Source organism: Podarcis cretensis (assembly GCF_951804945.1).
Source record: "Podarcis cretensis genome assembly, chromosome: 10".
NCBI lineage: Eukaryota > Metazoa > Chordata > Lepidosauria > Squamata > Lacertidae > Podarcis > Podarcis cretensis.
Genome location: NC_137179.1, coordinates 71250738 through 71807702, shown reverse-complemented (window position 1 = coordinate 71807702; position 556965 = coordinate 71250738). Strand labels below are relative to the sequence as shown.

The 556965-nt window shown below is 41.9% G+C and overlaps 8 protein-coding genes and 1 long non-coding RNA gene across 15 annotated transcripts; 4 read left to right on the top strand and 5 right to left on the bottom strand.

The window, feature by feature from the left end:
* Window positions 1-4484: 4484 nt before the first annotated feature.
* Window positions 4485-19846, top strand: ARMC10 (armadillo repeat containing 10). Its single transcript, XM_079993729.1, has 6 exons — window positions 4485-4747; window positions 8217-8365; window positions 10113-10247; window positions 13941-14117; window positions 15386-15457; window positions 16225-19846. Exons 1-6 carry the CDS (start codon window positions 4486-4488, stop codon window positions 16480-16482), a joined length of 1053 nt encoding a protein of 350 aa, XP_079849855.1. The 5' UTR covers window position 4485; the 3' UTR covers window positions 16483-19846.
* Window positions 18665-41961, bottom strand: NAPEPLD (N-acyl phosphatidylethanolamine phospholipase D). 3 transcript variants are annotated; one of them, XM_079993691.1, is made up of 5 exons: window positions 41773-41961; window positions 29250-29550; window positions 25445-26091; window positions 24533-24647; window positions 18665-21082 (listed from the first exon to the last, which is right to left on the bottom strand). In XM_079993691.1, the coding sequence occupies exons 1-5, from the start codon at window positions 41952-41954 to the stop codon at window positions 20954-20956; spliced, it is 1374 nt and encodes a 457-aa protein (XP_079849817.1). In that variant the 5' UTR covers window positions 41955-41961; the 3' UTR covers window positions 18665-20953. The 3 variants fall into 3 exon arrangements, with proteins under 3 accessions (XP_079849817.1, XP_079849819.1, XP_079849818.1); XM_079993693.1 differs by lacking the exon at window positions 41773-41961 and adding an exon at window positions 40494-40554; XM_079993692.1 differs by lacking the exon at window positions 41773-41961 and adding an exon at window positions 32319-32476.
* On the top strand, window positions 26101-28393 carry LOC307225687. Its single transcript, XR_013843128.1, has 2 exons — window positions 26101-26777; window positions 28226-28393. It is a non-coding gene; the product is annotated as an uncharacterized lncRNA (long non-coding RNA).
* A 13288-nt stretch (window positions 41962-55249) lies between the features above and the next one.
* PMPCB (peptidase, mitochondrial processing subunit beta) lies at window positions 55250-67358 on the top strand. The gene is made up of 13 exons (XM_079993685.1): window positions 55250-55358; window positions 57206-57346; window positions 58443-58529; window positions 60693-60822; window positions 61569-61767; window positions 62745-62824; window positions 63043-63155; window positions 64246-64389; window positions 65023-65183; window positions 66272-66357; window positions 66433-66521; window positions 66904-66979; window positions 67058-67358. Exons 1-13 carry the CDS (start codon window positions 55275-55277, stop codon window positions 67120-67122), a joined length of 1455 nt encoding a protein of 484 aa, XP_079849811.1. The 5' UTR covers window positions 55250-55274; the 3' UTR covers window positions 67123-67358.
* DNAJC2 (DnaJ heat shock protein family (Hsp40) member C2) lies at window positions 67354-83458 on the bottom strand. Of its 2 annotated transcripts, XM_079993670.1 has the most exons (17): window positions 83271-83458; window positions 81270-81460; window positions 80310-80385; window positions 79287-79385; window positions 78304-78445; window positions 77250-77330; window positions 76414-76479; window positions 75528-75619; window positions 75289-75410; window positions 73623-73772; window positions 72736-72824; window positions 72581-72650; window positions 71492-71676; window positions 70726-70826; window positions 70041-70148; window positions 69471-69625; window positions 67354-67484 (listed from the first exon to the last, which is right to left on the bottom strand). In XM_079993670.1, exons 1-17 carry the CDS (start codon window positions 83329-83331, stop codon window positions 67410-67412), a joined length of 1863 nt encoding a protein of 620 aa, XP_079849796.1. In that variant the 5' UTR covers window positions 83332-83458; the 3' UTR covers window positions 67354-67409. The 2 variants fall into 2 exon arrangements, 1 of the variants encoding a protein (XP_079849796.1); XR_013843107.1 differs by lacking the exon at window positions 67354-67484 and having other exon boundaries at window positions 69486-69625; window positions 70712-70826.
* A 2549-nt stretch (window positions 83459-86007) lies between these two features.
* On the top strand, window positions 86008-95289 carry PSMC2 (proteasome 26S subunit, ATPase 2). The gene is made up of 12 exons (XM_079993697.1): window positions 86008-86171; window positions 87648-87685; window positions 88264-88345; window positions 88895-88994; window positions 89537-89668; window positions 91071-91143; window positions 91288-91383; window positions 92112-92276; window positions 92740-92827; window positions 93415-93617; window positions 94817-94913; window positions 95005-95289. Exons 1-12 carry the CDS (start codon window positions 86102-86104, stop codon window positions 95160-95162), a joined length of 1302 nt encoding a protein of 433 aa, XP_079849823.1. The 5' UTR covers window positions 86008-86101; the 3' UTR covers window positions 95163-95289.
* A 563-nt stretch (window positions 95290-95852) lies between these two features.
* Window positions 95853-130356, bottom strand: SLC26A5 (solute carrier family 26 member 5). Of its 2 annotated transcripts, none has more exons than XM_079993656.1 (19): window positions 130227-130356; window positions 120297-120497; window positions 119729-119868; window positions 118500-118610; window positions 117378-117556; window positions 116994-117158; window positions 113031-113183; window positions 112780-112862; window positions 112542-112689; window positions 111525-111638; window positions 109474-109551; window positions 107472-107567; window positions 106354-106460; window positions 105066-105135; window positions 103368-103460; window positions 102328-102438; window positions 98472-98675; window positions 97845-97899; window positions 95853-96567 (listed from the first exon to the last, which is right to left on the bottom strand). In XM_079993656.1, exons 2-19 carry the CDS (start codon window positions 120449-120451, stop codon window positions 96419-96421), a joined length of 2211 nt encoding a protein of 736 aa, XP_079849782.1. In that variant the 5' UTR covers window positions 120452-120497; window positions 130227-130356; the 3' UTR covers window positions 95853-96418. The 2 variants fall into 2 exon arrangements, with proteins under 2 accessions (XP_079849782.1, XP_079849783.1); XM_079993657.1 differs by lacking the exon at window positions 130227-130356 and adding an exon at window positions 130045-130102.
* A 4714-nt stretch (window positions 130357-135070) lies between these two features.
* Window positions 135071-461278, bottom strand: RELN (reelin). Of its 3 annotated transcripts, XM_079993517.1 has the most exons (65): window positions 460800-461278; window positions 413769-413879; window positions 385046-385181; window positions 335901-335971; window positions 328803-328835; window positions 326949-327027; window positions 315781-315877; window positions 314033-314084; window positions 298667-298763; window positions 296060-296300; window positions 285959-286104; window positions 284935-284982; window positions 279211-279362; window positions 276641-276753; window positions 274738-274946; window positions 264451-264579; window positions 263488-263597; window positions 260497-260563; window positions 256972-257205; window positions 256214-256375; window positions 249873-250109; window positions 241329-241521; window positions 238942-239054; window positions 232512-232649; window positions 231644-231830; window positions 227504-227709; window positions 226598-226769; window positions 224471-224671; window positions 218002-218237; window positions 214306-214463; window positions 213214-213421; window positions 208880-208956; window positions 204525-204683; window positions 203806-203994; window positions 203434-203707; window positions 201625-201765; window positions 201340-201517; window positions 201106-201190; window positions 199689-199871; window positions 198054-198225; window positions 197778-197880; window positions 191041-191270; window positions 188680-188900; window positions 185995-186142; window positions 180682-180940; window positions 176285-176534; window positions 172759-172927; window positions 170465-170605; window positions 167430-167607; window positions 166160-166353; window positions 163876-164132; window positions 163326-163480; window positions 162179-162393; window positions 160570-160747; window positions 160069-160244; window positions 155041-155147; window positions 153281-153523; window positions 151897-152072; window positions 151304-151377; window positions 150269-150430; window positions 149059-149216; window positions 147389-147608; window positions 146619-146816; window positions 144774-144872; window positions 135071-136209 (listed from the first exon to the last, which is right to left on the bottom strand). In XM_079993517.1, the coding sequence occupies exons 1-65, from the start codon at window positions 461053-461055 to the stop codon at window positions 136113-136115; spliced, it is 10458 nt and encodes a 3485-aa protein (XP_079849643.1). In that variant the 5' UTR covers window positions 461056-461278; the 3' UTR covers window positions 135071-136112. The 3 variants fall into 3 exon arrangements, with proteins under 3 accessions (XP_079849643.1, XP_079849644.1, XP_079849645.1); XM_079993518.1 differs by lacking the exon at window positions 284935-284982; XM_079993519.1 differs by lacking the exons at window positions 413769-413879; window positions 460800-461278 and adding an exon at window positions 398407-398551.
* A 25342-nt stretch (window positions 461279-486620) lies between these two features.
* Window positions 486621-551976, bottom strand: ORC5 (origin recognition complex subunit 5). Its single transcript, XM_079993677.1, has 14 exons — window positions 551804-551976; window positions 547408-547500; window positions 545800-545994; window positions 539430-539504; window positions 536374-536485; window positions 534747-534877; window positions 533855-533903; window positions 532759-532849; window positions 530019-530071; window positions 529662-529774; window positions 527265-527312; window positions 526974-527084; window positions 491203-491315; window positions 486621-487155 (listed from the first exon to the last, which is right to left on the bottom strand). The coding sequence occupies exons 1-14, from the start codon at window positions 551912-551914 to the stop codon at window positions 487110-487112; spliced, it is 1341 nt and encodes a 446-aa protein (XP_079849803.1). The 5' UTR covers window positions 551915-551976; the 3' UTR covers window positions 486621-487109.
* Between the last annotated feature and the right edge of the window lie 4989 nt (window positions 551977-556965).

Sequence of the window (556965 nt, the reverse complement as noted above, 5' to 3'; positions counted from 1 at the left end):
CCCCTAGAGGGAGCTTTGGGATATTGCAGAGAATGGCTGTTGGAAAGAAAATCCAGTTTGAATTGAATAGGACATTTTTTCTCTTGGGAAAGCTGCAAGGTCAAATTGGTGTTTTGACTACAAATGTTACAACTTTGGATACAAGAGTGAGTGCTTTCATTGAACTTGATAAGAACTCGGCACAAGAATCTTACTCAACTGAACAAACAGGGGAAGTTGAGAAGGAGAATTATGTTGTCTCGGAAGAGAAGAAAGGGGGAGCTGTAACCCTGCAGGTGCGAAAGGAGAGTTGTAATTTGAGGTTTGACATGATGGCAACAAGGGGAAATAATTTTTTGAAGATTCTGAAGATGGAAGCCTGGCCTGAATTGGAAAGTGAAAGATGGAGAGATCTCCTTACGTGGAGACCAGATGACCCTAGGATTATAAACTTGATTCAGTTGGAAGCTGGAGTTTTGGGGACATTTGGATTTGAAGGGAGAATGAAACAAGATTTGGAATATCAAATAGGCCTTACTTTTAAGTATGGAGGTTTGGCTGGAAGGAATGTGGATGCTGCTGGGTTGGAGCCTCCCCGAGATTTGGTTTTTAATATTAAGCATTATCAAAAAGACTGGCAGAGGGGACATGAGAGAGATTTAAGAGCCTCGGATGTAAGATCTCCGGGCTAATGGCTTTTTGAGTTGATGGACTTATGGTGGGGACTGAAACCGGGAAGGGAGTACGGGTGGAATGGAAATGGGAAACTGAAAGGGTATATAATATAATTTGCTTTTTTGTTTTTTGTTTTTTTTATGAGAGTTGGGAAATTCGTGGAAGGGAATCTTTTTCGACCTCAGAGAAACATCTTAAGAATAAGTATTGATATATAGGTTTTGATGAGAGTTAAGATTGCATAAAGTAAAAGTGGTTTTTAAAATAAATTAAATTATTTAAATGAAAATAAGGTTGGAAGGATTTGCAGAAATAACGAATTGAATTAGAATACAAAAATGGGAGGCGCGAGGAAGTCAAGGAAATAAGTTAAGGAAGAAAGTTTTGTAAAGGTTTAATCTGTTTTTTTTCTGTCTTTTTTGATGTTGTTATCTTTTTTTGTATTTTGTATTTTTCTCTTCTTTTTTGTAATTCTTAAACCTTGAATAAATATTATATATATATGTATAAAAAAAGAAGTTTGCCTGTTGTGGCTTCTCCTAGGACTGCAGTACTCAGCAACCTAGAAAGGGCAACGCACAGTTGATCTGTGGCCAAGCTGCCCTTTTGAGTTGTATCCAGAACAGACTCATGCAAAGTTACTGCTTCTTTCCCCTGTAGTTCCCATAAACTCCAAAATCTGCAGTTGCAAGGGGGACACCAAAGCAACGCTTGAGGATGGAGTGTCAGAGGCAAATCCAGCCGTTGGTGGGGGCAGTTACAGCAGCCTGGGGGGGGGCACGCAGCAGAACAGGCCCGACCCCTATGGTGGGGAGTCACTGGCAGAGAGCCAAAGAGGACCCAAAGCAAGCTTTTTGAGCTTCTTGTCCCTGGTCTCTGCTGGGAGGGGGGCGCAATGCTGATCCAGCCACTCCACCCACAGAGCCTGGCCCCAGGGCACACCTAGAAGTTGGCCAGATTGGCCCTCGTCAACCGCGCAGGACCAGGGAGCGCAAACATTGTGCCTCTCCCCTCTTGCTCAGACTAGTAGGCAAGAAGCCAGGCAGAGGCGGACTTAAGGCGTCCCAACCAGGGCAGCTGCAAGGGGGCACCATAGCAACGCTTGAGGATGGAGTGCGAGGGGCAAATGGAAGAATCCAGCCGTTGGTGGGGGCCGTTACAGCAGCCCGGGGGGGGGGGCGCAGCCGAGCAGACCCGACCCCTCTGTGTGTGTGGGGGGGTGTGATAGGAATTTTATGGTCTTAGATATATGGCAACGTTCACAACCACACGTACATAGATCAGCACAGGAAAGCCAACTTGGAACCATTTTGATTCCTAAACTGAGCAAATGTTTCTCTGCATGGTCAAAATGCAAAAGCCTCCCCATTGTCTCTTCCTTCACAAATCCTGTCTTAATCTGTGTTTGAATAAGGGTGTGAGCCTTATAATTACAAAAGACTGCCCAGGCTCCTCAAGAAATCCAATCACATAACCTGCCAGACAGGAAATAAACAAAGCGACAGGAGAAAACAACATGCAAATGTTCTGTTTTAGATCGCCTTATCTGAGGGGTGGTCTTAGGTTACACCCCTTCTGTGATGAATGCATAATGTTTCTGGGGGTGGTCTTGATCTACAGGATGGGAATTTCAAAAGTCTTTATAAGCCCTTGCACAGCAATCTTGGGAGTCCTCTTCCTCTCCTGCGTGTGAGGGGAGCACCCTGTTGCAACAGATCAATAAAGATCAAGCTTACTAGCTGCTTTGTGTTGGTTTCTGCTCTCTTCACTGTGCAGCGAAGTGCTTGTCACGAGACAGGTGTTTACATTCCACAGTCTGTGCTGTTGGGTTTTCCCACGGGAAAGGAGACTGGATGTGACGTACACTGGTTTCCTGTTTTTCACTGTTCTCACAGTGCTTCTCTCCGTGCTTCAGAGGAGAGAGGATGCTTTCTCTGCTCCGGCAGAGGCAAGATGTTTTTCTGTAATCTACCAGCTTTGAAATGTAAATAAAGCAATATAGAGTATGTGCACATATTCCTCATCATTCCGCTGTGCACGGGAGACTGCAAATTCAACACTTTGCTTCTCAGTATTCTCTGGTTGGCCTCTGTTAGTTTCTCCTACCAATAGGGAACCTATGTAAGGACTCTATATGGGCTCTTGGATACCCCATAAGGGAAAAGGGCATATTTTTATTTACAACAGGGGGGAGCCCAAGAGGACCCCGAGCCACCTTCTTGAGTGTCTTGTCCGTGGTCTCTGGGAAGGGTGGGGGCGGACGATGCTGCTCGCAGGTATCCTGGCCAAGGCAGCCCTCCCTCTCCCGGCCGAGGTGCCCCTGGAATGGGCTGCCTCAGGAAGAGCCGCTGCCACCGCCGCCTCGGACGGAGGCAAGCAGTGCCCCAGCTGCGGCCATTCTGTCCTGCGCCTCCAGCCTCCCCAAGTGTAAAGTATTGCACTTGGGCAAAAAAAATGAGAGGCACAAATACAAGATGGGTGACACCTGGCTTGAGAGCAGTACATGTGAAAAGGATCTAGGAGTCTTGGTTGACCACAAACTTGACATGAGCCAACAGTGTGACGCGGCAGCTAAAAAAGCCAATGCAATTCTGGGCTGCATCAATAGGAGTATAGCATCGAGATCAAGGGAAGTAATAGTGCCACTGTATTCTGCTCTGGCCAGTTCTGGGCACCACAGTTCAAGAAGGACACTGACAAACTGGAACGTGTCCAGAGGAGGGCAACCAAAATGGTCAAAGGCCTGGAAACGATGCCTTATGAGGAACGGCTAAGGGAGCTGGGCATGTTTAGCCTGGAGAAGAGGAGGTTAAGGGGTGATATGATAGCCATGTTCAAATATATAAAAGGATGTCACATAGAGGAGGGAGAAAGGTTGTTTTCTGCTGCTCCAGAGAAGCGGACACGGAGCAATGGCTCCAAACTACAAGAAAGAAGATTCCACCCAAACATTAGGAAGAACTTCCTGACAGTAAGAGCTGTTTGACAGTGGAATTTGCTGCCAAGGAGTGTGGTGGAGTCTCCTTCTTTGGAGGTCTTTAAGCAGAGGCTTGACAACCATATGTCAGGAGTGCTCTGATGGTGTTTCCTGCTTGGCAGGGGGTTGGACTCGATGGCCCTTGTGGTCTCTTCCAACTCTATGTGTTAAGTTGTGGGCTGACATAGCAGACGACACAGCGATTTCTCCAAAGCAGCTCTTTATTTTGTAAGCTGGAATAGAACTGCCTGCAAACAGCTCAGCCGGCCTGCTTTTATAGGCAGCCGGCTGTCAACATTGTAGCAACAACAACCCAGAGTTTCCCGCCTAAAATAACTGACGTGGACCTGAGTGAAAACTATCTACAGACCTGAGTGAAAACTATCTACAGTATCCCCCTGCTGGCCCAGGGTGAAACTTCACTACATAACACCATGATTCTATGATTCCCCGGGAGAGGCGCGCCCTGAGGCCCCTCTTTCTGGTTTTAGGATTGCGCTTTTAAGTACTTATCTCCTCGTCCTACCAACTGCGCTAAAAAGAGCCTCCCTGGATGAAGAGCGGGGTTAAAAGGGAGAAAGCGAATGGATCTTTTACTCGTGATCCCGTTGCTTCCTCTAGTTATGAGGCTGCAGTGGGCGGTGAAATAAAAAACGGGGGTGGGGTGGGGGGCCGCGCCAGATCTCCCCTGCGCGCTTCCTGCGCGCGGAGGTCTGGATGCGGAGGGCTCCGCGCGCGCGCAAGGGGGCGCCGAGGCGCCGCTGCTTTTCCCGGCCGCCGAGCGAGCGAGGGAGGGAGGCGGAGCCCGCGCTCTCCACCTCCCCGTGCCGCTGAGGGCCGAGAGAGACGCGGCCATGAGGGAGAGCGGAGGGTGGTCTGTGGCGGTGCGGGCGGCGGGGCTGGCGGTCGGCGCCGGCGTCTGCTACTGCCTTTACCGAGCGAGCAGCCGGAGGAGGGGACGCGAGGGAGGAGGAGGCGAAGCCGGGGCCAAGCGGGGAGATGCGCGTCGAGGGCACGAAGCGCCCGTCTCTGGGCAGGCCGCCCCCGCATGGCTGCAGAAAGGGTCGGCGATGCCCGGGCTTTCCAGCCGGAAGGGGCCGGAAAACCTTCGGCAAGGTAAGAGCGCCCGGAGCGCTTTGTTTTCTTCTTAATGCGTTTTCCAGCTACCGAGTTTGCGCTTTTCAAGATGACAGTGAGAAGTCCCAGGGCCGGATTTACGTTTAAGCTAAACGAGCTGTAGCTTAGGGCCCCACTCTCTTGGGGGCCCCAAAAATTTTTAAGGGGGGAAAAAACTGGATGTACATTTCCAAAATGTTAAGTTAAAGCTTAATAATTATTTCACTATTAATATGTTGTTGTTTAGTCGTTTAGTCATGTCCGACTCTTCGTGACCCCATGGACCAGAGCACGCCAGGCCCTCCTGTCCTCCACTGCCCCCCGCAGCTTGGTCAGACTCATGCTGGTAACCTCGAAAACACTATCCAACCATCTCGTCCTCTGTCGCCCCCTTCTCCTTGCGCCCTCCATCTTTCCCAACATCAGGGTCTTCTCCAGGGAGTCTTCTCTTCTCATGAGGTGGCCAAAGTATTGGAGCCTCAGCTTCAGGATCTGTCCTTCCAGTGAGCACTCAGGGCTGATTTCCTTCAGAATGGAGAGGTTTGATCTTCTTGCAGTCCATGGGACTCTCAAGAGTCTCCTCCAGCACCAGAATTCAAAAGCATCAATTCTTCGGCGATCAGCCTACTTGATGGTCCAGCTCTCACTTCCATACATCACTACTGGGAAAACCATAGCTTTAACTATACGGACCTTTGTTGGCAAGGTGATGTCTCTACTTCTCAAGATGCTGTCTAGGCCTGTCATTGCCCTTCTCCCAAGAAGCAGGCGTCTTTTAATTTCGTGGCTGCTGTCACCATCTGCAGTGATCATGGAGCCCAAGAAAGTAAAATCTCTCACTGCCTCCATTTCTTCCCCTTCTATAAATATACTTCTTCTTAATTGTATTTCAGTTCAACAATTACTTCGATAAAATACATATTTTGTTATGTGCAAATGGTTTTAGATACCCATTAGGTCCATAAACTACCATATACAGTTAAGTTAGAGCTTAATAATTATTTCACTATTAATATACTTCTTAATTGTACAGTGGTACCTTGGGTAACATACGCTTCAGGTTACATACGCTTCAGGTTACAGACTCCGCTAACCCAGAAATAGTGCTTCAGGTTAAGAACTTTGCTTCAGGATGAGAACAGAAATCGTGCTCCGGTGGCACGGCGGCAACAGGAGGCCCCATTAGCTAAAGTAGTGCTTCAGGTTAAGAACAGTTTCAGGTTAAGTACGGACCTCCGGAACGAATTAAGTTAACTTAACCCGAGGTACCACTGTATTTCACTATTAATATATTTCTTCTTAATTGTATTTCAGTTAAACAATTACTTCGATAAAATACATATTTTTTTATGTGCAAATGGTTTTAGATGCCCATTAGGTCCATAAACTACCATATACAGTCATACCTCGGGTTGACGATGCTTCAGGTTAAGCATTTTCAGGTTGTGCTCCGCGGCGACCCAGAAGTAATAGAACACATTACTTCCGGGTTCCATGTGCAGATGCTCAAAATAATGTCATGCGCATGCACAGAAGTGGCGAATTGCGACCCGCGCACGTGCAGAAGCAGGTTGCGTTCACTTCAGGATGCGAACAGGGCTCTGGAACGGATCCTGTTCGCATCCAGAGGTACCACTATAGCATATATTCAATACAAAAAACAGCAACAATTTGTTGTTGATAGAGGAGAGCTGGACATATAAAGGGCCCCAATACCTTCAGTAGTTTAGGGCCTCATCAAACCTAAATCCGGCCTGAGTTCGCCAGTGGCAAGTGCAGAGAAATACAGCTGTGTATTCCTTAGACCACCTCATGAGAAGAGAAGACTCCCTGGAAAAGACCCTGATGTTGGGAAAGATGGAGGGCCCAAGGAGAAGGGGACGACAGAGGATGAGATGGTTGGACAGTGTTCTTGAAGCTACCAGCATGAGTTTGACCAAACTGCGGGAGGCAGTGGAAGACAGGAGTGCCTGGCGTGCTCTGGTCCATGGGGTCACGAAGAGTCGGACACGACTAAACGACTAAACAACAATCCCTTAGACCAGAGCTGTTTAGGACTCCTCAATCACTTGTCAGAAGCACAGTTCAAGGGGTTCGCATGCTATTTATGTACATGCTATTAACATAACATTGCCAGGGCCTGTCACTAGGCAGTTTGGCTTGCAGTCTACTACTGATAATAGTAGACTGCAGTTGTGCAGTTCATTCCATGCTTTGCTGCTGATTAGCAATCCATTCTTAGATTGTTAGTTGTGCAAAATATTATGACTCATTAAAGGCAGGTAAGCCTCTCTGCAGTTAGCCTGATCACAGGCTCTTCTTTCCCCTCTTGCCATTAGAGACTTTTTCATTTATTAAAAAATGAACCTTTTTATTCAGGCATCTATTGCTAATTATTACTGAATGAGGTTGTTGATTCTTACCTAGACTAACTGCTGATAAGATATAATAACCCTGTTTCAAATATGTCTCTCCCTCCTCTTCTTTCCACACTGTTTCCGAGGTGGCTTGGAGCCAATTGGACAAATGCAGTTTTAAGTAAAGAAATAAGGAAGAACCCAAGCCCACTGTCCTAGGAAGGAGAATGGATAGGAAATTCATGGTTATTATTAGTTCCAAGATGAGATGAAATGAAATGAAATGTAAAACACCGGTTCAGAACAGACATCCTCAGATGGAGGGAGAACAACATTCATTGTTTTATTCTGCTCCATAAAAATCCAGTTAAATAGGACTTTATTGTCATAACCATCTTACTAATTGGTCATTGGAGCTGAGCTAGTGATCTGCCCACTGTCACCAAAATGTATCTCTGTTTTAACACAGCCTTTTATGTTCATGTCAGAGTTTGTGTCATTGGGCTATAATAGTTCAGAGTGTAGCTACACAGGTTTGAAATGCAAAGAAATGCTTAATGTAAAATAAAAAGTTGTAGTGCAACTGTTTTAACTAGTGCATATACACACATTAACCACTGTAGACTACTGCAGCCTTTCCAATATGCAATGTAGAGGCAGGTGTTAACACTCTATTCCAGGGATGGGGAGTTTCAGGCCCAGGCACCAAATGTGGCCCTGTAGCCCCCTCTGCCTGGCCCTTGGGACTCTCTCCAAGTCACACACGCCTCTCCACAGACCATATCCCTCACTGCCCCTGCTTTACACCCTAACAGTTTTTGCATGGCTGGAATGTGTCCTTGAACTCTGAAGTTGCCTCTTGTTTGTCTGGGTAGAGAGTGGCATGTGAGCCTATGTAGCATCTAGCCCATTGCATAAAAGACAACCTAAAATGTGTTGCTCCACCCACTTTTACCCCAGGCCGAATCCACCACTGACATGTTGATGTTGCCCTGGGAAGGCTGCCCAGAAGGGATTGTCGCCTTCATCCGCTCCTTCCTTTCCTCTCTCCCCCCCAACAGTTAAATTACTAGTGCAAAAATTGTTTATGTTTCTAAAATTTCTAAAATTAGAAGACGTGGATCTTCCAAAATCATCCCATGATCTGGAGGCACACCATATACAGAATCTTATTCGTTTACTTGACTCTACGAAGGATCCCACAATTCAGGAGCAAGCCTTGATTACATTGAGCAACAGTGCTGCATTCTCTGCAAATCAGGTAAGTATTGTTATTTGCTTAAAAGAAAAGAAAATATATAAAAGACAATAAGATAAAGTAATAACCATGTAAAAACTAATTAAAACAATGTAATTTGTTTCCTTGGGATCAGGATCAGTGGGGTATAAATCTTCAAAATGAAATCTTCTTCTACAAGTAGATCTTGGCTTCTGTTAGGTCAGTGGTTCCCAATTAGCAAAGTACTTCAGAGCCCGTTTTTCGAAAGCCATGGCTTTTGAAAATATTTATATCTCTATGGTAGTTTTTGGAATTGTGAATTGTGCCACAGACCCCCTGGGTGGATTACGCAGACCCCTGGGGGTCCACAGACCCCCAGTTGGGAACCACTGTGTTATGTAACTGTAATACTTATCCGTGTATTTTTCTAGGACCAATACAACTTCCACAGTTTAAGTGACAGAATTCTAAGCAGACCCATAGTGCCTTGTCCCATCTCAACGCTAGTGGTGCCTCCAGACTCTCATTATTGTGGAGAGAGCCTCAAGAACAAAAACGTTTACTTTGTGCAGTTAGGGCTCTGTTTCTGTAGCTCAACAGATCCACTTTGGAAAAAAGAAAGACTTGGTATAGTTTGGAAAGTGATGAGGAAATGCATTGAAAAGTGTGAAATAAACGAATGATTAATGGAAAGATATATGAACACCCTACGGGATGCGGGTGGCGCTGTGGGTAAAACCTCAGTGCCTAGGACTTGCCGATCGTATGGTCGGCGGTTTGAATCCCCGCGGCGGGGTGAGCTCCTGTCTTTCGGTCCCAGCTCCTGCCCACCTAGCAGTTCGGAAGCACCCCTAAGTGCAAGTAGATAAATAGGGACCGCTTTATAGCGGGAAGGTAAACGGGGTTTCCGTGTGCTGCGCTGGTGCTGGCTCGCCAGATGCAGCTTGTCACGCTGGCCACGTGACCCGGAAGTGTCTTCGGACAGCGCTGGCCCCCGGCCTCTTAAGTGAGATGGGCGCACAACCCTAGAGTCGGACACGACTGGCCCGTACGGGCAGGGGTACCTTTACCTTTATATGAACACCCTGCAAGAAAATCAGGATAAATTTTCATTGTAATAAACCACCCTGCAGACAAATCAGAACAAATGCTCAGTAGAGACCAGATATCATTTATCCTCTACATATAATAATTTATTATTTATACCCCGCCCATCTGGCTGAGTTTCACCAGCCACTCTGGGCGGCTTTGTACATAAGCTTTGTGAAAGTAAATCAGGTTGAATGCTCAGTAAACAGGTCATCTGGAGGAGCCCTTATAGAGGAAATGGGAGATTGAGTTGAGAGTACTTCACTGTTCTGTACCTTACCTCAATGAGAAAAAGTAGAGATGTCAGTCGTTGGCAAGGATGATGCGCAGAGCCCTTTGCATGAGCAAACCGCAGTTCCATGAACACTTGTGGGGAAGTAGGCACTTTCATCCCCCTTCCAACTCCTGCATAACTCTGTCCCACTTGAAGAGAGTGTCCTGGTGTGTTGGAGTAGTTGGGGAGAGGTGGGAAGAGGGGAAAAATGATTCCTTCGCAGTGTCTACCCACATGCTCCACCTTACAGTAAATGCTATGCCTAGAGTAGTTTTTACAGATTAGATAAAAATGAAATCCAATTGCTTCATTGTATTATTTGTTGATTCAAGCAGAATTCATATAACAATTAAAACATATTTTGTTTGTCTCCCGGAATTAAATTAAGATAATTGTATATCACACATTTTTCTGTTTAACTCGTAGGATATCATTCGAAATTTGGGCGGGCTTATCATTGTTGGAAAAATGCTTTCAGTTCCTGACACTAAAGTTAAAGAAAAAGCACTGAATGCACTTAATAACTTGAGTATGAATATTAAAAATCAAGAAGAGATGAAGGTAAGTTTAAAAGCAACAAACTCTACTACAGAAAACTCTGTGCATAAATAATGAGTTTATATGAAGAACTTTTTGTGCAATCCCATTTAGATTCAAAGCAATGAAAGCTTTCCCGTTGACTTCAATGTGATCTAAGCTTTCCCCTGTAATGTTGATTAGGTAAATACTTTTTATAATGATTAATTACAGCATTTTATATGCTGCACTTCAGTTAAAACTCCCAGGACAACTCTCAAAGTCATAAGCAACACCAAATTAATAACAAATATTAGCATAAATATACAGTGGTGCCTCGCAAGACGAAATTAATTCGTTCCGCGAGTTGCTTCGTCTTGCGATTTTTTCGTCTTGCGGAGCACGGATTCCCCGGGTATTAACGGTTTTACGAAAAAGGAAGCAAACCCGCAAGACGTTTTCGTCTTGCGAAGCAAGCCCATAGGGAAATTCATCTTGCGAAGCACCTCGAAAAACGGAAAACCCTTTCGTCTAGCGAGTTTTTCGTCTTGCGAGGCATTCGTCTTGCGGGACACCACTGTAACTCAAAGGGGCTTTCCATATGTGGGACACCACAGCTGAAAAGGCCCTCTCTCTGGTACTACCCACCTGACATAAGAAGGGAAGGGCATTCAGAAGAGGACCACTAACGATGAACAAAAAATAGGATGACCTACTTCTCTTGTCACAGTCATCCAACCTACATTACTTTAAGTTCAGGTGCTGTTCAAACAAGTGTTGAAAATAAATATAACGACATGCCAATTTTAGTATTTGTATTCAGAGGGCAATGAATTGGCTCTTGAATTTGCATGATGAAACCTAAAACTGTAGGGATAGTTGGTGGTGTTGCCCCTCAATCTACCGTATATACTTGAGTATAAGCCGACTTTTTCAGCACATTTTTTATGCTGAAAAAGCCCCCCTCGGCTCATACTCAAGTGAGGGTCCCACTGACCTCTGGTGCAGTGCGGATGACTTGCGAGCGGCAGGGGCTGTTACTGGCGGCGGCGGAAGGAGCAGCCCAAAAGCAGCCCTTTCGGGCTGCTTCTTCCTCCTCCTCTGCCTTTGCTGCTGTAGGCAGTGGCAGCGGAGGAGCGAGCAACCTGAAAGTAGCCTCCTCCGCTGCCGCTGACAGCGGCAAAGTTGTGCGTGTGCAAACAGCTCCGCAGTTGCACATGTGCAAACGCTTAAAGAAGCCCAGGCGTTCCGTCGCATGCACAGCAGTGCTCCTTTAATAATAATAAAAAAAAAAAACGGACAAGGCGGCGGCGGTTTCTCGTTGCAACTGCTGTTATGGTTCTTGAAGGTGCTCGCGAAGGGAAGCTGCCTCTCCTCATGTCCTACTCCACCAGCCCGAGGCGTGCACGGCTGCCCCGGACGGTGCTGCGCTGGCTGCAGAGCCTCGACCTCAGTTTTTCACCTACACATTTCCGTAGGTGAGGCCACCGCCCCGCTTCCTGCCGTACCTGGGCACCTCAGAGGGTGAAGACGCACCTTGGGGTCAGCGGGAAAAAGGGCCCTGGTTTGCTTTTGGCTCCCTCGGCTGCAAGCCCTGGGCTGCGTCTTTCTTGCCCGTGTGGGCGCCTCCCCTCCTGCGAGAAGTGAATGCAAATCTCCCAGGAGCTTTGAGGGAGCTTGAACTCGAGCCCTTTGATATGTGTATATCAAATGTTTTCAGACCGAAGGCTGGGTGAACCAGTGGGGTAGAGAGGCCCTTTTGGGGAGGGGGGAAGCACCTGTGTTCTGTTGTCATCACTGCTGGAAACGTCGGGTAAGATAGCACCAGAATCCCCTTTATCCGTTGAGAAGAGGTTTCCTTCCTTAAAAATTAAACCTGTGGGCTTCCGAAGTTTAGTCCAGAATTAGCTTCTGGTCCACGAGATACCTTTCTTTCCCTAGGAGGAAAGGCTTTCATGGTGACAGCCCCCACTGGAGGATTTGTAGTTGCTGCATCACATTCCTGGATTTGCATAAAGGCAGCAAGCAAAAGTGAAGTCAGGTTGCACAAGAGTAGTGAGTGTGGCATGACAGTGAGAAGGGGAAAACACTGAAAGGCTGGAGGGGACGAGGGAAACTGGCAGTTTTAAACAATGCTAAGAGGTTTGAGTAATGGGACGCAGGTGGCGCTGTGGGTTAAAGCCTCAGCGCCTAGGGCTTGCCGATCGAAAGGTCGGCGGTTCGAATCCCTGCGGCGGGGTGCGCTCCCGCTGCTCGGTCCCAGCGCCTGCCAACCTAGCAGTTGGAAAGCACCTCCGGGTGCAAGTAGATAAATAGGGACCGCTTACCAGCGGGAAGGTAAACGGCGTTTCCGTGTGCTGCGCTGGCTCGCCAGAGCAGCGATGTCACGCTGGCCACGTGACCCGGAAGTGTCTCCGGACAGCGCTGGCCCCTGGCCTCTTAAGTGAGATGGGCGCACAACCCCAGAGTCTGTCAAGACTGGCCCGTACGGGCAGGGGTACCTTTACCTTTACCTTTAAGAGGTTTGAGTAAAATACAGTGGTGCCTCGCAAGACGAAAATAATCCGTTCCGCGAGTCTCTTCGTCTAGCGGTTTTTTCGTCTTGCGGAGCAACCCTATTAGCGGATTAGCGCTATTAGCGGCTTAGCGGCTATTAAAGGCTTAGCGGCTTAGCGGCTAAAAGGCTATTAGCGGCTTAGAAAAAGGGGGGGGGAGTGAAAAGACTCGCAAGACGTTTTCGTCTTGCGAAGCAAGCCCATAGGGAAATTAATCTTGCAAAGCGCATCGAAAAATGGAAAACCCTTTTGTCTAGCGGGTTTTTCGTCTTGCGGGGCACCACTGTACTGTGGAATATTTGAGAGCTCTCATGAGACAGCTGAGGAATGGAAGAGGGAGTAGTTTGAGTACAGTGAGAAGGGAGAGAGAGATGAAGGTTTTTGTACTTTTAAAGTTATTGTTGATACCATATTGTTTTTGTTGACCCTCTTTTCCACTTACAGAGCTAGTTTACTGTTTTTCTTTGAAATAAATGTTCAAAAACATTTAACCTACTGATGCCTTAATTAATGTAATTTTATTGGTACGTATTTTTATTTTTGAAATTTACCAGTAGCTGCTGCATTTCCCACCCTAGGCTTATCCTCAAGTCAATAAGTTTTCCCAGTTTTTTTGTGGTAAAATTAGGTGCCTCGGCTTATTTTGGGGTCGGCTTATACTCGAGTATACAGTGGTACCTCAGGTTAAGTACTTAATTTGTTCCAGAGGTCCGTACTTAACCTGAAACTGTTCTTAACCTGAAGCACTACTTTAGCTAATGGGGCCTCCCACTGCCACCGTGCCGCCAGAGCCCGATTTCTGTTCTCATCCTGAAGCAAAGTTCTTAACCTGAAGCACTATTTCTGGGTTAGCGGAGTCTGTAACCTGAAGCGTATGTAACCCGAGGTGCCACTGTATATGGTATTAACAATACTTTAAACATCTGCAGAGAAGAAAACAGATAACTCTACATTTAGAATATGTTGTTAACGGAAGGATTATTGTGATAAAAGGTTTTGCCAATTGTTTAAATTAGCAGCATTCGCTATACCTCATGTTAAAAAAAGGTCCTTTGTCACTACCTTCGCTTATTTGTTCAAAATTTGTGTTCAACAGCGATAATATTTTGTTTTTAATGATAACAGTGGGATTATCACTGGGAGTGGTTTGTTCTGATCGTGTTTTTGTTTTTCCCTCCCTAAGATATATATTACCGTTGTTTGTGAGGAGACAGATTCAGCTCCCTTGAACTCTGAACTTCAGCTGGCTGGGCTTCGATTTTTAACCAATATGTCTGTTACCAATGACTATCATTACATGATGACAAACTTCATACCTTGCTTTTTTCATATGCTTTCGGAAGGAAATGAAAGAACACAGGTACCATAAGATGCTCTATCTTGTTAGGAGGAAAATCTTTTGGATTCTGTTTTTCTTGTCTGACGCAGTCCTTTAATTCTCTGTGTCTTAAATTACTTCAAAAATTAATAGTAGTCATGCACATAAGTTAAAGGGGGTAGAAAATATTTTTAGCTGATTTTTCTTTACTCACCTCTTTTTAAAAAGCGAGGGAGTAGGACTATTTAGGCTTTCTGAACTCCAGAGCCAACTCAGAAAAATGTTAATTAGAAAAGGGATTTGAACCAGAGCATTAAAGCAATTGCTTATTGGTCATTCATAAGAAAAGACCTTAGCAGGACTCCATTCCCTGTTCCTTAGTAAGTTAAGGGGCACCACAGGATGGCTCTCTCTCACTCTCAACCTGTTTACTTTGAGTGAAAATAACAGCAGAGCTTGTTTTGAACAGTTCTGAATGTTTCTTCTTTAGATTACAGAAGCACACATTATTAGAAGAAAACAGGATTCTCTGAGAATTCAGGAGAGATTTATACTTCTGAAAGACGGATGTAGATTTTAAATGAAGAGTAGGTGCAAAGAAGATAGGCTCCTAGAAGAATAAGGTTGCTGTCACTAGTCCTGCTGCATTGCAGCTTTGGGGTCAGTTTACACTTCACAGCTCAGATTAAGTTTGTGTTTCTGCTCAGTACTATGCCAGCTTCATTAATGTGTAGCCCCGAAATTCTGTTCCCCCCCGCACTGATGTCAAAGTTTGGTGCTAGTTTTGTGCCACAAACCCTGCTTTCTGCAGTGCACTCCAAACTGACTAATTTGACAGTCAAACCAGGGCTCATAGGTTTACCCCCAAACTCTACTCTGTCTGCTTAACTACAGACTGGTCCCAAAGTGGTGTGCTGGATTGGTGCCCCCCACTTTCTGTGCCACCCCCCAAACTGAGTAATTTATGAAGCTTGCAATGCGGGTAGCCAATTCTCATACCGGTTTACTCAGAAATAAGTACTGATAAAACTTAAAGGGGGCTTATTTCCTAATAAGGACAAATGCTTGTTACGAGAAAATTGGGTTTATATTATTTTGCTATTTTTTCTCCTTATAATTTTGGTTTTGTCACCATGTTGAACTGCCAGAAAAAGTGGGATCTAAATTTTTTGTTTCATGATCTCCTAGCCTGCAGTTTGTAAGTTGTGTTTGCAAATCTTACTGATTAGTAAATTAGTAATATGTGTTCCTAATATTTCCTGCTTATTTTATGTGTATTATTAAAATTAACTTTCCCCCTATATTAATAGGTTCAGGTTCTAAAAGTGCTTGTGAATTTATCAGCAAACCCAGCTATGATGGAACATCTCCTTAATGCTCAGGTAATGCTACTTTTTATGCTTCTTTCAACAATTACTATTTGAAGAAATAATAATAATAATAATAATAATAATAATAATAATAATTTATTTATATCCCGCCCTCCCCAGCCGAAGCTGGGCTCAGGGCAGCTAACAATAAAATAATACAACATTCTAAAATCATTTCATTATAAAATTAATTCAAATCAAATTGATGGCAACCATTGGGCTAGAGTTCTGTGAAGATTGCCAAAGGAGGGGGTCAGACTGTGCCCTGGCCAAAGGCTTGGTGGAACAGCTCTCTTGCAGGCCCTGTGGAAAGATGTCAAGTCCCGCAGGGCCCTAGTCTCTTGTGACAGAGCATTCCACCAGATCGGAGCCACAGCCGAAAAAGCCCTGGCTCTAGTTGAGGCCAGCCTAACCTCTCTGTGGCCTGGGACCTTCAAGATGTTTTCATTTGAAGACCGTAAGTTTCTCTGTGGGGCATACCAGGAGAGGCGGTCCCGTAGGTACGAGGGTCCTAGGCCTTATAGGGCTTTAAAGGTTAAAATAGCTATAGCTGAGTGAGCAGAGGTAAGGAATACTCCGGGTTAGTAGCTGGAGAATGCCTGAGGTGTATGGTGCTCAAAATTTGATTTTGGGTTGGCATAGGGAAGTTCAGAAGCTAGTAAATTACTAGAGCCCACGAAGGTGGGTAAGTGATACATATGATATTTACTAAAAAGAAGTATGTTCACTTGTTTTTTCATGCCTACGAACAACTATTTCTTGTTTGTTCAATTCTCTAGGCACCCTTCTTACTATCCCTGTTTGACACCTGCATAAACAAAGAAGTTTTGCTCAGGGTCCTGGTGTTTGCCACAAACTTAACAAAACTTACGCAAAAGGACAAGAGCATTACTGTCCATCATCACAATGAAGGTTCAATTTGTTCTGTACTCTGGGGGAATACTACAGAGTGTGCTCAGAAACTAACATCTTTGTTGTACCATCATGACACAGAAGTAAAAGAACAAGTGGCAGAACTGATAATGCAGCGGTGCTGAATCTGGAAATTGTTAAAAGCCTCCATTCAAAATCAAATTCCGGATGCAAAAGCCTAAGCTGATGCTTATGAATGTCGGACTCACAATATATATATATGTAGGCCTACATGTTCATGGAATAGGAAGAAAAGCGGTATAACTTCTTGCATGTATGAAACTACTTTCAACCTCAATGGAAAAGCATTACATGGTAGAATACATATGGAAGTTGTAGATCAGTACTGTTCATTTATGTTACTAAATGCAATTTGTGTAGAGCTAATTTCTGTAGAAATACTTCAGCCATAACTTTGCATGTTTTGATTTGAAGCTCTCCCTGTGTCTCAAGAGTCCAACTGACTTCTAATAGGAGTTAGGCATTTTGTGTTGCTGATTTTATCCTTGCTACTTTTGGCACTGTGGTCTAAACCTCTCAGAGAGCCTAGGGCTTGCCGATCAGAAGGTCGGCGGTTCGAATCCCCGCGAGGGGGTGAGCTCCTGTTGCTCGGTCCCAGCTCCTGCCCACCTAGCAGTTCAAAAGCATGTCAAAGTGCAAGTAGATAAATAGGTACCGCTCTGGCAGGAAGGTAAACGGTGTTTCCGTGTGCTGCTCTGGTTTGCCAGAAGCGGCTTAGTCATGCTGGCCACATGACCCAGAAAAACTCTGCGGACAAACGTCAGCTCCCTCGGCCAGTAAAGTGAGATGAGCGCCGCAACCCCAGAGTCGGTCACAACTGGACCTAACGGTCAGGGGTCCCCTTACCTTTAGTTTTCAGGTGTCTCAGACTTTTTTTTCCTATTGCTGACCTTAAAGTCATTTAATTATTTGTAGTTCAGACATTTAATTATTTCAAAGATGAGCCAACTATTCTTATAACTGTTTTGTGGTGTCTTATGTTTTATTCAGTTTGTATATTTTTGTAGGCTGCCTTGATAGTATGAATATTTTAATTGATCTTGATCGATCTATCTATCTTCTTAGGGCTGAGAAAACCTGATGCTAGAATATTTTGGCTATATTCCAGAGCTTTAAATATGTAAATATGGAGAAAACTCCATAAAAGGGTAGAGCTACCTCCTCTATTGAAATGTATGAGGAACAGCTTGCGTATAGCAAGCTGCAACAGGTATAACAACATTTACTCTGAGCATACAATGTTTTGTAATGTGTTGGCATTGCTGTCTCCCATACCCTGTTTTTATATACCAGTACAGTAAGTATTAAGATAATGAGACTGTGTGCTTTTTTATTTACTATTTAACTTTAAGCCCTCTAAAAAGAATAGCTTGCAATTATGCACACAAAAATTAAATTTACACCTCTGGAAGGAATTTATTTTTGTTTTGCAAAGATGGTCAGATTTATGTATGGTTGAGTTTATACTCGAGGTAGAAACCTTGGAGCCTGGTTATGACAAATTGCATCAGTCACAAAAGGATGTTACTGCCCAGTATCTTACAGAAGAACTTAAGTCCTCCAACAAGTGAGCTGTGAACATCAGTGTACCCAAAGCCATAATTCATTGCATTTGTGTTTTAGTAGCTCAAACCCATACACCTGAATAAAATGTAAAGTAGCAATTAAATGAAAAAGTAGTATGTTTCAAATGCAGTGCCATAGTACTCTCCCATTTGTATTTCACAGCAAATACAAGTATGTAGTGATGTAAAACTGCAAATAGTATAAAGGTAAAGGTAAAGGGACCCCTGACCATTAGGTCCAGTCGTGGCTGACTCTGGGGTTGCGGCACTCATCTCGCTTTATTGGCCGAGGGAGCCGGCGTACAGTTTCCGAGTCATGTGGCCAGCATGACTAAGCCGCTTCTGGTGAACCAGAGCAGCACATGGAAACACCGTTTACCTTCCCGCCAGAGCGGTACCTATTTATCTACCTGCACTTTGACGTGCTTTCGAACTGCTAGGTTGGCAGGAGCAGGGACCAAGCAACGGGAGCTCACCCTGTGGCGGGGATTCAAACCGCTGACCTTCTGATCGGCAAGTCCTAGGCTCTGGTTTAACCCACAGCGCCACCTGCGTCCCGAATAGTATGTTGAATATTATTCTTTAGCTGAAGATAAATCCTACTAAAGAAAAATTGGGAGAGAAAAAGGAGCGTAGTTAAATTAAATGGTTATTTCTTATTGTGAGAGACCAAGTCAAATTAACATAACATACTCAAAGTATTATTCAATAATATGACTACTTCTGAGCAAGAGAAATCTTTATTTTGTAAATTAGTTTTACTAGTTTGACACATGTATAATTGGCCATTTTTTACAATGTTGAACAAATTAATATCATGCTTTTAAAATTTTATAAGCAATTTGTATATGTTTTTCCACATCATTCTGACAAACCAATTCATTTGAAACCCACAGTTGGCGGCAGGGAGCAAGAACAAACAAAACAAGCTGAATAAAGATTTCAGAGAACAAACGGTTCCAGTTACATGCAGCTTGCTTATTCTCAAAACAAGAAGTGTTCAGGCCTGTGCTAGAACAATTTCACAGTGACAACACAATGCAAAGTGTACAGAGATTCTGGCCAGCAGCAACATAAATAGGCATTTTTTTGTAGTTAGAACTCTTTGAAAAGGCACATTTTATAATTTCAAAACTTGGCTCTTACATTTGCAATTGAAAATGTACAAGCATTCAGTAAAGTCAGTGTTTTGTTCAAAATGTGCTTTTAGCAACTAGTTGTGTTGGAAGACACCATCAAAAACCCTCTTAATTTCCAACAGCTATGAAGGCACAGGGCACATTCTCTAAGTGATCATTCTGCCAAAGGGAGATAATGGGCTGGGACTATTCACACTAATGCTGCAATACTCAAAACATTTTCCATGTGGCTACTATATTGGTTGTAAAACTCAAAACCACTTCTATCATGGTAGTTTCAGGATCTTTAAGTAGACCAGCGCAATCCAGTATTTTATACCAAGTGGGCTGCAAGAGTACTTTGACACGGAACCCGCAGGCCACACACTACCTTACTGCACAGGCCAAAATTTGGTCCCCATCACCCTCGCAGCTCTCATGCTGCCTTTCCACAGCCAGTAAGAAAGATACAAGGCTTTGGGAAGGAGGCATGAGACCCTGACAGGGTCCCAGAACTCCCACCTTCTTCCCAAAGGTGGAAGAGCGCTAATTATGCTTTGGGAGGGAGGAGGGAGGATTCTGGGACCCTGTCAGAGCCCTCACGCCTCCTTCCCAAAACCCAGTGCCTCACTTACCTGGCTTTGGGAAGGCAGCACAAGGGCTGCGGGGGGGGGAGCATCAAATGTCGCTGAGGGCCACTAAAAAGGCCTCGAGGGACACATGCGGCCCTCAGGATGCATGCTGGACTGCCCTGAACTAGATCATTTCAGATTTTAGCCTAATCCCCCCCAAAAAAAACCCCAAGCCCTTTCTGATGTTAAACAATAGTAGCTAAGGCTGTGCTCCTAATCCCACTTATGAGGAAGGAAGTCCCATTGAATTAAATAGGACTTGATTCTGAGTAGACATGGTTAGGATTCTGCTTTAAAATATGCAATCTGAAACATGCATACTAGAAAGGAAGTTCTATCACTGCAGGCCTGGCATCTGAGTAAGGATGCTAAAGATTAGAAAGTGTGTCTATATCACAGGATAGTGGGATGTATGCAAATGAAGGTTTTGATCCTAATCACCTGACAAAAATTAATGGTATTTCAGGAAGACCTTCCAGGTATATGAATCCACACATACCATCATTTTCAGGAAAACCTATCTGCAGTTTTCTAATTCCACCCAATTCCTTGTTGATCAGATCATTGGTGGAAATGATGGAGTGCCTTAACTCTGCTCTTCCCACCCCACTCCAAGGCAGAAAGGGCACAGCAATGCATATGGTACAGCAATGCATATGGTAAACTAGTGTGCAGATGAACCCCTGGCCTGAAGGCCATTGCCAATGGGAGATTTTACTATAACAGACTTGCAGTCAAATGCATACAGAAACCAATTTCTATACATAAGCACTTTATCTAACAGAAAGTTACACTCTCTGTGCTCCAAATCTTCATGTGTATGTGGGGCTTGTTTTTCAGTGTAATCCCCCACTTTTTAAACCAGAAATCCGATTTTTAAAAAGGGAGAGTTAAAGCACTTAGCAGTTCAGTGAGAGAGGGAGGGTTGCTATGTCAAGAAAGCCTTGAGTTCACAGGTCCTCTTGGGTCTTATGGATTGTGGCCTAGTTAATCTCTAGCAGGTGACCTGCACTGGTTTTAAAGAGGTGAAATGACTTCACAGGCAATGGAATTAACTCTTTATGTACACGGCATGTGCAGCTAAGTTAATGCTATCAAGTGCTATTTCATTCATTTATTAAAAACTTGCAATTTTGTAAAGCTGGTATGCAAACTCCTGAAATCTTAAAAATCCTGTTCAAAATTTTACAAAAAGGTATCAACCTTAATTGCTTCCCCCACCCCAGATACAATTGATAAGAAATCGATTTCCCCCCATTTTTATTCAAATCCATCCTCGTTAATATTTAAGTCTCGTGATTCACCATGCTTTAAGACAAAGAAATCTTCAGTTTTCAGTCCGTATCTGTCTAGAGCTTCCATCAGTTTAGCAGGAGGATCCAAGTAATACTGTGGAGAAAACAAGCAGTCAGGACTGGATAAGTCTGTTGTGAAAAAGCTTCATAAGTATTAATCTTAGTTACCTAATAAGTAGCAACTGCAGATTGAGAACTGTAGTCATGGTAAATTCAAGAATAGCTCAAACACCAGTTTGAAAGAACATACTTTAGTCTTGCAAATTTAAGGGGAATTCTGGTTCCACTGAAATCCAATAAGACTTCTTTTTCCTTCTGAAGTCCTTGTTAAGCTCTGAATGGGGTTACCCCCTTGAAGCATACGTTGTATTTGTGGCAACAAGTGTTATTGAACTGATCCTGCTATTTCAGGATGAATCAACTGCTCTGTGCAGCTGTGGTAACTTGTCCAGACAGAGCACTTTGGGACAGCACACTGCTTACAAAAGCTATGTTTTCCATGAATAAACTTCTTAGATATTACAACTGTTCACGAGAGCAGTTGTTTGCACCTCGGTTCTTGCCGGTGAATGATCACATGCAATGGATTGTGAGCACAATCTTTCCAGTTAAGTTTATGGGAAAGTATGAAGTGCTCAACAAAGGCAGATATTCCTAAAAAATATTAGAAAACCATGGGGCCACAGCTCAGTGACGAGGCAGGAGGAGGCTTCTGCATACCAGTTACTGAGAAACATGAAAACAGGGAGAAATGTAAAGTATTGCACTTGGGCAAAAAAAATGAGAGGCACAAATACAAGATGGGTGACACCTGGCTTGAGAGCAGTACATGTGAAAAGGATCTAGGAGTCTTGGTTGACCACAAACTTGACATGAGCCAACAGTGTGACGCGGCAGCTAAAAAAGCCAATGCAATTCTGGGCTGCATCGAGTATAGCATCTAGATCAAGGGAAGTAATAGTGCCACTGTATTCTGCTCTGGTCAGACCTCACCTGGAGTACTGTGTCCAGTTCTGGGCACCACAGTTCAAGAAGGACACTGACAAACTGGAACATGTCCAGAGGAGGGCAACCAAAATGGTCAAAGGCCTGGAAACGATGCCTTATGAGGAACGGCTAAGGGAGCTGGGCATGTTTAGCCTGGAGAAGAGGAGGTTAAGGGGTGATATGATAGCCATGTTCAAATATATAAAAGGATGTCACATAGAGGAGGGAGAAAGGTTGTTTTCTGCTGCTCCAGAGAAGCGGACACGGAGCAATGGCTCCAAACTACAACAAAGAAGATTCCACCTAAACATTAGGAAGAACTTCCTGACAGTAAGAGCTGTTTGACAGTGGAATTTGCTGCCAAGGAGTGTGGTGGAGTCTCCTTCTTTGGAGGTCTTTAAGCAGAGGCTTGACAACCATATGTCAGGAGTGCTCTGATGGTGTTTCCTGCTTGGCAGAGAGTTGGACTCGGTGGCCCTTGTGGTCTCTTCCAACTCTATGATTCTATGAAAAGAAGGGCATTACAGAGCTCGTGCCCTGCTTGTGAGCTTCCCCATAGGCATATAAGGGCCTTTAGTCTTATCCAGCCAGGGCTCTCATTCTTAGGATGAATATGCTCTGCATCAGGTCCAGTTTCAGTCTCCAATTAAAGGACTTAAGGCAGGATAGGGAAACGCCTTAGAAACAGCCTAACTCAACACAATGTGTTATTAGTTTTCCACATTTGGAAAGTATTATTCTTAGTTATCTAATAAGTAGCAACTGCAGATTGAGAACTGTAGTCATGGTAAATTCAAGAATAGCTCAAACGCCAGTTTGAAAGAACATACAGTGGTACCTTGGGTTAAGAACTTAATTCGTTCTGGAGGTCCGTTCTTAACCTGAGGTACCACTTTAGCTAATGGGGCCTCCCGCTGCCGCCGCACCGCCACCGTGCGATTTCTGTTCTCATCCTGAAGCAAAGTTCTTAACCTGAGGTACTATTTCTGGGTTAGCGGAGTATATAACTTGAAGCGTCTGTAACCCGAGGTACCACTGTATCAAAATATGTTTACTTGCTGCAAACTTGTAAATGAAAATAACTGTGCCAGAGAGGATTAAACAATGCCTACATTCTATGAAACCCTTGGGCTACTACAACTGACTTATCAAAGTCCAGTGGCCTGATCATAAATTTTATGACAGAGATGCCTCTACAGTTGTGCACGCCACCTTTTGAGAGTAAATGTTTAAATAGTGTCCTTACCGGCCTTCCTTTAAATTTTTTAACATTTAATTTTTCCAGCAGAACTAGTTTACATTCTGAATCTCTGTACTTAGCAGTGCATGAAATGTGGAGAATCTGTGGGGTTTGGAATCCTTCTCAAGCACCTACCAGAAAGTTTAGGGATTTCATAAACATTAATGATTTCTAATTCTAATTCTAGTTTTAAGAATCAACCACGGTCTTATATGCACAGCCCTTCATCTGCAGAGCATCATCCTGTGTTGTTGGCCAGTAAAAAATTATTATTATTATCATCATCATCATCATCATTTATACCTCACATATCTAGTTGGGTTTCTCTGGGTGGCTGGGGGTTAGTTTCTTCATTATGCTAGAATGTCAAAGAATGTTGGGGTACTGGCACATATGTATGCTGATATAATATGATATGCATACTGATAAGATATGATTTTGTTACACATTCAGGAAAACCAGTTTCATACCAAGTGAAATTGCCTCCAATGATTTTGTCACTCTAACACAAAGCAACTATTAATTCAGTCCATAAAGACAGAGCAACTAAGCTGTACACAATCTCTTAAAGCACCCTTGTCATTGTTCCTTTAGTAGTTTGCTTCAGAGTATCTGTAAGCCATTCAGACTTACTACTAAGCAAAATTTAAGTCAAACTAAAAACTGAGGGGGGGAAACCTACCTTTGACAATACACAATTAGTTGTATAGAGAATCGACTGGCTTCAGAACTAAAATTGACAGCTTATAAAATAATACTAAAATCAGAGGTCATTTTCTTTTAAGCATTTGAAACACCTTGAAAACTGCTATGGTCCGTAAGAAAAAATTATAACACTACATGACTTCATTTTTATATATAGTTTAGTTGGAGCTCCTATACCCAAAATCCATTCAAACTAAATCTCCATTCAAAATTACACACCTGCAGGGGAAACAGCCCACTATTCTGTCCTTGCCTCCTTCCAATTAGTCTCCACAGAGGGCAGGTAATTCTGCTGCCTCTTTGCATCAGATATTATTACATCACTTAATCACACCTGATACAGAGATGCAGTAGAATTATCTTTCCTCAGAGGATGCTGCCTGCTGCATTTCTTCTTGAGATCATGTTCCTTCCAATCAAGGGACACAGCATAAAAACACAGAGGATGTGCAGTTCTCCCACACACTAAAACTCTGGGATGTAAGTGAATGATACTTTCTATTTTCAGTCAGAAGAAAGGATATTTCTGCTATCAGGCTGGAACAGACAGTTCTAGATGCTACTATTTTGAATGGACACCCGCAGCTGCACAAATGGTTAGTTCACACCTACCTCATTGGCTAAAGCAAAGGTTCCCCAGTGAATTCCAACAGACTTCTTTGCTTGTACATCAATATGAATCCTTACTGCTTCTTCGGGGTCCACATGCTGGTATTTCATAAACCACCTACCAAAGAGGGAAAGAGCATTTTTCCTTGCGTGTTACACAGACATGCACTGGCCAAGTTAAGATTCCCTTACTGCCCTTCTCAATCTGTTGCATAGCTCTTACTGGTCCAATTTGTTCCCTTCTCCCATATTGCTAAAAGAGATTGCTCACTTATCTGTTAAGCTGCATCTCAATTATTCTAATGCATCTCAATCATCCCATCTTCCACAAGGCATCTCAATCACATTTAGTTTTCCTGTAATGCAAAACTGGCAGCCCATCTTCACCTACCCCTTGCCCATTAAGATCTAGCCTTTCCTCCTGCTTGTCTTTAAGACTGTGAGCTTTCATTGGCCCCCTTCAGATGACATAAACCATGGCTTAACATAAATCAGCAGCATGTATCACTCCCACTGCCCTTCTTCCTTCATGCAAGTAACAAACCAAGAACCTTGGTTTTCTGTGATGTCCAAAACAGTGCTCATGTTTTGTTTCTCTCCAAATACGTAAACCATAATCTGAAGTCAACTGTTCTTGGCTTCATAGTTGCGGTTGAGGAAGGAAGGAAGGAAGGAAGGAAGGAAGGAAGGAAGGAAGGAAGGAAAGAAGCCAGCTATCATGATAAGCAAAGGTCTGTGGTTTGTTGTTACTGCTCACACTAGAGGAGGAATGAAGCAGGAGTGATTTGGCATGGTAGGCCAATGTGGCTATGACACTGCCTGTGTTTTGCACATCTTACACATTGTTGGTGCTGTATATAAACAGTGGTAGTTTTGTATCTTGGGTCACAGGCTCCAGTTTATTGGCTTACGTACCTTGGTTCATATGCTCCAATGGGAATAGCTGCAAGATCGAAAGGTCCAAATCGCTTCCCTATCTCCTCAAATGCAACACAATAGCCAGTATCTCCTGCAAAAAAGAACCTATTCCAGGGCCCCAAGACAGACCAGCTTCCCCAGAGAACTTTGTTGTCATCTGTTGCAGTCCTCTTGGACCAGTGTTGGGCAGGAGTGAAAACAAATGTAACTGCGTCATGACCAGGAACACAGTTTTCTCCCCACCAGTCCAGCTCAATTACATTCTCACAGCCACATTTCTGCATCCAGTCTAAAAGACCCAGGGGCACAAACCATCTCAGGTCACTGCCAAAGCGACTATTTAAATTTATTACGGAGTGGTAGTCCAAGTGGTCGTAGTGAGTGTGGCTGATCATCACTGCATCTATTTTGGGGAGTTGATCTACAGTACACGGAGGTCCTCTAAAACGCTTAGGTCCTCCAAATTGCACTGGAGAGGCCCGCTGGCTGAAGATGGGGTCAGTAAGAAGCGTCAGTTCATCCATTTCCACCATTACAGAAGCATGTCCAAGCCATGTTACTCGCATACCAGCTCCGGTTTTTCCAGCTAGTTCGGGGTTTTGAACAAAGTAAGGTTTCAGTACTGGAAGCTCTCTGTCAAGTTCCTAGCAAAAGAAAACAAGGACGCAAAATTAGAAAGCACACCTGGCTTACAAGCAGCAAGTGTTTCATCCACCTTGGACCCTTGAGGCAGAAAGCCTTGTTAACTCTACACCAGGCATCCCCAACCTTCAGATGTTTTGAACTACAATTCCCATCATCCCTGACCACTGGTCCTGTTAGCTAGGGATCATGGGAGTTGTAGGCCAAAACATCTGGAGGGCCGCAGGTTGGGGATGCCTGCTCTACACCAACAAGATGTAATATTAAAGTCCATGGTATAAATACACTTGAACGTCATTTAGCGTAGAGCAATGCTGCTCATGGACTTGAGCATCAAATATTTCCTCAGTGCAACTAAGCCACCAGTTGTCTACCAGGCCCTTAGTGACTTCAAAGCAACTGGGCCAATGGTAGCCAGAAAGGAAGTGACACATAGGCTCTGCATCACGAGTCACAGGAGGCTTTGTAAATGTAAACAGCACAGCAGAGGGAAGGGTGCCAGCCAGCCTCCTCCCTGCTTTGCTAGGTTTCTATTTGCAAGACTTCCAGCATACGAGAAACGTGCACAATGACAATAATCATTTGCATCTGACGCATCCAGCCAGTTGAGATTAGTATGATGCAGATCTGCACGAGTTGTACATAAGGAACCCTGTTTATGTGCATGAATCACCCTTGGTATTTCAAGGTAACGAGTTTTGCTTGCAGCTTGGATTAAGGGAGTTATTATAGGAGGGTGAAGGTCCAACTCTGCTTGCAGATAACACTGACAGATAACATTTAGAAAAGAGATGACCAACAACTAACAGTAAACATGAAAATCATTTCCCAAATACACAGGGCATTCCAATATTATTATTATTATTATTATTATTATTATTATTATATATTGCCCTTCATCTAACGATCACAGGGTGGTTTACAATATAAACACAAAAAATGTTTATTATAGGGCCCTGCCCTGCTTCTCTCCACCTGGCTTGGGGCAGGGCCTAATAGGCTCCATGGAGGAGTGCTGCTGCTGCTGCTGCTGCTGCTGCTGCAGCTGGGCAGAGAGGACTCCGTTTTTGTTTTTAATTGCTTTTATTTTTTATGTATGTCATTTTAAATTGTGATTTATATCAATGCTGTATTTTTAGTCTTAGATTTTATGATTTATATGGAAATTGTTTTCCATTTGGTTGTGTACTTTTTGAAGTGTTTTATTTATTATGACTTTTGTTACGTTGGTAATTATGTAAATCTTGTCATGTTGTAAGCCGCCTTGAGCATTGTTTTAACTATGGAAAGGCGGCATACAAATAAAATGATGATGATGATGATGATGATGAAACAAGAGCGCCCCACCTCCCAGTTTAAAAGGGCATAGATTGTTTCATTAGCCAAAGGCCTGGGAGAGGAGGAATGTTTTTTCCTGGTGCCGAAAGCTATGTCACGAAGGTGCCAGGCAAGCCTCCCTGGGGAGAGCATGCCACAAGTGAGGAGCCACCACAGAAAAGGCCCGTTCTTGTGTCGCTTATCCTCCAGACCTCTCACAGAGGAGGCACACAAAGAAGGGCCTCCGATGATGATCACAGAATCTGCAAAGAGGTGGTCCTTGCGGTATTGAGACGTTTAAGACTTTATAGACCTGCAGCAAAGGGCAGCCCCCTCCCACCACTTCTCAAACTGCTCTTACCATTAAAAAGTTTCTCATATTCAACCAAAGTCTTTCCTTCTGTAATTTAAACCTATTAGATCTAGCCCTGCTCTCTGCAGTAGCAGAGAACAACATTTCACCATTATTTTCTAATTTGATGCTGGTCTCCGAAGGTTAGCCAAGGACAGGGACATCTGCTAAGGAGTTTAGACGTGAATTTGTGTGAATATACAGCAGGAGACACTGTCATATTTGGGGGGTAGTCATTGAAAATGCTGCACAGCCTTGCTGTCTGAATCTGACAGAGAATGCCTAATTAAAACATGTTCTCAGTAGATCTCAGGTATCATAATGGAACACATGGGAATAGGGCTCAAAGAGACACAGTGCCTGAACTGTTTAGGGCTTTAGAGGGTACACAAGGGATGCATGTACACACTGCTACAAAAATTGAAAATTATTCTTCCATCTGTAATGTTCTGAATTATTCGTTCTAGTTTTGCTGGAATGAAGGGGCAAGTAACTGCTCAAGGAATTCAAATCCCACTCCTAACTACGTGTTCAACCACCTTAGCAAACGTCTGTTATTGCAAAGCTATGCTTGCTTATGTGTAATGCTTACTGTAATGATATAAACTAAGAAAAGTGCTGTGTTAAAAAAAGAAGACTGAAACTCTCAGAATAATGAATTTTACAGCAAATACAGCATCCTGCGCTTTTTCAGCACTGCCACAAAATTACTGCATATGCACCACCAGCATAAAATTTAAGCTGCAACTCAACTCTGCCTTCTTATACAAAGGCTAGGAATTCATTTTCAGTACCAGAACTATATTCCCAATCTTGCCACTCAAAAATCAAACCCAGTTCTAGGGTAATGTAGGAGAAAAGCCTTTTAGTTGCTATTGTTAAACAACTGAGAGTCAGAATCCTTGCTGATCTACTGCAAATCCCTCAGAGATCTACTAGTAGACAGGCAATCCATGTAGAAGGCTGCCTTCAACTCTTGGCTGCCACAGATAAAAATTTGTTTTATCTGGGCTCTATGGTGCAATGTTGACCAGCTCTTAAGTTATGCTTTGATTAGGTGACATGACAAAGGCAGTGTTATCCCACACTTTCCAGTGCATTTTTCTGTTACGAAAAGTCTGCTTTTGGAGGGAAGCGGGCTTTTTGAGCAAGACATCCCAGGCAACTATAATTGCACAACCTAAATTTACCAGTATGTGATTGAATCCTACCTGAAAATAGCAATAGTTTGGAAGCACAGATAGTCTATTTATCTATTTACCACATTATCTATTTACTTGCCCCCCACAGCGCGCCTCCACCCCAGCTGCCCAGCCCATCAGAGGGATGCAACATTTGCCACGCCACGGGCACCAGCAACCCATGCAGCACCACTGCACGTGATATATATACTTCAAAATCTTTGACTTACTGGTAAACATGTAATTTACATGAAGTGGTATTGAGAGTGTTTCAAACATTACTAGATGAATAGAACTATAGAATGTTTACCTGCTTTGAAGATGGGACCTTGCTGTTGTCCTTTTCCGTAAGAGCCCATTTCATAATATTTGGGAAAGATGGAGGTTTCCATGTTGGCCAGGGGTTGATAAACCTCCCATCTTTACCTCTCTTTGATTTTGTTACATCTTCCTCCAACCTATAATCCAGTCTGAAGCTTTTTCTGGATGTTCTGGAAGAATCGCTGCCCCGGGAACCTTGACTAGAATTTTGCCGTTTCCGTACTGCTTCTTTAGGATTCTGATCGCAAGGAGACAAAGGCTGCTCTTCGTCCATATCTTTTGGCGAAGAACTAAAAAGAAATATATAAAAGTTTGTTGATTTTTAGCTGAAATATTTTTAATGCCCAAAACAATGTCCCCAGAATAATCCTGTCAGCTCCTCTTCCATTTTTCTGTACAAAGAATGCACAAAGAACTTGTTTTAGCAAGCAGGTGTGGCAAGATTTTTGCAATTCAGGCAGAATCTTGCTCTTTGCTATGCACAAAATCAGGCTCTCGAGTTCCTGCATGTTAGGAGGGGATGGTCTGTTCTTCTTCCAGAAATTAATTCTAACACTCCTGAAGCTCACAATCTGTGCAGTTAGATTTAGCAAGTTCATAGAATAATAGAATCATAGAATCATAGAGCTGGAAGAGACCACAAGGGCCACCGAGTCCAACTCTCTGCCAAGCAGGAAACACCATCAGAGCACTCCTGACATATGGTTGTCAAGCCTCTGCTTAAAGACCTCCAAAGAAGGAGACTCCACCACACTCCTTGGCAGCAAATTCCACTGTCAAACAGCTCTTACTGTCAGGAAGTTCTTCCTAATGTTTAGGTGGAATCTTCTTTCTTGTAGTTTGGAGCCATTGCTCCGTGTCCGCTTCTCTGGAGCAGCAGAAAACAACCTTTCTCCCTCCTCTATGTGACATCCTTTTATATATTTGAACATGGCTATCATATCACCCCTTAACCTCCTCTTCTCCTTCATGCCCAGCTCCCTTAGCCGTTCCTCATAAGGCATCGTTTCCAGGCCTTTGACCATTTTGGCTGCCCTCCTCTGGACACGTTCCAGTTTGTCAGTGTCCTTCTTGAACTGTGGTGCCCAGAACTGGACACAGTACTCCAGGTGAGGTCTGACCAGAGCAGAATACAGTGGCACTGTATTCCTAAGACACATCAACCAAACAGGCAATAACTTTGCATCCAACAGCACTCTTTGCATTTTCATCTGCACTGACAAGCAGGGATCCTTGACCTGGGCTAGGATGGTGAGGAGGACAAAACCACGGGTGAGAGCAGAGAAAGAGATATTAACCAGAAGCAGCATGTCCTAAATCAGCTTCCCCGTGGGTGTGGTGCTTTAAACTGATGGGTACTTCCCATCACACTTTAGGGAGAGGATGCAAGGAATGATAAACAGCAATGATATCTAGAAACAATAAGGTTATTCCTACCAAGATGAATCATCTTTCCCTTGACAGTGAGTAATAGTTATGGTTTGCAAAGGACCTCAAACCTACCACACATGGGCACTACATTTGCACCTACTGTTTCGGACTTTAGATTTTAAAATCCAGACTTAAAATAACTTTGAACACTGGGGATTGTAAGTAAGTGCTTTCCAACTGCACTCTGAACTTCTGTCAGAAATGCTTGATTAAAATGAACTCTTTGGTCCCCTATTAAGATCACAGCAAACAGTGGCTTGGTTGCTAATCCGGCTACCTGAAAGGGCAGGTGAGGTCCCAAAAGCTCTATATAGTTGAAACAATTAATGATCTGAAGGGTACATTAGAACAGAGGTATCAAACTCTCTTTTTTAAGTCATAGGAACTGGGGACTGAAGACCCTTTGCGTTGTAGGTTGGTTAAGGGGATAAATAAAGATAACAAAGACTTCAAAACTAGTGGGGGAACTGGCATGGGTAAACAAAAGAAAACAGTGAATTGAGACACATGGATTTTGGAAAACAGCATCAGGATGGGACAGAACTGAGTAAACGCAGAAGAAGAAATTAAGAGCATCTCACGCACTATCCAGGTGAGAGATGTAATGTGCTGTGAAAGGAGCAGCAGGAGGAAACAAAGGTTGGGGAATCAAGAGTAGTGAAATGTCTGGGTTCCAACCAAATTAATCAGCTACATTATACTTTCAAGGTTCCTATTACAGTTCCAAGGTTGCTACAAATATCCCTGTCCAGAATAATTCTTACATATAAACTAGCTTTCATACTGTTCTAGAGATTGAGAACAGGTTTTCCATATAGAGATAAATCAAACCTTTACTGTACCTTTCCAGTACTAGGGCAGCTTGAACACAAATCATGTCCAGCGTAATTTGCAGTGTAGTCTACTGACACAGATACAGTTTTTTTTATATCAAAGAATGCCTATCCTTTGGTGTCAGTAAGATAAGGCATGTATTCTTAGATTGCAATCCTATACAGTGGTACCTCGGGTTAAGTACTTAATTAGTTCTGGAGGTCCATTCTTAACCTGAAACTGTTCTTAACCTGAAGCACCAATTTAGCTAATGGGGCCTCCCACTGCTGCCGCGCCGCCGGAGCACGATTTCTGTTCTCATCCTGAAGCAAAGTTCTTAACCCGAGGTAATATTTCTGGGTTAGCGGAGTCTGTAACCTGAAGCGTATGTAACCTGAAGTGTATGTAATCCAAGGTACCATTGTACAGTGGTACCTCAGGTTAAGTACTTAATTCGTTCCGGAGGTCCGTACTTAACCTGAAACTGTTCTTAACCTGAAGCACCACTTTAGCTAATGGGGCCTCCTGCTGCTGCCGCGCCGCCAGAGGCCGATTTCTGTTCTCATCCTGAAGCAAAGTTCTTAACCTGAAGCACTATTTCTGGGTTAGCGGAGTCTTTAACCTGAAGCGTATGTAACCTGAAGCGTATGTAACCTGAGGTACCACTGTACCCAGTTTGGAAGCCCCACTCAACTCAGTGAGATATTTTTAGCACTGCACTGCTGATTTAAGAGATTTGGTTCCACCACTGAGCACCACCTAAACTAGAGTTCAGTTAACAGCTATGATTCTTCTCATACAGTACAGTACTTACCAGCTTGGGTGAATAACTGGATTTGTCATAATTCACGATCATTTTGCTAGTAACCTTAAGACTGTGTTGGTGCAAAATTTATGCAGAAATAAAAGAAGTGAAGAATCGATGTTAAGAAGAAATACGCTTTAGTATTTTGAGCCTTCCCTCACCACCTGCTCAAGATTTCCTGATGCTGTAGGGGCAGCCTTTTGCTGGGAAGTGAAATTGTGATGTCATGGGCAGGTGACAGCTCAGGTGAGAAGAGGGCTACAGCCACGTGGCTCCATTTCTAGTTATTCTGCAGCTTTGCTGAGACTTGTAAGTCATTAGTCAGTATTCTGCTCAAAAGAAATATATTTTCCTTTACACTTACTAGTACATCAGCACATCTAAAATGTAGACCATTCTTTCAAGCTTTTCTTGTAGCTGTAAAGGCCTCTTCCAGCTTATATATTTCCTTTGGCTCTTAACAGGTATTTCTTTAAACAACCCACGGCATGAAATCATTACACTACAATTCATTCTGGTTTTTTGGGATGCCGAGACAAGGCATGTCGTAGCCTCAGACACAGATGCCTGCCTCAGGGCTCCATACTTGTTATTTTGCAAGTGCATAGTTTTAAAACAGGTTTTAATACTCCATGAAAATGGGACAGCTTTGGCCATGCGCATACAGGAGAAGGTGGGGTTTAGCAGTGTACACTCCATCTTTTCATCCAGTAGGACCAGTTTGATACTTTTGCCTAGTGCTCCAAATAAAGTAGGCCTGCCACTGCAGGAGTCTGAATTCATGGATAAAATGTTGCTCTGATGAGTCCTCTGAAGGATGAAGGGAATGGAAGATATACCGTATTTTTTGCTCTATAACATGCACCTGACCATAACACGCATGTAGTTTTTAGAGGAGGGAAACAAGAAAAAAAATATTCTAAACGAAAGAGTGGATGTATGATTTTTGTGGTTCATGCTGTGGCCACAGACATGTGATCTGACAGTGAGTTTGGAGTAGCCCAATGCAAAAATCCTGAGGATCCATGTGGATCCGTGCTTTGTAACCACGTTTTAAGTGGGGAGGGAAGGAAAAGCACTCAAGGGACAAGGAGCACGCGTGGGGTGGGTGGAGAAGGATGCTGCTAATAATGCAGGCGAGGGGTTTAAGGGGAGAAGGAACACGCGTGGGGTGGGTGGAGAAGGATACTGCTAATAATGAAGAAGAAGGGTATAAGGGGAGAAGGCTCCTCTCCTCTCCCACTTTGCTCCTTTAAAGCAAGCAGGCTCTGCTTTTCTTCCTCCTCCCCGCTCATCCCCGGCTTAGCGAGCTGAAAAACTTTGCTGCTATGTAGCAAGCTGAGTGGGGAGGAGAGAGGGACAGAGAGCCTGCTTGCTTTAAAGGAACCAACCGGACAGGAGCCTCTTACACTCGTGTAAGCGGCTCCTCTCCTCTCCCGCTTTGCTCCTTTAAAGAAGCAGGCTCTCTGTCCCTCTCTCCTCCCCACTCAGCGGCTCTTCTCCCGCTTTGCTGTTTCAAAGCGAGCCACGGAGGAGGGAAGGAAGGGGAACCATGGATCCTCTGCTCACGACTGCAGCAGATCCCCCCCCCCCGCCACCCATAGGCATTCCCTCCATAACACGCACAGACATTTCCCCTTACTTTCTAGGAGGAAAAAAGTGAGTGTTATGGTGCAAAAAATACGGTAATTTAAAGAATTCCATCTGCTACCGGTATATAACTTCGACATAGGGAAATAGACAAGAAAAAGGAATATACCACCATTTATGAAAGACAGAGGCTTTTCTATTTTGCCACTTGCTGAACAGCAGGATGCAAAAATGCAAAAGCCAAAGGGCTATGCTAACTGAGGAGTATGAGGAGATTCATGCAATTTATGAATGCCATTGTAAAGGTCAACAGCCCAAGGTCTACACATCCCAAAGTGTTTTTTTCCCTGTTCTGTAAATACAATGGTACTTGATCTCCCTACATACACACCAAGACCATGACAAGTAGACAGTTTATTCTCTCAACATGAGATTGCCCCCCCCCCATCCTGAGGTGGCAAACTGACAGTAACTATATTTTAAGGGCTCCAACTTATTGCAAGTCATGCATCCAGGTATTTCAGTCTCCTCCAGAGGCAGCAATATATTTTGCATCTCTTATGAAAAGCAAGTATTGCAACCTGATACCTGAGGAAAAGCAACTATCCTGCTTCCTGTTACACCCGAGGTGTGTGTGGTCTAAAGGTCTGTGTTGGCTAATGGTAAATATGACTGATAACCCACACAGCACGTGTGTGAAAGGAATGCAGGTACCTTTGAACTGATAAGAACTTAACACAGTACAGCTTTCTTTTCACTGACTCAGTGAAAAGTGGTATAATATCAGCTACCATAAAAATATAAACATATGACACATGAAGCTGAAAAAGAGATCTTCCTATAGGCCTTCAATTAAAATAATAAATATCGTAATCACTTTCATTTGAGAGTAAATTCAACTTTTCCAAATATTCTCCCTCCTCCTGTTTCTAATGCTTTCATTTTGGAGAATAGCCCCCTTTCAAAATGAGATCGAAAGCAAAAGTTTATGCAACTCATAGAGACAGATTAACAGTAGTGTTAAACTTCGAATCGTACAATTCCTAAACGGCAACCATGCACTCAGTTCTGCACACTGAAATCCCACTAAAATGCCAGCAGGTGTAGGACCATAGTCTTCGAGTTGTTGCAGATGTTTCTTTTATGAATATTTTCATTTTTTCAGTTAATATCTGATGGGGGAACAGCAGGTCACAGCAGCAACTTGCAATTTAAAAAGCAGGATTCTGCCATTTCTATAATCACAGAAACTGCCCTGCAATTTCTTTGATGCCCTTCCAGAAGCTTCGTAGGGCATGAAGCACTGTGGGAACATGCCACACAGTTGGAGAAGGTCAGGTTTATATTCTGAATTGTTACTGTCAGTGCTTCCCCAATGGGCCAAAACGGAAAAAGCTCTGCCAGCAAGCGTGACTGAAAAACCAGCACTCAGCAGCTTCTCTTCTTTTTTAATACACAAAACAAGTCACCTTGAGACCCCGGCTAGCAAGAGAATCCACAGAAGCAAGAGACGCATTGCTTGCTTTTGTTTCAAACTAATGTGAGAGGTCTAAAATAGACTCTGTGAAGGAAATGTCTTCAGCAACTTTAACCACTTAGGCTCTGACAGGCATAATGCATTTTCTTCCCCATCCTCTTCGATGAGATTGCTTTAGGCATCAAGTGGAAAATACGTTGCAGTTATGAATGCTGCTTTTTAAAAAGCAATACTGTGAAGCTCAACAGAAGGTTCAAGGCATTTGGAATGAAACACGGCCTGAGAAGAACATAGGTTTAAAGAAGATTGGAAAATGTTTATAGAATATATGGGAAATAATTGTGTACAGCTGAAAACTCTGGCAGCATTAAGATAAAATCAACAGTGTAAATAAGTTTTGATGGATGCAATAATGGAATACTGAATGGTATAGTTTTTGTAAAATATGCAGGGATTTATGATATGTAAAATAAACCATGGAAAGAGAAGGGATTAGTCACTGATATCTTAAGGATGTAAAATGAGTATTTTAAATGGTAAAACAAATTTAATAAAAAAATAGATAGATAGATAGATAGATAGATAGATATAGAATCTACTGCAGGCATAGGCAAACTCGGCCCTCCAGATGTTGTGGGACTACAACTCTCATCATCCCTGTCCACTGGTCCTGTTAGCTGGGGTGATGGGAGTTGTAGTCCCAAAACATATGGAGGGCCGAGTTTGCCTATGCCTGATCTACTGTGGAATCACATAGGTCAAGGAACCTTTTAATAGAGCGGTCAGCAAACTTTTTCAGCAGGGGGCCAGTCCACTGTCCCTCAGACCCATTATTGTGACATTTTGCATGGGACCTGTCAAGTCCACCTCTCATGAACATACACACTGGGGGGAGATCCTAGCCATGGATGGATGAAATTCAGGGTTCAGCTTACACAGGCAAGCGAGGAAGAATCCCTGACTACAATCCACAGGGCAGCACTGGGAGGGATGGGCAATTTGCACTACCACTGATCAGGGCCAGCCGAACCAGAAAGTGGCACTGCCCTTACCTCTCTAGGGGGAAAAGCATAATGAAGCTCTACACCAGGAGCAGGGGCAGCGGTGGAGTGTCAAATCAACCTTACCCAATGGTTGTAGTGGGAATCAAAGGCCATGGGGTGGTCGGGCACTCTGAATCACACTGGGCAGTAGAGAGCCCAGGAAACCCTGGAGAAGAGCTTTCCAAACTCTGTGTTGCGACACATTGGTGTGTCGTCTGCAGTGTGCAAGTGTGTGCTTCTCCTGGGGCTGGAAGGGGGTTATTCCACCTCCAGTTTGCTAGTAAAACTGAATTACTGTGTCACGAAATGATGTGTGTCCCTGTGGATCCTGCTACCTGAGGTTTGTCTCCTCCCCTAGTCTCATGGGTGGGCTGGCCCTGCCGTTGCTCATCTATTTTGGAGCAAACTGTCACGGTGCTCTATCATCTTTAAAGCATGTGCAGTGAGAAGGTTTTATACAGTCAACGGCAGGTATGAACGATGGAGAGGGGCGGGGAGGGGGAGATGTCAAAATAGAAGCAGGGCACAGAGTGTACATGTACGATGTCAGGCTTGAAAAAAGCAAAGGCAGAGAATGCTAGGAGGGAAATTCAACAACAGAAGCTGAGGCTTTGATTGCCCGGCCAAGGTAATACTGTACTGAAAATCATTTACAGGAGCATCATGATCTCTGTAGAAACACATGCGCCCACAATCGAAAGAAAGATGAATCCCAAGAGGACAGAAGGAACTCCAAAGGCTAACAAGTCCAATCATGAATAGTGATGGAAGATCTTCCACATCCAAACAGCCATTCCCAATGAATTGGTGCAACCAATAACAAAACACAGCCTGTGATCATCTAGATTATTGTTCTTCACAAGTAGGAGGAAACAAGGCTAAGCGTGCCAAGTGAGCTCATAGGACAAACTTCCTTTAGAAACAAAATGCAGCAACTAAAGTAAACAGAATGTAGAACACCCTGCAAAGTGGGGTCTAAAAGCAAAGCCCCTTAGCTCTCTGCAATCAGCCCAGCTGTCCAGGCTCTCAGTCTCCAGCGGCAGTAACTCTTACAAGTTTTAGGGGCAGAACACGTTTTTTCTTGTCAATCGCAAGACAGCATATCAAAATTAAACAAAATCTCTCATTCATGCTCACAGTTTTAAAACTAAAAAGCTAGTAGTTCCTTTGATGTTTCTGGGGAGGCTGTTACAAGACATCATTCCTTTGAGAGTCAGAACCATTTTTCTGGTCAACACTTAAAATCTTTTTTGGGAGGAAGGGGGAAATATTTTATTAAGTTTGAGCAACACTACTGAAGGTTGTCTTTGAGGAAGTTGCATACCTCTTTTTGCATTAAAACATATATACAAATGGCAAACAGTAAATTTGAGAATACCACAATTAACTAATCCTTTTACATCAAGTCCAGGAACCTTTATTTCTTTGCATTTAGATTCAGGTAGGTAGCTGTGTTGGTCTGATGCAGTCGAAATATATATAAAAAAATTGTCCAGTAGCACCTTAGAGACCAACTAAGTTTGTTCTTGGTATAAGCTTTCATGTGCATGCACACTTCTTCAGATACACTGAAACAGAAGTCACCAGACCCTTATATATAGTGGGAGGGTGGGGTGGGTTTTTCTCAGCAGGGTAGTAGGAAATGGGTGATTGAGTCAATGGGTATGGTAAACCTGTTGACGACTGTTAACGACTGCCATTAGTCCTACTGGAAAAAGCAAGGGATAGTATGCAGATGATTAGCATATGTAATGAGACAGGCATCCAATATCTCTATTAAAAAGGTAAAGGGACCCCTGACCAGACGACTCTGGGGTTGCGGCTCTCATCTCGCTTTATTGGCCAAGGGAGCCGGCGTACAGCTCCTGGGTCATGTGGCCAGCATGACTAAGCCGCTTCTGGCGAACCAGAGCAGTGCACGGAAATGCTGTTTACCTACCTGCCGGAGTGGTACCTATTTATCTACTTGCATTTTTATGTGCTTTCAAACTGCTAGGTGGGCAGGAGCAGGGACCGAGCAACAGTAGCTCACCCCATCGCAGGGATTCGAACCGCAGACCTTCTGACTGGCAAGCCCTAGGCTCTGTGGTTTAGACCACAGCACCACCCTGTCCCGGTAACATCTCTATTAAGATCTGTCTTAATAGGATTCCTGTCTCATTACATACTAATTGCAGTCATTAACAGTCGTCAACAGGTTTACCATACCCATTGACTCAATCACCCATTTCCTACTACCCTGCTGAGAAAAACCCCACCCTCCCACTATATATAAGGGTCTGGTGACTTCTGTTTCAGTGTATTTGAAGAAGTGTGCATGCACATGAAAGCTTATACCAAGAACAAACTTAGTTGGTCTCTAAGGTGCTACTGGACAATTTTATATATATATATATATTCCATTGCATTTAGTTGCCCAGCACACAAAGAACAGAAACTCACATTAATCAGACTCACATTAAACAACATACTACTTTTTTACACCAGTGTTTATTGATACTATTTAAGAGTGATTGCTAACAAGCTGTCCAGCATATGCAACACAAGACACATTAAATAATAGGGCCAGTTGCCAGCCATTGAAACATATTTCTGCAGAACACAGTTCATTTTTAAATACTCCAGATTATTTTAGGCTGATCCCTACTGAAGATCTGCACCTACAACAAATATCAATCCACAGGATATTGTTTTTCTGTGCAAACGTTAAATAAGAAACCAGTGCTGCAAGGCATACAAATTTGGAAGAGGGGGATTATATAACATGCTTTTTGAAGACTGCTGCAGCACATTTCCATGTCAATGAGGGAGAAGGCTAGGAGTATAGCAACTGAATTGATCTGCCTGGCTTTCATTCTCCAGTCCAGTCTGATTCACCAGCTAAAAACGAGACGGATCTTCCCAGGGGAAGACGGGGCTGGACACAATGTATGCTAATATCTCAATTGGACATAATCTATTTTCTTTGTAGTCCTTACAAGAATCCCTCAAAGTTGTTGCCCATTCATAGAAATCTGCAAAATGAACAAGTGAATTGTAAAATGTTACTATTAAACTGTCACAAGCCCTAACGTGGCCCAAGACATGATGAGGCACACAGCTCAAATTAAGCCCCAGATGGCAAAGAGAGAGAATTTAGCAACTGTCTTCAGTACACTGTCTTCCAATTCTAAAAAACACTTAACGATTTGCAGTTAAAGTCACCTGATTTTCACAGATTGCAGCAGCAATCCCTTAATTCATCCCTGGTAAATACAGATAACAGAGATCCATAAATGCTGAATTAAAGGGTGACAACTGTTTAACTATTTGCTATTTCTAAAACACAAAGATTGCTATACCTGCTTGTTTGTAAAGCATAGGTGCCATCTGCAAACCGCGTTCCAATGTGATAGCACGTTACATGCTGATTTGTCATGTACCTCAACTGCATTCCATTTAAAATGACAGTGTGGGAGGCTCTCACTCAGACAATGTGTTAGTCATTTGATTGCACAGTACGTCCAAAGAACTTCAGCAAGGGCTTGATACTACAACAGATGGCTGGGAAGTGACAAGACACACGTAAATCATGGGCAGCAGCAGCCCTATCCACAACCCAGTAAAGACAAGAATATTAATTTAGCCCATTTGCACAAGTGGAGCATAAATCAGTTTTTGCACATCTACCGCCTGCAATTATAATATAAAGTCGCTTTTAATTTTTGAGACTATCATTTAAATGGAAAACCTGCAGGCACTTCCACGCAAAAAGATTTAAATATATATTTCATTTGAAAGAAAGAATGAGCATACATTTTATTTCTCTCTTCAGTCTAGCTAGCCCACCTGAACATCCAGATGTTGCACAAATGCACAAGCAGCTTAAATGCCCTTTTTCAGTTACGGAAAATAGCCCCAATGCATGGGAGGCTTAATTTAAAACCATCTCACTTCCAGGTTCTATTCCACATGATCAACATTCACAAGTGACATATTTCGTAACGGAAGGCTTTTTGCGATGCTGGATGCAATGCACTGAGTCTCAGGGACTCCAACGGGACTCCAGCAAATTGCACCTGCGGCCAGACCCACCTGATCGAAGCTTCCTCGGAAGTAAGCCCCACAGAAGGCAACAACTCCTGCACAGCCCCAGTGGCGTAGCGTGGGGGGTGCAGGGGGGGCCGGCCACACCGGGCGCAACATCTGGGGGCAGTGGCATAGCGTGGGTTGTCAGCACCCGGGGCAAGGCAAGTAATTTGTGCCCCCTAACCCGTGGATTTGTGCCCCCTAACCCGTGGATTTGCGCCCCCTAACCCTAACCCCCAGATGTTGTGCCCGGTGCGGCCGGCCCCCCCTGCACCCCCACGCTACGCCACTGTCTGGGGGTTAGGGTTAGGGGGCGCAAATCCACGGGTTAAAGGTAAAGGTAAAGGTACCCCTGCCCGTACGGGCCAGTCTTGACAGACTCTGGGGTTGTGCGCCCATCTCACTTAAGAGGCCAGGGGCCAGCGCTGTCCGGAGACACTTCCGGGTCACGTGGCCAGCGTGACGAAGCTGCTCTGGCCAGAGCCAGAGCCGCACACGGAAACGCCGTTTACCTTCCCGCTGGTAAGCGGTCCCTATTTATCTACTTGCACCCGGAGGTTCTTTCGAACTGCTAGGTTGGCAGGCGCTGGGACCGAGCAGCGGGAGCGCACTCCGCCGCAGGGATTCGAACCGCCGACCTTTCGATCGGCAAGCCCTAGGCGCTGAGGCTTTAACCCACAGCGCCACCTGCGTCCCTAATCCACGGGTTAGAGGGCGCAAATCCACGGGTTAGGGGGCGCAAATCTGGGGTTAGGGGGCGCAAATCCACGGGTTAGGGGGCGCAAATCCACGGGTTAGGGGGCGCAAATCCACGGGTTAGAGGGCGCAAATCCACGGGTTAGGGGGCGCAAATCCACGGGTTAGGGGGCGCAAATCCACGGGTTAGGGGGCGCAAATTACTTGCCTTGCCCCGGGTGCTGCCAACCCACGCTACGCCACTGCACAGCCCTATACGCGTCTACTCAGAAGCAGGGAGACAGGGTTTGCCCTTAGGTGAGGATTGCAGCCTCCTTAGACCACAACGCGGCACCTGCTGCGCGGCTCCCCTGGCGCCCACAATGCCCGTTCGCGGGGCTCCAAAATCGCCTTCTTGAAACCCGGAGTTATTCTAGCAGCCGGCGGAGCTGCATGCCCGCTGCGGGAGAAGGAGGGGCGCCGCTTCTCGCATTGCAAGAGAAAACGAAAGAAATATCTTTCACGCGGCTTTCGGCGCAAGCAAATGTGAATAATTCCCCCCGGGAAGCGGCGCTGGCAGCGTCCTGCTGCTGCTGCTGCGGCTCCTCACCTCCCCTGAGGCGTTTCTTCCTCCTCGTCGTCCATGGCGGGGCTGCTGCCCGGTTCCTGCTGCTGCTGCTGCTGGCCCCAAAGGCCTCGAGGCTGCCGGCGCTCCTTGGCCGCTGTCCGCCCGGGCGCCGAGGGGGAAAAGAGCGCGAGGCCGGAGCTCCACAGCGCCCGGCGCCTCACCATGGGACGCCCAGCATTGGCAGCAGCAGCAGCAGCGCCCCCGCCGCCGCCCCCGCCGCCGCCGCGCCTTCGCCGGCTTCCCGGCCCACCCGAGCTCGCGGCCGCCCTCTCCCTTGCCGGAGAGGAACTGCTCCCTGGTCCACGCTGGGTTGGGAAATCCTTCCCCGCGGGACTGGGGCACGAGGGGGGCGCGGGGTGGCACCCGGGCAGGCAGCTCAGAGGAAGGACCCTGCCACGTGGAAGTGTCCGGCCATATCCACTCAGGTGCCACTTCTTCTGCACATCTGCTTTAGTTTTTTTTTTTTTTTTAATTATTATTAATATTTTATTGCATTTTAACAGTAAAGAAAATTGTAAAACAATATATAAAGGGGAAAAAACGCAAGAAGAATACAAAGATACAAAAATGCAGAAAGGCAAACATTTAACATAGAACCAAAAAACAAAAACAAAAACAAATCTCTTTTTTTAGTTTCTCGTCTTCAATTAACTTATTTTCCTGACTTCCTCACGCCTCCCTTTTTTGTATTCCATTTAAAGATTAGTTCAGCAAATTCATATCCTGTTAATTTATCCTTAATTATTTTTCCTCACATATTATAACTTCAAATTTTCATCTCATGTCAATCCATTCTTACATATTCTTATACCTTATTACTAGAACCCCTTCATTTCATTTCAATGTCATCAACATTCAAAAACTTTACAGTGTTTCTGTAAATAAATTTTAAATTTCTTCCAGTCTTCTTCCACCAACTCTTCTCCCTGGTCTCGGATTCTGCCAGTCATTTCCGCCATTTCCATATAGTCCATTACTTGCATCTGCCATTCTTCCAGAGTGGGTAGATCTTGTGTCTTCCAATGCTTTGCGATGAGTATTCTTGCTGCCTGCACATCTGCTTTAGGTTTACTTGTGGGGAATTTGAGTGGGTGTGGACACCGCACCTCTGCTGGGGGACGCGTCATGCTTAGAGATGGGAAGGCCTGGAAAAAAACTAGGGAAAATAGGGGGAGAAACAGGTCCCCCCCCAAATTTCCCCCACAACTTTTGTTTTTTTCCCAGGCCTTCGCATCTCTAAATGTTCCTCCTGGAGCAGTTTGTCCACCTTTGGGTCTTGTATGCACAAGTGGCAAATTCCCTTTATCTGCTGTTTCTTGTTTTAGCACCCTGGGGGCCAGAAGTCTCACCCATTTATGATAGTGCATAAAATTCTTAATCTCAGGGTTGTGGATTTGAGCCCCATGTTGGGCAAACGATTCCTGCATTACAGAGGGTTGGACTAGATGACCCTTGTGGCCCCTTCCAACTCTACAAGTCTATGATTCCATGTTGTGAGCCCTGTAAAACACCACTGGTTCCCACTGTCACTGGGATCTCTGTGTCCCTGTTTACAGTATTATAAAAAGTGTCCGTCCTGCTGCTGGTTAGATACCATATTATATTGGCTTGTTCTACCTGTCCATAGAAAATAACAGCAGAAAGAACTAAATAACAGTGTGATGTAATTATTCACACAGGGACACACGGTATCTTATTCATCTCTCACACTGCAAATCCTTGAGTTCCCAATATAATCTTTCTCTCCATCTGGGGTCCAGAAGCTCACTTTTCAGAATGTTTTAACACCGCTTCTTTGTTCCAGAAAATCTCACAAGATCTGAATTCCACATATTGATATAGGGCAATACATTTGTATACGTACCCTTAAGCATGATCCACAATTTAAACTCATTTTTTAATCATGTCAATAAGCATGCAGTCTGGACTAGGCTCCCATAAACAATCAAGGCCAAGAAAAATGTATGTGTGTGTCCTTTTTTCCCCTCTGTCCTGCTTTGGGCCCAATGACTTCAGGCAAAATGTGTGGACTAGCTTTTTTTTAAAAAATGTATTTTTATTAAATATTTTCTTAGTTTACAAAAGTATGTGCAATGTCTCTATTTTCTCCAAGTAACATTTTTTACAGATCAGTTTCATTTGTTGAGACATTCGGAAGAAGGAGGAAGGGGGGGGGGGAGATGGGGGGTTGGATGGCAATGTTTCTATTATACTTAATATTTGATGTGGGGTATGTGTGGACTAGCTTGATGGATGCAAGCATAGTTTTCAAATCCAAGTGGTGCAATGCTTTTATCTCTGTTGTTTCATCTATGAAATCTCATTTACTCATGCAAGTCATCACATATTAGTTATTAAGTGAGTAACTTGCACGTGTAAAACCAGTCCATGACCACTGAAAGAACTTTGTCCCTGCTAAAAGATAGGGGGAGGGGGATTTTTGCCTGATTTTTTTTTTTTTTTTTTTTTTTGCCTATTATGAAAGTACTAATGGCACATGATTCCTGCCAAAATGATAGTTCATAAACTTTGGGTGCTTCTAGGCTGTTGCTGTTTTCGGGTGTGGCTCAATCAGCTACCATCAAATTCAGGTTGTGCAATTAAAGTTGATTGGGAGGTCATATTCCCTCAAAAGACCAGACTTTTTGCAATAAGGAAAGTGACAGGAAAATGCAAGGGATAACACTTGCTTTGATGCAACGTTATCTAGCTTCTCTGCAAAGAAATCAGAGTGAATGCTCATTAAATAATCAACATCATTAATCTCACTGAAAACAAATCAGGATAAAAAATAAGCAGGTTTTCTGGAAGTAACCTTAAAGTCTACACCCATTTTTACTCAATGCTGTGGCTATAGGCAAAGCCAGCCTTGCCTGTATTGGTTCACACTGGCCCATGAAGATCTCATTATGTGGCACATGGTGACCTTAAGCTTTGGGGACCCTGCAGCAAAAGTCACTTTTAAAATATTTGTGATTGTGTGTCATAACAACCTGAAACTGGACTGTATCTTGAAGTGGTTTTAATTATGCACAACTATATTGCCATCTGCTGAAACAGTGTGCAATCTGCATGGTAAGACTTTTCTATCTATCTATCTATCTATCTATCTATCTATCTATCTAATACAGTGGTGCCCCGCAAGACGAATGCCTCGCAAGACGGAAAACCCGCTAGACGAAAGGGTTTTCCGTTTCGGAGGCGCTTCGCAAAACGAATTTCCCTATGGGCTTGCTTTGCAAGACGAAAATGTCTTGCGAGTTCCTGCGGGTTTTTCCCCCCTCCCCCCCATTTTCTAAGCCGCTAAGCCGCTTATCAGCTGATCCGCTAAGCTGATAAGCCGCTAAAAGCCGCTAAACCGCTAATAGCGCTAATCCGCTAAGCTGTCAATGGGCTTGCTTCGCAAGACGAAAAAACCGCTAGACGAAGAGACTCACGGAACGGACTAATTTCGTCTTGCGAGGCACCACTTACTTGAAATAAAAGTTCTTAAGTAGTTCCCAAGGTAAAAAGGTAAAGGACCCCTGGATGGTGAAGTCCAGTCAAAGGCGACTATGGGATTTGGCGTTCATCTCGCTTTCAGGCCAAGGGAGCCAGCGGTTGTCCACAGACAGCTTTCCGGGTCATGTGGCCAGCATGACTAAACCACTTCTGTCACAACAGAACACTGTGATGGAAGCCGGAGCGCACAGAAATGCCGTTTACCTTCCTGCCGCAGCAATACCTATTTATCTACTTGCACTGGTATGCTTTCAAACTGCTAGGTTGGCAGAAGCTGGGACAGAGCAACGGGAGCTCACCACCGTCATGTGGATTCAAACCGCCAACCTTCCGATCGGCAAGCCCAAGAGGCTCAGTGGCGCCACCCCTGAGTTTACAAGTAACTATATGGCACAATATAATCATCTATCACAGATTACTTACTCCTTATTTCTTGAACCACCTGACACATAAAACATTCCTTATTCCAAACATCATAAAATATAAACTTCAGCACACTGAAATCCTTCAAATCTAAAATAGCCATTTGAGAGTTCTAGTTTCAGCTTCAATGTTCTGCTCTAGGTTTCTGCAACTGCTTAACTGCAAGGGAGTATGTGGCACTCATTAATTGCATGAATTAAACATAATCAACATGTTCAGTACACAGAGCCAGCTGTCTCGAGTTTGGGGGTGACATGGTAGAACCGCAATTAAATCTCTGCTATTGATGAATATATAATCTTTAACATTTGAAGACTAGAAACACAGTAATCAGTAAAATTATCACCATGTTGATATGCAGATTTTACAAATTCCCAAGGGTGTTTTTATTCTTTTTAACTGAAACATTTAGAGGGATTTACATTTGGGGAAAAACAAGACAGAATGCATCAATAGGTATAACAAAGAATAAGGAGGAGATAAATGGTTGAGATTCAAATATATCTATGTAGATGGTTAAAATAATGACGCTTTTTAAATTATGCAGTATTAATCATATGCCATCAGGAAACCTTATTGAAGGTAGTGATAATGAGAACTAACCTGTTTGACTTGCATGTATTTAATTAATCCTAAATTTATTTTAGAAAAAATAAAATCCTTATTTGTATTTATACTCCCACTAATCCAATGGATAATTTATTTGAAACACTCTTCATGTCTGCATTCTGTGTTTTGTTTTTAAACAAATGAGGTTTTCTTTTGCTATAGCAAAAACAGAATACAGCTAAATGAAAAATAGCAGTCATATATGGTTAATCGCTACTTGTGTTTAACATTAATAGTGATATATTCCTAGAAAATGATACCAAAAGTTGTACATTTGGTAAGAAAACATGGTGTCTCAAGGACATTCTCCTGATTTTTTCTTTTCTGTAACCAAGAGTGTGATCGAAAAGGAAAGTCAAGATGGTCTCTCTGTTCTAATCCCCTCTGAGCTACTGACATGCTGTATGACCTTGGGCAATTTATTGAGACACTTGGGCACAATTTATCCTTGGTGCCTTTCAATTGATTACAATGGAGTTAGTCCAGGAATATATTTGTACTCTTTTGCTTCAGTTTGTATTAAGAAATTAAATAAAAGACAGAAAACTCAAAAGTAACAGAAAAAACGACTTTTGAACAGATTACATTTCACAATTTTAAAGTGTATAAACTTTAAAACAATTTATTATTCCACAAATACAATTTTGTAAACTTCTCTTGTGTACCACTCCCCCCCCCATGGGGCTCATGCAGGAGACTTTGGTTTTTTTACACATTACTGGTGCAAAATGCAGCTAGGTCATTCTTTTTATCAATTTGAATTGAAGCAGAATTGGGGGGAAATGCATCAGAATGCAGTATTTCATAAGAAACATAAGGATAGCTGTAGTTTGCAACTAATGTTGTGGGGACACCACCTCTTAAGCCAGCAGCATAAACACACTGGATGTGTAGTAAAGGGATGTGTAGTATGTGTATACACAGCCTTTAGCAATGGAGTTGCCCAGATATTCTGAAGAAAAATGCAGAATATACAACAAAATGTATTTTTGATATATGTTTAAAGAACTCTTTGATTCAGTCAACTATTCATTTCATGCTAATTGATATCCTTTATCCTCCAGTCTCAGAAAATTTGAGTTCGGGTAGGTTGAAGAAGTATTGCGTATAATTTACAACACAATTAGTTGCGAGCAGCCAGAGTGACCCATCTCACCAAAATTACTTAGAACGATACTGCACATTTTGCTCCGTAATGTTCTTTCTAGCAGGGCTATAAACATATTCTAATTGTTGGCAGCCCTGCACAAACACACTCAAAAACAGGAAGCAGGAGAAGAGGTGGAGGCTACAATGAGATAGGATAGAGAACAGAATGTATCTTTCCCAGGCCCTAGGATGGATGAATCCCAAACCGGAATTAAGATTGCCGGAAGAAATATCAACAACCTCAGATATGCAGATGACACAACCTTGATGGCAGAAACTGAGGAGGAATTAAATAACCTTTTAATGAGGGTGAAAGAGAGCGCAAAATATGGTCTGAAGCTCAACATCGAAAAAACCAAGATCATGGCCACTGGGCCCATCACCTCCTGGCAAATAGAAGGGGAAGAAATGGAGGCAGTGAGAGATTTTACTTTCTTGGGCTCCATGATCACTGCAGATGGTGACAGCAGTCACGAAATTAAAAGACGCCTGCTTCTTGGGAGAAAAGCAATGACAAACCTAGACAGCATCTTAAAAAGCAGGGACATCACCTTGCCAACAAAGGTCTGTATAGTTAAAGCTATGGTTTTCCCAGTAGTGATGTATGGAAGTGAGAGCTGGACCATAAAGAAGGCTGATCGCCGAAGAATTGATGCTTTTGAATTATGGTGCTGGAGGAGACTCTTGAGAGTCCCATGGACTGCAAGAAGATCAAACCGATCCATTCTTAAGGAAATCAGCCCTGAGTGCTCACTGGAAGGACAGATCGTGAAGCTGAGGCTCCAATACTTTGGCCACCTCATGAGAAGACTCCCTGGAAAAGACCCTGATGTTGGGAAAGATTGAGGGTACAACGAGAAGGGGACGACAGAGGACGAGATGGTTGGACAGTGTTCTTGAAGATACCAGCGTGGATTGACCAAACTGCGGGAGGCAGTGGAAGACAGGAGTGCCTGGCATGCTCTGGTCCATGGGGTCATTAGTTGTTTAGTCGGACACAACTAAAAGACTAAACAACAACAACAACAGTGGACCATTCCTGGAAAAAATAAAATAAAACCAGGGTGCATTGAAACTCCTGGGTCAGGTGAAGACAGTGAAGAAAGAAGCTTCCTGGGCAGGATCTGAGCATCTGGACCAAAGCAGGGGAATAACACAGGGAGTCCCTGGGTTCTGTGCTGGAGCTAAGTATTCAGGGATCAAAGTGAGTGTGTGTGGAGTGATTTGGTGGGTGAGTGGAAGCTCAGCAATTAATGCTGTGGATGTCAAAAGTTCACTGTCAGGTTGGAACCCAAGCAACAGACCATCCGTGGTCCTTGAAGCCCAAGTTTTTAATACCTAAAAAGTTTTCATTGAGTATTCCACTTCTGGCTAGGTCCAATAAGGCTTCATCCCTGTGTGGTACATACTTTGGTATTTTCCCTATAGAATGCCCCTATAGGGCAATCATTATTAGGGTGAGTCCCCTCCTTGCCATAATATATCATATTTCTTTTGTGGTTTGATGGGACCACACTGCCCCAGCTATGTCCTGTACAGATGACTTTCAACAGGATCTTCCATGAAGTGACAAATATAATGTTCTAGATACCTTTTTCATTAGGCTTCCGGTCTCCTGCTTTTCCTGTACGGAAGACCAAACAAACCAAGGCCATATTAAAATATCATAAGCAATGCTGAAGTGGAACATCTTGCAGCCTTTTGCAGGTAGCAGCCTGCCAACATCTGTTTTTCTGGCTTCATTTGTATATAACACAAAACCATAAATTAGCATTATCGGAACATGCCTGGGATACATTTGGACATGCTTGCTCAGTCCTCACAACTGCAAGGAGGTGATTAGAAGCATATGCTTCAGATTTTCAATTAATTGTAAATTAACCAAAGTTTGCCATGGTTTGGACCTAATAACAAACCGTGATTAATTTAAAACTGAAAGCAAATGTTTCCAGTTTTTTCTTTTAGCATTAAAGGTTCTATGCTGAATTCTAAAATCTCAGATATAATCATATGTGCCTTGGTGTTCAGTTAAAGTCATTGGCTGAGGAAGAGTAAGTAAGCACTGACCAAATTCTGAAAAGCCATACATATACATAGTGGGATGGTAGACTTTTATCCTGCAGCTAGTATACACTCATTAGCAATCCTTCCAACAGGAGCATCTAACCCAAGGAAGAAACAGCTGTTTAGTGGCCTAATGACAGCTCATTCCTTGCTGAAATACTCCACAGGATAAGTTTGTGGCCACAGGAAACCAGAGGCCTTTCTCTTGGGCATAGTCGGCCAATTGGTGTTAAAGAAAGATAGAACGTTTTTTATGTATGCGACAACAGCAGCAAGAATACTCATCGCAAAGTACTGGAAGACACAAGATTTGCCCACCTTGGAAGAATGGCAGATGCAAGTAATAGACTACATGGAATTGGCAGAAATGACTGGCAGAATCCGAGACCTGGGAGAAGAAGCGGTGGAAGAGGACTGGAAGAAGTTTAAGAACTACCTGCAGAAACACTGTAAAGTGTATGAATGTTAAAATGATGTTGGATATGAAATAATATGGCATCAGTGGTACAGTGTTAAAAAAGATGCAAAAAATGTAATAGAAAAAGGGTGGGAAAATAAGGGTATATTATGTCAAAAGTAAACAATATGTTAAAGGTGTTGAATTATAAGGAGGAAAGATTGGAGACATAATATAAGTGATTATAATAATTAGAAATGAGTTTTGAAGGAAGGTAAGGATTTGCTGTATTTGATTGGACAAAGAGGAACACAAAAAAGGGAGGCGTGAGGAGGTCAAGAAAGAAAGCTTTGTAAATGTGAGTTTAAAAACTGGAGTTCTTGTTTTTAATTTTCTTTTTTATTCTTTTTTCTTTAATCAGTTTGTGTTGTTTTTGTTGTTTTGTGTTATTCTGATGTTTCCTTTGTTTTGTGGAAAAATAAATAAATATATTTATAATAAAAAAAATAAGTTTGTGGCCACAGGACTCTCTGAGTGCCAGTCACTCAGAAGTAGCTCCTGCAGTGCCTTGTGGACTTACTTCCTGTTTAGTGTAAATAGAATAGGATCAAACTTTTATGCCAATTACAATCTACAGGACACAATACATCTAAGGAAGTGGAAAAAGGAGGGATAGGAAGTTAAGAAGTTCAGCCAAGTGGTCCAAAGTGTAAATGAAAATAATTCTGGATAACCTTGAGAAAGAGACTAGTCTCAAGATGCTGTTCCAATACCAACACAGAAACAACAGAATTAATATCAGTAGGAAGAGCACCCAGAGCTGCAAAATGATCCAAAAAGTATGAAATACATAGAGGCGCACTGATATTTCAAAAAGTTCCATTTTACTGCTTTAGGAGTACATTGACACATTCCAATCTGAGCTAGCCAGAATTAAGTAATGCTTCATTTTTCTAAGATTAATCAGGATACTTGGTGTATTCATTTTTTAATATATATTTTTATGTTTTAAAAATGTAACCTAAATCAACACTGTTTTGGGATAACTCAGTAGGGAAAAAAGAACATTGATTTAACAATTAACATTACTGTATTATTCTTTCTGTAGATCACTTTTACATGGTTGTCTGTTTCAATGAGAATGAGAAAGAAGGCAGAAATACTAGAGCACTGCAGAGGAACACTATAAAGAAGAAAAATGGTGGCAGTTACAATGAAATATGGGAGTATGGAAGGACTCTATGAAACGCAGCCAAGGCATACAAGGGAAATTATAGAAGGGCAGAAATAGGCTGCAGCAATATAGATAAAAGAAAGAACACAGTTGCAAGGCTGGATGCGGAGAATAGTTTTTCAAAGGCTTGAGCATTGTCTGAGAGAGGCATCATTTCCTATGACGTTTTCTTCCACTTTTCCAGAAACCACCTAAGTAAGCCTGCTTTATCTTCATACTGCAGAATCAGAAGCCATTGAGTACATACGTAAACATGTAATGCCAATATTACATTTATAAATCAGCATACTCAATATGCTAAGCACCTGGTCACTAGAATGGCAATGTGTCATCTAAATTAACTTATAATTAAAAAAAACTCCATGAGCTCCTGTGATGACCACAACAACAGTATTAGAGGTGAAATTAATCCATTAAAAGCAGACAATGACATCCCTTTTACTGGTGCTTTAAAATTACTGAGTTGATGATGCAGTTTGCTAAGAATTATGAGGGAAAACAGGATGAGGAGGTAATATTTTCTTTTAGGGGTTGTGAAAATGCTAACAATTGTCCTCAAAATAAGCACCCAGTTAATGAAGAGCCCTGACATTACAGCTTGAGACAGCAATGATCCCTCCTCATTCCTTAGGAAAAAAAATCCTTACAACTCGCAAGAACAAAGAATCAATGTCAGTGGCCTGAAGGCTTTATGTAGTTACTTTCCATTAATCAGCCATGGGAAAGAAAAACTGTGTGCTGTTTAATTGGTTGGGAACCAAGGCACAGATAATAAAATGAAATTCAGAAGATGATAATGAGCAGCTGTTCAATAGATGTAACTTTGCCAAACAATTTCCATAAAATGTAAGATATTGTACAATCTCACCTATTGAATTTACATAAAATACTTCGGCAATAATGTCTAAATTGTGAATACAAAGGTTTACACTTTATGAGTGTTACTTTAATTCAATTACTTAGAATAATCATTATCAGAATATATAGTTCAGTAACTTGTCAGTTTATCCCTGAAGGGGTTGTGCAAGCGCAACATTTGTGTAGCACTTCAAATGGGTAGATTCCATCCAGGAAAATGGTAGCATTAGTCTCAGTAGAAAATTTCCTTAGCTTCAGCAAATTAAATCTAGACATTGCCTAAAAGCAGGACTTAAAGTTCAATGAAGCAGCTACCTACAGACACTGTGAGGCAGAAACACTTAAGATTACAAATCCTTAATTTGCCTCTGCTTCAGATATGTTTAAAAGATGAAGGTGAGGAAAATTGCCAGAGAATAATGAAGGGCTCTTTTCTCATTCTGAGGCATAACAGCTAATACCTCTAAGTGGACAAGTCTTTTGGACACAGCAATTTAGAAGCAGAGTTAATTACAAGTTTACCCTGTGTATAAATAAAGCAGAATAAAAGCTTCAAGATAACTCCAAATTATGAACAATCTCAATACTGTTGGATTTTTAGCCCCTTGGTTTACAATGTTTTCCTCTGCAACTGTATGTGTCACACACCCACAAATACCATCTTAGAACAATATTCAGTAATCTGATGAAGTGAGCTCAGGACTCTAGTTTGTGAATGTTTATCCCTAAGAACATAAAGAGTTCTACTGGATTAGACCAAAGCTCCATCTAGTCCAGCGTCCTATTTCTCACGGTAGGTAACCAAATCCAAACCTTTATCTAATCCCCTTTTAAAGTCGCCTAAGCTAGTACCACCATCATATCTTATGGCATCTAATTCCACAAGATATGTCCACACTAGAGGGTGTTAAAGAATCAACTCACCTGAGCATGCCATTTTTAACTTTAAAAAAATCCAATAGAATATTAATATACTTTAAAATGTAGATGGAGAATCTGTGGCCATGGTGACTTGAGAGTGATGGGAGCTTGCCAACAACATCTAGAAGGCCACAAGTTCCCCATCCCTGATTTAAAATAATTAAAATTATATTGATATTTTTAAAAGATAAAAATGGTATGCCCTTCCAGTTAAAATAAGCACACTGACAGCAAATACAATAGTGGTGTGCCGATTTAGAAGTGTGTCAAACGTCTCAGCCACAGAAACAACAGTGACCTTAATGTAGGCGTCTGCTGTAGACCAAGTCAGACTTAAGACTTGGATGATGTGTTCATAGAGCAGATTACCAAACAATAAAAAAGGAGAGATAATAGTATTCATGGGAAGCTTAAACTTCCCTGATATTTGTTGGAACTCAAACTGTGCTAAGAATTTAAGGTTCGGCAAATTCCTCCATTGCGTCGCTAACAATTTAAACTCCCAGAAGGTGGAAGAAGCAACAGTAATCATCATCCTGGAAAAAAGTGACAAGTGGGGTACCACAGGGTTCTGTCCCAGGCCCATTATTGTTCAGCATCTTTATAAGAGACTTGGATATTGGAAGTGAGGGGAGGCTCATCAAATTTTCAGATTACACCAGACTGGGAGGGGTAGCTAATATTGCAGAAGACAGAATCAGAATTCAAAATGATCTTAACAGACTGGAGAACTGGGCCAAGCTAACGAAATGAATTTCAACAGGGACAAATGTAAGGTTCTGCACTTAGGCAGGAAGAACCAAATGCACAAATATAGAGTGGGGGGGGGCACATGGCTTACTAGCAGTACATGTGAAAAAGATCTAGGGGTCTTGGTGAACCACAAACTTAACATGAGTCAATAGTGTGATGCAGCAGCAAAAAACCCTAATGCTATTCTAGACTGTGTCAAGAGAAGTATAGTGTCCAAATCAAAGGAAGTAATAGTACCACTCTATTGTTCCTTAGTCAGACCCCACCTGGAATACTGTGTCCAGTTTTGGGCAGCAGAATTTAAGGATATTGACAAGCTGGAACATGTACAGAGGAGGGCAACCAAGATGATAAAATGGTCTGGAAACCAAGCCTTATGAAGAACAGTTGAAGGAGCCAGGTATGTTTAGCCTGGAAAAGAGGAGATTGAGAGGAGATATGATAGCCACCTTCAAATATCGCAAGGAATGTTCACATGGAATATGGGCAAGTTGGTTTTCTCTTGAGGGTGGGAATGGAACCAATGGCTTCAAGTTACCAGAAAGGAGATTCTGACTAAACATCAGGGAAAACTTTCTGACAATACAAAATAAAAAAATTCCTTCCAGTAGCACCTTAAAGACCAACTAAGTTAGTTCTTGGTATGGGCTTTCGTGTGCATGCACACTTCTTCAGATACACTGAAACAGAAGTCACCAGACCCTTCTATATAGTGAGAAGGTGGGGAGGGGTATTACTCAGAAGGGTGGTGGGATTGGGTGATTGGCAGATAGCTGTGATGAGCCTGCAACTTATCACCAAACTTAAAACCATGGAGAGACCTGGTCTGAACAAAGACGTTGGATTCTTATCTCATTATACATGACAAAGCCATTTTTCACCTTCTCACCCCTTGCTTTTTCCTGTAAGACCTATTGCAGTCGTTAAGAGTCGTCAACAGGCTCATCACAGCTATCTGCCAATCACCCAATCCCACCACCCTTCTGAGTAATACCCCTCCCCACCTTCTCACTATATAGAAGGGTCTGGTGACTTCTGTTTCAGTGTATCTGAAGAAGTGTGCATGCACACGAAAGCTCATACCAAGAACTAACTTAGTTGGTCTTTAAGGTGCTACTGGAAGGAATTTTTTTTATTTTGTTTTGACTATGGCAGACCAACACGGCTACCTATCTGTTTCTGACAATAAGAGCTGTTACGCAGTGGACCGGTCTTCTTCCTTGGAGGTTTTTCAGCAGAGACTGGATTGATGCTTTAGCTGGGATTCCTGCTTGGCAGGGGGTTGGGCTAGAATAGATGACCCTCGGGGGTCCCTTCCAACTTTTAAGATGCTACGATCCTGCCTCGCCTCGCCTCGCCTCATGGGTGAGCCGGCCCTGGTCGGCGGGGGAATATTTGACATCATTTTGAAAAAATCAAGGAAAGGCGTTTGATAGAGCGCGAAAGCGGAACAGAAGTACACGGGGCGCTTCCGCCTCGGCGACCTTTCCCTGTTGCGCAACGACCCCGCCCCCGCGCTTCCTCCCCTCGTGACTCTCTTCCGGAAACGCTGACCGCTCGGGTAAGGGCAGGAAAATGGCGGCGGCCGCGGGTCGGCGTCTCCTGTGGGCCTGCCCGGGCCTCCTCCTTCTTTCGCGGAACTCAGCCTTAGGAAAACGGGTGAGTGACCGAAGCTCCGCCGGCCAACGGCTGCCGAGCCTTCGGGCCCCTGAGGCAGCTGCTGCCGGAACGAGAGGCGCGCTTGCCTGTCTGGTCGCCGCGCAAGGCATGCTGGGGCTCGTAGTTTTCTGGCGGTCTAGGTGCGCGTGGCTTCCCCCTGGTATTTGCTCCGCGCTGATGGAGTCGGTAGCGCGCCGCCTGATGGGAATTGTATTTTTTCCCCCAATAGGTTTTTAATGAGATTTTAAAGGTTACAAAAAGAAAAAATAAGGAACATATTTAAGCAGAAAAAGATACAGAGCAATACAAGAACAAAGGGAAAAAAGAAAGAAAAAAAGATGCAGATAATTAAAAAACAACAACAAATCAATTCTTTACATAACTTTCTTTCCTTTGCTTATTTCCTTGACCTCCTCACACCTCCCTTTTTTGTATTCTAATTCAATTAGATATTTCAGCAAATCCTTTCCATCTTTATTTCTATCCTAATGATTTATCTTAATATACTATGATTTTACGTTCTGTTCTTTCACCAATTAACAATCCATTTTTACTTAATCCTTTATATAATTTCTGCTAAAACCACATTACTTCATTCCAACATCCTTCTAACATTCCTTAATTTTACAATGTTTCTGTAGATAAACTTTAAATTTCTTCCAATCTTCTTCCACCAGCTCTTCTCCTTGGTCTCGGATTCTGCCAGTCATTTCTGCCAGTTCCATATAGTCCATACCGCCTGATGGGAATTGTAGTCCGTGCTGTTGATTTAAGTTTCGCTGGGGGCATTGGGATGTCGCCTGGTACCTCTTAACTCTTCACAAGGTGTTGTGAGCAGGGCTGCCCTGAGCAAGGACAAAATTTGGCCGTCCCCCCCCCCCCCATATTTATTATTTTTCACAATTATTCCTTTTGGTGCAGTGACTTTTTAATGTATCTGCTCTGTATGTACCCCTACAAATATAGGTGGTGGTGGTTGTTTTGCCCTGTGCTGGGGAACAGCCCATGCCCTGTTGTGAGGAGGGATGCTCCCCACCCTATGAATGGATACTGACCCTCATCCAGCTCCTAGTTCTTTCTGCGTTGTCAGCGTCCAGCGGTGATGGTCAGGAGGTAGCTTGGTCAAGAGGGCAGTCGTTGTTCTTCACCTTTTCCAACGTGAATGCTTTATTTAAAGGGTAATGCTGGGGAAAGGAGCTAGGTCTTCCTATCAAGTGTGGCCTTCGTGTCGAAGCCTAGTTTCAGTATCCGAATGTGCCCCCAAACACACCAAAGCAATAGTGAATATTGTATCTTACAACACATTACTCTCATCACTCAGTAACCATATGTCCTTCGGTTGTGACGGATAATAAAAAGGGGGGTTCACACGAATCCTCTCATGCGTTAAATTTTAAGGATGTGGGCCGGCTCTTTCTTCTATGGATGTTCCATCTGGCTGTGCTTCCAGCAACTTTGAGAAGGGGCCATATGTAGCCACATGCATAGAGCTATTTCATGTGGGGGCTCTGAATTATCCCTCGCACAGAGAAGCTCTGGTAATAGGGGGCAAGCAGAAAAGCCAGCCCACACAATCTGGTCGCTCCCTTTTGCATTCTTTTAACGTTTGAGAGGGTTATCTCAACAACCCTAAAGTGAGGGCTCCACATAGGTTTGCTTCCCAGTATTTTTCTCTGTAGATAGAAAATACTGAACAAAGTTTTGGGACCATTTATTGTCTTAAACTCTCATAGAACAGTAACTGGAACTCTGTTTGCTCTCACATAATTTTATAAACATGCTTTACTTCCTTGTAAGTGAAGATAAGGATTTGTATAATACTCCTCACTGGCCACTTTTTCCAATAGTCTGTACATCTTGGGAGAAGCAGATTCAGAGCTACCAAGGCAGTATCTCAAATTGTCCTAAATGTTCCTGAGACGAAGGTATCTTCTCTAGATAACGGCTTGAGGGTAGCGTCTGAAGATTCTGGGATTTCAACATGCACAGTAAGTAACAGTTGTGAGTGAAATACTCCCCTGGCCTTCTGAATCTTTGCCTTTTCAAATAATGGTAAGTTGGTTTTGAAAATAACAATAATAGCATCCTTACTGAAGGAAAATTTAAATGCTAAGGCTTCCTAGTAAATATTTATGATGCTGCATTAAGGGTACGCTTTACTTATGCAGGCGATTTTAATGTAAACTTTCCTGGCTTGTAGAATAGTTGTTTATATTAAGGCCTAATTGCTTTGATCGCTGCATCAGCAGGGAAACTGTTCTCATGGGAAATATCAGTCGTTGTCACCAGTGCTGGTATTCTGATGTTGGAAATTGACCCAAGATACCAAAGTGGATCAATGGGATGGATCCACTATGCACCAGCAATATGATAATACATTGATAATTATCAGGTGGTGATTTTGTGGTGCAGTGTGGTTGCAATGGGAGCATTCCTGAGTCCGGGTTGCCATTGCATTATCCTAATGCAGCCTTGCAGAATCAATGCCTCTTCCACACACCAGAGGGGCAACGTGTGTTGCTGGTGTCTGGGGCAGGGCAAGTATTGCTGCCTGCTGGTGGACCGGGCAGCTGGTGTGGAGGTGTGCTTCCTTGGGCACTTTCCTGTCTTCCTCTTCCTCCCTCCTTGGGTGGTGGTGGTGGCAGCGCTGCTCCTCCCCTCCCTGCCTCTCAGCCAGGCTGGGAGGCACACTGGCAGGCACCCAGACTGGGAGACCTTGGGGCTGCCCTCATGTGCCCCGCAGTTGCCTGCTGGCCATATTCCTCCCGCCACTGGTGAGGCCAGTGCCAGGAGTGCCGAGCGGAGGCGCTGTTGGGGCAACCCTGGCTCAGACTCTTCTGCAGCCACCTCCTCCCCCTCTGTGGGAGCAGACTCTTCCTCCCTGGCCTGGGCCTCGGCCACCGCTCCCATCAGCGCCCACTGCTTCCTGTGCCCCTCCACCTTCATGCTCACCTCACCACCTTGCAGTCTGGTCAGGCTCTCGACCAGCCCCTTTGAAAGATATGAGCACTCTGCCTCCACAGCATATTGAATCTCAGTCTGTGTTTTATTGGTTGGTAAGACTAATGATTTGTTTTGAATGAGGTGGGACTTTGGATTGACGCTGGAAGCAGATACGAAAATGAGAAAAACAATGGAACAGCTCACTTCCTGGAGCATATGGCTTTTAAGGCAAGTTCTCAAAGTAACTTTCCCATGCTGTTTTTCCAATTAAATATTAATTTGTGTTCATCTTTAATTCAGTAGCAGACCTTATGCCTAGCTTCAGATTGGAAAACTAGAAAGCAGTGTCAAAGCATGTAAGCAATCTAGATCTTGTTCCAATAAAGGCAGCTGTGGTGAAATAACCTTGGCCCAAGTATTTAATGCTTAATGGTTTTGAAAGTAGCCACCAAGGTTAAAGGATGGGTAGTTACTTTACAGCTTATCAGCCGGATGAAGCTGATGAAGTTCTTTGATTGCTCTTCTGAAGGATCTAGCCCATTTGTATTGTATGTTGTGGCCTGTGAAATCTGCTGACTGCGCAACCATCATAATCTCTAGGAAGACTTTGCTCCTTGCATTAAAGGGTGCTGCATCACGCCTAGTGGGTGCTCCATTCTGGTGAGGTATGCAACTCCATCATGACACGCCATACTTGCAGAAAGCTTTTTAGAGCATGTGACGCAGTGGTCCCACATAACAGTTGCGGCAAAAGCATGGAGATCTATCTGCATTAAGGGGGCATGCTGGGTTGTGCCAGGAGATTGGGCAGTCTGTACACTGAAAGCTTGCCTGCAAATCATACAAGACAACCATACAAGACTTCAGATCATACGTATTTTTTTTAATTCAAGAACTATTTCTGTTTGCTCCATCTAGAGGTTGTAAAACTCAAAGGTGGTCGAGTATATTTCTGGTCATCTTCGTTGTTTGGGGAGTGAGCCGTACAAACTGGTTTATTTTAATCAAATAAGAGCTTATGGACCAGATTGAGACAATTTTTTATCTTTCTTAAGAAAACAGGGCTTTTAAAAATATTGAGAGTGATAGGTCAAGTAGTACAGGAATTAGTTTTGACACATTATATCTTAAATTTTGGGTGACTCCTGAGATTCCAGCAACATAACAGAAGTGTAGCCTTGCAATTTTTTATCCACTTACCTGAAAGTAAGTTTCGTTGAACTTGGTGGGACTAACTTCTGAGTAAACAAATAAAATATTGTGTTGTGTGTTACATTATGATAGACCCTGGGGATATACATTTTTGTTCATTTAGACCTGGGGGACTGTACCTACCTATTTTAGATGCAGATAATCATTTTGTCCTCAAATTTGTTAGCTAACTTCTATACCTGCTCTGTAGGTTTAGCCTGCTCTGTATATTATGCACAAGGCAGGTAATGCATTGTTTAAAATTATGAAATCTATAATAGTACGTAAAGTAACCTTGGCCCCACCCAACAAAGGCTAGTTGAAATCACATCACATACAGTTTCCAATAAAAAAACCTAAAAAAAACTAAGTCTTTGGTATCTCGGGGAAGAGGTCTCCATAAACCATTTGGGGACTTACCAGAAAAATGACCTTTGAGTCCCTTTTCTTAGGCGGACTTCGGCTCCTTCACGATGTCATGTAAAACCACACAGTAACCAGGACCCAAGCAACTAGAATTTATGCTTAATAATATTGGGCGCACATATATGTGGCTGTTCTCGGCATGTGCTGGGACCGTGTGTCAGGTGACTGCAGTATTTTTCCTGATGTCTAAAACCATTCTTTGATCAAATTCAACTCATAGGCTTCCTCAACCTTGGCCCTCCAGATGTTTTGGGACTGCAACTCCCATCATCCCTGACCACTGGTCCTACTGGCTAGGGATCATGAAATCATGAAACTGTAGAATTGGAAGGGACCCTGAGGATCATCTAAGTCCAATCCCAATATGCAGCTGTCCCTTATGGGGATCGAACCTGCAACCATGGTGTTATCAGCACCACGCTCGAACCAACTGAGCTATCCAGTGACAGGGATCATGGGAGTTGTAGACCAAAAACATCTGGAGGGCCGAGGCTGAGGAAGCCTGTCATAGACCACACACTATGTGAGGCAGGTGCCTTAAACACCTGCCCTAGTTATTATTGACAAACTGGAAATAGATAATCCAGTAGACATCCATGACAAACTTGGCAGACCAGATCAATTTGGGGTCCCTGATGTAGGAAAACTACATTGTTTATTTCTGATAAAGAAATACAGCACGTCATATCACAATTATCTCCTTCTTTTCCACCAAGGTACTCTTACTGTTTTATTTCTTATCTACAGCTTGAATAATATCTATCTAAATTGCAGGGGACAAAAAAAAGGTCCCAGTTGGATCTGGAACTGGAGATTGAAAACATGGGAGCTCACCTTAATGCTTATACATCAAGAGAACAAACTGTATATTATGCAAAGGCTTTCTCAAAAGACCTGCCAAGAGGTAATTGTGAGTTTGGGAATTTAGATTTTATCTCCTAAGGAACTGATCTTGAAAGTAGATTAACTGGCTGTTCAACATCGGCAAAAACACCAAGGTGGGGACCCCTGTGTGCTGGGCTTGATTTATTTATGCCTTTCTGTGTCATACTTTCTATACTATTTTTAAAATTGAGGCCTGACTGTAATAATTAATTTGGAAGTAGTCTTGATTTATTTGGAAATAAGTCTTGATTTCTGTGGGTCTTCCTCCCAAATAAGAGTGCGCAAGAGTTGAACCTTGAAAGTATACTTCATGACCATGTTTGCACATCACGGTTAGCTATAAACCATGGCTTACTGCGCATGCCTGATTTGTGTGACTTCACTTTTCCCTGCGAATGCGTGGAAGAAAGAAACCACAATTGGTAATCTAGGAACAAACTTTTGCTTATCATTGTTTTTGTATAGAGTGAAACAAACTATGATCCCTGCTGAGATAGCCAAGGATTGTGGTTAGTTTCCTCCCAACACCAAAAGAATGAGCAACTTGGGTGTGATTCACATCTGCAGAGTAAGCTGTGGTTTATCGTGTACCATATTTGGCTCCAAATCTGGATCTTGTGACAAGGATATTATTTTAAATAAATTGAAATCCAGAGCACAAAGTTATGCACCCCCCTCCCATTTCCTGGCTGTTTCTAAATATAAAATTGTCATTTCCCCAATTTCTTTCTAAAAAGATGTATTTCTTTCTTATTTTACTTCCAGCTGTGGAGATTCTTGCTGATATCATACAGAACAGCACACTTGGGGAGGCAGAGATTGAACGGGAGCGAGGAGTGATCCTTCGAGAAATGCAAGAAGTTGAGACTAATTTACAGGAAGTTGTCTTTGACTATCTTCATGCCACAGCTTATCAAAATACAGCACTGGGACGCACCATATTAGGACCCACAGAAAACATAAAGTATGCCTCCTTTTCGTTGCTCCAATTCTTAAATGATATTTTATAGTCTAGTCGTTTTATTATGTGAGGGCAATCTGGCTGCGACATCTGTCACTCGTATTAGTCACCAGGGTTGATTCAACTTATCTGGTGCCCCCTTCCTCCCTCACGGCTCCACAATGCATCCCTCCCTCCCTCCCAAAGCTGTGCACTCAGTGGGAGAGGATGACCATCCCAGATAGGAGTGTACCATTCTTTGGTCAAGGGTATATGATAGCTGTGCTCCCTGCTAAAACCTTAAATGATACTACAGTTTTCAAAGCAAAGATTACTATTTGGGGGGGGGGGGCAGGGAATCGAGCTCTCAGTGAGCCAAAGAATACAATGTTCCAACCTTTCTGCACAGTTCATTATTCTTAATTGAAAGTTAATTGAAATTGTTGTCCATCTCATTCTTGAAATTACAGGGTGGGCTTTTTTCCTGGCAGACCTATTGCATTTTTTTTGCCAAGTATACTATGTGTTGCACTTTGTACCTGGAGAAAAATGCAGTATTTCCAGGTAACAATTTCTATTTCCACTCTTAATTGGATATTGTAACATGAATAGTGGAAGGTGACACAAATCCTTGTAATTCTTCTCCATAGCAATCAACTAGTTGGTTCTAAGTTTAAATGTTTCAGAATTGGAATCCTCTGCTCTTCTGCAGTCTGTTCTTAGTGTACAGGAGCTTGTTAGTTTCACTTCTCTCCTGAGAGCTCCTGGCCATAAAAACCATGTATGGGGACTGTGCCCCTGGTGGACTCTTCTTGAAAAGTAGCATGGCAAACAGCAGCAAGGCCCTTCCCTCCTCCCAAATTATACATATTGAACATCAGAAGCAATTTTGCTTCATACGGTGGCATGCTGCTTTCAACTGTAGACAAGTTATCTTGTTCTGTTGCCCTTCTGTGCATCATATTTTTTTCTTTCTCGCTGTTTTGCTGATCTGCTTGTAGGTCCATTAACCGTAATGACTTGGTGGAGTATATTACAACACATTATAAAGGACCCAGAATGGTACTTGCTGCTGCGGGAGGTATGCTGCTGCTGTTGTACAATCTATAGAGTGTTTGTGGTATTTGTGATGTTTACACAACTAAGAAGTACATCTTGCCACTGTTCAGAATCAGAAAGGATAAAATAGTCAATGTTTAGCCGAGTATTACTTTGGATTCTAAAATGAAGCACTTAATTGCTTTTTTTGTCTGATTCATTTACATGTATCACCCCTAAACTGACATGCTTCTCATTTAGGAGTCGCTCATGACGAATTGCTTGAACTAGCCAAGTACCATTTTGGTAACTTGCCGCCTGTTGCAAAAGGAGGAGCGCCACCTTTGCCCCCTTGCCGGTTCACGGGCAGTGAAGTAAGTTGAGGCCTTTCCCTCCCTCCCAGACAGCTGCAGCGTGAAAAAACACTGATAATGCAATAGTTATAGAAGGTATCGGGTTAGCTGAGATTCTGGTTTGGCTGCAAAAGCTGCTGAGAAACCTGATAAAGGAGCAGAGGAGGTCAGCATCTTTGAAGCACCATTAGTGTTGCATTACAGCACTCATGGGATTTCTGGCCTGTTTCTTTTGCCGCTTTGACTTTCCATCCATTTCTCATTTAACCTCTGCTAAGTTGCTGTGTTGTCTTGTTTAGACATTATTACAGAGCCATTATACAGTGGTGCCCCGCAAGACGAATGCCTCGCAAGACAAAAAACCCGCTAGACGAAAGGGTTTTCCGTTTTTCGAGGCGCTTCGCAAGACGAATTTCTCTATGGGCTTGCTTCGCAAGACGAAAACGTCTTGCGAGTCTTGCGATTTTTTTCGCTTCCCCCCCCTTTTTCTAAGCCGCTAATAGCCGCTTAGCCGCTTTGCCACTAAGCCGCTAATAGCCGCTAATCCGCTAATAGGGATGCTTTGCAAGACGAAAAAACTGCTAGACGAAGAGACTCGTGGAACGGATTCTTTTCGTCTTGCGAGGCACCACTGTAGTGGAAATAAAAGCTGTACAATTGATTTAGTTTATTAGGCAAATTTGGCTGTGTGTGTGTGTGTGTGTGTGTGTCTTTTTAGCTTCCATCCATTTTGGCTGTTACATTAAAGCAGGGAAGGGGCTGCCTTTTTCAGACAGAGGTCCACATCCCCTCCTGGGCAGACTTCCAAAGGCCACATGTCAATGGTAGGTGAAGCTAGAGGCAGAGGTGAAGGACCTTTATTACAGTAGGCTAGTTTCTAACTAGACTGTTCACCCTCCATCCATCTGGGCAAAGTTCATGGGCTCATTCCAGCCGGGCAAAAACTTTGCACTCAAGGAGGGTGCAAAGTTGTGTTGGAGAGGGGTACGGCCTGGAGAAAGAGGTGTGTGGCCGAGATGGTTGAGGTTGTGGCATTTCGCCCCAGGGCCTGAGGTTCTTCACGGCCTGTTTGAAAGGTATCTGAAACCTTTTGTTTGTGGTGCTTTATCAGATTCGTGTTCGAGATGACAAGATGCCTCTGGCCCACATTGCGATAGCTGTTGAAGCAGCCGGCTGGTGTCACCCGGACACCATTCCTCTTATGGTGGCAAATACTCTGATAGGCAACTGGGATCGTTCCTTCGGAGGGGGCGTGGTGAGTTAGCCTCAACATTACTAACCAGTTTCAAGTAAAGGATTGTTGCAGTGTTGTGTCTATACAGTCTCCTTGCGAAAGATGAGCCCAGTTTGAGCAGCATCTTTTTTTTTTTTTTTTTTGTAAACGGAGACAATTGCTACTTCCTATAGCTATTTGAAAATAAGTCAGTCCTTGAGTCCTGTAGATCCATTTTCCTGCCACTTAAGAGCAAAAGCTGATGTGATATGGAGATATTATTAGGTTAAAAGCTTTGTGGTCAGCGAAAGGATTGAATTATTTTCACCTGTGCTTTTGCTTGGCAAATTCTGTCCCCTCCCCCAGTTGCTGTTAGTCCTGCAACAGTTACCTGAAAACGACATGTTAACATTGTCCTTGGCAGAAATCAAGCCCCTTCTGAACCGAGTTTCCTTTCAATTCCAACAGCCATTATTTTAGCTTAGATTTGTCTGTTCTCTAAACTTGTTCTGATAGATTAGCACTTGCCACTTAGAAGCTGGTAGATGGACGAGTGTGGGGTAGAAAAATATCTGCATTTAAGAAGTGCCTAGAATGAAGACATTTGTGTCTAAGCTTCATGATACTGAAGTGACCTATTCTACCCCAAATATATTCCTCTTTTTATTTCAACAGAATCTGTCGAGTAAGCTTGCTCAAGTTGCATGCCATGGCAACGTTTGTCATAGCTTCCAGTCCTTCAACACCTGCTACACAGATACTGGACTGTGGGGTGTCTATATGGTTTGTGAGGGATCAACCATAGAGGACATGATGCACTTTGTTCAGAGAGAATGGTAAGGAAGTGACCATATCTGAAAGGAGCTGATATAGAATGAAAGCAACAAACGCCCTGAAGGGGAATGTTTTATGCATACAGTGGTACCTCGCAAGACGAATGCCTCGCAAGACGAAAAACGCGCAAGACGAAAGAGTTTTCCGTTTTTTTAGTTGTTCCACAAGACGAATTTCCCTATGGGCTTGCTTTGCAAGACGAAATGTCTTGCGAGTTTGTTTCCTTTTTCTTAAAGCCGCTAAGCCGCTAATAGCTGTGCTTCGCAAGACGAAAAAATCGCAAGACGAAGAGACTCGCGGAACAGATTAATTTCGTCTTGCGAGGCACCACTGTACATGAGAGCAGTAGCTTACGTAAAGTTGGTGCAGGATTTCACCTAGAGCAGGCATAGGCAAACTCGGCCCTCCAGATGTTTTGGGACTACAATTCCTGTCATTCCTGACCACTCGTCCTGTTAGCTAGGGATCATGGGAGTTGTAGTCCCAAAACATCTGGAGGGCCAAGGTTGCCTATGCCTGCTCTAGGTGAAATCCTGCACCTAGAAAGCCTGACCTAGAGGATACCATGCAATTACTCTTGTGCCTTGTTTTTTTTACAAAGCATAGGAGAATATGCATGCATGCACTGGCATATTTGGTGCTGGGTTTGAAACCTAACAGGTCAATGGGTCAGTGCATCTGGCTGTTAACCAGGTGGTTGGTGGTTCGAGCCCAACAAGGGACAGCTGCGGGCAGAATTCCTGCATTGTAGGGGGTTGGACTAGATGACTCTCAGGGTCCCTTCCAACACTACCATTATTAGCCATCCAGAGGGCAACCCAGTCAGATAGTCAGGGTATAAGAAATACATTACTTTTATTACATTATGATTCTACAATTCTTGTGGCCTTGACCCGTCTATTTCACTGGGATGTTAGCTTACAGGAACAGGTTACTGGAACTGTGATTGTTCTATGTGCTATTCATAAAGGCCTGTTTTCTAATTTATCTAGATTGTGCATTTGCTTGTTCTTAGTGAGCCCAGTGAAGTATATCATGAAGAACACTGGCAGCCAAATTAAAACACATTTCTATTTTTCATTGTCTTTAGGATACGACTGTGTACTAGTGTTACTGAAAGTGAGGTTGCACGTGCGAAGAATCTTTTGAAAACCAACATGCTGTTACAACTGGATGGTATGATCTGATTGTTTTCTTTTTAAAAGTCCGGTCTAATTAATTTGCACACATGCTAAGAATGTCTAATTTTAGGTTCCACTCCCATTTGTGAAGACATTGGACGACAAATGTTGTGTTACAATCGTCGAATCCCAATTCCTGAACTTGAAGCAAGAATTGAAGTAAGGAGCAGAATGGTTTGGTGCTTTTCTTAGCCATCTTAACCTAATAGCCCAGAGTTATGGCTTTCTTTACTGCACTAGTGTGGGTGCAGAGTGTTTGAAGATTATGCTGAAATCTCAGCTACAGGAGAGTTGGCCAAAAGTAGGGTTCCAGCAGTTGAGAGCTGTGTTTCAGTGCTCCTAACTGGTCTCAGGAAAACTTGGATGTTTGTCAAAATTCTTACATAATTCATGGGCTGTAGCTCTTCTTGGTATAATGTTTGATATAACATATAGACACCCTCAGCTATGCTGATGGATACTTGTTTTTAGGTTTCAGCTATTTGCACTGTCACATAAAATGGTCACAAATTAAAGGCTTACTGTGTTCTTTGTATTTCAGGCAATTGATGCTCAAACAATCAAAGAAGTCTGCACAAAGTATATTTATGATAAGTGCCCTGCAATTGCTGCTGTCGGTAAGGATTTCAGTACTAGCTGCCATTTGTTTAAAAAGTTGTCTGCTATTTCTAATTATCTCTGTTTTAAAATTTCAGGGCCACTTGAACAACTCCCTGATTACAACAGACTCCGTAGTGGAATGTACTGGCTTCGTGCTTGACATTTATCGTAAAGCTTTCCTGGAGCTTAAGGGATGATTTGTAGAGATGATGGCTTTGAACTTTCAAGACTGGCAAATTGATTTCTCTCCCCCCCCACTAAAACTTTGCTTTGATGTTCAAGAACAAACCCAAGCATGCTGCCTGAGTGGAACAAAGTTCACTACGTGACATTTTGTCTTCTGTTTCCACAAAGAAGTGTACAGCTATCTATATAAATAATAAAAGCCGTATTATACATTTGTACTTTTATTATAAAACAGAACACACTAAGATGTCATTGAGAATCTCATTTCTTAGTCTTAGCAGCATTCACTACTTGCTCTTGGGCAGCTTTCTTCGCTTTAACCATTTCAACAAGTTCCTAGAATGAGAGAGAGAGAAAACCTTGTTCATATTGTTTTTTATCTAGTAGAATTTGCTAAGCAAGTTCTATTTATTTCAAGTATTGAGAAGCTAGAAAGAATACTCAAGTCTTGGCACAGTAAGACAAAGTTTCAAACAATCAGTAACTTTAAACACTTGCCATTAGTAGGATGCCACCAGCCAGCCTTCATGTCAATAACACTCACTCCCACCACCCGATTTAACTGCTCAACAACTTTTGTATTGACTTTATAATAGATCAGACTTCCAAAATTAGATATTACTATTCCAAAAGCTATTCAGTTTCAAGTTATAGGGTGATTTCTATACAGTGGTACCTCGGGTTCCATATGCTTCAGGTTACAGACTCCGCTAACCCAGAAATATTGCCTTGGGTTAAGAACTTTGCTTCAGAATGAGAACAGAAATCATGCTCCGGCGGCACAGTGGCAGCAGGAGGCCCCATTAGCTAAAGTGGTGCTTCAGGTTAAGAACAGTTTCAGGTTAAGAATGGACCTCCGGAACGAATTAAGTACTTAACCCGAGGTACCACTGTAATCCTGTACAAAGCACACCAGTGCTGCAGTTTGACTTTCAACATAAGCTTGATGCACGTATAGTGTGGATTTTGGCTGTGCCACCATGAATTGGCACTTACTGTAAGACTAAGCACATAAAACAGGGACAAGGAACCTTTTCCCCTCTGAGGTCTGTGCTCTTTCACACACAAACTTGGTGAATTGCCCATGGAGGGAGATAATTCTGCAAGAGGACTCAGCTGTGTCCCCATTTCCCACTGACTGAGCAGTGAAGTTTGGGGACTCCTAATTCTGAAATCCACTACGTAGTTCACTCATGTTTCGATTCAATAAAGAACACCACAAATAATCCTAAATGAATGGCACTGAACTAAAAGGCGAGAACTCTGAATTTAGTTAACACTGAAGGAAAATTCTAGTGTGTTCCCTGCTCTTTTCTACTTCTTCATTTGATACAATTCTACATTTGCAAGTGGTCATGGTATATGTCTTCGATTCAAATGGTATAATGCAATCCTAAAAGTCTTTTTTGGCCAGCCTATTTTAATTAAAGAGGTATGTACAGTGAATGTGTGCTTTGTATGTATGTAGCATCACATTCAATCCCTGGCGCCTATCTAAAGGTTTTTACGGCTCTTACATTTTTATCTGCCAAGACCAGGTCTGTAGCTTCCTCTGCCTCCTGATTAGTTTTAGAAGCAGAGTTTGCCTGTTAAAACATGTTATGTGGGGACCCATAGTGTGTGATTTGCTTTGCCTGGGACAGCCTTGCCTGCAGGAAAAGTTGGTAAGCCAGGGTTTCCCCTCCCTGGCACAAATGGCAAATTCTACATAAGGCAAGGCATCATTAATTTTGCCCTTACTATCTCAGGCAGTCATGAAAGCTGTTTTGCCAGTGACTTATTATCAGCAAGTGGGACGCAGGTGGCGCTGTGGGTTAAAGCCTCAGCGCCTAGGGCTTGCCGATCGAAAGGTCGGCGGTTCGAATCCCTGCGGCGGGGTGCGCTCCCGCTGCTCGGTCCCAGCGCCTGCCAACCTAGCAGTTCGAAAGCACCTCCGGGTGCAAGTAGATAAATAGGGACCGCTTACCAGCGGGAAGGTAAACGGCGTTTCCGTGTGCGGCTCTGGCTCGCCAGAGCAGCGATGTCACGCTGGCCACGTGACCCGGAAGTGTCTCCGGACAGCGCTGGCCCCTGGCCTCTTAAGTGAGATGGGCGCACAACCCCAGAGTCTGTCAAGACTGGCCCGTACGGGCAGGGGTACCTTTACCTTTTATTATCAGCAAGCTACTTTTACCTTTGCTCACAATCTCTTTTCCAAGGAACAGGTAAGGTTCCTATGACACTTAAGAAATGAAAGAAGTGGAATGGAGAGAAGCAAATGTGATCTCTCTTAAGCTGGTAATACTGCACTATGGAGTAAAAACAGAAGCAATATTTTCCTACCTTATATCGTTTCATGCAGTCTTTTTTAGATCGGCCTGGAACAGAAGCTGCTATTTTCTCCCACCTTTCGGGAGTATTCACTGGATATGTCTTGAGAGCTTGTTCTAAAAGTTTTTGCTCTTCCGTTGTCCATGGAGACAAATCTGTAAATGTGGCTGTTGAAAATAATACATGAGAAAAGAATGTGTTTTAATCAAGAAAGTCCTTAGTGAAAGCTATGCAAAACTCCCAGGCAATTTTCCAGCACTCTCCCTCCTCCCTGGACGCCTTTAGTTCAAGCATCGCGGCATTTTTGTTTTCCACCAATTGAACATTACATAACTTCACGCGAATTCTAACTATTCTGTTCACATCTGCAAACACTAGAACTTGCGAATGAAGAACTTTGTTCACTTGGTTGCAGCTCCTCACAGAAGTAGTGAGAGACATTAAGCAGATAATGCCCCAAAGCATCCAGTGGCAGAACTGGAGGGATGGCTCTTAACCACATGAGATCTGGGTGTAAGAAGGCTGAATGGAATATTTGGGATTGGGACGGTGGGGAGAGGCGCATTGTTCTTCCCCGCTTACCTTCAAAACGTTCTGACGGTGTAGCACTGTCTGCCTGTGGCACAACTCCATGTTCTTTTTTAAACTTATCAAAAGCTTTCTTATTTATGTCATCCTTCTGATGAGGGTCTAAGAAGAATAAGAAGTTGCTTTTAAGTAATCATGCCCCAAACAAATGTTTCACAGGAAACTGTTCTGCTTAAAAGTCAAGCGTTAAAAGGCCAACTAAACAACCCAACCCATGTCATAAACGAAAGAAGTCTGAGAATATTAAGTAAACTCAGTTTTCACCTGAAAGGCCAACAAGTTACATTATTTTAATAAGTCTCTTAGCAAGAGGGTGCGCATACAAAGTGGTTTAGGTCATCCTTGTAAGCAGCATCATTACTTATACAATGCTGAAATTTTGCATATACGTATAGCTCAAAATGACACTCCAGTTATTAGAAGGACATCTCAGCCCTTGGGATATGAAAGTCTTCATTACGCAAAACAGCCAGCACTCCAGGAGAAATCAAGCCAAGAAACCAATGAAACAGATTGGAGGGCTATATTATTTCACCCTTCATATACTCTGCCTCAGAATTGGGGAAGATAGTGGAAATGGGCAAGGGGGAAGGGAATGTATTTAGGCTTGCGGAATGTAAGCTGAATTTACTAGGAAGTAAATGGAAGCATGCAGACCATCTTACAAAGATAAAGATACCAAGTTTCTGGAGGCTCTTTGCTTTGTTGATAACATCTTTTGCTGTTCGCTTTATTCCCGTAGTAGAGTGTAAATTCATGTAATTGGCAATAACTTCCCACCTATTATCAGGCAAAAGGAAAAACATAAATGCTCTAAAAACATCCTTTAAAAGTATGTTGATTCTAGCAGTTAAATGCCTGGCTAGTTTTTTTTGTACTGTAATTAATATATCGCTTGGTAAGATATACAGGGTGCGTCTTTTAAAAGAGGCCCCGTGGAACATGGGTACTCTATCCACAGGGTCTCTTTTGAAGGACTCACCCTGTATATTTTAAAATGAAATGCTGAAATTATTTGTTGGAAGCAGTTTTGGAATTATACATGCACATCTTCCTAAATAAGAGTTACATTATTTTCAGTTGTGCTTAATGCATATGCTTAACAATATCCATAATGTGCAATAACCTTGTGTTTTAGAAAAACACAAATTATTGAAGAAGAAAGGGTCTTCCCTGGAAAATGCACTGGCCTTCAGCTCATACCCCCAAACTGCAATCTAGCCGAAATCATGCAGTCAGAAATACAGAACAAATTCAGCAATCAACTTGAATGACTTTGCAGATATCCCTCAGCAGAAAGCTGTTTCTGCAGATCTGTGATACGTTGAGAAAGTGTATATTCAGAAATCAATTTAACATAAAAATCAGCACCCTGACTTGCCTTCCTTTTATGCTTCAACACAAGACTACTGCCTATATACATACTGTTCAATAATTGTAGATACCTTGAGTTAGTCCCAGCAGGAAAGAGGTTTACTGCTTTAATTAGCAGCTGTAAGTCATCTTCTGACCAATTCTTACTTCCGCCAACACCTCCGCTTGTGGGTTTTTCAGAACTCTTTGTCGCTTGCCGCATACGAGCCTCTGCTTCCTCCCTTTCTCTCCTTATCTGTTCATTTACTTCGTCTATCTATGGGAATACAAGAACACACGAGACTTTAGCACTGAACTGCTGCAAACACAAAAGCCTTCTCCCAGTACGTAGGCAATTGCCACAAGTTTCCTGGTCCACAACTGCCACTGTGGGAGAAGCTTTAGAAAAACACAGCTGAGCAAGTTAAAAGGAGGTAGCAGCTGCACAAGTTAAAACACTGTGACTCCAGCATGTCTCACCATTTGTTTTTTGCAGAAGCAATTAAGAAAGTTTTCCCCAAGATCTGTGCAAATTAACTGCACTTAAATAGGTAGCTTTAGACGGATTTAAAACTCTGAGGAACACCCTCATCTAAAGGAGGAAATAATAATAATTGCATTGCGTGCATGTTACTGGTCTTGGACACGTTGTAACCACAATAAAGCAAGAGAATTGTCAGACCATTTAAGCTTAATTCACAATTCAGTTTAAATACTGTAACAGAACAAGCAGTGTCTCAGTCTTCTGTTGATTTTGGCACCATGTAAGTCCATATACTTTAACATGAAGTTCAAGCATTGTACTTCCTTATCCTTAAAAAAAAAAAAAATCTATAATCCTCTCGCTACCCCTGAAAGGGGGGGGGGGGGCGGACAAGGTAGTGTCCCATTTTTCTCGTTTTTATCTCTCAAGCTTGCATAAACGTGCAAAGATTCGTCTGCTAACCTCTAGGTAGCATACTGCTCTTCCACTTTGTATGCTCTGAGATTCTGCTGGACTTTAAAAATGCAATAAAGGAGGACATTATTAGTTGTGTGAGCAGGTGCAAAAATTCTCTTTAGAAATGCAATTCTGCTGGGCAATTTGCTTCCTATACAACACAGCATACATGTTCGACAGGATCACACCAATATTTTCACTATGTTGACACACTCTTACGTGACAAAAGATGAATAATTACCTGTTTTTCTACAGCAGCCCTTCCTTCTTCCCTTGTTGTGGATGTAAGTGCTTCATTCAAGCACTGCAGACTAAAAATAAATTATTGAGCGATATTTCAGATCTAGTAGAAAGCTGAAGGTCAAAAAACGTAACATGTAGGTCAGGAATGCATACCTTGCCAATTCCAGACGATCACACAGCTTTTCTACTTCTTCCATCATCTTAACACATTCTGCCTCACTGTCAGAAAAGTAATTCCAGTTCTGAAAGAAGAACACCATATGCTTTATCTTCAGATTACAGAAAAACAGCAGGCAGAGGTGACAAGCAATGTATTTGGCTTGGGCATTTTGGCTGTAGTAATTCTTCATTTAAGCAAACAGCTTCCATGAACATTGTTATCAAACGTGGAACTAGCTTTGCTTTTCAGAGCAGAAAGCACTGGAGAATTAGCTGATTTTTGACATTCAAATGCCTAGTATTTTAAGCTCTTGATTAATTAGTGCAAAATACCAGTGACACATATGTTGGCTAAAATTTATGCTTCTAAAATTGGATGTTTATATTTTGGAGAACTTCTTGCACCTCTTGTCATTTTGACTATCAGTACCACAGCATCACTTAAGGACGTAAGTATTCTCCCCCCCCCCCAATAAAATACACATTTGTGTGTGCAAGTTCACCTAACGTAATGCATTTTTGTACATTATTTTTGCTAATATGCACATTTTGTGTGCATGTTTCCCCAGTGCTCACTTTTTTATTTGGATAACTGCAACTGTCTATTTTTAGCATCCCTTCTGGATAACTATATATAGTTACCGTAGCCTTCACATCACACCTCAGTTCACAAGGATATTTTGAATAACAACATCAAAAGTAAATGTGAGGCTTTATAAAACTTTAAAGAAAAACTCTTTTAAGATATCAAGGTCACTTCTCCGAGAATTAGGACTAATGTAGAGTGCTGTTCAAACCCAATGTTCTGTGAGCTCGATGTAAGAATAAAAGAATAAAAGAAAGAATAAAATTTATATTTAACTATAGCAGTACACATATACCTTGCAGGTTGTTCGCAGTTTTTGCCTTTCCTTTTTAATTGCTTTTTTCTGAATATCCTTCTCTTTTTTCACTAGCAGCGCTTGTTGTCTAATTTCTTCCTCTTCTTTTTCCTTGGCTAATCGTGCTGCTTCTAATTCTGCTTGCCTTTGCTGAAACAGAAAAAAAACTATGAATCAGTAAAGTCTGATACCATATCTATGCCAAGTTAAAAGCAGTTTGTGATACTCGGTTCTCAGAATTTTAGGTATTCTTACTAGCAAACCAACCAGAGATGCATATTTGCCATTATTTCAAGGCCATGACCTGAATTATTGACCAAATAAATAACTGCATCATTCCAGTAATCATCTGTGCTCCATGAAATCTTTCAGCATGATAGGCCTTTAGCAAATGGGAACGTCACAAATTCTTATGCTAATGAAACAGGATTAAAATGGTTTTTTAAACACTTGCTTATCTCAAGTTTTGGCGCCAAAACACACCTATCACTTGAATTCAAAGATATTGCGTATTTGTTTAGGTATACATATTTAATTAGGTATGTTCTAGGAAAGCACAATTTATTACATGGGCCACAGGCCAAGTCAATAGATCATTATGTAAAACCAAAACCTTTAAATTGCTATTTTATTATTTCAGTTTATTACCTGCTTTTCACTCTAAGGTCCCAGGGCAGATTACAACTATTTTAAACACAATTTAGAACAGTTTGTATTTTTTAATTGTATGTCTTCAATCACAAAAAACAAGGTGGGTCATGAAAATATACATCTCACGTGTCAAAGACTAAGGTAAAGAGGTGCGTCTTCAGCATTTGCTGAAAACTACAGTGGTGCCCCGCAAGACGAATTTCTCGCAAGACGAAAAACCCGCTAGACGAAAGGGTTTTCTGTTTTTCGAGGCGCTTCGCAAGATGAATTTCTCTATTGGCTTGCTTCGCAAGACGAAAACGTCTTGTGAGTTTTTTCGCTCCCCCCCCCTTTTTCTAAGCCGCTAATAGCCGCTAAGCCGCTAAGCCACTAATAGGGTTGCTTCGCAAGACGAAAAAACCGCAAGACGAAGAGACTCGCGGAACGGATTCTTTCCGTCTTGCGAGGCACCACTGTACAGTGAAGTTGCCAGATACACCTCTGGCAACAAGTATTAGCAATTCAGAGTGATATTCAAGGGGTGACAGCTGTATCTGCTACTATAACAACTTTTCCTTCACCTCCTTCCCACTGCAGCCCCCATCCATAAAATCAGCTATGGAGGGTCCTCCACAGGGGAGCGGGGGGGGGGGGGGACAGGCTTCATGGGGGGAAGTGAGGAAGAGGAAGCCCCACTCTGCTAGCAGAAGTTCATAGTTCAAGCTGCTTGAATACCACCCAATGTGTAGTTTTGTCAAGCTGGCAGAGCACCAAAACATTTTGTACACCAAAGCTTTCCAAACTTTTCATGTAGATGACACACTTTTTAGAGATGCATCATTTCACTACACAGTGATTTAGTTTTACTAGCAAACCAGAGGTTAAACGAACCCCTTTCCCGTCCCGGAAGGAGCACGGGGAGTATTTGCGTGACACACCTACACACTTAACGTGTTGCGACACAGAGTTTGGAAAGCTCTGCTGTACGCATTCACACTTTTTGAATCCTTCAAAACAAGTATAGATTGAAATGTACTCTGTCGCGCTCCTCCTGTTCTTTTCGTTTTGCTTCTGCCTTTGCTTTCTTTTCTGCTTCTTTCTTTGCTTTTTCTTCTTCCTTGAACTTCTTTATTCTGGGATCACAGCTGTATGCGGTGTCTAAGAAAAGAAAAGAAAAGAAAAGAAAAGAAAAGAAAAGAAAAGATGTCTGTGAAGTGAACATATAAAGGCTGAAATGTAATGAACGGGTCTTGACAAAACTGAGTTCACACTTACCAACGAGTGTCCTTATTCTATTCATCTCTTCCTTTTTCCTTAATGCTCTAGCTGCTCTGTTCTGTTTTTCAATCCACCTCCTCTCATCTCGACTGCAGAGAGAGATGAGAGGCGTTAAGTAGAAAGCACTTCTATGCTCAAGCACATCTCAGTACAAAATCATTTCGGGAAATGTTGCTAAACTCAAGAGGAACAGCAGCACTTCCATGAATTCCTCAGTGAATACGATCGTATTCAGTAGGGCTTCAATCAGCTTCGCACGTGATGCCTTTTGATAAAACCCCAATTATTGTATTCAACACAAATAATATTTATGTACCCTGACACATACCATGTGTTTACCATTGCCTGAATAAGTTTCTAAACCTTGGCTCACCGAACCCTCCCTCCTGGTACACTCTTCCTAAGAACAGAAAGCTTTCCTGTATTTTATTTCTATTCAAATTTTCCTCCAATAAGCTGGGGAATGCTTGCACAATACTGAGATACTAGAGTAGAGAACAGGACCGTTCTTTGGACTGATTATCTCTGAGCATTACTAGATCTATGGAGAATCTATACTGAGCATATTCACAAGGCTTATTCTGCTTTGTTATTCAGTACCTGTTATCATTAATAAGATTAGTGTAAAATCTGTAACAGTGTCGAACCTCCGTTTACCCTCTGGTTATGTAAACTTTGGGATGCGCATGTAGCAAACCCAGAAGTATTTTACCGGGTTTCGCCGTGTGCATGTGCGCAGAAGCGGTCCTCAGGTTGCAGAAACCCCGGGATCCGACCACATCTCTGGAACGGATCCCGTCCACAACTGGAGGTACCACTGTATACTATGATACACAAGTTGAATTTGTTTGGTGTATTAACATTGGTGCTTTTATTTACATACCATTCTGCTTTTTCTTTTTCTTCTTCATCTAAATAAGAAAACTCCCGCCAAGAATCAAAGTTATACCTAACATACAATGAAGTAAGAGAGAAAACGTTAGTGCTATGTTGATGCCTAATCAAATGTTACAATAGTTGTATTGCAAATTCTTCAGAACATTTTTAGTTTGCATTCTTAATTTGAGATTATACTGCTAGTTGTCTGGTGCATACACTTTATCAAGCTTAAGGAAATCTAACGCCATCAGAATATTAATGAACAGTTCATTCTGATTATTTTACGCTGCAGGGCAAAATCTTATGATATGGGAAGAAAATGGAGATGGGGGTGCAGATGGGCATTCTGTTTCCTACACTGGCCCCTCTCCCCCTAGCATTGTTTCTGCATTTCTGCGTAACCACAGCACAGAGCAATGGAGATCAGCAACGATGTTAACATCTAGTCACATACATCTGTTTGCCACTAAATAAAAACGTGGTTCCCATAAGTCACAAGCCATCAATCTGAAGATCTCATATCACAACTATTCCAGGCTTGTCTTGACTAAAGACTCTGCAATCCCGCTATTTATATATATGGCAGTCTATTTTGGGGGGAAGGAAAGTTTCAAACTGCAAAGAATAACTCTCCAGAGTAGATATGTAACGGGGTTGCAATGTTACTTCCTGGCCCCACCCTTTATTCCTAAGGAAATGTTATTCAGTGCTCTTATGTTTTTCTACTATATGGACTTCTACAAATGTCTTGTTTATTTTCACAGACAAGTTTTCCCATACAATTTTGACATGTCACATACAATTATTTCACAAGGAAGAAAAAGAAAAAAAATTGCTTACCAAAATGAATAAAATGCATCTACCTCTTCAAAGGAGGAATTTGTGTCCCCAAGCTTAGGTACATTTTTCTTATTTGACCATCTGTAGCAATTAAGACATACGCAGACATTCATTATATTGAAAAGTTGGGTGAATTCATTGAAGAAACAGTAACTTTGTCTATACATTAATGCTATATCATGTGAGAATTTAATCTGAAGTATATGGATTTGCTTCTCTAATCCTCTAAACTCTATAGACCATAATCAATAAGACTTAAATGAGATTTCAAATTCAAAAGAAGTGAGCTTAATCTTATAATTTGATTCTCAAGCAAGTAGCACAAAGGAAAACAGTATCAGTGTTCCATCTTGGTGCTAACATTGCAAAATGACTCAGAATGTTGAGATAGTATAATCTATTATTTCTACAGTATTAGCAAATTAAATTAAATTAAATTTCTATACCTTCATCCAAGGATCACAGAGTGATTTACAATATAAAAACAAAAACATTTAACATAGTAACAAACAAAACTGTTTATTATTTATTAACCTAGCACTGCTGGACTAAAACACCCACAACTGCAAGATGCAATATAAAACTGTACACTGGACAGAAACCAATAAATTGAGCATAGCCTCTCCTCCATTGCTCTGACAAAGTTGAGAAAATTATTTGTGCACCATCGTGAAGGCTAGGCCTTGTGAAGCAAGTGACAGTGGAAGATAGCCAAGCACTGAGGCTGCATTAAACCATTAGAACAGTTCTGGAACCGACAGATGGATCTGCTCTACGACAGACTGCTCTAATGGTATCACCAGTGTGTGTTGCTAGGAAACAGCAATAAGCACACACATATTATTTTAGTACCTAAGTGTGAGATAACTGAGTGTGAGTTATCAAACACATCAAACCACTAGGTATGTAGACACAACTCTATCTGCATCTGACCACTATTAAGATGCTCAAGCTCCCCAAATGACTGGAATCAAAGACACTTCTAACACAAAGACACACTGCCAATAAGGCAAAGTGGGAGACTATCTCCCCTACAGCCTATAATATAGCTTACCTGGCATTTCTTTCAAAAACCGGGGAAAAAACCTCAAAAAAGTTTTCCTTTGCTTCACTTTTAGAAGGAACTGTGTTATCAAAAGTAGGATCTATACTGTTAAATGCTCGTCTCTTCAGAGGATCTGACAAAATTTCATAGGCTGGAAAATGGAATTACAGTAAATAATCAATTTATAGTAAGTAATCGACTTAGAATGGGATGCTTGGTTCCCCCTCAAAAGTGCCTTGCTGCTCATGCACTGCGAATGCCAGCCTGCCCTTTTTTGAACTAACATGCAATGCATAGCCATTTCAGAAAATTAGCTTTGTGGACTGTGCTGGATGGATTAAGTAACCATTCATATGTATCCAAATCCTCAGAGCCAATGAAGAATCCCAGTGACTGCATTTGCCAATAGGTATGGGACTGGTGAATCAACAGAATAAGATATGCATTGCATGTTTCTGTAACATGCTTAAAAGCTATCATTAGGACTTCTGAAAAGGGGATAGAGCACAATTCTAAAATCATCATTACATCATCTTTCCCTTCTCAAAAGCTCCCCCATTTATTGCAATTTCTAGAATGCAACATTTCAGAGTCGTGACAAGAGCAATAGTTGGATAAGGGGCTGCTTATCTTTAGAGCAGCTTGCACATACATGCAAACTAGGAATCTAAAATCATGAGTAAGCATAATTCAATCAATTATTTCCTAATTAATCTAAGCTGACACACACAAGCCCTCTCATCTGCATACAAGAACAATAAGGAGCACGATAACTCCTAGGAAAGCTCAACTTGGAAGAACTTGTTTCAATGAATTCATGATTTATTTATTAAGTAGCAACATTATTATTATTACCGAGACACTGCCAACAGTGCCATTTGCTGGAAGCTCTGTTCTTCTAATATGTGTTTTATATAAGCAAGAATCACAAATATACTGAACCATTTTATGCACAGTCATATAGGCTATGTTAGTTGATAACTAGTACTTACCTTTTGTTATACAAGTAAAGTAGTCGTTGTCACCTTCACCTATCTGTTCTCCTGCTGCTTTTCGCTTGTCTGGATGGTGTTTCAAAACCATGGCTTTATCTATGGGAGTAGAAGGAAATGTCAACTTCAGAAACACCTCCCTTCACCTGCTTTATCATCAATTGCATATTGCCTGTTTTAAACAGCAAAAATGTTTTAAGCAGCAAAAAGTATCCAAACAACAGCGATACCTTGTACTTTCATAGACACACCATGAGTTGAACCATATTACATATCTGAGGGGTCATAGCTATCCTTAACGGAGGACAGAAATGTAAGTAAAATTATTTCCCCTCTCTCTTACATGAAATGCAAAGTGGCAAAACAAGTACTTTGTGATGTTTCACACATATTTAAGATTTCAACATCTCACCCCACACATTAATTTCTGAATACTAAAGAACTAATTATATTACAACTACAGTATTGAAAAAATGCAACTCTGCATATGCAAAGCTGATTTAGGCTGATGCAGCAGTTAAGATCAATAATTATCAACCTTTCAGTATTTTGTGTGTGTCTGGCATCTCTAGGTTTTGAACTAAATTGCACAAGGAGTTACATTGTATCAGGAGCCTGAATTACCACATAAAAATTACAAATGGACCACAGGCTGCATGTGTGCATAGCTTTGCCCCAGATAATAAATCCTTAATTTCAGGTTTTTTACTTCAATTGGAAGTCAATGTAAAATGCATCTTACTGTTTTTCTTTAGTTTTGTGACTCAGCTGTTATAGTTGACCCCTGAACACATGTATTTTAAAGTATTCGTCCTCCCCACCCCATAATCGTAAGTCCTAAACTAACAATCAGACTCTATGTTTCAGCTGAAGAACTGTGCCACAGCAGTCAAAACCACATTCTTGGTGTCCTTTTAAGTGAAATGTTCTTCCTTTATGCAATCAACAGCTTTCAGTGCAGCACAGAACTGTTCATATGACCTGAAGCATTTTCAATACAAAAAATGAATGTAAGGTACTTACGAGCAGCTTTTATTTGCTTCTGAGATGCCTTGTATCTTATATGTCCCAGCCCAAGAACTGAATAATGATCCTGATTCTGAGAGAAAATTGCAAATATCAACAGCTATTTATGGTGAGTAGCAACTATTCAGCAGCCAAGTGGCAGAGTAAGCTAAACTACTCTTTTCCTCCTTCTGTTTTCTTGCCACTTTTGCCTTTCCTTATCCCTATAGCTCCTCCATCCAGAACTTCAGGTTTTGAATAAGGAATTGTCTTTTAAGAGACCTTAAAAAGGAGAGATAGAAGACCACCTCACTTCATGAGAGAGGGAAAGAACACAGGTAGCTGCTACAGTGTGGTGCCCTACTTCTCCAATTCTCTAACAGTTGCCACAAGAAAAGTGTTAGCAGAAAGAAATGTGAGCACAACAAAATGAAGCAAAAGAAAGAGAAAAGAGTTAAATGAAAACAGGTATGTATAAATTAAGCATAAGGCAGAAACAATGCCCGTTAATGGAACTTTAGAAGGCAGACTTCCATATTGCCACTGTTAGCTGATCTGACCAGACCTTCATATTATATGTTCATCATATATTTTCAAAGCTTCTATAATGTTATATTTTTCCACGTGACCCAGTGACACTGTGCTGTTAGCTTAGAACTATTTACTTAGTATTAGCCACTGGGAAAGGGCCATTCTTTAAGTGAAACCTAATACCAATCTGAAAAAAGGAGAGGGCACAAAATGCTATTGGGCAACTCAATGGGGCTTACTCCTACGTAAGTGGAATTGAATCTTGAATTTCCCTGAAGTGGGGACGGGGAGAACTAATTTTTGTGTGGTTGAAAACAATCCTTAAGCTCAAACCACAATACAGAATATATTGCTTGAAGCAAAATAGAAATATTTCAAATTGTTAGTACTGGTAGAAAATCTTCACTAAAAAATGAGCAAATACAATTGTAACATTAGATCATATACCTTCCAGTCCTTTGGATCAAGTGTTTTTAACATAGGAAATTCTTCCAGCTGTAATTCTTCATCTCCTGACTCTTCAGAGAGCTCTTTTTCATCTTCCAGTTCCTGGAAAGAGGCAGAAACATGTATGTTTCTCCTCTTAATAAATGCTTCAAACCATCTTCCCACAGGTTCAACTTGGCAAAGCACAGAAGCTGTGAATAAAAATATTACAAGCTTAGGAGGCACTTCCACTGAGCAAAATCGTCACATTCACCCAGTACCAAAATCTGGACTACCGTGTATACATTTATTTGGCCAAAAGTATGTGTTCTGCAAACGTAAGACACAGCAAATCCTAGTTTGGCATCATTAAAGTATCATACACACAAATAAATGCACTCTTATTTTGTCCACTTCAAGCCAGCCTATAAAAACATTATATACCACACACACACGTTAAGTACCAGCTATTTAAATTTGTTGTAATTCATCAGCAAACCCGTCTTTATAATTGTCATTACAAATAGATATTTGATAGGCAGATGTTTGAAAAGTAGTTTTATTAGAAATAGGCCACTTGTAAAGTGCTTTTAAAACAAGAAGCACTTTAGCTGGTTAACTGTATTATAACTGACACATTTCTACCATACTTAGGGTAGTAGATGCTGTGCTTTAGTCAGTTACATGTCAGGGCAACATGGCTCTTCTATCCGCCAAAGAAAAATGTATTTGTTTCAGGTTGCAATCCTACAGTTTATAGACTATACACCTGCTCAACCAGCAAGAAGGACTTTCTTCTACCGACATATCTGCTTTGGGTGTGCGTGTTAGACTCCTCTTGCCAAAAAGATGAGGACTTGCTTTATTTTTTTTTAAAAAAATGCATGAATAAGGTCAGCAGTATTGTACTAAGGTAATAAACAGCTCATTCCTCCCATGGAGTTAACACCTTCCTACATGAAGTCTCTGTGGGAGAAAAAGCAGGAGAGATCTTCTGCCCAACAATCTCAGTAATATGTCCAAGAGGCAAACGAGCTAAAAACCCCTCCATGCTGCACCACCTTCTAGAGCCGCCACGAGCCGCGGATATTTGTGCGACAGGCAGAAATTCAACAGGGGCAGCTTCTACCAGCAAAAAAGCTAAAACGAAGGAACGATAATAAACAGTAGTGACATTTGAATTGAATTTTAAAACCTTAAAAGCCGATACTTGGTCATAAACATAAGCACCAATTCTGTGAATTGGCTATATTTTTACTGCTATTTGTAGCTTAAAGGTAAAGGTAAAGGTACCCCTGCCCGTACGGGCCAGTCTTGACAGACTCTGGGGTTGTGCGCCCATCTCACTTAAGAGGCCAGGGGCCAGCGCTGTCCGGAGACACTTCCGGGTCACGTGGCCAGCGTGACGAAGCTGCTCTGGCCAGAGCCAGAGCCGCACACGGAAACGCCGTTTACCTTCCCGCTGGTAAGCGGTCCCTATTTATCTACTTGCACCCGGAGGTGCTTTCGAACTGCTAGGTTGGCAGGCGCTGGGACCAAGCAGCGGGAGCGCACCCCGCCGCAGGGATTCGAACCGCCGACCTTTCGATCGGCAAGTCCTAGGCGCTGAGGCTTTAACCCACAGCGCCACCTGCGTCCCTTATTTGTAGCTTAATACTACTTATAATGTCATATTTTTATAAACTGTTTTCTGGTCATTGACCGTATTAAAGATATTTGAATTTGCTACAACGACGGGAAAAGGTGCGCTGGGTGAATTTCTGCTCCTCTTAGGCAGCTCCGGCGGCGGGGGGGGGGGGGGAGAAAGAGGGGAAGCAGCCGGGGGGGCTTTCAGCGCGGGGGAACCGACGGCGACCCCAGCGACGCATTCCGCCCCGCCCCCCGGGCCGCCGCTTGCACCCCATTGGCGGCGAAGGCCTCGTGAAGGGAAGCCGCCTCACCGGGGACTCGCGGAGCAGTGTCCCCCCTGCGAGGCCCCCGGAGGCCGGAGGGGAAGGAGCCGAGAGAGGAGAAGGGACCGACCCGAGGACAAGGCTCTGGAGACGCCGGTGACCTGCCCCTCGGGCGCCCCTCTCAGCAGCATCGCGGCGCCGCCCAGGCCAGGCCGCTCCTCCGTCCCGGGACAAACGGGTCCGCCGCGGGGGTTTCTCGCCCCCTCCCCCGCCGTCGGCCTTGGTCGCGGGTTGCCAGGTGCCGGCGCATGGAAGGACCCGGAGAACACTTCCGGGGCGGGCAAGCACTTCCTGTCCGCCGCTTCCTGTCTTCCGCCTCGCCTCGGAGCGCGACGGAGAGGTTCCGCCGCACAAGGGAGTTGCAGGCCTCGCTCCCTCATCCTTTTTAAACGAAAGGAAGGGGCGGTTGGGCAGGTCGCGTCGCCCCTTTGAATGAACGTCCCTGCCATCTTACATGTTGTAGAAAATTAAAGTTTTGTATTTTTTTTTTCAACTGCGCTCAGGGATGTTTGGGGAGCCGCTGTGGGAGACCTTCCCGCTTGAAGGACTGAGGGCCACAGATACAGAGGCAAATAAACATTTTCAGATCTGCTTTTCTCTACAGGCGACAAAAAGGCCAAAAGAAGAAGTGGTTTTGTAGCACCCTGCTTGTGGTTAACGCTTAGCTGGAATGAAATTTTCAACGCAGCAATAGAAAAATTAAAATAGTAATTTATTTGTTCGACAAATAAATATGAGGCACAGTGGTATATGGTTACCAAGCTCTGGCCTGGCCTCCTGCCATTCTGGCCAGCACTTATATTTCCTTAATCCAGCCCCCTTGCTCCTCCTGTGGCTGCCTCTGTCCAATCAGCCTGGTTGAAATTCCTATTGGCTATTTGCTAGAACCAATCACAAAAGATACACCCATTTCCTCTTGCCCTTTTATGGGAATCAAAAAGCTATATATTCTTCTATCTATAAATGACAAATAAGTAGTAATATATCTTACATGTGTCTCAACAAGGAACCTTAATTACCAGCTCACCTCTTGCCCTCCTTGCCCTATTGCCTTCCAAAACAGATGGTTAATCTTGAATTTTTATCTTAAGCATATGTCAAGGATTTTGAGTTCACATCAACATTGAGAGATCTCCTTCATTTGAAGGTTTCTAAACAAAAGGCCTGACAACCATATATCAGGAGTGCTCGATGGCGTCTCCTGTCTGGCAGGAGGCTGGTGGCTGATGGCCCCTGTGATCTCTTCCAACTATATGAAATAAGAATCTAGCATTTCTTAAATCCTTTGCATAATTATATTTAAACTAATATATTTAATACATAAATAACCTTTTAAAAGGAAAAGAAATCTTAAAAGGATCTTAGTTTAAGAAAGAAACAGCTTTAGAAAAGACTTCCCAAAAATGCTCCCTTTCTGCCAGCTAGATGCTTTTTCACTGCTCTTGACCTTTTTAACCTTAGGAAGAAGATATGGCTCATTTTACTATTTATCCACCCTTAATTTGTAGGGTCAGTGTAACCTTGGCTCTCAGCCTGTAATTCCCTTTTTACGACTTTGAGAATTGTTTTCTGCTATAAATCAGGGGGCCCCCTTGTCTAGGAGTAAAAACATTTTGCCAAGGTTCTTAGGCAGCTGGTCTTCTGCCTGGCATAAAACATTTGAAAATCTTTAAGCTCATTTTAAAATACAAGCCCTGATTAAACATATAAGCTTTAATAAAAATGCAGGCTTATGATTAGATGCCTCAGTTTCTAAGCCTCTTATTCCTGGGAACAGCAAAGCCCCGACAGTCGTGAATGTCAGAAGTGGTTCTTTTGCGCGAGCGCGAGCGCGCGCGCGGGGGGGGGGGGAATATTTCTGAAGAGATTTAGCCCAGTCAGTAGAAAAAACACGATGCTCTTCATCTCAGGGTCGTGGGTTCAAAGCCCTCGTTGGGCAAAAGATTCTGCATTGCAAGGGGTTGGACTAGATGACCCCCGGGGTCCCTTCCAGGCGGGTGGGCGCGCGCTGTGTCTGGGGGGGGGGTTAAGATTTGTGGAAACGTGAAGAATTGGTGGAAGAGGACTGGAAGATGTTTAAAGGCTATTTGCAGAAACACTGCAAAGTTTATGAATGTTAAAAGGATGTTGAATATGAAAATAATATGGCATTAGTGATAACAGTGTAAAAAAATATGCAAAAATGTAATCGAAAAAGGGTGAAAGACAAAAGTTTTATTATGTCAAAAGTAAATAATATGTTAAGGACGTTTAAATATAAGGAGGAAAGATTGGAGACATAATAGAGTGATTTTAATAATTAGAAATGAGTTCTGAAAGAGGGTTAGGATTTGCTGTATCTGATTGGGTAAAGAGGAACACAAAAAAGGGAGGTGTGAGGAAGTCAAGAAAGTAAGTTAATCAAATATGAATTTAAAAGCTGGAGTTTTAATTTTTTTATTTTATTTTTTTGTTAGGAGGAATTTTATTTTTCCTGTATCTTGTTTTTCTGATCTGTTTTATGTGTATTTTTGACTATGCTTTTGTTTTTCTTTACTTTTTTGGTTGTTATGTGTTCTCTCCTCTATAAAAACCTAATAAATATATATATATTTTTTAAAAAAAAAGATTTGTGGAAACGCATTGATTTTTTTCCACGGCCCAATGGCGGCTGCCCATTCGAGACGGAAGCCCCGGCTGTGCGCCGCTTTAAACTTCCCCCGCATCTCTATGGCCCTATTCCTTCACCCCCCCTCCCGTGTGGAGAGGGGCCTTTTCCGGCGGCGGCCGGAAATGCTCGCGACGTATTTCCTGTTCTGTCCCGGAAGGAAGAAGCTCGGAGATGCTGCGTAACGCGCATGCGCAGTAGCAGCCGCCGGTAGCAGGAGTCTCCGCCGTCGGAAGCTCTGAGGGGGAGAAACGATGCCGGATTACCTGGGAACCGACCAGCGCAAAACCAAAGAGGAGGAGAAGGAGGACAAGCCCATCCGCGGTGAGCCGGGGGCTGCTGCGGAAAAGAAAAGCCCCCTGACGCCTATTCCCTGGTCGCCCGTTGGGGTTCCAGTGCGCATGCGTGCCTCTCGGATTCCCCTCTGCTCGTTTGCGCCCCCCTCCCTTCTCTCCCCCCACCCCAAACCCGGGTACCCTGCAGATGTTTGGGATCTGCAGATGAAGGGCGGTGTACGAATTCAATTTAATTTAAAATCCTGCCCCCCCCCCACGTTTAACGTAGAATTATAGAATCTTAGAGTTGGAAGGGGACCGGGGGGTCATCTAGTCCAACCCCAATGCAGGAATTTCAGCTAAAGCATCCAGGACAGAGGGCCATCCACCCTCTGCTTTAAAAAACCCCGTGAAGGAAAGTTCACAGCCTCCCGGGGGAGACCGGTCCACTGTCAAACAGCTCCTGCTGTCAGAAAGTTCTTCCTGGTCTTGAGTCTGAATCTCCTTTCTTGTAACCTGAATAAATAGGTTTGGGTCCTCTGCAGCAGGAGAAAACAAGCTTGCTCCATCTTCTAACCCTATACAGTGGCGCCCCGCAAGACGAATGCCTCGCAAGACGGAAAACCCGCTAGACGAAAGGGTTTTCCGTTTTGGAGGTGCTTCGCAAAACGAATTTCCTATGGGCTTGCTTCGCAAGACGAAAATGTCTTGCGAGTTCCTGCGGGTTTTTTTCCCTCCCCCCCCTTTTTGCTAAGCCCCTTATCAGCTGATCCGATAAGCCAATAAGCCGCTAAAAGGCGCTAAGCCGCTAATAGGCATGCTTCGCAAGACGAAAAAACCGCTAGACGAAGAGACTCGCCGAACAGATTAATTTCGTCTTGCGAGGCACCACTGTACGCTCTGTTGCTCTTGTTAGCCCCATATTACTGATGTGGCTAAATTGTGGCACTGGCTGCTGTTATGCTGCCCAGCCAAATGTAAGGTCTTGCTATTGACATATGAAACCTTGAACCACTTGGGACCAGGTTATCTTTGGGAAAGCTATACATTATACACCCTTCCCAGTCACTTCAGTCCTTGGGAGAGGCACTCCATGGGGCCATATGCTCCCAAAGTTGGTTACGTTCACTAAGATCAGAGCCTTTAGTGTGACAACTCCTTCCCTTTGACATGTGCTTCTGCTGGACATCAGGTAGATGTTTACATGGTATTGGCATTTAGGCACCTGCTTAACATTCACCTGTTCACTCAGGCTTTGCCTGATGTGATGCAAATGTGTTGATGTATTAATTTGATGTACCGGTTTGTGATGTGTTTATTTTATGGGTAGAATTGTATTTTTGTATTTTTACTTTTCTTCTGCTTACCACCATATATAGTTTAATGCTGGCAGTACATACATTTTTGCAAATAATAAAAACAGAAATCTTATGTCCAGATGCTATGTCTTCAGACTGTTGGTGGGAAGTAGTACAAAATGTAGTTGTTTCACTTTTTAACATGATCTGTATTATGTGTCTTTCAGCTTTGGATGAAGGTGATATTGCTTTGTTGAAAACCTATGTAAGTATTTGTTGCAGTTACAGCTTCAAAATTAAAAAAAACTAGTAATATTGGAATGTTTGGGAAACATCCACATTAACCAACTGGGAGGAGTGAACAGTCATAAAAGACGTACTTTGAGAGTAAGCCTCACTGAAAATAGCAGGGTTTAGTTCTAAGTAAATATGCATAAATTTGTGAGTTTTGCTGCTTCAGCTGGAAGATTTCACTTTCATCTAAAGTAACAGCACCTCAAAACAAAATCCAATTTGGAATAAGCAAATCAAAAACATAAATATTACAGTTTCATGTGTGGTTTGGTGAAAAGATGAAAATTGCAGATTGCTGAGCCAATTGGATTTAAGTAAATGTGTCTTATTTACAAAGAGCTGTGTAAGGGTTCATATCTCACGATTAACAAGATCTGACAAAATTCAACATTTGCTTGAAACTTTGCAGAACTGTAGTGCCTACTACCAAGCTAGATTGACCAGTGGCCTGATTAATAAGGTTTATATGTTCATAGGTCTGCATTTGGGAAATATCTGTTAAACTCCCATTCATATATTCACCAGTCTGCCTTAATTTTTCTAATCCAGGGCCAGAGTACATACTCGAGGCAGATCAAGCAAGTCGAAGATGACATTCAACAGCTGCTTAAGAAAATCAATGAGCTCACGGGTATGTATTTTTAGGGTTCATTGAAAGCATATATCTTTTTCATTTTAGTCTTGCCCTTTCAGTTATGGAGCATATGGGCCTGTGGTTCATTACTGCTCACTCCCACGAAAAACTCCAAATAGGAAGGGTTGTTGAACAAAACAAAGGAACTGAAAACAAAGAAACCTTAATGGGCAGAGAGAAAGGGGAAACATGAGAGAGGAGATGCTGTCAGATACAGAGAGCAGCTTAATTTTATCAGTTGGGATGTTGAAGCTAACATGGAAAAGGATAATCAATGTACAATTGAATATCTAGTGTGGTGTAATCGTTAAGACTGGGACCTAAAAGCCCCCAGTTTAAATCTCCTAAAATGCTCCCCCAGGAAGGTTTGCAAACCTGTTGAGTATTACATAGCATTGATGCAAGTGGCAGAGTGGTTTTTCCTTTTTGTCATGTTTATGTTGCATTTGCTGCTGAAACTAATTGAAGCAAGCTAGTGCTTGAATATATAGCACAGCATTGACCTGAGTGGCAAAGCAAGTGGTTTTTCTGCTTTTGTTTTTTTAGGTATTAAGGAATCAGACACTGGCTTGGCTCCCCCTGCTCTCTGGGATCTCGCTGCAGATAAGCAAACTCTTCAAAGTGAGCAGCCACTGCAAGTGGCAAGGTATGCAGATACTTTATCTGGTCAGCCATAGGAGCAAATAGTTATAAAAATGCTTAGCATTATAGCCGTTGCTTCTATCCTCCATGTGTAATGTGCAATCCCTGTTGCAAACAAGTAACATAGGGTCCCTTCCAGTATAACATATGAAGTTATGCTACAACATAAATATTAAAACTTTGCTATTTGCATCTTTCTGTGTCCTAGGAGCTTTAATTTCATGTTTCATTCTGACATCTTATCTTAAGGCCTGGGTGTTTGAAATCCCTGGGGGTGGGGTAGGTTACACTGAAAGCAGTCTTTAGTTGGATATTTAAAGTGCCACCTCTCATGCTGTTCATGATTATTTAAGTTTTAGGGAGAAAAAGAAATATGGTAGAAGGAAGAGTTTTTAGTTATGATTACCTAGGCAAAGGCAGCAGAAATTTAGCCTTCCTGTAACTTCTTCAAGAAACCTGGACTTCGAATGACACTTGGCTGTCAGGCACATTAAACCCTCATTTTCTCACAGATTGCTTGTTTAATTACTTTTCTCTTCCGGTTAGATGCACCAAGATAATCAATGCAGATTCTGAGGATCCTAAGTACATTATCAATGTGAAGCAGTTTGCCAAATTTGTGGTTGATCTTAGTGATCAGGTGGCACCCACTGACATTGAAGAAGGCATGAGAGTTGGGTGAGTTGATACCAATATTTTTACTGTTCTTAGTTTGAGTTACTTGACTAGTCATCAAGTCTAGAGGGTTGAATTTATATTTATAGGAATATATGTGTGTGTGTGTGTGTGTGTGTGTTGCCTTCCTCCCCTAAACAGGTCTGCCAAGGTGGTTATCAAAATCACAATGCAATTAAAAGATGGAATGCAATTCGAACAAGCCATGGTAGAACAAGTGAAATAGTTTTCAAGCGGTATAAACATATTTGATTGCTTGCCTAAAATACATGCAAAGGACCAGTCTAACTTCCAGTGAGCCAGCACTTTGGATTTGGGACTGGAAACTGAAATAATATTTTCTTATATTGCTGCATAACAAAGTTCCCTGAGAGGTTTATAATAGAATTTTTTTTTAGAGTAAAATACAACAAGCTCTTAAAATGGAACACAAAACAATATCAGCATCATATGCAAGGATTTAAATAATTCCCACATGAAAATGAGAGTACAAGTCAACAAACATTTTCTGAAAGAAAGTAATCTTTGCCTTCTGAAAGAGAACAAGAATGGAGAACATGGGGAGTGCCTTATCCCTAGGCAGGAAATTTCACAACTGGGATACTATCGCGGAGAAGGCTCTGGATCCTGCCTTCAGACAATGGGGCTTCTTGAAAGAACGTCTCATCAGAAGCTCTTATTGCATGGGATAGAGGAGAGGAGGCATCAGATCAACAGGGTCTCTATCATGTAAAGCTTTAAATGTCAAAATGCCAGTTAGGGACCAACTGATAACTAAAACAGATTCTTTTCAAGGGCCTGAACTAAATGGCACTTGAGGCTTAATCCAGCTAAAAGTGGACAAGTTTTAATTTTCAGACCATCTGCAGAGTGTGATCACTTGATCCAGGCTTAAAATACAAGGCACCGAACAAGGTCAGCATTGAACCTAGCAACCACTGGGAAAACTTGATTAAAAGCCGAACATGATACGAAAGTGAAGTTTGGTCTTGTTTTGTTCTAGAGTACTATTTGGTTGTAAGATGCCTTGCCTGCAGAATGTAAATAAAGTGCTCACATCTGAGCTGTGATAAAATATGAGACACAGAGTTCTCTGGAGAGAGGGCGGGAGAGTGACAAGAATTGAACAAGTTGTCCCTCCACCTAGATTCCTTCAATATGTTTCTGTGGTGCCACATGACATATCTGTCCAAATGTGTCCCTTGGTATTCCAAGCTACCCATTCCGACCCCTCGCCCTCACTATGTAATCAGCACCACCAATATCAAATGGAGAAAAGCCTTTACATCTCTGTGGTTGCAGTCTATGTACTCTGCAATGGTTGAAGGATGCTTTTGCCAGACCCCTTATGAAGGGAGAGTTTGCCCCTGTGGAGGTAATGTGCATTTGTATTCTATTTCTGCAGTGTTGACAGAAACAAGTATCAGATTCATATCCCTCTGCCTCCAAAGATTGATCCAACTGTTACTATGATGCAGGTAAGAACTCATTACTATTGGCCTTTGATTGTTTAACTTTGTAATCTGACTTCATTGTAACCTGTTCATTATTTCATAAGATCTGTAAAAAAAAAAAGTTATTGCAAATAAGAAAGATGTGTGCACATCTGTTTTGTTACAAAGGTAGAGGAAAAGCCTGATGTCACCTACAGTGATGTTGGAGGTTGTAAGGAACAGATTGAGAAGCTAAGAGAGGTGGTGGAAACACCCTTGCTTCATGTAAGTATTGTAATAGAAAGTGTGTGTGATCTGCTGATTTACTTCCTCTTACAGCTTTGAAGGGCTAATTGCATATACTGCAAGAACCTAAATTATTCAGTAGTCAAAAGGCTTTTAAATCGATTTACGTTTCAATTGTCAAGATTTAGGATGTTCCTTTTGTTCACCTTTCAAGGAAAGTATGAATTACTTTGTTAGATCTGAGAAAACTTCATCTAGTCCACTGTTTTGGAAATTCCTCTCTAGGCTGCCGCAAGTGGGGCACAAAACAATGCCCTTTTGTCGTCTGTCACAATAGTATTAGGGATTCAGAGAGATGCTACCCTGTTAGTATCCTCCTGTGATCAAGCTGACTGCTTGAATAGGGCAGTGCTGTCTTTGTGAAATTGCAGGGAACATGTACCATTGGAGGCTTGAAGAAAGGGAATGGCAAAGGGAAATGTCTTTATCTGCTTGCATTATTGAAGCTTCAGTGTCTTCCTATTGGCTTTGCACCAACTCTCGTTACACTGCACTGCACAGCTTTCTTGCCACTGGGTCCCTTCTTGCCTTGTGCACTATTTTTAAAATGGAAGATTTCCTGACAGTTCATTGATAGTACTAAAATTGTACTGCTGTGGCAAACTTGGGCTCCGGCTGCCATTGTGTCCAGTCTAGGGCCAGGGAAAGATACTGCATTTCATCCTGTCTGTGCAACTTTTAAACTTACTGTCTCCCTACCACTACAGCCAGAACGATTTGTCAATCTGGGGATCGAGCCCCCTAAAGGAGTGCTTCTCTTTGGCCCGCCGGGGACAGGAAAAACTCTCTGTGCTCGTGCTGTTGCTAATAGGACCGATGCCTGCTTCATCCGAGTGATTGGATCTGAGCTGGTGCAGAAATACGTAGGAGAGGTAATGAAAAGAGGGAACATGTCTGTGCATCTGTACTGGGAGAGGTCAAGAATTTCTAGAAAGTCTGCTCAAACTATACTTTAAATAATCTATTTAAGTTTTCCTGCAGAGGAGGATGAAAGTCTTTGCCTGTAATATTATGCAGTAGGATTAGAAACCTGGACCTCTTTATATATTTGTTCACTCCTCTGACAGTTTGGGTCATACAGAATCTGAAGCCTGTCTTTTTATGTAGGGTATGTGAGATACTGTATGATGTACAGGACGCTATTCGCATGAGTTGGGACAGCCAGGCACCAGTTATGTCCTGGAAGGAACTGCAACTAAAATGATGTCCCATAATGAGCACAGTTTTACCTCTTGGTTCTGTAGATTCATTTGGAAGTTTTAATATTTACTTTAAATACTCTTAAGTGACAGTTGGCTTTATATGAAAGTAAACCGTCTGTCTGTCTTTTTATAGGGTGCTCGAATGGTTCGGGAACTCTTTGAAATGGCCAGAACAAAAAAAGCTTGTCTTATCTTCTTTGATGAAATTGATGCTATTGGAGGTTGGTATCACCTTACATCAGCCTTCACCAAGCTGGTGTCCTTCAAAATTGGACTACAACTCTTTATTCTTTCTTTATTCTTGGCTTAGCACTCATGGTGCATTTTGAGAGAAACAAACCACTAGCTCGAGTTTTTACATAACAACAAGCCACACCCTGGCTTGTTTTTCTATCCGGTGTAGCAACAGCAGGAACAGGGAAGTTAATAAGTGTGGCTTACCACACTTCTCACATTAAAGCATAGGTGAATTTATCGTTCAAACCAGGTCCCCTTTCTCTATGTCAGGTTAGTCTGTTTGGAAGACGATTAGGTAATAGAATGGCAGAAGCAACTTGATATTTGGCCTCTCTGCTGTGCTACTTCATGCTGGTCTCTGTAGCACCAGCAAAGAACAAGGAAAAGTATTTCACAAAAGTATATCCTGCTAGTAATATCCTTTTTTTAAAAAAAATAGAATATGATATTTTGATTTACTTCAATAGCCATAGATAACATGGTAAGGGAGTACACATGAATTGCATTTTCTTGTTTTGGGGGTACAGTTAACAAGGGTTCCTTATGTGTTTCTCCTGCTGTCTCTCTCTAGGGGCTCGCTTTGACGATGGGGCTGGAGGAGACAACGAAGTCCAGCGCACCATGCTAGAATTGATAAACCAGCTTGATGGCTTTGATCCAAGAGGCAACATTAAAGTACTGATGGCAACCAACAGACCGGATACTTTGGATCCAGCACTGATGAGGCCTGGAAGACTGGATAGAAAAATAGAATTTAGCCTGCCAGATCTGGAGGTTAGACTACTTTTATTTTGATACTAAGCGAAGTCAGTAAGAACACATTTATTAGAAGTTGAAGGACTGAAGGTGAGAATTTTTTCTATTAGCTCTCAGAAAATGGATTTGATCTGTGTATTTGAAGAAGTGTGCATGCACACGAAAGCTAACTTAGTTGGTCTTTAAGGTGCTACTGGAAGGAATTTTTTTATTTTGTTTGGATTTGATCAAATAGTCATTTTGCACCATAGCTGATTCTCTCTTGTCAAAAGGATTCTGGTGGGCAATTTTACACCTTTCCTGTCTGTCTTGGTTCTTGACTGATTCTATTTCAAATTATGTATTTGACCTGGTGCTTCTGTCTAGTGACAAATTTCAAAAGAGTAACTCTGTGTTGTAGCAGTTAACAAAAAGGAAAATAATATTGTAGTCCAGTACTGTGATGTGCTTGTCTTGAAGATGCCACAGGATTCTGTCTGTGCTTCCTGTTGTTCTGAGGGGGTGGCATGGACTACAGCATAGGCAATAGGAAAGTATGATGCCTTAAGGGAAAGTGCAGGTTTTTATTGCATAGAATTGTAGAGTTTGAAAAGTCCACAAAGATCATAGTCCAATTTTCTGCATTACAGAAATCTTTCACCCAACATTTGGCTCTGGGGCTTGAACCCATGATCTGTTGAGCAGCTGCTGCCTTCTGCTCACTCACCTACCCTCTTCCTCTGGAGAAGGGGCAGATAAGGGATTAGTGGAGGCTGGTGGGCAAGGAGATGGTTACAGAACAGCAGGTCTGGACCTTTCCAAAGTGCCGGAACCTCAACAGTTGCCTAAGGATGCATTCCCCCATTGTCCCTTCAAAGGACAAATCATATTGGCTGAACAACTGCTTTACTCCCAGGTGCATCACTAGACATCAGCAATGGGGAGTATCAAGCAGCTCTCCAGGCCTCTTTTTGACCCTCTGGATTTTCCCCAGGCCACTGGTCCTGCTCTGTACCCTCAAGTGCTTTTTGCTTGACTGGAATGTGTTTCTGAACTGGGACAATGTCCCTTGCTTGAATGGGTGGAGGGAGGTGTGGCTGGAATGTAACACTCTACCAAACTACGAGTCACATCTGTTGCCCTGCCGACTTTTGTCTTTGGCTTTCCCAACACTGATGTGTAGATGGCAACAAGGGGATGATGCCCTTATGCTTAGCCTGCCTGTGGTTGTTTTTTAGGGACGAACTCACATCTTCAAGATTCATGCCCGTTCAATGAGTGTTGAAAGAGACATAAGATTTGAGTTGCTAGCTCGACTGTGCCCTAACAGCACTGGTAAGTCAAACATCATAGCTCTTGTTCTCTCTCTGTTTGGTGGTGATAGTTGTTTCAGATTGTTTTTACACCCACTGTTCTTCCTTGCAAGGTGCTGAAATTCGAAGTGTATGTACAGAGGCAGGTATGTTCGCCATCAGAGCAAGGAGAAAGATTGCCACTGAAAAAGACTTCTTGGAAGCCGTGAACAAAGTAATCAAGTCATATGCCAAATTCAGTGCTACACCTCGCTATATGACTTACAACTAATTCTAGATACCACTAAGAAATCTCCTTTATATGGCTAATATTATGCAGAGTAATATCAAGAGTTCTAGTTCGTGTGTGTGGTGTAACATAGTTGGACTAGTAGAAATAAACGGTATATTCCAAGTTACATGGTGTAGGTCATTATGATATTCAGTAAAAAAAATTAACTGCATATTACCCTTCCCAGCCCGTTTGGGAGCACCTCTTCTTTTCCACAAGCTTTTGAGTGGGACATACCCTGTACAGCACTGTGAAATCAGTAACTACCTCATTGAAAGTGGAGTACATGTTAGCTTCATTAATAGCAAACCCCAACATTTGGGATTCCCTTGAAACTGGTGCCAAAGTTTTGGAGTCATTTTGCAGTGAAAACCCTGTTTTTTACAGTGCCCCACAGTGCCTTTTTGTATCAGATTCTGGTGTCATTTAGGAGGAAATGTGTAAAAAGGTTTTTCATTATACACTTGAATTACCACAGCAATATGCTTAATCAGACTAGATCACTGGCCCCCCTTTTTGAAAAAGAAAAATTGCCATTAATGTTTATTACTGTCTCAGGGCACCATTCCAGTCACAAAACCTTTAACCTATAGATAGATATGCACCTATGTGACACTTTGACGGTACCTCTCTTGACTACCATAACATCTAAAAATAAGCAGAAGGGAAATGGAAGAACTTAACACAAGCTGCAAAAAATGGCTTTTATGGGATTTTAAAAATTGACTACATAAAATGTAGTTTTGAAAGCCAGTGCTGAACACTTGAAAGATATTGTACAGTGCAATTCTTCAGTAGATGGTACAAGAATACATTTTACAACAATGCCTCCACAATAAAGCGTCAAAGGAAAGTAGCAAGCAGTCCATGTCTCCCAGGCTTGCTGCATCATCTGTACTATTTTCAGTAATCCACAGTGCTAAAAATATCCATGTAGTGCAATATCTCATCTGCTGGCACATTTCTGAACAACAACAAAAAAACTCCCAAATTTTTTAGGATGCTTTCAGGAAAATACATGTGTCTTCTTTTTATACAAACCAGTTCAGGCTATACCTGACTTCAATTTTTGAAAGTATTAAGGCTTCAAATTCTTCAGAGAACATCCTGGCAGAAAACAAGGCGGCCCTACTCCTGTGTCACATACCCGTAAAACTGGCTAATCTTAGGCGCTGTATAATCTGTGCAAACTAAGTTTTAAGAGAAGCCCTTGGAATTTAATCAATGCACCACCATACAATTTATGATGCAGGAGTTCACACCACAACATCTACAGGAGTCTGCAAGGCTGAGAGGCCTTTCAGTTGGCTGAAGAGGACAGCATCATGGGTACTGGGAAACAGCAAGTCTCTTCGAGTAGCTTTGTCAAAGAAATGTAGTCTAGCAAGGTTCTCCACAACCGATCCTAGGTAGAAAAGAAAAAGCTTTAAAGGGGTGTGGGTGTAAAATTGTACAGCCTCTATTTCATTCCTGTCATCTGACTAAACAGCTTACCTATGCAAAACCACACACACCTGCCCATGTGGCTGGAGGAGGAACAATGCATAGAATGGGTGGTGTGTGCTTGGTTCCGGGTGCAATATAGGAGCTACGGCTGTATTTATATAGTCCCAGTATGAGGGGGAAACTGAGCAGCATTCAGCTAACTAGCTTCATCAACACAAGGATGTCCACTGGCACAATGGAACTTCACACCCTCCCATTATCTGCTCTGGAGGCTTGGGGGAACCCCCAGAACAGATTTATGGGGCTGATGGTGGGAGTAAGTGTCAAAATCTGCTCTGGTGCCTCCTGCAAGTCTCCAGAGTCAATTTTAAGGGAGCAGAAAGAGGGAGGAGGCAAGAGAGGAATAGGAAGAGGAAGCTTTGCTCCATGCCCTGAAGTCGGTGGCTTCATTGGTGCTGCAGCATTGGATGTGGCCCCAAATACTGTTATATTTTAAGACACCATTTCTAACTCCCATGGCTGTGAAGAGGTGTTTGTGTGTCCGTTGAAACACCCTTGAGAGTCTGCAGCAAAACAAATGTGTGCAAAATGCCTGAACTTATTTTGAATACTGAATTTGAGCACTCTCACAGAAAAGTAGTAGTCCAACATGCATACAAATTGGATGCAGCATCACCCATAGTGCACCTTTGGGCACACTAGAGGGTACTGCCGAGTTTAAAAAGCAGCTGGATAAAAGTGGATCAAAAGTCACAGGGCTCCATATAGCCTCCAGGCTGTTCTTTTAACAGCAGCTAGTGTGTTAACAAACCAACTAACAAGATCCTCTCCTCATTCTTCAAAAATGCCAACAGTTACACAGGCAAAGGTAAGGACCAAGAATCTCATTCCTTGGGTTTATCTTCAACAGCTGTATGTTGCTAGGATTTACATTAGCACTTTCTCCTGTTCTTCAGCTGAATTTGCTGGTGTTACAGTCACTTCATCTGCACTTCAGGCAGAAAGGAGAGACAGGCAAGGCTTGTATGATAAGGGGTCGATCAGGAAGCCACACATCAGTAACACAGCATGTTTTTAGCATCTTTGCTATGTACAATCAGGCAGTAGACCAATATTTGCCTCAGGCCTTAGAGAGCTGCTGCCAGTTAGATTAGATGATGCAAGGCTAGATGTGGGGGTGGGGAGTCAAAAGTGACCACAGCAAGTCCATGATTTCCAACAGTCAAACAGACTTACCATTGCAGCCGCTGATATACACTGAAACTCCTATTTCTTCATACTCTTTTATGATCTACAACAGTGCAGAAATTAATTTGCAGTTAATATATTTGTGTTTTAAAAGTCATTGTCATAACATACACATGCCCTTTTAAAATTGAGCAGCTATTCTAAAAATGCCAAGGGAGAAATTGGGAGGCAAGGAGTTCGGTGCTTAGAAGTGCAATCCTTTGCTGAAGTTAAGTCCTTTCAAGTTGAATGGGACTTACTCTCAGGTTAAGTGTCTATAGAACTGCAGCCTAAATAGCTAGGGAGCCTGTGCGCCCCCCCCCCCCCAGATTTTGCTGGACTGTAACTCCCATCATCTTTGATTACTGGCTGACTAGTGACACTTGGAAGGCCACAAATCCTCCCAACCTGTTTTGAGGCCTAAGACAGCAGGAAGCTCTTCTGTGCAAGCCTCTTTGAAATAGACGTGAGCTGTGCACGGTCTTGTGCAAGAGAACTTCCTTTGGCCTCACTCCCTTTACTTGGTACGTGGATGCATGAAGCTTTGTCTTTGATGCGTGCCTTAAAGCAGCGAAAGGTATTCTGGTAGCAAGGTATTAAGTGTAGGATATGGCAAGGAGATAAGATGCTACGTACTGAATTTAGGGCTTTGACTCCAACTGAATCCACGAAGTTCACAGGTGAACAATCCAAAATGATTGTGTGAATATTGGTCACTGGCTCCATAAAGCGCTCAAGCTCATCGGGCGAGGAGTCCTGCGTAGTTGCAGAGAACTTTCCGTTGAGCGGCAGTTCATCATTCATTACTTCATGTTTCACACTGTTCTCTGTGTAGTTTGTCTTTCATAAAAGATAAATAAATACCAGACTTAAGTAGAGGTTTTTGCTTCTTTCAGACTCCTACAATCAGCACAGGATGTCATATTAACTCTACATAATAAAAATAAATAAATAAATAAATAAAAACAACAACTGTTCCACATCCACACTTGTTCTCTGTGTAAATGAATGTGAAGGGTTGACTATGTAAATATTTATCTAGAGAGCTCTCATTGTTTACATACAAATTAGGAAATATCAAAGGACAAGTATCAGTGTTACAGTGGTACCTCGCAAGACGAATGCCTTGTAAGATGAAAACGTCTTGCGAGTTTGTTTCCTTTTTCTTACAACCGTTAATACCCAGGGAATCCGCGCTCCGCAAGACAAAAAAATCGCAAGACGAAACAACTCGCAGAACGAATTAATTTCATCTTGCGAGGCACCACTGTACTATATAAGGACACATGTTGTAACAGAAAAGTTGGTTCCACAAATGTTTCTTTTTACTTTTTTCTCCTGCCAGCAAATGGTTACAGAATGGCAGCCTCTGGTTGGCTGTGGTTCCAGGAGGGAGAGTTTAAAAGGAGAGGCTTTGGAGGGAGATAGGGTCAGTGTGGTTAAGTGGGTGGTTGAGGAGGGAGGTTGGAGAGGTTGGGAGTTAGGCAGGGAGATATAGGAGTCAGGTTGAAATACAGAGAGTGTTGAGGAGGGAGAGTTGGTTCTGGAGAAAATATCTATTCCGAATGTACAGTGAAGGACTGAGTATAGTGTCCTGCAGGAGTAATAGGACTGAATCTTGCTGGGAGACTGAGGGTGAGACAGGAGAAGTAGGAACTGAAAAAGATTAGTCTACTTAGGTCTCAAACTAGTCTGGAGAGGAGAGACTCTTCTGAGGAAAGAAGAGACTCCCAAAACCCAGTGAAGGAAGGGGTGTGTAGTGAGCCCTTAAGACTATTACTGAAAGTACCTCAGGAGCTGGAGTTGTTAAAGGGGTGGGTAATTGAAGGAAAGTACTGCCTTGGAAAGGAACCAAACTATAAAGCTGAAACCTCTGAAAACGACTTGAAGTGAACTAGCATATTTTCATTGAAGTAACCTAAGTTTCTCCACTTGTATTATACTACCTGGTTTTAAAAATAAACCTTTATTTAAAGAACACCCGCTTGAGACTCCAACTTATTGGTTATCACCCTCACAAAGATCCCCCACAGGATACTCTGGGATAGTTAGGTTTTGATTTTAAGCCTTCGGGTAAAAGGTTGTTCAGTGAGGTGGGGGCAAGATATTTAAGTGAGAGCGGGCACATCGGCGTGAGCAGTAACTGAGGTGCCGAGCTCGTTGCATGTCTATGCAGAAGTCCTATTTATAAAGCTTACTCCCAAGTACATAACTATAGGACTGCAGCCAGCTCAACTTCTTTTGTTGCCTTTTGGGGGCCAATTCCCTGATAATTTTGATGTGAAAGATCAAAAGCCAGGCCTACCAATAGCTAGAGTGAAACACTGCCATAGGGAGTCTTCCTAAATCTACTAGCTGCTGCCTCCATTGGAGGACAAAGCTGTGTGTGCTGCTTCCTTCAGCTGGGGAGGATGCTGTCCCATTGCTAGTGTTGAAATAAATTCTACTTCATCCCTGTCAAGTCAGCTTCTGCGTGAGGAATCGGGGTGGGTGGAGAGGCTCTGGTCCTTTCTCTCAAGCATATGTGTTGAAAAGAATCACCCCCTTGATATGCACAAAATCCCGTGAAAGGGCCCACTGTGTAAAAAAAAATCTAGTTACAGTGGTGCCCCGCAAGACGAACGCCTCGCAAGACGGAAAACCCGCTAGACGAAAGGGTTTTCCGTTTTGGAGGCGCTTCGCAAAACAAATTTCCCTATGGGCTTGCTTCGCAAGACGAAAATGTCTTGCGAGTTCCTGCGGGGTTTTTTCCCTTCCCCCCCCTTTTCCTAAGCCCTAAGCCGCTTATCAGCTGATCCGCTAAAAGCCGCTAAACCGCTAATAGCGCTAATCCGCTAAGCTGTCAATGGGCTTGCTTTGCAAGACGAAAAAACCGCTATACGAAGAGCCTCACGGAACGGATTAATTTCGTCTTGCGAGGCACCACTGTACAGTGGTGCCCCGCAAGACAAATGCCTCGCAAGACGAAAATCCCGTTTTTCAAGGCGCTTCGCAAGACGAATTTCCCTATGGGCTTACTTCACAAGATGAAAATGTCTTGCGAGTCTTGCGATTCCCCCCCCTTTTTTCTCCCTTTTTCTAAGCCGCTAATAGCGCTAATCCGCTAATCCGCTAATAGGGTTGCTTCGCAAGTCGAAAAAACCGCTAGACGAAGAGACTCGCGGAACGGATTCTTTTCGTCTTGCGAGGCACCACTGTACTTCAGCCTGAAACACACTAGAAACCAAGTGCAATGTTGGGATATGAAAACCAGAGGTCTTACAGAGCACTATCTCTTAGGAGCCAATCCCTTTTGGGGGGCCCCAATATTTGGGGGGCATGTTCAAAAGGGGACAGAGGAGGCCAAGTGTGACATGGCTTCAGTGGCCAGCTCCTCCTCCTCCTGCCATGGAGGAGAAGGAGCAGGGAAGCAGCTCCCAGCTGGTTGTGGCGGCTGGAGGAGGAGCCACAGCTATTGAAGTCGTAGTGCTGCCATATTCGGCTCCACCCCTGCCGCCTCCCAACACAACGTGGCCCCGTCCCTCAGAAGTTGGTACCTCTGCTCATGGCAGGGTGAGTTTTACAGGATCATGATGTCTCTTTTCCCTTCAAAAACAGGTGTGTGAATCTGCCCTTAGGATATCCTCATTCTTAAACAAGTCTGAATCTGAAACATAATTCTCCGGTCATTCTTTGTTTTCGGATGCCTCTCTGGAACAGTAAAAGCTTCTTTTGTGAGATCAGCAGGAGGAACAAGGATGGCAACTCTCTCTCTCTTGATGCAGCAGTTTCATTCTGCACCACAAGGGGGAAGTGTGGTCAGGCGGCAAAAGTAGCAGCTAGTTTTGATCCACATCTTGTTCCCTATTCATATCACATGTCACCAGCACTCTCCCCAAATCCCAATGTTTGTATTTAACAGGAATTCTATTAAGGCAAACTGCTGCTCACATGCTGCATGTCGTAATGGACTTGAAACAAACCCATTTGATTCCTGAGTATTCCCTCCCTCCCTCAAAGGAAATGCAAAATTGTCAATCAAATGGCCTCAGCTGCCCTAAACACACACCTTTATGTTCCTATTGCACTGACACCCTTGTAAAAACCATGCATAGTGCTGCACAAGTGTAGCCAACTATCAAAACGTAGCCTATGCATAGCTCAAAAATAGCACCAGCCTCAAGAACATAATACTCCTTCATCTGACCCTTTTCTTAAATGAATTTCCTTCCTTCCCACCGATTAAGTAAAACGCCAACACTGATCTCAACCTTGGTTAATGCTAACCAGGTTTCTGTACAAACTGTTATTTCAGATCTAGGCAAACTGGAAACCCAACTAAAATTAGGCAAAGACAGCAGACATTTCAGTTAGCTGCAGGAGGGGGAAAATGCTTTGCAAGAAGAGAAAGTTGGAGGAGTAAGAATGCATTCCCAAGGCTGATTCTCAATTTATTAAATCACTGCTAAGGAGGAGGCCAGAGCCTGTGCCAGGAAACACTTGCAAGGCTTACCACTTTCAGGACTGCTGTTTTCTTTTGTTCATGAAGGTGCTTCAGTTCCTTTCTGTGCCTTTTCTGGGCTTTCTTCCTTGCTGCCAAGACTGCACAGGGATCAACACCAGTCTATAGCAGAAACAAGGCAAAAAAACCCCCAGAGAAGATTCATCTTTGTAAAGTGGTAACCAAGCCATGGGTTTCTGCCATAACAACATTCATAACCCTTTAAGGTGCTGCAGGACTCTTTGTTTGCCTTTTAAAAGGTCACCTTTCAGCAGCTATTAAAGAAGTAAAATTAATTCACCTGCCAAATTGGAGAATTTACACTGGAAAGACTCTTTTTAATGGAACTGCTGCTTAGGACAGAGAAAAGGGGGGCTGGGAATACTAGAAAAAACATAGCTTTTATTTGGTTTTAACAAGCACCACCTATTACAGTAACATCCCTGGTGCTTCCAATATCACTACCCCACCTGATTTGGGGTGTAAGAGAAGAGATAGACCAGTATATCAACATATAGGACCTCTTATGTTTAATGCCAGTAACAAGCAAGGTGACTTTAAAGTTTGTCAAATTAGATTCTGTGTATGTGTGGGGTAAGAATCAAAACAAGACACAAACTCATGCTTGAGAATGGAGCTATGCTCAAATGCTTCAAGAACTAATCCAACTATTCTTAGCTCAGGCTGGCTGAGACAGAAGGCTTTTCTAACACACCCAGATGTGACATGGGTGGCTTAGAGATGAAACACTTCCTCAGAAAACTCACATAACTCTGTTGCTGGGTTGTACCTTCTCAGACTACAGGTGAAAAACCAGAATGGTTGAACAGAATCAGTGTTTGCATGTCTAAGAAACAAACACCAACCTGCCTCTACAAAGCCAGCATATTGAGAAGAACATTGGTCTAGAATCCAAGTGTTGTCTGTACATAGATTTATTTTTCCTTTTTAGACAGGGGAGTAGTCAAATATGTAATTCCCTGCAGTGTGAAATGGCAGTGTTTAGCATTTTTCAATAGGACAGAGAGTAGAAATGAATTGCTGTTCCTCACCTTTTTCTTCAGTGCATTGATATATAAATCACTATTAGCAAAATAGAGCGATGCATTTGCCTGGAATATTTTGATTCCAGGACATTCTTTCACCTAAGAAAAGAAGAGATTCTTTTAATAAAGAAAGCACGTCTTCCTCAACTTGTTTATATTGCTACCAAATATACAATCATTAGAGCTTAAGTACCTATTGTCCATCATACCGGAACATGCTGCCCAGGGGTCATATAGTACACATGGGAGTAAGGGGAGGTGGGAAAGTACAAGTTTAAACTCAAAGGAGGTTTCTGTGGTGATCTATCCCACCCCACTAACACATTTTGTTCCTCTGGCTCCCTATTTCCTTGCTTCCTGCAATGAGGATCCATCAGTCTACATGTTGCCTCAATGAGCCATTTACTCTCTGGTTCTGCAGCAAACCCTTCTTTCTGGCACCCCAAGCGCATCACATCATCAAACTACCCTTTTGGAATAAGTGATCTAATTGACAGGAAATGGCCTTGGAATCTCACCTGGGACAGTTCCTGTCCCAATGAAGGAGATCCCTTTAGTAGTGCCTTTGGGTAGACTTATACATGAATTTGTGAGGCAGCAGGAGCTGCCATGGAGGGACTATATCACTTCAGCCTCATACGGGAAGATGTCAGTCTAAACACCCACTCACATCTATTAAGAGCACAAAAATCTTACGATATCTGAAAGAAGAAACTGATTGAAACACCTCACCTCTGCTCTGACCTTGACTTCCAAGACTGTTGCTATCTGTCCTTGAATTTGGACAGGGTCTCACAAGCTAGGATGTGCTAGAACCAGACTAAACCACTCCAAACTGCAGGTGGAATATTCCAGGTTTTGAAAACTCCCCCATGTAAAAATCACAACAACCTCCTAACAATTAAAAACTAATGCTTCAGAAAGAAAGGCCACAACCCAGCTGCCTTTCTGCTGTGTCAGTAGAATACTGGAGAGCATTCAAAAAACTGATTTCTCACTGACCTACAGTATGAAGTGATGCAGTTGGGGGGGAAAAGAGCCCTGCTGGACCAAGCCAGAATCCCATTTTCTCAGTGGCCAAAACTAGATGCCTATGGGAAGGAAGACTTGAAGCAGGACCCGAATGCAGCATTGATCCCTCAAACTGTGCTTCCCAGCATTCAAGGGCATAGTACCTCTGACAGTGGAGGAAGAACACAGCCTTATCCTCCATGAATTTTTCTAAACCACTATTAAAGCCATCAAATTGCTAGTCCTTCCTAATACCTCAGGATTCAGTCTCCTGTTTCTGCTACATGGGTGGAACAGGCCTGAAGCTTGCTAGAAATCAGAGCAGGGGAGCTGGCTGAGATCTTAAGTCAAGCAGGGGTGGGGAGTCTGGTAAGATTCCCCACCAACAGACATGCATGACTACTGAACACACGCCCTGCATTCCCGTCTCATCTCTGAGATGGCTCTGGTTATTTCTCCCTCCAGAAATGTCCCAGCTGCTAGTTCCCAAAGAACCATTTGGCATTCCTGCTCTCATCTCCCCATGTGGTGGGCTTGCACTGGTAGGAATGGATCTTAATGTTCAGTATGGGGTCCTACGGGATTCAGATTCACTCCCAACCAAGGCTTTGTTACTGCTCCCCTCCATCTTAAATCAAAGAGAGCACTTTTCTTTCTTCTTAAGGGGTATAAAGAGATTTAGCACCCTCTTACCTCTTCATACTCTTCTGTATCACAGTAAATGTCTGTACCGGGAATCTGGCCGAGGATTCTGTATTGTGGACTGTAGAGAAAGAGTCTCTGTATTAAGAGGCTATAAAAGCAATCTCTGTTAGAGTCTCCCACTAATGTCTTTACCTCTTTGGTGCCCATTATCCAGAATCAGTGAGTGGAAAACTATTTTGAGGTTTCTTGTTTTACAATCAAGCAGTATATTAAATATTATGAAATAAAATTGAAGAGGGGTGTGAAGGGAGAACGACACTTCGACGTCAGCATATTTTGGACCCTATTTCAACATGCATGGAATCATATAGACACTTCCTACACTTCAAATCTGCTTTCTGTTTGAGGATCAGATTTGGGAAATTACTTCAGTTGCAAATAAGGTCTGCTTAGACAGTTTTGCTGCCTCCCCACCCCTTCCGTAGATCCTGAATATTGTTATACAATGTATTGCTTGTAGTTTCTTGGGTGTGACTAACTAAAGAGAAGCTGCAACTTGCCATTTATTGGCTGCTTGAGCTGTAAATGCTCTCCTCCTTTTTAGGACTTAAGATGAGATCTGAAGTCAAAAGTAACCCAACAGGTTTCTTCTGATGCAATGCCTTGATTAAAGGCCAGAACAGAGAGGCATCAGCAGAAATTCCAGTTCTTCAGGCATAAAACGGGTTGAAAACTGAGTGACGGGCCTGTTTTTTTAAAGCAATCTAGAGAAATTTGATAGAACAGATGATGCCGATGCTGAGTTACCTTTAGCAGCATAGGAAACTGCATCGTACTGAGTAAGACAATTGGTCCATCTAGCTTATGACTGACTACATTGATGGGCAGCGGCTCTCCAGGGTTTTAGACTAGGAACATTCCCAGCTCTATCGAAGACCTTCTGCATGCGAAGCAGAAGTCCTACCACTGAGCTATGGTTCTTCACTACTTTTATTTAGTTTAGGTTTTACAATATTATTTTAGATTCAGATGCCGTTTATACTACTGCGCAAATGTTTGCTTTTCCAAGGAACTCTTCCCGGAGATATTCTTCCAGCTGCACTGGGATTGATTGGGTTGGAAGAGGTGCAAGAAAGTCTCTTAAACTGCTGGCAAGCAGAAGTGGTACCCTAATCAACCATTTTGATGAATGACTTCACCTTCCATTGTAGGGAGGACGAGCTAGCTCAGCAAACTACACTGTATTGGTTCAGCACGGAGAAGGAGATTGTCCCTTTTTACTCCCACCACCAATAGCTTCGCTTTGAGAGAATAAATGTTTGAAAGTGAGCCTCACCTTTGTGTTCTGTACACGATGGTAATCATTGCAAAAGTTATAGAAGTGAGCAAACCGTAGTCGAGCCCCAGAAAAACTGAAGACAGAAATGCTACAATCCAGATAGCCTAAACAAACAAACAAACAAACAAACAAACAAACACCTAATCAGTAATATATGGTTTCTACTTTCCAGAAGGTTCAAATAAAAGCCTGTTGCGTCAATTACAAACACTCCAGACCACTTTCAAGAAAAGGCTAACCATGTTTCACACTCACATTTTACTTGCGGGCGGGAATGGGGTGGGGAGAGGAAATTGTGGGAAGGAAACAGGTCTGAACTGTTACTAGTACACTCAAAACTAGTGATAGGCCTAATATAGTAAGGCAAACCAAGTGCACACATTAACATGGATTTTAAAAAATGTGTGGGTAAATAAGGCCTTATTTTGAAGCCTCATTGATGAAATGGATTGCACACCCTATTTGTTCTTATAAAATAAGCAGGTGGTGTACTGAGAAAAATCTTTAATTCCCAGAAAAGGATTTCCCTACTTATATAAATATCGTGAAATAAAAGTGGTTATCTACACACACACACACACACACAGAATAAACAGAAATACGGTTCGAAGCAGTTCTTAGTGATAGCTTATCAATGCAGATTAGGGCAAGAGAACCCAGGGTTTGCCAGGAGTCAAGCCTTGAGTTTTGCTCCTGCATAGGCAATGGCCATGCGTTTCCTACCTCTGTGAGGAAAGGACACTGCTAGTCAAACTCAGGGTAGACCCACTGAAATAAACTTGGGTTCATTAATTTTGTTTGGTCTACTCTAAATACAAGTTAGGTGGATATAACCCAGTGTATCCACTGTACTGGCTTTACATTTCTAAGCAGGGAAGTGTTTCACTGGCAGATGAGACCTTGAATTGCCTAATTGATCTTAAGCACATTTCAATACCCTCTCCTGCACTATCTCTTTATGTTCCTAGTTTTGGGGCCTAGAGCTTTGTTCTTATTGCATCATTTGACTCTCACAGTGCAACTATTTCTGTGAGACACAACATTGCAGGTGGACCACTGGATTACCATATCAGAAACATTCTACATGCACTTTGATCAGAATCAAGGTCACTCACCAGTTCAATCTTGCTGGTCCTCCAGAAGCGAGTGATATCTTGAAACTGTTTGAACATGCCTTTAAGATTGACCATTACAATTGCTGCAAGCACAGCCTAGGAACATATTTTGAGAAGGGTTTGGTTTTCTTATTTTTATTTTAAAATTGTGTTGCAGCTTTAAAAAAAAAAAGGATTCCAAAGTGTATATAACTAGCAGGCTCTATGCAGGAGATCTATTTACATACACAAGAATATTTTTTTAAAATGTTTGTTTAGCAAGTGTAAACAGTCATGCAGTCACATGTCATTTTTGATCTTTTGCTTATCTGCACATATACTTCATCAGAAACCAAATGAGATTCCTTGATGATAAACATCAGGAGGGTTTTGTTTAAAGTGCCTATAGCTGCAACCTTCCTGGATGGCCCATATCAAAATCAATGTGTTTCCCTTGAAAGGGTACAATTTGTAGAATCATAGAATTATAGAGTCAGAGGGGACTACAAGAGTCATCTAGTCCAACCCCTGCAATGCAGGAATCTCAGCTAAAGCATCCATGACATTAGTTAACATCATTCAGTAGAAGTTAAACACGTCAAACAAGTGATTTCACAGCAGAGAGGAGGAGCATTCTCTCCCAAAGAAATTGGGGGAACTTAAAATAGGCATGCCCACTACAGCAAGGATGAGAGCCCTCCAGATGCAGTTGTAATGCAACCACTCCAGCAAGAAGGGTTATTTGAGAGAGGATGATGGGAACTATTGTTGCCCCACCCTTGCACTACATCATTTGCATGCTTTATAAGCCCTATAATATACAAGTCAAAGTTGTTGAGCTTTTTCTCTCCCCCCCCCTTTCCTTGGGCAGTTGAGCTACCTCCACACCCAAGTTGTTGTTCTGAAAAGAGAAGTAACAATCTGTTGCCTCATTATATTTTAGGGTCCGAAATGGAGATTCCAGTGTTTTATTAGAATAATAGATTACTAAGATTATTTTCTGTATTCAAAACCCTTTGGCCTGCACCGGTTTTTAACTGGGATTTCTCCTTTAGCCTTTTACGGTTAGTGCAGATCCCAGGAAAGCATACAAAGTAATCCTTATATTTGTTTTTTAATAAAATGCTAATCTTCAAGTCCTTCGACAAACCATTTATGGCTTGTGCAAAGTGCTCTTCTTCCACTCCAGCTAACCAAGCAAAAGGACTCTTACTTAGCTACTGCGAAACTGTCACTTCCCAATCATGTCACTCCCTGCCTTATTTACCGGTATTTTCAGTCAAGTGAACAGGGCAACGGCCTGGCCTACCAGCAATAAAATCTCTGAAGCTTTATTTGGGACCTACAGGTTTCTTATCTTCATCTTAGGAAAGAGAAGCAGTGATCTTTAGGAAACTGATACTTTTGTTTGGCTAAAATAATATCTCAACAGCCTAGAACTATTAAGTTCAAGATAAATGTGTCAGCACATTGGCATGGATCCAGTGGATTGAACAACGACTTCTCACTTGCAGCATCTAACTTGAGGACCCAAACAATGAGGTTCCTGCTAATCATTGGCTAATAGTTCTGTCCCGCTATTCCTGAATCAATGGTTGAAAGTATAAAAGGTGACAAAGTAACACGTATAAAGTGCTGGATTAGGATTACAAAGCTCAAGGCTTCATTGCTAAAGAATATTTAATTTCTTGCATGCTTACAGGTGTGGAGACAAATAAAAAGAGCTGCTGTTCGTTACCCAGAACCAAATGAGACTCACACAGGCGTTCAGACTAGAAAGCCTTCCCTCCGATTGCAGATATTCAGGAAGGATGTTAGAAAAAGCTGATGCACAGTAATCACCAATGCCATTAAATTACCCTGCAATTGAACCAATTTTTGAGCTTATTGTTGCAGCACAGAACATTCTATCTCCTTACAGCTCTAAACATTACAGATTATGCAATGCTTTAACAAAAGTGGTTTTACTGCTGCTTATGTACCAATTTAGATTGGAATGAACACATATATATGAGACTCTTACCTGTGGCAGTGGTTCAAACAGATAACCAATGGCAACAATGACCAGGAAAACCATGATTGAGGACAGAGTACCAGCAACCTGGGGGGGGGGGGGGAATGACACAGAAACACTTCTGAAGAATCCCATATATAGTTTAAAAGGTTTTTAAAGGCATTGCCAAGCCCAAATATTCCTCCCATTTCTTTTTCTATATATACAGTGGTACCTCGGGTTAAGTACTTAATTCGTTCTGGAGGTCCGTTCTTAACCTGAAACTGTTCTTAACCTGAAGCACCACTTTAGCTAATGGGGCCTCGCTGCCGCTGTGCCGCTGGAGCACGATTTGTGTTCTCATCCTGAAGCAAAGTTCTTAACTTGAAGCACTATTTCTGGGTTAGCGGAGTCTGTAACCTGAAGCGTATGTAACCTGAAGCGTATGTAACCTGAGGTACCACTGTACTTGTATGTCTGATTGAGTCTGCTTAAGCAAGCACTCTGGTGCCCTAAGCAATAACACTCACAAGAAGAGGCATTAACTAAATTTACATACATCACATGTTGCATACAGAGTAGCAAATACAGAGGATGTTGACTTGGACAGAATTGGGGGAGGCAGGAAGATATAGATACAGATCCCTCCTCACTAGATGGCCTTGGGGTAATTCCACTTATTTAGCCTAAGCTGCCCCCCAAAGGTGAGGCGGTATATGACCCTGATCTCCTATCTGGACAGGGACAGTCTCAACTACTGCTGTCTATGCCCTGGTAACCTCTAAGTTAGATTACTGCAATGTGTTACCTCTGAAGATGGTTCGGAAACTTTAGCTAGTGCAGAATTTGGTAGCTAGGTTGCTCACCAGAGGAAGACAGTTTCAGCATATTACACCAATCCTGGTCCGACTGCACTGGCTACCAATTAGTTTCCAAGCCCAATTCAAAGTGCTGGTTTTGATCTATAAAGCCTTAAACAGCTCAGGACCACAATAACTCAAGGACCACCTCTCTCCATATGAACTGATCATCCTGTGCAGCCCTTCTTTGCGTACCTTCTCCACGTGAAGTCCAGAGGATGGCAACACGAGAACAGGTATCGTCTGCAGTGGTTCCCTGTTTGTGGAATGCTCTGCCCAGGGAGGTGCAGCTGGCGCCTTCATTAAACACCTTTAGTTGGCAGGCAAAAACGTTCCTCTTCAACCAGGCCTTTGGCTGATTGACAACCCTTTTAATGTGTTGTGGGGAGGGGAGATTATTGGTTTGATTTTATTATGTATTTTGTGGTTTTTATATTGTAATGTGAACCACCCTGAGATCTGTGGATGAAGGGTGGTATACTAATCATCACCATCAAAATAATCATCATTACCTCCCTGCAACAGTGTTTGAAACTGAGATATGAAAGCAAGGAGCTAAATGGCACCTTAAACCTAGGTTACGGGCACCACAACCTAGTGTATGGGCATGCTTTTTTATAAGAAGAGAAGAAGAGTTTGGATTTGATATCCCGCCTTTCACTCCCCTTCAGGAGTCTCAAAGCAGCTAACATTCTCCTTTCCCTTCTTCCCCCACAACAAACACTCTGTGAGGTGAGTGGGGCTGAGAGACTTCAGAGAAGTGTGACTGGCCCAAGGTCACCCAGCAGCTGCATGTGGAGGAGCAGAGACGGGAACCCGGTTCCCCAGATTACGAGACTACCGCTCTTAACCACTACACCACACTAGCAAAGCCGAAAATGAACTGCAGTTAAAATCTTATGTTCATTTTTTACATGGTCTGGTCCTCATCTGAAGACTGCCAAAAACCAAGCCATACTTCCCCCGCCTGTCCCCCTAATATTCTTACAAGGGTCCCTTCTCCAGTCTTCAGAGAGTGGCTGGAAGTGGGGAGGCAGAAAAAGGTCCTCCTTTCCTTCCAGAAATTGGAAATTTTAATCTGAAATCTTAGGCGCAGTACTGCACCCAGAGCTCAGAAACTGCTTGCATTCATGAAATTCCCTGTCGCAAAACCAGCCAAGAACAGTGGGACTTTCGAACACTGCCCTGCAGGAAGGACAAGTGAAACCTAAATACACCTACCTGAGTCTTTCCCCCAGTGCCCTCCTGGACAAGACTCCGGGACATTGAGCAAGTTATAGCAAAGGTCTGGAAAAACGATCCTGCAGAATTGCATATGCCTAAAGCAATGAGTTCCTGTCAACACAGAAAAAGCCGGAGAACAAAAGTAGTAAGAACATAAGATGGGCTGCTGGATCAGGCCAATGGCCCATCTAGTCCAACATCCTGTTCTCTCTCTCTCTTCCCAGCAGAAGTCATGCTAAACATTGCCATAGATACATACCAAACTTCTACACATGACTGTTATCTCCTAAATAAGAAACTGCTTTGCAACTAATTGGGGAGGGGGAACTGCATGAAGATAATTTAAGCACTGAATTTTAAAAAATGGAAAGCAATGTTCTTAAAGTTTATAAGCACAAAACCAAGACTTCAAAACTTTTGTAAAGCTGAAGTGGCCTGCACCAAACTTGCAAGGAAGGATTCTTTGTTGATACAGTCAAACCTTGGTTCCCGAACGCCTCCATTATCGTACGTTTCGGCTCCCAAATGCCGAAAACCTGGAAGTAAATGTTCTGGTTTTCGAACAATTTTCGGAAGCCGAACATGCTACACGGCTTCCGTTTTGAGTTCCCCTATTGTACTTAGACTTCAGCTTTCAGTTTTCAGTTGTCAAACATTTTGGAAGTCGAACGGTCTTCTGGAACGGATTACGTTCGACAACCGAGATTTGACAGTATTAGATTGACTTGGTAGGCAGCATGTGTACTGAAAGCAAATCTTTCTAATGGAAGAATCTTCTCTTGCCAACTCATAGGAATTCTTCAATTGGGATACGAGGCCAGTGCAAATTTAATGTTTCCAACCTAACCATGGTTAGGAGGTCAGGAATGTTACATCTTCTCTGGGCCCTGGAAATGTAGGGAAGCTATTTTTCAGATAAGTGTGTCTTCAGCAACTAGCTTTAGGAAAGATTCCCCACCAATTTCAACAGGCTTTTGACCAGATAGTGAAAGACATATATTACATTCAAATTACCTGATTTCCATCAACTTTATAGCCATGCTTGAGAGCAAAGATTTTGGCCATGGAGATTGTCATGGAAAATCCTACAAGTGCTATGGCTATTGCATCTACAAATACTGCTGGGATGAGGCTGATATCTGGTACCTGTGGAGGACGTAATCTGCAAGGAATTAAAAAGGAAAAACTATTATCGACTGGCTGTATTAAAATACAGAGGGCTAAGAAGATATGTTTAATTCCTCATGCCTACCCTTTGGGGATATGGCCAACAACATCCACTCCATAAGTCTTTGACAGATTCATCCCAGCTGAAGCTCCAGTACCAATTACCACCTTTAAAAAGAACACACATGAAACAAGAGGCAGCTTGGTTACAATAAGAAAACTTGGAAGCTAATCCAAGAGGGAGTTCAGTCTGAAGTTTTGTCTGCACAGTGAATGACATTCCAAACCATGCTTAAGAGGACATACTTAAGACATCCCTTCTTATCCCTCACTTACTACAATGATCTCCATAGGGATAGGAACTGGAAGTTTCTTCTTTAAGCGGTCGTTGATTTCTTTACCACTCAGCAACAAAACCATGCAAATTAGTCCAACAACCAAAGCTGCTATGTTGGTTTTTGTGATGTTTTCAAACACAGCAATTAAACTCTGCAAGACAACAAAATGTGGAATGTTATTCATAAGTGATATAGTCAAAGGAGAAGCAGATGTGGATGTTTATGTGGAAATGTGATGTTTGATGCAGAATATAGCACCCAAGAACCTCAAATATCTCTTTTCATGTTTCTATCCCTTCTGGGTGTTAAAATAGGCTTGAAAGAAAGTAGACAAGCTTCATGAAATCTTTGAGGCTAAAGAGGGCTAAGTGGGATTTTCAGTGGTGGTGGTAGTGGAGGCTATGTGGAAAGATAAAATACATCAGTTTTTCTCAATCTGTATAATTTACTGGTATTCAAATCACAGAATTTATTCAGTTCAGAGAACTCAGCTTTCTTTGATAATGACTTTTAAATTCCCCACACAGAAGTGCACATGATCCTTTTATCTCTTAAATTCCAAATGGATAGCAATATTTAAGACAAAACATACTACACCAACTTAAGAACTTGCATCTGTGCTGACCGCAAACACACACCAGCACTGGAAATAATGATTTCAAAACCTTTTCCAGCAAATCAAATCTGTTTAAAAGTACATAAACTGATCTACAGGCAGGGAGCTGCCAACAGGCCTTCAGGGTTACCATAGCAATGAAATTCAGTGTCGATTAAGCAGCAGTGATCTTTCCTAGAAGTTGGCAAGGGGGGCTGCAGGAGAAACGCATGCAGAGCATGATGTATTAAATACGCTCGATCTCAAAATTCCTGGGCAAAGGTTTTGGTTGCTTCTCTTCAGTATTTCAAATCTAAAAAACTGTCCTAACCATAAGTCATAACTAAGTGACAAATGCAAACATCAAAACAAATTACCCAAATCCTAAAATGTATGAATAATGTTAAAACCATTAACACAATGAAGTTTCGCTTAACCAGGTTTTACTACTGTCACATAAATATGAATGGCATTTTGTCAGAATGAGGAAAGCCGCTCCCTCCCTCCCCTCACTATTATCACTTGAAAACAAAAATGGTGGCTTGTGTGCATTTGTGTTTTGCCAATTTGACTAGCGCTTACGGCCTTCAAGAAAAATATTTCACACAGCCTCAGAAATGCTAAAGCAAAAGTTGCATAGAGTTGGTGTATCCTAAATAAATCCCTGTCTGCAAATACAGTTGTAGAAAGTAAATCAGGTTAGTCTGATATCACCCATGTAAGGCTGCTGAAGGACACTACTAGATTCTTAGTAAAGGCTTTTCTATGTGACAATTTGTTTAAATCAGTTAATCCCCCCCCCCCCCCACTGCTATTCTTCAGTGACCCAAACTGTGTTGGACACATGTATTCCTCATTCTGTTTTAAAATCTTATTTTGCTACTGGCATCTTAGTTCTTGGAAAGTAACTTACAGAAAAGCCATATGATTGCTTCACTTTGACTGTTCTCCAATATCAAGAAATCTGTTCTGGGGAACTGGTTTGCATTTGCTTATACTGAAAAATCTTGGTAGCTCTTCCTCCGTCATTTACACTGTTGTAATCCAATAATTAAAGAGACACAAGTAAGCTGCTATTTCTACTGGAAAAAAATCCAGATTCAAACCTTAGCAGAAACACCAAAGGCATGTCCCTTGAGCCATTTATGATTGGTAGAACTCTGTTTGGCGGGCGGGGGGTGGAAATCACTTCAGAAGATACACAGGAATGTAGGGATTTTTTGGAAGTAGATTTGCAGTGCTTTGCTTGCCAATTGTCTAATTAAATGTTTTTTCATCTGAAGGGCACTATCACTCAGCATAACAATGGTCTCAGATTCTGAGCAGCATGAAGATTTACCAGTCAAGGGCCAATCTATATTTCTGGTAGCTATCAGAAAATTGGCAGGTGGGGAGGAAGAACAGAGGACTCTCCCTTGTACAAAGTCAAACCATTGGTCCATCTAGCTCAGTATTGTCTAAACTGGTTGGCAGCAGCTCCACAAGTTTTCAGACGGAGTTATTTTCCAGCCTTAACTGGAGATGCTGGGGACTGAACCCAGGGCCTTCTGAATGCAAAGCAGATGTTCTACTACTGAGCTATGGTCCTTCTCAAGGTTCAGCATTGTCTACAATTCTTCTACTCCCCTGTCAGGGAACTGCCATGAGAGCCAGAGGCGGAAGGAAGGCTCCAGAGCGATGCCGGAGAGGGTCCCAGCAGGGGGAGAGGCAGCCCAGCTGCTGGGGAAGGAAATCAACGTAACACCAGGAGAGAAGGGGGGCAGATGGGGGAATCGGAGAAAAGGCTCCAGGACTCTTCAACGGAGACCAGCGGGGAGAGCACGGGTACTCCGCTGCCCACACCCTCCCTGCGCAGAAGACTTCCGCGCAGGGAGAGTAGGAGGAGACTTGGCGTCAAAGAACTTTTTTGCTGGAAGAAGTTTAAGAAACGCCCACTGACGGATTCTGCCAGCAACTGAGACAGCCACGAAGTGAAGGGCTGTCCAGACAGAAAGGGTTCAACCAGGCAACCAAGCCAAGAGTGGTGGAAACTTGCGCATGAGCAACCCCCTAGAACCATTACATCCCCCTACCAAAAAGCTGGGAATCTTGGCCAGGGGCAAAAGAGCTGCAGGCAGAGTGCGAAACTCCCATTGTTCTAGGCGCATTATGCGACAGGGAATTACATTAGCGTGAGCCGTTTCTGAGTTCTGTACTGCACCTAAGATTTCAGATTAAAACTGCAGAGTGGAAGGAAAGGAGGAACTTCCAGCTAAAGACTGGAGAAAAGACCCTCTTAAGAATATTAGGGGGGTGGGCAGGGGAAGGACTAGAACATGTGAAAAATGAACATAATATTTTAGCTGCAGTTCATTCATTTTCAGCTTTCTATTCTTGTTATTAAAAAAAAAAATGCCTAGACATTCCATTGTTGTGCCCATAACTTAGGCTTAAGGTGCCACTTAGCTCCTAGCTTTCATGTCTTTGTTTCCAACACTGACTGCACAGATTTTATGGAACAGATGAACACATGATGAACATTTTATGGAACAGATGAACACAGAACACATACCTCTTGCCTCTTTTCAGCTGCAGTGTAAAAAGTGGTAATTTGGGCTCGTATGCTGCTAACAAAAGGTATACTGGCCTTGACACTAACATAGTTTCCTATAATATAAGCTATATACGAGACCTATCAATGTCAGCTCAGTAATTGGCCACAAATAATATCTGACTTCTTCATAGTCTGCAATGGTACACTAAAATTAAAACTGCCTTGTTGGAGCAGACCAATGCCAGGAGGGACCAGACAAATGCCCTTGAAGATTTATTTATTTGAAGATGTATCATTTGCTTTTCAACTCAAATGCCTTCTGAAAGCAGAGAACAGTATGAAAAACCATCTGGTACTTAGATGTGTACCACCGCTGAACACTGAGGATCCATATAGCTGTCATATTAAATAGCCACTGATCAATCAATTCTCTGCCCACTCTATTTTTAAAGCCATCTATGCTAGTGGCCATTACAAAGAAAAGGAAGCAAAAGCAGAAGGCTATATGTTTATAACTGACATAACTATTTCAGAGTACTGAAAAATCTGTCTTTCTTTAGGTTGTGTCTACACTACAGTCTATAAACTTTCACTGGTTAAATCATCATTGCTCCCTCACTTCTAGGTGCCTGAAGGATCTGAAAGGGAAGTTTCTGAGGAACCTCACAAAATGAAAAGATTCCCTGGCAAAACCCATGAGTGATCCATTTGAAAGCTGGTTAATATTTCTTTGTGGATATGGACAGTGAATCTAGAGACTTTATAACCCCAACTGGTTTTAAACACTAAGGAATGGTCCTTTTGTGCTTTAACTTCCAGATGTAGTTACTTACATAAAGAAAGGAGAGGGGTCCACTGAACCTTTTAGTCTTAATTCCAAGCAGATACTTTAATTGGGACGTAAAGACATGCACAGCTGCAGCAGTGGTGAATCCCCGGACCAGGGGCTCCGTAAGATAAATAGCTACAAATCCAAATCGAAGGAGTCCTAAACACAACTAATGAAAAGAGAGAAGAGCCATGTTCAAGGAAGCATCATTTAAAAGCCAGCACAGGACAGTATCATAGAGAAGCCAAGTTCAGCACACATTTTAGATCCTGAATGGAAAATCTGGTGGATGAACCAGGGGCTTACTCAGGTGGAGTTCCACAAAGCAATATTCAAATCTTTTGGGCAGCAATATTCAAAACTGCTCCTAGACCAACAGTGACGTTACCTGTATGATCCCTGAGAGCAAGGTAACTGCAACAGCTACTTTCACCCTCATGTCATCTCTGGCACTGTTTTCAAGTTCTGTGTTATTAGTAGAGTTGGTGTACGTATTGGCAAACATTTCATCAGGGGCTTCCCTGACAGCAACTCCGCCAATCATCAGGCTGATTACGGCAAAGGTTCCTGCAAGAGTGTGGATTGAGGGGAGATACATGTTTATTATTACCAGGGAAGCCTACATGTTTTTGCTAGATCAGATATATTTCAGCTTCTGAAAGGAAAATTTAATCATCTTCCTTATTGCAGTTATACACACACACACACACACACACACACACACACACACCAACAACACTTTATGGGCCTGAATTAATATTTCCATCAATAGAATCATAGAATTGTAGAGTTGGCTGGGGCTCTGAGGGCCCATCTAGTCCAAAGCCCTGCAACACAGGAATTCAAATGCCAATGAGAAGCTTTCAGTTACTGAAAACGAGTTGACAAAAACAAGGCAAAATATATTTGCTAATAATAATAATAATAATAATAATAATAATAATCATTTATATAGCATTTGAGTATTCAAAGCACCACACTTATTTGCACTACCCTGGTTCTCACAGAAACTTTGCTGAATTACAAGCCATTAAAAGTGATCACATTTGACACACAATGAAATTAAAATGGCGCAAAAGTGAGCTGCCTAAGGACGTACAACAGTGATGGAAAAACTCTGCTCTCCCAAATATTGTTGGATTCCAGCTCCCATCATCCATGACCACTGGCCATGTTGGCTGAGGTTGATGTAAGCTGGAATCCATCAACATCTGGAGGACCTCATCTTTCCCACCATTGCCATAGTTAAGATGGGGCCAAATAAATGTTGGGGCAGCAGTTGATGCATGGAGGTTATGGGCCACTTCTGTGCCCTCGTGCTGCAGCTATGACTTTGGCATGATGAATATAAGTAGATTTGACTTCAAAATTTTAAAAATGGTATCGAGTAAGAAGATGGAACAGTGGGCAATACTCATCTGGGGTTGCATCTAACAGTTTCTGATGCAGAAGTGCATTTTGTTAATCTGACCTTTAAAGAAAACAAACGTTTGCATGCTAAAATATTTACCTATTGATATGTGTCTGGAAGTTCCAAAAAAAGTGTACAGAAAGACTGGATAAAATGAAGAATACAGGCCAAATACTGGGGGTACTGCTGCCAGTAATGCATAAGCTAATCCTGAGAGAGAGAGAGAGAGAGAGAGAGAGAGAGAGAGAAAGAAAGAGAAGCATTGGTGAAATGAACTCAGATTCAACACTAATTATTCAAATGAAAAAAATGTTCATATACATGCCACATTGGTAACAGATACTGTGCCCAGACAATCACAATGTACAGTCTCCCCCACCCCAATACATCCTTCATCAATAACTAGCAGGACAGTCAATAATATGAAGAGAAGAAAGTGGTGAACCCAAACTGAACCATCAACCGGCTGCTAGGGCTGCAGCCACTGCTCCTCTGCCCTGGCCCCACTTGCCAACGAGGTAGCAACTGGGGAAGGCAAGCAGACCTCATCAGAGCAGGGGCAGGAGGCAATTTTAGCCTGAGAGCCTGTACATGCTAGTCCTTAAATTACAACTAGTATATGCTTTTATGTAGGAATTGCTCCCATGAGTCTTCTCAGAATCGGCCAGTCCAATATTCAGTCAGATTTGAATTCACTCTGGGAGAGCAGAAGGAAAAAATATGGCAAGAAGAGGGGGAAATTTTCTGCAGAAAAAACTGCACATCTGTTGTTCACATTATTACTCAGCTTATTTATTCTGCTTGCTTGCACGTACTAAAATAAGGACATAATCTGATGGTGGTATAGATTGTGGAGTCAAAAGGCTGTGTGTCATCGGGACTTGCCACATTAAGAGTCACCAAAAAACCTATAAAGGATGGATATTAAACTAATTCAGCAAAATAGCTTCACTCACTACCGCAGGCCATCAATTACAAAGGCCGACAGGTTTTAACAAGTGTGAATGCAATGCCTCAAAGGGTAGTCATTGCAATGACAAAATTGTTGACTTTATTACAGAAATACACAATTTTCATATTGGAGGACTTTTAAACAAGATATTTCCATTGTGGAAACTGAGGGGGTTTATTCCCATTAGATGAATGCAACACCTCAGTTGATTGACATATGAGGTGTACTGCATTATGCATCCCCCGAAGGCATGTGATACCCTCATGAAAAGTGACTGTACAATCAGCTGGAAGCTGACTGTCTCCAAAAGATCTCTCAAGGCTGTTCTGAAGATTCCAAAAAGAAGAATAAAGTTTAAAAGTTAAATTTCACTAACCTTGAGGAAGCTGCATGACCCCAGTGCTTATTCCTGAGATAATGTCTCCCAGCAAATACTCCTTCACTGGATAGCGGGGGAGCCATGTAAAAATAGGTAAAAAACTACACAGAACAGATTTGGCTTTCTTGGAAGAGCAGCTGAAAAATACAAGAGAGAGAGGGGGAGAGAAAAAGTTGTATCAGCTGAAAGTAACTGGCAAAATGTACATTTCTTGTGTATGGGCAGAAAATACCTTAATCATGGGAAATATATTGTATCTACTTTGATAATGCAGAATGAGTCCTTGTATGTTCTCTACCTTTTATTTTAAAGAACTCTTTGACAGTGGAATGCCAGCACATTAGAAGATTATGCTCTTCCCTCTGAGATGCTAACTTTCTCCAGAACAGTGTGGGAGGTGACTCTGGGGCCTACAGGGGGAAATCTAAAAAAATGCTTTCACACAAACCCGATCTTGCCAGTAGGAACCTCCCATGAACAGAAGGAGCCCTTCTGTGAGTGGAAGGGCAATTTGGCATCCATACCAATTAATCTACTGACTGCATAAACAGCTAATATGTCCTACCGACAAGAACGTGCTATCTTCTGAGCAAGAGGCAGAGAGGTCTTCTCCTTCTTGTGCAGTTGCTTTTGTAGGGTCCCTTGGTTATACACGCGCCTTTCCACACAGTATCTCTGGTCCAACACATGGCAAGTTTCATCCTCTACAGCATGTTCCATAGTACATTTCAGGGAAAGGGAACTGAAGAGTTGCTCCTTGAAGATGCTATCAAAATATAAGCATTTTTTAAAAGGACAATTTAAAGAAGTGCTTGCTTCTGCGGAAGATAATAACTGAGAGTACTTTCATATGAAGAAAGGAGGAGACACAAACCTACTCCTGGGCCCTCTGCCCCACAAAGAGGTTATCTCAAGACCAACTTCTCTGTGAGAGAGAGCCAGGAGAGGGAGGGAGCACATGTCTACTCTTGCTTCAGCTAGACTCTTCCCTCTCCTGAGGCCGTATAAGCCCAACTATCCAGAGAGAGAGAGAGCGCGCGCGCGAAGAACTAGGAGACTGAAGGAGGAAGAATGGCACTGCCATCACCACACACCTGTCTCTTCTTTTCACATCGGCCACAGAAGAACAACTGCTCTGTGAGAGAGAACCCAGGAGTGTGTGTGACACCACAAAGTCACCATTACACACTAGTTTACGGTTCAACCAGAATGTCCTGTTCCTCCACACCCACCCCCTGAGACCATGCAACATCAGAAGACAGGCAGAGCAAAAGATCATTGTAAGCCTTCTCCCTGGTCATCTCAGAGATGCCCTTACTATGGCAGAAGCAGGCAGATGATAGACTTACTGGTAGATCTCAGGGAGATTTCCAGATCATCAAGGGTTTCTATCTCACAACTGTTGAATCACAACAAAAAATGTGACTTTTCACATCTAAATTAGGCTGCTGAAATGAAGAAAACCAACCAGGAATGGGCTTAAGGGTGAAAGGACTATGAATTCACTCCTCCAGGATCAAAATGTGCTCATTGTTCTTTAATTCTATCTGTAACTTTTAGCAGATAATATCAGAGGGTGACTCTTGTGGGGAAAGCCAGGTGGCTGGTGGTTTCAGAGCTATTCTGTCACACAAGCACCCCTCCCAAATTTAGGCAACTTGTTTGGGGACACACAAAATTGTGGTATAGGCTGGACTCATTGCCAGAAGTGGGCATGACCATATGAAAAGATAAATAAATGCCTATATCTGGCAGCAACCTTCCCTTATGTTGTAAATATCAACCTGCTCAGGCTCCAAGATCTGCAGGATCAGCCACTCTGAAAGTCCCACCAGTAACTGTGCCACATTGGGCAGTGACTTATAGGGTCTTTTCTCTGGTAGCCAGGAATAGTACTCTTTCCCATCCCTATGGTGTCAACACTACATGATTTTTTTATACCAGTTGACGACATCTTCATTCACCAAGATATTTGGGGGCAATTTATCAGTCCTGCCCATTTGTAATGGGGGATTGGTTGCTGCTATTGGCTATGGATTTTAATACCAGTTTTAATGTGTTATTCTGTTTTGTAGCTTTAATAATTTTATGTATGTAAATCACCCTAAGGTTATTTTTGATGAAGTGTGTTATAGAAATTTATTGAATGAACAAATTGAGAGCTCATACCAAGAACAAACTTAGTTGGTCTCTAAGGTGCTACTAGACAATTTTTTTTAATTTTTAATTTTTATATATATTTCTACTGCGTCAGACCAACACGGCTACTTACCTGAATTGAGAACAGTTTGTCAGGAATCTCCCCTCCCAATATACACAATGCTGGGAGATCACAATAATACACCATAGCATAGATGTTATGAAGCAAAGTCAATATTTGGGGATGGAAAAAAATCAGCCCCTCTGTGTTCCCATAAAGGAAAACAAAGAATGAAAATCTGCTCGTGAGCAATCTCAGTGCACACCTGAAAAGACTGAACAGACAACCATAAAAGCTACAGCAATACTTATCTGCCTAGTAAGAATTATTGGGTGTATCCAAGAGACCAAACACAAAGACTTAATAACTGATGGCTCTTAAATGTGACTGATAAGTCAGGCTTTGAAAGGGCTTCTTGCCACTTATCAACTTGAAAGTGTTAGAAGAATAGATGCATACTGCAGTTATATCACCTGGAGATACTGTACATATAAGCAAGCTCACCTTTTGCTTCCCAAAGAACAAAATATTGTTATAGCAGCCATATGCCTTTGTTAGACTAACAGCCCAGGATAACTGGTGGCTTTTTGTCAATGGAAACTATTAGTTAGGTGCTGGTCTGCTGGTAGCTAGGGGAAATTCATTGTTTTTGAATGACACCCTTGCAGTAATTTAGAGAATTTGACACTCCTTCACCTAAGAGGGTGGTCCATTGGTGGAAAAGAGCACCTGACAATTTGAAGAAATAAGTGGGGTGCTGGCTTAAGGCATCTAGGGTCACAAGGCCACTCTCTGAGAACCTGATGTGAGGCGGAAGAGCTGCTGCCCTTTAGTAACGCTTCAGTCTCCACATGCTTTGTTTATTTATTATTTATATTTATAAATAAAGAAAATACTACAAAAATGCAAGAAGTTTTCACTGCTTTCTTCTCATGTTTTTGGTTAAGTGAGATTCTGTACACCACCTTAATATATTTGTTTGTATAGAAAAAAAATAGTAATAGATTGGAAACTAAATGCAGAAGTGCTGCTCCAGAAAATTCTCATTGGTCAGAGAGAAGATGCCTCCCTGTCCCATTGAAGTCTTGATTATCAGGGTTGCATGGCTGCAGCTTCTGGGTTCTGGCAAGATCTCTTGAAAGGGCTGCAAGATCTCGCTGAAACCTGCAGCCACTTCTCCTACCTTCTCTAGCAATGACAGGGGGTGGGCAGGGTCCCCACCCCTCGCCACAGGAGAAGTGAAGAGAAGAAGGCATCACTTCTCTTCACTTCTCCAGCAGCAGCAGGGCTGGGGGTGTTGCCCATGGGGGAGCCACCGCTTGGGATTCTGCTGCCCAAGGTGGATGCTTCAAGTCCACCTCATAGGCCGGTCAGCTCTGATTGCCGGACACCACAAATGTAATTTCCAAAGGAAAAAAATCAGGAGTGTGCCCTCTCGAGTCTCCTTTTGCAACTATGGCTTGAGGTAGGGGTTCAAAGGAAGAGCTTTTGGAGACATGGGTTGAATTCAAGCTGAGCTTGTGAAAGAACAATCAGAAGTGCATTCTAAGTGTGCTCCCAATTCTTCCTTTGAAATAAAAAATCGGCCCTTTTTGATTTTGGCACCTTTTTCTGTTGCCATGCAGGCACAAAATTTAAAAACTGCCAACTTTTGACTACAAAGGAAGAGCACACTCACTACCTCCTTTAACTGCAGCTTGAAAGTTTCAGACATAATTTAATGTTTCCTGTGCATAACATCATATATGACATGATGACATGACTATTTTATAGATTCTTAGTGCATGTACGGTAGATTTTTTCAAAACAACATTCTAATTAACTGCAGTTATACTCATGTAAAGTTTACCTTTTGACTGTGGGTTACTGCATCTGGTTACCAAAAGAGGAACTGGAACTTAACTAAAATGCATTGCCCTGCAGCAGAATGCAGAAACTGATGTTTAGCATCTGAGCAACACTGAACTGGTAGGATGAAGGGACACCAGAACCATCCTTAAAGATGGTACTGTACTTTAAATCCCTGGTTTGAATTCATGAAGGGATCAGACAGTACAGTTATCTAGTGGATCCAATTTGGGACCCTCTTTCTCCCAGAATGTATTGTGAGGAAAATGAACCATAATCAAGGTAAACCCCTTTATGCATGTGGACTCTGTGTTCCAAATGCATTTCTGAATCATTCTGAAAGCTCCACAGATTTCATCCAGTCTGTGTGTACTAGGGCTGCTTTACATATTGAATACCATCAAATCAAGGCTTGCCACTGAGTGTATACTTCACAGGGAGCTGCAGCCAAACCTGCCTCTGATATGCATGCTAGATATCTATATTCCTGAATACGAATTTGTAGATTGCATGTTTAGGTGCACACTTTACCCAACCCCAGTTAAAACAAAAGCCAACTATAGCCTGGGGACATTGTGTAAGCACACCAGCAACATATGAAGCATCAATGCCATTGGTGTAAACAATGATTAGGAAAGCCTTACACAGCAAATATGCCAGAATGAACTCTTCATAATATTACTCTGGAGCACAAGCAATAGCATATGAGCAGCATAAAAGGTCAGACAGCATAGTACCCAGATATTTATGGTCAAATGTTTGCATTTTCTCCTCCTCTGCTCCATCTAGACCAAAACTCCAAGGGTGCACAAAACCACTAACCGTCTCTACTGCAGTGAAAGTCATGGCAAATTCATGCTGACACATGGTGTTCTATGTAGTGCTTCCAAATCACACAAGAAAAATGATAGAAAGATGCAGTTCAACAGCAAACCTGCAGACCTTTGTCCCCAAGCCACTTCCTTCATGAGTCAATTCATAGTCAAGTTACTTGTTCTGATGATTGGCCTTTCCTGGTATGCACAGAAGAGTCACAGACCCATCATGACACAGCCTCAGCCTAGCCTCTCCCATTAGGGTATGTTTACATAGCTGAGAGGACTCATGTTGATCATTCTGGAGTCTTAGCCCAAGTTAACAACCCTTGTTTTCACAGGCAGGAAATTCCAGCTAATTTTATTTTAAATATTTTATTTCAAAGTATCTATCACAGGTCACTCATGGAACACTTTTAGGTCACACTGCAGTTATGGAAAATTTTGAACTCCACCCAAGATAATGGCCAAGGCCATGATCTCTGGACACTTTCACACAGAAGTACTTCTCTTAACTTCTATAACTGAGAAGAAACCGCAGGCCCCATTCAAGCCCTGACTAAACCAGATTTTTAAAAAAATGTACTCCTTTTCTGCCATGAGTTACTTTAAATAATTGACAACAACTTTTAACTGCTTAATTGCAATATATCAAGAGACTCAATGCAATCACTTGTGGAATGAACTTTCACAATGGATTTTTATCATACTACATGTGTTAATTGGCTTACCAATGCTAGGATGTCTGTGTTATCAACACAACTGGTGTGTGTGGGTGTGAATGGCCACTGTTTATAGCATAAATATCATCACCTGTACTATTTCCTTCTGACCTCACTATTTACCACCCCCCAAAAAATCATATACACAGACGTAAACCCTTGCAACCCAGGATAGCATTTCATGCATTTGGTGAAAACTACAGTCCACGAAAGCTTGTGCCAAAATGTATTAGTTTTTAAGGTGTCACAATACTTATCATTTTGCTGCAAGAGACTGGCACAACAACCCATCTAGATAGAATCATTATTGATCTTTAAAATGAGCTATCAATGACCTGACATTTCATGCCTAAATGCAATGAATGTTCACTTCCAAAGTTGAATTTTCCTTAAATGATTTTGTCCCTCAGAGTCCCAGTATGCTATCAGCAGTGTATATGTTTGTTCTAGGGAAAGGTTCAGTTTTAAAAGGTCACTAATGCCCATTTGTGGACCACGTGTTTCTTATGTGCCAAGTTGATTAAACAGTTCAATAATCTGCAAGGCACTAAGTCTTTCCACTATTCATTTAGATAAGCGATGGTTCCAGTTCTTGGCATAAATGGCTTCCAGGCTCCCCTCTGAGAAAAGAGTGAGAGGTCTGACTTGTTAATTTTCTTGTTGTTCCGTGGTATTCCTCATGCTGACACTGGCTTGAAGACTGACCTGACCAACCCATTTAGCTTGGCAGGTTCATAGAGCAAATGAAGTTTCTAGCCAAGTTCACATTCCAGAGTCAATACTGGTTCGCTGATGGGAACAAACAGAGGTGAACTAGGCACATGCCAATAACAAGATGAGAAAAGGGCAAGTATCCTCCTTTCAATGGCAGAATAATGCAAATAATATTGCTTAGAGCAGGCATGGCCAAACTTGGCCCTCCAGCTGTTTTGGGACTACAATTCCCATCATGCCTGACCACTAGTCCTGTTAGCTAGGGATGATGGGAGTTGTAGTCCCAAAACAGCTGGAGGGTCAAGTTTGGCCATGCCTGGCTTCTTAGAGGATCTAACTATCTCTCCCCTTCCCCACCCTTTGTCTAGTTCAAGCCTAACTCTCTCTCTCTCTCTCTCTCTCTCTCTCTCTCTCTCTCGTTGTAGTGTTCAAAGGGATGAGGGTATTCTAGCTCAACCCCCTGCAATGCAGGAATCTTTTGCCCAGGACCCTGAAATTAAGGCTCATGCTCTACCAACAGAGCCATGATACTGGTCACCAGCTCTCATAATCTCTGACCATTAGCCATGCTGGCCAGGGCTGATGGGAGCTGGAACCTAAATGCATCTGAAGGGCCATAGATCCTCCATCCCTTGCCTGGTTGGTCGGAATGGAGAACAGGACTGTGATTTCTGGGTAATGTTGATAATTCTGGGCTTCCACTTTTCCTGCCTAGTATAGTGCATTCCGGCTCCATCCTTACTCATCTTGGAATTATGTCACATATTGGTGCATATTGAGGGAAATATTGGAAATATAGGCAAATATTGAGGGAATACCAGTGGGAGGCTGTGTACACACCATACGTAGTTTACCTCTCACGGAGCTATATTTCCCAACACAAACTAAGTTACTGAGATACTGTAGGGGAAGTGATGTGCTTGAAATGTATGGTGTGCATGCAGTCCAAGTCCTTGCTGTGCTTGTCATACTAAATCTGAATTGACTTGATAGCACAATGACAATCATTCTCTATAAAAGCAGTCATCTACTGACTATCTGCATAACCATCCTACAATTACAGAAGCTTTGCACTACACTTTAAAATGTTTTACCCCAGTGAATCCAAGTGCTTGTGTGTAGGTACTATATGTGGCAGGGGTGCCAATCTTTATCAGCCCATGAACTCATTTGATTTTGGATTGAGTGCCATGGATGCCATCCCTTCTGGTAACCTCTCTCCATTTCCTTTAGTTCAGTACCAACCTCCAGCTCCGCAGAGAGAGATAAAAAGCATGCACACACTTTACTTTTCTAAGGGATCTTAGAATTAATATGAGCCTTGAAAAGCACATAGAACTAAAAGAGGAATTGGGAAAATATCACAATTTCAACTTCCTCCTTCAGCTTGATGTATTTTTCAAGGGAAAAAGTATGTAATCACCCACACCACCTCATGACTAAGGGTGCTCCAAGGCTTTGTGCGAAGACTTCAAAGGTGCTTTCACAATCACAGGCACCACACTGGCAACCCCTGGTCTGTGAGGTTGTTTAAGCTCCTGTATGCAGGATAGTTTTTATGGATGTTAACTCCTGAATGGCCAGTTTTGTGGTAAATCAAGTTTCATTTGCCAGGTTTGTATCAATTTTTATCAATGGCTTTGGAGGCATGAGGGAATTGTATTTAGAATGTTCATATACTTAATGCTTTTCAATAGTGTATTTTTTGCTGGAAGATTTGTGTGTTCTAAGCAGGCACACTAAGCCAGCTCTGGCTTAACTGAGAGCTGTCCAGCAGAGGTTTTCCTGCAATCAGTACATTTTGATGCCTTACAACCAAGAGGCTATTTGTTTGATCACCAAAAGACTTTTGTGCATTCAAAACATGAACCTAGCAGGCCTAATATACTTTCACAGTTAAAATATACTTGCCTTTATGTACAGAAGCTTGGACAGAAAGCACCATAAAAATGCAGAACATTAATAAATATTGGGCAGATTTCTTTATTCAGAATACATATTCACAATACAGACTACTTTGTTCCTTATACTTTGATTGTACTACCACAACTTAAGGGCCGTCTTATTCTCAAGGATTTATGAACACGCCATTAAAGTTTTAAACAAACAGCCTTAAACAAAGGAAAAAAATAGAAGGTTATGTTGCTGGGGAATGAAAAAAGTGGAAAGGCAACTAGAAGGGGGGAAATCAGATTATGCTGGAAATGATTGTGGGATTTGGGAAAAACAAAGAAGTTTTCAGAAGCTAGTGATTAAGTGATTTTCAGCTCATTTTGGAATTCTTGTCAGTGGTTCTCCCTAGAATCTAGAGCCAGGATCTTTAGCTGTGGGCTAAAGATTCAGGTATGGGGTTTCCCCCATCAGTGCTTCCGATTACAGGCTCTTTGCTCTTCCTCAAATATACGTCAATGGAGTTGAATACTTTAGTCAGCCAGTCTCGCTTGTATATTGATACAAGTTGTAAACCTTATCCTACTGATAAAAGTGTGATAAAAGCAATGCAAGCAACATAAAGATTAAAAGAGGAAGTGCAGGATGCAGTTAACAGAATGAAACAGAGGGAGGGGAGGAGAAAAAACTGCAGGAGGGGAAGTTATCAGGGAAGGACGGCAAATGATGGGCTAAGCCTTGAAGAGGCTTCTCGGGTCATGGCAAAGTGGCACTGAGAAAGGAGCTTCTTGCAACTTCTGGGCAAGAGGTGCGATTAGCAGTGGCGTAGCGTGAGTTGTCAGCACCCGGGGCAAGGCAAGTAATTTGCGCCCCCTAACCTGTGGATTTGCGCCCCCTAACCCTAACCCCCAGATGTTGCGCCCGGTGCGGCCGGCCCCCCCCTGCACCCCCCACGCTACGCCACTGGCGATTAGTCCCAGATCCCGGGCGAAATCTGCTAAGGCGGGCAGGCTCTCTTTTTTACAAGCAAGGTTGGCAGCCCCAGTGAACACGGGTGGCCCCTGGACTCATCCCTTATCACCTCTTTTCTTAAAACCAAGGTTCCTCCCTGAACTTTGCGAAACAAACCTTCGGGGACATTTCCACACCCCAAACCAGCCTCACCCATTCGAAGGGCAAAGGCTTCCTGCGGGCACGACTTTCTAAACAAGCCTGACTCGGATACACCGCCAGGCAGGGACCGAACAGATTTAAACGAACTAACAACAAGCAGCCGCAACAATAATCAGGAGGCTTCCTTCCTCTCTCTCCGAATGAGGTTTGTCCCCACACACCCCAATTTCATTTTTTTTAAATAAAAAAACTGGCCCTGCTCCCTGCACCTCTCTGGTGGGACAAGTTTTGCTGGTCCTTAAAAAGGGATGGCACACGCTTGAAAAGCCCCGCGATCAACCCGGTCCAAAATCTGTTCTCTCTGTTGCTCACTTCTTTTTTTTATCTTTTTTATTTTTTTTTATAATAATATTTATTCAGAGTTTTAAGAATTACAAAAAGAAAAAAGAACAATACAAAACACAAAAAGGAAAATACAACCACCACTGAAAAAACAAAAAGAAATAATAAAAAAAAGAAAAACACATCCACTTAAAAAATAAAAAGAACTGATTAAACCTTTACACAACTTTCTTCCTTTGCTTGTTTCCTTGACCTCCTCTCACCTCCCAATTTTGTATTCCAATTGAAATCGTTATTTCAGCAAATCCTTCCAACCCTATTTTCATTTAAATAATTTAATACAATATATTGCAGCTTAACGTCCTCTCTTTCATCAATTTCCTCAACTCATCTTTATGTCATTTCAACCAAAGCCACCTAATTTTCTTTTTCCAACGTCTTCCTAACAGTCCTTAATTTTACAATATTTTTGAAGATATACTTTACATTTTTTTCCACTGACTCACTTATTTTACTTACTTATTCGGTCCCAACCCGCCGAGTCTCGACCACCCGCCGCCTCCTTCCTTTTCCCCCTTGCCTTATTTTTTTAAAATTTTTATCCCTCTTTCTCTCACAAACATACAATAAATAAATAAAAGATTTAAAAAGGCGCCTCGCGCTCCTCACCTTCTCGGCCTCCCGAGGTCGCTTCGCCTCCCAAGCCCAGTAGCAACAGGAGCGGCGGCTGAGGCGGCGGCGGCGGCGGCGGCCTGTTAAACGGTAACCTGAGGTAAATCTCCGCCCTCCTCCTCCTCCTCCCGGCAGCCCAAAATTAGGCATTACCAAAACACACACACACACACACTCACATATCAAGGGCGGGCCTTTAGGGTTTCTTCACCCCCCCGTGGCAAGGGCTGCTGGGACTCGTAGTCCCCGCGTCCGTTCAGGGCACGAGCGAAGGAGCGGGCGGCAACTACAAGTCCCAGCATGCCTTTCGAGGCGACCTGGGCGGCGCTGGGCCTGAGGTAAAAGCCGGGCCTCTCTCTCTCTCTCTCTCTTTCTCCGACTCCAGCCCAAAATGGCGGGCTAAGCTTCTTCTCGGCTCCTCTTCCCGGTCCGGGGCTCTTGACGTTGTTCGCAGATGAATCCCTCGAAAAGGGAGGCTGAAATTAATCCCCCCCCTCCCTGGTTTTGAAAGCAGAGCCGCGTTGTCCTCCCGTGTCGAGGGGTCGCCTGGGACCAGCTGCTTGTACAGGAGTTTCCCTCTCGGCAGGAAAACCTGCGCCCCGTTTTGAAATGGGGGTGAGGCTGGGCGTCTTGGCAAACAATTCTTGTCGCTTTCAAACTATTCCTGGGATGATGATGATTATTTTTTTGGGGGGGGGAGCCACGATAAACTGGTATAAAACTAGTTACAGATAGGTAGCCGTGTTGGTCTGCCATAGTCAAAACAAAATAAAAAAATTCCTTCCAGTAGCACCTTAAAGACCAACTAAGTTAGTTCTTGGTATGAGCTTTCGTGTGCATGCACACTTCTTCAGATACACTGAAACAGAAGTCACCAGACCCTTCCATATAGTGAGAAGGTGGGGAGGGGTATTACGCAGAAGGGTGGTGGGATTGGGTGATTGGCAGATAGCTGTGATGAGCCTGTTGACGACTCTTAACGACTGCAATAGGTCTTACAGGAAAAAGCAAGGGGTGAGAAGGTGAAAAATGGCTTTGTCATGTATAATGAGATAAGAATCCAACGTCTTTGTTCAGACCAGGTCTCTCCATGGTTTTAAGTTTGGTGATAAGTTGCAGGCTCATCACAGCTATCTGCCAATCACCCAATCCCACCACCCTTCTGAGTAATACCCCTCCCCACCTTCTCACTATATAGAAGGGTCTGGTGACTTCTGTTTCAGTGTATCTGAAGAAGTGTGCATGCACACGAAAGCTCATACCAAGAACTAACTTAGTTGGTCTTTAAGGTGCTACTGGAAGGAATTTTTTTATTTTGTTTTGACTATGGCAGACCAACACGGCTACCTATCTGTAACTGGAACCAAGAACTAACTTAGTTGGTCTTTAAGGTGCTACTGGAAGGAATATTTTTATTTTGTTTTGGTATAAAACTAGTTACAGGTAGGTAGGTAGCCGTGTTAGTCTGCCGTAGTTGAAACAAAATTTTAAAAAAAATTCCTTCCAATAGCACCTTAGAGACCAACTAAGTTTGTTATTGGTATTGTTATTTCGTGTGCATGCACACAAAAGCTCATACCAATAACAAACTTAGTTGGTCTCTAAGGTGCTACTGGAAGGAATCTTTTTATTGTTTGGTATAAAACTGATATCCTTTTTGTTATGTACTGAGTCGAATAGGATCCAAACTGCAGCAGTCTGATTGGTCCTAGAACAATAGGATCCAAAAGGCAGCAGTCTGATTGGTCCTAGAACAATAGGATTCAGAATGCAGCAGTCTGATTGGTCCTAGAACAATGCAGCAGTATGATTGGTTGGCAGGAACCACCCAATCATGCTCCAGATTGAAGTGAATCCACAACCTGATTGGCTTACAGTAGAATTCCGGAATTAGCCAATCATGTGCAGCCCATTGTGTAAATAATGTATATAAAGCAGATACTTTGAGGGGACATTCATTCATTCCTCCTCACCACCATGAGCTGAATAAAGAGCATGAAATCATTTTACGACTCTGAGTATATTTCACTTTCATAGCGCAGGTAGAACCTTCCCATGAAGATACCCCCGTATTTAATATGCATGAGTTAGCTAATTCAGGACTGTTAGACCTGAAATAGGATCTCACCCTGAGCTGTTCCTTCCCTGTAAATATCATTTCGGGGCATAGCATCTCCCAGAACTGTCCAGGATTGCGGTGCAGTTATGGCCTAGCGCCACAAACCATCCCACCTGGTAATGATGATGATGTAATAAGTGGGACATTGACCATTGAATCCTAGGCATGTCTATTCTAAAGTAAGTCTTGTTGAGTTTCATGAGATGTATTAAAGGCAAATATGTATAGGATTGCAGTCTCCCTATTCTTTTCCTCTTCCCCGCCCCCATCCTTTCCTTTTGCATCATGTATGTTAGATTGCAGATCTGCAGCCAAGGCCTGTGTTCTTTTTAAAATTAGTACCTAGAAATGTTAGGCACTTTCTAAATAATAAAAGCAGCAGTAGTATCTATTGGTTCAAGGTGCAATATACTATTGAAGTGGATGGAACAAAACAAGCTTGATTTAATATTCTTAAGTTTAACTGGGTTGAATATCAGGTTATAAGTTGTTTTTGTTGTTGTTTTTTAAAGAACTCAGTTGCAGCCAACTTACCCATTGAAATCAATGAACTTGGCTAACAGAAGCTCACTGATTTAATTGGGTCTGCTTTGAGTATAACTTGGTGGGAAAGAAATTCAACCCTTGCTCGTGTCAGGATTAGAATTGTTTCAGGCTTCGAAAGTGATGGATTAGTAACATTTGGAGTGCATTGATAAAACACTACATAAAAGATACTAAGAGGGGATCCTTTATCAGCTGCCAGATAACAAGTAATTTTGGATGAGGCTGCCCCATAGTTTTATAGCTGTGAAAAGGGTGTGGGGAAATATACACATGCATTAAAAATATAAACAACATACAGAATATGTTTTTACTTCAGAGTTTAAATGTGAGAATAATGATGGAATGGTTAATGGGACTTATTGTATAAATGCATTAAAAATCCTTTTATTTATGTTTAATTTCATTAATACAACAAACTTACACCTTTTAAACTCTACAATCAAATGTGAATGGGTGTCTTGGGGGAAATTTCAAATAAGCTATGTTTGCAGGGTTACTTCATTGTTTGTGCTCTCCTGGCGTGAGTTGGCCTAGGCACGTCTTTCAGGATTTAGCTTTATCTCTGAGCTTTTCTTTTAAGCAGTGTCTTGTGAGTCTTATGCCTCTGACTTTCATCCACTTAGGCTGGCTCTTTTGTTAGGAATCTCAAAAATCCTGCCGGTTCTTAGAAAATGGGAAGAACTATTAACATTTCAGAATGGCATTTGATTGCATGGCTGCAAGTGTACTCTGTTTGAACAATACATGACATACTCTACCTGAATAATTAAATAAATAGAAAAATGATTGTAGTTTGGCAAAACTGTACACATTTTTCCTTTAAAAAATAGTTGTGGTATTGGAATTTCTTCCTTATAGTAATTTAACACAGGAAACCCGTAAGAGACCAGAGTGAACAATAAACTCAGTCAACTCCCTACTTTCCTGGGCCAAGTTATAATACCAGCAGATAAGATTATCATGTTTTATAGTGCTCCTGTTTTTACAGTGCCACAACTATGGCACTGTATAATAATGTACTTCAGGACCCAGTAGTATCTCCTGATATTGCTGTTTATTGATCCTGGCAAAGGGAGAAGAAGGGAGCAGATGGTTGGTGCATTGTACCATGTATATGAATACACACACATGAGAATGCAATGGAATGGAAGTGTTTTGTGGTATCTATAGACTTAACAAATTTATTATGGAATAGACCAGCACTGCTTCCTACTGGAAATACCGTATTTTTCGCTCTATAAGACGCACCAGACCACAAGACGCACCTAGTTTTTGGAGGAGGAAAACAAGAAAAAAAATATTCTGAATCTCAGAAGCCAGAACAGCAAGAGGGATCGCTGTGCAGTGAAAGCAGCAATCCCTCTTGCTGTTCTGGCTTCTGGGATAGCTGCGCAGCCTGCATTCGCTCCATAAGACGCACACACATTTCCTCTTACTTTTTAGGAGGGAAAAAGTGAGTCTTATAGAGCAAAAAATACGGTAAATAAGTGGTACTACAGACAACTGCTGCTGTATCTGTACCACCTGGGGGCTTGCCTTGCAAAGGGGTATATTCTGTGGCCCATTCTTTCAGGTTCTATGTATTAACCAGCTCTGACATCTGTTGAGAGTAGTATACGCAGCAAACCCAGGGAAGGGCAGGTGGTTGTACCATGCAGGCAAGTATGCTGATGTGACTGCAGCTCACCTGACACATGGAGAAGGAAGGGTTTTGCCTGGCTTGCATGAGGAGCTTGTCTCATACGTGTACCTGACGTAATCTGGCAGACTATGAAGCTAGAACAGGGCATAAGGGTCTTTCAGAAAACAAGCTATAATAGTGATACAGTATGAGAAATATGTGTTAGTGTTGCTTAAGACCGTTGAAAAATCTAGCCACAATTTGATGCCTTAACTTCAGAGGACTAGTTCATCATCGTGTGCACACCTTGGAATCAACACTTGTACTTAAAGCCCTCAAAAAGAGTTGTGCCAATGTAACCGCCCATTTTCTCCTACACTAAGGGACTCTTCAGATATGACCCCCCCCCCAAATCTACCTGTTGTGAGATTAGAAGTAGATTCCAGACTTATATGCATAACTCTGTGAAGAATGTTAATGTCATAAGTGAGATTATCCACTCCCAATCGCACAGCACTTGCACACAATATTTTGTGAAACAAACCACCAGGTCTCTTCCCAATGCACTTTTACATTAGGTACCTAGGTGCAAAATCACTTTTTTTCAGACGTAGGCCTAATCATTACCTCTTATTTTGTGGGTATGAAAACTGTAGGCCATAAATGTGTGTGGTGTATATACCTTTGAATCACTCCCTCTTCCCAATGAATAAGCTGTGAAAAAAGTAGCACATAAATAATTTGTTGACATTATCTTTATTGAAGCATAGAATTTTAGCTCAGTTCACTGTAGAGTGAAACATGCTTAATTCATGATAATAAGACAGTTTAGGGTTGTAGGGTCATTATTATGTTGCTGGTGTAGATACAACATCATAAGATACAAACATGACCCGCAATAGAAACAAACCACAAATAAACACGAAGAAACGTTCACTTTTTTTACAAATCACTCCATTACTACAGAGACCAAATGGCAGTTACTGTAAGTAAATCATCCACAGAGAATTGCTTTACTTTTGGACACGGAAACAGGAGCTTCTGTTTGGAGAGGGTTGGGTAAAGTTTATCCACATCTGCTTAGTAGAAAAGGTTTAAATGTCAAGTATTTTTTTTGCCCACAAAACAATAACTGACAGACATATCAAAGAGTAAGAATGAAGGACAATGATGTCTTGTACAACAATGTCTGTTATTAACTTTTTGATTAGGCATTTGTTTGCTTTACTCATAGCATCAGACAGTTATGTAGCCCCCAAATCAGCAGCAAATTATTATAACAAGTCAATACAGTGCCAACGTATCAAGTTGAATACAAAGAGAACAAACAATGATAACTTAATCATATAAAATATGATACAGAGCTGAAATACAGTGCATTTAAATACCTATGTGACAAAGTATGTTAAATATTGTACTTAATATTGTCGTTTCTGACTTAAAATATGAAAAGTCTTTTGTGCTTAAATGTATGCTTGTTTTGTTTTTTGTTAAAAACAGAACCAGTTGCTTACTTCCAATACTGCCACTGTAACTGGTATTACAACAGATCACAATTTTTCACAGACACATCAACTTTAAAAACATTTACCTATGAGAAAATAAGTCACTTCTCATTAGATCACAGTGCGAAAAAAGTGGTGTAATGCTCTGTCTCGATGGAGGCTTTCAAAATATTCATCAATAAAAAAGTCCTGACAAACCAGACGGCAGTGCTAGATTGAAAAGAATGGAAAGCGGCACATCACAGGTTGGGGAAAAAAGGAAATGTCTTGTCCTTCACAGGAATCGCCTAAGTGACCTTCGTCTTCTGTTGTAGAAATGCCTGAGCCCATGTTGCCGTGAAAAATTCATCATGTAATTTTGTTTGCGAGTGCTGTTCAATGGAAAGAGGGTGGAAGAGAAGAACTTAAGGTCCTTTTGTATATATGTTGGAAAGACCTTCCCAAGCTGCAGGTTACATTCTTCTACACATCTTGCTTTAAATGATAATTAACATTCATACAAAATTATGTAAAAAACCCAAAACCAATCCAAATTAGAAGCATTTTGGTGTGCTGCTGCTACTCATGGCATGGAGTGATCTGGAGCCAGCTAGGCTGCCTTAAGTTCTGTTAGTTTCCAGTTTACTGTGTGCTCAAATCCTGTTGATTTCACTGAGACTTTGGCTGCAATCCTGTACACACTTACCTGGGAATTAATCTCATAGAGTATATAGGATTGTATTAGGCATGCAAAGTTTGGATTGTACCCACGGTGTATAAAGCAGACAAGGGACCCTTACTGTGCTTTCATTACAATTCAGTTTAGGAAGACGGCTTTACATTAATTGAACATTGTCACACAATGTTTTGTTAATATTCTAGTGCTGTCTTAGTGGTAGCGGTAGGTACATGTGGATAAGTACCCTTGGAGGATAAGCCAAGTTCCTAAAGTGAGCTCTAGATACTAGAAATGCATAGCAGCCTGACTGCTGGGAAATTAAATGTATCATGGATAAAAAACATCATTAAGCAGAGAATTATTTTGCTTTCATTGTGCTAAACTCATAATTGTTCAACTCCTGAGAACATGGTCAGGCTCATTAATTTTGGTTTTGCAGCCTTTTGAGTACCGTAATTGGCTTTTGCAGTTACTCTTATTTAAATGAAATCTACTTAGTAGATCTTAGAAACCATAAGATCAGAGCTGGTAGTGTCCACAAAGACTGAAGTACTTCCACACCATCCCCCCCCCCCTTGCCCCATTTAATTCTGTTGCATAGCACAATCCCTATGAAGCAGATACAAATCGCTAACAGGCATTACTGACCTATATGTAAGAGTGAGTGCCCTGGTCTGGTCATGTACCCTTTTGCCTTCTAGATGGTACAAAAACACTGCCACATTACTGTCTCCCAAATGAACAAATAACTGATAGTCTATTCTGAAAATGGAAGGATAAAGTCTATGATATGACAGATGCTGTGAGCAAAACCTGCCCTTGATGCAGCTATCACCAGAGATGGATAGTTAGATTTCACCCCTGTCTCCCATTGTGTCCCTGTTCTTCCATGCCATAGAAGGGAGCGTTGCCATCAGTTCAACCTTCCCCTGCCCTAGTTGCAGAGAAGCTCGCCATCCATTGCCAGGGATCCCACTGAGTACATTCAGAGAGAGACTGCATGTCCCCAAGTGGGAGGGTGGGATCCTGTGATCCACAGGCTTTCCTTTCTACATATCAATTTTGGACTGATTGTGGATTTTGGTGGTGTTTGTAAGTAAAAATTAACACACTAATGTCAGCCACCCACATATGAGTTAACAGCCCTGAACTGTTCCATGACTGCTGTGGCACTTTATTCAGTTACCACAATCACAGGAATTGCTGCTGACCATGTCAAGGATGGCTGGGCTCCATTTGTCCTGATGATGAATGTGATTGTTTATGTAGACAAACAGGTAAAAGTCTGAACCAGGCATTCTTCCGACAAGACGCTTCTCAAAAGTTAACGTTCCTCATATGTGAGAAATAAATTTAAATACCAATATCTCAAAGCAAGATAAAAGAACTTAATGAATTGCTGTATTGCCACAGCAGAACACAGAATGTAACAACCCGTGCCAAAACCAAAATTAAAACCCAAACCAAAATTCTTCTTGCCTAACCTACCACAACTTCCTGCTGTTGTTTTAAAATGACTTTGATCTAGTTCTCTTTGAGATGGTAAACTAAAAGTCCATACCACTTCAGATGAGAACTGGGTTCAGTTCACATGACTACACAATTCCAAACACAACATTCCCTTCTCACTGAAAACTCTTTGTAAGGGAGAAAGCTCCCCTGGTCTCCTTAACGTACTAGCTTTGTGTGTAGAGAGATCCTTCCCTCATCCCATACTCTTCAACATTTCTCCGATGAAAATAGGGGCATCCCATTCCATAATGATAATTTTATTATTTATACCCCACACATCTTACTGGGTTGCCCCAAACACTCTGGGCAGCTTCCAACATATAAAAAACATAATAAAACATTAAACAAACTTCGCTATACAGGATTGCCTTCAGATGGCTCGGGTTGGATAAGGCCATACCCTCCAGCATTTCTCCAATGAAAAATTGAGACATCCTAAGGAAAAGTGGGACATTCTGGGATCAAATCAGAAACCGGGACGGCTTCTCCTAAATCAGGGATGTCCCTGGAAAATAGGGACACTTGAGAAGCATCCAATCATGTGAGCCCCACTGCACGGCTAACTTTGCTCCCTGGATGTATGCAATGAGGATATGTGGAAGAACCTGCTCATGTTTAGGCTTAGGACAAGAGGGCATGACCTCACTTTCCAGCCATCCCCCAGGTAATAGAAGAAGGGGGCTTTGGTCCCTTGGAAGTATGTGCTCTGTCACAAACTATACTTCCTATGCAGTGAGCAGCCAGCATCAAATTATTTAATCTCATGTGACTGATATTTATTGCACTTAAAAAATAAAAATGAATTATAGCAGCCCAGTATGGGCTTCTGTGCTTATATTTGTAGATTTGAAACTGTATGGAATGAGTTTCGATGCTGTATTTTGAAACTCTGTGAAGACTGAAATAGAGGCATTTGACAAGACTCTTGGGTGCATATTTTGATGGACTACAGCTGTTAAGGGCATCAAACAACACAGGACAACAGGATTATGCCTTTTACGGGCAGAGAAGTTCACGTTTCCATGTTTGCTGGTGTAAATGAATCTGATCACTCTCACCTTCAAGCCACAGTAATCAGACTTAGCTAAGTGAGCAAAAGAATATTTGCACAAGTATAATGGCTGCACAGATATTGTGGTAATAAGTTTACTTACCTTACTCTAGTGTAAAACCAATGACAGCAAATAATGAAATACAACACAAATTAGAAAATGTATTTCAATGCATGCAGCACTGTGATTAGTCATAAAAGACTGATGAGGTTTAGAGGCAATATAGGATTTTTCATCTCTTTTGAAAATAAAAATTGAACAAATTACTTTCTGATTTAAAAAATGCTTATTTCATCATTCAAATAATTTTACAAGTATAAATTGTTATAGAAATACAATCACATAGCTGAATGTTCACATAAATAATGAGAAAATTAATATAATGCTGCAATATTTCAACAGTTTCTTTTCTGTGCTGGAGTAGGTATAAACTTTCCTATACATATAGTAATGGTGTGCTTAGGAGATGAAGCAAAGAAAGATGGCTAGTAAAATGAATGCAATTTCATACTGCTAGAAGCTAGATTTCATATCTAAATCTTTTAAGAAAAAGCATGGTGATTCTTTGCAACAAAATTTCCAAAAATCATTTGTGCCAAAACCGTGAAATTATCTTAATAATGAAAAGCGTGATATTTATGGAAAGATTAACAACATGCCCATAAGCCCAAAGTCATAACATGATGATTCCAATTTTGATAAAGTTAAAGATAATATTTGTAAAAGGAATTATGGGGCTACTTCCAAATTCATGTGCCGTTAACATTTTGATGAGAGTCATTGAACAAGGACGGACGACCAAGTGTCTCATCCTTCAGCTATTAGTAACATTTGACATCTTTGTTTCTTAAGTCACTAATAAAGGCTCGCCCTCTTCACAAAGAAACGATTATTCAATATGGACATGCAAAAATATATATAATTGTGTGCTTTCCACAGTACAGCAAAGCAGGCAGTGAGCTTTGGCTAAGGGAGAAGTGACATGCACAGAGAATACAAAGTTGGTTCCAAGTTTTAGTCTTGGAGATAAAATACAGGAGTGCAGAGAGCAAAAATTATTTCCCAGAAAGGAAGTATTTATCCTAAAAAGACCCCCTCCCCGGGTCCAAGTGAGTGATTTGCCTAAAAATGTTTTCCCCCCAACCATATATGCAATCAAGAATGCAATGAATTCTAGGGCTTATAATTTAAGAGACAGAGAGCCAAACTAGATGTGATAATTGTTCACACCATTGGTCCTTGATGCCAATGGAATCTTTCCTCCCATCACAAAGAGCTGATATGGTGTGACCAGTTCTGATCAGGAGCATAATGGGAGCAAAGTTTTCAGATGAAGGATGGTAAATAAACTTTTAAGAATAATAAGTAGTGGTAGTAGTAGCAGCTCCTCTCCCTCTTACTCGCCATGCTCCCAGTCAGGCTCCACACCACAATGGCTATTTGTGAACCCAAAAACAACTACACAAAGCCAAACTGTGCGACAAACATTGGGCTGTCTTTTGACTTCACCCCTGAGGACTTCTTCCCTTGTCTCCTGAGACAGACAGATGCCAACAACAATAAGTTTACTGTGTCCATTCATTTAAGTGGGGCTACTCTGAGTATGAAGGGACGCAGGTGGCGCTGTGGGTTAAAGCCTCAGCGCCTAGGGCTTGCCGATCGAAAGGTCGGCGGTTCGAATCCCCGCGGCGGGGTGCGCTCCCGCTGCTCGGTCCCAGCGCCTGCCAACCTAGCAGTTCGAAAGCACCTCCGGGTGCAAGTAGATAAATAGGGACCGCTTACCAGCGGGAAGGTAAACGGCGTTTCCGTGTGCGGCTCTGGCTCTGGCCAGAGCAGCGATGTCACGCTGGCCACGTGACCCGGAAGTGTCTCCGGACAGCGCTGGCCCCTGGCCTCTTAAGTGAGATGGGCGCACAACCCCAGAGTCTGTCAAGACTGGCCCGTACGGGCAGGGGTACCTTTACCTTTTACTCTGAGTATGACTAACATCAGGTTTAACCCTCATATCTAGTTTGGGTTATGTGACATGGTCTCTTAAAAGATAAAAGTCTCAGAGGTCTTTAGTCCCTGCTGGCATTTTCCTACTGGCATAGATAGGAGGAGCCAACATGGAATGGCCACTGAATGGCAGCAGCAGGGATTAATTAATGCCATAATAATAAGGAACTGTGGGTGCCACTGTAGATCCCCCCCCCCATCTTCCTTTTTGTGGTAGGTGGATCATGTGGCTGGGGTATATTTCTGTAGCTGGGGTGGTCAATGTGCTGGACTATAACACCCACCTGCCCCAGAAAGCATGGCCAATGCTCAAGATGAGAGTTGTAGTCCAGCAATGTTTGGCTAACCTGGTCCTATGAAATGGACATGTGTCTGCATCTTGTTCAGGTTCCGGATGCAGAAGGGAGCTGCATCACCTAAGGCAGAGCTTTCCAAACTGTGTGTCGCGACACGTTAGTGTGTTGGCTGCAGTGTGTTGCACACAGACTCCCCGTGCTCCTCCTGGGGCTGGAAAGGGGTTAGTTTAACCCCTGGTTTGCTAGTAGAACTGAATTAGTGTGTAGCAAAATGATGCATGTCTAAAAAGTGTGCCACCAACATGAAAAATCTGGAAAGCTTCGACCTAAGGGTTGTTCCTGCACCCTGCTTGGGCAAAACCTATCTGATGGAGCCATACGTTGGAGACAGGCCCTTAGAATAAGACTGCAGGAAGGCTATAGATGCAGGGCCAAGGAGGACTACCTTTAAGGGTTGTGTAGAAGAGGGAATTTTTGCACATGACAGCCTATCAGAAATAAGAATAGCTGCAGCACTTGGAATTTTCTCTTCTGTACCGCTTTTATGAGTACAGGAATCCTCTTTCGCATCTAGTGGCCCTACTTATAGATCAGCTAGCTGATGCTGTATATCCAAAGTTAACCATAGCACATTCATTTCCTTAACTCTCTTTAATACATGTTCAGATGCTGCTTCTATTAATTCCCATGGATGACTGCCCTAAAATCTAGTTGGCTCCTTAGGAGGTGCCTTTCCTCATATATAGATAGAATTAAGATTTACAATGACAACTTTACAGTGCTATGCCATTATTTGATGTAAGATTGTCCAGTTAGAAAAGGGTCATCTGAGCGCTGTTTCCAATGAGAGTTTATTAAGACTTTCCAATGGTAGGTAAAAACCAACTTTCTGTTAAGCTCATTGTGGAAATTGAGATGACTGACCTGTTTTGGGGGGGTTTTTTTGCCACTGTTGCTTTAATGTGCAAAATTATCAGAAATTACTATGTTTTTAATGCTGCTTTTTACTTATTCTTTAAAAGCCACTTTGTGAGCCTCTGCAGAAGAAAGTGGCACATATATAGAAAAATCTGAAGTATTTCATGGTAGGAAATATCCTTCCCAACTTTAATATGAAAGTTCTATCCTCCCTGCCTCCCCCCCACCTTAATTTTTAAAGATGAAAATCTTGAAAAGTTAGGATTTACCCAAGCTACCTATATTATACCCCAAAATGTAGTATTTTTAAAATGTATTTGTGTATTATGTATGCAGAATCTGCATCAAATGTACTTGGTGAGTTAAGAATAAAACTGTTTCCTTTTTCTACTTCAAACTTAGATTTTGATTTTATGGAGGCAAAGTCAGCAAGGTGTGTTTGAAATAACAAAGACAAAAAGCAAAGGCAGCCAAGCGTGAATCAATACTTGGGGTGGGCATGAGTGACATGCAAGCAGGTGCCTTGCAGTGAAGTCTAGAGCAGGACTATCTAGATGCCGTAATCCGAGTTGCTATTCTCATATTTACTACTTTAAATTAGGGCTGTCCATAGACTAAAGTTGAGGTTTTGAAAGACAGTTTACAGTCTTGCTTTAACAGAGTCAGCCACGGCTGAAGATACAACTAGCAGTTTGAAGCTATTTAATGGCAATAGGATACTAATTCAACATCATTTTAAAAATCATCAACACAATGGCTTGGATCCAGATTTGAAACGAGTGCTCATTTGCTTCCCCAAAGCTTCCCCAGTGGTTCTGAGAGTCAAGTAGCCCTCCAGAATGAGATGGGATGGGGTGTAAGGGGTCGTAAATGGACAAAAATCCAACAGAGGGATCTTGCGCAAATGGGAACTCATACAAGGCACCTCCACCCAATTTTCTCCAGTTCCTTCCTTCCACTGTAATCCTGCGTTCTGGAGTGTCTCCTGATGTCCAGGAGCAGCATTGGGTTGGGAGGAACTGCAGTAGGGGGAGCATGGGGCAAGTCTAGATCCAAGCCAGGGGCTCTGAACTTTTTAAAGTTAGTTGTGCCCACATCCTGTTACTCTCAATGGGACATAACTTGGGGACTTTAGTCACAACTAACATTAGCTGGATTGGGACCAGCACCTGACTCAATCATACTATTGACTTTTCACAGATAAAGTATATGACAAAAAGTGATAATTACTGAGTAAGATAGTGTACCAATTAATACTTCCACAGCCCTAATTTAAATGTGAATCAAGAAACCAATAGTATTAACAGCTGAGCAAAAATGTTTGAGGATATAATCCAAGCCCCATCACTCTCCATTACACTTTGAAAGCTTTCAATAAAATAACGTTTGAACCTATCCACTGGGAAGGCACACCTCTCTCAGCCAATCACTGGAGCGATGAATCCCAGCCCGTCATGACACTAGAATGTCAGGAACTAAATCGTTAGAGAAAAAGTTGGTCATCTTTCTGTGATGCAATAAGCATAAACTGGTTATTCTGATTGTGAGACCATTTTAGCCAGGGGAAGAATCAACAGGACAAAAACATTTTACTTGGTAAGATTGTGGCAGGGAAATGAATGTAGTGCCGTCTGCCCTTAGAAACTTGCTATAATGAACCCTGTTTCTGAACGCCACCTGCTTACTGGGAAAAAAGGTGGGGGATGAATAAGGCATTAGTTGCTAAAGCTGAAGCCCAAGTCAATTGCAATATGGCCCAATTCTCCCGCAATGATAGGTCAACCATGGCTTGAATGAACAAACTTGTGGATTCCCAGAGAAAAGATTGTTGCTGTGGTGCTCCTCCTCAAATCTTGCTGCTGCTGTGCTACTTAGGATCTAGTCATGGTTTGGCTTAGCTTCATGTATGAACCTGAGTTTGTTCTTTGTCTCTCCCAATCCACAAACAGTAAACCACGAACAAAACCTTGGTTACAACTTGTGGCTAGTCTGAAGCAAGACTAATACAATGCTAAACCAAGCCATGCCGTAGACCTGAGTAATTTAACAGCAGCAGGACTGCAGGAGGAGCACAGTGACCGCAATCATCTCTTCAAGAACCCACACATTTGCTTGTTTACACCAAGTCATGGTTTGGCTTAGCGTTACAGGTGAATTGTGTTTATAACTGCAGAAGAACAACATATACTACAGTTCTGTAGTGTGCTTCAAAATGCAATTCAGCTTCACACCTTACTTGCTGAAACACACACATCCTCTTCCATGGACAATGGGGCACAGAAATATCAGCAATTCAAAAGCAGTTTAAACCCCACATTTCCCCTTCCTGCATTTACAACAGTACCCAGTGCATTCCTCTACCCTGCAGCTGACCTCAAACACATACCCTCTCCTGGAACTAGGAAGAGCTCCTTACTAAACTAAAATGTGCCATGCTGTGGAAAAACCAGCACTTTCCAAGATGAGGGTGGTGGTGATATGAGATGACGTTTTATACTCACTGAACAACTTCTACGTGGTCCAGAGCCCACTGATCATGGCCTGTGCCATTGTGGCGCGGCTGCCACCAGCGAAGGAGCACTCCCTTCATTCGTGCCTCCCTAAAGGGACAGACAGAGGAGGAGAAATTAGAGATGAGACAAGCAGACGTTTAGCATGCGTGGGGGATTATCCTTGAAGAGGCACTGCTTGTGGTCCTTGGACATGACAACACAGCTCTCTCGTAGTCTTATCTGTATATCACGGGTCTGTTCCAGGAGATGCAGAGCAGAAAGTCTGAAATGTGTTTGGCAATAAACAACAAACAGGAAACAAAACTCATATGCATTGTTTGAACTACCATGTGCTTCCAGGCTATTTCAAGATTTATCAAGCTTAACAGCGTTCTGAAAAAAATATTTGAGGGTGGGGTGCATTTATGATATTAGTCTAAAGATGCCAAAGGCAGATGGTCCAATCCTATTAATGGACTTTTAGCTACGTAAAGGTAAAGGGACCCCTGACCATTAGGTCCACTCGTGGCCGACTCTGGGGTTGCGGCGCTCATCTTGATTTATTGGCCGAGGGAGCCGGCATACAGCTTCCGGGTCATGTGGTCAGCATGACTAAGTCGCTTCTGGCAAACCAGAGCAGCGCACGGAAATGCTGTTTACCATCCCACTGGAGCTGTACCTATTTATCTACTCGCCCTTTGACGTGCTTTTGAACTGCTAGGTTGGCAGGAGCAGGGACCAAGCAATGGGAGCTCAACCCGTTGCGGGGATTCGAACTGCCCACCTTCTGATTGGTAAGTCCTAGGCTCTGTGGTTTAACCCACAGCGCCACCCACGTCCCATGGACTTTTAGCTACAATGTCACAAAGCAGTGGTTTGAGGCAAAGGAGCTAAAATTAGCTGCGTCTTATGATGTCAGGGGATTCCACATAATACAAGCCAGGCTGGATGAGACTTGCAGGAGTGGCAAGTCACAAAATGTGTTTAATACTTTCTGTACCCATCACTTTTTTCTCTGCAAACCCTTCCCTAGCATCCTTTCCCCAGTTGATTGGGAAATCCGATCTTGGAACCAGGTTGCAATTGCGGCTACTTCTTTGAAGAGGTCCCCAGACTCCTGCACACTGGAGACAAGTAACCAGCTGGGAACCTTGAATTTGCTGCTAAACCTCAAGTCTTAGGCTAAGTTTTATTTACTTGCCATAGAACTAGCAGCAGAGGCTTGTCCACTAGGGCAAGTAGGGCACTGCCCCACCAAGCCCAGTCAGTCCTCAGCCAGCTTGCACCTGCCTATTGCCTCACAAGCAGTCTCCTCCTCAGTCTCAGTATTGCAAGAAGGAGGATGGGGACAAAACCAGAATTAGGAAGCTCTGTCTGCCATTGACTATGTCTCCATCTTCTCTTTTGGGCTCCCTGCTTTCCACCCTACCAGTTCCAAAAGGCAGCAGGCTCCACTGAGTATAAGTAACGAAGACCAACATGAAATTGTAACAACATCTGTGGGGGGAAATGTCAAATTATAATATCTCTGGAAAAGTCACGAGTGAACACAGACCACATAAATTTTCACTTTTAAATTATATTGGCTCAGAAAATAATAGGTCTTTCTTTCACAGTTCATTTTTTTTTTAAAAAAAGAGGATTTAGTTCTAATTAAACAGTTCTAACAATTAAAAATGCTGGTGCCTCATAAATAACTTTTAGCGGTCACATCCATCCCCCTCCAGGGGAAGACCCATTTCACTTTTCAGTGTTTGCCCCACCCACCCTGGTTTTTACTTTAATGTGTGGTTGGGTTTCTTTTGTATGGATTGTCTGAGGTAAGAGAGACTGGTAGTATTACTCGGTACTTACAGTGGTACATTGTAAGACACTCTTTGGGCTTGTATAAAGTCCTTTGGTTGATGTTGTGCAATGACTTGCCATGTAATCCCATTATTTACACTGTACTGGAGCAACACTGCCTTGTCCACCGTATTAGGATCACTTAGATTGGTGTTACAGCTGTCTGTTTGAGAAAGGCTTCCGATTTGCAAAACAAACATTATTTTGCTGGGGAGGAAAAACCATAAGAGGAGAGGTTAAAAGAATAGAATAGAATAGAAATTACTTTACTGCATGATCTAACAATTAAGAGTAAAACTACTAACAATAAAACTGACTCTTACAAGAGTTAAGATTCTTTGGGAGGAATTTCCATGTGGTGCCAAGGCAATTGTCCCATCAGGGCAAACAGTTCGGCTTGCCAGATGGAACAATTCACCCCCTCTTCCAGCAGTTTCCCCTAAAACCTGCTCAGGGTAGTGAGGCAAGGAAAAGACACTTCAAGCTGGAAGGTGATATATGTGCAGGTAGGTCCCCCTTTTCATTCAGCATTCTGACTGAATGCCTCTGTGTTGGAGTTGAGCTCATCTAGCCATAGCACCATTTGGTCTAGGCCAAATGAGTGGAGGGAACAACAGAACACAACTCATGTTGCAAAACAATCCCTGTAATTTTATTTCCTAAGGTTATTTTCATTCCACCTGTACCCCTAATATCACTGAATGCCATTGTGTTCAACACTAACTTTCTCACGCAAATTGAAAAATATATATTTAAGATTCATGACAACACAAAATTACCTTGCTCGGGTCAAATCCAGGGGCTTAGTTACAGCTTGCCTTATCTGGCATCCGTTGAAATACAGAGAATCTCCATGTGCAAATGGTGCCAGCTGCCCACATCCGTTCCCTATAACCCCACCCTGGATAGTTTCCCAGTTTATTTCAGTTACTCTTGCAGATTCAAAATTATCTTTAATATAACTGGGAAGGTCGTGGCTGAAAACAGAGCAGTCATCCCCTGAAAAGGAATAAATAAAAATTACAATGCTGACAACACTGAGATACTCTAACTGAGAATTTATGTTCCTGCTTAAGAAAAGCCTGTGCTTCAGGTTAAGTCCTTGAACTTGGGGCTGAGGGAAAGCGAAAGCTCTTGATGCTCGACTTGAAATATTACCCCAGAAGAGCACCAAGCTCTTTCTCTCCCGACACTTTAAAACACTGAAAGTCACTTGTAAGTCCTCAGATACAGGCTCTTTTATTTGTAGACTGATTAAATTATAAACATTCATTGATTTTCAAATAACCTATGTTAAAAATGCCATATATTTTCTTTCCCAGTTTTAGCCCTATATAAAAAATAAATACATGGTGGTAGATCAAGCATCTTATTTCACACATATATTCAAGAGTTGTTGCCACAATGCATCATACTTGTCTTGAGACTGTATTTTATCTAGTGATTTCGCCTTTGCCAGCTAAAACGACATCATTCACAGACATAACTTTTTCAGAGCAGAAACACTATTGATAGGACACTGGTTATGTTTGCACATGCTGGGAATACAGATTAATGCTCTTTGGAAAATATGCTTTTTGGTAAATTCACTATCCTTAGTAAATGTTAATCCCAGACAGCCCTAGGAGTACATTGTTCCCACCAGTCTGCTGAATGTGTAGCACTACATTTGAGGAACCCAGAACTAATTCCTCTGAACAGTACTTGTAATGGGGCGGTGGAAACCCTCACATTTCTCTCTCTCATTACTGATGGTATTTGGGCTATACACCACCCAAACCACACCGAGGGACTTATCACTGTAGTTAACCAATCATTTAAATGGCAGTTCTCATGTAGCTATTCTGGTGCTTTGCTGGAGGGCTGCACCCCTGCAGGACTGAATTTTTCCAATTCAAAATTGAAAACAGAAATGGCTTCCATAAATATGAACTGTAGGGCTATTTGAATTTTAAGTACCCTGTCATTAGCTGATGGCATGAAGGAGCAATGCCACTCACCTGACAGCACGTAAGGGTAGGTGTCAGCATGGTGCAAACACATTGGCAGAATTACCAGATTGGTTCTGCTGACCTCCCCATCCCTCTCCCTCTCTTTCCTGGTAAACAATAGCAGCTCAGCTGTCAGGAGATCAGGTGAGTGCCGCCTCCCCAGCATACCGTCTGCTACCGCAGCCTGTGATTTGTGCAAGCAAGTACACTTTTTTTGGAAGGGCTAGGTCAAGTACTATTATTGATAGGTGAAAGATGGTCTCTGTATTCACATTTCCAAACTTTTCAGGCACCAGCCACACATTGCCTAGGAGTCTCAGCAGACGTCCTCTGAAGCATGGTGGATTCCAGACCCTTTTTGCTGTGTAATATTGAGTTAGTTTCAATAGACTAGGTTTTAATATAATAATAATAATAATAATAATAATAATAATAATAACAATAATGGAACATGACACCTTGGTATCCTTCATCACAAATGCAAATGGCTCCAGTCGTACAGTATCCATGGCCGCCACAGAGTTTTGGGCAGGATTCTCCAATGTACACATGATCAATTGCCCAGCTTTGCTTTTCTGATTCTTCTCTTTTTTGTATCCACCGGAACTGAGTCGCACTGCAAATAAAATAGCCACCATGAGCCAGAGAGGAATGGCTGGATTATGTTGGGGAGACCAGAGTTCGAACTGTCAGTCAGCTAGGAAGCTCTCTGGCTGGGTCACCTTGGGCCAGCCCCTCTCTCCCTTTGCCTCACAGTTGTTGTTGTGAGGATGAAGTGGGGAGAGGGAGAACCATAAATGGCACACTGAGCTCCTTAGAGGAATGATGAGATATAATTGTAACAAACAATACATCCTAACACAAAAAGTTTTATTGTAATATTGGCACACGTTATAGGCATGGGGACGCAGGTGGCGCTGTGGGTTAAAGCCTCAGCGCCTAGGGCTTGCCGATCGAAAGGTCGGCGGTTCGAATCCCTGCGGCGGGGTGCGCTCCCGTCGTTCGGTCCCAGCGCCTGCCAACCTAGCAGTTCGAAAGCACCTCCGGGTGCAAGTAGATAAATAGGGACCGCTTACCAGCGGGAAGGTAAACGGCGTTTCCGTGTGCGGCTCTGGCTCGCCAGAGCAGCGATGTCACGCTGGCCACGTGACCCGGAAGTGTCTCCGGACAGCGCTGGCCCCTGGCCTCTTGAGTGAGATGGGCGCACAACCCCAGAGTCTGTCAAGACTGGCCCGTACGGGCAGGGGTACCTTTACCTTTACCTTATAGGCATGCTAGACAACGGATAGAGACTACCATGTGTATGCATCCTGCAGCCTTGGGTGCTGTTTTACTGCCTTCTGTGTATTACAGTTACAACATTTGCTAGCCTCTGTTTCAAGGGGCCGTGGAAGATGCAGGGCATTAAAATCACAAACGTTATTTTGTCCAATATATCACAAATAATGGAGCAGGGTGTCTGCTGAAGCATTGAACCTCCAAGACATTCTCTTGGAAACACTATTTATTTTTACTGTGGGGAAATATTTCCCCAATAATATTGATTATGTACCAGAGCAGAGAGAAAATAATGTTTTAAATTGCCTCTTCTTCTGCGCCCTCAACCAGCGCCAGCTAAGCAGATGATGTTTTATTGCAAGGCAATAAGATGACCTTTCGGTAACCTACCTGGATGAGACATGATCTGGCAGCTGGACAGTTATTCTCTTCCAAGTGGAGCTGTTGACAGAGTTATAGATTGTAGCTTCATGGAACTGAAATGGGGAGCAGCCAACACTATTAGAAGACGATGGAAGACATTGTGTCTGGACAAGCTGCCATGAATCTGCCCTGAAAGAAGCAAAGGAAATAATATTGTTACAGCAGCTGAAGAGAATAATAAAAAGTTGAGTACCTACTAAATGTCATGGAAATGGGTGTATTTAAAAAAAATATTATCCTTAACAATATTCTTTCAAGTAGAGTTATAAACAGACAAAGATTGAAGTCCTGTATTCTTTGCCCCATTGCAGATTTTCTTATCCTAATCCCATTATATAGGAACTTTGTCAGGAGCAGTGGAATAAATCTGGTAAGAAGAGGGTCCCCATGTAGACTGGATGTTTTGGTTCAATAGGTTTCACAGGCACATTCATGACTTAAGCCCTGAAGTGTCAAGTGAATTCCTGCAAATTCCACATTTCTAATTCCATAATGGGTAGGGGGCCAAGCTAGTTCCAAGGATCTTCTGATCGCACAGATAATTAATTAAGAAAAGTGGTCTAACATGATACGTCAGATTCCAAAGAAATCTGCAATGATGAATTTAGGACAGCTTTAGCTATTCATTCTTTCTATATATTTATTGCATTCTTATGATGATGTTTGGATCTTATTTTTTTTTATTTACGATTCATTTGAATGTTTATAATCCAAGCTTTCATACATATATCAAGATGGCATACAACAGAAATATACAATAAAACCAGTCAACCCGAATCTGAAAAACATAATTAAATAATAATAAAACAGCAAAAGATACTGGATGGTTCCAAACAGTGATTTTACTGTTTAAGTATATGCTAATCTACTTGTATATTTTGGGCCTCTTGAACTGTGTGCCTGTATATAATTTAAATGTATAATATAAAATGATTTTTTAAAGAATTACTTCAAGTTTTCAAGGCCATTCCACAATATATCTCACTGTGGACATAGATTTACCTAGCATCCTTGGTATATTCTAACATCACAGAATGGAGGTCTCCACAAGATGTTGCTTCACAGCCAACTACAATCTGAAACAAACACAATAGCAATTCAATTTTAACTAAAATTAAAGCAACATCCTTCCACCTTTGACGTTCTCTTTCTTTCCTTCTCCCCTGTCTGTTATAACCTTTTGCATGGGTGAGCCAATGTTTACTAGCCAAATAGGCATCCTAAATTTTCCTGAGCTTCAGTTAATCAACATCCTAGTATAGTGCTATTATAATGACATTCCACTTGTGAGGGGGAAAACTGGCTTTCTTCAGGGGAAAAGGTTGCCCCTGAGATAAATGGAGCACAATAAAATATCTCTTTCCTCTAGTTGTTTCTAAAGCCTGGACAGTGCTTTTTGAATGGAAGTAGTATTTATGTATCAGTGTTATTGTTAGACACCCTAATGTGGTTCCAATAAATTCTAATAAGCAATATGCAGTAAATATTTGATAGAAATCCGAACCAGGCATCTCACTTGACCCTGTCAGAATTTCTAGGCAAACCTGATGTCTATGGACTCAACATTTTACTTTGGAAGAACAGAAGCTTCTTACTTTAAACTGTATCATATATCCTGGTTGTATAATGAGTTCCCGAGAGGACAGGATATTGTTCGTCTGATCCTTTTTCTTATTTGGCCAGTAGAGATGAAATGATGGGTTGCCACAGAAGCCTGCAGTCCTGACGGCATTTGGGTAGAAACTCCAGTTTTCTTCATGGGAAATGCCTTCTATTAACATCAATTAGACAGAATTAAAGAGAAGTTTCATAATGTTCCAATACGTACTAAATATACAAAAGTTTTTTTTTTTTGTATATTCATAATAGAATGATAAAATATTCCAAAAAGTGATAGGCAGACAGACAAGACATATATTGTTGGTGTTCTTTTCATCCTTCTCCTACCAGAGTTCTTTGAGAAGGGGTGTACATGTACAGGTTTTTTTTTTTCCATAATGGAAAACATGGTCACACATCAAAATACTGACCAGACTCATGGTGGTGACCTCATGTGCCTTCAGACTGTGCACTGGATTTTGTTAGATTTATCATTTTATGCTTGGCATTCAGGAAGCCACAGGCAGTGGCTAATTAACTTACACTGCCTCTGACCTTCCCAAAGGCATTAGGAAAAGTAGGAGTGGTGGCATATTCACCACATTTAACCCTCTATGAATATCTAAGCTAGTGGTGGGGAACCTCCTTCCCACAGCCAAAGTAGGCAGGTAGGGGTCCTAATTTGGATTGTCATCAAATCATGTCCACCTGCCCCACACCTGACATGTGACATCAGTGATGGGGCAAGTAAAGATGCAGCTGAAAAAGAACGACTAGCAACCTTCAGGGTTGCTGTCAGTACCAATCAGCTGATTGGTGCTGACAACAAACCTCACAGGGATCAGCTAAACTGTGGAATTCCCAATCGGGAGCTCCATAGTGTAGTTGATCCCTTCCCAAAGCGGGGATTCCTGGGATCAGCTCCATTACCCAGCTCCTGATTGGGTATTCCCTAGTGTTAGCTAATCCCTGCTTTCAGAATTTAAGTTTCATCCCAGGTTCTTTTCTTTGAAGTTGGGTCAACCAGTTGATTGATAGGTATCTAGCTCTGACAAAATGGCCCACATGGGTGGGGGAGCTCAGTCCCTACCCCCACCCTCTTAGTCGTAGCATTTGCTGACCTTTGGTGCTCAGAACTATTTTGTTAAAACTATTCAATTTCAAAATATGGTGATAATATCTATATCTAGGAAGCTTCCTTTGCATTATTTTACAAGAGTAATATATATTTTATTATGAGCAATTTATTTATTTTTTGAAAAAAACTTATTTAAAAAGTCCCCTGTGTCTTCTTTAAACAAAAATTGAAATATGGACTTGAAACTCCGTCAATCAACAAAGCATAATGATGAAAAAAATGGTGACTTGCTCGACTCTTACCGTCATCAAATGTATCCACCAGTTGACTCGGATTGATCTCTGCTCCTCCAATCAGTACGTTATCCAGTGCCCACTGAGCCCGATCAAAGCCCGAGACCACAATTCCATTGTTAATTACAAATGGCTGCCACCAACGCAGGCGAGTTGTATTGGTCAGAGCATCTTCTGGGAGCAGGATGTAATCATGTCTGATGGAGATGTATTTCTGATAATCCATCTCATGGAGCAGTGTCCAAGATATTCCTACAGGACAAAGATTCAAGGTAAAGTAAGAACTAATCAATATCTGAGAACTCATGTTGAGATTGGATTCAAGTGGTCCACCATTATTCAGTGGGTGGCTTTGAACCAGTCATAACTATAGATGCCTGAAAATGGATATGATAATAGACGATAAACACTTCCCTACTAGCACCTTGATACTAAAGATTTTTGTAAGTGTACTGATTAGAACTGTTGGTGTAATGTCCATTTGATTAAGTGGTTGCATAATCTTCTTTGGCACTGTGAAGTCATCACTTTTCGTTAATAATATTTTCTGAGGTAGAGTTTTGTTCATTAGGAATGTATAGGAGATTCACCATGTGCAGTGTAAATATTACACTGACAGTGAAGCTATTAAGAGGAATGTAAGCTGAGTGGTTAATATGCATAACAACGGGCTACTGTGCACATTCACCAGGACTCGTAGAGAATGTGCACATAACCCAGGCATGGCCAAACTTAGCCCTCCAAATGTTTTGGGACTACGACTCCCATCATCCCTAGCTAACTGGACCAGTGGTCAGGGATGATGGGAATTGTAGTCCCAAAACATCTGGAGGGCCAAGCTTGGCCATGCCTGACATAACCCTTCCATGAAGAGGTGTGCACATTTCCCAGTCAATATACATTCAGTCGATATATGCACATCCCCCAAAGCCTGTTGTATCGAGATTATGTATGTTGACTTGGAAATGTGCACACCTCTTCACAGAAGGGTTATGTGCACATTCTCCATGTGTCCTGGTGAATGTACACAATCACTCAACTTACATTCCCCTTAACACGTACATGGTATCAGGAGAGCAGCAGGTGGCTAGCTGTCAGATTAAATGTCAGTTGCCTTATAACAAAAATAAAGTGAGTTTAAAGACGTTAGGTCCTGTTTATTTATAGAAGAGTTTCCAACAGAATATTTATTGTGCAACAATGGGTGATTCTTAAGAATAAGCAGTTCCATTGTCTTCAACAAGACATGTAGTTAAAGGAGGAACAGTTTGTCCAACTTCTTCTGAAATGCAGGAAAATATTGTTCAAGGACAAGAATGAGGGTATAAAAATATATTTCTGAACACCATACAATTTTATTTATCCAAATGGCATGGGAGACATCCAAAGTACCTGGATTATCAGAGGAGTTTCAATAAACCAGAGTGCCTGTTTTCACTGGATTATATTGACATATAGCACAGATTTAAGATTTACTGTTATCCCTCCTCCCACACCACATTTTAGTGCCTGTGTGTCTGTGTTATCAGAACAAAAGGCAGAAAAGAGGCCATCTAGGCATACTGAATTAGGGGCTTGCTTTTGCAGCCAGTGATTTTAGATAACTATAACTTTCAGGTAACTGAATTTCAAGAGCAAGGGTTCTGCTCTGCTGCAAATCATACCTCTGTCTGGGGGCAATGTTCTTTTTTTGGATTTCCCCCCGAAACTGTACGGTGCTTAAATATAAGCAGAAATATTTATTAGATATCATTAAAATAGACCCTTGCCTCCATCTGTTGAATAATCCAGCAGAACTCCTTCCTTCCGACATGTTGGTCTGTGACATGTTGTCATGTTGTTTTCACTCCCAATTCTTCCCCAATATTGTAAAAATCTGAATGAAAAGACATTGGTGGGTAATCATAATAATTGCATGCTCCCAAGGAAATAGTAGACATTTCCCCGCATAAATGAAATTGAAACAAGTTCAGACAACATATACAAAACAAGGAAGAACCCTCAAATCAGTTGCATGGTGAGTATAAAATACATGCAGAATTGAAACTGTAATGAGTCTTTATTGCAAAGTTAAATGACATCTGTACAGTGGTGCCCCGCAAGACGAATGCCTCGCTAGACGAAAAACTCGCTAGACGAAAGAGTTTTCCGTTTTTTGAGGTGCTTCGCAAGACGAATTTCCCTATGGGCTTGCTTTGCAAGACGAAACGTCTTGCGAGTTCTTGCGAGTTTGTTTCCTTTTTCTTAAAGCCGCTAAGCCGTTAATAGCCGCTAAGCTGCTAAGCCGTTAATAGCCGCTAAGCCGCTAATAGCCGTGCTTCGCAAGACGAAAAAACTGCAAGACGAAGAGACTCGCGGAACGGATTAATTTCGTCTTGCGAGGCACCACTGTATTAGAAGAGGGGTCGCTGGTCTGCAATATTGATAACTGGAGCTCTCAGGTCCCCAAATACAGTAGGAATCAACTAGTTAACACTTGTCCCTTGTATGGCTGGCCAAATACATTTTAATGCCTGAGGTGGATCAGCAAATGTCCCTACTTCTTCACTGGTTGACCTTTGGGCAGTCACTGACTCTCATCCTAAATTACTTCATAGGGGACTCAGCTAGATTGGTAAAGAAAAAGCGTTTTATATGCGTTGTATATGCGATATAACACTGTAATACCAGGTGGCGCTGTGGAGTCCCATCTTTCTCTACCAGATTTCCCTGTACAGTATTAGTTTGCAATGCGTTGAACTGAATCGCTTCTTTGGCGTGTCCAGATCCAGCCAGGGTTACTAGGAGGGTAAAAATGTAAAAGGAGTGGGACTTATGTATGCCACTTTTAGCTCCTGGAAAACAAATGTGATACAAAGCGTGTTCTCCTTCATGGACAGCACGTGTTGCGGTGGGGGCCGCCAGGACACTCCAAAGTTGGGGGGCGGGCTAATTGATCGTTGGCCACTGATGCGATTGGGGCTTCCCTTGTTGTTGGGAAGAAGTTAATGTTGCCATTTATTGATTGACAGCCAGAAATAGTAAAACTCCTTGCACGAGGCTAGGCCTTCCTCTTTTCGCCCGTGCATTGGTTTGCCCGTCCCTCCCTCCCTAGAATAGGGTTGTTCGCTTTGACCTTGCTATGCCTGTCATGGGGTCGTCTGCTTTGGAGCGCGGGCCTGGTAGGAATTTTGTCCATCTGGCTGATTGGCTGGGGCCATTTGGTTTTTGCCTACTGCGTAGCAAATCGTCACAACTTGTAAGGTTGCAGTTAGGCATTGGTTTATGGTTTGGTTGGTTGAGGGGCATGGATTGGCTGTGCCTGCCCCTCTAATGCTGCTGCTGCAAGGGATTCCGTTAAAGGAATTGGGAGCTAACTATTGCTTGTCCACTCTGACAAGGGGGCTCGGGCCATAGCAATGAGCTCCTGATTGCATTTGGGGTGAGGGCAGGTTCCCTGCTCCGCGTAACCCCCAAGTGTATTCCCCCATTCTGACTTTCGCATCGTGCGGAATGTCAGTCTGTCCTCCATGGTGGGGGCAGATAGTCGCAACCAATGCCTACGCAACCACTCATAAATTTGTATTTTAATAAAGTTGTGGCCAAAATTATGCCAAAAATCTTAAACAAAAATTTCTGTGTGATGTGTGAGTTATTGGGGTGGACCTGGGGACCTCGACACGCAACCTAAAACTACAAGAATTTGTAATTCTTGTAATGTAACTGTCATATATGTTGTGAACAGTTCAAACTACTCCCCCAGCATGTAAAATGGATAGCTATGCAATGGATGGCACCTTCCTGTGTGCACACACATTTACAAGCATGTGCCATTCAAACAAGATTCATTCATTACCCCAGCTGAAGATTTAACTTATAGCGACTCTGGGGAGGAGCCCAAACACTTATAACTCACACTTTAAAAATAAATAAATAAACAAACAAACACGACAACGTTGTGCCCCGACCATATGCCTCAATCTTCTGCATGTTCAAAGAAACTTCACTATCAATCTCCCCCCCCCCTTTAACCTGAAGAGGTTAAAGAATATGTAAATGATTGGTTGCACTATCACCAAGTCAATGAAATATATAAAGAGGATTTAAAGGAAAAAGGATTTGATGATAAAAAAACCAAAATTTGAAATAGAAATATTAAACAATGAATGTTAAAGCAATGTCTAAAATGTATAAAATACTGTTGTAATGGCATTTGAAAGATGAGGAAGTGAAATCGGTAATGATACATTGGGCAAAAGGCTTTGGATATAATATACAGCTTGAAGAATGGGAAAGGTTGTGGAATGAAAGGATATCATTTACAGCCTGTAATGCTTTGAAAGAGAATATGATGAAAATGATGCATAAATGGTATATTACACGAGTGAAATTAGCTAAAATGTATAAGACAAATAATAAATTTTATTTGTATTTTAATTGATTGTCTGATTTTATGTTAATGTGTTATACATTTGATGTTAGTCGCTCTGAGCCCGGCTTTGGCTGAGGAGGCGGGATATAAATAAAAATTATTATTATTATTATTATTATTATTATTATTATTAATGTTGGAAATGTAAAGAAAAAGAAGAAACATTTTATCATATGTGGTGGGAATGTAAAAAAGTAAAGAACTTACGGGAAATGATATATGAAAAAGATGTTGAAATATACATATTTTTTTTAAAACCAGAAGCATTTTTACTTGATCTTATAGGTCAGGACATTAATAGGCAAGATGTTAAATTGTTTTTATATGCAACAACTGTGGCAAGAGTATTGTTAGCCCAGAAATGGAAACAAGAAGAAATTCTGACGAAAGAAGAATGGCAGACAAAATTAAAGGACTATGCAGAATTGGACAAAATGACAGGAAGGATTCAAAACCTGCAAGACCAGAGATTTATAGAAGATTGGAAGAAGTATATGAATTATTTGAAGAGCAACTGTAATCAACAAATATTGCTAGTAAGACTACAAGAAGTTTTATAATGAGAAATATACGAAGTGTTACAAAGCAGAAAAAGATAGAGATATTGGTTATGAGTTTGAAATGTAATAGGGAAGATAAGAAATGCATACTGAGAGATTAAATTGGAAAATTTTCAGACAGGATTGATGGAAGTTAAAAATTTGAATAAGATGCAAAAGTATGTTTAATTACTGTTGAAAATGATATGTTAAAAAAACTAATAAAAAATTATAGATATAAAAAAAACCCTTGAGCCCCGACCATATGCCTCAATCTTCTGCATGTTCAAAGAAACTTCACTATAAATCTTCCCCTCCCCCTTTCCTTCTGGCAGCTGTTAGGCACAGAAATATCTCAATGGATAAAGGAAACTTGGGGTTTGTCTTCAGTGTTAGTCCTACCCTGAGAAAACAGTCTAAAATTAACAGACACAACTAACTTACCTATTAATTCCAAACAGTCATTGAAACGGTGTTAGGAGAAACATTACAGGGTACTCTTTCGCCAGTGCTATTTTTCTAGAAAAAGAGGTACTGAAATTCACCATGAACGCCTCCCTCGATCTCTCATTATGCCCACCTGAGAGGTGCCGGAACTGAGTTCTGGCTGAAGAAAAGCCCTGTCTTTAGCCCATTTTAGTACCTCATATGCAAGCTCAGTCTAGCTGCTTTAGTGAACAGCAGTTTTTGTACCACTCAATACAGCAGCTAAAAGGACTGTAGTTTACAAGAGGTATTTTCCACCTATTCTGACCCAGGACCCACTTTTAAATCAAGCACGGATTTGAGGATCCACTTCTTAATTCTTAATCCTAAAGCCATATATGTGCATAGTAGTAATGCTCCTGTTGCAACTCACCTTGGATCAGGCCCATGACCTACTAGTGGGTCCCAACAAATCAACGTCAATTATTTCCCCACCATCCCCACCAAGACTTCTTCTGTCCTTTCTGTCTGTGAGACCAGAGTGACAGCCAGTGTTCATTGTTATAAAGTACAACTAATTACACTGGGGCTTTCAAAGCATTCCTTATCTCCCCTGCCTTTTCTTCCATATTACATTTTGTAGGCTTAAATCCTTCATACTGGTGACATACCAAACCTACTGATTTCAAGTGACTGAAAATGTATGCAGGATTGCAGCTGCTGACTATATAGATATTTAAGAATGTGAATCATGTTTTGTGCTTGTGAAACTGTGGATGATAATAATTTAACGACTCTTTTTACGAAGGCCAGTGAATTGATTCTCTCACTTACTCTTCCAAGTTCTGTCTTCCTGAGCTGACTCTGAGTGGGTGCTGTAATGGTTATAAGGGGTTACTTGTGCGTAAGTTGCCGTTACTTTCGGCTAGATTGCCTGGCTAACCATGCCTCGGCTGACAGCCCTTCACTTCGTGGCCGTTCAGTCGCTTGCAGAATCCGTCAGTGGGCGTTTCTTGAACCTCTTCCAGCATAGAAGTTGTTTGACGCCAAGTCTCCGCCTACTCTCCCTGCGCGGAACTCTTCTGCGCAAGGAAGGAGTGGGCAGAGGTGTGCCCGTGCTCTCTCCACTAGTTTCGGGCGAAGAGTCTTGGAGACCCCTCTCCGAATCCTCCATCTCCCTCCCTTCTCTGCTGGTGTTGCGCTGAATTCCTTCCCCTCTGCTGGTCCCCTCTCCTGCATCGCTCGGGAGCCTTGCCTCCACCTCTCGCTCTGATGTCAGTTCCCTGACAGGTGCTTTAAGGGTAAAAGGCTCATATACCTTTGTCTGTTCCCACAGCCACTCAGTCTGCCGCTCTGTCATTATTTAAACTTTCATTAAAATATATTAGCTATGTACAACTCTATTAAGTAACCTGACATACTTTGCACCTCGCAAATCCAAGTCTTGAGTGACAGCCTGTCTCACTGTAGTGCCTCCAAAATACAGAGCTGTGTCTTCTGCTAGAATCCCGCATTCCATGCAAGCAGTGCCTCCTTCCAGAGACATCCATAAATCCGGTCTAATTTCTTCGTTGTCAAAGCGCTCCTTCAGGAAAGTCTGTTAAAGGATTTTAACATTTGAGAAGCCAGTCACCAACTCAAATTTTAGTTGTAAAAAGAATAGACATTTAGCTTTTAGAAATATGTTTTTTCACTCCTATAGTATGCCAAGAGTAATTTTACATGTAAAGTATATTTTGTTGGAACACAAGTGTCATGCTTGCTTTAATCAGACAAAAAATAAATAAAGGTTTTGCATTTTTTAAATGTTTATTGGTACTTGCATGTGAAGATTAATTCTAGCACAGATGCGTATTTAGTTTTTAAAATACTTTCTATCCCGCATATTCAGTACAGTCTGCACCAAAAGATATTTAGATTACCTTCAAAGTCTGAGTTAAGTAGCAGTTTGGACCAGAGAAACCTGGATCACAGACACATTGTTCTTTCAGACAGTCTCCATGGCCTCTGCAGTTGTCTACACAACCAGGTCCAAGATAGAAATTGTCAATGGCCCACTGCATATCAGAGTACTTCTGATAAAATCTAAACCGTACTGGGCTGAGTTAACACATAAACAGAGATAGAGAAAATAAACAAAAATCACAACACAAATAATATGCATACATAAACTTGAAGGCCATAGGACGTGTCTCTCAACAGATGTTACAAGATAATTTTCTATGCAGTTGGGTGTGTATTCCTGCTTCCATTACTTGCCAACCTGGCCTACTCCCCACCCCCTCAAACCACCCATCCCCTTGCCAACCCCCACCCTTTATACTTCATCCAACCACACAACCCCTCATATCTTGCCCAACCCCCTTCCTCTTATGGACCACCCAAACACCATCCCCTTACAGATCACCCAATCTGTGCTCCCCTCCCCCTCCAGACCATCTAAAGCTGTGCTACACAAAGTGGTTGTCCATGGACCGGTGTCAGTCCACGAGCCATCAGCTGCCAATCTACAGTGACTCCACCACAGCCCAGGTTCAGTGTGATGTTTTAGGGACCAAGTATGGTACAGGTCCCTGGCACACTGGGAAAAAGTTGCCAGTCCACCACATCAGGTGTCTTGAGAAGCACTGGCCTAAACCATGCTCCCCCTTCTTCCTACAGAACATCCAAACTGCACTCCTTCTCCCCTCAATATATTGCCCAAACCTAAAACTTTCTCTCCTTTGGTCCCATCCCATGGTCACTAATGCCATTGCTGTGGGAAGACAGAGTAAGAAGCATTGCAGGGACAAGACAAAGGGGTGATTACCCTTCCTCCCTGTAAATGGCAGAGGCGACAAGGGGAATGTAAGAAGGCTTGCAAAGCCCACTCCATGCCGATCCAACCTTCAACTTTCCAGCCTGCCTGTTTGCCCCTAGTTACATCCTCCTTGTCACTCCTTGGTCTTGGCCACCACTTGTTTGCTCAGCCAAACTGCGCACACCCCTTACAGCTTGCCCAAACCATGGTCCAGGCAAGCTGCAATGGAACAGGCAGGGCAGAGCAGCTCCCACCTCTTCAGCCTTTGATCTCCCAGGTTGTCCTGGCTGTTCCTCTGCAGCTTGTCTGGGCCGAACTGTTGCATGGCTCCCTGCCAGCTGTTCTGTCATCATGCTGCTGTTCACATGGCCACTGCTGCATGATGACAGTCTTACAGTTTAATTATATGGAAAGATAGGAGACTGAAGATAAGTTATTACAGTTGAACAGGTTATGTAAATGAGGGATATATGGTTCTCATTCATATGAATTCTGAAATCAGTTTCCCAGTTTCCAAAATAATGGAAACTGTCTAGTCTTGCTTGTGGAACTACTAACTATATTGTTCCTTGTAATGGATGTCTTCATTCCAAATGAACTAGCAACATCATCAGCATGCATAGCACAGAACCGTGGTGCAACAGAGCCATCTCACAGAAGGAAGGATATGTCTAGAAGACCGATATGGCCACTCTGATAACATCAGTAGCTCAGATATTATTTATACTTACTTTCCTACTAGGCTTTCAGGTAGACGGTAAGTTATTCTTTTCCATCCTTTGGTTGGAAAGAAGACAGATGGTTGTGAAACACTCCCAGAACATTTGGGGTCAGCAGGTAAGCACTGAGGTATTAGGTAGCTCCAGCTCACTCCAAAGTCAGTAGAATATTGCACATGGACTTGGTTCTGGGCAATTTTTTCTGAGGTTTTACAGCCGACAGAAATCTAATATAGTACATGTAAAAAGTGACACACATTTTCATTTCAGATATCGTTTTTTCCAGCAAGAAAAAATAATAGTGAGGTTTTCATGTAAATTTATAGCAGAGTATTATTATCTGTTAGACTGATTGGGGAAAATCAGAGGTGCACGAAGGATTGCCCAGAATTTTATTGCATGCCAATGAAAGGACAAAAAGAGAAACCTTGATCTTCTGACTTATCCAGTCAGTGTCTTATCAAGTTATCAGGCTTCCTTTCATGCTAGTCTCATTAATTATACAACTATCTGCTTAAGATACAGTGTTCTTGGTGTAGTTGAGCTCTATCGCTGTACCTGCAAGTGAGATTTTCCAGCTCAGTGGTAAGCGAGCTGTAAAAGATCAGTTTCTTTGTGGAAGACAAGACCTGATTTTTGTAAGAGATTTACAACTATAGAGGCTGAGGGGAAAACTACATGTAGCACTATTAATGTTTTCGGGGGAGGCATCCTTAAACTGGCCGCTTTTATTTTGAAAGTAAAGCAGCTACAGGGCTCTCTTTCTGAACCTACTCTCAGTCTGGATTGGGGTGCCATGCCAATTTACTCCCAAAAATAATCAACCCCCCCTCTTTCTTTTTGCTGCTGAAGGTGCTACATTCAGAGTCAAATAGTAGTCAAGTGAGGGAGAGATTTTTAACAGGAAATTGGTGTGGGGCCCTGATCCAGATAAGGAGCATGTTAATGCCCTGTAAGGAAGAACCACCTGACACCTACCAGCAAGAAACACAAAAACACATGGAAAGTGTTGGCACAACAGAATAAATTTAAATTGTTAAAAGGGTGTTAATCAGGGCTTTTTTTCCCCTAGGGGGGAGCATCAGTTCTGGTGAGTTCCAGCTGAAAAAAGCCCTGGTGTTAATGTAAATCTCTGAAGGCTTTAGAAAGCGGTGTTTACCTTGAACTGCATAATCCAGTTGTCTGTAGGAGTTAAATCATGGGTGATAGCATAAACTTCTCTGCCATCATGGCTACCACACATCATGACACCATCAGGAGACTCGCAGAATCTTTCTATTGAACAGTCGTCATGGAACAGCCAGTGCTCATTCACTGAAGAAAATAATATTCATACCAATATTTTAAAACTGTAGTATTTGATAATTAAAAATACTGATGGTGTTAAGTGCCGAAAACAGTTACTGAATTATTAAATCATTATTGGGTTATAATAGAAGAATGATTTGTTTCATTCTAATGCAGAAACACTATTCTCATACATTATTGCAATAAATGTATGGCTTTACCTATGCCTTGCTCTACAGTTATCATTTTTTTTTGGCAGCACTTCTCTTTCTTTTTAACCACTGCATGGGTGGAGGAAATTCAATGGCTGAAACTTTTCCTACTATTGAATTGCCATGTTGGGAAATGCTTCTCCGGCTAAATTCATGCTTGTCACAGAGAAGAAAAAATAATAACATGGACAACACTGGTTTTCGTCCTACCTGTTGTTCTGTCTTCCATGAACATATCAAAAGCAACCCTTCCGGTGGGTCCTGCGTCTGCAGGAGAGCGTTCGTGCTGCGGCAGTGGCGCACTGCTAAATGTGTCCAGCATCACAGTCCTCTGGTCAGCTGACCCTGATATCAGCACATTGTCAATAGCCCAGTCACTCTGATCCAGACCATCATGCTTGGGCTGCCACCAGCGAAAACGGGTCCCCACCTCTTGGGCACCAGGAGGAAGGAGAATGTTCACAAAGCTAAAAAAGCAGCAAGAGAGAGCCTGTGAAAATTTGCACTGAAAACTTGAGAATTACCCAAAGATCAGAAGTACAGTTAAATGACTCTATATAGGTCTACAGTGTTGGTTTGGGTGATGATTACCTATAAGGTCAATGCTCCTCTTAGGATAAACATTACAACATTTTACTTGTTGGATTACCATAATGAAGATTTAAATCCTGGGTTAGCATTCATTGCAGGACAGGGGATCCATCTAAACTCCGCCCCCCCCTGCACCCCATTGACACTCTTTGACATACAGGAATTCTACATCCTTATGTATAGTGCTTTCTTATGTAAATGTAGTTATATAGTTATTATTATTCAAATTTACATGACAATGGGTTTTTCATCAGTTATAATAAATCCTTTGTTTTGCTGTCACAAAGGGAAAGGAATGTTTCAACCAATCAGTTGGTTGCAAATGGCATGAAAACCAGATATGCAGTTATGCAGGATGACAGCATGTCCCACTGAGATGAATAAGAGTGATTAGTAGCACCTTTGCTGGGGAGCCTTTGCAAACCTGATGGCCTCCACATGTTTCGGACTGCAACTCTCATCAGCTCTCATGACTGTGCTGGCAGGGGCTGATGGGAGCTGCATTCTCAGAACATATTGAGGGCACCTGATTTATGAAAGCACCCATAGGTTATGGCAACTCCCTAATGTTTCTCTACCACAATATATAGAGAGGAATGTTCAGTTAGCTCCACCTAATTATAAAGTCTGCATAACAGTCACTAAGAATCCTTTAGCATCTGCACATACCTTGCCAAGAGTCATAATGGACAACAAAGCACCAAAATGCAATAAAGCAGTTTGTTTATCCACAAGCATGTGAAGTTGACTGTGAAAATAAGGGAATGACCTTAAACATCTATCTTCATGAGGGTTGAAAAATGGTAAGAAGAGGGCAATGGCAAGTTGCAAGCAGTGGCAGACCTGGGGCTTTAAAATTTCAGCAGTGCCCTGTGTAACGCCCAAATTCGATAGCCCTCCCACACCTCTTGCCTTCCATTGTGCGTCATTATTACGGCACCCTCTCGGCTTCGTGCCCAGTGCAGAAGAACTGATAGCACCCCCCTAAATCTGCCTCTCCTGCCAGACACATTCTCTTGTTTAATCTGCTGGTAATACACTATAAAGCCTTCTACATATGGTTAATTTCAGGGTTCCTCAGGGGTCAGCAAACTTTTTCAGCAGCGGGCCGGTCCACTGTCCCTCAGACATTGTGGGTTGCCAGACTATATTTTGGGGGGAAATGAATGAATTCCTATGCCCCACAAATAACCCAGAGATGCATTTTAAATAAAAGCACACATTCTACTCATATAAAAACATTCCTGGACTGTCTGCGGGGCCGGATTTAGAAGGCAATTGGGCCAGATCCGGCCCCCAGGCCTTAGTTTGCCTACCCATGCTCTGTTATCCATCCTGTTAAAGAGTGGGTAGACATAGCAGACAACGCAGCGATTTCTCCAAAGCAGCTCTTTATTTGTAAGCTGGAACAGAACTGAACTGAAGGGTTCAGTCAGCCTGCTTATATAGAGCTCCAGTGCAACGTAACTGTAACAACTTTCTGTAACTATCCAATCACTGAACTTTCGATTCCTTATCTGCATATGTGGACCGGAACTATCTACAGCATCCCCCTGCTGGCCCAGGGTGATAACTTCAGTACATAATATCTCCTACTGAAACAAAGAAGCTCTCAGAGCTTCTGAGAGAGGGGTGTGAGGAGGAAAACACTACAGGGAATGACCATTTTGCACGTGACCAAGACACATGCGACCGTCGAGACACACACACACACACACACACACACACACACACACTCTGCTTTTAGACCCAGAAGAAGGTGGAATCTGGCAGGAACAGGGGTGGGACAGGCTTATACACATTCCGCTGATGAATGCAATGACCCGAAACGCAACCAACAGGGAGTTGCCTGTATTTATAATCAAAACAGGTTTTGCATGAGCAACAGGAATATACTTATTACCCAGGCTTGCTGAACTGGTCATAAAAAATGTCCATTAGGAGGGTCCATGTGATGCCACCATTCACAGAGTACTCCAGGAGAACTCCTTGGTTACGACTGTTGGGAGTTATCAGACATCCGTACATGAAATAGAACTGGATGAATTCTGCATTAGTTAAGTTTAGATCCACTGTAACTAGCAAGCGACTGCAAGCCTTGAAAAAGAAAAAGAAACCATTATGGTTGCAAAGGAAATAATGACAACAATAACAGCTATATGATTTATTTCCCACTTCAAAATAATAACAACCCAAAACTACTTTTTTAAAAAACAACAGCAACACAACACAAAACCAATTAGTGTTTTCATGGAGCAGGCCCAGAATCCAAAAACATCACACTCCCAAATAGAGGGGGGGGGGGCATTTATGTTGTAGCCCAGTAGCAGAAATTGCACTGAAAAGTGGATTGTCTCTTCAGCATTAGAATCTACTGCACTGTAAACAACAACCTAGTGCCCACTACAGAGTTCTCTCCTCCCATAAACATGTCTTTTGCTCTCTCTGAATCCTAAATCACATAACCAAATAACCCTTTAAGTGTAAAGTGGCAATGGCTGTCAGTTAGAAATATATAAACACAGATAGTGATACATCTAAAATAATTATTTTATCACAAATGGTTGCACTGTGCTTCTAAAATGGTTTGTCTGGAACTCAGTAGTAAATAGTAAATATGTTTAAGATGGGAATAGCTTTGTGTAAGATATATTTCCAAAAGATTATTATTATTTTTTTGCATGGACACATAGGAACAAGTCTGCAAAAATGCCTATTTAGCTTTGTAGTGAAAAGAACTGCCAGGAGTTTAAATTTTGTGAGCTTGTACGATTTAAAAATTCTACTTCACTAGCAACATGCATTAAAAATTGTTACAAATAAAATGCTTGCTTGTTTGGACCAGTGATACTAGTTTAGAACAGGTCTGTTCACCCAACAGGATTCCCCTTCCTCCCGCATGCTCCATGCCACCTAAATATGCTCAGAAGATTTGGGGAAACTCCAAGAACAGGTTTAGGAGATGCACAGAGCATGCAGCGGGAGGAGAGGGGGGAAAGTCTGGTTGCATGATGAGACCTCACTTCTGTGTGCATATAATACTCAGCACTACACTAAATCCCACCCCTCTCTTTCCAAGTTGTTTGTAACTCCAAGGTTCTGCTTTCAATTTGCTTCTCTTTGGGGTATATTTCAGAATTATATAAAAAAAGCTCAGTACAGCAGGTACCAACCCCGCTAAAATGAAGTGCCATTCCAGAAGCTACAGCTCCACAGACAGTGCTCAGTTTCCCACCATTTACGGTTAGCCAATTCTGATTGGAAGGGGCACGGTTGAAGTTGTCTTTAAGCTGAGTGGGAAGAGGTATCTCTGGCTCATCACAGTACAGTCCACCCCAGTTTTCATCACACCTGTAAGTGATAGCAAAAAAAGAGAATTTAGCTGGTAAGGCACTCTGCATTCAATGATTTCTTCAGAATGCTTTTGATCCATTCTACAGCATTAGGATTTCCCTTGCCTCATCTACAAGCATGGTTGGAGAACTCACACAGCTCTCTCTTTCTGTACTTTAAACATGAAACACTAATTATGTGAAGTCTTTTTTTTTTAAAAAAAAAATATTTATTGAGATTTTTTAAATACAAAAGTGCAAAAATAATAAACAATAAGACATGTGTCATAACATATTTTCAAAGCTTCTTTGGACTCCCTCACGTCCCCCGCTCCCACTTGCATCATTGTAAAACTTTTTCCAGCAATTTATCAACTTGTTTACATTCTTAAGTCTCATTCATTTAATTTAGTCTAATAATTCTCCAAAAAAATTATATTTTCCTCAATCTCATTTATCATCCAGATTACGTCTAATTTAGTGGTGCTCAATTGTTTATGATCTGGCATCCTTCTTAACATCCAATTAAATTACAATGTTTTTGTAAGTAACACCTAAATTTCTTCCAGTCTTCTTCACTAATTATGTGAAGTCTAATTCATAATGATACTATAATAATATTATAAATTGTCTTAATTCATAACAATACATTGCAGGAAAAATTCATTATTTTCAAGGCTCTTGGTTTTAATATTACTCAGTTTACTAGAACTTACTTTCAGATAGCTATAACTAACAAACACAGTATATAAAGTCTAAGCAAATAGTTTTAGGGCAGCCAGCAGTTTCTAGATGGAGTAGCAGACAGATGCCTTCCTCCTTCCAATGACAGTACCTCCCAAATACCAATGAGCACAGTGGCGTAGCGTGGGGGTGCAGGGGGGGCCGGCCGCACCGGGCGCAACATCTGGGGGGGGGGGGGCCCGCTCGCCACCTCCAGAGTCGCCGAAGAGCCTCGGGCGCAGGATGTAGCAGAGCCCCATGTCTCGCGGAACCAACGAGCTGTGCACACGTCCAGGCTGAAGGCGTCCGGCAGGCAGCGGCTCTCAGCGCTCGCCGCGGTCCCCACGCGTCAGGGCCGCGGAGGGCGTGCCAAGCAGCCCCTCCTCACAGCCCCGCCGCTGCAGCTGCTGGGCCATGTTGCATTTTCCTCGCCTCTCTGCCCTCCTCCTCCGGGCAAGCGGCGTCGTTTGGGCGGCAGTGCCAGCGGCAACTTGCCTCAGATCACCTGACACGGACCTGCCGCCGCCGCCGTGGCTACCTTACCGTAAATACCCCAGCCCAGGCAGCAGCAAGAAGAAGCTGGCAGCGGCGGCAGGTTAGGGGTTAGGGGCGCAAATTACTTGCCTTGCCCCGGGTTAGGGGGCGCAAATTACTTGCCTTGCCCCGGGTGCTGACAACCCACGCTACGCCGCTGAATGGGCATTTGTTTAAATCCCTCCAAATGCACCCAGTTCCTTAGTTTCCTTCTCACGTTGCCATTAGGATCCCTTGCCTAATTTTGGTCCCCTTTCTAGAGACTCCTTTCTTGCTTCCCTGACGCAAGTTCACAAAGGTAGCAAAGCGGAAGGAGTCATATTCCTCCCACATGCAGCAAAATAGGCATCCCTTACAAAATGGTGACATGGGCCACTGATTAGGCTGGTCCTGGCTCACTTTCCTTCTTTAAAAAAAAAAAAAAAAAACTAAAAAAGAAAGAAAGAGAAATTGTATTCAGAGAAAAAACAAATCCCTTTTCTTACTTGCTTATTTTAAACCACAAGCTAGAATCCTAATTAGAATCCACATCAATGTCTAGGATTGGCAGGGTTTGATCTGAAGTTTCAGAGCTTCAGCTCCTTTCTCAAGGTCTTGACATGAATTAGTACATGCTCAAGGTAAGGGGACAGAATCTAGTGGGGGGGAGGCTTAAGTTCTGCCCAGCTTGAGACCTTTTCTTCTTTGCTCTCCCCACTCCATGTCTACCATTCTCCATCTCTGAGGCACCAAATACAACCAGACTCCTCCCTCAAGCTGCCAAGTGCCATCTTCTGCCCCTATCAGGAGCCATTAGGCTCTACCCCTTCCCACCAGGCTCCTTACTCTAATGCATGAGTTACCAGGCCACTCCTCCCCATGTCTTATAGTCTGACAACCCTGGCACTGTCTCTCTGAAAAGAGCGCATGTCAGGATGCTGTCAGCGGCTCCCGGCTGGTTGCCCAGGAAGGTATAAAGACAAGGAAAAGTTTATTACAGTCCTTTGTAATTTCAGTCTTTACAGAGAGAGGCTATAGAACCCAGCCTCTTGGATAATGGTGTTGTCCCCAGTGAATCTCCACCCCCCATCTCTCCCACTTCCTCATTCGTCATCATCACCACCTCCTCCTCTACGGGTGCCACTAAGTGCCTTCTGCCTTCAAGCTCTTTGCTCTCCTACTTTTAATAATAATAATTTTCTACCCATCGTTCTACCCGGACACTGAGGTCCAGCACCGAGGGCCTTCTGGCGGTTCCCTCACTGCGGGAAGCCAAGTTACAGGGAACCAGGCAGAGGGCCTTCTCGGTAGTGGCGCCCGTCCTGTGGAACGCCCTCCCACCAGATGTCAAAGAGAACAACAACTACCAGACTTTTAGAAGACATCTGAAGGCAGCCCTGTTTAGGGAAGCTTTTAATGTTTGATGTATCACAGTATTTTAATATTCTTTTGGAAGCCGCCCAGAGTGGCTGGGGAAACTCAGCCAGATGGGCGAGGTATAAATAATAACTTATGATTATGATTATGATTATCTATGCTGTCGTCCTCTTCCTCCTCCCTGGGTGGGTCAGGATGGGGAGGCGCTCTGCACCATTCCTCCTCCTCCTCCTCTGCCCAGCCCCTGACAGCGCCATACTTACATGCAATTCCCTTGAGTGCACCTCCCATGTCCACTGCACATGTCTATACAGCCATCACCTATGTAGACGTTGTCTATGGCCCATGTCTGCTGCTTGTCAAATGGAGCCGGCTGGTGCCAGCGGAAACGGGTTGCCTGGGACCTTTGAGAAAGGTGGAGAGATATGAAACAAATGCTTCTAGAGCCAAAGGAAGAGACTTATTGCCCATCCACACCTCCGCTTGCGCCGTGCTTTCTATTTTTTTATAATAAGTTTTACAATTTTGTATTCAACACAATCATCATTGTCACCAAAAGAGTATGCAAGTCCCAAACTTCCCTCAACTTCTTCTCCTTATACCTTAGATATTTGCTTCTCCTGCCTATTTTATTCTACCTTAATTCTGCATTCTTTTAGCTAAATATTATTACATTCTTATCATTTTTATACCATCTTTTTTCAAATTACCTCTTACACTTTGTTATATTTCCAATTATTACTTCTTAACTTTTATACTTGTTTTCTCACTTGTAAGTGTTTACTCAAACCCTGCTAGTGAGTCCACTTCTTTACAGTGTTTCTGTAAATACACCATATACAGTTCCCAGTCCTTTTTAAAGTCTCTATTGTCCTTGTCTCTAGGTTTTTCAGTGAGCTTCGCCATTTCAGCGTATTCCATCATTTTTGCTTGCTGTTCTTCCTTCGTTGGTGTCTTGTCTTCTTTCCATTTTTGGGCTAGTAATATCCTAGCTACTGTTGTAGCATACATAGACAGTTTCTTCCACTCTTTTGGCAAGTCTTGACCTATAATGCCTAGCAAAAAAGCTTCTGGTCTTTTAACAAATGTTACCTTAAACTTTTTTTTTCATTTCATTATAAATCATTTCCCAATAGCTTTTGATTACTTTACAATTCCACCACGTGATAAAACGTGCCTTCTTGCCCGGTGCTTTCTAGATAGGGGTCCAAGCAGTTCTGCGTTTGCCCCACAGCTTTCCCATGGAATACACACTCTTTACTGTTCAATCGGAACAAACAGCAATCCATGGAAAACCTGATTGCTGATGGTTCCGATTCAGTGGGAAGCCACAGGTTTTCCTGGGGGGAAGGTGATGGAGCTAGTGGGGGTGTGGATGAGCCGTTAGCCAGCTTCATCTTCAAAGAACTCCATTTACCAACTAACTGAATGCATGCTTGAAAAAACTGATCAGTAGATGGCAGCATTAAACTTCAAGCTAAGCTTGTATTTTCGAGTGAAAGATACAACTGTTAAACAGATTTCAGTCTTTTTATTTATTTATTGCATTGCTATCCCACACCTAAGAAATTACTGAGGTGGCAGAGAAGCATTTGCTGGGGGAAAGATAATCCTGGAGGTAAAGAGAAAAGGTTTGATATTGCTATATTTAAAAATGTAGGCCACACTGACAGCAGTCACGAAATTAAAAGACGCCTGCTTCTTGGGAGAAAAGCAATGACAAACCTAGACAGCATCTTCAAAAGCAGAGACATCACCTTGCCAACAAAGGCCCGTATAGTTAAAGCTATGGTTTTCCCAGTAGTGATGTATGGAAGTGAGAGCTGGACCATAAAGAAGGCTGATTGCCGAAGAATTGATGCTTTTGAATTATGGTGCTGGAGGAGACTCTTGAGAGTCCCATGGACTGCAAGAAGATCAAACCGATCCATTCTTAAGGAAATCAGCCCTGAGTGCTCACTGGAAGGACAGATCGTGAAGCTGAGGCTCCAATACTTTGGCCACCTCATGAGAAGAGAAGACTCCCTGGAAAAGACCCTGATGTTGGGAAAGATGGAGGGCACAAGGAGAAGGGGACGACAGAGGACGAGATGGTGGGACAGTGTTCTCAAAGCTACCAGCATGAGTCTGACCAAACTGCGGGAGGCAGTGGAAGACAGGAGTGCCTGGCGTGCTCTGGTCCAGGGGGTCACAAAGAGTCGGACACGACTAAATGACTAAACAAATGGATATTGACCAACATCTCTCAAGTGGGGATTTCGAGAGTGAACTCTCTACAGGTGAACAGAAAACTTTTGTTTCAAATGAACAACAACTGGCCACATCAAATTTCTCAGGTCTCTCATTTATGGTGGGGCAACTGGTCTCAGTTCAAGTGAGCTGAGAGATTTCAGAGATTGGCTTGATCAAGTTCACACTAATGAGATAAGGAAATTGATACTGAACAATAGCAATGGCCCCATTTTTATTTGCATGTAGCTACCACAGAAATACATTAAAAATACAATACAAAACCTGTAAGGTCACATATTTTAAGGATATGCCAAAGACAATTTACCTGGTGTAAGGAGGAAGTGGCAAAACAATCCTTGTCCATTTATTGAATGTATCTGATACCAAAATCCTCTGGAGATGGTATGTACTGCATTCAACGTTCGTTGGAAGGCAGTCTCTCATTACTGGGTGCCATGTCAGACCAAGATCAATAGAATACTCTAGTTCAATAGCTAAAAAGGTTAAAATGAGTTGAATTGTTATGACAATGGTATCATCAAACTCACTGACAACAGTCCAGCATTATAATATCAAAGTGTATGGCCAATCAAACATTTCCTGTTTTGTGTAGGAGTCTGGAGTACACAGTGGTACCTTGCTTTAAGAGCAGCTCAGTTTATGAACAACTTGGATTAAGAATGCTGCAAACCTGGAAGTAGGTGTTTTGGTTTGTTAACTTTGCTTTGGAATAAGAACATGTTCCACTTCCTGTTGAGTTTGTTCCATTTGTAAATTGAGTCCCCTGCTCCTATGGGAAAGCACGTCTTGGTTTAAGAATGCTTTAGTTTAAGAACAGACTTCCGGAATGGATTAAGTTCGTAAACCAAGGTACCACTGTATGGTCTGTAGCCTATGATGAGCACCGTATTGCTTGTAAAGGAATGCACATTTAGATATGATGCCCATAAAATTTTATGTTATGGGAGTGGCATACTAAAATAAATAAGTAAGTAAGTAAGTAAGTAAGTAAGTAAGTACACAGGTGTGCAGTCCATTGAAAGAAATGCAATGCAAACAGGCCACCTGCAGTGGAATGGGATATGCATCTGAACACACCAAAGATGGAATCAATATCTATTTAATGGCATGCTGAGAGATGTATTGTCACTGAGAACTAGTGGGGTGTCATGGTTAAGAGTGTACACTGTTAGCACACATTCTTGGCTCAAATTTCCACCCAGTCACAAGCTCCCAAGGTAGGCTTAGGCAAGTCACGATGACCACAGCTTCAGCCCTCCTCTACCCCTTCCACTTGAAGTTCATAATACTGGCCTATCTCACACGGCTATTGTGAGGATTACTGAGATAGCATAAGTGGAGGCGTCTGAAAAGATTAGTCACAGCGAGCAAAAAGAGAGAGACAGCAGTATCTCTTTACAAATTGCCTCCATCTTCTAAACTTTACTTGAAGGAGTTTGCTCACACATTTATGCACACCTCTTAATTCTTCATCAGCTGATTCCTTAACACTTGACGATTAGCAGCTGAACGAATGAACCGACTCTCTTGAAAAGCCCTGCGTTAAGTGTCACTGTAGCAAAGCTTTCTATGTTTAGTCTGTGATGTCTCATTTGCACATGCATCGTTTGCTGTTGCAATCACAAAGGGATGAACATCAATAATCAATAATAATAATAAATTTTATTTATACCCCGCCCTCCCCAGCCGAAGCTGGGCTCAGGGCGGCTAACAACAATCAAAATAATCCAACATTCTAAAAACAATGTGCTAGCCAGCCCAATCCAACTTTTCAGTTTTAGATGTATTATCTAATCTTGATTCTTACACCTTGGTTTCAGTTGTATATACTTATACAATAATATAATAGTATAACTTACCTGGGAGTAAATCTTATTAAACTCAAAAGAATTTAGGAGAAATCCAGTGTTGCTAGGAATGGGTGGTTTAGGATTCAGCAAATCTCTTTCTGATGAGCCCTGCTGGTGTGGGGTGAGGGGTTCTGCCACTGCATTAGCCTCTGTTACACTTGCCCAAGGCACAGGCTGTTTTGGAGCTACCATGATTATGGTAGCCAGAGCAAGGCATTGAAATAAGACCAGGAGGGCTTGGGCTGTGGCAGCGGCCAAGTGACTCCCAAGGAAGAGTTAGAATTGCTCTGTGAGACATGCATAGGTTTGCACTGCTAACTGCTGAACATACAAAGATAAAATTCCAATCCCTTGTCATATAACTAACAGATCAGTTACAATTTTGTGTCTGAAGCCTTAAAATGTACCACAGATGTGTTGATATCTTTTTTTTAAAAAAAGGTACATGTCATTTTCATATTATTTTGTTTTATATCAGCATGTTGCTCTATGACTTATACGTAGATGCTGGCTGCCCTGGTTAATACAACTCCATCAAAATAATGGTTGGCCGAACTAAAAGTGGGGGAAACCTAGTCATATAACTAACAGATCAGTTACAGCACTCTTAACATTAACAGAATTGTAATGAACTGTGATTCCAAACTGAAGCATAATGATTATGTTTTGGGGCCCCTAGTTAATTTCCAGACTTAAATATCTTCATTACTTATAAGCAAATTGGTTAATCTACTTTAGGGATTTTCTTTAAGCCTAATTTCCATTTCACATACAGAATCTGAAGTAATTGCTTGCAGTCAGTTGACATACACGATCAAACCTTCCTTTGGTCTAAGTTAAATCAGCTGTATGTAAATGTTACTTTGTTCCAATTTACAAAGGTGCAAGCAAGATCTAAGGTAGGAGTGTGGTCTCTGGGGTTGCAGGAACCATAACAGTTTAAAGCATGACACACCATATAATGCAACATTATATGGAACCAATGTCAGAACAAGAGATTCACGCTGGAAATGTCAAGATGCTTTGTCCTAAATTTGTACAACTCAGAATAAAGAACAGCCCCCCGTTCCAGTATCGGCTGCTGCTGGGTAAGTTTTGGTGCATATACACAGTTCACAACACATCCATAAGATCTTCCTGATTACTTTAAAGGGTGGGTCCACATGTGTACCATTGAAGTGTACGGGAAAGCTGCTGAGCTGATGTGTGTGGCTCAAGCTCTGGACTGGAATATAAGGAAAAAGGAATAATAGGAACTGTACGTGTCTAACTATTTGGTCACGGTTGTGGGCGTTCAGCACACCTGAGACAGACACACCACACTATGCATGTTCACAGTGCCCTGCCAATATATAAGACATATCCCCTCATTTAATATTTATCCCTCTTTCCCCAAAGATATAGTGACAGCCACCAACTTGGATGGCTTTAAAAGACGATGAGACAAATTTATGGAGTTATCAATGGATACTAGCCATGATAGTTCTGTTCTACCTCCACCATCAGAGACAGCATGCTTCTGCATACCAGTTGCTGGAAATAACAATTTGGGAGAATGCTGTTGCACTCAGGGCCTGCTTGTGAGCTTCCCATAGGCATCTGGTTGGTCACTGTGAAGACAGGATGTCAAAGTGGGGCCTCTGGGCTGATCCAGCAGGGTTCTTTTTCTGTTATTATGTGAGGACAGTGCTTCCAGGCATGCATTTTAAATTTCAGCTCTATTCATGAGCCAGAAAACTCAGCAAGTGAGTGGGCCCTTATTTTCCACCAGTACCTGGGTTCTATAAACCTTCAGTATACACAAACCACAGATGGGAGACTTCCAAGTACGCCAAGACAGAAACAACAAATCACAGTTCTCTGGTGGGAAAGCCTGTTTTAGATTCTGTATCTTTCATTGGAGAGTTGAATGAATAATAATAAACAACGACATCAGAGAAGGCTGGCAAGTATGTAAATAGCAAATGCAGAAGCCTTTACCATAGCAGGAGTCGGTGACAGAGCAAGAAGCTGCAAAGTCCAGCTGAAGGAAAGAATCCTCATTAACAGCAATGTCAGTGGTGACAACATAGCGAGTGCTTGCTTTCTCAATGAAGACCAGGGCATCCCCAGTAGAACCACACACTGGCATTTTTGTTCCTCCAGGGTGGAGGAGCCATTTCTTGCTATCCAGGGTACTGAAATCATCTTCTAAGACTGTGTTGCCAGAGATGTTTCCGCCAATAAGGATCTGGAACACAAATGCAAGGGTTTGCTTACTTTTAAAAAGTTGAAACAGATGCTGAAAAAGCAGGGGCTTCTTTACTTTTCTTTCCAAGCACGCCTAAGTCATTGCTGATTAACACAGGGGCTATTGACACTTATATTCAATACTTCCTGATTGTTGTCAGCCCACACTGAATGTATGATGAGGCCACCAACAAAGCTCTACAACATACAGGTTATGAGCTGGCCCCTTCAGTCAAATGAATGGTTAGAAGCTTTTGGTGTGGCATGATCAGAAATGGGGTGGTGGTGGTGGAAATAGCGTGGCTGCAGGATTCCTCCCCCCCCCACCAGAGCAGGCATGTTGATGTCATCTGCTGAAAAGCCAGTGTAACTGACGGATCTGCCTTGCTTTCACAAGTGAATAGTTGATAATGAAGCTTTCAAGTTTCACGGTTGTTTGTGGCAAATTAGCATGGAACGAGAAAAGCAATCAAGCAATTGTACTTCTCTGTAATATTGTTTTGCACTTCTAATTAAAAGCTGAAGGTTGCATTGCACCTGACTGAAGATTTATTGTGGAAGCTCAAGGTGTTTTACAAGTTGAACCTGCAATGGTTAGAAGTAAGCACCACTGAGTTCAATGGAGTTTATCTCAGGGAACTATACACAGGACTGGAGTAACGCCACATGGTTGATCAGGGATGTGAAACTAGCCCATTTCTTATGTGCGAACCACTATGTCACTATTTGCCACATCAGCTGCCTAAATTTTTTGGTTCTCTGGTCTGTTGTGATGATCTTGTGCCCTTCAAAATTTACTACTATACCACCAAGCATGATGAACATAGTAGAACACTCAGATGACCAGAACTCGCCCTATCATTAGGCAGATTGAGGCAACTGCATCAGCAGCAGAACTGGGAGACAGCCTCCTAGCTGGTCCTCCCACTAGTTAAACCTTTCTCTCCCGGAGGACCTTTCTCCTGTTTTGCACACCTATAACTGCCCTGTGATGTTCAGGTGCAGTGGAGAATGCTATCCTGTTGCCAGTACTAAAATAAGATTCTACAGCCAGACCAGTCAGTGGGGGCACCATCTTGTTCTTTGCCCCAGGTAGCGACATGCCTTGGACTGTGCAGATGATTGAGCAATGATGACTAATAATGCAGAAAACACCACCAGGAGTATCACATCTAATTAGTCATGTACAATTCTTATTTAGTAGTATGTAATCACCTATATGAGGCTTTGTTCAGACTTCAAGAAGAATACTGATTGTTTAGAGGAGAAAGTCAAAGATTATGCAAATCTTCAAATATAAATTATATAAGGAAAGACTGGAGATAGCAGCAGAACATGAAAGAATTATTCAAACATTTATAAAAGGGTGCCACATTTTCCATTAATTTTGGGAGAAAGTTGTTATAAAGTACTACACAAGTGGTATCATACTTCAAAAAAATCTGGTGCTATTTTATGGTTAATAGGCACATAGAATCATAGAGTTGGAAAGCAACACAAGTGTAATCTAGTACAACCCCTTGCAATACTGGAATATTTGGCTCAGTGTGGGGCTCGAACGCACGACCCTGAGATTAAGAGTCTCATGCTCTACTGCCTGAGTTATCCAGCATCCTAGGATAATTATTAATAAATGGTGGAGGTACACAGGTGTAAACTCAGATGCTTTTCACACGTGGGAGAGGGTATTTCAAGATTAAGAATGACTTACCTAAGATAGCAGAAGTTATTAAGATACACTGATTCTTAGAGTGTCCCTGTAAGAAGTAACCTATTGGCTTTGGTAAGAATTGATTACAAGTATTACAAGTATAATCGTACCTGCAAGGACTAAACTTGTAAAACACTGAACCCTTAGTTGAGGAAGAGCTTTAAAAGGTCTGGAATTTGTGTAATAATAATAATAATAATAGTTGGGACGCAGGTGGCGCTGTGGGTTAAAGCCTCAGCGCCTAGGGCTTGCCGATCGAAAGGTCGGCGGTTCGAATCCCTGCGGCGGGGTGCGCTCCCGCTGCTCGGTCCCAGCGCCTGCCAACCTAGCAGTTCGAAAGCACCTCCGGGTGCAAGTAGATAAATAGGGACCGCTTACCAGCGGGAAGGTAAACGGCGTTTCCGTGTGCGGCTCTGGCTCGCCAGAGCAGCGATGTCATGCTGGCCACGTGACCCGGAAGTGTCTCCGGACAGCGCTGGCCCCTGGCCTCTTAAGTGAGATGGGCGCACAACCCCAGAGTCTGTCAAGACTGGCCCGTACGGGCAGGGGTACCTTTACTTTACCTAATAATAATAATAATAATAATAATAATAATAATAATGGCTTGGTTCCTATGTTAAGTGAATGGAAAGGAGGTTATGAAAAGAAAGTTTCCCATCCCCCTTTCCCCCTTGCAACCGCCCTGAACCCCTAAATGCCTCTGCCTGCTCCCCCTGGACAATTTCGGATGAAGTGATTCCACTCTCTGCCAACAGGTCTCTGAATGCTTGAAAATTATTCATAAATGTTACTTGTACTTACTGATATAACATAGTCATAAGTGTACTTTTACCATTGCTCGTATCTTCACCAATGGTTAGGGTTTTAAATAAACAGTAGGCCCTTCATTGTTGCTGTTAGACTTAAATAATATCTAGTTTGTTGTCCCCTCCCCCCGGCCAAACTTAAAATTTATTATTTATATTTCTTCTAAATTCAGTTTAATACTGTTTACTTTGGCAATAGCTAATTAACAATGAGTAACATTGAACTTCTGAGCAACACTCTATTCCCTTTAAGCAAAGAAAACAAAATTACGTCTTGTGTTCTCGGCATTTGCTTCTACCATAAATTTCATATCCAAATATCTGAGACCATTAACCAGAGGCAGACAACTCAAAATTAAAGTCACAATATATAAAATATTGAAAATGATTCCGGGCCCTACGCAACAGGCTCAGAGATTCACCCCTCATTCTTGTAAATCTTTTATGGAGATTTACATGACAAAGACTGTGGACAATGGTTAGGTCACACAATCCCAATGCACATTTGTATACAGTCATACCTCGGGTTGAAGTTGCTTCATGTTGCTTCAGGTTACGCTGCTCGCACATGCGCAGATGCTCAAAGTGACATCACGCGCATGCGCGGAAGCGGCAAATCGCAACCCGCGCACGCACGGATGTGCGGACATGGTTTGTGTTCGCTTCAGGATGCGAACGGGGCTCTGGAATGGATCCCGTTCACATCCAGAGGTACCACTGTATTGTGGATGTGCACTCAGCTAAATTCATTATCAAACACCTGTTGGTGGGGATTTTTATTTATTTATTTTATTTGTATACCATTTAATCACAGTCATCTCTAAACAGTGGTCCACCCTCTCCCACAAAATGTTTATTGAATCGGCAGATTGACAGCACTCTGCCCATTGTCCTCTTTGGTGCTGTACACAGTCCAAATAAATGGGGAATATAAACACAGCCCCAGGCATTGGACCAGCTCTGACCAGCACAGTTTTCAACTCCTCCTTACCCAGCAGAAGATCTGGGCCTGACAGCTTGTTGATCACCTCACTGGAATGGGCCCAATGACTCTGGAGAAACAGTTCTTTTAACAACAACAAACTTTATATTTGAGTCATGTTCACTGTGATCAAAAGTTTTAAATGCATCCAGATCAGACTGTTTAAAATATATGTTCCTCTTGGTTAGTGGAAAGCAAAAGTTTGTGACTTCTTAAGGGAGAACACATGCTCTCCATGCAGAAGGTCTCAGGTTCATGGTGACATCTCTTATTAAAAAGATCTTCAAGAACAAAGTTAGAAAAGATCCCTGCCCGCATCTTTGGAAAACTGTTGCCGGTCAGAGTAGACAATGCCCTGGCTCTCCTCCTGACTCAAATTCTTCCTTTCTGCCTCCACACCCCATATTTTCCTTGCTTTCACCAGCCAACTATTTAGCAGGGGGGCATGAAAATGTACAACATGACAAAGGGTAAAGTTTTACTACACATTAGTGTACGAGTAAATTAACTTGATATGGAGCATTCTTCCCTCCCAGCAGCTCCATGTTTCTCATGAAGTGAAGTTCTGCTAATCATGTAAAGTAGGGAAAGTACAGGAACAGTATTCAATCAAAGATACTTACTTTCCTCAATAGAAAGGATTACATACCTGATCAATGACCCACGGGCTGTAAAAATGTCCATTCTCAGATGGTTGCCACCAACGCAGACGACTGGAGGGAGAACGAGCTTTTAAGGGGATTTCTAGGGCAATGTACCGTCCTACGTTGCTTGAGTTGCTAAAGAGAAACTCCTGCAGAAGATTCCATGTGAGGCCTCCATTAAGAGAATACTGTAGCAAAACAGGCTGGCTTCTGGGATCTGGTGCTGCCTTACCGCATCCCAGTCTCATGAAGAACTGCACAAACCTGTAACATTGGTACAAATGACAACAACAAAATAATAATAATAACAAGAAGGAAAGTGTCATAAATCAAAGACAAGATGAAGAAGCTTGTCTTACTACCATGAAGGAATCGGCAGCTCTAGCCTCATGATAGAGAGCTGGGTTTTGTTTTAAGTACAGAAAACAAATATTCCGTAGTGGGAGCCCAGCACTGGTTTGAGACAACTTGAATTGGGATTTAATAGAAGTTGCATGGCACCCTCTTTTTAGGTCACCATTTTTAGTACAGTACACTGTTGTGATGATGATGCATTTGGCTTATAAACTGAAGGGGCACCACAGAGCGGAACAAAGCTATTTATTTATCCTCCGGGCATTAGCATGCAATTGACAGACAGAATTATTTATATAATGCAGATCCCAGTACATTTGATCCTGCATTCAAATTTTTACAATTTTAAGCTCAGAAGCCTAGATTATGAAGACAAAAATTCAGCCTTAGGCTATAGTCATTTGTTTTATTAATACAAGGGAGAAAATAAAAATCTCAGGCTTCTCAGGATTTGGGACCTGCAAAAACACAACCTTTTATAACACAAAAAGTGATTACACATTGTGTGTGTTTGTGTGTGTAAAATTACTAAAAGATTTATGGAATTACTCTGCACTGAAACCAGAAACTTACAGTACTATTTCATTAAATACAGAGGCTGATTCTAAGAGAAACAACCCAGAAGCATATTCCACTTTGATATGCACTCTTAAATTAAGTGTATCAGATATTTCCAACACGGCTGCAGTGAATTTGCCAGACAATTGCATGCTTTCTCATTACAGCTGATCCCCTCCTTGGAGTGAATTCCACTTTCAATCTTAACCGCAGCTTCATCTTTAACTGTACTGTAGTTAAGATTAGTAAGGTTCCATCTTATCAAGGGTTTGCTAAATAGCTTCAAGTCTTAGCCCCTGGTTGGCTAATCATAGAATTGTAGAGTTGGAAGTTTCATCTAGCCCAACCCCTGAAATGCAGGCATCTCAGCTAAAGCATCCATAACCAGTGCTAAAAAACCTCCAAGGAAGGAGAGTCCAATACATGCTGAGGGAGTCCGTTCCACTGTTTTAACAGTTCTTATTGTCAGAAAATTCTTCCTGGTGTATCTTTAACTGTATCCTAATGTACCCTTTAATTGTAGTTAAAGGGGAATTTGCTGGAATGGGATGGCAAGAGCCCTTTTGGGCTTTTGTGTGTGTGTGTTTACTGCACATACATCTTTCTTCTCTCAAGATCATGGATTCAGGCTGCCATTGTACCCATGCACACACATACAAAAGCCCTCATTTTTGTGTGCTCTCTCTTATAAAAAGCTCCCTGTATGGAGGAAACAAGCACATCAAATGGGAAGGTTCTCTTCCCACCACCCAATACTACGCTAGTTTTCTATTTACAGGGAGTTGTGCTTTATTTTATTCTTATTGGTGCATGAACATTTAAAAACATGTCCCTCCACTTTCAGCCTGAATTTGCAGTCAATTCTACCATCTCGAGATATCCCCTCTGCATTCGGCTGAGTCTATAAACCACCTATTTGCTAATTTCCATATACATTGCCTTGGTAGGTGCAATGAGTTTTCATGTTTATCTCATGTTAGATTTTCCATGTGGTTCACAAGGCTGAATGTTTGCTGTTTATTGTTGTGGTGCACGCAGTTACAGCTGCCTTTACCCAAGCACCTCATTACTTTGAGAACAATGGCTAACAATTTCGGTCTTATATCCTATCTCTCTATCTATGCTTTGTGGGTAAATGGGCTTCCAGAGGGATTTGCTGTACAAGGGGAATGCCAAGAAACCCACATACTAATAAGTCAATGAATTCAAGTACTCAGGTATATTGTTAGTTCTTATCACTAATGTTGTTCTTCAGAACATGGAGCATTTCAAGCATTCTGTTCCAAAGAAAGCTATTATCAATGCCATAAAACAACACTGGGGAGCTATATGTAGTAGCCCATCAGCTGCAATGGACTAGATTTATTGCAGGCAAGACCAGGAAATTTGTCCTCATATGTACACAGTACTTCAGAGAAGGCAAGACAAGTCTCTTTTAACAAGCTTCATGCACCGTTTGTTACCTTCCTTCCATTTTCATTGTTGATGACAAAGTTAAAAAAGGTTTCAAAATAAATGTTTATTAGTCTAGCAACTTTCTACAACAGCTTTTCAAATGGAATCTAAGGTACAATTCTGCACCGTGCCATGTGCTTAAACACAACTGGAAATAAACAGCCAAATGTGGGGGGTGGTGATTTTTTATTATTATATTGAGTTTATGGCCTGCTTTATCCTGAAGGTTCATTTTGTTATCCTTTGGTAACATAAAATAAAACAGAGTGATGTCCTTGGCTTATCCCAGCCATTAAATGTCTGCTCTTACAGAACTGTCTCATGCCAGTCCTGAAATATGCTTAGCTTTGGGGAACAGTCATAGCTTTAGTGGTAGAACACAAGCCTTGCATGTTACCAGGTTCAACCCCTGACTTCTCAGAAAGACCTTTGCCTGAGACCAAGTCAAAACTGATACTGGGTCAGAGACATCAACAGTCAGGCTATATCAGGCAGCTACATACGTTCACCTTGCAGACCTCTAGGGAAATTTCTGAAAACCAAAGCAAGTACAGTGGTGCCCCGCAAGACGAATGCCTTGCAAGACGGAAAACCCGCTAGATGAAAGAGTTTTCCGTTTTGGAGGTGCTTCGCAAAACGAATTTCCTATGGGTTTGCTTCGCAAGACGAAAATGTCTTGCGAGTTCCTGTGGGTTTTTTTCCTTCTCCCCCCCCTTTTCTAAGCCGCTAAGCCGCTTATCAGCTGATCCGCTAAGCCGATAAGCCGCTAAAAGCCGCTAAACCGCTAATAGCGCTAATCCGCTAAGTCGTCAATGGGCTTGCTTCACAAGACGAAAAAACCGCTAGACGAAGAGAATCGCGGAACGGATTCTTTTCGTCTTGCGAGGCACCACTGTAGCTTGTTTTCTTAACCTGGATTCAAACCTGGTATGTGGGTAACACTTTTGAAAGGACCTTCTTGGCTGATGTAATCCCTGCCAGGCTGAAGTATGTAAACTGAGCCCAAACTGGGTTTTTAAGGCCATGACCAGCACTTGGAATTGTTTTCACAAAGCTATATTAAAAGCCAGTGCAGACTATGGAACGGAAATGTAATACGCTCCCAGAAGCATTAACCTTCAGTGAAGTGATCTGCTTTGTCTTCCACCAGCTGCAGCCTCTGAACAGTCTTCAAAGGAAGCCCTATCAAGAGCATGGTAAAGTAGTCTGGCCTAAAACTCAAACAGATGTGAGGAATAGTTTCCAGATCCTAATCTGAGAGGAAATGTTGCTGTTTTATTCGGGTGCATGCATTGCATCACCCCACACTCAAGAATACTAGGAACTGTAGCTTGTTAAAGGTGTTGGGAATTATAGCTCAGGGGTAAACTACAGTCCTTAAGATTCAGAGAGGGTAGCCAAAATGTACTTGAAATGTGTGGTGTATATGCATCCCTGATACAGTGCAACCTAAATTTGCTGGTTATGTGACTGAAACTCACTTGAAAATAGTGACAATCTAGATATTTTATGGTAATATGCAAAAAAAATGAAGGTAACATATGGTAACCCATATGGCATGTGTAGAGTAGCTTCAGTTTTTATTACAAAGCATAGCTCTCACTATTTGGGTCTGTTTTACTTCTTTTATATCCATGTGGTATGGAATGAACAAGGGACGCGGGTGGCGCTGTGGGTTAAACCACAGAGCCTAGGACTTGCCGATCAGAAGGTCGGCGGTTCAAATCCCCGCGACGGGGTGAGCTCCCATTAGTATGGAATGAATATTCTATTGGTCTGTGACTTAGTAGGAGTCAATTCATAAGTCCAAAGGAAAAAAGAAACTTAAAAAGAAGGGCAGGATAATAGACTAAGAACCACCCTGCGCTTTGTAAACAAATGTTTAATTTCAAACTTGCTCATGTTCTTTTCCTGTCTAAATTTTTGGACATAGTCTCTTTCATCAAATAAGTTCTAAGCAGGTCCAAAATGACAATACGTAATCTTTAACTTTAAAATGGGTGTTTTTAAATAGCTCTACCCGAATTAACTGGTGACAGCTTGATTAGATTCTGTCAGTGAATTATTGTAAACAAATGCCTGCAATTCAAGGCAAGCTTCAGATATTACAGAAAACAGAATGATGAATGCAAAGTTACTCTGGTAATCAACACTGCAGTTCCAACAATGATTCATAGTGGAGCTTCCTATTAACAGAGCACTTAGTATGCAATATATTTCAGTGTGATGGGATTAATATGCTATTTATCAAGGCAAATGTCCTAGGCAAGATGCTGACATCCTAATCTTGCAGACCACATTTTGGTGCATTCATCAAAGACTTGCCTTAAATGGCAATGATTGAGGTTACTATGAAAATCATACGAAGGGCAGAGATGGCACAAGGCACTTTAGTGCCTAAGGCAGAAAATGCAAATGGCATTCCACTTACCCAACGGTCTGTGGTGGCAGAAATGTAATAATAAATTTTAAAACTATACTTTGCAGCCCTTTAACAGTACCCCAATATATTTTGCTTGGTCAGGCTGTCTCACCCTGCTACATAGTGTCAAATCACCTGACTCATCAGTGGGTAGATTTTATCGGACAACATTACTGTAATCCTGAAATTTATTCTAGTCCTAGCAGCCTTCACTAGGGGGATAGACTCTGAGTGACAGCACTTGGGTGGTAAACTCTCTATGGATTGACTTCCAGAATTCTACTGCAACCATGTCCTCTTTGGTTGGTGGGGTAACATGCTAAAACTTAAGGAACACAGAATGCATTGCTGGGGATAGAACTCAAAGTGGGGTGAGCATTTCTTTGTTTTTTTGGGTATGACTCGGTCCAAAATGCATCTCAAATGAGTCCACATTAATGCATCTAGCATAAGAGAAGTACACAACACTCTTCATCCACAAATACTCGACTGTCTCAATTAAAATTTGGAAACATTAAAAAAAGGTTACCTGGCTTGTGACAAATCCAGATCTCTTGTCATCAACATGCGCAAGCCTTCTTCGTTAAAGAACAGATTGTTTCCTCCAGACAGGACCCCACATTTCCTGGATGGCTTTCCACCACTCACCAACAAAAATCTATCAGATTCCAGCTGACCTGAGTGCAAGGGACACAGTTATTTAGGATTTACCCTGTGGCATTTCAGTTAAGTGAGAAATGACTAATAAATCATCAGTTGTAAAGTGGGGGGAAAATTGTACAAGCACTTTTCAACCATAACATCCTTCCCAGAAACCACCAGAAAAGCAACATTAAATAAAATACACAACCATAGCTTATGTTTTTCAGCCTTCCAGGAATTGCACTCCAATACATGTATACTCAGATGTAAGCCCGACTCAGTTGAATGGGACTTACTCCCAGGGAAGGAGGTACAGGAGTGAAACCTCTACATATAAATTCACACAAAAACCCCCAGATATTTGCAGTGGGAGTGATGGAGGGGATTTTGCATGGATAATCTCCCAATCTATATTTCAGATTTGGATAGTGTCTTCCATGAGGAATGAAATGGGGGTGCATTCAGTTATATGTAGCTAGGTTGACTGAGTTACACTGGCATAGCCCTAGCTGAGTCCCATCTGCCTATTCTAAACTCACTTATCTTGACAAAATAAAAAAATTCCTTCCAGTAGCACCTTAAAGACCAACTAAGTTAGTTCTTGGTATGAGCTTTCATGTGCATGCACACTTCTTCAGATACACTGAAACAGAAGTCACCAGACCCTTCTATATAGTGAGAAGGTGGGGAGGGGTATTACTCAGAAGGGTGGTGGGATTGGGTGATTGGCAGACAGCTGTGATGAGCCTGCAACTTATCACCAAACTTAAAACCATGGAGAGACCTGGTCTGAACAAAGACGTTGGATTCTTATCTCATTATACATGACAAAGCCATTTTTCACCTTCTCACCCCTTGCTTTTTCCTGTAAGACCTATTGCAGTCGTTAAGAGTCGTCAACAGGCTCATCACAGCTATCTGCCAATCACCCAATCCCACCACCCTTCTGAGTAATACCCCTCCCCACCTTCTCACTATATAGAAGGGTCTGGTGACTTCTGTTTCAGTGTATCTGAAGAAGTGTGCATGCACACGAAAGCTCATACCAAGAACTAACTTAGTTGGTCTTTAAGGTGCTACTGGAAGGAATTTTTTTATTTTGTTTTGACTATGGCAGACCAACACGGCTACCTATCTGTAACTCACTTATCTTGGTGGTTCTTAGGTTTGGATTGCACTGTTAACTCACACACAGAGCACACCCATTGAACTCAATGGGCAAAGCTAACTTAGAATCATAGAATTGTAGAGCCGGAAGGGACCCCAAGGTTCATCTAGTTGGGACCCCCTGCAATGCAGGAATCTCAACTAAATCTTACATGGCAAATGGCCACCCAACCTCTGCTTAAGAGCCCCCAAAGGAAGAAGACCACCATCTCTGGTGAGAGTCTGTTCCACTGTCGGACAGCTCATTTAAGTGTATTTATTCTGAGCATGATGTTGTTGAATAAAACACTAATATGTATATCTTATAGTTGAGAGAGTAATCTCATGAATTAACAGTACAATATTGGAAGGAGCCCTGAGAAAGCTGATATAACACAAAAAAGGGAATGTGCAGAGAAGTGATGAGGTAGTTAGATAATAACAGAGAAACATTGTGGCAGCAACTCTACCACAATTAAGTGCTTGTTGAGTTTTGCTTGAGTTTCGACAGGAGAGATTTGAACATGCACAGTTTTGTAAAAAGGAAACCACTTCAGAGCCAAAGTAATAATTCCAATTTCAAATGTCAATGCAAAAGTGCCGCTCTGCCAATTCCACCAAGGCACTCTGTGTAAGCTGTTTTTCTGCCACTGCCATGTAAACATAGCAAGTGGGCAGCTTTCTTCAGGGAATGCAGCGTAGCTTAATGGTTGAGAACAATTTGAGAAAAACTTGACAGGGTAATTCTATTCTGTTTGGAAGTCTGTTTTGATGGGCAGCTGTTGGGGCTGAATTCGTTTTGGTTCTAGCTGGTTCCACTGCTGAAAAGAGGTTTGCAGGAGCATTTGTGTGGCAGGATTTGTTGGTGGTGAGGGCCCGCCCTTTATATTCTAAAAAGGCATGCAAATTAAAATACTTGGGCTTCCTTTTAAGAGTGTACGCTTTCACTTTGAGGACTCATTCCCAAGTTACTCTCCTAATGAATTAAAACATAATCAAACATATAACACAAGGCAGAACAAATGCCATTCCCTGCCAGCCAAGAGAAGCTGTTGGAATCTGTCTCCAAGTACATTTGAACTTCCCTTCATTTGCCTAACTCTCTGGAAAGGTGAGTTTCTCGGCTGATATCTCCCCTAACATCTTCTTACCAGCTGTTGGGAAGAAAGGAAGCCACCTATTTGCTTGCTCGGTGGACAGCAACAGCTGCCAGAGAGGATGGGAACGGAACTTGAGCTGGTGCAGGATATGTGCGCAGGAGTGGCAGGATCTAACTAGAACGCAACGTAGAGTATCTCACTGAAGTAAGTGGGACTAAAGTGTGCCAAGAAACTAAGAAGAAGTTGACTTTAACAAACCTTTAAATGGTTCGAGGGCACAAAATATTACAAAAAAGTCCAAACATGATAATGTCAAACAGAGGTACCTTCAAAATCATCCTTCAGAAAGTCAGGATTCTTGGTACTTATTCTACAGGTTGGTCCGGAATAGCCAGGATCACAGATGCACTTTGTCCCATTGACACAGCTGCCATGACCATTACACATCTCCTCACACTGTGGCCCAATATACACATTGTCAATGGCCCAGGTCACAGGTTGAGACGCAGCAGGATAAAATCCCTGGTACCATCTGAACCTCACTAATCTGAAAGAAAGCAATGCCTTTTATATTAGCTGCTCTTCTACTGCATTACGTTTATGTAAAGTCTAAAATACGCCTTTATGGCACAGAGTATCGGTAGGCAAAGCTAAGCTTGTGGGATGTATCCAACTGCCATATCCATCCTACAGCCCACCTAACCATGTGTTGATACCTTGCTTGAAATTGCAATATAAAAACCACAAAATACATCATACAATTAAGAATAAAAACAAACCAATAATTCCCCCCTCTCAAGGAAGAGGAATGATTTTGCCTGGTGCCTAAAGGTGCATAATGAAGGCGCCAGCTGAACCTCCCTGGTGAGAGCATACCACAAACAGGGAGTCACTGTAGAAAAGGCCCTGTTCTCATGTTGGAACTAATGACACCAGCCAGGCACCCTCGCTGTATTGTTTTCGATGTCTGCTAAAAACTTATTCATTTCAGAAAGGCTTTCAAGATATATAATTTAGGTTTTGGTAATTGTTTTTTAAAGTTTTACTGATCTCACCAGTTTCATTGCCAATTACCGTATTTTCCCATGTATAAGACTAGCCCCCCCTAAAAAATAATGTCAAAAATTAGGAGGCGTCTTATACGCGGATACATCTCCCCCCATTTTCTTAAATCTGAGTCCCCAAAAATATGGGGGCATCTTATAGATGGAAAAATATAGTATGTCTATTTCTTTTTTGTGTGAAATTTAGCTGTGTTTTATTAATAGTTTTATTATGTATACCACTCAGAGAGTTTGGTGACTAAATAGTTTATCAAACCTTCTGAATAAACAAATACTGCAAAACAAAAAAACCCTATTCTGCATCCATGCTGAAGTGCAGGCAATAAGTTACGTGCCAGAGAATGCTCATCAACTGGGCCTCTTCTCCAGGTATAGAAATGCTTTGTTATTTTGGGTTGGAACAGCAGATATGCACAGTTAAGGGCTTTCCAGACATTCAGATGTTAACAATAATCAAAGATGCATGCACATATTTAAAAATTAAATCTTTCATTTAATTATTCAACATCAGGTTTTTTTTCCAGACTTTGTTCCAGTTCCTCATATATGATGATATGAGCTGCTGTGTTTCTCTACCAAATATGAGGTCACTTTCTCCCTGTGGCAATCTCAAGCGGGTTATCACGATATGTTTTAAAGACACAGGATGTTTCATATGAGTGTCTCCAGTTGCCAGAAATGATCCCTAATATCCTGAGTGATACATGCACCATGGCTCTGAGACAAGTCTATGGCTTTCCTAAGTTTTATCATTCACAGGCCGGGTTCTGCATTAGGCTGCTATTCAAACATGACATCTCAATGGCATTTCAGGCTTGATTCAGAATTTCTTTTATCTTTAAAATGTAATGTCAGAAACATATGTAATGTATAAACTGTGTGCCATCAGCATAGTAATGACACCTTGCTCCCAGCTCTTAATGACTGCTCCGAACAGCCTCATGTAGATGTTAAATAGCACTGGGGGGCAGATAAGTACACTGTACACAGGGTACCGAGGAGCTGGGAGCCGAGAAGCACTCATCCAGTGCTACTCTCTGTCCATGGCCCTGAATATAAAAACGGAACCATCATAATATGGTGCTTCCAATACATATCCCACTGAATTGGTTCAGGAGAAGACCATGGCCAATGGTATCAAAACCTGCTGAGAGACTGAGCAGAAGTTAACAATGTCACATTCCCCTGTCCCTCTCACAATAAAAGGTCATCCATCAGGGCGATGTTTTCCTTGCTCTGTAAACTACCTGGAAGCCACCTGGGTATATAAATATACAAATACAGTGGTGCCCCGCAAGACGAATGCCTCGCAAGACGAAAAACTCGCTAGACGAAAGGGTTTTCCGTTTTTCGAGGTGCTTCGCAAGACGAATTTCCCTATGGGCTTGCTTCGCAAGACGAAAATGTCTTGCGGGTTTGCTTCCTTTTTCTTAAAGCCGTTAATACCCGGGGAATCCGCGCTCCGCAAGACGAAAAAATCGCAAGACGAAGCAACTCGCGGAACGAATTAATTTCATCTTGCGAGGCACCACTGTAACCAGCCAGTCTTTGTGTGCTAAAGAGCAGTAGTGCTGAAAAACGGATATAAAGAGAAAAGCTAGGTGAGCAGCGTCAAGTACTTACCCACAAAGGTGTAGCTTTCCAAAATGGATGACTTCTCTTCTCCACCCCTGGGTCGTTCCGGCATAATAAGTGCTGCTTGGATGATGCTCTGTAGAGCATAGAGAACTGAGGTAGCTGCTGCTACTATAACATAAAGGAAGAAGCAGGTGCCAGGTTGCCCCCAAATCTCGGGAGAATTCAAGTTTCACTGGGTCAGCAGATGAGCTATCAGTGGTGCATCCAATATTAATCTGAAGTAGAATAAAACAAAACCTAGAAGATTGCATGGCCTACATTTATGGATGCTTTGCCACTAGCCAACTCTATAAAAAGGGTGAATCCCTGGGCCAGAGGTTCAGAAGGGACTGTGTCTCCTGGTGTTCCCACTTAAGCAGGGCTTATGGCACTACCGAGTCTTCTTTTCTTGCTCCTCTTTGCCCTGTGCCATTCAGGTCTCTGGGCTGGCAGAAATATTAATACTGGCAGAGTGGGCAGAATTCTAGATCCCTGAAGCTGTCAACACCCACAGACCAGAGACATCATCCCAAGTGCTCAACCGCCATAACGGGAGATAAAGTTACAACATGAGTACTCCCTTCCCAGTTGTGCCTCTACACCTGTTTTGGGAAGATCAGAGTGTTTTATTCATATCTGAAGGAGATACGGAGAGCAAGACAGACAGAGCAACTATCTCCAACTAAGTTCTCCGTATAGTACTCATTGAAATTAATGGGCTTAAGTTAGACAAGGTCACTGATTTTAACAGTTCTATTCTGAGCAGGGCTGGTACTGGATACAACTCAGATCAGTTATCCTGACCTCCCTTCCCAAAGAAATGTGTCTCTTCCTGGCTACTTCTCGAAGACACTGACGTATTGGATTTGGAAGGGTTTAACAATGCTTTTGGTTGGCATGCATATCTATGGTATGATAAGGTTAAGATCAATAAGGTCTTTAAGAACCATATTGTCAGGAAAGCAGTTTTTAATGTCTGGACAAAATACAAAGACTTACTGGAAAACAAAACTCCGAGGTGGCTTTCACCTCTGGAAGCTAAGGCCCGAAAGAGACTCAATATGGAGGCTAAATGGCCAAAATATTGGGAAATATTAGAAAAAGACGGAGACAATTGGAAATTGCAGAGTTTGGAGAAAATGAAAGATAAAGTGCGAGACTGGTTACATTACGCTCAGATTAAAGAAGTTTTTAAAAATGATAAAAAGGTAGGGTTCCAGGTGGAGAAATCGAAGTTGGAAACAGAATTGTTAGAACCAAAAACTAAGGTATTATCAAGAATGTATAACTTGCTGCTGAAATGGAATACACAAGACGAAATGGTTAAATCGGTTATGATAAAGTGGGCTCAGGACATTGGGCATAATATTATGTTTGAGGACTGGGAAAGGTTGTGGACCACTGGGCTGAACTTCACTGCATGTAATGCTTTGAAGGAAAATGTAATGAAAATGATATATAGATGGTACATGACCCCAGTTAAACTTGCCAAAATATACCATTTGTCTGATAATAAATGTTGGAAATGTAAAGAACACGAAGGAACATTCTTTCACCTCTGGTGGACCTGTCCTAGAGTGAAGGCCTTCTGGGAAATGATATATAATGAGTTGAAAAAGGTATTTAAGTATACCTTCACTAAGAAACCAGAGGCCTTCCTTCTGGGCATTGTCGGCCAGAAGGTGTTAAAGAAGGACCGAACATTTTTTATGTATGCAACAACGGCAGCAAGGATACTCATCGCTAAGAGTTGGAAAACTCAAGATCTACCCACACTGGAAGAGTGGCAGATGCAGCTGATGGACTATATGCAACTGGCCGAGATGACTGGCAGAATTCGAGACCTGGGAGAAGAGAGGGTTGAAGAAGACTGGAAGAAATTCAAGATTTATTTACAAAAGTATTGTAATTTGGTTGAATGCTAAGAAGGATGCTAGATCATAAATAATTGCCTACCATTGAATTAGATTTGAACTTGATGATAAGTGAGATTGAGGGAAACATAAAATTTTTGGAGATTAGATTAAATTAACGGAACAAGATTTAAGAATATAAATAAGATGATAAATTGCTGGAAAAAAAAAATTTATAATGACGTAAGTGGGAGTGGGAGACGTGAGGGAGTCCAAAGAAGTTCTGAAAAATGTGTTATGATCCATGCTATATTGTTTACTATTTTTGCTTTTTGTATCCAAAAAATCTCAATAAATATTTATAAAAAAAAAAAAAGAAATGTGTCTCTTCAGAGAACTGCCATCGGAGCCAGAGGCGGACGGAAGGCTCCAGAGGGATGCCGGAGAGGGTCCCAGTAGGGAGAGAGGCAGCCCATCCGCTGGGGAAGGAAATCAGCGTAGCACCAGTGGAGAAGGGGGGCAGATGGGGGAATCAGAGAGAAGGCTCCTGGACTCCTCACCAGAGACCAGCGGGGAGAGCACGGGTCCTCCGCTGCCCACACCCTCCCTGCGCAGAAGACTTCCACGCAGGGAGAGTAGGAGGAGACTGGGCGTCAAAGAACTTCTTTGCTGGAAGAGGTTCAAGAAACGCACACTCACGGATTCTGCCAGCGATTGAGACAGCCATGGATGGGTGGCTGTCCGGACAGAAAGGGTTCACCCAGGTAACCCAACCAGGTGTGGCGCCAACTTACGCATGAGCAACCCCTAGAACCACCACACGATGGAAGTCTTTACAAGAGAAAATTCATTACTTTCTCAAGAATGTATTAAAAATCTGCCCCACACATCACATTAGTACCACTTAGTTACCCTCAAATGTTAAAAATGATTGGAAAATTATTACACAGCAGAATTATAGTACCTAGCTAGTAGGAAGAATCAAGTTAACTGAAGAAATTAAGGGTGCAGGTTCATTGGCTGATGGGCATTAGGGTAAAGTGAAAGATTTCAGAAGTGCAGAGACATATGCATTGCCTTTGCACATTCTAGAAGGGCTCGGTTGACAGATTGCTCTGCCAGTGAAGTTCCTTTCATGGGTCCCTCAAAATCCAGTGGATTGTTGGTCAGTATGAAGAAGAGCACATATACGCTAAATTCTGAACCACAGGATTCCACAGATACACTAAAAAACATGCCAGAAATCTATGCAAGGACCAGACCTGATAGAAGTAATTGCCCTCCCATTGACTCCAATGGGAGAAAGCCAATAAATGGGAGGCAGTTAAATGAATTCTACTTCCCTGGTGCTATACTTTTTCTATTCCTCTCCTGAGCAAGGGATGGCTTTGGAACTGTACATTTCCCAGCCACAGCTTTAGCAAAGAAAAAAAAATATTTCCAATGCCAGAGAAACATGAGAATAAAATCCTGTACCACATTATGGAACCTTGCCTTTTGAGAGTCCTCTTTCAGGGAACAGCTATAACAGTGCACAAACAGTTGTTTACATAAACTTCTAAAATACACCACTTATAGCTTTACAAAAGTAACCTTGATACGACCGAGAGGCATTGGTTCCAGGGGGTCTGTGTGTAAGGGCAAAATCATGCAAAGCCAGGAACCCTGAGACCTGCCCTTCTCCCATGAGTTGGAGGGCTGCTTACCGGGCTCTGGGAAGGATGTGTGATGGCTCTGGAGGGTTCCCAGGGCCCTTCAATGACCTTCCCAGAGCCTGGTAAGCAAGGAAAACCCACTGGGTGTGGGGGTGGGGAGATAAATAAATAAATGGGGAATGGGAAAAGGCTAAGGTTGCAATCGTGTATGTAAAGTAAGAATAAGTTATGACCCCTTGTATTGTGGAAAAATGTCCACTTTGTTCCTACCTTTCCCCTGAGCTCTTTGAGGCAAGAGGGAGATATAAATGTGTCTGATAGATAGATGAATAAATAATGTACTGAACTAAACAGAAAATGAAACTATTTACGGTTGAAAATGTTAAATACTGAATATTAATCAGCATAATGCACATTAGTTTTCCATAACTAGGTCAAACACCTACTGATCTGGAATCCAAGAGACATGGTACAACAGATCAAGTTCTTTGAATCCAGGAGTGTGGAATGGCAACTTTTACTGCATTATGCATAATGACTTCATGTTTATCAGCCTGTTCCAAGACCTCAGCTGAAGACATTTAATTTTTATAAAAGCAAAATGCCTTCGCCAGATGCCAAGATGTGTGTGCAGGTCTTATGGGGTAAGCGCACTGAAGAGTCATTCATGTCTGAATGTGACCTCAAAGGCATTTGTTGAACAAGCTTTTAATCTATATTTTAAAACAGAAAACAGTTTGCATTCTATATATTATTAATTCATTGTCATGACAAATTAAAATGTGCCTGAATACACAGCCAAAGCAAATTTTCTAGGAATACACAAGGCGTACGTTCAGCTGCTTCTTAAACTGCACAACAATGTGCTGTGACTATTGATGTTCTGCATGTGCTAGCTGTATACAAATAAATGTGTGTAACCAGAGCTGTTTTTCACTATGAATGCTTCCCTTATTCTCTTATAATGGAAATGGTGTCTACCTGAGAGGTGCCAGTATTGGGTTCTGCCAAGTTCTGGCTGAAAAAAAGCCCTGTGGGAAACGCACTTTGGTTGCCATTTTTAATTTAGACTATCCAAAAATATACTAAGTCCTTCTCAGAGTACACCCAATGAAATCAATGGGCTCAAGTTAGTAACAATTGACTTCAATTAGCTTAGAAGTCCATTGATTTCAATGAGTCTTCTCTGAGTATAATTTAGATGGTACATAGTACTTGACGACAGAAATATACGTTATGACAAGCATGAAAACGGTGCTTCTCCCATCCATTTATAATCCATACAAATATAATGACACAAATATATTGCATATTTCTTTGCCCCACAATATCAAACAATGTGGAATGGGAAATACAAAATTAGGTGGTAAAACGAGACACACACAGACACACTTGTTCCCTTTATGGAAATTGTCTTTTTGCGCTGTTATAGGCTTGGATCCAGAGAAGCACCTCACACATCTGAAAAGTACCTCCACCCCTCCAGCCTAGCTTTCTGTGCAGTTCTGTATTTCATATGAATCCAATCAAGAGGGTCTCCTGAACATCAGGAGAGGCTTTTCAGGGAGTTTGGGAAAGGGCTGCCAGGGACAGTCACTCTATGCCTACCAATTCCACCAGTGCCTCTCCAGATCCAAACTATGTTTTGTACGTGTGTCTATATGCAAGGGCAGACCTACATTTCTGGGGTCCTGAAGCTTGAACTGCTATGGGGCCCCCTTTGCAACCAGCAACAAGGTCTGGGTAACCACTGCTATCGTCTTCAATGGGGTTGGTACATGACAGATCACCGAACTTTTGCAACATCTCTGCTACTGACTCTCAAACTTTGGGATTGTTGAAATATAAACCAATTTTTTAAAAAATAATCAATTTGAGTTGTGCAACTCAAATTGGGTCTAATGGACTCAAAAATTTTAAGCTGTGTGGACTAAATTCACTTCTGGGACCCCTCCAGCATTAGCAGCCCTGAAGCTTAAACTTCATTAGTTTCATAGATCTTCCCCTATCTGTATATAAAAAAGAGGGAAATGTACAATGAGATGACATAGCGTGTTCTCCTTCATGGAGAGCACGTGTTGCAGTGGGGGCCGCCAGGACACTCCAAAGTTGGGGGCGGGCTAATTGATTGTTGGCCACTGATGTGATTGGGGCTTCCCTTGTTGTTGGGAAGAAGTTAATGTTGCCATTTGTTGATTGACAGCCAGAAATGCTAAAACTCCTTGCACGAGGCTAGGGCTTCCTCTTTTTGCCCGTGCCTCGGATTGCCCTTCCCCCCCTCCCTAGAATTAGGGTTGTTCGCTTTGACCTTGCTATGCCTGTCATGGGGTCGTCTGCTCTTGGGGCAGGGGCCTGGTAGGAATTTTGTCCATCTGGCTGATTGGCTGGGGCCATTTGGTTTTTGCCTACTGCGTAGCAAATCGTCACAACTTGTAAGGTTGCGGTTAGGCATTGGTTTATGGTTTGGTTGGTTGAGGGTCATGGATTGGCTGTGCCTGACCCTCTAATGCTGCTGCTGCAAGGGATTCCGTTAAAGGAATCGGGGGCTAACTATTGCTTGTCCACTCTGTCAAGGGGGCTCGGGCCATAGCAATGAGCTCCTGGTTGCATTTGGGGAGGGCTGAGGGCAGGTTCCCTGCTCCGTCGCTACTCCCAAGTGTATTCCCCTTTTCTGACTTTCGCATCATGCGGAATATCAGTCTGTCCCCCATGGTGGGGGCAGATAGTCGCAACCAATGCCTAAGCAACCACTCACATTTTTGTATTTTAATAAAGTTGTGGCCAAAATTATGCCAAAAACCTTAAACAAAAAATTCTGTGTGGTGTGTGAGTTATTGGGGTGGCCCTGGGGACCTCAACACGCAACACAGCACCAGTGGGTTTTCTAATACATTGGACAGAACAAACTCAATATGGAAAGCCTTTTTTTCATCTACATTCTCCCGTCATTCACAACTTTCCCCTAGGGATAATGTAATGAAGTATAATAACTACAATATAAAACAAGGAATAACGGGTCAAAATATTACAAAGTTTAGGTGAATGCATACTACGAATATAATTCTTTCCTTATTTCCATATGGGATTGGACTAATTCTAGAGATTCACATAGATTACATTAATAGGATTCCCTCCACTACCCTTTAATAACATATAAGAGAGGCAGGGAAATGTCAAAGCAAGACTAGCAATGACTAACGCTCAATAAGCAGGAGAAGAACGTAATGATAAGTACCTCAAATTGGATTATGGTGTTCTCATTCACGTTCAAATCCCTTGTAGTAATTGAATGTTCCCCAACTTCATTTGAAACAAAGACCATCGCAGAATCTTCCTCCCTATTAAGAGAAACCAAAGTGATTATTTCATAGCTAAATTATTAACATACATTTTATATGTTTATTTAACTTATGAGAGGATAGCACATTCCGCTTTTCTAGCATAAATGCACCACTATTAGTAAGTGAAACTTTCTTTTGGAATAGTCTTGGATATATTTTATGATACGTACGGTGCTCCTTTTGAAGAATATGGACAATAAAGCCCAATATTGCCACCGGGATAGAAAAACCAATTGTCTTCCTTTGGACCAAAGTCAAAGGTATCCAGCAGGATTACAGGATTCTTAATGTTGTTTCCATCAATAATTAAATCATCTAGAATCCAGATTTCTTCTTTCTTACCTGGGAAAATAAACACCTATGTTGCTACTGATTTAATTGTTCTAGAACAGGAGAAAATAATTACACATGATAAGTTACCTCTAGGGTTGGAGGAATCTGTCAAATTCTGTTTCTCTCAGTTTCTTATATTTCCTTTCTTAAATGCAGTTCTCCACATTTCCACACCAGGTTGCAAATTATTTTTAAATGACCTCGTAAAAATTCAGCAGCATTTTAGTGCAAATTTATCCCAATATACACTTGTTTGTATGCAGTTTTGCCTACAAAGGAATTTCCCCTTAAATAATGCATATTTTTTTTTACCAATATATGCATATTATGGACACTTCTTTTCACCAATATGCATTTTTGTACACATTAGCTGGTTGGAGAACTGCGTCACAAAATTCAAAGAAGTGTAAATGTCAAAGTATATCTGTGTTTTGGTTTTCATGTTATTTTGAAAAGGTTTGCATTTAAATGTGAACTGAATTGATTTTGTTCCCCCATCCCAAGTCATCACTATGGTTAACCTGTTTTTTCCCAAAAATGTATTACAGTGGTGCCCCGCAAGACGAATGCCTCGCAAGACGAAAAACCCGCTAGACGAAAGGGTTTTCCGTTTTGGAGGTGCTTCGCAACACGAATTTCCCCATGGGCTTGCTTCGCAAGGCGAAAATGTCTTGCGAGTTTTTCCGACTTTTTCCCCCTCCCCCCCCCCCTTTTCTAAGCCGCTAAGCCGCTTATCCGCTAAGCTGCTAAAAGCCGCTAAGCCGCTAATAGCGCTAATCCGCTAAGCCGCTAATGGGCTTGCTTCGCAAGACGAAAAAACCGCTAGACGAAGAGACTCGCGGAACGGATTCTTTTTGTCTTGCGAGGCACCACTGTACGATGTTACCATGCGCCATAGTCTTCCTAATAACAAACGTGGTACGTATGGGTAATTGTAGCCTGGCCTGAGGAGAAATCTTTAACTTATGTCTCTCTGTTGGGTACATTAGCTCAGGCACATCAAATTCATAACTAGTAACACCTCTTTGCTAGCCACAGTCTCTGATGACGTTTCCTAAGCAACCCCTTCACTGAGGACTGGGATTGGTTCCTGATGACCCTGGATCCCTATAATCAGCTTTGGGTTAGCCATAGGAAACCCGTGTTTCCTGAGAAAAGGTGTAACCTTTCCTGCTCCTTGTCGCCTCCTGCCACTCATATTTGCCCACTTCCTGGATTGTCTTTCATATGTACAAGACAGGAATGTTTTGCTCATTTATTTACTCATTACATGCATTTTTACTCCCCCCTTAAAACAGTTCCCAGGGAAACCTTCAAAATACAGAGGTTGAAATTTAATTTTATAACATGCTGCAGAATTCCAGGCAATATGTAAATAAATATAACAGAGCAGAAGCCTTGTATAATCACACCATTTGAAATTAAGTAAAAATATACACAATTATATACGATTTTGTATTATTTCTCATTACCATTGTTATAAGGCTGCCAGAGCCTGAACCGTGTAGCATTGGTTCGTGCTGCATATGGAAATGGGATGTTAATGAAGAGAACGTCCGTTGTTTGAGTAAAATAAAACTCATCTATCAGGTGCCAAGTGATGCCCCCATTGATGGAATACTGAAGCAGGATAGAATGAGACCTTTCTGGGGTACCTAGAACAATAGGGAGGAAATCATAACGACAATGTAAAAGTCACTGTGAGAATGAGCTGTTGGGCAGCATACTACGGTTGCGTGGCGAGTTCCCGCCCCCCACCAGGATAAATAAAGACACGAGACACCATAATTAAGGTTAATTGGGCGAATTAGGCCACAACTTTATTGAATTCAGCAATGAGAGGCATTTTCTTAGGTATTGGTCCTACCGACTATCCGGCTCCAGCCCATTTGCTGGAGACACGGGGAAGGGTTAACACTTTATCGGGAGTCTCCTGCCGAGGCACGTCGACTAGGAGCTCCCCCGGGTCACCGCTCGGGGGCATACCTTTGGCCCACACCTCCATAGGCTTCGGACAGGGCCACGCCCCCCAGGGTCCTTTAACGGACCACCCTTCGCTCACTGGGGGGAGGTGATGGCGTTCCGAAAAGAGGGCGAGCCCCCTTTGCGCCGGCCCTAAATAGGGCAGGCCACGCCCCCCCCCCAGCCAGCCGATTGGCAGGGGGCAGACCCGGCCGGGATTCCCCTGTTCTCGTGGGGGTTGAAACCAGCCCCCACTCACGTGGGGGTGGGCGTGAAGCCCACAACCCCACCTCCTGGGCAGGCCGGAAGTGGCTTTACGGAACAATGAATGAGGTTTCAAATTAAAACACAGTACAAGTAGATTTACAAAGAAACCCTAGCCTTGCCAATTTGCAAAACAAACAAACAAACAAACAAACAACCCACAGTAAAACAATATGAGCTACTAATGCAAGGCTCTTTAAGGGAGGGTCAAAGATCAAGAGAGGAAGGGCAACATGCAGTACTGGCCAAAAATGTTACTCCCAATCTCTTAGAACAGGCATACCAGACTCGGCCCTCCAGATGTTTTGAGACTACAGTTCCCATCATCCCTGACCACTGGTCCTGTTAGCTAGGAATGATGGGAGTTGTAGTCCCAAAACATCTGGAGGGTTGAGTTTGCTATGCCTGTCTTAGAATGACATTTTTTCACTGTCACTTATGGCTGCAGGTTTCTTGGCCGCGGGGGGGGGGGGGGCTCATAGAATATGGAGTTGTAGTCATTACTTGGTCAACCATCCTGTAGCAAAATATGCTGACTGTGTTATTTTGATCATCAGTGCCTCTTTGGTTCTGCCCTCCAGAATGACAATAGTCTACGGATTACCCACAGTTTTTCAAGTTAGTACGGATTATATTATTTACAGTAATAAATCATTACCTTACCTTTGGCTAAGAATTTGAATGAAAACTGGATGTACATTGTATTAGTACAATCTAAATCTCTCGAAACAAGCATTCTCAGCCCTTCCTGTAACAAATAATAGATAGGAAGAAGTTATTTTCTTTTTCTTTTTCAGCAGGGCAGATCAAGGATTTCTATAATTTAATCTTGCTAAACAGTTTCAAGAAGGCATTGCAAACACAATCAAAACATTTTGAACAAGAATAACTTCTAACCCCTTTGAAGATGAGAGTTGTTCCAGATTTGATGGTGTCGCCATTCAGGTTCCCTCTCTCAGCTCCATAGACTTCAGGCCAAAGGTCTGGATGCAAGTTACCATTGAAGTCATCTTTAAGAACAGAAGGGAGGGGGGCAGCTGGGACACAGTAAGGGCCTCCAAAACCTCTGTCACACCTGAAAACAAATTGTGGGGGGTGGTTGGGAACAGTATCCACTGACTAATGAGACATAATCTTTACATCACCAAGAAGCAAAAGGGCATGAAACAGGTGTCTCCTTACACACAGCGGCCAGCATCGCAGATCCCGTGGCCCGAGCACATCCAAGGACATCCAGTGGCCAGGATGACATTATCAATAGCCCACATATCCCCACCGGGAACATAATTATGTTGAATCCATCTGAAGCGTGTTCTGGGAGATCTGGGAATCACAAACAAAAATAGTAATTCAGAGCAGTCCCGCTGCTATTGGAGAAAGAGGATCGAAAATTGCGGGGGGGGGGGGGGAGAGGGAATCTGGCAATTTCACTTCTCCAAGTTTCTCATTTTCCAATCTTATATGCAGTTCTCCACAACTTGCAGCAATTAGCTATAAAAAAAGCTCCTCGTGAAAATTTATCAGCATCTTAGTTCTAATTTCTTTTACGTGGCCCTCCAAACCTGCAGAGACGGAGAATGAATTCACAAATGACGGTATGCAGGGGGGGAGGGGTCCCACTGAATTTTGCGCCACTTTTTCCCACCTGTTGCCACAGTTATGTGCCCCTGCTCACTCCCCCCCCCCAGGGGAATGTGTCCCTTAAGTCTGAAAGGGTAGTGTCAGAGCTGCCTCTAGGTCCCAGCTCACAGAGGACCAACGCCAGGCTGTCGTTATGTACAAAAGTCTTTATTGAGGTTTAGTTTCCATTTCAAAGCCGCAGCGCGCAGCTCTACGTCTTAAAGCCTAGACCGGTGAAGTCCCGTCTGAGTCTCCGCCCCTTCCACACCAGTTGAAGACTCTCGCTTTGCTCCACCTCTTCCTAAGTTCCTTTCTCCTCTGGGCCCTCCTGCCCGCTAGGGTTTCATCCTTTCTGGACTCCTCTGACGCTGACCCCCCTGATTCTTCCCCCTTCTTCCGGCGGGCTTTAGGACCTGGTTCCCTATCTGGGCTACCTTCTGTGCCGCTCGCCTGTACATTTGAACTTGGCGCGCGCGCCCAGCCGGCAACTTTCCTCTTGACCGTTCCCTCGCTCTCCGATGGAGGCGTGGCCAACCCTGACTCATCTTCTCTCGCTGGTGGTGAATATGTGGGCTCTGATACCTGGGACTCCTCCCCCCCCACTACGCTCTGGTGGGGAAGCTGGTCCTGATTTCCAACTGCTGCTCTGGGAGTCCCCGCTGGCCCTTTGCTTCTGGGGTGTCCCCCTTGGGTCCCCCCTTGCCCTGGCCATCGGCGCCCCCTTCTGTGAATCTTCTGATTCGCTGGAGAGGCTCATGGAATCTCTCGGGCTGCTGTCATCTTCTCCTACACTGCCCTCGGATTGCTCCCCCTCGCTCTCCATCTCCTCCCCTCCCTGCGCTCCCGCTGAGTCCCTGACAGGTAGCCTATGCCAGGACCACACTGATTTCTATCAAATCATATGCATATCTTTTTAACACCCTTAAAAATTAAAATCCAAACCAATAGTTAACTATCCCAAATTGTGCTTATATGAGGTGCCCCGTATTCTGGCAACCTAACCTTTTAACTTTTAAAGCAAGAGGGACACCACAATTATGTTTATCGTCTCATCTAGTTCTCCCCTTTTCGTCATGGGATAATGACTTGCTTAGCTCTGAGGAAGATGTGAGATGTGACCATTTGATTTGGCCAAAGCATAGTTACTTTAACCTTGAAGCATGGAGAAAAATGTCCTTTGCTCTAGGGTGGCCCTCTTTGTAAACAGTCCTGTGCATTAAAATAGGGTTTGTGGTTAAAAGCATCCTTAGGAATCAATCATTCACAGTTTCTGTTACGGTTATGTGAAAAAATTGAGCTGAATTCTACACGTTCTTTCACAGCAAAACAGTAAAGGGGTGGAGGAAGCCTGAATAAGAGAGTAATTCTTACATCGTTGCAGGTGGGAGGTAGATGGTCACTCGCTTCCAGTTCTGAAACCTTTCAGAAGTGTAAATTGAGCTCTCAGTGTAATGCTGACATCCTATCCTGGGAGGAACGCACTCTTCGGTCACCAAATGCCAGTCTCTCCCATTGTTTATGGAATACTGGAAGTAAATACTATGGGAATTGCTGAATGGCTTGCTACAGCCCATGTTCAGCTCAAACTGCATGAAGGTGGAATCAGACACATGGAAATCCCAAGTCTCAGCATATCGAGATTTTCCTAAGAAGAGTGCAAGGAAGAAAACCATTTTACTTAAAATTCATTTTTTTAAAAAAGAAGCTGTAGTGTGTTTGCATTTTACTAAATGAGAGCCTTACCTGTATTTTCACTGAATATGAGAGCTGTATCCATAGAGAGGCAATCAATATCTACTTGACCCCCTTGGACCCTGTACCAGTTAGCTTGTAAATCGACAGAACCATCAAATTTATCTTGAAAACCAGTCTGAGAGCTGTCATTCATTCCTACAAGGACATCATCCAAAGCCCATTGCGCTGAATGCTTCCCTACAAACAAATAGAAATATTTTGTCATTATTTCCCCACACTTTATGTCCGGGGGGGGGGGGGCAACTAATTTATGAGGCAGTTGGACCAGATGATTCTTGGAGGTCCTTCCAACGCTACGATTCTATGATATAGGTCTAGTGAAAAATCTTCATCCCAACTAAGAACTTGGTCTGTCTGAGCTGAGATGGCCAAGAAGGCAAAACAGGAGTAGAAAGGTTGGTGACAGTAGGAAAAGATATTTCATAATCAAAAACTGGAATCCAGGGCACATGTGGAGATTCATTGTACAATTAATTCACTGTACAGTTAAACATACTTGAAATAGTAAACAATGAACAGAATCAATGGACCTTAAACATATGTACCCTAATATTTGAACACACCAAGGGTTTGTTTTGCCAGTGTTTATAGAATAGACATGTTAATGTTCATTAAACAAAATTGTATCTTCCCTAGCCATTACTAGGTCTTAAAACATACATACTAAATTGGAATGGTAAAGGTTCATAATAGTGTTAAACACATACCATGTTGAGGTTGCCACCATCGGAAAGCGGTGGCTGGTGTTTTGGCCTCACGAGGCAATTCTATGGATACAATCTGCGGTTCTAAGAAAGACATGAAGTCCAATTCTCGCAGCAGATACCAGCTTATTCCATTGTCATTTGAATACTGAACTACAAGCCCTGTACATTAAGATGGAATACAGTAATTTAGTCAAAACCCTGCAGAAAACCTAGGAGCATAGGCCAATCTTCACCAGCGGACACCGAAGACAAAATTTAAGCAACTCTTTCATAAGTTCAAGTTCAAGGTAAGCTTGATTTGAAAAAATTCTCTCTTTTAAAATGAAAACTTATGAGCTTGGACAAACTATTTGCTTTCTGATACATAAACAAAGATTTGGCTCCTATTAACCTGTTTCACAGAACTTGGACCTTTTCTGAACTCCTCTTGTCCCACCAAAAAAATCAATTAAATTAAACTACATATTATAAAACGTGTTTTGTTGAATCTGAATGGTGAATTTCAAAGTGCGGCTGTGTTTTGGTTTGCATATTGTTTTGGACAGTGCAAATTAGGTAGGTTCACCTTTCTTTGTGAACTGAATTACATTTATCCCGTATCCCTGTTTTCACATCAACAAAGCAGCAAGATTAATTCCCTCACTCCAACATATTGCTGCAGAACTGGAACAAGTGTAATAGCAATGCTCCAAGAGAAACCTGCTGCCATTGCTCTTTAAAACAAATACCCACTGCAAGTTTTCTAGTCAATAATTTATTATTGATAATGCTAATTTGATTTTAAATCCATAAACACAAATTAATACCTGCATCTCACTAACGAGGCATCTATACTTCACAGATATGAGTACTCTGCGGAAGGATTTAGAGAGATTTACATTTGAAGTGGCAGCATTACACTGAGGCTGAGAGATGTCTGTGAGCTGGGAATCACATGGGGAGTCGGGGCTTTTGGGCATTATGGTTTAAGAGTTATAGGAGAAGATGGGGTTAGTTTTGCATTTGTCTCTAAAGGATTGTTCCCATGGTGCTGGCAGCATAATGGAGTCCAGCCTTTGGGACTAAGCACAAAATCACACAGAGGCAATTTGTAATCTACCATGCATGCAATTTTGAGTTCATGCATAATTAGTCTTTTATCAGTGTATGGTCATATACATAAAACCCATAAAAAAACCAGAGGGGTACTGTTGTGCTAACTTGGTTTGAGAATTAATAACCAAGCAGAATTAATAACCCAGCAGCAGCCAAGAATCAATGCTTGAATTACTTTTCAAGTAATGCAGTACTTTTTATGTCATGACAACAGATAAATTGTGGCTTTTAAAACATTCTAATTTTCATTCTGTATGATGCTGATATGTTTGACCTATTTCTCCCAAAAGACAGGAGTTCTTTACCATGATAACTTAATGTTGTATTTCTACAATATTAATATGGAATATTCAGTGGCCCTCAAAGTGTAAAATCATAGGATGTCAACAGGCTCTGGTAGAGGATATTATAGAACACTTCTCTGCTTTTTGTAACAGAACTAAAAACTCACCCAGATGTTACTTTTACGACGAGGACAGGCGTCCCTGTGAACACCCAACTTCCTAGCCATTTTGTGAGGCTATAAAGTGAATTTCTTTCTCAACGGCAGCAGCTGGCAAAGAAACTCACAGTACCATGGTCTTGTCTCATGTGGTCAAGGCCACTGTACAGTGGTGCCTCGCAAGACGAAAAGAATCCGTTCCGCGAGTTTCTTCGTCTTGCGGTTTTTTCGTCTTGCGAAGCAAGCCCATTAGCGGCTTAGCGGCTTAGCGGCTCAGCTGATAAGCGGCTTAGCGGCTCAGCTGATAAGCGGCTTAGCGGATCAGCTGTTAAGCGGCTTAGCGGATCAGCTGATAAGCGGCTTAGTGGATTAGCTGTTAAGCGGCTTAGCGGATCAGCTGATAAGTGGCTTAGCGGCTTAGGAAAAGGGGGGGGAAAGGGAAAAAAACCCCGCAGGAACTCCCAAGACATTTTCGTCTTGTGAAGCAAGCCCATAGGAAATTCGTTTTGCGAAGCACCTCCAAAACGGAAAACCCTTTCGTCTAGCAGGTTTTCCGTCTTGCGAGGCATTTGTCTTGCGGGGCACCACTGTATAGTGAATTTTCTTGCAAGTGAGGAGAAAATGGACTATGAAAATGGAGCAGAGGGCTATCAATGTCTGCTAGCCATAATGACTCTGCAACCACAGATGGAGGCAGCCATGCTTCTGAACACCAGCTTCTGAACACACCATGTCCTCAAATCCTGCTCGCTGGGTTCCCGCAAGCATCTGGTTGGACTCTGTGAGAAGAGGATGCTGAATCAGGTGGTCCATTGGCCTGATCCAGCAGGCTCTTATACTTCCCCCAACTTCAGTTTTTATGAGGTGACTCAAGAGTAACTCCATTAATTGAAAGACCATAGAGTTTGGGGCTCGTATAGCTAGGAAATAAATGCACATTCATCTTTATGCCTATTTTGTCAAAATGCTCTCACACATTGGATCCATGAATGAGTAGGGTGAGGCCCAGAAGCCTGTCTGTCCCATCATACACCCTGGTTTGCCACAGCCCAACGCTAGCAAAATATAGCCTAAGCTGTTGCGGTAGCTGGATGTAGGAAGAGGTTAATTTCCTTGATGAGCAGAAATCACCCCATGGGTGAGCTGATCACAGGTGCAAGGTCAACTCAGCCAGTTGCCCAATTCTCCAACTATATCTGTGATTAACGCATGGCAGCCAGTTCAGTAGCTGTTCAGTGTTGTGCTTTGATTATTTGAAGTTACTTAGAGCAACGGCAATACTTTGTATCTGTATATATCTGTTCAGGCATCTCCCCACTTGGGCGCAACCGTGTCTATGCATGGTGCCGGGAAATAAATGAATAAACCAATTCTAACCTGAAATGGTGGGAGAGAGATGGAAATTCCTATGTGGCTTGTGAGGAGACCCTCCCCAGAGCCCGAAGAGGATGTCAGTGAGCCAAGTCTAGGAAAAAAGACTCCAAGGGTTCCAAAATGGCACACAGGAGTTCTCACTGCTGCCAGACTACACTGCTGAATAGCTGTTGGGCGGGCAACTGCATGTACCGCAATTAACTCTCATTTCGCTTATGTGCGCAGGGGTCCAGACTGTAATCCCTGTGTAAGTGGAGAGTTGCTTGTATCTGAAAAAGCCTCAGCTTATGTGGGGCTTATGTTCTGGGATCAAAGTGTAAAGCAAAAAATTGCATTGTCAGAACACATTGGGTTCAATGGCGGGTGGGGTTACCAAAGTCTTTTTTTCCAGAATGCCCGCCCCCTTTTGCTTTAAATTATTTTGCCAATCGCATAAAGTCAAATGCACATAAATGGTGAGTTACTCGTGTAACTTTGTCCGGAACTGTTTTGCTGAGCCTATTCCTTCTACAACAGTAAAATATTTGGACCTTACTCTGCTCCTGTGTGGTGACTGGTACTGCAAGCAAGATCCACACATGCACTGTGTGTGCATCTTAGACCAGATTCCAAAAACAAGCATCCGCAGAAAGGAAGACTTTCACATGGAATCTCAATTGCACAAGATTGCAGATCGCATGGATGCGTTTGTGCATGCCCCAAAGATTCCTCATTGCAGTGTACACAATGTGCACCAACATCTGGAGGCATATCAGCTTGCATGACATAGAAGCCAGAATGGAAACTACAGTGGTGCCCCGCAAGACGAACACCTCGCAAGACGGAAAACCCGCTAGACGAAAGGGTTTTCCATTTTGGAGGCGCTTCGCAAAACGAATTTCCCTATGGGCTTGCTTCGCAAGACGAAAATGTCTTGCGAGTTCCTGCGGGTTTTTTTCCCTTCCCCCCTTTTTCTAAGCCGCTAAGCCGCTTATCAGCTGATCCGCTAAGCCGATAAGCCGCTAAAAGCCGCTAAAAGCCACTAAGCCGCTAATAGCGCTAATCCGCTAAGCCATCAATGGGCTTGCTTCGCAAGACGAAAAAACCGCTAGACGAAGAGAATCACGGAACGGATTCTTTTCGTCTTGCGAGGCACCACTGTATTAAAAAGGATAGTATTAGGATTCAACAGCAGTGGTTACTATGGGCAGGGAGTAGGATTAGCCCCTTCCCTAGTGTTTCATTGACTGTATCCCTTAGTGGCCAAGCCTCATTGATAAGGGATCACACTCAGGTGTGAAATGTGTATCTGCCCTCAAAAATCAAACTGACGGGCATTTTGCTAGGGTCAAATTAGTGACAAAATAATGGGTTTCCATATGTCTTTCACAAAAATTAAGACACAATATCAACAAGACAGTTTTAAATATGTGAAAACTTACAACTAAATAAAAATCGAGTTTACCTTCATTTCTGGCTCTGGGTTTGTTGCAGCCTGTGCCGATTGTTTTGCTTCCAATTTGTACATAAAACTGAACTAGTCTGTTAACAAAAATGTTGAACATTTCTTTTAGGGGACGAAAAACCACACACACAGCATAGTTAAAGCCTCAAGCAGGGGTTCCCAATAGGTAATCTGCGGACCCCAGAATATCCGCATAACCCACCCAGGGGGGTCTGTGGCACCGTTCACATAACAAAAACTACCACAGAGATATCATATTTTCAAAAGTAGGGGGCCCATGGCTTGGCTTTTGAAAAACAGGGGTCCGCAGCACTTAGCTAATTGGGAACCACTGGCCTAGAGGATAGTATTATCATACACATTTTCCTAGCACATGATTTCTCTTTAAAACGTAGTTTGCATAGACCTCTGTTTAGCTCTTCCTATTTTAAATTGCTTCAAATTTCTACTAGCCTGGGATGCCATAGGCTTTATGGGAAAGGACACCTTTTATGTGTTGCCACTAAACAGCAGTCTGATGCCCTTTACTCCTCTGGGGCTTCTACCCCACTCCATTTTATTGGTATTAGAATTACTTAGTGACAGGAGTCCATTCCCTGTCTCACCTCTTCACGTAGCTAGGAAATTGGCAGAGTTGCGGGATGGGGGAGAGAAGCAGCTGGCGCAGGAGAGTGGGCTGGGCTTTAGAAGTTTATGTACTAAAACATAGCTCTTTTTCTAAAATACAGTGGTACCTCGGGTTAAGTACTTAATTCGTTCCGGAGGTCCATACTTAACCTGAAACTGTTCTTAACCTGAAACACTACTTTAGCTAATGGGGCCTCCCGCTGCTGCCGCGCCACCGGAGCATGATTTCTGTTCTTATCCTGAAGCAAAGTTCTTAACCTGAAGCACTATTTCTGGGTTAGCGGAGTCTGTAACCTGAAGCGTATGTAACCCGAGGTACCACTGTATGAATGCATGGTTTTCAAACATATCCTATAGTGAGGCTGCAATCCTTTACACACCTGGGAATAAGGACCTGTCTGCATTAAATGTCTACTCCAGAAAGGTGTTTAGAGCACATTGCATAGCACACACTCACACATGGCACCAGGAAATAAATATAAAATTCAGCCCAAACCCAGAAATGGTGCGAGAGAGCTAGAGAGTCCTTGTGGCTTGCAAGGAGACCCACCCCCCTGAGCCCCAAGAGGACATCAGTGAGGGCAGAGGAAGCCCCAAAGAGACCAGAGGCAAAGCGGGGTTTGTTCGCACTGCTCAGCCTCCCCACCTAACAGCTGATGTGTCAGGTAGCACAGCAGCAGCCACTTCCACCCCCCACCCCCCATTCTCCAGCCTCCTGCCAGCCTCAGAGCTTCAATTCTAGCTGTGGATATTTTTGGATACAGTATTTTTGGTACAGGTTGGAAAAAGAGCAGCAGAGAGGGCATGTAAAGAGTGCTTAGAGGGTGCTCCCCACTTTATGCAATTTCAGTTATGCGTGAGAGCGCCCGGAGCGTAACCCCTGCCTAAGTGGGGGGATGCCTGTAATACAAAGGATACAAAAATAGGTGATGGTCTTTTCTTGGACACAGTGGTTTTTGTCACGTGTTCTCCAGGGAGGTCAGTCCTTATGCCAACCTGTTTCCCATTTTGCCTGGTGCAAAAGGGATCAGGTAACAAAGAAACCCATTTCCCTTTGTTCCCTTAATTTTTAAATGACTGTTTTGTGCCACTTCCCTGTTTTTCATAATTGTGCAAACCTCTGCCAACCTTTTAATTAATATTTCATATTAATTAAAATATCACACCAGGTTGTTTTGCTGGGGTGTTTTTTTTTGTTCAGTCATATTATATCATCACTTTAATTTGTTTTGTTATAATCAAGTAGAAATGGAAATTAATACAAACATAGTTATAAACATGGAGATTGTAGTGAGCTGTGTCAAAGGGCAAAGTTTTGTTTGAGATTGCATCAAATGTTATATATTTTGTTTTAATAGTAATTTCCTCAGGGACTATCCATTAGACTTTGACCACTTTGTAAAAACTTAACTACCAACAATGAATGTCTGCATATTGCCCTTATGGAGTGAAATGATGTCTAGCTATAAATTTTGATTTAAATATGCTTACGAAGCAAGCCAAGGGAGGTCCAGGTGGAGGGGTACAGATATGTTCTTTGGCACGGAATCAACCAGTGTCTACGCCCACCTTCTTGCATCAGCCAGGGAAGAAGATGGAGGGGAACAACTTGTTCCATTGTTCTTTCTGCCGCATTTACAGCTATGTGGGGCCAGGGATGGAGCTAGGTCAGGTTTTCAGCCACTTGGGGGAATATGTTGGAGAAACAAGAGGGCTTGGGACTCCAGCATATCCCTTTCCAGTCCCCACCACCACTGGAGCCCTGGCCGTGGCGGAGGGATGATGTTGGAGCTTGGCGCTGCCTCAGCCAGAGGGTATCCAACTGTAGGTGAGCTCCTCTGACTCATCAACTGCCCTTCTGTAGCCCCTCAGCTGCCCTCTCAGGATTTATTGCACTGCTTTCTTGATTTTCTTTTTTCAAATAAAGTCTTTTAAAACTTCAGGAATATAGAGATTTAGAAACAGAAAATACGTTTTGACAAGACTAGTCTATCTGTGGTGATTTGAGTCTGCAAAAAAATAAGAGAGACTCTTCTGTGGCCAGCACAGATGAAAGCTTAGGTGGTTACAGCTAACAAGCCAGATGTCATCTGCTGGGGAACAAAAAAACCCACCCCTTTTGCAATGCTTATCTAGCCTCTGCAGCTGTCAGGTAGCTCCCATATGTGGCTGCAGTGACTGATCAGACAGAGAACAAAATCATAAGCAATAGCCATTAAGAATAGAATAAAATTTCATCTGGACAGCCTATTGGCAGCCCACAAGACAGAAATGCTACAGGCAAAATTCTCAGCCATTCAAGAAAGGGAATGAGGTGACTGAGGACAGACCTGGAAAGAGTTTCTTCAGATAGGGCTGGAATGGTCCCCTGTCTGAAACCCTAGACAGCCTCCGGCAGTCAGTGTGGACTGGCAGTCACTGGCAGTCAGAACTAGTGTTATGCAAGAAGCATCACAGTACTATGAGTGGGACAGAATGCACAGCCTGCTTAGGAAGGCTAATACAACCATCAGTACCCCAGGAACCTATTCATGCTGGAAATTTCATGTTGGAATGGAGGTCTGTGAAACTGTACCACTAACAGTTGTATAGGATTTTGGCACCTGCATATTGTCATAGAGAGGTGTCATTAATTAAGGGAAAGAGTAGCTTGCTTTTATTATTTTTTTATAGAAAGACCTGGGTCTGCAGGGTTTAAGGCAGGAAATGGACACAAAAAGTTGATGATACAGAAGTTGGCCAGGTAGTCAACAGCAGTTCAGGTATGACATCCTTTGTACCAAAATTAATTGGCTTTTCAATAGGTTGTGTTGCAAATGTAGCATTATTTCTAAATAAAACTGTCTTCTCTGTTTCTGTGGTTATTACAGAATGTTGATCAATTGAACGATGAGGAGTACAGTGCACCAACATTCTGGAAACTGTACTCTGGTGTCCTCCTATTTCCAACTTTTCCATGTACCACTGTCAAGAGATTCCTCAAGTGACATTTGTGCACTGATGCAAACAAGGGCACAGAACAAAGTATTCTTGGTGGCTGTTCTAACGCAGCACGTGTGAACATGAAGAGGATTGCTAAAGTCTGAGGATCATCCACACACAATATAATACAGTCCTGATAGAACTGGCATTTAAAACAGACTGGGCTTAAGCAAGCTGAGTGTGATTTCGCTGTATGTTTGAAAAGAAAGCACTTTGGTCTTCAAAATGCACATTGAATGAAATATAACTGTTTGTTATAAATATAGCCAGAATTTTTGTTCTGAATTTTAACAAGTTATTTCACTTTGGCAGGGTGGGGCAGCAGTCTTTACCTAGCCTCCAGGCATAAGGTCACTATTGCTTTCAGGGAGGGACAAGCCAGCGGGGTGGTCAGTTCTATGCAAATGCATGGGTAGAGTTCATATAGTGACCCTGCTGGTGCGTTTGCACAGTGCTGACCTCCCTGTCACCATGCCCTTCCAACTCTCCCTCCTGCTGCTGACAGGTCAGCTAAATGCCATTGCTTCACCATGTAGTACAAAAGCTATTTTTGAGCCTAAGTAACTTTATATCCCTCAAATTACTGTAACTCTACATAAAAAGCAGTTCTTCAAAATCCTTGTTTCTTTGAGAAGTACTTGGAACTTGTTCGTTGTTCTGCAAAATTAATGGCAAAGTAAGATCAGTATAGCCCACAGGTTTTAGAAGCAGAATACACAACTGACCTGATGCTTGTGGTGTCCAGAGGGACGGTTCTTGCCTCCCTTTTGCCAGGTCCATTGAAGTAAAGAGATTTTCCATCACTGAGTATTCCACAACCATTCCCAACTTGCCCTCCAGTTATCTTGTACCAGAGAGGGCTCAGCTTCCTCTCAAACCTGTCGAACATCTCACTGTGGTTAGGTACATTAGATACACAGGTTCCATGTGAGGCTTCAAGATGGGGAAGAAAAAAAATATGGGAGATTCTTTGTTGAAATAGTGCTGGGTAGCAAAGGTCAATAAACTGGCAAGCAGCATTACATGAATCACATGTATTAGTTTCTTCTGCAGAAAGCTCAGGGGTGATAACATTTAGTCATTTTTGTAAACACCCCACACTCCTGCTCCTTAAGTTTCTCTCTGACACCAATTCTCCCCCTCAAAGTGGAAGACATCCAAAATGAACACTGGCATTGAAGTGTGTTGCAAGGAGGAGCAGGCAATGCTATTGTCCAAGAATCTTTTAACCTTTATTTGCTTGTTGTTGAGGACTCAGAAGAGAAGCCCAGCATTTTTTCTGGGTACTTTTTTCTTTAGGAAAGGAAAAGCAGAAAAGCAAAGCATTGCAAACATAATCTTTCACAGAAGCTTGTAAGAAGAACCACATGATGCTACAGTCTAGCAAGCTGAATATATGTGAATATAGCCCTAGCTGCCTAGCTGGAGATGGAAACTTGTATATAGCAGGTAGAGCTGGGCACACAATTCCATCCCTCATCCAGCTATGGAGCCTGCATGTGTGTTGTTCTCTTGTAAAAACTGTGCTAGCGAGCTGATCAGCTGTTTGGCAACAAGAGCAGGAGGCTGGATTTCTCTTCCCTCTCCTTGCCAAACAACCAGTCAGTCTCAATGCTGATTCTCCCAGATGCCAACATGCACATAGATATAGCTGCTGTGTGCATGAAAAATTGGTTTCAGGCGCCACACACTGCCAACAGTTACCAAATATAATGTTTAGTTCCCTCTTCCCTCCCCAAATATAAACACAGTCAAATGAACGAACGGAATATTATGTATTGATATCCACAGCAATTCTATATAAACCAATGTCTTACCTGTATAACCCAAGTCACAAAAGCAGACTCCAGAGATACAATCCCCGTGCCCATTGCAATAGTTGGAACAAGGCTCTGATATGTATACCCCATCTAAGCCAAAAGGGGGCACACTCTTTTGTGAACTGCTCTCTTGGATCCAGCGGAATCTGGTTTTACTGTATGGATAGAAATATTGAAAGCAGAAAACTACATGGAATGCCAGAAAGATACGCTATATTACACAAGCTCTCAAAGTAGATACCACATAGTAAGAAGAACTCTGTGATAACAGGAATAAATTTAGTCTTCAAAAAGATATGCATGCACTGCTACTGCTATTAAACATATACCATGAGGCAATGGTCTGCAATGGCTTGCACACAATGTAGATGTACATAGTATTTATTTGTACATAGGAGAGTTCCATGGACTGCAAGAAGATCAAACCTCTCCATTCTTAAGGAGATCAGCCCTGAGTGCTCACTGGAAGGACAGATCCTGAAGCTGAGACTCCAAAACTTTGGCCACCTCATGTGAAGAGAAGACTCCCTGGAAAAGACCCTGATGTTGGGAAAGATGGAGGGCACAAGGAGAAGGGGACGACAGAGGACGAGATGATTGGACAGTGTTCTTGAAGCTACAAACATGAGTCTGACCAAACTGCGGGAGGCAGTGGAAGACAGGAGTGCCTGGTGTGCTCTGGTCCAAGGGGTCATGAAGAGTCAGACATGACTAAATGACTAAACAACAACATATGCTTATATAACTAATATTAAACAAAACTTGTTGTAAATCATTAAAATGATGGTGGTCCAATTGAACAACATTAGTGCAGCAAATCTAAATGCAGCCATTCATGAAACCAGGTGAAGCTGCAGTTTGTTTTTGTCTGATTCAGATAATCTTCCCACCAGGTGGAGTGATACTGGCTCTATGTGCCCACCCACCCTGTCACTGGGCATGACTGTTTTGCCTCCAGGCCTAGTCTGAACTCATGTAGATATTAGATTTTATGTATTTAAGCCATACGCAAGTCTAACACCAGTAGTCCAAATTGCACAACTGATTTGTCCTGCAAATAGCCCATGTTATTGACCATATGTATGCTGGGCCTATACAAACATTTTATCAGTATATGGATGTGCAGCAGTAGTACAGGCAGGCGAGTTCAATTCTGTACTCTCTACTCTGCGCAAAGCTTCTCCTAAGAGTCAATAATCTAAATTGGGCATGTGTGCCATGAAACTGGACGAGCCCAGAGAATGGTCAGTGGTGCAAGGTGCAGTATAATCCCTGAAGTTAAATATATGGTCTTGGCCAGTACGTGGCTGGGAAAACCAACTGCAAAATCTATGCATATTTCTCTGAGTGGCTTGGACTCATGAGAAAAGCATAATAAATAATTCCATAATGTATTAAAACTTGGAAGCAAATTCCATTGTTATTAATGAAACTTACTTACAAGGGAATATATTTAGCACTGGGATGTAAAGCTGTCAACATACAACAGTTACAGTTGACACATTGAGAGAGGTAACAGTACCCCATCTGTAATGGCAACGGAATGAATTTAATTATGCCGATCCACACTCTTTTTGGGTTGGGGGATGTTGCTTCGATTCTGCTTCCTATTCCTGATTATTTTGCAGAACATAATGCTAAACAGACTGCCGCTACTGATTTGGTGCTATTTGTGTTGGGCAAAGCAAACTCGTTAGTGTCGGCTTTGTGTGACTTGGCACTTCTGTTTGTTGGTTAATTAAGGGGAAAATACTTAAACTGCAGCACACACTGATTATTTGATACATTCACACCATGAAGACACCAGCTCCCCCTGCTACACAGCATGCCATGCACTGTAAATATTTGTTAAGGCAGTAACAGAAGGAGCCAGCCTGAAAACTCACACACACATTACAACAAAATATCTTGGCCACTACTGCTAGCAAAAGAGAAGAGAGAGGCAGGAAAACACATGAAATGAGCATGCACAAGGAGTGTGCATGTGCATACGTGCTTGAGTCCCAAGATAAACTCCTACCTATGTCACACTTTTTCTTTGAACAAGGCATTTAGGCTGTGATTTGCCCATCTCAATTCTGGAAAAGTCACTGAAACTGTTTTGGAAGGTGCTGTTTCCTAGAACCTAAGGAATCCGTTCCTACCTGTCAAAATACTACAGTATTGCCATACTTCCAGAGAGTAAAAGCAATGACTAATAGCATCTGAATCTATAATGGATACAGTAGTTTGGGATTCTGGAGCTAATACAGCTTTCTATACAGCTCCTGTCCTAATTGCCATTTAAAATCCCTTGCAACTACATGTTTCCCTTCCAGATGCATTGACAGCCCTAGTATCTGTTCCTTTGAAATAGATAGAGCTCATAGGTTGCCACACAAAGGACTATTTCAGCTGAAATGTTAAATGCTCCCCACACCCTTCTTCTCAACTGACATGGCCACACAGGGGAGACTGAAAGCATTGTTCCCTGTTTTATACAGGCAAACTCCCTGCTTGTGGTTGTGTTCCTGGCCTGTACTAACCAAAGTTTATTTCTATGTCTGACCCGGGGGAAAACAAAACAAACTGTTGATAATCCAGGATTAGAAACCATGGTTTCCTTCAACAAGCCATAGTTTCCCAGCTATTCCCAAGTGTGAATTCTCTTATGTTGTTGGACTACAACTTTCATCATCTGTGACCTTGCTCGCTGGGGGGGGGGGGTAGTTAAACTGAAATTTTTACTGTTTTTAAGCCATATTCATACTAATTCACCTATATCAAAAGCTGTTTCGTAGAGTGAAAAGTGGTATTCGACACCACAGCTGGTTAGGTTTTTATTTAGGGTGGCACTCAGCTAAGTGCTACTCACAGCTGACCAACTGAAAGAAATAGCTCTAAGTTAGCCCTGTTCATTAATTTCAATGGGTATACTCTGAGTCAAACTGAGCTGAACGCCACCTTAAATAAATAAACAACTGGCTGTGGCGTTGTGCTGACATGAGGCCCCAAATATGTCAGGCTGTTAAGAATGAGGAGAAAGTTTACATCTGGTTTCTGCTTGCAGCTGTCCGACTGCAAATGGTGCACGCAGCAGTACTTCAGGAACAACAGAGGTAGGAGCCGAAGAAATCACACTGGATGATCTACTCTGTACTGGGTAGGCGCTTGCTATTGTTAGACCTTCTGTTTCTGTTTGCAGCTGGGAGAATGTTTTGGATATTCTGAACCGGAGTTTTGCTCGCTCTGCACAGAGGAGTCTTCCTAATACTCATCATCATCATCCACTGACACGGCACATTACACAGTAGCTCAAATGCCCTTCTGCTGCTTCTTTACCCAGGAGTAACTGTTTATGAAATTAATCCTATTGATACGGCTTATTTTATTCAGAGGGCTTATCGCTCTCCAGCCAGCCTTCCAGACCTAATTGATAATCCCAAAGAAAGAGGGAATACTAAGGAAGAAAATGTTATTTGTCAGAAACATGCTCTTTTCATTTTACTGCAGCTTGCATGTCTAAAAGATATTTTTTTTAAAAAAATAAAATGCTGTGCTTTGTTTTGTTCTAATTTTATAAAAAAAACTACTTTTCTGGGGTTTCTTCAACAATAGCCTGAAAATTGAGGTAGCTGCCAGATTCTTGCAGCCTAAAATAGAAGCAAACAAACAAAAAACCATCATGCGCCATAAGCTCATCACAACCAGTACCTGGAGGCAAGAGATCGTGGAATGACAATGGTAATCCTGGTCCAGTCTTCAAAGTCCCCTGTGTAATATGTGGTTGGCTCAGTCAATTCTCGCGAGGTTCCTTCGCATCCTTTGACCCCTGGCGACGCTGGGTAACAGCCTTCCTTTACTAATGACCAGTACAGGCCAGCATCATGGGAATACTGAAGGAGCACTGGAGCAGAACTACTGAACTGATCTGTGCAACCTATGTTCAGCTGCAAAATAAATTTAAAAAAATCAGAAACAGAAATGGTGGAAAATCAGAAGGGAGTGCAAATGTCAGTTGTAACGCTGTGTTTTATTTTTCTTAACTATTCATGTCTTCATTTACATTTATGAATCTGCCTGTCAGAGAAATTCTAGATAACTGGAGGGGGATGTTGTTAGTTTCTGAAGAGGTTTTCAACCTTTTTGAGTCCACGGCTCCCTTGACCCACTACTTTCTTGCTGTGTTGCCCCTGTGGGGCTCACGAGCCCAGTTATGTCACCCCTTGCCTGCAGAGCTGGCAGCTTCTCACCTTTTTTTGAACACCCTCCCTTGTGAAGTGCTTCCTCAGCCTCCTCTTCTCTGCCCTCTCCTTGGGAGTCCTCTAGGCAGCCCCTGCTGTCGTTCCTGGTCTCTGAGCTGCCCCCACCCCACCCCAAAGAGAGGTGCCTCCCAGAGGCATCATTTGCCTGCTGCAATAAACAGCTGCAAGCCCCTTTGGGAGGCAGAGATGCAAGAGGGCATCAGAGGAGGGAGGGAAGGAAAGAGGGACAGAGGCCAGTGTTGCCCACAGCACCCCAGACCACCATTCAAGGCACCGCAGGGTACCATGGCACACTGGTTGAAAACCACTGTAATTGGGCATTGTGTGGTTTCTATACTAATTCTGAAGCACTGTATTTATCTCCAGGGGGTTGTAGGGCACTGTCCCAATCGGAAAGCATTTACTGAAAGTACCATAACATTCCCGCTTAAACAAAGTATCAAAAATGCACAGTATAGCCCTATGAATGTTTACTCAGAAGTAAGTCTTACAGTGTTCAGAGTCTTGTCTAGACAACCCATTCATTGAGCATCCATTGACCTTTGCTTGCACACAGCTTACAGGGTCATACGGTGTTTGCTTTTTATTGACTATTCATTCTGATTTGCTTACGTGGAAGTTATATGTCTTCCCACCACTCAACAATTTATCCCACACTTATTAGTGCATTTCCCTGTCGCTTTCCTGGTGGCAAAAGTCCTTTTTTTAAAAAAGGGTATTTGTTGTGCCAGAGCAGTTGAATACATTTTAATTGTGAATATAAATACCTCCTGCAAAATATTGGAAGTGGCCCAGGTGTGGGTGCACATAACTGTAGCCCTTAAAAATATAGCATAAATGTTATGGGCAAGTGCACTTTACTTCAGACAGTCATAGTGCCTATGTTCTGAGGAAGAGGGAAGGGAATATATTTAGGTAGATGCCGTTTGTGTATCACCTATGAACTCTCTGGCCCATTTGAAGTATTGAAACTGTGCTTCACCAAATTCTGCCCTTCCAAAACTTCAGATACAATTATGCATTTACTTCTCAGAATTTCAGCTTTTAACCTGCTCTTGATTATTTGTGTAAGCAAATGGTTTGGAAAAAGACCAAGTCATGCTTTTGATAAAGTTAAATAAGAGACATCAAATCAACTGAAAGAACAATGCATATTAGTTAACCCTCAGTACTTAAGGCAATACCTGTAGCTTGATTTAGCTAGCTATTAACCTTATAGAAATGCTATGCTAATGTGTGAGCAATTTATCAAATGAAGGGGGGAATGTACAAATGCAAATGAAGCCTTCTCTGATTTGCAGAACATTATTACCTGCTGCACTATGCAAATTCCTCAACCTGTGCATGCCTGGCCCCAGGGGGCAAAATGGTTGCCACTCCTGGCTTAAAATATAAGTCATGCCAAAAAGCTAATCTGACTTATATACACCAGAAGCTGTTTGCTGAATTCAGAAATCCTATTAAGCCTCTGAGAGCAAAAACAAGAGTCTCCAGCAGAACAGTTTCCAGTTGCGCTAATCCAAAACAAGGGACAGGAGTCATGGCATGCCATGTTATGTGTTGCTTGCCCAGACTCAGGTTAAAACTCAGCTAATGCCAAGTGAAACCCAGTGGCAGCTGGTGCTCACCTCACCTCTGAGCAGCTGAGTCACTATGCGGGGAGGTAGGTGTAGCGGAAATGCACCAGCTGGGCCAATCTGGTGTTCCTGCTGATGTGTCTGCTGCAAACCAAACTCCCTGATGTCTCCCCCTCTGCTTCCTGGTAAGCAGCAAAGAGCCAGCTGCCAGGAGGCCAGGGGAGTGCCACTGCCCCATCACGTTACCCACTTATCTAGTGAAACCTCTTTTCTGTCTGGGGACCCCAAGCTCATTACTAAGGTTACCATACACTGTATTGAAGAAGAAGAAGAGTTTGGATTTGATATCCCACTTTATCACTACCCGAAGGAGTCTCAAAGCGGCTAACATTCTCCTTTCCCTTCCTCCCCCACAACAAACACTCTGTGAGGTGAGTGGGGCTGAGAGACTTCAGAGAAGTGTGACTGGCCCACGGTCACCCAGCGGCTGTATGTGGAGGAGCGAGGAAGCGAACCCGGTTCCCCAGATTACGAGACTACCGCTCTTAACCACTACACCACACTGGCTGTATTGAGCAGGTTGTGCCCACTTTTAAGAGCTCTTTGTCCTAAACAAGCTTGGTAGTCACATGGCAAGCAGTTTCAGAAAGTCCCCTAGTTATGGCCGCATTCTCCTTGGAGGGACTTAGAAGCACTTTGCAGTCTTTGCTCTCTGTTAGGTTAGTCCACTATTTTCTTAATTTGGAAGAAAGAAAATTTAAGAGCAGAGGGTTATCACTGGTTTCCAGCTCCCCAAACTCCATGTGGTGAATCTTCCCAGCCGGAAGACTCTCACAACACAAAGAGTGCATGTTTTGTTCCTGAGATAAAACTAATTATTTTTTCTTGAATACTGTTTTAGGAATCTTCTTTTTCAATCTTTGTGCCAACCGAATGGCCACATGTTTAAAGCCTCATATTTCTATGACTTCTGATGTTTTGAGCCCATTGCTAAGTTTTTTTGGTGGGGAACACATGTTCAAAGGTGGGTGAGAGTGGATACAACTCAGGCGTCTCTGCCCAGGTTGAAAACTGCTTAGGGAAACCTGCAGCTCTGCAGAAGAGAGAGAAAGGGATAAGATAATTTTCCAGCATCTTTCGCCCCAAATCTCTCTCACAACACAAACCTCCCTCCAGAAGCTGGGCTGTTTTTCTCCTCCTCTTCTCCACTTGGATGTTGCTTCTATGATGCAGAGAATGAGGTAGAATTCCAAAGTGGAGGAGAACAGAACATCCAAGCTCCTCCTTACTTTTTCCTTCCACAAATCTCTTACAGCAAGTGAGGGCCTGATAATGTTATATACCCTTTTCATTGTCATTGTGCATGGGGTGGCGGCGGCAACAGGATGAAGAGATATGTGGAAATGATTTGAACATGCCAACAAGCAGACCCCTTCCCATTCATGCCAGGCAAAGGTTTGGAGCTAGAGCTGCTGCCATGAGCCATGAACCATGCTATAACTGTGAGCTATAATGGTTTTTACAGAGGGCCTGATGGTCCCACTTCAACCTGCTCACAGCCAGAGTTTGGACATGCATGAAGCTTGCTTCCTCCTCCCAAGAATTCAAGCAAACTTGCTCTGTAAAGATTTTTATCTATTACGAAAATACTACTAAATGCCTTAGTACTTGTTGAGCTTCCCTGCCCCAAGCAACTATAGGGGTAAACCCTAAAGACTATTTTTGGAGGATTTCTCAGGCACAAGCTGGAAATCTAGGTTCACACAATTGAAAGAGTTTAAAGTACTATCTTACCCTAGCAAGAGGTTAGGAAATTGAGAAGGAAATGCACTGAAAATTATGGGATGAATGATTAACAGGAAGACGTATAAATATCCTGAAAGCAAATCAGGACTGATGCTCACTGTCATGTAACCAGCCCGCAAACAAATAAAAACAAATGCTCAATCGAGGGTGGATATTGCATAACCTCTGAGTAAGCTTTGTGCAAGCAAATCAGGATGAACTCCAGCTTGTTTGGAGGAGCCCCTGCTTTATTACCATCTGTCAGGGAACTGCCATCGGAGCCAGAGGAGGAGGGAGGGCTCCAGAGGGATGCCGGAGAGCGTCCCAGGAGGGAGAGAGGCAGCCCATCTGCGGGGGAAGGAAATCAGCGTAGCACCAGTGGAGAAGGAGGGCAGATGGGGGAATCGGTGAGGAGGCTCCATGACTCCTCGCCGGAGACCAGTGGGGAGAGCACGGGTCCTCCACTGCCCACACCCTCCCTGCGCAGAAGACTTCCGCACAGGGAGAGTAGGAGACTTGGCGTCAAAGAACTTCTTTGCTGGAAGAAGTTCAAGAAACGCCCACTGACGGATTCTGCCAGCGATTGAGACAGCCACGGATGAGTGGCTGTCCGGACAGAAAGGGTTCACCCAGGTGACTCAGCCAGGTGTGGCGACGACTTACGCATGAGCAACCCCTAGAACCATTACACCATCCATACAAATTTCTGTTCTTCCTTGCACTGAGCACTTGTGGAGACAGGAACTCTCAGCCAGAGAGTAGAACAGAAAGAGATGGAGGCTGAGAATTTCGGCTCAGGGTCACTGTCTTCGCAGTTTGAAGAGACCTCTACTGACTTTGATTCCAAAGCAGGATTAGTGGCATTGTGAAGTTTGCAGTGCTGTACGCCACTTTGGAAAAGCAAATGATGCACGTAGGTAACCCCAAAGTGGAAGTGCTTTAAAGAGAGCGTCACAAAAAACCCACAGTGAACACGGAGACAAAGCAGTTCTCAGGTTGCGTGGCATTTCGTCACTGTAATGTCAAAGCGGAATGAGATTATTCTACAAATCCCCAGGCTGCTTGCCAACTTCCCTATTTGTAGAATGGTGGGAATTATATTTGAAAAGCTGCCTGTAAACATGTGATGTCTTTAATAATTCTGTTTGTAAATTATTCAGCGCCTGTATCCACCAATTATGTAAGGATCATGTATTTGTGGCTAGTTCATTAAAATTCTATTGCAGTCGATCCCTAGAATTCACAATGGGATTTCATTATAAACTCAATAAAATTTTGATTAGGGTTCAGACACAGCAGCTTGTCAAAGCACATAAACTTTCTTTTTCGTCTAACGGTTAGTTTTGACATTACAGGAATGATGTGACTGCCATTTCCCCTGACTGCAATACTTGCTGCTCTGGTGACAGTAAATCTTGAAGATCATGTAAGAGGGACAATCAACATGTTTACTATAGAAGAGGGGACAAGTCCCACCACCTGGCTAAGAAATAGTCAGGCCTGGAGGCAGAGTTAGGGTGTGTCATTTTAGGGGGTGAAACTAAATTTTTGCAAATTTCTACAATGAAGTCTTTAGAATATGGGGCTTTTATTGGTGTGATAAATTCAAACTTGCTATTATTTTTGTGACTGGACAATATTTAGCTTGGTAAGTCTATGTTTTTATTTATTTACTTAATTTGTAGACTGCCCTTCAACCACAGATCTCAGGGCAGTTAGATGAAGAAGTACATAAACTTCTTTCGGAAAAACAAAGAATTTTAATTTTACCTTCTGGAAATATCAAGTAATTCTAAGTAAAAATAATAATAAATACATAAAAATAAAATTACTTTAAAGTATAATTGTAAGTAATTGGCAATAGTTTAATTTCTATGCAATTTTACACACATTCTACTTACCAAGCAAAACTAAATTATATTAATTTAACCAGAATATCATTTGAATTCCCAAGTCACATTACAACTTTTTGGAATTTGAAAGTTGAAAAATTCAATATACCCGACTGCCTGACATCATGGCACGCAAACCTGGCATCTTTGGTGCAGGGGCTGGGACTGGCACTAGCTGCCCCCCCCAGCCTGTTCCTGTTCCTACTCAAGAGTTAATAGTTCCCTAATTTTCCTCTAGATTTCATTCCATTCAAATCTTGAACTAGTCCACCATTTTTTTTAGACTATGGTTTGACTGTCTTTTCATCACACTTTGCAAGAGCTGACCTTACCACTCTCCAATTTAAGTAATTACTTCCCAGAAATGTATACTGCAGTTGTACTTGTTCATATTTGCTGTCCCGTTGCTACAACAATCAACCTGGGTGTGAGGATCTTGTGTGTGTTGTGGGGGGATGTATAATGTGGTGAAAGTGGCTAAACAAAGGCCTATTCCATATAAAGGCCAGAGATTTCGGCTGAATTCCAATGGAAGAGAAAGTTTTGTTAGAGGTAAACATTTAGTTAAACATCTCGGAATCACTATCTGAATAGGTTCAGATGGTTGACTGAATAAGGTCAGGGCAATTGGCTTTCTCTTAATTTAAGCTGTAATGATGCATACCTTGAACTGTAGGACATATCCTGGTTTCAGTGTTAAATCCCGTGTCACTGCAAAGCGATCGCCATCTGATTTCCCGAATATCATTGCTGATGGGGTGGCAGAACAGAAAGTTTCATTTTTGGGCATCCCTTCATTAGCTAACATCAGCCACACACTGAGCTGGTTCATAGGGTAATCGAATGCTGGTTTCTCATAGAAGTTCTGTTGGAAATAGAAAGCAAAACAGAAAGAGTTATGTCTCATTGTGTCTAGTATAGGAGGATTTTGCAACCTGATACACAAAGGAGTTATATCTTGGATATAAAGAGATTTATGATGTGATCCTCACCACTTTTATGTGGACGTAAATTCTGCTTAAATCAGATTTGAGATTGGTTCACACGTGCATATGTGAACCAACTCCATTGGAAAATACTGACTTTGAGATGAACTGAAGGGTTTATCACTGCTGCTGCTTCTGAGATTACCCATTCATCACTTGATCTCAGGCGGTGAACATGCATGTGTGAGCTAGACCTCAAATGCAAAGGCTCTTGCACATGATCAAGAGGACAAACACTATCCCATCAAAAGTCACAGCAGGGGAGCCCACAGCATCCAAAATAAATAAATAATCAAACAATTCATTAAATGTCACAGGTGTGGTCTAATAGGATGTTCCTGTGTAGTTCTCACCAAACAAGCAACATCTTAAAAAAAGTTCTTTGCAGTTATGGAGCGACATCCTACCCAGCATTTGCAAAAGCAATAGATGTAGCAGCTAGAGAAATAGTTTGAGTTATCCAGTAATATCTCCATAAGAGAAAGAAGAAAACACTGGTCCCACAAAATAACTATATGATATTGTAGAGAAAAAATAATCTGGAAAGGCCTGAAGTCAGTATATATAAAAGCATACAAATACACACATTCACTATCAGGGCTGAAGTTCATTTGCTTTGTCTTTATTTGGAAATAAGTTTCACTGAAATCAGTGGGACTCACAACTAAAATATACTGAGATGCCCACCTGGTTATATTCAAGGACTCAGTTTTCAGAGTTGCCTTACAATCTTTCTTCGACTTTTTGTCACAACATCCCACAAGATATGTTGCTATTCTAATTACCATTTTACTGCTTGTGACCCTCTATATCCATGTGGCTTTATTTCTCTCACTCCCCATGGGCCACCCATTTGTCAATCACCTGAAATAACAATGACATCAGGTGACCTGTTTTCACCCACATGGATGAAAATTAAATTGTGTGATGGACTATGCAGAATTAGACAAACTGACAGGAAGGATTCGAAACCTGTGGGACCAGAGATTCTTAGAGGACTGGAGTAAATATCGGAACTATTTGAAAAGCAGTTGTAATAAACAGATTACGCTAGTAGGACTGCAGGAAGTTTTGTAAGGAGGATTATGCCAAATATTGCAAGGAAGACTATGAAGAGAATGATCAGTTAAGGACAATTAAAAGTAATAGAGAAATTAAGAAATGCAGATTAAGTGATAAAGAATGGAAAATCTTCAGAGGTAGTTGACGGAAGTCTAAAATATTGTATAAGATAAGAATGTATGTTAAATGACTGTTGGAAATGATATGTTAAAAAACTAATAAAAATGTATAATAATAATAAAAAAAGAAAATTAAATTGTGTGGGTTCAGAGAGAGAGAGAGAGAGAGAGAGAGAGAGAGAGAGAGAGAGCAAAACCTGTAGTGTTTAATATCAACCCCACAAAGTACATTGAGCCATGGTACAGGGCAAATGGAAACCTGACAGGGGCTTACCAGTTTAAAATTGCCATGTAGGACTCTATGTAAGCACTAACAATTAGGTGCCTTGGCTGAAAAATGGGCTAAATTTTTTAAAAATAAAAATAGCATGTCACACATACAACTGCATGTATTATTTCCTCTAGAAAGCATTTGTGAGTTTGCATATCTGGCCACAAATACTTTCCCCTCTGATGGAAATCAAATTTGATAGAAGCAGGTATAAGGAGTGCCTAGCACACATGTTGTACAACGTCTGCATTGGAAACAGAGCTTGGAGTATTACCATGGCATCTCTAGTTGCAACCACACAACGTGAATTTTCATTTGACCCAGGAACTTAATTAGTTGCACTCGTGGATTACCTGAGGTAAAGTGGGGTTAACGACAGGGATGATCTGCTTCAGTTTTTCTGACAGAATTATGATGTCATCAATAGCCCACTGGTCATATCCTTCCCCTGAAAACACTGGCTGCCACCAGCGAAATCTAGTGCAGGGGGTCTTCGCAGCAGCAGGAAGCTCAAGGTAGACAAATCTAGATGCAAAGATTTCCAACACGTTTAAAAGGTTACATACCAGGGAGCTTGCACACATAGAATACCTGTGTGCTTGGATTATTTCACAATATGTGTGTGTGTGTGTGTTTCATGACACATTTCTCTGACTGACACGCTGTTTGCTGCTTACAAATGTCATGTCACTTGAGTGAAAATGAACAGATAAATGATATGAGAGCTCAGATTGCTTAGTTGTGGCTTAAAGGTAAAGCTAAAGGGACCCCTGACCATTAGGTCCAGTCGTGGCCGACTCTGGGGTTGCGGCGCTCACCTTGCTTTATTGGCCGAGGGAGCCAGCGTACAGCTTCCGGGTCATGTGGCCAGCATGACTAAGCTGCTCCTGGTGAACCAGAGCAGCGCACGGAAACACCGTTTACCTTCCCACCGGAGTGGTACCTATTTATCTACTTGCACTTTGACATGCTTTCAAACTGCTAGGTTGGCAGGAGCAGGGACTGAGCAACGGGAGCTCACCCCGTCACGGGGATTCAAACCGCAGACCTTTTGATAGGCAAGTCCTAGGCTCTGTGGTTTAACCCACAGCGAGTTGTGGCTTAGAATGCTTCTAATTCAGCAGTCTATCCAAAACAGAGTTCCACACTATCCCTTGAGTTTATCTTTTATTGTTAGTGATAAGAGTATGGATAGCAATGCTGTTCACTATACACAGAAACAGGCTTTTAAAATGTCCCATCATGGTCTGAACTGATACCTGGACTTGCTGAAGTCAGAGAAGTACATTTCTGCCAGCAGATGCCAGTTGATGCCTCCATTGTTGCTGTATTGCAACAGGATACCTTCTTCTCTGCTGTCTGGCTTGTTGCAGGAAGGGCTCTCTCCACCTATCTGGATGTAAAACTGGACAAAGTCTACCCACGCGGTGTCCAAATCCAAGCTGACCAGTTGCCTCTTTCCAGCCTACAGTACGCAAGGGACAAAGGAGGGGGACGATGACACAAAACAAAGCTATTGAGATAGCTAATATTTGTAGTAAAAAACAATGACCGGGACACTTATTCTATATTTACTTCAAATGTATGGGATATTAAGTGGATATTGTGAATCCGAGATTATCAAAGAACTGTGTTGTCATGGCATCCACAAACTGAGGGTGCCAGTACGTACTTCAGATGGTAAAGCCTCAGTAAATGGACCAATCCGATATTATTGGTAGGGATATAGACTGTGCAGATATGAAACAAAGGGGAGGACAATAGCAGGTGCAATCTGTGGTAAGTTCTTTTAAAAGAAGCACACAATGTGAAAGAGCCATTGTCTGTCAAAGTAGGCAATATTGGGTTGGATGAAGAAGAGAAGAAGAAGAGTTTGGATTTGATATCCCGCTTTATCACTACCCGAAGGAGTCTCAAAGCGGCTAACATTCTCCTTTCCCTTCCTCCCCCACAACAAACACTCTGTGAGGTGAGTGGGGCTGAGAGACTTCAGAGAAGTGTGACTGGCCCAAGGTCACCCAGCAGCTGCATGTGGAGGAGCGGAGACGCGAACCCGGTTCCCCAGATTACGAGACTACCGCTCTTAACCACTACACCACACTGGCTCTCATTTGTTCATCCAAATAGCCTGGATGAACAAATAGCCTGACAGATTAGGAACTTACACACAGAAATACGTCTAGGAGTATACAGAAATACGTCTAGGAGTATACAGTCAGGGATATTTCTCCTAGCTTGAATACAAAGGCCTATTTCAAAACCAAAAATCCTGAGCTCAGTATACAAAAGCCATTTGGTTAGGTCAAAACATGTTTGTCATTTTGATGATGGCCTTCCCATGACAGCTTTCAGAAGTTATCCTAAGAATCCTCCAAGGTCTGCTGACAGACATCTGACAAGATCTATGTGGGCACTGAGTGACTAGAATTTATCACTTGGATTTAAACTGCCTGATACAGTTAAAATAATAAAAAAGCCAGCAGAAATACAAATTATGTTCCTTTCAGGGGACAAGAAGGTATATTTGACCTCGATCTGCCTGCCAAGAGCAAGGATTCATATTTAAAGTTATCATTCAGACAATTACCTGTATTTTTCGCTCTATAACACGCACCCGACCATAACACGCACATAGTTTTTAGAGGAGGAAAATCTGTAGGCATGCCACCCGTAGGCATTTCCTCCATAACACGCAGACATTTCCCCTTACTTTCTAGGAGGAAAAAAGTGAGTGTTATGGTGCAAAAAATACGGTAATTCAATACCTGCATTGGTTTTTGAATGGTGGAGCATCTTTGGATCCCCAAAGTCAGAGCTTGAATCACCATATGAATATTTGGTCATAGAGAAGCAAAATTTGAACAATTTTTCCCCAGCTCAATTTTTTGGTGGAGAAGTGAGAATAATTTGGAGGGGTTTTTTTTGGTAGGGCAGTTACATTTTAGGCTGCTGCTAGTTTGTCGGCTGCAGCATCCTGTCAACACCATATAACATGTCTGTTGAGGGAGCCGCACTGGCTGCTGTTTTGCTACCAGGCAGAGTTAAAGGTTTTGCTTTTAGCATTTAAAGTCCTAAACCACTTGGGACCAAGTTACCAATGAGATGGAAGCGTCCCATAGAGCCCTGCACGGCAACCATCCCCCTCAGATGGGGTACTGCTGGAAACTATCATATTCCCCTAAGGGGCACTAAGTTTATAACCAGAAACTGGGCTGTTAGTGTTGAAGCTCTAGTCCCTTGGAATCAATTTCCAGCTGAAATTAGACAGGTGCCTAACGTCATGACCTTTAGGTGTCTACTGAAGACATTTTTTGTTTAAGAAGGGTTTCCCTGAGGTGACCCAGTGATTTATGGAATATCCACTGTATATTTGCAGGAATGATTTTTAGAAGTTGTATTTTGTGTGTGCATTTTATCTCATTTCTACCTTGTTGTACACCTCTTTGGTGGCTTCAGGCTGTGAAGCAGTTTATAAATGGGTAAAATAAATAAACAAATGTAGAATGCGTAAGCTTCCAGCGGCTGGGGTCCATTTGGGGATGATCTGATTTCCCGAGGAAAGCACAGAGGACTCCATCTCTCACGTGAAGAGCATATACAATGCCAGAAAGAACAGCTGTCTGTGTCATACTTCTAACACGAGAACCACTCCATCAATGGGATGAGACAGTACATAATTAAAGTTAATTAAAAAAAGGTCTCCAGTTACAGAAATCACAAAGGAAATGAGAAGGAGGGCTAATTAAAAGGAACAACATTCTTAAAATATGATTACAGACAATTAAAACAGAGTATAAGGTAAAATCCAGAGTGGATGTTCTGTTTGCACAATGGCTTTTGATCCAGCAGAGGAACCCAATAAAATAAGAGAATGTGCAATTCAAATTGATTCTTCTTTACTGAAACAGGCCCCTGTGTCACCCCTGTTCCAGAGGATTGGGGGAATCTCCATAACAGCATGGACTCCATAACAGCATGTGCTGGGGACTGGGGGCGGGGGGAGAGAATCAGCAAAATCGCCTTTCCTTCTCTTATATATGCAGCTTCCAACACTGGATCAAAAGCCTTTTCCCTAGTAGAACAACATCATTGCATTTCACTCATAAAACAAACATAAGCTGGGTACAAAACCAAATTTGTTAATAATAATTGAAATTAAAGCATGCATTTCCTATATCAGCAAAAATTCAAATAAACTAACCTTTTTTTTTAACAATTCAAAGGCAACACACAAATAAAGACTTTATTTAAAATAGCACTTGTATCAACCTGGGGCTAGTGACGCTAAATGCACATCTGTAACTGAGGAAAGCTTGCAGAAAATATTGAAACACATAGAAAGGCAATTTAGATTATAGCATGTTTATTCCAATTTTACAGACTGAGAAATGTAAATACTGTAGTCCACAAGTCACGTGCAGTTTCAATGCTGGAGGCACACAAACCATGGTTCATATCTTAACCAGGCTTTGTTTTTTTTTTGTTTTTAATAATATTTATTAAAAATTTTCCAGAATAAAAAGGAAAGATAGCAAGAAAGAAAGAAAAAACAGATATGATTTACACTTGGTTTCAGTGGCATCTTTCCCGGACTTCCCCCCCCCCTCCCCCTCTTGTATTCCATTTCCCTTAAATTGATTCCACAGATTCTTACCCCAAATTTTAAAACCTTATTTGTAATTTTAAATAACCCATTTATTCCAAATTAATTTATCTTATTTATCTTAATGAACCATTTCTCCTTATATTTTATATAATTCCCTAAGATCAACCCCATTTCCCTTCCACGAATTCCCCTATTTTCAAACAACAGACATGAAAAAAGAAAAGAAAGAAATAATATATAATTTTACAGCCTTTGGATTCCAAATCTCTCCCCCCCCCCATTCCCCGGTTCCAATCTCCAAAGTTCATCCATTGTCTATTGCCAGCCTGGTGTCATATCTTAACCAGGCTTTGGAAGGGTGGGAGAGCTGAACTGGGACACAGGGACCAAACTTCTACGCTTCAGCCTCAAATGGTGGTGTCACTCCATTCTAGCTATACCTTCCTTTGCTTGCCAATGCTGAAATTGGGGCAGCATCTCCACAACACCCTGCTAGATGGTCACCCAGACACATCCAATCCAACCCTATGTGTCTGTGAGATTTGGTCCACAGATAATAAACAAAGACCCAGCTTATGCTTTAAATATCAGGAGATCCTGGGTCTGCATTCCTGTTGTTGTTGTTTTTAAGTAAAAACATTGGTGGGCCACAGGGATTTTAGGTTTTATTTTAAAAATAAATCTAAACTCACATTTCATCTTGTATCACAGTGCTGACTTCCTTACTAGTTACATCAGATATAATTAAGTACGTATAAATGTGTATTAAGGTGTATGTAAGGTGTATGTATACCTTGTTGAAATAGAGAGAGGATCCAGATGAGATGACTCCACAGCCTTCCTCTGGTTTTACAATCTCTCCACCAATCACTTCCTGCCATCCTGATTCTAAACTGTTTGGATTCTCAAAATCAGACATTATTGTTGAAGGGAGATTATTTGCAGGGTGGCATTCAGCGCCTTGATATCCAGAATCACATCTGTAGAGAGGGGCAAACATATATTGCTTGAAAAAATAAGTGTCCAAACAACCTTGCCCTATGTATGTGAACAGAGAGCTTGATAATATTTAGACAGATGGACAGTTCTTTTTCCACATGAAGAAAGCAGATCGTGAAGATTCCTGTCCTATAGCCCTGTCTTCCTCACTAGATGTATTCCATCCAGTGCACTGCAATGCACAGGCAACTCACGGCAATTTAGGGTCTTCCTATGCCCCCAGACACTGGATCTGCTGGCTTTTGGAATAAATAACTGCAAGGCCCATGGACTGCAAGAAGATCAAACGCATCCATTCTTAAGGAAATTAGCCCTGAGTGCTCACTGGAAGGACAGATCGTGAAGCTGAGGCTCCAATACTTTGGCCACCTCATGAGAAGAGAAGACTCCCTGGAAAAGACCCTGATGTTGGGAAAGATGGAGGGCACAAGGAGAAGGGGATGACAGAGAACGAGATGGTTGGGCAGTGTTCTCGAAGCTACCAGCATGAGTTTGACTAAACTGCGGGAGGCAGTGGAAGACAGAAGTGCCTGGCGTGCTCTGGTCCATGGGGTCACGAAGAGTCGGACACGACTAAACAACTAAACAACAACAACAACAACAACAACAACTGCAAGGCCATGAACCGCAACTCATACACTACAAGAGCAAACATGCAGTACCTGCAAACACCATGGTCACACCAGCCATGCCCATTGCACATGTTTGGGCATTGCTGCCCAATGTATATGTTGTCTAAAGCCCATTCATCTTGCGCTGTGTAGTAGCACTGACTCCAACGAAAACGTGTAGCACTGGACCTAAAAGATAAAATATATATAAATGTGTGTACCATTAATATAACCCACAGTATATAAGCCCATTTCTCATAAGCAGATTTGAGATTTTATTTCGATCAAGTGGCATATAAATTCTGTTAAATAAATAACCATAGCATATTGTATAAGAGTTTGCAAATTAAAGGATGACATTTCAAATGAAAAATATATAAGCTGGTTTTCAGAAAATAGTGCCGTCAATGGAATCCTGGACACTGGAAAGAAAATTGGTACTCACAGACTTTTTCTAAAGTGGAATGATTTGATACATACCGTACATAGAACAAAATTTAGCAACACTTCAATTGAGAAGTGATGCCAGAATGTTCAATACCCCTAAATGTGTCTCAGAAACTAACTAATTTACTTACTTTATTTATTTTGACAAAGTGGACGGTCCATCTACCTACCTACCTACCTACCTATCTGTATCTTCCATTGAAAAATATTGTTGAGGACTATAAGTAGTAACATATAATTAAGATTTAAAAATTATTGAATTGAAATAAATACAATAAAAACCTGTACCCATCCAACCAATGAAATCTTTTCTCCTATCCTTTCCTATATAGTTTTGCAGTTTCATACTACGTAATGGAAATTTGGACTGATCCTGGTCTTGTGGTGAGTGAGTCAAGATTTGTTTTAGTCAGTGACTAGGACTAGTTCCAGAAACAGAGATCTGAATGGAGTCCATACTGAAAAATGACCTTCTTCAGGTTGCAATCCATTTACAGTAGAATATTATATATTATATACAACATAATCATCTTGCATACCCTATGCTGAGCAGTGGAAGGGGCTTTTAAAGGGTTAAGGATAACTAATCCATGTGAACAAGCTTGAATACATACACTACAAAATCCAGTCTCCCATTATTCCACCTACATTTATAAGTGAAACTAAATTACAATAAACTTTTCACCCTGAATGGCAATTTTCAGGTCCATCCTGAATTGATGCTTTTCAAAGAAAATGTTTGACATGTCCTTACACATACAGAGTTTATGTGCATGGGCGCTTTTCTAGCTTTAATGATGTTCCCTTGGCAGAGGATGCATTTACAGGATAGCTCATAATGGCTATGGATGACTCATTCTAGCCTATCAAATCTGTTACTCATCTCTTAAGGACTCCCTAATGACACAGAGGCACAACTGATAATAAATGTCCACAGTGAGCCCTTTATTGTTTATCCTGTCAATGATCTGAAGATAATGGGTCATTGATTCCTGTCCTAGAAGTCCTTTACTGTCTTAGAATTGTGTTTCCAGAAGTCACTGCGGTACACCAAGGAGAGAGAGAGATCACTAAGCAAGCCTCATAAACATCAATGAAGTCAGAAGAGACTAACCACAAGCTGTAACATCCCAAACCCAATGAGGAACATGAAAGAATGTTTGCTTGCTTGTCAAGTCCTAGTGTTTGTTTTTTCTCTTTCATATCTAAGACGAGTGCTCTATGATTTTAAGTTTTGGGACTGGTGTTACATTTTGGCATTTCCTCATTTATTTATTTTTAATAATAGTGACAAAAATGATGCCTTTAAAACAAATTAATGGTATTTTTGATCTTGTATTAAAGTTGCCCCTGTGAGCTTCTGCTGAGGCAAAAACGTTTAGCTGTTGTTTCATACTGTTTAAATTGTTCAGTATTCCTGGGAGTTTTATGATCGGCTAATTGTTTTACTATTTTTGATATGCTGTGAACTGCCTAGAACAGAGCTTCTCAAACTTTCCACCTCCAAGACCCACTTGAGACAGCTGAAGGTTACTGAGGGCACAGGTGGCAGATGCTTATAAAGAATGTAAGTGAGTACTCTAGTTAAAAACAAAAACACAAACCACTCCTCAAGATCTGATATCATAGAACCTGAGGGATCATAGAATCGTGGAATCGTGGAAGGGACCACGAGGGTTATCTAGTCCAAAACCCGGCCATGCAGGATTTTTTAGTCCAACATGGGGCTCAAACCTACATCCCTGAGATTAAGCACTCAGTACAATACAAATTTGACACTAGATGGCAGCAGCGAGCTATGGCAAATTCAATATATTTTTCAAAACTTTTTTTTAAAAAAAAGCATTTTCACAGTGCTTTTGGTATGTGTGTAGATTCCACCTAAGAGTCTCATGCTCTACCAACTGAGGGAGGAGTTTTGAGAATCCTTATGAAAATGATCAGGTAGTTTTGGGTAATAAAATAAGTTGCACAGTTAGGTAGCAATCCTGTACACAAATGCCTGGTATTAAGTCCCATTAAACTCAGTGGGGCTTACTTCTCTGTACATTAGGGTGTCCATAAACCCTACTTTACAAAGGACAGTTCTCTGTTTGAAAGAGTCCTTTATTTGAAGGGCAGTCAGATCCAAGTCGTGCATAAAGATAAAAACAGGAGAGCAAGGGGAAAGGAGATCTAAGAGGGAGGAGCAGGGACCTTCTAGCTGCCCATCAAGAGCAGCCATATTGGTCCACCTGGTCACAGGCTTTCCCGCTATGCATTGTATTTCCATTTAAATTTGTGTCATTATTTCTAAATTTCCATTTATGCTTCTATATGAGCACATGCAAATGTTATGCAAATGTGTGCCTTCTTTCGTCCCCTTTTTTGGTGAGGTCTTTCCTCTTTTGGTGATGAGCAAGCATCCACCCTACTGTATATTGTCTAGGATTGCATTGCTGGATTCTTATAGGTGAAAAGAACATTTTGAAAAACACAGCAAGGTTTAAGCCCCACTCCTTGAAATAACAATAAAAATATTCCTCCTCCTTCAAAATCTGCCTCCTCTTTACATTTTGAAAGCTACACTTTACCTCCAGGTGACAGCAGCATACGAGGATTACTGTATTTAGCACAGCAATTAACAATTTTAAAACTGCTTGGCCATATTAATTAAGAAACTAAAAATGAAAGGGTGAATGTCAGCTGCATTCTCAGTGATAACAATTGGTTGCTTGGGCAATTACCACTTGGCAACTTCATAGAACAAGACTGTATGGCAATATGAGTTTTGTTACAGTGCTCAATCTGCCATTTACTAATGTTTAAAACTATGTTATGCTTTGCACTGTAATCATGTCCCCCTGTGCCCCCTGTCCTTTCGCTTCCTCACTTCTTTTCATATCAAATCAACTCTGTGTCAGATTTAAGCTTTCATTATATATCTATAGCTACAAAGTCTTAAAGGAAATTACCCTAATTTTGAAATACAACAAATAGCGTTCCTTTCAGGTAAACCACAAAGTATGTTTTCTTATACTGGATTTAACATAATATAATGCTGGTACTTTTCAACTATTAGGAGAGACTAAGGACCCAGGGCTGATGAAATTATATTTGCTACCTTCAGAGTTACTGTTAATTACATTTACCCAATTATCCTGCAACTCAGCCATTAGGTGTTGATTTGTTTATGAAGGCAGCAACTGGCAGCTGTTTGTATCTCATTAAGCCTGTTCTTATGTAAATGCCTTCCATAAAAGTGAAATTAATTTTCATCAGTGTTAGAAACGTATAATTCATGTACAATACAGTCCAAAGAGCAGGTGCATCCAGCCGATATTTTCAACACAAGTAACCCGTGCCTCATATTTTCCATCCCAGCAGATCCTGAGTTACACGAGGAGCCTCTAAAACCTTGTGTGTTCAGATGCGCTACATTTACAGGTGCATATGTTCCTGAAAAAACAACAGGGCGTTCAAGACAGCTTATGGCAAGGAAAGTCATTGCCTGCTTAAATTACAGTGGTGCCCCGCAAGACGAATGCCTCGCAAGACGAAAAACCTGCTAGACAAAAGGGTTTTCCGTTTTTCGAGGCGCTTCGCAAGACGAATTTCCCTATGGGCTTGCTTTGCAAGACGAAAACGTTTTTGCCGCTTTGCCGCTAATAGCCGCTTTGCCACTAATAGCGCTAATCCGCTAAGCCGCTAATAGGGTTGCTTCGCAAGATGAAAAAACCGCAAGACAAAGAGACTCGTGGAACGGATTCTTTTCGTCTTGCGAGGCATGTACTTTGATTTGTGGTTGAGAAAGAGGAAGCATCCAGACCTCTAGGAAAGCACACACATGATTTGAACATCGGATCTCCTTGACCCTGCAAGATCTTTCATTCAAATAAATGCAGGATCCAGACCCTCCAAGTGTCCCTATTTTCCAGGGACAGTCCTGGATTTACAGAAGCTGTCCCAGTTTCTGATTTGATCCTGGAATGTCCAACATTTCCCTATTTTCATTGAAGAAATGTGGATGTGGAGTTAACTAATCCTCCAGCCATTTGAAAGCAGCCCTGTATAGGGAAGTTTTCATATATGTTGGAATCCACCCAGAGGGGCTAGGCCAGGGCAACCCAGTCAGATGGGCAGGGTATAAATAGTAAAAAAAATATTCATAATATTATTATGGAATAGAACATCCCTATTTTCATTGGAGAAATGTTGGAGGGTGTGTAGGAGGTCCCTGGTTCATTTGTTTAGTTCTCCCAACAGTGAAAAGAACGTAGAAGAAATATGGGACTACTGCATGAATTAAATGTCCACTCCCAGTCTCTCTCTGGCGAAGACGGTGAAATTAAATCAGACCCTGAGAGGTTTCAGACCAGTTGTTTATTTCCTAAAAATACATGATCATTTTTAACAATGGGTACACATTATAATATAATGTCATCACTTGGAAAGAAAAAATAATTGATGAGGTAAGTAACAGAAAAGAGGTACATCCAAGTCATTTGTTATACAGAGAAATGGCCAAATGCAGGGAAATGAAACTAAGTTATCGATCTTGGCCTGATTTCCAATTGCTGTGAGGCACTGGGTTTGAAGATAACCAAAGAGTAATGCTAATTTATTCATTTCATTCTCAATAGAAGGAAGCCATAAAGGGTTTATAATACTGAAACCTATCTAGTTTTTTTTAAAAAATGTCAGTGTTATTGTGATTACAAGACCAAAGAAAAAGTAGAGGAATCTTCTGATTGTTTGTTTTGGAAATGAATAAATGGAATGGCTATAAGATATTTATAGAAACTGGTGATTAATAAATGTATTTGCATTGCTTTGGTCATGGAAATTGCTAATAAAAACCTTATGATTGTTACTAATTCAGAGCATAATAGGGGGAAAGCTAAGCTTTACTGGCTCCCTTTGATTTCAATAATAGAGCTCAGTGTGTGCTTAAATATTTCCACCTGATACCAAGAAGATTTTGTAGTGCTTACATCCAAATGAATTGTTTTTTCAAGGAATCGCATTGCTAGAAACGAAAAGTATGATGCTTATCCTGAAATGACATTTGGGCCTATGCAGCATTAATTTCCTATCCCCCCTCTCATCAATTCATTGTAACTGGGTTACAATATAATAATAATAATAATAATAATAATAATAATAATAATAATAATAATAATCTGGCTGGGTTTCCTCAGCCACTCTGGGCGGCTTTCAACAGAACATTAAAAACTTCCCTAAACAGGGCTGCTTTCAGATGTCTTCTAAAAGTCGGATAGTTGTTTATTTCCTTGACATCTGACAGGAGGGTGTTCCACAGAGCAGGCGCCACCACCAAGAAGGCCCTCTGCCTGGTTCCCTGTAACCTCACTTCTTGCAGTGAGGGAACTGGATCTCAGTGTCCGGGCTGAATGATAGGGGTGGAGACGCTCCTTCAGGTATACTGGGCTGAGGCCATTTAAAATATCACTACATGATTATCAATAAACCAAAACCCATTCAATCATTAAAACCATTTAAAACAATAATTAGCAGCAATTATTAATGGATATCAACATTTCAACACAACTGTTTCATGCTTCTAAATTCCCTGAGCAACAGGAAGTTGCAGAGATCTTACTCCGTTTGTCAATTTATTTTATTAAAAAAAAAAAATCTGACCACTCCCACCAGCCCTCTACTGTGATTTTGTGATGCCAAAAGCCTATTGTGACTCCCTACCTAAGACATCCAAAAGGTGCCCTTTAAAAACCCATGAATTTGGCCAAACTCATGCTGACATGTCTAAAAAAAAGTTAGTTGCCCTTGTCTTGCAGGATCAAGGTGGGTGTTTCTGATGAGAGCGTATTGTAGACTTATGTCTTTTGTAATAAACAACTTATTTGAAAAACATTAAATAAATATAAATAAAATAAAAAAGGAAGCTTCCAATAACAGAACAGCATGACTGATATAACTCTATAAATGTAATTGGGCCTCAAGGTAATTTGGAGAACCCTCGTATTTGCATGAAAGACAGCAGGATGTGTTCATTAGGAAAAGCAGATATTACCATGTTTTCTGAGGTAAAAGTACTGTGATTCTCCTCCACTTTGTATATTCACTGGAATGGTAGATGCTTGCTGGTGTAAACTCCTGGCAGCTAGGCATACTTGGAAGACATTCCTTAAGGCAGAAAGGGGCGGAGGACAGGACACACAAGAATATCAGGATTAACGTGAAGACATTAAAATTAACTTTTTTTAAAAAAAAAGGTGTGAAGGTTATTTAACCAATAACATTCACTACAAGGGAGGGGAACATCAGACTTCCCTCTTTGGTCCTTGGGATGCTACAGAGGCCACACGCCATCCTCAGAGACATCCTTTCCCCGCAGGGCTCCCCCCTCATGGGCCTTGCTTCCCTTTCTGCTTTTGCTTGGCTGAATTGTCTGCTTGAATTTTAATAATGATTTATTCCTTGGCTTGACGAAGGCTTGGGAGGAGTTTGAGAGTGTATAAAAGCTAGCCTCGTTTTGCCTCTGAGCCCACCTACTGCTAGTTTGTGCCCCCTGGAAAGTTACCCTGAAGTGAATGCATTCCTCAGGCTGAAATGGGTTCCCAATCCTGCGCTACAATATTTCTGTCATGAATAAAATACCTCACAAGGCATCAAAACAGTATCCTTTCAATCACGGATGGACTATTGCTAGATTCTCTGGGGCCATTCTATACCTCAGACATTGCTTCTGGGGTCAGCCCTCCCACAGATGGAGCTATAATAAAGTTGGAATTACAGTGGTGCCTCGCAAGACGAATAATAATAATAATAAAAATTTTTATTTATATCCCGCCCTCCCCAGCCGAAGCCTCTTCGTCTAGCGGTTTTTTTGTCTTGCGAAGCAAGCCCATTGACGGCTTAGCGGATTAGCGCTATTAGCGGCTTTTAGCGGCTTATCGGCTTAGCGGATCAGCTGATCAGCGGCTTAGCGGCTTAGAAAAAGGGGGGGGGAGGAAAAAAGTCGGAAAAACTCGCAAGACATTTCGTCTTCCGAAGCAAGCCCATAGGGAAATTCGTTTTGCGAAGCGCCTGCAAAACGGAAAACCCTTTCGTCTAGCGGGTTTTCCGTCTTGCGAGGCATTCGTCTTGCGGGGCACCACTGTATCCAGTACTGGCAGAATAAAGTTGCTTTGAGGGCTGGATTCTTTCCATGTTTCATTGGGAAGACTACCTGAGCTTCCCCAGAGGCGGTTTTAGGGTAGCAAGACTGGTTTGGCCACACTGGGCACTGCACTGCACTGCACTGCACTGCAGGGGGTGGTACAACAAAACTGTAAAATGGATCACAAGAGACTGGAGGAGGGGGGCCACCAAATTTTAGTGTCACACAGGGCACCACTGAAATTTGAGAGCCCAAAGTCCACCATTGGCATCCTGCAGATACTGCACGAAATCTAGAAAAACTAAGGCGAATGTAAATCAATAGAACTCAGGGTTTTGACTGAGTGCTTGTCCCACAGATGCTTGTGGGGTGTAAATGTGCCTATTTTTCTCTAGATCACAGCCCATGAGTTATGCTTTCCTACAGGAAAACTTATTAGGTAATTTTATAATCTGGAAAGGACAAACTGATTAGTTAAAGCAGGGGTCAGCAAACTTTTTCAGCAGGGGGCTGGTCCACAGTCCCTCTGACCTTGTGGGGGGGCCGAACTATATTTTGGGGAAAAAATATGAACAAATTCCTATGTCCCACAAATAACCCAGAGATGCATTTTAAATAAAAGGACACATTCTACTCATGGAAAAAGATGCTGATTCCCGGACCGTCTGTGGGCCGGACTGAGAAGGCGATTGGGCCGGATCCAGCCCCTGGGCCTTAGTTTGCCTACCCATGGTTTAAGCTATTGTTTAATAGCCAGCCAAGATAATAAATCTGGTCTGTTTCAATTAACCACAATTTAACCTAACAAAGACTTGTCTTTTGGAGCACAACAATAAATTGTTAGTGCTAAACTAGTAGCATGTGCTTCCAGTCTCTTCCTTATCTCCAAACCAGAGGGAGAGGAGAAGACAGAATGTGTGAACTCAACATATCAGCAGGCTTGATCACATTTTATGTCCACATTGTTGCAATGAACCCAAGCAAACTTCAGGCTTGTGCATTCACCTCTCTCCTCCAATGAGGAGGTTTCACTAGCATTTATTTTCTGTTTCCCTTCAATTTGGCTTGTTGTGTCATCTGGACCAGGGACAATAGTTTATAAAGCAAACTCTAGTCAGTACAACAAGCCAGGTTCAGGAACCACTGTTTGCAGTTGGGCTGTTCTGAAATTAAGCAGAGTTGCTACAAGCCAGACAGCGCAACAAGTCGAAGACCCACGCACACAGCTTGCACACATAGTAGTAAACCATGTTTTAGTGTTAAGTGTGAACTCGGCTGCCTTCCTCAATTGGACGTACCTCTTGAACCAGATGCCAAGTAAGACCATGGTTAGTAGAGTATTCCAGCTTCACTTGGTTGTCCATGTGAGGCCTGTACGGCTGCCCACAGCCCATTACCAAGTTGAACTGCAGCATATAGGACGCTCCAATTTGCATAGACTGTGTTTCCACGTAGCGCATGCTAGAAGCTAGCTTAGAGTCTCCTGTGAAACTGGAAGAAATAAGGATTTGCTTTTAAAAATAGTTGAGAAGCAGCAGCTATATATGACCATGACACTTTTAGTTTAGTTATACCTGTTGTTATTTTTTCTCACAGCATGAAGGTGCATGCTGTGGGCAAGAAGAAATGAAGACCTGTGGTTCAGAAAATTACAAAAAGCAATGAATATTATAGGTCAAGAAAATAATTAGCTGGATTCTGTATGCTGTTGGGTCACTAAGAACGCAGACAGGGAAGAATGCCAAACACTAGGAAATCAAGTGGTAGAAAAAATGTCTTTGATTTTGAAAGGCTATCTGCTGTTTATTATTAAGTAGAAACTGGGACCACAATAGTGTTAAGAAGCAGTTTTACTGAAATAAGTGCTGGATCATTTTTGGTATAAAATCTGTGGTGCCTTTCAGTGAATGAATTATGCTGAATTAGACCATGTCTATTCAGAAGGATGTCCCATTAAATTCAATGGGGCTTTCTTCTAGTTACCATTGCGATGACTGCAGTCTCAAGACTCATCTATACAGCTGCAAATAAAACGTTTTGTGTTGTAAAGTGCATTATATAAATGTGACACTAGATGGCAATGGTAAGCTATGGCAAATTCAATATATTCTTCAAAACTTTTTTTTTAAAAAAAAAAAATTTCGCAACATTTTTTATATGTGTCTAGATTCCACCTCGGTTAAGTAGAGTTTCCTATCAGCTCTTGAAGTCCCCTTCTCTCAGGGTTCTCCCATTTTTGGTACTGGCTTCCACTTTTTCTTCTTACAATTTTCTTCTGGTTATAGTCTGCCTCTTGCTCAGTCAGCAGCAATGCCCTTAAGTTTCAAACTGCTTGTCCCCTGAGTTTCAGGCTCTGAGACTCAGGAGTCCTGGCAACCACAGGTTCACTTTAAAATAGTGTGGGACCTTTTTTTCAGGGGCGTAGCCAGTGTAAATATTCTGTTCTTCTAAGAGAACAGTAGCAGCACTGGGATTAGCACTAAAGGGACCTTGATGCCTAAAATTTAACTCAGCATGTACCTTTGAGCTTTAGTAGGTTATGTTGAAAAATCAACATTTTAAAAGGAAATATTAAATTGGTTGGGCATTGTTATGCCCCAGAAGCTTCAGAATTCATGCTCTGAACAGCCAGAGTTTGCCCATTTCCTTACATGTGCTTTGCTGGTTGACAGCTGCCATTTTGGGGCAGAAACCATGGAAAGAGGGAGGGGGGAAAGAGATTGGACAAATAAGAGAGCAGGAGAGATTGGACAAATCCGTTTTCCCTTTGTCTCTCTTTCACTGGTCGGTTGCAGCCATTTTAGGAAGAAACCATTGTGGGTGGAGGGAGAGTCACAGATTAGAAATGTTCCCATAGGAAATTCGGGAAATCGTCAGGGGTTCAGGAGCAGAAGCACAGGGAAGAGGGGAGATGGAGAGCGAAGGGGAAGAATCTGAGGGCAGCGTAGGAGAAGATGACAGTGGCCCGAGAGATTCCATGAGCCTCTCCAGCGAATCGGAAGATTCACAGAAGGGGGCGCCGGTGGCCAGGGCAAGGGGGGTCCCAAGGGGGACACCCCAGAAGCAAGGGGCCAGCGGGGACTCCCAGAGCAGCAGTTGGAAATCAGGACCAGCTTCCCCACCAGAGCATAGTGGGGGGGAAGAGTCACAGGTATCGGGAGTAGCGTCTCCCCCAGCAGGGAGAGGAGAGGAGTCAGGGCTGACCACGCCTCCATCGGAGAGTCAGACAACGGAGGGGAGGTCAGATCCGGCCAGTATCCCGGAAGAGGGAAGCAGTGACAGAAGTAGTGTAACGGTCAGGAGGAAGGTCACTGGGTTGGCGCGAGAGGCAAGTTCAAATGTACAGGAGCGTGGGACAGCAGAGAATGAGGATTGGGAACCGGGTCCTAAAGCCCGCCGGAGGGAGGGGGAGGAGCTAAGCGACTCAGCGTCTGAGGAGTCCAGAAAGGGGAATGCCCCAGCGGGCAGGAGGACCCAGAGGAGAAGAGAGCAGCGGAAAAGGTGGAGCAGGGCTAGGATCTTAAACTGGTGTCAGAGGGGAGGAGATTCAGACGGGACTTCGCCGGTCTAGGGTTTAAGACGTAGAGCTGCGCGCTGCGACTTTGAAATGGAAACTGAACCTCAATAAAGACTTTTGTACATAACGACAGCCTGGCGTTGGTCCTCTGTGAGCTGGGACTTAGGGGCAGCTCTGACAGCATGCTACCCTAACAAATGAATTCCTGGGGCCTGCATGTACTGCTTGTCTCGTAATAAAATAAATAAAAATCACTCGGGACAGACACACACATACAATTTAATAACGTAAGGCTAAATAAGAATCACATGAGACAAACAACAATGAACTTAAAGCAAACACCTTTAGCGAAGGGGTTTCCCCCCCACTGATTCTGATAAGAACAAGCAAACAACACAAGACTCTGAAGCAAGCAACAAGAAGATTAAATCAGAAGGATAATGAAAATACTACACGTTTTTAAATGAAAAGATGGGAAACAGGACTGCACTGGACTTAAACAACGGAAAGTCTCGCTCCAAGTGCTGCACCATAACTCTTTAAATAATGCTTCTGCTCCTCAGAAAACAGAAAAACTGCAAGATGCACATGAGATCAGAGCTATTTACTTGCTTCAACATCATTCCCCCAAAGCACTGGGACTGGAGAACCCTGATAAAATGATTCGCACTGATTGTAAGCAAGACCTGTCCGTCACAATGGAGCTGCCGTTCTCCTCTCCTACCTTGGTGTTTTCCTTATATGGTAAGCCAAGTTACATTAGTAAGACACCTGTCTGCAGCATTGTCTGAATTGCTGAGCTGCCACAAAGTGCTTTGGGGGGCCCTGCTTTGATTCAGGGTGCCTCATACAGATCCTGCTTCACCTCTGAGAAGCTGAAGACCCTCCAAAGCTCCCCTGACTGGCTCAGGATTTGGGATTTGTCTGGACCTTCTACGTGGCTAAAATATATCAGGCTGAATAATAAACTGGATTTCTCTGTGTTGGTCAATCCACTATACATTCTTGCCTTCTTTTATGTTCATTGCACTGGATATGTATCCGGGGTGGATAGAATAACTTTGATGTCTCCTAAGTGCTGGGAATCTCTCCCCCCGCCCCCTCAACTCCTAAATACCAAGAAAGCACAATCTCTTTGTCTCATAGGCCATTGTTAAAAGATCAAAAAAAGATCAAAGAAGGTATGTTATGCAGGGACCATACTGAGCATGATATGCGAAGAGATGCTTTTTAAAAAACAACAACAGTACCTTTTCATAGTTTCGTTTTATGCCTACAGATTGCCGGTAGCCATAACTCAGTAGCATTAAAGACACTGACTCTATTCCCTCTCTCATTTCTTCCTTCTGTAATTCTCCAGTGTACCTGCCTACTGCTGTTTTTTACTGCTGGATTCCCGACCCCCTCTTCCTTTGTGTGAAAAAACATATGCTTGGAATCAATTTGAGCACTGTCAGAAGGTAGCCAAATATATTGGCCGCATCATAAAAGAAGAGTGATCAAATGCTCTCCAGAAACAAGGAACCAAGAGGATGTTTGTTATAAACATTCTTCTGGGAAATGAATTCTACTTGTACATTTAATTAAATGATGTGCACACTCAGAAATAGTCAACTTCTGTGGGTATTCCCAAAGTAATCAGTCCACCTGCGAGCACTGTAGACTAATTGGCACATGTGGGGATAATAGCATACGTAAATGTACAGGGACTTTCACAACCACTGCACTTTTGAATCCATGACTTTCAATAACAATGGAAACCCCTGTGAATACAGATAAATTGTTGTTGGACAAATCGAGCATGTTAACATAAGAGATTGCAGATTCCCACAGTCAACCTTGTCGTTTTGCCTCAGAAGATAGCAAAGTTTTTATAACAGGGAGGTGGGTTTTTTGGTCATGTCTGATTCACTTGCCTTAACCTCTAAGGACCTCAATACATATGTGAAGTTTCATATATGGAATTTCACACAAGTAATGGTACCGGCATCCATGGAGCTCAGTACATCATCCAGAAACACTGGCTGGGAGTGTGAAAATGCTTTTCTGTATTTAGCAGATTAGCCATTAATGCAAGGGGGAAATCTGAATTAGGATACCATTGTGAACCATTAGTAGTAGCCATGGTTACTACCACCTAGCTCTTTTTAGGAAAAGCTGAGCCACCGTCACGTAGATCACTGCAGCTATTGGATGTACTGATACACAAATCTGATTTTTTCGGAGATTCATTCATTCATTCTTTCATTCATTGCTATTGTAATATATTTATACAAATCTCTATGCAAATGCTCACAGAACTTTAAGATTAACAAGTGCCTCCCCACTTAAGCAAATTGGAAATAATTCCAGTGTGACTTTGTACAAACCTAAGTTATTACTTCATATGCCTACAGTAACAGGAAAAAACACAGCCCTTATCCACTGTGTAAAGTTCAACCACTCTAGTTTTCAAATGTGATCTGGGCTGTTCATATTATTATTATTATTATTATTATTATTATTATTACCACCACCAAATATTGGTCTGAATGTTAATGGATAATTAATGGAACAAGTTACTTTATAGTTTGAGCTAATTTCCATCCATTAAGCAGCAGTAAAGGAGAGGAAATACTCCAGTGGGAAAATGTATAAAAGCTTTTATAAATGCCAGAGCTTAAATCTTGAAGCAGAAATAGATTCTGCTTTACAAATTCCTGTCGACAAAGGGAAACCCACCATATAATTATAAGCATTCCCCCCCCCCTTTAAATTGTGCTTTAAGATGACATGGTGTAAAATGATTTATAGCATATTGACTACAGTTCTTCTAATGAAAAAGCAATTGTCAGAGTTCTCCCAGGAGAACACTTTTCATGCCATAGCAATCCATGCTCATGGAAAGTCATGAGTTAGAAAATGAGAAGCAAATGGACTCACAGCTGGGAGAAGCCAACAATAATTAATTTAACTACCAGCCATTTGCACAGACCTGATATAAGTAAAAAATTTCCCTTGAGACATGCAAGGTCAGGGAAGGGAATAGTTCACATCTCACAAAGCACCCAAAGAATATTTATACAGCCCAATAATTTAAGTGCGCACAATGCTTTTATGTCCAATTCAGCAATAATCAACCAATAATCAACCAAGAAGAGAAGGCTGCAGAGTAATTAGCATGTAGTTTCTTGTTTGGACTTACAGGGGGCAGGGGGGGGGGAAACCAAAAGAAGAAAAGAAGAAAAAACAAGAAAAGAACTTTTACCTTGCCACCTAATAAAAAAAGCCCATCAAAAAAAATCCCCACATATGCTGTGCCAATCTAAGGAGACCAGAGGGAAAGCAATGGCATTAAAGGCCTTTCATGCCAACTCTTTGATGAAAATGATGCAAACAATTTGAGCATGGCCATGTTGTTTCATTTTAATGAGCAGTGAGCACTTCCATTGTCCTTATTAAAGTGGTTAATGCAGTTTCTACAGCCTCATTATCACTGCCAAAGCACATTTTACGTTGTTCTCGCAGCCAAGTCAACTCCTTTTACTTTGAGAGGTGATCAGAAAGTCAAATCAGACTGTTCAAAATCTACTTGTTAATAAAAGTCCTGGCGTGTTAGTCCTGGGTAGCCTTGGGCCAACAGTTCTATTATTTACTGTTTTCTCATAATCACAATGATTCCAGTTTCTCAAAGCAAATTATTCATTACATAGCAAATCCATAGCAGGGGAAAAACCTTGATTAGAGATGGATGAACGTTTACTGGGTGGTTTGATGAAAGCAGAAAAATAAAGTTCTTGTAATCAGGCTTGGAGCCTTCATGTTTGAATCAGGATACCTTTCAACTTTATTTGAACAGATGCTGACAATTAATGAAAAATAACTTTTCACCATACCAGTCCTAATGCATTAGTAATACTAGTACATAAAGTTTATGCTAATGCAATATTCATATGCAAGTGCATTATGAAATAAAACCTTCAAAGGCAATTGAAACATAGCTTAATAAAACTGATTCTTTCCATTGGTGCATTATACTGCTTTGGTTCATAATAATATCTTAAGTGCTGGATCCACGGTTAGTCTTGATCAGGGGTCGGCAAGTTTTACCTCATCTGGGCCAGTTCACTCCCGCGGAGATCACTTGGTGGGCCGGATTGCGTCTGCGCAGACGCGATTTCCAATGCCATGGAAGTGAGTCCGCGCTATGCCGGTTTAGTGAAGCACGCGAGGACTCACCGAGTGGGCGGCTTGGTTCAGGGGCTGCTCCTGGGCCGTTTAAACGACCCCTGTGGGCCGCTTGTGGCCCATGGACCACAGGTTGCCAACCCTTGGTCTTGATGTAAGTGGTCATGCCTAACTTTAAACTCCACTGATTTCAGTGTGTCTACTTTAGGCTTGAGAAACCCATCTGGGTCTAACCCTACATTCCAGTGTGAAAGAACCTATATACCGGAATCTGTATAGCACACACATATTTCCTCCTCAGAAGTACTATTCATTGGGTCTTACTCACACAAGCATAGTCTCATACATGGAAATATCCATTCAGAAGTAACTTTTTTATTTATTTACTAAGTTTTAAAGAAACCCTCCCACACAAAGCAGCTTTCAACTTTGTAATCTCTCACTTTCGCTTTACGGAAGTAACAGTGTCCTCACTACAGATCACCCTTTATTCAATAGATTCACTCTTGTCATAAAATTCACAAGAAATGCATGTGATGAGAATGTTCCTAAGTGGGAAAAATGAAGAAGGGTTAAAGGTACTTTGCATAGAAAATCAAACAACATTTCTTTGTGTGCCTCCTCCACCAGAGATCCAGAGGGTGGCAACACAAGAACGGACCTTTTTCGCAGGACCTCCCAATTTGTGGGATGCTTTCCACAGGGAGGCTTGCCTAGAGCCTTCATCTTTAGGTTCCAGGCAAAAACATTTCTCTTTGACCAGGCCTATGTCTTTTGAAATGTGTTTGTGGGAAGGGGGTCTTTGTTTTTGTTCTTACTCTTATTGTGTAATTGGTGTTCTCATTTTGTATTTTTATATTTGGAACTGCCCTGTAATCTTTGGATGAAGGGCAGAATAAAAATAAAATAAATAAAAACCCCTAATATGCATTCTGCATATTGTTGTCACAGTCCATCTTTACAATGTACAGTAATGCACTGGAAAGGATTACGGAGGTGGTTCGATAACTGATCTGCCACTGCGATACTCCAATATGTAGTGTGGCATGGAACTGTAGGGTGTCATACAATTGCAGTGAAGGGAATTGCTGGTGCTGCAACGGCAACACACAGCAGAGTAGCATTAAAAAAACCACTAATGTGAAATACAGAACTAAGAGCAGAAGTAGAGCTATGGCAAAACAAGAGACAATTCCCTGAACACCATTCTGTAGGTGATTTGGGGCACCAAGAAGCCTGCTATACTGGCAAAATATGACCTATCTAATATGCAGTAACAGGATTTTGTAACGAAACAGCAGCTGGCAAGTAGATATTACATATCCCACACTATGGGGATGTTGGCAAAAACACTGGGGGAAAACATTCATGGGAGTAGGTTTATGAGTTTTCCATACAGAGACCATTTTATATCTGAAAACTGCTGGGAACTTATCCAGCCACAGTGAAAACCTTTCAAAACCCCATTGGATTCAATGGGGGTAGAGAGATAAATAGGTGTTTAACTTTCCCATTACATTGCCAAACCTTAGAAGTGCTTAGATTTGGCTAGATCATATATCCCTTGAATAGAATTGTTGCGAGATAGGTCCTGCTAAATACAAAAGATTAAGTAGCTACACAGAAAACTATTTATCAATTGTGTTTTAAGTGTGTCCTCTAATCACGTTATGTCCCATCTCCCTGCCTTAATTTGCATAAATTAATTAATGTAACTGAAGGAAATCAGAGCAGCTAATTATTCTTTAATTTACATCAGTGATCAGTTCAGGATAAACTTCCAACATGTTGCAGGCAAAGAAACCATGTGAGCACAGGCTCACCATCAAGCATAAATCACATTGCATTGCAGTGTAAAATTTACCCCTCATTACATATAGGTCAACGAACACATTGTTGTTCATGTCATGTGCCCAGGGGAAAATTCTAATGAACAACAAGTAAGAAGAGAGTCATCTGCAGAAATCAATTAGACCTTTTCTACACTCATTAGGATACTTAGAAACATGCTCTATTATCCTTTTTACTTAAAGATTTATATCCATATCCTAAAAGCAGGTTTTTACATGATACTAAGTTCTGCTAAGTTTACTGGGGCTTCTACTCAAGCAAGTGAATATAAGAATGAAATTTCACACCAAAAACCCAAAATACTCACCAAAGTGTCCAGTCATGGCCACAGTATGGTTGAACATTTCCCAAGTAAAATCCAAGAGACTGAGTAACTTCCACCAAGTTAGTGAAGTCTAGGCTAATACTGTTGAAAAGTACAGAAGTCATGATGATTTCATCAATCGCCCACACGTCCTCGCCTTGCGAAGAATGATATGGCTGCCACCATCGGAACTGAATGCCAAACTGCCTTGCATCTTCTGGTAGCTCCACTGAAATTATTCTTAAAAAAAACACAAAACCAAAATGAACTTATTGAAACCGCCATGGTAGAGAAACCTCTTAAATGGTTCTACAAAGCCAAGGCCTTTGCATGAGGCCCCTTCATATTTTTCTTCCAATCCCTCCTAAAAACAAACCTCCGTTGACTGCCGTTCTGTTGTCTATTCCTGCTCTGATCCTTATCCCCTATTGTAACCCAAGTCTAAATATGTATAGCTGCTTTTGCTCATGTTTTATCACTTGCTACCCCATGTGTCTCCCTCCCACCTTTCCCCACTATTAAAATTCAGATTGCAAGTTCCTTTTGGCAGGGACCCTTTCCCCTAATTAATTCTGTGAAATTCAGTGTACATTGACTGCCCTGCATGCATGTATTTTTAAAAAACCCAATGCACGGTTGCTATTACTGAGGTTAGTAATATTATACAAGACTACTAAACCAAACGTCATTATGGTAAGGACAAAGCAAACCTTGGTGGAAAGATTACAATTCAAAGCTAAATAAATTAGAAATAAGCAGAGTTAGAGGAGAACGGAGTGAAAAATACAAGTGATAAAATGTGAATGGCAGAAAGCAGAATTATGTACTAGCTTAAAGCAAATGGAAAAGAATTAGAGTCTTCTCTTGTAGTGTATCACCAGCAAAAGGTAGCTGGCACACATTCAAGAGGTCTCTGGAGATCAATAAATTATGATAGTAAGTAAGATATAGCCAGTAGGTGGGCTGCACTGAATTCTTCAGGAGAACATATTTATGGTGCAGTATATAATTTTATATTAGCTGTCTGAATTTCAACAGGCACAACTAGCACTTTGGGTGTCTAAATCATCCCAGTTATCCATACGGTGGATGTACAATAGCTCCAGGAATATATTTGTTGGAAAAGACTGTCCAAACATATTTAAACAAAACTTGTTTCGATGATCAAATGTGCATGATGGGGGAGTTTCTTACAGCGCAAGGTTTCCCTGAGCTACATTATACTTACAGTACTTTTCCAGGCAACCATTTCTAAACTTTGGAAAAGGCCTACACAAAAATTACCAATGTTTCCACAGGAGAAAAATGCAACTTCACTTTTTTTTTCTATAGCAGTTTAACATGTTAAAAGCTCTTCATATGCATAGATAATTCCCAATAATCGTTACAGCTCTTTTAAGGTAAGTCAAAATGACAGTTATTATTGTCACCATACAGCAGACCAAGTATAAGCAACTCTTGCCATCTCTAAAAAAGATTGCTAGCTACAGTCAAGGCCCTACTAGACATTACATAACATTTCCCATGAGTTTTAAAAACCAAAAGCAGGCTTGGCAAGATGGCAATCTGAGCAAAGGAAGGTCATGTGAAGAGAGGCTGCTCTACTTTCCCCTCATATAATTGTCACTTCAAAATGACCCACAAGCCACTTTCTCATCCATGGGGAAGGGGAAGACATGAGGTCTCCCCCCAGCAGGTGGGAAAGTAGCCTAGAGCAGCATTTCCCAACCTTGGGCCTCCAGCTGTTTTTGGACTACAACTCCCATAATCCTCAGCTAGCAAAACCAGTGGTTAGGAATGATGGGAATTGTAGTTCGAAAACAGCCGGAGGCCCAAGGTTGGGAAACACTGGCCTAGAGGATGTAGATATATATATATATATATATATATATATATATATATATATATATATATATAATTTTTTTACAAATATCATGACAGGGGAAAGGATTAATCAGCCCCTTGCCCCTTCTTGCTCTTCTTCTGTTAATTACTGCTTCCCAAGCTAATTTCCCACTCAAATAAATGCTTTTTGGGAAAAGACATGGAACTCTAGGTCATGTCTCTGTAGAGGAAAAAAACAAACCCTTTATGCTAGAATCATTCCAAAAGTTGAATTAAAAACCTTTTGTCAGCTTTACTGCCCCCAGTGTCTTTGGCTACAGCATGTAGCACATGTTATATTCCTTCATTAAACAATTTATTTCTCCCTTTGTTTTCATCATAGCACTGACATAACTGTAGACCCAACTGCAGTATTTCTGGAGGAACAATCCCTAGAAAATACTCATTTCTCCAAAACATAAAAATGAACTCCCATCAGAAGATGAGATTGTGTGCAGTTTTGTACTGCCCATGCATTTCTTTTGCCAGCCAGTCCCATGAGCCTACCACCGTCTTCAAGGCCACTTGATTTCTCATGACAGCTGTGACAACAAAACCTGTACTTGACAATCTGTGAAGAACATTAAGAATAATATCGAATTTCCAGGAGCAATTACAGTACACAGCTACAGGGAGCATACATTAATTGCCATGGCAATGACATCTTTGTGAATGTTCCATAAATCAATAACAGCAGATGCCCACATGCAACACGCAAGGTGAGATGTGTGGCAGGACAGCATAAGGAGCATTTGTCTCCATCAATGTACAATTAAATACTGGAAAAAAATGCTTTCAGTATATTTCTACTGAGTCTCTCTGTGTGTTTTCTTATTTTTTCCTTCAAAGAAAACCTGTAAGTAAGTTGCCATAAGTGACTGGCGGTGGGGAATGAATTCATACATTTAGCATCGTGCTCCTTCTTTCCCCCTTGTATGGGCCTGAGGTATGTGCTGTTATGTAGCTCTTTGATTCTTCACATACATGCAAAACCTCTTTGCATCTTCACTCATGGCAAATACCAGCACTTTCAGAAAGTGCTTGCTAAGCTGTCTTTGTGAATCTCAATATATGCACTCAAAGTATCTTGTGATATCACATTTATTCTTGCAGACAGAATGTGCTAACTGATTAACAAGAAGAAGTCAAATGGAACAAGTGACTTTGGAAGTGCTGGAAAAATTGATGCAGAAACAGTGGTTCTAAGGAACAAGAACAAGGACTGCCTCTTTCCATATGAACCTACCCGGACCCTGAGATCATCTTCTGAGGCCCTTCTTCATATGCCTCCTGCCCAAGAGGTCCAAGAATGGGCATTCTCTGCAATGGCTCCCTGTCTGTGGAATGCTCTCCCTAGGGAAGTTTGCCTGGTGCCTTCATTGTACACCTTTAGGAGCCAGGCAAAAACATTCCTTTTTAACCAGGCGTTTGGTTGATCTGATTGAAATCCTATGCCCTTTTAAAATGTGGGATTTTTTTGGGAAAGGGTTATTGGGTTGTTCTTGTTGTTGTCTCTATTACATATTTTGTGTTATTATATTATGATTTTGTTCTGTGAACTACCCTGAGACCTTCAGGTATAGGGTGGTATATAAGTTCAGAAATAAATGAATAAGGCTTGCTTTTAAACAGATAAAGGAATCCAGTACTTAAGTATAGTTGTACATTGCTCCTGACAATGTTACCCAGTGAGGATAGATGTGCATGTAAAGGTAAAGGGACCCCTGACCATTAGGTCCAGTTGCGGGCGACTCTGGGGTTGCGGCGCTCATCTCGCTTTACTGGCCGAGGGAACCAGCATACAGCTGCCGGGTCATGTGGCCAGCATGACTAAGCCGCTTCAGGTGAACCAGAGCAGCACACGGAAACACCGTTTACCTTCCTGCTGGAGCAGTACCTATTTCTCTACTTGCACTTTGACGTGCTTTCGAACTACTGGGTTGGCAGGAGCAGGGACCGAGCAAGGGAGCTCATCCCATTGCGGGGATTTGAACCGCCGACCTTCTGATCGGCAAGCCCTAGGCTCTGTGGTTTAACCCACAGCACCACAGGATAACCAATAAAGCCCAAAGTTACTCTGCGTTTAACCCAGCAACAATTCTGACTATCAAACAGGGAAGTCAAGAAATACCCAGCTAGTCCCCTCTCTGATGACCTGCCGCTGCAGGCAAAGACTAGTTGTAGACCTTTGACCCATAAGTTTGCTAGGTGACCTTGGACTGGTCACTCTATCTTGATCTAACCTACCTCAAAGGATTATTGTGAGGATAAAGGTGAGGAAGAACCATGTACACACAGCCTTGAGTTCCTGGGATGAAAGGCAGGATAGAGAGCAAATGAATCAAAATTCTTAAGATCATTATTTGCTGCCCCAAAGTGTACACCTAATGCAGTCTTAAGGCAAGAGGCAGGACTGCCCAGAGTGGAATTAAAAGTCTGGGAGCAAGCAATATTCCTATCCTCCTTGGCTTATGCAAATAACTAACAAGATCAAACAAATTGGCCTAAACCCTGAAAATCTTTTTAATGGAACTCTGAACAAGGCAAAAGTAATTATCACTCAGAGACTTTACGATGTCGAATTACAACAAGAAGACGCCCTACTCCCGGAGACGTATAGATGTTTAAAAGCTTGGCCTAATTTTGCAGCTGCCCCTTACTTAACTAACATCACTAACGAAGCTCATAGATGGGCTTTCTCCAGAGCCCGCTTTGAGACAATGCCCTCAGCAGTACTGTACGGCAAATTTACGCGGGCACCAATGCATGCGCGTCTCTGCCCCTGTATGTCTAATAAGGTAGAATCTGTCACTCACATCCTTCTATTTTGCGAATTCTATAGTGAAGAACGAGTTCAACTTATTTTGCTGCTTTTATCAAAATTTATACCCCTTCAACATTATTTGGAATCCTCCCCCGAAATTCCACGAAAATACCTTCTGGAAGATTCCTCAAGCTCAATATCATATGAGGTGGCCAAATTTTGCACTCTAGCAATCAGGAAGCGTAAATCTCTTTTGTTGAATGGCACACTGCGAAGTTCCCTTGTGTAATTTTTTTTTTTGATGTTGTTGTTGATTTCTTTTTGTTTGACCTTGTGGTGTTCTGTGTCGCTGGCTTTTGCCGCAATAAAACTTTGAAACTTTGAAACTTTGAGAGCAAATGAATAAATAAATAAAACTGCCTCTTGTAGAATCCATTATACAAAGAATTCAGTGGAAAAGGTATATAAAACTATATAGATTGTTCTGCTGTACTGGCAGCCACTTTCCTTAATTCATACATTATACATAACATGGAAAATATTTCTAGAATTGAAGTTCCACTTTCAGGAAGGAAATGAAATTCTAAAATCTTCATCACTATCTTTATTACCATGCATTGAACAGGGAAAGAAGAGTCGTTACCAGATTGCTCTAGGAAGGTACAAGGGCACAGCCGAGGGGAACTAGGTTTGGGCTCTATGTAGTATAACCTTTAAATACTGTAGTGCATAATGGGACTGAGGCATAATTGTATGAGAATAAGGCTCACCAAAATGAAAGGGACATAATTCTGAGTAGGCATGTATAGGTGACTTTGATGGTAGTATATCATAGAATCATAGAGCTGGAAGAGACCACAAGGGCCATCGAGTCCAACCCCCTGCCAAGCAGGAAACACCATCAGAGCACTCCTGACATATGGTTGTCAAGCCTCTGCTTAAAGACCTCCAAAGAAGGAGACTCCACCACACTCCTTGGCAGCAAATTCCATTGTTGAACAGCTCTTACTGTCAGGAAGTTCTTCCTAATGTTTAGGTGGAATCTTCTTTCTTTTAGTTTGGAACCATTGCTCCGTGTCCACTTCTCTGGAGCAGCAGAAAACAACCTTTCTCCCTCCTCTATGTGACATCCTTTTATATATTTGAACATGGCTATCATATCACCCCTTAACCTCCTCTTCTCCAGGCTAAACATGCCCAGCTCCCTTAGCCGTTCCTCATAAGGCATCGTTTCCAGGCCTTTGACCATTTTGGTTGCCCTCCTCTGGACACGTTCCAGTTTTCCTTCTTGAACTGTGGTGCCCAGAACTGGACACAGTACTCCAGGTGAGGTCTGACCAGAGCAGAATACAGTGGCACTATTACTTCCCTTGATCTAGATGCTACACTCCTATCAGTTGCTGATATTGTTTCCAAAATATGCAGCCTTTCATTAAATATACAGTTAATCCATAAATATCTAAGGAGCGCCCACATTCTCAAATTATATTAAATTCAAAACATGAGAAGGGTACAAAAACCCCCACAACAATGAAAGTAATTTGCACACTGCAGCGATAATGTATTTTCAATTCAACCAACAACTCCTACTAAACCGAGTCTGTCAAAATCATCTTAAATACAAGTGCTTAAGCTTAAGTGTGTTATGGATGGGGCTGTAGACATGAAAATGTCTCCATGAAAATGACTGTTGTACCTTGGTTCATGGTAGTTGAGATAGGAATAATGTTCCAGCAGTTTCCACGTAATCCCATTGTCATATGAATAGTGCAGCAATACTCCTTCTCCAGGCTGATCAGGTGCTTTGCAGGTACTCAGGACGGATTTGCTTCCAAGCCTTAAGGTGAACTGGAGGAACCTAGATAACAAGGGCATGAATCGTTGTAAATTGCAATTTATACAGCACTCTCGTCCTAGAACTGTGGTTGTTTTTTTAATCTTAAAAATCTAGACAAGCCAAGGAAAACAATATTTATAGGGTCTTTGTGAAGCTGAAATTGTTTATTCAGTCCAGCAATGCAATGTGGAATATATTGTTTTAAAATGCCAATCATTATTGCCTTCAATTATTTATTAGGAACCGGAGGGGTGGAGGAGATATCGAATGGATCTAATCAGCTGCCACAAGCTGTCAAAATAAATATAACCTCATAAATAATTAATTAGCACTTGGCTCCAACACTCACTTTTGATATTAATGCCGCATGTTTGCAAACTCAGGCATACAATAGTTGCCCCCAAATGTATTAAATACTTAGTGCTGCAGATAAAGCAAATGAATTTTAAAATTAAATTCCGCACAACCAAAATCAAATAAGAAGTATATTAAGAAACTAGTAACATGTTAGATCAATTTTCTCTATTGGAGGCTGCGAGTCTTAATACATGATACCCGAGGCGCTCTGGATCCTGTGTTGTAACTTCAATGTGTTATTTCCATTTATTTCTATTTACCTGGACTGTGAGCTGTCAAGGAAAGAAGTGATAAGCTGACGCCTCCCGTCTTTGTTAAAAATCAAGGCTTTGCCACTTGCTAGGACTCCACAACCAAAACTTATTTCAGCACCACGGATAGAGTAAAAATTGTGATACGAAGAAAGCCTAGAATTGCCAAAACTCTCAGATATAAACATAGGAAAGGTCTGGGAGGCCATTTCACATGCGGGCCCTGAAAAGCCAGGATCACATCTGTAATAAAACATAAGAATTTTATGTTCAGCTAAATATTATAGGTATTATAAAGATCAATTCATGGATAAAGTCACATGTCTTCAGACATAACAACCATAATGCTGTATAAAACTTCAAAAAATTAAATTAAGTCTACCCAGCTACCATTCCTCTTCAGTTTTGAATCTCTACAAATATTTTTTCTTAAAGCACATTCAAACATTCTTTTGCTAAACTGCGGAAATCCTGTCCCGAGACAACAAAACTCTTCTACTTGACAGTAATACCTATTTACTGCAGTGGAATTTATTATAGGGCAGTCTGTCCTCTGCCTTGCCCAGACTAAAATAACATAGGGCAGGAATTCCAAAAATCCAAGAAGCTGTGTTATATGTTATAACAGCAACTAGATTAGGGAAAGGAAACTGAATGGTCAAAATAAAAACATAATAGCAGAGAGAGAAATATAATACAGTGGTACCTTGGTTCTCAAACGCCTTGGTAGTCAAACGCCGAAAACCCGGAAGTAAGTGTTTCGGTTTTTGAACATTTTTCGGAAGCTGAAGATCCGATGCAGCTGTTGGCTATTGTTTCTGGGGCACCTGCACCAATCAGAAACCGCGCCTTGGTTTTTGTACATTTCAGAAGTCAAATGGACTTCTGGAAGGGATTAAGTTTGGCGCTTTTGTTTTTGCTAGCTATTTTGCATTTTTGTGGCTTTTTCGGTTAATTTGTTTTTGTGACTGTGTGGAACCCAGTTCAGCTACTGACTGATTGTGTGACTGCGGAAATGGATAAAAGCCCTCCCCCAACCAAATAATGACTATCATCAGTGCAGGTAAGAAAAAAAAATAATTTTGATTTTTATCATCTACAACACTGTCTTATTTATTTTCCATTACAGTATATTGATTATTGCTTTCATTTTATGGATCAATGGTCTTGTTAGATAGTAAAAATCATGTTAAATTGCTGTTTTAGGTTTGTTTTTTTAAAAAAAGTCTGGAATGGATTAATCCATTGTGCATTACTTTCTATGGGAAAGCGCAACTTGGTTTTGGAACGCTTTGGTTTTGGAAAGGACTTCCGGAACGGATTAAGTTTGAGAACCAAGGCACCACTGTACAGGTATGAAAACAGGAATCCCTGCCTTCATTGTTCTCTATGTGCCCCACTGTCTCTTCTCCAGCAAACCATGAGCTGTAACTCCAAGGTTTGTTCCTAGGTTTATAGTCATAGTTTGTCTGAAGGAAACACAGCACTGCAGCAGCAGGAGGACTGGGGGAAGAATGTGATAGCTCTAGACTCATCTCCAGGAACCCTAACCCTTTTGAGTTCACACTAAGCTGTGGTATGGCTGACGTGGAAGTCAGCTCTCTGTTGACATGGCTTGGTACGTCCTAAGTGCAACAAATAAGAACCCTACCCACATCTAACAGCTGTTATTCACAGTCCTTTGGATGCGTGGACACACACTTCTGGTCTGACCCAAAACAAAGCAAGTTGCTAGAAGTGTTTCATGGGGGCAGATGAAGATAATCGACTATATGGGACTGGCAGAAATGACCGGCAGAATCCGAGACCAGGGAAAAGAGTCAGCGGAAGAAGATTGGAAGAAATTTAAAGACTATTTACAGAAATACTGTAAAATTAATGAATGTTAGAATGATGTTGGATAGAAACTAAGTGGTTTCCAGCTGTAATGCTTAAGAGATATGGGAAAAAAAGGGTTTAAAAATAAGTAATAACTAATGGTGAGGATTTGCTGAACTAACATTTTGAATTGGAATACAAGAAAGGGAGGTATGAGGAGGTCTGGAAAATAAGTTAAAAGAAAATAAGTAATGAAAACGTTATTTGTTTTTTTAATTATTTTTGTATTTTTGTAGTTTCTTTTTTCCCCCCCTGTTTTGTCTTGTATTGTGTGGTTTGTTTTTTTTTTTGAAAACTTTAATAAATATTCTTTTTTTAAAAAAAGAAGTGTTTCATGGGAACACTCTGAAAAAGTCAAATTTTTTTTTGGAAGGGTTCAATGGAACACCCAAGATAAGCTTACTTTGCCACTCGCTAACCTTTTTTGCACAAAGCGCTAGGGAACGGTAGGGGTAACATGTAGCAGAGGACTCCCATTATTTTTTTGCAGTTGGGAATCATGGGAAATTCCGAGCTTTCATGATCCCCTGCTGCAAATGAGAGCTCCATGGCCAAAGAGAGGCACGGCCTCATTTCTGCTTGTGACTGACACCAAGGCCAGAAACCTAGGCTCAACTACCACTCAATCAAAAAGGGACTCTGCTACAAAGGTCACAGACAAAGATATATTTTACAGACCATTTTCTAATTAATAGATTTGGTGAAAGCAGTTACCGTATTTTTTGCTCTATAAGACTCACTTTTCCCCTCCTAAAAAGTAAGGGGAAATGTGTCTGCGTCTTATGGAGCGAATGCAGGCTGCGCAGCTATCCCAGAAGCCAGAACAGCAAGAGGGATTGCTGCTTTCACTGCGCAGCGATCCCTCTTGCTGTTCTGGCTTCTGAGATTCAGAATATATTTTTTCTTGTTTTTCTCCTCCAAAAACAAGGTGTGTCTTGTGGTCTGGTGCGTCTTATAGAGCAAAAAATATGGTAGGTGACCAGTCCACATAACCAGAACCCTAGCAAATAGAGGCTGAGGCTCTGAGGCTAATGGAGTCAGTCTCAAACACCTGATGAAGCAAAACTTCAGTTCAACTATTGTTATGGTTGGATGGTAAATGTTAAAAGTTAGGGTGACCATTGGAGTGTCTGTTAGAGTGTCTGTTAAAATGCTCCAAAACCTCTGGAGAAAAGGCAAATAATTTTTGAAGTAGCGGGTATGGCACTCATGGAAAATGCTTTCCTCCCTGCAGCTGAAGCTATGCCTTTTGCCACTGCCAGTTGGGAGAAGTTATAATAGGTATGGTAAACAAATAAAGGCGGAAGACAAAGGGAGCAACCCATCAGGTGGTGCTGCAGTCCATGTTACATGGCGGATCCCAGGTAGGCCCCTCTGAAACACTGCAGTAGTATTGGTGAATAGCACTGCCCCCACCTTATGCCACCACCTGATAATTGTTTTGATTCCATATGGGCTGAATGAATGACAGAATCTCTTAACAAGAGTCTGGTCTAAGCGAGGCGAGAACTCTTCTTCTTGATAACCACTTGTAGAGGATCCTGCCTATTCTACCAGGAGAGGGTGCATTCCCAGAGGACAGACTATCTTACAACCTAGAAAGAACCATAAATATGAAGCAGAAATACATTGGCCAGTGGTTTATATCAGACTTACTTGCAGCCATTTCTACTGCACTGCCCTCGACCTGAGCAGAATTTGAGGCAAGATGGCCCAATGTAAACTGCAGATAAAGAAAACTAGTTATATTAAATTCTGAGACAAAGAAAAAACAAACAAGGCACAGATATACTGACTTCATAATATCAAGCAAGACTAGGATATTTACCTTTGATCCAAGCAATGTGACTGTGTAAGTGATAGATTTATAGTGAATATATGGATGGATGCATTTGTTAACTATGACTCTGACTGAAACAAAACTTGCTCTTGCAAGATGATTTATGTTCTTTTGAATATTGTTACAATTAAGTTTATGATTGGGATATTTTTTGGACATTTGCCCTTTTTTTGCAGGAAACTGATATGGATAAGCAGTTTTCCAAAACAAAAAAAATTCCTTCCAGTAGCACCTTAAAGACCAACTAAGTTAGTTCTTGGTATGAGCTTTCGTGTGCATGCACACTTCTTCAGATACACTGAAGAAGTGTGCATGCACACGAAAGCTCATACCAAGAACTAACTTAGTTGGTCTTTAAGGTGCTACTGGAAGGAATTTTTTTTGTTTTGACTATGGCAGACCAACACGGCTACCTATCTGTAACAGTTTTCCAAAAATAGCCTTACTATATCCATTATCCAGGAGCTCAATAAGACCCAAGACAAATACAAGAAAACCAGCAATGGATATGAATAACACACAATGAGTGTGTTAAAACCTAAGAAGTTATTAATGATCAATACAGTACAACATTTCAAATAACACTGTATAGCATGTACATGCTATGACAACAAACTCTAGTGTCTAGCAGGGGACCCAGCACTCTCATATACTCCCATGTCAACAAAGTCATTCCATTTAACCGGCATGATACTGAAATTGTCCCTGGTTTGGCCCTGTTTTCCCACTGAAAACTTTGAAGCTAGCACTGGAATGCCTTGCCATTGCCATGTTCAGGCACAAACTGGCAAGCTAAATATGTATTTCTGATGGAAAATTCATGCGGACTTGTTTTGGTTTCAAAACATGAACATTCAGTCACCAATTGTGCTGCCATTGTTCTGTTTAGAATTTTCTTAGGTGCTGCTTTAGCCTTTAGTTTTTTCATAGATACCCTCTTAATAACAATACACAGTGAAAAGTGTTTGATGTCCATTTTCCTTCATTTTGGGGATGTCACCACACACAATCCAAAACATTAATATTGCCTCAAAAACTCAAAAACAGTTAATCCCTAGTTAATGCAAAAAATAAAAATGTGCATGTGTGAATAACATTACAACAAAAAACAGCAGGAATTAACTATCACACATTTTAATATCACTTATCAAAGGTTCTTCCCCATCTCCCCTTCCATAAGATTAATAGCACAATCCTAGTCATGTCTACTCAGTTTCACTGAGTTCAGTAAGGCTCACTCCTAAATAAGTATGTATAGGACTGCAGCTTTAATTCATGTAAGGTTTTTCCTGTAAAAACTGAGTTACATGGTGCAGCTTTTGGACTGCAACTTGTTTAAAAGAAGAAGTGTACTCCGTTTTTCATACTTCCTAGCTTGATGCAAAATTTTCGTTAAAGCAACAACACACTCACAGATCAACATCAGAGATCTTGGCCTGAAAACCTCCATTTATAATAAAATAATGTTAAAATTTATCCTATTTCTTTGTGGGGATATTAGTGAACTCTCACATTCTTTTGCAGAGCTTTGCACATTTTGCAGCTTTCTTGTTCCTCAGATATGTTTACTATAAAACCAGCTATATAGTATGTCATTCACAAATGAAGTGCTACATTGTAAAATGCTTTTGCTTTGATCATGCCCTTCTTATTTTATTAACAGATCTCATATGACAGATCTCTACATATCTACTGGAAATAAGGCCTGCTAAACGAGGACTGGAGGACTTGGAGCAGGCTTTAAAATTCTGCCTACTTTCTCCCTGCCTCTTCCCTCTTGCAAATGAATTCCTTGCCCACTCAGGATTAAAATGAAACCAGCCATACTCCTACACCCGCTCTGGAGACTCAGTTTAAACACAATAATAAAAGTGAAAATAGGAGTGTGTGGTTGATTGCACTCAGATGGATGTAGTGATGGTTAGCTGTAATATTTAAACCCACGCAGAGAAGTGTCTGAGCAGTTCCTGTGCAAGAGACAGGGAGAGTGAAGAGAAATGGACATTAGGAGAGCATGTGGTGGCAAATCTCTAAACCTTGGTTTCCTGGTACATCTGGACCTAGCCAGAGAAATCATTTCTGCAACTCCACATGTGGATGTGTAATAGGACACATGCATTATTACTTTTTTAAAAATTACATACGTAAATCAGGTTTATGTTTTTAAAACAATTTCTAGGATTTCCCTATATTTCTCTCTCTCTCTCTGTCAGTGGCGTAGCGTGGGTTGTCAGCACCCGGGGCAAGGCAAGTAATTTGCGCCCCCTAACCCATGGATTTGCGCCCCCTAACCTGTGGATTTGCGCCTGGTGCGGTCGCCCCCCCTGCACCCCCCACGCTACGCCACTGCTCTATGTCAGGCATGACCAAAGTCCATTTTGGGGGCCTAATACAGCCCGCCCATCAATTTAATCTGGCCCCCGTGGTAGTATATGTCCTGGGGTAAAATCTTAAAAAAAGCTCAGCAACTTCAAAAAAGCTCAACAACTTTGGTCAGCCCACACGCATGTTCTCTTCATCAAATCTGGTCCCCTTTGAAAAAAGTTTGGGCAGCCCTGGTGTATGTATTTGCCTGCTTCAGTGCATAATGTTATATCCTAAGATTCTGCAAGCCATTTAAATTGGAAAAATGATATTTAGCCTCACTTTAATAAAGAAAACAACAACACCTTGGGGGGGAGTGCTTAAGAAACTGGGATCCCTACAATTTTTATCATATTGCGAAACACAAAGGCACTCACTGAGAAGGGAGCACAGACAATAAGCACTATTGAGGCACAATGATGATGGTAATGAATACTACTAACTGTTGTCAATTGCCCACATGTTTCCAAGAATTGGTCCTGTTTGCCTCCATCGAATCCTGGTATCTCTAGTTAATGCTGCATTGGGAAGTGGAATAGTTATTCGGTTCCACCTGAAACAAACATATGAGCCTTCAAACTTACAAGTCGATTTAGAGTTATAATAGTGTCAAGCTCATACCAGTTGCAGATGCTTCATTCACTCACAAAGACAAAGGGTATCCTAGTATTTAAGGATCACAGCGTCTTAAACTCTAGGAGCATGTGGAGTGGATAGAGTAGCTTAAGTCCAAATGCATGCAACTGTATTTGCATATATTCATTCCTTAATATCCTTGCCTCACTCTCCCCCCTCCAAATCTAAATTTAGCTTGTAAGCTCTCTAGCTATCATCACTGAAGCAGATTATTCTAGCTGCTCTCAATCCTTCAAATTATTGTTATACAAATAGGAACTTTGGAAACAATTCTGGAACGAACATATAATGTTCAAGGAAAGTAGAGTAAGAGCCTTTATGCCAAATCCTTATTATACTGGGATTCGCCCACACTTGAGGAAGCCTTAATGACATCACTCATAAAAGGTTTACTTTACACTTGTAATGTAACTTTATTGCTGCTTAACGAGGACTCATATATAGCCATTTAGGTCTGAATATGCAGAGGGAGATAACCATAAGCAACTGTTTAAGCTTGATATAATTCTTAAGAAATTCACGTTTATTTAATAGATTTATCAAATCATTTTTCAGTTACTATGGGTCCTGAAAACATCAGGCTGTCCTTCTTACAATTAAAACATCCTGAGGTGAATAAAATTTATTAGCATAGCATCAGATGCCTTCCTCCATTTGTCACAGAGAAGAGCTAAGACAATGACATCACATCCGTTGCTTTTCAGAGTCACGAGCAATTTCCTCTTGCATCATTCTTGCACCAGAGCTGCTTGGGGAGGGAATTTCCTTACCCGCTGTAGTTTTCCGAGGCATAGACTGTGCTGTGAGGAAGGTGAGACCCGACACATGTCTCTGGCAAACATTCAGAATGAAGTAAGGACCAGGATCGGCCATGGTTGGTGGAGAACTCCAAACTGACACTAGGAACCCAAAGAAACAGAGAAGTAAAATGGGCTATTCATCCCACACTAGCTGAGATTAATAGCAAGAACACACAAAAGCTTTAAAATCATGGCTTATTTAATAATTGATCCCCTGGATGCTGAAGTATGAAATGCCTGTGAGTGCTGAACATTCAAGATGAAACAGACATGAAGCACAGTGCGTTAAAAGATGAGATGGTAACCCTTGTCAGAAAGTGTTTAGCTGATGGGTGTGAGAGCAGTTTCTGCAAGTCTGACTTGCTCAGCAGGCTGTTGTTTTCTACATTGGGTTTAAAGAGGATTGATGCCAGGACTGGTGTGTCAAGAAGGAGGCAGACCAAAGGGAAACTGAGAGGTAAGGCCTGTGTGCTCCTACTGCTAATAGGTTTCTCAAACCATTTTGTGGAGGGGTCAGGAGGCTGAGCTGGCAATTGAGTTGGGTTATTTATATTTCATAAGTTCAGAACAATCAGGGATAAAAGGCCAAGCTGTGCACGCATGTTATATTCCACAGAAGCACAGAAATATAGTAGGCATACGAGAATAGCTATCTTCTTGATCAAGAAGCTGCATAGTACACAATCTCAGCCTCCTCCCAAGTAGCTGAGAAGAGGGGGGGGGGGGAGAGGAGGATTGCAGTGTGTATAGATGTTAGACCTATATCAGACTACTCTGACCTTGAGAAGGAACAGCTTCGCATGCATCTCCAAGAAGCATTCTAGTGGGTGGAGGGTGGGTACGGGGTACAAGAAGTACATGTGTGAGAGATCTTAGCTAAGGGGATATTCACATATTGGAGCAGTTCAGGTGATCACATCTTAGGTTAGATATGTGTGGCACACACAGCCTCTTCCAAATCTCCTGATGACTGCTCCCAGTGGCTTCATATAGATATTAAATAGCACTGGGTATAAAATAGTGCCCTGTAGCACCCCAGAACATAACTTCTCAGGGGTGAAAAGGCACTCTCCCAGTGATGCTCTCTGGACTTGACCACATAGGAAGGACTGGAACCACTGTAAAACAGATCCTCCAATCCTATCCCATGGAGCTGGCCAAGGTCAACATTATCAAAAGCTTCATTGTGACTGAGAAGCAGCAGTAGGCTTGTACTTCCCTTGCTCAGTTCTAGGTAAAGGTGACCAAGGTCAGCTTGGTCCCAAGGCCAGGCTAGAACCCAGATTGATCTTTGTCATCCAAGAATGCCCTGCTGCAACCATCTCCACCAACGTCCATAACGAGGAGGAGTGTATTTGTGAGTGGTCACAAATGTGTGAGTTAATCCAAAGTTCTTTCAACATGAATCACCTCACCTCTGAACTTTTAAAGTATTTTACTGCCACTCATTATAAAAAATAAAAGCACTTTCAGTACATACTTTTGGAATAAACACAAGTCACATTCTGTGAGCTTTCAACTAATTTGGGAAATATTGAAAGAAATGTAGCCTTTTGAAAAATGTCTGTGTAGAATAATTTAAGCAGCGCAGTTTAATTCTAATAGTCTCATTTTAAGTTCTGCAAATGAAGCATTAAGACAAATTAATAATTCATCAGCTTGGCACCAAATAGCCAGCACATGGCTTATCCAGTTCAGAATAATTTATTTGGAATATGATTTTACTTGAAGAATGTCTTTCCGCACAATTATTGTGTGTGTGATATTTTAAATGTAAATTAAAATAGCTTATGAGGCTTCACTGATTTCATTTGAGTTGAAATTTTATGGATACCTTTGAGGACCACATTTACTCCATATTCTACTATATTCCTAGTCATGAAATGAGAGTACTGCTAAAAAATTATGCTTTGGTGGACAAGGAGATTTGCATGGTGAAATTATTTTTGAAATGTAGATGAGGTTTGTGGGAAGTTAGCAGTTGTCAGGGACTCAGCAGGAGCGCAGGGAGGAGAGGAGATGGAAAGCGAGGGGGAGCAATCCGAGGGCAGCGTAGGAGAATATGACAGCAGCCCGATAGATTCCATGAGCCTCTCCAGCGAATCGGAAGATTCACAGAAGGGGGCGCCGATGGGCAGGGCAAGGGGCGACCCAAGGGGGACACCCCAGAAGCAAGGGGCCAGTGGGGACTCCCAGAGCACCAGTTGCAAATCAGGACCAGCTTCCCCACCAGAGCGTAGTGGGGGGGAGGAGTCCCAGGTGTCAGAGCCCACATATGCACCACCAGCGAGAGAAGATGAGTCAGGGTGGACCACGCCTCCATCGGAGAGCGAGTTAACGGTTAAGAGGAAAGTTGCAGGCTGGGCGCGCGCGCCAAGTTCAAAGGTACAGGCGAGCGGCACAGAAGGTAGCCCGGATAGGGAACCAGGTCCTAAAGCCCGCCGGAAGGAGGGGCAAGAATCGTCAGGGTCAGCGTCAGAGGAGTCCAGGAAGGATGAGACCCTAGCGGGCAGGAGGGCCCAGAGGAGAAAGGAATTTAGGAAGAGGTGGAGCAAAGCGAGAGTCTTAAACTGGTGTGGAGGGGGAGGAGACTCAGACAGGACTTCGCCGGTCTAAGGTCGGGACGTAGAGCTGCACGCTGCGGCTTTGAAATGGAGACTGAATCTCAATAAAGACTTTTGTACATAACTACAGCCTAGCGTTGGTCCTCTGTGAGCTGGGACCTGGAGGCAGCTCTGACAGTAAGTCCTGTCTCAAATTTCAAAGAACCTCGCAACGTGAGAGGACGCAGCGAGGGGCGAAGATTGGTGCTTCGCGAGCTCACAAAAGCAGCACAAGATGACTACAGAAGAACGACTGGCAGCTTTGCAAGAAGCCGTGGTACAACTTAACGCAGAAATACGAGCGGCAAGGAGGAGAGAAGAGGAATCAGATGCTGTCTGCAAGGATCTGCAAAACAGGTTGGAAATGTTGACTAAACAGGGGCCACCGGCAGCCAAATCAGAAGGGATCGGGCTCGGGAAGAGAGGGGGGAGCCTGGTGTCGCATTTCGATGGGAGTCTGCAGCAATATCCTAACTTCAGAGCAGACGTAGTTTTTGCGCTAAAGTTGCTGGAGAAGGACTTTAGAGATGAGCAGGAGAAAGTAGGCTTCATACTAACGCATCTCCATGGAGAAGCTAAAGCGTGGTTGCGCAATCTGTGGAGAGATAATGATCCAGCCCTCCAAAACGCAAAAGCCTTCATTAAGGCGATGGACGATTGTTTTTTATCGGAGATAGATGTGGATGTCGCTAGAAAAGAGATTCACGGTTTGAAACAAGGCAGAGCCACTGTAAGGCAATATCATTCCTGCTTTTTTGCATTGGTCAACGCACTGGGATGGGAAAAAGATTCAGCGTCCGTCAGGGACCTGTTCTGGGAGGGGCTGAACGGGGCTGTGAAAGACGAAATCGCAAGGGGGGAGAGGCCACGGAGCACTCAAGAAGTGGTCCAGAAGGCGTTGACGATTGGTGTGCGGCTGGAAGAACGTCCCTGGAGCAAAGATGAAGGGCGTTGGGGACGCACGCCAGCAAGGGCACCTCCTTTCTTCCCCAGAGACTCAGCGCGCGCTCAATCCACGCCTCCACTGGGAGGGGGAGAGGAGCCGATGGAGATAGGTGGTGCCAAGGCTCAGTCAGCGACCAGAGCCCTCACACCAGGAGCAGCCAAGGTGAAGCCTCCTAGAGGGAACAGGAAGTGTTACATCTGCGAAAGTGCTCAGCATATGGCAAAAGAGTGCCCCCAGAGGCTCCACAAGCACAATGCAGCCTCAGCAAAAGTAACAGAAGCAGCTCAGCAGAGGGAACTGCAGCAGGGAAACGACGAAGTCTGGCTGGAAGCAGAGCCGCTGGGGCCCAGCCAGACGAATCAGTGAAGCAGTCCCCAGGAATCTTACAGCCCACAGACCCCCTCCCGCCCAAACCAGTGGTGCAGCTCACCGCAACACTCCAGCTTCCCAATGGGCTCACCATGGAAGTGCCTATTACCATTGACTCTGGTAGCAATGCAGACTTTATGGGGGTGGATTTCATCAAGCAACATAGCATAGCGCTCCTGCCTGCCACGATGCCCCTGAAAGTAGTGACAGTCGATGGAAGAGAATTGCTGGGGGGACAGGTGGTACAGCAAACGCCACCAATGGTGATGCGCATTGGAAATCACCGCGAAGTCATCAGCTTCAACGTCACCCAACTGTCAGACACGCCCATAGTGTTGGGCATGAGCTGGTTGGACAGGCACAGCCCGGCATTGGCATGGTACCAGCGTAAATTGACCTTCTGCTCCTCCTACTGCGCAGAACATTGCATCATGACTAACCAGGAGGACGAGGGGCAAGAGGATGACCCACAGCTACAACTGGGCATGCTGCAAGCTGTACCCGACAAGTACAAGGCGTTTTTGGAGGTCTTCTGCGAGAAGGAAGCGGACAAGCTGCCTCCCCACAGACCCTACGACTGCAAGATTGACCTCCTGCCGGGGGCAACGCTGCCGACCGGAAAACTGTACTCCATGTCTGAAGACGAACTGCAAGAGCTCAGGGAGTTCATAAATCACAATTTGAAGCGGGGATTCATCCGAGAATCCAAAGCAGTGGGGGGCAGTCCTGTTTTCTTTGTGAAGAAAAAAGACACGCCCCAGAAGAGGCTTGTAGTTGATTTCAGAATTTTAAATTCGAAAACCAAGCCCACGGCTTTCCCGATGCCCAAGATCGACGACTTGCTCGCGACGGTGAGAAAGGGACGCATCTTCACCAAGCTGGATCTACGAGGGGCGTACAATCTTATACGCATGCGGGAGGGCGACGAGTGGAAGACGGCCATGTTCACGCCCTTGGGCACCTATGAGTATAGGGTTATGCCTTTCGGTTTACAAAATGGCTCCCACTGCTTCCAAGCCTTCATGCATCACGTGTTAGCGGGGCTCCTATACAAGAAGTGCGTCTGCTTCCTGGACGACATTCTGATCTTCTCGGAATCGCAGGAGGCTCACGAGAGAGATGTCAAGGAAGTCCTGCAAAGACTACGGGAGCACAGGCTTTACGCCAAGCTGGAGAAATGCCAGTTCGACATGACGGAGGTGGATTTCCTGGGCTACAAGCTGTCCGACAAGGGAATCGCCATGGACAGCGCCAAGGTACGATCAGTACTGGACTGGAAGAGCCCGCGCAATCGGAAGGAGGTCCAGAGGTTTGTCGGCTTTGCTAACTTTTATCGCAAGTTCATCAAGGGTTTCGCTATGCAGACGGCGGCCATCACGGACACCCTCAGCTCCAAGAAGAAGAAGTTCATCTGGACGGACCAGGCGGAGCAGTCCTTTCAGAAACTCAAGCGTCTTTTCGCTTCCGAGGAACAACTGCTGCATGTGAACCCCAGCAAGCCCATGAGGGTGGAGACGGATGCCTCCGACAGAGCCGTGGAGGCAGTCCTGTTGCAGCGAGACCCGCAAGGGGATTGGAGGCCGTGTGCTTTCTACTCCAGGAAGCTCAGCAAGTCGGAGCAGAACTACACCATCTGGGACAGAGAGTTGCTGGCCATTCATGCAGCATTCAAGGCGTGGCGGCACTTCCTCATCGGAGCCAAACACACGGTGCAAGTTCGCACGGACCATAAGAACCTGGAGTACTGGCGCACGGCGCGGTTCCTGAACCAGAGACACATCCGCTGGGCGGAGTTCTTTGCGGATTTCGACTTCAGGATAGAATATATCCCCGGAGACAACAACGTCATGGCTGATGCGCTATCCAGGAAGCCGCAGTATCTGGAGGAAGCAGCACCGGTAGCGGCCAAACACATTTTCGCACCCAAGGCGTGGGCATGCGCTTCTGCCACAATAGACCTGGAAGCGATACGGCGCGAGCTGCGAACAGATTCCTTCGCGCGCTCCAAGATGGAGGAGGTGCGCAGCGGCACGGCAAAGGACGACGAGTTCCAGATACGCGACGGACTGCTCCTCCGCAAGGGGGCCATCTACGTACCGGGAGATGAACTCCGCGCAACAGTACTGCAACAGCTACACGACGCACCCAGCGCCGGACATTTCGGCAAGGAAAAGACGGTGGAATTAGTAGCCAGAGACTTTTGGTGGCCCAAGATGCGGGGAGAAGTCGCGGAATACGTCACGAGGTGCGACACCTGCCAAAGGGCCAAGCCAGTACACAGACCGCCGGCGGGACTGTTAGAACCGCTACAGACCCCGTTCGAACCGTGGGAGAGGGTAGCCTTGGACTTTGTCACTGACCTGCCCAGCTCGAGGGGCAAAACAGCAGTACTCGTGGTAGTCGACATGTTCACCAAGATGGCGCACTTCATTCCTTGCGCGAAGGTGGCCACAGCGGAACAGACGGCCAAGCTGTTCATAGACCACGTGTTCAAGGTACACGGCCTGCCACGGTCTATCCTGTCTGACAGGGGGCGCCAGTTCATCTCGAGTTTCTGGCGGAAGCTGATGGGGATCCTGAACGTCAAGGTCAACCTAGCGTCGGCAAGACACCCGCAGACCAACGGACAAGCGGAGAGGGTCAACGCCGTCATGCAGCAGTACCTGAGATGTTACGCCAACCAGCAGCCCTCGACCTGGGTGGACTATCTGCCCCTGGCCGAGTTTGCCTACAACAACACACAACACGTGTCCACGGGGGTGACACCGTTTTTTGCCAACCCAGGACATCCCAGGACCTTCCCGGGCTTAGAGAAAGAGGGGGAGGGGGAGCCACAGGGAGCAGAGGCATTGGCAGAGGAGTTACAGGAGGTCCATGAACAGCTCCGTAGACAGTTAGACCTAGCAAAACACGTATACAAGATGCAAGCAGACAAACACAGAAGAGTGGGGGAGGACATACGGGTAGGGGACTGGGTCTGGTTAGCGGCCCAGGCAGTGCCGGCCAGGTCCTTAGCTAAGAAGAAGCTAGGACACAAGCAGTTGGGCCCTTACCTAGTCGAGGCACAGATCAACCCAGTGGCTTTCCGTTTGACACTACCGGAGGGTTCCAGAATGCACCCGGTCTTTCATAGATCGGTGCTAACGCCCTACAAGGCACCTCACAGGTTTCAGGAGCCAGGAACAGCTCCCAGTCCGCTTAGAGATGCACCCATGACAGGGGGGTCGCCGAGGGCGGGGCCACTCAACGAGGTGACGGAGATTTTGGACTCGAGATGGGGGGAAGAGGGAGTCGAATATCTCATCGCAAGGGAAGGTGCCCCGGCCACCGCCAACAGCTGGGTGCCGTACTATGCGGTGGAGGAGCACTACCTCAAAGACGAGTTCCACGCACTCTTCCCACACAGGCCCATGCCGGAGGATTATTTTGACGAATATCTTTTCACCCCCACACTCTCAGCCAGTACGTTTCAGGGGTTCTCCTCGGTTGAGGAGACGGTTCCAGAGACTACCTCGCCGGAGGGGTCGGTCTCAGACTTGGGTGCGGAGCGCTCTTATTGGTGGGACACTCAACCCGAGGAGGAGTGGCGCAGGAGACTGCTCAGAGGGCCCTGGCACGCAGACTACCCAGAGGAAATGGGGGAACAAGGGGGCATGGACGGGTTGGGGGAGGATCCTGGTTTCGAGCACGCCGGCAACGAGATGGAAGCGGAGGAGAGCGACGTCGATGTACCCGTCACGGACTGGCAGCATGCCAGGGGGGAAGACCGGTATCCGGCATGCACCCCCACAGCATTGGAGCACCCGGAACCCACGCCAGAAGAGGGGGAGGGGGGAAGGGGGGGCTTCGAGGGGGGGATGGATGTCAGGGACTCAGCAGGAGCGCAGGGAGGAGAGGAGATGGAAAGCGAGGGGGAGCAATCCGAGGGCAGCGTAGGAGAATATGACAGCAGCCCGATAGATTCCATGAGCCTCTCCAGCGAATCGGAAGATTCACAGAAGGGGGCGCCGATGGGCAGGGCAAGGGGCGACCCAAGGGGGACACCCCAGAAGCAAGGGGCCAGTGGGGACTCCCAGAGCACCAGTTGCAAATCAGGACCAGCTTCCCCACCAGAGCGTAGTGGGGGGGAGGAGTCCCAGGTGTCAGAGCCCACATATGCACCACCAGCGAGAGAAGATGAGTCAGGGTGGACCACGCCTCCATCGGAGAGCGAGTTAACGGTTAAGAGGAAAGTTGCAGGCTGGGCGCGCGCGCCAAGTTCAAAGGTACAGGCGAGCGGCACAGAAGGTAGCCCGGATAGGGAACCAGGTCCTAAAGCCCGCCGGAAGGAGGGGCAAGAATCGTCAGGGTCAGCGTCAGAGGAGTCCAGGAAGGATGAGACCCTAGCGGGCAGGAGGGCCCAGAGGAGAAAGGAATTTAGGAAGAGGTGGAGCAAAGCGAGAGTCTTAAACTGGTGTGGAGGGGGAGGAGACTCAGACAGGACTTCGCCGGTCTAAGGTCGGGACGTAGAGCTGCACGCTGCGGCTTTGAAATGGAGACTGAATCTCAATAAAGACTTTTGTACATAACTACAGCCTAGCGTAGGGACGCAGGTGGCGCTGTGGGTTAAAGCCTCAGCGTCTAGGGCTTGCCGATCGAAAGGTCGGCGGTTCGAATCCCTGCGGCGGGGTGCGCTCCCGCTGCTCGGTCCCAGCGCCTGCCAACCTAGCAGTTCGAAAGCACCTCCGGGTGCAAGTAGATAAATAGGGACCGCTTACCAGCGGGAAGGTAAACGGCGTTTCCGTGTGCGGCTCTGGCTCTGGCCAGAGCAGCGATGTCACGCTGGCCATGTGACCCGGAAGTGTCTCCGGACAGCGCTGGCCCCTGGCCTCTTGAGTGAGATGGGCGCACAACCCCAGAGTCTGTCAAGACTGGCCCGTGCGGGCAGGGGTACCTTTACCTTTACCTTACAGCCTAGCGTTGGTCCTCTGTGAGCTGGGACCTGGAGGCAGCTCTGACAGCAGTTCTTTTCAAAAATGAATAAAGCAAAACAAACTCCCTGAATCGGAGCCACTATGTGAGTTGAAAGGAGATCTTTCAAAAAAGATCAAAGACTGTACTGAAAAACCCTACTATGAAGCAGGAAATTATGCTTGTACCTGTACCTTAAAAGAGAAATTCATTTTAAAAGGACTGTTCTAATTGTAGATCTTTCCTGAGCATGGTCTACCAAAATACAGAACACCTACATTTCCATATGTAGAACACATATGGCCAACTAAGGGTTCCCAAGAAGTTGTATGCAGAAGTTGGCCAAAACTTTCAAACCTATCATATGCTTTTACTGTCCTAGCTGAAGAAAATAGATGCCAAAGTTTTACATAAACCTACAGAATGCTGTTGTCTTTCACATGTGGCTTGGCTCACAATAATATTTCTGACACATGGTGTGACTTGGCTTGCTTGCATGGATCATGTGGGCAGGGGTGGATGGGACCTTGTGAGACCCAGAAAGAAAGCAGATGGGGCCATGGAGGGAAGGTAGGAAAGGGGAAAGCCAGAGCCACATAGGGAGGACAAAACCAGTATAGATGAGGTGTTGGTGGAGCAGAAGGAGAGCAGATAGGACCAAAGGAAGGAAGGAAGGAAGGAGAGGAGAGGGATGAATTGGGTGCATGCTTGGATAGGTGGGGTTGGCTGTGAAAGAGAGCTATGGAGGCAATCCTGAAAAAGGAGAGGAAGACATTGGGGAAGTGAGTTTAGTTAGAAGCGATTTAAAGAAATAATGAAACACAATTATTGCCATGGTTTCAAATGAGCAATTTAATGGTTTGTGGTTCAGACCCCATCTATGCATTTGCTTTCAATTTACAGCAGAAAGCTGTGAGCTTAAAGGAGTTGTTGTGTATTTGTAGGTACAGACCTCAGTTCTTCCTTGTACTCAGTTACTTGGGCGAGTTACTTGTCCTTTGTGACTAGCCAGGCCTCAGGGCAGCCATATTGTGATGGTGCTCACATTTTTTGAAACTTCTTAAAAGTGTCCACGAGCCCCAAAAGGGGCTCAATACTTTCAACTGGAGATGCCAGGGATCACTCATGGCACCTTCTACTTGCCAATCACACTCTACCAGTGAGCTATGGTCTTCTCTCCTACTATGTTCTCTCATTCTGCTTATCTTGCTACCTCAGCCCATTCATGGTGAAAAGGGTCCATGGATGGTCCCTTGTTCAGGAGCCCTCAGATCCTAACACTAGCCCTGCATAAATGCACCAAGGAACACAGGGAGGCAGTTTGATAAAAGCTAGAATTGTTAAAAGAAATTAACAATTGCATTAAAAAAAAGAAATAAATGCAATTACCTGTTGCCGGGTTGGTGGGTTCCACAACCCAAGTTAATAGAAAACTGTATCATATGAGTTACAGTGGTAGGAAGCACTGGCAGAACATGGAAGTAATCAACTGCCCAGACATTTCTGTTATGCCCTTGATGATTCTTCTGCTTGAGACAGAATTTGGTAGCTGGAGTCTGCAGCTCTGGACTGATGACAACCGAAACCAAAGATGGAACCTTCAACAGAAATCACATTAATTACATTTCTGTAATGTAATCTGTGAGCTACATAAATTATAGACTAATAAATAGACACACACACACACACACACACACAAATACATATAAATACATACAAACTATGCTAGAAAACTTTTGTTCCAAAAGCAGTACTTGCACATAATAATAATAATAATAATAATAATAATTATTTTTATTTATACCCCACCCTCCCCAGCCAAGGCTGGGCTCAGGGTGGCTAACAAGCAATAATAAAAACAAGTTGAATAAATACAACTTAAAAACAATACAACATTAAAATATTGAAACATTAAAATATTAAAATGCAGCCTCATCGCAGGAGGAGAAAGGAAAAGAAAAAAGAAAGGGGGGGGGATCAAATTGGCTCCAAGCAAAAGGCCAGGGTCTTACAGGGCCTGCGGAAAGAAATCAGATCCTGCAGGGCCCTGGTCTCATGAGGCAGAGCGTTCCACCAGGCAGGAGCCCTAGGCTCTGGTTGAAGCTAATCTGACTTCCTTAAGGCCCAGGACCTCTAGGATGTTGCTATTTATGTACCTTGAGGCTCTCCGTGGGGCATACCGGGAGAGGCGGTCCCAAAGGTACGAGGGTCCTAGGCCATGAAGGGCTTTAAAGGTCAAAACCAGCACCTTAAATCTGAGCCTGTACTCCACCAGGAGCCAGTGCAGCTGGAAAAGCACTGGGTGAATATGCTCCTGTGGCAGAGACCCCATGAGGAGCCTCGCTGCTGCACTGTGCACCCGCTGGAGTTTCTGGGAGAGCTTCAAGGGCAGCCCTGCGTAGAGCGAATTACAGTAGTCAAGCCTGGAGGTGACCGTCGCATGGATCACTGTGGCCAAGTCAGGGCGGGAAAGGTAAGGGACCAACTGCTTGATGCGGCGAAGGTGGAAAAATGTCGCCTTGGCTGTTGCTGTAACCTCCATGGAAAGGAGAATAGTCATCTCTATTCTCTTGTGTTTGAATTAGGGTAAAAAAGGTAAAGGTAAAGGGACGCGGGTCGCATGGTCGGCGGTTCGAATCCCCACGGCGGGGTGCGCTCTCGTTGCTCGGTCCCAGCGCCTGCCAACCTAGCAGTTCGAAAGCACCCCTGGGTGCAAGTAGATAAATAGGGACCGCTTTATAGCGGGAAGGTAAACGGCGTTTCCGTGTGCTGCTCTGGTGCCGGTTCGCCAGAGCAGCTTCGTCACGCTGGCCACGTGACCCGGAAGTGTCTGCGGACAGCGCTGGCTCCCGGCCTCTAGAGTGAGATGAGCGCACAACCCTAGCGTCTGTCAAGACTGGCCCGTACGGGCAGGGGTACCTTTACCTTTTTATATACTACAGGAATAGGTCTAAGAGTCATTCTCATATTCCCAAAGAGGTTGGGAACCATGACTTTGTTAGGCAGGCTAGGATGAACAGAATTCGTAGCCATCTTATTGAACTACAATTCCAATAATTTTTTTAAATGGTGAAGACACCATGCTAATTTCACAACTATTTTAATAGTATTTTTACCTGAGCAAGCCCCTCCAACCTTGCCTCAAATTTGGGAATAGTTTGGGAAACAGGAAGGGGGGTACAGAGGAATGGGGAATTGGTAGAAATCTGATATATGAATGGAGGATCAATTTAGGAGCCAAGCATTTGCCACCTGAGTTGTGCTACCTTCAGGATTTGTTTTGAACTCTTACCCTATAAGAAGTGTAGGTCATTGTATCCACATTTAAGTGATCTTTTCTTCCTTCAATCTTTGCATACAATATGACGTCACTTTCATGGGTTTGTCCAGCATCACAGCTCCCACCTGTAGCAATGTGTATATTGGTGGAGTTAGCGATTTAACATTCAGTTGTATATTAAAATCTTCTCACCTTACATAAAAGCAATTGTGAAAATTACCATCGCCAAACATTGTTAAGTTGATGTGTGCAACATTTGAAACAAAAGTCAATGCCACTGAAATGCAGCAAATGCAGCAATAGAACACCCATCCCAAAATGAGGTTTAAATAAACTGTGATGAGAACCACATGCTTGGAAGTTAAAAGAAAAAGAAAAGAAAGCAACTCTGTGTAGAAAAGAAACACATTATCCTGACTGTTTCATACTGTTCTGCTGGTTTTCTATATGCAGAAAGGTTGATTTCACACAGCATTTAAGCATGCAGATTCTTATCTGCAACTTGGTTTACAATCCCAACAAGACTGTTCTGTGGGATTATTCTGGATGCAGTTCAGCTCCTATATTTTAAACTCAAATTAAAATTTACTTCCGCCCTCCTAATATTTTCCCCACTTGAATATTCAACCAAGTAAATTTTCACACAATGTTTTTCAGTGTGATCATAAAAGTCGACAGCCTTTCTTGCTGAGCCAACAGCTTTGCCCAAGAGTTCAGAAGGTCGACTAAAGTGTCTTTCCTGTTTTTCATGCAGGTGTGCATCTCCTGAAAGACCTGGAAATGCAGAAATCTACCCTTCCTGTGCTTTTTTTTTTTTTTGTACATTATGCAGCACAGAGGAGACGTGACAATTCAGAGCAAATATCAGAGAACTTCCACGTCCTGTAAGAAAAAGGCTGTTTACTCTTTTTGACATAAAAGGCTGCTTCATCGGAAAAGCAAATTTATTCTCTGTTTCCTTTACTGTCTTTCCATTTCACATTAATGAACACAGTGTTGAAAGAATAAGCTCCACATGTAGTTTACCTGATCTGTAGAGCTTGAAAAACAACATTCCTGGAAAAAGTGTCGCAGAGACAAAGTGTGTGATTTTGCCATTGAAATCTTCTGCTTGTTGGTTCCCACTACCAAAAAGAGTTACAAAACTCCAGTAATTGCAGCTCTCTTACTAAGAGAGGCAGATGGTTCTGCTTTTGTATCTATGCCCCCTGCTTGCTATCTCATCTGCTGTCTTCGCAAAGTGTTAACCAAGGTAACAACCACCCATTTGTGGAAGGCCCGCCAGTACAAGATTTACAAAAGTATTTCAGCATGAGGTTGTACAGAATACTTTTCTGTCTGGGTTAGGTTGCTTTTAGACCACAGGCAAGTCATTATTGTAACACCTCGTTACCGGACTAGCTAGAAAAGAAAAGAAAAAATGGGAAGGCACAAAATGCAAGAGAAAGGAAGATGAAGAGGAGGAACTCTTCGGGTAACCACCAGCATATCTATCAAGCCCTGTCCAACACCTTTAAAATACAGATTCTTCTTCTAGGAGAGCAAGGCATAACCAATTTGAGACTTTGGCCTCCAATTCAGTTGCAAAATATGCTCCTCAAAAACACTGTCTCTGACTCAGATGCCATGACACTAGGTTCATACACCTCCCACCCCACTGGAAATGTAACAGGTGAAGTAGAAACAGAAGCTGGAACTTGATGTTATGATTAATACAGGTCCAGTTTTCTACCTCTTCCTATGAAATGTGTAGTAAAATTTACTCAGGTCCTGATGTCATCATATAGCATATATTTCTGCCCCTACCAGGGTTTGGAGGGGGAAATGAAGAAGAAGAGAAGAAGAGTTTGGATTTGATATCCCGCTTTATCACTACCCGAAGGAGTCTCAAAGCGGCTAACATTCTCCTTTCCCTTCCTCCCCCACAACAAACACTCTGTGAGGTGAGTGGGGCTGAGAGACTTCAGAGAAGTGTGACTGGCCCAAGGTCACCCAGCAGCTGCATGTGGAGGAGCGGAGACGCGAACCCAGTTCACCAGATTACGAGCCTATCGCTCTTAACCACTACACCAAGCTGGCTCTCAGAGTTAAATGCACAGAGTTACGAGGTCTGAAGACACAGGACTCAGCTAGATTGGTAAAGAAAAAGTGTTTTATATGTGTTGTATATGCGATATAACACTGTGACACAAGATGTTGCTGTGGAGTCCTGTCTTTCCCTACCGGATTTCCCTGTATGAGTTTACAACGCAATTAACTGAATTGTTTCTTTGACGTGTCTAGATCCAGCATCAGTATGGAAGGGATGAACTATCACCATTCTAGTTTTGTCAAAAGTACTTGTGATAACTGCTTTCTGGTGAAGGCTTAGTAGCAAGTGACAGTGAGAAAATGGTGGAAGGAAAAACAGCCAAACCAAGGGTCAAGGGTAGTTGAGGCAGTGAGGATCAAGTGCGGCACAGATTCTGAAAAGGACAGGCACTCAGACAGAAGGACTGGTTGTAACACACTCTCCAAAAGAATAACTAACCTTTTCTCATCAAATGTGCACATACCAAAACATACTAATGGCTCATACTCACCCATGCTGAAATAAAACCGCAGATTTCCATAACCTGTAGTGTCCATATATGGAGTGCACAGCTTTCTCTCTCCATCTCTGAGAAAAACAGCTGATGAACCTGATTCCAGGGTTCCACATTCAGTGCCGATTACAGCTCCAGATATATCCCACCTGAAGACATTAGCCAAGATGTAAGAGATAGGGCTATTTTACACATTATGTAGAAGCAATCCTTGGTACTGAGTATAGACTCAACAGGAAACCATGGCCAATATGACAGTATGTTCAGGCCTGCTGGGTATGTATTTTGTTTTTCTTCCTGATTTACTACCAATATTTGTTCTCATATTATATGTGGTTTCCTGTGATATTGTTATGTTTAATATATTAACTGTTTCATCTGGGGTAGAAAGGTACAAATGTCTTTAAATATATAAATGCATCTTACAATTTATAGCTAAAAGGTCATGTAATGTGGCCCTTGGTCCTAAAAGCAGCAAACTTACATTAATTAATTAAAGCATATTCAGGATTTTTGGGTGGAATGCCACCAATAACAGTGTCCAATGCAGAAGAAGAAGAAGAAGAAGAAGAAGAAGAAGAAGAAGAAGAAGAAGAAGAAGAAGCATGGCAAGATTTGAAATATGTTCATCATCATTCAAAATAGCTATATGTTTGACAAAAATTATTATGAATATTTAAAAAGGTTTTTATGCATTGTGTATTCTCCTGACCAAGCTGCTTGCCCCATTCTTGGCAATGGCCTCTATGATGGATGAAAAGGTTAAGAATAAGCAAACAAAAATGACGGAATAGGCATTTTAACTGCCACCAAGGAGTAGAATTGAGGGAAGGATCAGAGCTGCCCACCGTCTTTGTCAGTCCTTATGACCCTTTACCGAGTATAATAGCATTGAGAGAGCACCACCAATATATATATATATATATATATATATATATATATATATATACTCTGTATTCTTGAGGTGCCTGAGCAGTGCAGATCTTCAGTGGCAAGCTGCACTACAATTATTTAGCAGGGAATTTTTGTATTGGCAAAGAGGGCAATTGTATCCCTTCAGAACTTTCAGCCACCTCAGGCTGTGGAGAAGCAGTGAATTAAAGTAGAGATGCAGTCCATTCACCTTACAATTCTTCCTTTGTAACTGTCTTTTCAGTTGCAGTTTCCATTTCAGACTCTTTGGGATCATGTTGGAAGAAGAAATCAGGCATGGACCTCCCACAGGTACAGTCATAGCTCATGTTACGTTTGCTTCATGTTACATTCCTTCAGGTTACGTTCCCGCGGTGACCCGGAAGTACCAGAAAGGGTTACTTCTGGGTTTCGCCGCTCACACATGCGCAGAAGTGCAAAATGATGTCACGCACATGTGCAGAAGTGCCAAATTGCAACCCGCGTGTGTGCAGACGTGCTGCTGTGGGTTGCACTCTTTTCATGTTGCGAACAGGCCTCTGGAACGGATCCCGTTCGCAACCAGAGGTACCACTGAACTCATGAAAAGCAATGTGGGGCCTCACAAGCCAACACCCACATCACACCAAATGGGTGAGCCCCCTTATTGCTGCACAAGATGCACAGAGGGGAATCTGATTACACAAGGCAATGGTGCAGATGCTTATCTACGATTCACTCCGTGGCTGATAAGCAGCTCGTGGATCAGTGACAAACAAAAGGAAGGGCTCACAGAAGGCTCCCTGGATCTGACTGGCGAAAGTGCAAGCAGCATATTTCAGAAAGGCTCACTATCCTGTGTTCCTGGGAGAGATAACACCCACATCATCTGGGTTCTCAATGGCAACCAAAGCATAGGTTGCCTAGAGAGGTTTGCTCCATGTTCTCTTCAGACTGATGATGATAAATACCAACAGCAACACCTTTTCTTTTATAAATGAATTGCTATATCTGTTATATCTAAAAGTCTTAGATTGGTGCCTCCCAGAAAGGTTCCTGGAGCATGACATTTGAGGACATCATCTTCCTTCATCTGAAGGACATCAAGAGCTTCAGACATTGTAGAAGTTTCCTTGGAAAGCAACAGCAGAAAATGCAGTAACATTTTATGAAGGCCTCTCGGGGGTTAGAGAGAAAGACAATAATAATGTTTTGAAGGTATTCTTTTTTGGCCCCGAACAGTAGATTCCACGCGTCTAAAGTCTACTCACTACTTGTCTAGGACATGCACCCATACCTTCAAGAACCTCCTGGAACTACAAAGAACCTTCAAAAAGCAGGTTCTGCATATTTTTAGGAGCAAGAACAGGTTCCTAAACATGGTTCCGCCATGCAGCACATGGAAGCTATCAGCATTGGGAGGGATGGAGGAAGAGCTGGAGCCACCAGTTGGGCTCCACTTTCGACACAAAAATACCTCTGCCACCATTGAGCAATGATCTATCAGAAAAAGTCAAAGCATGCCCCCCAGTTGTTTGTATATGTGGGGATCATGCACAATATGTAAAATCCATTTACTGGATTCTCATAGGCATCTGGTTGTGAGAACAGGATCCAGCAGGCTCTTTTTTATGTAGCTGCAGTTTCACTGAGAATACATCTTGAACCATGCTAATGTTAATCCACATTGTATAAAGTACATGCATTTGGTACAAGTTGTATCAAATATTTTTCAATGCTTAGCGTTCAAGATGTACCTCATAATACATTAATAAAAAAAATTAAGTATCAGTGCAAATCATTATTATCAGTGCAGATAGTTCCTTACACAGGACATTCTAATCAGACTGTAATTACGTAATTTCTTTTCTTCACAAAATTGCTGATACAATTTAAATACAGTCCAAACTAGTTTCTCAAGGTGGGATTACAAATGTTTGCATGCCTGTAATTGTGGGCTCTTCCAAAGGCAAGGTGCCTAAGAGGTGCTGAAGTGGGTTTACTTAATCAGGGTTGTTACTTTATTGGGATAACTCCCAGGGAACCAATTTAGACTAATGATAATGAGTGGCAGGGGCTGATGTTTAATTGGAACAGCATTCACAAAAGATCCACTTATTAGGGATATATTCTGCAATTAAAAAGGGGTTAATTGGTACTGGCATTTATCTGGATTTTCAATAACTGGTTAATTTCAGTTACTTCATTGTGCCTAAAGCTTGAGAACATTATTGGGCTGCAGGGAAAGTTTAAAAGTTCACAAGACAAACCAGCATGCAAATCCTAACTAGTGTTTGGCATCTCAGACAGTCACAGAGCAAACAACACATAATGCATAGCCTCCAATATTTCACAGAGAGAAAATATGAGCACTCTTGTGTGTTTGCAATATACCTATTCTCACACCAAGGATAACTGCTGGAGCAGACTCCTCAGGCCCATTACACACTGTTGAAGGCTATGTATTGAATCTCCTTTATATTGCACTCATTTATTCCGCAATAGCCTGTCATACACTGGCTTCTAAATCAATGATATTAGTGAGCAGGTCATAACAGTTTCCTTCTTTTAAAAACGTAAGAATTTTTAATCAGACCACGAAGCTGGTTGTCCTGGTTACAGAATAGCCATATTTCAAAAGCTTTCTACAAGGTCTACTTTATGCACAAGTAACAAGTTATTGTGGGATGGGAGGCAAGCACGGCACTGCACTGATATTTTGTGTATATTTACATATGCACGCGCTAGTCAACATAGAGAACACAGAGAAATAGAGACCCAGAAGAGGGGGTTGAAGCCTAGAGAATTACAGTGCGCATGCTAGCCATTGTTTAAGAAATTATTTCACACAATTCCAGAAATGGCCAAATAGCAATTCTGAAATGATGAGTTCTGATCAAAGATATGCACAGCCCCATTCCCTGCAAAAGGGTTGTGCCTGGTAGGGACTGTTGAGACAAGGACTTGCTGCTCACTTGCCACCAGTTGTTGACTCCTGGAGATGTATGTGGTTGCTAACAATGTCATAAAGGCAACCCACAAGAGCACATGTTTTCACTTTGTTTTCACTTTCACCACAAGAGAATCTGGAAATTCACTAGCAAGATAAGGATGCGTGTCTGATTTCTAAGTACAAAAGACACAACCACTCTAGAAAATTTAAGGTCTTATGTACCTGACAAAACCATACTTTGTCGTTCAATAAGTTTCTTTTAAACCTGAAGAATCTTTTTTGGAAGACCTGAAAGCTTCAATGGCCTGCCAAACAGTCCTTGTACTTCTTTCATTAGTGCACTAATGTCACCCTATCCTTATGCACTTTACCTTTGAACTCAGCATTATTGTCTTTCTCATTTTCAGCTTCAAATTAGTTCCTGGAGCACTGCCAGAAGGTGTTTAAGGAAAAAGGAGCATGTAAATATTGAGCTGATCTTTTGAAATGTGGGACAGAATGGATCTGTAATGCAATGAGCTGGTGAGGGTCATAATACCATAGGTGGCTACCAGAAGGTCACTGCCCTGAGACCATCACCATAATTAAAGTGACCAGGAATAGAGGTGGAAATAAAGGTGTAATTTTAAAGGGACTGACTAAAGCAAAACAACAACAACAACAACAAAAAAAAACATTTAAAGGAACAGAAATGTTACCACTGAGCAAGAAATGGAGAATTGTCTTGAGAGGGAATGATATACATGGGAAATGCAGTTTGTATTTAATTGTGGGCAAATAGCAGCAGGGTAACAGATAAATGAGAAAGAAGCTATAAAGGCACTGAATGAGAGAGTGAAATGATACAAACAACACAGAGCTAGGGAATATGTGAGCAGAGACACTTTGCAGGCAGAAGTGCAAATCAGGTCAGGTAGTGAAAAATGACAGGGAAACAACTAAGGTCAGAGTTTGAAGAAGCAGGAAAAACAACAAATCTGAAGAGAGGACCAGCGACTATAGTTACTGCTTGATTTACTCTAAAATGTAGGCCAGGGCATAGGAGAATTGCACAACACAAGTCAAATTGTGTGGTCAACAAAAGGAGGCGAAAAAAATATGGTTGGGTTGAAAGTTGGTTTGAGAACTTTTTTTGGCTCATACCAAAGGCTTTGGGGACCATACATGTCCTTTTCACAGTAGCCATCTGTTCACATGGCCTGGGTAGCAGCAGCAGCAGCAGCACTTACACTGCATGGTGCTGTTTCCTCAAGGACACCAAGGTGAGGATATGAAACACTGCTCTCTGCTCCTGCTCTCTCATGACAAGGCTACATGGCAACATTATGAAGTTGAATCAGAGTGAGGAACACACAAGGAATGTTGAAGGCACTGAATGAACTCAGGGTGGAAGGTTTTTTTGGGTGGTGAGCACTAAAACATACTTCTAGACATAAGTACCTTCAGACAACGTTTGATATCTGCAGCTTTCTTGAGGAAATGCCGATTCCCATTAACATTTTTCCTTTTGTTTAGAACTCCAAGTCTGGCTCTTGCAATGAGTTCTTCTTTTCTTCTCTGCACCATCTTGGGTCTAAAAATGTTTGTGTTCCCCCACCTCTCATATTGCTTCACCCAGACCACCTATCCTTTAATTATGCACCCAACATATCTAGAGGGTTTTCTCATCAGAATTAAATTCCCTAAATATTAGACTATGGCATGAAGCAGATTCTGAACTGAGTTGATTTTGCTATTGAACAGTCACAGTATTTGACTAGATGATCACATCCAGTTGTTAGCCAGCAGGATCACTGCCTCGTGAGATAAAGGAAACACGAAGCCTGGAAGCGCCAGAGAAAGAATGAAGAGGATAGGAAAAAATACTGAATAGCTACCCATTCTCTGAACAACGTCCATCCTGTGCTTTGAATGAGGCAGGGATCCTGTGGAAAAAACAGCATGTGATCACAGAATTAAAGTATTCATCATACTATGTGTGAATAAGGGGTGGATGGCAATGATTCTTAATAATGAATACTGATACCAGGTCAATAATATTCTAGGCACCTTCCCTTATCTAGACAGCATGAGCCCTGACCAGAGAAGGCTTATGGTCAACAATTGATAGAGATGGCACAAATGGAGAAGAGGCCAGCTTGTAGCTTAATTAGAATATTTCAGTTTAAATGTGAGTCATTCATAGACCCATGAAAATCTTACTTCGTTCCCCAATTAAATATTCAAAACAGGCTATAATCAGCCAAAATTTTGTCTTTATCATCACCACTACCATCATAATCTGAAATCTGGAGGAAAGTTAAATGCTACATAGTATGTATTTCTTATGTCATGGTGAAGCTGAACTGCAATCCACAAACCACCAAGGCAACACTCTACACCTTAATCCTATTTTTTTTTTAAAGTAATCTCTGCTTGCTTCAGTGAAATTCACTTCCACGTGGAAAAAAATTAAGATTTGTGGTGTTAGTCCCATAAAAAACAATGGGAATGAGCACAAATATATGAAGTACATATATAATTCCAGTGGTATATGGGTTGCAAAATGAGAGATGCTTTCTAGGTACTTAATTGCAGAATTATCTCAAGATGTTTCTTCAAGATTCACTGTCAGTTAGTACTGAGTGTTAAAAGTTTTGCTCATGATAGCAGTGATTTTGCCATAGAAAAGTGAGACATTTTTAAAAACTCAATATATCATTCTGGAGCCACTGACCCTTCTTGACTTATTCATTTCTAAAATTTAGGGGGGGGGACTTTCCTGACAGTATTTTATCAATATAGACATATGTTGCCAAAAGCAAGAAAAAGTGCTTCTCAGCCTAAGCTTCTTGCTTTCCCCCCAACCCGAGAGTAACGCCACATGCGTCCTTATACTTCTGTAGGGTAGTGAACACTCACCCTTTGGGCTGGCTCTCAAACTCTTCTGCCCACTGTTCCTGGGCATCTTCAGTAGAAAGATCGACATCTCGCGTTGTGGCAAAATTCAACTCACTGCCTTCTGTTCCATGGAAATAAATTGCATTCCCATCTGACTGACAGCTATGCTGCAGATAAAAGGAGCATGCAGGAGGTATGTATTAAATCGGTTTTGTAACAGCAGCTTTCGACAACTCTGAGAAAGCCATTAAATTATTTAGCAACTGGCTGATTACAGAAGCTAAACCAAAAAGTGAAAGAAAGAGAAAATGTGCACTTAATTCTTCTGTATGTATCTTGAATAATTTATAAATTACTGTCAGTATTCAGTCACTTGTAGGGCTGCTTCCAACAATACTTTTCCCTATCTGCAACATTGCTAAAAGTTGTAACATTTAATATCTATATATATGTCAAATACAAATGGTTCTGTAGCACAGTAAATAAAATGTTAAACCACAAGCTATGAGTGCTCTAGGTGACAAGATCATGATGCCCTTCTATGCTAAACAAATGCTTTGAAGTGAACCTGGGTTTTGCTCTTAAGCCTCTATGATCATCTCAATGGGGCTACAGCAACACCATGTCAAGGTTACACATGGACAATGCATGAAACTTGTATCCTCAATCTGAAATTTGAGTTGTCTAAGTATCTGAATACTTAATTCACACTAATCCCCAAACCAAGAATCCTGCCTCATTTGAGAGACAGTCAGAAAGAAATCCAAGTTTTGCCAGCAGGGCATGCAAATTCAGATAGGAAAAGCCCTTCCTTGTGAATGATAATATACTGGTTGACATCACAAATGGAAAACAATGGTGGAAAATCCTCTGGGAAACAGTCGATTAATCAGTTTGCTTTGAATCTCAGAAAAATCCGACAGAACAGGATATAGGTAAAGACAATATCGTGTAATTTTGTTTGCTTGTTTTGAGAACTGTTTTATCAGTAGTGATCAGGGGGTTGCTGTGAATGTTAGTTGTGGTAGGCCAAAGGAATGTAATGCAAGCAGAAGAAAAAACAAACAAGCAAAGAAAATACAAAAAAAATCAAATGTCATACACTTGTTTTAATTATACAAATAAAGGACAATTTCACACGACTTTCCTTAGTCAACTTCAACATGGAAAACAACATAGGATGTTTGCAAAAGTCACTAACAACATCAATAAGCTGCTGGAACAAGAAGGGAAACAATATGCCTGACCAGTTGGACAGAATAAAGGAAATTAAAAAAAAAATCAGATAAATGAATAAACCTACAGATAAATGTATTTTGTGGTGTACCTCAGCACCCCAGTCCTAATTCCTCAAAAGTAACTGGCATAAATCCCCATGGACCTTTGTGGGAGGGGGGGTTTCTTAGGCTAAGTCTACATTTGCGGCTTGAAATGCTGCAATGTTCTTTTCCCCTGCTGAGTTTGCAAGTCGCTTTCTCTCACTGCTCTTCACATCCGAGCAGGAGTGGGGATATCTTCATCCACTGATTTCTTTCTGTGTGCAATGGCTGCTTCTGTATTCAAATTGGATGGAAGCGGGTTTGAGGGAAAGTGCATTAAAGAGGAATGTTTCTTGAAAAGCAACAGGATACAAATGAATTGTGGCTAATGTCACCTGCCTTAATGAAACCTGTGACGGGAGCACACTGGACCTGCAGCAAGCAGTAATGTGAACACACCCTTACTTGAAAAGCTGCAGGCCTGATTGGGTAACAAAAGCCAATCCACGCTAAGTTTGACATCAGCAAACGTTTGATTAGTTAAGGATATGGTGGTATGGCGTTTGAATCTTGCACAAGATCGCTGAAAACTGCAGCTCCCCATGGGAGTGCGAACTCAGATTTTATTTCATCGGAACTGAGTGAAGATGGCGTCTACCACCAGAGAAGGACTTTTGGATTGATTCAGCATAAACACCAGCGTGTGAGAACATTCTGCAAACAACAGACTTACCAGCTGCAAAAAAAAAAGGAGAGTCATACAAATTTCACACAGAAGCACATTATTGTTTATTTCAACTTGCCTGTGGAAACAACTCAGAGGCCATGAAAGAAAAGGATAACAACAGGAAGATTTAAAGAAGGAACTATTGGAAACTCAAGGCAGTAGAAACATAAGATGACTGGAACCCCACTGAAATTGAAGCAAGGGAAGCCCCAACAAAAATTTATAATTTGGCAGAATATTTGGACTATATGATATGTATTTGTATAATTTGGAATACTTAATGTGATTTGATTGGATTGTTAAAATGCAAAATTTAATTAAAAATATTTTTTTTGAAAAAAAGAATGTCTGTGCGACATGGGTCCAGCCATGGGACCAAAACTGTGTCTGGACAGGCACAGGGATGCAGGACAGAGCAGAAACAAAGTGACTTGATCAAGGTCACGAGCCATCCCAGAGTAGTCTTCAAAACAGGCTGCTGATCACACAGCTCTTCCAACTCAAAGGGCCATCTTACAAATGCAGAGGAATAGAAACATTGCCAAGGGGACACATTAAATTTTCATCAAAATAAAGAAGGGTAGTGAAACTGGTAGAATGTACTGCTTTGCCCTTTTCAGGCCAAAAGTCTCATTATAGATGAATAAAGTGCAATACATCTAAGGTTTGAAATCTCTTGTCTCTTTTCCCTGCTCTTTTATGCTTATAACTGTAAATCAATAAGCCTGATTCTCCCCCCACCTCTTTCCCTTGGCTATATAGTCTCTCATTGCTTGACAAGCAGAACACAGTGTAACTAAGTGATGCAGCTTTGCCAGTTGGAGATGCATCAACAGGAAACATCCGTGCTAAATTCCTCAGTCTAATAGATTTTGAGCTTTAATTGTGGGCTGCATCTTCCTGAGGATGCTCCCGAGTTAGTGACTTCACCTCTGGGCTTTCAAAACATTTGCTGTCTTCTCTACCAACATTGAATTAGGCTTAAAAAAAAAAGAATCAAAGATGAACACTGATGTACCTCTTCCTAATAACTCTCAGTGGCCTGATGGACATGATGATTCTTTCAGACAGCTGTAGCCTCACAATTTATTTTTTGGCAACTCTGGTTACACTGGAATGAGTATATCAGGCATTTGGGCAATGCCAGCTTGCAAAGGGCTGGTGGCAGATGGAGAGAAATCTGCCCATCGTGCTTGCACCTTTACATGAGTGGAGAGTCATCCATTTCCCCCATTAAGGGGTTGTCACTTAGCCCACCCAGCTGGAAAAGAAGGTTGCTGTTTTTCCAAGAGCCTGGCTAGCAGGTTGCATTAGATACAAATGCAAAGGGCACTTTAAAACAGAAGGCAAACTACCATTTGTAGGCAAACTGAAACTGCACTGTTTCAACAGCACCCAGTTTTTTTTAAATGGCTGTAATATTTTAAGTGATTATTTTTGCCACTTCAGATTGCTCCTTAGAGAGGAGAGGGTGTGTTGTTGTTTTTTAATTAAAGTCTACACAGTGCAAACAGATTAGATATGAGGAGGAAAGGAAAGAAAAATTAGGATGGAGAAAATTAATTAAAATGGCACTGTCTGCAGAGTCATAAATTAGATATTGTTTCTTGCTGGGAATGAGTTATGCTAGTGACTGGAATTTTTAGATTTTAAATCGGATAGCAGATTGATGGAAGGATCCAATGATCATAAACTCAAATCCATGCACAGTAACATACTTAACAGTCTAATTGCTGTTATTCAAAATTAAGTGGTTACATGGATTTGAGTATGAGGTGATTCAGGATGAATCTCTTTCCGTAATTAAAAGAAACACCCAGCTAGGATTAAAAACTACTCTGCATGAAGTAAAACAAGATTTTAATCACTTCTTACATGCTAGATTTCTATATGATTTAACCCTAGATACAAAAACGAGCTAGATACACTGACAGCTACAAATGGTCATTTCCCCACTCCAATACACGACCATCACATGGAGGCCACTTGAGATATCTGTGTGATGCCTGTTACACATAGACGCTTGACATATAAATGTGTGTTGTCACATGGCTTAACCACATTCAATGGAAAGTCTTCAGCATGGTCATAAGGAGAATGGAAACTTCCACCTCTGTTTTAGATTAACTACAGTTTAGTGCATCATCCAAAAACCCTAAACTGTGGCTTCCATTGACCATAGTTAAGATTAAAGGTAAAGGTAAAGGACCCCTGACAGTTAAGACCAATCGTGAATGACTCTGGGGTTGCGGCGCTCATCTCGCTTTACTGGCTGAGGGAGCCGACGTTTGTCCGCAGTTTTTCCAGGTCATGTGGCAAAACCAGAGCAGCACACAGAAACGCCGTTTACCTTCCCGCCGGAGTGGTACCTATTTATCTACTTGCACTTGACATGCTTTCAAACGGCTAGGTTGGCAGGAGCTGGGACCGAGCAACAGGAGCTCACCCCATCGTGGGGATTCAAACCGCCAACCTTCCGATCGGCAAGCCCTAGGCTCAGTGGTTTAGACCACAGCGCCATTAACCATAGTTAAGAATAACCACAGTTAATTTTCCACTGTACATTTCCTACTGCAGGTTACCATTGAAATTCAATCATTAGAAACCTTTTGTTATTTTAGCATTATTTACAGAAACATTCTGATACCTGTGTCAATTGCTGATGTGTGCTAGTGATCTCCCTGATAATGACTTAGAGCCAGAATCTCATAGGTTTCAAATCCGTCAGACACAGACTCTAAGGGAGAACTTGCTAAAGGATAATCACCAGTTACTGAATTACCATGTGGGCTGCAGAAGCAGTTGCAAGGGAGAGTCAACTTTAAAGTTTAACCCTTCCCGTGCTTGTTAATTTCCCCCAGAAAATACCCCGTCTCATTTCCCTTGCTACAAAGCTGGGTTTTTACCTGGCTGGGGGGGGGGGGAACAGCTCTGAAGATTCTTTAGATGACTGTGATAATATAACTTTTATATTGCTTGTATGAATTATTAATAATTAATAACACTTTAAAAATAAAAAACACACAAACCAAACCAATCAAGGAGAGCATTTGCAGATAAGAAGTGGGGAAGATTCCCCCTTCTGCTTCGTATCTTTTGCACATGCTCCCCCCGCCCCCCCCCCAAAAAAATTTGGGTTTCGTTCAAATCTAGTTCTTGCTATGCCTGGGAGCTCTCCCAGGTCCTGCAGCAATTGAGTCTCACTGGTTCTCTGTAGTCTTACTACATATTTCTTCCTGCAGCTACTTTAGGTTAATTTCCCCAGTACTTCTTTTTAAACTTTGCATGTGCTCAGCCCCACCAGAAAAATAACGCTGATAACATTTGACTGTGGCAATTAAGGAACGATAACTTTACTTATTGCAGCCTAATAAACTAAGATCAATTTTCACAAAGAGTTAAGAATAACGTAGCATTAAGTCTTTGGGTTGGGAAAGAAAGAGATATGACCTCTAGAACAAGCACAACACAGAGCACACTATCTTGAAATGTGGTGTGTAATCAAGGGATGCAACTTTACTCTCCTTTCTAGCTCCAAAAGCAGTCTGGGCAAGAGCCTGTTTGCGTGGTGGACTGGAAGTGTGGTGAAAATCCATCTCTAGTGCCTTCTAAGGCTTGTGTGAGCCATGCGGAGGAGGCAGCAATGGCTATACAAGGCCTGCCTTTTTGCCTGCTTGCCTCCCTACCTCCACTTTCACCTTCAGCAAGAACAAATAAGTTGGCCCTAATTAAATTCCATACTTTGTCTTCTCTCTATTTCCAGACTTCTGATGCAAATGTTGTCTATGCAGGCCATGCCTTGAGCGCCATACCTTCGGCTGACATGAGGATGTGTTTTTGTAAACCAGAATAATTATGGGATACATTTTTTAAAACAACAACGGGGGGCCACTAGGTGGCGCATCGGAAGATGGCTGACAATAACATCTCTCCGACCCACACGAGGTAATTTGGAGGCTATGATGGGAGTAATTAGCCTCCCTACCCCGCCCCAGGATGGTGGGGGGGACTGCCCTTGCCTGCTGTGCCCTATACCACCCCCGAATTTGTGGGGATGGGGGCACTAGGCACAAAGCCCTCCTGTGGGATTCCGGCACTCCTGGACGCCGTCCCTGATCCACGCCACTAGCTGCAAGAACTTCAAAAGAAACAATTTGGATGAAGGAATGCACATATCTCAAGGAAGGAGGGGGAGTAAAGACTGCTAACAGAAGAGATCTCTGATAAAACAAGACAATACGCCAAGATACGGTATGGCAAATGACTGATGGGGGAGGGGAAAAAATTTCCTTTCTTTCCTTATGTGATTAAACAAGAATCCCCTCCCCTCACGAGTCAGAATTGTCGTTTTAAGAACTTAAGCTGTGGATTTCAGGCTGTGTGGAGATAAACTTTCGAACCAAAGCATGTTTTAAGAAGAGCGTGGAATGTATAAGAGCTTTGGAATGAAGCAGTTAAAAATGCCGTCGCCATATTGGGAAGTTCTGTCGGAGGACTTAAGTCTGAGAGGAGAAATAGAGAAATAGAGCTGTTTTTATATTTTGGGTGAAACTCCTCAGTGGGACTTAAGAATGACAGTTCTGTAATTAATGATGGAAAGAGAGCTGTTATCTACGAAGGTGATGATATATGGAAACCATCTCGATTTGAGGACTGGAAGAACGGAAAATTCACACAGGATTATTATTGGTGTTTATCAGCTTAAGGAGACTATCAGAAGAGATCATAAAGAAAAAAGAGAAAATATATGAACAAGATGTGATGTGGAAACAGCAAGATAAGACTGGATAGAATTATGAACTCTGTTTGGACTGATTTGGACATTAACGCAGTAGCAAGAAGATGATCAGAATCCCCCTTCGGATCTTGAAATATGGGTCCCCCCAACAAAATTTAAAATTCGGTTTTGTAATTCGGAATTTATGTGATGTGATTTAATTTGATTTGATTGGCCGGTTAATAAAAATTATTTAAAAAACACAAAAAACACATTTTTTAAAACAACAACAGCACACCGCTATGTTCTCAAATATTTCTCTTGTTTCTACCCACTCCATCCGCCTTCCCAGCAGCCAGTGCTTCTCAACCACATTAAAAATAGCAGCTGTTTCTCACGCCCTCATCCTTGTCAAGGCATGTTCTGTGCAGCTGCTTCAGACATACCTGCTTAATAGGCCCAAGTTTCTCTGTGGATTTTTCCAGCTCTGGTTTAAAGGGCAGGATCAGCATACCCTTTAAAGCCATAGTGTTAGAGGAAAAGATGCCGGAGTGAAATATCTATATGAAATTCTGTTAAATGCACAGAGCCAAGCTCCATACTGTACCAGGTGTAATGTGGCCAAATGTCAGATGGGGATTAGATTGACAAACACAATTTATCCTCTAAAACCACATGCAGGCTTAGGGAGATGAAAGGTTAGTAAACTAATCCACTATCCTATCTGGCATATGTATCCTTTTTATTCTGTTGTTTTTGAAAAATGAGTTTTGACAAGCATTTTATGGTACTTTTAGTACATATCTAATCTCTAATTCACCCACTTTTGCTGTTAAGCTTCACCCATAAGTTGCATGCAACTGCTAAACAAGAGCAATTCAACTAAGCTAAGCTAAGCTCTGCATGCTTTACATTTATATTCTGCTATGGGATCTCACTATAGTTGCATAGGCCTCACCAGAGATGGAAAGAAAATGAAGGGATGTAAAATAGGGGCAGAAGGAGAGTCTGCTGGAGTGGGTCAGTGGCCCACCTAGTTCTCCATCCAGGTCTCACAGTGGCCAAACAGCCGCCCATAGGAAGGCCCCAAGCAGGGCGTAACCATGAAACCACTCTTCCCACTTGTGATTCCCAGCAACTGTCATCCAGAGGCATTTTGCCTCTGACAGCAGAGGGAGAACGTAACCATTGTGCCTAATAGCCATTATAAAGTAAAATAAAAGCTTTAAAAAAATAAAAGATATTATGAAAGCATTGAACCAAATGGAAACAAGCAAGCTTAGCATAATTGGCTTTCTTCTTCTTCTTCTTCTTCTTCTTCTTCTTCTTCTTCTTCTTCTTTTATTTTGTATTTTGTATTTTGTATTTTTAATGTACTCTTTGTTTCCTTTTTGATATTTTCCTTTTATTTTGTTTAACTGAAATACATTCAATAAAATAAAAATATTATAACTGGCTTTCAAAATTTCATATGCTAAATATTTCCAACAATTTGCACTGCTTTAAATTCTTCTTACAGCAATATACTATGCTTGGGAAGTATCCTCCACCCCAAAAAGTTCCATATTTACTACCACACTTTACTACACTTCACTAGCTATACTTTATCTGTTTCCTCCAAATATGCCAAGAATATTACCAATATCAGTTATCAACCTTGATAAGACCTGGTTATTGTTGTTTTGAATGCACAACTAAGTATATATCACAACATGAAAGGCTACAGCTGGAATTAGTCATATCATAATCTTTGCAAACTGTTTTGAGGTGCTTCCCCCCTTATAATCAAGAAGTATATACAGTATATATAGGGACGCAGGTGACGCTGTGGATTAAACCACAGAGCCTAGGACTTGCCGATCAGAAGGTCGGTGGTTCGAATCCCTGCGACGGGGGGAGCTCCCGTTGCTCGGTCCCTGCTCCTGCCAACCTAGCAGTTCGAAAGCACGTCAAAGTGCAAGTAGATAAATAGGTACCACTCTGGCGGGAAGGTAAACGGTGTTTCTGTGCACTGCTCTGGTTCGCCAGAAGTGGCTTTGTCATGCTGGCCACATGACCCGGAAGCTGTACACCGGCTCTCTCGGCCGCTAAAGCGAGATGAGCGCCGCAACCCCAGAGTTGGCCACGACTGGACCTAATGGTCAGGGGTCCCTTTACCTTTACTATATACATTTTATATAATAAATAATAAATAAAATAAAATAATAAGCTAAGCTATGAACAAGCTCCTTGCAACTAAGGTCACCAGAACAAGCCAAGGTTTGAAGTAGGACCTTTGAAGTTTGAAGCCTGTCTTCACATGCAGGGGAAGTTCCTAGCTCACCAAGGGTTTGAGACCCACTGGTTACCCTCGCCTGGTTTAGCCATCTAGTTGAAGCCATTCCCGGGGTGTGGCTGCTGTTGCATGCTGAGAACTTCTAGAAATCACAGGTGAGAACTGAGAGCAGAGTGGGGACCAAAGGTCATAAGCAGCAGTTTTTGTCTGTAGATTGCGTGGGTGAAGGGTGCAGAGGGTCCAATCCATACACAGTGTACTGGGACCAGGAAATCCCTTGGCACCCCTGAACCTACCTGTGTGCTCCAGCCAACATCTGAGACCCTGCTCTGTGTTCCCCCTCTTGCAGAAGCAAGGTGGGTGAAATCAAGAGACTGGATGTTTACAGTTGGAGTGATGAAGTTATGGAGAAACATACTCTACCTGCCTTGCCCTGGCCCTGCCTCACCCAGTCTTCCAACTAGTAGTTTTAAACCCTGGAAGTTTCAAATATGTTTTTGGATGCTAGTTGCTGGGTACTGCTTAGTATGCCCCTGCCCAAAAGAATGTTGTTGTTTGCTATGTTTTAATCTTTGTAAATGTGATTTACACTATAATGCTTTATAATTTCTATTTTAATTTATTTTGTTAGCTACCTTGTTTGTACTCCACGAATGAAAGCATGAAATGGTAAATGGAGTTAGTAGGTAAGTAAATAAGCAAGGAAATAAATAAGTAAAATCCCAGGAAGAGTGATGAAAACTAAATGGTTATGCAATGGAGAAAACTGTAATTAACAGCCTTATCCTTATGCGGTGTGGGAGGGTGGCTACAAAACACAAAGGAATAAGACCGGTATTCATTTCAGCTCTGTTTTGCTGAACAGATACCATCGAGACATTTTCTGCTGGGTGACCTTTGACATGACAGCTCAAGTACATAAAATATCAAGAGATTTGGCATTGTGATGGGGGCGGGGAAATTATCTGACAACATGAAATAATTAGAGGGATATATTATATATATATATATATATATATATATATATATATCCCTTCTCTTGTATCTCATTCAAAAAAGGAGTGCGTTAGTCAGCCGGCTGCATTGAGGATCCAACATTGTATGTACTGAAACATTAGCAAATTAAAACCAAAATTTAGCAAACCTTAATAGTGGCTCCAGGGAAAAACAGCCAGTTGCCTGTGTCCACAGGATCAAGATTATCTTCCAAAACAATTTGTCTGTGAGCTGCATTTATTATCAGAATATTGTCCAATGCCCAGCAGGCCTCATAGACATCGCCAGCATGAACATATTCTTGTTTCCACTGAAACTGAATATTTTCTCCTTTGGCTTCTTGTGGAAGGTACAGAATATGAATGATTGTGCTGACGTTGGAAGGAGCTCTGTAGGATATTGAGATACACACATATATATATTAAAACTATTTATACTTTATAATCAAACAATTCAATCATTTACAGTGTGTTGCATCTCATCAACAAGTCAGTAATATTAAAGTGCATTTCCTCAAATTATACCATGTACTGACATTAAACTTGTTTAAGACGATAATCCAGTATTTAGCTTATTGACATGAAACAATGGTCAAGCGCGCACAAGTCCCATGGAAATGCACTGAAAATGTGTAAAAGCACAACTATTTCTTTTGAGCTGTACTGTGCCCATAAGCACTATCCAACTTCCTGTGCATCTTCCATTGAAATGAATTAGAGTTCTACAAGAGAATAACTGTCTCATTGTTGGGACAGTAAGTGTCATTCATTTCAATGAGACATCTACTAATGGATTGTGCTAATGGATGCATTCAAAGATTTTGTGCCTGAAGAAGAGTAAAAAGAAATACATATATATCTATTTTTCCTGTTACACTCTTGAAACACATAAAATATTTACCATAATACAATATTTGCTTCACAGGATTTTTAGATTAAATAATAGCATGTGTTACAGGGAAAGCAAACATTTTATAACTCTTCGTGCTGCTGTAGCCAAAGCTATTTTCTTTCAAAAACACATAATTTTAAGAAGTGTTGATGCAACTTTATCACAAGACAGGCCATTGAAAGAAACTATATATTGCTTTATGTCTTCTGTCCTATTTGAAGCAGCTAGCTGCCATGCTGAAAATTACTGCCCTTGCTGAGATTAGCGGTGCTAACATGTAAACCGCCAGTATTTTCAGAATGTAATAAAACAGCCGTGAAAAGACAATGCCAAACCCATACATCTTCCCTGTCCTTTGATAGAACAGAGAGCTTGGTAAACATGGCAGCAGAGGTTTTAATTTCCATTTTTGCCATTCAATTATTTTGGATCTCCAACTGCACGGCTTCAAATTGGGGAGAAAGAACGGGTGAAGTTTGCAACATAATTAATCTTCAATATATAAAAAAATAATTTTCTATGGGAATTTGATGGAAGAAATCATCAGAGAGAATAAAACCTCATGATAGTCTTATACAGTAAGGAAATACTATTTGTGTAAGGTGCACTGCCTTGAATAAGGGTGTGTTCATAGCCAAGCCTATGAGCTTTATCACAAATCACAACAGTCTGCCTGGATCTCTAGCCTAGTCCTCAGATAAAGTTCCAGAAATGCCTATCACTCCAATAACAAGTAAGAAGGCAGGACAATTACTGCAAAACCAGCAGCTCTGTGCAGAAATCTAGGACGCCCAAGTGTGGACAACATATATGCAAGGTACGGGGGCTCGCTTTCCATTGACTGAAGTTTAGTTCATGGCGCCACACTACTAAACTGTACAATGAATCTTTACTGCAATCAGAATGTTTCACAGAATAATTGCCTGTTTATGCACATGGGGTCAGCTACGAGCATGTGAAGGTTCTATCCTTCTGAAGTCCCCTTTCCCTTGCTCAAAGTCTAGTTCATGGGTCACATTAATAGTGCTTTCTTCTGGTAAAAAATGAGGAGCCCGTATGCATCTCTTGATAAAAATGTTGCTAGTGCCCTACCCCCCCCCCCACAATGTCAGTACTCTGTACTGGTGTGTACCATCACAAGAAAAAGCACTGCATACTACCAGTAAACTGTACAATTAGCTTGTTTCATAGAAGAATAGAAATATTGATTGAATTTGCCTCCATCCCCAAATCCTTTCAGTGAGAACCATTACTCTGGTTCCCTGTAAAGGTAAAGGTAAAGGTACCCCTGCCCGTACGGGCCAGTCTTGACAGACTCTGGGGTTGTGCGCCCATCTCACTTAAGAGGCCAGGGGCCAGCGCTGTCCGGAGACACTTCCGGGTCACGTGGCCAGCGTGACATCGCTGCTCTGGCCAGAGCCAGAGCCAGAGCCAGAGCCAGAGCCGCACACGGAAACGCCGTTTACCTTCCCGCTGGTAAGCGGTCCCTATTTATCTACTTGCACCCGGAGGTGCTTTCGAACTGCTAGGTTGGCAGGCGCTGGGACCGAGCAGCGGGAGCACACCCCGCCGCAGGGATTCGAACCGCCGACCTTTCGATCGGCAAGCCCTAGGCGCTGAGGCTTTAACCCACAGCGCCACCTGCGTCCCCTGGTTCCCTGTACTTTAACTTAAACCCCAGAGCTATGCAGGCCTTTCCCTAAAGCATTATTGGACAAACAACGTTTAAAAAAATATGCGAAACCAAAAAAAAACCTGAAAAAAATACCAACTTCCTATTTATTTTAAACTTTCTTTTTTTTAGTATATCACACATTTTAAAGCAATGCAAGAAAGTGAAGAATGCTAAATATTTGTAACAAACCTAATTTTCTCCAGCTGAATCCAATCTGCAGAATTGTTCTTGGAGTACGACACAATAATATTTGGATCTGAGTAACTAAAGCGACATGAACCTGACCCTGTGAAGAGCAATAAAATTAAAAGTGTTATAACACAGTCAAGCAATCAATTATCCCTCTGATACATTCACTTCTGACTGAGTACTCGCCACCATTATCAATTTTCTGTATTTTAAAATTCTTTGATTGATGATTAAATTTGCTGTGATCTGTTGCTGAAGGAAAACGCAGAATAATGTCTGCTCTCTGAGTCAGAAAGAATGTGGAATTGATAAATCACAGCAGTGTAGCATAATCTGCAGTAGATTTCCCAAGGGGAGCCATAATAAATTACTAAACACCCCCTACTCAAAATGAACGCACAAGTAATGTTAAAGCAAAAGCGAAATGCCATGTGCCACACTTTCCAAGGTAAACACTCAGAGATTTTTCAAGAGGAAACCAAGCTTAGGTGCAATGAATTAACTCTGTGTTGGATATGGATTCTACCTTTGAAATTTAAGGTTGTCTTATGAGCTATAAAAATGATGCACAATCTGAACATTTTGCTCAAAATTTAAGTAAAAGCAGATCTTAAACAGCAGCAGTGAGATGCAGATCCTTTACGCAGCGTGCACTGCTGAAACAGATTGCCATGTCTTGCCTTGTCTTCCCAGCAAACCGTCAGACCTCTGTTCCTACCAATGCACTGGGGACAAAAGTCATCCTTAAACACATTCTAGAATTATACTCTGGGCATATATTCCTCATGGCTTTGCTATTCAGTACTACTACACTTGATCTTAGCCAAAAGGCCGAGAAGCGACTCGGAGAACCGCAGACTCTCTCATCTGGCAGGCCCACATAAAAGCATCAATAGAAAAAGACAATACCAGCTTCTGGAAAATTATCTCCAGTCAAACCAAAGCTCCTAACGAGGGCAGAATAATCCCTGCAAATTCATGGGAAGAGCACTATAAAGTGCTGTTTAGGGAACATCGGCCTCCTGCGCTACTTAACATCCCTTTAGATAATGATACACCATGGCCCCCAACATCTGAAACTGAAATCACTTCGTTAATTCTACAAATGAAATCTGGCAAAGCCCCAGGAAGTGATTTCATTGTTGCTGAACTTCTGAAAGCGCAAATAAACTGGTGGGCCCCGGTTCTTGCAAATCTATTCTCATATATAGATAAGACAACATAAATCCCTAAAGACTGGGGACTGGCTATAATTGTTCCTATATTTAAAAAAGGCAACCCCTCTGATCCATCTAATTATAGACCAATTAGTCTTCTGAATGTGATCTGCAAACTTTATACAAAACACCTATGCCTAAAATTGTGCGAATGGTTAGACCATAATGATTTGCTAGAAATTGAACAAGCAGGATTTACACCTGGACGTTCCACCATTGATCACTGCTTAGTGTTAGATTATTTTGTTTATAAGTATGTGAAACATTGGAAAAAGTCATTGTATGCGGCCTTTGTGGACCTAAAGGCAGCATTTGATTCTGTATCCAGGGGTAGGCTCTGGGCCAAATTGGCCAATATGGGTATTAACAGAAGGTTATTACTTCTGATGATTAAGCTTCATGAGAACAATACCCTCCAGATAAGAGTCGCACAGGACGGCAGACACTCTAGAGAAATCCCAGTCCAAAGAGGAGTCAGACAAGGATGTCTATTAGCCCCATTTTTATTTAACATCTATGTTAACTCCCTGGTCACATGTTGCCATGAAATCGAAACCCATCCCCCCGTGTTCTCTAACGGCAGAAAAGTACCAGTTTTAATGTATGCGGATGACGCTGTTCTTCTCTCTCAAACCAAAGTGGGCTTGAAACGTGCCTTAGGAAAGTTTAGTGACCAATGTAACACTGAGCTGTTAACAATTAACTTTGCCAAAACCAAAATTGTACATTTTAACCGCTCCTTCAGGAAAGATAATTGGAGCGTAAAGGGAAACGCCATTGAACAGACTAAGATCTTCCAATACCTAGGCATTACTTTCTCTTATAATGCCAAATTGCCAACACACCTGACCACATCAGCTATAGCAGCAGCAAGAAGTGCAAATGCCATCCTTAGATTATTCAGAAGGAAAGGAGCTGGCTTCCTCCCGATGGCCCTTAAAGTTTTCCAGGCAAAATCTTTAGCCCAACTCCTGTATGGCTCTCAAATTAGCCCTTCTACCAACCTTAAGACCCTTGAAACAGTACAATCAAAATTCTTAAGATCATTATTTGCTGCCCCAAAGTGTATACCTAATGCAGTCTTAAGGCAAGAGGCAGGACTGCCCAGAGTGGAATTAAAAGTCTGGGAGCAAGCAATATTCCTCTGGCTGAAAATCCATTACAATCCTAAGGGACTGTTACCTTACCTCCTGGCCGCAGTTCCCTATCCTCCTTGGCTTATGCAAATAACTAACAAGATCAAACAAATTGGCCTAAACCCTGAAAATCTTCTTATTGGAACTCTGAACAAGGCAAAAGTAATTATCACTCAGAGACTCTACGATGTCGAATTACAACAAGAAGACGCCCTACTCCCGGAGACGTATAGATGCTTAAAAGCTTGGTCTAATTTTGCAGCTGCCCCTTACTTAACTAACATCACTAACGAAGCTTATAGATGGGCTTTCTCCAGAGCCCGCTTTGAGACAATGCCCTCAGCAGTGCTGTACGGCAAATTTACGCGGGTACCAATGCATGCGCGTCTCTGCCCCTGTATGTCTAATAAGGTAGAATCTGTCACTCACATCCTTCTATTTTGCGAATTCTATAGTGAAGAACAAGTTCAACTTATTTTGCTGCTTTTATCAAAATTTATACCCCTTCAACATTATTTGGAATCCTCCCCCGAAATTCTACGAAAATACCTTCTGGAAGATTCCTCAAGTTCAATATCATATGAGGTGGCCAAATTTTGCACTTTAGCAATCAGGAAGCGTAAATCTCTTTTGCTGAATGGCACACTGCGAAGTTCCCTTGTGTAATTTTTTTTTTCTTGATGCTGTTGTTGATTTCCTTTTGTTTGATCTTGTGGTGTTCTGTGTCGCTGGCTTTTGCCGCAATAAAACTTGACTTGACTTGCTATTCAGTACCAGCCCAAGACATTTTTCTGCCTAAAGTCAAATCCAAATGGTGCCTTCGCTGATTAGGGTTTTGAAAAGTATTGCTGTACCATTTGGACGCTATTTTCTCCCTTCACTTATTTCCCCTTCCGCTCATGTTTGTGGTGCTGTCTGAAACAAGTTGCTTCACCCTGTTCTATGGCAGGAAGACTGGCCTTTAGCAATAGCAAAACATCTTCCTTCCCTGCCCTCCATGTGAGGATAAACTTAGCAGCTGAGTATGCGGGTTGAGGTTCGTAGCAAAGTGTACTGAAGAAATAGATCTATAGGGTGGGTAGTAATATTAAAAGAGTCATAGGCTGGGGCACTGCATTTTGATAAATAACAACCACAGTGACTCTTGCTGATGACTCTTCCATGAAGCTTGGCTCCCACTCAAAAGTGGCACTTTCACCTGCCCACTGCTAAAATGCCATCCAAAGGGCTGGCAGAGATGGCGGTAAAAGGTGGTGGCATCGCTACTGTGATGGCAATAGAAGGAAAAATACTTTTCTGTCATGGCCATGGTCCTGTGTGCTGTGGGGGCTTTTGGCAGTAGCATGGTGAGGGTCCCATAAGATCTGGAATCACACATGCTTAGCAATGCACCACCAGGCATGAATATTTCCCTCCATTAAAAAATTAAGTTTCCATTAGCAGTTAACCTAGCTCCAAAGATGCATTCCCATCATTTTTCTTTTGCGGGAATGCTTAGTGAGGTGGGCCTGCACAATTTGTGACTCTGACTCAGCAAGGCAGGGACAGCCTACTAGGAAGAGCCATAAATTGTGACTTGCTCCCATCTGGTGGGATGCAACTGGCTAGGTTGGCTGCAGGTTATGCAGGTCTAGAGGAAGAGGCCATGATTAGGAAAAGTGAGCAAACAAGATCTCCTCCCGACCTCTGCAGCAAGATCATGTTTGTAGAGTGATTAAGGTACTGCCACTGGGTTAGGTACTGAGTTCAGATTTTAATTTCAAATTACAACTGAGAAGTCAAAGGCACGGGGAAATAAATTAATCAGAAGGACTACATCTTCTTAGTTTTCTTTTCAAGAAGTCCTTAAAAGTGAAAGCGCTATATGCACTGAACTTCCATAGGTGCTGAAGGCGAAGATGGAATGGTCTCTTTTAATGGAAAACATTCCTCACACTGTGCTCTTCACTATACATTGAATTGTTAGCTTCAGCAGTTCCTCATACTGTCACAGCTGCAATGTAAATGGTGGTGCAAGGGATGTTCTGTTGTTTGTGACATGTCAGTTACCTCATATGTACAGTTCGAAAAGGTGCCTGTTTTGGAAATCATGGGGCAGCTTGGAAAAGTTCAGCTAGGGTGGTTGTGAAAATGGTGGCGCAAGTAAAGAAGTTAAACATGTCCCACTTAATTAGTTCAATTATTTGTAGATCTAAAAATATACTTCAGGAAAGAAACCAGAATCTGTGATAACACCTTATTTCTTCTCTCCTGTACTTCACCATTTTTTTTTTAAATTGCTAATGATGTTAAAAATAAACTTTCAAACTCTTACAAACATGTACAATATGCTCCAACATCTTTGTATGACTACAGAGGCAAAAGGGCTGTGATTAATTAATGTTGCACAAACAAGGATACATTGCACTTCCAATTAAGCTTTTGAAAATAAACTGACTAGCAACTGCCACTAGTTTATTTTTAATGACACAACTGTTTTCCTCTTTACAGTATTAAAAAGCAAATGAAGTAAGAAAAACATTTATATGCCATTTTTTTACCCACCTGTTGGAACAATCATTTTTACTGGCTGTCATCTGTGCCATTTTCTACATTTCTAGTGCACAGGAATTCCATACTCTAACACGGAGTTATCCATTGTGGTGCCCCTCAGATACTCCCATCATTCCCGACCAATGGCCATGTTGGCTGGAGCTGATGGGTGCCGGAGGGTACTACTCTAAACCATTACGATTTATCTTATTTCAGCGGTGTTCCTATTTAAACTGGTTTATGTTAAATAGTAGAAAGGTACCTGTCCTAAGAAAATGTTCAGAATAAATGCATGAAGTTGGCTCCCTAAGTAGAAATAGTTACATTCTGCTGCTCTTGAATACTGTTCCAGGGCAGCTCCGGGGGGGATGAGAATGGCAGTTTGTGTGTTCCCATGAATACCTGTGCAATCCTCCAATTATGTCATCAGCCGAAGCTGATAGAAGGCATTCCACACCACCGAGGCCACTTGAGCATCAAGTCAGAGCAATGGATCCAGGAATACTATCAAGCTATGTAACCGCTCCTTCAGAGGGAGAACAGGCAACTTTCCATCTATTTGGTCTAGGGAGCCCCCCACTAACAGTTCCCTCAGTCTTATCTGGATTGAGCTTCAGTTTGTTGGCTCTTATCCAGTTCATTACTGAGGCAAGACGATGGTTTAGCACTTCCACTGTCTCACCTGCAGATGTAAAGGAGAAATAGAGCTGAGTGTCATCAGCGTGCTGCTGACAACATACTCCAAAACTCCAGATGACCCCACTCAGTGGTTTCATGTGAATGTTAACCATCATAGGGAATGTGTTTAAACTGCTGCCATACAAATACTTTTAGTTAAGGCAAAATTTGTTTTGGTTTAACATGGAGTCCTTGTTATTCACCCCATGCCTAATTGTCTTACCACACTACTGTTACAGAGAGTTGGCTGGTTCAGTATATAAATTCCAAAGGTTAAACGGCTGTTTAGTGGAGGCAACCAGTGAATAAAAATATCTACTTGGTGGCAATGGTGGAAACCAAAGAAGGAGAGGTGGGTGAGCTGGTTTGCTTTCTTCCCCTCCCTCTCACAGTTCAGGCTAAGATCTGTGCTGTCACACTCATTTATTCCCCTGATTTGATAAACTGAATCTTTGCTCCCTATCCAGGTCAGATCTTGGCCTGACAAGAGCAAAAGGCCCCAGAGATGTGCCTAAAGTTTCATGGTGACAGCTATTCTATTCTGGAAACTTACTAAGTTTGCCTTGGGTTCTGCTTCACTGATGAAAAATTGCCATTCAGCCAATCTAGTTGTTTCTTCCTCTGTTCAAGTAACACAACTTAAATGCACTGTTAAATAACACCAGACAACAACCAGGAAATACATCCATTTCTATTACACTGATTATTCAGGCAAGTACAAAATTAAATGATGGCCACTTAGGGAGCTCCTCAAAAGAGGCTGCATATGTAGTAGATTCTTAGCTGAACTACATGAGTTTTATACTTCCAGGTGTTTGAATGCCTTTGGGACAACAAGCAGAGGCACTTAATTAGACTCTATTGGTAGGTGCCTGAGGGACTAGCCATTGACAATGCCATGTTTATGAAAGGCAGATATACCACCAGCAATTCACAGTATCAAATGGTGTTTTACTCAGCTAAGCAGGATGTCATCTGTGAAAAGAGCAATTTTATGTTTGTTACCATGGGCTGTGGTGGTCTGAACCTCTGGAGAATCACCCAGGAACCACTGCAAGTGATTCAATGGACTGAACAAGGAAAAGAGCTGGCTTTGTACTTCTCTTCAAGAGAAACAAGTCTTCAGACAGAAATCAGACAAATAAGAGCATGCCTGTGCAAAATTACAAACATTCTATTGCATATTGTTTGAATAGTGAGATGAAAATAGAATATGGTACAACCCCACTCTATCTAATGTCATCAATGCATGTATGTTAGTTGGCTGCTTCTGTTTATTTGGTTAGTTCAGTAACTAGTTTTAATTACGATAATGGCTTCTGTTACTAATGCCAGGTAGTTGGTGTGAATGAATGAGCTTTCAGGGAATTAAAGCTGTGATTTCGTATTCTTATTTACTCTCATTTACTTGGATACTTAAGGAATGAAAGAGGAAATGTGCAGAGCAGCTGTTAGCTAGGTTGAAGCAACCATCTCAGCGCTATAGCTCAAACTGATGGGACTTTTAGTCCTTGGACAAGTCACATCATGCTATTAAATTATGTGCTGCAGCACTAAGTCTTTATGGGGCATTTTAGTCATTTTATAGAGACCTTAAAGCATGTTTGTTTCATGCTCTCCTAGCATATTAACAATTAATTCCATGTATTGTTTCCAAATAGGTACCAATCCTCAAAACTCTAGGGTTGTGTTTGGGATTTTGTTTTCAACTGAGACAGTATATGAATTCAATGATAAACAATTATTATCATCCAAGCACTTTGCATATCTTATACATTTGTAAAAAACAACAAAGGGAATAAAAATCAGATTTGTCAAAATGCCCAAGTTTTAATGCCATCTGTAGAAATACTAGGTCAGGTTTTCAACAACAAAAACTCTCACGCCTTTGATTTCACCTTCTCCTCCCATGTCACAAAGGGCTGAATGTTAACTGTTTTGTAAAATGGATAAATGGTTAAATTAAAAAGCAGGCTCTTCCTGCTAAATACCAATGTGAAAAATCTGAACCAAATTATAAATGTTTGATGAGCCTTTTCCATGAGAATAGTGACTATTTAGAATGAAAACAGTCTGTAGGCTGACCTATAATTGCTACAGATTCTAGCTCACTACCATTCAGGGCATGGCCCCATCTTCTGCCTCTGGCATAGTGGGTGGTGTGAGTCCAGGCTATTTAAACTGACCCAGACCAAATTGTCTTCCACATTGCACTGCTGACCTCCCCCCTGTTAAAATTGTACTTGCTGTGGAATGAGGTTGTTCACTGATTAATGGAGCTAGGAGCTTTTTTCTCATACTCTCTCTCTCATCTATCTATCTATCTATCTATCTATCTATCTATCATTATATTACACAATATTACACAAATATTTTCATGTCATCTTCCAGAACTGACGGTATGAGCTCCCTGGCCTGAAATCTTCACTCAGTTGGCCTACAGCTGTAAGGTTTTCACCTTTCCCATAGCGAAGATTTGAGTGTCGCGTGATAATTATGTCCCGGATTGTCAGAACGTTTTTGTAGGGTAGAGCCTTGGGAAGATCCATAGCTTGTGAGGAGATCCCCATAAGGGGATTTGGGGGAGCCAATTTTTAAGTCCTTAGTCCTAGCTTGGGGGACCTGATCAAATAGCTACGAGAAAAATTAACTACAGAAGAAATGCTGTTGCAATGTGATATTGCAAGGCAAGTTATTGTTTTAAAATCTGTTTATAATGCAGCATTTATTATAACAACAACAACAACAACAACTAATTCAATCATGGCAGCTGCTTCTACCAAGTTTAGGAAACTTGGTATCCTAAACTGGAATGCAGATTTCTTAAGGCTTCACTGCTTTACTCTTTTTTCCTAAATGTTCAAAGTGGCATAGACATGCTAGAGCAAAAGTATACATATACACTATGATCTTGCAGTAGCAAACAAACTACTTTCAGACTGAGGGAGCCAGCGTTTGTCCACAGACAGCTTGTGGTCATGTGGCCAGCATGACTAAACCGCTTCTACTTGCATTGGCATGCTTTCAAACTGCTAGGTTGGCAAGAGCTGGGACAGAGCAAAGGGAGCTCACCCTCGGTGGTGCTGCCAGGCTGCCAGAAGTCCAGGTTTGAGACCTCTGATGCCTTTCATTCTCATAGCATGCTTCAGTTCCCAAGTCTGAGTTATTTGCCATTGTGGGAGGTCACTGGGCTACACCAGCTCACATACCTACTCATTTTGTCTTGTACCTTCCATTACTTGTTGCACTCCTCATCCTTTTATTCACCTGTGACTTTGACCCAAGGATTTTTGCATGCTTTACAGCCTTATCAACTGTCTACCTCTTCTTCCACAGCAGTCGGTATGCCACCATAATCTCATTCTGCCGAGACCTAGACAATGAGCCACTGTCAGTAAGTGGCATGCCAGGCAAATCTTGTGGCTGTTCAAGTGCTCGGCAAAATGTCAAAGTGATGTTGACAAAAGACTAAATTTATCCCATTGGTCTCCAGATGCTGGGCTGATTTTCATTCTTGATTCCGTAGCCCACATTGTTGCTCTACCACACAAGTAGCTGTAGATTAGCCACAGCACTTGGAGGACCATTTTCTGTTATGGAATTTGGCATGAATGAATGTCTTTGTGTGGGAGTCTGTGGAAAAAGCTTAGTCATAGGGAAGAAATATTTGTTCAGGAAGGAAACACATCTCCCTTTCGAGCTCTCATTTAAGAAGATTACGAGACGAGCCAACTCTAAAATGAATATCAACATTCACCCGCAGGCCGTACCCTGGGCTTTATATCATGAGGGAATGAAGTGGCTGAATTTAGTCTGGTGAGAAAATAATTAAAAGAACAAGTGCTTAGCTGCTTTAAAATAAAATTCTAGAAGTTTCATACCTGGTATAAACAATTGCTATAATTAAGCTGAAACAATGCAAATCTATAGAGGTGTGCAGCCCTTGAAGAGGTTTACATAACCCCCCTCTACGTTTTATTTCAGTAAATGCATTAAGCCTGTTGAGAACCTGCAGCCTCTACAATGACGACAGCCACCTTCCCATCAGCCTCAATGGCTTACAAAGAGTAGAAGACTCAGTTAAACCAATTATTCATTGTTCTTGTTCAAACCAATCAATGTATTGAACCAGCCAACAGACCTCGTAACAAAACTTATACTTTCCATTGAAAATGATATCCAAGATCAAATAACTCATATCGACAGATAGAGAAATGTAATTACATTTAGTTGAATAAGCTTTTTGCTAATGTTTTCATTGTTCTGGTTTGGATGTAATGCTAAGCCATAGTTTAGCATTAAAGGAATTAACCACAAGTGAGGGATCTTTAGAGCCATTACAGCCTGACACATTATGGGCAGATTCACAAATTAATGAGTCCTGCTTACTTTTTAATAAGATAAAGAGAATAGAAATGCACAGAGGAGTGTAAAATTGACAGATACTCTAGTTAAAGCTACAAAAAATAATTTCTGTAATAGTTAGCTGGTGATTCATGATCTTAAGTGTTGTTGTGGGGTATGTGTGTGTATGTAATTTGTTACATGGCATGGCATACATGGTTCTCCTTCCCATTTTTATCTCTGATAAGTAGACTAGGTGAAGGTAAAGGGACCCCTGACCATTAGGTCCAGTCGTGGCCGACTCTGGGGTTGTGGCACTCATCTCACTTTATTGGCCGAGGGAGCCGGTGTACAGCTTCCGGGTTATGTGGCCAGCATGACTAAGCTGCTTCTGGCGAACCAGAGCAGCACACGGAAACGCCGTTTACCTTCCCGCCGGAGCGGTACCTTTTTATCTACTTGCACTTTGATGTGCTTTCGAACTGCTAGGTTGGCAGGAGCAGGGACCAAGCAACAGGAGCTCACACCGTTGTGGGGATTCGAACTGCTGACCTTCTGATCAGCAAGTCCTAGGCTCTGTGGTTTAACCCACAGCACCACCCGCATCCCTAAAAGCCATGAACCTACAAAAATGCACATAAACACAAAATTTTGCAAAAGAATTTATGTTATTGTATTGGGTAAATCTTTTTTTGTTTTTTGTTTGCATCCAGTTCATGGACCCCTTGAAGCCAATCCTAGACCCCATAAGAGTTCATGGAATGCAGGTTAAGAACCCCAGCACTGGAGCATGTGGTGGGGTTGTCTGAAGCTTTTATCAAGCTTCTGTAGACCACCTTTGTGGAGTCCCACCAGCGATTCTCAGGACCCTAGCATCTGCTCTGCTTTGGATATGGCCATATGAGTCAGTAAGAGATAAGCCATTTCTGATTTAGCATTCATATATCAAACATGCTTAGACAATATGTTTTATGTGTCTTTCAATTTACTGTCCAAGGCTGCAATTATACGCCCTTGGAATTGAGCACCATTGAACTCATTTATAAATGACTTGGTTGAAGAAATTGAGGAGATGCTCATCAAATTTGCAGGTGACACCAAACTGGGAGTGGTAGCTAATGCTACAGAAGACAGAATCGGGATTCAGTATGATCTTAACTGATTGGAGAACTGGGCCCAAGCTACATTTGGGTTCTACATTTGGGTAGGAAGAACCAGCTGTACCAAATTAAGACAAGGGACACCTGGATTACATGTAAAAAAGATGTAGGGGTCTTAGTAGATCCCAAGCTTAACACGAGTCAATTGTATGATGCTGCAGCAAAAAAAGCTAATGCTATTTTAGGCTGTGTCAACAGAGGTCTATTGTCCTGATAAAGGGAAGTAATAGTACCACGCTATTCTGCCTTGGTCAGACCACACCTGGAGTCTGGGTGTCACAGTTTAAAAATGACATTGACAAGTTGGAACATGTACACAGAAGGGCTCCCTAGATGACCAGGGGTGTGGAAACCAAGCCTTATGAGGAATGGTTGAGGGAGCTGCGTATGCTTAGCCTGGAAAAGAGGAGACTGAGAGGACATACGACAGCCCTTTTCAAAGGGCTATCACCTGGAAGATGGAGCAAGCTTTTTTTCTCCTGCTCTGGAAGCTAGGACCTGAGCCAATAGATTCACTATACAAGAAAGGAGATTCCAACTAAAGATCAGAAAAAAAAACTTTCTGACAGTAAGAGCTATTAGACAGTGGAATGGACTCCCTTGGCAGCTGGTGGGCTCTGCTTAATTGGAGGTCTTGAAGAAGAGGTCGGAGAAGATGACTCTCGGGGACACCTTTCAACTCTACAATTCTATGTTTCTATGAATGTGAGTGCTACATTATCTGTAAGGATGTACAAATTTTGAAGGCAATAGAAAAAGATTGTAGGATTGCAATTCTGCAGCTGAACATTCCAATTCTTTGACTCATACAAAATGAAACACTTTTTGGTTCCCAAGCTCATGTACAGCCCTACAAAACACCGCTTATACAGAAAACACACTCTGCACACCTTGCTAACACTCCAAAATTAAAATAGTTCTACATGTAAGTAGTTCTTCCCCTAGAACATTTCCCTCTTACCTACTATCTACATATATACTCACTTCAGTCATTAAATCCATTATTATTGTGAGTCACCTTCTACAGATGGGCCATGAATGATCATATTTGGGGGAAGTTCAGGGACATAGCTATGGGGGGAACATTGGCTTTGTGAGTGAGATGCAGAGACTATTTTGGCTAATGAACCATGCTAATATTTCATGGCAGCTGAGCTTTAAAACTCTCGTGTGTTCCTACTCAGCCCTAAACTGTGCAATTAAAATTTTTTGCTGAAAAGATCCCTAAGGTGCTGCCTTTAAATATCTTAATTAGGAGTACTCCCATTGCACATTATAGTAACTCAGAGCATTTAGTCTTGCTGAAATGTAGCAGCATATGAGGAGGGAAATGTGAAATGGCTAGAAATGATTTGGCACTAGGGCAGTCAGCAAGAAAGAACCATTTCAGTTCTGAGTTAAGAAAAACCAGCACTAATTCAGAGGAAACATGCACATCCAGCATCTTAGTGTGAATCTGCAAAGGCTGTTATATGTTGTAGATGTTATCTGTTGTACTCTTTAGGTATAATAATAGTTTCTTGCATCAGTAAGTTCACCCTAAACTCAACTGACAGGAATAATTGTTCACCAGCTAAATAAAATAGCAACAAACTATTAGCAGCTCAATATTTTGGATGCTTGTATTTAGCAGAGCCCCGGACCTATTGAACATGTGGTACTACTTGAAAATGCATTTAATGAAATTTTCTCAGGGAAATTATCCTTTCATATGCATGATCTAAGGAGCTTTGGGATTTAGCATGAAATCTGGGCCATTTTTGCTTAAATCCTTAGTCATTATCCTTTCCTCTAACTCAAATTACTTGATTCATGCCTGGTGTTTTGGCAATGAAAAGGATCTGGATGAAAGATGTGTATTAAGTTGTTGCATAGGGTGTTCAATGTGCAGTCTGCTGCTGGCACAATGTAAGATATATTACAGCTTTGCAACAAGCAGATAGAAAGTGTTAGAGCTCAACTGCACAACCAGCAGTCGCTTGAAGTACCTGTTACTGGACTATATGACTTTACACTGCTCCTGGCAGTTTGACTATTTTAATGCTCCCACACATTTTTTTTAAAAAAACCACACACCTTGAACATATTAAAAGCTTCTAACTTCCTTCCCCTCTTTTCACATCTTCATCTCTTTGAACCGTGTCCCTTTCTTTGATCCTCCCTGATATTACAGTGATCATTTCTCACTCCCACCCTGGGCAAAGTTAGTATTTATTTTCTTTACCCTCCGCTACCCTGCATATGAGAGTTTGGTACTTGTATGGGTGGGGGAGAAATTCTGTTTGCTTCACATTTTAACACGAACCTACCTAACGTTTATTTCCCGAAACAACAACACAAACTTAAATGTAACTATCCGTCAAAATTCGTATTTCTCTGAATGTTGTGATGCAATTCTTCAACCCAAAAAATTGGCATATTAGGGGGAAGTGTGCATAATGAAAGGAACATACAAATTGCCTTCTTTTAGGCCAATGTGTGTATCAGAAGAAATATGCACTAAAATGCTGATCAATTTTCATGAGGATTTAAAAAAAACCAAAAACTGAACTTATTGGAAACCCGAATAAGTAAAAGAAAGAAAATTGATACAGTACTTCCATCCATTCCCACCTGCAATAATATATTGCAATGTTGGTGTTGGTGTTTAGTGTTTGACTAGGACTAACAAATCCCTACTTAGCCATGAGCTCAGTGGGTGACTTTGAGTCAATCTCTCTGTCTTGTTGTAATATGCAGTTATTGGCACACATGTTTTACAGCCTGCATTTTTGCTAACCAAAGATTACATTATCTTTTTTGTAAGGAAACCAAGTTCTTTCTTTTTAAGTCATTTGGAACATTATTTTTCTTTTCTCTTTTTACTGCCAATGGATGGAAACTTGCTTTTGAAACTCTTGTGAGTAAAATATTCATTTGTTTGCATTGTTGAGTGTCTGTGATTTATTCTAGCCTAAGTATTTTCATGGGCAACATTTGTTTAAAGGTGGATGAGGGCAGACCTAAATCTAACTAAGTTTTAATGTGCTTGGAGCAATCACCATTATGACTTTTTTAATTAGGCACAACTGATTCCAGTGCTGAATGCTTTGGTGGAATGCATTTCTCACATTATTACTTAGCTCATATAAAAGCCCACTTTCTATTATATTTTGCACTCTATGGCTGGTGCACACTGGACAGATGGAAAGCAGACTTTCCTTTCTTTTCTCAGGCACATGAGTATCACGATGAACAAGATCAGTGGTGAGCAGAAAGCAACATATTGTGACTGAGAGATGCCAATATCACAACTGACCCCTTAGCTGCCTTACTAATTACAAGTGGTATTCCAAGTGATATTAAAGTAATATTTAAATGTCTGATAAATAAGTCAATGTAAACGTATTACACATTTTTGGAACCTTCTGGCATCTAGATTTAATTCAAAGTAGAGGAGAAGCAGTGTCAATCTAATTGATAGTTTTCATTTCCAGCAAGTATCTCCACAGTTTAATCACAACTCTACTGAGGTATACCCTGCTAGAAGAATTACTTGTTAAAATGAGAATTTAATTTAGAAATACATTTCTAGAATTCCACAGAGGAAACAGTCAACATTGCTTCTTTGGTCTTATTGAGTTATCTATACACTAAAAAGTTTTCCTCCAGCACACATTTAATTGAATCATGTCTTCAAAAAATTAATACTTTTCTATGCCTGTCAAAAACCACAAGTCACCACTTGCCTTCTTTGCTTAATACATCATACAAATGTGCAGTAATTCTCAGCAGGGTTTAACTAGTTGCCCACACAGTTTTGATGATGGGAGGACTTCAGCATGACCATAGCTGTATTGCGACATGATAGGATTAAAATGTGTATTGGCTGAATATATATGAATGATGTAATTCTGCATTCATTAAACACCTCTGGATAAATACAAAATAATGAGCTAAAATAAAAGGTATGTTTAAAACGGTGACTGTTTGGTTCTCAACCTTGGGCCCCCAGATTTTTCTGGCCTACAGCTCCCATGATCCCTAGCTCACAGGACCAGTAGTCAGGGATGATGGGAGTTGTAGGCCAAAAACACCTGGGGACCCAAGGTTGAGATCAAGGAAAGCAGATATTTACGCTCTCAAAGTTTCAGACATATCTCCTTTTCCAGCACACACTGAACTAATTACTACATGGAAATTTACTGATAACTTTTCATGATATACTTTTTTTTTAAAAAAAAGACTAAAAACTTGAGATGTATTTTTCATTTCTAAAATGTATATTTTTTAAACTGAAGACACTATATATGAACTTACCAATAGAAAACTGGAGTACAGAAGCTGTGGTTGTATTAAGGCCATTCGTAGTCTATGGAGAAGGGAAAAGAAGAAATGTTGCATTGAATCAGCAAACTAATTAGTTTATTGTAGTTTTCTTGGAAATACAAATGAGAATCTTTGAACCCTGTAAGTTTAATGCCTTGGACTCTGTTCCAGTTACTTTCAACAGCGGCAAGCTCAGAAATGAAGGATATTTTATTTTCTGCTTTTCCAACTATTGTTATCTTACCATATGCAAGTTATAAATTCTTTGCTTTTGTCATAATTATGAAATGAACATGTGATTTTTAAATTTATTTTGCACCCTTATCATCTTATCTACAAATTAAGCATTCTAAATAGTAAACAAATAACAGATTATTGCTTTTGTGAGTGGTTATTTTTGAGCATGAATATAGTTTAAAGCAGTGTTTTATTTTAGGCAATCCAAATAATGATGTGCAACCTTTATTATTATTAATTTTTTAAAGTTATTTTTAACAGGACTCATGGTCTCAAGTTATCCATTGCACCTATTAACATGGAACATGCATTATTTATCAAGAGTCACGTGCAATTGTGCCAGAAAGAATTAACTGGCTGGGGGTTTTATCCAGGCTTTTATTTTTTATTTTTTTATAATATTTATTAAATTTTAGTTTAACAATAAAATACATAGATAATAACACAATCTTTTCCAATTCCACATTTCATATTCATCTTTGGACTTCCTCACAACCCTTGTTCCTGCTTTCTAAACTCATAAATTTTACCAGCAAATTATTAACTTGGTTTAATTCATATAATATAATTTTCCAATATTAATATCTCAAATTTTGGGATTTAACATACTCTTATTGAAACTTAATCATAAAATGTTACTTATCCAAAATTTATCTTTTCGTCTTCCAATTAAATTTAAATTTATATTCTTTATAACTAGTTTGTTGAAGCCATGTTTTTGCTAATCTTACATCTTTCTTAACATTCATACAATTTACAATATTTTTGTAGATAGTCCTTAAATTTCTTCCAGTCTTCCTCCACCAGTTCTTCTCCCAGGTCTCGGATTCTGCCAGTCATCTCCGCCAATTCCATATAGTGGTTTTATCCAGGCTTTTAAATATATATATAATATTTTAAATTCTGCATAGTTAATGGAGTAAGCAACTTCAAATGAGAAAGTTTCACAGTTCGTATCTCCATTTTTGAATGCCCACACGATGAAAGCAGCAGCCATACTGGTGCTCGTTTATCCTCTAATATATCCTTCCTCTTTAGAGCATTATATACTGCCATTGGATGGCTCATCCTGTGATGCTGCCAGCACAGCACTTGCTGTGCAGCCAGCACCTTAGATGATTAATTCCACTTTGCAAGTCTGTCTTGGCTTGAATGCTGAAACAAAGCAACGAATACACCAGTGCTGCTTAAGACTGAAATCTTAAGGTTGCATTTCTGGGAATAAGACTTACTGAATTCAACAAGACTTACTTCTGAGTGGAAATGGTTAGGATTGTGATGTAAGGCAATAATATATAAAGGTATAAATCTGAAAGGGTATATTGGAATGCAATGTACATTCCATTGGGGAGAAGCACAAGTACGCAATGGGGGCTAAGGAAAAGAGCCAGAACGCCCCCCCCAACTGTAACGTTGACAGTGACATGTAAAGAAAACTGACAGTTTCTGAACTGAAAACTTGAATTTCCACAAATCAGTCAATTTCGCAAACAGCCACTTACCAATTCTCTTGGCCCATATGGCTCACAGAAAGTGACAGCACTGCCATGCATAATTACACCACATTGGTCTCCAACCTCACAATTACTACATTCAAACCTGCAGGAAAACAGAACACAGTCGCGTTGAAAATGCTGAAAAGCAAATTAGAGGCTTGAAAATTCTGACTTTGGGAAGGAAAGGTCTGTTTAGGAGTCCCCAAACTCAAGTTAATGAACAAATTACCATCCAAAGCAGAATTGTTATTTGGCTTGCCTATAAGACGCTCCATTTAATCTTGCACCACTTTCCCCACCAACAAAACATCCTCATGTTAATTCAAAATATTTAAAACAAGTGAGTGGGGTTTTTTTCCTCAACTACGGTCATGTTTTAGTTTTCAAATATAACAAATATAATATTGCAAGAGCTACTGTGTGGCATTACAGTAAGGATAACTTTGAAACAGATTTTATTTCTAAGCACAGTATATGTAAGTAGGAGGAAAACAGCTAATTGAGTCTTGGCATCACCATGGACTGATGGCAAGAGGACTAAAGTGTCCCATTATTAACCCAGCACCACTTCTTTAGTCCAATAACAGTCTATTCTTTCGACTATTTAAATGATTCTAATAGTATTTTTTATTCAAACAAAACAACTAATTCTGCTACTTATTTTGCACCCAAGGTGTGATGGGCAGTGTTGAACACCTGCATAGCATGGACCTGTTTAGAAACCCCTACGCAGTAAGAGCTGCTTTGCACTTGCAGATTAGCAATGACACAGTGTGCATTTGCAGCATTCCCTGTAATGCAGAAGGGAGGTAGACATATTGTTACCACCCCAATCTCTGAGTTGTGAGAGACTCCTGGGGTTCCGGTTTTACCAAGGGCTCCCTTTCCTTGGAGCAGGGGTCTGCAACCCGCGGCTCCGGAGCCGCATGTGGCTCTTTTACACCTTTGCCGTGGCTCCGGGGCGGATACTAGCAAGGGGAGGAGGCGCATTGTGCGCCCCAACACTCCCCACTGTGGCGGGCGCTGTACTGGCTGTGACGTCGCATGGGGGTGGTGCGTGCGTTAGTCATCACCTTCCCGCCCGCCCACCCGCTACATTGTAAGGGGCATGTACACTGATCACTGCATTGAAAGGGGGCATGTACGCTGGTTGTTTTGAAGGGGAGTGAAGAACACACACACAAAAAAGGTAACTTGTTAATTTAACATTTATTTCTATGAGGAGGATTAATTCTGAGGGGTCAAACATGTGTTCGCTGGGTTCCTGCACGCTGCATCCGCCTCTATCATGGCATGGCAACAGGCCCTGCAGGATCCGATACCGCAGTTCAACTGTCAACTCCAGATCACCCAGGATGCGGTGCCCAGCCCCCCCAGGACTTGCAAGCGAGGAAATCGTAATGGACCAGTGACGTGGGGCCAAATAAAATCACTTTCCTCTCAAGCTGAACAGCTTAGAAAGGAACAGCAGCTGGAAGCAACCCCTGATAACTTGCTTCTGTGTCTCATATCCTGCCTTAATATGAATTCCATGATAGTGCTCATTCTCAGTGTTTTGTTTTTGCCCCTTTCTGCTTCCGCTCCTGATAGCGGTGGTTCCACACCAATAAATGTGTGGGAATCTTTTGCAAAAACCCTCAATGTTTCTTCCTTTTGCCTAATCCAGCAGGTATCAATAGGTGAAATTCTTGGCTCTTGCCTTATCCCTGTTTGTCATGACCCTCTCGATGTGCAAAATGATACCTGATTTTATTCATCCCTACCCCAAAATGATTCTCTCCGCACCCTTGGTTATTCCGGTTACCACAACTGGGGTAACCAAGTGCGCCGACGCCCATCTCTAGCCATTGATTTGTTGACCCCATACGTGGCTTCCTTTAATGTCACTTGTGCCCGTATGGTCAATTGCACAAAAACCAACTGTGTGGAAATGGGCAAGGATAACTTTAATTGCTCTAATTATGTAAATATTTCCTATGTATATAAATATACAGAGCTGCCTGAAGGCTGGTTCTGGTCGTGCCCAGGCTATACATTTAATTATATTCCAGCAAATATCAGCCATGGCACGCCTTGTTGCTTAAGCCGTTTGTCCATCATTTTACCCAAAAACCATCATTTGTCCCGCTCTAAATATCGCCGCTCTGTGGAATTGACTGATTGTGACGATTCTGTTTCTCTCCCTAGCAGATCTGAATATATTTCTCTAGCTGTCTCTCTCTTAGGAGTCCCTGGATTGGCTGTACGGAATAGCAGGAATATTAACTCTTTAGCTTGCTCCGCAGCAAAAGCCTTGAATTCTACTTCACAGACTCTTCACCTTCTGAATAAAGAACAGAGTGAACTTCGTCACAGACTCTTACAAAACCGCACTGCAATTGATTATTTATTAATGCTTCATCATTATGGTTGTGAACAAGTGAATGACATGTATTGTTTCAATATTACTAATAATTCCAAAGTTATTCATACGCAAATCACTCATTTGCAAAATCTCACACACCACATCAAACAGGACGTTGGATTTTCTGGCCTCTGGGATTCGTTTACCCAGTGGCTCACTAGCTGGTTACCAAATCTGAATTGGCTTCGTAATCTTTTTCAATATGCTATTGTCGTAATATGTGTATTGATTTTGCTATGTTGCTTCATCCAATGCATTCCTGGTCTCGTGCGCCTTTGGTCACAGTGTTTTTCTCCTCCTTTGCCACCCAATAAAATTATTGCTGCCTACTTTGCGAAATGGCAGCACCAACAGTAAATAATAGGGGAAATGTGGACGGATTTATTTCGGGCATGCATTGGCAAACCACGTGTCCTGAAATACTTTTGTCCCATTCACCCTGAAATCACATAGCTACGCCGCTGGGCGGACTTATTTCGGGCATGCGCTGGCAAACCACACATCCTGAAGTACTTTTGTCCCTATCACCCTTAAATAAAAGAAAAGGGGGAGATGAAGGAAAGTTTTGCTTTTGCACACACCGCTCACCGCTCCAAGCTGAAATATTCCTAGAATGTTCAGTTCACACTGAGTTCATGAAAAACATGGTATTCTGACCTGTTCTTAATGCATAGTTGATCACATCTACGGAACACGATTGCTATGTCCTTTTAAGTCTTACATTATCAATCATTAAGTAATTGTTTTAGGTCTTGTTCTATTAATCACTAGTTATAATTTAATTAGGAGGTTTTCATGCCTGTCTAGTTCTGTGATCCCTTTCTCAGCCTTTAATCTATCAGTGATTAATACCTATATGTAACCTTTGCTTTGTACTTGTGTTAACCAATCAGCAACAAGCACATGTGTGGCAATGCTGTAATATTCAATAAAAGGGACTCCCCGAGACATGCTCGGGAGATGCCTCCCAGATGACACCCATCACTCGTCTGTCGTTCATTTCAACCCAACATCAAACAAAGAAATACTAAAAAAGTGACAAAAAAGTTATTTTTATAATGACGAGTTTTGTGGCTCCCAGTTTTTTTTTTCTTTGGAAACAGGTCCAAGTGGCTCTTTTTGTCTTAAAGGTTGCAGACCCCTGCCTTGGAGTGACGGTAAGCAGAGATTGTGATGGCTTTAGGATTTATATGCACACACACACACACACACACACTTATACACAGCCTGAACATAAGAAGGAGGCTATCACAGCATTAACACTCCCTTGCTTCCCCTTTAAGTTCCCAGGAGAGTCCCAAAGCCAAGCACAAGCAAGACCTGTCCCTGCATCTTCAGCCTCTAGCCTCCAGCCTCCACCTTTCAGCTTCCAACTCTCACACATCTAACTCTACATACTGTTCTCCTACATAGCAGCTAAGGGAGGGTTGGGGGAAAGGCCCATCCATATGTTCTATGGCACAGAGCAACTTAAGCTAAATTGTGGCACTTAACTAGCCAGCCAAAGCCATTATCTTGACAAAGGAACTGGTTTGGGCTGCTTTTCCCTTCTACATTCTACTTGCATAGATACAGGATTGTGGTTTCTGGACGGGGACGCAGACTGACCCCCCACTCCAAAAGGAATATCAACAATCAGTTCCCCTTGTACAGCATCTCTGTGTGTACACGTACACATTGTGCGGAGCTGTGCTTGAGTCCCACAACCTGTTACATGCCCATCACAAACTAAATGTATAACTTCTGCCTTATTATGGGACATCCCTTAGACACATGTGATGTCCTAAGGCCGGTTATGTGCCCTCATCCCCCAGCTTCTCTTTCAGTCTTCCCTTCCAGCTTCTCCCCTCATGTTTGTATTCCATAGATTCTGATTTGTGTTTTGGTAATTAAAGTCAAGTCTTGAATTGATCAATGGTATCCCAGCACAAATATACCCAGTTATGTGTACTTCTTGTTTACATAAGTAATGGGCATGCAAGCCTTTTCCATCTGTACCAAAGCAGCAAAGCATTACAAATCTTGTTGAGTACTTGGCAGCCTTTCCTTTTGGCTAATGAATCTTGCCTAAGGATAAACAGAAAACACACCTTTGGCTCAATGGTAATACATGCAACAATGTGCTTAGGTTTCTGCACAGACCGCTGTTATAAGGTTGTTGTCACATAGATTCACTTGAGAGTTTTTAGAAATCTTTTTGTTTATTGCAGATCGTTTCACAAAGACCTGTATGATAGAACTACTCTTCTCTACGACATAATTGTTCACTTTTTAGCCGGCGGATCCACCAGGGGAGTGGGTGCAATGAAAGGATTAACTTGATGACAATAATCCAAAACAGTGACAAGTGAGGGTGTAGCTAACTGATTGGCTTTTGTTTTCTTTCTTATTTACAAGAACGTCCTGCCAACGTTTTGTTATATATATTTCTACTGAACTGAGAATTCAAATTGGAGGACATTCTAGACTTCCTAAAAAGTACCTAGCAAGAACATCTAATTCTAGACATATTTTTTTTTAAAAAAATGCAACAATCCCTTGCTGAAGTATTTGTACAACAGTTGCTAGGCACCTGGAGTGCTACAAAAGACTTACTCAATTCATAAACAGGCATGATGCCATTGCAACAGATGGACTAAATAGAAGGCTAGGCTGCCAAAAGGCTGCCCATGAACATGAGATTGTAGATGTGCTGTTATTAAAATGACTGTCCGTTAAGGAAATGTGCTTTCCTTAACCCAAATGTTATTTTAAAAGTGCCCCATGTAGGGCAGGGTGGGGGGATTTAAAAGCTTGTTAAATCACAAGTTAGCTCTGTATTCTATGAATTAGTTGTTAGGGGTCCTTATCCTCCAAGATAACTTCTTGACAATAATTGCTGGTTGTTAGGTCAGCAAAATGGTTAGGGCTATCTATTTCCCAATCCCTATAGCATGAGGAATCCTAATGGGCAGAATACTTGATGACTGGGTTGTGTTTTTTCAGGTGTTTTTCCTTGAAAATGGTAAACTATTAATGTAGCATATTGTTTTGGGTCCCTTTAAGTATAATGACTCCTGTGGGGGAAAAGGGAACTCTTCGTGCATGCAGTAGGGAAATCAGTGTTAGAAATTGGGATAGAAAAGCTAGGAGCCAAATGGCTACTGGGACCTGGGTTGTGGGCACCTAAACAGAATGTCTAGTCCCCACTGGGGGGTGGGGTTAACAAAACTTTTTATTTATTATTTTGATAAGCATGAACTAATACGCCATTCGCATAAGTGACACACTGTTAATATAACATTTTTATCAGAAATTGTTGATACGTGTTTAATTTGGTGTTTACAATAAAAATATTGGTACCATACTTCAGTTTTCAAAACACTCTTCTCTTTATTGTTAAACTCCTTCACATATTGTCTATCCTTAACACAGACTTCATTTGAGTAATCCTTGAGTGTCAGCCAGGTGCAAAAAATGGCACCCAGGCTTTTCGAGGCACTCACAAATGATGAATCTTTAGGCACAAAATGCGCCTGGTGCCCTGCTAATTTCAAACCCTAAGGGAAATCACTGTGTTTGCAGTCCCCTTCAAAGGACAGAACTGGAGAATGGGTAGGACATCAGGAGTGTGCCCAGAGTCATTTATAACACAATCTCAGTACTGTGTTATTGTGAGAAATTAACAATTGGAATAGGCCTGCCCACTGAACATGCCCTGCTAGCCATATACTAAGGTTCACCTAGAATGCTGCAAACTTTGTGTCTTGGGTCTCCCAAATGTCAGCTTTTAAATAGATGCTCTGTGAAAGCAGCTTGGGAGAATGTGTTGCATTTTTTAAAAAAAGAAGTGGGGAAGTTATTTATTTATTTTCTTTCTTACTTTTATATCCCACCTTTCTTCTGTCGTGGAATACAAGGTGGCCTAAGTGAGTTGGCCTCTTTTCTTCCCCTTCCTCTTTGTGATATCTGAACCAGGATGATGAGATTAAGCAGGCAAAGTGAAACCGGAGCCTCACTCTTACACTGATATCTCACCTTCCTTCAATCATGGAATTCAAACTGATATGCATGAGGAGATTTCACCCCTCCCATATCCAAGAATCTCCTGAGGAGCCTGCTGATTCTACAGAGAGGAGGAGCAATGTTCTGCTTTCTACTTAGTCAGTGAGTGAATCAGTCACCAAGTGAGTGAGTCAGTCAGTGTATCAGAGAGAGAGAGTGTTAGAGATTGTGTCTAGAGATAAGGTTGCTGCTAAGAGCAGCTGCAGACTCTCAGTGTAGCATTGATTTATGCTTAGATCTTTTAGCTCTGTATATAGTTTTGTATCATAGTTGTAGCTATAGAATAAAAGGAAGATATTCTACAGAGCTGCTCTCCGAGTGGTTTATACTCTGCAAGACTGCAAAACTCTGCTGCGCAACGACTGTATTATTGAGCAAGTGAATCCGGTGCTCTCAGCTCTAAGCTGTGAGTCCACAGCACGGTGACCTGTCCCTGTGAGAAAGGTGGTCTCTGGCAGTGCTACCCAGCTCACCTAGCCCAGTCGGGGTTGAAGTGCATGAGTCCAGTTGGTGCACTGGCTCAAGGGTGATGCTGACAATGCATGGGGTTCTCAGGTAGCCCCCCATCCAGACACTAACCAGACCCAGTCATGCTTAGCTTTAGCAAGGTTGCTTCATCATGTCCCCTCAGATCATGCCTTCTCTGCTCTACATCTGTCTTGTCTTCCCAATTGTCAACTCCACAAAGGAAGAAAAGGACAAGAGGGAAGTTATGGACAACTATGGGTGCCACATTCAACCTGGCTGACAACCTACACTTGACAACCCCTATCATCAAGTTTGCACTGGGGGAAAACTTAAAAGATTTAATACTGATTCTTGCTAATCTCATACAAGTAGCTATTTTTTCTGATACTTGCTCAATGGCAGCTAGCCTGATATCCCTTTTAAGCTTGACTGCCACCATCAATTTAATTCTCTCAATCTTAACTCTTCCTTTCCCCAAAACTAAGCTTAAAATGCAAGCTAGTATACAAATGTGTGCTTAGGCTGCATTCTCTGTAAATACAGAACAACATCACTGGCTACAGGTTAATCTGGATGACCTTATTAGGCCTTTTCCCTCTTTTTAATTTCTCAAACTCTATGCATATCAAGTGGCTTTGCTGCTCAGCTACTACTTCTCTATAATCTGGTTTAGGAAATACTGTGAAGAGCTCTGGCTAGCTGGAACATCTCTTTTTATCATCTTTCATCTCCTTTAGGATTATTTTCTTTATAAAATCATGAACAGCTTTGAGCAAATCCTGATTCCAAGCCTTCATGTCGACTTTGAAATGTATTGCTTCGAAAATTAAATGGCTTAGAGCTGGTCACACACACACACACACACACAAATTTAAAAAATAAAAAGTTGAAGAAGTCATGCCAGTAAAATATTAGTAGCATCATTAGGGCATCAAATGAAAAGAAAGAGAACTTCCAGCAACCAGGTTCATATCCTCTTGACACTATCTGTAGTGTCATTTTACAGAAAATGTGTTTGTAAGCAATTCTCTTAATTTCCTTTACTGCTCACCTCAGATATTCTTCATCTCAAATACAGAAATGGCTTCAATTATTTTGTGTGCATGCCTGATGTTACTAAAGAGTTATTTGCAGCTCAATTCTATGCATCTCAGAAGTAAGACCTTTGAACTCAATGGAGCTTACTCCCAAGAATCGAATAGCGTACTGCCACCCCAATTAGGCTTTCCTTTTGAAAGTGCCTAATTTCCTTGCATAAAACAAAAATATCCAGTTACCAGTAGCATGACATATTTTGCAGGGGGAGGGGTGGACTTTAAAGCTTGTATCTAAGTTATACTCAGAGTATACACACAGAAATTAATGGACTAAAGTTAGCCATGGCTATTAATTTTAATGAATCTGCTCTAGGTGAGACTAGCATTGGATACAACCCTTACGACTTGCATACAAGCCCTTAAGTGACTAAGCAGATGTAAATGTGCAAATTCATAGGCACGTTAAACCAAAAGTTGAAACTTAGGAAGTTGGATCACTTCAAAACAGAAAAGAAAATGAGAGATTGCTAAAATGTTCTTGACCCGATATATAAGATTCTAAGCACAACAGTCCATTTCCAAAACCAAGTTCTCTGAAGCCTTGAAGGCAAGCATTTTCTTTGAGGTCCAAGAACATAATATTCTGAACAAATACACAGCAACAGGAAGAACCCACTTTCCAAAAGACAAAGCTAAGCCCATCTAAATTTGAAATATAAATCCCCAAGCTTTGAGGATATGAACAAATCATGTCATACAAAATTTCGAGAAGAAAGGGTTGGAAAAGCCCGTTAGAGCTCAAAAATATTATGCACAGGACTTGGGGCAACCCACCTGCCTGGTAAGAAACTGATTGGGCAGAGGAGTGCAGAAAGGAGGGAGGGGTTGGGTGCCATTAATTAGTAGATAAGATCAGCAGCAGGTCATTGGACAACTCCAAACTGACAACTTGATCCCACAAGGTCTGCAGCCCAGCTGAGTCCTCCCTGGCCCATTGTGGAATGAACAAGGGTAATAAAAAGCCTTGCATCGCTTAAGTACAGCCAGGTATGTGGTTGCCTTTGCCAGGTGGAGGGTCTGTGAGTGTGAGGGTAGTGGCTCTGGTTGAGGAGGGCAGCCCCCAAAAGACTCTAGCTTAGAGTTTTCCATCCAAGGAGGCTTTGGGTGACTTAAGTCCTGGGCTGGGATATATATATCTACACACACATTAAAAAATCTTTTTAAAACTATACAAATAATTACAATAAAAACAGCACGGCACCAGCCATTTCAATAAAAGCAGTCAGCTCCCAAAAGCCTGTCCTACCAGAGGAAGGACAACAAGGAGTGAGTAAGTCTAACTTCTCTAGAAAGGGAGTTCCAAAGCCTGGTGGTTTCAAGGGTCCTCCTTATACAGTTCCTCTGTTGGTTGTATACTACATCTTGCAAACAACACTAAGCCCCTTGAGAGCAAACTGAGTGTAGCAGCAAACACAGAGTTGGCCGCAATCTGAACCTCACCAGTCAAGGTATATATAAATGCTGTCTTAGAATGCCTCTTTCCCCACTGATAAAGACAGAAGACTCCCTGCAAGAGACACTTCAAATTTCCTCGGTGTGAGTAACCTAAAGAGACCCAGAGGCTAGTTTCGCAACAACTGTTTCACTGCATTTATTACTTTCAGAGAGAGTATGCTACTCCTTGCGTGATAGAAAAACCATCAAGATAAAAGGAGTCCCTGAAGGTATTACAGGCCTGTAAGATGCCAATAAACCACTGTATACCTTGGGTAGAAATAACAAATCTGGTGGTATAAATGATACAACTGCCTGAATTTCAGGTTGAACACCAACGTATGACCTGTGCAACTCACAGTGTGTACTTGTGACAACTCTAAAGGGGTATTATGTAGAATTTGCGCTAAGGTGTGAGGATGTTAGTTTGTGAAATTACAGGTGCATGCGTTCCAGTTAAATCGATGGTAACTGTCGTCCTAGAACTGTGCAGGATTGCAGCCTTGCATTATAATCCACAAATGTTGATAGCACTTAGGCTCTCATCCAAGTGTGAGCAGCTGAAGAAAGGAGACGATGGCAGAGAAGATGCTAATGGAGCATGAGAAGGATAAGACATTGACTGTCTAACCAAGCAGTATGAGCATGGGGATGAGGGAGAGGTAACTGAGACCATCTGCTCACCCGATTCTCTTGCAGCTCTTCTAGAGCAGAAGCACTGGGAAGAGTGTTAGGGTGTATCTGCTGCCAACTGCTGAACATCTCATACATCTGTCTGTCTGTATTACTACCTTTTATGGGAGCTGAAAAGTGGCGCTCTCCAGTGAGAGTGAGGATTCCTGGGGAAAGGTGTGCGGAGTTTATTCAAATCTCTTGGTGAAAGCTTGAGTTTGGAGGATGACAACCTGGGTGGAAGTTGGACTGCTTTCCACAAACACACATCTATGAGACATCTATGAGTTTGCTATAGTATCGTTCGGTTTATGGGGTGTATGGCGTGCCTGGTGTCATGCTTCTTCTGCAGTAGTTCATCCACCTTTCGTCTTCCACTCTGCACTCAGCACTCACCTGTGGCTCCTACCAGTTGTCAGCATGTGACAGTGGCCACACCCTGGGAAACAGCTTCAACTGGCTGGCTAAACCAGGTGAGGGCAGCCATTGAATCTCAAACCCTAGATGAGACATGCTCCAGCAGATTGAGCAGGTGAGACTAACAGGGGGCCCAACAGTCTTTTGAGACAGTTCTGTTTGGCTTTTTATTGGATCAGAATGCTGGGTGCTTCTTTTAATAGACAAAGCAGAGTGAATTATTGAGGTAGTATATGGGATTAGGTGCGGGTGAACATAATGACGTTTAGACTAGTTTTTAGCTGCTGTTTTGTTAGTGTAGTTTTATGGAATATAATTGCCTATAATTGTTTTATTGTTGATTTATTAATGATAATGTATTAGTTTTATTGGCCCAGGCATTGTAACTGTGGTGTTTTGTGTCATAGCTATGATGTTCTGTTATGTTTACTGCTATTGATTCTTATTCTTTTAAGCCTTTTTGAGACTCACCTGAATGGAAAGCAGCTCAGAAATACAATTAATCAAATCCATGGCCTGAGTGTGCTGCTTCTTTACTTGAGGGTTGGGGAAGGGGGTTTGCTGTTGTTGCAATAAAAATAGGGTGGGGGAAAGATGATACTATATGTGTAAAAATGTGAAAATGAAGCAAAACTTACCACATAGCAGGATTCAGTCCTTGTAGCTGATAAGAATCAAAGTCATCTCGTAATATTATGCTTTCACTGTGCATTTCAGCTGAAAATGAAACACAAAAGAATTCCCAGCATAATTTGAAAATCAAATGAACAAATGAAATCTCTTTCTCGCTCGTCTTTCTGAAAATATGATTTGGTGTCCTAAATGTCCTGCTTTCGCTTTTAATTTTTTGGATCTTCTTGCACAGTGGTAGGGATCACAATTTCCATGCAAAAGGTCTAAGCTTCAGTCCTTGGCAGCTCCAGGCAGTGGCATAGCGTGGGTTGTCAGCACCCGGGGGAAGGCAAGTAATTTGCGCCCCCTAACACGTGGATTTGCGCCCCTAACCCTACCCCTAACCCTAACCCCAAATGTTGCGCCCGGTGCGGCCAGCCCCCCCTGCACCCCCCACGCTACGCCACTGGCTCCAGGTATACCTAGGAAAGACTTCTGTCTGAAACCCTGGAGAGCAATGGCCAATCATTGTAGATATGCTGAGCTAGCATAACCAACCACATGTGGAATACATATCCCACAGAATATAAATCAGGCATAGGCAAACTCGGCTCTCCAGATGTTTTGGCACTACAATTCCCATCATCCCTGACCACTGGCCCTGTTAGCTAGGGATGATGGGAGTTGTAGTCCCAAAACATGTGGAGGGCCAAGTTTGCCTGTGCCTGATATAAATAATGTCAAAGGCCTCCACTTGTTTTAAAAAACATTTCAGGACCAATTAGCTGGTAGTGGTTTCATTCTCATGTTCTCCACTCATCTCCCTCCTACTTTGTGAGCCAGGGTCCAACCCAGTATTTCCCAAACTTGGGTCTCCAGCTGTTTCTGGACCACATCCCTAGCTAGCAGGGTCAGTGGTCAGGGATGATGGGAATTGTAGTTCAAAAACAGCTGGGGACCCAAGTTTGGGAAACACTGGTCCAACCGTTAATTTCTCAAGTTTTGAACTACTGGTGAAGGAATTTATCAAATTGCTTGATACTTGTTTTATGTTTCTAATACTCACGGACTCTTCACATATATTAACATCTATAGTGGTCAGTGAAATGTATATATTATCTAAAAGGGAGAGGGGATTATGATTGTCTTTGCTGGCACTGATGCATTGTTTATCCAACATCCTTGCCTTGGGTGTCAGAGTTCATATAGGAGTCAGAGCCAATGAGTATATCTTGCAGTCTCCACGCTGCAAAAATGAAGCATGCAGAGCACATATTTTAGGTCCACATGCCCAGACCCTGTGCAGATCTGACATCTAATATGAGAACATCCGACATGCTCGGGGGTGGAGCCAACTGACACAAACATACCCACCACCCCGCCAGAGATAGAATACTAATGTCTGCAAAAGGCTAATGTAATAAACAAATGAGCTCAAACATATTTATAAGAGACAGAGAGACATCTGTTAGGTTCATCTGTCAGCTATTTTACTAAGCATTTAGGGGATCCAAAATGAGCTGGAAAAGATTCAGTTATGATTTTCAGTCTAATCTGGGATTAATCTAGAAATACAGTAACATCTCCCTTGCTGCTTTCTCAGAGCTTGTTCTGTGCACCTGAGGACAAGAGATTTGAGATATTATATATTTAGGATGCAACAATTTGAAATCTAATAAGCAAATGGCAATGGGAGGGCAGAGTAGAACTAAGTATATTCATTTCTCATTCAAGTCTGATTTATATCTGAACTCTTTCAAAGCTGCAGTTTCATGACTGCTTTGCAATCATTTTTATTTTATTTTTTGCAAAGCAAAAAATCCAAATACAATAACATAACACGGCAACCGGAAAAAGCAATAGTAACTCTACTGACATACCTAAAAGGGGATACAAGGGAGCTTCTGTTGGAGCTGCAAAAAGAAAGAAGAAAACACCATTCTATTTCAATAAGGCAGAAGATTAAAATGATATAAATGTTATAATGCTGCATATCATATGTATCTTGCTCTTCTCACATGCTAAACAAACATCACATCTTGTTTTCATTTTTCGCAAAGTAGTCTTCAAGCAACAAACTTTTGGTATGAAGGACAACAATATTAAAGGAAATAAAAGCCTTCAAAGAACACCTTAAATATAACATAGCTCCTCAAATACTTCTAAATTTTTGGGAGTTCTACCCCCTTTTTTGAATTTTGGTCATTTAAGGTTTATGATTTTTCTATTTCCTTCTGAGGAAACTGAACAGTTCAGTGAAATGAGGTTTGTAGCCGGCATCCCGTTAAGGCTTTGTTCAATTTTAGGTTTTTCTAATTTTTTCCTTAAACTGTTTGATTTTTATGATTTAGTTTATTTCCACAAGATAATATTTCTAGTCGATTACTTCGCACTTTAGGGATTTTCACGGTATTTCATTTGTTTTGTGCAATTTCTTGGTTCCGTGACTGTCTTTTTTCTACTGGCCTCAAATGGAGGAGGCTGATCACATGTGTTGCCTGGCTGTAGAGACCGATACAGGAGAGACATGTTTTGTTGCAGCTGGGGCAGATGAAGGCGTACGGTTGTGCTGCTGCAGGTGCACCGTGGCATTTCTTTTCTCTGTGCTCCTCCCAGCGGTCTTTCCTTCTCTAGTCACCGCTGTGGATATATGACCTGACTGTCTGTCTCCAGGCACTAAAAGCCACCACAAATCTCAGTCCCTGTAGCTTTCCAGCAGTTTGACTTTAACCTCAAAGGCACACCCATTCCTTTGTCCCCTGAGAGAGACGGATGCCAACAACAGAATTAGCTCCTGTCCACATTTGCATAAAGCTTCATTTGTACATATTCACTCCCATAATACTTATTTTCTGTGGCCAGTTATAAATATGTCAATTGTTAACTAATAATAATAATAATATTTCTCCAATTTTTTTGTAATCCAGTATTTTCCAAATATTTGTAATCCAATATTTTCCAATATTTTTAGGCTGATGGACAGAAATTTGGCTTTTGCACATGCATGTGTATTGTAGAATGACGGCAACATCAAGTGATATTTATTTATTATTTATATTAGGTTACATTTTCTTCAAGGAGGACACACATTATTTCCTAGGGGTGGGGGGAGTATATGTTTTTCCTCATATCCATTTTATCTCAGAGCAGCCCGGGGAAGTCATCGTGACTGGTCCACATTCACCTAGTGAGCTTCATAGCTCAGTTTGAGTTTGAACCTGGGTCCCCAGTGTTGGTTTCTATTTCCCTCACTGAGCAGCAGCTGCAGTCACCGGACATTGTTTTGCATTCCACAGTCAGTTACTGTTGGATTCCCACGGGAATGGGAGACTGGATGTCTCTGGTTTCCTGTTTTTCACTGTTCTCTCGGTGTTTCTGAGAGGAGTTGCTTCTCTGCTCTCGCAGAGGCAAGATGCATGTTTGTATTCTCTCAGCATAGAAGTGTAAATAAAATTAAGAATGTAGCACATACTGCTTATCCTCCTGCTGTGTGACGATGTTCTGCTTGGGCTCAAGACAAGGCGAGCCTGTATCAGCTTCAGATGGGCTGAAGCTGGTCAAAATCTCACACCCAGTAGACCATAACAGCACAGATATTGCTCTCTGGTTCATCAGCGCGGATTGCTAGGTTGATGGGTACTAGCAACAAGGTCTATAACTTATGGAATGCCTCACCCCCAAACCACTACATGTGGCCTTGTTCCTAATGATTTCTTTCAGGCGTGTTTATTTCCAGCTGCCTTTTATTAATCAATATGTCCTGATGATGTTTTGCTGCTTATTTTAAGGGGTTGTAATGTGGACTTTAACTTGGCAATTTGTATATTTGTTATGCTTATTTTGACATCACTTTGTACACTGCCTTGTGGGGGCAACTGCCCTGAAAAATAGTTTGTTAAAGTTTTAATAAATACACTCAGCTGCATTTGTGAACTAGCCCCAAAACTTTTATTTGAGCCATCCAGTAATAACACATGAAATTAGGCACAGACAGCCTTATACCTGCCAGCATGTTGCACAGAAATGTATGGATTGCCCTGCACTGTTTTTTGTTCTGTTGGCAATAATTTTGCACACATTTTATTAGGATTCATAGGAAATAGAAATGTATTTTATAAGGAGTGGGGAAATAATTCAGCATGCATGAGTTACTTACCTTTTGGTTTTGAAATAAATTATTTGTAAGGTTAAGCAAGTATTAAATGCCTAACAAAAGACAGTTCTTAACTTCTCACCCATAAAAAATTAATGTTAAGGGCATTTCATTTCCCAAATTTCTAGAGTGTCTGAAAAAGCTTAGGGATTCTTTGCCTCAAGTACCTTTAAGCTAATTTTAAATTCTAATCCTTCATCTGAGAAATTATAGAGGAACTGTGAAGTTACCATTTCACGAGTGATGAACATACTTTTATATCCCCCGGAATAATTTCTTTATTACAATTTATATTTTATTGCACTAGGGTGAAGTTTTGACCTTCACATATTGTAATTAAGGTCCAAAAATGTCAAACACCTGGAGCATCATATAAAGTAGAGTGTAGCACTTTTCAAAGTATTTTCAAGTTTAGAATCTTACCAACCCAAAATTATTATTATGAGCTACAATTTAGCCAAAGTTGAGCCATTTTCAAACCCATTTGTTTAATTAAAAGATTTATAAGCCACTTGATTTAAAAAAACCAACAAACACCTCTCCAAGTGGCTTACAAGTAAAATCAGAGAGTTTAGTGAGAGAGATCAGATGTTTAACACTCCTTAAAATCAACAGAGATAAAAAGTCCCTAACTTTAGTTGGATTGTGCCCTATATTTTTATTTTAGGAATATATAGAATCGTAGAGACATCTGGTTGGCCCTGTGAGAACACAGTGCTGGAATAGACAGCGCTTTCATCTGATCTAGTATGGTTCTTCTAATGTTCTTAGGGGTTTCCTCCTCTTTTTGGAGACTTGTCTTCATCTCTCCCCAATTGTCAGCACTCACCAGGAAGCAAGATGGCTAATTTGAAAGGCAGAGGTAGCCAGTAGAGCTCATTTATGATCTCTTGCTGGAGAAGGTGAGGTGATACTCAGGAAGAGAACAGGCAAACTGCAGCCACCTGCTCCCCTGATGTCTGTCTTCCCTTACTGGTTTCCCTCTTCTTTCCCCACACCCTGGCAATCTTTTGAAGCTCTACATCCTTCCTTTTCCTCCTGCAGTAGCCTACTGGGCTGGAGAAAGATCTTCTGCATCCTCACTAGGTCTTTTCCTGGGTGCAGCTCACTGCCCAGGTTGAGTCTTCAGCTCTCGAGCCAAAGGGGAGAATTGGGTGACTTGTGGGTTAAGAATCAAATTTTCTTTCATGGGAATTCTCCTATGAATTCTGAAGCAAGTTTCCATTGTCAAGCATATGTGACTTGGAAGTGTGTTCTGCTGAAATCAATGGCTCTTAAAAGATTGCTTAAAAGGAATATTGAAGAATGGTGTAGATACCATATGTAATTTAGAAACAAGTTACATTTATTGATACATGTTTTTAGTTGCATGATTTGTGTCCTTGTATACACAGTGATGTACCTAACAGCAACCTAATATATATCAAATGGAACGAGAAAGAGGAGCTGGCGACTTACTCCTGGCAATCGAATGAGGCAACAATCAGAACAGCTGCTCTGGTGGTATGAATTCATAACTCAGGTTGCAAAGTCTCCACATGCAAGTCAACAAGTGACTTGGAATGATTGCCTGCAGGGGCACTTTCCCTCTCTTGCCTATGAGAAGAAGCACTCACTGTGCACATTGAGCGCTTCCCATATCCCACAGAGCAGGCGGATAATTCTCTTTCATACCTAAGAATGGGAAGCCTCTGTGCATGGGGCTCTGGAACTCACCACATGTATTTCTTTACACTCCGGGTCACTGATTACCTTTCTTCATCATCTCTTCCATTTTTCCAGCTTTAAAAAGGCAAGAAAGCCCACCAAGGGAGGCATGTTTGGTTTGCTCAGTGCTCAAATTTAAATCTAAATAGCGCAAATCAATGCTTATTAAAGAGGAAGAGATATAATTATTCTTAGCAATGCTTCCCTCTGTTCATGTTTCCTTTGCATACATTTTTGGAATATTTAGCAAACTATCACAGAATCCTCCCCCCGCCCAATATGGAATATGCATAGTATTAAGATCTTGGGTTCACTTGGAGTAGTTCTTTGGATCATGGTTGTAAACTAATTTGGAGTTACTTTTAACTGGGGCGTCATGAAGGTCTTCTGCCTCTGAAGAACCTGCTTCAGAAAGGCAAAAAAGAGAAAGAGCCATTCTCTTTGTCTCTCTTTGATATTTTCCCAAAGAGTAAGGTTACCAGATGTCCCTTTTTCCCAGGGACACTCCCCAGATTTACAGCTGTATCAGCATTCACATGTACATTGCAAACAAGTGTTTCCAGATTCATAGGAAAAAAATCTGATAACCTTATCATAGCTGTGCTTCGGCTAATAGCATGCTGTCAAATGAAGGTACCCAGGAGCAGTGAGAGTACAGCGAGAGGGAAAAGTATTGGATCCCCTGCTAAATTTGCCCATTTGCCCTCTGACAAAGCCATGTGGTATTTTAAATATTTGTAAGTTGCTTTTACTAGAAAATACATAGATAAAAGTGATGAACAAATGCAGCAAATAATTAAAGCAACATTGACAACATGATCTATGGACTTAACCACTCCTGTAGTGAACTTCACTAGCTGAATTTTAAATTGACTTCTGCTGCTGTGACAATTCATAGGCCATCTAGTGACCTCTTTCGGAAACGGAGTGTTTTATCAGATACCTTTTAAGTGGAGCTTTTAAAACTTAGAGCAAATGGAGTCTATTTGTTCCTGTGGACTTAGGAAACATTTTGGATGGCTCTGATATTTGTTGAATAAGTGGTTCTACTTTGGTTGTATTCCATTTAATAGCAATTGGGAATAGGGATATAAAGTCGGTCCATAGAGGAATATCAACTACTCCAATATCTGGAAGGAGTTAAAGCGTCTTCCTGGAGAATAAGGAGTAGAATGAGGTGCAATTTTTATAAAAAGTGAATGGAGGAATGTAATTGGGGTGGGCAACCATAACAATGGTGTGACAAGCGAACCTTTTCTGAAACTCAGTCTATTGGGAAAAGAAATCAGTGCTAACATTTAATCAAAACGATTAATTAGATAATCAAATGAGCACTATTATGTTGATTTCTGCATATTAAACCATCTGTGCAAGAGCAGGTCAAGCTGGTTTTTCCCCGTGGCTTGGTGGCAGCCTTTGCCGCAGCCTTGTCTGCTATGTTTTCTAGGCTTTGGAGAATCAGCGAGGCTCTGCTTCTCTTTCTCCACAAATGAAACCCTCAGTTCCTCCTCCTGCCCACAAGCAGGGCTCCTCTCCTCTCTTTGCCCCTTTGTTCTCCGTGGAAAAGAAACAACAGATTCTTCTTCCCATGTGGTGCAAAAGTTGTTGACCAGTTCTTTTTTTAAGCATCTCCACAGCTTGCTTCCTGCCCTAAAAGAAACTGACTTTAAAAAGATAGGCAGCGGCCGCAACAGCATGAGGGGTACCTTTTGGTCACACCTTGAGTCATTTGTTGTTCTCCTAGCTCTGAAATAAACTGTCTTCCCCGCCCCTTCCTCTTTAAACCTGCACACAATCCTGTTTGTAAACACATGAGGATTGCCACGCTGAGTGGCACACATCCCTTTGCTTTTGTCTACTCTTAACAAAATAGAAGATTCTTATTTGGATTAATAAAAAAATGTAGACTTTATTACAATATACAAAGAGCAGGAATTTTATGGACGTGCAGAATTTACAACCTTTTAAGATTATATCGATTGATGGAAAATGCCAAGAAACACGCATTGATATAGCTCAGTGTCTAATTTTGAACAATGCCAAGAGAAAGGTAGAAGTCATAAAGCATTTGTGGTGTTTGAAATGTCCCTGGGGCTGCCACATACCTTTCACTTGTTCCAAATCTACAAACTAAATTTAAATGGAAAAAACCAAGATTGACTCCCTGTACACCTCTACTCAAAAGGAAGTCCCAGTGAGTTCATGGGGCTTTCTCATAGGTATAGGATTACGGCCTAAATTGGACTTGATGCTTTGTGGTTCAATGCAGCTATTTAGAATGCATCCCAGATACCTCGAAGGCAGAACAGAACTTGTTTGAATGATATCGATGGAGTTCTAGATAGGACAGTTAATCTAGTCATTTCAAGTATCAACCCCTCTTCCCAGGGAACTCAGAACTGTGAGGAGCTTACTAGCAACTCTCAACAAACTACACTTCCAGAATCATTTGGGGGAAGCCAGGTCTGTTTAAAGTGGTGGTATGCCCTTAATATATAGTGCAGGGGAGCCTTAATGGCGCTTGTCATGCAGGTGTGAGAAAATCTGCATCTGTTGAAATTCACTCTTCTACACAATTATGCAAATCACAAGTCCTTTGCATCTGCTCATCTTCATGCTAGACGGATTCTTGAGCAGAGTGGGGAGGTCATGGTAGGTCTTTTCAACCAAGAGAGCCAGTGTGGTGTAGTGGTTAAGAGCAGTAGACTCATAATCTGGGGGAACCAGGTTCGCGTCTCCGCTCCTCCACATGCAGCTGCTGGGTGACCTTGGGCTAGTCACACTTCTCTGAAGTCTCTCAGCCCCACTCACCTCACAGAGTGTTTGTTGTGGGGGAGGAAGGGAAAGGAGATTGTTAGCCGCTTTGAGACTCCTTTGGGTAGTGATAAAGCGGGATATCAAATCCAAATCCAATAACAAACAGCTTGCGTTTTGCCAAGCATATGGGAACAAAGCCTGAAACTGATCCTTCAGTATGGAAGAACAACACAATCACATCCTTAATAATTTTGCATCTTTTATGTCTATCAATCAGCTATGCGTCTCCTCAAGTACTAATAATGTCTACAACTACAAATGAATATGGAAGAGTAAGATTTTAAATGAAAATAACCCTTACCTCCTTGTTCACACAACTGTTGGGCTAAGGCATCCTTGAATATAACTTGGCCCCTGTGAGTAGCTGTTGCCCTGGAAATATAAAGAGAAAAAGCTTAAATAATGTAGAAAGCTCAGTTGTGGTACAAAATAGTTGATTTAGGTTACAGAAAATATGGGTTTGCCAAGAGCATGATAAGATACACATCACTATACACATTTCAGACAAATACCTCTCCACACATCGGCAGTCACTCAAAAGCAATTACAGTGGTACCTTGGTTCCCAAACAGCTTAGTTGTCGAACAAATTGGCTCCTCAGTGCCACAAACCCAGAAGTAAGTGTTCCGGTTTGCAAACGTTTTTTGGAAGCCAGGATTCCGATTTGAGTGCAGGAAGCTCCTGCAGCCAATTGGAAGCAGCGCCTTGGTTTTTGAAAGGACTCCCGGAACAGATTAAGTTCGAGAACCAAGGTACCACTGTATTTAAGTAGAGACCGCAGCACAGATAGTCATTTGAACATGCTATCAGTGTTTTTTTCACTGATCAAAAAGCTACTTAATGCATGTTCTAGCTAAATGAACACGAATTCTTAAAATGAACATATTCCTAAAAATAAAAGAAACTGACTATTCAGCTAATATCAATATTTAAAACCAGTGTTAGAAAGTGAGATATGAAAGCTAGGAGCTAAATGGCACCTCAAACCTAGGTTATGGGCACAACAACGGAATGTCTAGGTGTGGTTTTTTTATAACAATAATACAAAGCTGAAAATTAATGAACTGTAGCTAAAATATTATGTTCATTTTTCACATGGTCTAGTTCTTCCCCACCCCCTAACATTCTTAAGAGGGTCTCTTCTTCAGTCTTCAGAAGGTAGCTGGAAGTAGGGAGGCAGAAAAAGCTCCTCCTTTCCTTCCACTCTGCAGTTTTAATCTGAAATCTTAGGTGCAGTACTGTGTCCAGAGCTCAGAAACCGCTTGCACTAATGAGACTCCCTGTCGCAAAATGTGCCTGGAATAATGGGAGTTTCGAACGCCGTTTAAAACCTGACACACCATCTCAAGATGGACATCTGTCACTGAATACAAAAAAGAAGATAATCAGTGTATGTGAGTGGGGTGAACGGAAAATATATTCTGCTTGGTTAGTGGGCTGCAAATCAGCACAACTATGTTTTTCACATTCAAATTATCATGTGATTTGAATTTTCCATTCTTTGTTCATTCTTTTCATTTAATGAATGTAGCACCTTAGACACTGTTACAAAACTTCCGTGCTGGTTGTGCCTGCAACAGAAGGTAAAGAGAAGGGCAGGGCAGGGATGGTAAACACGCACAGAAACAGGTTGAAAACAGGCTTTGGTCATCTTGATTTCAGTTTACATTAATTTGGCTTCCTCTGGCCAGGGACACACTGATATTACTGGCATAGCCTGATTGCTAATCATGGAAATGCCTAGACTGTCTGCTGGGTGGCCTGGGAGGAAGAATAATGGCTGGCAACAGATGGTGTAAGCTGATTTATACCGCTTGCTACCACCAACTTGGGGTAAAGCACAGCATCCCTGTACAAATTAAGGCTGTGACTCAGGATTCCCTGTGGTTGCAGAGAAAAAAATTAGTACATGAGAAGCACAAACCTGGATTTCCATACTGCTTCCACTGGAGTAGTGAACCTGAGCCAAATGCCTCTCTAAGCCTCTCTACCTGGCCACCAGGACTCTCCCCAAACCACTACCTAGACCACACTCTTCACTGATTTGAGCATCCTGGAGTATATTTTTTGCCTGACTAATTTGATAATACCTTTTGCTTGCCTTGACGTAGAATAGAGAGAAGTGTGGAGAAGCTACTGTACAAAGATAAAATTTACATTTACAGCTTTGCCTACTTTTGTCCCTGGCTCTGTTCCCCACCCCAGCATGTGGCCCCTGGAAGGTTTCCCAAGAGGGAAAATGGCCCTTGGGCTGAAAAAGTTTGCCCATTCCTCATTTCCTGTATGGCACTTATCTATTGAATTGTGCCATAGTATTGGGCTTGGGTACCTGCATAGGTGTACAGTGCACACTGGCCTGAGAAATTAGGGTGTTAATTCATGGAAATGGGCTTAGGAACATAGGAAGCTGAGTCAAACTATTGGTCCATCTAGCACAGGGATGGGGAAATTGTGGTCCTTCCGACATCATCTTTGACCATTGGCCATGCTTGCTGGGGCTGAGGGGAGTTGAAGTCCAACAACATCTAGAGGTTCACATGCTCCTGACCCTTGATTTAGCCCTGTTTTGATAGCGCTGACTTGCAGCTTGGAGATGTTGGGGCCTTTTGCCTGCAAGCCATGTGATCTACCACAGAGCTACAGCCCCTTCCAAAGGAAAGTGGAAAAGAATATTTGTTTCCCCAATTAGCTGAAAGGAGTCTTTGAAGAGGATTATGAATGTAAATCAGCACAACTAGTCTTTTGCTTCTTTGAAATGCAGTAGGTACAAAGTACACCTCCAGATGCAACAATGCTGTCATAATTGAGTGCTTAATCGTCAGAGGTCTAATTCTCCTTTGATTCACGGCGCTAACTCCCAGTGACACAAAATGGAATGTGCATTCATGTGCAAAAAAAGGAAAACAACTTCATTAGTGATCATTCAGCTATCAGAAGACATGGTAAAAACAAACAAAAAACATTTGGGATTATTTGGTTATAAGATGTTCCAGGAGCAACCACGTGGGAAGCAGAGATTTGGCTACATTTCTTCCTATATACATAAAAATATAAGGCTGTCATTGTGCAGCCCTTATTGAAGGATTTGTAGTGCTGCAACACAATCGTGGATTTGCATAAAATCAGGGTTGGGTAGGAGAGCAAAGGAGAAGGCCGGTTGCACAACAGCAGGACCCTGAGAGGAGGAAAGTGGTGGTGTAAAACAATGGCGGAAGTTTGAGTAAAGTAGGAATGGAAAAAACTGAGAGGAAAATGATGGTTTTAAACAACTGAAGATTTGAGTAAAGTACCTTCACACAATGGAATATTTGAGGGCTCTGCATGCTTTATCTTTAAAAACATGAGGCAGCTGAGGAATGCAAGAAGGAGATGTTTGAGTACAGTGAGAAGGGAGGGATACTAAAAGGGTGCAATGGCTCTTTTAAACAATGGCAGAAGTTTAAGTAAAGCTGGGGTGGAGGATCACTGAGAGGAAATAGCTGTTTTAAACAACAGGTTTGAGCAGGGATGCAAAAATACTGAGAGGAGAAAAGTGGATATTTAAAACATTGGCAGAGGTTTGAGTAAGCAGGGAGTAACTGAGGGGAGGGGGAAGTGGCAGTTTAAAATAAGGTTTGAGCACAGCAAGAAGGGAGTTGGGAATGGTTTTGTTGTGTTAGATTTTTGTTATTAGCTTCTGTGTTGCACCCATCTCTGCTATTTCTGTGGGATAACCATTCTCTGCTGCTATATGTTGGTGGCATTGAAAAAAACAGGTATAAAATTAGAATTATTGGCATCCAGAAATTCTTACTTTATATCTATTTTTCCCCCTTTTCACCAACAATTTCTCTTCGGTAAAACTGTTTAAAAAACAGCTAACCCCTCAAATTCTTTTTTTTTTTAATTGAAACTTTTCAGCATATGATACAATAAAAAACAGATTAATCTAAATAAAAAAAGAAATCAACAAAAAAGATCTTAACCCTTGTCTCACATTAAAGGAAATGGACCCTCCCAGCTCTCACCAGGGAAGTTTTCCTTTATTTTCCCAGTTTCCCATCCTGGAAAGTCTTTCCTTCCCTGCTTCTTACACAGGGTCTTTCACCTCCCATCTATGACCTTCCCGTGTGTACCCTCATTAACGCAGAGTAAAAGGACCATTAGGTCCAGTCGCGGACGACTCTGAGGTTGCGGTGTTCATCTCGCTTTATTGGCCGATGTACAGCATGTGGCCAGCATGACTAAGCCGCTTCTGGCGAACCAGAGCAGCGCACAGAAACGCCATTTACCTTCCCGATGGAGCGGTACCTATTTATCTACTTGCACTTCGTGCTTTCGAACTGCTAGATTGGCAGGAGCAGGGACCGAGCAACAGGAGCTCACCCCATCGCGGGGATTTTAACTGCCGGCCTTCTGATCGGCAAGTCCTAGGCTCTGTGGTTTAATCCACAGCACCACCTGCGTCCCTTTAACCCAGGGTAGATGACCTCAAAAAACAAAGCCAAACACAAGCAAAAGTAGATAAAAGAAGAGAAAAAGAAAACACAAGAAATAAAATCACAAGAAATAAAAAGAGAGAGGAGAGAGAGAAAATTAAAGAGGACTTCTGATTCTCCATCTATCAATTATATCATTATCATCAGAGTGTTCACTCCAGAATGGTATCCAGCTGTATTCCAAGGTAACATCCAGCTATTCTTCAATCTGCTGGGTGGTCTTTTCCCAGTCTCAAACATCTCAAGTTCATTCATTTTCCTTTTCATACAAAAAATCCAAAGTGGCCCTTCAATTGTTATTATCGCTAGATGTTATTCAAACCCAGTTCCATAACTTCCCATCCCATTTCCTGTTGGCCATGATTTTCCATCATAATTTAGAAAATTCCTTCCATGCTTCTTCCACCCTTTTTCCAGAATAATTGCCAGAGGCTTGATGACTTTTTCCTCTGAATTCAACTTGTACACAGGATCCTCTCTCTCTCAGCTCTGCCGCTGCCATCTCAAGATGTTTTTAATGTCTCTGTCCATGGTTTCATTCCACTTCTCCAGCATCACAACTCCATTGTTTGTTTGTTTCACTCCTCCAGAAATTCTCCATTCCATCATCTGCTACCATTCTACTCTTATGTTCAGGCAGATCTTGATCAGTAATATTCCCCAAAGGTTTTTGGTCAAATCTTTCTCAAATCCACAATTACTTTGACTGAAAATTTTATACCTGAGTTCTGTAAATGTACCCCAATAAGCTGTGGGATTTGAGATTTGCGTTCCAAAGCCATTTGCAGATTGAGATAATACTATACAATGTAATAAAAATGCAGTTTTCCACTACAGAAGCAATACAAGGGGAAGATTATGAGCAACTGCTCGGTTTATCCATACTGGCAGAAACATTGCATGGTTGCTGATGTGCACACTATCTAACTTTAAAAGCACACTGATTTCATTACCAGCACATTATGTTCTTTCATGTCATTATTAGAAGGATTTGTCACAGCATCTGAGCATCAAAAAGAAAACATTAGCCAACCGTATTTGATTACTAGAATTAATACCACTTTCAAAAAATGCAAATAACAATATTCTAAAAATTACCCTTCACCAGAAGTAATCTTTGTTAGTATTTAAAATACTGTTTTCAGTCCTTTGAGTGGGAGCAAAGTGCAACTTTCTTTTCTTTTCTTTTTCAGGTGTACACCTTGTGGTATGATGAAAGCAGCTCAACATCTCACTGTGACATTCCCCCCCATCAATATTCGCTATCATAGGAATATTGGTGCATAGGAAGTACAAATGAAGATAAAGATATGTGTTCGCATGTGAAAACAGAACATATTACTCTTTCACTTAAAAAGACATAGGTTCATTCCAACAAAATTGAACAAGCTTTGTAAGTGTTATGCTCTCATAACATTTTGCATGATTACAGCTCACATGCAAGTTCTCTTTGAGAGTGCATTCCAAATGTATCTATTAATCTCCAGGTTCAAGATGTGTAAGACATCACCACCACCAAGTGCAACACAAAGTTTTGCAGAAGACAGCTATGTCCAGGGCTAAATGACTGATGCTGCATGATATCATCGAGAAAGCTTCCTATCCACCCCTCATACTCTATCACTGGTTAAATCTCTCCCCTTTTATTAATATGACCACTGGCAGTCATATTCGAGAATTCCTGGAGAACAGGCGAAGTCCCGGCAGACTGGAGGAGGGCAAATGTTGTCCCTATTTTCAAAAAGGGGAAAAGAGAGGACCCAAATAATTACCGCCCAGTCAGTCTGACATCAATACCAGGGAAGATTCTAGAGCAGATCATTAAGCAAACAGTCTGTGAGCACCTAGAAAGGAATGCTGTGATCACCAATAGTCAGCATGGATTTCTGAAAAATAAGTCATGTCAGACTAACCTGATCTCGTTTTTTGACAGAATTACAAGCCTGGTAGATGAAGGGAACGCAGTGGATGTAGCCTACCTTGATTTCAGCAAGGCATTTGACAAGGTGCCCCATGATATTCTTGTAAAGAAGCTGGTAAGATGTGGTCTTGACTATGCTACCACTCAGTGGATTTGTAACTGGCTGACTGACCGAACCCAAAGGGTGCTCATCAATGGTTCCTCTTCATCCTGGAGAAGAGTGACTAGTGGGGTGCCACAGGGTTCTGTCTTGGGCCCGGTCTTATTCAACATCTTTATCAACGACTTGGATGATGGACTCAAGGGCATCCTGATCAAATTTGCAGATGACACCAAACTGGGAGGGGTGGTTAACACCCCAGAGGACAGGATCACACTTCAAAACGACCGTGACAGATTAGAGAACTTGGCCAAAACAAACAAGATGAATTTTAATAGGGAGAAATGTAAAGTATTGCACTTGGGCAAAAAAAATGAGAGGCACAAATACAAGATGGGTGACACCTGGCTTGAGAGCAGTACATGTGAAAAGGATCTAGGAGTCTTGGTTGACCACAAACTTGACATGAGCCAACAGTGTGACGCGGCAGCTAAAAAAGCCAATGCAATTCTGGGCTGCATCAATAGGAGTATTGCATCTAGATCAAGGGAGGTAATAGTGCCACTGTATTCTGCTCTGGTCAGACCTCACCTGGAGTACTGTGTCCAGTTCTGGGCACCACAGTTCAAGAAGGACACTGACAAACTGGAACATGTCCAGAGGAGGGCAACCAAAATGGTCAAAGGCCTGGAAACGATGCCTTATGAGGAACGGCTAAGGGAGCTGGGCATGTTTAGCCTGGAGAAAAGGAGGTTAAGGGGTGATATGATAGCCATGTTCAAATATATAAAAGGATGTCACATAGAGGAGGGAGAAAGGTTGTTTTCTGCTGCTCCAGAGAAGCGGACACAGAGCAATGGATCCAAACTACAAGAAAGAAGATTCCACCTAAACATTAGGAAGAACTTCCTGACAGTAAGAGCTGTTCGACAGTGGAATTTGCTGCCAAGGAGTGTGGTGGAGTCTCCTTCTTTGGAGGTCTTTAAGCAGAGGCTTGACAACCATATGTCAGGAGTGCTCTGATGGTGTTTCCTGCTTGGCAGGGGGTTGGACTCGATGGCCCTTGTGGTCTCTTCCAACTCTATGATTCTATGATTCTTGGCATCCGTCTTCCTCAAGAGACAATGGAGTGCCAGTGGAGTCAAATCACTGCATTAGCAGCACTGAAGTGACATCCCTGGGGTACAAACCTGGGCAGCGTGTCTGGAGCTCCTGGGCTGCCCAGATGACAAGTCTCACTGATGTGATCCAAAGGAAAGCAGAGCAAGACATTTGGCACCAGCTTGGCTGCAGGAGTTGCTGGAAGGAGGCATACAAGGGTGTAAGGGGAGGCGTACTACCTCTGGTGGACAACAGGTTGTGCTCCTTCTGGGGTACTTTGTCCACCTGTGGTTCCCACCCTGCACTCAGCTCTCAGCTCTCAGCTGTCACTCCTAGAAGCTGTCAGCAACTTATACCAATGGTTTCAGAGAGACTTTGTTTTACTGGCTGAGTTTTACCGCCTTGGCTGTGAGTCCTGGAAGAACTATTCCGTGCCTCGCAGGCCTTATCCTACCTGGCCTGGGCAGGGGCAGGGCCCTATTTGATTCCAGCTGTGAAAGCTGAGGCTGCTGAGAAGACTGCTTGACTCTTTTGCATCTTTGGAAATTGTTTGATTTGGTTGTGTACTTTTGATGTTCTATTGTTTATGACTACTGTTTGCACTTACGTGATTATTATTTTTAATGTTGTAAGCTGCCTTGGGCAAAGTTTGAACTATGGAAAGGTGGTATGCAAACAAAATTATGTATGCATAATTGAGACCTAACTAGAAAACAAGTTTTCACATCTATAAGGCTCCAGCAACATCCACTATATAGCTCACAGCTGGCTTTATATTGCCCACTGTTTTTGGTTTATGTATAACTGGGGAGATTTATTATTAGCATTATGTCTTTAGGAGAGGACTCCTGTCGTGGTAATGAGTACATACGTTAGGTGGATTCTCTAAACGGAAGAACATATGCTTGACAAATCCCAATAGTCATGAAAAGGGCAAGCTATTGTGAATTCCAGACCAAAGACTACATGCCAGGAAATTTCAATGCCAGCTGTTAACAGGAGTACAGCACAAAGAGGTATATATTTCATATTTTATTTAAATTTTGTTGAATCAGAAGATAACTTTTAAGTGCGTCTATAAAAAGAAAGGGAACTTAATGGGCTCAAGTGAGGCAGATGATCTCTTTTTCACATCTTTATTTATTTCTTCAGGGCTTCAAAATTTCTCCTGACTCTCTCTAATGTATGTTATTAGCTGTGTTGTGTTCCGACCCATGTACATGACACACTCTTTCTATGCCAATAAAGATTTATTGATTGGTGATATGGCTTACAATCCATAAAGAAGGCTGATCGCCAAAGAATGGATGCTTTTGAATTATGGTGCTGGAGGAGACTCTTGAGAGTCCCATGGACTGCAAGAAGATCAAACCTATCCATTCTTAAGGAAATCAGCTCTGAGTGCTCACTGGAAGGACAGATTGTGAAGCTGAGGCTCCAATACTTTGGCCACCTCATGAGAAGAGAAGACTCCCTGGAAAAGACCCTGATGTTGGGAAAGATGGAGGGCCCAAGGAGAAAGGGACGACCGAGGACCAGATGGTTGGATAGTGTTCTCGAAGCTACAAACATGAGTCTGACCAAACTGCGGGAGGCAGTGGAAGACAGGAGTGCCTGGCGTGCTCTGGTCCATGGGGTCACGAAGAGTCGGACACGACTAAATGACTAAACAACAACACAACAACAACAACATGGCTTACAATGTGATCATGTATGCATTTCAATTGGGTTTACTCCCAGATACTTAAACAGGATTGCAGTGTTGATAGCTGTATTTTCCTGTAGCAGAAAAGAAGTTGTTCATCTATTACACATGTTATGCAGACTCACTCAGCAATTCATTAAGAGATTGTGTGCTTAAGGGACATAAGAAGAATCTTACAGGAACAAAGCAAAGGCCCTTCTAGTCCAGGATCCTGCTCTTACAGTGGCCGACCAGATGCCCCTGGGAGGTCCATAAGCAGGGCCTGAGTACAACTGCACTCTTCCCAATTGTGATTCCCGGCAACTGATATACAGAGGTGTGCTGCCTTCAATACTGGAGGTAGAAAATAGCCATTGTGCCCAGTATCCATTGACAGCCTTATATTCTATGAATTTATAATTCTCTTTTAAAGCAGTCCAAACTGGCAGCCATCAATACATACTGTAGGAGTGAATTGTCCTTTAACCTTCCTGCTCCTATCCTAGAGATATATTTTCTCTAGATAAAATATATGGAGGAGAAGCAGCAGCACATGCTATCTATCTGGAATAATCAGAGACATCTAAATTCGTAATTACATTTTTTTTTGGGGGGGGGGGTTGGAATTGGTTGGGAAAGATTTGCTTTTCCATTCTGCCTGCAAAGAGTCCCATGGAACAGTTTTGCAAACTTTTAGATGAAGTGGAGTTGCTGCAACAAAAGATATCTAATAGCGTATTTGATATCTGACACTGCATTCTACTGCTTTGGGTAGCATTTGAAGACATCCCTGTAGCTGCAGATAAAACTGCAGTTTGAGCTAAAGCAATTAGCAGGTGAAATGTCCATGCTGTGAAATGGTTCATTTGCAAATCAAGCTGCTGTTCAAGGCAAACAGGAAAACTAGACTGGGGTGTTGTTGTTGTTTCCTAACCATCTGACAACAGCGCTCAAATAATTTGTTTTATGGTGGGCTAGAGGTTCTTAAGAATTCCTGGGTAAAATACATTAAATACATGCAAAGTAGTATTAAATTATGATGTTCATTGCTAAATATTTACTCACCTCACCTCACCCCAGCCCTGTATTTTAAATTGGGAAATATGGCTGATAATGGTTTCTGCTTTCACCTGGGCTGCGGAAGACATTTGCTTAGCATTAAAGCTCTGGCGTGAAACTATTTTTATAAGAACATAAGAAGGGCCTTTTTAGATCAGACAGTCACCAAGGGCCCATCTACTTCCGTATGCTGTATATACCAGTGGCCAGGTGCCTCTGGGAAGCCTAAACCTCATGCATGAAGGTAACAGCTCTCCCTAACATCTGGTATTCAAGGGGAGAAGTGTTCAAAGTCAACAAGTGCTGCTTAGCTATCACTGCTAAAAACCTCTGTAACCTATTTTCCTTCCTTTCCCAACCCTCTGCTTTCCCACGGTCTACCCTTTTTGGACAGCGTGGTCATCGAGAGAGAGGAAAAACTCCAGGTGTCCCCAAATAAGGATTTGTTCCAAATGCATTGGGCTTGGAATAAATTTCATTTCAAGCACTTTGTCCCCCCTTTCCCATTCTTGCAGTTGGCCTACTTTATAGTCTGTAAGCCTACAGAAAGTACAATTTCACTTACTTTCTATGCAGCACCTAGCATTTGGTGTGCTTTATAAAAACTGTTATCCAGCCATTCTAAGATAGTGGGCACTGTCACATCTGGTGGCAGTGAATTTCATGTTAACCCTGAACACCATGAAATATCACCTCCTCTGGTTCATCCTGAAGATGCAGCTGATCCATTTCACTGAATGAGCCTGAGTTCTAATAGTATACCCACTCTACCCTTGCCTTTTTTTTGGGGGGGGGGCATAAAGGCAGAATGTAGCATAAGGCTACATTCTTACGGCTGCATCTAGACTAAGATGGTTGCACCTAGTTCCCGCTAAAATCAATGGGACTTAACTTAGTTGTGGTTAACTTTTCATCCTGATTTCAATGTGACTAACTTACAGCACATTCCTAACTGACTCAGCTATACAGCTGCAAATAAAACATTTTAAATGTGCTGTAAAGTACAATATACAAATGTGACACTAGATGGTGAAAGTGAGCAATGCCAAATTCAACGTATTTTTCAAAAGGTTTTTGCATTTTCACACCGTTTTTTATATGTGTGTAGATTCCACCTGCCAACCTAGCAGTTCGAAAGCACCTCCGGGTGCAAGTAGATAAATAGGGACCGCTTACCAGCGGGAAGGTAAACGGCGTTTCCGTGTGCGGCTCTGGCTCGCCAGAGCAGCGATGTCACGCTGGCCACGTGACCCGGAAGTGTCTCCGGACAGCGCTGGCCCCTGGCCTCTTGAGTGAGATGGGCGCACAACCCCAGAGTCTGTCAAGACTGGCCCGTATGGGCAGGGGTACCTTTACCTTTACCTTTAGATTCCACCTATGTCTACTCAGAAGTAAGTTATATTGAATTCAGTGGCGCTTATACCCAGGTGAGTTAGGAATGCAGCCTTTGTCAGAATCCAGCCCTCAAATTTTATTAACTGAATAAATGTGCATGCAAGCGTTTAGTATAGCCTTGTATTTAATCACTAACTTTGTAACCATAGGTGACAAGGAACTGCATGCAGGTGAGATGCATTTAGGTACTGCAGAGGAGAGACAGAGATGCTATGCCTTCTTCTGTGCCTAGCATAGAAACCAATTTTTCCATCCCTTTCCTGCCAGTCTATTTTTTTTTTGTATCTTTCTTATAATTAACAATAACAAATGTATTACATTTTTATCCTGTCCTTTGTCCAAGCAGCTTAGGAGGGCCTTCATGTTTTTCTCTTCCCAACCATATCCTAACCTCATAATGTGTTGTGAGTTAGGAAGCATGAATAATACTCACTGGGCTGAACTTCACTGCATGTAATGCTCTGAAGGAAAATGTAATGAAAATGATATATAGATGGTACATGACCCCAGTTAAACTTGCCAAAATATACCATTTGTCTGATAATAAATGTTGGAAATGTAAAGAATATGAAGGAACATTCTTTCACCTCTGGTGGACCTGCCCTAAAGTGAAGGCCTTCTGGGAAATGATATATAATGAGCTGAAGAAGGTATTTAAGTATACCTTCACTAAGAAACCAGAGGCCTTCCTTCTGGGTATTGTCGGCCAGAAGGTGTTAAAGAAGGACCGAACATTTTTTATGTATGCAACAACGGCAGCAAGGATACTCATCGCTAAGAATTGGAAAACTCAAGATCTACCCACACTGGAAGAGTGGCAGATGCAGCTGATGGACTTTATGCAACTGGCCGAGATGACTGGTAGAATCCGAGACCTGGGAGAAGAGAGGGTTGAGGAGGACTGGAGGAAATTCAAGATTTATTTACAAAAATATTGTAATTTGGTTGAATGTTAAGAAGGATGCTAGATCATAAATAACTGCCCACCACTGAATTAGATCTGATTTTGACGATAAGTGAGATTAAGGAAAATATAAATTTTTTGGAGAATTGCTAGATTTTATTTAAATGAGCGGAGATAAGATTCTAAACAAGTGGGTAATTTGCTGGGGAAAATTTTTTTTTTTGTAACGATGTAAGTGGGAGCGGGAGATGTGAGGGAGTCCAAAGAAGTGACGAAATTATGTTATGATATAAGTAATGTCGTTTATTATTTATGCATTTGTATTCAAAAAACCTTAATAAATATGTATTAAAAAAAAAAAAGGAAGCACGAATAATACTGACTGGCTCAAGGTCAGCATAAGCTTTATGGATGAGCAGAGGTTTTAATCTGAATCTTCGTAGCCTTCTCTTAGGCCTGCTCTATATCTGCCACATTATTAACTGCAGCAACAATAGGCCACACAAGCTGCTAATCAATCAATTTTTTTATTCAACCAAGCCATTATTCCAAATGTACGGGTTCTTCCCAGCAATATGTACCGTATATATCGTGTTAAGAGAGATGGAGAAACAAGAAAGGTAAAAGAACAAAAGATAGTTTTAATGCATATACATTTCTAAAGGAAGAATGTTTACAAAAACAAAATACCGTATTTTTCGCTCTATAACACGCACCAGACCATAACACGCACGTAGTTTTTAGAGGAGGAAAACAAGAAAAAAAATATTCTAAACGAAATAGTGGATATATGATTTTTGTGGTTCATGCTGTGGCCACAGACATGTGATCTGACAGTGAGTTTGGAGTAGCCCAATGCAAAAATCCTGAGGATCCATGTGGATCCATGCTTTGTAACCACAGAGGAGGGAAGGAAGGGGAACCATGGATCCTCTGCTCACGACTGCAACAGATCCCCCCCGCCACCCGCAGGCATTCGCTCCATAACACGCACAGACATTTCCCCTTACTTTCTAGGAGGAAAAAAGTGAGTGTTATGGTGCAAAAAATACGGTACTTGCATTTGGGGGAAAGTCAAGGCTCTGAAGCCTATGCACAGTGTCTTATAGACAGTAAACCATAGGCTCTCTGGCATTAAGCCTCCAGAGGCACTACAGAGAGATCTCTCATCCCTTTGCCAGGTCATTTGGACCTGGACCTGTGCCAAAGTAGCATGTTGGTTACTGAACTGAAAGCAGTACATAATCAGGGCATGGGTTTCAATTACAGCCTGGAATTGCTTGAGCGGTGTTGGCTAATCTTTGTCGCTCCTCCCTGATCCATGGGAGAGGAAGTGTAGCAGCAGAAAAAGCATTTGTTGCAGCACAAAGTATTTTGCTTGATCTTTGACTAGTGATGTGGCAGTCTCTGAGGGTTTATTGCAACGAATATGACTTGCAGCAGCCCCAAGGCTGTTCTCAACTCTGCCCATGGCTCTTTTGTCTCCTAGGTGTGCCAGGACAAGTGGCTCAAAAATCATATTGCCTCCTCCATACCATTAGCTGTACCAAACAGGGCATGAAAGGTGATTGAATTATTCTCCCCCCCCCAAGGTTCTTCATTTCAGCAAAATTACTGACAATAATTGGCACTTGCGAAAGATTAAGGAGGAACAACCAAAGATGGCTACAGGAGGTTTTGCAAACAGTTATATCTGCCTTATTATGTGTACAACAAAACAAACGACAGACTCTCACCTAAAATATCATGGATATGAGTTCCCAAGGCCAGTATGTTGAAGAGATATACAAACATTGCTTCAGTCTTGAAGAACAAAGAACTATTACATAGTAAATCCAACCCAACCATCTGGAGTGGGATCTAAAGATTAATACCATAGCTAAGGATGCATGTTTGTCAGAGCTGTAATGGATTTTCCAACTTATAGAAAATTCTCCATGACTTTTCGCAGCTGAGAGCATGGAAAGCTGCCCAGGTATGTGTGGGAGCTAAAACAGTAAGAATGCTTATAATGTCATTAATGTTATTTTCCTGGGTAAGGAGGCCCCAGTGATTCTATGATATTTCCTGTATATTGGAATGAAATACAGATATAGCTGGCAAAATACCTGGCTGGTGCTCTGGAATGAGCTGTGGAAGGAAGACAGCTCTGATTAGGAAGCAAGCAGTAGTCTTCCTCCACCAATATTCCCACATGCTTTTTAGATTTATTTATTTTTTTAATGATAATATGGCACTGACAACTGTTGCTTGCTAGTTAAGGCAATGAAGGTGAATAGGTTTTACATTTTACCTATCTTTTGTGGGACTTTAAAATGTATGATTTTTTTCCTATGGCTCTTAATAAATTTACCCTGAAAAACCAATTGCACTACTTTCATCTGAAGCAGCAGAGACAAACACACAATAGGATTACCCATGTGGGAATTTGGCTAGCGTACTTAGCCTTAGTCATTGCTTGGCCAAAAAACTGAATGAAGTTTTGTGGATGAAACTAAAGTAAGTTTTTAGTGCTAACAATTTCAAGAGAGTTCTGAAAATCATGGGAATAATAACACTATTGGGGGGGGGAGACTATGTGAGTACTAAATACATGGATTTCATTTCTTTGCTCCTTCTGGATTTTGGACTTAAGTCATATATCAAATCTTCTTAAAATGGGAAACTCAGGATTTCTAAGAAACCAAATACATCAAAGGAATTAAGAATAGCACTCAATAAGGTTTCAAATAAAATATCCAAGATTAGTGGCTATATTATTTTAAAACTGATTTAAAAAAAACAAAAAAACAAACATAGGTACTGTACATACAGACAGGCTCCATTTGCCACTCTCCACCTTGGCCCCCAAATTAGGCTTTGGAACAACACTATAATTTTTAATCATTATTGATCTCCGTGAGATGGCCTCCTGTTTAGCAAGGGCAACGAGAATGAAATTGGATAATTTGGCATGAAGTCTAACATTGAAAGTTGCACACTCCTATTAATTTCAGTGTCAGCTTTAGCTGACCAGGTCAGTCACAGCTAATAGGAATTAGACCGGTGCCTTGGGGGAAAATATGTCTTGACCTGGTAATCAAGTCAAACTGCAATTGGTGCTCCAGGGAGGCATTGGCTTGTTGCTTTTGAAGATGCCAAAGGATCTTGAGTCTCTTCAACTCTAAATTTTTTTGAAGAAAGCTTTTTTGTTTAGAGCCAAATATCAGAGGTCAGCGGTTTTCAATTTGTGATCATGGGAATGCTGGAGCTCTCTGGAAACTTCGCAGGAGTTCCATGGTGGGGTCAGCAATAGCAGATAAGGTCCCCAAAAGTCAGCTGCCTGGCTACTATAGTTTTATTTACTTACTTTCTTTATAATCCACTTTTCATTGTTCACGCCACCCCAATTTCCCCCTGCAATGTTCAGATGCAGGGAAACGTTGTGTGTATTCTAGGGCACATTCTCATACACAAAAGTGAAAATCACAGCAAGGCCCAACAGGCTTGGTCAGTGTTCTGTATCATTACATTCACATTGCGGCCAGTCCTTTCTGCTCTTCACCTTGAAAGGCACACTGTGGGATTACAGCATAATACACAGAAGGGGTACATTTATTTTGCTCAAAAATCCGCTTCTAGAAGCATCAGCTCAGGTGTGAAAATCTGAAAATGTTGAGCAATGAAATTCTCAAGCAACCTGAAATACTTGCAAGAGTAATCCTTCATGCACTGTATTCATAAAATAAACTTGTTCTGGAACGCTACTGCTACTTCCTAGGATGCACAACTCAAATTGCATTTCTACTGCCCTTTTCAATACATAACACTTGCCTCTCTGTATGTACCATCACGAGCATTTTGAAATGCTTGCCGTTGCCTTTGATTCTGAAGAAAAGCAAGTGCCCTCTTTCCCCACTTTCTCTCTGCATTATCAAAAAAGGTTTACTGCAGTGGCATCTGCCAAATCAGTCAATTCATATAAATAATAGAACAAGCCTCTGTTGTTTCTCTACTGACACAGTAGCAACAATTGAGCCCTTCCCAGCAGAGAAATCATGTTCTTACATTCCATACTCTACCTTGTGTTGCTTATATTTGGGTTACCTATGGAATATTGATTACATATGTAACTACTATTTAAAACCTTGATTTTGTTGTTGAATGGCTTTCATAAAAGGAGATAGTGAATGATGTCGTGTGTAATGGTATGCATGCATGCTTACTTGGAAGTAAGTCACACTGTGTTTAAATGAGTTTACTCCCTAGTCAGTGAGTTGCAGCCCAACTCTAACTTGTATCCCTCTTCTAAGAACGATAGGCAGTTTACACCTAACCCAAACATTTAGAATGACAACTTGGTCAATAAATACTATATGTCTGCCTTGCTGATAGTAATGAACTACAGTTGTACCTTGGTTCTGTAACCACTTGCAACTCGAAGATTTTGGCTCCCAAATGCCACAAACCCAGAAGTGAGTATTCCAGTTTGCGAATGTTTTTTGGAAGCTGAACGTCTGATGCGGCTTCCAATTAAGTACAGGAAGCTCCTGCAGCCAATTGGAAGACACACCTTGGTTTTTGAATGTTTTTGGAAGTCAAACAGACTTCTGGAACGGTTTCCATTCAAAGTACGACTGTATATCTACATATATATTGCATACTGAGCAGTTTACTGGCATAGTGATCACAGAATGTGATCTGTGAGGTAGAACTCGCTGGTTAAAGTTGTGTCTCTTCACCATGTGGCCTTAGGCAACCCAATATGTTGCTAGCCACAGCTAGCCCAGCTACAATATGAGGACAATAGAATGGACCTACCTTTTATAAGTGTTGTAAGGATTATTGAGATGGTGTATGTCAGGCATTGGCCCTCCAGCTATTTTCGGACTACAGTTCCTATCATCCCTGACCACTGGTCCTGTTAGCTAGGGATGATGGGAGTTGTAGTGCCAAAACAGCTGGAGGGCCAAGTTTGGCCATGCCTGGTATATGTGAACTATTTTAAATTCAAAAGAGATACTTAAATTGCTATGTATTTAGTAAGCTAGAATGTGGCATTTTCAAGAAAACTTGGAGCCTATAGGTATTTTTGGAAGCCCTGTAATATGTCCCAAAAGCAAAACGGGGTGGGGGAGAGGCATTGAATGCAAGAATAAACCAAAGAGACAAGGTGCCCATAATGTTGGTATTGTCCAACAAGTTTTAGAAAGAATGAATTCCTTCAAGGACAATCCTTATTATTGGCACTTTGATACGTTTTTTCTTTTTTCCTCTTGTAATACATCTCACAAGCAAAACAAGGTCAGCTGGCTGGAACACAAGGCAGGTTCTCCCCCCACACAGAGGCCCCCCTTCCCAGTTGTGGAATTCCCTCCCAAAGGAGATGAAGCTGGCTCCATTTCTGATGGCCTTTAGGCCAGTAGTGAAAACATTCTTATTCTGCATGGCTTTAAAATGTTTTTAGATATATTATTTAAGATTGTAACATTGCTTCATTTGATGTTAAGGTTTTAGTTTTGACTTTTGTTACTTGGTGGTAATTTTTTTAGTTGTTTTTCGGCTTCGGTTTACCTAAAAGAAATAATTTTCTTCTTTATGTTACACTTCTGATATTTGGATTCACGAGCCATAAACCCGCTGCTTACCCTTGGAAAAACATTGCTTGTTGCTCTTTCCTCCCCATCTCTAAAATGGTATCACTGCACACTCATGGGGTTGCTGTGTGCACAAAGTAGATAACCACCCTCATTCTGTGACCCTTATCAGGAGCAAGGACTGTGATGTGCACTATCTGGTAAAATCAGTGGCACAAAGCAAAATAGTGATCTACCAAATCACAAACAGCAAACTTAATGTTGGGTGAGGGAGCGGAAATGTGTCCAAGATATAGGTATGATTAAAGGAGTTCTAAAGAATTAGGCTTCATGATGACTGGCTTATGCCCTATATTGGTCACCAATGCTGAATAATGTTTCTAAACACAAACTTACATAATAAACATTCCATCACAATCCAGACAAACATAAACTATTTTATGAGCAACTGGATTTAAGCTGCCTCGTCACCTACAGGATTGCAGCCATGTAATGAGCAAACCCAGTGCTTCTCACTATAAACTGAAAAGCTACCCAGCAGAAAGGAAAATTGCATCACAGCTTGTCCACAAAACAGCCGTAGGCATTCTTAAAATATAACTCTACAAAAGATTTGTGTTTCTCTCTGCTCCTGCATTCATGCTACATTGGTGAATGAGTTCTGTCAAATTCTTAAAATCTGAAAAAGGAAACTGATAGAATCAGTTTCTGACAGGTGCGTTGGAAGGAGTTTTTTTCCAAACTAAATGGTTGAGTTGGAAAAGGGAAGGGCTACTTCTAATCATAGGAAAGTTAGGTATCACTTTTACTAACTTCAATGTATCAGACAGCATTTTATGCAAGAAGACTGGCAACTTAGTGCTCATGAGCACAGGAGAGGGGGGCAATACTCCTGTTTCAAATGCTCCTTTGCTAATCACCATAGGCGACCTCTTCTGATCTTCAAGAGCAGCTCCAACCCATAGAACAGAATAAGAATACCTTTCATCTATTGTATTTAAATGTTTTAAATGTGGTCCCGGGCCCTAAGGAAGTTAGATTAGCTTCAACCAGAGCCAGGGCCTTTTCAACACTGGCTCCGGCCTGGGGGAACGCTCTGCCTCATGAGACCAGGGCCCTGCAGGATCTGATTTCTTTCCGCAGGGCCTGTAAGACAGAGTTGTTCCGCCTGGCCTTTGACTTGGAGCCAATTTGATTCCCTCCCTCTCTTTTTTTTCTTTCTTTCTTTTCCTTCTCCTCCTGCGATGAGGCTACATTTTAATATTTTAATGTTCCATTATTTTAATGTTGTATTTTATTTTTGTTTTTAAGTTTGTAATCATTCATCTTGTTTTTATTATTGCTTGTAAGCCGCTCTGAGCCTGGCCTTGGCTGGGGAGGGCGGGGTATAAATCAAAAATTATTATTATTATTATTATTATTATTATTATTATTATTATTATTTTGTACAGCCAACTGCCTATGACAAAAGACACATTGTGTAAGCACAAATCTCTCTTTGAGAGCCTGGTAAGTACTCAACACACTATGGAGTGACAAAGAAACAGAACCCAGAATATGGCTTTGCAGATGAAAAGCAGGGCTCTAGATACAGAAACAGGACTGGGCCTTAATGGAATGGATATCTGGGGCAGATTGTTATGAAGTAGCTCTGTGCTCCCCCTGAGACAATGCGTGTGACTTGGCTTTGCTCTGAGTAATGGGTACATCATTGTGGTAAAAAGAGGAAGCTGGAGCTGAGCCCAATACTTGCCAGCCAACCATAAACTGGTTGCATATCCATAATTAAATCTCCATGAGAGCAGCGCCATATCTAATGCAACACACACCTATACTTCAGCCATTAGTCATCCCTTGTGAATGAATGGCTTGCCTAGAACTTGCTTGCATGGAAGTGCGTGTAAGAGAGCCCCAACAACAGGAAGGGTGAAGCTGAGATAGGAGGGAGAACTGTTTCTCTACTCCCAATTGTTCTCCCCACAAATTACTCCCTGTGTTTGGAACCCAACTTGGGCAAGGCGAGCAGCTTGCGGTGGGGGGGGAGGGAATGACTTGGAATGAAGAAATGATAGGGAATTGATTACATGTCACACCACGTAACAGCTAAGGTTGCCATATTTCAAAAAGTGAAAGATCTGAACACAAAAGTGTTGTTGAGCTTTTTTTAGTTTTGCCCAAAGTTGTTGAAGAAAATCGCCAAAAGCGACACTGTAGACATTGTATGTCCACATGTCCCCGGACAGTATTCTAGCTATGTCCAGGAAATTCTGGACATATGGCAACCCTAACAGCTAGCAGAGGTGAAGAAACCTATTGGACATTATGCAACATTTGCATGCATTTTCCCTTTTTCTTTATAACCTCAGATTTATTACCATCTTGCATTTCATTTGAAGCTTTAGCCCTGACACAAATAAATATTAATATTTGGTTTAGAGGGAGTGGTAGTGCCTTTCTAGCTGCTCCAGGTGAAAACAGTGTTCCTGAGCTCAATGCTCAGAAATAGTTCCCAACAAATGTGCTCAAGGAGGAGGGAGGGGATCATTTTGTTTTCTATTAGGCCAAACTCTGTTACATCCAAAAAAATTAGAGGTTTCAGTGTTCAAGGATTTACCTCAATTCACATTTTTATGTGAGCTAACCTGATTTGGGAGCATAATGCTTATCACCATGCATTTAGCATTTTTCACAGTTTTCCAATTTTGGGAGCATGGTTCTTGGCACCAAAAACATATTAAAATGCATATAAAGTGCATACTTTTGATAAAAAATTATATTTTAGGCTAAAAGTCATAATAAATGCACCTTTAAAAATAAATTTGAAAAGAATGAAAACTTCCATGTTTTTAAAATTTTGAAGCAGAAAGTGGATTGAATAGACATATGAATGACTGAAAATATGTAAAACTGGCACATACTGGAAACAGACTAATCCATCCCTTCCTAATTAAAAAAATATATCCAGCGAGATGGTTTCAGGTCTGCCTTAAAACAAATGAGATGGCTTCCTAGACACCTCAAGTGCTGAACAAAATAATAAAAGATGGAGAGAAATGCTTAGTTGCTTACAGTACTGATACTAAGAAGTCACATGAAGAGGGGAAAAAAGGATTTCAAATCCTTTTTACTGAAAATGGAGGAAATGGAAGTAATGACTGTTAAAACCAGGATACATCTCTTTTTCAGCTTCCATTCAAGATGTTTCCCAAGAGATGACCTGCCAGAGGAAAATAGCCCTTCTCCCTCTATTGGCTTTTGTAGATGTCAGCTACAGCTCTGGGAGTAGGTATTCAGGATGAGAGGCATGGGTTTTCATTGTTCAAACCAGTGTAAGTCTCTCTCTCTCCAATGAAGAACTGAGTTCACTTAATGCCTGAAATTATCAAGATTGCTCTTCATTTTCCTTGGGTAGTTCTTGTATCGCATTAGCACAACAGAAACACATCAAATTACAGAGGAAAAATGTGGCTTTTAAACAACAGGAAGCATTCTCCTGCAGATGCAGATGGCGTTGACTGCTGATTCTCATTTTAAAGAGTCACATGCATTAAATCTCACACGCAGAATACTCTGAGCTAACATTTTCCCCTAGCACATAATCAGAAAAACAACAACACTCTACTCTTGCTCAGGTAAAAAGAAGCATTTAAATCACTACTCAAAACACGTCAAACAACGCTATTTTTATGTCATAGTAAGTGGCTGTTTGTACAAATGAGCAGAACACTCTTAGGGCAGGATTACAGCATCCAAAATAAGGGATACTGCAAAAATAAAAAATAAATTGGCATCCCATATGGAGTTCCACCCCACCTCCTCCATAATGTGCAGTTAATGCCCTGAAATAGTTAATATGGGTGTTTCCTACACCATGATATAGATGGGGGGCAGGGAGGAATTCAACATAGGGTTAACATTTTTGGTGACAGTCCTGAGTTTTCGATAGCCTATAGTTGTACCTTAGGAAACAGTGGCAAAAAATACCTTACAGATTCCCTCATTTAAACGTTTCTTAACCTGCTGACATGAGAAATTCCCACGCTTCATGAATGCAAATCAGCCTCTCACTGATTATTATTTATTATATTCGTATTGCACTGTTCCCTCCAAACAGCTCAAGGCAGCATGCGTGGTCCTTTACCCCACCATTTTATCCTCACAACAACCCTGTGAGGTAGGTTAGGCTGAGATGCTGTGACTGGTCCAAGGTCACCCCGTGAGTTTCACAACTGGTATGTTAAGAGATGTACCTGATTCCCACCAGCTTTGGCTTTTAGCTCCCCGCCCCCTACTGTGAATAATTATTTTTGTAGCCATTTCTGCTTTCCTTATTGTCTTTCTCCACCTTTTAATATGTATATATATTTTGTAAGATTTATGAACGCATGCAAAATACAACCTATTCCGTCTTTGCCCAGACCAGCATCTGGGGACAGAGGCTTCGGGAATCAAGCACAGATCCTGGAGCACTGATGTAATGCACTCCTAGTGACAAACACACGCAACGTCAGGAAGCAGGCATTCTGTACAAATTACAGCCTCTAGATAGTTTTCAAGGGCATCCCGATACAAATCATATTACATTTGTCAAGTCTCAAGGTTACATGAGCGCTAGTGACATCTGCAGGGGCAGGATTGCCCCCCCGACTCCTGCTTGTTTTGGCCCCAGAAGCAAAAAGACGAGCATAAAGTCTGCTGCCTCTTCCCAGCAGCCAGCAGAGCACAGTCATTGTCATCTCCCACAGCCTGGGACAAGTGGCAAGGATGTGATAAGACAAATGGTTCTCCATCTCCCTAGAAGGCAGTTGATGGAGGGAGGTCAGCCCCTGCAGCAGTCTGTTCTTACAGCCCAGCTACTGTGTCACTCTTCAAAGCATGAGGGGATCTTTGCTGCTTGGCAGCAAGGCAAGAAGAGGCAGGGCATGAATCTGGCATGGCATATGTATTTATTTACAATATTTATATCCCACCTTTTAGGAGTATAGCAAGTTGCCTTATACAAGCTCAGGCTAAATGTCTGTTTAGCTGTCATGGGCTGGTTGAACACAGAGGAGTGGTGGGAGATACTTTCCAAAAGAAGAAGGGAGTGATGTTGAGACAACCATGAGAGGTCAGAAGGAGAAGACTGGCAAGAAGAGGTGTTGGAGGCTGAAGAGGTAGCATTAGCAGCAGGGTTTAATGAAGGAAATGTGTCTGAATCTCTCCCACAGTGAACTACTTCAGTGTTTTTAACTGCAGCGGCACAATGTCTTTCTTCTGTGCACAGAGGGAAACATTGCGTCTCCCAGGGTTCCTGAAGTGTGCAGAATCTTTTTTTTACTCAAACCCTGTTTGTTGTAACGGCAGACATTGTGCTAGTAATATCCAGGCCCTGGGCTCCATCTGATCTTTGAAATTCAGTTGTGTTGCTAGTTATGGGAAATATACTGCATGCTTTACATGTTGCCTGATGCATATTAAATGTACACATATTGCATCTTAGATTTATGGCAGCCAAGAATAATACTGGTTGAATGAAAATCAAATGGCATTTCTTTGAAATACAGAATAATATTACCCCAATGTTGTTGTTGTTGTTTTTGGAATGTGCATAAACAGATGCATATCCTGTGTAGAGGATACACTGTAAAACCTATCTGTGACAGTTCTTAATGCAACACTAACCTAACGTGAGGATTGTTGCAACTTATGTATTAAACATCATTCCTTATATATGTTCAGTTACTTTCATATCAGAAACTCTAGTTGCAGATCAGTTTCAAGATACAAATCACACACTTAACACAGAAAATGCAAAGTACAGAAGAGTTAATATCACAGCCTTTAAACTATTCCTCTACAGTAGTTGGACAGTAAACAAGTCATTAATTCCTTCTGAACTATCCAAACTGCTTAAACAAAGTCTGTGTTGGGTTGCAGGTAGTTGTCATTTTGAGGGTTGCTGTGGAAATACATGTCATGTGGGCTGATACAAGTCATTCACCAGAACCACAGTTACCCCACCATTCTGCCTCTCACAAAGAGAAAATGTGGCATAAATTCTATAAAGTTTTCCATAAAAAGCTTAGAAACATCCTACTCTGGAATAGATAGTCGCTGCTCAGCAGCTAATAATTATTGCAGACTATCCATACACTTCTGTGGTGCTCAAAGTAAAGGAAGGAGGCTGGAGATCAAGGCATGTGATTATTGGTAGCCATGTGATGCCTTCCCTTATTCCAATAATTTCTCTCAAGGGGCCAAACCTCCAATTTACAGAGAGTGTCATGAACCAGATCCTAAGCAGCAACCTGTGAAGGGGCTGAGAGGAGGATCAGGTCATCCACAGGTCAGAGGGGGAGATGAGAGGCTAACGTGCCATTAGTTTCTTTATTAATGAAAGGAAAAAATGCAAGGAGGCTCATAAGGCAAACCCCTCTAATGAAGAAGTTGTTTGAACTGGCATGCAGCCCCTCCTTTGCTCTCCAGCCCTCTGAGTCAGGGCTCATCCCATGTAATCTTCCACTATGGCAAACATAACGAGCCTCTCTCTGTGCTTGTCTGGCCCGTTTCTCAGCAACATGTAACTTCCTTTGCATTCTGGGAGTCAGTGGGGCCAAAGAGCCTTCAGCAGAGAGGCTGTCCTGTTGGTGCTGCGGGAGAGATGCAGGGTCTGGCTCCACTCTGGAAACCTCATCACACTGCCCTGTGCTGGGCCACTTGCCTGATTCTGCCTCTCCATCATCCCTCATGCTTCCTGCATCTAGTACCTCCCCTCCTGTCCCCTCCTCTGAGGTGCAGATGGTATCCCACCACCAGGATCCAGGATCTAAGTCATCTTCTGTGCCCTTCATGGGGAACCAGTCCCTAACACAGCCAGGACACTGGCAGAGTTTGGATTGGATTTGATATCCTGCCTTTCACTCCCCTTCAGGAGTCTCAAAGCGGCTAACAATCTCCTTTCCCTTCCTCCCCCACAACAAACACTCTGTGAGGTGAGTGGAGCTGAGAGACTTCAAAGAAGTGTGACTGGCCCAAGGTCACCCAGCAGCTGCATGTGGAGGAGCGGAGACTCGAACCCAGTTCCCCAGATTACAAGACTACCGCTCTTAACCACTACACCACACTGGCTCTCAGAGAGGGAGGAATCAGCTATACCAGGGAGACCATAGGGGCAAGCTACTAAAGTACTGAATCCAAACCATGACACTGAGCTGGAGCCAGCCAGGAGCCCTTTGAACAAGAGACCCCTGGAGACAGTACTCACTGAAACAAATTCCTCTGAGGAATGTCCCCTCTTACATAGGGGCCTAGGGCTTACCAGAGCCTGCTCACCAGTGCAGGCCACAGCTGAAGAAGGAGCTGACTGACAGGTGTTGCAATGCTATGTTCTAGGCCAGAGGACCACCCCTTTAAGGTACTCTACTCTTCAGGGACGTGGGTGGCGCTGTGGGTTAAACCACAGAGCCGAAGGATTGCCAATCAGAAGGTTGGCAGTTCGAATCCCCGCGATGGGGTGAGCTCCCGTTGCTCAGTCCCTGCTCCTGCCAACCTTGCAGTTTGAAAGCACATCAAAGTGCAAGTAGATAAATAGGTACCACTCCGGTGGGAAGGTAAACGGCATTTCCACGCACTGCTCTGGTTCGCCAGAAGCGGCTTAGTCATGCTGGCCACATGACCCGGAAGCTGTACGCTGGCTCCCTCGGTCAGTAAAGCGAGATGAGCACCACAACCCTAGAGTCGTCCGCGACTGGACCTAACGGTCAGGGGTCCCTTTACCTTTACTCTTCATTAAGGAGGTGGGACCAGAAAAGGAAAAAAAGATTTCAGTTGAACTCCAGAGTCTTGACCTTCTTGAAGTGCCTTGCCTGCTTGAAGCTATCTAGGGCTGCAGTCACTGATCTCATTTGTCCAATGATTGACAGCTATAGAGCAATCATTCAACTGTGTTCAGTAACAGTTCATCAACATACAGATCTAGCAAACTTTCCAAAAGTGACTGTTATCTAAACTTTTAAAAAATTCATTGTAGAACCCATAGCACAGTGGTGCAGAAAATGCTTTACATTAACAAAATCCTGGGTTCAATTGCCAATTAAAGGATTTTAGATACTGGCGTTGGGGTAAAACCTCCGTATAAGGCACTGGAGTGTTTCTGCCAGCCAAAATATGTGATACTTGAATACGTGGATCAATGGCCAAACTTAGGATGAGGCAACTTCATATATTTATCCTTATGCTCATATCCAGCCAATATGACTTGGACCTCAACCTGTACTAAAATAGGTTAAAATATTAATGCAGTGAGGCAGATTTTCCAGTTGATGCAAATCAGTTATAGTTTATACAACTGGTCAATAGGAAACTATAGTTAGGCTACCCAGTTCTCAAAATCTGCCATTGATGCAAATCAATGAATTGCTTTAAAAAACAACAATAAATTTTAGCTGATGCATTGTACACAGGCATTTGAAATACAGTATGGTTCAACTATTCCTGTACTTTGCTTGTAAAACTCAACATTCTGAAATACAAAACCATAAAAACAGCCTTCAGTTTATATTGTTTCTCCGTATACATGTTACATTTTTAGTGAATAAAAGCAAGACATTCACTGAAGAGTGTTATTGTTAGCATTATTGTTTTGACAATATGGCTGGTACAACTTGTCCATATGGTCTCTTATTGTCAATACACAACTTCAAACTTTCAGCTTTCAGATTCTCTCTTGCGCACTGCCCAATTGTAACTAAAAACTGCTTTCAGCCTTTGGCAAAAGTTCTCTTAGTAAGAGTTAATTTGCAGGAATGCAGAAACATAAAAGGCATTATGATATTGTCATTTGCTTTGCTAATTAAGTTAAGAGCTTGTTAGGATATCATTACAAACTCCTCCAACTTTCGCTTCTCTTTTCACCTGTTGTTGTTGTTGTTGTTGTTGTTGTTGTTGTGTGAACTCAGATAACTTGTGGTTTGTTTTAACTATGATTTAGGACAGGAAACCGTGGCCCTCCAGATTCTGTTAGACTCCACTTTCTAGCAGCCAGCACAGGCAATGGTCATGGTTCATGGGGAGCCTGGGACATTTTCCCATTGTAGGCAAAACACCCCACCAATGCTGCCAACGCACCCCCCTCCCAGATCCACGCCCCCTCCCTGCTACCACATTGTCACTGGCCCCACCACTGCAACTGCAGTATTGGCTGCAGCTGCACCTGTGCTGCCTCAATAACACTGTGGCGGCAGCAGGGGCTTAGTATTAGCAGTTAGGGCAAAGAGGCTGTGGCGGCAGTCGCATGAGCATGGGCAATGTCATGTCGAGGTTGGCAGCAGTGCAACGGCAGGGGCAGGGAGGAGGTCAGATCTGCCACTTGAGGTGAAGCTCTGCCCTTGCCAAGGAAGATGGAAGCTGTCATCAAGCAATAACTGGAGATTTAAAGGTTCCCCACACCTGTTTTAGGGAAACAAGCAAACTTCAAACTGTATTTTCCTGTGCTAGCTTGTTTCTCTAAACCAGTGGTTCTCAAACTTTTTTCTCTGGACTACACTTTCGGAATAAAAATTTGCCTGGCCCACACCATTTTTAAAAAAAAATTGATATGAAATACATTGGGAAACACAACAAGGATTGTCCTCAGTATCACACTTGATGCTCTTGCTCTCATTTTGAAAAGATATCTATCCATAACCTGCAGGTTAAGAACAGTTTCAGGTTAAGAACGGACCTCCGGAACTAATTAAGTAGTTAACCCGAGGTACCACTGTATACTGTACAACAACAACAACAGCAACAATTTATTATTTATACCCTGCCCAGCTGGCTGGGTTTCCCCAGCCACTCTGGGCGGCTTCCAACAAAATATTAAAATACAATAGTCTATTAAACATTAAAAGCTTCCCTAAACAGGGCTGCCTTCAGATGTCTTCTAAAAGTCTGGTAGTTGTTTTTCTCTTTGACATCTGGTGAGAGGACGTTCCACAGGGTGAGGGCCAGTACCAAGAAGGCCCTCTGCCTGGTTCCCTGTAACTTAGCTTCTCACAGTGAGGGAATTGCCAGAAGGCCCTCGGCACTGGACTTCAGTGTCTGGGCAGAATGATGGGGGTGGAGACGCTCCTTCAGGTATACTGGACCAAGGCCATTTAGGGCTTTAAAGGTCAGCACCAACACTTTGAATTGTGCTCGGAAACGTACTGGGAGCCAATGTACGTCTTTCAAGACCGGTGTTATGTGGTCTCGGCGGCCGCTCCCAGTCACCAGTCTAGCTGCCGCATTCTGGATTAGCTGTAGTTTCTGGGTCACCTTCAAAGGTAGCCCCACATACAGCACATTGCAGTAGTCCAAGCGAGAGATAACTAGAGCATGCACCACTCTGGCAAGACTACAATACTACACCAAAATGTTTTCATGTTTCTTTGATTCTCCTTGAATCTCCCCGCCACACTTGCCATTCTCTCCTGCCACTACCACTGCCCTAAACCATAATTAAGACTAAGCACAGTTCCAGGCTCACAATAAGATGCAAATAGAAGTGAATGCTTCTGATGTATGGAACTGCCTTAAAAGCCGAATGCCATAGTCTCTGGGAAGGATAGTCTATAGCCGTGGTTCCCAACGTGGGGCACACGCCCGACAGGGGGGTAATTTTATTTTTAAGGGGGGCAATTCTAGAATGAGTTATTAACAGGGAATGGCCTTTTAGGCTTCCTCCATGTGAACAGGAATTCACTTTTCAAATAATAAGAATTATATGTCACGGGGGAGGGACATCAGGATTTTAGAGATGCTTAGCTGGGGCCATAAAAGGGTTGGGGACCACTGATCTAGAGTCCTCTGTGTGCTGCCTTTGTGACGAGATTCCTTAAAATGCACTTCAATGTATTAAAACAACGAAGGAAGACTATTTACAAGTATTTAATTGTTTCTGCTATTTAAAGCACAGTGGAAGTTTCAGCTAAAAATATCTGTGACCTTTTGAGCATTGCCAGCCCCAGGAGGCTATGGACAATAATTGTAAGAGAAAGGTCAGTCTGCTATGGTCAGCAGAAATAAAAAGCCAATGCCTGGGCAACAACATAGAAAGAGACCATTAATAAGCTAAGTAGTGCATAGAACATTGCAGTGCTCCTGAAAGCTACTGTGCCAGAAGGTAACATGCACTTTTCAGTTTCATGGTTTGTTCATATATAAGCATAATATTCTAAGGAGGGGGGGAAGAATACACAAGTCTTTGTTCTATACATCTTCGGCATAATCTGAGGAGTCATTCTGCTACCAGATGCAGTGTATAGGAAAACACTATATTCTTAGGTGTTTTCTCCATATCCCAAGAAGAGAGAAGATCAAAGGTAGATTTCTTCCTGATGCTGTAATGAATGTGGGTTTATGAAAGAATCTACAGAGCAGGATGGGTATAAAACACAACTTCAATCTGTGGGTGGGATATGCAGCTTGGAGGGTTATTCTGGATCCACTGCTGTCCCTTAAGGCTCAGACGGCCTCAGTGGCACAGAGTGCCTTCCATCAGCTTCAGCTGGTGGCCCAGCTGCATCCCTATCTGGGCAGGGATAGCCTAACTTCTGTTGTCTATGCTCTGGTAACCTCTAGGCTGTGTTGTTGTTGTTGTTGTTTAGTCATTTAGTCGTGTCTGACTCTTCGTGACCCCATGGAGCAGAGCACGCCAGGCACTCCTGTCTTCCACTGCCTCCCGCAGTTTGGTCAAACTTCGGCTGGTGGCCCAGCTGCATCCTTATCTGGGCAGGGATAGCCTAACTTCTGTTGTCTATGCTCTGGTAACCTCTAGGCTGTGTTGTTGTTGTTGTTGTTTAGTCATTTAGTCGTGTCTGACTCTTCGTGACCCCATGGAGCAGAGCACGCCAGGCACTCCTGTCTTCCACTGCCTCCCGCAGTTTGGTCAAACTTCGGCTGGTGGCCCAGCTGCATCCCTATCTGGGCAGGGATAGCCTAACTTCTGTTGTCTATGCTCTGGTAACCTCTAGGCTGTGTTGTTGTTGTTGTTGTTTAGTCATTTAGTCGTGTCTGACTCTTCGTGACCCCATGGAGCAGAGCACGCCAGGCACTCCTGTCTTCTACTGCCTCCCGCAGTTTGGTCAAACTTATGCTGGTAGCTTCGAGAACACTGTCCAACCATCTCGTCCTCTGCCGTCCTCTTCTCCTTGTGCCCTCCATCTTTCCCAGCATCAGGGTCTTTTCCAGGGAGTCTTCTCTTCTCATGAGGTGGCCAAAGTATTGGAGCCTCAGCTTCAGGATCTGTCCTTCCAGTGAGCACTCAGGGCTGATTTCCTTAAGAATGGATGCGTTTGATCTTCTTGCAGTCCATGGGAGTCTCAAAAGTCTCCTCCAGCACCATAATTCAAAAGCATCAATTCTTCGGCGATCAGCCTTCTTTTCTAGGTTAGATTACTGCAACTCATTATATGTGGGGCTGCCTCTGAAGATGGTTCAGAAGCTTCAGCTGGTGCAGAATTCAGTGGCCAAGTTGCTCGCTGGGGCAAGTTGACTTTAGTATATTACATAGATCCTGGCCTGGCAGCACTAGCTACCAACTTGTTTCCGAGTCCTATTCAAAGTACTGGTTTTGTCTGATAAAGCCGTAAATAGCTCAGGACCACAATACCTCAATGGTTGCCTCTCTTCATATGAGCCAACCTGGACCCTGCAATCATCATCTGAAGCTAGACTGGCTCCCTCCTGGTTGTTTTTCTGCTGGCAGGTGAAGACTTTCTTATTCCAACAGACTTTCAGGAACTGACTGCATTTAATGAAAGGGCTGTTTTTTTTAAATAAATCGGGTCCTCCCTTAAAGAGGGCACATATTGCAGTGAGACCTGGAAACCGACACCCTGTGTTATGGGTCAGCCACAACACCCGATTGGTCGGTCCCTCATAGCTGGGTGCAATCTGGCCAATGGGACACAGTCCAAACTGTTTGAGGGACCTATTTATGCCCATGCACGTGACCCAGAGCTTCCTCTTTCAGTGCATGCATTCGGAACACCCACCCACATCTCTCTACTTTTAGGGCTTTGCACTTGACCTTGCTATGCCTCGTGTGTCGTCTGTCGTTGGGACAGGGGCATGGCAGGAATTTCCCCCACTTGGCTGATTGGCTGTTGCCATTTGGGTTTTGCCTGCCGCGTAGCAAATCGTCACAACTTGTAAGGTTGTGGATAGGCTCTGTTTCAGGTGATAGGGATGGGAAAACGCTCTCGCCATCCCTATGTGAAAGGTATTCCGTTAAAGAAATCCGGGGACTCAATGGTTTGTGCCCATGCCTGGGTCCAGGGGGACATTTGGGTGGCGGAGATAGCCTATTCCCAGCTTTCTGCTTATCCAGGTGTTCACCCTTGGCTGACCTATGCAGGAACCCTGGGTCAGCGCTACCTGCATGGCAGGGAGCTAGTCGAACCAGAGCCTATGCAACCAGTCACTTTCTGTAATCAATAAAGTTGTGGCCTAAATTCTGCCAAAAACCAAAACTAAAAATTGAGTCAAGTGTGAGGTTTCTGGGTCTGAACACACAATTATGTCTGTGTTTTTTATATACTACCCCCCTCTAATGTTTGTAGCTATTCCTATTTTATCTGTAAGCCACCTTGAGTCCCTATCAGGGAAAATGGTGGGATATAAATGAATATACAACAACAACAACAACAACAACGTCAACTAAAATAATAAAATAAACAACTATAAAACATACTATCTAAAACAAGTAGAGGCAACTAAAAACAACTAAGCAAGTTAAACAATTGCCAACCTGGCGCTGAAACAATAACATCAGCTTCAGTTATATTTGTAAGATGAAGGCATTCCACAAATGGGGAGTCAAGATGCTGTCCTAGGAGTGGTTGATTATGGTGGTTTGCAATTGCTTGATTATCGCTCCTAGTTTTGATAGAATCATATCCAGTTTGTTAGGAAACAAAGGCTAAGCATTTTGGCAAGGGGCTTGCTACTGCCACTCCAGCAAATCTAAGTTGTTGTTTTTTTAATAATGACATCCCTATTGTGAAGCACTAAATTATTTGTACTTATCTGCAAGCCTATGATAAACACCTTTTTGCATTCACAGCTGCTGACAACCTTCCTTGCTTCTTAAATTAACAAGGACAGATTAAAACAAGTGCTATTCATTAAATAATGTTAAATCAATGCCATTTTATACAGAACATCTTGGAAGCAAACCTGACAGTCACATTAATAGTAAATGAATTCATTATGATCAATTTATCATGATTACAGAAAACCAATGTGGAAGGATGAGGAGTTTTACATGTTACAAAGAGGAGACAAGAACAACTTGGACCTATGTCCTCCTTAACTCAACTACACCGATAGATAGCTATGAATGTTTTCAAACATTTAAACAAAAAATGCATGTAGTTTTGAAGTCTTGTAGTATGCATCTTGAATTACATGAAATGAAATGGCTGCACAAACCTTCTTGGGCAGTTTTCTGTGGAGTAAGAATACATATTTGGGGTGTTTTCCTTGCAGAGTTCATAGATCTCAGGGTGATGCATGCAAGATACTCAGATAAAATATCTTTACCAAATATTTTTAAGAGACTCATCACACAAAAAAATGCTTCTCTTCACCCTACACCAATTTCATACAAATTCTAAAGTTGCAATACATCGTGCAGATTAAGGAACTTTAGGCAGCTAGGGGAAATGGGTTTAGGTATTCTGATGTGTCAATAGATTTTACTTTCCTGCTAGTAATTTATTATTAATTTTAATGGAGCATGCAGCCATGCATACCTCTTCCTTTATAGGTGAAGAGTTGCTTCTCCATTTAAATTAATGGACAGTTTGAATAAACAGATGGTTCCATGTGCACATCAGAACAAATTGGCAATAAGGGGAAAGTAGTGAAATAAGACAAGGAAGAGTGAGTTTGAGAGTTCCAGTTTCTGCCTAACATTACATAGCTTTTTCTCAGCCATCAGAGATTAAGGTATAGTATTATATTATATTATATTATATTATATTATATTATATTACCGTATTTTTTGCACCATAACACTCATTTTTTTCCTCCTAAAAAGTAAGGGGAAATGTCTGTGCGTGTTATGGAGGGAATGCCTACGGGTGGCATGCCTACGGATTTTCCTCCTCTAAAAACTACGTGCGTGTTATGGTCGGGTGCATGTTATAGAGCGAAAAATACGGTATATTATATTATTCAGCTTTACATTTATCATGTTCAAACTGAAGTTTTTAGGATGCCACGTTCTTTGCCAAGTGCAAAATGAATCCATGTTTATATGAAGCCACAACCATTCCGTATTTCAGAGATTTCCCTCCAGGAGACTTTATAAGCTACCTGTGTGCTGTGTAAACCCCAGCGCTTTGCCCTCTTAACCACAACTATGCCTCCCCAGGGACAGGGCTAGGGAGCATCAGGTCTGGGAGCAAAATGCAACCCTTCAAGCATCTCTATTTAGATCTTGTGATTTTCCCCAGCCCCAGAGCACCTTCCTGGGCCCCGAGTGTTTCTGCCTGGCTGGAATGTGTCCTCAAACTCTGATAAAGCCTATTCCTTGCCTGGGTGGATGTAGAAAACAGTCTGTAGCACAGAGGTGAAATTTTCAGTTGTTGCTCCTCCTACTTTTGACTCTGGCCACACCCAACACTGGTATTTCATCCCTGCTAAGGTTGCCCAGAAGAGAAAATAGGTTTCAACTTGGAAATGGATTCCCCACCAAGCCTAGGAAAAGCCTGAAGCACACCTATATTAAGAGCCCTGCAAAGACTACACCCACCCACACCCAGTGGCGTAGCGTGGGGGGTGCAGGGGGGGCCGGCTGCACCGGGCGCAACATCTGGGGGTTAGGGTTAGGGGGTGCAAATCCATGGGTTAGGGGGCGCAAATTACTTGCCTTGCCCCGGGTGCTGACAACCCACGCTACGCCACTGCCCACACCCACCCATATTAATAAACCATTTAAGTTATCAAGACCTCTGTGAAGGCTGCATTTATTAGTTCAGGCTCAACAGATAACACAACCTGACTTGTACAAATCCCAAGCCAAACTGAACACAGCTTGCCATTATTTGCCACTTATATAAACATGCCCTCAGTGTATGTATGAAACACAAGTGTAAGCCTTTGGTCTTCCGTCAGTTTCATTTGATCATCACAAACTAAACTAGTTAGGACAGGAGCACCACTCTTATTTTTCATTTAAAGTGTTTTCTTGAGGTGGTGTGGGGTTTTGTGAGGGTGTAAAGCAACCAGATTGCAAGCATGGAGGTTTTAAAAAGTACTTCCCTCAATTTTGCAACCTCTGGATTTGAGCTTGCGGGTTTTAATGTGCATGATAGCACCTCTCATCTAGCAATAAGCTGCTCTCTAGGGATCACTTGCAGAAAAACAAGACATTGAGCCCATAATTAAAGTAATCTCTTTCCAGGCAGATGCTTCAGTTGGCTGTGTTATCACATGCTACAAATGGCATCTTGAGGCCCATAAAATGTGCAGCGAATGGCTTTGGCAAAGAGCAATGGCAATTTTTCATCCAATTTTGATCCACAGACATGTTAAGTACTATATTGCCAAGTTTGATGGAAAGCTGAAGCAACTACTGTGGTTGTTGGACAAAGCCTGGTAATAACCAAAATGGAAGAGCACTCCAGATTTTATTCTTGGTCAGAAATACTCTTTACTAACCATCTCTCTCTGGGGTGTGGCGAGTATTCACCAGGCACTCTCCAGCAGAACCGTCTTTCCGACCAAACCCTAACAACTAGAGGGAATAGGACTGAGAAACATTCACAATCTTTTAAGCTTGTTCAGATAACTCAGATGATCTATCTTGCTCAGTCTCTCCTTCTGACTCTCACAGACAGCCTGTTCTTCTTCCACCACCCTCTCTTTTTATGAGTAGGACTTTGCAGTAAGTCTTTGCCTGGGGGTAAGCCTCTATTTCTATCCAGGCTTTATTTACTGCTCCCAGACCCTCCAAGTATCCCTATTTTCCAGGGGGGGGGGGGGTCCCTGATTTAGAGAAGCCATCACGGCCTCTGATTTGATCATGCTTTTTCTTAGGATGTCCCTATTTTCACTGGAGAAATGTTGGAAGTTATGGCCTTATCCGACCCATGAGCTGTCTGAAGGCAATCCTACATAGGGAAGGGTTTGGTTGGGAAATGACTGGCAGAATCCGAGACCTGGGAGAAGAGTTGGTAGAAGAAGACTGGAAGAAATTTAAAGACTATTTACAGAAATATTGTAAAATTAAGGAATGTTAGAAGGATGCTGGAATGAAGTTATGTGGCTTTAGCAGTAATGTTATAAAGGAGTATTTAAAGATGGATTGTTAACAGGTGAGAATGTAAAGTTATAACATATTAAGATAAACTATTAGGATAAAAGCAAAAATGGAAAGGATTTGCTGAAATAATTAATTGAACTAGAATACAAAAAAGGGAGGTGCGAGGAGGTCAGGGAAACAAGTAAATGAAAGTTAAGATATGGAAAGGTTTATTTGTTTTTGTTTTTTATCTTTTTGTGTTTTGTATTTTTCTCTTCTTTTTCTTTTCTTTTTTATTACTGTAACTTTTTTGAAATCTTAATAGATATTATTTTTTTTAAAAAGGGAAGGGTTTGGTTGTTTTAAAAAATGCTTAATGTTTAATTATGTTTTTACATATGTTGGAAGCTGCCCAGCGTGGCTGGGGCAACCCAGTAAGATATGTGGGGTATGAATAGTAAAATTATCATTATGGAATGGGATGTCTCTATTTTCATCGGAGAAATTTTGGAGAGTAGGGAAGTGCCTGCAGCCTGACACTCCTCCGCCTCCTCTGAATCATCTGTCAGAACAAAATAGCTAGATATCCATGGTTCAGCCAAGATCACGACCCACCTAACCCTCAAGTAAGCAGATCATTCCCTGAACATGAGAGCTCATGCCTCTATGTGTAACTCACTAGGCTCATTTTCTCTTTTGTCGACATTAAAGTTACCATTCACTTACACTGCTAACAGTTTCAGCTATTTACAGAAGTCAGTTGGCCATCTATGTGGTATCATAAGGAAATGTTTACCATATTTTATCTTTGTTTAACATGTTGAGGCACTGGGGATGTTGTTCTTTGACATGTGTAAGTTTCTGCTAACTAATTTGTTTAGAAAATTCCATAAACATTCATGCTGATAAGGCTCGGGTGAAATTTAGAAAGCACTTTTTTTAAAGATTAGATTAAGGCCTTGGGTAGGAAATAGCCAAAATTTGACCTCCAATTAGTAAGTTAATGGAAAAAATCTAGTCAAGTGTTGTTCATTTTTTTTTTTAAAAAAAAGAACAGAAATGATATAGTTTAATTATTCACAAGATGTACCGGTAGATAAATTTAAAGGAATACAATTGTTTGTCAACATTTTTTAAAGAGTGGCATTTAGACAGACCTAATCATTTGTTAAATTATTAGTGGGAACAAGAATTTTGTTACTGGTGGGAACAAGAATTTTATTACAGAAACAATAACTGCATAATGCTTACTTACTGAGTTGTTTTTTGACAGTCAGGGTTGATTAAAGCTAAATTCATCCTGTTATCAGCAACAAATGATGAAAATTCCTAGATATTATGTCACAGAACAACACCCAAACAGTGTGGGGGTTTTCGTGCGTGTTATCTAGCGGACTGATATAAGCCAGGGGTAGCTAACCTGCAGGAAGCATCCAATAAATTTCTGAAGAGCAGAGGGATCTTTTCTTTCTGACCTTAACCTTTAACCCTAAACACCACAGTGCTAAGGCTGGAGATAAACGCTATCTATTCTTTAAGACTAATAGACAGAATTTCCACCCACCGTTATTCCAGCACTGGAGTGGGGAGGGATGAAAATGCTGCTTTTGTGTGGCAGATGAAAGTGATGGACTATATGGAACTGGCGGAAATGACTGGCAGAATCCGAGACCAAGGTGAAGAGTCGGTGGAAGAAGACTGGAAAAAATTAAAGTCTATCTACAGAAACATTGTAAAATTAAGGAATGTTAGAAGGTTGTTGGAATGAAGTAATGTGGTTTTAGCAGAAATGATATAAAGGACTAGGTTAAAATTGACTTTTTAATTGGTGAAAGACGTGAATTACAGTATATTAAGATAAATTATTAGGATAAAAACAAAGTTGGAAAGGATTTGCTGAAACATCTAATTGAAATAGAATACAAAAAAGGGAGGTGTGAGGAGGTCAAGGAAATAAGCAAAAGAAAGTAAGTTATGTAAAGGCTTGACTTGTTTTTCTTTTTTTGTCAATTGTCTGTGTTTTTTCTGTGTTTTTTATTTTTCTTTTTTTGTCTTTTTATTCTTTATCTTTGTAATTTCTAAAATTTGAATAAATACTATTTTTTTAAAAAAAGGAAATGCTGCTTTTGTGTGTGCATTTCCGCAGTTCCGCAAGTTCTTGTGCATGAACGAGCATGTGTGAGTGTCTGTGTGCGTTGATGTGTGTGAAAGGGAGGGAGGAAGGGAAGGAAGGAAGGAGGGAAACATACAGTGTGTTCCTACAGGTGTGCTTGTATACATGGGGGGTGTATGGGGGGAGGTAGGTCTGTATCTAGTGGTATGCATGCATATATATATACACATAGCAGTGACTGAGGGCTTCCCTAAGGGGGAGAGTTGTTATAACTGCTCAACAGCTGAAATAAATAACACAAATGGTTCATCTTCACTTCTAAAGCTGGCACCACAGACTTGCACAACCAGCATTGCTTTAACATCAGCAGGGAGCTTTTAATTCACAGGAAAAATTACAGCATCCTATATGACAGAGATAAACTGTGCATGTGTACTATATATCAAAGTGGTGAACTGCACAAGAAGTGCAATAAAACAGGTATTTGAAGTTGAACCAAGGAAGACGGGGGTGTCACATGCACTCTTTGCCTGCGGCGCTATTTGGTTTAAGGCTGTCCTGGTAGTTCGTAAGACTGGGCTATAAGAATTTTTATTATTATTATTATTGATTTTCATTATAACAAACATCTTATGACAATAAACATTAAAAGGGGTCTAGGAAATTATCAGTTTACATTTGCAACATAATTCACTTAAATTCTCCTCTACAACACTGCATTATCTGTTTCATCTTATTTTTTGCTTCTAATGTAAGGCTCCTAATATCAATCACACTACCTTTGCTGCACTGATCTGCCAACAAGCACAGGGTTCTAAGAAGTTGTAAGCTTCAGAGCCAGCCAAACAAAGCTACTGGTATTTTGCTTCTGAACTCACAAGAGTCCATGGGTTACCTGCTAGATTCTGCCCAAGCTTTCCCCAGACCCATCAGACACCTCTCTCTTTCTGACACATCCCACCTAAGTTGGTGAGATAAGTTTGCCTGGTTCCTGTTAGGTTTCCATTCTGGCACTATTCCCTGGACTCACCTACAGAGGAGGGCAATCTTTCACATCTACACTGTGAAGCATTCAAAAACAATCCATGATACATCCATGGATGTACTCTGGGTATTTTTGGAGACGAATGGGTGCTTCATTGAAGGCTGTCAGGGTTTATGTTTTTAGTTTTTACTCTGAAATATATTTCAGGGTTATATTTTAGTGTGCTATAAGCTAATGGTGGCACATACAAAGCAACATGTACGTGTCTCAAGGGAGAAGAAGAGATAAAACAAAATTCATTTTTTTAAAAAAAAATTATTCTGATGAGCATGTGATAAAGAACAGTTTCTTTAAAAGGAATTTATTATCAGATACTGCTAGTAGGAACTGATCTAATTCCATTCTCTTTTTATGAAAAACATGACTGGATCCTACACAGAAACACTCTGAACATCTTCCAACTACCCAAAGGCTGCTAATAAAACCAGCCTCCTGCTACTATGCATGACAGAAGATTTAGAACTGTAGCTGCACAAAGGAAAGAAACTTCAGCATGGGTTTCACCCTGGCATCATATGATCAAAGAAAATGGTGTTATCCTTTATGATGATTGGATGCATGCGGCAGCCACGGAGATGGTGTTTTGAGTCCAAATGACTTTTGGGCATTGAAATAAAATATTTTAAAACTTGCAAACACAGTCACTCGTTCTGGCTGCAATCAATGTGCGCTTGTTGTCTAGAATGCTTGGCTCTACACTTCTAGAGGGGGGTCAGTGCCAAGCAGTGGCTCCCCCCTCCCCGCCTCTTGCAGCAGATTCTTAAACCAGCTGGTTAATTCACCATTGTTCTGAATGAATACAGAAATATGCAATTTTCTCTCTATGTATGATGTTTTTCAAATGGCTGCAAATATTCTTAAAATGCTTATTGATACGAACATGACTTTGGCAATCTGTTATGTAATGCTGTAACATACCCTCCAACATTCCTCAGATGAAAACAGGGACAAATCTCACTCTCCCACAAGTGACCCTCCACAACCCCCTATTCCCCCCCCCCCCCGAGCATTTTCTATCAGAAGAAGGGAGAGTATATATTATTCTTCAGTAGATTTACAAAAAGTAAACACACACACCAACAAATAAATTTTAGAAAGGTGCAAGAAAATAATTTTTCTGCTCCCCCTTTCTTCCCACCCAGGGCGGCCCAGGAATTAGGTGCACAACCTGTTCTGTGAGACGTTGCGCTACCCCTGAAGGAAGAGTTTGTAATCTGGGAGTTCTCCTGGATTCCAACCTATCACTGACAGCTCAGTAGAGCTCAGGCAAATCTGAGCTCGACCATGTCTGATATGTGAGATATTAAGCGCAGTACATCAGTCTTTACATAATTCTCCAATGGGATATCCACCTTGCTATTTTTAACAAACTGAAGAGACATTCTAGCTCAGTGGTTTACCACGAAAATGTGGTGTGTTCAGACAGCATGTCACATTTCTGCCATAGTCAAAAGTATCTAAGCGGACCATGTAATCTTGCTGGATGTTTCTATAAATGTTTTAAGCCTCTCTATTTGCATTACATATTGTTTGCACAGATATATCTGTAGGCACAGTTGGTCTCCACTAGAAACGATCTGAGACACAGACACGTAAATTACATATCTGGAAGAGAGTATCTGAAATCCTAAAAAAAAACATGTTAGCACCACAAGGACTCTATTATTGGAAAGTTACAGTGACATGATCAAATTGGAAATGAATACTTGGTTTTCCCTGCCCAAGATCTGACTAGACTGTGGCTCTTGTGCATCATGGATTCATTGCAGGTTTGCAAGCCAGTGTTACAGACATTTCCTACCATTCTATATTAACTTCCCTGGCACAAAAATTTAGTATATGGTAATTCAGCTAAGCAGTTAAATTGTATTTCAACAAGGAAGTTAAGCATGTGCTTAGCACTACCACACTCTCCCACTGAAATATATACAGTATGAGATGCAGAAAACAACCACATGTTTTCATGGGAAAATTACCCTTGCTGATTTTTATGTATTTTTTTTTTAATTTAAAAGAATTTGTGCTGTATACCACTTTTTAAATTTCAAAACAACCACCATCATCCAAAGTGGTTCATCCAGTCATAAAATGAAAATACGATAAAAACAAATAAATAGAACAATAGTATACCTATCCCATAAATTCAGCCTTAAAAGCAATTTTAAAGGTTCAGAAGGTATCAGAGTCCGCACCTCTTGTTGTGAGATGGTCTTGCATGATACTTACATTTTAAAATAAACAAAACAGAGCTGGATGTCCTATGCTTGACACCAATTTGGCACCTTTTGCTTTCATTATATATAATTTGCATGTCACAGTGGAGGCCTAGGTGCCTTGCAGTGGATCTGGGATGCATAAATTCAGATACAAAGCTTGCAGACTGCTGCCCTACCTTCAGAGAACACTTTCTGAATCAGCTTGTCAGATGAGGAAAGCAACTGTTCTTTTTATTTATTCTCTCAACAGTTTCTGTGGAGCTGAATCCTTAAAGTGTCATAGAGAATTCAAAGCATAGGGCATAGCATAAGGCCCACTTCGTTCGGAGCACTAGCTGGGCCTTAACATTGTCCCATACAACCTGTGAGTGTGTCCTTAGAACACACCTCATGGCTGTGCATTGTAGGCAGGAACAGCTGTGATGTCCAAGATTTCTTTCAGAGAAACCTATCTGCTTATTAGTAAACATCTCAATGAGAAACTCATAGAAAGCTTCTTAGCAATGTCTAGATTCCCCAGAACACAGAACACAGAAATTAGAGATACTGGGGAAGATCCTATCAGTTAAGGGTAAATTGTTCTTAGTATTTTTGAGCTTTCTTAGGAAATTATGATGGAGGGCTGGAACACCTAATATGTTTTCCAAGTTCTCTCCTGGTTAACAAGGTTTTTAGTTTTGCTTTTAGTTTTATTGTTGTAAAAAGCACCGATAGTGATTTTTTTATGTTATATAAACATATATAACATCAATATAAAAAATAAAAAAATTCAGACTTTTTAAAAAATGTGTAATAAAAATTACATACAGTACTGCATTTTGGGTCCCCCAAAAGTGACTGACTATAACATTATGGCAATGTACAGTATACATGTAACACAAAATAAGTTCTGAAACTGGTTTATTCCAACAAGCCACAGTTAGATTAACTACAGTTTAGGATTTGGACAACATGGTATAACTGTGGTTAATGCAAAACTGAAGCAAAAACTTCTAGTCTCTTCCTTGGTGGCTGCTGTAGAAGAGGACAGGGAAGAGGAAAATTCAGAAGGCCAGGGATTGCTGTGATTCATTCTCATAATACTAAACAATGGTTTAAAGCTGCTTCTGAACACAACATCTAGCATCTGCAGCCTGCAAAGCTAAGAAGATTTACAATGTACATAAGCATATGACATGTCATAGAACAGGTCCCCTCACTGTAGGCTCACTGCAGTGTGTCTGATGTTGCTTTAAACAATATACCGGTAAGTGCAGTTGTCTTTGGTGACTAAATATTGCCAATATTTCAAATATGAGGGATTATTTTTTCCACAACATATAATTGCTACTGGAAATTTACTACTGAAAATGGAAATTTTCCCCATAATGTAGTTATGGGACTTTCTGTAGTAAATTCATCTAGAATATCAAGCACAATTTGCTTGGGCAATTGTCAAGTAATTGAAATCATTTTTGCAACCATAGTATGCGAAGTCATTTATTAAAGTATGAGGCTTTAACATTCAAAGGTATAATGGCATGTCTCTCTCTGCTTAGGAGTCATTATCATTGCCAATGACAAATGAATGTGAGCACAAAGTACCAAACTGTAACAGCAATGTCTAATTGAAAAGCATTAAGGATCGTTCTATGTAGATTTCCTTAGTAATACTGGTGTAATTTAGTGTTGAACATGGAAGATTAGCTGCAGCCAGGACTCCAAAGTCAACATTTCCAGCAGGCTTACTGCAGTTGCTATCAACTGCAGAGGGTGCCACGACCCCATACAGACTCCCCATTGGTCCCCACATAGACTCCTGGAGCCCTTTAACAGGGTACCCACATGACTAAGGATTCAGCCCAATACTGCATCCACCAAAGTTGTGATGGTTGCTATGAGGTAGGCAGAAACCTGCAAGCTGGCCAATTTGCTTGCAGGAGAAAATCCCTCCCTGACCAATTAACCAAAGCAAGGTCCTTACACCAACTTGCCCACTCCCCCACCAAGCTGGCCCCTAACAGTCTGGGTGGGAGGGAGACAAATTCTGTGTTAATCAGCCAAAAGGGTGGCCTGTTCCAGGTCACCCTCCTAAATACCCCAGGTGTGGGCAGGACACAGCCCCTGTGCCCATGGCCCCAGTAGGCATGTGGGCAAGGCCCGCTCAAAACAATGTGTCTGTCATTGGTGAGCAGGTATTTTGCAATGTGCTCTGGGTGGGGAAAATAGAACTAAATTCATCGTTCCTCTTTTGGGGTAGCAACTGCACATCTTAGCCCTATCCTCCTTTTAACATTTTTATAGTAGCTGGGATTGTCTTCAGCTCAGGTCTGGTCAGTGTAAAATAAAGGCTTGGCATTCAGTGATTATCGGGCAATTTAGGACTAATAGAATGGTAAAAAAAAAAAAGCACTGCACAGACATAACCTATGAACTTTTCTCAAGCAAAAAGCAGTTTAATTAATGTTCCTTGGCTCAAGTTGAGCATCAAAAAGCATGGTTATCAGCTAATGAAGAATATGCTGTTTAGAGAGACTCTAAGGATAAATGTCAGCCATTCATCTCTATTTTTTATCATTTGTGTTGAGGTTCTCTAATAGTTTTTCTTAATAGCAGGCAGGCCCAGTGATGAAATCCAGGGTATGACCATGGTATTTGAAAGCTGTTATCTTCTTATAGCTCTCAAGGACAGTTTGGTAGCTTCTGTTCAGTTCTCAAGGAATAAACATCAGCATTACAAAATACTGGGAACTAATTAGCAGACCTGTGATCTGTGTCAGTGGAGAGGTTGGAGATGAATTAACATGAAGAGTGAACTAAGACTAAGCAGAGTCATTCTCGTCCCAGTATCAGTGTAGGGAGGCTTATTTTCCAGTCTCATTGATAAACATGACTCTCGACTTTCCCAGATGCTAATTCACTCTGTGTTGAACGCTTTTTACACATGATGCTAACCTTAGCTGTTTACGGAGTGGTAGGATTTTTTAAACCAGGGATGGCTGTAGGATTCCTTCAAAACACACTCAAATGGAACAAGTGACATGTTACACAGAAAAACATGCAACAAAACCCTGATGGCAGCTTCTGTGAGGAACAAGTAGCTTCAGGAAGGCGTAACTGGAAGTGCTTTGGATGGCACAGCTGCAGATGGAAAAGAGCAAGGGGATGAAAGGTTGACTTTTCCCCAACTCTAAACTGCCCCCTTCTGATGTTCATTTTTCCTGAATAGAAGGGGTGTATAATGCAGGGATGTGGAACTCGCCTCCCTCCAGTTGCTGCTTGATTCCAACTCCCACCAGCATGGCCAATTTGGAGCCCAACAACATGGAGGACCACAGATTTCCTAACCTTGATGTAACATGTATTTCTGTCCATGATGTAATAATAATAATAATAATAATTTTTTATTTATATCCCACCCTCCCCAGGTGAAGCCGGGCTCAGGGTGGCTAACAACAATAAAATAATACAACATTCTAAAATCATTTCATTATAAAATTAATTCAAATCAAATTTATGGCAACAATTGGGCTAGAGTTCTGTGAAGATTGCCAAAGGAGGGAGTCAGGCTGTGCCCTAGCCAAAGGCCTGGTAGAACAGCTCTGTCTTGCAGGCCCTGCAGAAAGATGTCAAGTCCCGCAGGGCCCTAGTCTCTTGTGACAGAGCGTTCCACCAGATCGGAGCCACGGCCGAAAAAGCCCTGGCTCTGGTTGAGGCCAGCCTAACCTCTCTGTGGCCTGGGACCTCCAAGGTGTTTTTGTTTGAAGATCGTAAGTTCCTCTATGGGACATACCAGGAGAGGCGGTCCCGTAGGTATGAGGGTCCTAGGCTGTATAGGGCTTTAAAGGTTAAAACCAGCACCTTAAACCTGATCCTGTACTCCACCGGGAGCCAGTGCAGCTGGTATAGCACCGGGTGAATGTGATCTCGCAGCGAGGACCCCATAAGAAGTCTCGCTGCGGCACTCTGCACCCGCTGGAATTGCTGAATAGTATGCTGAATAGTAAATAAAATATAGGAGAAAATGGTACTAACTGGAAATCAAAAGATGAAAACAGGTTTTCCTCCTTCTCTCACACATGCTTCAGCATGCTTTTGAAGTTAGTTGTAGTTTTTCTAATGCCCCAATCCAGCTAGGGATTGCAATTCCACCGAGGCAGTGTATATACCTGGCTGGATGAGGAATCACTAGCAAATATGGGTGAGTTATAATTGCTTCTGCATAGTGTTTGCCACTGCTATGATCTGTACTAAATAAAATGCAGCCCTAGTTCTACTACTAGTAGTCTTTACCTACTTTGGCCACAAATGTTTTACTGGATGAATGTCCGCTGTCCAGTTTGGCCTAAGAGTTTAAATCTTATCAGTATCATTAATATTATGAGAAGTTTAGCTTGTCTGCGGTGGCTAACGCTGAAGTATATTCTGTTTAAGAGGAACATTTCCCCTCAACTAATGCTCTGTGTTTGCACATAGTGTGGTTTTATTGTCAGTGAAGTTAGTTACATAAAATTCTCTGGCTATTCCATAAGAACAGAGTGTATTGTTTATTGTCTAATGAAGGAAGGTGTTAGGTTTATTTTTTATTTTTTTAAAAGCATATCAGCAACCATTATTTCACCACCTGGGTACAAGCTCCCTGACAATGCACCTGTTTCTTTTTGCTCTTCGATAATAGAATAAATGTGCATATATTTATATTTGCATGCTAGCTACGGTATGGGAAAGGGGAAATGCCCTCACTACAGCAGCAAAATGAATTTTGACAAGCATAATGGATGGCACTATACAGAGTGAAAGAGGCCTCACAACAATCTCCCCCAACTGCTGTGATTTTTGGCCATGTAATTATGGCACAATCATTCTATCACTGAGACAGGCTGGAAATGTCCACTTTCAGCTGTGTTGCAGGCATGCTAGTTCATTTGGAAATCACCTTGGAAACTGGACCTACATGGTATGCAGAAATGGAGAAACTTACTGGAAGAATAAGAAATCAAGAAGAGAGACTTTTTAAGTTAGAATGGGGAAGATTTAAGGATAATCTGAAGAACTATCATAAACAAATGCTAGCAGGACTGAATTACAAATGAGCAATAAAATAATTAAAATTGAGTATAAAGGACGAATAATAAATAGATTTAAATTGGATATGCAGTGGTAAAATATATGACAAGCAACTGCAGAAAGAGGAGAGGGGGGGTCTATAATAATATTTGGTATCTTAAATTGGATGTGTAAATTTGTATCGTTATAAGTTTGTAAAATGAGAAAATGATTTTAAAAAAAAAACACCTGAAGACAGTTTTGCTTCTAGAGCACGTATTGAAGTAAACACAAACTTCTTATTTTACACAGTGGTACACTGTGATATCATTTAGCATATACAGGTCTCTGTCATATAGCATAATATAGCAGAACCAAGTAAGTATTGATATATCTTAAAACACACCCACCCACCCAATGAAGAGCAGAATATGTTGTAATCCCCCCATCCCACATAAGCCAGGTCACTCAGAAGATAAGAATTGCTATCTGTAGATTTGATGATCCTGGTAGGAGAGATTTACTGCGTTTTATGCCGAGTCTTGCAAGCTGGAGAGGATCAGAACAAAGTTGTCAGCTGATAAAACATGGAGGGCAGCAATATAAAGGGAGTGAAATCTTGTCATTTTATAGAGGTGAGGAGGAAATCTCCTATGCTAGTGTAATCTAGTGGTCAAGAGAATGAGCTGAAGTCCTTTTTTCATTATTGAGTTCAACCATAAACTCAAGCAAGCCACCATTTCTCTGCAATGGCAAGATAATAGTGTTGGGTTACCTTAGTGTGAATAGATGCATTAAGACAATGGGAGTTTAGTGAAATCACACATTTATTATTGTGCATAAAACTTGGGGACGTCCAATATACTGGAGGGTGCCAAACATAGGAGGAGGGAGCTGCAGTAGTGGCTCTGTGATGCTCTTGAATTCTTTGAAACAGTTTTTAAGTTCCTTGCATGATTTGGCATCCACCGCAACTCACTTGCAGATTGGCATTGTGCAAGTGCATAATAGGCTGTTGACAAAGCCTTCCTGGAGCAAGTGTTCGTGTCTGTTTTACACTGGTGTGGATACCAGAAACAGAATGCAATTCCCACAATGAGGTCTCTGCCAGTGGAAATTCCAAGTTTAGGATTCAAAGCACCAACTTCACAATACGCTGAAGACTGGACTAACAACAAGAACTGTCAACTGCATCATTTATCCCAGGGATGACTAACTCTCAGTGTGGGGGCCTCATCCAGTTTCCCCAAGCAAAATGTTCTGCTCCTCCAAGTCTCCACATATTTTGGTAACAGCGGCAGAAATAAAACAACAACAATGCAGAGATAATAGACAGCGGACAGCAGACATCAGCATCCTGACAGAGATGCAAAATGCCCTAGTCATCAAATCAATCATTTGACAAGTGGCCAATAACCCCGCCTACTCAGCTGATCTGCATGGGAGACCTGAAGAGGGGTGAGGGTGAGACGGCGCAACGGCACTTTCTCACCCTGGCGCCGTTGGGCCAGCTCTCAATTAAATTTAGTGCAACCACTTCACGGTATACCAATTACACAAATTTCTACAATTTACCCCACATTATCTAGTGAGGGACTTGTGTGAGGGCAAACTTAATGATTTAGAGTCTAAGGCAGGAGTTGATCAAACAAACATGAAAAGTTTTATTAAACAAAGGGAGTTTTTGACACAAAGTGGGTCAGGAAACGAGTTCTCTCAGGTAGAATTAAACTTAATTACTTTAACTATAAGATGTCTCAGGCTTAAACACAATATTATAGGTACAACTCTTCTTAAACTTCAGTTACTAAACATCAGTTGGCACACTTCAGGTAGATAAATATTCAGGTTTCCAGAAGAGATGGTAAAATGTTCAAATCAGTGTCTGTCACTTAGATAATACAATACTTTCAACACTATATTGCTTCCTTCACAGCTTAATCCTTTGGTTCATGAGCGAGGGGCATTTTCCCTCAGTTACCCCTCTCTTAACAATCCCACACCTGAGGTATTATAAATGGTATTACAGACCCAAAAGATCCCCTCTCCCCTTGTTACTGGGTTGGGAGTCTTAAGTACCTAGAATAATTCTCTGTTCATGGCTAGACTGACACCCAGGGAGACACTGGATCTGTCTCTCCTGGCTCAGATTCAGCCCTCCCAGAACACTCCTGTCTGGATACCTTCCCCAGACCCTCAGCCTGGTCTCTCTATCCCAGCTGTGAGGCTCTGTCCTCTCCCTATGGTTAAGTCTCCTCAGTGAGTATCTCCTTTTCCCCTCAGAACCCCTTCACCCTCTCTCCCAATCTGAAACCTGTCTAACCTCTCCAAACCAACCATTTCCCTCCCCCAAAACTTTGGCCAATCAGACGCTGTTGCCAGTCAACCGTTTGCTGGCAGGAAAAAACACACTTGGTGACCCAAACTGTGTGGGGGTGGGGTGGCAGAGAACGAGACTGAGGCCCACCTGTACTCTGGTTTCTCTTCAGATTGCATAAATCTTTCACCTTTTACCTGTTTTTTGCAGAACGAAGCTGCAAATTGAATTCAGTTGATCAGGACAAAATTCAGTTTACAGTTTCATCCTATACACTGGGCTGGCTGAGAAATGTATACATTGGTCCACACAGCCTCACAGACACATAAAAGCATCATCATCTTACTCAGTGTGTTTAAGGAGATATGTCTGCCAATTCCTGGCAACAATTCAAGCAGTGTGGCAGTACATTTTTTAGCCACTGCACTCAGATTTTCACTTGGCAGCAATTGGTGCGCTAGATCAGATCACTTCCTTTATTTGGCTTTACATAGAGCTATTTATGAGTGTTTGAACTATCTCCAAGACTGTACTAAAACTGTCATGAGCTTCCTCTGTAAGCCAAGGAAGTTACCACCCCAAATGTTATTAAATTATAAATATAACTAATGAAGGTAGCTTGCTGAGCAACAATTGATACTAGAGCAAAACTGATCATTCTCCATGCAGCTGCTTCAAAATGTGAACATTAAACACCCATCATAGACAAAACACAGGCAATCTGCCTCTTGATTTGTAAGACTGGTAGCTTGACTTTTTTTACCAATACCAAATATTCACTGGAGATAAATCTTTCCACATACAGTGGTGCCTCGCAAGACGAAAAGAATCCGTTCCGCGATTCTCTTCGTCTAGCGGTTTTTTCGTCTTGCGAAGCAAGCCCATTGACGGCTTAGCGGATTAGCGCTATTAGCGGTCTAGCAGCTTTTAGCGATCAGCTGAGAAGCGGCTTATCAGCAGAACAGCTGATAAGCGGCCTAGGGCTTAGGGAAAGGGCGAAAAAAGCGAAAAAAACCTGCGGGAACTCACAAGATTTTTTCGTCTTGCGAAGCAACCCCATAGGGAAATTCGTTTAGCGAAGCACCTCCAAAACGGAAAACCCTTTTGTCTAGCGGGTTTTCCGTCTTGCGAGGCGTTCGTCTTGCGGGGCACCACTGTATGTTGTGATTCATGGTGGAAACAATTACATGCATTTTACTTCCTGTAGCCATGCTACAAAGAACCTTAGCATGATGAGCAACAGTATCTTGACACTTACATAAAATTTACACAGCCTGTTCCTGCAGGTGGGGCAATCCAAACAAAACTGAGATTTGTTGTTGGTAGATGGCTGACGTGAGATGCAACCACACTGCACATGAATTGATTTCCAAACTGGTGATCAGACATTATTCCTACAAGAAAGACAGAAAGCAAAGATGAAACACAGATGCAATTAAACACAAATATTCATTGCATTGCTTCAGAAATGTTAAGTAAAAATTTTATAGCAAAGAATATTCAGTTGGTGTATCAATAGCAAATGCCATATTCCACTGTTTTAAAGCTTTTTGGACTTGAACCTAACCTAACCTTTCCATGTGAATGTCAATCAAATTACTTAATCACTATGCTTTCCTATCTGTAATGTGACCTCAAAGCAGTTCCTTCCTCAGAATGACATTATGCTCAGTAATGGACTTTATTCCTTTAGTTCTCTAAAAGGTGAGTATATTCCACCTTTCCACTAATTACTGACTTTTAAGTGATCAGGGAACCAGACTCTCCTGGCTCCTCCTCTAGATTCATACTGTCATAGAGATGGTTGGAAAAACCTCAAATACCATTTTGTTCAGCCTACCAATCAACACAATGCAATCAGGATTGTGGAATCAGGCCTGATAACCAAGCCAGCCAGCTCCAGGCTGGTGCAGTGATTGGGTCTGGATTAGGTCTGATGCCCCTGTGTGACAGCAGTGAGTCTGGCTCGGGGTCAGGATGCTTCGTGTTGGGTGTTCCTGCTGACTTCTGCCAGTGGGGAAACTGCCAGCAAACATCGTGCCCATTTGCATGTTTTGTGGCCAGAAGGAGGCTGGCTCAGCCAGCAGAGCTGAGTTGAAGGATGCCTCCACTCCGTTCAAATCCCCCACAACATGGCCTCGGCGGCAGATACCTCAGTTGGTTAGAGCGTGGTGTTGATAACACCAAGGTTGCAGGTTCAATCCCCGTATGAATCACCTGCATATTCCTTACCTTGTAGGGGGTTAGACTAGAAGACCCTCTGGGGTCCCTTTCAACTCTACTCAACTTCTAGGAGTCTATGATTCAATAGGTTAGAAGCTTAACAATGTATGCATATGCATATTTATACATACTGCTATTTGCTGGGAGGGGGCGGTCTCCCATATGTTGTATGGAGTTTCCCCATCTCTTTTCTATGGTATAATGTATTTATTCATGCATATTTTTCAACTTAAAAGCTGAGGAATAAGTTTAGTTAATACTAATACTAATAAGTATAAAGAATAATTTACTCCAAGTTAAGTCCCTTGTTTTCAAAGGGGCTTACTCCCAAGTAAATGCACTTAGGATTGCGTCTAAACTGGTATAAAAAGTTCCAATAAAATGAAGAAGAATCCACATTTTCCTTCTAGCCACATGCTTGTCTTGTGAATAAAACTAGCTTTCTCTTCCCCACCACGAAGACTTCTCAGTAACACAGCTGATCAGGCAGCTATGTTACACTATACCCTGCAATGGGGTACACGGGAAGGCATACACAGAAAATTAGTAATTATATTGCATTTCTCAAAACAATCCCAGTGAGTGATAAGATATGCCAGAGGCAGAACTTGCTTTTGAAAACTAATGTGCTTATCTTTTACTTAAAAGTGAATAGAACATTCACATAATTTGTGTTAAGGGCTGGTAGGTATGGCAGTGAGTCTGAGAGACCAACAACTGTGCAAATCCTTACAAAAACAAAAAACAAAGAAGCTTTTCCATGCATCTAGGTCATCAGGGAGTATATCCAAGGTCTGCAGCAACTAAGCATCACTAAATCATATGCTACTTCAATGTGAAGAAGAACCTCTCTGAACTCCCTTTCCCTCGAGTTTTACTGTGTGTGCTCATTGTGTTGAAATAATTTATATGCTACACTACCCAGTTAGGTCTGTCTCCACTGGATATTACTTTGCTGTGAAGCTATTAGGGTTACTGGCTATATATCATGCCTGATCCAAACCCACAAAAAGAAATTGAATGAAAAGCTTAGCCATATGACAGTACGTAACATACTCTGTTCTCCTGAATTCTATATATATATATATATATATATATATATATATGCTACATAACTTAGACCAAGTCAAGGCCACTGTAGCGCCTGAAACGCTCTGGTCACATATCTATGGCCCCAACACTGTCAAAGAAACACAGGTAAGGATGGCTATTTCTGGTCCATTTCCATCTTGTATGTGCCTATTCATAAATCCAGCCTGTCATGTTTTGTATTAACCTGCAGATTTTTTAAAAAATAACTGCATGGAAATTTGTATTTTAATACTTATTTAAATACTAATATAATCACAATTTTATCTCATGGCTGGACTGGTAAATGGTATAACAACAACAACAAGAAGAACAATAGTTTATTACTGTCGTAGACCAGCATAAGGTAAACGGTATAAAATATTGGTTTGCAAAGCAGGATCAAACCACAGTTTCCAATCTTGGTGTGTAGCCAGTCCTTAAACCATAATTTCATGGTTTGGGTGTAACAGGAAACTGTGGCTTAACAAACCCTGGAAGAAATAAATGAGAGGGAGGAGGGGGTTAATGGGACAAATGTCTTGCTGGGCAGCAGAGAGAAAGCAGAAGTGAATGTGTGAGTTTTTCTTTTGAGAACCGAATTCTGTTCCTTTGATAGGTTACTATTTGAGTGATTCACTGACCACCCAGTTTTAAACTGATTAATTTATCCAACTGTTAGAGATCCACGAGTCATCCTTGTGTGTTTAAAGTAGCTAAGACCTTATGTGGCAACATGAAACAGCAGCAGTTATATCCCATATAACAAATTGGTGCATTAGGAAATATAAATATTTCATTGCTGTGAGTGTTACTCTTTTTCACCTGTTTAAAGATGAGAATAATGCATGGAATAATTCTGCAACCAACTCTCATATGATAATCCCATTAAAGTCAGTGGAACTACTCAATTAACAACCACCTACTGGCATTTCGAATGAAGGCCTAAGTGTACTACACTCATATCTAACATACAGCTGCTGATTGATTTTTTTCTGGGTGATTACATTCTGCTTCACAGGAAAAAACATCCATCTAGTTTGATAGAATGGAAAAGACTTCTAAAACACTTGCTGGCTTTTGCAATCAATTAGGGGTCAGCAAGGCTTGATAAATTATTAAACATCGCAAAGGGAGCGCATACTGACAATTCTGGAAGGTTTTTTTTCTTACTCAGTGGGTTATGTTAGCTTTAGCTTACTTCAAGCACTGAAATTATTTTATAGATGATATCAATTATTTTGAAAATAACAATCTTACAACATAACAAGGTGCTAGAGAAGGTATTCACCCTGACACTAAAAGAGACTTCTATGCATTTTTTAAAAAAAAATATAGTTTAAATTGGGATGTTAGTAAATTCCTACAATCTCTTAGCATTTACGGGGAAATAATTATATTGAAGTTGGTAATTAGATTCATTTGGTCACATCCACTTCTTATTTAAGCACCAGATCTGTGTACATAAGGCACCAGAGCCACTTTGATATCAGCTTTGTTATCTTGTCTGTATAAAGAAGATAGCGAGTTCATGTAGCTTGTGTTCTGTGTTTGCAGGAGAGAGAAAGAAATATGTTAGTACCAACACCCTAAAGTTGGCTCAGAATCAAATTGGCAGCCGTGCAAACTTTGCAAGCAAGGCGTTATATGCTGGTGATAGTTCACCCCCCCCCCAAAGAACCTAGCTTCTGCATTCTGCAACACCTTCAGCCTCTGGATCAACCAGAAGGGTGGCCCCACATAGAGTGCACTGCAGTAATCCAGCTGTGAGGTTACCAATGCATGGACAACTGTTGTCAAGCTATCCTGATCCTAGGTGTCTTACCAACCTAAGTTTGTAAAAGACACTCCTAGCATACAGTGACAGAGGTAGATCTAAGAGTACCCCCAAACTACATACCTTTATGTGTAAATCACATTGAGACAGTGGTCCAGAAGGTGATTAATAAATTAATTGTAATAATAGGTTTGTGCATTATATATTGTGGACACAAGGAGGTGATCAGAAAATTTCATTTGAAATTAGCATTACAGTGGTACCTCGGGTTACATACACTTCAGGTTACAGACTCCGCTAACCCAGAAATATTACCTCGGGTTAAGAAATTTGCTTCAGGATGAGAACAGAAATTGTGCTCCTGCGGCGCGGCAGCAGTGGGAGGCCCCATTAGCTAAAGTGGTGCTTCAGGTTAAGAACAGTTTCAGGTTAAGTACGGACCTCTGGAACGAATTAAGTACTTAACCCGAGGTACCACTGTATCTCCAAACCTAAAGGTAAAGGTAAAGGGACCCCTGACCATTAGGTCCACTCGTGGCCGACTCTGGGGTTGCGGCGCTCATCTCGCTTTATTGGCCTAGGCAGCCGGCGTACAGCTTCTGGGTCATGTGGCCAGCATGACTAAGCCGCTTCTGGCGAACCAGAGCAGCGCACAGAAACGCTGTTTACCTTCCCGCCGGAGCGGTACCCATTTATCCACTTGCACTGGCGTGCTCTCGAACTGCTGGGTTGGCAGGAGATCTCCAAACCTAAACTATGGTTAATCTTAAATATAGCTTATTGAAACAAGCCACAAACCCTTGGTTTGAAGCTGGCTTCGCTCAGTAAACTGTAATTAAGACTAAGACAGTTTGCCTGGATTTGGACATAACCCTAAGCTGCAGTTAGATAAAAACAGAAGCAGCCTCTTCTGATCTCATTCTCGGGGCCAGGTCAGAGGAGGAGGAGATAGGAGAAGTCCAAGGCTTATGCACATACTGGCGGAGGAACGGGGGTGTGGAGGGAGCAGACTGCCCCCGGCACCACTATTCCGGTAAGGTGCCATCGCGGCGGCCCCGCAGACATGTGCAGCGCACCTCCGTGGGGGGCAGCAGCCATGCCCCCACCTGCTCTCTGCCCTTGGTAGCGGAGCATGCAGCTTCGCCACAGCATGCACAGCCTAAAGGTAAAGGTAAAGGTACCCCAGCCCGTACAGGCCAGTCGTGTCCGACTCTAGGGTTGTGCACCCATCTCACTTAAGAGGCCGGGGGCCAGCGCTGTCCGGAGACACTTCCGGGTCACGTGGTCAGCGTGACGAAGCTGCTCTGGCGAGCCGGCACCAGCGCAGCACACGGAAACGCCGCTTACCTTCCCGCTATAAAGCGGTACCTATTTATCTACTTGCACTTAGGGGTGCTTTCGAACTGCTAGGTGGGCAGGAGCTGGGACCGAAAAATGGGAGCTCATCCCGCCACGGGGATTCGAACCGCCGACCACGCGATCAGCAAGCCCTAGGCACTGAGGTTTTACCCACAGCGCCACCCGCGTCCAGCCTTACAACTGTACATATCCTAAACATTTAGGGTGTAGCCTGATCTTCATAATTACTATGCTGTATGTAGGTTGGGAGAAGACCCTGATGTTGGGAAAGATGGAGGGCACAAGGAGAAGGGGACGACAGAGGACAAGATGGTTGGACAGTGTTCTCGAAGCTACCAACATGAGTCTGACCAAACTGCGGGAGGCAGTGGAAGACAGGAGTGCCTGGCGTGCTCTGGTCCATGGGGTCACGAAGAGTCGGACATGACTAAACGACTAAACAACAACAACAGGTTGGGACAGGGACTGCTACAATCAACCTATAGTTCCCCCTGCCCTCTGGCATGTCCACTGAAATGCCCATATTGTACCAATACTAAGATTGCAAATGAGCCAGAAAGACTAGATCAGGAGGGACAAGCTTTGCTTAGGAGTATGCTGCCACCAGGCTATATACAAAACTGCAACCAGTCTGATCTCCTTAGCTTCTTTTCGCTGCTGGTGTCACTCAAAACTGATTCCCACCCCCCACCCCACCCCCAGTTCTAAATCACTTTAGTTCCCCCTCACATTGCACACATGAGGAGTTATTTCTGTTAAGTAAGCCAAGAAATGTAAAGTCTAAACTAGTTTTCTGTTAGATATTACTATGCTCAATATTATTGCAGGGTGGCTAAAAAAGGCTGATACTCTACAATGCTCATGGACTATCTTTTATTCAAAAGACACAGTTGCATCTGGCCAACAGTATATGGATTTACTCCTCCCTCCTCCTCCTTTAATCGTTTTAAATGACCCGAATTTGATGGGTAGTTAATTAACATTTTCTAAGAAAGCCCTTTGTCAGAATCCACTAGAGATGTATTTTCATCTTGGGGATTTATGAGTTCAAGCTGACATGAGTTACGCATATGCAAATGAGAGCCCACTGGGAGGAGAATATAGCCTTTCATTTGCATAATTCCCCAAGACATTGAATGAGATTCCTTGTACAATTTATTAAGCATGTGTATTTGTAAAAAGGGAGGTCAGAAATGGATGCCAATGCCCGATGCACCGACTATTAAGAATGTTCACTGACAATTGGCAAGATGCTAGAGAACAATATGATAGTTAAGTATACAAAGGAAAGGGAGTTTAGTAAATGGGGATGAGGAGTAAATACATGCAAAAATGCTAACATTAGGCAGTTACTGGAAATATTATAAAAGGGAAAATGAAATAACTTTTCAGATAATCTACTTATGTTCCAGGCCAAGTGAGATTTATCCATTCTCTATGCATGCCTACAGCACCTAGTATTAAATACCAGTTTTCTGTGTAGAAAAATAGCACTGATAGAGCAACTTTTTCATATGAATGGAAAATATAATCTTTACACGGCAATGCATTTTATTTCAGAAAATAGTTTTCTTAACCTTTATTCCACTCTTGTTCTTCTTTACAATTTCTATAAGTGGATTCTAAACCTGTCATCAAATCTAAATCTCCACCAAAAGGAAATAGGAACCAGGGATGCATTGGCTCACAGAATACCCACTATGCACTGCAAACTTTGCTTTCATTTTAGATTTGCAATTCCAAACACTGCTCTAGTGGCTGCCTAAACACATCCATTTATTCCAATGAGGACTTCCTCTTCTCTGATGGCTACCGTATTTTTCGCCCTATAGGACGCACTTTTCCCCCTCTAAAAATGAAGGGGAAATGTGTGTGCGTCCTATGGGGCGAATGCAGGCTTTCGCTGAAGCCTGGAGAGCGAGAGACGTCGGTGCGCACCGACGCCTCTCGCTCTCCAGGCTCCAGGAAGCTATCCGCAAGCCTTACACGCCCGGGGGGAGTTCCCCCGGGCGCGCAAGGCTTGGGGGCGGCAGCCGGCAGCGCGGAGCACGGGGCGCCCTTCGGAGGACGCCCCGTGCTCCGCGCTGGTGTGGGCAAGCCTTGCGCACCCGGGGGATTTCCCCCGGCGTGCAAGGCTTGCGGGCGGCAGCCGGCAGCTGGCAGCGCGGAGCACGGGCGCCCTCCGGAGGACGCCTCGTGCTCCGCGCTGGTGTTGGCAAGCCTTGCGCACCCGGGGGTTGGTGTATAAAAGCTGTCTTATTCTGCCATTAATAGCTAGATAAATACTGCAATTTGGTGGTTTCTTCGTGCTAGGTTGCAGTGAATGAGTTATCACCATCTTCTTTGGGGAAACAAACTGAACAGAACCTACTTCGCCAGCCAACGTTACATTTTTGAACCATACGCAACACTGAATAACCTTTAGAAATTGTAGCTGAAACAAACAAAATTAATGTATTATAGCCTAGACGAGGCATCAAGAGGGTAAGGAGTAGCAAGAATGATACAGAGCCACAGTACTGTTTTGCTTCCTTTTCCTAGGTGGGTGGAAAACCTTTGAAGACCCCAGCAGGCCGGTGATTACCAGTGGTACTCGGGGCGGGGGTTAACAATGTAAATACAGTAAAAAAAGGCATGACACCAGCGTGGAATCAAAATGGCTACAACTTTATTAGTTACAGATGTAGATTGGATTTGGCATAGGCATTGGGTATGTGTCCTAAATCAGCCAACCCAATTGCTGACTGATATATCCATTAAGGTCCGTCCTGGTGAGAGGATGTCCTCCATTGACGCAGATCTAACAGGGAAATCCCACCAGGATGCCAGAAGACAGCCCTGTATCGGGAAGTTTTTAATGTTTGATGTTTTAGTATGTTTTATATATGCTTGTAAGCTATCCAGAGTGGCTGGGGAAACCCAGATGGTTGGGGTTTAAATAATAGCATTATCATTATCATTATTATTACAGTGGTACCTCGGGTTACAAACGCTTCGGGTTACAAACTCCGCTTACCTGGAAGTAGTACCTCGGGTTGAGAACTTTGCCCCAGGATGAGAACGGAAATCATGAGGTGGCAGCAGGGTGGCAGCAGGAGGCCCCATTAGTGAAAATGCGCCTCAGGTTAAGAATGGTTTCGGTTTAAGAATGGACCTCAGGAATGATTTGAGTTCATAACCTGAGGTACCACTGTATTATTAGTGCTTTTTTCTAAAAAGAAATGTTTAGAGTTACTCTCATTTTGACTTAAGAAAATCACAATTTTATAGTACAAAAGGGGGGGGATAAATACAGTAAATGGACAAAAGTATAAAGATTCACAAAATGTTTAGGGGTATACATCCCCCTACGTCCCCCAAGAAAAAAGCATTGTTGTTGCTGTTGTTGTTGTTATTCAGGGATGTTCTGTTGCCTGGCAGCCTTTCTCTGGGCTTTTGGACAGACCCCACCCTTGGACCCCTTTACTGGGGTACTCTGAGTTAATCCTAGAATTCTGGGGTTGGGACACTCATTCACCCCCAAGTTCTTGACGAAGGGTCCAACCCAATGCCTTTTTCCACCAAAGTTGTGACAATTGCTAAGAGGAAGGCACGCCTACCCACACCCCGCAAAACAGGCTCAATATGTCTGCAGGCAAATTCCTTCCTCGCCCCACATAACAGTGGCTGAATAATTCCGCAGCAAGGCCCTATACATGCCTGCTCATTATGACCCACTAGCAGACCAGACTGAAGACTGGCCCAGCCAGGCCCACAGGTCAGGCACCTCCACTGTTCTGGGCCTCTGAGTGGCCCATTAAATTTTTTAACAATCCTGCTAGCCCCCACAGCTAGCCAAGGTCAGTGCTGACGTCAGCCAGCCATGCAGGGTGACTGCTTAAATCCTTGGCTCCTCGGAAGCCATCAGAGTTATAGCAAGTGGTCTCTCTAGGGGACATTTCCTTCAAAGATGCTACATTGGTGCCCTACAGTATCTCTATGAAGAACCTTCTCTACAAGTTTACAAATTGAAACTGAGAGCTGATTCATACAAGCAGACAAAACACATACCCAAATCATTCCAAGCTGTACCACCTCAGACTACAAGTGGAAAACTACATGTCTGGATAGTTATTCCTGTAAAATCAAAACAAAAATAAAACACCTCCCTGTCTGTGGGAAGGTAGCATGCCAGAGAGAAGAATGGCCTTCTTCCTGATGGGGAATTTCTGTGCGCTGAAGCAGCCTTGTAGAGAAGCCCACAAAGGTTAGCAGCTGGGGGCTGGCAGAGGAGGAACAGAGAGTTCCTTCTCTCCTACAACAGCCCACTGCATTTCTGCCCTGGACATGGGAGAGGGGCCTTCCCTCCTTTGGCAGTCTGCTTGACTACCATGCTGGACACCACAGAAGAGAGACAGAACACCCCATCCCTCCTCTGCAATCTCACTACATGTAATTTCTTGTTGCTACCACTAAGCAACTGCTTAAATATGTGCTAAATGGTTTTCCCGGGTGGGATTCAAACATGTTTCTCCACCTGCATTTTAAAGTGATACGGTGCAAAGCAGATCCTACCATACCTTATTTCTGTGTGCTTGAATTGTTTCTCTGAATGAATGTAGGGGAAGCAGGCTTTTCACTGTAGATTTAGCTCCTGTATTTTTTGCTCTATAGGATGCACCTGACCATAGGACGCACCTAGTTTTAGAGGGGGAGAACAAGAAAAATAAATCTCTCCCTCTCTGCGCAGTGCCCCTTCAGCAAAGCGGCAGCAGAAACGGAGCCCCTTTCATTTCTCGTCCCGCTTCACTGAAGGGGCGCTGCACAGCTATCCCTGAAGCAACCTGAAGCCTCCAGAGTGCAGTGGGAGCTCCCCCTGTGCTCCGGAGGCTTCGGCGGCTATCCCTGAAGCCTGGAGAGCGAGAGAGGTCGGTGCGCACCTACCCCTCTCGCTCTCAAGGCTTCAGCAGAGCCTCCAGAGCGCAGCAGGAACTCCCGACCCCTCTTGCTCTCCTGGCTTCAGGGATAGCTGCCCGAAGCCTCCGGAGCACAGCATGAATGCTCCCGCTGCGCTCTGGAGGCTTCGCGTTGCTTTCGCTGAAGCCATGGAGCCTGCATTCGCTCCATAAGATGCACACTCATTTCCCCTTACTTTTTGGAGGAGATAAAGTGTGTCTTATAGAGCGAAAAATAGTAGGATAAGTTCAAGCTCTAGATTTCAGCACCTGAATCTGTCACCACACAGACTTCATTTCTGGTGTCTAAATACAGCCAGTTTTCCCTCCACAACAACCAAACTTCTTAATTCATCTGACCCCCAGTTCTGAGACATGAGCTAACAATTTTTAAGTCCCATAGATTTCTGTGGTAAACGAATTTGCAGTGTAATTCTGTGCATATCAACTCAGAAATAGGTCCTACTGAGTTCAGTGGGACTTACTCCTAGGTAAGTGTATACAGTATCTTAAGTATGTCTTTTACCCTCTCAATGAAATCTATGGGACCCAAAAGTGCTTGGGTCATCCTTTTGATCTTCTACAAGCACTGAAGCTCCCACATGGCTAGTGAGTAAGGAAAGTATCACAAGTTGGCAGTAGAGGAACAAGAGCTGCTACCTGAGCACTGTACAGGTGCATAGGTGTTGAGTGGGTTGCAACACCCACAACAGGTATGAATGGTGACTTCATTGGTCTGTGCCAGGTACTGTTGGGAATTCCATTCCACCCTTGCTGCAGATATGTGGGATTGTTACATGTCAATGTCTGTTTACATTCCAGCACAGATTGTTGGAGTCTCGTGAGCAGAACATCCGCTCTGTATTACTTTTGTGTTCTCTCTCTTTGAGAAGAACGACAAGGAAAGAAACCATGTTTTCTTTGCCCTGGTTTATGCGCCTCACTCTGCTGAGTAGCGTGTGCTCATGCATGCCAGCATGAGTCACAGACGCACGTCGGAGGAGGAGGACTGATGGATTTCCGCAACAGCAAGGCTGAGAAGGGAGATGCTCCGGCTGGGGTCTGTCCAGCTGGCTTTCCATCTTATGGTTCCGACAGGTACTGCTATCTATGCATCAAATGTGTGACTGCACAGAGCTGAAGAAGCAGACTCCATGCTTCTGCTGATGCCTTGCAACACCCTACAGGAAGAGTATTGGATCTCTCTACTCCAGGCAGGGGTGCAAAGTTTAATACAATATTGTGGCGGTCCAGGTAAGCCCCGCCCCGCATAATCAGTCACATGACACAGTGTGCACACATCATTTGAATGGGAATGCCCGCCAACTTTGTGGGGGCCCAGCCCCATCAAATATTATATTTTGAGGGCCAAAGCCCCCACAGCCCCTAGGAGTTGGCTGCTATGACTCTAGGCATCAGTGCTCAATTGCAGAAACTACCGTATTTTTTGCTCTATAAGACTCACTTTTTCCCTCCTAAAAAGTAAGGGGAAATGTATGTGCGTCTTATGGAGCGAATGCAGGCTGTGCAGCTACCCCAGAAGCCAGAACAGCAAGAGGGATTGCTGCTTTCACTGTGCACCAATCCCTCTTGCTGTTCTGGCTTCTAAGATTCAGATTTATTTTTTTCCTTGTTTTCCTCCTCCAAAAACTAGGTGCGTCTTGTGGTCTTGTGCATCTTATAGAGCAAAAAATACGGTAGTTCTCCTCCAGGAAATTGCTACATAAACTGTTGCTGATAAAAACTGACACACTTATTATTCTATAACTTTTTCATTGAATACTATTTTAGTGAGCTTTTCCCTCTAAGGAAGAATGATTAAGTGATTGATTGATTGATCGATATATATATATATATATATATATATATATATATATATATATAACAGCATTACTCTGAGTCATGTAACTCTTACTTTTACCACAGTAAGGGTATAATAATAATGTTAACACTTGATTGATGCAATATTGGGGTGTATTCCAAATGTAGCTAATTTCAGAATTCAAATAAATAAAGCAACATACACAAGCAGGGGGCAGAAATTAATGGATAGAAATGACTGCGCTTATGCACTGTCAATCTGCCTTTAATGAGAAAAAGTGCTCTCAAGAGGCATGAAGAATTACAGCCAAATTCCTCCCCCGAAGTTATATTTGTGCTACCCCATTGATTTCTGAAAGGAACATAGGTACGTAAGGGGAGCATGGCGAGTCTGATATGGCTCCTTAATTGTTTTTCTTGTAAGGCAGATTAGCAGATCAGAAGCTTAGCCATTTTTTTAACCTTCATTAATCTCACCCCCTAGTAATATGCTAATAGGACTTTCTTTCTCCTTGGTATTCCTGTTCCAGCTTTATTCCCCTGCGTAATCACTTTTATCAACTCCAGATGCTAGAAGTCGCAAGTCAAGTCTCACAAAAATAACAGGATTGCTCTTAAAATTATGCAAATAGTTCTTGAGCCTTTAAGGCCATGTGGAAATTCCGCTTTTGGGCTTTTCTCTGCTAAAACCAGACTTTTACAAAAACAAACCAATAAAAACAGGAAAGAGGCTATGCCTATCCTTTTAATAGAGAAATCCCAACATTGTCAAGAAACATAATAAATAGCAATAATGTATAGCGCTAAGCTGAAACTAGTTATGATTTTTCTTTAACATTTTTGACAGTAGCCAAAAATCCCTATCCTTTTTTCCCTATCCCTATCGTTCCCTCTCTTCTGCACTCAGGAAGATATCAGAAGCTTATGCTTTTAAACAAACCATAGTTTCTTCTTGACATTTGAACTAGAGTTTAAGTGAGCAAACCAGGAACCGATACTTAGTGACTTTGTTCTCAGTAAGTAGAACTTAAATTGCAGGTTCCTGCACTTGAACATCAAAGGAAAGTGATGCCTCTTTAAAACTGGAAGCAAATGATTCAGCCTTTCTCCTTGAGGATGTGTACAGGGGGAACATATGAGACCCTGGCTTGCTGTAGCTTTTTCAAATAGTGAGAAACTGTGGTTTCCTGTTATGTCTGAATTATGCCAATGGCATTAAAAAAGAAACAACCAGAGGAGACAATGTCACTGGTAGGAACAAGGAAGGAAGGAAGGAAGGAAGGAAGGAAGGAAGGAAGGAAGGAAGTTTTCAGAGGCTTTCTTGGAAAAATCTCCACTCTGTCCAAAATTTGGAAGTGGAAAATTTCCTTAGCCTTTTCTTCTCCCAAAGGCAGCAGAGGTTTAGGACCAGAGTTTTCCTTCTCTTAGATGGCCTACCTTCCCAGGTTGATGAGCCCCACCTGCTACTCATTTCCTTCTACCACACACACAGAAACCTCCTTCTTGATCGTTGGACCCACTATTGGTCGCGTTCACTCACTCCACCAGAGCCTGTCTTCACCAGAGCCTGTCTCTAACTCACTCAGTCCCTAACCCACTGGCTACCCTCACCTGGTTCAGCCAGACAACTAACCTCATATTGTGACATCACTGCATCCTGCCCTTATGTCACAATCACTGGTTGCTGCCTGGCAGTGCAAAGGGTTTGTCACAGTGGTCTGTCATGACAAGTTAAGTTGAAACTTTTGGAGGAGACAGCGCAGTCAGTTTTGGGAGCAACCCCTGGATTTGTATAACATATTGGTTACCTCTTAACTTTCCTGTACTCCACAAGATTATGTTTCCTAGAATTATGTCTCAAGTTAAGGGTATTTTGTGCTTTAAAAATACTTTTACACTTCATTTAATAAAAATCTGAAGCCTCAATCTGGAATTTGCATGCAAATTAAATCATTAGCCACACTAGAGAGAACAGAGTGGAGCTGCCTTTGATGCTGTGTAAGAAAGTATCAGCTAAAATAGCTTCTCTGCCATACTTCCCAAGATTGAGGATGTGAACTTTCACTGGCTTAAAATGGAAGATATTTTGTAATAAGTTGTTAAAATCCATGCCCTTCTCAAGACAAGGTTTATCCCAATCTCTTTATACAAATGAATTACAACTTACTAGCTCACTAGCCAGCAGTATGATGTTAAAAATGTGTCCACTTGCATCGTGATACTATTTCTAAGGTACTGGGTGCTACAAAATCCCAATTTAGTTGAATGCAGAAGAAAGAGGCAAGTTTTTTTTAATAGATAAAATAATGACCTTAAAGGATTTTATTTAATGAGTCAAGAAGAAACACAGGGCCTTTTTTAAAATAAAATAAAATAATGCATATAGTATAGGAGGCTCCAAAAGAAACTTAGTTGTTTCCCAACCCAGCTTTCTGGATATTTATGCTAAAGGATTAGTTCCACTAGCTCAAGGCCAAAGGGCCTGTTTTCATCTAATGTAGACTTCATTGCAACTCATATTCTTTATCCAGCAACTAATGTTGTCAGTACTTATAGATTCATTGTAATGATAATTATGTTCTTTTGATAGCAAGTCAGGAAGCATCAGAGTGACCGTGATTCCATGTGACTGCAGTATGTCCGTAATGCCACAATGCATTTGTGTATGCTATTTAGCTGATGACACACATATAGGTAGAGAGCAGAAGAGCAAAACTATTAGAAGAGCAAAACTTAAGAGTTCAGAACAATATGCTATGTTGAATTCTAATATTGCTGTGTGTTTGGTAACTCTGTGTGATGCAAAATATCTATTTCCAAAATCTATGTCCATACTAAAACTGAATATATATTCACAAGTTTCACTAAGAATTAGTAACACTAACTAAGACATATGTAGAAAGCTGCTTTTTACTACTGTATGTCCTATGTCATGTCTAAACAAAAACTACTGAGAATGTAGTTCAAAATAGCTAAGTTCAGAGTTGGAATACTTAATTAAACTGTTGATGAATTGCACACAAATATTTGCAAGGGGCTACACATCAGAATTTGTTTATCATTCCCACTGCTTCCATTATATTATGGTAATCATTATATTACTAGTACTGCAGAAAGCTAAGTCTCATGATACTTTCACTGGGGAATGGAGTGAGGAAGTCAGAGGTTGGTCGCAGAGAAAGTGGGTCCTCCAATGTTAATCCCTTCCCCCACCCATAGTCCTTTAAGCTGTGGAGGGGTAGCTCCCCCTCAGACAACTTAAAGGAGCCTGCCATTTCATTTTGTTTCGTTCTCTTGGTTCAATTGCATATGTTAGGGGGTGTGTAAATTGAGCGGCTAATGTGCATAACAACTGGCTATTGTGCATATCTGTCACACCTCATGGAGAACATACAGCATCTGGAGGTCACATGACATGAGACAGCAGACCACTTGCTCAATAGCACCTATCAGAACTCACCACATATCCTGACATCCTTATGTGTTTTCCCAGTTTGTAGTCAGCAACAGCTAACATGCAGAATGGACACATGGTGCAATGATACCAGGTTGCAAACTAAGTTCTGATAGATGTTATAATGGGAAAAGGGAGCTCTGCACATTGCAGCTGATGTTCTTTTTAAACACATTGTTCTGTCCTGAGCAGTGTCTTGTCCCCATGCCCACAGCAGAGTATTAGTATTAGTATTGTCCTGGTGGCCACTAGGGGCGCATCGGAAGATGGCTAACAACAACATCTCTCCGACCCACACGAGGTAATTAAGAGGCTGTGATGGGAGTAAACAGCCTCCCGCCCCCCCAAGCGTGTGGGGGGGGACTGCCCTTGCCTGCTGTGCCCTATACCACCCCCGAATTTGTGAGGGTGGGGGCACTAGGCAGAAAGCCCTTGTGCGGATCTCGGCGCTCCTGGACGCTGTCTCTGATTCGCGCCTCTAGCTGCAGCAACTTCAAAAGAAACAATTAGGAGGAAGCTAATGCACATATTTCAAGGAAGAAGGGGGAGTAAAGACTGCTAACTGAAGAGATCTCTGATAAACAAGACGGGTCGGAGGAACAAGAATAAATCATGAGAAGACACACTAAGGCTCAGTATGTTCGGCAACGGGACTGGATGGGGGAGGGGGGGAAACTTTCCTTTCTTTTCTCTATGTGATTAACCAAGAATCCCCCCCCCCACAAGTCAAAAGTCAGAAATGCCGTTTAAATGACTTAAGCTGTGGATTTAAGACTGTGTGAAGATAATTTTCTAACCAAAGCATGTTTCAAGAAGATCGCGGAAAGCATAAGAGCTTTGGAATGACGCAGCAAAAAATATCGTCGCCATCTTGACAAGTTCTGTTGAAAGACTTATGTCTGGGAGGAGGGACAGATCTGTTTTCATATTGTGGGTGAGCCTCCTCAGAGGGACTAAAGTGCGACAGATTTGCGAGATTAATGATGGAAAGAGTACTGTTATTTATGAAAGTGATGATACATCATCTTGATATGATGACTGGACGAACGGAAAATTCACACAGGATTATAATTGGTGTTTACCTGCTTAAGGAGATTATCAGAAGAGATAATAAAGAAAAGAAGAAAAATATACGAACAAGATGAGATGTGGAAACAGCAAGATAAGACTGGATAGAATTATGAACATTATTTGGACAGATTTGTGGATATTAACACAGCAGCAAGAAGATGATCGGAATCCCCCTTCGGAACTTGAAATATGGGTCACCCCAACAAAAATTTAAAATTCAGCTTTGTAATTCGGAATTTATATGATGTGATGTGATTTGATTTGATTGGTCAGTTAATAAAAATTATTTTTTTTAAAAAAATAGTATTAGTATTGTCCTATCTGACAGCACTAAGGATGTGATCAATGGGAGGAGATCCCTACTGCTGTACACAAGGTTTCTGGAAAAGGCATAATAGTCTACTATCATAAGTGGCCAATAAGATATGACAGAATAAAATGTCTTTGGATTTCTTAATTTGGGGGGCAGCTAAGGTATTCCTGTTGCATCAAATTTCACATTTCCTAGGAAATCCATTGTCATTTTAGGACACAGTTCTATGAGGTACTGCACTGAGGTCAATAAAATATTGATTATTGAAGCAGAAGATCTAGGATCAAAATAATATCGAGGCCATATCCAGACCACTTCAGCTGCTATAGAGCAAATCAGCATTTGCACTACAGTAGATAGAGTTTCATAAATAAAATATAATGAACTCTTTAGAGGATTAGGCTTGTACTTTTATTTACTTTGTTAATAAATGTATTATTGAAACAATATAGCTGCCTGTACAAAAATAATAATTAGATGACTACCAGCAATTTCTAAATGTTTGTGCTAAATATTACCAAGGATATTTGGGCTACGTTGAATGCAGTTAAATAGCATGACTTTGTTTAAAAACAAATTATCTAAATTTATTGCAAGTGAAACATGAACAGGACATTACAGGTTCCATTTTTATAATTTTTTTGGATTGGAAAAGTTTGTTAACAACTAAGTTTTATGGTTAAAAGTATAGAGTTCGGTTTTATCATTCTTGAACATAACATATAGAGCAGGACGCAGTGAAGAACTCAGAATTATCAAGGGTTACATTTTCCCCTCAAGTCTATTAAACAAAACTTGACAGGACCATCAACTTTTATCTCTACAGGTTTCACTGTCATCATGGCTCCTTCTGATTCAGTAAAGTTGATTATACATAGTAAAACTGAAATGTAAACTTTGCTGACCAATGTCAATTTGGCCCCCATTAACAATTTAATTAACTGTTAACAGATTCTCCCAGATATGACGCTATACAGATATTTTATCTCCCTGTTAATTAGTAATTATGCACTGGCAAGAAAAACAGGATTTCTTTCCAATTATTCCAGAACTCAGTGATTATTTAAACTTGGCTAATTAGCAGTGGAGGGCTGGTACATCTTCTGGGCAAATTGTGTTTGATAATCCCTATTAAAATATACATTGCGGTTGTTGACTTGTAACAAAAAAGTGGCAGTTCAAAGGGTATTAGATACAGCACAAGGCAAATGGGGGCCTATTAAAATTTTCCCAACTGTTCTAATGAGAATGCTGAGGGTAATTTTTCCTAGCTTACCATCTGTTTGGTTTCTGGCATGTGTCTCTGGTGTGAGGGTCCTGGAGCCCATTTGATTTGTCACAAAGTAAGCCAGGGGCACGAAGCAATTTCAGTAGTTTACAGAGGAACATTTCAAGAATGTTATGCTATGCAGGCTAATGCTTCCTGGATATGCAGTAATCAGTCATGATAGTTTCTGCTTTTTTAAATCGTAGATCCCAAGAACAAAATGTTTCAGTGCCAACACAAACGCAGCTACAGAAGTCTATTTCCTTTCCCTCCACATCTGTTGACAGTGCAGGACCAGCGGGAGGCATGTTCCTTTCTTTTATCTACAATTGATTTCCCATTCAAATGAGCTTGTAGGGAAGATCATTTGGTGTTCCACATGGTGCCCTAAAATACCTGACCCTTCCCAAATGGTAGCTGTGCGGAGGCGAGTCTGCAGAACAGGTTTTGTTGTGAGATGTCTTTGAAGCAACAGCTCAAGTGCACACCGACCTCCCCTTTACTTTTAAACCCCTCCTCTGACTTTTGCACTGACAAGATGTCTAAAGGGTCTCCTGGAGTTTGCCTGCTGTTTTTGTTTTGTTTTCCCTATGTTTCTTTGCTTTTAAACACTTCTTGTGCAAATACCCTGTAGTGCTTTTAAAATGCAAGACTTTTTAAGAGCAGTTTGGAAGCCTGGGGAAACACGGTGCAGGGATAAGATTCCAACATTAGGGGGAAATGTTTATGAAGCTCGAGATAGGAGCTGGAATGGGAACAACTATTGAACTACGGTGGGTAGAAAGCTGTTTTTTTCTCCTGAAAGCAACATGAAAATCTAGTAGACAATTTAACCAAAATCCTTATTTTTCTACACACTCAAGTCCTTGAAAGAGATCGAGCACTCCCTTCGTTCCAAACAGTGCACAGGACTCTAGAATATAACATTGTAATTTGATGTAATTGTAATTTGTTCCTCGAATGATCACTCATAGCAGCTCCACTTTATTTATTACCAGAATAAAAAGAAAGATTAATTATAAAATCCAAGTGGTTTTTCTTAAGTATCTGTTTAAGGTTAAGAACAATTGCATAACATCAAAAACAGTAAAAGGGAATAGCTTTACTCCCAGCCAAACTAGGCAAGATACAATTCATGCCATTAACTATTTAAGTAACAACTGCATGGATGGCTTTAAAAAGAGATATCAGAAGCAGGGATCGCAGTTCAGATCAAGACCCTGGCATGGGGGGGTGGGTAGAAACATTAACTCTTTGCCTGCTGATGTGGTCCCAATCTGAATCAGGGACCCCACAACTCTGTTATTTTCTCAAATAAAACTTCCCATTCATGCTAAAGGAAGCATTTCCCCCCAGTGCAAATAGCTGGTGCAGACACCCCAAAGTGAACTGGGATTGAAGTGAGGTGAGCAGAGGGTTAAAGTCGTGGCCCCCCCCAAAAAAATACCTTCTCATCAGGTTCCCAGTCTAGATTGGACTTCTCCATGCTTTGTATTTACTTTTTAAAAACCATTCATGCAGTTGCTAATTGCATGAATGATGTCTTGTCTAGTTTGGCTCTCAGTTCTTCAGAATGTGCGGTAAAGCTGCTGTTCATAAGACAAGCCATAGAAGGAAACTTTTTCTCCTGCAGTGCATAAATGGATATTCATAATTAAACATTAGACTTCCCTGGGGCATCATGCTTTAAGATTCATATCAACAAGCAAAACGAGGTATCTCTTAGTATGCATCAGTGACTTACAACTCTCTCTTTAGACATTTCCTGCCTTTAAGGACCTCATTTGCTTCTGTCCAGCATTTTTTGTCTTGCCCTATGGAGCAACTTCATTAACAATTCACAGGAAACACTACACTTAAAGGAGTGATTCCATGGAAAAATTGTGCCCAAATTTAAATGTAATTAACTGGGCTAATTGGAAATGCAAAAGACCACCCAGATTCTCTTCGACAGCACTTTACTGATTACAATATTTGTTACTAATTTTTTTCATCCATATATCCAAGCAAGCATTTATAGAAGTAGTGTAATTTTATTGATACGCTGACCCCCTGATATGCAGGAATCATTTTGCCCAATGTGAGGCTCGAACCCACAACCCTGAGATTCAGAGTCCAGTTTAAAATTTTGGCATCATAATTATAGGTCATTCTTGGTAATATGTGACAATGGAAATGTTTCTATGTTGAATACTGCACAATGGCGTTTTAAGCAATAAACTATAAATTGAATACAAATACTGCAACCAAACAAGAAAATATACTAGCCTTGATGCACATCAGGTACTATGCTTAAGCACTTGGATCTAGCAGCCAAAATCCAATCCAAGCAAATTATGACCATGAGATGCTGGGAAACAATCCATTTACTTCAAATGAAGCCCAAGCAAATAGTCCACTTCTGAGAGATTAGGACCTTGCATCATAGAGTCATAGAATCATAGAGTTGGAAGGGACCCAAGGGCCATCTAGTCCAATCCCCTGCAATGCAGAAATCTCAGCTAAAGCATCCATGGCAGATGGACATCCAACCTCTGCTTTAAAATCTCTAAGGAAGGAGAGTCCACCACCTCTTGTGGGAGTCTATTCCACTGCCAAACAGCTCTTACTGTTATAGTTTTTTCCTGAATGTTTGCTCAGAATCTTCTTTCTTGTAACTTGAAGCCATTGGTTCGAGACCTATCCTCTAGAGCAGGAGAAAACAAGCACGCTCCCTTTTCCATGGGGCAGCCCTTGAGATATTTGAAGATGGCTCTCCTATCTCCTTTCAGCCTCCTCTTTTCCAGCTCCTCCAACCGTTGCTCATAAGGCTTGGTTTTCTTTAACATGGTCAAATGTCAATTGGGTGGTCATCAAAGCTTGGTACTCTCTTTGGATATTGGGTGGGATATGGAGAGGCAGTATTCATCTCATCTACTGATTTATGTTGCATTTGGCATTTGTCTGGTTAATGTAATTCTATTGTTCTTTTTTGCTGTTCACCAGTATGATAATTATTTCTTAATGCTGATGGAACAGAATTTTTTTTTTGCAAAAATGAAAAATAAGTAAGTTTGTAGTATCTTTGAGTACTACTGCAATTTGCCTGACTCCACATTCTTTGTATTGTATGTTACTAAGCACAAGCAGTAGATTACTGTACACTCCCAATTTACAACTTGGCTTTCATTCCATCAAAGTTGAAATAGGAGCACTGCAAAGCTCATATTGTCCCCATGGTGATTTCTGGGATGTTCCCAGATCTGTTTGTGTACCAGTGCTCACAGGCACATGAACCCGTATCCTTCATCTGCATTAACATAAAAGCTAATTTGGGGAAAATAACAATACTACTCTTGAGATCTTTACTGGAGGCAGTTGTGTGCTAGAAAAGGACTGCACTGGCTGTGATGCCATTGCTTACATGTGGGGATTTAGTAATGATTAATAGAAACCAAGATAGATAGTAAAAGGCGAAAGATTTATACGATCTGAAGAGAAAACAGAGTATAATAATAGAAACCAATATTCATGTGCCTGCTTCAAAGAGCCAGGAACAATCACATCAGGGTTGCAACTGCAATATTTATTTGCAAAATAATAACATGGTTTAAGAGTAAAATCATAGCACTTGAGGTTTGATGTGCTGTTATCAAAATATGCAGAGTTAAAAGGATCCGTAATAAATTACAAAGGCAACCCACCCCAATGTTGCCTGGCTTAGCTGTTACTATTATAGAGACCAGGAAGAAGGTAGAAGGTGGAGAACCACCTTGTAAGAAAAGGCAAGGTGGAGTCTTTTTTTTTTTTTAATAATATTTATTAAAAAATTTCCAGAATAAAAAGGAAAGATAGCAAGAAAGAAAGAAAAAACAGATATGATTTACACTTGGTTTCAGTGGCATCTTTCCCGGACTTCCCCCCCTCCCCCTCTTGTATTCCATTTCCCTTAAATTGATTCCACAGATTCTTACCCCAAATTTTAAAACCTTATTTGTAATTTTAAATAACCCATTTATTCCAAATTAATTTATCTTATTTATCTTAATGAACCATTTCTCCTTATATTTTATATAATTCCCTAAGATCGACCCCATTTCCCTTCCACGAATTCCCCTATTTTCAAACAACAGACATGAAAAAAGAAAAGAAAGAAATAATATATAATTTTACAGCCTTTGGATTCCAAATCTCTCCCCCCCCCCATTCCTCGGTTCCAATCCCCAAAGTTCATCCATTGTCTACTGCCAGCCTGGTGTATCCACGTCTATATCTCAACTCCACTTTGCCGTCTTTTGATAGCTTTTAATTTCAGAAAGTCCAATCTCGAAAAAAACTCTCAGAAAAAGTCATTGTTCTTCCATCCAGACCTCTATGTTTAAGAGTCTAACTTAAATTCTATTTCTTGGTCCTTTTAAAGTCTGGATGTTCCAAATACTCCGGCTTCAAATTTGGTCCAGCTCTTATTCCTCAGGTTGCTTTTTCCTGTTCTGCTGCAGAAACCTTCTAATTCAGAAACTTCTTGTTCTCCACAGAGGCTTTTGTTATTCAGGAACATAACTTGCGTCAAGTCCCTTCCTTTCTTCAATAGATAAATCCATTGTCTCCTTTAGTATAGAAACCTCTGTAGACAAAATAATGCTTCGTTTTTGCAGCTTTCCCAAGAGATAACAGATCCTGCTCAAATTCATAGTATTTTTCCACTTGCTGCTACTGTTGCAATGTCCCAGCCTCCCTCTAGAGGGAATATGGTAACTTAATTTCTTTCAAAATCAGACCCAAAAGTCAAATAACTTGTTGCCTTTATTTCCAATAATTTATGTCCAAATTGTAACAAATCTAACCAGCAAAGCCATCGTAACAAAGTTCTCTTTTGTTTTCCTGCTTTGACAGCTACTTTGACAGCTGTCAAAGTTTCTGTGTCTCTTCACCAGTCTCTCATAGCGGATCGTTCCCAGTTCCCGGGGGGGTTCCATTTTAGTTCCCACAAATCAGTCTTCTCCTCCAGCACAATTATTGTAATTTCCCTTCGTGAAGTTAAAAATTTTTTTCAGGTAAACAAGTTCATCTCTCGATCTTAGTTGTCAAATCCTTGCGTTGAGCCATCTACAACAGGGGGGGGGCGGACTTCCTTTTTGCACTCCCCCCGCTCGCTCCAAATTCAAAGATCAAATTTCCCTTTTAAGTCCAATCAATTTACTCACGGGTTGTTCCTTTTAGTTCAAATCCGAAATTTTCAAAGAAGAAGTCGTTGCTCTCCGCCGAATGGCATGCGGCTTCGCTGGGCAGGGGAAGCATTGGACTCACAGCACCACACCCCCCCGGCACCCGCTCCGCAGCCTTTAAAAAGGCTCCTTCGTGGGTCGGGGGGGCGCAAACGGTGCCCGCTGAGTCACCAAGTCCATGGGCATCTCCGCCCATGGTTTTTGAGGGTCCCCGCGTCGCCGGCGCGGCAGGACCTGACCCCTACCCAGCCGACTCCCTCCGGAGCTCGGAGGGAGTCCGCCATTCGGCGATGGCGCCGACCCGGAAGTCGGCAAGGTGGAGTCTTAAGGATCCAGCTGAGGTCCTAGGAAGGAGAAAGAACCTGTGAGGTTCTCTGGCCATAATCCTTGAATTCCTCCAACTCCGAGACTATCCTTGTGATTCATCTCTCCTTGCTTGGCCACCATAGGATCAAACCGTAACATAATTGGGCAATGACCCTTTTAATGAACAGGTAGCACCTCAGAGAGAATAGAGCTAGTAAGAGGCTCAAGTCGACCAATCCTCAGAAGGCTTCAACATGCTGCTGAAGCAAGAACTCTCCCCAAGTCTTGGCACTGACTGCTGTGAGCTCTCCAAGGTACTAAACAAGCTGTGCCTTTGCCCTGCTGCCCTGGTTGGCAATATGGAAGGGTGGATTGGATTTGACTGGACTTGCAGTAAATAAAAGATACAGCTGAGTCCTATTGTCGAAGTTTCCTGCCAGTGTCATAAGGACATCCCCACCTGTTAATTTATGTTAGTAAGGTGATTTTTCTCTTAAAGAAAGGGAGAAAGCTTGAATTTTTAAAGTGCTCATTTTAAATTTTATGAAAATCAATGTGAAAGCTGCTTAGTACAAAAACCACTGCACCTGTTTAGGCTCACTTCATCCTGTCAGAAGCAGTGGCGCAACAAGATAATTTTAGACCCTGAACTAAATGGTCTTACAAGCCTTCCCTTAGCTGGCCTTATGCATAACTTAAGTTGCAAAGGAAACATTTAGCATTTCTCTTATCTCTCCCCTCTACCTCAGTCACCACATTTCCATGCATTGCAGCTGCTTCTACATTCATTATATGTTACAGAAATACTCCAAGCATGTGCTCATTACTTACAGGAATAAAACTGAGATTGTTTCTGCTCCCTTGATGCTAAACGCCTTTTACTGAGAATAAGCACCATTTTGTTGTGGAAAAGCACAACACATAATAGATAGATGATAGATAGATAGATAGATAGATAGATAGATAGATAGATAGATAATAAAAAGGGCATCAGTAAACACGACATGGCTGGCCAGCCACCCCATTTTTAAAATAAGAAGAAATGTTGCCGCAGTGATTTGCAGAAGCCTTAATTTGCCCTGACATGCCCATGATGGCCTGGGATCTGATTTGTTGCTGCCCCCATAATCTGCTACTCTCTTGAGGGCACCCCATGGATGTGAGGCCCTGGACCTTTGCCCCAAGGTCAAGGACATGTTGCACCAGTGCTCAGTATGAACCTTGCATAATCTCAGTGATGTGCAGCTTCATATAGCCCTCAAATGTGAACAGCATATAGCAATACTACTGAGTCTTTGTGAATCAGTAAGAGGCAATTCTCAATCTCATCATGTCTAGACCTTCAGTTGCAGTACCGGGATTCTCTGTAATAACAATGAATTACTAAGTAATGGAACTTTTAAATATCCATCCATCTTTCCTGACTGGGGGAGGAAGGAACCTTCCCCCAACCTGCTCGTATATCTTCCCTGTTCTTGGCCATTAAAAGCACAGTGTTTTTTTTCTTTCGTCTTCTTTTTTATCTTTATTGTTTTTTCTCTCTCTCCTCAATATCAAACATTAGCAAACAGTCTGGCATAAAAATTATATTACAACAATTAATCATCTGCAAATATACTCAATTTCCAAATGGTGCTAGGAAGTCATCTACTTTGTATGTTTGATCATAAATGAAGCTTTCTCCTTCCTTAGAGGTAGTATCAAGAAAATGCAGTTCATTTTTCCAACTCCATAACATTTCTAACATACAACTGGGATTGTGCAGACTATCAATATGTAGGGGAATGGAATAGATCATGTCTGGTCAGCTGTGCAGGTGTACAGCTGAAAGTGTACTCTCATCCTCCTCTCTATGTTCATTCAGAGTACACAATTATAATATGTGCACAGTCCTAATGTTCTCCAATAAGTTTTTAATGCAAATTTTGGACAGTGATCTGGTGGGATACAATGACATGGAGAACCTCTAGCCCCTGAGATGTTGCTGCACTGTAGCTCCTGCTGTCCCTGACTATAGCCCTTGCTGTCTGGAGCTGATGGAAGTTGGAGTCCAGCAACCTCTGGAACACCACAGGGTCTGCACCACGGTCACAGTGTTTTTCTGCCGGGCCATTTCCATCAAAGCGCTTATTGGTTCTTGTCTCTTTTGAATCCATAAAATTAGGGAGCGTCTATTATAGCTGCTTTCCCTTTATGCTCCTCCTCTTATCCACCTGCTCCATGGTCTGCCTTTAAGCATTTGTTTGCTATGAAACACTTCTTGTCTCCAGCGATCCAGGTGGTTGCTATGAAGCAGCCCAGATCCATATTGTTGCACTGGTGCAATGTCCTGGGTGAGTTCAAAACACCACTGCAGGCACAACTTCTGCCTCAGCAATTGCCTTGCTATAAGACTACCCAGTTGCTTTTTTCTGCTGCAGTGGCACAGAGAATTAGATGTCTAAGCTTCAACCTGAACTACACTTACATGCAAGTTCAATTAAAATCAAGTGAACCTGCTTTCAGGTGAATTGTAAAAAGACAGAGGTGTTGTGAACCTCACTGTCTTCCTTAGTAGTGGTAGATCTTTTAAGATGAATGAGAAAGCAACAGGCACAAAACAGGAAGCAAGCATTTGTTAACCTTATTTACTATATGCATATTTATTTATGCTTTTGATGTTTGCTAAACTGAAAAGCCTTGGGGAGCAAGAGGCATTGATTTAATCACAATGAACATTACTGGTACGGTAGTACTTGAAAATCTAAATCTTTAGGGGAAGCTTCATCCTGAGGTGAATTGCAGCTTTGGGGGGGGGGGTATTGGGGCCACAACATAGGAAAAGTGTTAAGTCCCCTCCCTGCAGAACTAATGTGTTCCTGTGAATATTGTAACAATATTACATGCATATATGTGCTAAAGTATGCTCTGAAGAATCCTGAAGCCACATTATTTTAGGGCTTAGTCTATAAACGGCCTCGGTCCAGTATACCTGAAGGAGCGTCTCCACCCCCATCATTCTGCCCGGACGCTGAGGTCCAGCGCCGAGGGCCTTCTGGCGGTTCCCTCATTGCAAGAAGCAAAGCTACAGGGAAGCAGGCAGAGGGCCTTCTCGGTAGTGGCGCCCGCCCTGTGGAACGCCCTTCCAGCAGATGTCAAAGCGATAAACAACTACCTGACATTCAGAAGACATCTTAAGGCAGCCCTGTTCAGGGAAGTTTTTAACGTGTGATATTTTACTGTATTTTTGCTTTCTATGGAAGCTGCCCAGAGTGGCTGGGGAGGCCCAGCCAGATGGGCGGGGTATAAATAATAAATAATAATAATAATAATAATAAAACACAGATACATAAATGGTATACCTGGGGCATATTGTTACCTTTATTTGGCCTCTTTTAGGTTCCTATGCTAATAAGTTGAGCCTGAGTCTCTGAGACTGATCAAGGACATGCATACTTAAGAATGTGTGGCACCACTTCCAATGGTAATTACTCCAAAGAAAGTGTACATAGGAATGCCTCACTTAGCACAATCCTATCATCCGGCAAAGCTGGTTAAAGCATTTTAAGATATGTGTTGTCACCCCTGTCCTAGGGCTACAGTAGCAGAATTGCCACAACTCTGCTAAAGGAGGGACTGAGTATGGGAGGCACCAGAGCTGTGTCAAATGGGGAATGAGGTTGTGCTGGAATCCTTCTGGCAAAAGCTGAAGTACAAGCTGAAATACTCCCACTGAAATAACTGAAGAGCCCAAATCCATGCTTCCTCCACCTCTGCCTATTCTGCCCATGATCAACTTTGCTGCCAGCCACATCTCTCTTGCAGCAGTATATGATAAACCTTACACAAGGAGCCCATACTTTAGATGGCAGGGCACATGGATGGCTAGTCATATTGTGCATACTTATAGCACACAAGGAGGAACTCTGGGAATGTCAGAGACTGTCTGGACATTGAGGAGTGGTGGCTAGATACTGATGAGTGGACAACAGGAGAAGTGGGGGTTGGAGACTGATTTGGAAGCAGAGATCCGTGATCTGGGAGAGTCTGTAACAGCCAGGAGATGAGAGTCAGAGGCAGGAGAAGATGCAGGTCAGAGGATAAAGAACAGGGGTAGGAGGAGGGAGAAGAGTGCCTACTTGTGCACAGCTCAAGTAGGGGCCTCTCTGTTGCTGCAACTGCTTCATCAGGCGCACATCCATGAGTAGGTGAAAGACACAGGACCGATAGACATGCCTTTTCCTAATTTATAAGTGTACTTTTGACAATAGTTAATTCCTCACTCTGGGCATTCCTTGCCTGACATGGCTGTGACAGGGGATGGGAAGGCACAAAAGACAAGTATGATTCCAGCCAATTTCTTGTTACCTTAAGGCCACTGGTTTCTGTTCACTTTAGTGGAATTTAGTTCAAACTGCAGTTATTTAATAGAAAAGGAAGCACTATTTAGGATACTGCATAGAAAGAGTCCATATTTCATACTTATTCACTCTGCTTCTTAATAAATAAAAAAGCCCCAAATCTTGTGACCTTTCCTCAGAGGCAAGTAGCTCCAGCACCTTTTGTTATGGTTGCCCTTTTCTGAACATTTCCAGCTCTACAATGCCTTTTTTGAAGTGACCAGAACTGAGCACAGTATTCTGTCCTGATTCATGCAGGTACAGAGCACCGCAGATTGATGACGACCAAGTGGAGTGGTAGTCCCAGAGAGACACGAAAGCAAAGCAAGGCAGGATCAGCACCTTGGAGAGGGACCTATTTGGGTTTCACGACCACAGCTAGTCATCCTACTAGTCACTAATAGTTGTCTCAGCAGTGCCCTGAAACAGCTGTCAAAGCTTTATAGTATGGATTAGGTATTGATTGATGTGAGGCCCCGCCCCCTGAATGTTGCATCTGGCCAGTCAAAGAGCTGGCATATTCCTCTGCTGCCCTAGGGTTTCAAGTTTTGGGGAAATCCCTCTTGATCCACTGAGGAGTCTGTGGATCAGTCCTTGAAGTCTGATAGCAGAGGTCTTTGCACAGAGGTGCAGGCTCTGTTGATCATGGCTCCAAATGGAATGGACCAGGAAGTAGATCCAAAATACAACATATTGATCTATGCAGCTGAACAGCTCTCTCTCTCTCTCTCTCTCTCTCTCTCTCTCTCACACACACACACACACACACACACACACACACTTCATGAAATCATTTTGGACTTACCAAAGCCAAAAGCACTGGACCCGCCAATACTCTGTGAAGCCTGTACACTGGTTGATGTGTAGAGTCCCGTGACCAATAAGCCATCAAAAAAGGTACTCGTTGAAATAGTCACTGAAATGAAAGAAAATTTAAAAATATGTAAAAGATTCTCAATTTTAAGGGAAAGATTTCACCACCCTTCTATGCTCAAGCCAGTTATCTAGGACCAGGGTTGTTGCTAAAAGGCCTTTCACTATGTGGGCAATCCATGTTGCAGGGAGGAATCTCTTCTGTGTGACCAAATCTAAATACATGGGGTACTGAATAGCCCTGGAGGTAGTGGACACTGACATGAGAATTCTCCATGTGTTTAGAGTGTCATTTGCAATGCTACTTCCCACCACATAGGATTACCAGCAGAGGGAAGGCAAACATGGACAGTAAATGACCTTTTAACTGGTCCTTAGATATCTTCATAGCCAACCTTCTTCCACGCCTTTTAATGAGTGGTGCTCAAGAATAACCAGCTTTTTATTTGGCAGCAACAACTCATTTACCAAACTGTGAAGCCATTCAGTTTCAAATGTAGGGTTTGACATAAACTGTAAGCAAATACTTAAAAGTCAGTTTGTATTCCTCACAAATTCATAGGCACAACTGGAATAACAGCCCAAAATTTATTCATAGTAGGTTAATACTATAAGTATAATAGTTCCAAGAAGAAGCTCTAGTAACAGGATACACAAATTGTGCAGTGCAATGGACAGCTACACGTTATGTGACAAAGATGGCTGATGCACATACACAGGTATGTTCTATAACAGTGTGGACGATATACACATGTTTTTAAACTGAACATACATCTGATCAGGCCAAAGTCCCTGGATATGTGTTCACAGGTGTCAACACTGCCACAAACAACACTGGTGGACATATGGCAATTATGTGTGCCAAATAACATGAAAAGCTGCACCGAGTGACTCTAAATCAAGTGGAAATGATTTGAGCAGGGTTGCTTCCCACATTAACCTAAATAGGAGTGTCAATAATGGAGAGAGAGAAATCCATTGAAGGGTCCACACAATTCTGCCTAACATGAATGCACAACTGCTAGCATACATATGTTCATACATGCATAGAATCCCTCACATGTTACAAAGAAATGTATGTCAGTCAGAGCTTTCCTCCTCACAACCCTACTTACAGCCTTGTAAGAAACTTTCCAAATATTTATGTTAAATAAAAAGCTATTTTCAGCTGAGCACTCCTAATTTATTTATATCTCTTTCTCTGTGTCTCCTCACCCCCTCAAATTGTACAATCTTGAGAAAGACAACCATGCTTAAATTATTTGTCATCTTTAATGAATCAGAAATAATTTTTATACTTAATGAGCTTTCTATCATGAAATGATGCACACTAAGCATTACAGCAGCAAGATTTTAAAGTAGCAATGAAAGGTCACTCAGCTCACTGTTTCTGAAAAGTGCTGCTTGCCAAGAAAGGCTAAAACTTTGTTATGATGTAAAAAAACCTGAACCCTTCAGTTCGGAAATGCAAATGTTATATCTTTAGTAAAACAAAGGACATGCTTGCAGCATATTACCATGGCGTATTACACAGTACTATATCTGCATGGTTAATAAAACAATAATACTGTGTCTTTTTGATGTATTTTACACAACAATCTGAATGCGAAGTAGAGTATTAAGCTGTTAAGTCTTAAATATTTGTAAGTGAGATAAAATGAAAAAGACCAGCATAACCCACTGGGCAGATTATAAGCATTATTTGGCATTTAGGCACCTGTTACTATTTTTCTGACATAATTTAGAGCTAAGAAATGGAACTCTAAATTACTTGAGCCATATGGCACTCAGAATTTTTGAAGTACTTCTTTCTGAACATTCATCTTAAACATGTCTGCTTGACATTTTTATCATCAGATATTACTAGTTCAAATATACTAATATGCTTAAATGGCCTCGGCTGAGAAAGGCCAAAATTATTCACTGCTGCTCTTCTCCATTATGTAAAAGCATGGCAGATTAGCAGCATTATTCTCTAAGTCTCGCTGTCTGCAGCAATGGCCTTGAACTGTTAAAACCATTTTTACAGCACTACCCTACGCATGTCTACTCAGAAGTAAGTCCTGCTGAGTTCTGTGAGATTTGTCCCATGGGATGTCTGTATAGAATTGCAGTCTCTGCTGATATTCTCCAGAACCAACATACTTCCAGCATTCCTAATCACAGCATTTGTGCCTCAAAGCTTGCCTGGGACCATATACCATCTTTTCAATGCACCTTGTCCTAAGAATTTATGAACGGATACAGCAAGCCTTAGAGACAAATTCAGAACTGGGATGCAATATGATAATTTGCTCACAGCATTTTAAGTCATAGGTAGCTTGGGTGATACAACTGATCAAAGAGCCCTTTTCAAACTCAATATCCTCCTTTATTCCATGGAAGAGAATGTGAAAACATCACTAATTTGTTGCTTCTAGAGAATTCTAGAGAAATACTATTTTACACTCCCATGTGAGCACCAATGTAAGCCATGCAGAACTTATGAATCTTACTACTATACTGTTTGAAATTCTAGGTGAAGTAACATCCTGGGTTGCAAATTGAAGCTTTATAGTATACAAGACAATTGTCTCTTAGAAAGTTGGTATTATTTTGAGGTCAACTGTCCATTTTGTCTAAGCTGTTATTGAAAATGTGCATACATTTTACGGGTACATCAGACTTAGAAGAGGAAATTTATTGTGCTAATATCAACATTTCCCCTGGTCTCCACCCTCCTTGTGGTATTAATTACTGTATGTCCCAACATCATGGAGGGAGGGGGGAAGCATCATTGTCATGCTGTAAACAAAATGAAAATATAAGAATTGTAATGAGACCAAAATGGAAAAAAGAGGGGTAAATTGATATAAACACCTGCATAACAAAAAGAAGGTAGAGCCGATCCTAGTCTGAGTTGTGATGTTAACGGGTTAAGAACATGATAAAGAGCCTTATTGAATCAAGCCAAAAGCTCACCTGGTCAAGAATCACAGTGGCCAACTAAAAGTCTGTGAGAAGCCCCCAAGCAGGACTTGAGCACAACAGTGTCCTCTCAATTCTGATTCCCAGCAACTGGTATTCAGAGGCACACTGTCTCCAATAGTGGAGGCTGAACATAGTCTTTATGGCTAGTGCCCATTGATAACCCTATTTTTTTTAAAGACATCAAGGGTATTGTCCATTATTACATCTTGTGAAGAAGAAGAGAAGAAGAGTTTGGATTTGATATCCCGCTTTATCACTACCCGAAGGAGTCTCAAAGCGGCTAACATTCTCCTTTCCCTTCCTCCCCCACAACAAACACTCTGTGAGATGAGTGGGGCTGAGAGACTTCAGAGAAGTGTGACTAGCCCAAGGTCACCCAGCAGCTGCATGTGGAGGAGTGGGGAAGCGAACCCAGTTCACCAGATTACAAGTCCACCGCTCTTAACCACTACACCACACTGGCTCTGAAGATGCATTCCATAGAAACAGCACTTCCCTTTGCCTGTCTGAATCTTGCAACATGCAACTTCTTCATTGGACAACCTCAGGCTTTCGTATTATGAGGGAGGGAGAAAAATGTATCTCTGTCCACTTTCTCCACACTCTCTTATGCGCCCTTTTTCTTTCCCATAGGGAAGTTGTTCCAACCCCTTGACAATTTTGGTTGCCCTTTTCTGAACCTTTCCAAGCTTGCGATATTCCTTTTCAACTGTGGTGACCAGAACCTCATGCGGTACTCTATACAGTGTGGTCCCACCATAGATTTCTGTAACAGGATTATGGTTTGGTGGTTTTATTATCAATCCCTTTTCTAATGATCCCTAACATTCAAGTCACAATTTTTCACAGTTGCCACACACTGGGTCAACATCTTAATCAAGCTGCCCACTAACTGAAGCACATTTGCCGTTTTGCATCACCCAGTTTGGAGTGATCTTAACTTGTGTCTTAACTTTAAGAAACAGCTAAACAGACAGAATATATTACAGTCTCATCTGGGCTGTAACATTTAGGACTACAGCTATGGGACTGCATATTAGGATGCTTCCCTGATATTTTGTGGGGGTTTTTAATTTCACACAGTTGAATCTAGTATGACAGGAATAAAGGCTCCATCTTAGCTTCAAATTTTTGTTAAGCAGGAACTGCAGAAAAGGCAATTGCCTCACTGACAGATGGAACCTGGAGAAGACTTGCCACAGAATGCAGGCATATATTTCTGCCTGTACAAGAGTGATGAGCCACGGTCAAGGTGTAAAGAGGAGGAAATCACATGCAGTTCATTGGATTGGTGAGGACCACGGTGCAGGCAGATGCACAGCATAACCTCTGAATGCTTACCGCACGCTGCCGCTCAGCTGGTAGGCTGCCCAGAAGGGAAGCAGCAGGAGTAGCAGCAGGGGTTCCTGATCCGATTTCGTCTCCTAAAACCCAGGGAGACTAATGTGACAAAGTCACTGGACCAGCGATTTCACAGGGAAAAGGCTACAGCCTCTCATAGCAAACCTTTTGCATAGTTGGGAAGACTACATTAATGGTTACCATCTTTCCCTTTTGTTTTCTTACCCCAGGTGGGCAGACACAGCATTTTTACTAGCAAAAAATTGTTTCTTCTACTGTATTGATTTCTTTATATATGTAAATAAGACATGTCATTAGGATTGCAGCACCTTATTTATTAATGGGTCCCCTTTCTAAAAGGATATTCAAGGTGTGAAAACCAATAAAAATTACAAGAGATAAAGTGAACAAACAATTAAAAATAGAATACCTAATAAAATAAAAATACAGATATAACAGTAGCAGCAGAAACTTAAAACAGGAGGAAATGACAGCCTAGAACAGGCAAACTCCATTCCTCCAGATGTTTGGGACTACAATCCCCATCATCCCTGATCACTGGTCCTGTTAGCTAGGGATGATGGGAATTGTAGTCCCAAACATCTGGAGGGCTGGAGTTTGCCTATGCCTGGCCTGGAACAACCAGATCACAGTTGCTTTCAAAAGTTAGAAACAAGTCAAGAATTAAGTAACTGAAGGGACCTTCTGAATAAAAATGCCTGAACATGCCAGTAGAAATAAATTAGATTAGGGGCGCAATGCACGTCTCTATAGAGGGCATTTCGTAACATGGGTGCCACTGATTTAGTAATAACCACTAAATGGGAGAGAGTTCTTGGTAACCACAATCAATACACCTAATCTGATCACTTCCTAACAAAAAGACATTTGTATCTCAGAGTCTTGTTCTCTTTACTTTCCCATCTGTAGTATTACTAGAACTTAGGAATGGTACAAAATGTTCCTTAAGGAAATATAAAGACTGAATCTCCCTGCCAGAATGCTCTTGCCTACAATTAACAGGGAGGCCTTGTTGGTGGCATCACGTCTGGCTGTTGTTTGGTTGGCACTTACCCATCACACACACACACATCCAATGGCACCATTGGGAAAAAATATATTGTGAGCTACTGACAAATTTAAAAGAAAACCCAGCTAACTGAAAGGACCTTGTCTGAGCAAGGCAAGACTTGCCAGATTCATTTATAACTGAAGTCTTCAAGATGCACGTAAGGCCCAGTCTTGGATTGAAGTATGTCCCACAATTTCCATGGGGATTATTTCCTAATAAGATAGTACTAAGTACAAAGCCTATTTTTTCCAGAAGCAAATATACATGTGGTCTAAGTGGGATTATATGGTCTGTTTTACTGTTGAAAGGAGGCAAGCGGTTATTGTGTGGTAGACCACACAAGCTATGTTTAAGTGAGAAAAAGTGTGGTCACTGGCACTCCACGACAAATTTAGAGCCCTGTTGCCTTTTTCTGAACTTGCACCAAGTCATGTAAACAAAGAAAGTCTTCATAAAACAGAAGCCTACTATGATAAACTCTCTCTTGTCCTGTGTCTATCATTTTTGTTTTCACTGGACGGGACAGAAGACTGTTCTTAGACATGCAACTAGAATTCATATTTGAAATTGTTGCATAATGACTGGCTCCTACACTTAGTTTCTTCTTCTTCTTTCACAAAGCACAATATTTCCACATACCATAAGGAACTCTGCCCATGTCAGTGAAATGGTTGAATAAGCTATCTGCTATCTTTTCATCAGTAACTCAGAGTACACAAACTATTAGCAATTTTAAAATATCTAGTTTGGTTAGCACCATTCAAGATGCATTTTAAAGAAAAACAATATCACAGTTGTAAATAATTATGAATCCTGGAGTTGTTCTACTAAATATGCTAGGATTTTTAAATAAAAAACATTAACTTCAAATTGTTACAATTAACATTTCATCAATGTAATCCAGGAACAGCATCACAAATTTAGTGACCTCTGTTTTAAATCTAATCTCATTGCTCATGCCTTTCAGATTTATGTGTGGCTGGCTGCTTGATACCCATACATGAAATTTTCATACTGTTGGCACCGCTCTAAATAAATTATTAAAAGGATATGAATATGAGTGTTGTGTTTAGATTTTCAGCATTGTTTTGTAAATCCCTTTTATTCGCTTGCCCTCATAAAAAGAAACTGCTGTAAACATAAACAGCAATGGCATTTTAAGCCCACAACCATCCCACCTACTAAGGATACAATCATCTTTGTCTTCTGAAAATTATAAATGCTTGCAAGACTTGTGTCTTATTTTTAGATTAGGAAAGTGTGTGAGCTAAACATAGGCTTCTGAGCATATTGACCTCAGTTTAGAAATATATAAATCCTCTTACCAAACGAATTATGATTATATTAAGCAAATGGAGTTGAAAACTGTTATAGCGACATTAGAAATTAAAGAAACATCTACATATTAAAAAATTGATGTGCAGAATGCTTTTGCAAACATTCATGCTAAATGAAGAGAGACACAGCTGCAAATCAACAAAGAAGACTGCCAATAAGAATATATATTTTTTTCCTACATTATATTTAAAAATATAATAAAATAATATTTTCATTTCTATACAAACCTGTTATATCACAGAAGAACAGCATGTTGGCCACTGAGGGCTCTAAAAAGAATATTCCAGAAAAATCTTTCCTAATTCGTATGTTTTAAGAACATGTGATGGCCAGTGATGCTACCAAACTGGTCAGTTTGGAGGTTGAATCTGAACAGGACTAGATGAGAGGCTGCAAGATGCCAGGGGCTAACATGGAAGATGATATAATCACAGGCCAATTGCTTTCAGATAAAATAGGCCACAACTTTATTGATTACAGATGTAAGTAGGTCTTGGCATAAGCATTGGGTGTGTACCATGAATCACCCAACCCGACTGCTGGTTGATTACTGAGTAGGGTTAATCCCAAGTTAAAAATCAGCCCATGGAACACATCAAATCGGGGCAATCCCTCTAAGATCAACATTTGGGGAGTGTGTGTCATGGCCCATCAGCCCCCATCTGGGCATCAGGATGGAAGCACACACTCAGGAACCTCTTTATGGGGAGTAAGGTTCCCAGTCCCCCTGTCTGCCTTGACTAAGGATACAACCCAATGCCTTATCCACCATCCATGTAAGTCCCAGAAGCCAAGTGAACTGGACTCTGGGCAGGAGGCACAGCTTGGCTTTATAACCAAAGAGCAGACTTGAGAGAAATAGTTTCCCCCCAGGTCCACTCTGAAGTCCCGCCCTCCTGGCTCACCAGTGATTGGACAGAATCACGGAGAACCATTGGAAGCCTGTGCAACCATTGGGGAAGGAAATGATGTTCTCCCTGGCCACCTGGGAAACCAGCGCCTGCCGCTGCCCCATCCTGCGCTGCGCTGCAACGGCCACTCACTGGGGGTGAAAAGGTAATATTCCCATAATTCAAAGAGATGTTGATTCCAAGTTAATTTGCAGTTTGTGTGCATCCATGTTCAGCATGACTGAACGTAACTTCCCTTCTTTATTTCACAGTATAATATGCTCAGACATAAGTCACAATTAATTCAGTGGGACTTACTTTTAATTAACTGCATACAGGAAGGATTGGTCTACCACAACACTTGCTGCAGTGGCGTAGCGTGGGGGGTGCAGGGGGGCCGGCCGCACCGGGCGCAACATCTGGGGGGGGCGCTCGCCGCCTCCGGAGTCGCCGAAGAGCCTCGGACGCAGGCTGTAGCAGAGCCCCATGTCTCGCGGAACCGACAAGCTGTGTGCGCGTCCGGGCTGAAGGCGTCCGGCAGGCAGCGGCTCTCAGCGCTCGACGCGGTCCCCGCGCGTCAGGGCCGCAGAGGGCGTGCCAGGCAGCCCCTTCTCACAGCCCCGCCGCCGCTGCTGCAGCTGCTGGGCCATGTTGTATTTTTCTTGCCTCTCTGCCCTCCTCCTCCTCCGGGCAAGCGGCGTCGTTTGGGCGGCAGCGCCAGCAGCAACTCGCCTCAGATCACCTGACACGGACCCGCCTCCGCCGCCGTGGCTACCTTACCGTAAATACCCCAGCCCAGGCAGCAGCAAGAAGAAGCTGGCAGCAGCGGCAGGTTAGGGGTTAGGGGCGCAAATTACTTGCCTTGCCCCGGGTGCTGACAACCCACGCTACACCGCTGACTTGCTGCACAGTTACTTCCTCTTCCTGCACTGGCCTTCAATGCCAGCAGCAGCCGTAGCCACTCACTTTGGCTTTATCCCATGGTAAAGAGGATAAAAGGTGCAGCAGAGTGTAAACACAGGTCGGGTTAAATCCCATGAAATCAGCCAATCAAAGAAGGGCGTGTAGTGATGCACAATGATGCAACACACACTGTGACAGCAAAATACACATAAAACATTCTGAAGTCATGTTTTTTAATGTGCGTGCACAAAAATCAAAGTCATGGGATCTCAGAAAAATTGTAAATGTTTGAGATAAATGATGAGAAATTATGTTCTTTAACAAAGCTAGTTTGTTCGTGAATCTGGTGTATGTCAAATTACAGTTTGAGCCACGTCAGAAATTACATGAATGTACTTCTTGTGCTAAGGGATGCAGGTGGCACTGTGGTCTAAACCACAGAGACTAGGGCTTGCTGATCAGAAGGTCGGCAGTTCGAATCCCCATAACGGTGTGAGCTCCCATTTTTCAGTCCCAACTCCTGCCCACCTAGCAGTTCGAAAGCACGTCAAAGTGGAAGTAGATAAATAGGTACCGCTCCAGCATTTCCATGTGCTGTTCTGGTTCGACAGAAGCAGCTTAGTCATGCTGCCCACATGACCCGGAAGCTGTCTGTGGACACACGCTGGCTTCCTCGGCTTATAGAGCGAGATGAGCGCCGCAACCCCAGAGTTGTTCGCAACTGGACCTAATGGTTGAGGTACCTTTACCTTTAGCTTTTACATCTTGTGCAATGTGCAAAGCAGGAACTGGCAATGAAATCTGTGATACTTCTACTACCTAGAATTAGCACACCTTTCTCATGATTTCCTGGGGAGCGCAAAAGGAGAAAATATGAATAAATCATGCCATTCTGTCGGCAGAAGTCTGTAATATCTGAATCCATCCTTGACTGATGTGGCAACGCTATATTTTATTTTAGAAATGTGTATGTTTTAAGTCATGTTGTTTGTATGTTTCGATGGATGAAATCAGTTAGGGGTAAGGTCTTGCTGGGAAGGTGTAGTTCAGCAACATCTGGAAGGCAAAGTCTCCCCAACCTGTCCTAGACTTTTTCTTCTGACCCTCAGAGGAGCTTTTTCACGGGACATAGGGGGTTGCAGTGGGGAAGGATTCCTTAGCAATGAACATACTCCCAAGGGCTCACACAGCATCACACACTGAACTACCCAAAATTGGGTTCTCCATCACATTGTTGCTGCAGCAAAACAGCTCCTTGTTCTCTTGGTTTAATAGGCTTTAGGTTTAATAGGTTTAACAGGAGAAGGTACATCCTAAATACAGAGAGAGGTACATGTGGACCTATCTGTACTGATCTGCAAATGGACCCTGATTACTTTTTTGTTTGTTTCAGTTTGCTTTTGTTGAAGTATGAGTGCTAGGATTTTAATATGCTGCTTTTTTAAAGATATGGAATGCTGCTTTTATGTATTGTAATGGCTTTTTTATTTTTATTTTGTGAGCTTTCTTGGGTGGGCTGTGCCCTTAAAAAAAGAAACTGTCTCTCTCTCTCCCTCAGGCTGAAAGGAGGAGACGGAACAGAGGAAATATATTTTATTCTTGCTCTAATTTATATTACTTTACCTTGTACCCTAATTTATTGAACTGTCTGGGTGTGTGAGCTGCAATATGTATGCAAAGAGCTCCTGGTTGTTATGGCTTTTGCACTGCTCTATCTAGCTAGAAGAAGCTGATCTGAATGTAAGTTCCTTTTACACGTGGTCCACTCACTGCATCATAAATGAAAAGGACATCCTGGCCACACAGAGGCACCATGAGTGCATTGAAGTGCATATGAGATACTGTACCAAGGCAACATTTCTGTGGCATGGAAGTTGATAAGAACCCTGAACAGGTGGCTCACTGCTAGTATGATGTGGGATACAATAAGCTCTGTCAAAGGGCATGAGACTTATTCTACTTCCACAAGGCAAATTGTGCACACCAGTGATACACAACAATCGTTTTACAAAAGGGACACCACGCCAGCTGTTTGGTCTGGTCACAAAGCAATTTGTAGCAAAATAATACAAGGACCACCCGTGGTTTCTAATTTAGTTAAATGATAATCATCACTGCATCCTATGTAACACTGCAGTGTTCTAGAAACTTGTAGTGGACTCATTTAAAAGCAAGTTGGAGCAAACAGACATTTCAAGGGGCGGGGGAATACAGTCATACGGAAATGTTCTGCTCTTAACAGAAATGCTTAGTACTGTATCTTGAGAAATAAGCATGCAAACTCCACCCCCCCAAATATATATATATATATATATATATATATATATATATATATATACACTGTTTTGTTCCTGCTGATAACTTAAAAAATACAGGCTTCCAGAGCTTCTGAATAACTTGATTGCATAAAGGGCCAACACAGTATTAGGTTCTCTGTGTTGGAAATGTCTATTACTGAATTATTACTCAGTCTGTCAGCCCTGACAGGTGGGCTAAGCTTGAACTCAACTTTCTTAGGCAAGATGTTTGACAGCCCTATTACATTAAGTTCCCTCACTGAAGATGCCAGGGGCTAAACCTGTGACTTTGTACATGCAGAACATGAGCTACCAGACCTAAGCCACATAATTTGCAAAAATATATATATAAAAAAATAAAAAAAATTAAAGGATAAATTCCTAAAAAATGAAAAATACCTCTTAAACTAAACAATGGGCTCTGTCTTTATTGAGAAATTTCTGGTTATAACATTCTAATAGAAAGGTTGTCATGGCAAATAACAAAATAAATCCACAGAAGGCTAAAACAGTGGTTGGCAGGCTCAGTGACCTGAAAGGACTGGGTTCACCAGTCACTGACAGGTTCAACCTCCCCTAGTTACACAGCCTGTAGCGTTAGAGTGAGTCTGGATTTGATATAAGCCATGGAACCTTCAGGTAGGAGCAGCAGCAGCAGCAGCAGCCAGTATAAAAGGCTGCAAGCTATTCTTCCATCTAGCACAATTATGCATTTGTAACTATGAGGCTGAATGATTGTTGTGGGCTTGTTCCAAGTCTTGGATAGCTTCAGATGGTGCAGAATGTGTGCTCCATCTCCCAACACAAGAAGGCATTATAGCATCAAGTTCCACATACAAATGAATGACCTGGTTAAGTTTGTAGCCTCTAAATATGGGGTAAACCAGCTGGTCCAGGCCCAGTTGTTGGTGCTGTCACAAGATGCTGCTGAATCCTTAAAGGTTCAGTGGTACTTCCCCATTTGTGGAATGAGGTGAGTCTGTCTCCTCTACAACCGACCTTCCAGAGGAATTAAAAACATTTTCATTAGCAGCAGCATGCCTGCTATCGGCATAGAACTGGAAAGCATCAGTGTATTTCTCATTGGGAACAGAATATATGTTCAACTGCTGTATCAGAAAAATTAACAAAGCAATAACGTGCATCAAATAATACAAATGATGTACGTGGTTTTTCTGAAATATGACATCCTTTTATATAACTGTGAGGAATGGCAACCACCCAAAAGCACAGATTGGACTTCGGTCCCTCCCGGAGGGGTGGGGGGGTAAGTTGGAATTTTGTTTTTGTATCTTTTTACCTTTTTGGTAATAGTTGTTATATATTGGGAATCAAGAAAACTATTTACACCCAGATATTTGATGGCTTTTATTTGTATTGTTTTACCACTATAGTGTTTACTGCCTTTGGCTCCTTGATGAGATGGAAATTTATTACATAAACAAATAAACATACACACACCATGGATATGACTGAGCAAGAATTTTCCTAGACCTGGGGCTCTGTTTAGATGCATGTGCGAGCGAGCGCGCGCGCACACACACACACACGTGAGTACATGAGTGTGCTTCCTTATCTGACAAAACCACTGCCACCACCGATGTGCCCCAAACACCAGGAGAGTAGTTCAGGGCACTGAAGATAGAGGCAGAGGCATGGAGCCAGCAAGGCACTGTGTCAGGTGGAAGTGGGAGAGTCCAGTATGTGGGGAATACGCAGGTAGAGAAGGAGCAACAGCTGCAGAAGCCGTTCACTGGCTAGTTGCATGGGAAATATTTAACTGCTTCCTGGCATTTTCCCCCGTCTGACTCCACATACCCTAAACAGTGCTGCACAAGGAACAGGAGCAAATATTTGAGTAAGAAGGCCTGGACTAGAACTGTGCAGCGAGAGCAGCTACTAGATACTGAGGTGTCCAAAAGGAGCTGTGTTGACAGTATGGGAACCGCCCCCCGCCCAAGGAACTGTCACTATTTTACTGCCAAGTGGTAAGGGAAAACCTTAGTACCGTATTCCTCTGATCAGGCTGCCACATGGCAGGGCAATATAGCTTACCAAGTACTTGCATATATACCATGATAACATTGCCATTTGGCAAACGGGCACCTGAATTTACCCACTGTGCCAATGGCGAAAACCCTTGTTTCCCTACAGATCCCTAATTTTGAATTCCCGTTTCTTTTTAACATGGCATACACATTCTTATATAGTTTGCTTAAACGGCATTGTGAATTATTCAATGGCTGTCCTCCTTTCAAAGATATTTGATGACATTTCATATTGCAATCAGGACATATACTGAATCATATTTAAGACTTAAGGATAACTACATATAAACATCAAATCTTGTTGAATCCAATACGGGTCAAATAGGTCATGTGAACTGGCTCTTAAATTCTCCCAAGATTGGATGCAAGGACAACTGCAGGAATATATAGTGTTACTGGCTTTGTGGGGAAAGAATGCTGTGATGGCTTGGCTAGAATGCTGATACTGTAGTTCACTGTTTTATGCATAAATTCAGGCTGACAGAAAGCTCGTCCAAATCCCAAAGGACACAATTAGTATGAAGAAGTACCTGGCATGACAGAAGGTGACATTCAACATGCCAACATGTATTACAAGATTTTAGTAAGGTTCTTTTTTAAAAAAAAGAAAAGAAAAAGAAAAACCCACCGCAATTATTTGCTAGAACAAATGTTCTATTACTTTCCCTTTGGTCAGGCTATTTTATTTATTTTTAAAAGAATCAACGTGCAGATTTCTTAAATGCATTGGCTGGAATCATTGTATCACTAGTATGCAAATTTAGCCAGGATACCCAAAAGCTACGCACCTGTTTTACAAAATCAGAAATAATTATTGACTAAAACAAATAAATGCATTTCTATAAAGCCTGTGTTGTATCATCTGAGAGGAAGGGTGAGCAACACGCAGTCAGTGTAATATCAAACAGCCCAGCCTTAAATATAAGCAGTAATGGGCTTGAAAATGTCATAGCAAAGTGTCAAAGGATTAGAAGGAATGGATAAACAAAACACAAGCTGACATCTCTGCTATACACACAGGGTCCTTGCCATCATTAAGAATGACATTAAAAAGAAACTAATTTTTATCACTCTTCTTTGGGAACAAAACCAAGTTACAGAAGCTGTTGTTCAACTTGAAGCATGGTTTAAAAAGTTACTTTATGCTTTTTTTTTTTAAAAAAAAAGAGAAGCATCTCAAAGGCAGTCAAAGTAGGTAAAGGTAAAAAAAAAAAAAAAGGAAAAAGGACCCCAGGATGGAAATCTCATCTCAGCGTTCAGGCTGAGGGAGCCGACATTTGTCCACAGATAGCTTCCTGGCTCATGTGGCCAGCATGACTAAACCGCTTCTGGTGCAACAGGACACGATGATGAAAGCCAGAGCACATGGAAATGTCGTTTACCTTCCCACCACAGTGGTACCTATTTATCTACTTGCACTGGTGTACTTTCAAACTGCTAGGTTAGCAGAAACTGGGACACAGCAACAGGAGCTCACCCCGTCACAAAGATTTAACAAATTGTATTAAATTAAATAAATTTGGTTTGATTTGTATTAATTTGGAAAACTAATAAAAAATAATTTTAAAAAGATGTAAATTAATACTTACATGATACTATTCAATATTTTATATTTACACACATTTATTAATAATATATGTAAATGATAAATAATAATAGAACAGCTATTAAAAAAGACATTCAGACATTGCCCTTCCTGAATGAATAAAATCTGCCAGTTCCAAAGGAATAGGTCCAGAGGATTTTGTGATGGGTCCTTTTAAAGTCTGATTATTAGTATATATATTTTTAAGGATCAGTCAATAACTTTTTGAATTTTATGAAGAATTGAGTGAAATTCGCAGGCATAGTAGCCCTTCTCAGGGGATGAATACTGCCAAATTTAATAAATATAGCTGCAGTGGTGTTTTGTTTTGTTTTTTTTCAATGGCAGCCTTTACAGTTTTGCGGTGATTTTTAAAAAGATGCACTTAATCTCATATTGTTTTCTGGGCAATTTGTATGAAAATAGCATATGTCAGAGAGGTGCCTGTAAGTAAGCTGAGTGCAAAGTTTCAGAAGAATAGGTGTGCAGGGTTTTGGGCTAGGCAACTTAAAAGTTGATTATTATTTTTTGGTGTGTGTGGAGGGATTCAATTCTCCCCCAGTAGTTTTGTGCACAGTGATTTTAGAATGAAAATGGCACACAGTATATCATACAGATTCCTCTAGGAAAGCAAACCTGCAGATCTTCAGAAGGACAAATGCAGGGGCCAAGGAGTTGCAATAAATGGAGTCAGGCAGCTTCAGACTTATATTCTGGTTCACACAACTAGGTGCAAAGCTGTCATGACAAGATTTTTTTTTTAAAAAAAATCACTTGCTCAAAATATTTGAAGATGGATCTTGGATTAATGAGGGTCATGCGCCCCAGTCCTGAACAAATATGCTTCAAAATAAATACCCATTATTTTAGCTGAACTTATTTCCAAGCTTCAATTAACAAAATCCATTGACAATCAAATGCTATACTATATGTATTTGATAATTACAACGTAAGTAATTTAAAAGGTGGTGGGGTGGGGTTTTTTTGTATCTGTAAATCTTGTCATCTAAATGTAAATTTATACACAACAACAGTGGGGCTACAATGAGGGCTCTGTCAAAATAGCTCAACACGGTTCAAACCAGCATTTAACAGAACTTTAAAGAATCACAGGAAGTGGTATTTTCAGCAGCAACTTTAATATTTAATTCCACATTATGTCCCATGATGCAACAAACAATAAAAGGGTAATTTCAAATATAAGTGTTAACCTACAGCAAAAGGCACAAAGCATTAAGCAGGACATGAACATAAAAATAAATAAAATCTATGCATTCTTTGCCACGCCATTTAGCTTATATCATATCCAATCAGACAAAATACAGTATATCAAACTTTTATGAGCTGCTAAAAAATATACTGAATTAATCAGATCGTGCACATTAAAAAGCTAAATATTTCATGACAGCGTGTCTTCAGTAGAAAAGAGTTATTAAACTTCGGCATATTTCTGTTATAAAATTTATCTGAGCTTTTCTCAGGGACAACTTTTGAACTGTTATTATTGGATTTGGCCTGGATTATATTTTAATGACTGAAATGGTGCAGCCCCAATGTTTAGCACTTTCAGCACAGATGAGAAAAATGGAAGATGTTTAGCAAATATTATGGTGTAATCCTATAGGAGGCATCAGTGGCAGAGTGTAAGCGGGTGGAGCCTGGAGTGGGTGAGTGAGGCATGCCCCTCAGGGGGCCACAACCTCTCTCCGCCCCCAGGTGAGGCTTGACCCAGGGTTGGTAGTGCTGGGGCTGGGTGCCTCACAAGAAGCAGCCCCTCTCTGCCCCTGGGTCAGGCTCATAGCTGTCAACCTTCCCTTTTTTTGTGGGAAATTCCCTTATTCCAGCGCTGTTTCCTGCTGCTTCCCACTGCTATCCTGGATTGTTAGATATCCTGTAGACTGTCCCCGGGGCAGGTGAGGCTGCTGATCCCTTATTTTCAAATCTGAAAGTTGACAGCTATGGTCAGGCTTCTTCATGGGAGTGGAGCTGTGGCTGGTGGCGTTGGGCTCCGATGAGAAGGGCTGTTGTGGGGGTGCCTGATCACGCCCCTTCAAAAAAATGCACCTGGGGCCACAGCTCCTCAGGCCCCCCCCCATGCTACACCACTGGCAGACATTCCTCTTGAGTGAGAAAAAAATCACTCCTAAATTCTGTGCCCCTGGAGCCCAGAAATATGCTGACATAGCAAATCCACACCAGCATAGCAACAGTCTTCCACAGGTAGAAGCTAACAGCAGAATTCCTATGCCAGTGGGACATGCCAAGGAGCAAAAAAAGCTAGCAGATTTGGGTATGGCATGGAGAAAGGAAGCTTCTGCTTACCTGAAATAGTGCCTTCTAGCATATATACCTACTTGAACCTTAAGATCTTCTTCAGAGGCACAGCAGCCAACTCCTAGGGGCTGAGGTCTATTTGGTGCCCCCAATAAAATGTCTAGCAAGCCTCTCCAAATTTTTAAAAGTTTTAGGAGCTGCCTCCAATGTTCAGCAGAAACTGAGATCAGTTGCGGGGGAAGCACCTGAAATATCCACTGTGTGTATTCAAGCCCTTGTTTTCACCTATGGGCACTCTGAAATCTACCCATTACATCTGAAATCAGGCATCCTAAATATCAAGTGAAAATGTAATATTTTTAACACGTACGGCAGCTGTAAATGAACGCATAAAACCAACACAAGGTCTTAGCCATGACTTATCTGTTAAATGCATCTTTCTTTAACGTTCAAGGTTATGGAAATAATGCCAGTAGAACAATTGTAGAGTATATTGGAAAGGCAGGTGCTGCGCTTCATTGTTATGCAAAAAAACTCCTTACATTTTCTATAGCAACTGCAGCTGTCTTTGTATAACAATTATCTTTCTGATTAGCGAGTGAAACAACCAGCAGTTGACTAGTTTACTAGTTCAGCTTAAGAGATGAGATATATATTTAGAATAATGCAACTTGGAATTTTTTATAGCACTGGTAGAAAATAAGACTGCACCTCTGAGATATTGCAAACTGCATTCTGGCAGGACAGTCCTTTGGTTTTGCTAGGCCAGCAGCCTGCTCAGGTTTCCATGGACTAAATTTATCACAATTTAGTCATATTTGAGTCAGAGTATGATTTCAGATGTGGAAAAGTCAGTAATGTTTGACTATACTTAACTTACAAATTATGTTTTCCATTTGCTGGAGTCATTTGACACTTTGGCAAAATATTAGTGTGGGGGTTTTTTATTATTATATAAATTGTCACTGAAAGCAAGTAAGGTTTTCGGGAACTGTCCTACTCCTGTTCTCACTGCGCCCAACCTGATCCTTACTGAAAGCCCATCATCAAGGCATGTCTGCAATAGCCTTTGCCTCCCACTCATAATCTCCAGCAACTAATATTCAGGGGCCTGCCGCTACCAGAGGCAATTATGTTCCCCTTTCAAACCTGTCCAAATTGGTGGAAATAACTATATTTTGCTGTACTGAATTCCCTAGTTTAACTGGACAATCTGCAAAAAAGTGCCTCTTTTTGTCTTTTCCATTATCTCTGGCAAGTCAGTTTTATTAATGGTCCCCTGTTGCAGCATTAGGAGAAAGTGGGGAGGGGAAGAGGGCAGAGCTGAAGTTGTTCCAGCCCACTGACCATTTTGGCTGTCCTTTTCTGAAACTTTCCCACTTATAATCAACCTTCTTGATGTGTGTTGGTAATTTTACCTTTAATGCTGCTTTCCACAAATTCATGCCAAACCAGCTTTCATTTAGCTGGCCTGTAAATTCTGTATCTGCTCTGCATCATTTTGTTTTATTTTAATGGTGTTAACATTGGCTGCTCTAGCACTCAGGTACAGAGAACGATCTTAGAAAAATGTTACACGCTTTTTCCATAATACAGTGGTACCTTGGTTTAAGAACTTAATCTGTTCTGGAAGTCCATTCTTAAACCGAAACCATTCTTAAACCAAGGCACGCTTTCCCCAATGAGGCCTCCCACTGCCGGTGCCCTTCCACCGTTCGGCTTCCGTTCATAGACTGTGGTAAAGTTCGCAAAATGGAACACTACTTCCAGTTTTGCGGAGTCCGTCAACCAAATACAGTGGTACCTCGGGTTAGGTACCGGTACTTAATTTGTTCCGGAGGTCCGTTCTTAACCTGAAACTGTTCTTAACCTGAACCACCACTTTAGCTAATGTGGCCTCCTGCTGCCGCCGTGCTGCCGGAGCACGATTTCTGTTCTCATCCTGAAGCAAAGTTCTTAACCCAAGGTACTATTTCTGGATTAGCAGAGTCTGTAACCTGAAGCGTCTGTAACCTGAAGCGTATGTAACCCGAGGTACCACTGTAGTTCATAAACAGGACTGTTCATAAACTGAGGTACCAATGTATCTACAGTTTCACATCTAAGTTCTGTTAAAAACTCTTAAGATGGTCACTGTCTATACAATGTCTGTTTTCAAGTAGTCAATATCATCATCATCATCAACAACAACAACAACAACAACACCACTATATTACAGTCGTAGACCAGCATAATAAGTAGTCAATGAGGACTATAACTCCATCTCTTGTGAGCACTATTGTCTCAGTTCCTCAGACTCCCTTCATGGAAAACCTCCTACATCTTTTGTGGTGAAGACAGACACAAATAATTCCTCCACAAATGTTTACAATTTGAGTCAAGCTACACCCTGACCTTGGGCTAATGATCAGCCACACTGAGTCCTGGCTGAGGGCTCTGGGAATCAGAAAGTCTCCTCTTCAGGCTGATCCATTCACTCACAACCAGGTCCCATCCACTCTCATCCGTGGTGGCCAGCTAGCTCTTCCACCTCTCTGGGATCTGAGAAAAGTCCAAAGGGGTCCTTCTTTTCAGAGCCTGGCATTCTGAGTTAAGTGGCCAGGTATTGCCTGCCCTGCACCAATGCTGGTGTTTACCACAGTGGGTAGAAAGACTTTTTAAAAAACAACCTAAAATGGCAGCAGCCGAGGCATTCTTGTGTCCATTTTGCTCTGAATGCCTGGCTCTCAGAGAAAGGCCCCTTTGGCCCTTTCTCAAAAGCCCAAGAGCTGAGGGATTTAAGATCTCTATGTTAAGGAATGTGGATTTTAAAAAAGGTAAAAGGGGACTGCGGGAGTGGTGTGGAGGAAGAAGATTGGCACTGCTGCTGCCACAAAGAAGCCGGCCACAGCAGGGGCAATTGGTGGGGCTGGTTAGCCATCGCCAGGACAGTGCCTAGGGCCCTCCTGAAGTCTGGCAGTGGTCCTCGTCGCAACACGTTTCTATTGCTCTTCTCTATTTTACTCCTTTACAAAAAAAAAAAAAAAAACCCAACCACAATGTAAAATAACTTACCCAAGGTGTAAAAGTTAGATAAGGACTGATTACCAAGTCAGATAACAGATACATAAGTAAACACAATCAAATCTGCACGATTTAGACTACAATTTTATTCAGCCCCAGACATCACATGAGCTTTTGTAGGCTAATTTTATCAGCTGAAGCACATAAGTGCCAAAGTATAATCCTACACAAGTGTACTCAGAAGTATGTTTCATTGAGTTCAGCAGGATTTGTAAGTAGATGTAAGACTGAAGTCCAAATGCTAGACTTAAGACCACCCACCCAAAGTAGTCTCTCTGTACAAGTCGCATGGCCCACAAGTGAAGCATCCAGTTTTTCCACAGCACTCTGAATTCAAGAGACAAAAGCTACATTTAAATCCAGTCCAGAGAAGACAGCCCAATGACTAGTCAAGCAACTGACCTTTTCCCACACCAAGAACAAAGAAGGCTGCTACAATAGGAAAGACCATCAAAATAATAAAGGAAGTCTGAAACCATGCAAACACAAATGCATAAATGTCTGGAAAGTCCTATTTTTGCAAAGGCAGAATTAATATGATATTATATTAAATAGTCTGTATTTGTAGGTGCACTTACGGCTGGAAAGTGTATTAAAATTTTCTTTCTGCCCTCTGTATTTTGATCTATTAATTTGTCTAATATTTTGCACCTTTGCAAATTCCTTAATGGTAGATACCTGTTGATATATAACATGTCATACCACTATATATTAGTTGTAATATACTGTTAATTTTTACAGTATTTTTTCCCTTTAGGGGGTTTATTGGGATGCAATTGTATATGCATTAACTTGGGAGTCAGCCCCATTGAACTTAATGGGACTTACTTCTGCATAGTTAAGTATAAACTGCACTGCTAGACATTTGCTGATGTCATGTAATTTAACTAACTATGACAAATTCTCAGATCACTTCGCAGAATAAATACTCGTGCTTCAAAATTCATTCTACTTTTATTGGGGTTACAAACAGTAAGCTAGGTAGGTGAAGACCAAACAGATATCCTATTCACCATGAGAATACCCCTGAAAGTGGTCTCGCTTTAATAAGCAGGGCTGGCCCACCCATGAAGCAAGATGGGGCAACCACCTCAGTCAGCAGGATCTACAGGGGCAGCAGATCCCGATGCAGATCTTTCTTCTCCTCTTGTTCCTGATGTAGCTCTTCACTCACTTATTCTTCCCTAGGGGAGGGGCACCATTTTGTGGTTCACCACAGATGCCAAAATGTATTGGACCGATTCTGGCTTGTTGTAATGGTCAGACTTGTAATTACTACGCATCTCTGGCAACAACCATGGATATGAAGAGGTAACTTGAAAACCAATAATGTGATTCAAGCAGTAACGTCTACACATTATAAATGAGGAACACAACAGAATGGGGGTCACTTGCTATTCGGATGCCATTTTTAGTAACATCCTCTTGGCAAATGTAATGTGGGGTCTGGTCCTAAATACATGGGACAGTTGGGGGGGGGAACCTTGTTAAGCAACCCAGTCAGATGGGCGGGGTACTTATTAATATGATGATGATGCAAAGAGCCAGAATATTCATGGAAATCGAATTTATTCTGAATTAAGGATACCAATGGAGACAACTCCATTTCATGATGTCTGTTAACAGACGTGGACATACGAATAATAGTAAGTCACTGGTGCATAACTAAGAAAACATGCTGTAGGAGGTGGATGTTCAAAAACAACCAATGCCTGAACATATATGATTAACATATCAAGAAACAGACATATAAAATCAGCAGTATATCCAAATTGTTTGTATGCTTTCATGTCCCTACTTAGCTTCATAAATGGATCACTACTTAACCCTGAATGAGTCTGCAAATCCCTTGCGGCTGCCTGAACTGTGCCTCTTTTGAAATCTTCTTTCAGCTCATCTTGCCCTCATTATTCCAATTTCTTTCTTTAAGGCATCATCAAGCTTCAGCACTCAATTCCATTGTTTGTGAAATACTCTCGCCTCCAAAGATGAATTGGAGGACGGTTTGTTGAGAAACCATCAAGTCCTTTGTTGAGAACTTGCATGCCACCCACAAAGAACTTTAGTGTCATTTATTTAAGAAAAACACTTGGGTGGAAAAATGAATATAAAAGGAAAACTCAACAACTGACACACACTAGCAGCTGAATTCTGACTGCATAGATGGAACCAAGGAACCAAGGGTGGGAACTAAATGAACACCTCACATGTGTATTAAGAAAAATAAATTATTATTATTTGTCCATGTTGGCAAAGGATGTGTATGTATGTGTTGGGGAAAGAACCAACCCAACTCTCAAATTCCCTTTTTAAGGAAACTTGCACTGAAGAAGAAGAAGAATGAGATATTAGTTATTCATACTAATACTAATCTGTTTTAATACTAATACTAATCTGTTTTAGCTAGAGAGAGCTCTATTTATTATACAGCTGACCCTTTTAAACTGTCTTGCTTAAACTGCAAGGGGTCGACAAAAAAAAAAAGGTGTGACCCTGCACCTGGTCTTTTAATTTAAAAATATCATTTAGTACGTTTCCGAGCACAATTCAAAGTGTTGGTCTTGACCTTTAAAGCCCTAAACGGCCTCAGTCCTGTATATCTGAAGGAGCGTCTCCACCCCCATCGTTCTGCCCAGACACTGAAGTCCAGCTCTGAGGGCCTTCTGGCAGTTCCCTCACTGCAAGAAGCAAAGTTACAGATGGGCAGCTTCCAACAAAACATTAAAATACAATAATTCATTAGATATTAAAAGCTTCTGTAAACGGGACTTCCGGGTTGGCACCTCCGGCAATGGCTGAGCTCCTCCGATCGGGAGGAACTTACTCCGTGGAAAACAGGGTCTGACCGCCACGGCGAAGGCGGAGACCCATTGAAATCACAAGTGGGAAAAGCTTGTGAACCTGGGATTCGGCTGGCACCTTTTGCGCCTCCCCTACTCGCGGGGAAACCCTGTTTTGGGGATCCGGAGCGACGTGGGGTGAGCGGCGCGGTGCTTTGAATCGACTGCTTTTTTCATGGAGTGAAGCCGCATTGCTGTTGCTGGAGAGCGCTGACTTTTTCCTGTGGACAATTGGATTTTAAACAACTACCCGTGAGTAGAATGGAAAATTGGATCTTTAAATATCTTAATTTGGCGCTGAAGTGGGAAGGTCATAAACAGGAAGTCCGCCTTCTGCTTTTGTAAATAGACTGAAGCAAAGACGTTACAAGCTAAAGTCTTCGAAAGCCTTAGATAAAAGATTAAATTTCCATCGGTTAAAAATACAGAACCCCCCTTGGAGGCAGGTGAAGAGGGGGGAAGCTTTGAATTTTGAACTTAGTAAGCCTGCAGGAGTGAGGGGAAAATCAAATCACCTCAGCTCTGAAACTGGGAACGGGCTGCCAGATGACGTTTGGGGAAAGTTTGTTGACAGAACGGATTTGACAGCTAGCTGAAATAAGAGCAAGATACTGTCTCCATTGTCCTCTTCTGCATTCAAAATGGAGGGAAAGTAACCGAAAATCGAAACTTTGTTTATTGCTTGAGCTGTGCTTGAAAGAACTCATACAAGTGGAGACTGTTTCCCTCTAGAGGGAGCTTTTGAAACTGTTATAGGAGTGTAACTGGAGGATCTCCAGCTGCAAGATAAGGATTCTGAGAACCAGTGATTGACCTTGGACTATTCAAAATGTTGATAGGAGAAGATATTGTGACTCTATTATGTAAAATAAATCATTCGCTGGAAGAGCTTAATAAAAAGATGGATGCCACGACTTTTAAAGTTGATAACTTGGAACAGAAAGTGACTAATTTGATACGAGAAGAGAGCACCAACACAGGAATAATTCAGGACTTGGCACAGGAACCTACTTTGGCAGAACAAATGGTGGAGGAAAAGGAGAAAGTTGTTGTTTTTGAACCTAAAATAACACAAGTGGGACTCTTAGTTTTACAGAAGCAAATTGAGGACTATAAATTGAGGCCTTTTATGACTGAATATAGAAAAAGTCAGATTTTGAGGATTGGTTCCCGGTTTGGACTGAAGAAGGAAAGTCGGAATGATCCCTCTATCCAGGGATTAATTGATTTTTGGGACATGGACTTGGACTTGGAGGAGATTGAAGTTTTGGGGGCCTTTGGATTTGGAAGAATCTTGAAATACGACCTGAAACACTTTATAGACCCTAGCTTCAACTATGGAAATCTGCCTGAACTGTCCAGAAGGAATAAAAATATTGTTAAGATGGAGTTTTCTCGAGATTTGCTCTCTAGCATTAAAGAGTATGAAGAAGATCTGCAGAAGGGACCTGGAAAAGAGTTAAGAGCCTCGGACATAAGATCTCCAGGTTGATGGACTATATGGAATTGACGGAAAGGACTGGCAGAATCCGAAACCAGGGAGAGGAGTTGATGGAAGAAGATTGAAATTTAAAGTTTATATATAGAAATATTGCAAAATTAATGAGTGATAGAAAATTGGTGGATTGATATTTTATGGATTTAGCAGAAATGTTATAAGGAGTTAAGTATTTTAGTTTTAACGTTAAAATAAGGTTAAAAAAATATGTTATGTATAATATGATAGAGAATAGAGAAAGATGGAAAGGATTTGCTGAAACAACTAGTAGAAGTGGAAAACAAAAAGGGAGGTGAGAGGAGGTCGAGGAAACAAGGGAATGAAAGAAAGTTTCACTTCTGGAGGCGGCGCGAACGACAATGGCGGTCCTTCTCGCGCTGTGAGAAGGAAGCTCTCCAGAATTGGGTCGTCCGCTATGGCAAAGCGGAGACCCGTGCTGGAAAACCCCAGGCAGCAAGAGCCTGGGGACGTGGGACTCGGCGGGTGCCAAGAGCGACCCTGGAAACATTGAAGAGACCCCGTAAGGAGCCTCGGATCGTGGAGGGGGTCACGGCGCTGTGAGTCGATCGCTACTCTGGAGAGTGAAGCCGCGCAGCTGCTGTCGGTGAGCGCTGACCTTTCTTCCTTAAAATACTGGGAACCGAAAAGCAACAACCCGTGAGTAAGAAGGGATTTTTTACGATTGGAGTCTAAATTATTGGAAATTCTGCTGAAAGCGGAGAGACGTTAAAAGGAAGTCCGTCTTCCGCTGCTATTTAAACTTCAAAGCAAAAGAGCTGGAGGCGTGGAGCCATTGAAGAGGCTTTTAAGTTATTTTGATCTGAGCATTTTCTGAAGCTGTTTCTGGGCAAAGTAAGGATCTAATTTATTTATTGGACTTATTCTTTTAAGTGGACTGTGTCAATCTTCTGTTTTGGGAATTACAAAATCTTAACTGAGAAGCCCAGGCAATAGGGCTGCCTGAACAGTAGAACTGTCAGCTTGCAGACTTGGCTATTGTGTATTTGGATTTGCAACAATCTGAGCTTATTTGGACTTGTTACTTTGGACTTGCTATTTTGAAACACCAGTTGGCACTTGACAGAAACAATGTTATGCTTTTAACACCAACTCTGCTAAACATTAGCTATTGAAGGTCTGTGGACATTAAATTGGACTTAATTGATTTTATTTGAATGGGCTTCTTCCCTCAAAACATTCTAAGCTCCCTCTAGAGGAATTTGGATTTACAGCAGTGACACTATTTTACTTTCTCTTTCCTTTCCTCCTATTTGACTGTTTGCTCTTGGGCTGTTACATTCTCATGGGAACAACTCAGTTTGACCTTGGCTCCCAGATAAAATTGGAATGAGTGGCACAAGAAAAAGAGGAGCAAGAACTAGACAAATAACTTTAACCTCAGCCTTACAGACACATAGATCATCTGTACCTACTCTGCCGTCAGCGGGGGAAGAAGAAATTGTGTCTACTCTGCCGTTGGCAGGGGAAGAAGAAACTGAGCAGTTACAGTTGGAAGATATGGCCACAAGAACAACTGCTTCAATTTTAGAGAAAATTTATGAAAAATTGGAGTCTCTGGATAAAAAAGTAGAATCTCTGGATAAGAAAGCGGATGAACAAACAGCTAAAATAGACCAAAATACAGCTAGTCTAAATAAAATAACTGGACAGGTGGCACAGAACGTACAAGCAATTGGGCAGTTAACTGAGGCCACTGTAGAGAATCGTAAATTGGCTGAGGCCACTAGCCAAAAGGTCGAAAATTTAGAACAAGAGGTAAAACCATTCTATAAACAAGTTGGAGAGCAACAGATGTATTTGTCTATGATAGAATTGCGGAATTGGGAAAACAATTTAAGGTTAAGGTCAATACCAGAAGTTGAAGAAGGAAACCTAGCTGAGTTCCTGACCAAAGAATTTTCCAAGTTCTGGCCTATCCAGGAAGAAAAGGACTTTAAAACTGTGTCGGCTTTCAGACTTGGAAAATTTGCAAAGAAGGATAAGCCCAGAGACTGTTTGATAACTTTGAGATTGAAGGAGGAAAGGGACAAGATATTGGGCCAACACTACGAAAAGTCATTGGACATTTTGGATAAAAGAGCTGAAATTTATAAAGACATCCCGAAACAACTGCTGGACCTTAGATCCGCCTATCTTGAATTGACCAGATTGTTAAGGAGCAACTCAATCATCTTTAGGTGGGAATTTCCTCAGGGATTATCCTTTACCTTCAGAGGGAAGAAAGTCAAAATTAAAACAATTGAAGACAGAGATAAATTCTTGACTGCCTACGGAGAGGACCTTCAGAAAGGAATTGAAACACCATTTGGGCCTGGAGCATCTGCTGTACTTCTACCCTTGGAACCTGGAGACTCAGAGAAAAAGATACCACCCCTAGAGAAATAACAGAATTGTTTAGGATGTCTCTGCAACTGTTGAGTTGGACTATTAATGGGTGCAATTCCCCGGAAAAAAGGAGGAAACTATTTCATATATTGAAAAAAGAACAATTGGACATTATTTGTTTGCAAGAAACACATGTGACTAGGCTCCACAGAAAAGTGCTAATAAATAAAAGATTAGGCCAAGAATTTATTTCTTCGGATCGAGTTAAGAAAAGAGGAGTGGTGATCTATGTAAAAGAGAGCCTGTCACCTAAATTTTTGTTCAAAGATGAGCAAGGAAGAATTTTGGCAATCGAGATACAATACCAAGGAGAGAAGTTTTTGATATTAGGAATTTACGCACCAAATGAGGGGAAATCGGAATTTTACAAGAAGTTGCATGAGAGCGTCCTGGACTATCTGGACTATGACAACATCATTATGATGGGAGATATGAACGGCGTGGTATCAACCAACATGGATAAGTCACATAATCAAAATGTTACAAAAGATGGCAGACTACCTAAGACCTTTTTTGAACTGACTGACAATATGGACTTGATTGACATCTGGAGGACAAAGAACCCCTTGGGAAGAGAAGGAACATTCTTTTCTGAAGCCCAACTGACATGGACGAGAATCGACCAAATATGGATATCTAGAGGTCTGGCACCTAAGACCAGAAAGGTGGAAATCTGCCCAAAGACCTGCTCCGACCATAATGCTGTAAAGATGGTTATGACACTACTACCAACCGGCTCCTTTAGATGGAAGATGAATGACAATTTGTTCAGAGATCAGGAGATAACCAAGAAGGCCCAAAAAGTCCTGAAGGATTATTTTGAGATAAATTTGAATACTACAGTGAAAAAAAGAATTATCTGGGACGCAAGTAAGGCTGTGATGAGGGGGTTCTTGATACAACAGAATGCTGTAAAGAAAAGGACACAAAATGAGAAAAAAGATAAGATTCTGAAGAAAATTAAAGAATTTGAGAAGAAGTTAAGATTAAATCCGAAGTCACAGCCGATTCTGAGAGAAATTAAACTCTATCAAGCACAATATTCCAAATTGATAAATCAGGAAATAGAGTGGAAAGTTAAATTAATGAAACAAAGAACATTTGAATCGGCAAACAAATGTGGAAAACTGCTAGCATGGCAGTTGAAGAAGAGACAAAAATTAAATACTGTTACAAATTTAGAGGTTGAAGGAAGAAATATTCAGAACCCTGTGGATATCAGAAAATGCTTCCAGAGATATTTTAAAAAATTATATACTCAAGGGCCGCAAGATGAAATGGAGATAAAACAATTTTTGAAAAAAAATGGACTATCAAAATTATCACAGGAAAATAGAGTAATCCTGAACTCTAAAATAACACGACAAGAGATTGAACAAGCCATTCAGAACACGCAACTGGGCAAATCCCCAGGGCCAGATGGGCTCACCTCCAAGTACTATAAGACACTGAAAGACTATTTGATACAACCATTGTTGGAGGTTTGCAATGAAATTCTGGAGGGGAAGAAGGCGCCGGAATCGTGGAAAGAAGCGTTTATCACATTGATACCAAAATTGGAAACTGAAAAGACTCAACTTAAGAACTACCGCCCCATCTCTCTTTTAAACGTGGATTACAAAATATTTGCAGACATTTTAGCAAGTAGATTTAAAAAAGTTTTGAACCAAGTAATTCACAAGGACCAGGCAGGCTTTCTCCCAGGTAGACATTTGTTTGCTAATACAAGGAACATTATTGATATTTTGGAACTATTGCAAACAAATATCAACACAAAAGCAGTGTTAATTTTCATCGATGCGGAGAAGGCCTTTGATAATATTTCTTGGAAATTTATGAAGGAAAATATGGAAGGGATGGGAGTGGGACGGGGTTTTGGAAATGGGATAGATACAATTTATTCAGAACAAAAGGCTAAACTGATAGTAAACAATGTGATTACAGAAGAGTTCAAAATTGAAAAAGGAACACAACAAGGCTGCCCTATTTCCCCATTGTTATTTATTTCGGTCCTGGAGGTGCTCTTAAACATGATTAGAGGGGACCGGTTGGTTAAAGGGATTGAGGTCGGAGAGAAACAATATAAACTTAAAGCGTTTGCAGATGACCTAGTTTTGACTCTACAGGAGCCAGAATCTAGTACGAAAAAGGTACTACAATTGATTCAAGAGTTTGGTCGGGTAGCGGGATTCAAATTAAACAAGCAGAAAACTAAGGTGTTGGGAAAAAATTTGACAGTTACAGAGTCAGAACGGTTTCAGTAAGAGACAGAGTTAAATGTGGTCAAAAAAGTAAAATACCTAGGGGTGAACATAACAGCAAAAAATCTGAGTCTATTTAAAGATAATTATGAGAAATGTTGGGTTGAAATTAAGAGAGACTTAGAAACTTGGACAAGATTGAAACTTTCCTTGTTAGGCCGAATTGCTGCTGTAAAGATGAATGTATTGCCAAAAATGCTGTTTTTATTTCAAACATCGCAGATTGTGGACAAAACAGAGTGTTTCCAGAAGTGGCAGAGAGATATTTCCAAATTTGTCTGGCAGGGCAAAAAGCCCAGAATTAAGTTTAAGATATTAACTGATGCGAAAGAAAGAGGGGGCTTTGCCCTGCCAGACTTAAGGCTGTATTATGAATCAGCAGCTTTCTGCTGGTTAAAAGATTGGCTGCTTCTTGAGAATACTGATGTATTGGATTTGGAAGGTTTTGATAATGCGTTTGGTTGGCATGCATATTTATGGTATGACAAGGTTAAGATTAATAGGAATTTCAAGAACCATATCGTCAGAAAAGCATTGTTTAATGTCTGGACAAAATACAAAGACTTATTGGAAAACAAAACTCCAAGGTGGCTTTCACCATTGGAAGCTAAGGCCCGAAAAAGACTCAATATGGAGGCCAAATGGCCGAAATATTGGGAAATATTAGAAAAAGATGGAGACAATTGGAAATTGCAGAGTCAGGAGAAAATGAAAGACAAAGTGCGAGATTGGTTACATTATGCTCAGATTAAAGAAGTTTTTAAACTTGATAAAAAGCTAGGATTCCAGGTGGAAAAATCGAAGTTAGAAACGGAACTGTTAGAGCCTAAGACTAAGGTACTTTCAAGAATGTATAACTTGCTGTTAAAATGGAACACACAAGATGAAATGGTTAAATCGGCTATGATAAAGTGGGCACAGGACATTGGGTACAATATTATGTTTGAGGACTGGGAAAAATTGTGGACTACTGGGCTGAATTTCACTGCATGTAATGCTTTGAAAGAAAATGTAATGAAAATGATATACAGATGGTACATGACCCCAGTCAAACTTGCAAAAATATACCACTTGTCTGATAATAAGTGTTGGAAATGTAAGGAAAATGAAGGAACGTTCTTTCACCTTTGGTGGACTTGCCCTAAAGTGAAGGCTTTCTGGGAAATGATATATAATGAGCTGAAAAAGGTATTTAAGTATACCTTCCTTAAGAAACCAGAGGCCTTCCTTTTGGGTATTGTTGGCCAAGGGGTACTAAAGAAGGATCGAACATTTTTTATGTATGCAACAACAGCAGCAAGGATACTCGTTGCCAAGCATTGGAAAACTCAAGATCTACCCACACTGGAAGAATGGCAGATGCAATTGATGGACTATATGGAACTGGCCGAGATGATGGGCAGAATCCGAGACCTGGGAGAGGAGACGGTGGAAGAAGATTGGAGAAAATTTAAGATTTATTTGCAAAAGTATTGTAAATTGTATGAAAGTTAAGCAGGATGTTTGATCATAAACAATGGGGCACCATGGAAACAAATGAAGTGAATTATGAAGATAAGTTAAATTTATGAAAAAACTAAATTTTTAGATAATTATTGGGTTAATCTTAATGCACTGAAGAGGAAATAAACATATCTAAAATTTAAGATATAACATTGTAAAACTGGATTCTAAGGTGGGGATAAGGTGAGAAATTGCTGGTCTAATTTTTATAAATTTGGAACGTAGGAGCGGGAGATGTGAGGAAGTCCAAGGAGGATCAGAAAATATGTTATGACACATGACATTTTTGTATGTTTTATTTTGTTTGTTGTATTTAAAAAATCTTTAATAAAAATTATAAAAAAAAAATGAAAGAAAGTTTCGAAAAGGAGGGATATAATTTTTAAAAAATTGTTTTTGATTTGTTTTATTTAGGGTTAGGGTTAGGGAGTGGGTTTTTTAGTTTAGTTTATAGTGATTAGGTTGTGTTTTGTACTGTTTTTATGTTGTATTCTATTGTATATATTTTTTTCTGTTCTTTCTTCTTTTGTGTTTTTTTCCCCCCTTTGCTTCTGTTTTCTCTTCTTTTAAAAGTAATAAATATTATTTAAAAAAAATAAAGGTGAGAGGAGCGGGCAGGAGGAGGGATGGGGACCCTCTCGGATGGGGCGTCCTCAAATAGCCAAGGCTTCATTTTATTGAGGGCCCCCCTCATGTGTTTTTGCTGAGGTGTAAATTATTATTATCACCTTTAGTTCGTTAGTCTATTGTTATGCACAAAGGTCTTAATGTGACTCGCAACAAATTTGAAAGCTTAAATAAAAAGGCACTATAAAACTTTAATAATAATAATAATAATAATAATAATAATAATAATAATAAAAGCTTCCGTAAACAAGGCTGCCTTCAGATGTCTTCTAAAAGTCAGATAGTTGTTAATTTCTTTGACATCTGATGGGAGGGTGTTCCACAGGGCAGGCGCCACTACCGAGAAGGCTCTCTTCCTGGTTCCCTGAAACCTTCCATTGTTACTTTTTAAAAGGAGTCTCCCACCATGCAGCTGTTGTTTAAAAATTACACACAGCGCGAAATTGAGTCAAGCTGATCTCCAAGATCATAGATTTGATATTCTCATGATTGTAATCTGTGCCTTCTAAAGGAAACATAAACAGGAGTAGATTCCTGTATATTCCCGCACATTTCCCCATGTGGTAAGAAGTGCCCAGGGCAGCGCAACTGGCTTTGATTTCTTTCAGTATGGCTGTTTTACAAAGGATAGTCCTCTATTTGAACAGCCTTTGGAGACAGGAGTCCTCTCTTTGAAGAACTGCCCACTCCCAAGTCTGTTTTAAAGATAAAGAAGAAGCACAAAGAGGGCAATCAAGAGGCCTTGAAGTTGTCCATCAACATTTATCACTCGGACAGAAGACTGAGGAGGGACCCAGGTCAGCTGTCCATAGTCTAGGTGAGATGTAAGACATTTCTAATTAAGTTACAGCAATTATTTATAAATGTGCATCTATGTGCATTTAAATCAATGTGTCATAGAATCATAGAATCATAGAGTTGGAAGAGACCACAAGGGCCATCGAGTCCAACCCCCTGCCAAGCAGGAAACACCATCAGAGCACTCCTGACATATGGTTGTCTAGCCTCTGCTTAAAGACCTCCAAAGAAGGAGACTCCACCACACTCATTGGCAGCAAATTCCACTGTCGAACAGCTCTTACTGTCAGGAAGTTCTTCCTAATGTTTAGGTGGAATCTTCTTTCTTGTAGTTTGGATCCATTGCTCCGTGTCCGCTTCTCTGGAGCAGCAGAAAACAACCTTTCTCCCTCCTCTATGTGACATCCTTTTATATATTTGAACATGGCTATCATATCACCCCTTAACCTCCTCTTCTCCAGGCTAAACATGCCCAGCTCCCTTAGCCGTTCCTCATAAGGCATCGTTTCCAGGCCTTTGACCATTTTGGTTGCCCTCCTCTGGACACGTTCCAGTTTGTCAGTGTCCTTCTTGAACTGTGGTGCCCAGAACTGGACACAGTACTCCAGGTGAGGTTTGACCAGAGCAGAATACAGTGGCACTATTACTTCCCTTGATCTAGATGCTGTCGTTTGCATGCAAATCAGTGTCCTCATTTGGGGTGATGTGTAGGTGGTCACCCTACTTTCCACTGAATAAGAAAACACTGGAGATTTGTGGGCTTTTGTAATAATGGCTTTATTTACATACAGTAGCAGCCTTTGTAGTAGAAAGCCACCCTCCTCACATTGGTGTTGCTGCAGCTTACCTGATACAAGCTGTAGCGGGACAGAGGGGCAGTGAGTTTGGAGTTGCATGGGTGTACCTGCAGGAGCACTGGAGTGGCTCCACTGGTGCAGCTATCCAGCCCTGATCTCACTGCCACCAGGCCCTATTCCACTCCTGCCCCATCCAGGTAATTGGCAGCAACACCAATGTTAGGAGAGTGGCTGTCTCCTGCCACCTGGGCTGCTTTCAGATATACAAATAGGTACATAAATGAGCCAACCATCAGGCATCTCTACAAAACAGAAGACTTGTTACCCTCTTGGAGTTCTTTTTTTCTTTTGGGTGATTATGGGTCACAAATTACTAATGTTTACAGGCAAAACCAGCAGTGTTGGGTTTAGGACAATGTGGGCAGTACCCCTGCACAGGGTGCCAAGGTGAGGGTGCACAAATTTGAGAAGATCCATAATTGAGAAGATCCATTCGGGTGCCCCAAATTTTGTCCTCGCTTAAGGTGCCTTATTAGGGATGCTGGTGGCGCTGTGGTCTAAACCACAGAGCCTAGGGCTTGCCAATCAGACCGAAGCGGCTTTGTCCTGACCCATATGACCCGGAAGCTGTCTGCAGATAAAAGCCGGCTCCCTCAGCCAGTAAAGCGAGATGAGCGCCACAACCCTAGAATTGTTTGCGACTGGACCTAACAGTCAGGGGTCCCTTCTTTACCTTTAAGGCACCATATTACCAAAGTCTGCCCCTGAAACTTATAGAACTGTATATGAGTTTTTACTTAAATGCCTGATTTAAACAAGAATTGAAAATGGTGGTGCAATGACCTTAGGTTGGGAGCAAGTAATGTACTACTTTTTTTTTTTTTTAGCTACTTTGCTACCAGTGCTCATTTGACACTAAGTAAACGAAAAAATATAAAGGTGAACAGGATTTGAGATAATAAGAGCAATGCTCTTTCTAGAAATAGAAGTGTCATATAGATAAAATAGTATGGAATACCTTTCAAAGGTTACTTTTAAAAGAAAGAGAAACCACTATTCAGGAAACTGAGAACAACAGAAAGGACGCTTGTGGGGTAACAAATGCACATGATGAACTTTCTGTCAAGGCCAGTCAATAATACATTCCCTTCCTCTCCAGTTTTTTGCTTACTTCCTATTATGCCTTCTCCTCCGATTATTCACTCCGTTTTCTCCTGGCTTGGCTTTTTAGCCTGAGTGAGCCACACCATGTATTGCAATAAGAGAACAGCAGCAGGAGAGGATTAGAATCAGAACCACAGTGGGCGGAAGAGTTTAACCCTGTTCCCTCTGCTCGTGTCCAGGCAAGAATCCTACCCAGTGCTGCAACTTGCATTGGAAAGGAATCTCACAATGCTGCTGCTGCTGGAGGATGGGGTGGCAGAGGACTATTTTTATTTTAAATGCAATAATGTGTTTAATGCAACATGCAGTTTGACAGTTAGAGAAGGATTGATAAGGAAAGGAGTGGCCAAGCAGCAGCAGCAGCAGTTTTGTGTCACGGCCAGGAAGGTGTACAGAGGCTCTGAACAAGGAAGATGGATAAGAATGCATTCGCAATGTATTCTGACAGATGGATGAGCTGAATTTGCAGTAGACTCAGGCTTGCTCTAAACTTGTCACCTGGAATATGTGTATTGTTTATCCCTGCAGTCCTCGTGGTGTTCCTGGGTTTGCGAACTAATTAACACACCAATGTGGAGCCAGCCAGTTTGTTCAAATCTTAGCTCCTGAGGCTGAAATTTATGTTTTAGAAAGGAAAAGCACTCATCACCCACAAGGTTAGCAGCACCTCTACTAAAGTATCAAAATGTGTTTTGTTTTGTTTTGTTTCAAATAGTTATAAGCAAGTACCACCTCACACCTCACTTTGTGGAATAGAATTAAAATTTTCTGATTGCCTCTTAAACATTAGGTCTAGATAAAATTAGCATTTTCAACACTGCAGCATTAAAAATGTGAGAAGTACTTTTAGTTTTAACTCTGCATTAGCAAAACGTTTTGTCTCTGAATATGTTTATGGCTTTGTAAGGTACAGCTCCATCATCCTCAGCTTATCTTGGAGAAAAATAATGATCAATGGTACACTCGTAGCTGCTCCCTCTTTCTGAATGGCATTGGGTCTTGAGTTCCTTCCTCAGCCTCAGTACAAAGGTTGACAGTCTTAATATTAGCCATAAAAACAGCCAGCCATTTTCTTTTAGTTTGAAATGAGGAAGTTGGGTCAGTTCCCATCTGTGTGCATCAGGAGTATGCTGCAAGTTATTCTTCTTCAGGATTCTGCGCATTTCTGTACCTGAAAGCCATGTTCACCTGTGTTTCCCTTTTCTGGAATCATGTGAGTTTTGTGTTCCCTTTCTTAGTAAATTTATCATTTCAGTACCTGCGTTTGTCTTCAGGGTTTCCTTTTTTACCTTTTGTGAAACATTTTTGGCTATGCCTGTCTTGGCAGCAAAAAACGCACAAGTGATGTCCCTTGCCGTCACCAGTCCTCCTCATTCTCACCAACTCAAATGCTATGACAGCATCATTCTTGGGTATTTTGGATAAAAAATGGTGACCACCAAAAAATGGTAACTACCGGTGGGAGATGCCACTTTTTGTGGTAACTTTCACACACACACACCTCTCAAATGCCTCAGAACAACACTGCATTGGGGTATTTTGGAGGGATATATCATCAGCTGGTCCTGGAGGCTGCAGTCTTCCTTTGCATCTTCTTATATGAGCCTACCAGTCATTTCTGCTTAAATAATCTTGGGTGGCAGAGGGAAGCAAGACACATGCCTGACAGATATGATGCCCACCAAAATGCCATGTTGAGAGTAATGGACTAGATTTCCCACTGGTTCAATTAAAGGCATACAGTGGTGCCCCGCAAGACGAATGCCTCTCAAGACGAAAAACCTGCTAGACGAAAGGGTTTTCCGTTTTTCGAGGCGCTTCGCAAGACGAATTTCTCTATGGGCTTGCTTTGCAAGACGAAAACGTCTTGCGAGTCTTGCGATTTTTTTCACTCCCCCCCCCCTTTTCTAAGCCGCTAAGCCGCTAATAGCGCTAATCCGCTAAGCCGCTAATAGGGTTGCTTCGCAAGACGAAAAAACCGCAAGACGAAGAGACTCGCGGAACGGATTCTTTTCGTCTTGCGAGGCACCACTGTATCACGTAAAAAAGAAAAGAAAAGATGGAATCAACTAGTGGTTGACTTTTGTCACTTCGCTGTGTCAAATTCATCTTGCAAAGTCTTCATTGTGTGTAAAGATTGCAGCCAGCAAATGATGAAATAGTACATGTATTGATCCAGAATGTGGCAAGTTGCAATCATCACATTTCCCCAAGCCATTTCAATGCACCGAAATCCATTGGAAAAGTCCATTCAAGTTAGCAGCTGTGGGGAAAAAATAGCCTTATAAAAAAAACAAACCATCTTGACTATGAGCCATTTCCTTACATCATTTCAATGGCTTTTACAAAAAAAATATGTATGTAGGCAGCATTATGTGCATTACTGGAAAACAGTACTAAATCCAAGATGCATGTGGTGGGTATAGCCAGATGCCTATTTTATCTTAATGGCACCTACAATAAAATGAAAAGCAAAATATATTTATAAAACTGATATACTGCTTAATGAAAGGGAAAGCATTCCAGTAATTTTAAGAAGAGATGGAACAGACACACATGGGGAGTTGCAAAAACAATCTGGGCAACATTTGTTGCCAGAAAAATGAGCCACACACAGCCAGTTTAACCACATACATTGATTGGGCTATAACAGTGATAGCCAAGTTAATTTGAAAGATGATGGTAAAATAGACTGCGTAATTCAGAAGCAATACAAGCAAAGAGAAATCAGTGCAGTGGACTAATAATATAATTCTCCCCCTCACTCTGGGTTGTGTCCAGCTACATTCTCCTCAGAATAGACCCATTGAAATTAATGGGCTTAAGTTACTCTTATCTAGTCATTCCATAGAATCAAAGAATCATAGAATTGTAGAGTTGGAAGGGCTGCCAAGGGTCATCTAGTTCAATCCCCGGCTATTTTATTTCACTCCCCCTTTTTTCCCCTTGTTTGCAAAAATATGTAATTGGAGAATTGTATCACTGCACCACTACACAATTTGGCAAATTAAGGGGAAAAGGAGAATAATCAGGGAAACTGGGCTCATTTTTTGAAATTCTTATGGTGGATTTCCAATTAGCTGAAATACATTAAAAAGTTGAGCCCTGGGTCAAACATGAACACCTGTAAAACTCTGCTGATTTTGATAGTAGAGGTAATATGCAATTTGCTTCAGTGTTTGCTTATCCAGAATCAAGCCCCAAGTGCGTGTTCATATATGTTTGCAGCCTTAAAAGTGCTTAACTTTGGCAGGATTGTGACCATACTGCCCAAACGCAGGTTAGTATTTCAGTTTTTTATCTATGAGTTTTTTATCTATGATGGTGGCAAATGTAATGTTCACATATTTGAAATACGAACTTTTCAATTATATACTAATATTTTACTATCCCCTCCCACAAAAAGGAAGAGAAAATGAGCTAGTTGTGCTCACCCCACAAGTTGCTTAAATCCAAAGGCTATGCATTGACAATAAGAAATGTGTGTACCCCATTCTAAAATTAAAAATTAAAGCTTATACTGCATTAATCCAAAATATTAATAGGCATCAGCTGAAAACTTCCTCTATAACCAGGGCTTTGGTTATAACAAGGGGGCTGTTGGTTTTTATGTTTGTTTGTTTGTTTTGATATGTATTTTGTGTTTTTATTTTGTATTTTTATGCTTCAAACCACACTGTGATCTTCGGGTGAAGTTTGGTATAATTTTTGCAAATTACCGTCGTGATCATATTCTTACTCCAAATCGATACTCCTATTATTTTTCATTTTAACATCCTAACGCAGATGGAAAAGTTAAGAATCATAGTAATATCACGAACTGTCTAATACAAAACCTGATGTGGTAAAACATTTGGATTTAAGTGTTCATGGGACTAGGAGGCAAGTGATTGGAAGGACTGTCATAGCACAACATGGTCTACCAACATTTGGCAGATTTGCTAGCACAAATGTCTAAGAGCAGCATGCTATTCCTCACAAATCGAAATCAGAGATTTAATAAGTTCATAACATTTGCTATCCTGAAGTTAAACCCAAACAAAAGAACCTAGCAATAGACCATCTTTTCTAGTTAGTATATTGAATCCAGCAAAACTTATGCATTTTGTTGCATATCGGTAAAAAAGTAGTAATATGGATGTATAAGTAGAAGACCACAGATTGGACATGTTATGCAGCAGAAGACCATATTATACCCAACTTGGCACAAGTGGGAGGAATGAGATAAAAAGAAGCAAAATCCAATATGCAGTGAACATTTTCCTTAAACAATATGAACAAGCAGGAAATGTTTACAAAAAGATAGGAAGCATGTTAAAAGAAGACTGCAGCCTTTATGAGGTGCTATTGAAATTCTCATAACAACTTTGGGATCACTAAGCAGTGCTGCCCATGACACCGTTGGAAGAGAGACATTGTTCTCTTTCCTGATTACATAACTAACAGAGTGCAGTGACACCTCTGTTTGGCCCTAGAGTCTGACATAATAAAAAACATTCAAAAACAGTGGAGGAGGCCAAGTGTGGAGCCAAGCACAGCACAGTTTCAGTGGCCGGCTCCTTCTCCTTCTCCTCCTCCTCTTCTTGCAACAGAGGGGAAGGAACAGAGAAGCAGCCCCCAGATGGTGGTGGCAGCAGCACGAGGAGCCACTAGCCATTGAAGCTGCATTGCTGGTGTGCTGCGGCCACGTTTGACTCCGCTCCCAACTCCACATGACGTCACCCCCCCCCCCATTCTCCTTCAAAAACTGGTGCCTCCGATTCCATATATAAAGGGTATATATGCTTTAGTCTGAATGGAGATTAGCTCTGTGAAGGAAAAATATAACATGTGAAACAGGCCAAAGTCTCACAAAAGTTATTTCAGAAAAGATGGGAATGATAGGAGAGATAAAGTAAAGGTAAAGGTACCCCTGCCCGTACAGGCCAGTCTTGACAGACTCTGGGGTTGTGCGCCCATCTCACTTAAGAGGCCAGGGGCCAGCGCTGTCCGGAGACACTTCCGGGTCACGTGGCCAGTGTGACAAAGCTGCATCTGGCGAGCCAGAGCAGCACACGGAAACGCCGTTTACCTTCCCGCTGGTAAGCGGTCCCTATTTATCTACTTGCACCCGGAGGTGCTTTCGAACTGCTAGGTTGGCAGGCGCTGGGACCGAGCAGCGGGAGCGCACCCCGACGCAGGGATTCGAACCGCCGACCTTTCGATCGGCAAGCCCTAGGCGCTGAGGCTTTAACCCACAGCGCCACCTGCGTCCCTACGATAGGAGAGATAACCATCTTCAAATATCTCAAGAGCTTATACATGGAAGACGGAGCAAGCTTGTTTTCCCCTGCTCTGGAGGGTAGGACCAAAACCAATGGATTCAAGTTACAGATTCTGACTAAACATCAGGAAGAACTTTCTGACAGTAAGAGTTGTTTGATAGTGGAACAGTCTCCCTCAGGAAGTAGTGGACTCTCCTTCCTTGGAAGTTTTTAAGCAGCGGTTGGATAGTCATCTGTCATGGGTACTTTAGTTGAGCTTCTTGCATTCCAGCGGTTGGACTAGATGACCCTCAGGGTCGCTTTCCAACTCTACAATTCTATGATTCTAGACTGACATCAAACAGGGGAAAATATTATGTTTCTTAAAAGTTGTAGTCTCAAAGCTTTGGGGGCCAATGGGCACTGTTTTCAGAGTCAGAGCACTTTCACATGAAATTAAAATCCACCCAAAACAAGATTTTCAAGGCCAAATTCATACCAAGTGAAAGTATAATTTAAGTTAGCTGGAATGAACAAAGGCTCACATACATTTTACTGTAAGGTGAATTAGTTGTGCTTTGTGCCAATGGCCTAGTATCAATTTATGAACTTGCTTTGTAAGGAACCCCACGACTCAAAATTGCAGCAGCAATGTAATAATGGCTTTTATATATTTCATTTTTGCCTTGGCTTGTCAAAAATATGTACTGTACAATTTACCGTATTTTTCGCTCTATAAGACTCACTTTTTCCCTCCTAGAAAGTAAGGGGAAATGTGTGTGCATCTTATGGAGCGAATGCAGGCTGCACAGCTATCCCATAAGCCAGAAGAGCAAGAGGGATCACTGGTTTCACTGCACAGCAATCCCTCTTGTTGTTCTGGGTTCTGAGATTCAGAATTTTTTTCCTCTTGTTTTCCTCCTCCAAAAACTAGGTGCGTCTTATGGTCTGGTGCGTCGTATAGAGCGAAAAATACGGTATACCTTGATTTGCTTCTGGGTATATTCTATCCAATCCAGGTTCTCAAAGCAAAGTATTGGCCTTCACTCACTTTGGCACTGTCTTATGTGTGACTTCAAGTTGACCAGAACTGAATACACTCCATGTTTTAACTCTGTTGCTGTCACTATTTTGCAACGATTCAGTTGTTCCTAAGTAAGTTACTGCCCAACTATGGATTTGGGGGCCCCCCTCCCCATTTGTACCATCACAGTTTCATTTGTTTGCTATGTTTTAACACTGGAACCTTGGACCAAACAACACCTTTCCTTATATCAAATTCCTGGTGCTGTTTTAAAAAGCAAAAAGAGTAATCTGAACTAATCTGAAGTTTTAAGAAACACTTTTTAAAAATCCTGTGTGTGTATGTTTTCCAGCTTCTATACTGATTCTCTATAGCATTAGGTCAGAACAGCTGGACTTTTGTGGCATTTTCAGGCATGCATGGCTCAGAACAGATTTTCATTATAATTAAGCACAGTCAATTCATTTATTGAAAGGAAACTAGAGTGATATAATAAGGCATTTAGAAATAAAAGGGAAATGCATTATATCCAAAGCATTGCCCTGATGTTCATCAGTACAGTGCACATATATATCTTTCATCAGAGGAAAGATCAAACTAATTAAGACTATGTGTGAGGAACCCAACCTGTGGCATGATTCAGTTACATGTTATACACATGGAGAATGGGGGATACATTGCCTCCTCAATCACAAAAAGAGGGTCCTCAGTCAGTTTAAAGTGTGAACCAGCCCAACACCTCTAATGAGCGTTGCAGGAGTACATATCTATATTCCAAAACAATTCTCCTAACTAACAAAGCAGATTTTCTGCTTCTTAAAAGCATTTAATCTACAGATCTGAGTCTTTAGACAGCAGAGCTAGAAATAATAGAGATTGACTTGCTTTATGTGCAACATTTTGTCCAGTTTGATTATATCTTTACCCTTCAATTGTATGCAATACAACTAAAACTTTCTCATTTTTTTGCAATTAGAGAACTTTGGTCACAAATTATGGCTACAGGCTGGTAATACACAAAGTATTTTATTTCACAAAAAAGGTGGTAGTTCAAGTCTGAATGTGTGTGTTAATATTACATCAAATGCAAATGGAAGGAAATTACCTAATTAGTAGTTACGTGCCTGAATCCTATTCATGCATTTATAGCACACCATGTCCATGTGGGCTTGCTCATAAGTCTTATTTGCATTTATATACCCCATCTTTCCCATTCCCTTCACCTGACACCTTTTATCTTCAAAAGAAGAGACCAAACATATCCACACCATCCTTTAAAAGCACATAAAATGCACATGTAAAGCACATGACTTTCCCCAAAGAATCCTGGGGACTGTAGTTTGCCAAGGGTGCTGGAACTGTAGCTATGTGAGGGGAAACTACAGTTCCCAGAATTCTTGGGGAGAAGCTGTGAGCTTCAAATGTTCTTTATAGATTAGACTGAAAGAAAGCAACTGGTCCAGATTTGCTGAATGAGGATTGGAACTTGGGTCTTTCCAGTCCTAGTCTAGCCATTACACCACATTCTGATTTGTTTGCAAGGCGGCTAGGTGGCATTGCATCAAACTGAGTGCCATCTCACACTTCCCAGTGCATTTCCCTTATCACAAAAAGTCCAGTATTTTGGGGAAGCGGATTTTTTGTGCCAGACCTCCCAATCAACTATAATTGCAAAGGCTTGAATTTGCTGGTTTGTGATTGAATGCTACTTGAAAATAGCAGCTGAGAAGTGCTCTCAGAATCCAGCTTACTCTGTGCTGACAGTTTGGGAGAAGAGTTTAAGCAAAAGAGCATATAATTCAATTGACTCTCCCAACCTTTTCCATAAGAGACTCTAGCTCTTAGCTCTCAGATCCCCCTCCTACAAATGTGTGGGAATTCCTTGGCATTATCACATGATGTTAAGAAGCCCGTCTCAAATCATCACTTGTTTTTTGTGCCACATCTAAATGCTGTTCATGTGCAAGAGAATCTGGAAGAAATATCAAATGCATACATGACATTTTTTTATAGTCATATTAAGGACCCTTTTAAAATAAATCTTATTTAAGTCTCAAGTGTGGAAAAACTACCGGTACTTAAGAGTTGCTCCATTGGGGTCACCAGAGATTCTGCAGGCCCCAAGTACCGTATTTTTCGCTCTATAAGACGCACCAGACCACAAGACGCACCTAATTTTTGGAGGAGGAAAACAAGAAAAGAAATGTTCTGAATCTAGGAAGCCAGAACAGCAAGAGGGATCGCTGCGCAGTGAAATCAGCAATCCCTCTTGCTGTTCTGGCTTCTGTGATAGCTGTGCAGCCTGCATTCACTCCATAAGACGCACACACATTTCCCCTTACTTTTTAGGAGGAAAAAAGTGAGTCTTATAGAGCAAAAAATACGGTATTTTACCTGGGTTATGAACATTTGCTTTCGGCTGATATTTGGATAAGGTGCCACTAGGGGTGTGCGTTTTTCTCCCTCCCTCCCTTCCACAACAATAGCATATTACTAACATTCCTACATGATCTTCTAGTATCTATGCATCTAAAATATTTGAGGACAAACTGATAAGAGTGAGAGAAAGCATCCATTACAGACAATTGAGTACAAATGTCATTGGCTAAACTAAAATATACATGTGTTAGTAGCACTAGGCAACTCCTGGCATTCTTGTTGTAATAAAACTTTGAAATGTTTTGATCTTTCATAAATCCTTTCATCTAAATAAGAGAATTCAGACACAAATAATACATGCTATGATGTTAAATGTGCCTTGTTTACTTTGTAGCAATAGTGTCTCAAGGTATTTTGTTCTGGATGTGCAAAATACCACATATGGGTGCTAAGAGAAAGTAGTTGCCCTGGTACAGTCTAGAGCGAAGTAATAAATAATAAGGGTCTACATTTATTGTTATTTTATTACTATACAAACAAAAAAACCAAAAGCTCTTGGGGTTCTTAAATAGAAAATGTGAGTTGTAGTTTTGTGGGCAACAACAACAACAAAAAAGCTGCACTTATATGATCACATTTCTTAAGATCCAGAAATTTGCCGCTGGCCAAGAACTGTGCTATGCAAGCCTACACTTTTGGTTTGCTCATGTGAAAATGGCAGGGGCAGTTCATGAAAGTTTTTTTTATGCTAATGGCCAAACCAAAGGTAATGAAACTCCTTCCCTCTCCCTCCCCACACCCCATACAAGTGCTTCTTCCACCTGTTTCACCCTCTCTGATTTAGGCTGCAAATATGTGCACTTATATACAGAAATGAAGCCAAGTTAATTCAGTTGGACACACATCAAAATAAATGTTTAGGGTATTGGTCCGTCTCTGCTTTATCCTGTGCATTAAGTGAACTGAGAGGCTAACAGAATATATACAGATTTAGGTCATGTTGGGGGTGTTGGATAAACCAGTTTAACAGAATGAAAAATAAAGATAAAAGAAAGGGGGGGTTACATCTAAATGACTCCAGTGATAAACATGGATACTAGGGGTCTAAACTTTTTTAAAAAACATAATCTCCTAGGGATGAATACTGACAGGGGAAAATGGCGTGATGGCTGTCAATCCTGGGCAACATCCAAGCAAGAAGGAAGGTTCCTTCCAGTACACACTGGCAGGTGGCAGCAGTGGTGACAGGATGGAGTGTGATGTGCAGTTGCCATCATCATTCAACTGCACATCACAGCAGCTCAATGCTGCTTGGCCCACCGTTCCCTGGCTTCAGCACACACCCCCATAGCTGCTGCTCAGTGATGTCACCCAAAATGTGCTCCCACTTCCAGCATCACCACTGGATACAGAGCAGCTACTGGAGTGCTCAATATGAGACAACTTACAGTTAGAAGCAAAATGGAACAAGTGGGCAATAGTGTTCCGGAAGACTAAGAACTATGGGAAAAGAAATAAAAGAGCGACAAAACAAAAGCAGCTTTCTTTATCTCTGTAAAGGTATTTCCCTCTTGTTGTGAAAAATTCACTTCAACCTAACAACTAGAGCTCTTCCATTTAGGGACAAAGAAAAAAAATTATGGACAATGTAGGATCTTCCAATAAAACTTGATTGGTTCACTGAACCCAGCTTTGAGCGTCTGACCTAACAGTCTCACTTTCAACATTTATCGTCAAAATTATCCCCATCCTTGAGGTCACACTGAGTAACAAAGCTCAATCACTTCTGGGGTCAAGCCTGTGTCACAATCATATTGGCTGATCATTCTTACGGAAGTTAATGGGTGACCTTCAAATGGCACCACTCAACTCTTTGTGTGCATTTACCAAGCAATGGAACTGCTATCTATTCAGGCGGGGCTCTACACTCTAAAGGCCACTGAGGGCAGTGCAAAGTCTCTCTTCCAAATCCTAAGAGCTTTTGCATGATTCTCCAGAAGCAAAAAAAAATGCCTTTGACGACCAGCTACACAGCCCAAGAGAAAGGTATCAACAAGGGCAGTGAGCATTTGCACACCAGTGCAGTAAAGGTTTTAACACACAGTTTGAGACAAGAGAGGTTAACATTCACTCTAGGCTATTAGTAGTCATGCTACCAGAACCAAAATAGAAAGGAACCCCCAAGGATTCATTTGTCTTCATAATTTACATCATAAATGACATACAAACTCTGCAAGTAATCACTTATTTTTCTTCCAGGTCACAGTTAACAAGTAGCTAAGCTTGAAAATATCTACAGGCGATACCAGACAACAGTTTCTATTTGACCAGGTCCCAGTCAACTAAATGTTCTTGAAGTCCTAATTAAATCAATAAAACTACTTTATGTTAAATCTCTGTCACAAGGATGTAGCCAGCGGCACCTGTCTTCTTTCCCCTTTATTAATTAGGATTTTTATCCCACCCTGCCTGTCATGAAGTCTTGGGGTAGAATACAATATAAAATACTCCCACCCACTCTTAGACAAGCAGCAGTGTTTAAAATCATTCTGGGCTTTGAGGCTACAGCTGGACCAACACTGTGATCCCAAGCATGTTGGCTCAGAAGTAAATGCTACCAAGCTTAAGGACATGTGTTACCCTCCAAGTGAGCATGCGAAGTACTTTGTAGTAAATTGCACTGAACTCAATGGAACTTTTCCCAGAGTAGATGTGCTTAGGTTCATGCTGCATAGATCCCAAACAGAACAACCAAAATGTTCCCTCTTAAACCCACCACTCCCCCACACTGTCTCAATGCGCAACCCACATACCATGTAAATTAATAAGGAATTATAGTAATTTACAAATGAATTTACGAGGAATAATTAGCTAATATTTCATCTACAGCATTTTTAATGGCATCCCACTTCCAAATAGTTCAGGATGGTGTTAGGAAGATAAAAAAAGAAGGTGAAACCCATGTATATCCCCCCTCACGTAGTTTAGTGGGTAGCCCAAAGTCATTCACATGGCTTAAGACGGATTTGAACCCAGATCTTGCTGCCCCAATTCCAGCAGTCCATCAAGCCAATACAGCACAATGGCTTTTCATCATAAATCTTTTATTTGAAATAAAATCACATTTAAGATTGAAAAACACATTTAAGAATCAGTAAATTAACCCCAAACACATCTGAAACATTACACAGCATTAAAAAAAAAATTAAAATACCAAAGGACACTGGAATCATTGTCCTAAGCACAAATGCAAATGCAGGATTTCCTCTTGCTATTCCACAATGTCACCTTTTCCCATCACTAACCTCTCTGCTCTAGAGACAAAGCCTCTTCAGATTTGTGGCAAACAAGAGAAAAAAGTAGTGTAATAGATTTTTGAAAAGTTTTCTAGACTGCAGATTAAGGGATGGAGATAACAGGGTGTCTCGACTTCATTTTTAAAGAGGAGGAGCGCGCAAAAGCTCTGAAGACAAAACTAGGAAGCGAAGAACGGCAGCAACGGGGGTGGGGATGGGGGGCTGGTGGGAGACTTGCGTGGAGAACAAGGGAAGAAACCAAATTCGTTGCCAAAAAATGACTTGGGGGGGGGCAGGGAGTACTTCGGGTTACACCACATAAATCCATTTCCTCTCCCCGTCAAACCAACTGACAGGCCTGGTTCGGCGGGGGCAGGCAGGGGCGACCCCCCCCCCAAAGGACTAGATCCAGCCTTAGCCAGGCTAAACCCACTGAAATCAACGAGATGTAAGGTGGTCGTGGCAGAGCCCCACTCCTTTCCCATGGTTCTTTTTTTGTTCTGCGCCAGTCTTCGTCTGCCTCCAGCCCCGAACTCAATGAATGAAGCCACCGGCTCCCCCCTTAGGCACCCACCCTCTCACCCAGACAGTGGTGTAGCGTGGGTTGTCAGCATCCGGGGCAGGGCAAGTAATTTGCGCCCCCTAACCCGTGGATTTGCGCCCCCAACCTGTGGATTTGCGCCCCCTAACCCCAGATTTGCGCCCCCTTACCCGTGGATTTGCGCCCCCAACCTGTGGATTTGCGCCCCCTAACCCCAGATTTGCGCCCCCTAACCCCAGATTTGCGCCCCCTAACCCATGGATTTGCGCCCCCTAACCCCAGATTTGCGCCCCTAACCCCAGATTTGCGCCCCCTAACCCGTGGATTTGCGCCCCCTAACCCGTGGATTTGCGCCCCCTAACCCGTGGATTTGCGCCCCCTAACCCGTGGATTTGCGCCCCCTAACCCGTGGATTTGCGCCCCCTAACCCGTGGATTTGCGCCCCCTAACCCTAACCCCCAGATGTTACGCCCGGTGCAGCCGGCCCCCCCTGCACCCCCCACGCTACGCCACTGCACCCAGACCCAGAAAGAGCCGGGGGCAGAAGCCGCGAACCGGCGGGGAAGGCTGCCTAAGTGGCGGCGGAATCCCCCGGGCGCCGCGCGCTCCGAAGTGGCCCCTTCTCTGAAGTGCGGCGCGCCGGGGTCGGCGGCGCAACACGCGCCGGCAGCAACAACCCCCCCCCGTCCCTCCCCCCGAACTCTCTTTCTTCAGGCAAAGAGCAGCAGCCGAGACCTGAAGGAGCCCCTCACAGGTGGACGAGAAGCATGGCGCCCCCCCCCCGTCCCCCGTCCCGGACCCTTACCGTGGTATTCCTGTCCCGGCACGTAGAAGGCGGGGTTTCCCGCGATGTGGAGGGCAATGAGCACCTCGCCCTGCTCGCCGTCCCCTTCCAGCTCGCCGTGGTGGGTGCAGAGGAAAAAGAAAGGCGAGAAGCGCGGGTAGGAGCCCGCGGCGCCCTTGGCCACCTGGGACGACGCCCAGAGCATCACGCCCAGCAGCAGCGCCCCGGAGGGGAAAGTCCGGGGCCGGGGGGCTGGCGGGCTCCGCTTGGGCTCCATGCTCGGCTCGCTGCTCCGCTCGACGCCAGCTCCTCACGCTCATCCAGAGGCGGGGGGCTCCCCCAAGAAAGAAGCGGAGGCGGGGAGCGAAGTTTGACAGGAATTGGGGCAGACCCAGAAGTTTGGCGCCGCCGCCGCCGCTGCCCCGCGAGCGACTCCCCGCCGCCGACAGAGAGAAAGACAGAAATCGCCTCAGAAGCAGCAGCAGCAGCAGCAGCAGCTGCCACCACCTCCTCCTCCTCCTCCTCCTCCTCCTCTCCGTCTCCCTCCCGCGCGCCCGCTCCCCACACCTTCTTAAAGCCGCGCGCCGGTAGCTTGGATTGGGAAAGGGAGCGGCGAGGAAAGAGCGCGCGCGCGCGCGAGGGAGAGCGAGCGAGCGAGCGAGGTTGGTCTTTCCCGCCCACCGCGCCCTCTGCCCTCCCGGGGGCAACTTGAGGGGCGAGCGGGGCAAGGCCCGCCTGGAGTCCGACGAAAGAAGCAGCCACTGAGACCCAGGGAAAAGATGAGGCAGAAAAGCGCCGGAGCTGGAAAGAATGGATTCCCCTTGGTGGCTGAGGGGGCAGCGAGGGAGGGGCAGCCCCTCCCCGCTTGGTTGTAGTTGCTGCTGCCCGTGAAGAAGAGACGCGCCGGGATCTGGAAGGGCAACTTGAGCAGAGCCACTTGGCTGCGGCTTTGTCTCTCCTCCTCTCCTTCCTCCTCTCCTTCCTCCTCTCCTCTCTTCTTCTTTATTAAGATTTTGCATAATAAAACAAGTATCACAATCAAAAAAAAAACAAAAAACACTAGAGAAAGACAATCAAAAACATCACAGTCCAAAAAAAAAATATTAAAAATAATCAGAAAAAACAAAAGAAACAGAGAAAAAATAAAAATCTAGTTTCTTGCTTACTGTCTTTATAACCTTCTTTCCTGACTTCCTCACATCTCCCTTTTCTGTATTCCCCTTTACACAATCAAGTTCAGCAATTCCCTGCCCTCTTTCCAGTCTTATTCAATATTATACATTTCAACCTTCTTCCCCTCTTATAAACTACACCGGATCAGGGACCCAAGGACACTCTTTCGGCCAGGGATGAGTCCCACAGAAACTTCAGCTGCACCTGCTGGGGAATAAAACCCCATTATTATTATTATTATTATCATCATCATTAGTGCAACTATTGATAATTATAAACCTTTCCAAAAACCTTGGTATGATTAGCCCAGAAGCAAGAGGAAAGGACGTTCTTTTGAGCATTGCCATCCTCTTCATGTCTGATCTTTTAAAAAAAATGTGATCCCCCAGCCCAGCCCCCCCCCCACACACACACAAAAAGGAAAAAGCAAGGCTGGCAGCTTCGTAACATTACATTGCACTGACCCTGCTCTTAATTTCTCCAATTGCCAGGCTCACAGCGCCAGAACTTACTAGAGTGCAAAATATCATTATTGGTATTTAACGTCCGAAAGAGTTGAGTGGGCAATTGGTATCAATTAAAAGCGGGGAAAGAGCTAAATGTAATTAAATTGGCAGCTTCTTGCTCACATAGTTTTATTTCTTTTGCTCTGTGTGTTTGTGCAGGGACATTTCCTCCCCATCCCTTCAGCCCAGACCTGTGTAACTGAAAGAGCGATATCACTGGGGAAAAGAACAGATGCGCCGAAGGACCAAAGGAGGGGAAAACGAAAAGCCAAATGCAGAGCTTGGGCTAGAAGAATATTTCATAACAAAGCATTTGCTTTCAAACATTCAGGATGCACTGGCAGGAAGACCTCGGCTCCAGGAGGCAGAAGCTAACCTTCCAGGCTTTAATGTAGCTTTGTTGGTCCCCTACCAGCAACCCGACAGAACCAGTGTGAGCATTCAGTACATGTTGTAATTCGAAATGATAGCATACCTGCCAGCGTTTTTGAAGTGCAAGAATGGTACAGTCCAGGAAGGTCCCTCTTGAATTACTTTCATTGCAAAGGGAAAGATATCCTTCCTTTCTCACCTCCCCACGCCAATACCCCCCCCCCCAGTCTCAAGGAAGAACAAGCTGATCACATGGAAAGCATCTTGTGGCTGGCCTACATCTTTCCCTCTCCTCGCACAGACAGACTGCCTCTCTGTCCCATCTCCCACACATCTGATGTGTATTCTACATACCAGGCCCAAGGGAGGTCATTGCCATCTGTTTTACCTGGAAGCACTGCCAAATCTGTACCAAACCACAGCTCACCTGCTATAACTTTTCCTAAGAACGTTTCTCAATTTTTCCCAGCTGTGTTGATTGAGGGGGGTATTTAAAAACTCTGTATTTTTGTTGTTGTTGTTGTTGTTGTTGACAGGGCTGGATGAGAACGTGAAAATGCACAGCCCAACATAGGCATTTCCAACACAGCGAAGGTAAATGGGGCATCCTGCAGCGAAGTACACAAGCCCATTCCAAAAGTCTAATGCCTTGGAAACAGAAACCTTTGAAAGTCACAGATGAGAATCAAGCTGGCTCCGTTCTTACCATTAATATAAATAAATAAATAAATAAATGCCAATTCCATGAATCTCAGTGCTCATAAACACGACAGGCTAATAACACCATTTTTACTGCCAGACAGAGTGCAGGCAAATAGCCTTTCACATAACATTGCCAGCACAACCCATTCCGAGTACATTTTCCTAGCATGCTCTCTGGCCTGCCAGCACAGATAATTCCAAAATGGACCAAATTATGCAAGGCAACAAACATTCCCTCCCTAGCATGCCAATACACAGAACTAGCAATAATTTGAGTTTGGGGGGTGGTGGACCCATGAGACATTTGGGAGGGATGTCTACATGTATCTCATGCATGATATACTTAACTAAACATATAGCGGAGGGAGGAGGAATTTCTGTAACACCACCTGCTAACAATGCAGCAAGAGGAATGGACTCCAGCTGCTTCTGCTTGGATATGTCTGATCTAGCTAGTGTTACCTTTTTCAAGAGACAACCCTACAAAATAAGCTGGAGGAAGGATGACACAAAGTCTTCAGAACTATCAGAGGGATTCTAATCCCTGCTGAAGTCAACGAGAGTACTTCCAAAGCTTTCTCGGGGCTGTTCAGTTTTACCTTAATTTTTCTCTCTTACTGCACCTTATCAGCATCCATCCACAGCATTTTCAGCACTCCATACTATCGCTCTCCCTTCCTCCCTCATGTCAGCTCTTTATCTTGTATCTCCCTCTTCATATTACCTTCTTTATTTACAATCTCCCCCCAGAGCTCCACGTGGGTTTGAATGTGCAAGCTTTGTGAATCTGAACCTTGATGCACAAAGAAACCCAATGTAGTCCATATCTGGAATGTACAATTGAGACATACCTATATATTTGAGAATATAAATTATGACAATTCTGGTAATTATATTAATTATGAAAAGCATACACCAGTAGCTCACGTTTTGGCAAAACCCATCAACACATACTGCTTTTACTAGACTGGAATCCCATTTCTCTTGCATGCCACCTGAGCATGTTAGACTCTTTGATCAACATTAACTTGCATTCTGATAATAAAAAGTGCTGTATAATCACGGTGCTAGCTGAACATTTTTTACTTCCTTCCTTTTGCTATCTAACTACGTTGTATACTTCAGTTCTTGAACTCTCTACAGCCTTGGAGTTCAGAGTCTTTCAATTAAAATTTTGTTGGTATTACTCTGCACTGAAAATAATAGAAACTTAATTTTAAAATAAGAACACGGAAAGCTGCCTTATACCAAGACAGATTAGTTGTCCATCTAGCTTAGTGTTATCTACTCCTGACTGCTAGTGGGTCTCGGGGGTTTCAGATTATTCCAGTCCTACCTGAAAGCTGGGAGCTTTTGCTTGCAAAATGTGTTCCATCACTGGGCACAGTTCTTATGGTTAACAAAACAGAATAAAATGCCACACAAAAATGGTTAGTAAACAAAATTTGGGAGTTAACACTATCAGCATTAGGGTCAACTTACAGATGCGTCAACTTACAGATGCAGATTTCTGTTTCACAATAATCATTAAACTGTCCACTGTTCCATTTATTGTAGTGGTTCCCAAACCCTTTTACCACGGACCATGCAGAAATTTATGAGCATCTTGGTGGACCACTTAATGATTTTTTTCCCCTGCCTGTTGTAGCAATTGCAGTATTGTGTTAAATGCTGTGTGATTTTTAATTGTGTTTTTACAGACATGCCAATAATTATCTGAATGAAGGTAGTGGACAACTAATGGCCTACAGGTTGGGGACCCCATATCTATTGCACCTGAACTGAAAAGCAGCTTATAAATAACACCAAGCAAATAAAATTCAAGTCCCATGTCTGCCCATGTCTGCACTTGAAAGGGGGGTGCACACATTTCTTCCTTTTCTCTTCCCCTTGATATTCCATCCTTACACACTTTCCTGCCTGCCATCAACTGATTATGTGCTGCCGCATCTCTCACACTCTGTAATAATGTCAGCATAATAAAGACAGCCTTAATCTAGTTTCTAAAATGGCAATAAAGATGAGTTATCTATTAAGCAGCTACATGTTCTAACGGGTCATCAAAATCAAAGCCTTTGATATCTTTATCTGAGTTTGCAAGGCCTAATAACTCTTTCGGCAGGAGCTATATGTTGTTGATCCCCCATCCCCAGCTTAAAACATGATTTGCATTAACAATGTTCTGCCTGCTCAGAGAATCATTAGAAGCCGGTGATGAGGGAAAACTCCATGATTCCAGGTACATCAAAACCTTCTAAAAATGAACCCAAGAAATGATTGTTAAAATGATATAATGGTGTAAAAGGCAGTATGGAATTTCTGTGCCTACTTAGAAATCTGCCAAAGGAGGAATGCAGTTGGGAACTAAAGTATTCTCACTTAAAATACTTATCTTTCAAGTTTAGGTAGCATGGGCTACTGAAGAGTTAGACACGTGTTACTGATTTCATTGATAAGTGCATCTACCTACATTAGATTGAAGACAAGACATGGATGGCATAGGAAATGGCTGTCACATGAGAGCCACTTAAGATTGCTTCATATGGCAATTGTCTCCACACACGGTAACATCGTAGGATCTGGGACATAACTGGAAAAACCACAGCTTTTACTGAACAGTATTGGTTGTGGAGAGAGATTTGTCAGTATTACAGAGGAACGGGTGCTGCAAACCTTTAGTTTTTGCAGGCACTCTGTGCCTTTGAAACGTGCATGGCAGGCATAGAAGTAACTATAGCTCCACTAGGGGTGGAATTCAGTAATAGTTCATAATATGGCACCCTGTGCGAGGCCAGAATTTGGCGCTCTGAGATGAATCTTCTCCATTATGGATCTTCTCAATTTTGCACCCCCTCAGCTTGGCGCCCTGTGCAAGAAGACCACCCAGGCCACCTTAACTCTGGCGCTGGCTCCCCCTTTGCCACACACTCCCCCGTACTTCTGTATGCTTCAAAAGCACAAGAGCCCTGCTAGACTTTCCGGCATGGTTGCTTTGAGCAGCTATTGCAGAATGGATTTTCGGGTCTCTGGTGCAGAGAACGCTTGCATTTTCATCTCAGGGTTGCCACTTCAGGCTTCAGGAGTTGGGAGCAAATCTATTTCTGTGTTTGGTGGCAACAGGTAGAGTTGTACACTTGAAAAGATAGCCACCATATTTTGAAAGCATTTGCCGTACCTAATAATAACCAGGAATACAGATACCCCAGCACAATAATTACATCAAGTCTGAAACACAGGGTATGTAGGTATGTGTGGATCCTTTCCCCACATAAAATCACAGAACTGTAGAGTTGGAGGGTACCCTGAGGATCATCTAGTCCAACCACCTGCAATGCAGGTTTATGCAGCTGGTCCATACAGGGATCGAACCTGAAACCTTGGTGTTATCAGCACCACACTCTAACCCAGTGTTTCCCAACCTTGGGCCTCCAGCTGTTTTTGAACTACAATTCCCATCATCCGTGACCACTGGTCTTGCTAGCTAGGGATGATGGGAGTTGTAGGCCAAAAACATCTGGAGGCCCAAGGTTGGGAAACACTGCTCTAACCAACTGAACTATCCATCTGCATATGTTCCAGGAGAGTTTGTCATTCACTCGTAGAGCACATGCTTTCCATGCAAAAGGTCCTAGATTCAAAACTTGGCATCTCCAGGTAGGCATTAGGAAGACTGGCTTGAAAATCTGTGCACCCCTGCCAGTCAGAGTTAGATGGATCAACAGCCTCACCACATACAGGGTGAGTCTTTTAAAAGAGGCCCTGTGGAACATGTGTATTCTGTATCCACGGGGCCTCTTTTAAAGGACTCACTCTGTATATGACACAGCTTCCCATGATATTAAATGGAATCCTTAGTTAACTTGCCCTGTGAAGGCTTACTCCCCATTTGGAGTAAGACAGTCATTCCCACCTTGACTTGGGAAAGTATATTCTCGGAAATAATCAATGTGCCCATTAAATTTGGAACTTGGCATGCTGATATGGGTGGAAGTTATTAGTTTTTTTATGTGTCGTTCAGAGTGTGCCGGTAAATGATGCCCATTCATTGTGGCAATCTAGGCAGGAACAAAAATCAGTTTGTAGAAATGATAACATCCTTGCACTGTCCTTGCAAATGTGTGAAGATTGTGTTGGAACTTACAGATTTATGCTTTTTTTTACAGGACTTCTCTAACTTGTGCTCTGCTATTCTAATTACATCTGAGAACTTGTTACTTCTATTTCATCTGCTGCATAAAGAATGTTGGCAGTTAGTAATGCAAAACAAGTATGAATTGATAAATATACTGGAGTGCAAGCGCTACCCATAAAACTTTAGTTTTAGAGTGTGAACACGCTTTTACTGAGCACTTCTGTCACCACATCCTGAAGGCAGGTAACAAGATTAAATATATGTATTTAAGAAAGCTATAGTGAAATTCTGTCGGTTCCTATGGAATCTACCACACATGTATCCTATTCATGGCCATGAAATGCCAGCTAGAATAATAAACTTTTAAAATGCTGATGGAGTCTGCCGTGGGCCAAACTAATCGTGATGATATTCACATGGCTGGCCCTTGCATGCCTGTTTTTTCTTTATTAAATAACAGCCATATTGAAGGTAGAGAATTATGGATTAGGGAAGTAGCATGAGGGATGGGGTTTCAACACTTCACTCCTACCATTCTTCCAATCCAAATCTCCCCACTGCAGCTGCTATCTGCTTCAGGAAATGTTAGGGGTCAAACAAGTATCATTTTAATTGTGTAGTGAGCAACCATTTCTGGTGTCTTAAAAAAATAAAAAAATAAAATTAGGCAGTCACACACACACCTGCACACACAGCTAGACAACACACAGGGAGAGGAGGTTTTATTGGTGATCCCAATAAAAATAATTCCCAAGTTGCAATTAGCCTTTGGGAGGGAATAACACCCACTGGCACCAATGGGAGACTTGTTCCTAATGATAATTGTGTGAGAGAAGAAGGGGTTAAAACTCACTTTTCTGTGCAGTGCTGATGAAAATCAGGGAACCTGACCCTAGAATTAATTTTTGAAAAACCAAATGTGGTCGCTGAGCATGAAACAAAAGTAACATATAGCATAGCCCTGAGAGGAGACAACTACCCTTCTAGTTATCTCTCAATTGTCCACTAGGGGAGCAGCATTAAATACCTCTCTGCTCTTGCAGTCTTAGCTTGTCACATGGATGAAGAAAGTAGGTTGTGCTCTCAAATTTTCTCAATGCATTGTGAAGCATCATAAGAGCAGAACCAGCAACCTTCCATATGTAGAGCAAAATTTGTCTATGTCTTTATCACAGAGTGGAAGGCAAATGCAGGCATAAATATGGTTTCAGGTGAAATTCATATATTTTTTCTGGTCTTTTTCACAACTTGCTCCTGCTCTCTGTAAGTGCCAAATAAGGGATGCAAGAAATTAGAGATCTCTGAGATTTAATTAAAATTACTACTTCTGCTGTTACAACTGCCACCATCAGTAGGACACCAAAAGACATGTCCATCTCAGAATTCCACTGTCTCTCAACACATAATTCAATCGTTTTGTGTATTTGTGGTGCATGCCTGTAATTGTGTGTGTGTGTATATGTCGGAGGCATGTTATTGTGTTCACATGAAATGCTTGCCAGGATTATAAGGGCTTCTTAAGAAGCCACAAGTATTTTATCCTTCAGCCACTATCTGATTTTTCTTATTTTTATTTTGGCAAATGTCACTGGCCACACAAAAAAGCCCTCAGAGTGTTCATGACCTAATTTATTTCTCCACTTCACTAATGCCTACTGTATAATGTCCTCAAGGGGACCTAAATAATGTCCTCAAGGGGACCTAAGGTACACATGGCAAACAGCCTATGACAACTTGCACAGTGTTTACCTTTTCAAGGAAAGCAGAAGTCTGATCTCCAGCAGCTCTAAAAGATGCTCTTCATTTTCTGCACAATGTTTGCCAAGGACAGGGGAAACCTGAAACCATATTGTCTACTCTTTATAAGTTGAAAATATTTCACATTAACATGTTTTCATGTAGAAACCATGACAAAACTTAATGCATGTAACAGTGCCCCCTGCACTCGGGGTTCCCCCTGCTTCTCACCTGTCAATCATCTGACATCACAATGACTCCAGGTACCGTGTTTTTACTTGCCCACACAATCAAACCATGTGGAGAAAGGCACAGATAGTCAATAGCACTTGCAAAGTGACTTTCTAGTCAGCTGACACAACTTCAAATTAACTTCAAATACAGTATACACACACTTTAAATATATCTGCATGATGACACAACTGCTGCATATTTTGTGCCAGTCAAGACCCAGTCAAGTCCCTCGCTGCTGCTTCTTGCTGTTGCCATCGAGACACAAAGACACCCCCCTGTATCTTCTACTTCATGTGTATCAAGACATTGTTTCTAACACCAGCTAATGTGTGGTTCGTGCAGCAGGTTAGAATTCAGATGTGTCCTAAACTAGTTTAGTAGTGCTGACATTACAATTAGTCCAAAGTTGTAAAGCACTTTTCCACTCAGAAAGCAGAGTTTTTGAAAGGTCAGAGGTCACCACAGACAGCATCCATTCCCTCCAGTCACCCTTCTGCCAAGAACTAAGACCTCCATGCTCTGTGACCTAAGGTTAGAAAAAAATAAAACAAGCAGAATAGGTCATGGACTCCACTACTTAAAAACCTCCAGCATCTTTACTTCTCGGGAAATGGACCAATGCCTGATGCCTAAATATAAGACCTTAAAAGGTGGTGAATAACCCCTTTCACCCCAGAAATCCAAAGATGAAATCTACCAATTATTTGCTTTCAACTTTGTTCCCAAGTCCGCAGGCTGCTACAATGGCCCAAATGGAATCCCTGATGGAGAATCCATTTGCCTTTGAATGGCTGAGAAAGCCAACACTCTGTGGTGCTTCTTCATTTATTTATCACATTTGCATTCCAAGAAACTTGGGGAAGGTTCTGTGGAGTTTTTCGTTTTATCATCACAAAAGAAACCCTTTGAGGTTTAAAGATTGCTACTGGCCCAAGCTCCCTAACAGAACTTCAGGGTTCTTCAGAGTTTTGAACGCAGGGTCAGCATGGTCCACATCCACTATGCTCCCTGGCACACTGTACCAGCTCCTGTTGGTGTGTCCTCCCTGTAAATGCTGCTGTTGGCCGCATGTCATTTGTGCAGAAGTTGTAAGACAAGCTGGCCTGGGACAGCAAAATATAGCTTGAGGAGAAGAAGAAGAAGAAGAGTTTGGATTTGATATCCCGCTTTATCACTACCCGAAGGAGTCTCAAAGCGGCTAACATTCTCCTTTCCCTTCCTCCCCCACAACAAACACTCTGTGAGGTGAGTGGGGCTGAGAGACTTCAGAGAAGTGTGACTGGCCCAAGGTCACCCAGCAGCTGCATGTGGAGGAGCGGAGACGCGAACCCAGTTCACCAGATTACAAGTCTATCGCTCTTAACCACTACACCAAGCTGGCTCTCAGTCATGACAGATGGTCCCAATACTACAGCACCTGCCTCTTAGCTGTGCTTGTTTCTTGGCCTGTTTCTTGCAACGGCTCAACATTTATTCTTGGTGGACCATATCCCCCCTCACTCAATTAGTTTATGTCTAGGGATTTTGTATGCTTTAGGACCCAACTGGTTCACTAGGAGGGGTCAGTTCTCACAATTCACAAGGAAGGAATAGAGTACATAAGAAGCTGTCTTGTGTTGAGTCAGATCATTCCTCCATATAGGCCAATATTGCCTGCAATGACAAGTCATGTCTCTTTAGGGCAGGCAGGGCCAAACTTGGCCCTCCAGCTGTTTTGGGACTACAATTCCCATCATCCCTGACCACTGGTCCTGTTAGCTAAGGATGATGGGAACTGTAGTCCCAAAGCAGCTGGAGGGCCAAGTTTGGCCATGCCTGCTTTAGGATATCAGACCAAAGTGTCTCTCAACCCTGCCTGGAGGTGCTGAGGATGGAACCCTAGCAAATCATGTGCTCAGCCACTCAACTTTGATAGTGCCTATGATCCAGGGTTGGGGCAATTCTGGTGGAGGCAAGCCACACACACACGCAGAGAGAGAGAGAGAGGGGGTGGTGGTGGTTTATTTCTGAAGGAAGAAGAAGTGGTTCCATGTCTCCAGGTACAATGGATGTGCAGTGGTACCTTGGTTCTCAAACTTAATCCATTCCGGGAGTCCAGTCGACTCCTGAAACCATTTGAAAACCAAGCCACGGCTTCTGATTGCCTGCAGGAGCTTACTGCTCTCAAGCGGAAGCCGCACCAGGCGTTCAGCTTCCAAAACACGATCGCAACCGGAACACTTATTTCAGGAGCTGATTTGTTCTGCAACTAAGTCATACGGGAACCAAGGTTTGACTGTACTACAAACCACTATAGCTGCCACTTCTCAACTTTTCACCTGCACAGTACAGTGGTACCTCGGGTTACATATGCTTCAGGTTACATACGCTTCAGGTTACAGACTCCGCTAACCCAGAAATAGTACCTCGGGTTAAGAACTTTGCTTCAGAATGAGAACAGAAATCATGCTCTAGTGGCGCGGCAGCAGCAGGAGGCCCCATTAGCTAAAGTGGTGCTTCAGGTTAAGAACAGTTTCAGGTTAAGAACGGACCTCTGGAACGAATTAAGTTCTTAACCCGAGGTACCACTGTACAGTAATTGAAGATGGAGGCCCACTATCTAGAACCAGATGTTCAAAGTCTGAGAGTGGCTTAGGTCAGTCTCTCTCTCTCTCCTCCCTCTGTCCCTCTCTCCTACCTTCCTTCACCTTGCCTCTTCTCTACTTGTCACTGACTTACCCTCAGAGTTTAGTCTCCACAGTTTCTCTCTGCTACAGATACATACACCTAACTAGAAGCAAAGCAGAGGAGATTCCTTGTCCTTTCTAGCATTCTTCCTTCATCCCCAGCAAAATCTTCTCTTCCGGCTTCTCATTTCCACATCCTCACACTTTATTCGGAAGTGGACCATGCAATGTGGACCACAGTTACAGTATTTTTCAGTCAGCAATCCAGGAAAGCCTGAAACCAGAGAAGGCAAACTTACAAACCACAGTGAAAAGCTGGTTGTGAAACCTCTTGCCTTTTGATCATTGTTCTGAACTTCTTGGTGATGATGGGATCAGATTTTTTTGGGTCTGATTGAAGGCACAAGATATATTGCGGGAGCCAGGACACCCCTCAGCTCAACTGATTTTAAGAACCATTGCCCTATATTACTAGATGCCCATAGAAATGTTGCAAAGAGAAGCACATACACGTACACAGCCAAGCGCATAGACTGAAATGCCAGAACCAAATCACACATAGTAGCCTCCTAGAGATAACACTGGATACCGTTTCAGTAACACTTAGACAAACTGTTTTGAAAAGACCAGGTACCAGGAAGGTACCAGGAAGCTTGAGGTTAAGAAAAGAAAGCTTAATTAAACCTTTTAAAATTGAGCCATGATAACAAATTAAACTTAACTGACGTATTGAGCATTGCATTATTCTGCAGGCTTTCATAATTTTCCTTCTTTGCAGGGAATTCATGTCGATAGACAAACACTTGTCACATTCACTGGGTTACAATAGCATATTGTAGGCTTTTGACATTCTATTTGGTTCCTGTGCATGTCATGGGATGTTACGTTCCATTCAACCCTACAGTTGATTATATTTTCTAACTTAACACTAAAGATATAGACTTCAGATAAGCAAGAATAATATTTCCATAAATCGTAACAAGGTTGTGTAACTCTTGCTTAATTTTGTGTAGGTGAATACTTGTGGGTTTTTTTTAAAAAAATCTAAAAATAATACATAGACCCAGTGCTTTTTTTCCTGGGGGGACACAGAGGTATGCATGCCCCTAAACATTTTGTGAATCTAAGTTTGGCCTCATTGAGGGGAAGTATTTCAATATGAGTAGGAAAATGAGTACCCCTGAACATTTTTAAAGAAAAAAAGCACTGCATAGACCCAGTTTCCAAACCATTATTTAGAACAAGTGAAGGCGTTTGCGAGCTTCTGGAGAGGAGATCGTAACCGCTTTGCTCTTCTTCCAAACCTGCTGTGCTGCTATGAGTGTTTGCAAAAACCGGTCAAGGGAGATGCAAAATCAGGAAGAACACTGAGGTCCCTTCTGCTTAAGAAGCAGAAATGGGTTTTATTGAGAGGAGTGCAATCATGTGCAAGTCTTTGGAGCAAGGTTTAGGTAAAAAATAACCATGGCTCTTGTTGACCTGTCTTAAAAACATAACAAAAATGCTTCTCAGGACCTGGGCATCCAACTGACCAAAAATAAAAATCTCCAACTATCTGGAATTTTATGTTGTCACAAGCCCGCACACCTTTATCAATCCTTTCTTGCTATATTTAGGGACATTTTTTGTGATTTGCTATTTGGGACCAAATTCTGTTTTTCCTCCCGCTTCCTTTCATTAAGTTTCCAGCAGGAACTGACTCACCGCCACAGTGTCTAGCAGGTCCACAAACACCAACAGACAACTCCAAACAAAGTGAAAAAGGAGATGATTAGCTGCAAATGCCTCTTTCCTGGAGTTACTGGATGGCATGCTGTTCATTAAGTCTCACAGACATATTGAATCAATGTTTGAAAATTCGGCTTGCTCCAGTCTCAAGATGATGTGGGGGCGTAGACTAATATTAATTCCACAAGTGAGAAACGACTTGATAATTTATGGATTGTAAACGGAAAGGCTTGCCATTTGGGCTTCTTTCCTTCCTTGGGGAAGGTGTAAGTGTCTCAGTGCTACATATTGGAGACAACACACTCCTCTTTTAATGGCTCCCTTTGATTTTTAATTTGAAATTGGTAGACACTCGTCGATACAACTTTTATATTGAAGTTTCATGCTATTCTGGCAGGTTGCATATTTTCCTCCTTATGTTCTTAGGGACTCATTTGAATTGCAAAAAACCCACTTACTTTGTTTAGTTCTTGTGAAGGAGAATTTGGGCTCATTCCCATAAATAAACAAAACAGTGTTAGGGAAAGTTGCTTTCAAAGCACAAATGCTTTATGTGGTTTTTGTAAGTGTATTTATATGAATTTCTATTCATAACCAGTTATTACAAAACACTTTAAGTAAGGACATAAATTAGCAGGAGGAGAAGGAGAGTGAAGTTTTTCAAATTAATTTGAAAGAGGCTTAAGTCTTCCATCAGCATACCACTATTTATTCTGGATTAGCCACAAAATGTTTTTATTAAAAGATATATTCTTATAATAAATACTTCACACTGATTAAATGTAGTCTAATGTTTTACCTCAGTGAGTATGAGTCAAGATTATACTTATGATTCAAGATTAAAACTTGTGGAAATTCTTGACAGATGGCTATGTGCTAGAGATTGGCACAGATATGGGATTACAGACCATAATGCATGTATAATGTAAGTGGCTTGATGTTTTGAGTCTCTTAGGGCAATCATTCATTGTTGACATCCAGTTCAAGGATGCAAAGATCAATGGGTTCACGAGTTAAACAGGACCTTGCATTCACCTCTTGCTACTGACTTCTGGGTGTTCGTGGCTCTTTGACTGGGCAAAAATAAATTGCTTCCATATAGCTGAAATGTAGATGCTTCAACCCTTCTAGTAAACCTTAGCCTTCCTGCAGATAAGATTTGAAGAGAGGGAGTGGTGGTGAAACACCTAACTATTTGTAATGTTCCTATTTGGCTTGAAAGAACCTTTTGAGCTAATATTTGTAAGTATCGACTGAAATAAATCGTATGGCATTATCTTCTAAGCATACAGTATGTCAAGACTGACAGGAAAGGCTTTGTAGGGTCACTGGGTTCTGGTTCATATCAATAATTATTAATCCCATGGTAAACAGAACTTTGATCCCATGTTTATTTTTAGATGACTGACACCCACCTTTAAATAAATGTGTCATCCCTGAGATTTATACAAAGGAAACACAGCATTTTACATTTTTATGCTACTTTAGCAGAATACATTTTCCCAATAGATTTATCTTTTTTTTTAAAAAAATGTACCTTATTATCAGTAGTGCAAATATTTTTACACGCCAAGAAGCCATCTTGGAAGGAGGAAGAGTCAAAAAGTATCCCTGTGAGAGGAGAGGTGTGGTCCCTCTTGATGCATCCCTTTCTAACCGGCAGTGCTTAACCAAACTAAATGCAACACTAGTGAACCATGGATCTCTAAGTCACTCCTCCAAATAGCAATCTCAGGTGATGAGTGGATTGGAGGCAAAACAGGTCTACTGAGAAACAAGTGGGAGACATCTGCATGTTTGGATGAGCCTCAAGGTTTGGATAAGTATCAGGGGGAGGGATCCTAAGGAGGAAACTCCTCACAAAACCCAAGGAAGGCTCAGCATGCTCAGCAGCTGCAGAATATTGAGTATCAATTGGAAAAGAAAATAAGTTAGCTGGGGTTGGGAATGGAATGGGCAGCCTGGACTAGGGCATGGCTGACACCCTAAACAGGAGCACTCGGGACTTAAGGGTACCCAACAGCATTTTCTTACACGTCCCTCTTGTTGCTTATTTTTATTTTGTAATATTTCTATACCACTTGATTATATACTTCAAAACATGTCTCTTTCTCTCTTGTGTGAAGCCAGTAGTTAGATAAGGTCACAGTGTTGAGTGAGTGAATTAATGTGTCACTTCCCCATTTTAAATCTCCCTCCAAATTATCCTACTTGTTTATTAGGGGAGGAAAACTTCCAGTATCTGTAATTTTTCCCAAATGGAGCAAGTATCAGCTGGCAGGCACAGAGTTTAATCCCTCCTCCACCACCAGGTTCGTAAACCAAATCAGTGGGTTTGGGGCTGTGGTTTAAAAAGAGAGACGAGATGCAGTGACAGATCTCCATCTTGTCTTATTTGGCCCAGAGAGGTGTCAGAGCGCAAACCTATCAGGAAATCATAGGCTCTGACCTGTGAGCAATCCCCCCAGTGAGTAGCTTCTAGCTCAGGCATAGGCAAACTCGGCCCTCTAGATGTTTTTGAGACTACAATTCCCACCATCCCTGACCACTAGTCCTGTTAGCTAGGGATGATGGGAGTTGTAGTCCCATAACATATGGAGGGCCAAGTTTGCCTATGCCTGTTCTAGCTTCTAGCTACTCACTCACATCAGCTGATGAAGACACAAGAGAAGGAAAATCTGTTCCTGCTCTCTTCAGCACTTCAGGCACCTGGGAGCCCAAATTTTTGCATTATTAAACCATCTTGTATTTTATTATATGATCACAGCTTTACTCTGTAGGTCCAACTCCGAATGACAATAAAGCATTAACTCTTCAGCTGCGGGGGTGGGGGTGGGGGAGATGTGTGTTAATTATGTTGATCAAGGATAATACTAATTGTGGTGAGATCAAGTGGGGACCTGTGAAAACAAATAGTCATTTATTTGTATGCTGCCTTTCCGTAGATAAACCACGGTCAAGGTGGTTCACAAAATAACTTACTTTTTTGCATAATTCACTCTTAAGAGTTGCAGAAATATAATGGAATTTAAACAGGCAAACAATAAACTGAAGAAAACACCACAGCAAAAACAGAATAAAATTAAACAACCCCCGCATAATGAGGTCTAACAATAAAACTATATTTTAAAAAATCAACAACAGCAAAAATAATGCACCTCCAAAATTAAAGCTTGGCCCCCAGCAAAAACTCCTAAACAGCACCCCTCCTTGATAGTCTCTAGACATCCTTAACAGCAGGTCTTTCTGCACTAACAGCAAGATGGTCTCTGGTAGCAGCTGCAGCAGCTTTTATAGCTGAAGTCAGTCCGGGCCCAGCTCTCCCTCGTAATACAATTTAAACAAAACAATTCATATCTAACTTAACAAGCTCTCAAATTCAAATGCAACATTACATATATGATAACATGAGGATATTCCTATGGGAATCTCAGCCAGCAACCTCCCTTTCATCTTAATTGGTATCAAAAAATTGCAAATCCATAACCTGGATTTGGTACTAATCTCTTTCTATTACTATATTCAATAAACTTTGCCCATCTTAGCCAGACATTACCCTGTCTTGAAAGAAAGAAAGAAAGAAAGAAAGAAAGAAAGAGCGAGCCACAAATTCCCATATTTTGTCAAACCATTCCTTAATGGAAGGTGTAAAGCGTAGTACCCTGACATATAGTAAACTAATTCTTTATGCTCTAATCTCACTAAGCCTTCCTTATAATTATGTAAAAAGAACACAGGGTGTCATGGGATGTTACAGTCTAAGATTTCTTTTATTTGACTACTCTTTTACCCCTGTGCTGGTCCCGGGGGGAAGGTTACCGTTGGCGTAGTCAAAGTCCAGTCCTGGGTCACTAGCCTGGAAACAGTTCACAAGGAGCGGGGCGAGGTCCGAAGCAGGAAGCCGGGCGGGGACAGGAACACTGGAGGGTCAGGTCTGGGTCCGGGAAGGAGCAGGTACTCAATGACGTTGCTCCCACAACCTGGGACCGGGCTGATTGGCCTTTATCTTCTCTGAGGCCAGGGGCGGCCCCGGCCCCCAGGAGACCCACCTCTCTTGGCCTAGAGGCGAGCACTCCTCCTGGGAGAAACCAGTTCCCTCCGCCTCTCTGCCCTAAGCCTCTGCAGTTCAGGATATATAATATATTGTACCTGCATCATCTGCTGGAACAGCTCAGCTGGTGAAGCACGAGACTAAGCTCAGGGTTATGGATTCAAGCCCCACATTGGTTAAAAGATTCTTGCAATGCAGGAGTTGGACTAGATGACCCTCCTGGTCACTTTCAATTCCATGTGCCCCCTCCACAAGAGGACCAGAGGGTGGCAACACAAGAATGGGCGTTTTCTGTAGTGGCTCCGTTTGTGGAATGCTCTCCCCAGGGAGACACGCCTGGCACCTTCACTACATATCTTTAGGCACCAGGTGAAAACATTCCTCTTCTTCCAGGCCTTTGGCTAATTAAATAATCCATGACCTTTTTAAACTTTGTGTTGGGGGCTTATTGCTTTGTCTGTCAGTTTGTTGTGCATGTTTGTGTTTTTATATTATAAACTGTCCTGTGATTTTCGGATGGTGGTATATAAATTTAACAAACAAACAAACAATAAAGCAACATCTTATATCCAAAAATGATTTAGCATATACAGCTATACTAATAACAAAGTATTTCATTTGAATTATTTATCCACTAGACATCAATCGGGTCCGTTTTTGAAAAACAAACATCCTTTCCCACAAGCCCTCCAGCCCTGATGTTCATAAATTGCTTGCTGAATCTTCAGAAGAGAGTTAAAATAAAGTGGAAAAGCATCTATCGGCCCCTGCATCTTGGTACAAGGCAGGCAAGCAGCGCTAATATTATTACTTCTGTATTTAGCAAACTCTGGAAAGATTTCCACCAGGAAACTTAAATCAGCTTTACCCGTGTTTCATACAGTTCTTACGAAGAGCGCATTCGTGTATCATAAATGGAACCTACATCTATGCATTTCCAGCGCTGACAAGACCACAAGTGCTTCATTCTACCTACAATGTTTCAAGCAGCCATACACTATAGGGCATTTTAAAAAAATTTCAGAGCTTTCCAAATTTTCTGCTCTGCTTATCTAGAATTGACTGTCCGGATAGTCCTCCCCAACATAGCTCTGTTTATCTGAACCCTTGATAATCCAAATGCTCTTTAGCATAGCCCCATGCTCTGTGCCGCACTGTACATAGTAATAGCTCCTGCATATCACAGCAAGCCATATGAATGCCTGCTGTGGCATATTTATTGTTGATGATTGATAATGGGATTACTGCTCCTATACATGAATCACAGAGTCAGAATTCACCTGCTCTCGTTGGTGACAGAAAGGCAATGATTGCTGTGTTCTGACTTATCAACCCCAGACACAGTGTTCTCTCCATATTTCTATGAGGTCTAAGAACACATTATCAAGTCCCGTGCAATTAATGTACCATGTGCCACTGCAGCCATATGTCAAGAAGACATCTGATGCTTTCTTAGCAATAATATATTGAATGCTGATGGTACACCTTTTTACTAAAAAATATGAATGTTCCATGAATTATAAAGGCATGGAAAAATATTGTCTATTTAGTATATTTATAAAAATCATAAGGGTTTTTTTTTTATGTATGCGACCACAGCAGCAAGAATTCTACTGGCGAAGTATTGGAAGATGCAAGAACTACCTACTCTGGAAGAATGGCAAACAAAGGTGATGGACTTTATGGGACTGGCTGAGATGACGGGCAGAATCCGCGACCAGGGGAAGGAGACAGTTGAAGAGGACTGGAAGAAATTTAAAATATACCTTAAAAACTTTTGTAAAATTGAGGAATGCTAAGATGTCATGGGGTAAGAAGTAGAGAATGCAGCTGCAATTAAAAAACTAAAGGAAATTTAATGAAAGGGAATCAGGACAATTGACTAAAGGGTTGCTAAAGAATTATTAAACAAGGATGCAGGGATGGGGAGGTATGGGGAAGTCAAAAGAAAGAAGGGTATGAAAATATAATTTTGAAGTTATATTGGTTTAAATGTTTTGTATGTTTTTGTTTGTGTTTTGAATTTTTTGTTTTTGTTTTTGTTTTGTTCTGTGTTTGAAAAACGAATAAAAATTATCTTAAAAAAAAAAATATAAAAATCATAAGGATAGGGAAGAACAAAGGTACAGTGCTGAACTACAGTTAATATATCCCAAGTCATAATTGAAACTAATGATCCTGTTAAATGATATCAGTTGAGAGGGTTTTGGTGTGGGTGTTTCTGCCTTAAGACTAAACAAATAGTCCCAGAGTATAGAATTATACTCTGCAGAGCATGGGAGAGAGGCCTCCACTGCCATGCATTGAGGCGTCACAGGGTATATGTCTACTCAGAAGTAAGTCCTACTGATTTCTGTAAGGATTATTTCTATGTACGTAAGGACAAAATTTCAGCCCAAATGTAGAAAGACCTGCACACATACAAATGCTTACTTGGACAGGCTTTTCCTGTTAGATCCACAGAAACAGAGGAGAGGACACTTTCCTGACAACCCATCAGCCCCTCTCCAGGATCCAGTCCTGTGCTCTCTTGTTTGCAGACCTTCATTGGCTTTGCTGTTTCTTGGGGTCCTGAAAGAGCCCTCCTCAGACCCAGGGTCCTCTGACTCCATTCCTCCTTCTGATCCAACCATCCCCTCCATGACACCTCCGCTGGGCTCAGGACACAAGAGAAGTCAGGGGGAACAATGGAACCAATCAGGACTGCAGAATTTTATCCCATCAAAACCACTATTTCAAATCTGAAAATCAGCGGGGACCCGTCAGATGGAGGCGTTCCAGAAGATGTCCTGCAAACTCTGCAACATGACTGACCATTCATAGTTGTGGGAGGAGAAAACCAAACACGATGTGGAGCATCACTTAGTTTTGGGAATTGTTTTGGCTTCACTGTTGTCACTGCTGCTCTGCACTGCTTGTGGAAAAGAGCATTCTAAAATCAAGGATGACTGTTCACTGTTATGAAAAGTTATAAAAAATACTTTGTGGATCAATCTGTAAGAATTGTGCATTTCATAAACTGTTACTCCCCACCAAGACTACAAAAAATAGCAAGCTATTATAAATGTTCACAATTCAGATGCATAAGGTTAAAGATGGGCTTTCCTCCTTCATAAATAACTTCTGTAGCTCAAGTGAAGTGGCAAACATACAGGGCAGGCTGCTTATGAATAGCAAGCAAGAAAGCCGAAGGGCTGATGTTGTTGGGAATTAACGCCATTTATCAGATTTTTTGGGACGCAGGTGGCGCTGTGGGTTAAAGCCTCAGCGCCTAGGGCTTGCCGATCGAAAGGTCGGCGGTTCAAATCCCTGTGGCAGGGTGCGCTCCCGCTGCTCGGTCCCAGCGCCTGCCAACCTAGCAGTTCGAAAGCACCTCCGGGTGCAAGTAGATAAATAGGGACCACTTACCAGCGGGAAGGTAAACGGCGTTTCCGTGTGCGGCTCTGGCTCTGGCAAGAGCAGCGATGTCACGCTGGCCACGTGACCCGGAAGTGTCTCCGGACAGCGCTGGCCCCTGGCCTCTTAAGTGAGATGGGCGCACAACCCCAGAGTCTGTCAAGACTGGCCCGTACGGGCAGGGGTACCTTTACCTTTTATCAGATTTTTTAAAAAGTTAAAGTATGTTTTCAAAGTGTTGTATTAAAGAGATGGAATTATAGGTGGTGAATTACCAGTGCAGAACACTACCACCATTGTAGATGTAAAGGGGAAGAGGACAATGGCTATGAGCAACAATGAATTTGAGGTTGGCCTCCGTCTTTAACAGTGAATCAGACAGGATTTTTTAGGATGTAGTAAGAGACATACTGGAGAATTTGGCACTCTCAGGAGGAAACCTCTCAAGATTTTGAGTAGATTTTTTTCAGTGACCTTGTCAAACTTACTATAACTGCCAATTGAGCATAAATGGCTTAAGTATGTTTCCATAGGTTCGCGTGTTTAACTCTCTTCAGTTCAGGTTTTGAAAAATCTGGATTCATTTACTTTTCACCAAGAAGCAGAACAGCACGCACGTATTGTCTAATCTTTTCTCTGCAACCATGATAGCCAAGACCATTTAACAATATCTTCAGGATGTTGAACACCACATTGTTCAGCTTACTTTAGCCTTATATGGGGTTATAGTTCTGTTAATAAAACTGTGCAATGACTTTTGTGCGAAAGGAACGACGAGGACGTATAAAAGGCTGCTAAATCAGACTCAGAAAACTGTACATCCACTCTACAAACAGAAGCCGTGATTTCAAAAAATGCAGCAGGATAAAGAAGATAACACAGGCCCAATGGGAAAATAATTCAATATGTTTGCTAAAACAATTTAACAAGGGAGCAAGCCCAGTTGAATTCAGTGGGCCTTCTTCTAAGCAAGCATGATTAGAACTGACAATGCTTGCTGAATTACGTCCAACATAGATAATCATATTATATAGCACATTAGGCACTTTGTAAAAATACAATATACAGTAGCCATTTTTATTTTTGATTTTCACACAACATCATGCAACACACACAGCAGGGGAGGGCCAGCTTTACTCACCTGAACTTACTGTTGCCACTGAAGCCAAACACTGCAACACCACTAACAGAGGCAGATAGAGGCAGAAGTTGCAGAAACATTCCAGCCTTTTTCTTCTGCCTCTGTCTGTTTCCCTCCTTCTCCCTTCCACCTTTCTCTCTCTTCTCAAGGTCACTTCCCCACAGGTTGAGGCAGCCGGCGGCTGCTGCCTACTCTCTCCTCCTTGCCACAATCCCTGGTATTTTGAAACATTAGTGTGTGCCTGGGAACACCCCAAGGCCCTCCCCAAGGTAAGAAGCAGTAATGTGTCTGTAATGGTTCTAGGGGGTTGCTCGTGCGTAAGTCGTTGCCACACCTGGCTGAGTCACCTGGGTGAACCCTTTCTGTCCGGACAGCCACCCATCCGTGGCTGTCTCAATCGCTGGCAGAATCCGTCAGTGGGCGTTTCTTGAACTTCTTCCAGCAAAGAAGTTCTTTGACGCCCAGTCTCCTCCTACTCTCCCTGCGTGGAAGTCTTCTGTGCAGGGAGGGTGTGGGCAGCGGAGGACCCGTGCTCTCCCCGCTGGTCTCCGGTGAGGAGTCCAGGAGCCTTTTCTCCAATTCCCCATCTGCCCCCCTTCTCCACTGGTGCTACGCTGATTTCCTTCCCCACCAGATGGGCTGCCTCTCTCCCTACTGGGACCCTCTCCGGCATCCCTCTGGAGCCTTCCCTCCGCCTCTGGCTCCGATGGCAGTTCCCTGACAGTGTCTTAACAAGGTGAGGTCGGCAGCAGCATCCCCCCATGCAGATTGGTATATTGCGTTTCATAAGAACTTCTCCCTGTCTTGTGACCTCTTCACTCTTGCAGTCATCTCCTTGATATCTGACTACTGATACCATTGGCTCATGTGCTCTGATGTCACAGCAGGTCTGTGCAGAAATATTACAGGCCCTCTGGTTGCTATCGGGTTAGCTGAACTGAATTTCCAAGATCCACGAGCAAAATTCCTGAAACTTATCTTGTGCACTATGGACTTTCAAGTATACTTTGGCTGCATCTGGACACATCAGAGAAGTGTTTCAGGGAAACGTGTTGTAACTTTCATAGGTTGAAGATGGGACTCCACAGCGCCATCTGGTGTTGCAAATGTTATAATGCATATAAAATGATTTTTCTTTATTAATGTAGCTGAGTCCTTTGTTGGTCAGTAATGGTTTACTGTGCATGTAAACCAGTCAGACCTTTAGATAGTAAAGAGGTATATAAACAGAAATAAAGAAAGAATAATAAAATAATCCATTTTCACAGGTTGCTGGACATGTCATGCCTAAATCCTACAGTAGCCTATGCTGGGGGGGAAACACCATTAAACAATTCCACTATCTTAGATTTCTATTATATGCTACAATGTAAAAAAAATAAAATATTTTTCAGTCTTCATAATACAGGAGGTACAGGTGTCCATGCTCAACTTCAACTGGTTTCCTTGTGTATCGTTTACTCCCCTCGCAACTTTCTGTACCAGTCACAGATATTGAATTTGATTTCAAAACAGATATAAAGTGATTCTCAATCATACAATGCATTAAAAAAAAACATACAGGACAACCTCACTTTAGCATGAATCCAAGATTAAATGCAATGCAGTGTTAGCTGAATATTGCAAGTCCCCTGACAGCACCAGACTGATGAGTATCATTTTGTTATAGAATTAAGCTCAGCGGTGTGGCAAATGCTCCGTCATCCAATAATTCATAGCTCTCTGTTTCTATAAAGGTAACAGTTCTGCAGCTTGAATCATGCAACTGGTGTGAAAGAGGTTTCTGATGTGACCAAAACCACTGATGGCTGGAGAGAGCTTTTTTCCATTTCTACAGTACAGCCAAAAGAGAATGTATTTATGCAAGGTAGATACTGCACACACGTGTATAGCTTCAGCACCTTGCCCTGCAAGTTCTCAATCAGACATTATAGAAATCCACTAAGCAAAGGGGGCAGGCTTCAGACACTTACTTTAAATGTTGCAGGTCTTTTGGCATGGTAAGGGCTTAGTGGTATAAATCCTTGGCTGCGCTGGTGCCCACAGAGCCCATAAAGTGATATTTATTGCCTATGACAATCTTTGCCTGCCTATTGATTGCAGAACTTATTCTAGATTCTACCAGAGTGGAATGAATCCAGTCTTTACTCTGGCAAAACTTTTTCACATGGAATCATCAATGCAGGCAAGGCAAACTCATCCCTCCTGCTAGTTTGGGAGACAGAGGTGTGTACAGCTCGCCTTCTGTGATTGAAGCAACCCTTTCCTCAATCTACTCAAGTAATATGGAGCTTGGGGCATCACTATGGCTTCTTGAAATTTCTCTAAGACCAGGAGACTCACTTCTAGAATAATTGGCAAGTCCATGGATTTCTTTTCAGCTGTATGGGAGGTGCAGGGATCCTCAGCACTGGTTCTCTGTGTGTATTTGCTATTCTGCTTAAACAATGGAACTGGAGGCACTGAGCTGCCTTGTGGGTCTTTGTGGATGCTGGTGTCACTGACAATAGATCTCAAGGGAACTGAGCCAAACACAAGACATTGGTCTTGGTAGCTTTAGAAGATTTCTCAAGATGACCAATTAAGAAGACTTTTGTACCTGCTTCTAGCACCATTGAAATTACTTCAGGATTCGGTGTGTTTTATGAGCGGACAGTGCCTTTTAAATGACATTTCCTTACGCCCCTGACCTTCTTAAGTAAATATTGGGCACAAAGGATAGTCTCCAAAGTCACATTCTCCTCTCAACGAAGTCAGACACAACATCTCCATCCAACTGAGCCATTTGCCCCCAAACTCCACACTTCTATAGTCTATATTGTGCCACAAAAAAACCAGAAGGCAGGGCTTTCCTGCTGCTTTCCCAGACAGAGTGTTCCCTAGATAAAGATTTTAAGACTAAAATAAGTTTGAAAGAGGCATAAAAAATATCCAGCTCTAAAGAGAAATAGACTTTTCACTCCAGTGTCAAAACAAAAAAAACAGAGCTGGCAAGGCATTCTTGCTGCCCCTCAACTGACAACTAGCAGAAAAGGCATTTGGCAGAAGCCACTTCAAGCTTCAAATCAGGAGTGACTGGTTCAAAACTGACAATGAGCCACCAACAGTGGTCCACCCTCCCCCCCGCCAGCAGCCCTAAGCCCTTCCTCCTTTACCTTGAGCACTTTAGTCCACTCTGTCTCCCATGTTATAACCACCCATTCTCCACCTTTCTCCATGCTTGGAGCCTTCATTGCTGTGGCTTGGTCCCACCCCTTTAATTCCCTCTCCTCCTAGAAAGAAAACAACAGCTTTACTCATGCAACTGTCCATAGAAAAATGGTGGGAAAGTGAAGGTGGGTTGTGTTGCTTTGTTTTAAAGCAGGGGAAGGGAACCATGGCAATATTGTTTGGTTTCTGTGCTAGGAGAAGAGTATTTCCATTCCTGCAGTGTAGAAAAATTGCTCTCCACTCCATAATCCCTCTTATTTCTGCATCTTCCCAGCTCTTTTTTCCTTCCTCTTCTCACTCCTTAGGATTGCTGTCTGCTTCTCCCTGCCCCTAACTCTGCCTGTTGTAAGCTCTGGTCCCACCTACTCCTAGCTCCACCTGCTAGTAGCTGCCCTGCCCTTCACTCCACCAGACCCAACAGATAGCCACCACTGTGTCAAAAGCTATAGAACCCCCCACAATTTGAATAATGGTAGTTGTGACATGTTTTCCTTCTCATGATGTATGTGTTTACCACAGAGAGAAGATCCCTGTGCAGCAAAACTCTGGAAGCTGCCCCAGAGTTCCTACCTCTCTTCTCCAGGCTAGATAAGCTTATTATTCTTTCCAATACATGACAGTGTATCTTTAGAGAAGGGAGCAATTTGCCAAAGTGCACTCTTGTCCGAATGTAATTGCAACAAGCAACAGTAAGAACTGGGTGGTTAGTGAAAAAATAGATGGTATTTACAAATCTGTTCTAATAGCGAATCTACAAATAACTAGACAGGATCTAGGAATGAAAGATAAGCAGCTTGGTTTTTAAGTTTATTGTATTTTCTATTCCAATTTCTTAAAAGGTGGCCTTAGGACCGAGCTGTTTTGGCAGACAAATGCAAAGGGTTCCCATGGAGAGGAAGTGAAAGGACTGGGCATACAAACAAGGCTGCTGCCATGTTCAAAGCACAGGGGGAGACCTTCATCATAGCACAAAATACACTCCTTAGTAAAATGGGTTTCAGGCAATTTCAGCGTTAAGATAACATCATTAAGAGCAGAACAGATTGTGCTTGGTCCCTGCTGTTTATAATTAACACGTTCTTTCCAAATACTCCAGGGTCTTGGGTAAATAGTCCTCAGCTCAGATCCATCCAGACCAACTAGTGTTTTCATCAGATCCCATGCTGAGCCAGCACCTGTTTTGGACAAATCCAATAGAGCCCAAAGTCTCCTCTCGCTGGATGGCTAAAGTAGATAGAGGAACACCAATTGCCTTAGTTGTCATCCCAGTGTCCAGATGGTCTTCACAGGAAGTCATACAAGTACTTTATGATGTCAAAGTTCACAGTCCTGTAAAACAACATAGTATGTCAGTTTACTTAAATCTCTACTCCTCTTTGCGAAGGGCCAAGTCACCTGGTGCACCTTTGAACTGAGACCTCCATGGTAGTAAGATTGCAAAGTTTGAATTCTGAATGTAACAAGGCCTAGTTCTAAAAGATTAAAGGTTGGAACACTGAGGTCGAGGCTCACAGACTTTCCTTCAAGCATTGCTTTTTTCTACAGTGGAGGAACTGGTTGCTTGCCGTCATTCCACCGGCAGGTGAGGACCTTCTTGTTTCAATATTTTTTTGGGAACTGACTGCTTTTAATGAACAGCTGCTGCCGTGCTGCTTTTATTGTAACCACTTCTATGTTTAAACAGATTTTATGTGCATAGTTTTAACTCTATTAATGTTTACTTGCTTTTATTGTATTTTCTGTTTTTTTGATGATCTTTATTATTATCTGTGGTCATCATCATCATCATCATCATCATCCAACAACTCTCCACCCTATAGTCAATACATCTTGTGATGGAGATGCTCCACATGTAGGCTTCTATGTGCCAAATCTTGATTGTATGCTTTGAGGGTGGAGGGAGAGAGGAAGGGGGAAGGGGGAAAGAATGCACAAATTAGGGTTCTGTGCATCTGAGCCTCTACGTGATGCATCCAGATCATATACAGTCAAAATGCTCCAGTTTTTAAATGTTTTTCGAAAGCCGAACGTCTGATGAGGCTTCTGCTTGAGCGCATGAAGCTCTTGCAACCAATCGGAAGCCGCACCTTGGTTGTCAAATGTTTGGGAAGCTGAATGGGCTCCTAGAACACATTACATTTGACAAGCAAGGTTTGACTATATGTTGTTTCGGTGGTTCACAGCTGCTACACCATTGGCCCAGATGAATGAATGAATGCACCTGAGTTGTCTTGTTACACAGCTTTCAAAGACTATCAAACATTTAAAGTTGCTCATTCTCAGCACTGAAGCTGTAAAACAAATTTAGCTCAAGAATAAAAGAGAGGCTTTTTAAAAAAAATTAAAAACCAACTCTAGTAAACATGGCACACTGTTTGGAAATGCAAAGCGGCAATCTTGTCTGCTATTGAACATTCTGTTATTCGTCCAAACCACCTGTTTCAGCATTATGTATGGCATAACTCCTTCATCTGTACTAATTTGCAGTCTGCATTCTTTCTTTCTTGACAGTAGTTGACCCATGCTTTTTAACTAAACTTGAACAATCCAAGAATACTCAATAGGACAGAAGATTTGAATGTATTTTTGTGCTTTGTTAGAATAAAGAATTATACATCAAGGGAGTAAAACACAGAATTCATTTTTCCTCCTTTCCAAATACATTCTGATGTATTGTATTAACATTCCTGCACTGAGGTTTCCTTTTATATAAAAATGAGAAAAATTACAAGGTATGACAAAAATGAAACAATTTTAGAAATAATGCGTTTTGCATAAAGTAACTGAAATTGGAATTCTAAAGACTAATTGGATCTCTTATTTGCCAAGGGAGTTGGGTCTAGCTCATACACAATTTTCAAATCCATGCCTTTATCTCTAAGGAAGTATGATACAGAGCACATGGAAGTGTCAAATATTATCTAGCCTATTACAATACTTAAAAGGTATGCACTTAATTAGCACATTATACATTTTAAAGATAAATGCCATCTCATGGTTAACATGTTAGACCTTCATTACAGAGGCTTAAAACTATAAAAGGTTAAGCTTGCTACACAAACACCACAATCAATCATTTGGTCTAACTAGCACCAATAATGACTCCGTAAGATGTTTTGTCCAATTAACTGATATTTCATATGCTAGCCACTTGCACTAGTGTAGGAGAAACCTAACTGTATAAGAGAAGCAACTCCCCACTGAACTTCGCCACCAAGTCAAAAGCAACTCATTTTTGAAGATTAAGAATCCAGAAGATCATTAAAAAAATGAAAGAAACACAACTCTCCATGTAGTCACAGTTTTGAATCAGGACATAGCCTTAAAGAATCTACTACAAAGCAGTTGTACACTTTCCAATTTACATCAGTGGAGAGTACAGCTGCACCTAATCAGGACTGACCCCTCCGCAGAAAGTGAAAAGTATAAGCTACTGGAGGAGCCCTTCTGTTCCAAGGAACTGGTACAGCAGAATGAAGGGTATGTTAGGAGGTAAAATAATAGAAAGCCTCTATGGCACAGTGGAGAAACCTATGGCCCTCCAATGTGGTTAGACCATCATCCTTGACCATTGCTAAGAGAAAGAGAAAACAGTCAATGATACAGAAACTTAACTAGTAAGATGATTTCCCATAAACAGATCATTGCTCCTTTTTTTAACCCTTTCTACCCATCCACTACCTTTCCCTCAGTCCAAACAGGACGGCCTTTCTACTTCACTCTGCTTTGCTATTGCAAAAAGAAAACCACTGTTACATATTTACAAGATGTGATTCAAAATGATTTTAATCTCTTGCTTCCAAAACAGGAAACAAAATCCAACCATAGACTAAGGACAATCCAAGGATATCCCTACTTAATGAAGTACCTCTTGAAGTACCCAAGAGATGCAGTATAAATACAATTTGTGGGTAATTTAAATTTGGGATAAGACATTTAAACATTGTTTCTGAAATCCTTTGGGATTTTTATTTTAAAAAATGAATTCTCGAAGTAATAAAAACATATTGGAAAGTAGATATTCTAGCATTCTGATTGAACATTATGCAAATCTTGCTCTTTTATTTTCTTCAAAGTCAAGTCTACATTTAAAGGGTTTCCAATGGTGAACCCTAAACTAATATAAATCGGGTGATTTTTCTATGTACAATTTCTCATTCTTAGCTAAGCTAATTTTGAATGAAGCGGAAGGGCTAATCATTTGTGGCAGGCAACAAATAAGCAAAGGGCTAGGAAAACAACATTCTGCCTAAACATTTCCTAAGCTTTGTACAGCATGAACAATATTAGCAGACACAGAGGAAAGAGGTATTCACTCCAAATGAAAGCTAAGTTTATAAATAAAAGTAAAGGATAATTGCCATCACTGCAAAACCTCCGCCCTCATTTGATCATGGTAAGCCAGTTTGTCCTAAATCATTTCACGAACGCCTATCTCCTGCCACTTTCGTGCTCGCACAGCTCAAACTATGTGTTGTATGAATATGGGCTGTGGTTTGTCTCAAACAAGGGTTGTGGCGGGGATCCTTTTGATACCCATCTCTCTTGAAAAGCTGCTTCATTTGCTTGCAGAGACTCTTTAGCAACCCCTTAGTTGGTATCTGTAAGTGAAATGAAGCCTAAGAAATGTAAACTTCATTGGCTGACTTTCATTCCTTTACTTCTCCTGCTCACTTCCTCTGTCTGTCATTCCCCTTACCTAATTTACACTACCATGTCCTTTAGACACAGCCCGGCCTCTTTATTTTATGAAATTCCATAAAGCAAGGTGGCTAACTAGATATTGTGACCTCTAGAAATTGTTGGGCTCCAGGTTATCACCCCGGACAGAAACTATCAGTTACAACCGCAGTGCTCTGTGTAAATGCAAACAAATGAGCAAACTCAATATAAATCATGAATAGATCCTCCAGAGCAAGGATGAGGAACCTGGGGCCCTCCAAATATTGTTGGGACTCGAAACTTCCCCCAGCCCCAGCCAGAATGGTGGGTGTTGCAGTCCTACAGCAATACAAGGTCACTGGCCTATGGCGGGTGTGACCCACTAAGCTAAATGTATTCCGGCAGCCATGTCATGGAGCTAAGGAGGGGAATACACCTTTGGCCTGCTTGTTGTTTTGCCAAGCACATGTCAGGCACAGCTACTGAGCTGTATTTTGCTTGGTAGGTCACCCAAATGGTGCACGTTTGCACTTCACTTTACTGCAAAATTTACAATCACTTTCATTTACTTATTTTGCAGCCGGTTTTTATTCACTCTCAGCCATCCTAAGATGCACTTTCCTGTGAATGGCTGGGAAATATATATATATATATATATATTTCCATTTTGAGAATTTGTTCAAGTAGCATAAGAAGGCCATGAATGCAGCTTACCTCGAAATGGATCTGATAAAATCTAGAGAAACACTGCATTTGTATCTTGGTCCATTGAGCTGGTCATCGTGGCCTACTAATGAGAGGAGCTGTAGCGTCACAAGGGAAGTGATCTAGAAAAAGAAAATGGGGGGAGAAACATTAATTGGCTTTACGTTAATCAAGGCAGCATAAACAACATACCTTTCCAACTGGCTAGCTGGTTTTACACAGTAAAGCACCTGCTCAGGTCTAAACCAAGTTTTAAGACTGGAGAGACAATGACCGCTCCCCACTTAAAACGGGGGGCGCCCTTTGCGTGGACGCGTGCAGCCCCTAGATCTGGAGCGGCTCCAGCAGCATAGGCTTGGCTTTGCCTTCCCTCAGGTGGGATACCTGGAGGTCTCCGCCTACCTCAGTCAGTTGTCCAATCCCACCTGGGGGGAAGCGTTGCCAAGGAGACCAGGCCAGGTAGGGGAGGGATTACCTGCCCACACAATAGAGGGAGGATCTTACCTGGGAATCCTCACTTGGCTCCAGAGCTTCTCCCACCCTACCCACCCTCAGTTAATGTCTTATTTTGCAGGTTAACTTTTCTTCACAGGTTTTGCAGGTTAACTTTTCTTCACAGGTATGCGGGCGCTGCTACGTTAAGGTTGCTGTTAAAGGGCCGGAAAGGAATTTCCCTGCATTGGCAGGTTTCGCCTTTCCCGTAGCAAAACGTCACAACTTTGGCGGTATCAGGCCTTGGGCGGAATCCTTTAGTCCATCTTCCTCTTTGCGGCGGTGATACCAGGGTTCCCCGTTAAAGGGGTTTTTGAAGGGAGGCTTTGGCCGTACGCCGAAAGGTCGTCATTGCTCTCCCCTGCGGCGTCGGCGTAACGGGGGCGGCTATCTCTGCTTGAACGTATGTTCTCCAGAGCCGGCCCATCCCCCACAAACACACTGGATAACCCTGATGCTCCCTAGGTCCCCGGCTGGGGACTGGGGAGGGAGAACGCCCAATGCCTGAGCCAAGGTCTACCCACATTTGAAATTTAATAAAGTTGTGGCCAATTTAATCCCATAGCACGTTGTCTAGAGTCGTTATTCCACATGACGGGGGGACCGCGTGGGATCTGGGGACTCCGCCTGTCCATGCAAAGATGCTCAGCAAATGTAAAACTCAATTAACTGAAACAATAAAACACAGAATTGAACAAAACCCTAAGGAGTTAAAATTCTAGAGTCCTAGTTGTTCTAGCATTGTGGGCATCCTATGGCTTGGATGCCACAAGGAGGATTTTGTTGGCAAGAGTGCCATTGCGGCACAAAACAGCACTGTACTCCAAGCTGCCTCTCCCACAGCCCGTTATTACATGTTCCCCTAGTTATAAGATGTAGGCCAGGCTTCCTCAACCTCGGCCCTCCAGATGTTTTTGGCCTACAACTCCCATGATCCCTAGCTAGCAGGACCAGTGGTCAGGGATGATGAGAAATGTCGTCTCAAAATATCTGGAGGGCTGAGGTTGAGGAAGCCTGATGTACGCAAAGTCACACCAAGACAGAGGTATCATGTCCAATCAAAACTATTTGTCCTATTAGCTGGCATGGAGAAATGACTTGGTAAGTGTAATAATTTAGTAAGATATCAGAAAATTCTGTTTAGGAACTTACAGCTACAGTATAGCAGCTATAAGTTTTGTTTTCAGGTGCAAGCACCCTATGTCTCCTATCTTTTGTTTTGTTTTGAGCGTATTTCTTTTGTAGAAAACAGAAATGAAGCACATTTAGACATGTTAAAGTACAACTTGTTTTATTTTTTACAGTTAAGTGAGAAATTTGCTTTTCCACGTTCGATAAAAGGTTGCCAATTTCTTTACATTATTTTCCTTCTTTTGGCAGTATCTTCTTACCATTTTTTTGTGTTCCCTCAAAATGTAATCTACACTGCAAAAATGAGAAATTTCAATAATGCCAAGTATTCAAATATAGTCAGGGTCCCTTTCGCTTAGTTTGAGAAGAACCCCTATTATGTATTCCTAAAATTATGTTTGAAAATTGTCATTTTAAACCAGTCATTCATTCAGCTAATGGAAAATTATTCAGGATCAAAGAAGAGGTTTCTTTTAAGGAGATAAATTAAGCCACACACAAATCCACAAATGCACTAAAAAACACAGAAATTTTAAGTTATACAGCCATACAGGGCCGGCTGGACCCTTTCAAGTGGGGATGCCAGGGACTGACCCTTCCGTCTTCTACATGTAAGCACGTGATTCACCACCTAGTTATGACCAAGGCAGCAGCCAACCGCCAGCAAACAGAAGTGGTTTCTTGACCCCAGGCCGGTCACACAATGTGACTGCTGTGCTTGTAGGTCACAAGCTGTACAGGCTGGCCTCAATGATCCATCTAGATATGATACTAGTATTGTATACTTTCTGACACAGCCTGAGTAATGTACACAGTGCATTATTATTATTACAACTTATTGCTTGCCTTCTCCCTAAGGCCCCAGGGCGTCAGGGCTGGAATGAGACACAGGTCAGCACAAAGAAGTAGAACTCCATTGTCAGTGAAATTTTTTATTCAAGGAAACGGCATACAACTCAGCAACACTTCCCAGTGGGTCTTAGCCCCTATGGAGCAGTTGCCAGGACTGAAGGTCTTCCAACTTTTCTAAGACTCCTCTTCACCTGGATGTTTCTCAAACTGTGTCTGCCCACCTCTGACCTCTGTTCCACTCTCCTCATTAACCTGCACCTTCTTGGAGACCAGGAAGGGAAGGAGCTTGTTACAGCAGGAGAGGGAGATTCCCTGGATTCTTCAGCAGTCTTTTGACCCCCATCCTCTGCTTCATCCTCTGAACTGCTCCCTGTCGAAGGCTCTTCCTGCTCACTAAACCCTGTTGCCCCTTCAGCATCCGGCACATCTTCCCATTCCTCTCCCCTGACCTTTCCACAGCGTCCCACCCCCAACCTCCGGCTCTGAGCCTTCCTCCTCTGGGGTTTCCCCAGGTGGTACTTCCCTGGCTGGTAGTTCCCACCACTCCTTGTCATCCAGCCAGTCCATGACACAGGGTGGGTTGTAACAGAACTTTATAGAACTTTTTTTAAAAAAATGGTTTGGAGGCAATAAACGGAAGCTAAATCAGAACAGTGCCCTGATGCCTACTTTATAAGATATGTTCCTAAAGTGGTTAAATGTTTTGCAGCTACACTCTTTAAAAGTATGTCTAAGGTGAAGGAGGTGGGCACCAGGAATCTGAGTTCACTTGACGGTTTGGTAAGATCCGTAATGTGCAGAGGACTTGTCTCTTTTATGCACTCTTTGCTGGTAGACCTTCAGTCCCCACCCTGTTCCTCTGAAATCTGTTGGGGAGATGGATCTTCAAAGTGAATTGGATAACGTGCTATGGGGGAAACTATGGCTTATTCCCCGTTTTAGATTCACATCCACAAATATCAGAGAAAATTCCTTCAAAATAACCCATTGATGGTTCTTGACTCCAGTTCATCTTGCACAAATATCATATTAACTGCCATTTCTGAAAAATAGTTTTCTCTCAATGTGTGCAGATTGCATTGTTACAAAGACAAATTTAATTAAAGTGCTATAGATTATCCATTAACATATTATTTACATATAGAGGATCATGCTCAACGAAGTCTGACAACTGACCTAGGTGAACGTTTTAAGATGGGGAGGGGAAGGCCACCACAAAGATCAGATTAGTATGAGAAGCAGCAACCTAAAATAAAATTGTGACTTATCCATTCCAAGAAAAGTTAGCTGCATTTAAATGGGACAAGTTAGCGACAGCTAATTTGAATAACACTAATGTCAACAGGATATAAATATATGTAATTTCCTCTAGGCTTATTCTATAGGGCTTGGGAATAGCAGTATTACCACACAGGTGGTACAAGGTCACCTCAACCTTTTAGTGATGTTTCCACAAAGTGATTGTATGTGTGCATTATAGTGTTCACCAGTTAAACTGTTAAGATGCTTTTACTAATGTAGGAATGTGTTGTACTCTGCTGGTTTTTGCTATATATAATCTTACAAGTCTGGATATTCACATTTTAAATTATTTTGCTTATTTACAGCAACAAATCTCTGCAAGTTTACAAAACAATTGTCCACAGAACACAACTAATGATGTATGCCTAGCACTTTAGAAAAGGAAAACAGACAGAAATGGGCCCAGACTGCTTTTCAGAAATTACTTTTACTACAGAAATTTTCTTGTATGCCTCCTAAATTTCATAGGGTTACTTTTTCTATTAAAAAAAGGTATTTTGAACCCCTAAAGTTAAAGAGGAAAATTACACTTCATTCACTCAGGCCCTTATTCAGTCAACGATGAAGCATAATGGAGTAATCTGTTATTACAACTGCTCTTTTACACCCCAGTGCACCATTATTGGCTAATCATTTTTGCAGGGTATGCTTGCAGCTGGCCTCTTACACTCTGCGACTACCGATGAAAATAGGTCATATTCCACAGCAGGAATGGCATGAGGCTCATAAAAGCTCCTAGCAAACACACCAGCTTAGATGACTTGGAGTTGGACCCATCTAAATATTATGGAGAATGCAGATTCAAAAATGACCTTGCTGTTGCATTACAAATGTGCCAGCCACTCTGTTAACAACAATGGGGGGGGGGGGGACTGTGACAAATTTCCTCTTCTTTTCTCCAAATGCAGTAAAATGGAACAGAAGGTCAGTATTGTAAAATTGCTCCCTAAATCTTATGGCTATAAATCTGAAATGGTGTCAAACCTGGATATGGAATTTCTGATTAACGTTTTAAGCAGAACATGGTAGAGTAGATACAAAGACTTTGGCCATCGCTTACAGACAAGGTTACTTATCTGAGTAAACTGCAGCCCTAGTCACCTGGTTTGATTCACACAATTCTGGAGTAATAAAAACTCAAGGTAATTCATACATGAAAAGTATCTCATGCCCTGTTCGTTCTCCCTCTCCCTCTCCCCCCCTACTCACACACAAACACACATACACCACCCACCCACCATGTTAATGAAGCAAATCAGTCTTTCCCCTTCTGAGCAAAACTGGTCGGTTTCTTTATCATTTGCTGTAATGGATGGAACTTCTGTGAAAGGTAGGAAAAAAGTAACACATCCCAATTAATGCCATATCTGTTTACCATGCTGAAGATTTATCATAGTCCAAGCTTACCCAAAGGATTCTGCTCAGGGTGCATTAAGTAATCATTTTTTATTTTTTTTTAAATGATATTTATAGTGCATTAAGTAATCATGTGCTGTCAAATCAACACAAAATCTCAAGCTTCACCTGTGACATTCTACTCACAATAAGGGAGAAGGGTAAGAAAAAGGAGAAACGTGAGGCTGAGGTTCAAACCCAAACTCACTATGGATATAGTCCTGGAATGAGCAATTGAACATGCCCTCAGTAGCGAAAATACTGCATAAAATTAGTATGCGGTATTATCAGCTGCCATGTTCCTTCAGCTCTGCTTCTTGCACCCAAAGTTGGACAGATCGGAATCCCATCTGAAGATTGGGGAACTAATCTCTGGGGAAAATCTATCTCAAAATTCAAGAGGAAATGACTTGGCTCAGAGAAAAAACATTGCACTACATTAGGAAAATGATAAATGCAATGTCAAACTAACTGTGCCCCTTGGTAGGGGAAATAAACTCCCAAAGTCTCAATTGTTACAGAGCTGTTTTTCCTTTGTGTCATATACTATACTCACAGTATTTCATTGTCACTGTATACCATAACACACATCTATCTACAAGGACAGACTTGAAAATAGCTTTAAAATGGTATAACCTTAGATATATATATGTTTAAAATAAAGCAGCAAATAACTAGAATATTATATACTTAATATATAGAAATTTCTTATTCATGAAATGCAAGTATGAGAAACATGCCTTAAGGAGGGAAAGAAAATAGTGTTGGGACTACTAATGAAAGAAGAGGCACTGGCTTGCACAGTAAATGGCTGTTGAGTTTTCAATTGGAAATGTAATCCAGTCAAATAACCACTGTGGAAGAAAAATTATAGGCAGAAGTGCTTCGTGTTCATTGCCAGCATGAAAATCCAACATTACTTGGCGAGCATAAAAAAGTGAACAGCTGAAAAGGCCTGGTTTCATATCTAACAAACAAATACAGATAAACAAACTTGGGTATGCATTGATTAAAATACAGGGAATGTAGTTTAAGCTCCTGGCTTGTTCACATCTAGTAACCATGGTTTCCTAGTTTTGACCTAACTAGAAACTATGATTAATGGAAGATTTGTTGGCTTATTACTGTGTATGAAGGGAGGACAGAAGGAGCAGCACGAAGACTGAGAATGGGCAAAAACTGTCCAAACCAGACCTAAGTCATCACATAAACTTTGCAAGGGGCTTCCAGAGAAGAAAATCAAACAATTATTTGTGCTGGCTGTAGTTTGCTGTTATATCTCAAAGCACAAACCACAGTTACTGCTGTTGGTCTGTTACGAAAGATGGTACTATAGAGAGAAGACTTGCTCATTCTCAAGAGACAGGAGTGGGGTTGTGAAGCTAGGTGCTGAACAGATGGAAAAACAAATCGAGGCAAGCAGCTCTAAACCATGGCTTGGCATGAAATCTGCATACAGCCACCGTTAAATACTGATACAACAAAAGTATGGACATGAACCATGGTTGATATCACAAAACTCCTATGCTCTAGATTTTACATTCTCTTGTGTTCACACATAGTTTTAGTTCTTTAATATATCATTCCTTTATCTGCCACATTTGAATCCTGGGAAAACAAATAAATACATCACAGATTATTGCTTTTTTCAAAAAGATAAAAGAGAAGAGGGAGCTGGCTGACTGACAGGAGAGCTATACATAACTTAAGTGAAGAATGGCATTCGGAGACCTATAAATAAGGTATAGAGTTACAAGCACAGAGCAACTGTCTGATATTCTATAATAAAATACAAACAACAGAAAAGTTGTGTGGTCATTTAAGGCAGATATCTCCAACGTTTTCAGACCCAGAACTCACTTTTAACCCAAACATACATTTGGGGACTCATTTCTTAATCATTTACCATATATGTGCACAGTGGTAGGGCTCCTGTTGCAACCCACCGTGGATCAGGCCACAACACTTTGGATCAGACTGAGACCCACCAGTTGAAGACCAACAATTTAAGGCAAATCACTGTCACAAGATCTCTTATGGAGCAGCCCACAAACCCCAGAACAGACATGAAACAGGCAGAAAGCAGAAGCAAATCAGATGTACTGTACTTCAATTGCCTAAAGAGCACGTAACTCCGTTTGATGAAAGGAAGTGAATGAAAGCATATGTCACAGGGGAAGACATAGACTGAACACCATTGGGAACAATATGGTACCAGCATGAAATAAGAGTTGATTCAACCTGAAGTTTTAAAATTTCTTAGGTGTATCTTGGTCATATTATGCACTTGTCTAATTTCAAAGGTTAAAAACATCTTTTTACACCTAATTACAACATGATTCTGTGCCCCCAAGACATACTGAAACATACTCTACAGTGAATATCACGTCTTCAGGGTTTTCAGTCATTCTACACTATCTTAAAACTCTCAACTGTTTGCAGTGTCATCTATGTTCAGCTTTTATTACTCTTTAAAAAGCAGTGCAAAATTAGTCTTTTGGCTGCAATTGTACAAAACCCACTGCTGCTGGTACTTAAGTTCATACAGATGTTAAAACCACTAATATGTAGCAAAAAGCACTTTGAAAACCAGATGTTATTTTGAAAACACATTTCAGACAGAATGTGCAGAACTAGCCTCTTGGAATTAAATTCAATGATGCTTGCACAAATTATGTTGGCATAAAAATCCACTTATGTAGTGAGCAGCAAATGCTGGGGCAGGGGTGATACTGACTGTTTCACTAAAAACAAAAAGATGTTTTAAAAATATATAGTTTTTTCTCACAATCACTGGTGAGGCATCCTACAGATTAAGAAATATGGAACAGGTAAGAAAATACCTTATATAAAAGGCTAAGATCTGTCAGTAAAACAACACTTAAAGTTTACTTGGAATCTTGAGTTCTTAGTAATTCAAACCCCTGAATACTTAAACACAAGGCTGCAATCCTACACCTCTGGTAGATCGCTCAACAACTCCTGGCAATGATAATGGGTAGATCACAGCTGATCTTTTCATACCCTGAGTAGATCACAGTATCTTGGGAGTTTGACATGCCTGCTATACCTATATTCTATCTGAGAATAAGCTCTGTTGAAAATGCTTCCTTCTGAGCAGACATATGTAGAATTGCACTGATAAATCTGATAACACACACAACTTTAATGAGGACTGCAAAATATTCTGTCAAGTGCAAGATGTGTCACAGAGGGTGTGTGGGTACTGGAAAGGAGTAAACTCCTCTCCCTTGCAGGTACCTCCCCATTTCCAAAGTTGAGGGCATCTAAGCCACGTGGCAGCTGTGGAACAAATAACTGCAAACGAAGGAAACATCTCAACGCAATGTAGATTCCTCTCTGCTTAGAGGTGCATGCGAGGAGGCAAGAGGGGAGGAAAGAAAGTATGTCATTTAATACACAGCACCATCCCCAGAGTACAGGAAAGTACCTCTACCCCAGCCTTTCTCAACCTGTGGGTCCCAGATGTTGTTGAACTACAACTCCCATCACTCCTAGCTAGCAAGGCCAGAGCTCAGGGATGATGGAAGTTGTAGTCCAACAACATCTGGGGACCCACAGGTTGAGAACCGCTGCTCTACCCAGACCTTGAAACTCAGGCTTAGCTACTTGATATTAAATAGAATAAAAAAGTTGTGTACGTGCCATCAATCTGTCAACTATGACTCTAGAAATAATTTGGCCATAACAGCGATATAAGATGCTCTGAAAATCCAACAGTAATATGCCCTACTCTAGTCCTCTGACAACACACTGTCAAAGGGCAAGTCATGACAAAAAACAAAACAAAAACCTATCTGAAGCTTCAAACACCATACAGAGAAAGAACTTGGGAATCCAAGATTGTTTCAGGTAATTTGTTATTCTCACATAGGCATACAAAACAGCGGGGGGGGGGGGACACACTTTCCAGTAATTGTATTATTCATTAAAAAGTGTGGTAAACAATATTCATCCCATTACTAGCCAAGAGGTGGGCTTAAGAACTGGACTGAAACCACGCTGAGTTCTCAGTATAAAATAGGCTTCAAATGAAAATGGCTGCTTTTTATGAGACCAACAGAGGTCATACTTCACCCACAATGTACAAAGAATACTTCATTTACCGGTTCAGGGTCAAAGAAGTCAGAATGACACAATCTGTTAAAGTTTAATCAAACCTCCACTAGTGTTTTGCCTGATTTTTATGAATTACTAATTTGTAAAGTTATCAATTGTCTTCCAGTATCCCCTACTACTATTCTTCGTTTTCTCTCTCTCTAAAGTATCACTATTATAGAAACAGTACTAAACTTTGTCATTTTTAAAATCATAAATATCATCTCCTTTTTCACTTATTAATGAAACCTTTCCTTTCCACATTATATCTTCAGACACTGAAAATTGAGAGGAAAGCCCAATTTTCATAACATTTTCAGATAGTTAACATTAACTCATCCAGATTCATATTCTGCACCTGCTTATATATTCTCACTGATTCATATGAGGCTTATATATTTCTTTAAGATTTGTTGTTTAATATTTATTTTATTCATATTCTGCTCTTATGTAGGGTTCCCAGTGGTCTCACATCCAGATTACTGATCCACATCTCTTAGCTTTAGTAATGTTAATGCTTAACTGTTTCTAAAATCCAGTTATTGGGACGGTATACATTTTTTCTGTGCCAATGTCTTTAACGCTACAGAACTTGATGTCTAGATACCTTAGTGCAGGTGTGGGAAACCGTGGCCCTGCAGATGTTGCTTAGACTAAACCTCCCATCATCCTTGACCGTGAGATGAGGCTGATGGAAGTTAGAAGCCCAACATCTGAGGGGCTATATAGGCTCCCCAATCCACCTGTCATTCACCAATGACAGGCAGCTTACACATGCAAGCCTACGTACCTGTCACTACGCAGTTGTGAATGAGAATGCATGACAGCATGATAACATTATCATTATCAGCTTTAATGAGACAGGGATGCAGGTGGCGCTGTGGGTTAAACCACAGAGCCTAGGACTTGCCGATCAGAAGGTCGGAGGTTCGAATCCCCGTGACGGGGTGAGCTCCCATTGCTCAGTTCCTGCTCCTGCCAACCTAGCAGTTCGAAAGCACGTCAAAGGGCAAGTAGATAAATAGGTACCGCTCCGGCGGGAAGGTAAACGGCGTTTCCGTGCGCTGCTCTGGTTTGCCAGAAGCGGCTTGGTCATGCTGGCCACACGACCTGGAAGCTGTACGCCAGCTCCCTCGGCCAATAAAGCAAGATGAGCGCCGCAACCCTAGAGTCGGCCACGACTGGACCTAATGGTCAGGGGTCCCTTTACCTTTACATATATCAAGGTAGTATTGGGATTCCACTATTTATGGAGGCTGGAAAAAGCAACCACTGTTGTGGAAATGGCCGTTGGATTTGAAATGGCTTCTGGACACTAGGGTGACACATTTTGGCATGTTTAGCTTCCAATATGGAAGGACGAGAAAAGCTACATATCCCTCTTTGATTCAAATATTAAATGTAACATGCCATCATGAATAGCTATACATGTTTAAACTTTAGAGTTTTACTCTTAAGTGGAGCGGAGTGCTTTTAGTTCAATTTCAGGCCATGGTTTATTTTAGAATTTTCACCTAGCCTCTAACTGAATGCAATGATGCATCCCCTAGTAATTATACCACATACATTCTTTAAAGCACGGACATATTGACATCATTAGAAGACTATAGAAAACTGGATATGCTTCTCAATATTAGGTCTTCATCAGCACACTTCTAAACAAAATTACATTTGTGCAAAAATAAGCTTAGCGTATACAGCTTTCATTTTCTAAATGGTGTTAGAAGCATGTGTTAATAGCTGTCTATTTTAAATGTATGATAATTAAATGTTGAAAGGGTATTGATCCAATCTGGCACAGGGAAGCAAGATATTAACAAGGCCTAATTACCCAATACCACCCACACACCAACAAGAGCTGGCTGCTTATGTGTTTTGAAATACAGATTTTTAAAATGCTGTATCACAGGAAGACACACACACAACGTGTGGGAGCTTTGTTTAAAATGTGACACTTCAACATAGAAAGAACTACCATGTGCTGTTTCCTCTCTCAATATTTCCAAAACAAATTAAAAATAGGAAAAATGTTTTTGATCATACAGCATCCCTAATATTTTCCTATTGATCAGCATACACTGATTATGTGTACATATACATTAGATTATGTGCACATAAGTTAGTTATGTATGTATGACTATCCAAAAAAGAAACAAAGAGGAAGAAATTAAGAACCAATGTGATTCAGACAGACAACTGGAGAATTAAATTGCTGGTTGACGTGCAGCTTAGCCAAAGTTTGCTTGGGTTGGTCAACTGCAGGTCAGACTGCAAAATGGCAATGATCTTAAGTAAAATCATATTTTAAAAGATGCTGTTTACATGCATGGAAAATAGAAGAGAAACTGAAGGAGAAAACATTTTTCCTAGAGTTGTTTTTTTTAAAGGAGGCACCCACCAAAGTTCATTTGCCTATGGCATTCGTTAAGACCTCCCAAATCCTAGAAGAAGCATTATATCAAACCATTACAAAACTTGTACAAGACTTGTTAAAGTGCACGTTTCTATGGAGATAGGCAGAGGTGTAGAAGCCAGAGACACATAATTAAACTGAATTCCAGATAATTAGCATGTTGCATCCAAAACATCAGGAGTCCTGTAGGCACCTAATATTTTGACACGAGTTATCATAGGTTATCACATTATGAGAATAATATAGTTATCATATTATGAGAATTAAGGTCCAATTCTGGACAACTCTCACTGAAATGTGTGTAGGTAGCATGTAGCAGTAGTTCTTGGTGCATTAGTCTCCTAAAGCTACCTGGCTTTATCCACAAAGAGCTCCAAGGCAAGGATTACTGTGTGTACTTCCCTAGTGTGTGGGAACCTATACCCCTACTGTGTCTGGTCTACTCCATCTCCTAGCACTGCTTACCCTTCATGCTTAATGTACTTTATAATGCATAATAATGCATAATAATAATAATAATAATAATAATAATAATAATAATAATAATATATTTATACCCCACCCATCTGGCTGAGTTTCCCCAGCCACTCTGGGCGAATCTCAATCGAGTATTAAAAACAATACAGCATTAAATATTAAAAACTTCCCTAAACAGGGCTGCCTTCAGATGTCTTTTAAAAATAGGATAGTTGCCTATTTCCTTGACATCTGATGGGAGGGCGTTCAAAATGAACAAAAACTTTTTACCTCTTCATTTTACTCCCATGCATAGGAAGAAAAATACTCCAGCCAAACGTGCAGTGTGTTTTAAATATGCTGGCAAGGACCAGTGGCATAGCGTGGGTTGTCAGCACCCGGGGCAAGGCAAGTAATTTGCGCCCCCTAACCCGCACGCCTGGCACACACACACCCCCCTCCACAGTGGGCGGCGACCCGGTGGCTCGGATCGGATTCGCACAGCAGTGAGAGAGAGAGAGTGAGCCAGGTAGGGGCAGAGAGCTGCGAGTGCGAGCGCGCCCCCCCCGATGTTGCGCCCGGTGCGGATGGCCCCCCCTGCACCCCCCACGCTATGCCACTGGCAAGGACTAATGTTCATCAGCAACCACCACAAAATTGTTTGGCCCTGAAACACACACAAGGCAAGAGTAAACAAATGCTTTAAGGCCTGGAACTTGGTTGGGACTCCAAACTAAGATTTAGTGTTTCACTTGCCAATCTGGGCATGAAATTCCTTTTCAAGGGAGTCTCCTGGGTGCAAAGAGATATGTTTGGGCATAATTCTCATTAAATAATTATTTTTTTATCAGAAAGCAGCAGAAAGATATTGTGTAAAGTAGATTCACCAAAATGAAGTTCAGACTATGACAGGAGTCGGATAACCAAGAAGATGCTGGAAGATGCAAGTTCTGTCAAGGCCAAATGGCCATAGGCCTGAGCCTATGTATTTTAATGAAGTCTGTGCCATCCTAAACCCTAGGGAAGTGATACCTGCATGTAGTGTTTTTCCTTATAACTGGAAAAAACGGACTTGGTGAGCCAACCTTGTTACAATCAGCACGAGCAAGGGGTATAGGAACCAGACATTTCTTAAGGTGCACATGTATTCTGCAGGGGGTTCACATTAATAGCAACCACTTCTAAAGTAATAACCACCTTCCGTGATGTAAAGCTCTTGGTCCCGCTTGTACTAATTAGCCATGAAATATTAATAGCAGTTTAACCTCCTCATCTCCTTAAATACACAAACACAGCACATAATTGGAAGACAATTGAGAATAGCCTCTCAAATGAAAGCCTGTTGAAAAGCAATCTACTTGCTATCAGTTGTCCACCATTCCATTTTTTTTTTTTGCAAAAGCAGGTTATTACTATCACATAGAGGCGCGAAACTCAACCAGCACTTCATTTCAACAGTTGCTATTCTTCAGGTGTTACTTCGTTTGTTGGGATTCCATCTGTTTAGAACACATTCCCCTTCAAAAAGAATACTTTACGAATGCTCATCAAGTCTAGCATACATTACACCTTTGCATTTCTCCATCTTAAATATCAATAAATCAATAAATCTCTCCTAAAATTCTACCGTAGGCATCCATTTCCTGTATTTCTCAATTGACTTGATCTTCATACAAACTGAGTTTGTGACTTTACCCCTTATTTCCAGACCAACCGTGCCTTACAAAGATGTCTGCAAGTGTGACATTAATCCCGCCACGTGGAAATCCCTTGCAGATGACCATCGTGTCTGGAGGCAGTCATTCATTCATTCAATTTCTATGTAGCTTTTCACTCACACGAGTCAGTTACCAGAGGAGGAATGACCGCTGGGAGGAGTGCAGAAAGAACAAACTTCATGGTATACCTGCATGAGCATAACAGGAGACCTTTATCTGTCCTAGCCGTAAGAAAACATGTCTCTCCCGTATTGGTCTCTCAACTACAACAGGTGCTGTAACTCTCCAACACCGAAGCTGCAGTCGTCCACTCTCTCCACTGCACTGACATTCCAATTATGACTCAAATCCCCACATGCACGGGGGGGGGGGAATTAAATGAGATAAGTATTTTGTTCATGTTCTTTCCTGAGCACTTCTGCAGAACATGTGAAATGGTTCATAATGGCTAGCAGAACAGAAATCGTAAAAAAAGCAGCGTGGCCTTAGTAAAGTATGTCTTTCAGGAATATAGCCCTGAAACACTTATTGCAAAGCTTTCTCCCTCCCCCCTGCTCAATCACAAGGTTGCTTGATGCTATTTTAATTTGCACTTCCGGATGTAGTAATGTGGTTATTTTCCCCACCATGTAACTAAGGCAAAATTCATGCAAAGAATATAAAGTATGGAACAATAAAGTAGAAATACATATGAATATTCACTGAAACTTCAGTCTAGCAGTTTATTATAGGCCTGGAATCCAGCTGTGCTTATATCTACTTATATACTTGCTGACTATAAAATAGTCAACATGTGGGCACATCTGAAAAGACTGTGTTGCAGAGCAGCAACCAATTCACATTTAAATCTTGAATGCTATATGGGACACATTCCCTGGCAGTCATTCTTCAGACACCTGTAAATGCTTTGTTTGTGCACAAGACATGCAGAAAAACAAGAATTTGTTTAATTTGGACACTTCTGAGTTTTAAAGAGACACTCCAAAAAGCAATGAGTTTTTTCCTGAAACTTCTAGTATTTTTCCTTTTTATTATATTAACAATTATACTATTTTTAAAAACCAAGCAGAAAACTGCTATATTTATATAGCAAATTTTTGCATATCTCATTTGTTTCTGAAGAAACAGGAAAAGAACACCTATGGTGTTAATTCAATGCATTTATAAATATGTTTGGAGAATGATAAATATGTTTGGAGAATATCTATTTAAGAGATTCAGATCGTGGGTAGTTAGTTCCCATTAAGAATGAAGATATGCAGGTTGGGAGCGTACCTCTAGTAGCAGCATTGTCACTTGAGATCTGTGAAGGAGCACCTGTCTCAATATCTGTCATTTGTTATGAGGAAGAGATATTAGGTACCCTCCAATTATCGGACAAGTTGATTCACCTTGGACTGTTGGATCATGTCATTTACTAGAAATGTGGTACTGAATATATGGAGGATATAGGAAGCTGCCTTATATCAGGTCAAACTATTTGTCCATGTAACCCAGTACTGTCTGCTTTGATTGGCACCAATTCTCCAGAATTTCAGGCAGAGATTTCTCCCACCAAGTGCTATCTGATCCTTTTAACTGGAGATGCCAGCGATTGAATCGAAGAACTTATGCATGCCACTGAGCTACGATCCCTGGAACTAATATATACTGAACGCGGGTGGCGCTGTGGGTTAAACCACAGAGCCTAGGGCTTGCCGATCAGAAGGTCGGCGGTTTGAATCCCCGCGACGGGGTGAGCTCCCGTTGCTCGGTCCCTGCTCCTGCCAACCTAGCAGTTCGAAAGCACGTCAAAGGGCAAGTAGATAAATAGGTACCACTCCAGCGGGAAGGTAAACAGCATTTCCGTGCGCTGCTCTGGTTTGCCAGAAGCGGCTTAGTCATGCTGGCCACATGACCCGGAAGCTGTACGCCAGCTCCCTCGGCCAATAAAGTGAGATGAGCGCCGCAACCCCAGAGTCAGACACGACTGGACCTAATGGTCAGGGGTCCCTTTACCTTTACCTTTTATACTACAAAACACATAAAGATGAAGCTTCCAAGACTATCAAAGCAAGCCCCACAAAAAAGCCTAGGTTGTTGTAAAACAAACAATCACACAAACAAGAGGTTAGCTGTACACATACATTGAATCCCATTCTGTTTACAATGCTACCAACAACAATAAAGTTAAAACCTTACTATCTTTGCTTTTAAGATTTTTCTATAAATGGTAGCTTTCAGCACAGCACACACTTTCTGCACATTTCCCTCTCACTATTGAATTCCCTTCCTCACACTAGCAAAATTGAAGTCAGTGGGGGAAGGAACACATCTCTCAGGTTCCCAACAATAACCATCAAGGTTGACAGACGTCAGTTCTTCCTCATATGTCTTGAAAGTGAGCACTTCTGTGCAAGTACAGCAATTTCAGCAGTGGTTAAAGATCATTTTAATAAATCAGATGTTTAAAATTTGAATTGAGAACTGTTTAACATATGCCTCTTTTTATTTATAATTATGTTACAACAGATATAAATTCAAGAAAAGGCTAAACCTACATTTTTTATCTCAAACTGAAATACAGGCCCTTTATCACACAAGCTAAAGCCTGCCTTTTATGTAAACAGATACAGTCAAATATTTATTTGTTTCTTTGTTTATTTAGAGCACTTATATTCCAAACCTCTAGTACAAAGATACTTACAATACATAAAATCACAATTCCATGAAATGAGTGCAAAACCACAAAAGAGAAAGGGTCAGCAGCTAAAAAACTGATTCTAGAGTTGCATAAACATTGCATTTAGAGTTTAGTTTCTGACTCAGGCTCTAGTCACGACATCACAGAAGACACTGACCCCTGTTGTCTCAAAAGGGTCATTTCCTGGGCCATTTATTTAGTACTGTTTATTATGTCTTCCAGTTACTTGATCTTTGAAGCATGTTCAAGTAATCTAGTTTTGAATATTTATGACTATCAAAGATATTTACTTTTGCTATTGTGGAAAGACACTGTTCTTTCCAGTAACAAGCAGCCCTTTCTAAAACACTGTAAGCATCTCATCTTGCTTAGCGTCTCTCCATATGTAAGCGGGTCAAAACAAAAACAAATTTCACAATCACAACACACCTTTTCTCCAAACAAACATAATTCTGAAATTTCTGTGTGTCTCTCTCTCAGTCTCTCTCTCTCTCTCAGTATATTTCTGATTTATCATGGGGCATGGTTAACAAGATTACCCTGCACTACCTCTTATGCATTAGCAACACCAAATATCCATGTGAATTAGAGAGTATAATAGGTCATTATGGAATTTATCTTACTGATTCTATGGTACAACTTGGCTGGGAATGAGTATTTTATGGCGTTTTAATACATTTTTATTGTGTTCTAGCCGATTTTTGCAGCTTAAAAACTAAATACTCTGTCTATTCTGTCTATTTTAAAGTCACATAAATTTTGTTAAACAAATACCACTGCTTAATGATTGCCAAATGCTGTGGTAGAGGGATATCAATAACACATTCCTCAATATATTGGAAAGTGAAATGAAAGTGAGTAAGGGAAAAGGCAATTAATCATGGAATATTCTGTTTTTATTACAATTACTGTATCAAAGGCAAGATTTAAAGCAGAACAGGGGAAGTAAGGATCAAGGTTAATGCCTATTCTGAAGAGAATTTACATAAATTAGGCTGTGCTACTGAACTGAGAGGCTCATTTTGCCAATTTATTCTATGTGAGATCACAGAAACCAGTGACAGAAAATTTATATTTACAACACCTTCCCTCTTCTCCCTCCAGACACATTCACAATATTCAAAGCTATGCTCTCCTTTGAATCAGAATCATTTACTTGTTCCAAATGTGAAGTTCCTCAATTTTCTCCACCCTTTCGGATTTACAACCTCAAAATGTTTGTTGAGACAACCATCCTCACGTAAACAGCAAAAGGGCTTTTTAGTTGAATTATCAAAAAACAGGTCATTAAGCTTCGCAGGGAAGATGAAGGCCACCATCGTTCTTCGTTTTTGTTTTAAACCCAATCTATCAACTGGAAGCATAAGCACTCAGAGACCTATTAGACAGCTGAAGAGTTTTCATTAAAGACACCTGCCTTATTTATTTTGTATTAGGTGTCAGGACATGATCACCAACAATGTAGTCGAAGAGCGCTAACCGTGTAAACACAGAGGCCGTCCTAATCGACACTCAGCTGGGAAGGACACATTGTTCAGATGCATGACATCAGAACGGAGCAGGTGCTAAGCTGGCAGGTGGTAGAAAGCAGCAAGTAAGCGACATAATACAAGCTATAAAAAGGACTTCAGTGAAGAGGCTTCTGTGGGATGCAATAGGGATATTTTCTATCAGGACACTCTTGTTTGTCAATGGACAAGAAGTGACGTGCTTCAAAAAATGTTATCCCCCCGGCATTATCCATGCCTCTCATAAACCTCCCCTCTCTTTGTCCTAACCATTTCCACTGCCAAATTGTAGACTGCAAGGTACCATCAGCTCTGCTTAGGAGGAAAGTGTCCTGTACCCTGATAATGCTATTGGTCCCTCCTGTCACTTTGCAATGGGTGGGTGTACAAACGATGACTTGAATCTTTCATTTTCATGGCTTCCCAGTCTCCATACAACCAATCCCCGAAACTGGCAGTGAAGATTGCATATGCACACATCTGGGCAGGGTGACAGGGATAGAGGCCAAACAGAATACTAAATTTTAAGAACGTTAAAGAAAGGCAACAAAACCTTGCTGCATTTTGGTAGAATATGAGGCTTTAACTTATGGAACAATTATTCCTAGCAGGTACAGTGGTGCCCTGCAAGACGAATGCCTTGCAAGACGGATAACCCGCTAGACGAAAGGGTTTTCCGTTTTGGAGGTGCTTCGCAAAACAAATTTCCTATGGGCTTGCTTCGCAAGACGAAAATGTCTTGCGAGTTCCTGCAGGTTTCCCTCCCCCCTTTTTCTAGGCCGCTAAGCCGCTTATCTGCTAAGCCGATAAGCCGCTAAAAGCCGCTAATAGTGCTAATCCGCTAAGGCGTCAATGGGCTTGCTTCGCAAGACGAAAAAACCGCTAGACGAAGAGCCTCACGGAACGGATTAATTTCGTCTTGCGAGGCACCACTGTATTTGGTTTTGACACCAAGAACCTCAAAGACTGAGATTGAGGGCACTCGGTTCTCAAATCTCGTCCAGGCACCAAAGGAAACGTTACGAATTGTCCCTGCAACTGTCAGGTAATCTGAAGCATCTGGTTTGGATTGGCCTGGTATAAATACTAAGAATCTGTATCTTCTTCACTTTCATGGTCACAGATCAGTATCATCAGCCTTCTGCCTTAGATCTATTTGCTATATCCAAAAAATAATCCAAAGGATCCTGGGAGGAAATAAGCTAGAGATTTCTGCGATGATCTTGTGGTATTTTCTGTTTTTTTAGAATATTTTGTGTTGTAAGGTAAAGGTAAAGGAACCCCTGACTGTTAGGTCCAGTCGTGGCCGACTCTAGGGTTGCGGCGCTCATCTCGCTTTATTGGCCGAGGGTGCCGGCGTACAGCTTCCGGGTCATGTGGCCAGCATAACTAAGCCGCTTCTGGCGAACCAGAGCAGCACACGGAAACGCCGTTTACCTTCCCGCCAGAGCGGTACCTATTTATCTACTTGCACTTTGAAATGCTTTCAAACTGCTAGGTTGGCAGGAGCAGGGACTGAGCAATGGGAGCTCACCCCGTTACGGGGATTTGAACCGCTGACCTTCTGATTGGCAAGTCCTAGGCTCTATGGTTTAACCCACAGTGCCACCCGCGTCCCATTTTGTGTTGTACACTGCCTCAATATTTTACATGAGTGGTACATACTTTTAAAAACAGAATAAATAAAATTATTCCCCAGTCTCAAACTCAGTTATGCAATCCCATGATCTCAGCATTTAACTTACAATGCCCAACAAACAAGAAGCTCAAGGTCCTCAACAATAATTCAAAGACCAATGTAAGGCCAGCTTTGACTACTTCTATTTTTTAGTGTGAAATTCAACAAGGAAAGAGTTTAAGTAAGGACTCAAGCAAGTAATGAAGGACAGTTACTAAACCAAGAAATGAGCAAACCCATGTACCCTAGAGAAATATTTGCATGTGAAATAAAGTGTTCCTAAGCCCAGAAATCACTATGTCTGGGTCTAATTTATATTTCCCCCTGGATTGCCTCTCAGTCACATATCTCAGGTCAAGATACACAGTCTTAGATGACACTTAAAATAGTTTTACTAAGATAAAAATCTGATAAAAGATCAAATTTGAACAGCAGATACATAACTTATAAGGAATGCTCAGAGTAAAAATAATCTAAAGAGAAAAAATGTACAATCGGATAATAATTGAAATAGTGTAACCTTTTAAAAGCATTAGTTATAGAGGTTACATATTATTTCCTAAGAGTTACACAGAAAAAGATATAACCAAAATTAGGCTTCTCTAGGGTGTGAGAATGTCTACTTTTGCCATATATTAAAAGCCTTTTTATTCCCATTAACCACAAAGTTATAATATATGTGGGTCTAATTATCCAAATGAGATTTAAGTGGTCATAATACAGATAATCATGTAGTTTCCAATTACTCTGAATCCATTAATTTCCTTATTTAGCAAAGCCACTGGCTTTGCAATTTCCATTTCAAAGGTCAAGCCTACCTGTCTTACAAAGGCTCAGGCCTTGTACTGTGCTGTTGCTGTGCTACTTATAAAATTTTCTCAAGTTACTCATCCCAATTCTTTTCTGCTTCAAATATCTTTAGCTGAGCATGATACACAGGCCTTCCTTCATGCTGTAAATTTGACTAGGGTTAGAAGTCCAGAACACTTCTAAAATAATAGCTGCTTTGGCTTCAGTTCCAGAATGACCGCTACTGACCTTAATATTGGAATATTTGGATATGTGCATATCATTCTCAAGCATAAACTCGCCACTCCTATACTTGCAGGCTCCTTCAGTACCAGATCTCTCACACATACTCTCTCTCTGAAATAAATATGCGTTTATTGCTGACATATGCTATAGTTTATCAATACAGTCCTAAAAATGAATTAAAAAAAGAGAGAAGACTGCCATGTAGGCAATACCATGAAACCAGCAGGTTTGCTGAAAAGCGAACTGGCAGTGGCTTTTCAAAGTGCGTTAGAGTAACACCTAAACAGTCTTGAGATATATATAAAAATACCTCTATACATGTGAGTAATCCACAGTAGCTGAATTTGCCCAATGCTGAGATTCAAAACCACTCTGTCCTTCCAAAGGCATCACAGCAAGCTCAACGGCCTGATTCACATGTCACACTAAGCCAGGCTTCTAGAGAGAAAATGGAGGCCACTTTGCTCTGAACTAGCTGTTCGGCTGCTGAGCTGAGGTAAGCCATGGTTTGGTTTAGCATGTTGTCTGAAGCTAGGCTTGTGTTTCAGCTATTTCCTGGCAAACCATAAACTATAATCAAGGTTTGTCCTGTGGCTTGTGATATACTATTTATGAGCAAAAGGGGTAATATTTACCACCTTCTGTTTCTTAACCCAAATATTTTTTTATTTTCATTTGGATAACAGCATCGTCTCTTAAAACATTTGTTTATATGTAATCATACAGTATGTATTATTAACGTTTAGACTTGCACAAAAGACCAAATGCTGGTATATGGGATGAACACTATAATCTGAAGATTTAAACACAGAATTATTACTATTAATCTGTTATTAGTGTTCCGTCTGTGGGTAGCAGCAGGGTAACTGAGATTATCTTCCTTCAAATACTTAACGCGGCCCCATTAGGTGCTATAGGAAAATACTGTTTAAATGTGGGAAGCCACATTTGCATTCTGTCCATCTGATCAATCAAGCACTGCCTTAAAAACACTTAAGCTGTTAATTGCGCCAAAAATGCTGCTATGAATCAACTCTCAAGGTTGCATATTTAGCTCTTCTTTTTGCTATTTGCAGGAAGTGAAATGTCCTTGTTCTCTTTACATCTAGCTGTCACTTTCTGGGAGGGTGACTGATCAATTCCAGAATACTGTTCAAATAGGTGAAACAGGTGTGAAGAGGGGAGTCGGTAGCAGAGTTAGGAGCCCAGAGAGGCTTGCAAGATCGTCCTTAATGGAAACAGGCAAGGCCAGGACAAAGAAGAGAGCCTCGGCTGTGCATGGTGCTGCTTTGTTGCACAAAGTCTGGCCACAGGAAGGGAACGCTGAACAGGGACAGTAAGGGACAGTGAGCCATTTCAGTGGAAAGGATACAGCATCAATCCCATCACTATCATAACCCAAGGACTGTGTGGAGGTGGCACCACCTCCCTCCCATAAAGAACCTGCTAACAACAGCCAGGAGCTCTCAAAGTCAAGGAAACAAGGTACAGTGGTGCCTCGCAAGACGAAAAGAATCCGTTCCGCGAGTCTCTTCATCTTGCGGTTTTTTTGTCTTGCGAAGCAACCCTATTAGCGGCTTAGCGGATTAGCGCTATTAGCGGCTTAGAAAAAGGGGGGGGCGGCGAAAAAAATCGCAAGACTCGCAAGACATTTTTGTCTTGCAAAGCAAACCCATAGGGAAATTCGTCTTGTGAAGCGCCTCGAAAAACAGAAAACCCTTTCGTCTAGCGGGTTTTTCGTACTGCGAGGCATTCGTCTTGCGGGGCACCACTGTAATAATTGTTCTGATGCAGTTCATGGGAAATTGAGGGAAATCTAATATTTTTACTGGGATTGTACTATAAAACAACAGCATAGCATTTATACAGTCATTTCAAGTGCCTAAAGCCCTTCACATTATCTCAGTAATCTTTTCAACAACCCACAAAGCTAGAGGAGTATTATTACCCCCATACTGCAGATGCAATTTTAGGGCATGAGAAAGATCTAAGCTGAACAACATGGTGACCAGGTTGTTGGTATCTGTCTGTCTCGAGACACTGGAGTGTGCCTCAAAGATGTTACACTTTTAAAAAGCTTGGGACAACTCTATTCTTTCTTTACCAAAATGGGTATCTTCCTTTACAAGTCCCAAAGACAAGTGTTAACTTGTTCTATCATTTCAAAGAACAGGATTTCATTTAATTTCAAAAACTTTGAAATAAAAAAGGCTTCCTGAATTCCAGAAAACCCATGAACAAAAATATTCCCACCCTCAACTGAAAGAGAATTTTAACAACCCCTCCAAACCTGTCAACAAAACTACAAGAGGCATCTAAGTGACAGATCTCTTTTTTCTCATTTTCAAGCTTGCTTTATTTAGAAGAGTTATTAAGAAAAGTTGCACCATTACCACTTAATTAATCTTTGCTCTACTAAGAGATAAACCAGATGTGCTATTACGGTCTTTGTTCTTGTCTACATAAGGATGAGCCGATTATTTAGCTCCAAACAATAGAAGCTTGTATTTAACAGCAAGATTAAAAAAAGGCAGTAAGTAACAAGCTTCAGCTGGATTTGTTTGATATAAAAACACAGGCACAACAGAAAAGAACAGGAGCTGCCCAACTATAGCTCAGTTAAAGATATCACACCAAATCATTGTTCGTACTAATCTTAATTTAGAATGCAAATCACTGTTTGAGCTTCCAAAAGTACAGCACAAAACCCAGTTTGTCTGCGTTTGTTTCCCATCCTCTGAGTAGTCCCCTTCATAATTTCATTATAGTCTCCACGATGCAGCAGCCTCTGGAAGTGCAGCAATAGCTGTTAACTACAATTTATCATTTCAGACATCACACAAAGCAACAGATAACCTTCCTTGACCATGGTGTGTGTTGCCTGTATGGAGTTGTGCCACTTACATAAAAACAAACTGAGCAAAGCTAATCAGTAAACTGGGGTTTCTGCTCTGAACAACAGGCTTCCAAGCATGACCTTGTAAAAAATGCCCCCACTCCTGCGATAAAAAAAAAATCACTTTCTGTAGGCTCCAACACTAGTTCTACTGAAGTACATGAATGAGTTAATACACAGAGAAAAGTCAGCTCAGAAATGCAGTCAAACACCATTAGCAAATACTTTCACTAGAACTTCTTTCAAGGTTTGGAGCAGAAATGTTACCAGAATTTAATTGCTGGCTTGCAATTGGAAATCTATATATAAGAGCAAGGATGAACATCCTACAGTTCTAATTCTTAGGGACCAGCATCTATTTTTACAGTATTTTGCTGAGAAACTGTGAGAACTAAATAAAGGTGATTTTCCATCATTGCTCTTTCCCAGGCTCTGTGTAACCAAATGTCAACGAAATCTTCATTTGCTGGTAACCAAGTAGATCATATTTACCAAAAACAAAATAAAAATACAATATTAAGACATACCACACAGAAAACCTACACTCCCTTGATAATATAAAATGGTACATTCTGCAGTTTCCAAAGTAGTCAGATAATCTTTCGTCTGTGTAAAATTTCCAAATGTCCATTAATTTCCACTAAAAATGAACAAAAAATACTGAGATCACTTGTGAGAATGTTGGTAAATAGATGCAAAGTGACAACAACAGTGAATTGAATAGAAATATGCATCATAATATGCAGCACAGTACATTTAATAAAGTCTGATTATCTGCAAAACATAAACTAGGAAAAAAGCTTCCATTTTCAGAAGAGGAAAAAGGTTTAAAATCAATTAAAATGACTATGACTTGTGATGGTGATGGGGTGACTGCATCCCATCACCTTTAATTTGTTTTTTTTTTAAATAAAACATTCTAATGGGAAATATGGTGTTTTTCTCTTTTCTTCTTTTTGTTCACACCAATGGCAAGCCTTGACATTCTATTAGTAATTTGCTATAAAAAGTACAGCCTGCTCATTTTCTTCAGTGCAACAGCAGGTTCTCTGAAAGTGCCACATTTCATACTGAAGTGCTAACCAAAGCTACCATGCTGCGCTTTCTACACGTCTAACTTGAATGTTCTTGCCACATTTGTCACAAGTGAAAGTTTTAAAGAAATAACAAGAAAATTATGGCCTTTTAAACTTCTTTCCATCCCCTTTTCTCCCTCTGAAGTGCATGGTACACTTCAGCTGACTGAGCTGGCGACAACTCATTCCATCTGGCCTAAGAGGTGGATTTTATCAAGGCAAGGCTTACAGAAAACCTTGTTTTAAAGAAAGAAGATGACCTGTTCAGCTCTTAGTCAATTCAGAATCCCTTGTCCATTCTAATTGTTCAACAGAATGACTTAAGACTAACCAACTATATAGGCATGTACATTTATAGACAAAATTTATATAACACCTAAATAGCCTATTCTTCCAGTAGTCGTCTGAAAAGTGAAAGGGGACTGACCATTTTTTGGGACAAGCCATAAAAAAACTCACCAAAACAATACCATTGTGCACAATCTGATGGGATTTTTTTTTTTCTGCTCAAGAATCACTGGAATTATGGAAACTACCGAAGTTTATCCATGCTCTTATGTGGTGGTCTCTATTCATTTCATACCAAGGAAAATACTCCAGGAATCAGTTTGAGATGTAATTTACAGAACCAGTGAAAAATAAGGATAATTATAGCCATGGCAATGCTTGGTAGAAGACTATAACTATTAAATTGGCATATTTCTTCAAAAGAAAAACACAACAAGTAAGGTTCCTTTCCAGCCTATGTAGCTGACACCACAGACTGTTCCCATGGGGAAATGAGTCAAAACCCCCTAAACCTTAGACCTTATTTTGGAAACAACAGTTTATTTAAGTTCATCAAGCCCTTTGGTTTGGAAAATATCCCTATATTTCTGTGATGAGTTGTTAGACAAGTCTCTCACTGGATTTAATCACTACATAAACTTTGGACAATAAGTAAGAGCACAGTAATTGGAGCTTGCCAGGTTCAATCCATTTGAAACAGATATGAAAAGTCGTGACAGGGGGATAATCTGTCACATTGTCCCTCCTTCAAAAGCCCAAACATTTTGGTTGTTATTCAAACACAGTCCCTTTGGCTCCCTCCAGCTGGAAGCATGGTGAAAGTAGTGCTCATTATTTTGACTGAGTCACATCATATTAGCATTCAGTATTTCGGTCTAAGTGATACAGCTGTAAATATGAAGTGCATTCTTAATCAAATCAAAAGCTTAAGTTATACCTCATGGCCAAATTTTGGTTAGAAACAGTGATGTCCAGGGCTATGCCTTGCTGAAAAATCTTTGTCCCTATGACTAAAAGAGATAAGTTCCAGACAGCACCATTTTGATAATTATATGGTACACTCTACTCCATGACTAAGGTTTGTGGTGACTTTGTGGAAACTCAGCTGCTTGCTCCGGGGGCTTTAAAATTCTTAAACTGAGATTTATCTATGTCAAGGTTAAGGAAAAGCAGTCTGGTGAGGTACCACCAGCTCACAGTGGTGGCCCCTCTGTCCCCTACCTGCCACCACAGGGATTTCTGCAAGGTCATCTTGGCCTGAGGGAAGCAGAAGTCAAAGCTTGCACTGTTGTGCTTCCCTTTTTATACTAACATTTTTTAAAAACCCAACAACTGACACTGATTGCTATCATAGTCTTTTGTGAAATCAATGCTATAAAGGAGGAATGGGGAACCTGTGGCCCTCCAAATGTTGTCCCATCATCCATGGGCTTTGACCATCTTAGTTAAGAGTCCAACTTTATCTGGAGTGCCAAAGTTGCTCATACCTGCTGCAAATCTTCAACTTATTAAGTACTGGAACTTAGTAGTATGCTACAGAAATACTACTATGAGAGCCAGCGTGGTGTACTGGTTAAGAGTGGTGGACTCGTAATCTGGGGAACCGTGTTCGATTCCCCGCTCCTCCACCTGCAGCTGCTGGGTGACCTTGGGCTAGTCATACTTCTCTGAAGTCTCTCAGCCCCACTCACCTCACAGAGTGTTTGTTGTGGGGGAGGAAGGGCAAGGAGATTGTAAGCCGCTTTGGAGACTCCTTAAGGGGAGTGAAAGGCGGGGTATCAAGTCCAAAATCATCATCTTCTTCTTCTTTTTCATCTTCATCTTCTTCTTCCTCCACTAATTTTATCCAGCAAATAAAATAGGCATTATATGTGTATCTAAGCAGGACAGATGCCTTCTCCTTACCATAAATATTATGAAGGGAACTGTAATGCTACTTGGTATGTAACATGATCTGCCCTTTCCTGTTGCTAGAACAGCGTAAACAAATGCAGTTCCTCATGAGTAAATACAGTGAACAACCAAGGTCCCTTCTTTCGATGCAACAGTCACTTTAATATGATGTAGCGGACAGAATGCTGTACTTAAACCTGCAAGATCCAGGTTCAAATTTCTACGTGGCCATGAAGCTTGTGTCAGTCACTATCTTTCAGCCTATTCTGCAGCTCAGGGTTGTCGCAAGGACAAAGTGGGAAAACTATATAGAAGTTCTTTTCAGCACCCTTTGTGGAAGGTCGATATGAATGTGGAAAGACAGATAGCTCCTTTTATGATCAACTCTTGGTCAGACTAATCACACAGGGGCCCACTTATCTTCTCTACACCTGTTCTTAAATTTATTTGTTATTTCTGTAGGAGGGAACCTGTTTATGTAATGTACCCTGTAATTTGGGACACCAATACATTCACTGGGCAGATTCCAGCAGAGCAGAGCACAATTCTTTAGGGTCCGTTAGTTAAACATTAACAAACAGTGCATGTAATCTTATCAAGAATTTGTCCAGTATTTCTTCTATCCACCCCCAGAATGTAGCAAAGATTTAGTGCTTGTCATCTAACTCCTCTAGCCTAAACTTCAAGATGCTATCTCCTTGTAGAAAATGAGTTCAATGACATGTAACGGAAACCACAAAAGGAATGATTTAATAGCTATACAAAATATACTCACTTTTCAATTTCCAATAATAACTTCTCTTCTCCAGTCAAAAGTGACAACACATCAAGGTAAAAGTTGGACAGTTTCTAGAGTACATAATCATCAGGGAGGGGAATCCTGCATCACTTTTATCACATATGAATGTTCTTAGTGAAGGATTATCAAACTTTCTATCCACAGGTCATATCAAATTGTCTCCTGAGAACCCAGGTGGGTCCAGGGAGTAGTTAATGCTTCACTGTGAGAAGCAGTGGTACTAGCTTCATTAAAGGAGGTGGTGGTAGATCCCCTTCTTAAGAGGATCTCCCTGGGCCCAGAAGATTGCGAAAACATCTCCGCTCGAGGGGGTGGTGTCCGTGCAACTTGAAGGTTGTTTTAAAGAAGTTTACTATCCTGACCCATTTCAATTTTAGCACTGAAAGAGCTTTGGTTGCCCTAACCAATGATCCGCATTGGGAGAGAGGCAGGGGGAATGCAACTGTGTTGGTTCTCCTTGATCTCTCACTGGCTTTGGATTCCATTGACCAAGGTATCCTGGATCAGCAATGCAGACTGTGAGTTTGAAGCACTATTTCAGCAGTTCCACTCCTACCTACAAGTAGGTTTCAGGGGGTGGCCATGGGGAAGCGTGTTTGCTTGGCTGACTGGCAAGTCCTACAACACCTATATGAAGCCACTGGAAGGGTCATCTGTGCATCTGGGGAGTGGTATTTGTTGGGATGCTGCTGGGGAGATGGGGGCATGAGGCAGGCCCCCAGCTAGCTCCAGCCACTGGCCGGCAGCCGGGCAAACCCCGGCCTCCTTTGGAACAGCATCAATCAGCGACATAAGCCTCAGATCCCTTTAGAGACTTGGCACGCTCTATCAGCAGAGTGAATAAATCTTCTCACAACGGAAGTGGCGGACAGAGACATTTGTAAGCATTATTTACAGGTGTTTATTCAAAATAGTTCAGGAACAAAGGAAAAACTTGTCTGCTTCCCTTCATGTCCAGCAAACAGCAAAAAAAAAAAAAGGCAAAAGCAATATACAAACGGAAGTTCCCAGCAGACTATGCTGGAAGTAAACAGGCATGTAACACAAAACAGTCGTGCCTGTTCCTTTTAAGGTGGAACGGAACTATATCCTAACAGTATTCTCAATATGCAGATGAGACCCAGTTTTGCCTAGAACAGTTTTAAAACCACTCTGGAGCATGGTCCTATAATCTTCAGTATAGCAGGACAGAAGCAACCTTGTACTTCTAGCACAGGTACAAACCTATATCAAGATGTTAGAGGGAAGTGGGACAGCTCTGCTTCTCTTCTCTCATGATAAACTAGTGCGGAGCAAGTCTTTTCTTACAACAAAGAAGAAGCCGGGATCAGGCTTATTATCTGTAGACTCCAATCCTAAATATGTTCTACACCACATATTTCAAATGGTGCAATGGTAATTTCCTCTTCTAAGATATTTCTGTGTTGTATGAGGGAGGCTAGTGATCTCTGGCAGAGAAATCTGATAGTTGTTAGGAGCAAGTTGAATTATCAAGGTGCATAATAACCAGTCAATGTACAAATTCACATCACAGAAGCTGTGCTCATAATCTATCCATGAAGAGAAACTAGTGTATATTTTCCGGTCGATATATATAATTTCTAACAAGTCTTGGGGAATGTGCATATTCTCAGTTGCATTTTGCATATTTTCTGAGAAATATGTAAGCATCTTAGCGGTTCTGATGATTAAGCAAATTTAAATCCTATTAAATAAAATAAGATATGCAATAAGATATGCATAGCGTCCAAGAAACACTGCAGAATGTGAATAAGGTAAAGGTAAAGGTACCCCTGCCCGTACGGGCCAGTCTTGACAGACTCTGGGGTTGTGCGCCCATCTCACTTAAGAGGCCAGGGTCCAGCGCTGTCCGGAGACACTTCCGGGTCATGTGGCCAGCGTGACATCGCTGCTCTGGCGAGCCAGAGCCGCACACGGAAACGCCGTTTACCTTCCCGCTGGTAAGCGGTCCCTATTTATCTACTTGCACCCGGGGGTGCTTTCGAACTGCTAGGTTGGCAGGCGCTGGGACCGAGCAGCGGGAGCGCACCCCGCCGCGGGGATTCGAACCGCCGACCTTTCGATCGGCAAGCCCTAGGCGCTGAGGCTTTTACCCACAGCGCCACCCGCGTCCCGCAGAATGTGAATACTTCAGCCTAATTTGGTCATTTTGTGCTTCACCCATGCAATAAGGATAGTCTCCAAGTAACCTCAGATAATGTGCAGAAAGTAGCTATATATGAAGGAATTTTGTATATTGATCATTCAACATACACTGTCCACCAGTAATGCTTGGAAATGTTCATAAATAACCAATAACTGTGCGGATTAATCTGAAGGCCTGACAGAATTCTACACACTGGTTCCACCTAGGAATCAGTCTGGCTCTAAGCACTCACAGAATGGAAAATAAAGCTGACCTCTGGGATTATAAAAAATATAGCTCACATACAGCTTTCTCAGTGGGCCTTTAAAGCAATGCTTTAAAGGTTCCAGGAGAAGAAGTAGGCCTTGTTGCCAGAGAAATCAATCTGACTAGGTGCAAGCAAAGATTGAGGAGGGAGCAGCAGGTGTCAAAGGAAAGTAATGATCAGTGAAAAGTGAGGGACAAAGTTATTTTTATGACTCTCCAAGAAAACATAGACCTAACTCACTTTTCTGTAAGCCCAATCAGGCTATTTTCACAGAAAAACAAGCAACTAACACTGACTAGGAAAATGAAAATAGCCAAGAAGAGTCTTATTGTAGAATCTTATTTTTGCTTCTTTCCAACAGCAATGACTTCCAATTTATCTCTCTCATTGTCACATTACTACAGTGATATTATCTGTATCTTGCTAAAAGATACAGTGTTTTAGCAAGCAAGAATGCAAAAACTGCAGACAATCTGAAGGACATTTTCACTACTTTTGGAGATCCTAGTATTTTGCAGACTGTTTAATGGGTGTGCCTTCAGCAACAGAGTGGTAGAGAAATTGATGGTAATGTGGCATGTCTTGAAAATCATTTATAGCAAGGCTTGTTCCTCAGGACTCTTTTGAGAGGGCAAACATATAAAACAGGTTGATCATTTGGCTACAAAAGCTAACAGACCTAAAAACAGGCATGCGAGCTGTTGCCACAGGAGCCCCATCAGTTGGAATTGCAGCTGTAAGTGGCGTGGTACTGGCAACAGGAAAAAAAGCAGAAATCCATTCTGTATGATGAACCGAGTGTATGCAAAGTGGAATCCAAAATCAAACACATAGGCTTGGTATATGGGTGCTGATTACAGAGTACTTGTCCACAGAGCACGCAAACTGGCCCAGCAGTTCTACTTGGTTTATCATGAACCTATTCTAACAGCTCAGCCAGTGCAAGGGGTTGTTTCTGTAACACGAGAATACACAAAATCTGAGGGTGTATGCCCATTTGGTATATCATTGCTAATATGTGGGTGGAATAAGGGATGACCATATTTATTTCAGTCTGATCCATCTGGGGCTTATTTTGCATGGAAAGCAACTGCAATGGGAAAACAGCTATGTGAATGGGAAGACATTCACAAAAAAGAGGTACAAGAAGACTTGGAGCTTGAAGATGCTACAGTGGTGCCTCGCAAGACGAAAAGAATCCGTTCCGTGATTCTCTTCGTCTAGGGGTTTTTTCGTCTTAGCGGCTTAGCGGCTTTTAGCGGCTTAGCGGATAAGCGGCTTAGAAAGGGGGGGGGGGGAAGGAAAAAACCCCGCAGGAACTCGCAAGACATTTTCGTCTTGCGAAGCAAGCCCATAGGAAATTCGTTTTGCGAAGCACCTCCAAAACGGAAAACTCTTTCGTCTAGCAAGTTTTCCGTCTTGCGAGGCATTCGTCTTGCGGGGCACCACTGTATTCATATTGACACTGAAGGAAAGCTTTGAAGGACAAATGGCAGAAGATAACAAAGAGGTTGGCATCTGTAATAAGGCAGGATTGAGAAGATTCACTCCAACTGAGGTTAAGGATTACCTGGCTGCAACTGCCTAGTATGCATTGAGTAAGACTGCCTCGATACATACAAGCATCTTTTAAAAATATTTGGCTTCTGCAATCGCATTTCTACTTTATCTGCCAGATTTTTTTTTTTTAAAAAAAGCAATATTATGGATTCAAATACTACTGTCCTAATATTGAAAATGTGGAATTATTGTTCTTTAAAATATTAAACACTGTACAAGAATACACAATGTGATTTTTTTTAAAAAAAAACACAAATTCAAATGGCACCTTCACCTTTCTCATACGTGCAAGAAAATATTACTTTAATCAAAACCAATTCTAACACAACATATATAGAGTATATGCCATGTAAACGGTTGGTATTACTGTTGAATCACTCTCAGGAGGAAGTTTGAAGTGATACACCATATTTTCCTCCATCCTGCAAGGAATAGTACTAGAGAAAGGTGAAGCAGAAGCAGGCAAGGTGGGAATGAAAGCTCTTGTCCCTGGGAGTGGATGAGGAAACTGCATGAGAGAGAAATGGCAAGGAGATAGACAGGCATTTGCTTCCTTCTCTTATTTGTGCTCCTCTCCCTGTCCCTCCCACCCCATTACAAAGCAGGAAGAAGTGAAAAGGGGAGTAGCCCTTTTTGTCTTGCCCACCTTAAACCCAACCAAAGGGGGCTGGGTTTAGTTGGAGGGCTGTACATTTGATTCCTGAATTATGAGCCAGTCCGCCCTTAAGGAGAAATGAATCTTAGGATCCCATCACACATGTGTGCATGGCAGTCACTTCCCTGTTGTGCTATTCCACACAGCTGCAGCATATGTACCAACACTGCAACCACATGAATAGGGCTTCCTGTATAAGTCTTATCCCACCCAATTACTGGCTTACCTCCCTCTTGGTGGGATGGCATTTGGGTGGAAAGACCCACATAATCCTCTCTGCCCTATGTAGTTGCGGTACACACAATCACATACACGCAGTCGCTTATAAGGAAGGCAGCTTTGTGCACATGAGCTCTTCAGACTGTATTATACTATGTTATCCTACATTTTTGCTTCTTGAGTGGGGTGGCTGACTTTTAAATAAAGCAACGTTTTAATCAGTTTCAAACTGTTGAAGAATCTAGCTGCAATGCAACTCAAGAAGGGCAATTATTTGACACAACTGCCATCTAGTGTATATTCTGAAGCAGAAAACAATACTGGACTCAAAACATTTCTCTAACAGACACGTTGGTCTATTAGGGGGGAAACTCAAGCAAAATGTCCCAAAGTACTGAGTACTTAGCCAGAACTCTTCAGGCTAAATGGTAAACAACAAAATAGCAGAGCAGATTAGGGGCTGCACCCAATGCTACTGGAACAAAGAAACAGTAAGTGGATCATGGGATCCTGAAACTAGATGATGATCTTCTACCACCTAATAGTTTTTTGCTTTTTCAGAGTTGCATGCCCTTCAGCCACTTTTGTCTGCTTATTCTATTTGGTTTCAACTGATCTTTACCCAGTACTCCATCTAAAATTATTCTTCAGCTTTGCAAATATGAAGACCTTGATTTTCCCATTACTTCCACTCTCTGCTTCACAAGGAGACCTGGATGTTTCACTTATAATTTTAGATACAAATCTGAGTAACTGCTGGTTTCTTATTTTCCAAATGCAGGGTCCCAGGGCAGAGCAGCCATTTGGCATGAGTGATGCTCATAATGCCTGGCCTGGAAGACTTCTTTACCTGTGTTTGCACAGGTATGGGCTACATGAGGCTACAGAGTGAATTTGGATAATCATGGCCAGAACCGAACAGGCACTAGATCACCTCAGAAGTTGTTGGTTTTTTAGTGTGTTTTTTTAAAGATAGCAATGTAAAAGCCATGTTCCTACATGGAGAAACAGTATCTTTGTTGTATACAAAGCTCATTCACACATGCAGATAGTTATTACACAGACAACTACTCTGTCTATTAAACACAACATGGAAGGTTGGATTGTGTAAACTTCCATCCGACACTTCTATTTAATGTGAAAGAAAAACCCGTGAATTGATGGAGGGTCACTTCCTGAAATACTGCCCTTGTTCATTGGGTTATGCTGCCATCTAGTGAAAACTGACTAAATAAAAATATCAAAATGTTACATAGAAGATACTGCTACAGACATAAGACAGGGCAGGGGAATGAAGAAGAAGAAGAGTTTGGATTTGATATCCCGCTTTATCACTACCCGAAGGAGTCTCAAAGCGGCTAACATTTTCCTTTCCCTTCCTCCCCCACAACAAACACTCTGTGAGGTAAAAGGTAAAGGTAAAGGTACCCCTGCCCGTACGGGCCAGTCTTGACAGACTCTGGGGTTGTGCGCCCATCTCACTTAAGAGGCCAGGGGCCAGCGCTGTCCGGAGACACTTCCGGGTCACGTGGCCAGCGTGACATCGCTGCTCTGGCGAGCCAGAGCCGCACACGGAAACGCCGTTTACCTTCCCGCTGGTAAGCGGTCCCTATTTATCTACTTGCATCCGGAGGTGCTTTCGAACTGCTAGGTTGGCAGGCGCTGGGACCGAGCAGCGGGAGCGCACCCCGCCGCAGGGATTCAAACCGCCGACCTTTCGATCGGCAAGCCCTAGGCGCTGAGGCTTTAACCCACAGCGCCACCTGCGTCCCACTCTGTGAGGTGAGTTGGGCTGAAAGACTTCAGAGAAGTGTGACTAGCCCAAGGTCACCCAGCAGCTGCATGTGGAGGAGCGGAGACGCGAACCCGGTTCCCCAGATTACGAGTCTACCGCTCTTAACCACTACACCACACTGGCTCTCTATGAATGAAGGAGCATGGCGAGCAGGATCTATACACTATAAAGAAAGCTGACAATGTTCTTTCTCAAATGTGTAGCTTAAACAAAGTCCTTTCTTAGCGGCATTACCAGGAGTTGGTGCATTCAAAATTACTTAACCTATTCCTGTGGTCAATGGTAGCCACTTGGACACCTGATGGCACCAACTAAGTAAGGCTCCAAAATTAGAAGAAAGGGAAAAGGAGAACTGAATGTGGCAGTTAATGTTTATAACACATGGTGCATATGTTCCGTTTGTCACATTTCCAGTAGGCTGTAAGAGAAGGATATAAAAAGAGGAGAATGAGAGAGGTGTGTGTGTGTGTGTGGTGCATGACAGAACTGACAAATTATATTTATTCAGGAACAATATGGTTTCCCCATCTAGGCCAACAATATAAGAGAGACCATACTGGGACCATTTTTGGAGTTAGAAAACAACGGTTGTGCTGCACATTAGATATGCTATACCTTCTCTCTTTTTTATGGAGTGAGTGCTCTGGTGCCGATCATTTTGGTTGCCAACTGTAATCATTTTGATTTAATATTCAAGACCACACTGCTTAATATTTGACAGATATTCATTGGTGGTGGTGGTGGGGGGGTTGCATTGTACAAATTACCAAGCATATTTCTCACTACTCTTACCCTGAGTGAATCTACCTGCATTTACAGTGCTTTCCTTTTAGACATAATTCTTGGGGAAGGGGCAACAGCCAAAATATATGAGAAGTGTAAAGATGAGTGAATAACTTTCAAGTTAATCCCTCTCCCTCCTTGCCAGGTCAAAGACCCGGAAACATCTTTCTAAGTTTGAACCAGTTTAAAAGGCGGTTTACTGTTCTGTAGTGCCAAGTAACGATTCCTGTGTGTGTATATATCATCACTTGAGCAGATGTTAGATTATTAAATCATGCCTATTATATTTACGCAATGAACAGCTGCAACATGCAGCACAGAGTTTCTACACATCAACATGAACACAACAAATACTTGGCTAAAATCTGCATTAAAAGCTCTCCAGAAGGGGATTGGTAACATTTGGAATTAAATGACAACCAAACAGTGAGAAAACATGAGTCTGAACCTTTGGAAGTTTCAATTGCTAACACATAGACAATTTCTCATTAAATATTTAAAATAACATCTGTGAGTGGTTAATTAGGGTAACACAAGAAACAACCAAAGCTTACAATTATATTGTAAAGAGAAACCAGTAAACTGTTGACCAAAAAACTTATATTAGGAACTTAACTCACCTGAGAAAATATATTTGCAGTTGGAGCAACTCTGCTATCAACAATGCTATGCAATATTGCTAACAATCTGTCCAGAGGGAATGGCTTTGGCCCAAGAAGGTGACTGCTGGTCTGTTTTAAAAGAAAGTATATTTCATCAGCTGGATTTTCTTGGAACATAGCAGGCTGGATCTTATTTATTTTATTTTTCCAGTTATCAGACAGCATCATATGTTAAGACAATTTAGTGACACTCTGTTTCAATTGTATACCAGAATGGAGATAATCTATCAAACAGAAAGCTGAATTTACCTTTTCATGTTTCTTCTGAAAGTTTTTCTTCCTAATTTTTCCATGATGCTGCAAGTGAAAAGAAAAATCAAACTGTGAAATAGTTATTTACAATGGTACATAATTTATATGGGGAGAACAGCCCAACTTCACTGAACATATCACACAGCTACGTGACAGCATACACAACTGTATTGTTGCAGGTATACTTCATGTAATAACTATTTCATTTATTCTTCACAAACCCTGTATGGACAATAGCAACGCTAAAATATGGCCCACTGTGGCCTGCCTTTGGCACGTCAAACTGTGACAGACAGTGCACACCACTGAAAAAGTACAGTATTTATATTGGGGGGGGGGGAGAGAGAGAGAGATTAACTGGAAGGCATAAGATAAAAAATAAATCAGAAAGTAATTGTGTGTACCTCTGAAAACAGTTATCCACAAATTTATCTGAAAATTCACTAAACCATTTCAACCATTTAAAACATGCAGCTCTCTCGCTTTCTCCCTACTGGTAAAATAGCTGCAAAAAGACTGGGAGGGGAGAAATGTTTTCCTTTCCATCAACTGACAAGATGAAGCAGCTACTGCTTTGCTTTAAAATGCTGCCAGCCTTTCCGTGCTTCCTTATCAAATCTAGTTAAAGAAGTAGTTATTTTAGATACAAAGCCAATTTTGCGCCTGTTCAAAATAGCAACTGATGGAAGGCACGGAGGGTTAATTATTTTGGAGAGTTGCCAACCGAATGCTGGTATCACCCCACCACTGACGTTTCTTCAGATTTTGCTATTTGGTTATATAAAGTAAATCAAACTGCTGCCTTGCTGAATATTTTTATTAAAAATAAGCAATTTATAAAGATAAAAAAGGAAAAAATACATATAAATTATATTCATCCTAGTGTAGTATAAAGCAAGCATATTGATTAATGAAATGTATCACGTACACTTCATTTCTTTGAAATAATTAAAACCAACCAATTGTTGAGATTTAGGCTTTTCTCCCAGTATTAGAAAAAAACTTCCACGCTTCCAATGTCCTCAGTGAGTGAAATCCAACATTACACAAAGACTTTCACTTGTGCAACAGGACTCCTCTTTCATCTACATCTACTTTCCCCTGCAACCCATGCCCCTTCCTCAAAAATTCTGCTCCAGGGGACTCTCCAACCACCCAGAGAAGAATTTAGGACGTGTGGCTGATGCTGCAGAGCAGGAGAGAGGAAGAAGTCCCATTGTATGTCCATTCCACTAGCAAATGGATGCAATTGATCATCAACCCCTGTATTAATTCTTTTCTGTCTTTAAGCCTCTTACTGTATGTTGGTTTTATGCACCTCCTAACTGACCAAAGCATCTTTTCTCACTGCCATACAGGTAGGATTCCACTGTGGTGTGAAGTCCCAAGAGAAAGAGGCCCAGGGTAGAAAAAACAAGTTTCCCACTCCTGTTTTAAAGCAAGGGAGAAGAGCCTTCAGAGCAGGGAGAAAATGTGGCCTTCCAGACTTCTCTGGAAGGTGTCTTTGAACTATGAGAATGGTGCTGGAGGACGGAGAAGGGCTTTTGTGAGACTCCAATGTAGCCTATATTGGAAAGGCAAGAGTCATATCTGTTGTTCTATCTATTTTTCCTTCTAGGCCTTCCCGCTACCACTGTGTCACCCCTGGAAGTTTATCTACAAAGGAATGCAGCATTCAGACTGCAGTCACACAAGATTGCTGAAAAGGCTATTAATGTGTACATACTGGCTAGGAGTCAAAAAGCTACTTAAAGGTATGTCCAGTCAGAATTTTGACTCTCTTCTTTGATCTCTACCCCAGATGAAACTATATCCCCCACTTTCAACAGTGTTTTGCCATATAGAATTGAGGGGAGAGATTGCTATTGAAGCGCTACCAAGTCTGGCTCAAAGCTCCATTGAACATGTAGAGCTAGTAGTGTAATTTTAGCCATGGTTTATAAAGCTCTTTAGAGACATAAGAAAAGGTAAAGGGACCCCTGACCATTAGGTCTAGTCGTGACCAGCTCTGGGGTTGCGGTGCTCATCTCGCTTTATTGGCCGAGGGAGCCGGCGTACAGCTTCCGGGTCATGTGGCCAGCACGACTAAGCCGCTTCTGGCAAACCAGAGCAGCACACGAAAACGCCGTTTACCTTCCCGCCGGAGTGGTACCTATTTATCTACCTGCATTTTGATGTGCTTTCGAACTGCTAGGTTGGCAGGAGCTGGGACCGAGGAACGGGAGCTCACCCCATTGCAGGGATTCGAATTGCTGACCTTCTGATCAGCAAGTCCTAGGCTCTGTGGTTTAACCCACAGCACCACCCGCGTCCCTCTTTAGAGACATACAAATGTATTACAGAATGTTAAAGAATGCTAGAACAGATTACGGCAAAAAGAAGAAACCTATTTACCTTAACGAAGAACCTCTTATCTGTCCTGGCAGGGTTGTAAGAAGCAAGGTATGCAGCTATTAGTAGGAACTTGGAATAATATGGAAGTTCTACATGAGCATGAGCTGAAAGTCCTAGAAAAAAATTGTGAGACAAAAAAAATGTATGAGTTTGAAAGACTTAAGTTAACCAATGTTGATCACTACAAACCCCATTTGCTGGAAGAAAATATGTACCAGCATTCCGTGCTGCCTGTTTAGTTTCTTTAAACTGTCGGTGTATTCGCAAATGCATACTGAAGACAATGACTGAATTGCTCCAAATTACAGGGGTATTTTTTGTCAATAATTAACACTACACTATTACTTCTTCACATACCTTTTAGTTGCCCGGCTTCACCATCATCCTGGAGTAATTGTTCCCACTGGGAGCTAAAAGACAATGCAGCTATTTTTAAAAATGCATTTGCCATGCCTAAAAGCAAGACACTTAGACATTTGATTTTTAGAGATGAGTGAGTGCATTTGTGTTACTTTTAAATAGGAATAATTATGCAATTAAACTGTTTTAAAGTATATAGACGATTAACAATGATGTCAGATTATTCTGATTTACATCAGTTAGCCAGACAAAAACAGTCAAAGTAACTTTTATTCTTGGATTTAACATTGGCTAAATCTAACCTAAGGAGTAGTGATGTATGGAAGTGAGAGCTGGACCATAAAGAAGGCTGATCGCCAAAGAATTGATGCTTTTGAATTATGGTGCTGGAGGAGACTCTTGAGAATCCCATGGACTGCAAGAAGATCAAACCTCTCCATTCTGAAGGAAATCAGCCCTGAGTGCTCACTGGAAGGACAGATCATGAAACTGAGGCTCCAGTACTTTGGCCACCTCATGAGAAGAGAAAAGACCCTGATGTTGGGAAAGATGGAGGGCACAAGGAGAAGGGGACGACAGAGGATGAGATGGTTGGACAGTGTTCTCGAAGCTACCAGCATGAGTTTGACCAAACTGCGGGAGGCAGTGGAAGACAGGAGTGCCTGGCGTGCTCTGGTCCAGGGGGGCACGCAAAGTCAGACACGACTAAACGACTAAACAACAACAACAACCTAAGGATGGTGCAACCTGGCCTGCAAGCAACTACTACTACTACTGATGCCTCATTATAGACCCAGTTTAGGAGTATCAACAGGCAAGTCTCTAGTTCACTTCTCACCAAAACCATAAGTTCATTAAGTAGTCCTAGGCAAGCCATAATCTTCTAGCCTCTCACCTGCATTATGGGGAAATTACTGAACTACCATGTAGGGTAGGTTGTAAGCATTGTGTGTGAAATATTTTGAATACTCAAAAAGCACTATATTAAATGCCAACCATATTAAACTGCCTAAAAGAACCAATACTAGCTTTAAAACTGTCATGCACAAGGGTAGAATGGGAAAAACCCAAACACAATGCTTCAGTTGCTAGGTAACTCCCCATTCAGGTTCTCTGGTTCCATTTCATTGTTGTAGCTGCTTCCAAACTGGATAGGGAATTGTAGCAAGAAGAATGACCCCCACCCACCACCACAAAAGACAACACCAAATGATTTCACCTGGGATGGGGAGAGAGGGGGGAACAGAAAGCTAGTCCTCAAGTCTAGGTAACCCCTATTTGTGGCCTGCTGGCAAAAATAGTCACTAAACACGGCAACATTTATGTAAATGAAAAATGGATAAAGGGTTAAGTGTAGGTAAAACAGAATAATATTCTACAATCAGTTAATTACAAAAGACTTGTCCTATGGGACCGCTTCTCCTGGTATGCCCCACGGAGGACCTTAAGGTCCATGAATAACAACACTTTGGAGGTCTCAAGCCTCAAGGAGGTTAGATTGGTTTCAACTGACACCTTTCCGCAGGGCCTGCAAGACGGAGTTGTTCTGCCTGGCCTTCGGCTTAGACTCACTCTGACCCCTTATACGGGATTTGGTATATAAATTTTGGCTTGACTTTTTTGCTGGCCCATATAGGACCAGCATGGCTGGCTGGCTCGGGTGAATATCTGATGTTTCCTCCCTTTATGGTCTTGATTTATGGGCTATTACTAAAATGAGGCTGCATTTTAAGCTGTATTTTAATTGTTTGTTTGTTGTTGTTTTTCTTTTCTATTACGTTTTATTGTAATTCATATTTGGTGTTAGCTGCCCTGAGCCCAGCCCTGGCCGGAGAGGGTGGGGTATAAATAAAAATGTATTGTTTTTATTACTATTATTATTATTATCATCTGTACAGCAAAATGCTAAGTTGTACAATATGATTCTAAAGTGCGTTAAAGTATTGACTTTTTAAAATAACATAAATATCAATAGCAATCAGTGAAAATTTTAAATATTAACAGCATGAGCTTAGTATCCAGTTATGCTGGATGGTATGGGACTGCGACAAAATCCCCTTTCAGATTTCTCCCTGTCATGCTTATCTTCCAGGTACAAGAAGACTTTTTTCCATATAAACATTTGCTGCATCTCAGATCACACACATTCAGCTTAAACTAGTATAGCCCTGGTACAGATTATATAACCTTTTCCCGGCAAATGCACACAAATATCCAACAACCACTGCTCTCTCTGGAAGAAAGAGAAAAGTGAAGAAAATTGATTTCACCAGTCAATCTCACAAATTTCAATGGGAGAAATTTAAGCACCTCAAATCAAATTGCATGTATCGCTTAACCAAAGGGGTCATTACAATATAGTTTAAAAAAGGAACCCTAGCATAAAAATAGAAAGCAACCAAAATACATAATTCCTGTATATAAAAAATATTAATTAAACTAATTAAATAAATAAATCACCCCAAGCACCTCTCCACCAGCACACCACACTCATTTGCAGACTTCCCACATCTCATCTAGCAGCACCTTTACCTAACAGCTTTAGCCCAATGTTCCATTTAGAAGCAGACACGTACTGCATTATTTTTCATTTATTGGTAGGCGTAACCTATTTAACAGATTTTTAAAAGCCAGGACATCTGCTTTAGCAGTAAAGAATACCACCTACAGCACCTACTTGACATTTTAGGTAAGCCTTGAGAGGCAGTTTTCTAAAAATAAAGAGGGGGACAATTACCTTGATATTTCCCGCAGATAAACAGTCTGCATAGCTTTCTTCAAGTGGGATTCAATATTTTTCCAAAGTTTGCGTGTGTCACGTTCACTTGCTGTATCACAAACACACAAAAGTAGTATTGATTCAAGATGAACTTTGAGAAGTGTTCAGGTGATACACTGGCTCTTGGATTTAATATAGGTCTACAGATTAAAAGGCACATTTCTTTTGAGATTCTGGTACTGATTATGTTCATAACATCAAACTATAGTATAACTGTTTGTTATGCTGCAAATGTTGCATAATGGAAAAATGTTTTGATAACGGACCGATGGTTTAGCATGATATGCATAAGGTAGAACAAACCTCAGCTTATGCACTCTCCCCTCCTATGCAGATGCGTACAATCTGAGAATAACTGGAACTGCAATCATGGAAATTGTAGAGTTGGAAGGGCCCACAAGGGTCATCCAGTCCAACCCTTTGTAATACAGGGATCTTTTTGTCCAATGTGGGGCTCAAACCCACAACTCTGAGATTAAGAGTTCCATGCCCTACTGACTGATAATTCTATGTCTTATCTGCATCCTTTTAGCTGAAAAGACTCTTCAGTCCTGCCCTTTCCTTGTTAATCAGGTGCAGACAAAGCACCGTCCAATTACCTAACCACTGTTCAAGAGACTTAAATTGCACCATCCCCTCCTTCTCACTCATTCTCTCCGGAAAGCATTCCCCTCTCCTTCCTTGGAGATCAGCCCTATGGGTATAACCAATGTTGCTGTTCAGTTTAGCACAGAGTCCAAAAAGCACACTCGATCGCCTAACTATGATTAGACGACTGAGCCTGCCCATGACCCCTAAAGTATTGCACACCCCATTTCCAACAATGATTACCAATTGTGGTTTGGGGAATACACATAAGACTAACTCCACAGCAAGCCCCAAAACTGAAGGAGAACGATGCCCAAGTGAGAGAGAAGGCAGGAAGAGTAAATCAGCCCAAGGAGCACTTCTGATTTGCCTAATCATGGTCAGAAATATATAAAGACTCAAAGTTTTTTATTGCCTCCTCTCTAGAATCATCCACTATTTATTCATATGAACGAAAAACACTCACCCTTTTGCTGGACCACAGGCTCACAGTACTTGGAAAAATTGAGTGCAGCCTGCAAGACAAGCAGTGGTATAATTGGTATCATCCCACATTTTAAATCCTTACATCCCTGGAATTTGAAAGAGCCCTGGGACACATTTTAAAAATATCCCACCCCTATCCGAAAAGGAGCTGCAACACCCCTCTCCAACCCTGAAGAGAAGCAGCTTACAATGAAATTACATGCAAGAAAAATAAAACAAGAAAATGGTAGATGGATTAGTGGCTGCACAGAGCCATAAAAACAAAATCTTTGGCATGGATAATAAGCAGGACAGTATAATGCCATTATCTGGTAACCTGAAGGTCCTGAATGCATGTCCATATTTTAAGACAGGAATGGGGAACCTTTCAGAACTGTAGCCGCATAACCTAGTGGGCAACTTTCCAATGGTCACATGCTGGGAGTGGGTGCAACAATGGATATAAATATCTTTGTACAGTAGGTTACAGTCCAGCCACATAAAACTCAGAAATTTCTATTTGTGTACCTATTCATCTAGGCGACCAAGAGGCATTAGTACATTTCAAGGATGTTCAGACACAGCAACAATGTCTTTCAGAACCCACTCAGCTGCTGGTGAGAGAGCTGCGTTATTCCAGCCCCTACATGTAGGCAACAGTTACTTTTATGTATGCAGATCAATAATGTGGCTTTGTGAAGGCTGCAAGCTCGCTGAGCTTCTCTTTCTTGTCTGCTGAGCCGACAACCTAGCAACCTACACCTGGTTACATACTGAGAAATAGCACAGAATCCACATGCTATGTTATATAGGACATTCTAAGAATTCCAAAGCCAGCATCAAAAGCACCATGACACCACATTCATTATGAAAACACCAAAGAGATCCCTTACTAGATGTCGGAGCTCCTTCAGGTCCCTGCAGACAGGATAGAAAACTCCTAGCAGAATATTTATATATGCAGCATAAAAATCAAAAGAATACTCCGGAGGATGGTCATGGGACAGAATCTTTTGCAGGTGTCCTGTTTAAAGAAAGAGCATTGAAAAACAAAAAGCTGATGAGCACATCATAGAATTGTTCTCAGGCTAAAAATTATGCAGAGAACAAACAATGTTTGCACACTTTAGATATACAGTTATACTTCAGCAGGAAACACCCCTTTCTTCCAGAGGGCCTGTAATCCCCTCCTGGCAATTGAGCACTGAACACCTTTTAACCAGCTCTGGAAAATCCAGAGTAAGGAGTCTCCAATGTAAAAGAACAGTGATTGCCAAAATCACCATGTCTGGTTTCAGGGGGAAGCTTACATGTTTCCAGTCATCTCTCTTCAAGATAAAGGCACACACTTTCAGACTCAGTCAGCTGTGAGTACAGCAATCAAACCTTAACAAACCCCAAATCAGGCATTTTTAATCAGATCAAACTCCAAGGTTCCCCTTCTGATCAATTTCTCTTTCAGGCCCAGATTTCAGGGTAAGAACAAGTTCTCCATTTCAAATTTGACCCGAGTTGTTAATTCAGTGTAGGTATTGAACTACAGAAAAACATGCACTTTTATGGATTCCAGCTTTAGTCAATACATATTTATAATTTCCAGCTGTCCTATTGTGATATTTAGGGCTGCTTTCATAAGTTGTTGTGCCGCTATGTGTGCCCTAATCATTATGCTATATACCAACCTTAGTTGTTCATTAATTACATAGTATTTTGTTCATAGCTATATTTTTCTGTATTGCTATTTGTAACACTAATGCATTTTAATGTAATCCTTACTGCGTCAAACTTCATCAGTATCTGAATTTAAGAATCTGTGACAAGGCAACAAACAGAGCTACTGTTTACTCTTATGCTTAGGACCTAGTTTAGAACACCAGGAGAGGTGATTTTTTTTCTTTCTAGTTTAGAACACCAGGAGAGGTGATTTTTTTCTTTTCTTCTAAGCTCCATCCCACCCAACCATGAGCATAAAAAGCTCTTTAATATATATAAAAAGCATTTTGCTGGTGACCAGTTCTGGTAGCTACAACAGTGCTGAAAACTTGGTAATGTGATATGCACTTAAAGATAAAGAATTCCAAGATTTGGAAGTTTAACTAGTAACATAATTTTCTCTCACAATGAGTTAGAACCACCCTCCCCAAAAGCTCTGGATTTCACCATCCTTTTCATAAAACCAGGTTAATTCTCTCAAACCAGGAGTTATTAATTCCTTGGACTGCAAGGGGTGTGATGTATGCACACATACAGAAAATAAAGGTACTAATTATTCGTTCTTCAAAATGTAGATGTTAAACATCATCCCAACGCCCATCAAATCCAGTATTCTGTTTGCATCCAAGAGTAACTAGCCAGTTCCCTTTGGAAACTTGGAAGCATGTTGTGGAGAGAAGGTAGCTTGCCCTAGTCAGTTTGCCTCCAGCATCTGATACTCAGGTATACAGCTTTCATTTACAGAGATTTCGTTTAGATATTATGTTTAATAGCCACGAACAACCCAAAACAAGTGTATTGTGTTACCTATGCTGTAGTCCGGAAAAAACAATGGCAATGGTTCAAGGCATCCTGTAGCTGGACGAAGCAGCTCCCACACAATTTCACTAAGAAGGACCACAGTCACATTTCTCTCCGTCTGGAGGACAGGGGTTGGGGAGGGGAGAGAGGGAAAAGGTGACCTTGTAGCTGCGTTTTAGTGACAGAAAAACTTGTGAAGTTTCTTTCTAATTGAAACAAACTCATCTGATTCAGCATTTTATTGCAAATTATTTGCATAATCATAAGACCGTAAGCAGCCTAATCAAGCAGCTAATACATCTGCATTTTTAAAAATCCAGTTCTTCTATTGTTGTGTACTATGGCATTTAAGCTAAATAGGGCTGCACATCTTAATTGTCAGGAAGGAGGCTTGTGTTTGCTTGAAAAAGCTTGACTCTTAAATTATTAAAATCTTAGTAAGATAAATGGACAGTCCATCCGTTGGTCAGTTGCTTTCACAACATGCCTATGAGCTCAGTTGAGACATAGCATTTTCAGTCTTCAAATCATTGCTCCCTCCTTTCTTGTGCAAGTTCCCTGCAACAGCATGTTCCTAGGACTGTAGCTTGAAAATGAGGGACACAGCATCTGAATTGAGACTTCCTTATCATAGAATTGCAGAGTTGGAAGTGACCCTGAGGACCATCTAGTCCAGTGTTGGCCAAACTTGGCCCTCCAGCTGTTTTGGGACTACAATTCCCATCATCCCTGACCACTGGTCCTGTTAGCTAGGGATGATGGGAGTTGTAGTCCAAAAACAGCTGGAGGGCCAAGTTTGGCCACCACTGATCTAGTCCAACCCTCTACTTCTGAGCAGACATATATAGGATTCCAGCCTCAGTTATTTTGAATTTACTACCCTACAGTTTCTAACAATACAGATTCGAAGGCATCAGTTTACACTAAGGGCAACTCCACTGAGAACCAGAAGATCAGGAATCTAGGCTTCTATAATCAAATCCATATCACTTCAGGAACTATAAATGCAGATTTATAAGTGTTTTCACCTATGGAATCAGAGGCGCCAATTGCTGTTCAGGCCTGAATTATTCGGAGGGAGAGAAAATATGTCTCTTCTCTCTCAAGATACTCAAGGAGCTTTACAGATAAAGGTAAAGGGACCCCTGACCATGAGGTCCAGTTGTGACCGACTCTGGGGTTGCGGCTCTCATCTTGCTTTATTGGTCGAGGGAGGCGGCGTACGGCTTCCGGGTCATATGGCCAGCATGACTAAGCCGCTTCTGGCAAACCAGAGCAGCGCACAGAAACACCGTTTACCTTCCTGCCGGAGTGGTACCTATTTATCTACTTGCACTTTGATGTGCTTTCGAACTGCTAGGCTGGCAGGAGCAGGGACCGAGCAATGGGAGCTCACCCTGTTGCGGGGATTCGAACCGCAACCTTCTGATTGGCCAGCCCTAGGCTCTGTGGTTTAACCCACAGCATCACCCACGTCCCAAGGAGCTTTACAGACATATAATAAAGTGAGGGAGGCAAAGGCTTTTTAATACCTTTTAACTTACCTACCAAGATTTTAAGGCACTTGTCCTAATCTAGCGGCTGAGTATCACATGAAAACAAAGGCATTTCCCATTATTAAGAGAAGAGTTTATGTTTTCAAATCTCACCTTCACAATATGACCTTGCTACATATATCAGTTTCTGAATTAGGATCAATTAGCTTTTCAAGCCTCTTTTGCATATCACTATTGTTCATCATCACAAAGAGAATGATAGGTGTGTAGCCATCCTTCCCAAGAGCAGGTCCAGGAATTTTCCAACAAGTTGATCTCTAATTATTCTCCGGGTAGGAGAGTTAAGGAGTCTTGTCTGTTTTTCACAATACTCCTTGGCTCCTACCCTACCAGCAAGATATAAGAATCATGCACTATGCTTCTCTAATCCACTTGAATTGCTGCAAAAGCCAGCATCAATCCAAAGCAAAACACATTTCTTCCCTGCAGTCGAAGTCTCACATTTGTTACAGTCACATTTGTTACAGTTCATCAGATTATTGCAAAAGAAACACATGAAAGTGCCAAAGCAAGCAACACGCGCATTCTCCATTCCAGTGTGCTACCAAGATTAATGCACATCTACAAAAAATGATCAGTACCGTTTATCAGGTTCCTGCATGTACGGGAAACTGGCAGGAAGAGCAACCCTGAACTAGCATTTCAAATGCTCTAGGAGCATATCGTGAACCTCCCTGTCCCAGAAAACAAAAGCAAGGCAAGCTGTAACAAGCAACATGAAACATCTACTTTACACAACATAATTCCAAGGCAGAAAGGGGACAATGATGATTCCCTTGTCTCCAACACTGGACCACTGTACACATCACAATGGTTATTGGTTTACCATGAATGAACTGAAGGCTCCAGTATTGCTCCTCCCACAGCACAAGTGGGAGCCAGCTGTTTTATAGAATGCAGCTGGGGAATGAAGAAACCCATCCCAAAAGAAAAAAGTTAGTTTCTTCAAGCTGTGGTGGGTAAGGATGCCTCCAGGTGAGCAAGAAAGCAGTGTACTGTAACTGGAAGAGGGATGGTACTTCTTTCTTTCTTAATGCCCCAGAGTTGCACTGAATAGTGGATTCACCGTATTTCACTGCAGAAATTGGCTCATTGAACCTACATAGTACATACTGGAAATTTGTTTTATAAGAACCGCTAAAGTGAAGTCGCTCATAGAATCATAGAATCATAGAGTTGGAAGAGACCACAAGGGCCATCGAGTCCAACCCCCTGCCAAGCAGGAAACACCATCAGAGCACTCCTGACATATGGTTGTCAAGCCTCTGCTTAAAGACCTCCAAAGAAGGAGACTCCACCACACTCCTTGGCAGCAAATTCCACTGTCAAACAGCTCTTACTGTCAGGAAGTTCTTCCTAATGTTTAGGTGGAATCTTCTTTCTTGTAGTTTGGAACCATTGCTCCGTGTCCGCTTCTCTGGAGCAGCAGAAAACAACCTTTCTCCCTCCTCTATGTGACATCCTTTTATATATTTTATATAAGGATCCCTTGGTCAATTTACTTACCAGTTCTTGTAGTCGAAGGAAACCTGGCAAGAGGTTTGTTTCTAGTTCCCTCAGCTGCTCTGCTTTATCCAAAACCTTTAAAACCAAAGAGAAATTTTATTACACAAAAGTAACTCATAAGCAATTTAAAAAGTTTGAATTACTTAAGTCCACTGATTTCCAGCGAGGCTACTCTGAGTAGGATTAATGTTGGTTATCACTTTATATATAAACATGGGATCCTAATCCAAAGAGGAAAATACAATGGTGGATGAATAGACAGCAGGAAAGTGGGATTGAATGTGGTGGGGTGGAATTAAGAGTAACAGAGGTCAGCTGAAAAGGATAGTTAGGGAGTAGGACAGAGTTAGAGGAGCTGAAAGCTAAACAAACTAAGAATAATCAGGGAGAGTTAAGCTGTTAAAGAGAATTGTTATGCTAAAACTATGTGTTCTTATCAAATTACCAATAGTACTAGATATTATTTTCCACAAATAAATATATTTACAGAGTTCTACAATTAAGGAGGGTGACCTGAGGAAGACTACATTAGGAGATTTCACTCCACACAGTGCCTTTTAATCACAGAGCCAAGTTTATAAAAGACTCTCTACACATTAATAGGCAGTGGCAGCAAATTATTTGGAGGACTATTAAGGGATGTTTGCACTCAATGGGCCACCTAAACAAATTATGCATTCATTTATTTCTCTGTAACAAAATGTATATACCAAATGATTGCAATAAAAACTCTAGGTGGGCCTTAAAGATATTGGCAAACACTTTATACAGAACTTTACGTATGCCATCTAAGTAATCCTTTTAACAACACTGTCAAGGAATAGCATACTAAACGTCCTAGATTCAATCCCTGGCATCTCCAGGTAGAACTGGAAATGTCCTCTGGCTGAAACCTTGGAGAGCAGCTTTGTCTCTAGTATAGACAATAGAGAGCAGCTTCCTATATTCCTGCTCCTTCTATGACCGCCATACTGAGATTGGGGGCGGTGTGGTTGTGTGTTATGGCTTGGCTAAGGCCACCTGGTGGATTCAACAGGGAAAAGGTCACATTAACTGTTCTGCTACACCAGCTCTTATGTGTTAAAGATAACTAGACTGATGAATTGCAATTCCAAACACAGGAGAGAAGAAACACGAAGGACACATTGTTCTCAACGCAGGTATAAACACCAAGTTTTATTGGCACCATCCTTCACCGGGGAAAATGAATCATTTTGAGCCTCATGATTAATCATGATTGTTCACTACCTGTTCTTGGATTAAGAGAAGCATTTAGAAGCCACTGAAGAGACCATCCATTTATCTTAATTTTCACTGAATTAATTGAGGCTGAAATATCTTGCGTTATTTACGAATGAAACGAAATAGCATAGATTAGTTTTGCCAGCTTGTGCTACCAGAACGCAAGTTCTTCCATCAATCTCCATTTAAACCGCCCCAGAATAAATCCAAAGACACAGGTTAATTCACATAAATTGATTTCTTCACCACTCTTGTCTATTTTCATGCACAGCAAAATGAAATGCTCTAATTTAACACTTAATTGTTCTTATTTACCAACATCTTACCCAATAAAATTGATCATTCTGCAATATTTAATGTCCTGCCCTAGTATTTTATTATCTATTTTCAAGTAATTTCAAATATTACGATAAGCAACATTATTAATTCCCAAAAATTGATTCTAAAACCAGTTAAGTCAAGAGTTGCCCCGCTGTAACATGCTTATCTGACAGCAGTAATCTTTCAGAATCTCACACCACATTTTTAGCACTTAACTATGCTCATTTTATGAGCATAAATTTTATGCTCATTTTATGGTGCTGGAGGAGACTCTTGAGAGTCCTATGGACTGCAAGAAGATCAAACCTATCCATTCTGAAGGAAATCAGCCCTGAGTGTTCACTGGAAGGACAGATCCTGAAGCTGAGGCTCCAGTACTTTGGCCACCTCATGAGAAGAGCAGACTCCCTGGAAAAGACCCTGATGTTGGGAAAGATGCAGGGCGCAAGGAGAAGGGGACGACAGAGGACGAGATGGTTGGATAGTGTTCTCGAAGCTACAGTGGTGCCTCGCAAGACGAAATTAATCCGTTCCGTGAGGCTCTTCGTATAGCGGTTTTTTCATCTTGCGAAGCAAGCCCATTGACAGCTTAGCGGATTAGCGCTATTAGCGGTTTAGCGGCTTTTAGCGATCAGCTGTTAAACGGCTTATCAGCGGATCAGCTGATAAGTGGCTTAGCGGCTTAGGAAAATGGGGGGGGGGAGGAGGAAAAACCCGCAGGAACTCGCAAGACATTTTCATCTTGTGAAGCAAGCCCATAGGGAAATTCGTTTTGCGAAGCGCCTCCAAAACGGAAAACCCTTTCGTCTAGCAGGTTTTCCGTCTTGCGAGGCGTTCGTCTTGCGGGGCACCACTGTACTAGCATGAGTTTGACCAAACCGCGGGAGGCAGTGGAAGACAGGAGTGCCTGGCGTGTTCTCGTCCAGGTGGTCACGAAGAGTCAGACACAACTAAACGACTAAACAACAACAAATGCTCATTTTTCCTGAAGAAAATGGAGGAGGTCCTTTGATGTACTTTGTTTAAATGCATAAAGATACTGTACATTTAAGTAAGCATTTCCTTGACTTCCCACTTGGCACTAATTCTTACACTAGAAGGGTGGGAGTCTTCAACGTAGGAAGATCTCTTCCACCAATAGCAACTGTCTGAATACCGGACAAGATGACATGGGTCCTTCTCTGCTGGGCAATGATTGGGTGTGAAGAACCCATACAATTGGCCACACCCACCTGCAGCAGTATGGGATTTTTGCACCAGGAAGCAGTAAAGGGGAAGTCTCCCTTGAAAATAAGGAATTACTTTACTTTCTACCACCCACTCACCTTGTCGCTACTACCAGCATTATTTTTGATAACATACACCCAAGAGACACAGTCAGAAAACACAATGTCAAATTCACTACCTCTGAATTCAAAGACATTAAGTGAGCCAAAGATGTTGGGCGCACTCACTAACTTTTTTGGCTGTTTATTTAAACAGCAGACTTGCCTGCCATATCACAAACAGCCGTAGAAACATGCCTCAGTTTCAACAGTAATTTACCATGTGGAATATGGTGCTTCTGGCTTGAGAAACCATTGTTGAAAAACTCCCTTGAAGGTGCATGGTTCTTTGGGAAATGGCCAGAACTAACTACAGGCTAATTCATATTTATAGGTGCCACCTCGTAAGTGTCCCACACGAGTAGTGTGGAGCGGCCATCAGGCAGTCCTGATTGTGAAATTTGCCAACGTACAGAGTGTGAACATGGCCGCGGCAATCTATGCATTCCTGCAATTGGGCAACTCATTGGAGCCGTGTGTGCAGCTTCCAGAAGGTGGCACCAGCTTTACATGCGAGCTCTTCTAAGCCAGTCACAATAGGATTGCTCTTAACGTGAGCCAGTCTTCAACTTAATGTACACAGCCTTTTTCATCTTAGCCTTCAGCCAAACGCCAGGGCAAACACCTGTCTCAAAATTTTTTGGAATAGCACTTGGGTTTGGGACTTTGGTGAGCCTGTAATGACAAGAAGCAGGGCAGCCACGAAGAATACCTCCCTTATGTGCATTAGCCAACCATCTCCCTTACAACCAGTTTAGAGCTACAAAACCTGGGTTTAAATATCAAAGCAGGACTGCAGGACAATGCACATATCCTCTTCCCTGATGATAAGCACATTCTCACAGTATAGGAGCAAAGCCAGGTCCACTTTAACCTCCTTTGAAGACATTCACATAAACCACGGAAGAGGATCAGAAGGAAAGCACAACAGGAGTGGTAGAGTCAATCCCACAGCCCACTCCCAAAACCAGAGATCAACAATAGGCCTGAACAGAGCCTTAGGAACAAAGGAAACTGCCTTATACCAGGTCACACCAATTTTCTCCCTAGCCTAATACTGTCTGCTCTGGCCAGAAGTGACTCTCCAGGATATCAGGCAGAGATCTTTTGTATCAGTTGTGGTCCTTTTAACTGGAGCTACCCAGGATTGAATCTAATAACTTCTCTATGCAAAATATGTATTCTATCGCTAAGCTACAAAGTCCAATATTATTTTCACTGGAGATCAGTGTGACAGAAATCAGGGGGCTCATACCCACGTAAGCATACATAAGTTTGCAGCCATAAGGGCACAAAACATGACAGTAAAGCCATAGTATAATTACAAAAGTCAGGAGTTAATCCACCATTATAATAGCCAATGTTTAATAGGTATCTGAACGTGTTTCAAAACGTATTCACAGATTTTTATTAGACTCCAGGATGGGCAGTGTACTAGTAGCTTGCTGAATAGAACACCAAAGGAGGGAATGTGGGGTAGGGTGGCGGTGAAGTTACAAGTTGCTCAAAATTAACATAAAATTTTCAGTGTGATATTACTTTCTCAGTTTTCCTCAGAGGTTCAGAATGAGATCTTTCTCTTGAAAGGAATTCATCTATTCCCACTGTGTATCCATTAACGAGTGTTTCTGCATTAACTATTTTTCATACAAAGTAGTACAATAATCTTTCACCCACATTTCCTTTCTCCTCCATCTACTCTTCACAGACTATGTAGAATTATGTTGCCCAATTAATTTTTCATTGCTCTAGTTATACGTACACACTACATTATTTATTCAAGTGCGCTTAAAGCTTTTACAACAAAAAACCCAGATTTTCATCTTGCCCCTAGACTATAAGATTCATAAAATTAACAGCCTGTTATTCAAAGGAGCTAATTCCCCTCCCCAAACCACAAACTTTATGCTAGCCTACCCAAACCTTCCCATTTACATTAGCTGCCCCACTTAATAGTGTTATAGTACAAACCCTTCAGTAACAGTTAGTTGGTTGTCTGAGTTGATAATGTTTGTTCCCCTTCCCACACTTGGCTAAAATAAACATTGGTATGTTCTAGTATCCTCATTCACCTTTACATAATCAATTATTAAATCAGGGAGTTTAAAAAGCTGCCACGGAGAGCCTTATGATTCCTTGGAAGTAAATATGAGATTGCTCAATCAGAAGATCACAATGGTGGACAAACGTTTCTAAAAGGCACCACCACTTCCATTCTAATATACAGCTGCACTAAAGTTTTAGATGTGTTCTAGGCTGTATTCTTAGTTCACGTTAGGCAATGGAGAGGTCAAACTGGCCAGAACAGTGTCCTACATGAATGGGCACCTTAGAGCTAGAGTGAACAGAAGTTGGATCTCTGGATGCAATGAAGCTGACCAGCAAGAATTTCTGACTCCCAGTTGCTCAACAAACAAAATGGATTCCACAATCCTGAATTCAGCCCAGTGCTGACCTAGAGCATGACTCCTGCAATATGTGGGATGTTCCTTAACAAGCAAGACAGTGCAGGAAAAGTTTTGGTTGGATGAAAATTTTCCCTTCCAGTGCCAAAGGAAGACAACCTCTGGGTCTACCTCAAAACATTAAGGTAAGAATGGGAAATCTATTTAATTTCCATTGCCAACAGAAGCTTCAACAGTCTTGAAAGCTGCTACTGAACTCATAAAGCAGTTGGGTTTTGTTTACCATAAGTTGTGAAGAAACTTCCTAAATGGATGGTGGCAATGTATAGAAAACACTTTAAAAAGTAGTTGAACTTGTCTGCTCTATCTAAAGAACAATCTTCCTAAATTCTAAAATTACTGAAGATGATCTCAAGCTAGCTATAAAAAACCCTGAAAACCAATAAAACATCAGGTGTAGATGGGTTTTCTTAAAATTTCTACAAGAAGTTTAAAGAACTTACGGGAGGAAGAGGAAGCCCACCTGCCGCTGCCAAGGAGACGGGCCTGCTTCAGTCGCCTTAGCAACTGCCTTCTTCCTCCTCCCCGCCTCCTTTAAAGGTAAAGGTAAAGGTACCCCTGCCCGTACGGGCCAGTCTTGCCAGACTCTGGGGTTGGTGCGCCCATCTCACTCAAGAGGCCAGGGGCCAGCGCTGTCCGGAGACACTTCCGGGTCACGTGGCCAGCGTGACATCACTGCTCTGGCCAGAGCCAGAGCCAGAGCCGCACACGGAAACGCCGTTTACCTTCCCGCTGGTAAGCGGTCCCTATTTATCTACTTGCACCCGGAGGTGCTTTCGAACTGCTAGGTTGGCAGGCGCTGGGACTGAGCAGCGGGAGCGCACCCCGCCGCAGGGATTTGAACTGCTGACCTTTCGATCAGCAAGCCCTAGGCGCTGAGGCTTTAACCCACAGCGCCACCTGCGTCCCCGCCTCCTTTACGAAACTGTAAAACACCATCATATTGCTGGCGGTGTATTACAATGTTGGAAAGCACATATCACCCAGCCCTAAACCCAGGTGACCTTTCAAACTTACCACATACAAAGTTTGATTCTGCAGATCAGGTGTCATAGTTGCCTGCTTAAATAAACGTATGAAATCGTTGAACGTATCACAGAATGGAAGAGGATATTCTTCCTTAGAGGAAAGGCTTTGTAACTGTCTCAAAATTTCTTCTAGAAGTAGTCTTGAAGTGAAACATTCAACACAGTTCACAAACACATGAGGCAGCTAAGGAGAAAGAAAATCGCATTAATGCTGTTACAAGAATTTGCAGAGAATACCACCAGCAGGTTTTGTTTGTTTTTTTGCTTTTTTTAAAAAAGAAAAAACCAACAACCTGAGAGATTCATTCACATTTCTTGACATAATTACTTCTCAATGAGGATTGCTTGCTAACAAACATGCAAGCATTTCAGTACTAAATATTGAATGATTGGACTTCATGTATTAAGTCGAAATAATTATTACATTTGCTGCCATTTCAATGTATTCTACACACAGTGGGAAGTTCATGAAAGTGAATCCAATATACAACTACAGTGGACCCTCGGGTTATGTTACCTTCGGGTAACGTAACTTTCAGGTTGCGAATGCAGCAAACCTGGATGTGTATACTTTTGGGTTTTGCCGCGCGTGCATGTGCAGAAGCACTCTGCACGTACTCAATTGTGCCCCATGCATGCGCAGAAGGGCACCTCTGGTTACAAAGCTTTTGGGATACGGCCAGGCCTATGGAATGGATCCCATTCATAGCCAGTATTTTACAATGTCAACCACAAATTCACCACCACTCCCTCTAGCTGTAAACAAGGTTAGAGAAAGTTAAGGAGAACATGGCACAAAAGCAGCAACAACATTATCTGACAGGCCCCCAAATGAGGACCATAGAGCATCACAGGACAAGTTGAGAGAGGCTAAAAAGATGTTAAAACCCACAATATGATCCAACCGAAACATTAAAATTACTTAATATGAATTGTTAATATATGGTTTAAGCACAGCATGAAGCTGAAACCAATACGCTTTTGCTTAGTTCACTCTTGTTCTGAAGAGTTAGCCCTTGTCTTATCATTCATGTCACCTCAACCCCACATGGATCATCAACAGGGCCAGCACAAGACATATTGATGCCTGAGGCACAGTAGCATTTGACACTCCCCTCCCAAAGCCACTCAAAGTCAATCAAGTTATTTTGGCACCTAAGGCACAAAAGCTCACAAGGGCCTCTCCTGCTCCCTGCCAGTAAACATACAATAATAAATTAAGCAACTAACCATCTGCTGCCCTTTCATGACAGACAAAATAAATTACCTGAAGTGGCCACTTTCAGATATGCCTAATGATAGGGCTGGACATGTACTGTCACTATAGCCAGTACCTGAGACTGCCAGAGGCAGGGCAAATGCAGAAGTACAACAGTACTAAGTTACAGTTGATTTGTAGGGGCAAACAGAGCTTTGCTTCCTTGTATTCATTGCTGCATAAGCCTAGGCCCAATGTACCAAGTTATCTGGGGACAGTCAAGAATGGTTTTCTTGAGGAAACAGGAAAGGTGAACAAACTGATGGTTTCAGAGGATTTTTAAAAACAAAACTTGAAAGCATTTCCCAATATACAAAATGAATCCATTATTCTTCTTACCTCTAAGGTTTTCAGAAGAGTCTGCATCACATACGTCTTCCCACTGGATGTGTGTCCATAGATAAAAAGGGATGGGAAGCTCAAATGCTGACGCTGGACAAAAATTATATATATATATATTTAGTGTTTGTTTTATTTCTTTTCTTTTCAAGCACACTGGCCTTTCTTCAATCAAAAGATGTACAGAACTTTGACTCATCAAGTTTTGGGCTAGATGAAAAGTTGCAGAATGAAGGGTTCGCTAAAAATGCAGCAGCTAAGATCCACCAGGACAGCTTATCCCTTTGATTTTATAATCCATCAAATACAAGGAAGTTCGGTTCAAAAGAATGACTGGCCTGAAGCCCAGCACTGAAACTCCCAAGACATTGCAAGTCAAGAGATTGGCCTGTTCAGTAACAGTACCCAAGGCTCCATGACAGAAAGCCTTTAATATGGAGCATACGGATAGCTTTTCAAAAACATCATTGTGACAGTTGGTAATTGTAAGCTGCTTCGAAAGCCAATCGCAGCTAAAAGCAAGAAACAAATACAATAAACTTGTTGAGTCATAGGCCATGTTCACACATTAACAGTAAGTCAAGAACCTTGGCGGAATTAGCCATACTGTGCACAAGCTACGTAATGGTGCATGCAGCCCAATCACTCGCTTCACACAAGCAGGTAAACGTACTAGTTAGGAGACAACTTCTGAACCCAAGTGCTGGGAGGGCAACTGCTTGGGTGCTGGGAAGGGCGCCAGGGCTATGAGGGGATTGATAAAGCAGAGAGTCTGTGTGCAGATGTTTTGTGTGCTTGTGCTTACTGAATGGGATGGGTGGTTTTTTCAATATATGCAGTGCAGGGGGAGTAGGCTGAGTGAAACTGTTTTGGGATGATCTTCCAGTTAACATGGTTTCTAAGAAATGGCTTTGTGATCTGGAGTTCCTAGGTGAGTTACTTGTCTTTTAGCCTCACTAGTGACCAGCTATGCCCACCACAGTGGCCGTTTTGTGAATGAGCCTGCCCCCCACCATGGCAGCCAACACAATTTTGCAGAACTCCAAATGTGCTCGCAGGCTCTGCAAAATTGGAGACACCAGAACTAAATAGAGAATGCTTTTTCAGTATGTGGTTAAATACCCTTAAAGAGAAAATAAGTCAATGATTTGCACTTCTGAGGTCCTGGCACTTAACTGCATAATCTCTCACTCTCTCTCTCCTTAGCAAGAAACTTCCTATTTTTTTCAATTTACAGAAAGAGTTGCATATCCAAACCACTGGTTATTAAGTTAATATCTTGCTTCTTAACCATTTTTAAATATTTTCTGGAAATTGTTCTGAGTTGCTTTTCCAGTCCACAAGCTGAGAAAGTCTTAATGTACTGCATGATGTACTGCAAATACAGCAAAATGATAATTGTACAGGTTCGTAAACTTACATGCTGACAAGCGATTCATGATGGTAACAAGAGGAAGAAGGGTGATTCCTAATGAATCAATCCAAAACCCACATTGGAATTCATAGTTTTATTGTTCATCCAATCTTCAGTCAATAAACACTTTATGTATGGTAGGGCAGCTGGTCTGAACACACTTATCACTCATACAAAAAAACTTCTTTAGTGATGTATATGCACATCTGTACTAAATTCTTCCAATCCTTCCATGTAAAAAAGGCTGACTGCTAAATTCCGGGGTATCACATGTACAGATGTATGCATGTACTGTATTCATTGCTGTGTACACGACAGGATGATGAGTGGCTACTGTCCCACCTCACATACAGATTTGCTAAATCTGATATTGTGTACACTGGCCCCACAATGAGTAGTTTTCTAAACAATGAAATTTCAAATTCAATCAAATTATGTATCACTTCACACAGAAGGGGTCCTGAAATGATTTACAAAACCCTACAGAACACTGTGGGAGGCAGTGGAAGACAGAAGTGCCTGACGTGCTCTGGTCCATGGGGTCACGAAGAGTCGGACACAACTAAACGACTAAACAACAACAACACAGAACAAAATCCATTAAAATGAAGCAAAAATACAGCTATTCACCCACAACAAAAACCACCCAACATAAACATGTGACCTCCTGCCACCTTATCAAAGGTTCTGTTTCAGTAAGGTATTTCCAGCAGTTATTCATTCGTTCTCTGCAACACTAACTATTTAAAGCAAATAACCGTATATTGGCAATTTTCAATGCATCAAAAGTTATTTTAATTGTTGAGGGCAATATAAACACTCAACAAGGAAAAAGCAACACCACACACAAATCATTACTACTGCTTGGGAATGAAGCAAAAGAAAAATAGAAAAAAAATCTGTTTTGAAGATACAATGCTACCTGTAGACATGTTCCTGTAACAACTGTTCAGACACAAGTATATTGTACGCAGTGATAATTTTAAAGATAAACTGGTAAAAGAAAGAGTATAAAACGATAAAAATGTTTCTGGAATGAAACCATTTGAAAAACTACTACATCCACGTTTTTCAGTTAACTAAGTTCAAGCTAAATGCCTGGGTAGACCAACAAGTGCTGCAATGTTTCCTGAAGGCAGGGTTGAAAAATTCATTCTTCAGGGATTACTAGGAGAATCCCTGGAAATTACTGAGATAATCAAAATCATCTCCATGGTTGAAAAATGTAACCTTTCATTTAAAAACAATCTGCACGTCTAGCACTCATGCTGAATACATCAGTACAGCAAGCTTCAGAAGACTGTCAGACAAAATTAAATGCCGCAGCAGACTGCCGACATCAATTTCCATACCGTGAACCAAATGACACATTATTCTCCTTAACGGCTTGTAGGGATATTATATTTAATTACAGATAAAGGTAACAACTTCAACTATGCCACAGCCCATATTAATCAATACAGGAGTTGCTGCTTATATAAGACAGGAGAGGGGAATAGCAGAGTATTACTCTCACAGTTTCTGCTTGAAGCGATGCTCTTCCCATTATTAACATAAGCCAAAGAATGTTTGTGTTTAAAAAAGACCTTTTGCATAAAGAATGAGCTGTGAGCCAAGAATTCCCCACTTCATATCTCACCTATCATGAATCCATACATAGGCCACTATCTTTTTGGCAGTGTGCCCCATTTGAAATACGAGGATAATGTTGCCCTACTTAGCATACTTAGCATTTATAAGGATATTAACATTCTGCAAGTAAGTTAGAAAGCACTACATGAAGATAGCTCTTTGTATAACAATTTTCCTGCCAAGGAAAGAATGCATTTCACGGAAGTCCCATACACTGTAAAAAAAATCTGGAACGTGTTCTAACACCACAGGTGATGTGTAGTAGTAGTCAGGCACACTGGGTCTTACCATTTCTAATCCGAACTGAGAAGGCATTCTAGAACGAACACATCATAGTTCCCTATAGCTACAGCACAGGAAAAAGGTCAGTACAGTGGAACCTCAGTTTTCGAATGTCTCTGTTGACAAACGTTTTGATTTTCGAACGTCATAAACCCGGAAGTAAATGCTTCAGTTTTCGAACACTTTTCGGAAGTCGAACATGCACGTTTTGAGTTTTCTGTATTGTTTTTTTTCCATTTTAAGGCTTCTGTATTGAGTTTTGCTTTTCAAACGTTTCAGAACTCAAACAGTCTTCCAGAACAGATTACATTTGAAAACCGACGTCCCACTGCCTTTCAGGAAATCTTGGTCCTCTGATAACTTTTTTTCAAATTAAGGAATTCCTGGTAACCATCGAGATACCACAAAGTCTCCACAAACACAGCTGGAGATACAGAGTATGTGGAGTACTTAAGGAACAGCACTACATAAATAGTACGCATTATTCCCTAATTACCTATTCAGATAAATAAATGTCAAAAGAAGGCCTTGTTTGTACATTAGAATTTAACAGAATCACTACTGAGTTTTGTATGGCAACCTTTAAAAAAAAGGAAAAAAAAGGCCTGACTAGTCTACATTTTCTTGTAAACTCCTACTGGTAGCCAGGGGAAGAAAAGCAGCAATACAAAACTGATACATTAAAAACAACCATAACTGCATTTCTTTGCACTTAAGAGAGGCGTGCATGAGTTAATCCCTTGTGTTATGAAAAAACACATGTGGTTAACTCAGGTATGTATCTCTGAGTTCCAAGAACTCCTAAAGGACATGCTAAGGTAATAGTAAAGACTTGCTAAAGGACACAGAGACCTTCAGTTAAAGTAAAATTTGAACCCAGGCCTTCCTGGGCCAACTGTGGTATATCCACTTCAGCTTTACTACCCGTCAGGAGCAAAAAAACAAAAACAAAACACCGTTTTCTTGTCCAGTAAGAAGTATCTTGCCTGAAAAGCAGACTTTGAATAAAAAAAAATAAGGCCAAGTATCTTAAAGGGCAATTAGAAAAAGAAAATTAGAAAGTGCTACCTCTCCAAAGATTGATAACAAGGTGGACACTTGAGATTCCCGAAAAAGCACCAAGCTTTCCAAGCGAAGTAACGTCGCTTCTGGATATTCTGGATGTTTGAAAACAGGCATTTTAACTTCTGTGTCTTGCAACGTCCAGGATTGCGGAGGTGGGCAAGGTCTGTTAAGGGAAACATGAAGCGACAAACTGATTCTCACGTTATAGCATAGCGTTTCAGCAGCAACAGTAGTAGTAATAATAATAATAATAATAACTGAAGTAAATACTGCAGCCCAACCAATCGTCCAGCTGAAGCCCAAGATGACAGCGGTCTGGGCCATAGTAAAAAAAAAAAAAATAAATGTGAGATTATCCCCACTAATTTGTAGCCAGGTATTTATGGCACGAAATTAAAAGACGCCTGCTTCTTGGGAGAAGGGCAATGACAGGCCTAGACAGCATCTTGAGAAGTAGAGACATCACCTTGCCAACAAAGGTCCGTATAGTTAAAGCTATGGTTTTCCCAGTAGTGATGTATGGAAGTGAGAGCTGGACCATAAAGAAGGCTGATTGCCGAAGAATTGATGCTTTTGAATTCTGGTGCTGGAGGAGACTCTTGAGAGTCCCATGGACTGCAAGAAGATCAAACCTCTCCATTCTGAAGGAAATCAGCCCTGAGTGCTCACTGGAAGGACAGATTGTGAAGCTGAGGCTCCAGTACTTTGGCTACCTCATGAGAAGAGAAGACTCCCTGGAGAAGACCCTGATGTTGGGAAAGATGGAGAAGGGGACAACAGAGGACGAGATGGTTGGACAGTGTTCTCGAAGCTACCAGCATGAGTTTGACCAAACTGCGGGAGGCAGTGGAAGACAGGAGTGCCTGGCGTGCTCTGGTCCATGGGGTCAAGAAGAGTCGGAAACGACTAAACAACAACAACAACATGTGAATGAGTTAAGGACCACTGAGTTTTCCCAGTAGTGATGTACGTATGGAAGTGAGAGCTTGGACCATAAAGAAGGCTGATCACTGAAGAATTGATGCTTCTGAATTATGGTGCTGGAGGAGACTCTTGAGAGTCCCATGGACTGCAAGAAGATCAAACCTCTCCATTCTGAAGGAAATCAGCCCTGAGTGCTCACTGGAAGGACAGATCGTGAAGCTGAGGCTCCAATACTTTGGCCACCTCATGAGAAGAGAAGACTCCTTGGAAAAGACCCTGATCTTGGGAAAGATGGAAGGCACAAGGAGAAGGGGGCGACAGAGGACGAGATGGTTGGACAGTGTTCTCGAAGCTACCAGCATGAGTCTGACCAAACTGCGGGAGGCAGTGGAAGACAGGAGTGCCTGGCGTGCTCTGGTCCAGGGGGTCACGAAGAGTCGGAAACGACTAAACAACAACAACAACATGTGAATGAGTTAAGGACCACTGAGTTTTCCCAGTAGTGATGTACGTATGGAAGTGAGAGCTGGACCATAAAGAAGGCTGATCACCGAAGAATGGATGCTTTTGAATTATGGTGCTGGAGGAGACTCTTGAGAGTCCCATGGACTGCAAGAAGATCAAACCTCTCCATTCCGAAGGAAATCAGCCCTGAGTGCTCACTGGAAGGACAGATCCTGAAGCTGAGGCTCCAGTACTTTGGCCACCTCATGAGAAGAGAAGACTCCCTGGAGAAGACCCTGATGTTGGGAAAGATGGAGGGCACAAGGAGAAGGGGGCGACAGAGGACGAGATGGTTGGATAGTGTTTTCGAGGTTACCAGCATGAGTCTGACCAAGCTGCGGGGGGCAGTGGAGGACAGGAGTGCCTGGCGTTCTCTGGTCCATGGGGTCACGAAGAGTCGGACACGACTAAAGAACAACAACAACAACATTTATGGCATAGATGTAGATTTTAACGATCTGCAAAGAGGCAGCTAACACTTGCAAGTCGCTCCTCACGGGCACTAAATACAAACCACAGCGGCGATAAGCAGCACACCTGCCCGCCACGTTATTATTATTATTATTATTATTATTATTTTTTGGGGGGGAGAAGGGGTTTGTCGCCAATTTCTGTTTCAGGAATCGCTAGAAAGCGAAGTAAGGACTCCCAGTGAGTAAGCCCTGTTGCTCTGCTTCTGTGGAAGGAAGAGCCAGGCAGCTCCCTTGAAGCCGGACCCACGCGCCCAAATATTTACCTCAGCTCCGCCTTCAACCGCCAAAAGACACCTTTCGCCCTTCCCGGCTCCCGCTCCGACTACACGCGAACCCTCTGAGCATGCGCGGCGAAGCCACAGGCGCCTCCTACCATGGCTAAGGCGCAGGCGCACCGCGCGTTTGTTGGGGTTTTTTTGTTTTGTTTTTTTACTAAAATGAGCATGCGTAGTAGCAGCTGGTGAAGTCATTAGAGGGCACTTTCCGGTGCCCTTACTTTGGACAGGCGCTTTTCCTTCCCACGGCCTGCAGGGGGAGCGCGAGAGAGGAAGGGAAACCAAAAACGAAAGCGACGACTGGAAACAAACCTCTATTTAAGACCGGCCTTTTGAGACACTTGACATAAATTGCCATTTTACTGTTCACGGTGGCATTTGCACAACCGGACACCTACACCTGCCCCAGATGCAACAAAACATGCCCTTCTCGCATTGCTCTCTACAGCCACAGCAAGAGGGCAACTCGCCAACGGTTTGACTTCACCCCCAAAAATGCACCCCACCCATAGCTGTCAACTTTCAGATTTGAAAATAAGGGATCTGCAGCCTCAAAAATAAGGGATCAGTAGCCTCAAAAATAAGGGATCAGTAGCCTCAAAAATAAGGGATCAGTAGCCTCAAAAATAAGGGATCAGCAGCCTCAAAAATAAGGGATCAGCAGCCTCAAAAATAAGGGATCAGCAGCCTCAAAAATAAGGGATCAGCAGCCTCAAAAATAAGGGATCAGCAGCCTCAAAAATAAGGGATCAGCAGCCTCAAAAATAAGGGATCAGCAGCCTCAAAAATAAGGGATCAGCAGCCTCAAAAATAAGGGATCAGCAGCCTCAAAAATAAGGGATCAGCAGCCTCACCTGTCCCGGGGACAGTCTACGGGATATCTAGCAATCCGGGATAGCAGCAGGAAACGCGCTGGAATAAGAGAATTTCCCGCCAAAAAAAGGGAAGGTTGACAGCTATGACCCCACCATCTCCAGAGATGGATGGGTGCCAAACAGCATTACTGCCCATTCAATCCCAGGTGGGTTTAACTAGATGCCCTTTATTTATTAGCTCTGCTGCTGGAAATGAGACACAGCTCGATGCTTTTCCTGTGTACACTCAGTTCTGAACAGCTTTACTCCCAAGTAATAAGTGGGTTTATGAATGCAGCTTAACCCTGGAACTGTAAGGAAACAACAACATCGAACTCAGCAACTGAGTTCGTATACTCCAGTTTATAGATATTCTCCCCAGGGACATCTGCATCTGTTTTATTTGCAACACTTGTCTGCCAAGCAGCATGAACAGGAATAATCTCGTGGATCGCCTTGTGAAGTATTCTCTAGTCATCATCATAAGCATCATAAGGTTGTTTTTCAAAGCATCACTCGGCTATTTTCATATCAAATATAAGCAGCTCCCTTCCCCCCAAAAAGCTTATAACCTTTGTACAGAGCTATTAAGAAACTCTGTAAAGCAGTATTTTCAGTTCTGCCTTATTGAGGCTTAAAGCCATTTCCTTCGCCCACAGGAATTCTGCAGATCTCTGTTCCACACAGGAAAATGCCTTCTTTAAAGTCAGCCCATTGGTCTGCTTAGCTCAGTACTGTGGAAGTTCAATGGAAGCAGCTTTCCAGGGTTTCAGAAAGCTGTCTTTCCCAGCCCTATACGGAGAACACCAGAGATCGCTCCTGTGGCCTTTTGCAAGGAAAGTATGCACTCTGCCGCCAAACCGCAATCTTTCCCCCTAGCTTCATGTTGTTGTTGTCCGACTCTATGTGACCCCATGGACCAGAGCACACCAGGCACTCCTGTCTTCCACTGCCTCCCACAGTTTGGTCAAACTCATGTTGGTAGCTTTGCGAACACTGTCCAACCATCTCTTTTAAAAAAAATAATATTAATTTACATCAAAAGAAAAAACGAACAAAAAACATATTAATTTCACATCCAAATTTCACAACATATTCCTTTTTAGGACTTCCTCCAGCTTATCTGTAAATCATCCATAGTTATAATTTAAGTTGCACATTTCTTAATTTTGTATTGACATTGTTTATATCTTTCTTTCTATTCCCTTTAGACAATATTTCATAGTCTTTCACAGTGCTTCTTTAAATCCCGTTAGCGTTATCTGTCCCTCCTTTATATGTTCCAGGTATTCCACAAATTTCCCCCAGTCCTCGATGAACTTTTGGTCTCTTAAGTATCTAATCTTTCCTGTCAATTTGTCCAGCTCCATATAGTCCAACAACTTCATTCTCCATTCTTCCACAGACGGTATTTCTTGCTGTTTCCATTTCTGGGCCAGTAACACTCTTGCTGCTGTTACTGCATATTGAAAAAATTTACCATCTCTTCTTTTTATCTCGTTCCTTAATATCCCTAGCAGAAAGGCTTCTGGTTTCTTTATAAATGTATATTTTAGAATCTTCTTCAATTCATTATATATTTTTTCCCAGAAGTCTTTCACTTTCTTACATTCCCACCACATATGATAAAAAGAACCTTCTTTATCTTTGCACTTTCAACACTTGTTACATGTCTTATACATTTTTGCTAATTTTACGGGTGTCATATACCACCTATAAAACATTTTCATAACATTTTCTTTTAACGTCATACATGCAGTAAATTTTAAACCTTCCTTCCATAGTTTTTCCCAACCATCTCGTCCTCTGTCATCCCCTGCTCCTTGTGCCCTCCATCTTTCCAGCCTAGCTTCATTGTTGTTGTTTAGTCGTTTAGTCGTGTCCGACTCTTCGTGACCCCCTGGACCAGAGCACGCCAGGCACTCCTGTCCTCCACTGCCCCCCACAGCTTGGTCAGACTCATGCTGGTAACCTCGAAAACACTATCCAACCATCTCGTCCTCTGTCGCCCCCTTCTCCTTGTGCCCTCCATCTTTCCCAACATCAGGGTCTTCTCCAGGGAGTCTTCTCTTCTCATGAGGTGGCCAAAGTACTGGAGCCTCAGCTTCACAATCTGTCCTTCCAGCCTAGCTTCA

What these genes read in the sequence shown, in the direction of transcription:
- ARMC10 (XM_079993729.1), top strand. Translation starts at nt 4,486, where the DNA reads ATGAGGGAGAGCGGAGGGTGGTCTGTGGCGGTGCGGGCGGCGGGGCTG. An exon ending in GCCGGAAAACCTTCGGCAAG is followed by an intron (nt 4,748 to 8,216) that starts GTAAGAGCGCCC and finishes TTCTAAAATTAG; the next exon opens with AAGACGTGGATCTTCCAAAA. An exon ending in CTGCATTCTCTGCAAATCAG is followed by an intron (nt 8,366 to 10,112) that starts GTAAGTATTGTT and finishes TTTAACTCGTAG; the next exon opens with GATATCATTCGAAATTTGGG.
- NAPEPLD (XM_079993691.1), bottom strand. Translation starts at nt 41,954, where the DNA reads ATGGTGAGGCGCCGGGCGCTGTGGAGCTCCGGCCTCGCGCTCTTTTCC. An exon ending in GAAGAAACGCCTCAGGGGAG is followed by an intron (nt 29,551 to 41,772) that starts GTGAGGAGCCGC and finishes ATTTCTTTTTAG; the next exon opens with TTCTTCGCCAAAAGATATGG. An exon ending in ATTGGAGCATATGAACCAAG is followed by an intron (nt 24,648 to 25,444) that starts GTACGTAAGCCA and finishes CCTCTTTGGTAG; the next exon opens with GTGGTTTATGAAATACCAGC.
- PMPCB (XM_079993685.1), top strand. Translation starts at nt 55,275, where the DNA reads ATGGCGGCGGCCGCGGGTCGGCGTCTCCTGTGGGCCTGCCCGGGCCTC. An exon ending in CTCAAAAGACCTGCCAAGAG is followed by an intron (nt 60,823 to 61,568) that starts GTAATTGTGAGT and finishes TTTTACTTCCAG; the next exon opens with CTGTGGAGATTCTTGCTGAT. An exon ending in CATGCTGTTACAACTGGATG is followed by an intron (nt 66,358 to 66,432) that starts GTATGATCTGAT and finishes GTCTAATTTTAG; the next exon opens with GTTCCACTCCCATTTGTGAA.
- DNAJC2 (XM_079993670.1), bottom strand. Translation starts at nt 83,331, where the DNA reads ATGCTGCTGAGAGGGGCGCCCGAGGGGCAGGTCACCGGCGTCTCCAGA. An exon ending in GAAAAAGAAAAAGCAGAATG is followed by an intron (nt 75,620 to 76,413) that starts GTATGTAAATAA and finishes CTCTCTCTGCAG; the next exon opens with TCGAGATGAGAGGAGGTGGA. An exon ending in GATCGTCTGGAATTGGCAAG is followed by an intron (nt 72,651 to 72,735) that starts GTATGCATTCCT and finishes ATTTATTTTTAG; the next exon opens with TCTGCAGTGCTTGAATGAAG.
- PSMC2 (XM_079993697.1), top strand. Translation starts at nt 86,102, where the DNA reads ATGCCGGATTACCTGGGAACCGACCAGCGCAAAACCAAAGAGGAGGAG. An exon ending in TGAAATTGATGCTATTGGAG is followed by an intron (nt 92,828 to 93,414) that starts GTTGGTATCACC and finishes GTCTCTCTCTAG; the next exon opens with GGGCTCGCTTTGACGATGGG. An exon ending in ACTGTGCCCTAACAGCACTG is followed by an intron (nt 94,914 to 95,004) that starts GTAAGTCAAACA and finishes CTTCCTTGCAAG; the next exon opens with GTGCTGAAATTCGAAGTGTA.
- SLC26A5 (XM_079993656.1), bottom strand. Translation starts at nt 120,451, where the DNA reads ATGGAACATGCTGTAGAGGATGAAACTTGCCATGTGTTGGACCAGAGA. An exon ending in GGTCATGCAGCTTCCTCAAG is followed by an intron (nt 118,611 to 119,728) that starts GTTAGTGAAATT and finishes TCTCTCTCTCAG; the next exon opens with GATTAGCTTATGCATTACTG. An exon ending in TGCTCTCAGGGATCATACAG is followed by an intron (nt 117,159 to 117,377) that starts GTAACGTCACTG and finishes TCTTTTCATTAG; the next exon opens with TTGTGTTTAGGACTCCTTCG.
- RELN (XM_079993517.1), bottom strand. Translation starts at nt 461,055, where the DNA reads ATGGAGCCCAAGCGGAGCCCGCCAGCCCCCCGGCCCCGGACTTTCCCC. An exon ending in GCGGTTTTATTTCAGCATGG is followed by an intron (nt 276,754 to 279,210) that starts GTGAGTATGAGC and finishes ACATTGCTACAG; the next exon opens with GTGGGAGCTGTGATGCTGGA. An exon ending in TACCTCCCACCTGCAACGAT is followed by an intron (nt 201,766 to 203,433) that starts GTAAGAATTACT and finishes TGTGATTCCCAG; the next exon opens with ATCTCCCAGAACACGCTTCA.
- ORC5 (XM_079993677.1), bottom strand. Translation starts at nt 551,914, where the DNA reads ATGCCTGTTTTCAAACATCCAGAATATCCAGAAGCGACGTTACTTCGC. An exon ending in TTTTCCGGACTACAGCATAG is followed by an intron (nt 534,878 to 536,373) that starts GTAACACAATAC and finishes TTCTTTAAACAG; the next exon opens with GACACCTGCAAAAGATTCTG. An exon ending in TGAAGGAGCTCCGACATCTA is followed by an intron (nt 533,904 to 534,746) that starts GTAAGGGATCTC and finishes CTTGTCTTGCAG; the next exon opens with GCTGCACTCAATTTTTCCAA.